This window comes from Ips typographus, linkage group LG2 (assembly GCF_016097725.1).
Source record: "Ips typographus isolate SLU linkage group LG2, UJ_Ityp_2.0, whole genome shotgun sequence".
Lineage (NCBI taxonomy): Eukaryota > Metazoa > Arthropoda > Insecta > Coleoptera > Curculionidae > Ips > Ips typographus.
Genome location: NC_138423.1, coordinates 13,326,679 through 13,780,107, shown reverse-complemented (window position 1 = coordinate 13,780,107; position 453,429 = coordinate 13,326,679). Strand labels below are relative to the sequence as shown.

At 34.1% G+C, this 453,429-nt stretch overlaps 26 protein-coding genes and 6 long non-coding RNA genes across 64 annotated transcripts; 18 read left to right on the top strand and 14 right to left on the bottom strand.

Annotated features, from left to right (window-relative positions):
- The first annotated feature begins 727 nt into the window (after positions 1-727).
- LOC145740613 (xylulose kinase) lies at positions 728-10,788 on the top strand. Its single transcript, XM_081996217.1, has 10 exons — positions 728-1,001; positions 6,318-6,450; positions 6,583-6,686; positions 6,740-6,919; positions 8,234-8,335; positions 8,397-8,682; positions 8,740-9,000; positions 9,050-9,220; positions 9,278-9,375; positions 10,274-10,788. Exons 1-10 carry the CDS (start codon positions 954-956, stop codon positions 10,478-10,480), a joined length of 1,590 nt encoding a protein of 529 aa, XP_081852343.1. The 5' UTR covers positions 728-953; the 3' UTR covers positions 10,481-10,788.
- On the bottom strand, positions 10,587-23,360 carry Sf3a1 (splicing factor 3a subunit 1). Of its 2 annotated transcripts, XM_081996212.1 has the most exons (16): positions 23,342-23,360; positions 22,412-22,529; positions 20,282-20,446; positions 20,047-20,215; positions 19,833-19,992; positions 17,442-17,595; positions 17,126-17,322; positions 16,875-17,073; positions 16,664-16,818; positions 14,950-15,061; positions 14,763-14,899; positions 14,589-14,705; positions 14,390-14,528; positions 12,078-12,253; positions 10,954-11,127; positions 10,587-10,892 (listed from the first exon to the last, which is right to left on the bottom strand). In XM_081996212.1, exons 2-16 carry the CDS (start codon positions 22,503-22,505, stop codon positions 10,791-10,793), a joined length of 2,250 nt encoding a protein of 749 aa, XP_081852338.1. In that variant the 5' UTR covers positions 22,506-22,529; positions 23,342-23,360; the 3' UTR covers positions 10,587-10,790. The 2 variants fall into 2 exon arrangements, with proteins under 2 accessions (XP_081852338.1, XP_081852337.1); XM_081996211.1 differs by lacking the exon at positions 23,342-23,360 and having other exon boundaries at positions 22,412-22,655.
- LOC145725075 (uncharacterized) lies at positions 15,115-16,348 on the bottom strand. Its single transcript, XR_014177163.1, has 3 exons — positions 16,066-16,348; positions 15,489-16,015; positions 15,115-15,269 (listed from the first exon to the last, which is right to left on the bottom strand). It is a non-coding gene; the product is annotated as an uncharacterized LOC145725075 (long non-coding RNA).
- Positions 23,361-23,777: 417 nt separating the features above from the next.
- On the top strand, positions 23,778-24,546 carry LOC145740630 (40S small subunit processome assembly factor 1). Its single transcript, XM_081996246.1, has 2 exons — positions 23,778-24,206; positions 24,263-24,546. Exons 1-2 carry the CDS (start codon positions 23,945-23,947, stop codon positions 24,493-24,495), a joined length of 495 nt encoding a protein of 164 aa, XP_081852372.1. The 5' UTR covers positions 23,778-23,944; the 3' UTR covers positions 24,496-24,546.
- A 771-nt stretch (positions 24,547-25,317) lies between these two features.
- LOC145740625 (uncharacterized) lies at positions 25,318-27,505 on the top strand. The gene is made up of 3 exons (XM_081996241.1): positions 25,318-25,595; positions 25,659-26,783; positions 27,218-27,505. The coding sequence occupies exons 1-2, from the start codon at positions 25,512-25,514 to the stop codon at positions 26,460-26,462; spliced, it is 888 nt and encodes a 295-aa protein (XP_081852367.1). The 5' UTR covers positions 25,318-25,511; the 3' UTR covers positions 26,463-26,783; positions 27,218-27,505.
- Positions 27,506-30,492: 2,987 nt separating this feature from the next.
- Sirt6 (sirtuin 6) lies at positions 30,493-32,171 on the top strand. The gene has a single exon (XM_081996234.1). It carries the CDS (start codon positions 30,898-30,900, stop codon positions 31,942-31,944), a length of 1,047 nt encoding a protein of 348 aa, XP_081852360.1. The 5' UTR covers positions 30,493-30,897; the 3' UTR covers positions 31,945-32,171.
- A 216-nt stretch (positions 32,172-32,387) lies between these two features.
- LOC145724037 (putative helicase mov-10-B.1) lies at positions 32,388-79,038 on the top strand. The gene is made up of 19 exons (XM_081972106.1): positions 32,388-32,845; positions 34,621-34,721; positions 35,750-35,891; positions 35,923-36,106; positions 36,169-36,305; positions 36,403-36,509; positions 36,792-36,902; positions 38,558-38,675; positions 38,732-38,916; positions 40,178-40,369; positions 40,426-40,538; positions 44,656-44,968; positions 45,910-46,079; positions 46,137-46,285; positions 46,343-46,491; positions 50,757-50,886; positions 50,946-51,116; positions 52,997-53,256; positions 78,918-79,038. Exons 1-19 carry the CDS (start codon positions 32,828-32,830, stop codon positions 78,931-78,933), a joined length of 2,766 nt encoding a protein of 921 aa, XP_081828232.1. The 5' UTR covers positions 32,388-32,827; the 3' UTR covers positions 78,934-79,038.
- A 5,882-nt stretch (positions 79,039-84,920) lies between these two features.
- LOC145740608 (anoctamin-6-like) lies at positions 84,921-91,566 on the top strand. Of its 3 annotated transcripts, XM_081996202.1 has the most exons (17): positions 84,921-85,401; positions 85,470-85,660; positions 85,724-85,843; positions 86,464-86,554; positions 86,765-86,970; positions 87,028-87,185; positions 87,264-87,354; positions 87,411-87,537; positions 87,594-87,764; positions 87,818-87,961; positions 88,049-88,215; positions 88,275-88,402; positions 90,330-90,482; positions 90,781-90,833; positions 90,884-90,986; positions 91,043-91,221; positions 91,283-91,566. In XM_081996202.1, the coding sequence occupies exons 1-17, from the start codon at positions 85,243-85,245 to the stop codon at positions 91,460-91,462; spliced, it is 2,421 nt and encodes an 806-aa protein (XP_081852328.1). In that variant the 5' UTR covers positions 84,921-85,242; the 3' UTR covers positions 91,463-91,566. The 3 variants fall into 3 exon arrangements, with proteins under 3 accessions (XP_081852328.1, XP_081852330.1, XP_081852329.1); XM_081996203.1 differs by lacking the exons at positions 84,921-85,401; positions 85,470-85,660; positions 85,724-85,843 and adding an exon at positions 85,856-86,429 and having other exon boundaries at positions 86,490-86,554; XM_081996204.1 differs by lacking the exons at positions 84,921-85,401; positions 85,470-85,660; positions 86,464-86,554 and having other exon boundaries at positions 85,758-85,843.
- Positions 91,567-91,741: 175 nt separating this feature from the next.
- On the top strand, positions 91,742-98,024 carry dare (NADPH:adrenodoxin oxidoreductase, mitochondrial). Its single transcript, XM_081996226.1, has 7 exons — positions 91,742-91,925; positions 93,607-93,807; positions 93,861-94,017; positions 94,077-94,292; positions 94,351-94,804; positions 97,395-97,505; positions 97,610-98,024. Exons 2-7 carry the CDS (start codon positions 93,623-93,625, stop codon positions 97,885-97,887), a joined length of 1,401 nt encoding a protein of 466 aa, XP_081852352.1. The 5' UTR covers positions 91,742-91,925; positions 93,607-93,622; the 3' UTR covers positions 97,888-98,024.
- Positions 97,963-99,414, bottom strand: LOC145740629 (U3 small nucleolar ribonucleoprotein IMP3). Its single transcript, XM_081996245.1, has 5 exons — positions 99,133-99,414; positions 98,970-99,077; positions 98,811-98,914; positions 98,580-98,755; positions 97,963-98,068 (listed from the first exon to the last, which is right to left on the bottom strand). Exons 1-5 carry the CDS (start codon positions 99,267-99,269, stop codon positions 98,048-98,050), a joined length of 546 nt encoding a protein of 181 aa, XP_081852371.1. The 5' UTR covers positions 99,270-99,414; the 3' UTR covers positions 97,963-98,047.
- A 4-nt stretch (positions 99,415-99,418) lies between these two features.
- LOC145740618 (RCC1-like G exchanging factor-like protein) lies at positions 99,419-101,109 on the top strand. The gene is made up of 2 exons (XM_081996228.1): positions 99,419-99,527; positions 99,594-101,109. Exon 2 carries the CDS (start codon positions 99,656-99,658, stop codon positions 101,000-101,002), a length of 1,347 nt encoding a protein of 448 aa, XP_081852354.1. The 5' UTR covers positions 99,419-99,527; positions 99,594-99,655; the 3' UTR covers positions 101,003-101,109.
- Positions 101,110-102,921: 1,812 nt separating this feature from the next.
- RpS23 (ribosomal protein S23) lies at positions 102,922-104,789 on the bottom strand. The gene is made up of 4 exons (XM_081996250.1): positions 104,646-104,789; positions 104,105-104,264; positions 103,226-103,424; positions 102,922-103,042 (listed from the first exon to the last, which is right to left on the bottom strand). Exons 1-4 carry the CDS (start codon positions 104,647-104,649, stop codon positions 102,974-102,976), a joined length of 432 nt encoding a protein of 143 aa, XP_081852376.1. The 5' UTR covers positions 104,650-104,789; the 3' UTR covers positions 102,922-102,973.
- Positions 104,790-104,904: 115 nt separating this feature from the next.
- fzr (fizzy and cell division cycle 20 related) lies at positions 104,905-143,705 on the top strand. The gene is made up of 7 exons (XM_081996218.1): positions 104,905-105,713; positions 123,664-123,804; positions 123,902-124,132; positions 124,256-124,397; positions 124,457-124,543; positions 129,521-129,724; positions 141,718-143,705. Exons 1-7 carry the CDS (start codon positions 105,351-105,353, stop codon positions 142,002-142,004), a joined length of 1,455 nt encoding a protein of 484 aa, XP_081852344.1. The 5' UTR covers positions 104,905-105,350; the 3' UTR covers positions 142,005-143,705.
- A 506-nt stretch (positions 143,706-144,211) lies between these two features.
- Positions 144,212-156,376, bottom strand: LOC145740611 (bifunctional purine biosynthesis protein ATIC). The gene is made up of 13 exons (XM_081996213.1): positions 156,191-156,376; positions 156,020-156,132; positions 155,739-155,955; positions 155,442-155,584; positions 155,253-155,385; positions 155,089-155,196; positions 154,878-155,029; positions 150,606-150,682; positions 148,563-148,811; positions 148,234-148,502; positions 148,040-148,170; positions 147,823-147,983; positions 144,212-144,415 (listed from the first exon to the last, which is right to left on the bottom strand). The coding sequence occupies exons 2-13, from the start codon at positions 156,042-156,044 to the stop codon at positions 144,296-144,298; spliced, it is 1,785 nt and encodes a 594-aa protein (XP_081852339.1). The 5' UTR covers positions 156,045-156,132; positions 156,191-156,376; the 3' UTR covers positions 144,212-144,295.
- LOC145740641 (uncharacterized) lies at positions 144,895-147,816 on the bottom strand. The gene is made up of 2 exons (XR_014181491.1): positions 146,672-147,816; positions 144,895-146,568 (listed from the first exon to the last, which is right to left on the bottom strand). It is a non-coding gene; the product is annotated as an uncharacterized LOC145740641 (long non-coding RNA).
- A 951-nt stretch (positions 156,377-157,327) lies between the features above and the next one.
- Positions 157,328-158,689, top strand: LOC145740626 (uncharacterized). Its single transcript, XM_081996242.1, has 5 exons — positions 157,328-157,570; positions 157,706-157,899; positions 157,953-158,093; positions 158,147-158,290; positions 158,353-158,689. Exons 1-5 carry the CDS (start codon positions 157,547-157,549, stop codon positions 158,528-158,530), a joined length of 681 nt encoding a protein of 226 aa, XP_081852368.1. The 5' UTR covers positions 157,328-157,546; the 3' UTR covers positions 158,531-158,689.
- Positions 158,690-159,321: 632 nt separating this feature from the next.
- On the top strand, positions 159,322-171,393 carry LOC145740633 (uncharacterized). 5 transcript variants are annotated; one of them, XR_014181486.1, is made up of 4 exons: positions 159,322-159,503; positions 159,583-159,814; positions 160,072-160,272; positions 170,080-171,393. XR_014181486.1 is itself a non-coding variant. In XM_081996249.1 (4 exons), the coding sequence occupies exons 1-3, from the start codon at positions 159,935-159,937 to the stop codon at positions 170,240-170,242; spliced, it is 450 nt and encodes a 149-aa protein (XP_081852375.1). In that variant the 5' UTR covers positions 159,912-159,934; the 3' UTR covers positions 170,243-170,259; positions 170,323-171,393. The 5 variants fall into 5 exon arrangements, 2 of the variants coding, with proteins under 2 accessions (XP_081852375.1, XP_081852374.1); XM_081996249.1 differs by lacking the exons at positions 159,322-159,503; positions 159,583-159,814 and adding an exon at positions 159,912-160,020 and having other exon boundaries at positions 170,080-170,259; positions 170,323-171,393; XR_014181485.1 differs by lacking the exon at positions 159,583-159,814 and having other exon boundaries at positions 159,332-159,503.
- Positions 171,394-172,914: 1,521 nt separating this feature from the next.
- On the bottom strand, positions 172,915-262,660 carry ATP8B (ATPase phospholipid transporting 8B). 7 transcript variants are annotated; one of them, XM_081996193.1, is made up of 19 exons: positions 262,395-262,660; positions 206,392-206,968; positions 201,148-201,206; positions 199,130-199,342; positions 196,672-196,877; positions 196,441-196,618; positions 195,996-196,148; positions 195,790-195,934; positions 193,825-194,013; positions 192,364-192,656; positions 191,992-192,303; positions 191,655-191,931; positions 187,435-187,765; positions 182,470-182,744; positions 182,168-182,391; positions 181,887-182,112; positions 181,723-181,826; positions 179,175-179,450; positions 172,915-174,199 (listed from the first exon to the last, which is right to left on the bottom strand). In XM_081996193.1, exons 2-19 carry the CDS (start codon positions 206,438-206,440, stop codon positions 173,903-173,905), a joined length of 3,807 nt encoding a protein of 1,268 aa, XP_081852319.1. In that variant the 5' UTR covers positions 206,441-206,968; positions 262,395-262,660; the 3' UTR covers positions 172,915-173,902. The 7 variants fall into 7 exon arrangements, with proteins under 7 accessions (XP_081852319.1, XP_081852317.1, XP_081852316.1 ...); XM_081996191.1 differs by having other exon boundaries at positions 206,392-206,973; positions 262,399-262,660; XM_081996190.1 differs by lacking the exon at positions 262,395-262,660 and adding an exon at positions 225,034-225,218 and having other exon boundaries at positions 206,392-206,973.
- Positions 261,777-262,853, top strand: LOC145740646 (uncharacterized). Its single transcript, XR_014181497.1, has 2 exons — positions 261,777-261,866; positions 262,620-262,853. It is a non-coding gene; the product is annotated as an uncharacterized LOC145740646 (long non-coding RNA).
- Positions 262,854-263,110: 257 nt separating this feature from the next.
- Positions 263,111-301,624, bottom strand: Hrb27C (Heterogeneous nuclear ribonucleoprotein at 27C). 9 transcript variants are annotated; one of them, XM_081974224.1, is made up of 10 exons: positions 301,451-301,624; positions 294,230-294,433; positions 291,669-291,859; positions 291,238-291,319; positions 290,812-291,001; positions 287,518-287,683; positions 283,358-283,423; positions 279,660-279,893; positions 264,191-264,358; positions 263,111-263,900 (listed from the first exon to the last, which is right to left on the bottom strand). In XM_081974224.1, exons 1-10 carry the CDS (start codon positions 301,468-301,470, stop codon positions 263,797-263,799), a joined length of 1,425 nt encoding a protein of 474 aa, XP_081830350.1. In that variant the 5' UTR covers positions 301,471-301,624; the 3' UTR covers positions 263,111-263,796. The 9 variants fall into 9 exon arrangements, 8 of the variants coding, with proteins under 8 accessions (XP_081830350.1, XP_081830351.1, XP_081830347.1 ...); XM_081974225.1 differs by having other exon boundaries at positions 301,457-301,624; XM_081974221.1 differs by lacking the exon at positions 301,451-301,624 and adding an exon at positions 301,209-301,375.
- Positions 301,625-303,365: 1,741 nt separating this feature from the next.
- Positions 303,366-316,557, bottom strand: LOC145740606 (protein FAM91A1). 2 transcript variants are annotated; one of them, XM_081996198.1, is made up of 16 exons: positions 316,369-316,557; positions 316,185-316,266; positions 315,919-316,128; positions 315,680-315,864; positions 313,174-313,274; positions 312,956-313,115; positions 312,749-312,903; positions 312,337-312,696; positions 310,624-310,774; positions 310,378-310,566; positions 310,151-310,323; positions 306,632-306,798; positions 306,342-306,537; positions 306,033-306,243; positions 305,831-305,947; positions 303,366-305,777 (listed from the first exon to the last, which is right to left on the bottom strand). In XM_081996198.1, exons 1-16 carry the CDS (start codon positions 316,438-316,440, stop codon positions 305,649-305,651), a joined length of 2,658 nt encoding a protein of 885 aa, XP_081852324.1. In that variant the 5' UTR covers positions 316,441-316,557; the 3' UTR covers positions 303,366-305,648. The 2 variants fall into 2 exon arrangements, with proteins under 2 accessions (XP_081852324.1, XP_081852323.1); XM_081996197.1 differs by having other exon boundaries at positions 305,831-305,937.
- Positions 316,558-316,862: 305 nt separating this feature from the next.
- Positions 316,863-336,175, top strand: Remo (Remoulade). Of its 2 annotated transcripts, none has more exons than XM_081996186.1 (18): positions 316,863-317,338; positions 318,797-318,862; positions 319,316-319,531; positions 319,588-319,881; positions 319,943-320,158; positions 320,210-320,729; positions 321,020-321,226; positions 321,282-321,408; positions 321,470-321,702; positions 324,562-324,903; positions 324,958-325,234; positions 325,540-325,900; positions 326,314-326,560; positions 329,213-329,482; positions 329,537-329,687; positions 329,740-330,022; positions 331,405-331,527; positions 331,637-336,175. In XM_081996186.1, the coding sequence occupies exons 1-18, from the start codon at positions 317,121-317,123 to the stop codon at positions 331,905-331,907; spliced, it is 4,422 nt and encodes a 1,473-aa protein (XP_081852312.1). In that variant the 5' UTR covers positions 316,863-317,120; the 3' UTR covers positions 331,908-336,175. The 2 variants fall into 2 exon arrangements, with proteins under 2 accessions (XP_081852312.1, XP_081852313.1); XM_081996187.1 differs by having other exon boundaries at positions 316,864-317,338; positions 325,552-325,900.
- Positions 336,121-344,070, bottom strand: Oat (Ornithine aminotransferase precursor). Of its 2 annotated transcripts, none has more exons than XM_081996229.1 (8): positions 343,906-344,070; positions 342,645-342,803; positions 339,934-340,158; positions 339,655-339,878; positions 339,451-339,604; positions 339,247-339,393; positions 338,985-339,191; positions 336,121-336,427 (listed from the first exon to the last, which is right to left on the bottom strand). In XM_081996229.1, the coding sequence occupies exons 2-8, from the start codon at positions 342,796-342,798 to the stop codon at positions 336,258-336,260; spliced, it is 1,281 nt and encodes a 426-aa protein (XP_081852355.1). In that variant the 5' UTR covers positions 342,799-342,803; positions 343,906-344,070; the 3' UTR covers positions 336,121-336,257. The 2 variants fall into 2 exon arrangements, with proteins under 2 accessions (XP_081852355.1, XP_081852356.1); XM_081996230.1 differs by lacking the exon at positions 343,906-344,070 and adding an exon at positions 342,873-343,052.
- Positions 344,071-346,490: 2,420 nt separating this feature from the next.
- Positions 346,491-347,093, top strand: LOC145740635 (uncharacterized). Its single transcript, XM_081996251.1, has 2 exons — positions 346,491-346,768; positions 346,826-347,093. The coding sequence occupies exons 1-2, from the start codon at positions 346,615-346,617 to the stop codon at positions 347,038-347,040; spliced, it is 369 nt and encodes a 122-aa protein (XP_081852377.1). The 5' UTR covers positions 346,491-346,614; the 3' UTR covers positions 347,041-347,093.
- A 1,968-nt stretch (positions 347,094-349,061) lies between these two features.
- On the bottom strand, positions 349,062-404,757 carry Hex-A (Hexokinase A). 7 transcript variants are annotated; one of them, XM_081996225.1, is made up of 9 exons: positions 404,567-404,757; positions 360,885-361,047; positions 360,184-360,374; positions 359,963-360,127; positions 353,952-354,051; positions 353,597-353,789; positions 353,336-353,541; positions 353,054-353,280; positions 349,062-350,013 (listed from the first exon to the last, which is right to left on the bottom strand). In XM_081996225.1, exons 1-9 carry the CDS (start codon positions 404,588-404,590, stop codon positions 349,918-349,920), a joined length of 1,365 nt encoding a protein of 454 aa, XP_081852351.1. In that variant the 5' UTR covers positions 404,591-404,757; the 3' UTR covers positions 349,062-349,917. The 7 variants fall into 7 exon arrangements, with proteins under 7 accessions (XP_081852351.1, XP_081852347.1, XP_081852346.1 ...); XM_081996221.1 differs by lacking the exons at positions 353,952-354,051; positions 404,567-404,757 and adding exons at positions 359,776-359,875; positions 394,193-394,318; XM_081996220.1 differs by lacking the exons at positions 353,952-354,051; positions 404,567-404,757 and adding exons at positions 356,467-356,566; positions 394,193-394,317.
- On the top strand, positions 377,853-390,299 carry LOC145740645 (uncharacterized). Its single transcript, XR_014181496.1, has 2 exons — positions 377,853-377,976; positions 389,915-390,299. It is a non-coding gene; the product is annotated as an uncharacterized LOC145740645 (long non-coding RNA).
- LOC145740647 (uncharacterized) lies at positions 378,608-378,932 on the top strand. Its single transcript, XR_014181498.1, has 2 exons — positions 378,608-378,741; positions 378,826-378,932. It is a non-coding gene; the product is annotated as an uncharacterized LOC145740647 (long non-coding RNA).
- Positions 404,758-407,893: 3,136 nt separating the features above from the next.
- On the bottom strand, positions 407,894-408,792 carry ksh (transmembrane protein 167A-like protein ksh). Its single transcript, XM_081996252.1, has 3 exons — positions 408,587-408,792; positions 408,418-408,527; positions 407,894-408,109 (listed from the first exon to the last, which is right to left on the bottom strand). Exons 1-3 carry the CDS (start codon positions 408,587-408,589, stop codon positions 408,004-408,006), a joined length of 219 nt encoding a protein of 72 aa, XP_081852378.1. The 5' UTR covers positions 408,590-408,792; the 3' UTR covers positions 407,894-408,003.
- Positions 408,793-409,398: 606 nt separating this feature from the next.
- Positions 409,399-410,649, top strand: mRpL33 (mitochondrial ribosomal protein L33). 2 transcript variants are annotated; one of them, XM_081996254.1, is made up of 3 exons: positions 409,399-409,589; positions 409,647-409,750; positions 410,534-410,649. In XM_081996254.1, the coding sequence occupies exons 1-3, from the start codon at positions 409,549-409,551 to the stop codon at positions 410,569-410,571; spliced, it is 183 nt and encodes a 60-aa protein (XP_081852380.1). In that variant the 5' UTR covers positions 409,399-409,548; the 3' UTR covers positions 410,572-410,649. The 2 variants fall into 2 exon arrangements, with proteins under 2 accessions (XP_081852380.1, XP_081852379.1); XM_081996253.1 differs by having other exon boundaries at positions 409,408-409,589; positions 410,529-410,649.
- Positions 410,650-413,307: 2,658 nt separating this feature from the next.
- On the bottom strand, positions 413,308-419,755 carry MRG15 (mortality factor 4-like). Its single transcript, XM_081996235.1, has 6 exons — positions 419,330-419,755; positions 419,106-419,223; positions 418,774-419,051; positions 413,913-414,161; positions 413,704-413,851; positions 413,308-413,619 (listed from the first exon to the last, which is right to left on the bottom strand). Exons 1-6 carry the CDS (start codon positions 419,358-419,360, stop codon positions 413,454-413,456), a joined length of 990 nt encoding a protein of 329 aa, XP_081852361.1. The 5' UTR covers positions 419,361-419,755; the 3' UTR covers positions 413,308-413,453.
- Positions 419,756-422,944: 3,189 nt separating this feature from the next.
- LOC145740612 (death-associated protein kinase 2-like) lies at positions 422,945-446,480 on the top strand. Of its 2 annotated transcripts, XM_081996215.1 has the most exons (7): positions 422,947-423,291; positions 433,097-433,144; positions 442,336-442,630; positions 443,467-443,608; positions 443,664-443,863; positions 444,161-444,313; positions 445,171-446,480. In XM_081996215.1, the coding sequence occupies exons 2-7, from the start codon at positions 433,111-433,113 to the stop codon at positions 446,114-446,116; spliced, it is 1,770 nt and encodes a 589-aa protein (XP_081852341.1). In that variant the 5' UTR covers positions 422,947-423,291; positions 433,097-433,110; the 3' UTR covers positions 446,117-446,480. The 2 variants fall into 2 exon arrangements, with proteins under 2 accessions (XP_081852342.1, XP_081852341.1); XM_081996216.1 differs by lacking the exon at positions 433,097-433,144 and having other exon boundaries at positions 422,945-423,291.
- A 1,120-nt stretch (positions 446,481-447,600) lies between these two features.
- Positions 447,601-448,175, bottom strand: LOC145740640 (uncharacterized). The gene is made up of 2 exons (XR_014181490.1): positions 447,803-448,175; positions 447,601-447,758 (listed from the first exon to the last, which is right to left on the bottom strand). It is a non-coding gene; the product is annotated as an uncharacterized LOC145740640 (long non-coding RNA).
- Positions 448,176-453,429: the final 5,254 nt, after the last annotated feature.

Genomic DNA, 453,429 nt, shown 5'->3' with positions numbered 1-453,429 from the left:
TTTACGCACATCAATCTGCAATGTTTGTTAATCACCAGGTTTTCATGGCGAAAATAATAACTTAGCGTCCTTCTAAGGATTTCAATTCTCTTTTACGGCCCTTAGGACGGGTGGTAAAAATTTACAAAAAGGCCCGGTAGGCGCGTAAGGGCGGTAAAATAAAAATAAACCATACTACGCAAATATACAGACGTAATCTACGACATGGACGTAACTTCTACTTTCAGCCCGTGATACGTAAATATCAACTTTCAACTCTATTTTGCACCATGTTTTTGTAAAATACCAGGTGTGTTTACAAATTAAGTGTAAAAAGTATAGAACATCGTTCGGAAAGCTTTTCCATACCTTAAAAATGCACTCAACTTTAGAATACCAGATTAGAATACATTTGTAAAGTAGTTTTACATACTTGCAATTTTTCAGAAATATGAAGTTCAAAATTAACAGAGTTGCTGTAAAAAAAATACAAATATAGTAAAAGATTCATTTGTAGTAAGTGTAATCACAATTTTTTTTTTAATTCTAACTTTAAGCGAGTTGTTGCGTTTAAGCGCCAAAAATGTGTGTTATATTGAAGACTATATTAACTGATAACATGTGGGGAGATAAACCAGAATAAAACTCCTTGAACTATCTTAACCTGGTCTATGACGGTTTATTCGATAGCGTTCGAGGATTTCCGTCGAAAAAACAGGAGAAAGCCAACGATAACCTCTCCACACGCCGCATTCATTCACTTTATTTTGTTACGGAATGCTTAAATGCTGCTACGTGCTACGTATAGTCGGCGTGTACAGTTCGGAACCGTTTTATTGAACTTATTTACCTTCCTCAGTTATGCGAAGTTAATTTTATTGTCCCGGTTAAATTAGTTTAAACATTCTTGATATTGAGCCTCCAAATCCTGCTCTCATAAGTGTCACTACTGTCAAAATTGTCAAGGACCTAAAATGAGCGAGGAGAGGACATTTCTGGGCATTGACTTGAGCACCCAACAGGTAGGTTTTTTGTTTATAGTACGTGCGCTCCGTATGATGATGCAGTCGCGATTACTCACTCTGTATCATCTCAATCAGCTGATTTTCAGTTTTGATTTGTCTGAGGTTTCTTAAATGAGAGAGATAGAAGAGGTATTGGCGGTTGGTAGGGGTAAAATAAAACCATGGAGAATCAATAATAGTTTTGTACAGAGTGATCTAAGTCACTTGTATTTCAGCATCAAATTAATACAATAATTTTACAATAAAAGTCACCGCTAGTCTTATATTATTTCTTTACTACTTTTGGATGCCTTTTGATTTTGTGTTTTATTTTTATTGTCTAATTTTCTTAAAAACTGTATTGTTAGTATAATTTCGGACTTTATACAGGGTGTCCCTGAAATTACTGTAGAAAGCTTAACCACAAATTTCTTGGCCAAAAATAAGGCGATCTAGGCAGACTCTTACATAAGTAACCAGCGCAATGTAAATAAAGTGGCACCCAAAAAGGAAGCCGTTTACGCTTCAAGGGCTTCCTAATGTATTTCGGCCCTTCGGGCGCTTCAGTTGTAGGTAAACTCTAAGAGATGGCGCTAGTCATTGCAGACATAGTTTCCAACTTTTGCACTATTTCCTATAATCCGCTTTCTTTTGCTATGCCATCTGAACTGCGTAAGAAAGCTTGATTTTTTCAAATAAATTTGAGTTAAATTACTCGTATTTTGAAAACTAAACAAGATAAGAATTTCTGGTTTGAGGTATCGATAATAAAGATTCTATTTATTTTAAAAGTCACAGGACTCTTTTTAAACGTCAAAACAGAATCCTGAGGGTCACGTGACCGTTTTTTTAGTTTTAAACTGATACACTAAATCACGTATCTATTTGTAAGATTAAAATGTCATTTTTAACGTCACGTGACAGTTTTTATGTATAGACTATTTTTTTTCAAATCGCGTGACTTTTTTAACGTCAAAACAGATTCTGAAGGTCACGTGACTCTTTGAAGACTAAAAATGGAATTTATAATGTCATTTAAAGGATCACGTAATCGTTTTTCAGTTTAAACTGATATTTTTAAAAAGACACGTGACCCTCTTTACAGTGCAAATGGCCACGTGACAATTTTCAATTATTTTAACGTCAAAACGAAATCTTAAAGGTCACGTGACTGTTTTAGATGTCAAAGTATTATTTGAAGAGTCACCTGATTCCTTATAATGTGCAAATGGTAACGTGACGATTTTCAAAAATAAAATATATTTTTAAAGGTCACGTGACTCTTTTTACAGTTCATAAAGTCGCATAACGATTTTCAATAATCAACCATTTTTTAAGAGTCACGTGACTCTTTTTTTAGTGTCAAACCGAAATCCTGAAGGTCACGTGACTGTAAATAGCGAAATAATGTTTAAAGGGTCACGTGACCGTTTTTCAGTTTGAACTGAGATTTTTTAAATTACGTGACTCCTTTTAATGTGCAAATGGTCACGTGACGATTTTCAATATTCAAATTTAATTTTCAGTCCACTTGACTCTTTTTTAACTTCAAAACGGATCCTAAAGGTCACGTGACTCTTTTAAGATTAAAAATGGATTTTATAATGTCACATGACAGTTTTGAATGTCAAAATGTTATTTAAAGGATCACATGCTCGTTTTTCAGTGATATTTTTAAAGACACACGTTACTCATCTCTTTATAATGCATTTTCAATTAAAAACGTGTTCACGTCAAACCGGAATCCTAAAGGTAACGTGACTGTTTTAGATGTTAAAAATATTATTTGAAAAGTCACGTGACTCGTTTTTTACAGTTCATAAAGTCGCATGACGATTTTCAATAGTCAAATTTTATTTTTAAAGGTCACGTGACGCTTATTTAATGCCAAAACGGAACCCTGAAGATCACGTGACTGTAAATGACAAAATATTATTTGACGGGTCATGTGACTATTTTCAATAATTAAATTTAATTTTAAAGATTACGTGACCGTTTTCTAGTTTTAAACTCTTAAATCTCGTGACTCATTTTAAGGTACAAATGGTCACGTGACTGTTTTAAGATTAAACATGGAATTCATAATGTATTAAGTATAAAATACCCCCCTTGATAAATATTAAAAATAAACTAATAACAAATAACTACACTAAAAATACACCGAAGTGAAACACAATAATTAAAGAAAACACACACAAAATCTGTTATTTTTTGTCTAGAAACAAAACAAAAAATGTGATTGGTCAACTAGACAACGCCGCATTACAACAGTCAAAAGATCGAAGTTGCTGCGTCTGGCTTTAAAATTACGCGAAAATCCGTTTAGTGGTGCCATCTCACGCTGCTTACTTAAATACATTTCAGTTCCATTGCCACTGTTTGCCTATACTTATCAATTTAGTCTAAGCTCTTACCTATATCCAAAGTTGCTTAATTTTGCCGCTACAGGGCGCCGAATTTCTCAAATTAATATCAATTTTTCGAAATAATTTATAATCGCGCTTATTTTCACTAGATTTGGGACCAACAATTACTACATAAATTGGCATGTTTTGACCGAAACGAACTATTTTTTCAATAAGAGGAAATAATAAAAATTACTTGTGTATCGTTAATAAAAGTTTGTATTTGCTACCAGCTGACTTTGTTTTGAAATTTTGTTGCTTCTTGCAAAATTATTGTCAAACATACGGTTTTCCTAAAAAAATACAATACTAGCAGCAGCAAAAAAGCGTCACGTGTTAAAAATAGTTACGTAACCATTCCCGTTGTAAAAAGAGTCACATGCTTATAAAAACATCAGTTTAAACTGAAAAACAATTACGTGACACTTTATTAACAATATTTTGACATTTAAAACGGTCACATGATCTCCAGGATCCATTTTGACGTTAAAAAAGTGTCACACGAGATCTTGAATCAAAAAATTTCACATTAAAAAGAAACATAATATGTGACTTTAAAAGTATAGCTCAAACTGGAAGACGGTCACGTGACCCTTCGGATTCCGTTTTGAGGTGAAAAAAGTCTCACGTCACCGTTTCAACTTAAAAGTACTCACGTGACTTTAAAAAATATGTACGATCCTTCAAATATATTTTGAGATTTAAAACGGTCACTCTTTTGTAAACTAACTTTGTTATTTAAAGAGCTACAAAAAAGTTTAAATAAGGGTGCTTTTAATTGTACCAGAGTACCAGCAGCCCTCATCTATCTTAATGGGTTTTGTCTTAAGAACTGAGAATAACTTATTCTTTGTTCTAAATAAATGAAGACACCATTTACATTTTTTCAAAGAGAATTTTCATGTTCTTGGTACATCTGCAAGTTGTTGTAAGTCATCTTTAGTAGCTTTAATGATTTATTTTGTTCCAGGTCCTAAAAAAAATTAATTACAACAAATAGAACAAATATCATTATAGTTCAAATTTGATTAGAATAAGCCACTAGCCTAATGGATTTTGCCATAGGAAATGAAAAATAGTTTGACACCATTATGGACCCAAATAGCAGAGCTTTTGATAAAAAAACGTTTTATTCTTTTACAATGCAGAGTTAAATACAAAAGCTGTATTAATTTTAAATATCAAAAAGATTTTTAAAACAAAGACATATTTTTTCTAAATATAATTATTATTAGTTTTTTCGCAAAACTTTGACTACCCTAATAATAAAGTGAATAAAAAATTTACTTTGTCTTATAATTTTTGAAAAACCGTTTCCTATTGAAGATAAAAAGTGTGAGCAGGTTACACAATAAACTATAGTAATTTTGGACGCATTCCAATGGAGCGAGTAAAGAGAAATTCGCTTCGTGATCGCTCCATGGAGAATCAGAATCAGAAAATCGCTCTGTGATCGCCCCATGGAGAGTTAATACAAATGCGGCCTTTTGTTATTGTCTCAACTTAGTTGTCAAGCACCAAAAATTCAATTTCAAGCCTTGATTTTCGAAATTTATTCTAATTGGTTAGTTTTGGTGGGTACCCAAAATATCAATTTTTTCTATGGTTCTGTAAGATGTTTAAACTAATCACCAAAAGTGAGAGTGGCACTTGTACTTGATTAATCAATGTTACGACTTGATTTTTACGTTTTTAGTAGTCTTGTTCTTTTATATCAACGTAAAAAATTAAATTCCAATGTCTTACTTACAAAGTTTAATTTTTTTGTATAAAATAATTTAAAAATTGTAATAAGACTGAACTGGACATAAATTCATAATCTACCTTAAAGTCAGTATAATGAAGCTAAAATTTTATTTTATAACTTATATTTGAAAAATAACTTTTTGGGACACCACTGCAATTCATAATTATTAACTTCTTATATTAAAATAAATAACATTGTCAAGTTCCAAAACCAAATATTATTTAACTTTTAAGAGATTTTAATTTATTTATGTATAATTCTACATTTGTTATTTTCTATTTATGTTTTCATAAATTTTCCATGTGGGTTTTATTAAATTTTTTTTAATTTTAAATTTTCATTATGCATCGTTATTTTTTTGCGTGACAAAATTTTTGCGATTATCCACTTTCCTATACATGTAGAATAGTTAATTAAAAATATTTAAACAAGACCTGATTTGATACCAAAACACATCATATTTTGAAATTTCAGTAATATGCATACGCAATACGGATAAGCCATATCATTATGCTGTAAAGATATTGCGAAATAAACAAGGCCAGTTTTTTTCACAATTTTTACTTTGTGATAATAAAAGACGTCAATACAAAATATATAACTATAGTCAAAATTTTACCCTTTGAGAATGACGTCAAGCAGGTGAAAAAACACGCATGTCTGGAATTAGATCACAAATTTTAACCTACAAATGCTTTGAAAAATGAGTGATTATGAGAGTTTCAGTTGACATCTGGAAACTGTTTCTTATCCTACTTGAAAAAAAGCAGCAAATTTAGAATTAGCATTTGGGCCTTCTCATTGTAGCGCAGCATTTTTATACCTTTGATATTCGTTTAAATCAAAGTGACAGTAAATGTCAACGTTTTTAATTTGACAGGACGACAAAATTAACAACGTGCCTTTTTTGCTAAAATTGTTTATTTCATATGTTTGATATGCGAGAAACAAAGATGTAAAAAGATGACGTCATTCTCAAAAGGTAAAAATCCAACTATAAATAATCTTTTCACATGTTTTATTGTTAATATTTCAAAAAAAGAGTGCTGAATATACAAAGTAAGACAAATAGGAGCATCAAAATATTAATATGGAAATTATCACATATTATTATCACATAATTTCCATTAGGTGCTTTAAAGTTACAGGTCATTTTGACTATAAAACTAACTATTTTTTCAGCTTAAAGCTGCGATTGTTAAAGATAACTTTGAGATCCTGCACCAAGCCGTTGTTATCTTTGATACTGATCTACCCGAATTTCGAACACAAGGCGGCTCTATTATAGACAAACATGATCCAGATTACATTACAGGTAATATGATTGAATTCCAATCAACTTTATTTTCATGCTGACTTCCTGTTGTCAAACAAACTTTAGAAATATGTCATCGTACTTTAATTTGATTTTCTGTATAGATCTATATACTAACAAGAAAATTTTTAGCACCGGTACTGATGTGGGTTAAAGCTTTCGATATTCTAATGGATAGACTTACAGTGGATGGAGCAGACTTTGGGCAAATAGCCGCTATCAGCGGCTCCGCTCAGGTATACAGACAATTATTAGTAAACAAACAGAAAAAAAAGATTAACAATTTTAGCAACACGGTTCCGTGTACTGGCAAAAGGGGGCGCAGGAAACATTGAAAAAATTGGATTCCAGTCAGTTTCTGCACGAACAATTGTCTCACAGTTTTTCAGTGACTAATAGTCCGATATGGATGGATTCGAGCACCACCAAACAATGTAGAGAACTAGAAGATGCAGTAGGAGGCCCAAAGGTAATGATTTTCTATTTAAGTTAAAATTAAGTTATATGAAGGTAGAGAAAATGTGTTAACAAAAACATATATAAAATTTTTATGCTTCATCTTGTAGGTGAAAGGTTGCAATTCACATGCAAAATTTTATAAAGAAACTAAATGTATAGTATACGGGACACGGGTCATAAAATAGTTCCCAAAATTTGTTAGCATTAATAAATTATAGGAACGCTGTTCCACTGTTGCACCTTTTTTGGGTCATTGTCATTAATCGTCATTCAGCCCAGCTGCGTCCACTGCTAAACATAGGCCTCCCGTAGTCCAATCCAACATCTTCGATCCTGTGCTGCATTCATCCAATTTGGCTCTATTCTTTTAATATCGTCGGTCCATCTTGTTGGTGGACGACCTCTGTTTCGAAAGGCCTCTTGTCGCGGTCTCCACTCCAGAATAGCCTTGTCCATCGTCCGTCCGTCATTCTCGCCACATGTCCGGCCCAGTTTCACTTTAACATTGTTATGCGGTCAAAGTCTGATGTTAGGAACTCTGTCTCTCAATGATATGCCCAGCATTGCTCTCTCCATGGCTCACTTTAGACAGGTTGGAATGTCCTACTTTAGAATGTTGCTTAGCTTTCCAAAAGCTGCCCAACTTAAGCCCATTCTCCCATCTCCCGGGTTTGATTGTCTCTCTGCCTATAAGAATTTCATGTCCCAGATATTTATATGAGACTATACTTGTTCAATATGACTTGAAACCAGAGAAATTCGTTCACTCACTACCAAGTTGGTCATAAACTGGGTCTAACTAAAGTTGATTTATTGTTTGTTGTTGATTTAAACCTTCCATTTCCGAAGCATCATTCAATCGCCTGAGCATCTCCCTCGCCTCGTCAATTCTGTCTGTAACCAAAACAATATCGTCCGCAAATCTCAGGTGGTTTAGTCCCATATCCTCAAAATCGATCTTTTTAAACATGTATTCCAATAGGTTCGTAAAAAGTTTAGGAGATATAACATCGCCCTCTCTCACACCTCTTTCAATGGGAAAATCTTCCGTATAATCATGCAGTTTCATGCAAGCCTTGGCATTTTCATAGACGTTTTTAATGATATTAACGTATCTGTAGTCTATACGGCATTCTGCTAGTGCGTACAGCATTTGTTGTTGATTTACCATATCAAATGCTTTTTTGTTTTTACAAATACTAATAATTGAAAGGAGCAAGGTATCAGTCCATAATTATAAAACCGATTAGATATATTTATTTTTTTATTAGATTGCAAAGAACAGATCAATTATAATTGTATCTCATTATATTTATATTATTAGGAGCTGGCAAGGATAACAGGATCAAGGGCCTATGAAAGATTTACAGGATCGCAAATTGCAAAAATATTCCAAACCCGGCCTGAAGCCTACAGAAACACAGAGGTAACATTGACAAGCACAATTAAAATTTTTGACAACTGGTGTATACTGTTTTGGATTCCAGCGAATTTCTGTCATAAGTAGCTTCGTGGCCAGTATATTTTTGGGTGAAATTGCTCCGATAGACTTAACCGACGGGTCCGGTATGAACCTAATGGATATAAGAACCAAAAATTGGCACCAGCCACTATTGGACGCTTGCGCTCCAAATTTACGCGAAAAACTTGGAGATCCAGTCCCGTCAGTTACCAATCTAGGACCAATTTCATCATATTTTATTGAACGATATCACTTTTCACCCGACTGTCGGATAGTTGCGTGTATTGGTGATAATGCTGGATCTTTAGTTGGTAATAATCCAACTTTTGGGTGATGCATTTTTTACTAAAAATGACGACAATTTCAAGCTATGGCACTGTCAGAAGGTTGGCTGGCGGTTAGTCTCGGAACCAGCGACACAGCTTTCTTGTGGTTGATCGAACCCAAACTGGTACTAGACGGGCATGTTTTTTGCAATCCTGTCGATAAAAACGCTTATATGGCACTTTTATGCTTCAAAAACGGCTCTCTAACCAGACAACGAATTCGTGATGCTTGTGCCGAAGGCTCTTGGGATATTTTCAATCAATTGTTAGAAAGCACACCTAGAGGAAACTTTGGAAACATGGGTACGAAGATCAATACGGTTTATCAATAATTTAAATGTTGTTTGTTTAGGCTTATACTTTGATGTCCACGAAATTTTGCCATTCCTTAAGGGGGATTTTAGATACAATAAAACTCAAAAAGTGTCAAAATTCTCGAGTTTGGAGGTGGAAGTACGAGCGTGCGTTGAGGGACAGTTTATAGCCATGAGATCGTACGCTGAAGAGTTTGGATTTAATATTGGTGAGTTATATTAAAACCTAGACAATTAGTCACTAGAGTTAATTCTTGAACAAACAGGAAAAGGAACCAAAATACTTGCAACTGGTGGAGCTTCCCAAAACAAAGCCGTTTTGCAAGTACTATCTGATGTGTTCAATTCTCCGGTTTATGTTCAGGTAAGACCGACTAATCTGATTGATTTAACACAACAGATTGGTTACCTTTTTAAACCATTGGGATCTCGGAAAATTCGTACTTCCGAAGATATCCGAAAAAAACTGAAAATTAGATTTTTTGTACACACCTCATAGCGTTGAAAAATAAAAAACTAGATTACTGACATAACGTGGGATAACCCAAAAAAAACTTTGAGAAAATTTTTGAATTTTGCCAGGAAAGTTTCATTTGTGCTCAAATTTGGTGTTTTTTAAAAGCCAAGATCAATCTAATTTACACTAAGGCCTAGTTGTCCAACAGTGGTTCAACGGTTCAAAACGTCACATTGACCGCAGTGCATTTCATATAGAAAACTTCAACTACCAGTCGTAGAGTTCAACTGAACCGGTCTCAGAACTGTGATTGAATGATGATTAAAATTATAAAAAACTGTAGCAGGCAATTTTCAAAATGATCTGCCTTTCTCTAGGAAACATAAAACTAAATACGTTGATTTGTGACTTTTCATTAAAAATCATTTTAATTAAAAGTAGCGCAGACCAAATAATCGCGTCTGACTGATACTGTCAAGTAATGTTCATAAAACTTCTCATTAATACAAATTTAATGAATTTTTCATCATTTATGAAGCAAATTATAAGTTGTCATACATCACTAAAATCAGAATCAAAGGCACTATTTTGACGTCTAAATATCTAATATGTCACCTATAAGAAAAAAAGTTTTGAGATGTCTCTTCATATAAGGTTAGAAATAAATAAAAACAAAAAAATGAAATTTTCCGTTTTTTTCGAAATTGCACATCTTTGCCCCAATTTAAACTTTTATTATCCAAAAATCCAATGGTGAAAGGTTAAATTTGAGTTACCCTGTATAGTAATTCGGAATGTCATTTAGGCTGCCGCAAATTCAGCGATGTTAGGATCTGCAATTCACGCTAAACACGGTCTACTCGGAAGCAACTACAACGAAATAATGTCCTCATTTCCGAGTCCGCATAAAATATGCGAGCCGTATCCGGACGCTGAAGACATTTACGCGCCTATGACCCAAAGATATCGGAAAATAGTTGCGGAACTGCTGAACGAAGTTGCCAGTCAGTGACACTTAACATTTTCATGAAAAATTACAGGCTGTGGAAGATGGAGATAAAGCAGAGGAACCGAGGATCTCGGTTGGTTTGCTAGGGTTTAGAAAGACTAACCTATAGTAGGTTCGATTGCATTTATTATCATTCCAATTAAATTTAAAGATTATTATTTTAGAGGGTATAACTTGAACAGAATATTTACCAAAAGTGTCTTGCATTTTATAACTTTGATACTGATTACAACGATAAAGTAGCTTAATTTTCATGTAGATAATAATTAGCAACTAAATATTCTATTAATATACTTACAAAACCCACAAAACTTTACTTCTTTCTACCACCTCTTTCCTTGATTTGAAGAGTGATAACAGCTCCCGGCGTTATGTTATAATAACCAAGTGTGTTTTGATCTTTGAAGAACATTCCCTGAAAAGAAAATCAAAGACACTCATCAAGAAATTACTTTCAATTTATAATAAATGCGTACGTCGAAGAAAAGCTTCTGTTTTGCCGGTGGCATAGTAAGTTCCTCTTGGATTTTGGCTTTCAAACTGCCCACGCTTTCTGTTAACGAAAGTGTGTAGGACAACACTTGACCGTTGAGTTTCCATTCCGGTTTCTCTGGCATTACCGGTAATGCGACCTTGATGCTTACCGGACCCTGTAAGAAAATGTATATTATATTACGTCAAAACGACATCCATGTAAACTTAAATTTGAAGCATCAGGACAGGTACTCATTTTGTTATCAAAGCATTTGTAATGTTTGCAAAATTTTTGTTTTATTGCAAATGCATCGAGAAAAAGACCCAATGCGGCATTGCCAAACTTACGAGACTGGAAAGTAACACTTCGAATGCATATTATAAATAGACAAATAGTAGGAAAATACAGAGACCGATAATACAGTGTTGTCAATTCAATTATGTTTTCCAAAATTAGTGAGTAATTAATACAGAAACGCATGTAGCATTCTTGCCACAAATGACCGGAATATTTTTTTTTATCAGAGTCTTTTCATTAGTAATAAGAGTAGATGAATGTTTGTACTTTTTGTCAGCGGAATATTGACTTGAATACTGTAAATTTATATAATATGCATTTGAAGTGTTATTTTCAAGTCTCGTAGGTTTGGCAATGCCGCATTGGATCTGTTTAATGATGCCTGAAGGCAAAATGTAAATAAAGGACTCTATATTTAGTTAAAACTCTATGGTATATCTATATTTTAAGCCCCTACCTGAAAATCTACGCAAATAAACATATCTCCATTATTACTCAAAGTTAGTTACTCATTAGATCTCAAAATCCTCAACTCAGGGTCTCCTAAACATGCTTAAACCAGCTTCTCTCACTCTCAATACCTCAAAAGTTTAATTAAAACAGTAAAAATCACCTTTCTGCAAATGCAATTCAAAATGTACACAAACACGGTTCTGACATTAAATGACACATTTGAAAGTAAAATCATATTTTTCAATTTTGGTTTGTTTTTTTATAACATTGACAACGCCGCCCATTTTCACCTTGATGACGTGCAACTAAAGTTATAATAATTAGGGTGCACATAAATTAATAAATTAGATAAAACACATAATGTATAGCACTTACCGGATTTCTGGCTACAAATATCTCTTCCGGAATAAGAGAGTCTTCGTTGCGCAATTTCTTACTGGAGGGTTCATCCTCGGCTGGTCCGTCGTTTGGATGTTTGACCGGTATGGGTACAGTGGGCGCCATTGGCGGAGGTATGGGAGTTACAAAACTCGCCATAGGTGGAGCTGGCACTACAAATTATTATTATTTTTCTCTAAAGCTGATTTTTTTTATCACACCAACATGTATAGTTTTAATAATTAAAAGATCACTGTCAAAAAGTTAATAACGGATTATTCAAAATACTAATATTTTCTTCAGGCATGAAGATGTCAGTATTAAAAAAATGGTTTCAGCGTGATTCGTCAATAAATCAACTCCCAAACTAATTTAATATCCAAAATTCAAAATAAAGCCAGCAATTTACCAGCAGTGTTTTAATAATCGATTCTACATCGAAAAATAGCGCCAGTTCGACCATATTTCAAAAACGCTTCGTTAAAGAAATACAGAATGTTAAAGTTTTAATTTTTTTAATTTTTTTTCATATACAGGGTGATTCCAAAGTTGGTGCTTTCCTTTCACCTGCGAATAGGGCTTCAAAGAATAAGTTTTTTTTTCCTTTGACGCTTTTTCGAAATATGAACAATAACGAAGATACAGGGTATATACTATCGACATTTTATAACATTTTTTATCATCTTTTCAACGATATATAGAAAATCTAGATTGGAGAGCAAATTACAGCGTCACAAGGGTTCAAACCTGGCAACATCGCTGCAAACTCACAAAAGTGACACAATTTTCGAATTGAAATTTCTCAAAAACTGAAAAAGTTAGAACATTCACTCAACCAACATTTTGTAAAATTTTTCATCCTCTTTTTAATAATATATAGAAAATGTAGATTGGAGTGAAAATTACAGCGTCACAAGGCTTCAAACCTGGCAACATCGCTGCAAACTCACAAATAGTGATTCAATTTTTGAATTAGAATATTTCAAAAATTAAGAAAAATTGTTCAACCACCATTTTGTAGCATTTTTTATTCTATTACCAATGATATATAGAAAATCTGGATTGGATGGCAAACTATGGCGTCAGAAGGGTTTAAACTTGGCAACAACGCTGCGAACTCACAAAAAGTGACACAATTTCTTAATTGATATATCTAAAAAAACTGAAACAGTTAGAAAATTGGTTCAAACTCCATTTTGTAGCCTTTTACATTTTCTTTCCAGCGGTATATAAAAAATCTAGATTGGAGTGCAAATTACAACTTCACAAGCCTTCAAACCTAGCAACAACGCTGCAAACTCGCAAAAAGTAACCCAAATTTAGGAATTGAAATATCTCAAAAACTCAAAAAGTTAGAAAATTCGTTCAACCGACATTTTGTAGCATTTTTCATCCTCTTTTCAACGATATAAAAAAAGTCTATATTGGAGTGCAAATTACAGCTTCACAAGGCTTCAAACCTGGCAACATCGCTGCAAACTCACAAAAAGTGTCTCAATTTTTGAATTAAAATATCTCAAAAACTAAAAAAGTTAGAAAAAATAAAATAAAGTTGTTAATGTATGTTGATAGGAAATAACCTCTCAGTTAGTTGAAATTAAGTTAAAGTTATTTTTTATTTTCGTTTTTTCAGTAAAACCTTGACACCCTGTATCTTCGTTATTGTTCATATTTCGAAAAAGCTTCAAAGGAAAAAAAACCTCATTTTTTGAAGCCCTATTCGCAGGTGAAAGGAAAGCCCCAACTTTGGAGTCACCCTGTATATTTTAAAATTTTTGAGATATTTAGCTCAAATATGGACACTACGTATCTTATCATGCCCTTACACCATGGGATATGCCAACTTTTTGCAAAACTCTACAAAGTTTGGTATCTGGGCCCCTTTTATCCTTCTACAAACATTTTTTGATGCCCCAATGATTTTTTTTTACAAAAGATTCAAATTTTCAGTTCAATTTAGAAACTTTTTGCCTCCTTAACAGAAAAAATTATCAGAAAAAACACCCCAATTTCTCAATGAAATTCAGATGTTTTTTCTGAAAATAAAAAATGCAATTTGCTTGAAAACGGTTACCGATACGAAAGAAATAAATTATGATACAAAAAAGTTTCTAAATTGAAGGATTTTAAATTTTTAGAATTAGTTTTTTACAATTTTGTTAGAACATCTGTAGAGACCTCTGTTATCACAAAAGTTCCAAAAACTTGATTTTCCTCTAGTTTTCAACTGCTTTAATACCCACTTAACTCTAGCCATCTTCTTTACTTTGAACAATCAGTACAAATACTGAAGGAAAGTAATTACTCACTCATTAAGGGTGGACGCATGGGAGGCATGGGCGGACCCGACATCATCATTATCGGGGGCTGAGGAGTCAATATAGACTGCTGTACTGACAAAGTAATCGGTTGCGGAGGAGCGGTCTGAGCTATTACAGTTTTCTGGGGCTGAAATAACAAAAAATTGTGACACGTGTGTCAGAAAAAAGGTCTGAAACGGTAAATTACTTGAGGAGGGCCAGGAGGTTGTTTGATCACTGGCGCCTGGGAAACCTTCAATTTAGTTCCCTGCACGTTTTTAGGACCAATTTTTTCTTTCTCCTCGTCGGGAAGTAGTCCTTTTACCTGTTAAAACAAGAATTATTTGGTTCTTGCAAATAAAGCGACAGGAAAATAAGGTACTTTATGAATTTGATGAATCTGTTCTTCAAGAGTGATATTAGCCCTGGCAGCTCGAGTGGCTGCTTCAACGCTGGAAGTGTGACCGTCCCAAGTAACCTTCTCGTCTTTTCGGGTTTCTTCCTCTCCAATCTTTTTACCTAATTACAAGTTTTGGGTAAAATTAGTCTCTTCTCTCCTATGAACTTACCAATTGCTGTTTCTTCATCTCCCACACCAAAAATATCGGTACGACGTTCAGCCAACAACTTCAAACTAGCTTCGATAGCGGTACCATGTGCGTACACAGTATCTTGATTCATCTAGAAAAAAATATAAAACTGTGTATAATTTTTTCTAGAAACACGAAAGTCTTATACTGTTCTCGCGGACTGAGTTTACTCGTGCGTCATCCCCCTGTGATTTAGAAGTAGACATGCATTATTGACTTCATCCTTGTCTATTGTTCACTTTCAGAAAGGGTAAATATCTAGGTGAATGTCTTCCAAAAAAAACATTTACTGATTAGCGCTTCTATTTCAGTCATTGTCAGTTTGACAACCATCGAAATTTATTTGATTTGTTTACTATGAATTCTTTTCCGTTTCTTTGTGTTGTTAATCATTTATAAAGTTTTCTATTTACCACACCACCACAGTTTATTTAAGAGCTATTGTTTCTACGCTTTTAACATTCTGTAAGTACTTTCATAATATTATTATTAATATTTTTATTTTTTTTTATGTCGACTGTCACGATCTAACCAAAATTGGCACAATTACTAACCTGTTTTGCAAAAAAGTGGGAGTGTCTATTATGGTTTTTATTTAGCCATTTGGTTTTTCCTAAATTCGGAATTACTTACTGTTACAGTATTTTTTTAGAAAATGCCTAGAAAAATTCTCCACAGACAAGCCCGGCAGTTAATTCTTAACCTTTGTGAATATTTTAAATTGGAAAAAACCAATAGAGGACCTTTAGAAGCTTTATCATCTGTTCAGGAAGAAAATAAGAAATTTTAAGACCTTACTTATTCTTACTGATATATTATTTTGATAATAGAAGGTTGCAGCTGCTTTGAAAATTTCCCGCAAAACTGTTTATTCGATTCGGAAAAAGCTACTACATCTTATGATTTTCTCACCTAGAAAACGTAAATTGAGATGTTATCGACGGGCCAAGATCACTGATTTATCTGAAAGCATTAAAACGGATGTTCGAAATACATTATATGATATGTACAACGATAGTATGTTAATAATAGTAAAATATATCTACTTTTGTAAGAAACATCTATTAACATTTCATTGTTTCCAGAGACTTGAACAAATTTCTTGAAACATATTAATAATAAAGTCATAGAAAAAATAAAATAAGTGTCTAAAATGTTTTCCAGCGGGTTTAAAATAAAATAAGTGGATTGCAACCTGAAAATGAGATATGAGATACTACAGCATCACTCAGAATGTCTCATTGAATTTTTAATTTGTTATATTTATTTTAGAGATACATGTAACCATCCAGAACCTAAATCAAGAGCTAAAAGTTAAAGAAATACTACATATTGGTGATACATCTCTGCGAATTTTGGTAAATAAATTAGGTTTCAAATTTAGACGAAATTCTATCATTCCAAACGGAGACTAAATAAAAAATGTTATTTCGGTCAAGATATTTTTGATTTGCTTTGGTATAAGGTTGTTTTAGTGCAAATTTGCAGCCAAAGATCTCTACTTTTTGACTGACAATACACGCAAAATTTTAAACGTGACGAAGCTTTAGACACGCACTTTTCTATAATATGAACACAACAGGTTTGTTGACGAAAACTTGATTTGATTTATATGATTATAAATGACGTAGCCTTCGTGACGCACGGGTAAACTCACTCCGCGAGAACAGTAAGTGTATTTTTCAACACTTACCTTGTCAGTGACATGCTTGTCTCTTTGCTCCACCCAACGTGGATCCAACAAACCAATTCGCATGTGCTCTTGAACCTTGCTAGCCGGAATTTTCTCGCCAGTTATAGGCGACACCAAATAATCATCTCCCACAGTGGGCCTGGACACTTTTGGTGCTAAAAAGATTCAGAATATTTCAAATAAACTATTTTAATTTGATTAGAGATCTTACTTTGCTTAGGATCGTATTTTTTTACCAAAACTTTGTCAGGGATTGGCGGCATAGGAGGCTGTATAGGCGGTTGTTCTCTTTGCGAATCGTCTGGTTCCTCATCCGAACTTTCCTCGTCCATGTCTTGTACTTGATTGTTGTCTTTAGTTCCTTTGCGCATGGACGCTGTTCTGTCTTCCATATGGCTAAGGCCAGACTCCTTAAAAATGCTTTTTAGTTAATATCGAGTCAACTAAAAAGTACTCGCTTACCTCCGCCCCTCCGTCTTCTTCATCACTTTCCAGTTGCATTTCAATGTCTTCACCATCTTCAATTCTTTCCTGGATTAACAATCTGGCGCCCACTTCTTCAGGTGTGGTAGGCGGAGGAAAGTTTCCAATTTCAAATGATTGGTAGTCGACAGTTTCAACCACCACAAAGTCATGCCAATCAATTTGTGCATAAGCAACTAAAACACGTTCCATTTTAATACTGGTTGGAGTTAGTGTGCAACATGTTAAAAATTGTTGGATTAATCACTCCAACTGAGCTTAAATCCTTCAATATTTTTAACAACCGACAACTTACTTCTTTCTCTTTCCAAGATCTCCTCTTCTTTAGCCTTTTGTGCTTCCATATATTTTTGATACTCAGCCCTGTATTTGACCAATTCTACAACTGTTTGGATGCTCTTTACTTCGTCTCTCAATTTCTGCTGCATTGTTTTCGGTGGAATCAGAACCTTGATAAAGAAAAGCCATTAGCTTATTAATCCAAAAACGAGGGGTTAGTCACTAAGGAGATTTTGCGTTCCAACGGGAGGAGATCTGGGAAAATTCGGGGAAATCTGAGGATATTTGGGAAGATTCGGGGAAATCCGAAGGAATTTGAGGATATTTTGAGGAAATCCGGGAAGATTCTGAGGATATTATGACATGAATAATTGCGCTTTTGCCATGTACTTTTGTTTTACCTTTTTTTGTAAAAATGTCACTAACCGTTGACATAGTAGAACAAAATGTATGGTATCTTTCAGCCCATTGTTTGACAGAACGGAGATAATTAGAAAAAATGTATCTAGGACCAAGACATTTCCAAGATCCCTATGATTGGTCACCTTGAAAGTTCCCACCCGGTAAAATACGAGAAAATTGCAATTGTCACGTGTTCGTCAACTTTCGTGAATCGGACTGTACTTCTTGCAATGCCAATTTTTTTACTCCTAAATCGTGCCTCAAATCGAAAAAACTTACGTTACCGCGCACGTCACTGGTTGAGTAAAAGTCAAATTTTTGAATCTCTCAATACCTACACATTGTAGATATTGCAAAGCAGTTTTCTCGACATTTTCTAACAAATCACAACTTTGTTTGTTACAAGTTATACTTAAATCAAACTATTTTTTGATCTCAGATTTATAATACTCCTGTGACTAGTAATTTAATTTGACATACAACAATAAACCTTAAAAAAGTAGAATAAATTTCTGGGGAGATTTTTTGGCGATTAAGGAGATCTAAGGATATTTGAAAAGATCTGGGAAAAACGGGGAGATTTTTGAGGATATTTGAAGATATCGGGGGAGATCTGAGTAAATCTAAGGAGATTTGGGGAGATTTTTTCGGGAAGGCAATCTTTTGACCCAAATAATGGGCAATGAGTAACCCCTCGTCCAAAAACAACTGGCAACACTTGCCAGTTGAGTTAAAAAAAAATTGGAAAGAAGTTTTATCCATGTCAGTGTTCCAAAAAAAAGTTATAAATTAATCATTTAATTTCTTTTTTATTTGTGGGAACAATAAGTCGTTCTTTGCACTATGATACTAAATTTAAAGAAAAAGTCTTCAAGGATAGTACTCGCGATGGTACTTTTATAAAGAATTTGTTGAAGTAAAGTAAGCTCGCAGAAAAGATCGATACAGCATAATTTTTGGCAATTTTTAACGGCCTGTATTTCCAAAATGTATTTAATAAATAAAAAAGATTTTCAAATACCTCCCTTTTGCCGTTTTGTAGAATTAGAACCAGAGATCTCATATTGTCTCACAGTGATTACTTCACAAAGTAAAGAGAAACGTCCTGCAAATTCCTTGAATTTGATTTGACAGTTGGAATAGTTTTAGAACATTTTTTTTATGTCAATAAATTTCGGGATAAATTTGGAGGTTTGTCAAATTTCGGTCTACAAAAGAAATTACGGGACGTCTTCGAAACAGACGTACTTTTTTATAAATTACTCTGTATCTCCGATCTTGGAAATAGTATGACTAACTTTAATGAGATAAATCAACACTAAATGTGTACTGCTTGTAAAATCAGTAAGTACGTACAATTGAGGTTAATACAACATTTCTTTAGTTTTGCACAAAATGGATAAACCTTAATGGAGTTATACGACAATAATTACCGAAAGTTTACACGTTAGCCTGTATTGCAGGAATACTGAATTGAATATCAACCAAGTTGATTAAATCACATGAGAGAGGATGTTTTGAAATTATCTGAGCTGTCAAATGCACTATAGGTCAAAATTCAAGAAAGTAGCAGCACATTGTTCTTCACTCTGTATATCTGTGAAGAAATCACTTTGAGCCAAAACGAATAACGGTCATAATTCTAGAAGAAACAGCTTTTTAAATTTTCTTTTTGTTGCAAGTATGCTTATTTTTATTCATGATGCTAAATTTGCTTTGTTTCCTGCTTGTTTATTACAATAATAGTTGGATCCTACTGACTAGATTTTATAGAAAATATAGTGATAAAATGTGTCCAATAAATCCCCTGTAGTATGCAATTCAAGTGCATCCTAAGATAAAAAAAAATAAAAACTTTAAAATAATGAAATAATAAAGTTTTGACATTTGAGAATAGATTTTTGCCTCATACAACATTTAAACAACAACAAACCACTTTTGTTATTATACTCTACACCAAAAATATTGCAGTTTAAAAGTCTTCATTTAGATTGTAATATCTTACCTTAGTATATTGCTCTAACAGCTTTGTAAAGTATTGAAACAAGGAATGTTGTGGTCTCAAAAAATCAAACTGAAAATTCCTTTGTTCCCTGTTCATCAACTGAGTCAAAAAAGCTCGACCATTCCTAGCCACAAACTGTGCTGTAAGCTTTACAATATCCCTGAAATTAAATTCTTTACAGTTAGTTCAATAATCTTTTATCAACCAGTCTTACAAATCCAAAGCAGATATTGATGGGGGATCTGCAATAAATTCAAAATCAGCTGGAGGATCTTTAGGCACAAATGGTTGTTCCACTTGCTTAAGAATTTCATGTTGTTTTTGCTGTTGGCTTAGTGAAACTGTCAACTTGGAAATGCCTTGAGATAGTGTAGGTTCTTGAGCTGCAGTTCATAAAAATTCCACCAATTAATAAACTAACGAGTTTTTAAAACAAGTATGTTACTAACCTTTTCCTTCTTTGAACTCACCAACTTTGTGTTGGTAATAAGCATGGTATGGATCACCAGAATTCAAGAAATTAAACTTAGGATTGCCCAATTCATTTTGACGAATTCGTGCTTCGAATTCGGGACCGTTCCTAGCGACAAAACTTGCGGTCTTGTCGACAATGTCTTAGAAACTGTCAGGAAAAGTGTTTATCTAAATTGTTTGACCCACTGCTCTAAATACAAATTGACTATTCTAAGCATAAAAATTAACGGTAAAGGTTTAACAAGATTGTCTTTTAAAATTTAGTGTTAATGCAGGAAATTGTGTTTACATTAATTCAAAAATGGGTATGTTACTGTCACAGGATAACCTTGGTGAAGCCAACCCCATTTTATAAAGAAGAATATTTCTTCATTTTTTTTTGACAAATATATTGTCAGTTTAAGATCAAATCATAAAATAAATTTCACTAAACATGCATTGTTTATTCTCTCTTTAATTGATTGATTAGAACCTATCAAAGATGACAAAGTGTTATTAAAATTGTCCTTATTTTGGGGTTTGAAGTTTGACATGCCAGAACAGAACATCAGGAATGTCAAATACCTACTTTTCATCTCTTTAACTTCATTAAAAAAATTAACTATCTTGCTTAAGAGTCTCTTCAACATTTCAACACCTTATTTGCTTTCAACATTTTTTTTTGTTTATTCCAGAAACAAGGTATTGGTTTACATAAGACAATACATGTACACAATTTGTTTGTACTAGAAATCTTAAAACTACAAGATTGATAATTGGTGATTTTGTAGTGAAAATATAGTGTATGGCAGTTTTACTGCAACTAAATTTGGAGATTGGTTGTTTTGTAAAAAATAAAGAATTGATCCAATAAGTGCTTAAACTTGATTTCTGCTTTATAGCTTTGGCACATGAACAAAAATTAAAATTTAACAAAAAACAACTTCTAAAGAAATGCTCAATGATCTTAAATTACAAATTTTTAAAATTCTTCTAGAACCTGACATATTTCCTCATTATCAATGCCATTCTGAAATTGCTGCTTGATTGTTCTTGACAAATGTTTTAAGTGGGATTATTCTCTATTTTGTCACATTGAAGAGCAAATTGTTGCTCTAGTAGTGTTTTAAAACATTCTTTGAAATGAAAACTTCTTTCAAATGAAGGTTAGATTTCTATTTCTTAAATACAACAAAAATTTACTTGTATTTCAGTTTGAATGTCAAATCAAAAAAAAAATAATATATTAATAAAAAAAAATATAATAACCAAAAATTGAGATTGGCAGTTTTGCTGACACCATCTGCAATACTAGTGCATTTCCATACTATTCTAATAACATTTGATACACTAGTTTTGAACTAAACTTACATATAGAGAATGCTATAAGTACTAATATGCCCACTTCAGATTCTAATACTACAACCTAACTATAATAAACTGGTGTACCTATTACTGAATCATTAAACTTATTTTAGACTTTGGATATTTTTAAATAAATACATATTGCAAAAAAAATTGTTGCATTTTCTATATAAGTTAGCAAAAAACATAGCAAAAAAGTGTAAATAATAAAAGTTGTAGAAAATTTCATTCTCTACAAGATTGTATTAGGGTGTTTTTGTACTTAAAGGTCTCTTTAAGGAGTTACAAGGCAAAAAGTGACTGGGTGCATCAAACCACTTTTGGAAGGAATAATTTGATGAAGAGTGAATAGAGATGAATTTTGATGCCTAAAATGTAGATAAGGACTCTTAGTGATTCTCTCCACAACAGAAGAACAAAACTGAACAGATATTTAATTTGACCCCACATTGGCACAAGTAAATTAAAAAAAAATGGATTTTTGACTCAGGGCCATATTATGCACCAACAGTCATTAAGTTTATAATGTGAAATGTGACTTTTTTGCAGTACATGCTATTGAACATTCAGTTATTCACAGTCTAAAGTAAAATTAAACATACAAATTGAATGGTGGTGCATTAACCAAGCACATTGCATATAAACTGAATTAAAGCAAAAATATTAACAGAAACTCTTTCTTACCCATAAGAGTCCTGCTTTTTGTCCTATTTATAACTTTAAACACTTAAAATGTAATAAATCTCTAGAGCAAAGGATACTTCTAACCTCAGGTGGAGGGTAGATGATCCCTACCACAGGGTTGGTGGTAACAGCCTCCTCAGTACCATTTGTGGTCACTTCTAGCGGTGGCATGTTAGCGTTTTATTAAATCCCTTACTAGAAATTATCAATTATTGATAATAATTATGTAGGGCATTACTTTACAAAATTAAACACAATAAATATTAAATTTAATTGAATATACACAAGCTTGAAATGGAGATGAACAATGGACAGAAATGACAATTGACAAGTGGCAATAGACGATTATGGCAAGATTGACAAGTGCTAGCTGTCAATCATCAAACCAATACTTTTTCTCTTCTTATTTAATTTAACTAGCTAATCGCAGCGTGCATACTTTAAAAAATAATTTTTCTGAGTTATTTTTAAGTTTTTAACCACCAGACGCTTAAATTTTTACTGTTTTCTTTTAGTGTAAGAAAACAAAATTGTTTGCGAGAAAAAAGCGATGCGGTGCGTGACGTCGTAGCGGATGCTGGTACGTACACGCTCTCTGTCTTTAACTATTGATTAGTGGATATAAAACGTATAAAATATTAGGCACTGATAATTAAAGGGCGTATTTTGATCATTATCTGGAGTTTTAAGCTGTAGTCAACATTGTAAAAAACTATAATTACATACATACTTTGTCCACTTAAACCAGATTTAAATTTCATTTTAATTTTTGACGTGCAAGATGCAAGGTGAAGTAATGTAATGTAAGTATAATATTAGTTATTAAAGAATCAAAACTTATAGCTATTCTACTACTTTCATTTATAAATTATAAAATGGTATGGTAATTAGAAATCATCAAAATACATTTTAATTAAATACGTAGAATATGTAAAGAAATTACAATATTATTTCTATTTTGCATTTAAGTCACTCACAGTCCAATAATTATTTTGGTAGTTACTTACATCACTATTAAACATCGTGTTGGAAATCTTTGTAATAAACAAACCCTAGATAACTATTGGAATTTAATTTATTGACACGTCTTCACCGATGACTCCCACATTTTTCAGATTGTGAATGGCACTAGATTATTTCCTGTTGAAAACAAATAGAAAGTAATGCAATAATGCATAGTTTGTTTCTTTGAACAGAAGTTATTTTTAGAGGTTGCTTATTTGCTCAGTCATTGTGAATTATAAGTAAACACTTGTTATCTAGTATTTACAAAACTTATTAACCAATAATCATAATAATATGCCTAAAAAATTTATAGAAGTGCTTATTGCATCCGCTGTGACGTCATATTTCCTCCTTGAACAAGGCTGATTTGATCAGATATCCAGTAGTATATAAATTTAGATTATGAAAGAGAAGAACAAACTAGAAAAGAAGATTTGGTATATGATACACCTAACCAAACATTTAACACAAGCACAACATAAGTGGAATGAATTTCCTCAAACTACAAAAATAACAAAAAGTTAAAAATTAATGTTTTATTTTTAATCACTTAAACACCATTAATTTGGTCTTTAAGATAACTGAATTGAATTTAAATAGCAATCATGGCAACGGATTTTGTGCCTACTAGGGCTTCATTACTTCGAAATAACACACCACAAAAGGACTACCAACAAGTGGCCTACATTTCGCACAAATCAAAAAAGAAAGAAAAACAAGAAACTCCGGATGAATTACCAACTGAAGAGTCAAAGGAGGTATTGTTTAATATACAGAAAGCAAAGCATGAAGTAGTTAAACTTGGCATGACTGGTTTCAATCCAGTGAAGAAGGAAGAAGCGAAAATACAACAGCTCATAAAGTTAGGTAAGTAGGTTTGAGTCATTAGAGAGATAACTTTATAATGTGAGTGTATTTTGCAGGAGCAAAACCCCCAAAAAACAAATATAAAAATTATAAGCAACTAATACTGGAGAATAAGAAGAAAAAGGAGAAAACTGAAAAAGAGTTGACCTTTAAACAGTTAGGTAAAAATCAATTAGGAAAGTCAACAGCCAAAGGAAAAAGTTTTGATAGGAAGAGGCGAAAAGAGGGAATTTTGGACATTTACGGCAAAATTATTAAACAGAATTCAGCAGAAAAGCCTACAAAATAAACCACTGTAAATAGTATTAATAAAACCAAGTCTAGTTGAAAACAAAAACAATCGATTATGTTATTTATAGCCTAAATTAGATAACCTGTGATGTTATGTCTGGTTGAGTTTACAAATTACTTAATAACACCGAAACATGTTTTGCAGTTTTGCAGGCATAAGAATCATGTTTCAACATGTTCAATGTTAGAATAGCATTTACTGCATTAGTGCTTTTGCATAAACAACAGAAAATAACCGCATTCAGTTTGGTTGTGCCTGGGAGAAAGGGACTTTGCACTGTAACGGAAAGTTTTTGTTGACGGAATTAGAATAGGATTATATGCGGAATTACAAAATTGGATGTCCTGATGAGTAATAATGTTTTTGTTTACACCGTACTAGTTCAAGGTCGTCTACTGTCTAAGAATGTGCCAGTGTATCGAGAATCGGTCAAAATGTAAATTAATGGAATGTTCTAGATGTTTTGAGAATTTTTTTTTTTTTTTAAGTTTATTTATTTTTTTTTACTTACTTAGTTGTAAAATATTTTCTTTATTTTTTTTTTAAACTGACTGTTTTGATGTTTGAGTAAATAACTGATGAAAAGTGGTTGTGAATTTTATTTAATTTATTAACTGAAAATCTGTGTTTTTTGTAAGTTAATTACAAAATCAACATGACTATCGACATAAATGTGTGTCGATAACACGTCACCTGCTTATACGAGTTATCGAACTAACACTCGTGATCAAACGAACACGAATCTCGGCTGACTTCGTAGTAGATTCTGGCGTTTGGCACGTTGGTAGGGATGTGTCCTATAAAAGCAAACCTAATAAAAAGTGAGAGCATTCTCCAAAACAATTTAAGGTAGAGTGGTGACGTTATAAGTAATCGCCAGTGAAAGTTGTTTTCATACGGATAATTCCGAAATCCTTGCAAAGTTGAATTCAAAAAAGCGATTAAATATTAATAGTTCGAGTGTTAGTGGGATTTTATTACTCAATAACAGTGATAAAGTGTCTACAGCCGAAATGGTGTCGAACCGCAACCGCTACGTGTCTGAAAGCACATCTGATGATGAGACAGCCGACATGGAATATTTACCAAACAATCAGGTATTTGGAACAAACGTAAATTCTTTAGTGCCCGCGATATCTAATATGAGCGTTTTTGCACAGGCTAAACCACCAAGAAAGCCAACCAGGACCCCAAAATGTTTCTCCAAAAATGCTCTGATGGCCAGAGAAAACCGGCTCAAAAAGAAAATGTACATTACCACCCTGGAAAATCAAGTGTCAGCCTTGAAAAACGACAACAAAAAACTGTCCCAAATGGTTGACAGTCAGGCAGAGACCATTGAAGAAATGAAAAAAGAAGTGAAATACCTGAAAAGCATACTGGCCAACAGTGAGGGTATTGGAAAACTGTTACGGGCTATTAATACAAGCACTGGAATGGCTGTCTCATCCAGTATCACAACTCAAGTGAAACATCAATCCAAAATGGGCAATTCAAGTCCAATTGCTGAGAAAACTGTCCCACACATAAAAACCATAAAAGAAGACAGTCCCAGAAAGGTGAAAGGTGGTTTTGACATCACAAGACATCCTTGGGAAGAAGCAGATCTTATCAAGCCATATGAAACCTATCCAACACCTGACTCGAGTGATTCTTCTATTCTCTATGGCAGTCCAGAGTTTGAGGAACTGAACAGTGAAGGCTTATTACTGGACATGGATTTACCAATTGAGATGAACAATGATGAGCTGCTGGACATGATTGATGAAAAGGCTTTGGAATCTCCCATAATACTACCGATAGAAGCTAGCAACTACCACAACCTCCAAGTTAAATCAGAAACCAACATTAAAGAAGAAGATGATGATGTTGGGGTGTGCTTGCATGTGGCAAAAAATAAAGTTTCTTTAGAATTTTGTCCTTCATGCAGCGACAAGGCCCTACAAAGTTGGAAGTTAAAGTGATTTGGTATTTGTTTTCATTTAAATGGAGGCTGTGGTTGTAACTTCGATTATCTGTATCGTTCTATAGATTTTAGCGGCTGCTAAATGGTTGGAACCATTTAGTTATGACTTCTGACAAAACTACAAAATTGTATTTATTCACTTTTTAGGTTTTATGAAGTTTTTTTCTTTTTAGGACTTGCAGAAACCAAAAAAGTGTTTGTTGGAAGTTATAAAATGATGGATGTTAATTATGTCCAACTGATGAAGAGATATTTAGGAGGGACTTGTTATATCATGCCCTCCCCTATACCCTCTTCACCGTGGTTGTTTTTAAGACAGGTGCAGTATATTTTGTATGCATTTTTCATGTTTTTTAGACATTTGCGAGCATTTTAATCCATTTTGCATGGCTACTTTTTGTGATACTTATATGTAAATATTTAAATACCTCAAATATGTGATAGATAGTTAAAATTAAGGTTAAGAGGTATTTGCAAGGTTAAATTAGCTTGTCTCACAAGCCAACATTTGTTGAATGCTTATTTTGCTATTATTAGAAAAACAATAAATATTTCTGGAGAAATTGCATTTGTTTTGTCTACATTAGACAACAGCAAGTAGTTTAGGCTGTACATTACAGCACTAATTCTCCATTAAGACTGACTTAAAGGCTTTTATTTATATTGGTAATGCTCTCAAATGTTAAAAACCTTTGTTTGTTGTAATAATACATAGTTTAAATGTGTGTCTGTAAAAACAGTTTTATTTTTCAGTATATTTTAGTATAGAACGGAAGGTGAATGGACTAATGGGACCTGACTGTATATAGAAATCAAATGAGTAGGTAATGGTAATACACCTCTACATAATGGACAGTTCCTGAATAGTTTTTAGAGTTTTGTTTGCTCCTATTCATTTGGTTTTTTTTTACGTAAAATTACAGTGTTTATACATGATGTTCTACTTATTCTTGTTTGGGCCCCATTTCTTCTGCATTTTTTGTAATCCATTGCTTTTTTTTAAGAATTATTATTGTGAATATATTTGTTTGGTTAGAAACACCCAGTTTGATTTATTTCAATTCCTAAGTTATCATTTAGTAAATTATAACCTAACTTACAGATAAATGCTACCATAAACAAAGCATATTATCATCATTTTGTAATATCAATACAGCAAAATATTTACTGAATTTGTTCTATCAATTACGCAATAATTTAATCGATTTGACCAGAATATTCTAGTATTCCACGCAATTTGTCTTTGGGTTGCTCGAATCGAACAAACGAGAATATTCGAAATTCGATTCTAGCAACACTAGAGCTGGGCCATATTATCGACCAAACTTGTATCCATTCACTACTGTAAGTTTATTTTTTCCTGCAAAGCCTAGACTAATAAAAAATGTAAACAAACCTTATTTTTAAACAACATTTTGAAAATTATGACCCTTATAAAAAAATACAACAAATCTGTTATCGGACATGGATTTGCTGATTTTCTTATACACATTTCAAGAGTTATCCACAATGTTGCCAAGTGGCTATTGGCGTTTCAAGATAAAAAATACGCCTTTTGGTGATCAGTTTTGAAAACAGTTTCGGGCGTTCCAGCTGTCATTTCTCTGTTTGTTTACGTTGATTTTGGTTAGAAATTTAGCACTTGGTTTCATAAATATGAAGCGACTGTGTCATATTATTTGTAATGTTGGGTTAGGAACTTGTTGCCCGATTTTAGTTCAACTGGCGCTGCGATCTTAATTTGAAACGCCAATACTGTACAGCAAAATATCCATAAAACGTATTCTTTCGGTTTGTGATTTTGGATCCAAACGCGACATGATCCAAAAGTCACGTGCCCTCCGTATGGTTTTGTAATAATGATGCCATGTGACTTTTACATTTAATTCGCGTTTGGATCTTAAATCATGGGTCGAATGAAAGCTCCTCTAGACGTTTAAAATGTTAGTTCTTGATTATGTATATTTTAAAATATCCTAAAAATAATTAATAGTTTTATTAAAAATGCTGTGTTTTGAGTCATTCTGTAACTGTCAATTTTGAGGTCATCCTCGACTGCCAAGGAACTTCGACATTTTCTTCATGTAAGTTTACAGAGTGGACAAATAGAAATTTTAAGTTACTGTTCTGTTTCAAAACTGTTCAAAACAATCAATATTCATAAATAACTCGGTTGTTTGAGTTGACCCTGTATAACTGTCAAAATATCCGAGTTATAGACCGTATTCATTTTCACGCTCCATGGAGCGAGCAGAGTCACAATGACGTAATTTGACAGTTGGTCCAATTATGTTTTTGCCAAATTACGTCATCGTGACGTCAAAAACGCTCTGCTCGCTTTATGGAGCTTAAAAACGAATGCGGCCTTACCGTCGTATGCACCAAAGATATTTAACCAAGTTTAAGTTAAATGTTACTTTGAATGTGACATTTTTTTGCCTTATCTGTCACAGTCAAAGTAACATTTAACCTAAACCTGCTTAAATACGTTCGGTGCATACGACGGTTAGACTGTTTCAAGGTGAAACAGTGTTGCCAAACGTATTTTTTCTTTTTCGGAGTAGACGTGTGAAATACATTGGGGCAGTTCAGACAAGGCTTCAGACCGGATGAACTTGGGATGAACTCCTGCACCTGCTGAATTCACACACCGTTTCGGTTTGTTATTATTGGCAATGTTGCCAAGTCAAAATATTTAATGAACGTAGAATAATCAGCCAAAAAACGGTAAATCAAAACAAGTTCATTCATTTCACATTATTATACAGGGTGTCTTTTAATAGTTCTCAAAAATTATAATCATTGATTCTTGTTATAAAAACTGTACTTCAAAAATACAGATTTTTCATTTTTTTATAATAATAATCGTTAGATCACGTGGTTTTAAAGGATAATTTAGCTTAACAGTCACGTGACCATTGTCAAAATCATCAAATCTCAAAAACACTCTTTATATCAAATAATAAAAGAAAACGTTCCTATACACTAATTTTTGCAACTTTAAAGCATAGTTTGATAGTGTTGACGTTAGTGACAGTTGTCACGTGATTTTAGAACATTATTTAGCTAGACGGTCACGTGACAATTGTCACAATAACTGTCATAAATCTCAAAAACACGTTTTATATCAAAAACTACAAGAAAAGGTTTCTAAACCCTGATTGTCGCAACTTTAAAGCATAGTTTGACAGTTTTGACGTTAGTGGCAGTTGTCACGTAATTGTAGAACACTATTTAGCTAGACGGTCACGTGACAATTGTCAAAATAACTGTCATAAATTTTAAAATCACGTTTTTTATCAAAAACTACAAGAAAAGGTTTCTAAACCCTGATTGTCGCAACTTTAAAGCATAGTTTGACAGTTTTGACGTTAGTGACAGTTGTCACGTGATCGTAGAACACTATTTAGCTAGACGGTCACGTGACAACTGTCAAAATAACTGTCATAATTTTCAAAAATACGTTTTATTATCAAATACTGCAAGAAAGCGTTCCTAAACCCTGATTTTTGCAACTTTAGAGCATGGTTTGACAGTTTTGACGTTATTGTCAGTTGTCACGTGATTTGAGAAAACTATTTAGCTAGACTATGAAGTAACAATTGTCAAAATAACTGTTAAATCTCAGAAAATCGTCTGGTGTCGAAAACTGTGTTAACTAGTAGACTTTTGACAATTCTGACAATAGTGACAGACATCAGGTGGTTTTAGAGAATAATTTGGAGTAAGAAAATGACTGTTTGGAGCACATATTGAGAATTTTTATTAAATTTTCTATTCAATAAATTGAAAAAGTATATGAAAAGTTTCACAACCAATATAATGGCAATAACGTAATTAACAATAACGTTGAAACAAAAAACAGAAGAACGGTAGAAAAACTACAAAAATGGTAGATATACCGTTTTAACGGTAGACCTGGCAACATTGGTTAGTGGTCGAAGTCGGAGTGTGGTTCATTTTATTTCTCGGCACATTTTGAAAGAATGCGAAAAGGCAATATTATTAATTTTTTTTTGTTTCTTGATTGTTCCATTTAATAAAGGGGTAGATTTTGATGGGAGGAGCAAGTGGGGTGAAGTTATTAGATCTACCCCGATCGGGGTAGCTTTGGCAACGCTGGTTGGAAATTTTATATTTTAGTTATTTGTAGTTATTATTAAAAAGTATGTTATTATTATTACTTTTATATTTAACATTTTCTCTATTTCACTATACAAGGTGTTTGGATTTAGTCCGTTTTGACCGGAAAACCCATTAAACAAATACAAATCTTCAAAAAAGTAGTAGACGTCAAATGTCATAAAAAACTTCAATGTGTGTGTTGTTTCTTTGTCTTTCTCTTGCATTAGACTGACGTATCTTTGTCTTTCTCCTCATCTCCAGATCTGTTCACTGTTGATAAATAAATAAAATATAAACAAATTGGAAAAATGTCTTGTAGCTACGCCGAAGGGTTGTCCGAGTATGAAGACAAGGGTGTGCTGGGGCTTCCCGAAAAATTTGACGGAGACTCCGACGTTAGTGAAAAGTGTTTCCTGTTATCAAAATGGATCAAAGAATCTAAACATGTAGTGGTGCACACTGGTGCTGGAATTAGTACGGCCGCGGGAATACCGGATTTTAGGGGCCCTAACGGTGTATGGACGTTGGAAAGAGAAGGCAAAAAACCAGACATAAATATCTCCTTCAATGAAGCTGCCCCCACAAAGACTCACATGGCTTTAAAAGAGTTAGTGGAGAAAAATTATGTTAAGTATATAGTGAGTCAAAATATTGATGGGTTGCATTTGAAAAGTGGCATTCCACGGACGCATTTAGCTGAACTGCATGGAAATATGTTTATCGGACAGTGTGATACATGTGAAAGTCAGTTTGTTCGGACTGCTGCTACAACTAGTGTGGGGCAGAAATATTTGGGAGAGTTTTGCAAAAGAGAAGTGAGAGGGCGTAGCTGCCGAGGCAAATTAAAAGACACAATACTGGATTGGGAAGCTGGTTTACCAGATGCCGATTTGGAAGTGTCTGACTATCATTCCAGTTTGGCTGATCTCAATATATGCCTTGGAACCACTCTCCAAATAGTTCCAAGTGGTAATTTACCACTGAGGTGCAAAAAGTATGGTGGTAAACTAGTGGTTGTTAATCTTCAGGCCACTAAACATGACAAAAAGGCTGATCTGATTATTAACACTTATGTAGACAATGTGTTGGAAAATGTTATGAAGCATTTGGAACTGGAGATACCTGAATATTCTAAAGGTAATGATCCAACCAAAAATCAGGATGGTTGGTCAGTAGTTCCTTGGGATATTAGTAAAAAACAAATTGACACATTGAAAACTGAGTTTGTAACTAAACAGAAGGAGCATCGTGAACGAAGAAAATTGGATATTACTGCTAAAAGGACAGTTTCCAGAAGAAGAAACTCAGTGTCAAAAGTTCAAAAGAATAATGTGAAAAGTACAGCAGTTTCTTAATAAAAGTTTTTTTTTTACATGTGTAATTGTTAAGTATTTTATATTTGCTTATAGGTGCCAATAATGTTATTTTTTTACAAAATGAATCATGGTGTTTGTTTTGATATACCAAAAACTTATTGTAACCTTTATTTTGATACTCAATCTTAGTTTTAACTTTTAAATGCCTTATTGTTCCTAAGAGGTAAGTGCATGTTTAGTTATAATAAAAAGAAATTGCCAATGTGCATTATTGATTTGAACACAAATTTTTAATTAAGTGAATTAATCTTAAAACAACCTGGAAGTATAAAAGAAATTATAGATAATATTAGAAAGAAAACCTGGATTTAGGGCCAGCTTAATACGTCACAAAGTCATAACAAAAATTAGTTGTGTGTGTCAACTGTCAAAACATTAAAAGTCAAAACGATTAAACCTCAGAAGGTTAAAATTAAACTTCAAATTCTGTTTAAATTTTTAAATTAAATAATGTTACATCAAATGCAAGTATTCAGATTATTAGTATATAAACGATAAACGTAGTATATAAATTAGAACCGACAACATTGACACTGGGACCATCATTTGTCTTTCAATTTTAAAATTTGAGGTTAGATTTTTTCGTATTGTTTGGTAATTTGCAAGGGCAACAGAACACAACTGGCTGTTGTTTGCCTTGCTAGTTGCAGGACAAATCCTTGTGTTCAGCCTTTTATTTTTGATTATGACGCGTTTTAGTTAAAGTGCTATCTTATCAAAGTAGATTAATATTTTATTGTTGAGATTTGGTTGAAAAGCGCCATTTGAAAAGGTTATTTTCTGTGAAAACCCTTTCACACTTTTCCTTTATATTGATTCTATAGTTTGGTTCATTATTAGTTGCTGTCTGTAGTTCCCAAAGATGGAAGAACTAGGAAAGGTAAGTGTTAAAATTGTATTATACTAAAAATGTTGGTATTGCATTTTTTGGTAGCAGGCAAGTTTTAATAGGGACTTTGTTTAAAGATTAATGAAAAGAGAGGTTTTTGAAAATTCTGCTCAGCATTATTTATTTCTTTCTTTTCCCAGCACTGTTGATAGTTTATAACTGGTCAAGGTAAAGCAGAGGTTAGGGCTCAAATTTCTGTAACTAATCATGTGCAGGACATATGTCTGCACAACAGCAGAACTGTCCTTGATTTTTTCTTTACCAGATGGTCCCATTGTCATGGCTGCTTCATTCTGATTAAGCTGAATAATAACAGTTGACATGATTGCAAATAGGTTTAAAGGCCTTTACAATTTAAGGGCACCCTACACTAGGTTTTAATTTGACAAGACCTTTTGCACATGATCTGTCACAGTTAAATCACAACTTAGTCTAGGTGAACCTTAGGATGCCCTTAATTATGTTATGTCTCTGCAATCTGCCATAAAATAGAATTAAGCTAAACTAATTTAGTACTAAGAAACATAAACATGTCATTGTGTAATGGCATGTGGACATTTATGCAACCAAATTTTCTATTAAATTTAGTTAAGTTAAATTAAGATGTCGATCAACTTTTAACTTTCTTATTAATTTTAGTAGTTATCTTTTAGCTTATGATTTGGACAAATGACAAATGTCAATTACAGCTTACCTATCTTGATTGACTTTTTCTGCATGTAGGCCTAATTGATTTGGGCAAAACAAAAACTTAAGTTAAGCACAAGGTAAAGAAAGAATGTTTTTTTAAAACTAAACTAAACAAACAATTTATAAAATCACCTCCCAAATAGATGATTACAAGCTAATACAGCATGTTAAACAGTACCCACTTTTAAATTAAAAAAATGATAGGATTTATAAAAACAATTTAGCTAAACAAAATGCCCGGAAAACCATCTTTGATATCTTAGGAAAGGACAGTAAAGACAACTTTGTTAGGAATTTTTCTGGGCGAATACATAAAGCAATTTGTTTTAACAATTTAAGCTGAGGGGCATGGATATTTTTTCTTAGCTGTTTAATTTTCTGTTGCATATATTGAATGTAACTATAAATCTTACTTTAAATTTGTATAATTCTAACTTGTGCATAAATCCACCTTTAAGGCATTTTACAGACATCTTTAGACAATATTTGACTTTGAGATCAACTGGTTTTAGTATCCTACAATGAAACACACCAACTTAAATAAATCTCTTCAATTTTAGGTTTGTTATTGTTTTCAGAACATTTTCTGAATTGACATAGGATTTGGAAATAAACATGATACATCTTATTTTTAATTCCTTTTTAACTGTCATTAAATGATTAAATTATCAGCTAAGCTATTCAATACTATTTGATAAGATACTGCAAGCAGTAACATAAAGTTACATATAATATAGTTCTTAGAAAGATGATAAGAGCACCTTAGAAATATATTGTATGTAATGTCAACAGTGTCTTTGTTCTACTTTTATTATTTTGTTTATTAATTTACAGTGGGCACACTTAATGTTCAATTAGCAAAACATACATAAACTATCAAACATCAGGGAAAGTTAATATAAAGGTCAAAATTCAGTCTATACTAAATTAAGACTTCAAGTAAGGGTTTTATATTTCAATCTCAATACAAAAAATCATTTCTTATAAACTAACAGTTTTCTCACTTTTTTTATAGTCAAATTTATACCTTAAAAATTTGTAATGACTGTTTACTAAATAACCATAATAATTTTCAGAAATTTTGTCACGTGTGTAATGATCAAGAAGATGATGAAGTCCATCAGCAGGATCCTCAACATAAAGTTAACCAACTGCTTCATACCTTTTATCAAAATAGGTGAGTAGACTACATATTTGAAAACAAAAAGCAGTTACTGCAGGGTAACCTTTATAACTATTGAGTATTATGGAAGTTGTTGCCAGATGTTTTTCTGTATCATATTTCACAGTTTCACATTTTTGTTATATAAATACTAGATCAGATTGCTGTAAACGTTTTCAGGGTTGTCCAGGCTAATAAGATTAATGTCTAAATTATGACTGTTAAAATGCAGTGTCCAGACTACTGACTGTTTGGATTACTGGTTATACTGTGTTTTTATATTAGTAGATTTGTACAGGATGTTTAATTATTATAATTTACTAGATTTTGATTTTCCTATAGAGTTTCAACTAATTCCATTGTAGTAGTTGTCAACTTTAAATATTTATGGAAAATTGGAAAAATTCACTTCATTCATTCAGTCACTAATTTTGACTCCTTACAGTCAAAAATCTCATACAGAACCCAAAAGCCTGTAAAATTCCATTTTTCTTCTAATACTAGTAGGATAGGTATAATACTTGAAAATTTGTTGATTTGGAGAAAAAATAATAGGAATTAATTAAGGTATAAGAAGGATTTATGTAATTGCTGTAAACAACAATAATATACAGGGTGTCTCGTTTTCAATATCAAGCTTGACACAATTTTTTGATATAAACGTCAACGTCGCATCTTTAAAAATATTAGGTAACCAAAATTTAAAAAAATTCTCTCATCTACTTTTTCATAAAGCTACCATTGATTCACCAATCACAGTGATAAGTATTTGAAATCAGAAAAAAAGCAACCAAATGGAACAACAATATACAGGGTGTCCCAGCAAGGAAAACTGTCCTGATTTAAAAATTTTACATTTTAAATCAGTTTATTAAGTTTTTGACCTTAGGTTCTGAAGGTTGAAGATTATTACCTACATTTACTGATATAAACAGTATGGTAAGTTAAGTATGAAGTAAAATACACATCAGGTCATTCTGTACATTTTAAGCTTTTCGAATCAGTTTAAATAACTGAGTAATGTTTTCAAATAATCTCGTTAGGACCTCACACCGGAGCCCTAAAAATGGAGTTCAGCTACGCATCGAAGTCAAAACCGTCAACGGATTCAGCTACGATTTCACCCCAGAGGCAGATAAACAAGGAACCCATTATTTAAAAGCAAGTACCAAAAAATGTACTGATGTATCAATTTTATTTGTTTTTATTTAACTAGATAACTCCTGAAGAATTCGCTGCTCAAAATAACCAAGTGGAATTTATATGTAAAATCACTAACGAACGTAGGAGAATAAACGATTCTATTGTCATTGTCTACGCTGGAGTGTTACATTCATTCAAGTCCTACTCTATGATATATCCTGAAGGACAACAAAATCAGTTTATTGAAGTGGAGAGCGGTAAGATGGAAAAGCTAAACCAAAGCAACAAAAAAAAAAACCGTCATTTACTTTGATTCAAGGTTGTTCCTACACAGTAACAGTCAGATTGAAATTGGAGGAAAGTCATATCAGTAATTTCAAAATTCCAGTATGTTATTACATACAAACTGCAGGCGAGGCAGGGAATACAGAGGCTTTCATTGTTCTGCGATCGATTGTAAGTCGTGTAATATTGTTTTTATTGTTTTTTGTCTTAGGTTATTAGTTAACACTGTTCAAACATTTTCTTTGTTTAACATATTCTCTTTTTCTAGGTGGTGGCAATTCAAGACAGAGTGCAAGATGAAGTGGTGATAACTGAAAAAAGTCCGTTCACCAACGTCAGATGGGAGAAAGTGACAATGAAACTTGCCAAACATAAGTAAGTTAATTTGATTTTTCTGGTTTTCTGTTAGCTAGTATATTATTGAGCATAATGTATGCAAAAAAGTACATTAGTTTTTATTGTACGAAAATAACGTTAAATCAATAGTTTTAAAAAAAATAGTTGATAATTGTTAATTATTTTTCTCTGCAACTTTGTTTAAAGTGGCACTAAATGTGAATAAATGATTTAATTTTTCTAACTTCTACGGATAGTAATTATTGCATAACACTGTTTTTCTTAAAAAAAAATAGATTTTACTAGAATTTTGTTTTTTAGGAGTTTTAACATGAGAAAATCACAAGAATTTCCGATCCCTAACCGGTTTTTCAAGACTCTTATATATGGTTTGACGAAAAACTTTGGAGACGGTGTTCTAGAAGAAATCAAGTAAGTACCAAGTTGTCCTGTTATGTAGTAGAATTTAGAATTAATATATTTTTTCGACTACTGACTTTGAAAGTACCTCATGTACGCTTCCATTTCAAAGCAGAAAGTGGTTATTTGCCGCACGTGTACAGAAAGTGAATTATTTTCTGTCCTAAAGCGTTTTCGCTTTCTACTAACAATCTACCCACCAACTTTTTCGGCGTTTCCATAACAACGCTTTACATACCTGTTTAAATTAAATTTGAAATAATACCAACTGGGTATACGCGGTGACAATTAGCAGTTTCAAATTCAACTGTTTTTTTTTTGTTTTTTGAACACCCTGTTTATATCCAATCGTCTTGCAGCGAAAAAGCAGTTTAATACGAACATTTTGCTGTATTTACAGTCGCTGAAATCCAAGAAATGGCAAAGATACGGAATTTTCAAAATTTGTATGCAAGTTCAAAAAAAAGGTCGAATATCAGGGAAACGATTAGAGTTACAGAAATTTTGCAAGAGACCAAAAATGTTCAGAACGATTGTCTGCACCCAGAGGACTAGATTTACACCCATTTAGAACCGAGTAACAGCGGTCACAACTGGCAGAACGTTAGTTTCAAATTTAACTGATCTTTTCTCGTTTTCTGTAGATTTTAATGGTGTTGCGGTCTGAACAATGTTAAAGAACAGTTTAAGACAAACATTTTGAGTTTATCTGGCACTTTCTGCACCTAGTGTCTTAGGTTTACATCCATTTAGAACCGGGTAAACGCAGTCACAACTGGCAGAGCAATGGTGTCAAATTTAACTGGTTTTTTGGACACCCTGTGTATGTTGAATCGTGTTGAGGTTAGCACGAGGTGAAAGAGCAATTCAAGATCAACATTTTCAGCTATTTACAGTCGCTGATACTTCAAATAATGCGGAAACACGGAGTTTTCAAAGTTTCGACGCAAGTTAAATATTTCGGAAACGGTTAGAGTTACGGAAATGTGGCAATGGAACAAAAAATATTAGAATGACTTTCTGCACTCGGTGTACTAAGTTTGCATCTACTTAGAACCGGGTAAACGCGGTCACAGTGGTAGAGCGTTAGTTTAAAACTTAACTGTTTTTTATTTTCTTTTTTAAACACCCTGTCTATATTCAACCGTGTTGCGGTTAGCACGAGGTCAAAAAACAGTTTAAGACGAACATTTTGAGCTATTTACAGTTGCTAAAACTCCAAAAATGGCGAAAATAGGAAATTTTCTAAATTTTTACAAAAAAAAGTCGAATTTCTTTAAAAGGGCTACAGTTACGAAAATTTTTCAAGAAACGATAACGGTTCAGAACGCAGCTGCTAAACGGGGATTTAAAAAAAAAACTTATCTAAACTTTGTAGTCAGGGAGACCCAACTGTTCTGAGCCTGCCATATAAAAGAAATAATACTTTATGGTATTATTCAGTATTTTAAACTTAAACAAAGACATAGAAACGTAATGTAACTCGTAATTATTACAGAATAAAAGAGGAAAGTCACTGCAGGACATTTATCATTCTTTAATTTAGTAATACTTCCATTTTACAAAAAAACAAAAGTCACTTATATTTTTTATTTAAGCTCCACTTTTTTGGGCAATACTCTTGTTCATTTAATCAGAATAAGTCACTAGAAAATACACGATTTCAGAAAAACGCTTAGGGCAGGCCATGTAACAAAGGAGAACTACAAAGACTTCTTCCACACTCTATTATGGCTGGAAGAGACTTGTGCCATTTTGGGACTCGGTTGTTATAATATGGAAGATGTAAAGATAAGTTATTACTGCACATCAGAATATTAATTTTTTTATTTTATTTTTAGGTACGCCTGAAATATAGGACGGGAGATGTGTTGGAACTTAAAGTGCCTGGATTAGCTGAAAAAAGACCGTCCGTATTGAGGGGGGATTATATTGAACTGAGGCTTCATGCCGACCATACTTCTTACCAAGGAATCATTCGAGAGGTCACTGATAAATATGTTGTAATTGAAGGACTTGACGATGAGTAAGTTGAATGTTGAATTAAAAATTTTGTTATAAAAAGGGACCAAAAGAATAGCTAGAAAATATTTTCAGTTTCAGGAAATGTCCTCAAGAGGGCGTACTAATAACTTTAACTTAAAAAAAGTGCATATCTCCAAAATTTCAAATACAATGGCACTTTGAAAATACTTGCAAACGGAAGCTACGTTTACTAGCAACAACCTTGATTAAAACCTTTTTCTCCATCTCTTGACATAAGGTGATGGGGGTAGGTCAAATGTTGCTTAAAAGAAACTGCGATAACTTCGAAACCCTTTGTCGTAGAATATTCAGTTTGCCACCATTGAAAAGAGCAGGTTTTTTTCTATTAGATGCCCCATAAATAATTACTTAAAGTTGTTTTCTTTTGTCCACAGATGGCGCGTTTTACAAAGACCTACTATTTTACCGCCTAACTCAAAAAAATTAAATGAAAAAATAGAAAAAAGTTAGAAAGTTGCGATTTTCGCTGCCTGGTGTAGTATTTTGTTCTCTTCATTTTAACATTAAGCAACGCTATAGGTTGCATTTAATTTTTTTGAGTTAGGCGGTAAAATAATATTTCTTTGTAAAAAGCGCCACCTGTGGACGAAAGAAAACAACTATAAATAATTATTTATGGAGCATCTAATAGAAAAAAACCTGCTCTTTTCAATGGTGCCAAACTTAATGTTCTACGACAAAGGGTTTCAAAGTTATCGCAGTTTTTTTAAAGCAACTTTTGACTTACCCCCACCACTTTAAGTCAAGAAATGGAGAAAAAAGGTTTTAATCAAAGTTGTTGCTAGTAAACGTAGCTTCCGTTTGCAAGTATTTTCAAAGTGCCATTTTCAAAACGCCGCTCTGAACCCGGTTCAGTAAACCGCTACTTCTCAACCGCGCAAAACACAACAATCGTATCTAACCTCAAAAACAAGTAGTTCCATTACTTTAACATTATTTGTAATTCAACTACTCTGAAAGTAGTTCAATTACTCTGAAAGTAATTCAATTACTCTGAAAGTAATTCAAGTACTTTCAAAGTGGTTCAATTACCGAACAAATCGTAAAATCAATTACCAATTACAACTACTTTTGCTGAGTAATTGAAAAATCAATTACAATTATTGTTTTTGAAAAGTAATCTAATTACAGTAGTTCAATTACTTAAAATTAATTGAACTACATTTTCCAATTAAAGTAATTCAACTACCGACAGCTCTGCTTACAATCACACTTAATTAAAAGATTGGTTTCTTTTTTAGCATTGTGTCTGCCGTTTATAACAATCCGGAGTTAAGCATAGACGTCCGGTTTGTCTTGAGCAGAGTTATTTACGAACGAATGCATCAAGGAATCGAGCAAGTCGTAGCAACCGGATATGTGAACAACTTGTTTCCGAGCGAAGAACTTTTGCTCGATCCGGTTGTCGAGCTGTATACTTTGACTCGAGACGAGTAAGTTCACTACCAAACCCTTTATTCTGTGTCGTTAACCACAATATTGTTTGCAGCCTAGAAAATAAAGCTATTTTTGACAATAAGGAACAATTTACTGCCGTCCATAAAATTTTAAATAACACTTCGAGCCGAGCTCCTTATATTGTGTGGGGTCCACCTGGAACAGGTAAGAAAATGTTGGTTATGTTGACTGTAAATCGATACTTTTACTTGCTAATTATCACTTCATTAGTAAAATGTTTGATAATTTAATTTCCTAAAGTTAATCAAAATGATTCGTTCGCTTACATCAGCAAAAGCTAATTGTAATGTTGACACTTACGACATTGTGACAGTTATTTTGGCTGGCTTTTACATCACATTGTATTGTGATTTGTTTTTACTTGCTACACTAGTTTACTAGCACAAATCTTGTGTCTAACAAATCAAAATGGTTTATTTTCGTCGGATGCCAGTTGCTTACCTTGATTGTTTAGGCACAAGGTTGGTGTTCTGTTATGTTTGATTGGACTGATTAATGCCTGTTTCCCCGACAATTGCTTTCAAGTACAACTTAAGCTAAGTTTAGGTTTGAATGTGACAGATCAGTAAACTGTCCTTAAACTCAACTTGGTTAATGTCGGGGAAACGGACATAAGTATTTATTCCGAGACGTTTTATCGGGTAAATTGGGCATGGGTGATTTTTTGTAAAATTTCGCGTGGAAATGATGAAGACTAAATTTAGTGAAAAGTATACAAGGTGATTCACGGTGATGGCATATTAGAAGGATCTAGAGAACAACTCAATATTTTTCACTGCAATTTGGAGTGTAGCCTAGGTTGGGTCCAAACTCTCTTTCCAAAATATTTTGGACTTAACGGATCAGTTGGAAAGAACACCAACTTTTGATTTTCAAATGGAACACCCTGTTTTTAATCTCATTTTTGAATTCCTCGCAAGAAGGCTAGTAATTAATGTTAATACTTCCCTGTACCTATCTTGCACCGTTTCTTAGATATTTTATAAAAATGCTGAATTTGTCAGCAAAACGGTGGTCTAAACTTTAACTAAATTCTCAAGTCCTGAAAGGTTTGGTGATGGGACCTTTTGTCCTCAGTTAGACAATACTACATGGTTGAAAAGCCCAGAGACAGAAAATGAAAAAAACCTACAGAGTGGTCAATATTTACCTTTTAGTCGGACAGATAAAAAAACTGCAAAAAGTCCGTTTTTTTTAAGGGATCCATCAGGGGTTTATGGTTTGTAATAAAAGAACATTAAATTTAGATCAAATCCATGTATACATTTCATATACCTAACTTCAACCGTTTCTGACTTATTAACAGTTTTTCCTTAAAGGGCGCATTCAATCGTAATCCATACTAATCTGAATACGGACACCTGCTTGGTCATAAATGACTAGTTGTCGATTCTATAACTACAACATGTTGTGACAGATATTTGTCAAATTCAATCCTGGTTCAAACTTAGCACAAGCAGGTGTCCGTATTCAGATTAGTATTGGAGTACGATTTATTGATCATGATTGATTATGATGATATACGATTTTGGAGTTAGGTATAGGAAGAGTATACATAGAATTGTTCTAAATTTAATGTTCTTTTATTACAAACCATTATACATTTGCATTTAAAAAAACGAACTTCTGGCAGTTTTTCTATCTATCTGACTTAAAGGTAAATATTGACCACCCTGTAGGTTTTTTCATTTTCAGTCTGAACTTTTCAACCATGTGGTATTGTCTTACTGAGAACAAAAGGTTACATAAGCAAACCTTTCAGAACTTGAGAATTTAATTAATGTTTATACTACCGTTTTGCTGACAAATTCACCATTTTTATAAAATATCTAAAAAACGGTGCAAGATAGGTATAGGGAAGTATCAACATTAATTACTAGCCTTCTTGCGAGGAATTCAAAAATGAGATTAGAATCAGGGTGTTCTATTTGAAAATCAAAAGTTGGTGTTTTTTCCGACTGATCTGGAAACACCGCTAAGTTCAAAATATTTTAGATAGAAAGTTTGGACCCGACCTAGGCTACACTCATCATCACCATCAGCGTAAATCACCCTGTATGTCTAAAAAAATTAGTACAATTTGCAATGGAAAACTTCTTGCAACATATGCAATAAATACGCGCTATCGCCATTTTTTTCTATATCTATTGGCGTTTCAATATAAGAGATACTCCCTCTGGTGATCAGTTTTGAAAACGGTTTCGGGGATTCCAGCTGTCATTTCTCCATTTGTTTACATTGATTTTGATTAGGAATCTGGCAGGTTTTTCATAAATATGAAGTGACAGGGTCATTTATTTATAATGTGTGGTTAGGAACAGGTTGCTCGATTTGCAAACTTGTAAAATGGATAAGAGTGACAGAGATTTATACCCCACATATTCTAGGAAAGGTAACACACAGTTGTCTCCACAATATTTATAGTATTGTTTCGTATTCATACCACTTGAGAGAAAATTTACTTCTACTTCTCTTTAGACTCCATTCTTTCAGGTTTGCCAGATTAGGGTATTTTTTTTCTTTGGTGTATTTCTTTGGGATATTTTTTCCAGCGTATTTCTCCTGAGGAAAAAATGTTTATCAGGAGAAAAACTGGGGTTTTAGGTCTGACACTTACTACTGAAACCACTGAGTTTATGAGAAACTTATAACACCTTCAAAATCTCTGGAAGGAATTATACTAAACTTTATTTATTTAAGTTTGGCCGGTTTTCTCAATTGTGTTGGAACGAACTACTTAACTGTCACAGGAACCAAGTAAAGAGCTGTCAAATTGTAACACCTTCAATATTTCTAGTACAGCTACACTGTTGTACTTCGTGTGAAATATCTCGGTTATTTGAAGGTATTTTTTAAAGAAAATTGTGTTGACGTTTGAACGAAATTTCGAGCTGTCATAATAACCTATAGTTAGCACCTGATCTAAATCACTTAAACTGATAAGTTGACAATAACGAATCAAATGAGAAATAAGAAATAACGATGGTTGACTACTTAGAGTAACTACAGCTTATCGCACGAAAGTTAACCAAATAATGATTCAAGAATGTTTCAATTGTATTGAAATAGACAAAAATGCTACTCTGAGCGGTTTACAATAGTTGTAATAATTCTAGGAAAATAGTTGACACAGCAAGTAGGTTGACCCATAGATTGATGATTTCATTACATATCTCGTGTGAAATAAGTTGTCATTTTTAAAGAAACAGAAGAAAGATGGCAGTTTGAAGGAATCAGAGATAGAGACAATTAAAGAAGATAGGGAAAGACCAATGACAGTTAACGAAAGAAAACGAGATAAATAAAGAAGAACAAATTTGAAGGGACTAGGAAAACACAACATAATTTAAAAATTGTTAGAATCGACTATACTTAGCAATGTGTGTGTTTTTGGGACAGTTTATGAGGAACACACTATATCTTATGAAGAAGAATCTGTGAAAGGGAGATAAGTTTTGGATGTAAGTTTGGAGTGCATAACAGTGTTCTAAGCCGGTTTTCTCAGTTATTCATGTTTTTTTTTCATAAAAACTCTAACCTGACATAAGAAAGCAAAAGTTTTGGGCCACATTTTATCCTGGAATGAACCTTTTAACCGTCACAAGAACCAAATTAGGAGCTTTCAAATTGTGACATATTTAAAAAAGCCTGTTAACTTGCACTGCTCTATTTTCCAGTCAATATCTCGGTTTTTGTGATTTTTAAAAGAAAATTGTTTTTAGTTAAAAGTAGGTCAAAATTACAGGCTATATTTTGACGTTTGAACGAATCTTCTAGCTGTCATAGTGTCCAAGTTGGCACGTGACTAATAAGAGCACTTTGTCACACAGTGTTAAAAGTAGTACCTATAACACTAGTGTCTTAAAACGCCTCTAAAAATTCAACTTTTAACACGCTACTAAACTATTAAAAATAGCGCCTTAAGACACTTGCTCGTTCTGCACTTTTAACACTCATATCATAAATAGCTATTAATTTATAAATTTATTTAATAAAAACTACGTAAGTTTTGTGTGTAAGCTTCTCTGAATTTGATTGGCTGCTATATGCATTTATAAATTATGCTCACTATAGGTTGATAATTATTATTTTCAGCTGAAAAATATTACATTAATTGATTTAATTAGCATTTTTAAGATTGTTGAATGTACACTTTCACACTTCGCAGTTATTTTTTCGATGTTATCAAATCTTTTTATATTTTTTTCAATATCATTTTTTCCTGCTTTAATAACATATATAAACGTTGTTTGCCTTTCAGGAAAAACCGTCACAATCGTCGAGGCCATACATCAATTGAAAAAACGCACAAAGGCCAAAATTCTAGTGTGCGCTCCGGCTAACGCCGCTTGTAATATGTTAACGGAAAAATTAAGCAAGTTTTGCACCCCCACGGAATTGAGGAGAATTATGTCGGAAAACGCTGATTACGAATCCGTGCACGAGGAAATTATACCCTATTGTAATTTATGTGTTGTCGATGGTCATATTCAGCATATTCCGTTTGTCCGCACGCAGTTGTCGAAGTTTAGGATTGTGGTAACTACCCTCGTATTTGTGGGAAAGTATACAAGGTGAGTTTTGTTGATTTTTGTTCCGTAGGATAGAAAAAAAAAATGATGAAAATGATGAAAAATTGATACTTTCCTAATAAGTGTGGAAAAGAGGATTTTTCTCTAGTCCGTATGACTAAAATTTCATATTTTGAGAGCAAAAATAATGCAGGAATATCTTAGAATTTTGGGTATCGTGATAACTGATTAAACTCATTGTAACTAACATTTAACTAATTTAATTAACTTAAAAATGAAATATAAGATACAAAAGCATCAAACCCACAATCATGTGTAATGTTGGAAAAAGAGGGCGTTCATATAGTAATACGTCAGAATACCGATTTTTTTTATTTGTGTACTATCAGAAGGTCAACTCACCACTTTACTTGCTCAATCAAACGCTCCACACGTCAAACTGGTACACGATCTGATTACTATAATAGAAAATGTATGTGAGTGCTCTATTCCCTAATTGAAGTCCTAAATCAATCAATTATTGAATTCCCCGAACATTGTAAATTACTCATTCCTAACATTTAGTAACAAACACACATCTCGTAGTCCATGCTGACCAATTTACATTCTTAATACGTATACGCTTCATCTATAAGCACAATGCACCCACAACAATTCTTTCTCAAAGTTAGTAAATCAATCAACGAAATACGATATTTTTCCTAGTGCCTACGCTTTGCTCCCAATAAATTGTGCAATAAGCCCTAATAGCGGTCGACACTTAAAATTCCAATGCCAACAAGGGTTTATTTTCTACCTAATATTAGGACCTTTTTAAACTTACTTTTACACATGTTTCTGAAAAAAAAAAACGCTCTTCAACTAAGGTTAAACTTAAATTGTTTTTTTCACTTTGCATTGACATCTGTCGACATAGTCGAACTAATAATAATAATTCTAATAGAATAAGATTTTAATCTTATAAGAAAATAAATCTTTTTCAGGGAATACCATCCGGATATAATATTTGTGGATGAAGCAGCTCAAGCTCGCGAACCTGAAGCGTGCTGTGCCATCGGTCTCCTGTTGCAAACTAAAAGACTGATTTTAACCGGAGACCCAATGCAGTTAGGCCCTGTGATAAATTCGGCAGTTTGTAAAAAGTACAAATATGGTAATAATTTTGTTTCTAATTAGTTATGTTGCATTTAATCGGTGTTATTATCTACAGATGTATCGTTACTCGAGCGTTTAATGCAGTCCGAGTTATACAAGAAAGACACTAAAAGTAATTTCATCACGATGCTCAAGCTTAATTTCAGGTCTCATCCGGAAATTTTAAAATTGCCCAATCAAATGTTTTACAAAGACCAATTGAAGGTTAGTTTGAACTTACTAACGATCGTTAAAAGCGTTTAACCCAACCGTTTTTTTTAGCCCGTATCCAAAAGCGCCATAGAGGATCCGTTAGCGAAAACCAATATTTACAAACTTATACTGAATGGCGGTCATAATAACCATGATGGTTCGCCGGTCGAGTTTTGTTCTGTACTGGCCACGGAACAGAGAGAAGGTCGATCACCTAGGTAAGCCGTTATTTTGATTAGAAGTTCTAAAATTGTACAAAAGTTTGATCTGAAATTGCGTCTTCTATTAGATTCACTAGACTTTAGGATAATATTAAGCTGATATATTGCTCGTTCAGACTTTTGAATTTTCATAAAACGAATCGAGGAAGTGAAACATTATCTGGGAGTTGTTTTATTAGTTTTATCAGCGAACTTAATTAATAGAAGTGTGATCAAATGTCACATTTCTGCTGTTCGCGCTGGGATTTACCGCAAATGATTTGTTTATAAACTTGTCTTTTGTCGATTCAAAAATTACAGATTTGCGGTTACTTTCCATTGTTTCCGAACCGTTTTGGAAGTGGGGAAAAGATACTTTAATGGATTTTATTAGTTATCTATGATGGATAAAAATTGTATCAATAAAAATTAAAATAAACCAAAAGATTAGCTCAAAAACTAAATAAATAAATTTAAATATCAGCTGGAAAAAAATTAAGCAAACTGTCATATATATATATATACAATCTTTATTTCGTTTACAACGAAACAAGCTATCGACCAGTTTGGTCTTTCTGCCTAAACTGTCAATAAACGTCAAAAATCAAAATTAATAATTTTCAATGTCGTTGCGTTCAGAAAGATCGCAGGTGCACACTCCGTGAAGTCATTTGACAGCTTGTCATGTGACAGCGGTTCGTTTTTTTAAATATATTAATCAGATGACACATAGCCAAATTATGGACGTTTTCTGAACGAACCAGCATGAACATCCACCAATTTAAAAATTTGTAACATATGTTAATGGCGTCGAATTTTTATCTCTCTCATTTTATGGAACAACAATTATTACGTCACTGCCACTAGCCCTTGAACGGACTTTATGTCCTGCTGAAGTCAGCTTATGTCCGTTTCCCCAACATTGGCTAAGTTTAGTTTATACTGTGATATTTTCATCACCTGATCTGTCACATTCAAACCTCAACTTAGCTTAAGTTGTACTTAAAATCGACTTGGAAGTGTTGGGAAAACAGGCATTAGATATGTTTGATTTTCAATATGACGGTGCATATAATGACGTAACTGTCAATTGTAGTGGTTTAGTCCATAACTTTAATGGAATTTATTTTAAAAAATTGCAAAAGCCTGGTTAATTTACTTACTTGTACTTTCTAAGCTGGACTTTTTTAAAACGGGTTTTACATTGACAGTGTAATGGAGTGGAGTGTCCTGTAGTGGATCAGTGTAAAGCGGAATTTGACTTATTTACGTGTAGATGTTCCATTCAGGTATTCACTCTTTTAAAATAAACAGAAAAAAAATAGGTTACATCTCACAATCTTGTGTGTCCTGAAAAATAATTGAATCAGTGAGTGTTAAAGGAAACTTGACTTTATCATTCGGAACATTTTTATTCGGAATTGTTCTTTATCTCAATAACTGTAGGAGCAAAAGAAGAAATTTAAAAAAAAACTTTTTTTACTTTCTGTGATGTTTGTAAAAACTTTTTTTATGTTTCTACACTGGCACTGAATTTTGAAATACTATCTCTATATTGAATCACTAACTCTATTTAAACTTCTCAGTTCGGTGTAGTGGTATGTTAAATCTTACAATATTTCTTAAATTTAAATTATGAATATCTTGTCTGGCAGTGAGATAATTTGTCAAATACACTGGTTGTTTATTTCTAAGTATAGAATATTGGGTTGTTTCTGCGCTGCCTGACAATGTTTTATCTGTTCTCGCCGATGCAATCAGCGCATCCTTTTCTAAGGCAGTTTTCCCATCACGTTTTAAGAGGGCTCAGGTTATTCCTCTTTACAAGTCCGGCGACCGCTCCTGCCCGGCTAACTATCGACCGATTTCCCTGCTTCCGACACTGTCTAAGGTGCTGGAGAAGCTGGTCCAGAGGCGGATGATGTCGTTTCTGGAGCGTCATGAGCTTCTCAGCCCATCTCTGTTTGGCTTCCGGCCAGCGATGGACACGAATGATGCTATTTTTTCTTTTCTTCAGGATCTGTATGGTCGCATGAACTCCGGTTCGACTGCGTAGACCACCAGATCTTTCTTTGGAAGCTTGAAGCTTATGGCTTCCGAGCCGCTTCTTTGTTGTGGTTTCGCTCTTTCATGTCCGGCCGGAGCCAGGAGGTCTTCATCGGGGGCCATGGTTCTGGAGAGTTAATGTTAACTTCGGGTGTCCCTCAGGGCTCTGTTCTTGGACCTTTGCTGTTCTTGATATACATTAATGATATTGTTTTGCTCCCTATTAATGGACAATTCACTGTTTTCGCTGATGACGCGACCATTCTTTGGAACGGCAAGAGCGCCGATTCATTGACTGCCACTATTGATGGGGACCTCTCCATAATCAAACATTGGTGCAATTCCAACTTACTGTCATTAAATATCAGTAAGACCAAGATCCTAAATTTTGGATGTTCATTGCAGGAGATTTTTGTTGAGGGTGAGCCATTGTGCGCCCCTGGAATGAACAAGTTTCTTGGTCTTATTATTGACGATTCGCTGAGCATGTGGACGGTCTGTGCTCTAGACTGGCGTTGGGTTGCCATGCATTGAGGGTAATCTCTGGCAGTCTGGATTACCATGTAGTAGAGTGCATACTATGCCCTGATTGACTGCCATCTCCGGTACGGCATAGCTTTCTGGGGGGTTTGTTCTCTAAGCCGCTTCAATTCTGTGTTTCTCCTGCATAAGCGAGCATTGAGGTGCTTGTGTCGTGTTGGATACAGGGCCTCATGTAGACCCCTCTTCATTGAACATGGTATCCTCACCTTGTGCTGCATTTTCATCTTAGAGACGATTTGTCTTGTCCGTGGCAAGTTTGGGGGTCAGTTGTCCGAGGGCTCCGGCTCGGTGACTCGCAGTAGATTCGTTTTGAGGCTTCCCATTCCTCACACGGAGAAGATTAAGTCGTCGCTTATTTACGGTGGCAAGAGACTTTTCAATAACCATCCTCTCCACGGCAGAGGCCAGCCATCTGCGCATCGATTTAGGCGTGAGGCTGAGAGGTTTTTGCTTGACGGGGCGTACTATTCTCTGGACGAATTCTACTCCAGTTCTTAAGGCGCCTTGTTCTGCCATAAATTGACCAAGCAGCACTGTTTGTGTTTTTGATCCTCTTTCTCCTCTCTTATACAGGGTAACTGCCTTTTTGTTTTGTTTTTATTTTAATAATTGTAAGGTGTAATTATGTGTGATTCATATTGTATGTGTAGTGTAATAATTATGAATGTTCTTTTTTTGCTGTTTTTGTATGTGTTTTCAGGGCTTTGTCAATGACTTTAAGTTTCCGACAATAAAGCTACTTTTTTGATTGATTGATTTGAATAGACAAACATCGCAATATGGAGACCTACTCGCAGGTTGTATTTCAAGATATTGTTTTGTCAAACTTATTAATTTCATAAATAAAACGGACACAGCAGTTCTGTGCCAGTTGTATTTTACGGCAAAGCTCAGAGGTCAGATGGAAATAATAGACTACTGCACAATAGTCCAAATAGGGGTAAATTAATGAGTTAATCAAAAGCGACTTAATTCTAGGGGTCAGAAGATATTTATATGGATACAAACTCCTCAATCTTAAATACACTAGTCGCAGTCTCCCAATGACATGCGCTAACGAGCTATCAAGAACCAGACCAAGACTTTTAGCCTCCTCAGCTGATGGTACCGTAATGCCATTTATATTTAGAGGTGGAAAATTCTGAGTTTTCGCTTTAGTTAATAGTGCTTTTGTGCCAAACAACATGTGTTTGCTCTTAGCGGCGTTCAATAAAAGGCCATGTCTGGCAGACCAATCATTGATAAAACTCAGATCGTCATTAATGAGCTTAAATGCTCTGCATATGTGTTCAGGAGGTTCTACCAGCTGTGTATCAAAATGCAATCAAATGCCCTACTGGAATCCAACAAAACAAGGCATGACACAAGTGCCTTATAAGTAAAAAAATGAAATTGAAGAATATACAAATCATTAGAAAATGTGTTAGTAACTAACACAAGAAATTTAAAAATAGATGGATTCCTAAATTTCACATGACAACAAAGTTGCTTAAATCACTTTATTAAGACAAAATTTTGCTCTTCGACTTAATATCAACACCACATCGAACGTGGAATTATTAAACTGCAGTCAGTTTTTGGCTAAAAAAACTTCATTTTTGTGTTCAATTGAACTTAGATACCTGACAGAAATAATTTTAATTATTATTATCATTTGTTTACGCCAATAAACGGTAATTTGTTTGTAATTTTAGCTATTACAATTCAAAAGAAGTGCTCATGGTGAAGAAGTACGTCGAGGTATTAACCAGACTAAAATTCCGCAACACCGCTCAAAACGTTTCGCCTGTTGAAATAGGCGTCGTTACTCCGTACATTAGACAGGTACCGTATTTTTGTCTCTTTATTAATCTTTTATAAGAGAACAATTATTAATTTAATAGATGTACAAGATCCGAGAAGCTCTGCACGCTTACCGAGATATTGAGATCGGTACTACCGAAGCGTTTCAAGGACGAGAGAAAAGGGTGATGATCATTTCGACCGTGAGAGCTCAAGAAGATTTACTCTTATACGATCAGAAGTACAAAGTTGGTTTTGTTAAAGAACCAAAGGTAAGTGGCTATTCTTCTCAACAACAGAAATTGTAAAGTTGGATCAATCAAATTCAGAATGTATTTGCAATTCAAAAAAGGGCAATTAGATTAATGTTCAAAATGAAATACAAAGATTCATGTAGATACATCCTTAAAAAAAATAGAATAATGACAGTTTATGCAATTTATATATATGAGTATCTCATCTTTCTTAAAAAGAACCAAAACCTATTTAACATCAAAGTCAATCATACATACAACACAAGACAAAAAGATGTAAACTGTTCAAAACATAGATTAACACTCACTGAGAAGAATGCAAAATATATGTGTATTCGCCTATTTAACAACCTACCAGACAGGCTGAAAACATTGACGGACAAGTTTCAAAAAAGAAGTAAAAAAATTTACGAATTGAATTAGAACCCTACACATTAGGCATTTACGAAAATTATACCTGCTAATTCCACCGTTTACCACAATCGGTGTAACTTTTAAGGATCTGGTTCATTACGGTTGAATGAATTTTAGAACGCGATTGGTATTCCCATTCCTCATATGTCTTTGATATTCATTGTTGAAATGTTTTATAATATCGGCATACTCTCCCTCCATCTCGCAAACAGAACATATTCCAATATCCATTTTAATTTAACAGGTCAATCTCATAAGGTAGCTAAACTGAAGAACAAACCGACAAACCGTCAAACATAAACTAATTTTTGATGCTTTGATTCTAAATTCTAATGGAAAACCTGTCAAAAGTCACTTTTTTCTTAATTTACCGACGGAACTTCTCGATCCATAAATCATAAACCGGGTACATATATTCGGTATATGGGTACAATTTCAGAACGGCAATAGTAGTTACCAAAAACAATTTTCGAACGCTCTAGGTTAAACAGGTATCTACCGGTAGAATATTCGTAAATGCCTTATAGAGGATTATTTTGTTAAATAAAGATTGCTTATTCTCTGAAATCTGTATTTAGGGAAAAATCGCTGAAAATGTATACAGGGTGTCCGGAAAATACGTGTACAACGTTTGACGACAGACTCCTGACGTCAAAATATGTCGATCTAAGCCGACTTAGTTATATCCAAAATTGTCTCGTTTAGCCGGTAGAGGGCGTCAAAAATTTGTAAAAATATTGGGTACAATTTCATTTCTTAAAGAGTATTGATAAGTGTATTCAGCAAGATGGCGGTCATTTTACACATTTGCTTAAGTAATGTTTTTGGTTTACTTAGTTTCTTACAATAAATAATTTCAACTTTATTATACCTACTTTGATGTATGCAGGTAATTGTAAATTTTTTTTTTCTGGCGAAACAGCTCATCCACCGGGAAATATTAAAGAGGTAAAATAGCTTCAAAATACTTCCGGTCACTCGACAAAAATATCTGGGTTGTCATAACGCCGTTCATATAAAAAATGAGGAGAAATGTTGACGTATTATATCACTTTTATAACACTTCCACTTATTTACAGCCGGTGACTATACTACTAGAAAACGTCATTTTATAGTATTAGTCTACATACTAAAATTCATTAAAATCCATTAGCAGGTTTTCACGTAATTTAGTAAAAAACCAATATTTTTACAAATTTTTGACGCCCTCTACCGGCTAAACGAGACAATTTTGGATATAACTAAGTCGGCTTAGATCGACATATTTTGACGTCAGGAGTCTGTCGTCAAACGTTGTACACGTATTTTCCGGACACCCTGTATAAGTATCTTTAAGTACTACATAGTTCATAGTTTACCATGACGCTATTTCCTTTGTATTAGTTGATAATGTACATTGTACTCTATCCTAATCACAATTCGAAATAAAGACTGTTATTATTATTATTATTATTAATCGACATTTTGCATTAATTGATTTCTAGAGGTTCAACGTAGCCATCACGCGAGCCAAATCAAAAGTAATCGTCATAGGCAATCCTCTAGTCCTGTCCAAAGATGACAAATGGTACAAACTAATATTGCAGTCAAAGTCTTTAAACACTCTATGCGGCGCTCCTTTCCCTTTGAGAGAGGATGTGGAAAAAGTGACCGAGCGTTTGAACACCTTCGCGATCGACGATGACAAAAATAAGCAAAAGAAAAACCGTTCACGGAGAATTCGGAATGGTCACGTTTCTCAACCGTAAGTGTTACTGTTTTATTGTAATTAAACTGGTTTGTGTAAAATCGTTGCTCAAGTATTGCTCTCGATGAGACTATAGGATAGGTATAATTTATAGTCGGGACGTTTTATCAGCGAAAACACGCGACCAAATGTTTTCAAATGTCACATTATTTTTGCTAAATCAATATAATAATAAGGATAGATATTTAGAGAGTTTTTAAGCCTCCTATTTGACGGCTTCGTTATGGTTATGGTTATTATAAGCAAGCGCAGAACAGAAATGGTTATCCCTTAACTTTATTAAGGATAACGGATTCCGTTATTTACACCTCAACCGGGACCACTGAACTATACAGGGTGGCAAAGAAGCGCGTGCAGAAAAGTGAAATTTTCAAGTAGTCCCCAATTGATCAATAATTTGTTTTCGGTTTGTTTTAAGGAAGTGTTGTTTAGGTCAATATCTCGGGACATTTTTGGCCGTTTCCCAATTGTGACTCAAGAAATAGCAATGTTTCCAAAAAAATGTGACATAGCAGTGCTCAATCTCGAATTAAGCTTTGAACTGTCATTTTAAGTCACGTGTAGGTCCCATATTATGTGTTGCATAATTTTAAGTCAACTCTTTTAACCGATAGAACCATACAGGGTGTTTCAAGACAGTTAAAGTGTAAGAACAATTTGTGCAAACAATTTCAAGTTTCACTCACTGTCGCTGGACACCCTGTAAGGTCTTACCAAATATGGGGCTTATCTAACAGATAATGTTGAACATATATAACACGGCATTTGAATGATATATACAAAGCTGCTAATATTGAACAGTGTTTTATCCATTTTCCGGAAAAATCGATATTTCTTCGGACACATGACGTTAATTAAGAAACGCCCAAAAACGTCCCGACGTAATACCCTAGACAACAAGTTCCTATGTAAGAAAAAAGTTAAAATTATTTATTAGTAAAGTGACTGTAATTTAATACTTTTCTTTTTTTGCGCACGTTCTTGTCCCACTTTGATTGTCTTTAGCCACCCTGTATGGTCTGATTGGTCATGGGGTTGCTTCAAAAATTACGTAAAAGATTGTTGAGGTGCGAGAGAAGTGGCAACACCGCGGACCGAGAGAGCATCTACAAGTCTTATAAGGTGGACACGAGCCTCCCCTTTGCTCCGTATATTTCAGTTGAAATAAAGTGTAAATCAAAGAAATAAATACAGTCCATTATTATCAACGTTAACATTGGTCCATCGACCGGATTTTGGTGAAGTTTGGAGAAGAATAAACCAAAAACAGTGCCCATATTAGTGAAACTAAAGGCCACATCGACGAAGTTATTAACGCGGTGCAGTCGTGCACTTGACGCCACTTGAAGGAAAACGCAATTTCAAGAAATTTGCGCCACGGGTCAGACGGCAAGTAGAGTTTATTTATTATTTTGTAAAATATACCTTCGACTGTGTCATAAATGGCTAACATTACGGAATTGAAAGCCAAAAGGGGTGCTGTAAAATCCAAGCTAACTCGTTTGAGAACTTATTTACAGGAAAATGTTATAGGAAAAATTAATGTTCCTGATAGTGTATACAATCAGTTACAAGTTAGGTTGGAAAAAACAGAACCTCTTTTCGAAGAGTTTGAAACACTACAGTCAGATATAGAGTTGCTAGATGATTCCGACGCAGGCGAAAATGAAAGAACTTTGTTTGAAAATATATATTTTGAGTTGATTGGCGAGGTTAAGGCTATTTTAAAGGTTCGCTTTGAGAGTTTAATTGCAGTGGATCGGTTGAGTGCGGTTCATGCTGAATCAGTGGTTGGTTCAACGTCTAACGATCAGGTTCGCTCTATGGTAAAATTACCTCCAATATCAATACCAACCTTTGATGGTGATTACAATCATTGGTTAGAGTTTAAGGACATTTTTACAGCACTGGTTCATGATAATGAAACACTCACAAATATACAGAAGTTTTATTACCTTAGAGCTTCTTTAGTGAAGGAGGCTGCTCAAAGTATTAAGTCGTTGCAAGTATCCTCTGATAATTATGCTGTTGCCTGGCAAAGTTTGTCAGATCGTTTTGAAAACAAAAATATGATTATTCACAGTCACATTCGAGATATTTTTGAACATCCTAAGATTGTTAAAGAGTCACACGTTGAGTTAAGAAATTTATTTGACACATACACAAAACATTTGCGGGCTCTTAAAGCATTAGGAGAAGAAACTGAATCTTGGGATCGTTTAATTATATACATTATGTGTAATAAATTTGATGCAGTTACTAGACGCGATTGGGAAAGTTTTAAAATTACAGGCGACTTACCAACGATGAATGATATAAATACATTTTTAAAACAAAAATGCGATATTCTGGAAAAGTTGGAAAGCTGCAAACTTAATAAACCCTCAGGTGAAAGTCAAGTTAGCAAGAAAACTCGAGGCTACGGGTTTTCGGCTATTGAAAAAATGAAATGTTACTTCTGTCATGAAGAACATAGTGTATTTAATTGCAGTAAATTTTTGGGTTTGTCGGTAGCTGGGCGCATTTCCGAAGTAAAGAGATTAAAATTGTGCTCTATTTGCCTTAGAGACACACATCCATTTTGGAAATGCAAAATGAGAAAATGTTTCAAATGTCATAAGGCACACAACACAGTTTTACATTTTGACCGAGAAATTCCTAACAATCAACCAAATGTGCCAACCGCTGGCGCTCAAGAAAACGTTATAGAATCACCCGAGAATTCGACCGCCGCCATTGCACGCGTTGGGACCGGGGCCGATCGAAATATAATCGAATCGCAATGCGACGTTGCGCGATTGGGCGGACCGTCCCAAGTTTTGTTATCGACTGCGATGGTTTTACTAATGGGAGATAATGGTAAAATAATAAAGGCACGCGCTTTACTGGACGGGGGTTCACAATCAAATTTTTTATCTGAAAGGTTATGCGACAGTTTAGGATTAATATCGACTCCAATTGAGCATATAGTAAAAGGCATTGGTCAAACAGTTACAAATGTAAATAAATTAGCAAGTTTAACTATTCAATCGTGTAATGGTGATTTTCAGCAAAAAATAAAATGTCTTGTTTTACCTAATATAATATGCAAATTACCAACTGTCAGTTTTAATAAACAGATAATTAAAATTCCAACTTGGATGAAATTGGCAGATCCTACATTTAACGAGGTAAGTGACATAGATTTACTGTTGGGTTCTGATATTGTTTGGAGAATTTTAATTCCTGGCTACGAGACATTAGGAAAACATTTGCCTGTATTAAAAAATACATTATTTGGTTGGGTGATTGCAGGAGAAGTAGGAATGTCTGGCAGTTCACAAATTTCACAAGTTAATTATTGCAATTTGGTGATAAATTCAGACGCACTAACAGATAATATTATTGTTAAGTTTTGGGAATTGGAAGAATTAAGTAAGACTAAAATATTATCTGAGAGTGAGAAAATTTGTGAAGATTATTTTACAAAGACTGTCAAAAGAGATGAGTCAGGAAGGTTTGTTGTTAAAATACCGTTTAAGCCCAATCTAAAAATGTTAGGGAGTTCCCAAGAAATTGCCAAGCGAAGATTTGAGCTGCTTGAACGAAAATTAATTAAAAACTCAGAACTTAGAGTAGAGTATAACGATTTTATGAGAGAATATTGCGAACTTAAACATATGTCAGAATGTGATGAAGAAAGTAGTGAAGGTTTTTTCCTACCACATCATGCGGTCTTGAAAACGACTAGTCTAATTACTAAGTGCAGGGTAGTCTTCGATTCTTCTTGCAAAACTGACACAGGATTATCCCTCAATGATGTCCAGTATGTAGGGCCGACCTTACAACAAGATATTTTTTCTATATTGACTAGATTTCGAACTCATTTATATGTCATGACAGCCGACATTTCAAAAATGTATCGGCAAATACTGGTGGATACAGATGAGCGAAAATATCAAAGGATATTTTGGCGTTTTTCAGAAACCGATGAACTTAAGATTTATGCTCTGAATACCGTGACTTACGGCAATGCTTCATCGCCTTATCTAGCAGTAAAATGTTTATTTTACTTGGCTGAAGAAGTAGAAAGCGAGCATCCATATACTAGTAAAATAATAAAAAGGGATTTTTATATGGATGATCTGCTTACAGGATCGAACAGTCAAGAAGAAATATTAGAACTCCAAAAAAGCGTAACTTCAGTTCTCAGATCAGCCGGGTTTTCGCTACGGAAATGGTCATGTAATGATGATGACATCTTGAAAAGGTTTGAGCTGGATGAAAGTTTAGATGTCAGCATGATACACATTGGCCAAGGAGAACAAAATAAAACTCTTGGAATATACTGGGATTCCAACAATGATTTAATCTGTTATAAAATCAATGTTCCTAATATGTTAAATGTTGAGTGTCTTAGTAAAAGAGCAATATTATCAATAATTTGTCAGATATTTGATCCTTTAGGGCTTTTAGGTCCTCTGATAATCAGGGCAAAGATAGTCATTCAAGATTTATGGAAACACAAGGTAGGTTGGGATGAGCAAATACCACAGCAAGTACTGGAGTCCTGGAGTGAGTTTCATCGAGATCTGGACAATATTGGTAGCATTAGGATCCCAAGACATGCCATGATAAATGGGTATGTTGCTTTTGAGATACATGGATTTTGCGACGCGTCAAACAAAGCTTATGGAGCTTGCGTGTATCTTCGTTGCCAGTTGCCCTCGATGGAGTGGGTTGCAAATTTATTATGTGGAAAGTCTAGGGTAGCTCCGTTGAAACAAATAAATATACCACGGCTAGAGTTATGCGGAGCTGTTCTGTTGAGTAATTTAGTAAAAAAGGTAGCCGAGTCGTTGGAAATAAAGCCCAGTAAGCAGTACCTTTGGACGGATTCAACAATTGTACTAGCGTGGATCAGAGGTACCCCAACCAGATGGAAAACTTTCGTAGCAAACAGGGTAAGTGAGATACAAACGTTGTCCAACGCCAATGACTGGGGACATGTGAATTCAGGCGACAATCCCGCTGACTTATTGTCAAGAGGTGCTTTAGCAACAGATTTAAGTCAGAGTAAGTTGTGGTGGTTTGGACCCAAATGGCTCAAGCTCAATTTTTCTGAATGGAATTTACCAACGGAAGTTTTGCCAGAAATTATACCAGAACAGTGCAATTCCCTGACTTGCACGTTATTAACAAAAGAAAACGATGTTATAACAGAGTTAACAAATAGATTTTCGTCTCTACCGAAAATTGTAAGAATCCTTGCGTACGTTTTAAGGTTTACTAAAAATATTAAAGAAAATCAGAGACAATTAGGAGCACTTTTACCTTTAGAAATTGACAAAGCTTTAAAATGTTTAATTATTGCCGTTCAAAAACAATGTTTTTCACTCGAATACGACCTTCTTTCTCGAAATAAACCCATTAATAAAAAAAGTAAATTGTTAACCTTATATCCATTCATTGATGATGGCTTAATTCGGGTAGGAGGAAGATTAAGGAACGCGAGTCAATCGTTTGACAAAAAACACCCGATAATTCTCCCTAGTAAACATCGGTTAACTAAATTAATAATAACGCAAGAACATGAACGACTATTACATTGCGGTGTCCAGACGCTTCTTTGCTCAATCAGAGAGCGTTTTTGGCCGATATCGGGACGAGGTGTTTGCAAAAATATTGTTCGCAATTGCGTGGTGTGCTTTAAGGCGAACCCAAAACCGTTAGAGTATTTGATGGGGGATTTACCTGCCTGTCGAGTAAACAGTTCACCACCGTTTGCAAATGTTGGTACTGATTACGGAGGTCCTTTCTATATCAAGGATAGAAAAACTCGGGGAGCAAAGATTACAAAGGCTTGTATGTGCTTATTTGTCTGTATGTCCGTCAAGGCAGTTCATATAGAGCTCGTCACTGAACTAACCACTGAGGCTTTCATGGCTGCATTTAGACGATTTATTAGTCGCCGAGGTAGACCAGTAAATATTTATTCCGATAACGGGACCAACTATGTAGGCGCGAATAATGAAATTAAAGCTGTTTATGAATTTTTAAAACAAAAGTCTGAAATTATTGCCAATCAACTCTCAAACGAACTAATTCAATGGCATTTCATCCCAGCAAAATCGCCTAGCTTCGGAGGCATTTGGGAAGCCGGTATTAAAAGTTCAAAATCGCATATTAAACGTGTAATTGGTAATAAGACTTTAACGTTCGAGGAACTTGCGACCATTTTGACACAAATCGAGGGTATATTAAATTCGCGTCCATTATGTCCGATGACGTCTGACCCTGAAGATTGTTCAGCTTTAACTCCTGCGCATTTCCTGATTGGCAAATCCTTAACAGCTCTTCCAGAAAGAGATTTAACTCAAGTGCCAGAAAACCGTTTAAAACACTGGCAGAATCTCCAAGTAATGGGTCAACACTATTGGTCTAGGTGGCATAAAGAATATTTATGTGAACTACAGACCAGAGTCAAGTGGAAACAGAAGTTTTCAGATTTGCTCCAAATTGGATCGCTAGTGATTTTGAAAGAGGATCATGCACCACCCTGCAACTGGCCGCTAGGACGAGTAACCGAACTAATGCCTGGAGCGGACGGTGTGGTACGTGTTGTGAAAGTGCGCGTAAGAAATAACAACGTAACGAGAGGTGTAAACAAGCTTTGTGTTTTGCCAAATGATGATTGGACTCAGAAGACCGATCATAATTAAGATATTAAGGATATGTAAAAGGCCTGTTGGCTTGTTTTTTCGCTACTGTTAGGTTTATTTAAATGACAATAATGTAAGTTTTAAGGAAACAGTAGTACATAATATTAGATTAAGTTAGTTATAAGCAAGTTGTTCAAGTTTCTTGTAGCATTGGACTTAAAGCGTAAATTTATATATTAGTTGTTAGTTAAATAGTTTCGAAAGTACCGGAGTACTTCCAAGGCGGGCGGAATGTTGAGGTGCGAGAGAAGTGGCAACACCGCGGACCGAGAGAGCATCTACAAGTCTTATAAGGTGGACACGAGCCTCCCCTTTGCTCCGTATATTTCAGTTGAAATAAAGTGTAAATCAAAGAAATAAATACAGTCCATTATTATCAACGTTAACAAGATAATGTTGGATCTACACCCAATGGGACGTTAATTGGGAAACGCCCAAAAACGTCCCGAGATATTGACTTAAATAACACTTCCTTATGTTAAAATTAAAAAAAAACAATTTTTGGTCAATGGGCCTATCCCACATATCATAAATTTTTGTTTTAATGACTGGAATCGAAAAAATTGGGTTAAAAAAGATAGTGTAGTACGTCGATCACCAGCGGCGGGCGTTTTAAACATGAAATTAATGTAGTTTTTATCATCATTTTTTTTCTATTTAGACTTAATATTTGTGAAAACAAAAAAATCTTCTTCTTCTTCTTCTTTTTTGAGATCCGACGATCTGTTATCTTCAAGGTTGCCTCTGTATCAGCTCTTGGGAGGTGGATTGCCAGCTGTCTTTCCATCTTTTTGGTGGTCTTCCGGTATTCTTTTGCCTACCGGTTTTCCTTCGAGGGCTATGCGAGGTAATCTGCTCACCTCCATGCGCTTCACATGCGCGTACCATTGCCTTTTCCTCTGTCTCCCCCATCTAATTACGTCCTGTACTCCGCATTGCTGTCTTACGTCCGTGTTTCTAATTCGGTCCCTTCTGGTCTTTCCGAGTATAGTTTTTAAGCTTCTCATTTCTGCCACCCTGAGCATGCTTTTAGTTTTAGTTGTTTCCTCGCGAACTTCTATGCCATATGTCATTATTGGTCGAACACATGTTTTATAGATTTTTATTTTACTGTCTTTGCGCATGTATTGGTTCGACCAGACTATTTGCCTTAAACATCCTGATATAGCCGTCGCCTTGTTCACTTGACTTCTCAAGTCTTTTACCGGATCGTGGTGGCCTGAGAGTTCTATTCCAAGATATTTAAGTGAGACTTGTTCAATAATATCATTTCCTACAACCAGTTTGCATCTTAGCGGATCTTTTGCAAATGTTAAACTTTTGGTTTTTTCTGTAGAGATGTTCATGTTTAACTCTCGGCTGACTTGATAGAATTTATGCAATTGTCTTTGCAGATCATCTTCTGTTTCTGCGATGATTGCTGCATCATCCGCATAGCACACCATGCTTATTCTGTTGTCTCCCATTCGATATCCCTTGTTCATGGCTGATACTTGTTCTACGATGCTATCCATTAGGAGATTGAATAGGAATGGACTGAGACTATCGCCTTGTCTGATGCCTCCTGGGGTTGGTATATCTTGTGTTAGATCATTCATTGTCTACTTTTACTTTAGTTGTATTGTCGATGTTTAGTTTTCGTATAATTCTCACTATATTATCTGGTACTTTCTTATCTTTCAATGTTTTAATTATGTCAGGAAGGCGGGCTCTATCGAACGCTTTGGTCAAATCGATGAAACACACGTATGCGGGCGTGTTAAGCTCTATAGCTTTTTCTTTGATTTGTTTAATTATGAATATGGCATCGGTTGTTGATCTATTTCGCCTAAAAAATACGGGTATAATATTTTCAATCCGTCTTGGAAGAAAATTGTGGGACAGGCCCATTGGGGACTAGTTGAAAATTTCACTTTTTTGCACGCATTTCTTTCACACCCTGTATAAGGCAGTTACAGTGCATTAAAGCAAAAGTTTTTTACATCAGTAGAGAGCCAACAAACCAATCTCAATGACGGTCCAAACCGCTTTAAAATCTGTTAATTCGTTTTAGAATGGCGTAGTTTTAAAAATGACCCAAAAACATCACTGTCCCGGTTGACGTGGCGAGCAGTTTAGTTATCGTTATTTGCCTCTACGCGGCGCTGCCATCATTTTTTCTTGTCAGTTTGTTTGGGATTTAATTTTGTACTTGACGATTACTTTTCCACGTGAAAATTATACTAATCATTACATTGCACGGACATTTTTTAATGTAAATTATTATTTGTGTGTTGGATTTTGCTACCGGAGAGATAACGTGCTAAAATAGCACGTTATTTCTCCGGTAGCCTAAAATCCTCTAACCTAAAATCTAAATTTTTAAGCCCCCGATGTTGTGTTGTACCCTATAACTGTCACTCGATATTTGGTGTGACCATAACTTCGTGTAAAATTGCCGTTATTGTTGGTGGCTTAAAATCTCTCTATTATTTCAGTGACCTCATGTTGCCGGTACAACTAAAATAATAAGTGACGTTTAGTACATTAACTTGCGTAGCGGCAACGTCGCACAGCTATAAGTGAATAGGTGACGTGTTATCCTAGAACGTCTTTTCAAGCAAACAACTCTGCCAGTTGCATTTATTTTATATTGCCAAACAAGGTATGAAAAAAATAATTTCCGTCGAAATGACAGAATTTTCTAAGGCTAAATTAAAAGCGCAGGGTGTCCCGAGATTAGTGTGCGTATTGTGTTAACTGTGTATTCTAAGGCAAAGTAAAACCAAACAACTCTTATACAGTGTGACCCATTTAGAATGGAAACACCCCTATAAAATTTTAGGTTATTAACCGATTTCAATGATTTTTTTTTTGAAATAATTAGGAATGAAATGTCTATTATGGGAGAAAATTTTAAATATTTATTTCAGTTTTCAGGTCATATTACGAGACTTTTTCTTGATAGAAAATGGAGAATTTTTATTAGCGATTTTTTTATTGAAAAAATTACTACGCCACTGGATCTATAGTGCTTTCAAATAGCTGTGACCAAATTTTTTTTTATTTTTTTTTTTTATTTTTTTTTTTTTGATTTTTTTTAAATTTTTTTTTTTGATTTTTTTTTTTTAGTAATTAATCAATTAATAAGTAATAATAAACAAGTAAATAGTAACACCATTTCTATGGCAACAGTTGATGCAGGGTGTTCTTTTGTGATCGTTAGCTTAGAGGATTTTTGAATTTTAATTTGTCATAACTTTGTTATTAATGAATGGATTTTCATGAAATTTTGGTCACAGCTATTTGAAAGCACTATAGATCCAGTGGCGTAGTAATTTTTTCAATAAAAAAATCGCTAATAAAAATTCTCCATTTTCTATCAAGAAAAAGTATCGTAATATGACCTGAAAACTGAAATAAATATTTAAAATTTTCTCCCGTAATAGATATTTCATTCCTAAATATTTCAAAAAAAAAAATCATTGAAATCGGTTAATAACCTAAAATTTTATAGGGGTGTTTCCATTCTAAATGGGTCACACTGTATGAATTTAAGTGCTCCTAATGAGTTTATAAAAAAACCAACGGTGGTTTAAAAATAGGGCTTTAGTATTGGCATTTCAAATTAAGATCGCAGCGCCAGTTGAACTAAAATCGGGCAACCCGTTCCTAACCTAACATTATAAATAATATGACATTGTCACTTCATCCAGTGCTAAATTCCTAACTAAAATCAACGTAAACAAACAGAGAGAAATGACAGCTGAAACGCCCGAAACTGTTTTCAAAACTGATCACCAGAGGGAGTATCTCTTATCTTGAAACGCCAATAGGTAACTATAGTTTGACATCTAAATGAAGTACTAAGAAGTTTAGAAAATGTTGCTAACAGGAAATAGAAAGCATTTTCTTAAAGAGTTCGCTGAAGTTTCCTCGGGCTGGCATGACGTCAAGGGTTGTCAGATTGTATAATAAAGTAGGGTCGATTTGGAAAGTTAAACTTTGAGACTGAGTTGTGCAAAACAGTTTGAAAACTTTTGATTCGTGGGGTTAGGAATTTTTACTCGTTTTTCCCTCGAAAATTAATAAAAGAAAAATATCACTTTCCGCATTAGATAGGTAAATATCTGTTTAAAAATTACTAACACCTTCTTCAGGGTGCTAAATTACGGCTTCTACAAGCATGTAATTATATAAAAATTTTGATTTTCTCTCCATCTAAAATACATACTAAATCTGGCGACAAGACACCCTGTGCAGCAATCTTAAGAATCAGTCTTCCTTTGCGCATTTCATTACTGGAGAACGATTTTACACAATTTTAAACTCTCTATTGTATTTTTATAAATATCTTATATTTGGGGTTATTGATATAAGATAATGGTGCTCTTTTATTGTACACTGTTACTTAGGTGAATGTATTACACACTTGTGATGTCTGTTCAGGGTGTTAACTGTTTTAAATAATATTACGACTGTTGACAAATCTATGTGCCTTTAAAGCATTCTTCCAGTTCCAAGCTAGTATCAAAATTACTATTTTTACAAAACTTTTTATGCCGTTTATGTTAATCAATTCCTTATTTACTAGTTTTAGGTTAGTTTTTTTCTGAACTCTTGGTACTTTTAGTTGTGATGAGATGTTTGTTACCGGTAATTGGCTCTATGCCAGGGTATTGTTAAAAGGAATTGACCACTTCCTCTATATAATAAGTTTTTATTACCTGTATAAGACAATAGTTACCTATTTTTTAGTACTTTAAATTGTTTAGTAAACAAAGTGTTTAATTTCTCCTCTTCTTGACCAAGTGTGAGGTGAGGTAGTTTGTCATATTACTCTAACTGAAATGAAAACAGAGACAAGAAAATCATATATTTACAATATGCTTAAATTTACTTCTTGTAAAACAATACATAAATCGTTAAAGGAACCATACAGCTAACAAATTGAATGTTCATCTTAAATTATATTTATATAAATAGAAATAAAACATACAATAATATTAAGCTCCATCAGAGAGAACATTGATGTTATCACGTTCACAATGTTGCCTTTGCCTTTGACGGCGACCAAAAATCAAAAATGTTCTAAATCAACTCAAGCGAGACGTAAATGTAAGTGGTGTAAACAAAGTTAATTTGCAGTGAAAGAATTGCAAATATATGGAGTTAAGTCGGTTTACACTAGAAAATGAATCGTGTCAAATTAACCGCTCAAAAAAAAAAAAAAAGAATATCATTGCACTCCAATTATCACCACTTTAAACTCCTGTGTAAACCTAACCAACTAATCCTACTTAGATGTAAACTCTGAAGCAATCAATTGCAGGAAAATATTATTATTGGAGATTGGCGGGTAAACCTACACATTTCTTGCACACTTGTATTTGCAGGAATATGTACGTTTCTCTTACGAAAACTAAACCTACTAAGTAATTGATTAAGTTCCCAATCTCTGGCTGGCCGGCACCCGCTTCTTTCTGCGTCTCCCCCCACCAGAATTATTGTGAGTGGCCAGCCAATGCTCGTAATGGCGCTCATTGGCCAACCAATCCTGATATTTGTACCACCACTCCTCCCATTTCACATAGTCGTCCAATGACAAGTCGCGAAGATAACCTAAAATAATAATAATTTGAATGAATGTTATGAAATTATATTCAACAACGTCACTAGTTGTGTTTGTAAGATTAAAGTGGGGTTAAAATAAAACCCAAAATGCAGCCGGTTAAAAATGTTGACAGCTCTATTATGTATGTCATGTGTAGAGTCCGGATTTCTAGGAGTTTTGCTTTTTGTAAATAATAATAGCAACCAACCTTTGACATCTAATGTGAACGATTTACGCAATCATTTGGCAGATGATTGCGTTAATTCATCCTTTTTTTGTTTTTTTCTTGTTTTTGTGCTTAATTTAATTTTTTGAGCTTATTTGCTGCTATTTTTTGTATGGTTTTATTTTGTATAGGTTAATTTATAATTGCAATGGCTGTATTGAGATATTGAAGGCATCTGAGAGACAAAAACATACCAATTATCTGGTTGCAAAATGGGTATCAATTTGCAATCCAAATAATTTCTAAATGCTCCTGAAATAGTCTAAAAAAATGTAAAAACATTCCAAAACACTATAGAAGCTCCAAAATGCTTTGCAAAAGATTACAAAACAGCCTAGAAGCTACCAAAAGTTTTTAGAACAGTCTAAAAGCTTCAAAAGATTTTAAGAGAGAAAAGTTTCCATATGCTTCTAGATTCTAGAGCAGTTTTAAAGTTTCTAGAACTGTCTACAAGGTTTCAAATGTCTTAAAAGCAGTCCAGAACCTTCAATGCTCTATAAAGTGTTCAAACTCTTTCCAAATGTTCCTAAAGTAGTCTGAAAAGGTTTTAAAACACTACAGAAACTCCAAAATGCTTCTCAAGCAGTCGAAAGCCTTCCAAAAGCTTTTAGAACACTCTAAAGGCTTCCAAATGATCTTCAGCTAGTCTAAAAGTTCTCAAAACATTTCAAGGCAGTCTAAAAACTTCTGTATGCTTCTAAAGCAGTTTCCATAAGTTTCTAGAACCCTCCATAAGTTTTCAAATGCTTTAAAAGCTGTCCAAAACTTTCTATGCTTTCTTCCTTCAAAAAAAAAAACCTTCAAATGCTCCTAGAGTAGTCTAAAAGATTTCAAAATACTACAGAAACTCCAACCTCGTCAAGTCGAAAGCCTTCCAAAAGTTTTTAGAACAGTCTAGAAGCTCTCAGAACATTTCAAGACAGTCTAAAAGTTACCGTATGCTTTTAGAACAATTTAAAAGCTTCCAAAAATATCTAGAACCATCTACAAGGTTTCAAATGTCTTAAAAGCAGTCCAGAACCTTCAATGGTCCTAAAGTAGTCTAAAAAGATTTCAAAACACTACAGAAACTGCAAAATGCTTCTAAAGCAGTCGGCAGAATTTAAAAACAATCTAGAAGCTTCCAAGAGCATTTAGAACAGTCTAAAAGATTCCAAATGCTCTTCAACGAGTCTTGAAGCTAAAGCTGCCAAAAGATATCAAAACAATCTAGAAGCTTCCGAAATATTCTAGAACTGTCTAAGAGTATCCAAATGCCGCTAAAGCATTTCAGAACCTTCAATATGCTCTTAAAACTGTCCAAAAACCTTTCAAATACTCCTCAAGTGGTTTAAAAAGGTTTTAAAACACTACGGGAACTTCAAAATGCTTCTCAAGCAGTCGAAAGCCTTCCAAAAGCTTTTAGAACTCGCTAAAAGCTTCCGTATGCTTCTAAAGCAGTCGAAAGTCTTCCAAAAGTTTTTACAACAGTCTAAAAGCTTCCCAATGCTCTTCAAAACATTTTAAGACAGTCTAAAACATTCTGTATGTTTTTAGAGCAGTTTAAAAGGTTCCAAAAGTTGTAGAACCGTCTACAAGGTTTCAAATGCCTTAAAAGCAGTCCAGAACCTGCAATGCTCTTTAAACGGTCCAAATACCTTCCAAATGCTCCTAAAGTAGTCTAAAAAGGTTTCTTCAACTTCAGATTGTCTCCGAAGCAGACGAAAGCCTTTCAAAACAGTCAAAAAGTTTCCAAGAGCTTTTAGAACATTTAAAAAAATTCCAAATGCTCTTGAACTAGTCTAGAAGCTTCCAAAAAATTCTAGAACCATCTAAGAGTATCTAAATGCCTCTAAAGCATTTCAGAACCTTCAATATGCTCTTTAAATTGTCCAAAAACCTTCCTAATGCTCCTCAAGTAGTAGTCAAACAAAATTTGAAAGTTTTCAAAACAGTTTAAAATCTTCAAAAAATGTCCAGACCTTAAACTCAAAAAAGTAAAAAGTTTTGCATCTCTGAAAGAGTTTTGTGCTTTTTAATGCTTTTTTACAGGTTTTTATTATTTTTTGAACAAATTTTGCTTTTTAAGCGCTTTTTAATCCGGCCTCTACTCATGTGCCAACGTATCAGATTTGGCGATAGCAGGCCTTTTGCAGTATTTCCCAGAGATGTAAAAGCGGTAATTTTCGGGTCAGAAAAACTTCAATTTTTGAAATGCTTAAATGAAAATTTTCCTTGATAGGGAAAATAAATGTCAAACTTGTCATTGTGCGTTCTTCTGAGATAACTTAAGACATCCAAATTTAATGATTAAAAGTACGTTAAACTTTAATTTGGATTGATATGGAATAGTTGGTACAACTAATTTAAAAAACAAATTATTTTTTAGATTTTCCAATTTTTTCGAAAAGTTACCGGAAATTATCAGGAAAAATTTCTATAAATTTTATTTTCCTGAAATTTTACATCCTTTAATTGACAATAATAACTATTTGTATATTTTAAAGGTCACGTGACTCTTTTTTAACGTCAAAACAGAATCCTGGCAAGGTCGCATGATGTGACCGTTTTTTAATTTTAAACTAATACACTGATGCCTGTTTCCCCGACACTTCCAAGTTGTTTAAGTTTGAATGTGACAGATCAGGTGCAAAATAACACAGTCTAAACTAAACTTATCTAAGCTGTCCTTAAACTCAACTTAGCCAATGTTGGGGAACTGGCCATGAATCACGTAACTATTTTTAAGATTAAAATGGCATTCTTGACGTCACGTGACAGTTTTTACGTTTAGACTGAAATTTTTAAAATCAAGTGAGCCCATTTTTTTAACGTTAAAATAGTACCTGAAGGCTGCGTGACTCTTAAGATTAAAAATGGAATTTATAATGTCACGTGACAGTTTGAAATGTCAAAATGTTATTTGAATAATCACGTGATCGTTTTTCAGTTTAAGCTGATATTTTTCAAGACACGTGACTTTAAACGTGACAAAATAGTTATTTATGCAAAAAGTACATCTTTTTTGCAGGCAAGTGAAAGTTGTTATACGAGACTGAAAGTCCATTTTAAGTCATTTTATTTTTTCCGCACCAGTGCGGAAAATACTAACTTTCTGCACTAATATGCGTGCGAAAAAGTATCAAATTCTGCATGCGAGTAAAAAAAATAATTTCTAAAAGTTTAAAACTTTTTCGCACTAAAAATCATTCAAAAAAGTGTACTTTTTTGCACGATTTTATAAAAATATTATTTGAAGAGGCGCGTGACTCTTTTTACAGTGAAAATAGTCGCATGACGATTTTCAATAATCAAATTTATTGTCAAAGGTCACATGACCCTTTTTTAATGCCAAAACAAAATCCTGTATTTTTTTTAAAGGTCTAGTGATTTTGTCTTTTTTAACGTCAAAACGGAATGCTAAAGGTCATGTGACTGTTTTAAATGGCAAAATCGTATTTGAGAGATCACAGGATTGTTTTTTAGTTTTAATTAACATTAAAATTACGTCACTATTTTTAAGGTTAAAATACAATTCTTAACGTCACCTGACACACATTTAGACCGATATTTTTAGGGTCACGACTCTTCTAAGATGAAAAAAATGAAATTCATAAAAAATGTACTTTTTTGCACGATTTTATAAAATAGTATATTCTATATTAAGAGCGGAAAGTAGATATTTGCCGCTTGCACATCATCAATTCATTTCTGCTTTGAAATGGAAGCGTACATGAAGTACTTTCAAAGTCAGTAGTCGAAAATAGTCATTTTCAGTTCCATTGCCACTGTTTGTCTGTACGTATCATTTAATCTATGCTTCTACTGTCCGTTTACAAACTTAAGTTTATGTACAAACTTGGTTTAAGACTATGTCCTTCATTTTCCATAGTTTAATTATTAAACCAAAGTTTCTGACCTCAAAACTGTGCTTTTCAGTTTTTTTTTACTCCTACTACCAAAAACCGAAAACGTTAACAAATTACCAAGGCACCAACTCTATCAACATCCAGGATTTCCTTTAACTTTCAATCAAAAGTTGTCAATTTTTCACGAATATGTTTCAAGATAACGTTTTTAATCTGTAAAGATTTTTTAGACACTTTCAATTTTGATGTTTCTTCCTGAAATATTTGTGATCCAAGCAAACTTACCTTACTTAACTTACTTTACTATCAATTTTTTTATCAGGCTTAAATCTGATTGTGCGGAGTGAGTTTACCCGTGCGTCACGAAGGCTACGTCATTTATAATCATATAAATCAAATCAAGTTTTCGTCACAAACCTGTTGTGTTCATATTATAGAAAAGGGCGTGTCTAAAGCTTCGTCACGTTTAAAATTTTGCGTGTATTGTCAGTCAGAAAGTAGAGATCTTTGGCTGCAAATTTCCACTAAAACAACCTTTTACCAAAGCAAATCAAAAATATCTTGACCGTAATTTATTTACCAAAATTCGCAGAGATGTATCACCAATATGTAGTATTTCTTTAACTTTAAACTCTTGATTTAGGTTCTGGATGGTTACATGTTTCTCTAAAATAAATACAACAAATTAAAAATTCAATAAGAAATTCTGAGTGATGCTGTAGTATCTCATCTCATTTTGTGGTTGCAATCCAAGGACGGTAAACAGTACAGGAGTGCTTAATCCCATAAGCGCAATCTTGCCGGTATCGGCTCGGGCCGGTGACGATTTTTACGTCAACATGGGTCTCTCGCGTTTGCGCGATTATTTTGCGCGATGCGCGATTGCAGTCGATCATTCACGAACATGATCTCGTACATAGCATCTCGGGCGAATATTTAGCGTATTGTGCACCCGAAGGCCCACTGTGACGTCAGAATTCATTCGCCGCCGGGAAACAAAATCGGCCGATCGAGCAATCCTGTACTGTTTAATATCCTTGGTTGCAATCCACTTATTTTATTTTAAACCCGCTGGAAAACATTTTAGACGCTTATTTTATTTTTTATATGACTTTATCATTAATATGTTTCAAGAAATTTTTATGAAAAATCTCAGTCTCTGGAAACAATGAAATGTTAATAGATGTTTCTTACAAAAGTAGATATATTTTACTATTATTAACATACTATCGTTGTACATATCATATAATGTATTTCGAACATCCATTTTAATGCTTTCAGATAAATCAGTGGTCTTGGCCCGTCGATAACATCTCGATTTACGTTTTCTAGGTGAGAAAATCATAAGATTACTTGCTTGTTTTTTCCGAATCGAATAAACAGTTTTGCGGGAAATTTTCAAAGCAGCTACAACCTTCTAGTATCACAAAAAATACATCAGTAAGAATATGTAAGGTCTTAAAATTTCTTATTTTCTTCCTGAACAGATGATAAAGCTTCTAAAGGTTCTCCATTGGTTTTTTCCAATTCAAAATATTCACAAAGGTTAAGAATTAACTGCTGGGCTTGTCTGTGGAGAATTTTTCTAGGCATTTTCTAAAAAAATACTGTAATAGTAAGTAATTACGAAAAACCAAATGGCTAAATAAAAACCATAATAGACACTCCTAATTTTTTTCAAAGCAGGTTAGTAATTGTGCCAATATTGGTTAGATCGTGACAGCCGACATAAAAAAAATAAAAATATTAATAATAATATTATGAAAGTACTTACAGAATGTTAAAAGCGTAGAAACAGTAGCTCTTAAAAGAACTATGGTGGTGTGGTAAATAGAAAACTTTATAAATGATTAACAACACAAAGAAACGGAAAAGAATTAATAGTAAAGAAATCAAATAAATTTTCGATGGTTTTCAAACTGACAATGACTGAAATAGAAGCGCTAATCAGTAAATGTTTTTTTTTGGAAGACATTCACTTAGATATTTACCCTTTCTGAAAGTGAACAATAGACAAGGATGAAGTCAGTAATGCATGTCTACTTCTAAATCACAGGGGGATGACGCACGGGTAATCTCAGTCCGCGAGAACAGTATAGTTGTTTGTTTCTATTGATAGAAAAAACACTACTTACCCAGATCTTTGTAATACTGGTATCGAACTCTAACATCGTCCCATGCAGCCAATCTAGACTGACCAGCTGACAGTAGCTCGTCGGGATAGTGACCTTGGGGCACTGGAGATATGCTGCAGAAAAATGTATATTGTTAGTTTAGTTACAAGAAGAATCACGATAATAATATAAAAGAAAAATAGAGACCTATAGCGTCTCGGTGGTGTTCCATACAAAAAGTCGTCTTCTTCCACCATGACTTTCATATTGCTGCCCGTTTTCGTAATCCTCATGTTTTCAATGTCTCGTCGTTCCCGGTCCGCGGACCACTGTGCGATTTTTCCAAATCTGATAAGAAAATACCATTCAATTCGGTTGATTGATAAAGAAGTCCTACAGGTTAGAATCGACAGCAATTAATTCGAAATACCTTTCTGATAATGTCATTGCCGTGGTAGCAACAATGGGAACCGAAGCCAAACTACTACTGTCTTCAGATCCGGACGAGTCAGCGCCAGGTGACCCGGGCCGCTTTTTTCGCGGAGCGCCCTCTTTTTTCACCCTGGCAAGCATTGGCTGAAAAAGTATGTTCAATTTGAAATATAACAGGTGATATTAATTTGCTAGTCAATGAGTTTTATTTTAAATCGCATTTGTTATTATTTACAATGATCGTTCAGACTTTGGATGAGGACGTCCTGTATAAGCAGTTTGCTTAACAGGATTAAGTGGGGTAATAACAAATAAATAAATAAGAGTAACTATGTTATAATAATAAAGCCGTTTATTTCCAACAGGCCAGACCCACTTACAGGAAATTAAAAGATACTGTAAGTAACCGAGAGTAAATAAAAAAATGAATAACTAAAAACTAAGAATGGAGTTCACAATACAATCACAAAAAGGTAGAGGGAGGTAGGTGCAAAAGGATGTGCTAGTGGACAATAGGATTTAGGGGGGAAAGCCGGAAAACGAGCGAAACCTGTACTGGGACTCCGTGTAATGTAGGTAGAGTAGAATTCTATTTGTCTACCATATTCTTGGTATTGGGCCTTTTGTGCTCAAACCGGTAGGAAGCCTCAACATTGCGTGAATTTGGCATCTCTTAAAGGTGTCTTAGGCCGCATTGACTAGATTAATACACAATATACAGGGTGGTCCAGTTTTAGATGTCAATAATTGACCAATTGATAGCCCATTAAAAAATAAGTTGACATGCATTATGTCATTTTACACAGACCTCTAAAGTTCAGTTTTAAAAATCGTTTTTTTGCTACAACTGTCAGACCGTTAGACCAATTCTGATCAAATTTGGAACAAGTACACTGAAAATAGTCAAAAAACTAGATTTTTTAACTAATGTTTACTGGCGTTCAATTTTTTAGACTATAGATAGTGTAAAACTGGTAACAGTCCAAAGTTTCGGACTCATTTAATTCTAAAAATTAGTTTTTAAAACTAATATCGTAGCATTTAATGCAAAATTGTTTACTTTCATCAATGAAGTGTCTGAAACTTAACTTTTACTATAAAAAATAGTTTTAAAATTCGATTTTTCAGTCTTAAAGCACAGTGAAGCGTCTAGAAGTCAATTTAATACTGACAAAGCGTGAAATGGCATGTTTAAGCCTATAGAAAATGTAAATATAGTTTTTTAAGGCTGCTATGTCAACAACTTGGTCAAGATAACCCTAAAACTCGATTTTGAAAGCTGAAAGCAGTTTTAAAGCCCTAAAAATAATTCAGAGTTCTAAGAAAATGAAAAGCAAAGTAAAAAAACCTGAAAAGTTAGTCTTCAAGTCAATTTTCATGAATCTAATATCAATATCCTGTATTTAAGACTATTTTCAAGACTAAAATATTGAAATGTATTTTTAAATTATGAAAACTTTAAGCTTTTGATGTCACTTTGGTGTCCAAGTCAATTTTCAAGGTTGAAATGTGTGAATTTGTAGTCAAAAATTCTAGATAAATTAGTTTCTCATGGCTACAAGTCAATTTTCACTACTAAAGTTTTTCAACTTATCTGAAAACAAAAACAACTGGAGCGGAAAAATAACAAGATGGAGACCTTGGGGGGAGAAAAGAAGCACCGGCAGACCACAACAAAGATGGTATGATGACATCAAAAGAACAGCCGGTCTTAACTGGAACCAAGTGGCACAGAACAGGGAAGACTGGAAAAGTATGAGAGAGGCCTATATCCAAAGGATAGAAAACGGCTAGAAGAAGAAGAAGAAGACGTGAGGTTACACAAAAACACAATTAAATTTCCACTCGAAAGTGGAGTTAGGCAAGGAGACACGATGTCACCCAAACTTTTTATTACCGTCCTCGAATAAGCGTTCAAACAGCTGGAATGGGAACAAAGAGGCATGAACATTGACGGTAAGAGATTAAACAACTTGCGTTTGGCCGACGACCGTGCTGATCGCTGACGATATACAAGAAGCCCAAGAAATGCTGACAGAACTAGCAAATGCCACCACAAAAGTAGGATTACAAATAAACACACAAAAGACCAAGATAATGACCAACCTAGTTCTCGGAGAAACTCTAACATTGGGAAGCCACAACATCGACGAAGTAAGAGAATATAGATATCTAGGCCATGACATAAAAATACACAGAGACAACCAAACGCAGGAGCTACAAAGACGAGTGGGGCTTGGATGGGCAGCCTATGGTAAACTGAATGGAGTATTCAAGAGAGATATTCCGATCTGTTTAAAGCGTAAAGTGTTTAATCAATGTGTGCTCCCTGTCATGACTGACGGAGCAGAGACACTCACGCTAACAAGAGCGAGTGCAGAAAAACTTAGAATAGCTCAACGTAAAATGGAGCGCTCTATGCTGGGAATAAAACTATCAGATCGTGTTAGGAACATAGATATACGCAAAAGAACGAAAGTGGAAGACATAATAACAAGAATTGCGAAACTGAAGTGACAGTATGCAGGACATGTATGATTAAAATTGTTTTCAATAGGAATGTAAGCAATAACACATTATAGCTTATGAGTATCTTCTCATATTTACTATCATATTTTGCATAGGCATCGTTATAAAAACCTACTTTATGCCTTTTTATGAAATTTGATGTTTGTACCCTATTTTTGAACATTCTTATTTATTTGTGATCATTTGCTGTAATTTGCAACTTATTATTAATAAAACCAAACATAAAAAATAGATCTCCATCATAGATTGATCACACAAGTACATCTTCATATAAAATGGTGGGGATAGTCCAAAGTTTACTTTGGAAGAAATAAAATACTTGTGGTGGATTGTAGAGACTTTCTTTTTGCGGTATTTTAAGGAGCGTTTTCTGTCTTTTAATTTTCTCGAAACACCATGTTTAATTTAGTTTTCGGTCTTTCCAGTAAACGGCGTTTTTTCAAAATTTAAAAGTTTTATCTTAGATATGTCGAAAAAATCCAATACAATCGTATTGCCTTCTATTACATATTCCATAAGGAATTTTATTATTTATCGTGATGCAGTACTCTATATCTGCTGCAACAAGAGATACACAAATCTTCAAAAAAGGCCTTTTTACAGGTGAAAACATTAGATTACTGACTAAATAAGATATTTTAAATGGGCTGGTTATAAAGGCAGTAATTAATAAACGCAACTGCGCTTGTTTCGTGGTAATTATAACACCTAACTACTCTTTTTAAAACATACATTAATCTTATTGAGTTAGTAATTTAACGATTTTTCAAAGATTTATTTCGTGTTACAGAAGAGATAGAATACTGCAGTTTTTACACCACAATATCAGATTTCAGAGAAACGCCCACTACCGGAAAGACCAAAAACTAAATGAAACATTGTTTTAAAACACTCTACAGAACAGAAAATGCTCTTTAATGTGCCGCCAAGACAAAGCCTCTACGATCAACTGTTTTCGAGATAGAAAACAAAGATGAATAGCAAAATTGTTCGTCGAAAACCAGAAATTACGTTTATCGTATTTTTGCTAAACCATTCCATTTAGCTTTTCAGAGTTGTCGAAATTTTTTTTTGTGATATAAAAACGCCCCCTAGCGGTGGATTTAGAAAGCTGAAAATTACTTCCAACATTTTCTCCTGGTGCACATCTATTGGGACTGCCTGTACCACACAAAAATACGGTAATAATCAAAGTGTTCTATTTAAAATAACCCAGTTGGTACCTACTTCCAGTTCTGGAATGACGGCGTGATATTAGAGATTTATAGGTCTGTTCGCCAGAAGTCAGAAAACGTCATAGTCACGTGAGAATTCAACCAATGAAACTTGACATTTACTGTTTCTGAGTTGGAATGTTGGAAACCAGTCAGGGATTGCCTCTGCGAACAGACCTTATAACTGCTGGTTGCATATTTGTGAGAGACAATAGTTAATAAGGATGTCGCCCATAGTATTGGCGTTTCGAGAGAAGAAATACTCCCTCTGGTGATCAGCAATAGTATAACAATCAAAAATAAAATGGTAAATAAATGAACCTCATCGACTTTAAAAAGTTGAATATTTTTCTATTATTTAGTGAATGATGGAATTTCTACAGGACCACCAGTGTATATTGTCAAGTAAGAAAACTAGAAAGGACACTGACACTGACATTTTACAAAAGTCTGCAAGAATGAACCCGATTTTATAACTAATGAACAAATTAATGATGTCATGTTGATATTAGCACCTTGTAGAGAACAAAAAGTGTTATTTCAATTCTACATTCATCTCGTCAATTAGCTAAACATTTTAAAGAACTACTTGACAACTCAAATATTTAAGAAACGCCTACTTGACTTGACTTTTTCATTGCAAAGCTGATTTCCAAATTACTTGATGAAAAAAGCGGTGTAAAACCCAAGAAACGAAGGCGCATTCTTGTGAGTAAAAACGTTTTTCCCTTAATTAACTTTATCTTATTTGGCAAACTAAATAAACATAATAGAGACAGAGGACGGATAAATAAGGAAATTCAAAGAGATAAATAGATATGAAATCACAGATCGCATTGTCATTCAAATTTAAAATTTCAGTTTGACATTCTTCAATGTAAACACCGTTTTCAATCGTGCCATCATATCCACACTAATTTCACAAAATAATATTCTTGTTCCTATTATTCTCTTGAGTAAGTCTAGTCCACCAAAATTCTACAGCTTATTGATCAAGAAGTATAATTTGATTAACTAAGAAATGGTTAATTTTAGAGAATTACTCACCTGCTTTGTGACAACTTTTTCACCAGGTTTTGTACCCGCCTTTGGTGACACAGGCTTCGGTGGCGGCGGTCTTGTTCTAGGATCCGTAGGTCGGTCAGTGCTGGTGGGTCTAGGCATGCGCTTAGCCATCGGCGGCGTCATAGGACGTGGCATTCTGCGTGGGGGCGGAGACGACGGGCTGGGCGGTCGTGGCCGAGACGAAGTTGGTTTCGAGGACGGTGGTTTCCGTTGCGTTGATGCGGACGGCCGTGCCGGTGAAGTGAATGATCGAGACCTAAATTAAACATTTTCTTTGTATTTAATTTGTTTTTGCTAATAAAGAATTCTATACCTTGAGCGTCTGTGTTTTGGGGAGCACACAGAGCAGGAATCGTCGGAGCAGCTGCTCATACTGCTGGCAGAAGCTGATCTTCTGCCACAACGACTTCTGTAAACAATACTGATTAAATGGAAAACAATTTACAACGGTCTTTACGCACCCTTTCCGTGGAGATGGAGGAGTTCGAGGTCGTCCTCCTCTGTAGGCCAATGGTGATATTCGTCGGTTGGGTGGCGACCTGGGGCTCCTACCTCTCGTCGGCGGACTACGCGGCGATCGCGCTCTCGGGGGCGGAGAACGTGGAGAACGAGTGCGCGGTGAACGAACTCGCGGGGTTCGCGCTCTGCGTGGCGACGTTGAGGTGCCAGCGCGACGCGATATCGACCGTGAGCGTGATCGCGAACGAGAGGAGCCGTCCAGGTAAAGAGATTTATATCCTGAATGACGCCATCTATCAGAAAAAAATGTGATTAGTCAATCATCTAGCACCTCATTCTTAACACAGATGCTCAAAGATGGTCAGTGCCAAATAATAACAACCAAGAATGTCAGATGTTAAAATGACTAACTAAAACTGGATACCACAGAAAAAAATGAAATAAAAACTAAGTTTGCAAATGAACTAGTTAAGTGTTATTGAAAACAATACTATTGAAAATAAACCTTTGCTAGTTTAATTAATAATACCTGTTTGAATCTTTAGCTTCAACTTCCAAAAGCTTCTTTTCCCAAATGGCACTTGAAGTGGGCGAGTTTTGAGCTCTTGCCTTCTTCATCACGTTATCTATTTCGCGACGTCTGCCAGCAGGTAAACTCGGATCTAAAATGTAGACCAAAACTGGACATAGTACAGGATGTTTTTTTAATAATGATAATAATTTAAATAAAAAAAGACATATTTTAATTGGCTGTTTTATTGAAGATAATGGTAATGGCTTCAGAGTGATCTAACAATTGATGATCACCTCCACATTGCATCATTTTCTTTCGGTTGATAGGATAGAAAAACTCGACTGAATTGAACCAACTACAAAGCTTTCTAGTTTCCCTTCATTTGTGCAAGTTTGAATGACAACAATGGTGCATAATAAACATATCTCTGTGAAATAGTCTTCAACGGTCAAATAAGTTTATATCAATTTTGACAGACGGGAGCTTTACCTACTTTACCTCTATTCTATGGATTTGCAATGGTTTTATCTTTTTATCATTTTCTATGGATAATTTTGAGAGTTTAATAGCTGTATAACTAGGCTAATTATGGTTTTCTATCCTGCCTCTTTAAATCACCTCCTATTTTTTTTAAATCTAATTTAGATGAAAGATATAATTCCTGGATCAGATTGAATAATCAAATAAGAGACGGTGCAATATGTAAATTTGGTTTATTGATAAAAATTTGAAAATTGAAAACAGGCATACGAAATTGTACTTATTGGGTGGATTGGTTGAAAGTAGGTATGACGTAAAAGTTGACAGTTGAAGTAAAATCGAGAGTAAAATAGTACCAAAAACCTAAAAAGGCTGTTTATTTCCATTAATTATATAGGGTGTCCAATAAGCACATGATCAAAGGGTACTGTGACATTCTTTACATGGAAAGGTGACGATTTATCTGACTGTGATGGATTTCAGGGCCGGTCGAATATGATTCTTGAAAGTTTTCGATGATGTCATCGTCGCGAAGTACGAGAGAGCACTTCGACCGTTACGTCATCGCCTTAGATAATGTCCGCCGCAGTTTTGGACGAAACGCCAGGAAGTAACTCCATACGACCTGGGTGCGTATTCTTGACACGAGGGAATGGAATTATCAAGAGAAAGACCTGTAGAATATGACAGAAACCTGGTAATGTTTTCTGGTATGAACACTATTAACCTAACCTAACTACCTAATCTAATTCCTAATTGTCGTAATTATCCTAATTGATGTCGTTTAATGTGTCTTATTACTTATGTATTTTATTATTGTTATACTATATTACTTAACTTGATCATTATTTTGACTATTATAGTTTATTAAAAAAGAAGTAGTAGTCCATATTCTTTCAGTGGAGTTGTACAAGTACAAAAGGAAGGGAATTCCCTTCCTTTTGTATTAGTTTATTGTAAACCAAGAGCTGCGGACGAAGAAATGAATGAGATTGAACTAACTTTGAACATACACATCCCTACCTTCCAATAAATTCAGTAGCATATCTCCCTGATCCTTAAAGAATATATCTTGAGGATTTATATTCACTTTAATTGCTTCCCATTTCTTATGTTTGCCGCGTATATCGGCTTTGATTTTACCGCCTTTTGCTGCTACTTAACACAACAAAAGTGACAACCTGACAACTGACTCCCTGATACCGATACCGGGCGTTGTAACCATCTCAACGACATGGTCTCAAAATTCGACAGACCAATGTGATACCAGGTTTGAAGTGACGTCATGGTATCATCATGAAATCAATAGGTATGAAAAACCAGTCATACCATTCTCATACCAAGAAAGCATGAAAACTCTTCAAGAGAAAGGCCTGTAGAATGTGACAGGAACCCGCCATTGTCAGCATCTTCTGTCACATTCTATCAAAACTTGAGAATTCCGTTCCCTGCTTTCAAGAATAGGCCCCCTGGGCTCATAAGCCCGGAAAACTTTCAAGAATTAGGTGACAATTTGACGTAATTGTCATTAGGAACAAGGTGTCTGGTTCCAATGCTATTGATGGTCAAAGTTCTTGAAAAAATCTATTTTCAGAAATATTTGGAGAACGATACAATGGATTTTGATGAAACTTGTCTCTGATGAAAGAACCAAGTCCATCTGTCTTTGGCAAGTGGTAAGTAAGTCCTTTAGTGCCTTGGTTCAAAAATTGCCAGAACTTTTATTTTGTCTTTAGAATTAATTTATTTTCTTTAATCTAATGCATTGTTCCTTTTTCAAGACTTCCAAAAAATTTAATGAAGAAACTACTGACATAATTAATATCTTATTCCTTATTTACACATTTTAATGTCATATTTTCATTTGAAAACGCTATTAGAATATTTTATAAGAACTTTGACCATCAATAGCAGTGGAACCACACACTTTTTCATAACGACAATTACGCCAAACTGTCTATTACGCCATAGTGTCAAAAGTATAATTTTGCATTCATACTGATAAATTTATGATTATCCAAAAAATTGCTGTTCTGCTTCTTCTGTTACTTTGATGCATTTATGGGAATATAAAGAGTTATTTAAGAGAAAAGTTATATCCTGGGTATACTGATTCTATATGAACCCATAAATGTGAGAATTTTGTGTTGCAGGGTTGCCTAAAAATGGGTGAAAATTTACTCTCTTAGTCAAACCCTGTGGTGCATGCTATTTAAACAATCACAGTAGTTATGATGAGGCTTCATATCGTTATTTTACTGATATTTGCAAATTTAAGTCTTGAACTGTACTATACAAGGGTGTCAAAGACTTCTATGCAAAAAATGTTAAATTGTCATTTTAATTTATCAAAAAATTTTAAGTTTAACATAGTTTTTGCCGCATAAGAAACTACAATGTTGTTGTTAAAAAGATTAAAAGTTTCAAGCCTAAAAAGTGCCTGCAAATAAGGTCTTACCTGTGATTCTGACTGCTGGAGAATTATTGTCCATCCGCAGTTTAGATGGAACGTTTTTCCTGTCTCTGCTCCGACTCCTTCTACGAGATGACATTTCAAAGCTATAGATTATATAAATAAAGTCTGTTTTTAATCCTATATGGACAAACTGTATACTTAGATATATTTTTTTTTGATTCAAAAAATCATTTTAATAGGTCAAAAAGTGTTTTTAATAAAAGTTTAATTAAATTCGCTTCAAAAATACAATATAAACACTTTTTTAACTTTAAAAGAAAAACAATTTAAAAGTTAAAAATATGATCAATGAGCTGAAATTGTTTTGAAACTTCTCAGGCTTTAATGATGTTTTAAAGAAATACCTCCATCCATAGTATCAAAGAACCCAAAGCTGTTGGTATTGCCATCATCACAGAAATGTATATAGCAAATATTTAGGAGGAAAAAGGTATCATTTGCCATTCCTGTGGGTTGAACCGAAAAAGCATCCCGTGATGCTCTTATAAACGAAACCGAAATTGAATGCCAATTATTTGAATTGAATTACATTGATAACAGGCAATTGTTAAGTTAGAGAATTTGACTGTTGGACACACCAAAACCGAAATCTAACCCTTTTTCCGAAAAGGTGACCCGACGGTAAGTAGGTAAGCCATTAGAGGTGGTCAGCTAGTCGTTTTGCTGAGTTATAGCGACGGTTTTCACCCCCAACCGGAGGGTAGCGCGTTTCTGGCAAAGGAATACCAAATAAACATACAGAACTACTCCCATTCATGCAATCATTCAAATTTCAGATATTCGATCCTTTCATACAACCAGTTAAAGCAATACCGAGTTTCTCGACGTTTCGAACAAAAACCCTGAGGAGGGTTTAAATGTAACCGGCGATAATTCATTTCTTTTCGATGGCTAATCAGGTGACCGGACGGCATCGTTAAACGGGTGTGTCAACAAGCCAAGGCTGGTGAAAGTTCTTTTGGTGGTGTTATTATCGAATAACACCATCGATACCATACGGTAGAAAACGCACTGGGATTTACGAAATCCGGACGAAAAATCATCAAAAACGACGGAAATTCGACGAACATGCGACGTTAATAATCCGACGAAGGTCCGACGGCCTTTGTCGGAGTCCATTTTTTTTGTCCTCTGGGAACTGTAAAATCAATACACCAAGATTACACAATTTAATTCACTTACGTCTCGCTCGAATTGAGAAAAATTCACAGATCACGTTTCTACAGGGCAGCACGACGGTTTTGCTCGATAAACCGGTAATTTCACGTTATTTCCTTAATCCAACCATCGATTTCAGGAGATTTGATAGAATTTCATATCAGTTACATCTCCATTTCCCCAGAAAAGGAGAATGAAAAGCGCAAGGCAAGAAGAATCAACAGCACACTGACAACAGTGACACTTGACAAGACCGTGTAAAATAGACACATGACATTTGATATGAACGTTAATTACAATGTTGCCATTGTTGCCAGTGTCGGAGTGACGCAGATGAATGCTTGCAAAATGTAACGAAGTTTTGGCCAATTCAATTTCTATGCCAAATGACCCCCTATACATCGTAGACTTATTCAAGGCGCTTCACTAAGCCGGCTTAGTTAAGCCTCCTCGTCATCGCAGCTTTTCTTGAGGCTAAGAAAAAGATAAAGTGAATCCTATTCTAAGCCGTTACCACTGAAAAAGGATGGATAGAAAAAAGAAAATTTGACAGTTGAAAATAACCATACTTTACCAATTTACCTTTCTGTTATTCTGTTTTTGGTTTTATTAGTAGTGGTTTATTTTACTTGGTTTAACAAAAATGGAAGGATGTGTAAGAAAAAAGGTTTAAAATCAAACACAAACACGTAATTATTAGGTTAGGTTACATAAAAATTCAAAAACGACAGAGACGACCAAATGTCATTTCAAACACGTAGAGCTCGAATCAGCTAAGAAAAGGCCACAGGCGTCATCAAACGATGATGTCACGATCTCTGTACGTCTCGCTTTAAATATTGCTGCTCTCGTTACTTTCCAAGTTGTTGCAGCCAGTCAGTGGCGTGCTATTATTTTATCAGTAAAATGAAACATTTTCGTCGTTTTTAATAAAGAAAATAAAAGACAACAAGTTTTTTAAAGGAATGGAAACTCCTTCTGCTTCTTTCTTCATAAATTGTAAGACGTTACTGACGATTTCACGGCCTTGGCTGTATATGATAACACCTTTCTTTCCAACCTTTTTGAAAGACATTTTGACAAAATAACGTTTTTTATTCATAACACTATGTGAACTTCAACTGCGACCATCAACAATACAACCAAAACACCAGACTAAAACGGAACCTAACCTAACCCCCTAAGTCTCCCTGTCCGCCACTACATTTTTTTAAACTTGGCAACACCGTTTAGAGTGCCTGCTAGTAAAAGCATATAAAAAGGTCCAAATGTCCCTGGCCGCTGCCGCATCTGTTTTAATTGTGTCCAAGTAAAAACCGTACTACGTTGCCAAGTGGCTTTTTGACCGCTTAACAATATATTTTCGGGAATATTTTAATAGGACGCCTCTGATTATATCTAATGCGACGGCAACTGTAGAAGGAGAAAGAAATAGTTTTAAAAACTGCGTCATTGATGATGCGGTGGCCTTTTCTCATCTGATTCGAGCTCTATATATCCGATATCGGAATTTCTTTCGTTTCTAAGCTTGTTAAAAAAGAGGCTTGCCGCTTGACTTGTCTTGACCAAGCCGCTTGAGATAGCGACTTGTAAAGTATATATCGCAGTTTTTCAAGCCGCTTATGTTCAAGCGCCTCGAATAAGTCTACGATGTATAGGGGGTCTTAATTTTAAACAGGCTTGACTTGACAGCCGCTTGAAATAGCGGCTAGAAAAATGGCCGCATTCATAATAACAAATCGATTAGTAATTGATTTGCTATGAATCACGTCACACACAAACAAGGAATTGTTCTTCTATGAATGCGCTTATTTTGCAACAACAATCGATTGCTCGGTGGTTTTGTCATTAGTAAGTAGGAACTGTCAGTTATTTTATTGAATTTTAAATATTTATTTTATGCTTTTGTTAGCCGCTTGCCGATCGGAAAAGTAAAAAATGTCGTTTTAAAGTTTAAACTAATAAAATAATTAATTTTAGTTACTATACTATAGTCAAATTAAAACAACACAGATTTACCTTTACCTAAGTTTTAATCTGTAGTAACATATAGTCACATTTTTACCCTTTGAGAATGACGTCATGCAGGTGAAAAAACACGCATGTCTGGAATTAGATCACAAGTTTTAACCTACAAATGCTTTGAAAAATTAGTGTGTTCAGAAGTGACTGATGATCAAGTGCCTTGAAAATCACATGATCATGAGAGTTTCAGTTTAATCATCATTCATTCAGTGAATAGGTGTGCTTGCACTCACTTAAATATCTCTTCTACTCCTAATAACATAATACCTATATTATTAATGTTCATTAATAATATATTATGTTATTGTGTTGTGTTATTGTGCTGTGCACAATAAAGCGAAAATAGTAATTTGGCATACCAACATTACCAACTTCTTTGTTTTTCATAAAAGCGGTTATTTTGGTTTTCCTGACCGACATTGTCTTAGAAATGTTGGTAAAATAGGAGTCGTCAGCTGGAATTCCAGCCTTTTTCATTCGGCATAGGGTAGCAGTACTCACTTTTAAAGCCTGTGATGCTCTATCATACACATTGGAATAATCAATTGGAATGACATCTGGAAATTGTTTCTTTTCGTACTCCAAAAAAAGCAGCACATTTAGAATTAGCATTTGGGCTTGCTCATTGTAGCGCAGCATTTTTATACCTTTGATATTTGTTTATATCAAAGTGACAGTAAATGTCAACGTTTTTAATTTGACAGAATGAATGATGACAAAACTAACAACGTGCCTTTTTTGCTAAAATTGTTTATTTCATATGTTTGATATGCGAGAAACAAAGATGTGAAAAAATGACGTCATTCTCCAAAGGTAAAAATCCGACTATAGTCCATCTTGTTTTATCAGGATGAGTTAAAATGAGACAGACATTGTAAACACTCTAGTAGGTACTTCACTGACTCCAAAATACGTCTTTTATGTAAGCTCTTTTAAAATAGAGGGTACATTGATAGTATTCAGAATGTTGACACCAATCGCATGTGACCACTTTAAACAACAATTATGTAAAGAACATGTGACATCCAACAAAATATAACATATGTTGACACAGCGGCCATTGCTTGAAATATGAAAATAGGTTTACCAGTCAAAGTGAACAAAATTGATTGATGTAACAGTTGAGCGATTGAGCAAATTGTTTAAAATATGCCTCACCCGACTTTTCATGACGGTAGACGCTCTATAGATTTTGTTCTAGTGTATAAAGTATCAGCTTTGGCTAAAGCTAAACGTAAAAAAAGATTCAAGACCCTTACAATTGCGTTGAAAGCGTTAGGCCTTCAACTGGAAATGTCACATTTTACGGTAAGACTACCCTTTTTCACTTTAGAGACCCGCTGGATGTGGTCTAGTCGCGCTCATGGATATTTCAGGTTAATCCTGATATAGTATTTGTAAAAATTCACGCACCTGATGATTATGTAAAAATATACGCTGAAATATTCGACATCAATTTGGCTTGCCAGACTTTTCAATACCGTCCGTTCATTCGGCCATTTTTGGCATGCATGGAAACTCCTTTGACTTTTCCAAACTTAAATAGCCCACTCTATGCCAGAGCACCGTGAGTTTGATCATCAGACGCTTTAAGCTATAAAGCAAAAAATAATCTTACCCACTTCACCAGAGAGTCCGTAAGTGGGGATATACCGAAAACTATCACATCAGCAGAACGGATAATGATAGTTCACCAACTACTTTGCAGAGTTATATGGGGAGAGAATAAGTCAAACTACGGGATAGCTAAGTAAAGTATATTTTGTTCTTTTTATGACAATTTGAAAGTTTACAATGTCTACCTGGAACGGATGTAGCGTCATTTGACATGACTAACTAGCGACTTTCAAATTACGTCACATCTTGTTCGACATTCTGACGCATGTCAGTTATAAAGCTTTTCTTCATCTTTGTTGAGACTTAGATACGTCATTTGACATGACACGTCGTAATTTGGCAAAACCATAATTTGGCCTGTCAAAGCCTCTGCTCGCTCCGTTGAGCGTGAAAACGAATGCTGCCACTATGTAATTAGATAAGTGTCAATATCCTTATTTAACACACTACAAGACTACATCCTTTTTTGACTGACAAGTATTTTGTCAAAGTTGTAAAATTTCCATATTGTCACTCGGTATCTGCAGAGTGTCTCTAAAAGGTCTGTACAAAATCATATATGACATATTCCTAACATCAAAATAAGCCGATTTAAAGCAACTTACATTAGTCCGAAATTGCTCCGTTTTCGAGATACAGAGGGTAAAGTTAAAAAATGAAAATATATATTTTTTTAAATTTTTTTTACAGATCTTTTAGAGAGTATATCCACGACATTGGTAAATGTTCATTCAGTTATTCAACCTTTTTCAGACTTATAAGAAGTAACATACTTTTAGATGCTTATCCTTTACATGATGGAAATTATGAATTTACAGTGTCGGGACCTTTAAATGATCGACAGGTAGCCAAATATACTTTGTTTTTGGTTTAATATGATGTATATGATACCAGAGATACAAACGTCGGTTAAATGGATGATTAATAAAGAAGCTATTGTAAAGCAAAACTTTTCCAATCATCTCACTTTTCAGCCTCATAATAATATCATTTTAAACTGAACACACTCTGTATAACATTTGTGTCCCATAATGACTAATTATTTGATTGGTAGCTTTTAGCAAAATTTTGGGGTTCATTTAATTGCTTGTCGAGAGTACAACCCATAAATTTAGTGGAGCAATACTTTGGAACGGAATACGCAATGTATTTTGCTTGGCTAGGCATGTACGTTAAGTATTTAATACCCGTCGCCATTTTGTCAATTTTAGTTGTTACTTACGGTGTTGCCACTGTGTTTACATCTTTGAACCAATATAGGTATACGCTAAGGACTTATAATTATGTAATTTAGCTCATGTTTTGTGTTAATTGCAGTAAATATGTATGTCAAAGCAATATAGTTTTGTGCCCCAGATGTGTTTTCAGTCAATGTCCGATGGAACTGTTAAAAAATTCGTGTTATATGGCTAATGTTTCTTATATCTTTGATAATTGGTTTACAGTAATTTTTGCTGGGATAATAGCTTTGTGGGGTAAGTCAACTTCATATCTAAAAAATTTTCCATGCATTGTTGCCATAGCGTAGGAATGACAACAATTTACCATTTTAGCAACCGTTTTTATGGAAATGTGGCAAAGAGAAGAGTCAGTTCTTGAACTGCAATGGAACTTAACCGACTTAAAAGAAACTATAGTTTTAAGGTATTAAACGATTGACAGTTGAGTGTGATAGAGGGTGGTTTGTAAATCATTTTTAGACCAGAATTTCTGGAAACAACCACTAAAAAAAAGTATTCAGAAGCTACTGACAAGCTAGAACCGTACTTCCCAAAAATTCAAAGTGCTTGCAGGTACACTCTTACATTTGCTTCAGTAATAATTCTGGTGAGTTTTATTTCCAACACCACACAGCGTAGTTATTTCTGTTATACCATTTACAGCTTTTCGTGATGTTGTTGGTCACTTTTGGAGTTATGGTCTACCGCGTAACTATTAACGTTGTTTTGATAAGAACAACCACAATGCCTTTGATAACAAACAAATATAGCGCAGTAATAGCTTCGAGTATGGGAGCTGTGATGTCAGGACTGTTTATATTTATTTTCAAATCGGTTTAATTTTTGCAAAAATTGACGAATTTTTTATTGATACATTTTCTAATTAGGTGTACGAAAAACTGGCCTTAGTTCTTACCAATATGGAAAACCATAGAACCCAACAGTCCTATCACAACGCGTATATCTATAAAAGTTACGCACTGGCTTTTGCCAACAATTACACAGCGGCGTTCTACATTGCTTTCTTCAAAGTAAGTTTTTGTTCGTTTTCATAAAAAATAAATTCAGTACCGCCGAGGAAATGAACCACGACTTCTTGTCAAATTGTTTGATTGCAGGGAAAGTTTTACACCTATCCTGGTGATCTAGAGCAATTTTTTTACTTGGGGGGCATTAATGTGGACGTCTGTGACTCAACAGGCTGCATAACTGACCTGGCAATCCTTCTAATAATCATAATGATCATTAAAGCCAGCTTGAGTAATATTACTCAAGTGGTTTTCCCGTAAGTTAAATCCAGATTATATTGATAAGTTTATGTTTAATTGGGTTTTGGGTTGATAGCAAGTTGCAGAAACTATTTAATAAAGCAATGACAAAAGTTAAAAATCCGACTCTTCCACAGTGGGAACAGGAATATTTGTTAGCAAAAACTCAAGAGTTTTTTATTACCGAAGAATACATGGATATGGGTAAATCTTTTAATCAATTAGTAACAATTCTGTTGTGTAATAACTGAGTGGACAATTGCTGCCCTTGCCACTGCTACCGTCGGTCTATTGTGGTTCACACATAATGATCTCTTCAATCATAGTTCACTCAGAATATCCAGGTCGTCCAGAAACCGGATGATCTTTCTGGGCAAGATGTTATCCAGATGGTTTGACTTGAGTGTCTCCTGTCCAAAAGCGAGAAACCTGGATCTGGCGAGAGTCGGACAGCAGCATAACAGGTGCGCTGCCGATTCGTCGTCTTCCATGCACCAACGACATTCAGCATCACCTGCCATGTCAATTCGGTGCATGTGGGCCCATAAAACTGGATGATTCCTATGATTCCTATGTTCAGAGGTGGATTAATACATCAGGCTGATGATGATGGGCCCTTACATGGCAATGACCGGTTTAGAAATTATCAATCCAAGTCTTGGACGGGCCATTCATAAACTCCTTGGAATGGACCATCCCCGGCGTTCTCAGCCATGAGCCGGAGTGCTCTTTGATGCACCACTTTGAGATGATTCTCTTTGATTCGGTCTCACTATGAGCAATACCGATCAACGGTCAACAGTCCTCTGACACTTGTTTTGTAAATGTAAATGACTCTAAGTTTCTCTAAGAGTGTTCAGTGCTTCATTTCATAACTCCTTCGCTCCAAGGCACCCGACGAAAGGATCGGTACTGCCGCCTCGCTGTCTGTGAAGCGTTTTATCAATTTTCACCAGGATGAAGTCGGAAGATCTCCGATTATCCTTCTAGAGCAGATTCGATAGGGACAGTTCCACCTGGAGGACCGTTGGAGTGCTGCCAAGTCTCCTTTTTAAGCGGATGTTCACCTTGTCGTTATAATAAGCCGCGCTCCTGACTCTGTTGGGGATTTGGAGACGTCAGATATCCGCTTGGATGAGATGGTCAGCACTCTCGCTACTGGAACAATGATCCTCTAGCTTGGCGTTCTAGCTGCCGTGCCTGGAAGGATGTCATCATCATCAGAGGCTCACGATTTAGAATTCATATAGTGCTACTCGATGCTCCATGTATGCCGTCAAGACACGGGTAGAGTGATGTAACTGTAAAGTGGCCAACCTCCCAACCCAAGAGGAAGCAGCTTGAGGAGGCATGTTTGCGCGGACTTTGGCATCGCTTTGATCGCCCCCGTGATACTTAAACAGACCTGTCTTTGTATTGAAGACAGTTTATTAGCTGCGGTGCTCTGGAGACTTTTGTTGTACCAGACTAACGCACCGTAGGTCAGCATATACCCAAGATTTCTTATAAATACTTCTGCATTTCCATAGGAAAACTTTTGCTTTACTCTGACTAGACTTTCCAAGTGCTGATACCAAGTGAAAGTTCTATCAAGAGTGGTAAAAAAATGGTATTGCTTCATCAGATAAGGCAAGTGGTCAAAGAAATACCAGCTTTCTCCTACTGATAAATGGTATTATGACTGTTTTGCAAGGATTTACCTTAAGGTATTCCTTCGCGCATCAGCTTTGGTGATATTGAGCACTTCCTGTATTATTGGCGTGCACTTGCCGTCTAGTCCTCTAATGAGGATAGTCAGATCGTCAGCATATAAGCTTGAACTTTGACGTTCCACAGTGAGAGTCTGGCCAATAGGTCGTCCACCATCCAAAGAGACAAAACGTCTCCCTGCGGACAATCTCTCGCGGGAAGAACCTGACTCTGCGTCTCGAACGTCACGATCCAACCACACATTGCAGTGTTTAGTCTGTTGCAGAACTTGCCGCTGTTTTATTTTATTCTGTGATTCACATGAATGTTGCTCAGCAACACTTTTAAACAATATCCTACTTCAAAGTGAATATGCTACTTGCCCAAATACGACTTTTCAAGTTCAAGACCAAAAGACCAAATTTCTATTTTTTATTTACAGTCATTCAGTATGGATTTGTAAACTTTTTCATAATGGGTTTTCCGCTGGCGCCAGTCTTAGCACTTATAAATAACGTCATGGAGCTGAGAGTGGATGCCTCAAAAGTGACCAAGAGCTACAGAAGACCGATACCGTCAAGAGTTGCCGGTTTAGGTTAGTAGTACCGTTTTATTCTATTTATTAAAATACGCTTTTGTATTACCAAATATATTCTTGTATTACCAAATATTTCTTCTATTTCTTACAAATTGAGGAATAGTCCCTCAATAATCCAGTGTTTGTTAGCCCCATATGACCTGATCTCAAAAAGGATACTGATGGAGCTACCCCAGTATCACAAAATGTTATACAATACATAGCAGCGTATAAATCCTCCAAATTAAATAAACTGTTATATTTTCCACATTTTACACCTTCTTTATAGATTTTACTAACTTGTTATACTTTCTAGGTGCCTGGTTTGGAATATTACAGGCTGCAACATACATTGGAGTTTTTACTAATGTAATTATATGCAACATTTCCAGCCTGAATCATCAATATACAATTTTCAGGCTTTAGTTATTGCATTTACCAGTAATTATATGGAAAGATTGCTGTTTAACTTTTGGTATGGCACTTTTCACAGTGATGTCTATCTTAATCAAACGTTCTCAGGTATACCACTCCCATAATAATTTACACTTGAAATGGAACTGAGTGTAAACAATTAGAATTTAACATGGAAGATTTTGCGGGACCAGACGATTCCTTACAAGACAAATTGAAAATTGCAAAAAGCTGTTTTTACCAAGGACGCAAATATCCACCAAATCATCCTTTAAAATACCAACACAGAGAAGACTATTGGTTCAACCTGGCTACGAAATTTCTGATTGTAGTAATTTTCGAAGTTAGTTTAACGAAACGTCTCAGACTGGAGTCAATTATTCATACCACTTTTTGTGATTCAGCACGTTATGGTCACCTTGAAGGGGTTCGTGGCGTACGCCATCCCTGACGTACCGTTCTCCGTGAGGCAGCAAGTGATAAACCAAGAGAAAAAGGAGAAAAAAGCGAAAATGGTCATGCTTAATGAACGATTCCTACAGAGAGTGAAGGAGAGATCCGTTGTGCCAGATTCTGAATTCTGAGACTACAATCATCAACAAGTGTTCTTATTGAGTTGTCATTATTTTTGGTTTAAATTGTTATTGTTGTTATATGCAAATAATATAAAATGTTTAGTCAATAGCAATAGTGCGACTGCATTTGGGAGAAATTTTTGTTTAAAAGCGTTTTTTTATGCTTTTACATAACTATTTTCGAGCTGCAAGAGATGCCTGGCTAAATGCCCCATAAAAAAATTAAAGAAGAAGAAGAAAAGTAGTAAACAAAATTTGACATTTCACGTTGACAATTTTGTGAGGTTATGTTTTTTGTTTACGTGTGTGTTTTTAAAAATTTACTATACAAAAATATGAGTTTTTAACTTTGCTTTTAACACAAATCATCATTGATCCGCAGATTAGATTACTTAACTTAAGTACTTACTAAGCACAATTAATTTATCAATAACATGAACATATTTGTCGTGTAATTGTTGTTCTATCTTTGGTAAGTGCACATCATTTGGAATTTGAATTTTTACCTTTTATTTAATTTTTTTCTAATTTTTTTATGTTCAGGATTGATGACATCAATTAGTGTCCTTACCAGTTACAATTTCCAAATTGATTACTAATTATGATTTTATTGCCTGACCTTTAAGTAACAGAAAACAAACTGTTTAAAAGCCAGTTTTTGGTATTTGTAAAGTGATTTGATAAAGTTGGATTAGGATTATTTATTTTTATTGTTAATAACAGAAAATTATTGTAAAATAAAAAATATAACAATTTAAGTATGAGTAAAACTATGAAATCATTGTAATAGAGATTAAATATTAGGAATACAACACCTCACTGTTGTCACTATAACTTTTTGTATTTTCTGCTGGATTTTGTGTGAAAAACAGAAAGACTGCAATATTGAATCTATGCAAGGGTGTCCCCAGTGGTGAAAGGTGCAGAAAAAATGCTACCACAAATTCTGAAGGCTTAAATATGATGATATAATCCAACTTATCTCAGTACAAAAGTCAATGATTTTGGAGATACAGGGTGTCAAAAGTTCAGTTTCATATTAGTTTTTTCTAATTGGTGTTTTACTAATTGGTGGATTGTCACAAAATTTAGTTAAGAGTGGTTTTGTGGGGGTGAAAAATTCAAATCTGCTCTCATTTCCCTTGTAAAATGTAGAGCGCTCCACCTACAACACCTTGTACACATTTAAAACCAAATAACTTTTTTGAGTAGCCCTGTATTTCATTTTTCAATAAAGACTTATATTCTCCAAAAAGGTATATGTGGTAAGAGTTGATTTGGGCAGTCATTTTTGCGATATCAGGATTTAATATCCAAATGATGAATTAAGGAAACATATTGGAATTGACGTTTTTGTAGACAGGAAAATGGAAGTCATTTTGAACATTTGTTTAAAGTTTTTTTTTTATTAGATTGTCCACCTTTTTTAGATAAAAGACGTCAATGATTAAAAAACTTTATTGAAAATTGAAATACAGGATTAGTCAAAAAAGTTATTTGGTTTTAAATGTGAACAAGGTCCCTCTGCATTTTACAAGAGAAATGAGAGCAGATTTGAATTTGTGACAATACACCAATTATTAAAAAAAAAATAAGTCAGAAAAACTAAAACCAAATTGAATTTTTGACACATATTTAAGCCTCCAGAATTTGTGCTAGTATTTTTACTGCACCTTCAGGACACCCTGTATAATTAAGGTTTAGCGCTGATATATAATCAAAAATGCCTACACTATTTATTAAAACAGGTCTTCAATTAAGTCAACCAGGTGCAAGAAATCAAACAATTATCTATGTTAATATCCTCTGTCCAAGGTTTTTCTATACTGGTAACACTTTTCCAAAAAAGACCAACTGCTATTTTGCAAAACTAAGCAAATAATTCTTATTGTGTTATTTTTTATTAAAATACATAGTTTTCTTTCTACCACCATAAACTTTTATGGAATGTACTATAAAGATGAAAAGTTCTCAGTTTATGTGAGGTTTGTTTACCAAAATAACACTTCTGAACTACTGTAGTTTACTTCCTATACACTATTTAGAACCCTTTATACTTTCTCCTTTTACCACTTTCAATACAGTAAATTTGTCAAAACACAAAAAAATGGTCAAAATCTTTTATTACTTATGTATATTATTTTTCATTACAGACCTAGATTAATAAACATGCTAACCACATTCACAAGAATATCTTCTAGATATTTATCTCAAACTGCTACCTCAAAACCACAAATATGTATAGTGGGAGCAGGGGCGGCTGGATTTTACGCCGCCCAACATTTAGTCAAAAAACTGACAGACGCTCGCGTCGATATAATTGAAAAGCTTCCTGTCCCATTTGGACTAGTAAGGTCAGCAAAAGTATATCTTTAAAACTTGCATGCTAATTTTAAAGAGTTTTCAGATTTGGCGTGGCACCGGATCATCCGGAAGTAAAAAATGTGATAAACACTTTTACTAAAACTGCCGAACATCCTAACGTGAACTTTTTTGGTAACATTGAGTTGGGCAAAGATGTTTCACTGGATGAGTTGAGGAACTTCTATCATGTTGTTCTGCTTGTAAGTCTTAGAAATCAGACATCAAACATATGCCCATTTAAAGAAAAGTTTTTGTTTAGACTTACGGTGCGGAGCAAAACAGAATGCTGGGTATACCAGGGGAGAATTTAAAAAACGTAATCCCAGCTAGAAAAATTGTGGGATGGTACAACGGCCTGCCTGGTGACCAAGACTTGGACATTAACTTGAATGTTGACAGTATGGCTATAGTAGGTCAAGGCAATGTAGCAATGGACGTGGCAAGAATTTTACTCGCCCCTATTGATGAATTAAAGGTAAATAGTGTAATAGCTTAAGGTTATTTCCCTTTGACTAATTTAAACCATCAATTAGGTTACTGATATCACTCAACACGCTCTCGACCGATTATCGGAATCTAAAGTAAAAAAAGTGCACCTAATCGGAAGGCGGGGACCTTTACAGGCCGCTTTTACTATTAAAGAACTGCGCGAAATGTTGAAACTAAAAAACTGCAACACTGTATGGAGGCCAAACGACTTTAAAGACATAGGAAACGACACGATAGCCAAATTGGCCAGGCCGAGAAAACGCATCACTGAACTGATGTTAAAGTCAGTTCAAGAACAAAACGAATCGAAAAATGGCAACAACGTATTCAGCCCGATGTTTCTAAGATCTCCCATTGAAATTCTAGGCAAAGAAAATAACGTGGGAAAGTTAGTTTTGGGGGTGAATTTGTTGGAGGGAGACGATTTAGCCAATCAGAACGCTCGTTTAACTGATGAAAGAGAAACTATTGATTGTGGACTAGTAGTTTCTAGTATAGGTATGTGTTTGTTTGTTTTGTATTTTTGTCAGTTAGTATTATGATTGGTGAAGTGGGAGCAAAGTACAACATTTTTCTATTTTTAAAAATTTAGACAAGAGAAGCTTGGGAATCTTACAGGCATGGCAATGTTGCCATTATAAATGTGGGAAAAAGTATCTAAAACAAACCAATTTCCCTAGTTATTAACATTCTGTAATAGAAAATGTCAATAAGGAATATTTTGTCTTAACACTAAGCAAAAAAGCTAAACCAAGCAAAAATCTTCTGAAACAACAGCAATATCATCCAGAATATATCTTGAAACTGAAGATGTCTACAAGAGTTATTTTATATGTAAAATTACTAAAACCTTGCATATTCTTTTTGTAACATAGTTATGTCAATAATAGTTGATGTGAGAACAAAATGTCAAATACAAAAAATGTCTAGTGTGTTTCAGGCACATGATAGTGATAGTTAAAAATAGTACAGGGTGGTCCAGTTTTAAATGTCAATAATTCACTATTCAATAGCCAATCAAAAAATAAGTTGACATTGCTGACCATGCAGTCTTTCAAAGTTTAAAAATCGGTTTCTTGTCATAACTGTCAGACCGTTGGAGCAATTTTGATCAAATTTGGAACAAGTACTTATGAAATTAATACTCATATGTGATGTTAATGATGTTTGTCTGTCCAAAACTGTCCAGTGGCGTAGATACAGAAAGATGGTTTTCATTTTCGGCCTATTTCAGTAAAAATTACAGTTTTTTTACTTTTCTTGTTCAGTTTGAAAAAATAAGTAGGTCAGGTTATCTAATTCTTATAAAATTATGATTTGAAACTTTGCTTACGAGATATTTGAGTTATTAAGTTCAAAGACCCAAAACCCCTTAAAAATTGTCTTGCAGACAGTGAAAATTGACTTGAGAGGCTTCTTTGTAACCAGTTTTCATAGTTTTCCCACAAATTCAAAGACTTTGGTCTTGAAAATTGACTTGGAAACTGTGAAAATAGACTTGAGAGGCTTAAAACCGTCTTTGTAGTCAGTCGTCATAGTTTTCAGACAAGTTGAAAATTGACTTGTAGACTTAAAAAATTATTTTCTCTAGAATTTTTTACTACAAATTCACACATTTAAACTTTGAAAATGGACTTATTGGACATAAAAAACTGAACCAACGAAAAGTGACATCAGAAACTTACAATTTGCATTTGAAGTAAGTTTTCATAATTTGAAAACACATTTCAATATTTTAGTCTTGAAAATAGTTTTAAATACAGGATATTGACATTAAATTCATGAAAATTGACTTGAAGACTAACTTTTCAAGTTTTTTTACTTTGCTTTTCATTTTCTTAGAACTCTGGACAATTTTTAGGGATTCAAAACTGTTTTCAGCTTGGAAAATCGAGTTTCAAGACTATTTTCGCCAAGTTTTTGACATAGCAGACTTAAAAAACAATTTTTACATTATCCATAGGCTTAAAAATGCCATTTCAAACTTTGTCACTATTAAATTGACTTTTAGACACTTCAATGTTAATAATTCAACCATTTCTTAAAAATCTAGAGTTTTAGTGCTTTAAAGCCGATTTTAGCCTAAAAATAGAGTTTTAAGGCGCTTCTCAATCCTCACAAGGTTTTGACTTATCAGACCTGAAAGCTTGTTTGTACACTGTCCATAGTCTTGAAAATGTCATTTTAAGCCTTTTCTGCGCGAAATGTTGAAACTTTTCACTATTAATTTGACTTCTACAATAATCAGTGCAACAAATTGGAGCATTTCTAAACAATTTGGACTGTTTTTAGTGTTTTAACACTGAAAAATCCAGTTTAAAACTATTTTTAATAGTGGATATAGTACAAGTTAAGTTTCAGACGCTTTAGTGATAAAAGTAAAACATTTTGGCACAATATTAGTCTTGAACACTATTTTTTAAAATTTAAATAGTCCGAAACTTTAATTTGGACTGTTACCAGTGTTTAATTGAATTCTAGACTTGTTTCCTTTTTATTAAAGTTAAATCAAGTTTTCTTAAAGCAGGTTTTACACCGCACTTTGATGTCAAAGAAATTCATAAATTTATTCATGAAGCTGCTTCAAGGACGAATTGTATCAGTGTAAAACAAAATTTTATGTCAATAGTGAGAGCTGCAGAATTTAATACAGTATTCAGGATGATTATGAAATTTCAAAATAAAAATATCAAAAATACCAGAAAAACAAGTAGAAATAATCTGTAATTATTACCACCTAAGCACTAAATTCACTTGATTTGGTTGGTCAAACTGTTTTCATTGACAGCTTTGACATAAAACTTTGATAAGGGTAAAATCAAATCACTTTATGATCCAAGAAGTTCAAGAATTTATTTGAGGCATAAAATTTGATAAAATAAAAATAAAAGTTTCCAATTTCTTTGAGTTAAAACTTTTGGTGTATAACCTGCTTTAGACAACTTAGGCAGACATTGTAGATTTTCAGATGTTTTCAGTAGAAATTTTGACAGATTGTACAATATGGTAACACATATGAGTGAAAAGAATATTACAGAATTTAAATTTGGTTACAAATATTTTTGGATTTCTATTAAACTAATTTTAGGATACAAAAGTGTGCAAGCTGACAATGCAATTCCATTTGACACTCGTAGAGGAGTAGTACAAAACACTGAGGGTAAAGTTGATACTGGTTTATATGCTTCTGGCTGGTTGGGTAAGAGCAAAACCACTATTCAAGACGTAAAGTAAAAATAACTTTTTAGACTAAATTATCAGACTACATAAGTATAATAAGATGTTTTTGCAATTTAATTTTAGGTACTGGACCAGTCGGCGTAATTTTGTCAACAATGTCCAACGCTTTTGGAGTAGCTGAACGTATAGTACAAGACTTATCAAGTGATACCACTCTAAATGTCACTAAACCTGGTTTCAGTGAAGTTAATAAAATATTAAAGGAAAAAAACGTACAAATAGTGGAATGGAAAGACTGGGAAAAAATTGATCAGTATGAAGTTAGTCAAGGTGCAAAAGTGGGAAAACCACGCGAAAAATTGGTTGATATTGGAAAAATGCTTGATATAGCTGCCAGCTAATATCTAAAGAATTTTTCTTGTGTTAGACTAATTAAATTAATTTGGTGGGGTATTATTTTAAGGTCAAAAACAAAATAAATTATTATAAGTTTATATGGTTTGTTATGGAAATTTTACTGATATATTATTTTTACAAATTAATGTAGTTTGTGTCACATAATTACACTATAAAGTCATCTCTCTGAAACAAAATAGTAGGAATTAGATTCCTTTCAGAGGCATTATGCAGGAAATCAATTTTATAAACAAAAAATAAATATGAATGAATAAATAACACACACTTGTCTCCCCAATACTTTATTTCAGCCTTCTAGGAATAAGGCCCATTCAACTAGTTTCAAACATATAAATGTCCATCTTCAAGAGCTTAAGGCTTTTTACAAGGACCTATGTTATTATAGAATAAGTGAATTTAAAAAATGGGGATTTTATTACCCCTATTTTCTTTTTTTCAGTTATTCTATAATAACATGGGTCTCTGTCTCTCTCCTTGTAAAAAGACAGCTGGCACATTGATTTGCAATTTAAACTTCTGAAGGACATTTATATGTATGAAACTAGTTGAGCAGGCCATATTCCTTGAATGCTGAAATAAAGAATTGTGAAGACAATTGTGTGTTATTCCTACCTTTTGTATTCATTCAACTCCACTGACCAACTTCTACTTATCTTTTAAAAATAAATATAATTACCAGTCCATTGTACTCCAGTACATGTCTTCTAATCTTGGAACTATCCACCCATGTAACAAAATCTTCCAATGTCCTTGTAACTAGAAATGCTGGATCTTTCACCAATTCAGGACCAACTCTGACATGTCCTTGTTCCAATAATTTTGTTGCTCCTTTTATGCTTTCTGCCATTTTGTCTGTAATCCATTTGTAAATAAAAACTTCAAGTGAAACTTTACCAACACAACTTACTTCTAACCATTACAACTGGCAGCCTCCTTCTGCAAAAGCAGGAGGCTGTAACTTTTTCTGCTAAACTTAAATCCCACCTAGTTGGAACCAGTCCCATCACATACCTAAAGAAAATTAAACTTTTAGTGATATTTAGTGGTTTACGCCAGCTCAACTTACAGTTTTTCTAATAATTGTGCACTAGCTTCAGTTCTGTAAGGGTCTTTGACATCAAGTTCCTTGATTTTTCTTGCTAGTTCTCGTATTTCCCTACTTAACTTGTTGTACCTACACAACAAAGTCATATAATGATTGGTCAAATTATTTAAGAAATTGTACTTACTTGGTGTAATCTTCCCGCTTTTGAATGTGGTATTTCTTCAGCACCTTCACTTCATGTAAATTATTGTCAACTTCCCAAGAAATAAAGTCTACTTTTTTCAACAGCTTTTGTTCATGGTATTTTAGTTTTCTGACCATTGTGGATGCTGAATGTGAGTTCTTTTAGATTCTCGAAGATGTGGTATTTATGTTTCTTTGTATTAATACTGATTTGAGTACTTAAACACGTTTTATATCACAACAAACTCAAAATTTTGCTGTTATGCATTGAATTGAATGAAACAAAAGAAAAGTGAGGTTATGATGTGTCATTTTAGTTACAATTCTTCTTTTCTCTTCTTTTTAGTTTTTTTTGTTGAGTTGTGTGCTGAACTTAACCTAAGTTTGTGTTTAGAGGTAATTTTCAAAATCAATTTTTCTTATTAAAAAAGAAACTAATAGGAATCTATTATAAAATTTTAGTTGGATTATTTGCTCAACAAATATGAGACTTCACCCATTACATCACTAAACGAAAAACAAACATGGCCTGTTTAAGCTCATGTCGAACCTTGCCAAAACTAGGAGCCCCTATATCTTTAATGAGTGTGAGGTGTTTGGGTGGACCTAAAAGAAAATACCCCATAAACCCAGCTCACGTAAATGACGTACCGATAAGCGAATTTAAGAAAAGCAAAAAAACCTATAGAAGATTGTTTTCATGGGGAAACATTCACACAGGTGCCCTAGGACTAAAAGGCTTGCTGGATAAGAACGTCTCGCTCGTCGAAGCCCCTAAACGAATGCCTTTTGCAGAGAAATTTGAAGTTACCACGGCCGCCGCAGGATTTGGTTTTTCCGCATTTGCAGTTAATAGTGATACAGATGTGAAACTTTATGGATCAGGTATCAACACTGATTCTCAGATTGGGTACCATGAGGTTCGTACTGGGCACCCTTTGGGTATAGTGTTTTATCCACAACCAATTTCTTTACCTCTTAAAGATAGTAGTTCAAGTGTGAAAAAACTCTCAGCTGGTAGGGCACATATGGCTGCCATAACTGATGAAGGTTTGTTTTTGTTGGGTAATAATGCCTATGGTCAGTGTGGGAGACAAATTGTTAAAGATGAAGACTACTCAAAAAGCAATCTAATAAACCATATAAAAAATATTGAGGATAAGGCAATTGTTGATGTGGAATGTGGACAAGATCATACAATGTTACTAACAGAAGATGGGGGTGTATATTCTTGTGGGTGGGGTGCTGATGGACAAACTGGTCTTGGTCACTTCAATAATTGTGACCATTTCACTAAACTTAAGGGTGATATTGAAAATGAATGTATAGTAAAACTGGCTTGCAGGTCAGATTTTGTTTTAGCTGTAAGTAACAAACATGAGGTGTTTGGTTGGGGTAACACTGAATATGGGCAAATTACATGCCCATCTGGAGACCAGCAATTAGCCAATCCCACTTGGGTTGAAGCTGTAAACCATTTAGGTGAAATAAAAAGTGTGGCCACTGCAGGTTCATTTTGTCTAGCACTCACTTGCAGTGGAGAAGTTTACTCATGGGGATACGGTCTGCTTGGTTTGGGTCCAAATGTAGAATTGTCAGTAAAACCTTTGAAAATTCCTGCTACTTTATTCGGCAGAAATGACTTTCAGCCAAACAGTAGAGTGGTTGAGATAGCTTGTGGTCTTAATTATGCAGCAGCTGTAACAAATTTGGGGGACTTGTACACTTGGGGACGAAATAAGAATGGCTGTTTAGGTTTAGGAAATAACAAGGACCAGTACTTTCCTTTTAAAGTGTCTTTAGGCGGAGTTGTACAAAATGTATTCTGTGGTATTGATCATACAATAGCTCTTTGTAAACCTTTTATTTAAGCTTAATTAAATGTGATTACTTATTAAGGTTCCAAAGATGTTTTCTAATATTTGTTTAATAAATTATGTTAAAAACCTAAGTATTGTAGGTTTGATGCAAAAGTCAATTGAGATTATTATGCATTTCACCGCATCTCTGCAGTCTGCATATATTTTGCATAAATTAAAGAATTTCGATTATCAATCATTTACTGTAAAAAATTAAACTAAACAGTTGTCAGAAAAGTATTGGCATAGACTAAATGATAAGTATAGACAAACAATGGCAATGGAACTGAAAATTAATTTAAGTAAGCAAGCAGCGTGAGATGGCACCACTAAACGCATATACTCGTAATTTTAAAGCCACAGACCTAGCAATTGCGATCTTTTGACTGTTGTCATCAGTTTTAATGCGGCGTTGTCTAGCTGACGAATCACATTTTTTGTTTTGTTTCTAGACAAAAAACAACAGATTTTGTGTGTGTTTTCTTTAATTATTGTGTTTCACTTCCTTGTATTTTTAGTTTAGTTATTTGTTGTTAGTTTATTTTTCATATTCATTAAGGGTTATTTTATACTTAATACATTATGAATTCCATGTTTAATCTTAAAACAGTCACGTAACCATTTGTACCTTAAAATGAGTCACGAAATTTAGATTTTAAAACTGAAAAAGGATTACGTAATCTTTAAAATTAAATTTAATTATTGAAAATAGGCACGTGACCCGTCAAATAATATTTTGTCATTTACAGTCACGTGATCTATGGGTTCCGTTTTGGCATTAAATAAGAGTCACGTGACCTTTAAAAATACAATTTCAGCATTGTAATTGTAAATCGTCATGCGACTTTATGAACTGTAAAAAGAGTCACGTGACTCTTCAAATAATATTTTTAACATCTAAAACAGTCACGTGTCTTTAGTAAAAAATATCAGTTTAAACTGAAAAACGAGCATGTGATCCTTTAAATAACATTTTGACATTCAAAACTGTCATGTGACATTATAAAATCCATTTTCAATCTTAAAAGAGTCACGTGGACTAAAAATTAAATTGTGAGTATTAAAAATCGTCACGTGACTATTTGCACATTAAAAGGAGTCACGTGACTCTTCAAATAATACTTTGACACCTAAAACAGTCACGTGATCTTAAGGATTTCATTTTGACGTTGAAATAATTGAAAATTTTGACGTGGCCATTTGCCCTGTAAAGAGGGTCACTTGCCTTTAAAAATGTCAGTTTAAACTGAAAAACGATTACGTGATCCTTCAAATGACATTTAAAACTGTCAGGTGACATTATAAATTCCATTTTTAATCTTAAAAGAGTCACGTGACCTTCAGGGATCTGTTTTAACGTTAAAAAAGTCACGGAATTTGAAAAAAAATAGTCTAAACATAAAAACTGTCACGTGAACTTAAAAATGATATTTTAATCTTACAAATAGATAAGTGATTTAGTGTATCAGTCTAAAACTAAAAAAACGGTCACGTGACCTTCAGGATTTTGTTTTGGCGTTAAAAAAAGAGTTTTGTGACTTTTAAAATAAATAGAATTTTTATTATCGATATTTCAAACCAGAAATTCTTATCTTTAGTTTTCAAAATACGAGTAATTTAACTAAAATGTGTTTGAAAAAATCAAGCTTTCTTACGCAGTCAGATGGGATAGCAAAAGAAAGCCGATTATAGAAAATACTGCAAAAGTTGGCAACTATGTCGAGCTGTATTAGCGCCATCTCTTAGAGTTTACCTACAACTGAAGCAGGGGATGGATATACATTAGGAAGCCCTTAATGGGTAAACGACATCCTTTTTCGGTGCTACTTTAACCACATTGTGCTGGCTGTCGGTACTTATCATTTAGTCTATGCTTAGGGTAAAGGTTGGGAGAGGATAGGACATAATAGTAGTAAAAACAATTGCAAGTCTAAACTTGATTTTTTAATAAAAAACCATGTCACAATTTTTTATACTTATATTTTAAGACCGTGGTCTTTCCTTCTTCTCTTTATACAGAGCCAAAAGGGATACATTGGCTACCTTAACAACCTGAAATAAACAAACACAATGTAGACAATATTTTTGACAAAATACCTTACTAAATACTAGAACTTTAATTCAGTCAAAAAAATTCAGTATAATCACTTTATGTCATGGGATTGGCTCTGAATAATTTTCATCATTACAAAATAACTCTTTGATAGATAAATTATTTGTTAAACTGTTCCTTACCTTAAACCTAACTCCGGGAATATCACCTACAGCATGACCTTTCCTACCGAAACCAGCAACCAGCACTTCGTCGTTTTCTTCAATGTGATTCAAACAACCGTCCCTGGGTACGAATGCTGTGATTTTTTTGCCGTTCTTGATCAACTGCACCCTCACGCACTTCCTAATGGCAGAGTTAGGCTGTTTGGCTTCAACACCTCTAAAAAAAAATAGCCACTTAGAATAACAACAGACTAAAAGGTAGTTTTGAAGTTTTTATCACAATAAAAACATTACTTGTTGCAAGAACTTCCAGTGTCGCACAGAATTCTCCTGTGATTGGCTCTTAAACAACACCATTCACAAGGAAATTCTGCGCAACACCCAAAAGCATTCTCTGATTCATGTTTAAATGTCCAGCACATATCAGAGTGGTTAATCCATCAAAAGGACTACCCAATGGTTCAGAGCTGGTGGTTTAATGTAGCATTACAGTGGTTGAAGTGCTGTAACTTAGACAAAGCACCCACAATATAACTTAATGCAAATCACACAATCTTGTAAAATAGGAAGGCATCAAGTCTTTGAACTCTTTTATCATTACTTTCACATTAGTTTGGTTTAGTTTCATGATTCATTGTATGGGTTATAAATTGCTGTTTAGTAAATTAAATTATTCCTTCATGTTCACATGAGTTTGTTGAAATTTGAACAAAGCATAATACAGTAAAAGTCGAAAAAAAAAACCTGAGTTATTGCACTTTTGTCCCAATTAATAGTAAATATAGGGAGAATAGTGAATATTGAACTAGAAATAAGGTTATATCCATATTTTAAAGACTATTTGCCAATTTACACATTGCAACACTAGACTTGAGCAAATAAAATGCAAAAACTTACACTTTTTCAAGTACAATACCCTTGGCATGAGAAGCACCACCAAAGGGATTGGCCTTCCATCTAGTCCCCAAATGGGCTTTTTTGTAGTCTTTGTCAGCCCATCGCTGATCTCTTCGGTGATTGACGTGCTTTCTGGCTGTCCTCAAACCACGGGGTTTTCCTAAAATAGAAGCAAACACTTGTAAAATTGGCCATGTATTTTTTCCCCCAAAGTTAAATGAAAACTTAATTTTACGCTGTAATAACGACTCACAAACTTTATTAATGAAAAAATCAGGCTGCAAAACACGAAAAGCACTGGAAAATGCCCGTATATTTTACGATGATTGAAGATTTAGGTAAAGTGGAGTAATTGCTATGAGCAAGTTGAATCTAGGCGGAAGTTTCGGGTAAGGAAAATCACCTTACATTTGGTAAGCAGTAAAGTAAGTAATTTGGAATTCACAAAGAGGATTTTAGAAACACTTCAGACTTTATAAACACAAGCAAAATGCATATTCACTACATAAAAATGATTAAAAATATTCGGCAGGACACTCACCCATGTTGACGATTCCTTGTCGGCAACGAAAAAGAAGTGACGACTGTTGACAAATGCGTGAAGTAAATTGTCGGCAGCCGTCGAAGTCAACAATGTGACTGTCAAATGTGAGTCGTTCAATCCCAGAGTCACGTGTCAACCTTTGTAAGATTCTGTGCTTATGCACGTGACAACTTCACTATTATTTGTTGAGTATCAGATAATCATTTGCTACCAAAACAGTGACATATTTCAGCTGTCACCTGCCAAGTCTAACTCAACGGCCATATTGTTTATTGAAGCATTTAAATTTAAAGCCCAGCTAAATGGTGGGGGCAATTGTTAATTAGTTTCTCAGGATAAAGTTTTGAGTTTGTTGTGGTATATTATCTATATGGTGAAGGGGGTCTTATCAACATCGGTTCCAACGTTATTAAGGGAGTTCCTGGTTGACATAGTTGCGCTTGTAGTAGTGCCTAGGTACCTAAAGGGGCTGTGGTCTTTAAACAGCTAAAATCAGGACTCCACTGACCCACACTGTATATTCGCGAGTTCAGTGTTTCCGCCCCCTAGTCCTGGTTGAATTATGCTTACATCTGACTGTCAGATTGACAGGAAAACAGTACCTGATAGTTGTCAGTGAAAAAGGGTACATTTTCCACTATGAGTGTCTCCTTAAACTGACTGTTTCACATTTACACTCAAGTTTATTCAAAGTAAGCCAACATGTCATCAGAGAGTAGTGATAACAGAATTCTCCAGCCCAGCAAGTTGAAAGTAGTGCGAAACCTATTTGATGTCAAACCCCCAGCAGTTGGAAACTATGATAGGTTCATTCCGTGCAGGGCAAACAACAACTGGGAAGCTAGTTTTGCTGTTATGCCTGACCCAAACAAGACCCCCCAGTCTGGGAAAAAGTCCAATCGGGAAAATGGTGAAAATAGCAGAGACTCATCAGTTTATAACATTTTGTTGAGGAACGAAATTCTGGGTGAGAAAATTGAAGATGTCAAGACTCAGTGTGATGATCGACAGGCTTTAACACCAATCAAAAGTAGAAACTTATTTCGATATGGCACACCAATAAAGGTAAGTGTTGTTTTATTATTATTTGATATTTCAGTCTACTTATGATGTAAGTTTTCTGCTAAACTAGGTAGTGTTAATGTTAATCCTACTACTTTAGTGACATTTTTTTTTTTGTTAAAGCAGAATACAAATTCACTATATTTGCACCAAATTTACCAAAAAAAAAAACACTGTCCTAAGGTGTACTATAGATGAGTGGGGTAACTCTAATGTTTTTGATTGTCTGTTGTTGAGTATTTTTATAAAAAATTTTTCAATTCAAATTTTTTCCCAAAATTAGTAAGACCTTTGGTAAGTAATTTAGCATTAGAGTCTGGTGTCTGAGTAAATCAATAAGCAAAAATATGAGTTTATGTAGGGATTTGGAAGCTTTTCATATAATGTGTTAATTGACCTTACTTACTCTATACATGGTATGACAGTTTTTAAATTATTAAGGATGGCTTATTTAAATTGGAACACACTGTATACAGGTGTGGTAAACTAAAACTGGCCATAAGCAAACCAATGTAATTGACAGAAAAACATTGATTATTGAATGTATGAGACAAAGATAGACAACCTTAAAAAAAGTCCAAGTGGGCTGAAATTTTACTGCAATGTTGTCGAACATATTTCTGAATTTGTCCACTAGATTACTTGCAAAATTAATAAGCTAGTAGGTACATGCCTAATAATTTCCATTTATTTGCGATAAGTGCCCTGTAACTTAGTGCCAATAACAAATAAGCCTCTAATCCAATGGATGAATTTAGATAAGTTTCTACCAACATTGCCTTGAAGTTTTGGCCTACTCCTATTGGATATTTTCTTATTTTTTCTGTCATTGTCTCATGCATGCAATTATCTATGTTTCTCTGTCAGTTACACAGTTTTCCTATGGGCAGTTCTAGTTTAAGTCAAGACAAAATGATTAGATTAGGTATCCAGTCAAACAACAACTTTTAAACTAGGTACTTACAGGAATATTACAGAACACAGCCATGAGAAAGGCAAATATTTCCACAAAATCAACATGAACTTTATTGCTTGCAGGTTACTGGTTACTTATTCCTTATCTTTTTGTTTAAAATTGAATTTAAAATGATGTAAAAGAAGGTAAACTTATGTCAAGTGGTTTTATTTTTATCTCTAGCAACATTAAGGTTTTTGATTTCAGTGATTTGTGCAAGTTTGACACAATATTTTCAGCTTTCATAACCATTTTTCAATTATCTTTTAAGGTGTTTTCAAGTTTCAAGTTTTGTTTTTGAAAGGGAATGTTGTGTAATTAGACCTTCATTAAGGTTTTGATATTGGATCATCAATAAGTCACTTGTTTGTTTAATTTTGACTTGAATTACAGAACAAACAAAATTCATTTCTAATAGTTCTAAAGTACATACCATTAATTATTCATTTTTACTAGGAAACCTATACAGTAGTCGTCCTGCTACTTAATGATTGTTGTGGTATGTAACTCCATTATTGTTTCCTTCATTATCAGCTTCATTCCAGGGCTATCATCTGATTTATGGTATTACTAATACATTAGTAACTGGAGATGTGTTGATGTTTTTATCTGTTGTCAGATAAAATTTGTTTGGTTCATATGGCATTAATGAGTAATGCCCAAAGTTGGATCAGATTACTAACCTAAGTTAAAGCAACCTATGGTCACTGTTTAATTAATTTCATTTAGTTAAACATATTTTTCTTAATTTGAGTTCTAAAAGTCTTGACCAATCACAAACTACCATTAATCTGGATTGTTATGGTTGACAGGTAAACCAAAAATCTTGAACTAAAACGTGACCAGTTTTCCATAGTCGCTGACAGTTTGGTGGTGGCCAAAACGGCATTAATATTCATAAGAACCCGTATTGCAAACTTAATGCGCATAACTTGCTTAATGATATCCACAAAAATTAATTAAACCCTAAAATATTCATTTACCTGAAAACTACAGGAGACTTGTTAATGTGGTTTTGATTAAGTTATTACTAGTTTAATTCATCTTAATTAACTTGGTTGTAGAATTAACTTGGTTGTAGAATTAACTTACTACTGTAAAGGGTTGGTAATTAGTTGCAAAAAAAAACTTAATTACACGCTCTTACCCTGTAGGAGAGAAAAGTTAGTTGCTACCAAGAATGAGAGTTTTATTGAATGAAATGAAGGGTATACATTAGACTTGCTACATGCTTTTAATCCTGGCTCATCAGCTGGAAAATCAGCTGGCTGGTTAGCGAAGTCGTTGTTATTTACGCTCCCCTGGTTTGTTGTGTATAGCATTGATAATTATTATTAAAATAATCAGCTGTAAAGATGATGTTTGTATTTCGTTTCAGTAGTTTTCGTGTTTTTTAATTTTAAATAAATTAAGTTTGGTAGTGTCAAAGTTTAGTTTCAACACACGTGCGTGTTGGTTGTTATCAGTCGAATAGAAAAAACTAAATAAAAACATTAATTCGTTAATTATTTTATAATAGTATTAATGTTATGGATATTTCTGCAATCCGTGCAGGTATTAAACGATAGTGAAGCTTCTTTATCAATGCAATTATTCTGTTACACCTTGTACCTTCTACTACATAATATGTTAGTCCTGGTCAAGAATGTAATTGCATATTATCTTTATTTTATCAAGGACTTGAGCTTTAATTTAATTAAGTTCAGTTCAAGGTTGTTTTTCGAGGGATAGAACGTCCGAAGAGATTTTGGTGTACACACTCCAGGTAATTTGAGGTATTATGAGGCACTGTTCCATTATTACGAAGTCTTTTGGCCATTATTAGGAGGCATTTTGAGATATTTTTATTAGAATTTTGAGCGAAATAAAGCTTCTTTCAACGAAATTTTGCGATATTTTAAGGAATACATTGCAGTAGACAGTATGGTGTATCAATACACATACAGTATGGTTGTTTCTGCGCTGCCTGACAATGTTTTATCTGTTCTCACCGATGCAATCAGCGCATCCTTTTCTAAGGCAGTTTTCCCATCATGTCTTAAGAGGGCTCAGGTTATTCCTCTTTACAAGTCGGGTGACCGCTCCCGCCTGGCTAACTATAGACCGATTGCCCTGCTTCCGGCACTAAGGTGCTGGAGAAGCTGGTCCAGAGGCGGATGATGTCGTTTCTGGAGCGTCATGAGCTTCTCAGCCCATCTCAGTTTGGCTTCCGGCCAGCGATGGGCACGAATGATGCTATCTGTATGGTCGCATGAACTCCAGCGATATTTCGGCCACGGTATTTTGCGACTTGTCGAAGGCGTTCGACTGCGTAGACCACCAGATCTTGCTTTGGAAGCTTGAAGCTTATGGCTTCCGAGCCGCTTCTTTGTTGTGGTTTCGCGGGGGTCATGGTTCTGGAGAGTTATTGTTAACTTCGGGTGTCCCTCAGGGCTCTGTTCTTGGACCTTTGCTGTTCTTGATATACATCAATGATATTGTTTCGCTCCCTATTAACGGACAATTCACTGTTTTCGCTGATGACGCGACCATTCTTTGGAGCGGCAAGAGTGCCGATTCATTGACTGCCACTATTGATGAGGACCTCTCTATAATCAAACATTGGTGCAATTCCAACTTACTGTCATTAAATATCAGTAAGACCAAGATCCTACATTTTGGATGCTCATTGCAGGAGATTTTTGTTGAGGGTGAGCCATTGTGAGCACCTGGAATGAACAAGTTTCTTGGTCTTATTATTGACGATTCGCTGAGCATGTGGACGGTCTGTGCTCTAGACTGGCGTTGGGTTGCCATGCATTGAGGGTAATCTCTGGCAATCTGGCTTACCATGTAGCTAGGAGTGCATACTATGCACTGATTGACTGCCATCTCCGCTACGGCATAGCTTTCTGAGGAGTTTGTTCTCGAAGCTGCTTCAATTCTATGTTTCTCCTGCAGAAGCGAGCATTGAGGTGCTTGTGTCGTGTTGGATACAGGGCCTCATGTAGACCTCTCTTCATTGAACATGGTATCCTCACCTTGTGCTGCATTTTTATCTTAGAGACGATTTGTCTTGTCCGTGGCAAATTTGGGGGTCAGTTGTCCGAGGGCTCCGGCTCGGTGACTCGCAGTAGATTCGTTTTGAGGCTTCCCATTCCTCACACGGAGAAGATTAAGTCGTCGCTTATTTACGGTGGTAAGAGACTTTTCATTAACCTTTCTCTCCACGTGAGAGGCCAGGACTTCTGCGCATGGATTTAGGCGTGAGGCTGAGAGGTTTTTGCTTGACGGGGCGTACTATTCTCTGGACGAATTCTACTCCAGTTCTCAATGCGCCTTGTTCTGCCATAAATTGACCAAGCGGAACTGTTTGTGTTTTTGATCCTCTTTCTCCTCTATTATACAGGGTAACTGCCTTTTTGTTTTGTTTTTATTTTAATAATTGTAAGGTGTATTTATGTGTGATTCATATTGTATGTGTAGTCTAATAGTTATGTATGTTCTTTTTTTGCTATTTTTGTATGTGTTTTCAGGGCTTTGTCATTGACTTTAAGTTTCCAACAATGAAGCAACTTTTTTGATTGATTGATTGATTTGATTGAATATAACAAAATTGACTGAAAACAGAACAGCATAGGCACATGTACCTAATTATTATGATAAAATCTTTGTTACATGATATTGGGTTGAAATAAATTAATGTTTATTACAAATGATAATAATTGACTAATTTTCCAACTTTTAAACTTTGACTGTTTTTGACAGGTGTCAACTGGCTTTTACAGTGAGTGTTGCAAACTCAAATAAAAAAATTTACAATTTCAGCTTTTACAACTGTCTAAAATTTTAATTCTTATGACATTCTGACAATAGTCAAAGGACATTAATTAATGTCATGTACAAATTGTAAAAGCAGACATGCTACTTAACTAATCTAACCTAAAAACTGTCATGTAACCAGAAAAATTAATTTCAACGGTGTATTTCATCAAGGTTTATCATTATCTCAAAACTAGGGGCCTTATATCTAAATTTAAGAATGCCACAAATGTGTAAACATTTTAAGGTATTCTGAGGCAGTTTAAATATTTTAAAGGCATTTCGAGGTATTTCAAGGCAATTTGAGGCATTATGACCATGAGGCATTTTGCACAGTAATAAAAGCATTGTGAGGTATTTTAAAGACAGGAAAACTTTTTTGGAAATAACTCCACGTATACGAAACTGGATCTAAAAGTTGCAATAGGACATGTTTACTTTATTCTTACTTTTTAAAGTATTTAATGATCACTGCACTGCTTAGTGTATACAGGGTGAGCCCAGAAACTTTGGTCTAAATTTGATTTCTGACTGGTCATTGTGAATAATTGTCAAATGATGTCATATTGCTTTGCACCCTAAAACAAATTTTTTCCATCCTAGTTGAGAGTGTTGGTCTGCAAAATAATTTGGATAAAAAATAAAAATAGCTGTGGGGAAAAGCCTTTATATTGATCTGGAAGATTTTCAAGAAAAAAGTGCCAGAACTGAAAAGATTTATCTTGCTCAATATTACATTAGCCACACTTACACAAAACAGACAATTTTAGCAGTTGGCTGTAACAAAGCTAGTGCTTACCAACATTTTGCAAATGTATTTTTACATCTTCAGTTCATTGGCGTCCATCTTTTGTGTGTAGTTTTTTTCGCCACACTCTTTGTTAAACTGGCTGGTATTCATGTATTGTCGAAGGGCTAAAACAACACTTGTTTGCACATGCTGCTTCAAATGGACTAATTGACTTTTCTGAAAATGTTCTTGAATTATGGTTAGAACGAAATGGTTTTACACTTGTTGTAGTACTAGTGTGGTAGAAATAAAACAAAATCTCTGACACACAATATTTACCCAGGTAAATACTGTAAAAAGGCTTAATCCTGACGGAAAAACGTCCTACATTTCTTATCTTGAAAATTGAGTAATAGAAGATGATCGGCACCTGTGTGACGAGAAGTCTGTGTACCAAAATACCTTATCGAGTCTATAATTACTTATTCCATAAATATTGAACCGCCGATACCGATTATCGATTAATCCGTTCGTTTACACAAATATTTAGTTACTGAAATAATCATAATTTACTAAAAATCTTTGAAACGTGGTTTCCAGGATTGCCCATGGTAACCAGAACATTGACACCATTTCCTCCTATTATAGGAAACTGCACGTGTGGCACGTTCTTTATTATTATTAGACCAAATTAAAAACAATATGGACCGTTAACCCCTACGGATAGTGTTAATTTACGTGTCAAGTTTTCGTATCAATTCGTGCAATGGTCTGTACAGGGTGGTCCCAATAAGCCAGTGCACGCGGTTGTTCCTCCAAAACTACGTATTGCATGCATACATTTGAGAAAAAAGTCTTCCTAATAAACTTTGCTATTTAAATTTTTAATCAAATGGTGGGGGATAGTGCAAAGTTTTTTTGTGCTACAGGGTGACCTACGACGTTTAGTCGGTTGACGTTTTGCTAAATATTTTTTTTCAGGAGAAGTAAATTAATACCTAAAAAATTTGATGTGTGGGAATTTGCAAGGGTATCTAACGTAGTTGTTTAAAAAAGAAAATTAACCACCCTGTAAATTGCGTTTATTAAGGTTCTTATTTTGGGTAAAACTTTTTGGCCGACAAATTTTTCATCATTAAGTTGTATACAGGGTGACTTCTGCTGTTTTTCAGGTTTTTTTGTTGTCAAGTTCGTACACAACATTTTTACTATGTTCTCCTTCCTTGTGAGGTCACATTTTTTGCGATTTTGTTTTCTTGAACAGTAATTTTCAAAGAACAGACCTAACCTAACCCATTTTAAGCAATTTAATTTGAAATATTTAATTGCAAATTTACTTGTTTTCTCTCGGTTAATTTAGTACAGTTAACATGAAAATGTGACTAAACATATGTCTAGTCTGTCAAAACGAATGTCAAGGGGATCGATGTAAACTTAACCTATTCTAGGAAATTTCCATTGAAATTTAATGAAAATTCACTTGATTTAACTGGGTATACTTATGATTTAGGTGATTTAAGCTAAAAAAGTGGTTGTCACATGTATAATCTGTCAGAACAAGTGTTTACTAAAACAATGTAAGCATAACCTTTTAGAACTAGCATTTATGTTTGATCATTTTAAGAGTTTTTTTCATGGGATATAATACGATCATATACAATATTTTATTCATGCAGAATATGTAATCTATAGAATGTTTTATACATGAATATTATACATTTTTGAGTAGCTCCCTTTTATTTGAAGAGCTACCTACTTAAAACATGAAATTAAATGAAACTGATTATTTGAGTTTTCCAATATGTGTCCAATATGACAGAACATGTATGAAAATGAAACAGTCTAAAAATGTTTAAAATTGTTTTAATAAAATAACCATCAAAAACTTTTAGAAATGTTGCAAAGGGCCTATAAATGTTGCAGAATGTCTAAAAATACTGCCAAATTATTTAATTATTTCAAAAACCTTAAATGAGTCCTAGAAATGTTGCAGAATGACTAAAAATACTGCAAAACGTTCCATGAGTTCTAGAAATGTTGAAAAAGGCTTAGGAACTTTGCAAAATGTCCAAAAATATTGCAAATAGTCTAAAAACCTTTAATAAGTACCGAGAATGTTGGAGAAGGTCTAAAAAGCTTCAAAAAGATTTAGAAATGTTGCAAAAAGACTAAAAAGTATTATTTAGAAAGTAAAAAAAAAAATATTGCAAAAAATCTAGAAACCTTCAAGAATAATAATTGCAATGTCTAAAAATTTATAAAAGTTGTAGGAAATTTTATCTTTTAAAAATTTATATCAAGGCGTTTTTGCCATTAGGGGCCTACTTAAAGAGTTTCAAGGAAAAAAGTGACAGTATTGACGTTTACTGTCATACTTGTCATGTCATTCTTAGGAAATATTACACACATTTTATACATTTTTCATGTATAATACATGATTTTATACATAAAATATATGTAATATTATTTTATATACAGGGTGCCACAAAAGAGTTGGTTAAATGAAAACAAAGTTGCCCAATTTGTCAAATCAATGGGCAATCTTATGCCGTTTTAACATTTCAAAAAATCCGACATTTGAAATCTGACGTTTCGGCTTTTTGCCAGCCATCATAAAAATTCAATCATTTGAATTTTAGGTTAGAAAACTTTGATAAAAGTGTATTTTTCCGGCTATTAATACAAAATTAGTAGCAGTACAGCATACAGAGATAGGTACATGTTTTAAATGGAAATTCTGTGTACATTTCAAATTTAATGAAATCATTTATGATTTCCATGAAAACTTCGGAAGTTGTATAACATCTGAAGAGTGAAAAAACTGTGATTGTTACTCAAAGTCTCACAAAACTCTTACGTCATTTAAATCAGAAAACAAAACACTTTCAAAAACTGCTTAAAAAAAACAGGGTCGCATTTAGAAAGTAAAGTTGATGATGGCTGGCAAAAACCGAAACGTCGAATTTCAAATATGACGATGTCAGGTTTTAGAGGAAAAAAAGTTACAATGGCAAAGTGTCAATAAAGCTTTCAATAAAATTTAAACGTTTTTTCGAAATTTCGTATTTTTTTTGGATATCTCCAGAAGTGATCGAATTTTGATTGAACACCAAATTCCGCAACTTTGCCTCCATTTAACCAACATACATTTACCCATTCCTGCACTTTTTTGTGTGTTTTTTTGAAAAAATTAGTTGTTATGTGTAATTTAAGTAAGGCCTCAAATTAATTGTTTTCTGAAAATGCATATCTTAATGAAAATTCATTTGTTTTGATTGTATTTACATCTGATTCAGTTTAATTAAGCTGAAAATGGCGCTAAGTACATCAGTCTGTCAAAACAAGTGTTACAGAAGGAACGATGTAACACTTAACCTATAACAAAAAAAAAACACAAAAAAAAACAAAAAAAAAACCTAACAAACACCTAACCTAACCTATTTTAGTCAATTTCCTGATATAGGTTGATTTCTCAATGCTATCAAGTTTTATAGGTATATTTACCACCACTATTTTTTAATAAAACTGTAAATTAACAAAAAACTGATTTTTCCATAAGAGGCAATGTCTTCGAAAGCATTTCTAGTATATTTTGTTTTTTCACACCAAGCTTTCGAACAATAAAGATGAAAATAATAACTAAATAAAAAAAGTAACTTTCTAATATTTTCTATCTTCTATTAATAAACTAAATGTTCTATTTCTCTAATTCTTGTGAGAAAAAAACAATCTTATTAATATTTAATAAATAATAATTTTGATAAGTTTTTAATAATTTTGTCTTTGTTTAGAACGTAGTGCAGCTAGTGTTGTTAATGTGCAATATTTCACTAGAAATGAAATATTTGAAATATTTCAAGGCCCATAAATTTCATATTGTTCAAGTGACATTGTTGACAATGACAAGACAGAGAAGTGACAAAACATAGTAGTAAAAGAGTTTAGAATTACTCATTTTAGTTTTACTTTTTAGTATTGATTAATTTATCATTGATTAAGGCCAAGAACAAAGTTAAAAAAAAAACAAAAGATCAAAGTGAAAATAGGTCATGTCAGATTTCATTAAAGATTTGACACTATTGACAGTGAAATATTTCGGAAATATTTCATGAAATTTCCCAATATTAAGTGCAGCTAAATATGTAAAGCTATGGGAATTAGCTTCAAAAGTGCTATTGAATGGATATGGACATTTCAAAATTCTACATATTAATCCTATGGTAATAAGGAAGAACTATTGCAATTGAATGCTCTTGACAAAGATGGAGATAAACTTTATAAGTGACATGTGTCAGTGTGTCTAAAACGGATGTGACGTCATTTCTGCAAAAATCTGACACATCCCACTTAAGAGGTTTAGTTCCAAAATTTCCATATCTGGTATAGGGGTTCTATTTGAAAAAACTTACTTCAACATCTTTGAAATTTGAAATTTACGTCAAAAATTCTTATTGGACCTATTTTTTATCTATCATCATTTGCTTTGTGTCACATAAAACCAACGAAACTGGGCCACCCTGTACATGAAGTTCACGACAAGCAACTTGTAAAAGCTCATCGATTTGTCGTGTACTTTATGCAATGATAACATTGTTTGCGATAATGCATTAAATTTCGTCGATTACAGCTGTTTTTACGGTTCGTTTGCTTTTAAAGGTCAAAATATCAATTCGTTAAAACACCGTGCGGTTATAAAGCGTTATGCACTTTTCAATACATGTAATTGTATTATTGCACTTGGTTAGTATTAGCCTGAATCATGTATTGTGGTTGAATACGTGTAATTGACTGCACATTCTTTTTTTATGATGATAATCACATTGTGATGTATTTTTAGAACTTTGACCATGATTCCACAACACTGTTTCATATGGAGGTGTTTCTAACATAATCGGATTCTTTTAGTCTAACAATTTACGTATGACCGGTCAAACTTAAGAAATCACCAGACAGGAAATACGAATTTCATTACCTTACGTCTGGGTGCCCATTTTAAGCTATGGTAATGGGCGCTTGAGCTATTTTATATTATCCAGTTAAAGGGTTTGGTAGAGATTAAAGACAGTTCAGTTGGTATTTAAAACGATAATGGAGTCCATTACAAGTATTTTCAACTTTCTAATTATCCAAATGTTTACAAGTTTTGAAACATTACTGGTATTTACCCCATGTAACCATTTACGTTTTCAATTACTAACATCTAATCACTATAAGCTGTCTTTGCCTAAGGATTGTTGATCTTTCATATTAGGACAATTTGAGTGGTTGTTTAAGTGTGCCACCGTACACTTTCTGAAAGTTACAGTAGAACAATGATTTTGAGACGTTAATTGATCGAATAAGAGTTGTTGCACCTCCGTCCTGGTAGTTTCCGAAGGGTGATGGTCAGCAGTGCATTGATAATAAACCGCAATTATGTAGATCGCGATCTAAAGTGTTTTTCTATATTTACACGAAGTCCATCACTGATTAGCTACTCGTTAGACTAGTTAACGGTAAGCCGTTGTTATTGACCGTCTACTTGACCATACTTGTTTTTATGTAGGAAAAGTAATGAGGGAGAACCATAATCTTCATACAATATGGCTTAAGTTCTAGTTTTATAAACTCTAAGAGGCTCAAAGCACCCTTGAGCTGCATTAACCATTTTCTTTCTGAGGTGTGAGGTTATTTCAAATTTGTATTTTTACAAGGACTTTCCCATGTATCAGAAATTCTGGGAATGTTTCTTTCAGAGAAATGATTAGGCATCGATGCTAAAACTTTTCTTCTGTGTAAACCATTAGAAATTGTGATTTTTTTAAATTAAATTGGTTAGTCTATTTGCTGGACTACACTGAAAACAGTATGACACTTAACTCAGAGTTTAAACTGTCATCTTCAGGACTGAACAGTCTGCTGATATCAGAAATCTTTGGAAAGAGATGGTAAATCCAAAACGATTTCAGGTTCAAAACAGTGGGGTTCCTAAATTGATTTTTGATGATTTACAATAACACCAAATACATACAGTGTGTCCATAAAGTATGGATAAAATTCGATTAACGCGCATTTTTTTAGAAAAAAGTTAGATATACAGGGTGTCCCAAAATTGAAATACGACCTTCCAGTTGACATTTCCAAATGAGAACCCCCATTTTTTGTTGCATTTATGGATTCTACGTAAATTTGTGGATATTTTTTATATAGCATATCCTATATCGATATTCAGCTGTTTTCGAAAAAATAATTTAAAAAAAATACCGTAAACATCGAGCTGATGTTTGGTTTATTGTCGCAAAGTTTGTTTTTTCCTAGATAAGTATACAGGGTGTCCCAAATTTGAGCAACAAACCAAACTTGGTTGACCCATTTTTTATTTGATTTTTGGGATCTACGTCAAATTCTAGGCCTACTTGATGTAAAATGCCTGTATCGATACTCAACTGTTTTTGCTCTAGCAGCCTTGATTGGCCGCCCCTCAAATCGAGCAGAAATTCCTAATTTGAGCAACATTTTCGTGCACTTTCCACAAAATCTTGAATAACTCGCTTGTTTGAACCATCCTGTATATACGAGCCATATAACAAAAGAAAGCTAATGAATGGTGCTCTCACGTGACATTGAGCAAACACGGCTAAGTTTTCCGGTTCGGCCGCTAGAGGGCGTCAAAGTTTGGTTTTTTGTAGTTTTTGCGAAATATCTCAGGAACGCTTCAAGTCAGAGTGAAATTTTTACGACAAACGCACCTTAAGGGGATGCAAATTTTACCTTCTATGCCCTTTTTTGGTACCAGACACCGTTTGTCCTTGAAAAATTAAAAACCAAAATTGTCCCTTTACCTTTAACATTTAAATTTATTTAGAGAAAATTTTTGAATTTTTAAAATCAACTTCTACTGCTTAAATTCCTTCAGGTTAATGATACAAAAATGACGTAAAGTGTCATTTATAAAAATGTCATTTTTTATAGGTGCCACGCACTGAAAACCGTCAAAATTGACATAATTTCCAGGTCATCCCCAAAACCGTGACAGTTAGGGCAAAATGGATGTAAAAGTGATATAAGGTGTGTCAGATTAGCGGCTGAGTACAGGGTGTCTCAAAAAAGTGAAAAACAATTTTTAGTTTCCGGGAATTATCTCAAAAACTGTGTTAAAAGCAAAATTGTCAAAAAGCTTGAATTTGAGGCCCTCTAGCGGTCAAACTATCACACCAATGACCTTTTTTGAATACAGCGTTGAAAAGTTTTTGGTCTGAACTATATTTTACCTTCAGTGACATTTTGTCGTAACTATTAAAATAATTGAGTTATTTTAGGTTAAAGCAAAAGTGGTTACATCACTTTGAAGAATTGTGAAGCTTGACTTTGACGCCCTCTAGCGACCAAACGCTGCCACTTAATGGGCATATTTTTGAAAAGCTTATGATTTGAGCTATTTTTTTATTTCAATCACTTTTGGTCGTCAACTGTCAAATAAGCAAGTTAAGAAAAATTTTGCTGAAATTAGGGATATAATTTAATAAATTAAAAATAATTATTTTCATTTAATTTTAAGAATTAATTTATAGCTACAGGGTGATTCATAAGGAATGGAAAATTTGAAAACTGGAAATACTACACGTGAAATGGTGGCGAGCTGTCGCAAACATGCCTGATCTGACTGTTGATTTGATAGTTTCGAATATACAGGGTGTAAGTTGAAGTTGAAATTTAGTTTTTAATTTTTTATCATATCTTCACGGTCATTTGATATAAATTACTGAAAATTTGCATAAGGTGATGCTGTCATCTATTTTATGTCATCTGATAGGGGGCGCCTGATGCAACCTTCTCGGCTGCTTAAAAAAATCTCCAACTTTTTTCTACACAACTAAAATGGCCTTACGGTTCTAAAATATGATTTTAATATGCTTTTTATTTGAAAAAGATATATTTCTTTTGCATCTCAAAAGTTGAACGTTTTCGAGATATTTGATGTTCTAATATTGCGCACTTGCTGATTCAGAAACTTTCAGTTTGGTAATTTATATTTATTAATTAAGTGTATAATAACAAAGTAACAATAATAAAGTTCATAATAACTAGTTTTCTGTCAAAACCGTCGTTATTTTTAGTTTAACAATATACAAATATCTCAGAAATAGATAGAGATATGATTATTCATAATTTTATTATTCATGTCTAGAATTTGACGTAGAATCCAAAAATGATGAATGAAAATTTATAATAAACAAGTGGATATCTACTTCTGGTTAAACCAAAAGATGAAAATATTTACTATATCACGCATCGAATTTTTCTTCATTCCAAAACTTAAAAATTTTTTGTATATCAGAATCTATAAATATTTGATTCTAATACACTTTAATGCACGGTTTGGGTGGCTAACTCTGCATACAGGCAGATTGTGCAGCAGGCAGATTGGTTTAAAACACATTCACAGAGCAGCTGTTCTGGAGTTTATATTCTGCAACATTCACGTTCTTCCAGATACTCTCTTAAAGTTTTTACGGTTATGACCTGTGAGAACTTTCTTGATTTTCTTCTCAGAGCTCTTTTTCTTTCTCTTCAATTTCTGTCCGGTTTTAATTTTTAAGAGAATCTCTGCAGCAATAGATTCATGCGATATGCCGCCCCCATGGCCTCTGCTTTCATAAACAGATCCAAGGGCAAGCGCACCAATAATTTTATTTTCTAAATCCGACAAACTTTATTGGAATTCCAGTGTAAACCACGCTTTTTCTTTTCATAGATCAGAGGTCAAATCTGGCGATCTGGGTGATTACGACGGGTCTTCGTTTTCTTATCCTTTTTTGTTCATTTCTATTGACTTAAAAAAATCGGAAATTGAGAATACAAATTGATCTAATTAAATCGCTAATTAGAATTGATATTTTAGATATTCAAAACAGTTATTTAGTTAAAAAATTCAACGTGGATATTTTGGACACATCTTTGAGACAAATTACCAAAGCCAACGTTTCTTCAATAATCATTGGCAAATATCATAGTTATTATTTCGTATTAAATTATAAATGTACACAGACAAGTAAACAATTTAATAACATATAAACGGCAAAATTTTCGGTTTTTTTACCGTTAGCAATGAAGTTAGTCACATATGGTGCTACAATATCCGGGAGGAAACGGTATGAATTGCAAATTTGTTAAATAAGGAACACTTCCTCTTTTCTTTTCATTACGACTACTTAATCAATTTTGAATAAACTGCATAACGATATGTATAGGTTTTTATCACCATATTAGCAGGAATATTTGAGATTAGAATTAAATACATGGTTTTGTCAACATATTAATTTTTTTACCAAACATTCACATGGCCGACTTTGCCAGATGTACGACAATATCTTCAATGCAGAATATACGAAATCACTGCCTGAATGAGATAATTTGTAACAAAAGCTTCGGACTGATTGTAATATAGTAGGTGCAATGCGTAAATTGCACAGTGTGACCAATCATCCAACTTTCAGAGACCAACTTAGACCTACTGGACTGTTACCAGGCCGTTGCCTGCCAACTTATCAGTAGTTCTGCATTAGAAGGTTTAAATTATTAAAAATCATGGTGTAATTAAGTAGTAGTGAATAACCTAGTGAGGTTAACTGAACACCATTTTGTTCATATTGTATATGAAACACACCACTCCATACATAAAACTAAAGTAATAACATGTACACAGTGGCGATAAATCTAGTCTTATACGTGGCAAAAAATGCATAACAAGCTATAACGTTATGTAAGGAATTTATTTTTAGAATTAGGACTTGTAAATGCAGTTGATTATGCCGATTTAATTGCGCATTGCAAATTTCCTAATGGAAAACACATAGCGTGCTAGATTTTTTTTTCGTTTGCTCCATTATAACTGTGCTCATTTGATGGGGATATTAGAGCCAAACGCATGGTTGCCTGATTTTAGCGGTGTTTTTTGATCTGAAGGGCATCTAGGTTCAAGGGACTTATTTGCATTTTCAATTTTTTCCTTAGTTGCCCCTAACTCGGGCTCTAATTGTCATAAATTAAATAGATAAATGCGGTCAAAGAACCATTTAGTTAACAGCTGCATCGGGATTTGTAACGCACTTGCTCCTAGATGTACTTTATCAGTTAGTAGTCGTAAGTGGCAGTGACCTAAAAATCTCATTAATTTAATAAATTATGTTGTTTTTAACGCATTTTAATAAAAATAGCACGTCGGGCAATTAGGAGTACTTACGTGAGTAGGTACGTTTATTATTTATCATTTTTTTCGGCTCGTACGCTACGAAATTAATGGTACTTTGAACCTGGCGGAAAACTGCTCAACGAATAATTTATCAATAATTTGCAATGTAAATTACTTTTGGGCAATTGTTCTTGGTAATTTTTGTGGTTTGTCGCTTCGACTAAATAATTTGCTTTTTAGAAATTGAAATCCTCCGGGTTGTATGATTTGGCTATGCTTTAGTACATTTTTACCATAATTTTTGGCAAAATGTTTCAGTTTATGTAAACTTTGATGATTTATTGGAAAAGCATTTTTTGTATGATCATTTAGTACCGTGCATCTATTGTCTGAATCTCAGCAGTGTTGCTATCTACTTGAAATCATTGACAAAATCGAATTTTTGTTTGACTTGTTTTTCATTGATTGATTGAACTAACCTATGAAGAAGAATGAAGGAAAACTCCATTTTTCTGCCTAGGTGAACGCAATCTAGACGTTTCACTTGAACACTATTAGGGAATCAAAAAATTAAATTAATACTATTTCTGGTTATTGTTAGAAAATGGTTTTTGACTCTTTTTTTATTGTATGTTTGTTTAACGTTTTTGCAAAATTAGTATAAGTCTCTCTCTTCTCAAACCTATTACTGTCATTAGTATGTCTATTCCACCAACTTGCAGGTAACTACCAGGAAAGTAATTTTCAAAGAATTGCTAACAGAAAAAGTGAACAGAAGAGTAGTTTTAGATTAAAAATACACAATGAAAAAAGGAGAAAGGAATAGTTTAGACCAATAAAAGCAAGTTTGTCGTCTGTTAACCGGAAATATTGCTAAATTTAAGGGATATTACCAAAAATTTCAATTAGTCTTGATTTACGTAGTATTAATTATGATACTAGGATTGTAAACATACATTTTTTTGGAAATACGTTCTATATGTCCTAATTTGTGTGAAAACAACATACTTCCAATATGTAGATGATTATTACCAACAAAATTCTGGAATGGCAATGGGTTCTCCATGGTCAATATTAAGTAATATTTTTATGAAACATTTTGAAGAAAATAACATTAATTATTATAATTATAAACCATGAATTTGTTGATGATGTTTTCTCACTATATCCATTCGGAAATGATCATCTCAACCAATTTCTAACACACATAAACTCAATAGAACCCACAATCAAATTTACAACAGAAACTGAACAAAATAACGAACGAAATCTTAGACACTCAAACAAACCCAAAACCCAAACAAATCTAATCATCCAATAATGGTAAAAAGGTGTATTGCAAAAAAAGTTTATTGATAAACAATTTGATAAAAAAAATTGTTTATTAAGATGTTCTAAAAAAGAATGACTATCCTGAAACTGTTATTAATAAATGTTTTAGAGATTGAGAACAACCATCTGGATATCAAAATCAGATTTTACTATTTACAAACCTTTTTATATTTTACATTCCAGGTATATCTGACAAAATCAAACGAATAGCTACAAAATATAACATCAGAACAATATTTAGAACTCAAAAACACATTAAGATCACACTTAACTAAAACAAAACCTTGAATGGAATTGAATCTACAAGAAACGGGATATCAGACAATCATAGAGTCAAATGGAATGAATGTAGTACCTATCATAGATAAAGAAACTTTTTCAAAAGTAAAATAAAAGAAAGCGCCTATATTAGATTACACCATGACTCCTGTGTTGCGACATCCTCTATTAATATTGACCAAACTTGGTTAAGTATTCTAAACGAGGAGAGAACACTTGGTCATATCAAACAAAACTGAAATTTCTTGTAATTTTGTTTTCATTATAAAACCCACCTTTCACTACAACAATAGATAACTTTTCCTATTGGAATGACAAAAGTCAAAATTTATGTCAATTTTTATTGACAAAAAACATTATCAGGTTTAATATTTATTAAGTTGTTGTTTTCTGTGATCTGCCGTTGGGTTCTTTTTTAGATTCTTTGAAGACGGTGGTAGATTTTCCACCGAAACGTCAGGTTTTTTAGGTATCAAGACCGAGTCTAAGTCAGTGGTCTTGTGTTGGGACAACTAGGTTAATGTAGAATTCAAAATTCCATTGTCCCAACAAACCTTTTTTGTCTGGTGAGATAGTAAACACAACTAACAACAAAAATACATTTTTTTGTGATTACAGCTGGATGGATAAACAATCAACCTATTAAGTGAGCTTTATTAGTGTTAATTTTACTTTTTTTTTCCAGAAAAACAATCACCAAAACGAAAGGATACCTATGAAATGCCAAGCCAGCCCGTATTCCCTCTCACCCCTTAGTGTTAGTAGTCAACGATTATTACGGTCGCCCCACAAAGCCACTAGGAAAATATCAAGAATACCTTTTAAAGTAAGTACACTTTGATGCTTTTTTATAAAATAAATCTGATGGTTTTGATGGCTAAATCATACGAATACGACTTTCTATTAAATATGAACTATTATAGGTTTTGGACGCCCCCGAGTTGCAAGACGACTTTTACTTAAATCTAGTCGATTGGTCAGTTCAAAACGTGCTCAGCGTGGGTCTGGGTAGCTGCGTGTACTTATGGAGCGCGTGTACTAGTCAAGTAACTCGATTATGTGATCTGCAGAGTGACAGCAACGTGGTGACGTCAGTTTCGTGGAGCGAAAGAGGAAACCTGGTGGCCGTTGGAACGCACAACGGATACGTCACGGTAAGTACAGTTGAATTCTACTGTTCCATCAGTTTTAGTTTGGTCCAAAACAGAAAACATACTTTTCGTGTTGTCCTAAAGCAGTTATTCTTCTTGACATTAACTAGTTGACAATGATTTAAGGTGTGGGACGTAACCGTCAACAAACAAGTGAATAAACTAATGGGCCATACAGCTAGAGTGGGTGCGTTAGCGTGGAATGGAGACGTGCTGAGTTCGGGTAGTCGAGATCGAATGATTTTGCAAAGGGACACTAGAACTCCACGTAAGTTGTCTTATCTGCTAATATTTGTCTTATTTTACCAGTTAATTTGGGTGTTGCAGCTAACGTACCAGAACGACGTCTTATTGGACACCGGCAAGAAGTGTGCGGCTTGAAATGGTCTCCAGACAACCAGTATTTAGCGTCAGGTAAGCCGATGTCATAAAAAATAGTATCTCTCTAAGAGTAGAATTCTTCTGATCCTTCCATAAATTAAATCTTCAATCCAAAAAATCAACAAATTATCATTTACTTACTACGCCTAAACCTTTAAAAAGAAATATTTGAAATCATATAAACTATATTAGCTATTTATTTTGTTTTGATGTACTAGCCTCAATGTAGGTTACAAAGATTACACGACATAGTTTCATTGCGTAAGTAATTTCGTATTATTAAGGCGTTAACATAACCCAAACATTAATATTTACGGCATTAGTTTGCTTCATATTGGATTAGTGCGTTATAATAAAACATGATATTTCCGAAAAGTACAAAGTTTATTATAATTTTTTTATTCTATGTTGGACGCTACAAAAAAAAGCTTTAAAAAAGTGTTTTTCTCAAAGGTTTTTAATGTCAGAACCATCCACTTTAATTAACTATTTTCCTTGTAAAAATAATGCCTCAAAAAAACATGACAATTTCGATTTGAAGGAATTATACAGAGTGTCCGGATTAGTCTGTCTTGACAGGAAAACCCCATTTTCCGGCTAGATAGGAAAAACTAACAAACATTTGTAGAGCTCGATTTTTGAAAAAAAAAAAGTTAAAAACCGTATTTTGATATCTTGTCAGTTCGCTGCGCTAGAGGGCAAATTTCGCTCATTTTCAAAACTCTTCACAACTTTTTTGTTTATTAAAATATCGAAGTAAAACAAAATAGTTATTTATGTATTAAACGCGCAAGCCATGACTTTTATGTTCTGAGAATGAAGTTTGCTTATTAAAATAATAAAGGTACATTTTTTGGGAAAACGGAAGACGTTAGCAAAAAAACATACACGCGACTGGAATCACATCGAAAAAGTGCTTTAAAAATGTTTGTCCACGACCAACGAATAATGTACTAATATTCAGCGTGTTGACAGAAGCTAAATGAAGGTCATATAGCGTCAGAGTGATTAATGAAGAGGAATAATGATTATTATTCCCTCTCGACCTAAAGGTGGTTGCACACCAAGCATAAAACATGGGATATGCGGTATTTCTTGCATGTAGACATCCACTTATGTCTTTTCAATTACTGCTAATTCAGAATACCATTTTCTTAACAAATACACTGCAATAACACAGTACAGGAGTTTGCCAAATCATTAGGTAAATTCCATAATTTATATTTGAAATATTTTTGGTGTATGACCGTCCTTAGTTCTGTGGTTTTTTAAGTTGACATTGACAACGTCAGTGCCCTTGTGGTCGTAGGCGGCCTTTGTCACATGCCACCATATAGTTATGTAAATAAATTGTTCACGTGATCCATTTTTTCCCAAATTCTGTCACGACTTGTACATCGACGGCCATTCTAAACGCGATCCTAATCGTATCGAGTTTGACATTTCAGTTGTTATGGCGGATTTCAATTTTAATTTGGTAATTTTATAAGAAATATTTGCTTTTTTCGCAGTAATTCTTGTTAAAAATGAGTTCGGATAGTGATACGGAACCAGGTTGCACTCCACCAGAAATTATACAGGCTGCCAAAACGACAAGTACAAATTTGCTACCAGAAAAATCGAAGTCAAGTTTCATGGATTGGAGAAGTACTAAGCAGATTAATTCATTTTCTGAGAGAGTTTTATTGGTTTATTTCAATGAACTGTCCACGAAATACAAACCATCTACATTGTGGACCACCTATTCTATGCTAAGGAGTACGCTAGACATCAACCACTCCATAAATATTGAAACTTATGCTAAACTACGAGCCTTACTGAAAAGGAAAAATCACGGATTCAAGCGAAAAAAGCTGCTATTTTTACTCCAGAAGAAGTCAATAGATTTTTACATAATGCTGAAGACACAAAGTATCTTGCAATAAAAGGTAAACAAAAATATAAAAACCATCTCATTATTATTTATCCTGAAGTGTCTTGATTTAGGTTGCCCTTATAATGGGCATAATGGGTGCTTGCAGAGGACATGAACTTTATTCTATGAAACTTGCAGATGTAAACGATCTTGGTTCATCTTTGCTGGTTACCATACCACAAACGAAAACAGGCGTATCGAGAAAATTTATAATAACCGGCAAATTTTATGAAATTTGCAAAAAATATATTGATTTACGCGGAAGAGTTACCAAGTTAGATAGTTTATTTCTGTCGTATCAAAACGGAAAGTGTGCTGCACAGAAAATTGGAAAAAACAAATTTACGACCATGGGTAGGAATATCGCATCCTTTTTACAATTACCTAATCCAGAAAAGTATTCTGGACAGTCGTTTCGCCGTTTCTCTGCTACAATGCTTGTTGACGCAGGGGGGGATATAACTGCCCTGAAGAGACATGGCGGATGGAAAAGCTCGACTGTGGCCGAATCCTACATAGACGAATCAAGGACTAATAAGGTTACAATTACAATAATAAGGTTTCTACACATAATTTCGATATTAACCCGATACCTACTATAAACTTCAATAATTGCTCCAATGTTAATGTAACAATCAATAATTCTAAGTAATTTTCTGTTTATAAATTAAAATGTATCCCGACAAACCTTTTCTAGTATGTCCTTAATGTAGGTACTAGTTAAAAATTGTTAATTATACAGGGTGTCCGGAAAATACGTGTACAACGTTTGACGACAGACTCCTGACGTCAAAATATGTCGATCTAAGCCGACTTAGTTATATCCAAAATTGTCTCGTTTAGCCGGTAGAGGGCGTCAAAAATTTGTAAACATATTGGGTACAATTTCATTTCTTAAAGAGTATTGATAAGTGTATTCAGCAAGATGGCGGTCATTTTACACATTTGCTTAAGTAATGTTTTTGGTTTACTTAGTTTCTTACAATAAATAATTTCTACTTTATTATACCTACTTTGATGTATGCAGGTAATTGTAAATTTTTTTTTTCTGGCGAAACAGCTCATCCACCGGGAAATATTAAAGAGGTAAAATAGCTTCAAAATACTTCCGGTCACTCGACAAAAATATCTGGGTTGTCATAACGCCGTTCATATAAAAAATGAGGAGAAATGTTGACGTATTATATCACTTTTATAACACTTCCACTTATTTACAGCCGGTGACTATACTACTAGAAAACGTCATTTTATAGTATTAGTCTACATACTAAAATTCATTAAAATCCATTAGCAGGTTTTCACGTAATTTAGTAAAAAACCTATATGTTTACAAATTTTTGACGCCCTCTACCGGCTAAACGAGACAATTTTGGATATAACTAAGTCGGCTTAGATCGACATATTTTGACGTCAGGAGTCTGTCGTCAAACGTTGTACACGTATTTTCCGGACACCCTGTATATTAGTATAACTTAATTTAGGTTAGTACACTAAATCATATTTATTAGGTCAAAATTACATAATGAATATGATTTAGTGACTTTGCTGTTCCACTGTTGTTAATAAAAAATATTTGTATCAACAAGAAAAATTATTTTATTATGTTAAATCAACTAGCATGAGAAAGAAATAGTATCTACATAAAACAGTATCAACTTCTAATTTGCCTGCACTTGGCATTAGTGATAATGGACAGTGGTCGTGGACAAAGTATAGTATTATCCTCGTTTTTTATTGCCATTAATCCCACGGGAGATTTGCGTCCCTCGCCTGCGGCTCGTGACGTAAACATCCCCCTTAGGGATTAATGGCTATCATAAAAAGCTCGTTGAATAATATACTATTGTTTCACTGCGATATTTAATAAACAAAAAATTTGTGAAAAGTGTGTATGGACTGTCCACATAGTTTTCAAGATGGACAAAATTCGAAAAACGCCGTCTAGCGCCGCTAACTGACAAGACTGAAGACTGATCAAAATACGGTTTTCACCATTAATCTTTTCTCAAAAATCAACCTCTAGTTTATTCCTATCTGGCTGGGAAATGGGGTTTTTCTGTCAAAACACTTAAGTCCGTACTTACCCCCTCTTTTATCTAACTTAAATGTCAATTGAGAATCCATCATGAGTGATACGTCATTGCAACTAGCATAATATTCTCTATTCAACTGTGTTCAAAAATGTAAATTTATAATACTGCATTTGCAAATTACAAAAAGTATACTTTTATCGATTACGATTGTTGTCAAACTTGTCATTATTAGCAGGTGCATTTTCTATTAGTTTTGAGACCTCCATAAAATGGTTACCGGAATTCTTGGACTTGACCTTCTTAAAAATGCGAAAAACACAGGAATACAATCATTTTGAATTTATTTTGCAAATAATTTCAAAACGGTTTTTATCACTGTCTTGTCAATAATTGGGCTCAAATTCATTTGAGCGCATTTATAGCTCCGGGGTAAAAAAGAAATTGAGTATTGCAAATTCTGTTGTGTATAAAGAAATAGGTTGAAGAAAACACGTAGTATACATACAAGCAACATATTGGCCGAATTCGTTTTCAAGCTCTATGGAGCGAGCAGAGCGTTTTTGACGTCACGATCACGTAATTTGGCAAAACTATAGATTGACCAATTGTCAAACTACGTCTTTGTGACGTCTAACAAGCTCTGCTCGCTCCATGGAGCCTGAAAACGAATGCGGCCAAGTAGTGGCGTAATTATATGTATACTTAAATTCAAGTGTCACCCGAAATCACATTTCAAGGTTAGGTTAGATAGAGGAGAGGAGTAATCTACTTGTGCACCATTTGCGTGAATCTCAACAAGGTGGGTAGTTTGTGATTGGTCAAAAAAAGCAGCTTTCAGCTTGTTCTTTTTTCTTGACCAATCACAAACTACTAACAGTGCTGTGATTTGCGCAAATACGTGGACCTTCAAATTTAAAAGGATGGAGAAACAAGAAAAAAAGTTATTTAACAATGTCTAGTTCAAATAGTGCCGTTTAGCAGTACATAAATGATTGCAGCATAGTCACATCAATTTTGACTTGTCAGATTCACTTATTCTACTAATATTTGTTGCATTTTTAGGTGGAAATGACAACCGATTGTACGTCTGGAACATGCAATCGTTATGCCCCGTTCAAACCTACACAGACCATTTGGCGGCCGTAAAAGCAATAGCCTGGTCACCTCATCATCACGGATTGTTGGCATCCGGTGGAGGAACGGCGGATCGGTGTATTCGTTTTTGGAATACGTTAACTGGACAACCTATGCAGTGCGTCGATACAGGTAAAACAAATTACCCACCTAATTTGATTGTCAACATAAAGTAGTTTGTTAAGTATTAAAGGCGAATTTTTAAACTTGGATTCAAATTTAACGTTACCTTTGGAAGATAAAATTCCAATATGTAATCTGTAATTGAAAATGTTTATGGTTCAACTCGCATGAAGATAAAAAACGTCACTTTCTTGATATAACGTTTGTGATTCTTTAGGGTCATGTCACATCTGTCAAATATTATTGGATGTGAGTTTATTTTTCTTTAAGAACTCGCCAAGAATATTTTATTCTGTCTCAAGTGGTTTGACTTGTTATAGTTAATTTGTTATAAAATGTACTTTATAGCAAAATTAGCAACTAATGCCATAAATTTGGTTGAAGTCTTAAAATTCCAATAATCTAAATTTCCTAAAATACGTCACCAACTGTCTTAATTGAGTACAGCTTGCTTTCGAATCTGGTTGAATAGTATCAAAAAATGAGTACACAGTTTGTAAGTAGGAAGTTATTGAACCGTCATAAGCCTAGTTCAGACTGTGACTCTTTTTACTTGTTCTGTCACATTTAAAACCAATCTCAGCTTCAACACGGTTTAAAATACGTCGGTGCAAATCGGGGTAAATCGTCTAGAAAGTCAAAAATTGTCTTAGATTTAGTAAGTAGGTTATTGTAAAACGTCAAATGCATTTTGGAAAGTATCTAAAAATGTTCAAAAACAGTTTTTGAATCGTTTACATTTTACACACGATCAAGTTTAACCCCAGGAGATAGAAGTCTTTCTGGAGAGAATTTCTCATTGTAAAGGTATAACAAAGACTGGAGAGCGTTGCCAAACTGCATTTGCTTTATATCCTCATGCAGATTACGTCTATTATCCGGAATATAAACAAAATATTGGCTGCTGTTCTTTATCTTTAAATTCTTTAATATAAAAAGGGTTTACGGCAAATTGAAACTTGGCTCTAAAATAAAAGTCGGATTACAGACAATCACTTTTTTGAGACATTTGGCAACTAGGCAATTGAGGAAGTAAACACCTGATTGTTGTTTAGTTTCTCTAGAGGTTTTTCAAGTTTTTTAAGGCCCAGTTGTACAACATTGCTTCAACCTTTAAACCTGGTTCAAATCAGAAACGCCACTTTAACAGCAATGCATTTCATATGGAAAAGTTCAACTACCAGTTGCAGTTCAACTGAACCGCTCTTTGAACTGTCATTTTACAAAAGCCTTAAGTGTAAGACTTGCTTTTTTATGCGAGGTTTTCGTGCAATCAGTTGTTTTTACAACAAAGTTATATGTTGAAGTCCCTAAATTTTTTAAAAATAGCAACAGTTTATAAAGAGTAAATGTTAGTAAAGTGTTGCCAACTGTGTAAAATTGGTTGGCTTTGTTATAAAAAAATCAACATATTTGGGAAAGTGTGCAAATTTTCAAAAACGTTTGTGTAAACAGTTTGTAAAGGGGATAAACTTGACAAAAAGTGATTTCATTTGTCTAAATTGTATACAACGTCGTCACAGATCTAAATCATATTGTAAAGCTACATTTACATTCAATTCAAAGTCAACTTTGTTATGTGCACTTTAAAGTGCGTCAAGCTGCTTGACAGGATGACAGGTACAAGCAAAATGACCAATTTATAGGTTAGTTGTATCAATGTCTTGTTTACTTTATTTTGAGTTTTCTAAAGAATTTTGTCTTCCAAATATAACATTTTTATTAAATTAGCTAGAGATTACGAATACGACGACGATCACACTTTAAATGCTGATGTACTCTTTGTTCAGCGACTTCTGACTGTTGCGTCACAATCACCAGCAATAAACGTATGTCGGCGATTAAATGTCACATTGACTGATTGTCAAAATGACTATGGTTGTAGGTTATAATTAAAGCTGGTGCTGCTCTTCCACAGAAATAGTTTAAATTTTGTAATTTTGATTGGTGCAAAAGTTCAATCAGTTTGCACCAAATATAAGAAGTGGTTTAACATAATAAACTAAAATTTGGTGATCAGGTACATTAACAAGTTCTTGAAATACTGATATTTATCAAACTACAGTCAGCTAAAATACATTACATTTTCGTTTTAACGTTTTTATTTATACAGGGTGGTCCAGTTTTAAATGTCAATAATTCACCAATCGATAGCCCAACAAAAAAATAAGTTGACATGCATTATGTCATTTTCCTGAAGAACGCTTCCTAAGGAAGACACAGACCACCAAAGTTCAGTTTAAAAAAATCGTGTTCAAGACTTATATTTGTATGCCAAAATAGTGTAATTTTATCAATAAAGAGTCTGAAACTTAACTTTTACTATAAAAAATAGTTTAAAATTCGATTTTTCAGTCTTAAAGCACAGTGAAGCGTCTAGAAGTCAATTTAATACTGACAAAGCGTGAAATGGCATGTTTAAGCCTATGAAAAATGTAAAAATATTAAGTCTGCTATGTCAAAAACTTGGTAAAGACAACCCTAAAACTCGATTTTCCAAGCTGAAAGCAGTTTTAAAGCCCCAAAAATAGTCCAGAATTCTAAGAAAATGAAAAGCAAAGCAAGAAAAACTTGAAAAGTTAGTCTTCAATTCAATTTTCATGAATCTAATGTCAATATCCTGTATTTAAGACTATTTTCAAGACTAAAATGTTGCAATGTATTTTCAAATTATGAAAACTTACTTCAAATGCAAATTTTGAGCTTTTGATGTCCAAGTCAATTTTCAAGGTTGAAATGTGTGAATTTGTAGTCAAAAATTCTAGATAAAGTAGTTTTTCATGGCTACAATTCAATTTTCAGTACTAAAGTTTTTCAACTTATCTGAAAACTATAACCACTGACTACAAAGACAGTTTTTAAGCCTCTCAAGTCAATTTTCACAGTTTCCAAGTCAATTTTCAAAACTAAAGTCTTTCAATTTTTTCTGAAAACTGTGAAAACTGGTTACAAAGACAATTTTTAAGCCTCTCAAGTCAATTTTCACCGTTTCAAAGTAAATTTACTTGTTAATAAGTCAATTTTCAAAACTAAAGTCTTTCAGTTTTTCTGGAAACTATGAAAACTGGTTACAAAGACAATTTTTAAGCTTTTTAAGTCAATTTTCACCGTTTTCAAGACAAATTTGGGTTGGGTGAGTTTTGGGTCTTTGAACGTAATAACTCAATTATCTCGTAAACAAAGTTTTAAATCAGAATTTTATAAGAGATACTTATTTTGTCAAATTGAACAAGTAAAGTAAAAAAAAAATTGAAATTTTTGAAAAAATCCAGTGATGTAGAGAAAAAAAAATGAAAACCATCTTTCTGTATTTACACCACTGGACAGTTTCGACAAACGTCATTAACATCACATAATGAGTATTAATTTCATATGTATTTATTCTAAATTTGATTAATATTGCTCCAGCGGTCTGACAGTTATGACAAGAAACAAAAGCTGTACGGTCCTCCGTCAAGCGAAAAAGTTCACCTTAAAGCCCCTCTTATATCGGTCCAATCCCGAATATTTCTCAGCCTCGACAGTTGCTTTCTTCCAGCTCCGCGGCGCCCCTCAATCTTGCCCTTTAGTATGAGCTGTAATAGACGATATTTATAACCTCTCAAAATATGTCCAAGATATGATGTCTTTCGGCATTTTACGGTCATCAAGAGTTGTCTTTCGGGGTTTGCTCTTCGTAGTACATTCTCGTTTGTAGCGTGTTGTGTCCACGGAATACGAAGCATTCTTCTGTGAAGCCACATTTCGAAAGCCTCCAGTTGGTTCATCGTCCCGACCTTCAGAGTCCACGTCTACTCCGTACAGCAATACCGACCATACATAGCATTCAACCATGCGTTGTCTCAACTTCAGGTTGTCATTGCAAAAAAATGATCTCATATTATATTAAAAGTTGCCCGAGCAATCTCTATTGTGTGGTTGCCTGCTGAATATCATAAATTTGGTCTTTCCTATTCCTATATTGATTTTTAAACCTTGTGTCTCTCCCACGTCACCGATTTTGTTTATAAGCGACTGTAGTCTCTCGATTGTGTTTACTAAAATCACTGTATCATCAGCATATCTGATTGTTGTTATTGGTTCTCCATTTATTTTGATGCCGAGGTGTGATATTCCTTCCAATGCTTCCTTAAATATTCGATCAGAGTATAGGTTGAACCCTGTCTTACTCCACGTTGTATTTTAATATGGTCTGTTTCAATATTGCCTACTTTTATCTGCGCCGTTTGATTCCTAGTATAGATTTTTAATTATGCGGATATCTCTATCATCCAATCCAACTCCCCGCAGCATATCAACAAGTTTATCGTGCTGTACGCGGTCAAAGGCTTTCTCGTAATCGATAAAGCATGCAAAAACATATTTTCGCTGATCGCGGCATTTTTGGAGGAGAACGTTCATTTCGAAAAGTGCTTCACGCGTTCCTAAAGCGTTTCTGAATCCGAATTGAGAATCAGCAAGATCTTCCTCGCATCTATGTCTGATGCGAGCGTGAATGATATGCAGGAATGCTTTGAGAATGTGGGACATGAGGCTGATTAAGCGATAATCACCACATTTTTTTGGCTGATGTTTTTTAGGTAGAGCAATAAAAGTTGATGATAACCAGTCAGATGGAATTTCACCTGTCTCATAGATATTATTAAACAGTTTAACTACCAAGCCAATATTTTCCTCTGTAAGGTGCTTTCCTATTTTTTGCTATAGAAACAATAGAGAATGCATGTATCACCTCCAATTTAAGAATAGTTGGTCCCATGCCTTCATGCACGTATACCGCATCAGCTCTCAAATGCCATTTTAAATATGTATTTACATTACAATGTAAAAATACTTCAATTAGGTATTTCTTCTTGGTATATTTCTGTTGTCCAACAAATAGAAAGCAATTCGGTACTAGACGCATATTGGGATTAGCTCTTATTATGAACCCTACTGTCTTAAAAAACGCATTGCTATAGTGCTGCCCTATAAACAAAAACATAATAAACCTTACTTAGTAAGTTTAAAGCAATTATTACATACCTAACAATCAAAAATGGAGCAATGGTCTGAATTTGCAGTCTTTACTTACTAAGGCCAAAAATATACTACCTGAAGCATACATATCGTAAATGGTAGTAAGCAAACTTCTTCTGAAACCAACGGTTTCCTCTGTTTTGAACAAGTTTTGTCTCCTTTTGTGCGGTTGAAACACGGTGAATTAAAAAATTTCTTAAAGAATCTGCTGCCCCCCCTAAAAGGTGGCAGTTATAATAATCAGCAAAGTTAATTTATTAATAATCAGTAGTTTATTCATGAAACTGTTAATAACATATTGTTGCGAAGCGAACTTTTAATTATTAGTTAGGATTTCTTTAGTTATTTGTTGTTACCCCTGTATGTTACGTTGCTTTGTTTACGTTCTACATTCTTTTGTCTGTGTTCTAGAAAATCCTGGCTCCGTTGCTTATATAGAGAGAGATTTATGTTATAGCTTAATGAGTGTGAGGGAGAAAGTCAATTTCATGAATATTTGGGAACTTTCTAGAAACCATGGAAGCCTATATAAGCAGCTGAACCAGGCCTGGTTAGTTAGTTGTTGAGTTGATGGTTGTAGTGAAGTCGAAGTTGTCAGATATCGAGGTTAAGTGTCAGTGTCAGTTTATTGTTTGTAAACAATATACAGTGTTGAACAAGAAGTGTGTCATTAAGGAGTACGACGGTACATTTGGTGTCAGAAGTGGGATTGGAGAATCGAAGAAGAGTTCCAGAGGAAGACAGAATAAACCGACAAAAGCAGAAGGTGTGTTGAATGCCTGTGAGTACACGACAACAAAGTGCCAAAATGGATGAAGGAATGAAACAACTTATGGAGATGATTCAAGCAATGAAAGCAAGTCAGGACCAAAAGTTGGAGGAAATGAAAGCGAGCCAAGACCAAAAGTTCGAAGAAATGAAAGCAAGCCAAATAAGTCAAGAGCAGTTCAAAGCAAGCCAAGACCAAATTAAAGACCAGTTTCAACGACAAGATGAAAAACTAGACCGAGTAATAAATGAAATAAAAGGAGAAATGGACAACAGGATGGAAATTTTGGAAGAAAAGGTAAATGAGAGGATAAGCGGTATGGAGGAGACCGTTCAGACCTTGCGAGAGGAATTTGACAAACTACAGGAAAAGTCTTCAAAGCCAACCGTAGTCGCCAGTTCTAGTGTCTGCTCAAATATTAAGCCACCAGTTTTTGACGGTAAGACCTCATGGCAGGTTTACAAAAAACAGTTTGAGGCTGCCGCAGAGGCCAACAATTGGACATCAAGTGACAAAGCCACTGCCTTGGTTTTGTCACTTCGAGAAGAAGCACTGGAGGTTTTGCAGACTTTGGACGAGAGCCAGTACAAAAACTACGACGACTTAATCCAACATTTGGAGATGAGATTTGGAAATAAGCACCTAGAACAAGTATACGAAGCTCAGTTGTCTAGTAGGACCCAAAGAAGCACGGAAACACTTCAACAGTATGAAGCCGACATTGCTCGATTAGTTTGTCTGGTCTATCCAACGGCCTCTCACGACATTAGAGAGCGAATGGCAGTACGGGCTTTTGTACGAGGACTTAAAGATTGTGACACAGAGCAAGCAATACGATTAGCGAGATGCCAAACATTGCATGATGCTCTTGCCTACGCTTTGGAGTTTGAGGCGGTCAAGCAAGTATCACGAGGACATACCCGAGTGCGTCAAGTCAGAAGCCTTACACCGGAACCGAGAAACCGATATTCCAATTCAGATCACACAATCACTCAGTCAGACTTGAATCGTCAGCTGGAGACATTTCGAAAAGAACTAATGGGAGCGTTAAATAGAAGAAGTCAGAACAACCGAAACGCTCAAACCACCACGTTTACTCGGTCATTGGAATGCTGGAACTGTGGAGAAAAGTGACACATTCAATCACAGTGCCGCAAACCTAGAAGAATGCAAAGACTTCAAGAATATGACTTCCAGATTGAACACAGAAAGGGACGTTTGCACGGAAACGCGGACGCAGTGTCACGAAGACCTTGTGTGGAAGGTTGCAATCACTGTAAACGCCTGGAGATAGCCGAATTTGGAAAGCCTTGTCGAAGGATCGCTCTGAAAAATGACATCGCATGGGATCGGGAAAACTTGGCTGCCGATCAACGAGAAGACCCCGATTTAGGACAGATAATTAACTGGAAAGAGCGTGGAGAAAGGCCAAATTGGGAGGAGATTTCCGCTAAGTCTCCAACATTAAAGGGATATTGGGCATTATGGGAGTCCCTTATTATTGATGGAGATTTACTAAAAAGAAAATGGGAAAGTCCGGATGGGAAAGAAGAACGACTACAGGTAGTTTTGCCAAGAAACCGAGTTAGTGACGTACTGAAAGAAGCCCATAATGGAATTGGCGGAGGGCACTTTGGCATCAACAAAACGTTAAATAAAGTTAGGGAAAGGTTCTATTGGCTACAAAGCCGCTCAAATGTAGAAGATTGGTGTCGGCGTTGCGCAGACTGTTTCAGTAGCAAGGGTCCCAAAACTCGAAGCCGAGGATGTATGAAGCAGTATAATGTCGGAGCTCCGTTTGAGAGGATTGCCGTTGATGTAGCTGGACCTTTTCCCAAAACTAATTCCGGAAATCGCTATATCTTGGTCGCAATGGACTACTTCAGTAAATGGCCAGAAGTGTACGCAATACCAAACCAGGAAGCCGCTACTGTAGCAGAAGTTCTGGTTGACAACTTCTTCTGCAGATTTGGAGTACCGAGGGAGCTGCATTCGGATCAAGGGCGTAATTTCGAATCGGCAGTATTCACGGAAGTGTGTGACCGATTGGGAATTAAGAAAACCAGAACTACTCCATTACACCCACAGTCAGACGGAATGGTGGAACGTTTCAACCGGACACTAGACAACTACCTAAGGACAGTCGTCGATAACAATCAGACAGATTGGGATCAGCACATTCCGTTGTTCCTGATGGCTTATCGATCGGCAGTACATGATTCCACTGGCAAAACACCAGCTAGTGTTGTCTTTGGAAGGGAGCTTCGTTTGCCAATGGATCTTCTTTTTGGACGACCGGAAGAACCCCCAGCCTCTTGTGATAGCTATTCAGAAAAATTGGCGCAACGCTTGCACGTGATCCATGAGGAAGTCCGGCAGAAGTTGAAATTTGCAAGCGACCGACTAAAGACAAGATATGACAAAAGGGCCAACAGCAGCGGATTCCAAGCCGGTGATCAGGTCTGGTTATACAATCCTGCTCGAAAGAAAGGAAAGTCACCGAAGCTTCAGAGGTCATGGGAGGGACCCTACGACGTTATAAAGCGTCTGAACGACGTCGTCTACAGAATACAGCGAGGACATCGGGCGAAAATGAAAATAGTTCACCTGGATCGACTTGCACCTTACCGACCACCCAAAGCTGGTGAAGTTGATGATCGGGACGATCAACTCTAGGAGGGGGGCAGTGTTGCGAAGCGAACTTTTAATTATTAGTTAGGATTTCTTTAGTTATTTGTTGTTACCCCTGTATGTTACGTTGCTTTGTTTACGTTCTACATTCTTTTGTCTGTGTTCTAGAAAATCCTGGCTCCGTTGCTTATATAGAGAGAGATTTATGTTATAGCTTAATGAGTGTGAGGGAGAAAGTCAATTTCATGAATATTTGGGAACTTTCTAGAAACCATGGAAGCCTATATAAGCAGCTGAACCAGGCCTGGTTAGTTAGTTGTTGAGTTGATGGTTGTAGTGAAGTCGAAGTTGTCAGATATCGAGGTTAAGTGTCAGTGTCAGTTTATTGTTTGTAAACAATATACAGTGTTGAACAAGAAGTGTGTCATTAAGGAGTACGACGGTACAATATCAAAATACGATGACATTGATTAAACCGTCAAACTGACACCCGTTTTTATTCGATCTTTGTCTAATAAAGCGAGATAAGGGATGTGACGCAACAGTCAGAAGTCACAGAACAGAGAGTATTTACATCTGTCTAACCACCGCCTTCTTTACAAGAAAGCCTAGAATGCAACTTTTAATGGCGGCGTTATCGGATTTTTTTTTGTACACAAACCTATGGAGATGCAGTAGAAAATATGTTTTTTTTTATTTTTTCGTGTAGTTGATTAGAAGTTGTGAGTGAAAAATCAAAGAACGCTTCATTCCTGATCCAGATATGTATAGATATGGCTTTTTATATCCAATAAAGTCCAGCCAAAGCAAGTTTGGTTAGAACCCTTTGTCTTGGAAAGTACAACAAACTAATGTAAAAACTGCTCAATCAAAGAAAATTTGGAAATCCTTGAATCTAGGTAAGCAAAACTGGTAAATGGGTTTTATATTATTACCAAGACCTTTCTTTTAAAATGTAAATGTGCCAATAGAACTTCTAAAAGCTGTCCTGTTTCTTCAGAGTAAACCTTTGTTGCTCTCAAAATGCAGGCGGCCTCAAAATTTAACTCACTTATGTATGTAAGAGGCAATAAGTTTACTGAATGAGAAAGCATATGGTACTTACCACTGAGTATTGTGTTGGAGTAAAATCATTCCAGTTCAAAGCTTTCAACCACTGTTGGGTTCGAGCAGGGTCTTTTGGAAAGGAAAGGACACTTTTGGGCCTTTCTCCAAATTGCTTTTACAATTTGGCAAACAACAAGTGTGACGGCATATTGTAGAGGCAATAGAATTTAAGTTAAAAAACCAACAACAAATTATAGAACAATGAAGGAACAATAACAATAGTGATAACACAATAAAATGAACACAAACTACACTTTCACTAGAACAATAAACATATAAACAACAATTACTTTGGCAAGTAATCCCAAGTGTTGACTTTAAACCTTAAAAATTAATTTAATCATCCAAAAACTCAATTTCCACAATACAAACAAATGCAAACTGTCAATCCCATATTTCGGCCATATTGGAATTTTTGGCATGCACCTTCTTGGCTTTCTTGTACAGAGGGCGGTGGTCTAACCTAAAATTTTACAGATTTTTAACGTCATTTTAAATGGTAAATAGAGAACTGTCAAATTTGAAGTGAACTTGAAAGTGATTGTAAATGTAGCAAGTAATTAACAAATTTTCAAAAATGCTGCTATGTAAGCAGTTTGTGAGGTGATTTGACATGTTGGCTACTGTCTGAAATTAGTTCAACTTGTTATCAAACGTCTAAATTATGTTAAATAATGTTCAAAATCCTCTAAATTTAATTAACCGTGTTGCCTACTGCCTAAAAATGGTTGACGTGGTTATCAAACATGTAAATCACGAAAACTGTCCAGATTTAACTGAACTTTTTGCTAATGGTCTAAAATTGGTTGAGATTACTGTTAAAAGTCAACATCATGAAATTATCGAGATCCTTTAAGTTTATAATATTTGATATTGTCTTTTAAATATTTCAGATAGGGAAAAGACAACATCAAAAGCAAGACTCTAAACTCACCAACTAATACTAACACAGATGAACAACTGCATCATAAACAGCACTCTACCCGACTCGTGGAAAAACGGTTTAATAATACCTATACCAAAAAATGGACTAGACAACACTACAGTAGTAGTACAAAACTACAGACCTATTACTCTACTTCCGGTACTAAGTAAAATTTTCGAACATGTTATTAAAAACAGACTGCAACAATTGATCGGTGAGCATATACCATCATACCAATTTGGTTTTAAACCAAAACATTCGACCATACATCCACTTTTCATATTAACAAATTACAAACTACACACTTAGATAACAAAAAATCAGCATGCTTATTTATGGATATCAACAAAGCGTTTGACAGTGTCTGGCATAAAGGACTATTGTACAAATTACATGAGCTTAAGACACCAAAATATCTACTTCACATTATTAAAAACCTACTTAACAACAGACAATTAGAGGTACGCATAGACAATACCTTTTCATTCACATTTTGTCCTGAACAAGGGCTTCCACAAGGTTCACCACTTTTGCCTTTCTTATATAATATCTACTGCCATGATATATACAACCACCGATTTCAAAATAAAAAACACATAAACGATACAGCTTATATTTTACAGTACGCGGACGACACGGCACTCGTTACACATGATAAAACTACTAAAAAAGCAGTAGAAAGACTCTTCTAGAGTATGGAAACATACTAATGGCAAACTCAACATCGGAACAAATTGCATTAAGACTAATCACAAAAATTAGACACCTTGAAAACCCATTACACAACCCTTCAAGTTGTTCCTAACAACTTCTCTATGAACGCACGGAAATGACACAAATTAGCGAAAGACTACTACAAATTCAAGCAAAATGGAAAGACAACAGATATAACTGGATAATATTAAACCCACTCTGTATAACGCGACATACAAGACAATCCCGATTCCATTTTCCTGCTCAATCCTTGCTAGAACACTTTCAAGCATAAGATTTTATTAAATTTAACCCTTTTTTTTGTACATTTTTTTTCTTAACATGTAAATATTTATGTAAATACATTTATTTCTGTAACATTGGCAGAAAGACCATTGTAGGTCGATAGCCGTTTTCCTCGTAAATAAAGATTACTTATGGTGGTTAGAAGAAATTTATAGCAAACACTTTTATGTCTATTGGCGTTTCAAGTTAAGATCGCAGCGCCATTTGAACTAAAATCGGGCAACCCGTTCCTAACCTAACATTATAAATAATATGACACTGTCACTTCATATTTATGAAACCAGTGCTAAATTCCTAACCAACATCAATGTAAACAAACGGAGAAATGGCAGCTGGAATGCCCGAAACTGTTTTCACAACTGATCACCAGGGGACCATCATCTCTTGAAACGCCAATACCTACTGAACATGTTTTGAGATTGGCTTTTGTAGCAAGTTTGTAAACGGTTTGCACTTTGTGATAGGTCAAAAAACGCAACTCTGTTTCTTCTTGACCAATCACAAACTAAAAACTGAACACTTTCCAAATATTCATTTTTATTGTTGTTGCAGGTTCACAAGTTTGTAATTTAGCGTGGTCGAAACACAGTTCCGAATTAGTATCGACGCACGGCTACTCGCAAAATCAAATTCTAGTCTGGAAATATCCAAGTCTGACGCAGGTTGCCAAACTAACCGGACACTCGTACCGAGTATTATATTTAGCCCTGAGTCCGGACGGCGAAGCCATAGTGACAGGTGCCGGTGACGAAACGTTGCGTTTCTGGAACGTGTTCAGTAAAGCGCGATCACAGAAAGAAACGCGCAGCGTACTCAGTCTCTATACCGGCATACGGTAATTTTTATTTATTTCTCCCTTATATTAAATCATATTAATATACGAATCTTTATACAAGCATGTAAATAAATTATATATTATTTAAATATTACGTTACAACGTGAAACGTAGCTCGGATATAATAGTCGAAGCATTAAATGCACTGTTTGAGTTGTTGTGAGTGTTGTGTGAATATGAATTAATTTCCTACCTTATTGGCGAAAATAAGGTAGTAGTTTTGGGATTTTTTTCTTTATAAAGGAATGTTACTGCCCGTTTTTTTTTTAATTGCGCATGATGGATTTATTTACTTTTTTTTTATACAAGGGTTTTGTATATTAACTGTTTTGTTATTGCGTCATTTTTTTTTAAGTTACTTGTAACTTTTGTTGATATCTAGTAGGTCAAATTGGAGAGAAACCTGGAGAAGTTCAGGTTATTAATTTAGACAATCACAGCTTGTACACGGAAAACCAAACTAAATTAAAATGACAACGGACTCATTATAGGAGTATACAGGGTGGGAACTTTCAAGGTGACCCATCACTGGGATCTTGGGAATGGCAATAGTTACAGGGTTCGTTAAATGAAGAAAAAACGCGGCATGTCTGTTAAGACTGTGTCTTAAAATCCAAGATATCTACAGGGGGGTTATCAAATTATTACCAAATTACTAAAACCTTTTATTTTCTTTTTTTGTAAATATGTCACTAACTGTTGACATTAGAACAAAGTGTCAAATACCAAAAATGTATGGTATTTTTTGGCTCATTCTTTGACATAACGTAGCTAAAGCTAAAGTCCCATGCGTCCGTGATCTGACGACACGAATACATGAAACTCTTGTAATTGGTTGAAAATGCTAAACTCTTATTGGTCTTAATAAAATATAATTTTTGATTCCTATGTGACCAATATACGACGAAACGATTGCCTAAAACGTATTTTATTGTTCAAAATTTATTGTCCATAATTTCGGTTTATTTTCGTTTTAGACCACTAGATCAAATTAACTCGTAAACCTCACAGATGACCAGATTTGAACCATTTTAAAGTAAAAACTACAATAACCCAAGTAGACATTTTTGTCAATTTTGAATAATATCCAGTGAGCGTAGAAAATAAAGACTATCCCCCTATATTGAAGAATGTCATTCACATCATATAAACGAGTACTCATTTCATAATTGCTTGTTCCAAAATTGGTCAAACGGTCTGACAGTTGTAGCAAAAAAACGATTTTTTAAACTGAAGTCATTGGCCGCATTCGTTTTCAAGCTCCATGAAGTGAGCATTTTTGACGTCACGATGACGTAATTTAGCAAAACCACAATTTGACCAACTGCCAAATTACGTCATTGAGACGTCAATGCGGCCAATGACTTCCTTAGGAAGTGTTCTTCAGGAAAATGACATAATGCATGTCAACTTATGGCGCAACTTTTTCTCCATCTTACGAAACCTGTAACTATTGCCGTTTCCAATGTCCCAATGATGGGTCACTTTAAAGTTCCCACCCTGTATAGCAATTCATTGTCACCAACACAAACAAGTGTCAATTCAACTTTCATTTAATATACAGGTTTGGTAAATCCAAAACCGACCATAGGAAAACCGTGTAACTGACAGAGAAACGTAGATAATTGCATGCGCGGGACAAAGACAGAAAACGAAAAAAATATCAATTAATTAATTTTGTCGACGGGGTGGATTTTGGCAACAGCGCGCTGAAAATATGGCCTTGATATTTTTTTCGTTTTCTGTCTTTGTCCCGCGCATGCAATTATCTACGTTTCTCTGTCAGTTACACGGTTTTCCAATGGTCGGTTTTGGATTTACCACACCTGTATTTTTTTTGTGGTTTACGTTTACAAACTTTTAAAATATTTGTGACGTCAGCCTATTTGCTTTGATTTTCCGTTTATGCATAAAGTTTACTTCCGTGAAGTGATGACTACATCTTATTTAAACAATTTCTATTATTTTTTTAACACTTTAATCCATCATATTTCTGCATTTGTAACGAAAAACCGATTTATGGTTGGACCCGTTTAATTGGGGGCAATCCATGTTAATATAAAATTTAGCTTCTAATAGAAAGTGAGGTACAAATGTGTGGTTTTAATTTATTATCGAATCGTTGCAATACAATTTTCTGTTTAGACTGTAATAATTTATGGAATTTGAAATTAATAGAAATACATATTTGTGTTTGAAGTGAAAAAATGGTTGTTTTTTTTGCATTAATTTTTTTATTCAAATATAATAACATAAAAATAAATTGTTCCCCCGCCTGTTTTGCATAAGTAATAATCAATGATGGAAGAGCCTCAAGTTCGTAAGAGCTAAGACGATATTGTGGTCGTTACAAGCTTTGATTACTTCATCGTCGTTGCGTGATCCGGATGGACTGCCCACATACGAAACGCCACTCTAGAAACAAAAAAACAATTAAATTCGTTAATTAATAGCTGTTCGTAGAGGCATAGACTAAATGATAAGTACAGACAACCAGCGCAATGTAATTAAAGTGGCACCCAAAAAAGAAGCCCTTTACGCTTCAAAGGCTTCCTAATGTTTCGGCCGCTTCAGTTGTAGGTAAACTCTAATAGATGGCGCTAATACAGCTCCTCATTGCAGACATAGTTGCCAACTTTTGCAGTATTTTCTATAATCCGCTTTCTTTTGCTATCCCATCTGAACTGCCGAAGAAAGCTTGATTTTTTCAAATAAATTTGAGTTAAATTACTCGTATTTTGAAAACTAAACAAGATAAGAATTTCTGCTTTGGGGTATCGATAATAAAGATTCTATTTATTTTAAAAGTCACAAGACTTTTTTTTTAACGTCAAAACAGAATCCTGAAGGTCACGTGACCGTTTTTTAGTTTTAAACTGATACACTAAATCACGTGACAGTTTTTATGTTTAGACTATTTTTTTTTCAAATCGCGTGATTTTTTTAACGTCAAAACAGATCCTAAAGGTCACGTGACTCTTTTAAGATTAAAAATGGAATTTATAATGCCACATGACAGTTTTAAATGTCATTTGAAGGATCACGTAATCGTTTTTCAGTTTAAACTGATATTTTTAGACACATCACCCTCTTTACAGTGCAAATGGTCACGTGACAATTTTCAGTTACTTTAACGTCAAAACGAAATCCTAAAGGTATGTTTTGGTTGACTGTTTTAGATGTCAAAGTATTATTTGAAGAGTCACCTGACGCCTTATAACGTAAATATATTTTTAAAGGTCACGTGACTTTTTTTACAGTTTATAAAGTCGCATAACGATTTTAAATAATCAAATTTTTTTTTAAAAGTCATGTGACTCTTTTTTAATGTCAAACCGAAATCCTGAAGGTCACGTGGCCGTTTTTCAGTTTGAACTGAGATTTTTTAAATTACAGGACTCCTTTTAATGTGCAAATGGTCACGTGACGATTTTCAAACTCAAATTTAATTTTTTAGTTCACGTGACTCTTTTTTAACTTAACGGATCCTAAAGGTCACGTGACTCTTTTAAGATTAAAAATGGATTTTATAATGTCACATGACAGATTTGAGTGTCAAAATGTTATTTAAAGGATTACATGCTCGTTTTTCGGTTTAAATCAAACCAGAATCCTAAAGGTAACGTGACTGTTTTAGATGTTAAAAATATTATTTGAAGAATCACGTGACTCTTTTTACAGTTCATAAAGTCGCATATGACGATTTTAAATACTCAAATTTAATTTTTAGAGGTCACGTGACTTTTATTTAATGCCAAAACGGAACCCTGAAGATCACGTGACTGTAAATGACAAAATATTATTTGACGGGTCACGTGACTAGTTTCAATAATTAAATTTAATTTTAAAGATTACGTGACCGTTTCTTAGTTTGAAACTCTAAATTTCGTGACTCATTTTAAGGTACAAATGGTCACGTGACTGTTTTAAGATTAAACATGGAATTCATAATGTATTAAGTATAAAATAACCCCCCTTGATGAATATTAAAAATAAACTAATAACAAATAACTAAACTAAAAATACTAGGAAGTGAAACACAATAATTAAAGAAAACACACACAAAATATGTTATTTTTTGCCTAGAAACAAAACAAAAAATGTGATTTGTCAACTAGACAACGCCGCATTAAAACGGCGTTTAGTGGTGCCATCTCACGCTACTTACTTAAATTAATTTTCAGTTCCATTGCCATTGTTTGTCTATATTTATCATTTAGTCTAATTGCTGACTTTTATTGGTTGAAAGCCCACGTGACATTGACATTTGAAGAGTAATGGCCAATAGCTGGACATATTCCTCTGATTATTAGTTGGAGATTTGTTCTACGAACAGACATATTGTAAACAAGTATTGTGATTATTGCCTGTCAAACATTATGACAAAAAATTTGATACACGAACTCGACAAGAATGAAACAAATTTTAGTTAAATGCGAGATAAACCACGTTTTCTCCTATTTTGTTTATAGTGCCTACTTTTAAATTAATAGGACAGTTTTCTAAAAAGTTCCATAGAAAAACTAAAATCTAAACATAATTTGTTGCTTTTACATGACTTTTGGTAGCTGAATACCATTAAAGCTACTACCGTGTGTCGGCTAATGAAGATTTACGGTTTTAAAATTTGAGACATTTCAATTTCTTTTGCAGATATTTGAGAAACCATACATTTTAGTCTCGTTTTAAAATTTTTCTCGGCTTTTTGATGGGTAACCGAGTTAATTAATATCACAATAAGTATAATTATTGCAAATTTTTCTGATAATAAAAACGAACAAACTAATTCAATACCTGTGAACTGAAAATTTGCTTAAAATTCTTGATAATTGACTTAATAATTGCAAATGACGTTAAATTCTTGAAAAACTTGATCTTCTTGAAAACTTGATATATGGATTTTGACCGGGCAATTTTACAAATATTTTAAACAAATTTTTGTGTTTGAAACTAGATAATTGAGCTGAAAACTAGAAATTGACATAAATATCGTGAAAATTGAACAACAAATCTGATATTAGCGGGTAATGACAAGTGTGCACGGTGAAGAACACAGGGTGGTTAAAAAAAAAGCGTATGCCCTTATAGGGCCGAAACCGGTTCACAAAGGGGATCAATAAACTTTTGCACGTAGCAAACGCTTTTTACTGAACCATCCTGAAATCTGATATTGACATAAATTCATGAAAGCTAACTTGAGAAATATTGTAATTTTATATTTATTAATTATATAATTTTTTTTAAATTCTGTACTTGAATTTTAATAATTAATTTAAAAACTTGAAATTGACATCAAAATGACGAAAATTGACTTGTGAACTGGAAATTTACATCAAATTTTTGATAATTAACTTGCAAAAGAAAAATTCATAAAAAACAAAAACAAACTTGGCAAACTTTTTCCAGCCAAGTCCATTTTCATTCCTTGAAACTTGATCTAAAAATAATAAGTTATTTTCTTGTTTCAAGCTGGTGACTTGAAAACTTGATTAATAAGGTATTGTTCGTGTTTTGACATTTGGAACATAAAAATTATCTGAAAAAGTTGATAGATTGACCAAATTTGCCTTACAAATCTGAAAATGTAATTGATAATTTGATCAAATAGACAATTTGCATGTTTTGCCATTTGACTTGAAAAGTAAATAATTTAAAAATCAATCATGATAATATTCACTCAATCAATGGTGGACAAATATGGTTGTTACAAAAATTACATGCATACCTTTGTTTAAAACCATATGACAGTCAATCCTTTTGGCTAAATGTTACTTTTGGAATTATTACAATAATAAACTACTATTATGGAGAGAGTTTCTTACCAATCTTGCCCGGTCAATATTATCTCTGAACGGGAAAAATGCATCAGACGCCAGCGCCACGCCGGACATTTGATTCAACCAAGTGCGCTTGTCTTGTTCCGATAAAGCAGGAGGAACTTCTTCAAACATCGAGTTAAATGTGGCTTGATCCATGTCTTTTCCTATAACAAATGTCAAAATATTCCGAATTAAATGATGCATATCAATTTGCTCTTACCGACAGTTCCATTGACGTAGTTGTCAATAGCATTCGAGATTTCTGCACGTTTCACTCCTTTCTTGAAGTTCATGGCTAATACTTTTGGATGTCGTCTTAACCACCAGTTATCAGCTTTTTCCCCAGCCAACCTATGCAATGTTTAAAACAGTTTGTTAAATACAAACTATTATGAAACTTTAGTATAACTGTACCTAGTGCAATGAATCCTCGACTGCTGTCCAGCTCCAATTCCAATAGTTTGACCGTTTTTCGCGTAACACACCGAATTACTTTGAGTATATTTCAAAGCAATAGTGGCGACAATCAGGTCGCGCACAGCACTTTCCGGTAAATCCTTATTCTGGGTAGCAATATTCGAAAAAAGACTGGAATCTATCACTGCGTTGTTACGTTTCTGCTCTAAAGTCAAACCAAACAAAACACGCCGCTCTATTGAATCAGGTTCGTAGTTGGCATCGATCTATTTAACAACACAACAGTGAAACTAACATTTCAGGTAGGAGTGCATTAGTGTATATACTTGTAATACGCAATATCCACCGTTTTTCTTCTTAGACAAGAGAGTGAGTGCTTCCGGAGTGTATCCGGGAGCTATAATACCGTCGGACACTTCTCTGGAGATAATTTTAGCGGTCACTTCGTCGCAAATATCTGAGAGAGCTATGAAATCCCCGAAGGAAGACATACGATCAGATCCTCGCGCTCTAGCGTAAGCTGAAGCTATTGGAGTTATTGCTTCAAGCAGATCATCTACCATGCATAATCTAGCCTGAAGATTATTAATTACTATGTCAATTATTCCATAATCAAACCAAAGTAGGAAATTGATTAGTCACATATTTTATATATTATATTATATAGACATTTTCTCTTAACCTGAATGAATGAACTATCTACCATAATTAGGTTTACTTCCTCGATGTAACCAAACATACCGCGTAAGGCCTACCATACACATTCCATCCCGGCCTCAAGGCATTAAAATCGCCTGTAAAGCCCACTTGAAGTAAGAAAATGACTGTTTTAAGCACATTTTTGGAATCCCCATAAAATTTCCTATCCAACGACATAAAAAACACTACAAAATCATGTAAAGTCAGGGAGAAAAGTGATCAAAATTTGATCTGCCAGAAACACAATTCGACAGTCAAGAACAAAATCGCCTATAATGCCCACTTGAAGTTAGAAAATTACTGTTTTTTGCACATTTTTGGGATCTTCATTAAATTTCCTATCTAATGACATAAAAAACACTACAACAGTAACAATATCAGACACGCGGTAGCTCAGTTCCAAGGAGTACGTTTTGTGCTCGACATGTCAACTATTGAGGATCTTGAGGCAAGTGAGATGTGTGTTCTAGCGAACAGGAAAAAGCGCAAGAGAAGCATTTGGGCAAAGTCATGGCTTGAAAAGAAAAAATGTACTCATTTTAATTTACTAACCAAACTTCAGTTAAAACTTACACCTTTTATTGCAAGACATAACGCAAGCTATAACGTAACACATAACATGAGGCAAGCTATAACGCCTCACGAAAAGTTAACATTGCGATACTTGGCTACAGACAGGACACTGGAAGATTTGAAGTTTACAACTAGAATTTCCCCTGAATCTTTGGAACAAATTATGCCAGAGATTTGCTTGGCATTAGCAAAAGCACTGAAGGACTCATAAGAACAAAATAACTAAAAGGGTGACAAGAACCATGGATGCCAGATGTGCGAGGGTTGAAAATATGATGGATGGGGAAAAGCAGATGTCTCAGACTGCGGGATTCAACATACATGTACAGTTCTGTCTCAAGGCGACGATCCGCCTCAAGGAATCGCCACACACTGTCAGTTCTTCTCTCAGTCCAGACCTTGTGACCAAACTGAACGTGTATGGTAGGCCTAACAGAAACGCTAACCGTGCTTATTTTCGGTGACGTTACTGGTAACTACAGCGGGAAACCAACTTCCAAGTGTAGTTAGCAATCGCGATTACGTCTGGAATTGCCAAAATGACGCAAATGGTACAAAAATCAGCTTCTAGGTATAATTTTATCCACTGTTTGTGGAATTCGGGCATTCGGATATGCTGGTCGTCAAATAGGGACACAAGAAAGGTGGAGGTGAAAGCACTTTTCAAAAAACCTCCTACAAGACTGGCAATTTTGTTCATTACAGCATTGGTGTATTTTCTCAGTTATTTTTTAATGCACAATCTCGCAAGCATAACTGAACTCGATAGATGTATTTCAAAAACAACACAAGAAAACAATAAACAAAACATGAGGCTTCTAACCATTACGTCATAAACCTTTACTTACTACTTGCTGTAGTTACCTCGAGGAAATGGACCTAATCTGTTTGTTTCTTCAATTATTTATATTCATACGCCAATAACAAATTACGTCACAAACTGATTATTTTAAATAACCCCCAGCAAGGTTCAGAAAAGATAATTATTAACCAAAGATAAATTTCGATTTGATTTGCTTTTTCTTTTTAATGAGTTATGATACTATTTCAACAATATCAAAGTTTTAGTTAAGTTTAATCTGAAAACACACACTTACCTCATCTGAACTTAATGGAATACCCACAGCAGCTCCAGCAGGTGATACATGTTTAAAACTTGTCGCAGCAGGAATACCTTAAAATAAAACAACCAATTCACAAAACTGTGAAACTAGTTTTACCAAACCTTACTACTACTAAAATGTGCTACCGCAAACTCTTGAGCATTAAAACAACACATATTTCCTTCTTAGATCGAAAGTGGATCATTTCGGACATTCAAAGTGTTAAAAGTTCAATTAAATTAATAGTTTTTATAAATAATATGTTTCAAAATTCTAATGGAAAGTCTTACTACAGTATGTAAACAAAGTCAATTAGACTTAGGCACTATTCTAGAAAGTCATCATATAAACAACGCCACTAGGGCTTTTGCACCAAATTTACTTCTGATTGGAACTTTTCTGAACATTAGCGCATTGATCGTATAGAAATGTGCTAATAAAAAAAAAAAATTTAGTATTAAAAAAAGAACTAAAGTCATCGCCTTCTACGTAAAAATGACGTCACGCAAAAACGGCTCTTACGTCACGAGTCACGTCCGGTCGCGTAGAATGCCTACTCAGCGAATTTGCGACCGGTCCGATTTTAATACTTTTAATTCACTATCAAAACTTGCAGGCATTGTAACCTATGTTTTATACTTGAATCATTGTTGTAATGTATCGAATACATTCTCTTGTTTAAAAAAAAAGTTTACAACTTCTTAAAGTGTCTCCAAAATGGTTGATGAAGAATTTGTAAAAAGTTCAATCCAATAATTGTTTAGCGGTAAAACCGTTTAAAATGGCTTTTGTTGATCTTTACTAATTCAAGACGAGACAAAGAATGCCGTATTTTAAAATATTGTAGATTTTCCAAGTAAATCAATCATAAGTTAAGTAGCTTTACTGATCTTCAGATATCTAGAGGTGTTCAAGTATTTTTTAGCATGACAATCTAAAAATTGTCAGGAGACTCTACTAAAAATTGTATAAAATGTGCAAAAAACCTCTAAATACTATCGTAACCCTCCTAAAAATTGCTTAAAATGGTCAGAGGGTTTAGAACTATCCTAAACTTTAGAAAAATCGTTTAAAATAACCACAAAACCTCTAAATACTACCGAAAACCTCCTAAAAATGATCAGAGAACACTACAAGCGTTCTAAAACTCCCAAAAAATCGTTTATAATGGCCAGAAGCTGCCAAACACTATCGAAAACCTCCTAAAAATGGTGAGATGACTCTACAAGCGTCCTAAGGTTCAAAAAATCGTTTAAAAGAGACATAAGCCTCTACAAGTGTCCTAACTCTTAGAAAAATCGTTTATAATTGACAAATACTATCAAAAACGTCCTCAAAATAGTCAGAGACCTTTACAAGTCCTAATAAATCTTTATTTACCAAAGTTTTTTCTTTCTTTATTAGACGGGTTTCTTTGTTTAAAAGAGACAGAAGCTTCTAAATATACTATTAAAATCGTCCTAAAAATTGTCAGAGAATTCAACAAGTAGCTAAACACGGTCGAACTGAAACATGCCCCGTGACGTCACATCATTTTTGCACCCTTGGTTTGCGTTTAAATTTCAATTGCTAGTGGATTGGTTATGCCTTGTCAAAAATACAAAACACTTTGCAGAACCGCTTTTCATATGTAATTAATCAAATTAGAGAAATAAAAAAGGGCGCAACTGACAAACAGATGTAAATCCATCCATTACTTTCATTGAAACTGTTAAAGTTTCTGCACTATTAAGACCTCCAGGCTAGTGGGTATGTTTACTTATTAAGAAATAGAATTTTTCAATGATAAGTTATTTGTCAAATTAGGGTGATTGCATTTACTTCTAATGTTACTTTACTTTTCTAATGTTATTTTTATATTCTTCACTCTCTCTCCCAAACAAAATTTATTTTTTATATCCAAATATCTCAAAAACGGTTACTGAAATCAAATCGTCCCAGTTGGACTCAGGGCTAGTGACAGTGACAAATGTAAATTTTTTTATCTACCATTAAAATTTAAACATAAATAAAGTTTGGAAATTTCAATGAATTCCGTTGGAATATAATAAAAAATTATGAATTTTGTAATTTTACTTTTAAAAATTTTCACGTTTTCTAGCGACAAAACCGTACCCCTAACTTAGAAAGCTCATAGCATTGGCTGTCCATTGACGTATAAAACACTAAAAATGGTGCAAATAAAATAGTTATTAGAGATTGAACAAAAGGATGCACAAAAAATGTCATAAAAAAATAGTCAACTTTGACGCTCCCTAGCGGCCAAACTGTCTAACCTATTAATACATGTTGGAACTTTTTAGAAAGGTCATTCCATTAGATCTCCATTGACGTATAAAACTCTAGCAAAAATAGTGCAATTAAGCGGGTTTTTGAATATTAAACAAAAGGATATACCAAAACAAAATTGGTCAAAGTTGACGCCCTCTAGTGGCTACACGGTACCACTAACCAACCGACTTTCCTACGTCAATGGAAAGCTCATTTCATTGGCTGTCCATCGACATATAAAAGTATATAGAAAGTGTTAGAAGTACGCGTGTTATTTACGGTTTACAAACAGGGTGCTCCAGAAACAATTTTTGACTGGTTAGGGCTAATTTGACACTGGAAAATTAGGAAAACACGGTTACATGAGCTACTAGGTCTACTACGATGTAATGCATAGAAATTTTTTGAAAAACCGATTTTGCAAATGACAATTTTCGTAAGGGTCAAATTTGCCTGAAACTCTACCACTATTCTAATGGGTTTTGCGTTATGTTGGCCACTTAGTGCAAGCGAAAATCGACTTTAATGAATTTATTTCTACAGTTTGCTCCAAATTTGACACTCACTGTGCTAGGTTTGTGCCAAATATCAGGGCCGTACCTGACCAATTAAAAAAAAAACCTCAAAAAAGTTAGAGTGGTTACAGTCAAGAAAAACGTTTAATTAGCTTTAGAGCCCTCTGGCGACCAAACGAAGCACCCTATGAACACAGGCGGCCATATTTTTGGAAAGCTCATTATACAGTGCGTTTTTTTTAACGCGCAACATAGGATTTCACGTGTTAAATTTTTAAGCCCATGTTAGACCATGTTATTTTGGAACTACAAGTATAAAACTTGACGGGTGGCTGTTTCGTACCCTGAAGCTTAAGTAAGTTTACCAATTCGGCCTAAAAAGTGTTAAAAATCTTGCAAAAAATCATCTTTTTTCGAAAAGGTTTTATCGTTTCATACTCCCTGTATGCATTGTTGTTCTTTGTTGTTTTTGATACTGGCACGGCAGGTAGCAGGTAAAATTTGGCGTAGAAAGTAAAACAGGGTGATCATTAACTTTATATCAAGAAAGTTAAGAACAAAAGAAGTATTTTTATAAGTGAATTGTTCAAAGTGACCTCCGTTTGAAGCCAAACAGTATTCCAAACAATCATAAAATGCCCTTTTGACGTTCAAAAGATGTCGGGGCCTGATGCAGTCAAAATATGTCACTTTACCTGCTACCTGCCCTGCCAGTATCAAAAACAACAAGAAACAACAATGCATACAGGGAGTATGAAACGATAAAACCTTTTCGAAAAAAAGGATTTTTTTCCAGTTTTTCATCACTTTTTAGACCAAATTGGTAGACTTGCTTAAGCTTCAGGGTACTAAAGACACACCTGTCAAGTTATAGACTTGCAGTTCCAAAATAAAATGGTCTAACATGGGCTTAAAAATTTAACACGTAAAATCCTATGTTGCGCGTTAAAAAAAACGCACTGTATTTTCTATCCATTGACATATAAAAGTCTATACAAAGTATAGCAAATAAACGAGTTGTTTGAAAATAAAAACAGTTTTGACAGCTACTACTTTAACCTTCAATAACTTGATTATTTTGACAATTACAGGGTGGTTTAACATATCAATTTAATGAATCCATTTTTCAAATAAGTGACCTAATCCAAACTTACCTTAATTTTGAACAGAGAATCAGAATATACAAGGTGTCCCATTGTATATTCTACTAAACTAAACAGCAGTTGATATCTACTTCCGGTTAAATCGTTGCATGCATATTTTCTTATTAAGAAAGGTTTTTTTAGACTCTCCAGTCCTGGTAATTCAGAAAATTAGTGGGTTTAGTTTGGTTAGGTTAGTTATTAGGAATTACTGGGCATTACAAAGAATTAGTGGATATTATTGGCATATTAGGAATTAGTGTACAAAATTGTACTCAGCGGTTTACCCCTCCCCTTTTTCATATATTTTACAGCTTTAACTCTAGTCATTTGTTTACCTAAAGCTGCTTTAAGCTCCTTAACAAGCTGCCATCCATTCAAGGCATCACAAAGATTAATAAAGCCTGGAGAACCATTAATTACAGTTAAAGGCAGTCTTGGAAGTGTGGTGAAAATTTGCGCAGGTTTCTGGTGGGGATTCATGCCATACCTAATCAAATTTTCATACATAAATTACTTGAATTAAACATTAAACCAGTAAAAAATTACCTCAAAGTTATTTGAGAAGTGTTAGCGGTATATTGTTTCCTAAAATAGTCTGTAATAGCCAAGTCATATTCTGAAGTATGGCCAAATGCCTTTAGGGCAAGATTTTGCCTAAAATTTGTAGCATTACACTATTAACACTATGATTTGAATTTGCACAAGCTTACCTGGTTTCAAGGGTTGTATCTTTGTTAGTATTTGTTTTAATTTCATTTACAACTCTCTCATAATCTGCTGGGTCACAAATAACAGTGACTCTATCATGGTTCTTAGCAGCAGCTCTAAGTAAAGTCACACCACCTGAAATATAATACTTTCTCAGGTTTCTCAAACATTTTGGCTTTAAAAACACTTACCAATGTCAATATTTTCGACTGCCTCAGGTACTGTAACATCAGGTTTTGATACAGTATGAACAAATGGATATAAATTACACACCACAATGCGAATCATCTCAATATTCTGCTTTTTCAGATCCTCTTGATCAGAAGGAATTAATCTACACCAAAAAAACATTTCTATACTAAATAAAGTTTTAGTTTTAGCAAAAATAACATGTTACACTATGCTGATAAGTATTGCACCTTAGAGAAAAATTCCTAAATAATAATTGACAATTTTCATACAGAATACTATTAAAATCAGTATGTTACCTTGCTAAAATACCTCCATGAACTGCAGGATGTAAAGTTTTCACTCTGCCTCCCAAAATCTCAGGAGCTTTTGAGATTTCTGAGACATCTCTAACCTGCAGACCAGCTTCACGTAACGACTTGGCAGTGCCTCCACTAGCCACAAGTTTAAAGCCTAAACTATGCAATTGTTTGCCCAATTCCAATAAACCCCGCTTGTCCGAGACAGACAATAATGCTAGAAATTATTTTAAAATTAAAACCTGATGCAGGACAATCAAATTAAGACCATATTTTCTTACCAATATTTCCACCTGCTGATGCCATGTTTAGAGTTTAACTAGCAGTAAATTATAAATGTGGACTGTAGGTACGATTTTACAAACTATGAGGGGGGTCGTTGCAACACTAAATACTGATAAATTTATTTGTTAAAGAAATCTGTTTGTAATAAAGGTTAAATTACTTGATACCCTTTTAACTGTTTTGATGAAAACAAGAACTTATTTTCCTGATCAATTATTGACTTGACAAAACAACAACGTTGGTTTACAGACGGACACAAATTCTTAGTGGTATATTGCAAACAAAAAAAAAACAAGATAAACCAGAAATTAGAAACAAAAACTACTTTAAATCTAATTTTAAAATGTTGAAAATTTAAAAAAAACACTATAAAACATAAACAAAAGAGGTTAGGGTTAGAATACAGATTTGAGGTTTAGTTCCATTCCAGTGTTGCCATGTTGCGTTACCAAGTAACTGTTCATAATTTTTAAAACTTGAAATGGACATAATTCAGTTATTTCTGGTTATTTGTCATTTTCATTAAATATACAGGGTTAAAAAGAGAACAGTTTTAAAAGTACTAATATATTGAATTTTCTTGTAACTGTCCAAATAACTGTAAATTGTCAGTCTGAAATAAGATGGTTAATAGTTATTTGATATTTTATTTTAATTTGATACTATACAAAAAAGTTAAAATGCGATTTTTAGGGCAACCAATTAACACATTGAATCACTCTGTAGATTATTATCTATTTATTTTTAATTTTAACTTAATTGGGAAAAAGGAAAATGTTATTCAATTGAAAGAGAGACGATGACACGAATGTGAAATGTAAAATGTGCCTTTCTTTTATTCTTAGATAATTGGAATATTAGAAATAATACCAATTAGCCATTTTCAAGACTAATTTTTATTGAAAAGGGATGGTAAATTTATTGACCCCAAAACTAAATTCAGTAGATTTGGCATCAACGTGTTGACTTGTTAGTCAGTTGTCACTGGTCAGTCGCGGGGTCCTGGCTAGCATTCTAAAATTTTTAACCAAATTTCGGATCCAAGAGCATTGTAGTCTAAAAATCACATGACATCATAATAACATAATAACAGGGAGGCCACGTGACTTTTTCATCATAACGCGTTAAGATCCGAAATTACAAACGCATAGAAAACGTCTAGCTGTTTGTCTACGGCATTTTCGGCATCAAATTCTTTTGGCGTTATTTGGCTAGTAAATGAACTGCATTAATCAAGTGGTTGATATGTCTCTGATGGTTATAAATGCATTGGTCACGTGATAAGCCAATTATAATAATACATAAGAACGTACTGTCAATTCTGTCAGCAGCTGTCACTGTTCAAAAACTTGCCGTTATTTCCAGGTTATTTCCTATTTCTTGTAATTTCTTTGAAAAGTAAACTTAATTCATTGTAATTTTTAAATTTTTTAGCAGTTTTTTATTATATTCACTAAGCCTTGGCTTTTGCATTCAGCTTATTATACTCATAAATTAAAATTACATTAGAAAACACCTTTGAAATGTCAGAAGTTGTGAATAAAGAGGTAAGGAATCCTTTATGTTTTTACATTCACATTCAAGCAAAATCCACTAGTGGGAAATTACATTATAGACACATTTTTCCGTTCATCTGAGACAAGAGTCTGCCTTGTCTAAAAACCTTAATTATTTTTTTTTAGAATCTAAACCCTCAACAGAACTTAAAAGAAGATTTAGACTCTGATGTAAATGAAATACAACATTTAGAAGATACTATAAGTAAACTTACTTTACAAATAGCTAAATGTAAACATGAGAAAATTGCCAAAGAAAATTGTATTAAAACAGCCTTGCAAGATCTATCAGCCCAAGAAAACTGCAGAAAAGAATACAAGTAGGTTTCTCAGTTTTATTGTACCTAACCAACTTTTGATTATTTTTTTTTAGGAAGATTTTATGTAAGTTGGACATTGCCATTAGAGATAACTGTGAAAAATTCTCCAAACAGAAACAACTTATCACTAAAGATTTTGAAGAAAAACAAGCAAAAGTAACTGCTAAGCAGTGTGAATATTTGGAATTAGTGAAGTAAGTCAAATTTTTTTGCCACTTTTATAAATATGACTTGTTGCATATTTTAGAAAACATGATCTTGCAAAAACTCATATCATGGAATGTCAATCAAGAGAAGACCAGTTGATGACACACTTACAATCATCTGAGGCACAATTAGCATCACTTTCTACTAAATATGCTAGTTTGGAAAAGCAGCTGAAAGATAGCAGGTAAGACATAAATTAACTGATTGAACTTTATGCTTTATAAATGTATTTCCTGTCTACTTAAGACCCTGCAAAGAAACCATTGAAGAAAATGAACAGTTGGTGAAAGAAATTGCAACAATGGAATCGGTGATTAGACGATTAACTATTAAAACTACTGCACAGCAAAGTGAACTAAACCGCAAGAATGATGAATGCAATGCCCTATCTGCCCTATGTGAAGATATTACTGCTCATAATTAACTAGAAGATGTTTGTTTGGTGTATTGCTGCAATGGTATATTGTAGTAAATAACATCATTTTTGTCTATTGAAATGTATTGAATTTTTATTTTTTATAAACTCAAAATGTTGTAATAAATGTGTTTTAAATTTGTAAGATATTAAAGTACATTTTTTTGATTATTTACTTTTGTATTCACCCCCACCACATTCACCCAGCGAGAGGGCCATCCACCCAAATTTATATTAAAAGAATCTAGAAAACTATTAACACTATTTCAAGAATGTTTTAAATTGGTACATTGAATGGCTATGTATGTAAAACTGGCAACACTGCATTGAACCCTTAAGAGTAAAGAGTTGAAAGAAATGTTGCCAACATAATTAACAAATTGTAATATAATTTTCCTTAGAAAAGTGTTAAATTAGCATTAATATTGAAATCCTTGGAGAAAAGTATGCTAACCTGAATATAGAGACAATATTCATCAAATTAAAGTAATTCTTGTTGTTACAAAAAAGTGTTACATGTTTCTAGGCATTGTGCTATTTATTTATTTTACCAGTGCCTTAAAAACACCATATATTTCCCAAACAAAACACACACAAAGTACAAACATAATTTTCTAAAAAAATTGATAACTTTGGCAACTCTAACATAATTCTATGATCTGGCAACGCTGGTTGACACCTACCTCTGACAAATCCTAAGCTTGTTTGAATGGACGGTCACATGGTAACTACAAAGCCATTGTTTAAGTGAGCACGTGATGATGATGATAATGATCACTCTTCTTGAACTGATGAGCGTGATGTCAGGCGTCAAACGTTATAACCATAACAGCTTATTAAAAGTACAAAGTAGTGTTTATTTTTGTTTTTGTTGTATCAAACAATCAACAAAAGGGCAAAGAGAGTCCTAACTATCTCTTCAAATAGTTATTGTTATTTCCAGTTTATGACGGGATCATTAAACTGTATAATTATTTTCCAGGTTAGTACCAAAGTAGTAGTTATGAAGGGGTAAATTACATAATGTTAGGTTAATGTCATTAATTTTTTTTTGGGAACAGTTGCAACAACTTATGGAATTGTTATTTGGTTGGATGTACTGTCTTGTTGACTTTATCAAATTCCCCTAAATTCGTAAAAGTTGATTCTCTCTTCTTAAGTTTGAGTTCTACCATTTTCTACTATGTGCTTCTATTAATCTGACTGATTTGATTAGAAATTTTCAATAGTGAGTTCTAGAGTTTTCAGTTAGTACCTATTACTGCAGTTTTACTTACATAAAAGGACTAAAAGGTTAGTATTTATGGTTATTTATTGAAAGTATGTAATGGTGTCAACTTCAGGAATTATATCATTATAATGCTTTCTAGTAGGTATATAATTAATGTCCAAAGATAGCAAATAGATAAGATAATGGCCTTATTCAACTTATTTACCTATAATTTTTTTTACATAACAGTTTTTCTAGGATGTAAAGAAAGACCCCTTCTTCTTACAAGGTGTGTCTATAACTGTTTTTCCCATTCATTTTATATTTATTTTTATTACAGGATAAAGGGCAATATGATTCAGCTGAAAATCATTTTATTTGGTCTTACTATTGTTGGTGCTGTAGCATTAGCAGTTTACAATCATTACAATGCTCAGGAAGCACCTCAGCAGTATAGAGCAAGTAGACAACAAATGGCGAAACGTCGACGACGATCGCCATCGCCGCCAGTCTCAATCTGTTCTGAGGATAGTTCTTCAGGGTAGGTATTTCAAAAACATGCTGTATTTAGTACTATTAATATAGGATTTTGTAAAGAATAGTAGGTAACCAAAAATTTTCCTGCTACCTGCAGGAAATACAAAATGCACTTTAAAATCACTGTAACTTTTTTCTGGTAAACCAACTGGAATCTAAATATCTGTTTTCCAATATCTTCTAGCCAAAAAAGGTATGCTTATCTAGTTAGTATTCCTAAAATCACTGGATTTTTGCAATTAAAATTTGGCTTGATGCATTTCTGAGAAAAATTTAAGAAACTTTTTGTTAAAATAACTGCCTATAAGATAAGTTGTGCTAAATCGTATTATTTTGACCCCATAAATATGGTATTAATTTTTTTACCACTTATGGGACACCTTGTATAGTACAGATAAAAAGAAAAAAATTCAAAAAATACAGAATTTTTCTCACAATCATTCTGAAAATCGACGATTTTACATATATTTTGTCGAATTGAACAAGAAAAATACTAGGTGAACTTATGTATACTATATTAGCAAGTGACTGACAAACAATGGAATTTTAATTTCAGTCACTCAGATGACGTTCTTGGCAAGAGAAGGTTTAGGACAATTTATAATTTTATTTTCTTTTCCATCTAAAATTAGGGCAAGTTTGTATTATGTTACTTATTTGAAAAATTGTTACTTTTTGAAATGATTACAAATAACTGAAATGTTACATGCGTGCAGGACAGTTTTGCTTGTATAATACGAAAGTAGGCGGTGCAAGCGTTGACATAAGGCTGCAAACTTGACGTCACGATGACGTAGTTGAACAAGACAATATATTGACAAACTGTCAAATTCGCTCGACGTGCGTCAAAGTAATATTTTGTCGATATGCAGGCACAGCCTACTTTACCGTTAATACTAGGAGGTTTATGGGATAAAAAAACTTTGATTAGCGATTATTTCAAAAAGTATGAATATTTCAACTAAGTAACGTAAAACGAATGACCCCAACTTTGAACAAGGAATAAGATAAAATTATAAAAATAGGGTTGTTCAAATCAGAAATCTTGACTTTTTGCACTTTTTAAAATTAATTTTTTGAGGCCAATTTTTGAACACCCCGTATCAATACTTTCGACATTTTCTGCATCCACTCTTAGAACCAACAATGTTTCTTCTTCTTCTTGTGGTTCCTATCCGTTACGGATGTTGGCAATCAGCATGGCGAGCCTAACCTTGTTTACGGCAATGCGGAAGAGTTCGGTTGATGTTTTTCCGGTCCACTTCCTGAGGTTATGCAGCCAAGATATTCTTCTCCTTCCTGGACCTCTTCTTCCATTGATTTTTCCCTGGATGATTGTCTGGAGTAAGGAGTACCTGGAGTCGTTTCTCATGATGTGGCCCAGATATTGCAGTTTTCGGATCTTGATGGTGTTCATAATTTCTTTTTGTTTATTCATCCTTCTTAGTACCTCTTCATTAGTGATATGTTCGGTCCATGATATCCTCATCATTCTTCGATAGAGTCGCATTTCGAAGGCTTCTATTTTCTTGGATGTGCTTTCATTGAGTGTCCAAGATTCCGTCCCGTATAAGAGGATAGAAAAGATGTAACATCTGAGAAGTCTCATTTTTGTTTCCAGTGTAAGATCATGGCTTCTGAAGAGTTTGCTCATTTTGTTGTAGGCGGCTGTGGCTTTGGCGATTCGTGATTTGATTTCTTGAGTTGCGTCCCAGTTCTCGTTTATACGTGTTCCCAGGTACGTGATGTGTGGTACTCTCTCTATTGGTTGGTTGTTGATGGATAACTGGATGTTGTCAATCTTGTTCTTGCTAATGACCATAATTTTGGTCTTTTGTATGTTTATGTCCAAACCATATTCCTTACTAACTCTTGCTATTTTGTTGATAAGTTGTTGTAGTGCTTGTGGGCTATCTGCGAACACGATGGTGTCGTCCGCGTATCTTATATTACTCAATTTAGTAAAACAATTAGTAAACAATGTTTAACACGACAAAATACAAAAACCAAGAAAAAAACGTTTTCTGTTATGCGAAGATTGCAATTGTTTTAGGTAAGTATTGCAAAAATATCAAATTTCACATAAATACCTCAGAAGCGCCACCTTCTTAAATTAATTTTTATCGTAATATGGGTCTCTTTGTCTAACCTTTTATAAAAAGACAGAAAAATGGCTGAATATGGGCAGTTCTATGTCCGAAACTGGTTGAACAGGCCTTATTTCTTGAAGGCTGAAATAAAGTATTGTGGAGAGGACTGTGTGTTATTCTTTACTTTTCGTATTCATACAACTCCACTGAGTGATAATGGACTTTTACTTTTTTTAATATTTTTTTGTTGTATGTACAGGGTGTCCAGATTTAGTGTGTTTTGACAGGAAAACCCCATTTCCCGGCTAGATAGGAAAAAACTAATATACTAGAGCCAAAGAATAGCTATTTAACAAGAATAAGGGACAGCCGGCATAATTCCTTTGATGTTGGGGTGGTGTTTTTGGCTGACCTCCGTTTGCCTTTGGTAGGCAACATGTTGCCGGTTGTCTCTTATCTTATTTCAATGTGAAATAAAAATTGCATCCAATTTTCAGGATAAAATATTGTTACGTTTTTCCCGTGGGTTCACACAAAGTCAGTTTAACTCAACAATTAATAAATTTATTAACACTTCAAAACACTCCGTACAATAATTAACACAGCTACTAAAAACACTACTACAATTCCACAATTATTCCACTATTTAAACTTAACCGCGTTCCCAAATTCACTACTACTGCGGTCGAGACCGCGTCTTTTATATTCGCAAACCACGTTCTAGAATGACCGCGAAACGCTTCGCGGGTTGCCTTGATCATTCAAGAATCTTCCAGGTAGCGTTTCCTAACTGTGGCCTACTTTAATACGCGCCCGGCCAGATATTGCGGCGCATCGGTTTCATCCCGAGGCGAGCGCTCGTTAAGAAGTATCGAGCATAGTAGGCCCAGACCGTAACACTGCCCCCCTCTTAAAGCTGATCGTCCCGATCCGCTTCATCCAATCCCTGGTATTTCTTGAGTCTGTCCAGATGGACAATTTTCATCTTGCCTTTGGGGCTGCGTTGGACTCTGTACACGACGTCGTTTAACCTTTTTACCACATTGTAAGGTCCCTCCCAAACAGGTGTTAATTTCGGTGATTTGCCTTTCTTCCTCTGAGGGTTAAACAACCAAACTTTATCATCCTTCTGGAACCCTCCCGAATTGGCCCTCAGATCATAACGGGCTTTCATCTTGTCGCTAGCTAGATTCAAACTTTCCCTGACCAGATCATGGATGTTCAGTAATCTGTCTTGCAACTCGTCAACGTAGTTCTCAATGTTCGTGCTTTGGCCTGTTGGAGATCCGAACACCACATCGCATGGAAGTCGCAGTTCTCGACCAAACAGAACTTTAGATGGTGACTGTCCCGTTGAGTTGTGGACTGCTGCTCTATAAGCCATCAAGAAGAGCGGAATATGCTGGTCCCAATCTTTCTGATGCTGATCAACAACCTTTGAGAGATGTTGCTCTATGGTCTTATTAAATCTCTCGACCATGCCATCCGACTGAGGATGAAGCGGCGTTGTTCGGGTCTTCCTAATGCCTAGCAGGTCACAGAGCCTCTGAAAGAGCTTGGACTCAAAGTTTCGTCCCTGATCAGAGTGTAACTCCAACGGCACACCAAATCTACTGAAGACATTTTCGACGAGAATATCAGCGACTGTGCTGGCTTCTTGATTTGGAATCGCAAATACCTCAGGCCATTTGCTAAAGTAATCCATGGCAACAAGAATGTACTTGTTGCCTCTGTTGGTCTCCGGAAAAGGCCCAGCGACGTCTATCGCTAAACGTTCGAACGGCAATCCTACGTTGTACTGCTTCATAGGTCCCCGGGATCTCGTCTGTGGTCCGTGGCTAGCTGCACAAATGGAACATTGTCGACACCATGATTTCACGTCTTGGCAGTAGTTCACCCAGTAAAAACGTTGCCGGATTTTGTCCAAAGTCTTATTTACTCCCAAATGAGCACCAGTCTTTCCATTGTGCATTTCCTCCAGTACGTGGTCGACCCTTCCTCTGGGAACTACCAGCTGCTTCCTTATCTCTTTTCCATCGGCACTCTCCCAAGCTCTTTTTAGCAAGCCGCCTTCAACCACAAGCGAGTCCCACTGAGCCCAAAGTGCTTTGAACGTCAGGCCTTTGCTAGAGATTTCTTGCCATGTTGGTCTTGGCTCGCTTTGTTCCTTTCTCAACAACAATGGGCCTATGTCGCTGTCTTCTAGTTGATCCTTCCTAATCTCATCGGTACTCCATTCATCATTGGTCTTCAGCTGAACCATTCTGATGGACACAACGCCTTCACGTTGTTCCGCTTTCTGGCAATGTTTGCATTCTTCGGCGCAAGGTCTTCTTGATAGAGCATCTGCGTTATTATGCAGCTTTCCGGGTCGATGCTTGATGTTGAAATTATACTGCTGGAGTTTTTCAAACCATCTTGCTACTTGTCCTTCCGGTTGTTTCATTCCGAGGAGCCACTTGAGTGCCGCATGGTCAGTCCTTATCAAAAATTCCTGTCCGTACAAGTACTTGTGAAAGTGATCGACTGATTTTACTATTGCCAGTAGCTCTTTTCTCGTTACACAGTAGTTCCGTTCTGCTTTGGTAAGTTTCCTACTGAAGTATTCTATAACATGTTCTTCTCCGTTTTGGATTTGAGACAATACAGCTCCAATACCAGAATTACTGGCATCTGTGTCTAAAATGAACTTTCCTTTTGGTTGTGGATAACTGAGGATGGGACTAGAGCAAAGTGATGCCTTTAACCTTCTGAACGCCTGATCACATTGGGTATTCCAACAGTAGGGTGTTTTGTCCTCAGTAAGTTGATGTAGCGGAGCTGCGATGTTGGCAAATCCTTCCACAAACCGTCTGTAGTAGGTGGCAAGTCCTAGAAAGCTTCTGAGTTCGTGTTTATCCTTTGGTACTGGCCATTCTCTAATTGCTTGGATCTTCTTGTCGTCCGTCTGGATTCCGTCGACCGTCACCACATGCCCAAGGAATTCGACTTGCTTTTGGAAGAACCAACACTTTTTGGCGTTCAATCGAAGATGGGCACCACCTATTCTAGCAAATACTTCTTGCAAGTTGTCCAGATGTTCTTCAAAAGTTTTTTCCATCACCATGATATCGTCCAGATAAACCAAGCAAGTCTTCCAGTTAAGGCCACGAAGCACAATTTCCATTAGTCTTTCAAACGTAGCAGGAGCATTACAAAGTCCGAAGGGCATCACATTGAATTGGTACAGCCCATTTCCAGCAGAAAAAGCAGTCTTCTCCTTATCTTGCTCCTCAATGCCAACTTGCCAGTACCCACTCTTCAAATCTAAAGTGGAAAACCAACAGGATCCTGCCAAAGTCGTCAGTGTATCGTCGATACGGGGAAGTGGATAGCTGTCCTTTTTGGTCACGTCATTCAGTTTTCGGTAATCTACACAAAATCTGCTTGATCCATCTTTCTTAGTGACCAGAACAACAGGCGATGACCAAGGGCTGCAGGATTCTTCTATAACTCCGTCGTCAAGCATCCTGTCCACTAATTCCTGCACTTCCTGTTGTTTGGCTATTGGTAGTCTCCTAGGTGGTTGTCGAATCGGTTGTGCATTGCCGGTGTTAATTCGGTGTTTTACAATGGTAGTTTTTCCCATATTGTTCGGTGTTCCAAATATGCTAGCATGGTCCAAAATCAGTCTCCGAGCCTTCTTTAGTTGTGGTGTTGACAGATGTTTCCAGGTCTTTTCAAGTTCATTTAAGAGCTTGTTTTCCCCCAACTGCTCCTCCTGTTCTGGTAACCCATCGCAATTGGTTATTTTGACTACAGGATCGAATACCGCAATAATTTCGCCTTTGTTGATTTTTACGTCGTCTGAAAAAATATTTGCAACTCTTATTGGGACTTCACTTCCTCCATTTACAAGTGATTTCCCAATGAGGCATCTTCCTGGTCGGTCCGGGTTTCGTACAAGTCCAACACAGCTCCCAGAATTCTGCTCCAATTGTCCAATAATTATTTGCTCGGAATTACCGCTTATTTTTACTGTCTGAGATGCCAAAACATTAATGGGTGACTCACAGCGGTGACTGGTTGACAGGATGAACTCTTCACTTCCAAACCGTAGGATATTTTGTTCGGGATCAAAAGAAAATCCATGTTGACGAATCAGGTCCATTCCCAGAATAAATTCATCTTCAATATCCGCTACTAACACAGTGTGGTAAAACGTAATGCTTCCAAGGCAAATCTTGACTGTTATTTCTCCTAAAACTTTAGCCGATTCTCCAGTCACAGTGCGCAGGAGAATACTTCTTCGTAAAGGTTTAATTTGACTTTTATCCACAAGGTTTGACCGGATCAAAGATACTGCCGCACCGGTATCCAAAGTAAAAGTAACGTTCATCGCATCCACCTTTCCATCTACGTTCAGGCTTCCTATTGATCTACCCAGGCTTCTGATGGAGATAATTCTGGGGGCTTTGTCTTCGCTAGTCAACATTCGCCCCGTAATGTTGACTAGTGGGAGTTTTCCTGGTCCCTTCTGGATGGTTGTACGTCCCTCGTTGGAGAGCGGGACGGTATCCTTACTCGACAATCTCGTTTGATGTGTCCCGTACGTCCGCATCGATAACACTCCACTCTAGTGATCGGGCGTGACCGTTCTAACTGTGTGGACTGGCCATTTGCTAATGCTGCCATTTGTTGCACTATTTGGCCGAACATTGATTTAATTTCATTCATTGGTGTAGCAGCATGATCGGCTGGCGGTTCTCTCTCCTCTTGAATAGTCACGGCCCTGATCCTTGGCTTTAAGTCATTGCACGCAGCTTCAACTTCCAGCGCTCGAACTAGTAATTCGCTGCTGTTGCTTCCTTTGAACATCTTCAGCATTTTCTTTACTTCCAGATCTCGAATCCCATCTACAAAACACTGTGCCACAAGTTCTTCTTGGATTTCATCCGGGACGGCTGGGTAAGCCAGATGCACAAGGCGACGAATTTCGGCCTCAAACTCTTGTAAATTTTCACCAGTTTTCTGCAGTCTTGCCTTTAATTGTGTTTGGTACACTCCTTTCCTATGCTGATCCCCATAACGTCGTTCTAATGCAGCTACTAATGCGTCATAGTTGCTTTGTTGGGCGATAGGCAGAGTCTGTAACAGCTCCAATGCAGGTCCTCGTAATGCCACCACCAGTGCTACAGCCTTTTCCTCGTTACTCCATCTATTTGCATTTGCAGCGGCCTCAAATTGGAGTTGGTACGTTGCCCATGAAGTTTGACCGTCGTATGTGGGAGGCTTGATCTTGTTGAGCCCGTTTCCGGTGATCACTGTAGAGCTGGCTCCTCTGCTGTCAATTTTCTGCTCTAAGTCGCGTAGCTTTATCTCAACATCATTCTGAATTTTATTAATGTCCTCCCGAACATCAATCTGAATTTTACTAATGTCGTCCCGAACATCATTAATGTCTTCCCGAACATCCTTTAATTTTTCCTCAACATCACACTTCATCTTTTTAAGACTATGGGTTACATACTCTTGGATTTCTGTTTTGGTCCCCGCTAGACCGTTCAATATTTCTACGTTACGTTTTTCTTGCATTTCTATATCTTGTTGTCTCATTCTTTCTTTTTCTTCTTTGTCTTGTTGTCGAATTCTTTCTTGTTCTTCCTTCTCTTGTTGTCGAATCCTTTCTTGTTCTTCCTTGTCTTGTTGTCGTTCTTCCTTGTCTTGTTTAAGCATTGCCATAATAGCTGCAAATTGGGCCTCCATGTTTGCACTTTGACGTCTTGTTATTGGCATAAAATAAATTTAACACACCACTGTTCCGAAAATCTCTAGTCCGGTTCTGAACACAAGTCTTTAACCCGAAGTTTAGTTCCAATTCACGTCGCACTAACGTCTGATCGCACTTCTGACACCAATTGTTACGTTTTTCCCGTGGGTTCACACAAAGTCAGTTTAACTCAACAATTAATAAATTTATTAACACTTCAAAACACTCCGTACAATAATTAACACAGCTACTAAAAACACTACTACAATTCTACAATTATTCCACTATTTAAACTTAACCGCGTTCCCAAATTCACTACTACTGCGGTCGAGACCGCGTCTTTTATATTCGCAAACCACGTTCTAGAATGACCGCGAAACGCTTCGCGGGTTGCCTTGATCATTCAAGAATCTTCCAGGTAGCGTTTCCTAACTGTGGCCTACTTTAATACGCGCCCGGCCAGATATTGCGGCGCATCGGTTTCATCCCGAGGCGAGCGCTCGTTAAGAAGTATCGAGCATAGTAGGCCCAGACCGTAACAATATTAACTAATTTCTTATAATCATAGATGGCAAAAACCGTATTTTCATATCTTGTCAGTTTGCAGCGATAGAGGGCGTTTTTCGAATTTCGTTAATTTTGAAAACTCTTCACAACTTTTTTATCTCTCTTTATCTTTTTTAAATATCCAAGTGAAACAAAAACTTGTTTAAGGCACTTTTTTATCGTGATTTTAAGGGCGTGCTTACTTTTTGCTGTTACTCTCTGTTTTCTCAATAATTGACGTAACTTTCTTATTATAACTCATAATCAAATATAACTTAAAGAAAATGCAATTTTTTATAGTTATTTCTACGAATAACTGAAATATGAAGTTAACTTGCAATGAGTAACAGATATAGACCCATTAACAAATTTCTTTTTCAGTAATTTCACACACATCAAAGTAACTAACGACTAGAGAACTATTTTTTAAATCAATGGTAGAAAATAACAAATAAAAAATAACTTGTTTCTTTGACTCCAAAGTTAAAAACGCAGTAATTTTAAGCATTCAAGTGTTGTTCATAGAAACAAGAAATAAATAAACGTCACTTTTGACAGCTTATGTCAAAATCTTAGTCAAAGACAACTTGAAGACAAGTTTTAGCCTAAATTGTGTTATTTTTTTCATAACATTCATTGTATTATAATGCATATTAATTTGTTAAAGTGCCTTATGGCCTGGAGTTCCGACTTTGGTAATTTTATCCATAGATAATGTATTTTTTCTATTTTTGGCATATAAAGTGACACTTTTCAAAACTGATTAGAGTGACAAAACTTTTCGTAACTAGTTACGAAAAGTAACACTTTATGTAACTAGTTATGAAAAGTTCATTTCATCACTCCCTGTTTTTATGCATTTCCGTAGAAACATATGGGCGACATCCATCATAACATGTCGCTGTCACAGTTTATACAAGGTGCTATGAAAGTGAATATTTGTGTTAAATTACTTTAAAAGATGGTTTTTACCGCTTTTTGGTCAAAATTAGAAAAAAGTATGTATGCAACACGTTTCGAAAATGTCTTATTGTGTAACTCATTCAAATTTTGGGACCTCGCTGCGCTCGCCCTACAAACATTCGTGACACAAAATCGAACTTTTCGTAACTGGTTACATAAATAGCTATTATGGAATTGCCTTCAATGTTCTGAATTTCATTTGATGATTTCTGAATTTAAATTGATTTTTTCCTAATTGCACTTGATGGTTTCTGAATGCAGTTCCCAATTCTGAATTACGCTTGACCTTTTCTGAATCTCACTTGGCCTTTTCTGAACTACATTTGGAAATGGTGTAGTTTTTTTCTATCTATCTGGAAAATGGGGTTTTCCTGTCAAAACACTCTAAATCCGAACACCCTGTACAACAATTATTGACGAAAATAATGATGTATTGGGTTGGTAATATTTTTGTTTTTTTTAGGCCCAAAAGTTTACCACAGTGTTCTATTTGTTGTGCTGCTTTGGTATCAGATGATATTTATGTAAAAAAATTGAACTGCGGACATATGTTTCATAAAGTATGCATTGATCCCTGGTTTAATGTAAAAAAGACCTGTCCAAATTGCAGACGACATGTAGATTAAGAGGAGTGATATTTAAGGTACTTTTGTTTTTTCTATAATAAGAAAAGTTTTCTGAAATTTACTCATAACAACAATTTTAGCTATTTTTTTATTAAGTGCCACCAAAAGGACGCAATATTGACTATTTTTGTAATAACCGTATTACCACTGAAATTTTAAATAATGTTATTCAGGACTAGTTTTTATGAACTGTTGCGGTTTATAGTGACAGTTTAGTGTTTGAACTGAAAATTGTAAGTATTTGTAAGTATACAGGATGTTTTTCTTTTGGTCATTAAAATGTAATTAGTTAGAAAGGAAATTACGTTAGACCACCGAGATTTAGCGGTTACTCGTACTAATTAACTCAATGCCTCCATCTCAATTTCTATGTGATATTTAAGAATATTCTGCATTACAGGGTGATCTAATGATTTAAGCTATTCAATTTTTGACCGTTATTAGTTTTAGTAGCGGCTAATAACATTGAAATGAGTTTAGAAAGCTTTCTTGTCCCTTGCTAAGTTTTTAAGTTCAACCATGAATTAAAAGAAATTATTTTTAGCAGTACAAAAAGGTTCAAGAAGACAATGACACAAAAGTCAGTAAAACGCCGGCAACATTGTCATGCTGCGATTTTTGTTCGTTTTAGGAAAATGGTTTATTTAGCAATATCACAACATAAAACATAAATAATTTTACATGTTTTTATAAAGAGTTTTCATAAAGTTCGATTTAGAAAAATGCCCGTTTTGGCGACATGACAACAATTTCATCCTGAACATTTTAATATAACGGAAAAACTAAACTTTTTACAGCTACAACCCTGTAAATAAAGGAATAACATAATAGACTTTGTGTAAGTTGGTTCACCCTGTATATTGCAATGTTTTTGAGTGAAACAGTTTCTAAGTCATTCATGTTGGATGAGAAGTTTTGTAATTATACAAAAGCTGACTTTTAATAGCTGGATAACTAACCTAACCAATCAAAATTGTTTACTTTGCTGAGATGACATTTGTTGTCCATTTTGATGGGTTAGACGCAATGACTGTCTATTATAAATCCAGCTGAAATATACAAAGTAGAATGCCCAACTTAGCTTATTGGGTAACAATGTGAACATCATTTTATATGCTTGACTATATTAATAAATTTTACTATTAAAGATATTTTTTTTTATTATTATTGTGCCCGTCTGGATCCCGACAGGTTAATTATAAAAGATATGACCCAATGTGATTCCACAATATACCGTTTTAACATTTGAAATATTCCGGAGATATGCGAAAAAATACGAAATTTTGCAAAATCGTTTTTATTTTGTTTTGAGCTTATTTGAAGAGATAATTTAAAGTGATTGACACTTTGTCATTGCAACGTTTTCAGCTCTGTAAAATGAAATGTATATCTAATTTGTTCCTCCGACGTTTCGTTTTTTTGTAATCATCATCAATTTACTTTTTAAATACGGACCTGGATTTTTGTTTTTGATCGTTCTTTTTAATCCAAACAATACGTTATGCAAATGTTAGAACGGCATATTATTGTACTCCAAATCCAGATCCCAGTGATGTGTCTTGCATTTGAAACACCCCGTACAAGGAAATTACTGTGTTATATATATATATATATATAAATAATCTTTATTTTCAACAGAAAAAAAGCTATCGACCACTTGGTCTTTCTGCCTATGTTTACAGTGGGATTTTTTTTATAGTTTTATCATACATGTTAACTTATTCTAATTATTTACAAAAAAAAAAGTAGTCTTAGTTAAAGTGCTCTAGTAGGGTGGCAGTGGGAAAGAGGTAACGGGATTGTCTGGTTGGTCTTGTTATGCACAGTGGGTTTATTATTGTCCAGTTGTTTGGATTATTTTTCCATTTGTTTTGTAGTTGTATAAGTCTCTCTGTTATTTTGGTCATGTTTGTACGTTCGTAGAGAAGTTGGTTGGATGGGTTGTGTAGTGATTACTGTGTTATTTGTGTCGATACCTATGCCTGGTTTTCTGTAAAAATCGAATTTACTATTAGGGACATAGAAGTAGCACGAGGTCATTTTAGTTTTCCTGACAATTGGCGAATGCACCGTAAATAAATGATAAGATGATTACTGTGTTATTTTTTGGGAAAATCATCTTATCATTTATTTACGGTGCATTCGCCAATTGTCAGGAAAACTAAAATGACCTCGTGCTACTTCTGTGTCCCTAATAGTAAATTCGATTTTTACAGAAAACCAGGCATAGGTATCGAAAAAAGCAGAACACAAGGAGGTAAATTTCATTTACTCCTGATCCTTGTGTAATTCGCCAAAATTTTACTAAATTCACCTCCTCCTACTTATGTGCTCCTAATAGAAAACCTAATTTTTGCAGAAAATCGACATGAACAAAAAGCAAAAACGTGCCGAGGTAGACTTTTAGCGCATTCGTCAATTGTCAAGAAAACTAAATTTACCCCTATTCTCTACAATACTATACTATTACTGCTATTTCTCTACTCCTGGTAGAAGATCCAATTTTTCCAAATAGTTAGTGAACTTGATTGGATTAGAAATTGTCGGTTCTGATTCAACTGTATTATACTGGAACTATTTTTAACAAAATTTTGTGAAAGTTTTAACTTAATAATGGATTGGGATCCATGGATTGACACTCTACTGTAAGATGTTTAAACAAAAAAACCACGTACAGAAAAAATAAATTTATTCATAAAAAAAACAAAAAGCAATACTTCAAATATAACTATGTAATAATAAGAAATATCTTATAACATTTAAACATACTTTGTTTGACTAGTAAAGCTTATTTTAAGTGTAGTGTACAAGTAAATCGATTTTTACTAAGAGGCGAGTAGAACGCGTGGGTCACTGCGGTGCACACCATCTGACCGACAAATCCGACGCGGCCTACTACCAATTTAGTTCTTAAACTATTTTCAGCGATAATTATTAGAAAAGAAATACTTAAATATAACAACAGGTCAACAATAATTACACTAATAACGGCGATTATTAAATGTTTGCCAAGTAGGACTTTTTCGGTGACATCGAAAGAGATCTGGGGGACAGAACTACCGACTAAGGGTAATAAAAAAAGATATGTGACGTCATCACTTTGTCTGTAACTGTAGTGAGTTTGTGGCCGACAGCTCCTTTGTAGACAGGAACTTGAATAAAATCCCAGCCTGGCAACAATCTGGTTGATCTGTACTTAAAATGGTTTGCGCAGTTAGTCCATTTAATTATGTATAAGTCTCAGTAAATGGTCGTTACTCTCTCTCATAAAGCCTTCGCTAAGCAGCAAAATAAAAAGTTTGCCAAACGACACGATTTGATTAGTTCTAGATAAAATAAATACGTAAATAATAAAAAATACTGTCATGAAGTTTGGTTATACAGTTAACTTTGATACGAATTTAACAGGGAGATCCTTGAGTACACACAACACTGGAAATAATCACTCATTAAGGTTTAGGTTTTATGACAATCTTACACAAAACTAGTTCAAACAGCTGGTTGGTTTACTACAGAGTGTCATAGTCTGTTCCTGAGTTAAAACCAGGTGGTTTTTATAGCGGGTTATTTATGGGACACCCTGTATAAACCAGTTGAAAAGCCTGATACAAACATACCCAAGGACCGGTCGACACCTAAAACCTAAAAATTCAGTTACTATCACAAATTAATTGTGTCCAAGTCTTGAATAGGCGCGCGACCGCTACTACTGCCATCTTGAGACACGGCCGAATTAGGCGGATTCTTGTTCGTCTCCTTTGGCTCTTTGGAATTTGAAAACTTCATAATGTTTGGTATTGAAAAATCGGCGTTGGGTAATTTGCGCATGATCTTGCCCGAAGTGATCAGGCGGCCAAAACCTTCTTGGTGAGCGAACGCGTAACCTGAACGGATTGATCGTCTGGCCCTGCGCGCTGAAGGCGTTCGGAGCACGTCTTGACTTTGTCTTGATCTAACCTGAAAATATCAATTTTTATTTAGCGGTAGATAATTACTGTATAGTGGAAAACAGATTGATGTATGTCTAAATAAGCTTCGACAGGTATTAATAAATATTGGGCGTATTGGGCAGATAGAAAGAAAATGGTGTTGTCAACGGAAAAGACCAAGGCTATGGTGGTATTCAGTAGCGGAAGGAGGTACGTTAATAGAAGGCTTCGATTCAGGAGTGAATACATTGATTTTACTATAAAACACAAGTATCTAGGCTTAACATTTGACGGACAGATGAAATGGACTACGCACATAAATAATGTCTGTCTGAGAGCAGGTAAAGCTATTAATGTCATGAAGGCGCTTACAAGGGTTTGGTGGGGTGCGGACCCTGGGACGTTGTTGAATGTATACAGGGTGTCCCACGACGAAAGACATCGATTGATATTAGAAAAAGTATAAATAGGAGAGTTTTGAAAATTTGGCAGGATACTGATTGGCAGGAATCTAACTAAAATATTTTCAAGATGGTTGAAAATTAGGCACTTCCGTTTATACCGGAAGTCGATCACAACTTTCTTATAAAATAGAACATCCTATATATTATTACATATTTGGATTCCTCACAAAATTCTGACCAACTTAGGTGTACAATGCCCTAAGCCTATCTCTAGCCGTTTTCAAAATATTTGATATTTTTCCAAAAAAGTAACAGTTGCAACGCTCAACATATTTTTGTACTCTGTCAAAACCGTATTTCATTTTGCAATGAAACTTTGGATTATTGTAAATAAAGGATCGTTTTATTAAACTGAGGGTGCGTAATGACTCATTTGTATACAGGGTCGTCAAAAAAAAAATCATAAACTTGCCACTAAAAAAAATGAAAAATCTCAAGTTTTTTAAATAGAAACCCACATTTTTTATGACGGAATCATACAAAACATTAAAACATACTATACATTTCAATTTACTTGCCTATATCTAAATCCAACCCATTTCGTTTTATTTGAGAATAAACATTTTTTATTATTAAAACTACAGATTTCTTGAAAATTGAAAATTTGTGTGAATCATGTCTATTGAACATTCCATTTTTAGTGAATTTAGCCTCGTCAATATTATTCAATAACAATTCTTCTCCATAGTGACTAGTCAGCAAAAACTCAATAAAAACCACTCTCTTTGGAAAGTCAACCTCTTTTAAGTGTTGCACTAATTTAAATAAAAAGGTGAAATTTATGTTTCTTCAGGATCCTCTGAATTGAGCTTTTAGATATGCCTGATTCTACGGAAACTTGTCTTATTGACGAAGTTGGATTTGCAACAAAATAGCCCAAAATTGCAATTTCTACATTTGTATTATTAAGGATTGGTTTTGTTTTAATAGCTTTTCTCTTCACAGATCCCGTATTCTCAAAATTTTCAATTATTTGCTTGACAGCTTTTGGTGATGGCTTTGGTTTTTCTGGATAACGAGCGGCAAATACCTCACATGTTCTACTCAAAACTTTATCACATTCTCCGTAAATAATAAACAGATTTAAGTAATCTTGGTTTGAATAACGTAACCGCTACGGTATATTTGCAGTAGTCAAAACACTCAAAACTAGTGTTATTAACATGCCCTGCAGGTCTCCAATATCACCGTGTGTCAAAAGCATAACCAACTAGAATACCAGATAATCCCAACCGTGCAGCATAATAAAAAAATGTTTATTCTCAAATAAAACGAAATGGGTTGGATTTAGGTATAGGCAAGTAAATTGAAACGTATAGTACTTTTTTTTTAATGCCCAAAATGATTCCGTCATAAAAAAATGTGGGTTTCTATTTAAAAAACTTGAGATTTTTTTAGTGGCAAGTTTATGATTTTTTTTTGACGACCCTGTATACAAATGAGTCATTACGCACCCTCAGTTTAATAAAACGATCCTTTATTTACAATAACCCAAAGTTTCATTGCAAAATAAAATACGGTTTTGACAGAGTCCAAAAATATGTTGAGCGTTGCAACTGTCACTTTTTTGGAAAAACCTTAAATATATCGAAAACGGCTAAAGATAGACATAGGACATTGTACACAAAAGTTGGTCAGAATTTTGTGAAGAATCCAAATATGTAATAATATATAGAGTGTTCTATTTAAAAAAAGAAAGTTGTGATCGACTTCCGTTATAAACGGAAATACAACCATCTTGAAAATATTTTAGTTAGATTGGGCATGCCCACATCAGTATCCTGCCAAATTTTCAAAACTCCTATTTATACTTGATCCAATATCAATCGATGTCTTTCGTCGTGGGACACCCTGTATAAGGGTATGGTTCGCTCACATTTGGAGTATGCTTGCCAGGCTATTTTTTCAACATCTCAACTCAATAGGAATAAGGTTACTAGGACTCAGAATCAGGCCTTGAGGATCGTCCCGGGTTGTATCACCGCCCTCTGTACAAGAAAGCCAAGAAGGTGCATGCCAAAAATTCCAATATGGCCGAAATATGGGATTGACAGTTTGCATTTGTTTGTATTGTGGAAATTGAGTTTTTGGATGATTAAATTAATTTTTAAGGTTTAAAGTCAAGACTTGGGATTACTTGCCAAAGTAATTTTTGTTTGCTATTATATATTGTTGTTTATATGTTTATTGTTCTAGTGAAAGTGTAGTTTGTGTTCATTTTATTGTGTTATCACTATTGAACTAACTTAAATTCTATTGCCTCTACAATATGCCGTCCACTGGTTGTTTGCGAAATTTCTAAAAGCAATTTGGTGAAAGGCCCAAAAGTGTCGGTCTTTTACTTTCCAAAAGACCCTGCTCGAACTCAACAGTGGTTGAAAGCTTTGAAGTGGAATGATTTTACTCCAACACAATACTCAGTGGTAAGTACAATATGCTTTCTCATTCAGTAAACTTATTGCCTCTTACATACATTGGTATGTGACTTATGTGAGTTACATTTTGAGGCCGCCTGCATTTTGAGAGCAACAAAGGTTTACTCTGAAGAAACAGGACAGCTTTTAGAAGTTCTATTGGCACATTTACATTTTAAAAGAAAGGTCTTGGTAATAATATAAAACCCATTTACCAGTTTTGCTTACCTAGATTCAAGGATTTCCAAATTTTCTTTGATTGAGCAGTTTTTACATTAGTTTGTTGTACTTTCCAAGACAAAGGGTTCTAACCAAACTTGCTTTGGCTGGACTTTATACTTACTATACAAAGCCATATCTATACATATCTGGATCAGGAATGAAGCGTTCTTTGATTTTTCACTCACAACTTCTAATCAACTACACGAAAAAATAAAAAAAAACATATTTTCTACTGCATCTCCATAGGTTTGTGTACAAAAAAAAATCCGATAACGCCGCCATTAAAAGTGACATTCTAGGCTTTCTTGTAAAGAAGGCGGTGGTTGTATGCGTTCTACTCCGGCAAATGTCCTGTTGGCAGAGTGTGTCGAGATGCCAATGAATTTGAGATGGGACTGGATTTGTGCGAAATATGCTCTGAAACATCTCGCTCGAGAGAGGAGTTTGGTCAGGGAAAGGATGCTGCAGTTTTATGGAATATACCAACGGAAACCCGTGTATTGGGGCAACAGGTTGGTGCCACCGTATTTGGAGAATGTTGATCTGGCACTACAGTACATGGATAAAATTAAAATATCTCGGAATCTGCCATGTTATGAAAGTCCGTATGAATGTCAGATCATGGATTCTGGGATTACAAAAGAACATTTGGATGCTGAGCAGCTGTGCAATGAAATTATCTCGAAGACATTTCATGATTTTACTTTGTTGTATACAGATGCATCTGTAGATGGAGTCACTAATAAGAGTGGTTTTGGGGTGTACAATGGTTTGGAGTATTCAAAGACGAAGAAGATATAGGCTATGGAGTGATGTGCGGATCGGCGGATTCTGATTTTGTCTGATTCCAAAAGGGGATTGTAGAAAATCGCAAGAGTTGGTATTGGAGGTGCTAATGACTTCTGTACTTTGAAGACAAAAGAAAAAATGTACAGCCTGAGAAACATTAGAGGAAACGAAAGGGCTGACGAACTTGCCAGGAGTGGAAGAGAGGACAATTTGGTAATTGGGGATAAATACAGACTCCATTATACGAATTTCTTGAGGGCTATAAAAGAGCGTGTATGGTCTTCGTGGATTAGCTCTTACAGAGGCATAGGAATACATAAAGGGAGTGTATATTTGCGCATTCAGAATGTGCCTCCAAAGGTACCATGGTTTTCAAAAATTAGCTACAAATAGAGAAAGTTTGTGAGTGTGGTATGTAGAATGAGATCTGGACATTGTCTCATTCCAAAGCATAAGGCTAAAATAGGTATCTTTTTCTCCCAACTTCTTTGCGTATGGCGGAAATTCTCAGTGAACCACAATATTCTTATGCCTGCCATAAGTATTTATGGATAGCTAATATCTAAAAAGAGAGAGAGAAAAGCTCGAGACGAGTTTAATGTACGGTTTGATCCAGGCTTACTGTGACACAAACTATTTTGTATCTATTATTTTCCTTCTCAAGCATGTTGCTGAGATGGCACCATTTTGTTGCTGTTTATTTGCGCTCTCTATTATTGAAAATTTTCAATGTCGTTGCGCACACTATCCGACTTAAAGGTAAATATTGACCACCCTGTAGGTTTTTTCATTTTCAGCCTTTGAACTTTTCAACCATGTGGTATTGTCTAACTGAGAACAAAAGGTCACATAAGCAAACCTTTTAAAACTTGGGAATTTAATTCATGTTTAGACTACCGTTTTGTTGACAAATTCACCATTTTTATAAAATATCTAAGAAACGGTGCAAGATAGGTATAGGGAAGTATCAACATTAATTACTAGCCTTCTTGCGAGGAATTCAAAAATGAAATTAGAAACAGGGTGTTACATTGTCACATAAAGTATCTCTTATACGGCTAATAAATGTCAATTGTTATAATATTACTAAAACTGACAGATAAATATTACTTACTTGTGCCAATCTCTGCTTCAATCTAACTCGATCCGACAACGTGGGAAACACGTCAACGAAGTAAAATCGATACGCCAACACTGGCAATATGCACATAATAACCACCAGGATGGTCGTAAACCAGAAATTTGCACCGCCCATTGCTTTAGTAAGGGCGCCCACGTACGGCCCTTTAAACACGTAATTGTAGAAATTGTCCGCTACGAAATAGAATCCTAACGACCCCCAGATCATTATGTGATTGATGATCGTCCAGTATTGAGTGTCCATGGCAATCTGGAAACGATTATTATCTGTGTTACATTGTAATGCTAATTAATATACTGTTCTCGCGGACTGAGTTTACGGGGGTAAACATGCATTATTGACTTCATCCTTGTCTATTGTTAACTTTCAGAAACGGTAAATTTCTAAGTGAATGTCTTCCAAAAAAAACATTTACTGATTAGCGCTTCTATTTCTGTCAATTGTCAGTTTGAAAACCATCGAAATTTATTTGATTTGTTTACTATTAATTCTTTTCCGTTTCTTTGTGTTGTTAATCATTTATAAAGTTTTAGACTTACCACACCACCACAGTTCTTTTAAGAGCTATTGTTTCTACGCTTTTAACATTCTGTAAGTACTTTCCTAATATTATTATTAATATTTTTATTTTTTTTATGTCGGCTGTCACGATCTAACCAAAATTGGCACAATTATTAACCTGTTTTGAAAAAAAGTGGGAGTGTCTATTATGGTTTTTATTTACCCATTTGGTTTTTTTCTAAATTCGGAATTACTTACTATTACAGTATTTTTTTAGAAAATGCCTGGAAAAATTCTTCACAGACAAGCCCAGCAGTTAATTTTTAACCTTTGTGAATATTTTGAATTGGAAAAAACCAATGGATGACCTTTAGAAGCTTTATCATCTGTTCAGGAAGAAAATAAGAAATTCTAAGACCTTACATATTCTTACTGATGTATTTTTTTTGATACTAGAAGGTTGCAGCTGCTTTGAAAATTTTCCGCAAAACTGTTTATTCGATTCGGAAAAAGCAAGCAAGTAATCTTATGATTTCCTCACCTAGAAAACGTAAATCGACGAGCCAAAACCACTGATTTATCTGAAAGCATTAAAATGGATGTTCGAAATACATTATATGATATGTACAAGGATAGTATTTTAGTAATAGTAAAATATATCTACTTTTGTAAGAAACATCTATTAACATTTCATTGTTTCCAGACACTGAGATTTTTGGGTTGCATTATAGATTTTTCATAAAAATTTCTTGAAACATATTAATAATAAAGCCATAGAAAAAATAAAATAAGCGTCTAAAATGTTTTCCAGCGGGTTTAAAATAAAATAAGTGGATTGCAACCTGAAAATGAGATATGAGATACTACAGCATCACTCAGAATGTCTTACTGAATTTTTAATTTGTTGTACTTATTTTAGAGAAACATGCAACCATCCAGAACCTAAATCAAGAGCTAAAGTTAAAGAAATACTACATATTGGTGATACATCTCTGCGAATTTTGGTAAATAAATTAGGTTTCAAATTTAGACGGAATTTTATGATCCAAACGGAGACTTCTCATAAATAAAAAATGTTATTTCTGTCAAGATATTTTTGATTTGCTTTGGTATAAGGTTGTTTTAGTGCAAATTTGCAGCCAAAGATCTCTACTTTCTGAATGACAAAACACTAAAAATTTTAAACGTGACGAAGCTTTAGACACGCCTTTTTCTATAATATGAACACAACAGGTTTGTTGACGAAAACTTGATTTGATTCATATGATTATAAATGACGTAGCCTTCGTGACGCACGGGTAAACTCACTCCGCGAGAACAGTATCATTAAAACACTAATTTTATATAGGGTGATTCAGAATATGTATTACAAATTACAAACTTATAGGGAATGCAAAAATAACAGAACAATAAAGGTAGACATATGCCGTTGGAGGTTTACTTTTCGAGATCCAGAGCGTTAAAATTAATTTAGATTTTTTGTTCTCTCACAGCTTTTCAGATATTTTTCTCAAATTTGGAACATATAAGTTACGTTCTCAGGTTTATATCGTTTAACGTACCTATTAACTACTCTACAGCAATGTTTGAATGTAAATTGCTTTTTATATGGGAAATTGGCTGTTTAGGTGCAAATAAAACTTACATAACTCTAAATTACTTTTATGTTTGTTGAATGCAACAAAAATGTTAAATCAGTTCAAAAATGGAGATTGACATACTACAACGGTCTCGTTAGGCATTTTAAAAATGATTTAGCGGCCTGTGGCATTTCTAAAATAATTCTTAAATCACTCAAAACTAAAAAAGTTTTTAGAATGTTTAGGCCGTAATTTGACCAATTTTAAACTTTTCGTTTTTCCTCCACTTTGACAACGTTGTAAAAGTTTGCAGCTATGACTGCAAACTAATTGTGTTTGGATTCTAGTTTATGAAAGAGAGAGCAATACTTTTTCCTTTTTTAAATAAAAAAAAATTATGAGGTTTGCACTTGTAGTGCTATTTTCTATAATTTTCTTACCTGTGCTGTATTTACAATCACTAAAATGGCGGCTGTAACGCTACAGAAAAGCATGTAATCCGATAAGCCCTGGCCGTTAGGCGCGACAGCATCATAGTAAGTACCTATTTGTCAGTAAAACAACATTAGAACATTGAGAAATTGTATAAAATACAAAAACTCACCAAAGGCAACAAAAAACAAAACAATAGAAACAAAACATCCGACCAAAGCGCTCCTGAAGAATTCCTTTTTATTAAAAAACAAGTTCATGTGACCCGGTTTGTAGAGCTGTGGGTAGAGAAGGGAATTTTTGTCGTTTACGTCTTGGTCAAATATCCCCACTCCTAATACAGGTAAGGAGGTGTAGAACAAGTTGTATACCGATATGTACATTGGATCAAAAACAGTCTAGAAATTGAGCAATTAAAAACAATTTTTAAGAACGAGTGCAATGTGGCATTACCTGGGCGCTAAACCCGCAAAAGAACGCATACCAGCAGTGGCACAACGTAAATGCAAAATTTTTATTGAAAAAGTAGCGCAAAAAGCTACACATCCGATAGTAGGACCATCGTCCGTGCACTAAAAGTAAACGTTCCAGAAACCTGAATTGGGCTATGGAGTAGTCTGAAGCTAGCACCGCTTGCATTCCTTCTTGACCGGAAATTCCCACTCCAATATGTGCCGCTAAAATAGTTTGCAAGTGGCAGTGACGTAACCGTTTGCTTTTCATAACTAAACAAAGTAAAAAAAAAACAAACTTACCTTTAATCATTGAAACGTCGTTGGCACCATCGCCGATCGCCAGAGTAACCGCGTGTTTACTCTTTTTCACCAATTCAACGACCAAAGCCTTCTGCAACGGAGTAACTCTACAACATATCACAGCCTTGCACTGCATCACGACTTCTAAGAATAATCGCTCCATTTGAGGGTGAAGGCAATGCACCAAAGAATGACCGTTTACAACGATTGCAAAGCCCGCCGTGCTTTCTTCTATGTGGGATTCTTCCACACCACCTAAGTACTCCAATTCGGTGCTATAGGAAATTACCAGAATTATAGAAACTATAAACCAGTGTTTTTTTGCGATTGGGCGTGACAGTTTTAAGCCTCGTCAACACCGACATGTTTTACTGTGGTGTGAACGCGGCTTTATATCTGCATACCCAACAGACAAAAACACTATGACGTAAAGATACAAACGTGTTGATAATTCAAAATTTTGGTAAAGTTTGTTCACGATCTTTTTGGATCTACTCTATCCATGAAGACATTTTTCTTAGCAACGTTGACGTTGCAACAAATCGTGTATAAAATAAAGTCCTACAGAAGAATTACCATGAAAAAAATAAATCTCCAAAGCTGAATGTGATTTTAATTAAGTTTCATTGGTAATAGTATAGTGAAAGCCTCTATGAAGTAATTGAATGTTTTTCCACAACATAATAGTTGTTTGATAGACCACTCGGTTTAGTCAACTTGATTATGGATAATGCTTCATTAAGAGTTAAAGGTCATATTAATACTTGTTCCTTGAAACTTAAGAGAGCCTCAAGGAGTAACCCCATGTTAATAATTACATAAGGAAGCCTTCCGAGTGGTAATTGCCAACAATATGAATTTTTTTTAGTGTACCTTCCTTGAAAAGAAAATAACAACACAAAGTACCAAAAATACTGAAATTCCTCTTGATTAGTTTTGATCTAATCTCACTATTTCTTCTTTTGTCTGTTTTTGCTATGTTGCCAAAGCAAATGAACTCCTTGGCCATTACTTCCTTAAGAAATACACTATTAGATCGAAATGCTAAAATATCATTTCATAACACATGAAAAATTCCATAGATGAGGTAGATTCAAAAAGATCGTAAACCGACTAGAAAAACAATCAGTGTGAGCGTCAATTGTTATCAGCTAACTTTTTGACCATAAACCCTTATAAAATGAACGTGACATCTGCTTTTGTGTGTCATCAGGAGTATATTTTGGTTATAAGCATTGACATATTAAGAGAATGAACCTAGCTTTTGTTTATCGAATTGACGCGAAAGACAACCATAGAAAGATATGGAACTAGTACAGGCAAAACGCCAAAAATATCCAATAAACTGTGTTTGGAGGGCAAGTGTCCTGTCATTAGTTGGCATAACTTTGATTACTACCTGTAGTATAAACTGTTCGCCACGTCAACCGGGACAGTGATGTTTTTGAGTCATTTTTAAAATCTTGTTTTAACATAAAGAAGTAATTTAGGTCAATATCTCGGGACGTTTCCCAATTAACGTCCCATGTCTCAAGAAATATTGATTTATCCGACAAAGACAACATTACAGTGCTCAAGCTGGAACTAAGTTATCTCAGCAGCTTTTTATGTGTCATTTTAGTTGGGTGTAGATCCAATATTATCTGTTACATAATTTTTAAAGCAACCTCATGACCAATAAGACCATACAGGGTGGCTAGAGACAATCAAAGTGGGACAAGATCGTATGCAAAGAAGTATTTAATTACAGTCATTTTATTCATTGAATTAATCCATATTACCAGGTTTCTATCTATCATTCAAATGCTGTTGTATGTTCAACATTATCTGTTACATAATCTGAGTACTTTTCAGGACAAGCCCCATATTTGGCAAGACCTTACAGGGTGTCCAGCGACAGTGAGTGAAACTTGAAATTGTTTGCACAAGTTGTTCTTCCACTTTAACTGTCTCTAAAGACTCAAGGGATCAAGGGAGTTGACTTAAAATTATGGAACACATAATATGGGACCTACACCAGACTTAAAATGACAGTTCAAAGCTACTGCCTTAATTCGAAATTGAGCACTGCTATGCCGCATTTTTTGGATAAATCGCTATTTCTTGAGTCACAGGATGTTAATTGGGAAACGGCCAAAAACGTCCCGAGATATTGACCTAAACAACACTTCCTTATGTTAAAACAAACCCAAAAAAAGTTATTGATCAATTGGGGACTACTTGAAAATTACAGTGGCGGTGCATTTAAGTTTTTTTCATCAACCAAAAGCCAATAATTTAAGCTCAATGATAGTCCAAACTGCATCAAAATCTGTCGTTTCGTTTAGAAATGGCAAGGTTTTAAAAATTACCCAAAAAAATCACTGTCCCGGTTGAGGTGGCGCGCAGTTTATTTCTAAAAAACTAGGAGGAGTGAATGTGAATTAGGTTGGTAATAGTGATCGAATGTGATTGGTCAGTTGGCGATATAATTTACACAGCAGAAATCATAGTCGTTTTCTTGCAATTTGTGATTTCGGATTCAAATACGTTATGATTCAAAAGTCACGTGACCACCAAGTGATTTTAAAACTATGGTGTCATGTGATTTCTAGTTCATAACGCGTTTGGATCCGGAAATTATGGGTCGACAGAAAGCGCCTATTAAATCAACGGGTGATTTCAAAAAAACACCGGCTCGGCCCCCATTTGAATTTTTAGTTTAATCACTGTCAATCTTTCTTTAGCATTCTAAACTTTCTTGTGGATCAGAGTCGTTTTAAGTTGTTATTGAGCGTTTTTAAATCCGTCTGGTAGTGTATTGATATAACAAAACTATAACCTTATTCACAAACTGATATTTCATCAACGAACTGATGCCAATGTCACTCAAACTCATACAACAAATCTAGGGATTTGTTTGGTAACTTTTGTTTGTGTATGTCAGGCTTCTTCATTCGCTCCTTCTAGTTTTTAAATAGACTATACTTCCTGTGTATTTAATTAAAGTGTTTTTTATCAAAAACCTTTGATATTATGCCTTGGTTACTTGAGTTCTGTCATTAGCCCAGAAATTCTTGAATTCTTCGATTTCAAGAACTTGATGCATTGGGTCACCTTTATCCACATAATGACTGTACACAATTAACCATGACTCCCCCCCGTGCCTGATTGTTAGATCCCATCGCTTTCCTAATTGATTTGTCGGTTTTAGCCCTTTCGCTCTCTCAGATCTCTCTTTCTTAGGTTATATAGATGAAGGCTAGTCCATTTTTAAAATGTCAATGGTTATAAGCAAGTAGCAAGTGTCGCAATGTTATCATTATTTCACTTTTTTATTGGGCACAGTGCTGTAAGAATTAATAAATATCAAATACTTTTTAAACTTAATTTTAAAACACTTTTTAATGTTAATTTTTAAACTTATGATTTGTGATGTTGATTAAAGTTAAACTAAAATAGTTAAATCTGATTTGTCGGAGTAATATTTTTTCCAATAGATGCAAAGCCACATTGCGATCACTTCGATATTTGGTTATGTTACTCCTTTTTTGTTATGGACACAGTTTAGCTGATAACATCCACGACAACTCACCTGTACTTTTTCCTATTTTAAATTAAGCTAAAACAAAAAAAGTGCCTAGCCTAAACAAGCACACACTACAGAATTAGAGAGAGCAGAGGTAGATATTAATTCATTAATAAAAAGTTGTGTCAGAAAGGCTGCATTAGCCTAGCATACTAACTAGACGTGAACGTGACGTTGCCCAAATAATGAACCTTTTAAGATGCGAACTTTGAACAACTTCTTTTAAAACAACATTTTAATTCGTAACAATACCAATAAAAAATAGTTTATGGGACAAACAACAAAACTGACTATTAGACTTAACAGTTATCAAATGAATAATGTATAATAAAAGAAGTTCAGTAATGTAGGCACAACTTAAGAAACGTTCATTATTAGGGTTTGGTTAGTAACTGCACGCAAAAATGTTTAGCCACCCACATGAAAATAAACTATAGCAACTCGATACTTTGTCTTGGAATATGATGGCTTAAAAATTTGGCTTTAATGAGAGCGGAAACCAATTATTTTAAGGCCCAAGTTTACCACATTTGTTAAAATGTTCTCAATTATCCATATAAATTACAAACTCCAGCTGAAAAATGAATAATTTTGATTAAAGAGAGATAATTCACGCTTTTGTTTTTTCTTAAAAGCTTAAAACAAGAAAAAAACCTTTTAACAAATTCACTTGGGACTAAAATAATTGGCTTCCTCCTACAAAAATATCGAAAACCCCATGGCGACTCAAATGATAATGTTTATAAACTAAATAGCGCTCGAAACTTATTGCGTATATCCAAAAATTAATGTGTCCCCCACCTGAGCGGCAGACTAAATGTGATCTCTTTTAACATTGAATTTCTATTGATACTTTTAAATTTCCATAATTGTTTATTTCTAGTTGGAGGGAAAGCAACGGAATAAATGTCACATGACATTAAATTATATAATATGTAACGCAGCCAGTATTTTTCTCTGCTTAGAGAAAAGTGGGATAACAAAAATCTATGATAATCTCGAACATGAAATAAAATTGTTTGGTCACTGATAGCAATAAGGTCAATTAATATGACGTTATTAGAGGCCAATTTGGTTTACAACCAATCTCCATCCTTTACGGCAAATACTATTGTGAAAGCGATTTGTTTTAAGCTAATTTGGAATGTAAAAAAAAACTTTCAATTTTTGTCCCTGTTGACAAATAATTTCTACCTTTTATCTGTCAAATCTAAAACTCTCAGGCGTGGTACACTAATTTCTAGATCGCAAAACAGCCCGCCGGCAATACTAAAGCTTAATGACGTTTAAGAAGCCACCATCACAACGAGCAACTGCTCCAAGTGACGCTCGAAATAATCAGACGCATCCAAGACAGCGAAAGATATACGCAAAACGAGCGATCCCTTGTCATCTACCTTGCTCTCTTGCGTCTGTTTGTTTCCGTTCCCGCCCACCTGAACGTCACCACGCTAACTGCAGGCGGTCCAGACTCGCGGCTTTGCGTAGACACGCGATTTCCGCCGCCCACACCATTTTCCGCGTTGTTCGCCTTGTGGATCGCGTCCAGACTGTCATCGAGAGTGGTCGGCGGCGATTGCGGCTTGTACTTGTTCACGATTTTGATCGTGTCCCGAAACTTGAGAAGTTGCTGGTGGACTTCGTCGAAACCGGACGCGTCCACGATGAACACGTCCATTAGTTCGTCGGTCAGCAGCTGGCAGGAGTAACCGATGTTGATTGCAGTTTCTGAAAGCCACATAACCAGACTTATTATTGCCAACAGCGTATTTTATATTGCCTATTAGGACTGATTGTATAAATGTTGATTAAACTGTAGTTTGTTTAACTAGATTTAAAGTGAATCTAGTAGAATTCGGCAGGTGACAATCAGTTGGATAGGGCTTTTACTACAAGACAGAGCCAAAAGTGAAAAGGTTATGAAATTATGTAATAATGATTTAGGGATTCCTCTAATCTAAAAGTGTAGCTACATCCATCAGTAGTGACAGTTACTCTCATCTATAAAAAGAATATCTCAGTCCAAACTTCAGTTTAACTGACACCATTTGTTGTTGTATGTTGTAGTAATATTACCATAATTAGCAAACACGATTTGCGATCAAGAACTTTCCACCGATTTTCTACATTTTTCGGTGTTCTTTTAATTTTTTATATCTCCGATATCTCATTTGCTATTTTCTTCCACATAGCTTTATACTTTTTTAATTCTAGTGTTTCCACTTTGCTTTTATATTTTTTATATAAATCAATTAAATCTACTGTGTTGTTGTTGGACCAAAAATAACCACCAATCTAATAACCAAAAATATTAGTTTTATAGAAAATGTAGTATTTGTAATGAATTACGTAATGCTCAGGCGTTTAATAGTAATTATTAAACGCCGTTATTGACAGTGTCCAAGAAAGTGTAAATAAGATCCCAAAATGTTCCCACACAGATTATGTGTAACAGGTTAGACATCACTCTCTAATGGTGTTTCCATAAAATTGGAAATAATCAACAGTAATTACACTGCCTAAAGTGTATAATAGTTATAGGAAAAGGTAATGTAATACTTTTAAAGAGTAATACTTGTCAACTTAGTTTTTGTATTTTCAAAGGACATCACACGGTTGACAGGAGCAGACTGTTAGACATACTAAAGAATAACGGAATTAAGGATACGATAAGTAATAGATACAATTTAAGTAATAGACAGCAAAAGGTTAAATTTAAAAATCAGAAAAAGGTTCAGTAAAAAAGTTCTGATTTATTGAAAGTTAAACATACCACAGTTCCCTGTAGTACCACAGGAATGAAGAAAGATGGACGTTAATTTTAGTGGGCTTTCACACCAAAGTAGATCTGGAAGCGTGTTGCCTGGAAGCAGGCAGCACGTCGCAAATTGCATCTTCCTGATTTACTTTCACACAAAAGTAGCATAGCGCGAAAGCTCGTCTAACTTTAGAAACGTATGAAAATTATACGCAATTTTGCGAATCTATGTTTACGTATAGATAAATGCTTCCTCAAACATTTTATACCGGATAGAAAAGGCAGTATCCCAGAAACTCTTTGATCTTAAAAAACCACCAAGGCAGTTATAAGGTATAAATTATCGGAGAGTTGCTACTGTAGAAGAAAGGCTATTTTTATTTTTCGATCTCTAAATAAGTCAAACAATGTCGGCGCAGATAGGTAGCATATGTCAAAACAGCAAATTATAGAACTTGCTTTATATTCGAGTAGCACGTCGCATTTTTGCAACACGCCACTCCGGTATGAAACCGACCATTAATTTATACAAGGTGGTCCAGTTTTAAATGCCAATAATTCACCAATCGATAGCCCATCAAAAAATAAGTTGACATGCATTATGTCATTTTCCTGAAGAACGCTTCCTAAGGAAGATACAGACCTCCAAAGTTCAGTTTAAAAAATCGTATTTACTGTCAGACCGTTGAATTTTGATCAAATTTGGAACAAGTAATTATGAAATAAGTACTTGTTATGTGATTCGTCAAAATTGTTTAGACGCGTAGATATAGGAGGATAGTCTTTATTTTCTACGCTACGCGACATTCTAAAGGATTCAAATCTGGTCATCTGTGAGGTTTACGAGCTAATTTTTGACACTGAAAATAGTAAAAAAACAGAATTTTTGGACTAATTTTTTAATTTTTTAGACTATAGGTAGTGTAAAACTGATTATTCAATTCAATCTTTTTTTTTATTCAATTAAACACTGGTAACAGTCCGAATTTTCGAACTAATTTAATTCTAATAATTAGTGTTCTAGACTAATATCGTAGCATTTAATGCCAAAATTGTTTAGTTTCATCAATGAAGAGTCTGAAACTTAACTTTTACTATAAAAAATAGTTCAAAATTCGATTTTTCAGTCTTAAAGCACAGTGAAGCGTCTAGCAGTCAATTTAAAACTGACAATGCGTTAAACGGCATGTTTAAGTCTATGGAAGATGTAAAAATAGTTTTTTAAGTCTGCTATGTCAAAAATTTGGTGAAGCCCTGAAACTAGATTTTCCAAGCTGAAAGTAGTTTTAAAACCCTAAAAATAGTCCAGAGTTCTAAGAAAATGAAAAATAAAGTAAAACAACAACGACTAACGAAAAGTTAGTCTTCAAGTCAATTTTCATGAATATAATGTCAATATCCTGTATTTAAGACAGGATTTTTTCAAATTATGAAAACTTACTTCATGGCCTATGGCCTTGAGACAATGGCAATGACCAAAAAAACCGCAAATCGGCTCAGAATAATGCAAAGAGCGATGGAGCGGGCGATGCTGGGTATTAGTCTCAGGGACAGAAAGAGAAACAAAGAAATCCGAGAAAGAACTAAGGTCGTAGATATAATGGAACGTGTTGCAGAACTGAAATGGCAATGGGTAGGACATTTGGCCCGACAAGACCAAATTAAATGGTCAAATAGATTAACACACTGGCGACCAAGGGAAACAAAGCGCAGCACGGAAAGACCACAGACAAGATGGCTTGATGACATCAAAAAGCAAGCGGGAAATAGGTGGTTCCAGATGGCACAGGACAGGACGGCATGGAAAAACATGAAAGAGGCCTATGTCCAGGAGTGGACAGGAAGTGGCTGAAGAAGAAGAAGAAGAAGAAGAAGAAGAAGACTTCATGCAATGCAAATTTTAAGCTTTTGATGGTGGATCACTTTTCATTGGTTCAGAGTCAGTTTTTGGTGTCAATTTTCAAGGTTGAAATGTGTGAAATTGTAGTCAAAAATTCTAGATAATGTAGTTTTTCATGGCTACAATTCAATTTTCACTACTAAAGTTTTTCAAATTATCTGAAAACTATAACGACTGACTACAAAGACAGTTTTTAAGCCTCTCAAGTCAATTTTCACAGTTTCCAAGTCAATTGTCAAGACTAAAGTCTTTCAATTTGTCCGAAAACTGTGAAAACTGGTGACAAAGACAATTTTTAAGCCTCTCAAGTCAATTTTCACCGTTTCAAAGTAAATTTACTAGTTGATAAGTCAATTTTAATTTTAAGAGATACTTATTTTGTCAAATTGAACAAATAAAGTAAAAAAAAAACTGAAATTTTTGAAAAATATCCAGTAACGTTATTCTCTACGTTACTATTTTATTAGGCAGAAAAATTTAAACCATCTTTCTGTATTTACACCACTGGACAGTTTCGACAACCGTCATTAACATCACATAATGACAATTAATTTCATATGTATTTGGTGTAAATTTGATTAAAATTGCTCTAGCGGTTTGACAATTATGACAAGAAACCGATTTTTTAGACAGAACTTTTATGGACTGTATTTTCCTTGAGAAGCATTTTTCAGGAAAATGACATAATGTATGTTAACTTATTTTTTGATGGACTAATGAATGGTGAATTATTGACATTTAAAACTGGACCACCCTGTATAGGTTTTAAAATAAGTAGCATGCTTCCTGCTTTCAGGCAGCATGTCGCATGCAACTTTAGTGTGAAAGCCTACTTAGTTCTGTTAAGTTTTCTTGTAGATGTAGTTTCACTGTTTTCCTGTATAGCTTTTTAGCTAAATATATTACCTACTTGTTCTAATTTATAAAACAACACTAAAAGTATGAAAATTACAACTTACCTTGCTTATCTCCAGTAAGAACCCATATCTTAATTCCGGCTAAAATAAGATTGGCAATAGTAGCAGGAACGCCATCTTGCAATTTGTCTTCTATGGCAGTGGCCCCGATCAGCATCATGTCCCGTTCAATCTCCTCGTAAATAGAATCCAGCTTTTCATCGCGTCCTTCCAGCGCAATGGCAGCTTCTTGATGTCTCTGCTTCCAGTCGTTAAAGAAATTTTCGTCCAAATCACAGTAAGCTAGACAAAGCGTTCTAAGCCCTTCACCAGCGAATCTCTATGAAAACAATGTTTAAGGTAAAAGTAGGTGACAAAAAAAAACTAGAAGAGAAGTTACATTAAGGTGATCCTGAGTTCTCCCTTTCACCTCGTCCTGGCCGCTTTTTAACCTCTCGTAAATCACATTGTCCGCCCCTTTGCAGTATAACGTCAGTTTGCCGTCCTTGCGCAGGATAACCGACATTCGTTTGCGTATGTTGTTAAAGTCCAAAATGCACAGAAGTTCGTACACTTCTTTCGTTCCCATCACTTCGATAGTAATACTGTTTGGAGTTCTTTCTTTGAACACAAACCCGAAATTACGGGCGGCGGATACTAGAGCAGCTTCGTCCGGAGATTGAGCTTGGTACTCTAATTTTCCACCTCTATCCTATAGACAAAAACGTTCAGCGCTTCTCTTCTAATAAGTATTCAAAAACAAACTAGTTACCTCAGACATCACAGTGTGACAGAGAGCCAACAGTCGAAAAAACAAAAAAGTGTCATGATCCCTCCTCCTAACCGCGTCCAATAAGTGCTTGTCGTAGAAGCGAAACTCCGGCTCGTAGTTCATATTGAACGAAAAGTCCAAAGGCTCGGTGTCGTCAGTCACTTCAATGACGTCGCCCGATCTTGGATCAATTAACTCACCGTAACATGTACCGCCTATAGTGCATTTGTTGAACGTCATAATGTTTTGCGTTAAGGTTCCGGTTTTGTCGGAAAATATGTATTCGATTTGACCTAAAATCAAAACAATTCAATGTGTTTTGATACTTTTTGCAACAAATTATTAGTAAAGCAGAATCCCATAATTGAAATCTAAATAGATACTTTAATGTCCATTATTTCATTCACAATAAATTAAAGTTTTTGTTTTGTAATTCTGGGTATACTCTTTTCAGAGACTTTTTGGACTGTTGCTGTTGTCACATCCCTTATCTTATTTCATTAGACGAAACTACCAGTTATTGTTAGTTTAACAGTTCAACGTGAGTTCAATTAATGTCAGATTATTTTGATCAGTTTCGTAAATAAACACATAAAGCAGTTCTGTGTCTAAAATGCCGTTCACTGTTCAGGTATAGTAAAAAGAAACAAATCTTTATACCAAGACTTTTCATAGATTATTTCCAAAACGCACTTTTTGTTTGCTGCTAATGTCACATTTTAAAAAGGGTTTCAGGTGCTTTAAGCATTTCGAAATCTAACACAAAGTCTAAGCTAAACGGTGTAAATAAAGATAAAAGTTTTCGAAAATTGGTTGGTCAAATACTAAACGTTCCAAGAATTGATTTAAATTACCAGATACTTCTACGGCTATTTTGCTACTAACAACCTTTAAAACAGTGCCAGAAGCTTTTACAAAAGTCCTAAACATTCGCAGAGTTGTTTTAAATATTCAGAGGCCTCTAGGACCATTTTGGATGTGCCAAATATAGTCAAAATTTTACCCTTTGAGAATGACGTCAAGCAGGTGAAAAAACACGCATGTCTGGAATTAGATCACAAATTTTAACCTACAAATGCTTTGAAAAATGAGTGGTCATGAGAGTTTCAGTTGACATCTGGAAACTGTTTCTTTTCATACTCGAAAAATAGCAGCACATTTAGAATTAGCATTTGGGCCTTCTCATTGTAGCGCAGCATTTTTATACCTTTGATATTCGTTTAAATCAAAGTGACAGTAAATGTCAACGTTTTTAATTTGACAGGACGACAAAATTAACAACGTGCCTTTTTTGCTAAAATTGTTTATTTCATATGTTGGATATGCGATAAACAAAGATGTAAAAAGATGACGTCATTCTCAAAAGGTAAAAATTCAACTATACCTCTAAATGCTACTCAGAACTCAGTTAAATTGTCAGAAATCTCTAGGACCATTTCGAAAGTTAAACCAAAAACTTACCTAGTTCCTCATTTAATGTAGTCGTTCGAGCTCTAGCATACGTATTTGTTTTGCCATGGCCGTGGCACATCTGCTCATCAAAGTTGATCAAAAAACTCTGTATCAAACGAATCACTTCGACGGACACATACAGCGAGATCGGTACGAACGTGTTCAGCACTATGGCGTAGGAGAAAAACACAAGTAGAGCTGAAAAAATAAAAAAATCTTTTGTCGGACAAGAAAAACTATCTTTTAGAATTGCGTTAGCTTTACGAATAGAACGAGTACTGTTCTCGCGGACTGAGTTTACCCGTGCGTCATCCCACTGTGATTTAGAAGTAGACATGCATTATTGACTTTATCCTTGTCTATTGTTCACTTTCAGAAAGGGTAAATATCTAAGTGAATGTCTTCCAAAAAAACATTTACTGATTATCGCTTCTATTTCAGTCATTGTCAGTTTGAAAACCATCGAAATTTATTTCATTTGTTTACTATTAATTCTTTTCCGTTTCTTTGTGTTGTTAATCATTTATAAAGTTTTCTATTTACCACACCACCACAGTTCTTTTAAGAGCTATTGTTTCTACGCTTTTAAGATTCTGTAAGTACTTTCATAATATTATTATTAATATTTTTATTTTTTTATGTCGACTGTCAGGATCTAACAAAAATTGGCACAATTACTAACCTGTTTTCAAAAAAAAGTGGGAGTGTCTATTATGATTTTTATTTAGCCATTTGGTTTTTCGTAAATTCGGAATTACTTACTATTACAGTATTTTTTTAGGAAATGTCTGGAAAAATTCTCCACAGACAAGCCCAGCAGTTAATTCTTAACCCTTGTGAATATTTTGAATTGGAAAAAACCAATGAAGGACCTTTAGAAGCTTTATCATCTGTTCAGGAAGAAAATAAGAAATTTTAAGACCTTACATATTCTTACTGAGGTATTTTTTTGATACTAGAAAGTTGTAGCTGCTTTGAAAATTTCCCGCAAAACTGTTTATTCAATTCGGAAAAAACAAGCCAGTAATCTTATGATTTTCTCACCAAGAAAACGTAAATCGAGATGTTATCGACGGGCCAAGACCACTGATTTATCTGAAAGCATTAAAATGGATGTTCGAAATACATTATATGATATGTACAACGAAAATATGTTAATAATAGTAAAATATATCTACTTTTGTAAGAAACATCTATTAACATTTCATTGTTTCCAAAGACTGAGATTTTTGGGTTGCATTATAGATTTTTCATAAAAATTTCTTGAAACATATTAGTAATAAAGTCATAGAAAAATAAAATAAGCGTCTAAAATGTTTTCCAGCGGGTTTAAAATAAAATAAGTGGATTGCAACCTGAAAATGAGATATGAGATACTACAGCATCACTCAGAATGTCTTATTGAATTTTTAATTTGTTGTATTTATTTTAGAGAAACATGTAACCATCCAGAACCTAAATCAATAGCTTAAAGTTAAAGAAATACTACATATTGGTGATACATCTCTGCGAATTTTGGTAAATAAATTAGATTTCAAATTTAGACGGAATTCTATGATCCAAACGGAGACTTCCCATAAATAAAAAATGTTATTTTGGTCAAGATATTTTTGATTTGCTTTGGTATAAGGTTGTTTTAATGCAAATTTGCAGCCAAAGATCTCTACTTTATGACTGACAAAACACGCAAAATTTTAAACGTGACGAAGCCTTAGACACGCCCTTTTCTACAATATGAACACAACAGGTTTGTTGACGAAAACTTGATTTGATTCATATGATTATAAATGACGTAGCCTTTGTGACGCACGGGTAAACTCACTCCGCGAGAACAGTAACTGTTTGATTCCGATTGGCTGAAATTCAATATCAATATAACAGAGAAGAAAGTTAGTAAGTAGAAAAGATACTTATCATGACAAATAATCACGTTTTCTGACTTATTCCAACAGAATTAATACAGCAAAATATTACCTATTATTGTGGCTCCTCCTAACGGTTCTTTAGGAACCAACGTATCCCAAGGCAGGAAGGTCTGGAAGTAGCGGCCTACGAGCGACTCCCAGATGCCGCAGGCCACCATACAGAAAAGGCACATCGATAATAGAAAAAACACTATCTAAATAATAAAACAAAAAATTAAAAATATTTAATTGTATGTATAATTTTCCAGTAGTTACCCCTATTATTAAAAAGTTTAATAAGCGATCTATGCTCGTACGTTTGAATTTGCTTTTGCCACTATTTTGCATCAGTTTTGTGTCTTTGCCAGCAAAGATTACAACACCGTAACACCATGTAGTGTTGCGGACTACACAACCTCTTAAAATTATCTACAAGAAAAAAAAAAACTTACAGTAACTATAACGGATTTTAAAAATAGTTATAAAATTGACCTTCTACTAGCTAAACATTGAGGTACTTTTCCTTGTTTCTAATGAAAAAATAACGATTTTTTTGCCCATAAAGTCTAATAATGTCCTCTCGTTAAAAGTAACCACTATAAAAAGAGTCATTTACAGTCGTAAAACCTCAACTGCAAGTTGAGAATATTTTATGTTTAACGGTTGGAAATCAATCAGCCATTATAACCTTTTGTTTAGCCAACAAAATTGGAAAGCTTACCTTATCGTTGTCCAGTGGAAAAGTCCTTCCTTTCCAAATGAGAATACCCTCAAATTTGTTCAATAAATTGTTTGGATGTTCACAGACAATTTCGCCGTCAAATTCACCTAAACGTGCATCGTCCTGGCCCATCACGGCCGTATCTTCAAGGCATTGTCGACATTTCAGATTCGTTTCCCTTTAAACGATTTTAGTTAGCATCGCGCAAAGTTCAATTACAACAAAACCTACCCATCCAATTCTGATGTTTCAATGTAACACAAACCGTTTGGTTCGCTAGAGGTCAGAAGAAGTAAATCAGCGGCCACAAAAGTGTTATTGTCTATACGGATTATATCTCCTACTTGGACCGCGGACCATTTTTCCTGGACGAGTTTGCCGTTGCGTACAACGCGCGATTTTCTATTGTTGACTTGAGAATCTGACAAGTGGCGTTGCTAAAATTGTATAATATGACTTTGAGAACAATTTAAGTATGTTTTTGTTTATTTTAAAAGAAAACGCGTCAGTCAATTTTATCAGTTTTTGTCATGGAATGTATAATTGCCTATAGTCTATTCAGGAACTTTTTGAATCTGTTCTATCCATGGAATTTTTCCTGTGTAATAAAATGATATGAAATATTGAAGCATCAAATCACACATTTTGTGGTTAAATGTTTAAAGTCACATCTTCGTAAAACATTATTAATCATTATTTACTAATGAAAAAAAACTTCAATTCTACGAACTGAGGTGGAGACAGCCGGGTCCGGACAACATACAAAGTGAAAACTAACAAATTAATGTGCGAAATAGATAACCAGTGTCTTGATATTTTGATCACCCTTTTTAACACCATCTATGATAGAGGAAAGTTTCCTGAGGACTGGCTACAGTCAACCTTTATCGCTATCCCTAAAAAAGCAGATGCGAAATACTGTGAACAATACCGCCTAATAAGTTTGATAAATTATATAACGAAGGTCTTCACAAAAGTTATACAAAACAGAATATACGCGAAATGTGAAACAAACATCTCCGAAACGCAGTTTGGCTTTCGTAGCGCACTAGGTACAAGGCAAGCGATTTTCAGCCTGCAGGTTCTCATCTAGAGGTGCAGAGGTATGAACAGAGATGTACACCTGTGCTTTATCGATTTCTCAAAGGCTTTTGACAATGTCAAGCACGAAAAGCTCATCGAGGTGGCATTGACGGAAAAGATATTCGTATTATCGCTAATATGTATTGGAGTCAAACAGAGAGGGAGTGCGACAAAGGAGCATTCTGTCACCTCTCTTATTCAACCTATAATTTGAAGAAATCTTTGGAAAAACACTGGCGGAATTATCAGACGGCATCAAAATCAATAGACAAGCAATCAACAACATTAGATATGCCGTTGACGCAGTAATTATAGCAAATAACAATGAAGAGCTACAAAACATTATACAAAACGTATACATAGCAAGTATAGGTATAGACTCTCATTGAATATATCAAAAACAAAACATATGATTATTAGCAAAAGTCAGCATTCTCCAGTGCGTCTAACGATAAACGGTCAGGACATAGATCAGGTGGAAACGTACACATATCTCGGAACCACAGTTAACGCGAAATGGGACCAGGCATCAGAAATACGATCACGGATAGAAAGGGCTCGGTATGCGTTTAATAACATGAAGAAACTATTTATCAGCAAAAATATTTTTCTACAACTAAAATTAAGACTAGTCAGGTGCTATACAGAAAATATCTGTTTTGTTCTATGGTGTAGAGGCTTGGACTACAACTGAGGCCACTTTGAAAAGACTGGAATCCTTCGAAATATGGAGATATCGGCGTATTTTGAAAATATCTTGGACGGAACACATCAGCAACATGGAAGTCATGCAGAGATTAGGGACAGAGAAGAAAGTCGTCTTTACGGTAAAAAAGCGGAAGCTGGAGTGTTTTGGCCACGTACTAACCATGAAAAATACCGCCTTCTACAGTTGGTTATTGTCCAGGGCAAGGTGGATAGTAAGAGAGGACCAGGGAGGAGACGATATTCTTGGTTTTACAACCTACGCCAGTGGTTTGGATTGTCATCTGTTGACCTGTTTAGAAGCGCAGTAAACAAGATAAGAATAGCCATGTTAATAGCCAACGTCGGCAACGGATAAGGCAATAAGAAAAGAAGAAAAAAAAAACAAAGCTATAGTGTAATTTCCTAAAAATGTACAGTGGTTGGCAACAGGTACTTGGTATTGTTAAACCCTCAGATAAAAAACTATCAATTTAACACAATATAAAGAGGTAATGGTAATAACTAATTTAGTCAAGAAAACACAAATATCTACAAAGACCTTTACAGATTTCGATTTTATAGTTTGGGGAGATCATCATATTTAATTCATCTTTAGGTGACATTTTTGTTACTAGTCGACAACGGGGCATAAAAAGTTGACATATAATCTTAAAGAAAAATCAGTCAATTCATTAAAAGGTTGCAGCCTCTTGACCCAGAAAAGAAAGTTCAATGGGGTGTAAGTTTGGAGCATTATCTTCAACTGACATCTAATGTTACTGAATATGTGAAACCTTAAAAATTAAACTATAAGTCAAAATGCTGGCCATAGTCAAGACAAACAAAAAACAAACCTACCTAAATTTGGACTAAACTAACCTCAATACAGTACATAATTATTTCAGTAGACTATACTTACAATATCATCATAGGCATCTTTGATGGCAGTGAGCCCTAGGACACCAATTAGGGGAAGTGCGGTGGTGACCGGGGTTAAACTGCTGATGGCCGGGATCAGTTGCAACACCAAAAGGCACAAAAAGTAAAAGTTGGCAAGTCTTTGAAACTGCTCAAACAGGTTCAGCGGTAGAAACGTCAGTATTGAATATTTTGATGTTTTAATAAAATTGCTCTGAAAAAAAAATCAAAAACGGTGAGTTACATAAAACAAAAGTGTTTTGTACATAATTTATCATAATAATTGATTTATATAAGTTGTAAAATGGGTAAACAAAATGGATATTTGATAGTATTAATAATGAATTATAAGTACTAGTTGTTTCCAATAAAATATCTATTACAATAATGATATCTTTTATAGCAAGTTTGATTTTAAGTTGGATTTATGCACAAGGTTAAATTAATGTAAGTTAGAATTATACTAAATTAAAGTAAGGTTTGTAGTTAATTCAATTTATGCACCCAGGAAATTAACAGCTAAGAAAAGTTATTTGGTTTATCGCCGTTGTCAAATTGTGTTTTTCAAAATTAAATTGTTAAAATAAAATGCTTGCACAAAAATTTAAATTAAGAAATATTTAGGTATATTTTAATATCAGTAAAAAAACTGTAATACAGCCCTAATTGTTTTCTAGTTCATATTTAAATATTACAATATTTAGATGATACTGCTGTGATGCAAAGATATTTGTCTTTTTTAAATTATTTCTGGCCATGTGCGATAAGCATCAAAATTAATATTAAGGAAGAAAGTTAAAAGATGACCAACTTCTTAATTTAACTTAACTAAACTTAATAGAAAATTTGGTTCCATAAATGTCCACATGCCATTAGACATGTTGATGTTTTTTAGTACTAAATTAGTTTAGCTTAATTTAAGGTAGTGCATAAATCCACCTTTAGCCATTGTGTAACTGAAGTCTATTTTGTCACCTGTTGTAATTGACAAATCTGTCACTTTGTTAGTCAATGATATTTTCTGTTTGCTGTAACTTACAATATTGGATTAATTTTTTTTTACTGTACTTACCACTAATCTTTATCATATTAACTAGAAAGGCTTAACTGATATGGTATCTTAGTTTTATTCAATTCATAATACGGGAAAAACACTTTTTCCTGAAAAGTCTAAATTTATCTAGTATCAGCTTATAACTCAAATATGTGGTGTTGACTTAAAGAGCATACCTTATCATTAAGACTTAAACAATCATTGATACTTCAATTATAGGCAAACCAGCTGCTAAGTTGTAGTTTTGTGTTACTTTTGCACTAATTTCTCTTACTACACACTGAACTCAAACTTAGAAATCTGCCAAAGTATTTATTTTCTAAATTCTATCAAACTTAAAAGTTGCATAACTGTCTGATAACCACAAATACATGTAAGTTGAACCACAAAGTAATTAATTAGGAGTAATATTTAGCTTTATGGTGGTTATATGGCAGTCCAATTAGTATTGATGCACTCAGTAAAGGACATAGTTAAACAATATGGAGAACAGGATATTCTTCCTGAAATGTACACTATTAAATAAATTGAACTGAAAATCTGTAAGGAACATCATATGTCCCAAAGAAAATGTAGTAATTCCAAAAAACATTATATTTTCTGAAAGTCAAAAAAATATTTGTAGCATTGTAGCATATTGTTTGACAACCCTTTGAAAGTTTTGAATTAACTACTTTATTGGTACAAAATTCAAAAATAATAGAAATTTTATCAAACCACCATGTGACTCAACTCTAATGAACTGACAGTACATTTATGTCACAGAAAAAAGTGTTATATGTTTACCAATTTTAAATGGAATACTGGTTGAAGTTGAAGACATCTAGATGTTTTAAACTATCTTTACAATTATTTTAATTATAACCCTGGATAAAAATGAGAACTTTTCCATTAAAAAACCATTGTAAAACCAAAATAAGCTAGGAAGTTGCACTGGTCTATGTAAAAGAAGTTGTTATACTTACTGCATACTTAAACTGAGAATTAAATAATCTATCATTGGCATGGATTCTTCTTTGATTATCTGAAACAAAAACAAACATTTAGTAAAACTATGAAATTCAAAAAATAAAAGGTCTTTATGCTGCTTATTTACCATGTTTAAGTCTAATATAAAATAGTGCAGACAATGCAATAGATAAGTAATCCTTACAAGATTGTAAATAGGCAAAACAAATACTAGTCTACACCTATTTTTTAAAAATGGCTAGATAGGATTTTCATTGGTGACATCAGTGATAGGACAACATACATCCTGTCAACTCTTAAATTTTAACCAAATTAACTTACCACAAGGTATGTAACCCCTGCGAAAATCTTTTGAGGTATGGGGAGAATCCAGTTTCTCAGCGGATTTAGATTTCTTTCCCCGCCATATCACTAGTTTACTAAACACATTCAGAATAGACTGACCCAAACTCAAATGTCTCCTATCACCACTCTGCACACTGGTCTTGGATCTGGTAATATCATTTTCACTCGCCTCAATATTTGTAAATTTCTTGGGCGACTTGCCTTTCTGTTTGCATTTCTTACGGGTGTGTTTCGAGTGTTTCCTGGACGTGTGAGGCTCGTTTTCGTCGTACACTTCGAATATTTCCAACTCAAAATCCATATCCTGCTTTTTCTTCTTATCATTTGTGTACTTGTTTATTTTTGAGGACTTAATTTTTAAAGGATACCTTCACTGGTAAACCAATACCGTTATTTACTATCCTCCGATTGTAAATAAGCACCTTGAAAACTGTAATTATTGGTTTAATGAAGTTTTTGTCTATAAAATTTACAAATTGTTAACAAATCACAGGAGGTAGGAAACTGAAGGTTAATTCAGCTTATGTAGGTAGGTTGTGGTTGACTAATTGTTGTAGTATGTGACAACTAGCAATTTTTGCGAAATCGGTAGGGGTAAACGTTAATTTCAATTGGATAATAAATAATCAGGAAAAATTTTTAATTACACTTTTCACTTTCACACATTCTGTCACTGGAAAATTGGAAAACAACACTGACCAGTGACAGCTTCATGACAGAAAGTCGGATGTTGATGACAGATGACAGGGTTGTCTCTTCGGTTTCACTGGTAAACAAAGTTAATTTTCGTAGTTTAATAATAATAATAACACACAACAAGTCTAGAAAACCACTGTTTTAATAGACGAGAGATAAGGCGGTGTAGTTGTGATATCAAATCAATAACGTTAGCCAACGATTTAGAACATAACCCAAATTGAACTAGAGCGGGGCAGTTTTTCACATGACCATCTCCGTAGTATTGAATGTGAATGTCACGTGACTAATTGCGCAACGTCCAACTCCCACCAAATCCCAATCACTTTAAATTTTAAATCTCCTAGGCGGTAGGTAATCTGTTATCGACGCTTAGGTCATCGATTCTAGGAAAATATTCGTATTCGAGTGCATAATCAGTACATTTAGGACTACCACAGTAAAACAAATTAGTAATAATTATTAAAATAACGCAGTTAAAGAGGAAATAAGGTAGGTTTTGCTGTGGTATGGTATATAAAACAGTGATTGGTGAATGGTGAAACTTCTTCGCATATAAAACTAATTATACCAAACTAATAATAATAAAATACTAATAAAAATGGAGGAAAGCGAGTAATAACTGAACATACAATTTTTTTGAAGAATTCAGTGTTGTCACATTAAAAAAAAACTCCGGAGCTTCTTTTTGTAAAAATGCTTGCAATAATTCTTTTTTACACTTATGCTTTATGCCTCTTTGTATGCAGATTTTTTTTTAGTTTTACCACTTTGAACTTTCCTGTTTTGTTTTCAAGGTTTTAAATTATTGATTTGAGTTCTCGTTTATAGTAACCTCAATTGAAGTTTTAGTATTTTAATGTTATGTCAAGAAAATTCTTAAAATTGTAGAGCTTTTATTTGAAATTTTGGAAACTTATGAAGAAGTATGAAGTTCTACTAGTTCGCTATATAGATACACTAAACTCAAAGTAGTATAACAATTTATAACGTAAATATTAACAAAGGTTTGCTTAAATTTTTAATCTAAAAAACCAGAAATATTCAAGGTGTGAAAATTACAAACTTGCAGTCAATTCACTTAGATCAGGCAACTGAAAAAGTTATATGTTTACAAATAGTTCCCAAGAACTTTTCTTAGGACACATTACTTGAATCACTTTGGATCTATAATTAATTAAGTAGACTAAAAGTAGGACATTTTTTTAGCAAATTAAATAAACATTACACTACTCTTCAATTTACTAATCAATTGTAATAATAAATAAGAGACCAGAAAGACACGTGTACCAACTTTTTAGGCAACTGCCCTCCCCCCTTGTCCCATGGCCCCAAATTATTAGACAATTTTCTTATAAATAATTTAGAGCGGTTTTGCAAACCTGGCAAGGTTTCCGGCCATTTTTCGATCCAAATGACAGTGTTCTCATGGACGCCATCAATAATTCATCGCGAACTTGGACTTGTGTTCCAATAACTGATACATTTCAGATTATTGATATGCTATTAGCTAAAGCTAAGACGTGGTTGTGTACTTGTCAGCGCTTTGATTGCTGCCAGCCTTTATTACTGTAGTTCGTTAGCTGTATTAGGAAATTAAATAGTCATGCACGTGGTAAAATATCTAAAAATTAATTTTTTTTAATGTATGACAATGTTGAATGACAATAATGTTATAAAACTGGTCATTCCTTCCAAAAATTCTTTTATTTACAGCAGTTTTCAATTCACTTGCCTATTGCATATGCCATAATTTTAGAAATTTAAATTTAGAACCAATAATTTGTTTTTGCTACTTTTAAATGATAATAAAGCATAAATAATCCAAATGGACATTTTGAAGGTTTTATGGATTTCCATATTTGCCATCAAAACCACTAGAAGTTATTTTTAAGAATAATATTGCAAGAAATAACACGAAAGTAAAAACATTGCTTCAAACTTTAGAATTTGCAACCAGGAACTTGTCAGAGTTGGACCAATAAAAAACGTTTAAGTAGAACTAATCTGCAGGGTAAACTTCAGACCAATACAAATGGCGGCTACGTCACAATTTGTGTTGATTTTCTACAATATGCAAACAAAGTGCAATGCCAGTAGGTCACGTTAAAATAAAAACTGAACGAACTGGATCGACTAATCATGCAGCTTTCGGTTTGGCTGCTCTCATCTCGAAAAAATGGCGGATTTTCTTCAATTGTGTTGCTTTTGACACATTACAATCTGTCAGCAAAAGATAGATAGCATAAGCGGTCATTTCCTGCTTTACTCTCGATTAGATCAGATTAATTAAGAACGTCATTAATTTTATTGATTTGATTTTTGCTTGACTTTTCAATTATTACCATTTTCAACAGAAAAAAAATTGTTTGACAGTTTGAAGGTTTTTTTTTTTAAATTAGGTCAAACTCTCTTGACTTCAAATTAGCTGTAACCGACAAAAAATGCAAAGTAAGTCTTTATAGCTCTATGAACAGGGTTTTTGATACTTGCCACGTTCGTGACAGATCAAGCTCCATCCATTACTGACAGCTACACGTCACAACTGTCGAAATTCCATTCATAAAGTGCACCGCCTACTATACTAGAAAGCCTAGAAGGTGCTTGTCAAAAATTCCAATATGGCGGGAATAGTGGTGACAGTTTGTATTGTGGAAATTGAGTTTTTTGACGATTAGATGAATTTTTACGGTTTAAAATCCAGACTTGAGGTTATTTGCGTAAGTTATTTTTGTTTGCTGCCGTTCATAAGTTTTTCAAGCCACATTGTAACAGCAATTCAGGAAAAAGCCCAACCGTGTCAGTTTTTTTACTTTACAAAGAACCGGATCTAACCCAACAGTGGTTGAACACTTTGAAGTGGGATGATTTTACTCCAACACTATACTCAATGGTAGGTACAAGTGCTTTCTAGTATAGTAAACTTATTAGGTACTTGTTACATGCGCAGGTATGTGAGTTTTATTTTAAAGCACCCTTCATTGTGAGAGCAACAAAAATAATTTTGAATAAATGTTCTTGGTAATGACATAAGAACCATTTACCAGTTTTGCTTACCTAGTTTCAAGGATTTACAGATTTTCTTGTATTGAACAGTGTTTAAACTAGTTCGCTGTGTGTTGTACTTTCCAGGACAAATGTTCTATCAGGCTAGACTTGATTGTGTATAAAAAGCTCTATCTATACATATCTGGATCAGGAATGAACCTTTTTTTGATTTTTCAGTCCCAACTTGCAATCAACTACACGAAATAATAAAAAAAAACATATTTCTTACTGCATCTACATACGTTTGTGTATAAAAAGAAAACCGCTAACGCCGCCATTAAAAGTGACATTTTAGGCTTTTTTACAGTGTTTTCGTGTAAGTTTTGTAGTTTTTTAGCACTATGAACAGGTTTTTTGACAGTTGCACTGTGTGTCACAGATCAATCTGCCTCTAAAATTGACAGCTACATGTCACAACTGTCAAAATTCCATTCAGAAACCTATATAAAGTGCCGTTCATCTTAGTTATAATACTCATTCATAGTGTTTTCAAATATGTTTTGTCTTTTAAGTTAGTGTTGTAGCTTTATAGATCTGTAAACAAGATTTTTGACAGTTGCGTCGTTCGAGACAGATCAAGCTGCGTCCATAACTGACATTCAATAACTGTCAAAATTCCATTCATAAAGCTATATATATAAAATAGAATGACGTTATGTATTGTAAGTAATAGACAGGTAAACGTTTTGAATGTGACTGCTGCTTCTTTATTTCTTACATTCAAAACATTTACCTGTCTATTTGTTATGTCAAAATATTTTTATATGATTTTTTCGCATTTATTAAAAATACTTGATAACTAGGTGTCGTGTCGATAGAGTAGTGGTTCATTATTATTTTATTTACTTTGAGAGATACATATGTATAAAAAACATTCAATAGAAAATTAGCATTACTTATTCAGGATGATTAAAAAAAATGTAGCAAAGATGCAAAATATGACATTTGGTTTATTCAACATCAATGACATGACAGCGCAGTCACAGAAAACCTCCTATCTATCGTATGTCCCTGTGACGTAACCGTCATTTGCCATGGTTTACTTTATAGTTGCTTTATTATAGTTTTAATGCGGTTACGTCAAAGGGTAACTTTTACTAATATGTTAAAGTGAATAAGTACAAAAATTATGTAAAAATGTGTAAACTTACCGCCAAGTTGAGATCGTCGTGATAGTCTGAAGGAACGTCGTTCGCCCATTTTAGTACGTAACTTAACAACAGGATAAGGAAGTATGGCAAGGAATTAAGGGTAATAATTGCTTTTCGTCCAAATAATATACAGTATGAACGGCGCTAACCGTTCGCTCACTCTAAATATATAAAGGCACTTTATAAGAGACGCGAATTCTCTGTATCGACTAATAAAACTATCAGGTAATCAGTAAGGGCACTTAGGGAGCTTACGCGCTAAAATTAAGTAAAAATTCGTATAAAACTGGTTCAAAATTGAAGAAAAACCTGCCCAATACGCGAGAGGTAGAAAGTCTTGGTGTACCAAAAATAAATAACTAAGAATCTATACACGTTAATCCTAAACTAGAAAAAAGCCTAAAAATTGTTAGTTCAGTTTTCACGGTTACTATTTGTTTTTAAAGCGTTTAGAGGACGTCGTTGACATACAAAGTGAGGCTGGAGGTTGAAATGGTGGAGGACGCCTCTGTGGAATCAAGGGGGGACTGGGGGGTTGTACATTGGCGCCGACTAGTGATGAAATCCCAGCCATTTACTGTTCTGAAAAAAAAAACATAAATATTAACCCAAAAACAAGGATAACCTTGACATTATATGTTTTAATAAAGCAGTAATTAAAATAAAAACAGAACTAGTCGATATAAGGTCGAATTAATTTATAAGCGATGCTACAGAAAAATGTGACGTCGACCATGCAAAATGCACGACATATTGATCTTGAATAGTTAGGAAAGGTTAGGGTTAGCAACAAAAGTGGGTGAATTCCTGAGATGGTTCAATATCATCCGTTAACCCACTTTGCCTCAATTTGTAACACAAGATTTAATGATTTTCTAAATTTTACCGGACAAAAACTGTGTAAGTGGTTACTAGAAGAAAACTTCTTAGAAATCTACAAAAGATGTTCAAAATTCGACCGAAACCATGTTTCTAAAAATTTTGCTTTTTGTAAATACCAGCAACCAACCTTGACCTCTAAAATGAACGATTTATGCAAAAAAAACGCCATTTGACAGATTTTTTCATGCCTTTTTCTTCTTTTTGTGTTTATTTTTGTATTTTGTGCTTATTGCTGCTATTTTTTGTATGGTTTAACAAGTTTTTGACAAAACAAGCTTACCAAAATCTCTTGCAAAAGCTTATAAAACAGTCTAGAAGCTTCCAAAAGCTTTTAGAACAGTCTAAAAGCTTCCAAATGTTTTTCAACTTATCTAGAAGCTCTCAAAAGTTTCTAGAACCGTCTGCAAGGTTTCAAATGCTTTAAAAGCAGTCTAAAACCTTCAATGCTCTTTAAACTGTTCAAACACGTTCCATATGCTCCTGAGATAGTCTAAAAAGGTTTTAAAACACTACAGAAACTCCAAAATGCTTCTCAAACAGTCGAAAACCTTTTAAAACAGTCTAGAAGCTCTCAAAAAATTTCAAAGCAGTTTAAAAGCTTCCATAAGTTTCTAGAACCGTCCATAAGTTTTCAAATGCTTTGAAAGCAGTCCAGAACTTTCAAAATGCTCCCAAAGTAGTAGAAAAAAAATTCAAAACACTACAGAAACTCCACAATGCTTCCCAAGCAGTCGAAAACCTTTTAAAACAGTCTAGAAGCTCTCAAAAAATTTCAAGGCAGACTAAAAGCTTCCGTATACTTCTAAAGCAGTTTAAAAGCTTCCATAACGGTTTCTAGAACCGTCCATAAGTCTTCAAATGCTTTGAAAGCAGTCCAGAACTTTGCCGAAAATTGCTCCTAAAGTAGTCTAAAAAGATTTCAAAATACTAATACAATTTTCTAAAAAATCTAGAACCGTCTAAGAGTTTCCAAATGCCTCTAAATCATTGACTGCACCTTCAATATGCTCTTTTTAAACTGTTCAAACATCTTTCAATTGCTCCTCAAGTAGTTAAAAAACATTTTGAGAGTTTCCAAAATAATCTTAAACCTTTCGTATACCCGTATGCTTCTAAAGCAGCTTAATGCTTCAAAAAATGTCTAGAACTTGAAGTATGCATCTCTGAAAGAGTTTTGTGCTTTTTTAAAACTTTTTTTCAGATTTTTCTACTTTAAAATCAACAATTCAAGATAAGTTCAAAATCTCGAATAGTTTCACTGATATACCAAAATGAAACAAATTGTTTTTTCTTAAGTTTTTTTAGTTAAAAGCCACTTTTTCTTTTCACAACGTGATCCCATGAGGCTTTTCAAACGTCAAATAGGTTTACTACATTTATAACTGATTATTTGTATACTTTTGGTATTATTTGTCTCAAAACGCTTAATCCAATCAAAAAAGCTAAAAGATATCAAATTTAAATGAGCTAATTTTTAGTCACCTGACTCAGTATAAAACTTGTTTGACTACTTTTTAGGCATTTTCTACTTAACTTTTGCATCAAGAAGCTACATATAACTGTCAACTGTAAATATTTCAACTTTTATACCGTTCAGGGGTTTACTAAAACAGCTTCAAAATTGACAAATAATTGTACAAATATCTTATCAAGAAGGACGAATTTACTTTGAAACAAAACACTGTTTTAACGGGATTTACTATTGTAGTAAACAATTATTGTAAGAAAGTAAAATGAACCTTATCGACATCTATAATTTAGGGAATGAGTATTCTGTCTGTTTAAGTGTCAGTTTACACAATCTAACCTTAACTTGTAGTTAGTTAACTCTTTCAATTGTGTTTTAATTCTCAATGGTGTATAGATTGACTTTAATTTCAATGTAAAAATCTGAAATTGTTCTGGTAAATTCAGTTTAACTAAAACCTGTAAACGTGGCTTTAACGGTTTTGTAGTACCATTTCCGCATTAGAAGTATTAAAAGTCAGTTTTACACAGATCACTTAAACTTGTGGTTGACTTAAAATTGTCAGTTAAAGTTTACAAAAATTATGTCAAAAAGGACGAATTTACTTTGAAACAAAACACTGTCTTAACGGAATTTACTAATGTAGTAGACAATCGTGAAAAAGTAAAATCAACCTTATGGACATCTACTCTACTGAGGGAATTAGTATTCTGTTTGGTTAAGGGTCAGTTTACGCAATTAAAACTTAACTTGCAGTTAACTGTTCGAACTGTGTGAAGGCTCAATTTTGTATAAGTTCAGTTTAATTTCAATCTAAAATTCTAAAACTACCCTAGTCAAACGTTAGTTTAACTAAAACCTGTAAAAAGTGTCTTTAAACAAAATCAAGCAATTTTAAGTTCTCATTTTACCTGTTTTCGAAGCTTACACTTTTGACCCTAAATTTTTGAAATTAAAATCACAAAACTTTAAAGCAAATCGAGTTAATTTACTAAACGTCACCGGTTTTGACTAATACAGAACCTGTCAATTAAAAGGTTAAGCCATTTGTTTGATAACAGGAAAAGGTCAAAACCATAATTCATTCGAGTGTTAATTAAGTGAATCGTGCCATTTCTAGACGCAGAAAAATCAGTTAAACTTTGCCATTTCCCCATTCATAATTCCACCCAGTTTCGTGCAAATCAAACTGCAGTCTATCCGTTATGCGGCCCACACGTTTTCGACGTGGAAAAATCAAAATTGGGCCATTAACGAGTTTTATCGACTAGACGGGGCATTATAGGAATAATTTCACCCTGTGGAGGGCGAGGACCTGCGGCCCCAAAGTGCTCCTTGCACGCAATTCTCGTTATACACACACACGGTATGTTTGAGTTTCGTTCAGATCGTTGTTAATTTCTTTTGACCTTAACCTCGAAATGAATAGAGAAATCAATGTAAAAGGATTATTAAATAATGAGTCCAAATCAAAAAAAAATATTATAATGCGCATCCAAGTACATAATTAGAAAATTCATTGAGTAATACGTTCCATAGATCTGTCAATGTCACAGCGTCAATCAGTCGCAATGAAATGGACGTTAATGTGCATGGATTGATACAATAAACGGTGGATTCTTCAAACCAAAACAATTTTAATATCTAGTTTGCATTTTGAATTTGCATATATGCGACAAAAAGAAACTTGCCTTGGATACGGTAAATCTGAAAGAGAAAAGCGGTGTCAAAGTTGGAACTGACAGAAACAAGAGTTTAAAAGAACAGTCAGCAACAAAATCGCCTGTAAAACCCACTTGGAGTTAGAAAATGGCAGTTTTGAGCACATTTTTGGAATCCTCATTACATTTTCTATTCAATAACCTGAAAAAACACTACAAAATTCGGTACAGCCAAAGAGAAAAGCGGTGTCAAAGTTAGGACTGACAAAAACTGAGTTTGAAAGGACAGTCAAGAACAAAATTGCCTGTAAAACACACTTGGAGTACGAAAATGGCTGTTTTAAGCACATTTTTGGAATCCTCATTAAATTTTCTATTTGAGATCCTGAAAAAACACAACAAAATTTGGTACAGTCAGGGAGAAAAGCGGTGTCAAAGTTTGAACTACCAGAAACACAGTTGGAAAGAGCAGTCAAATCACTGGTAAAACCCACTTGCACTGAGAAAATGGCAGTTTTGAGCACATTTTTGGAATCCTCATTACATTTTCTATCCAATAACCTGAAAAAACACTACTAAATTCGGTACAGCCAAAGAGAAAAGCGGTGTCAAAGTTGGGACTGACCGAAACAGAGTTTGAAAGGACAGTCAAGAACAAAATTGCCTGTAAAACACACGGAGTGAGAAAATAACTGTTTTGAGACCATTTTTGGAACAAAGTGCTCTTTGCACGCAATTCTCGTTATACACACACACGGTATGTTTGAGTTTCGTTCAGACCGTTGTTAATTTCTTTCGACCTTAACCTCGAAATGAATGGAGAAATCAATGTAACAAAAAAAATCAAAAAAAAACTATTATAATGCGCATCCAAGTACATAATTAGAAAATTCATTGACTAATACTTTCCATATTATCTGTCAATGTCACAACGTCAATCAATTGCAATGAAATGAACGTTAATGTGCATGGATTGATACATTAAACGGTGGATTCTTCAAACCAAAACAATTTTAATATCTAGTTTGCCTTTTGAATTTGCCTATATGCGACAAAAAGAAACTTGCCTTGGCAATATACGGCAAATGTGGGTGACAATTTGCGTGGCAAAATAAAATTTGTCTTTACTTAATTAAATTACCATGCAGGTCCGAGAAAAAAAATTGGAAAAGGCTTTTATCCCCGTTTATTCGTTCGTGACTAAATTTCACTGCCCTTTTTCTAGGCTGAACTAACAGTTAATTAATGCAAGTACACACGGAAAGTAGAATAAGTGTGTAATTTAGTTGGCTATAAAATAAGCCTTTTTAGGATTGAAATCTACAATTTAAAATAACGAATTTTTTGATCGGGTAAAATTCAACATACATGAAAAAAAAAAGTTTAAACGTCAGATAAGCATCCGTTATGCTGGTAAATAAATGACCAAAACAACGCATTAAGTAAATTGTAATAAGTACCTTAAACGTTCCCTCGATTATTCCTGATTTGAGGAAGTAACGAGGGGATTAGAGTCCATCATTAATTGATAAGAATCGTCGACAGTTTTGCTATAAACCCACAAAAAAGTTACATGTAAACCAAATAAGCTATTAGCGTTACATATGTCGCTTAAATGGATTTTTCATATTGTTACGTGAATGAAATTCATCAATTACGCTTTAACTTTAACAGGAACTTCCTTCATTAAACTACAGTTTGTCTGTAAAAGTTGCTTTGGCTTACAGTTTACAGGGTGTTACCAAAACCGATAAAAGTTTCACTCATATTCTGTCTAAAATCAAATTATTGGCGAATGCAAAATTAGTTCGATCCTGCTTCATCAAGTGTCATTGAAACAATATGGCCCTACACTAGTTCTAGATACATCCCGAACGCTCCAGACGTCTTTTATTTGTAAACTGTAATAAACCATATTATTAATTTGTATTCTAAATACATTGGTACGTTCTACACACGTACGTTCATAAAAAAAACTGCATTGTATTGACAACATCGCCGAACTCGACAACAGATGACAAACGACAGGCTTCTGACGTTGACAGAAGAAGCTTTCCGACCGCGCTTTCACGATTACGTTTTCCACATGAGTTTTGATATTTTTGGGGATGTTTCTTGTAATTTATAGTCAAGAAACTGTTCGTTGTAAAAGGTTACAAGGGTGACTTTATTTGCTAGTTTACACCATGTGACCCAATGTGACCGACCGATTGACAGAAGTCAAAAATCAATAGTTGACAGTAGGGATGAGATCGTGAAAATTGCACCGGGTTGGGTGTTTATGGTGAGTGCATTCATTTGTCAATTTTCAAATATCATTTGTTAACAGCTAGAGTCATCAGTGTGTAAATGACTACCGAGGTGACTACAATTTTAAGTATTTTTTAATATCAACTGTTTTGCCTATCTTTTCATCATTTTTTAATCTTTTTAACATCATTTTTTTTATCCTGTTGACATTTGAACTTTGACAGTTTGAAATTTAATTTTTTCAGCGTTACCTGAATGTTTTACTGAAATCAACTTTGACACTTTAAATTTGACGTTCCGCAACATTTTCAAGTTTAAAATTGTATTTAAATGTTGATCGTGAGATCACGTGACCGTTTTAATCATCCAAAACAGAAGATTATAATCACTGTTTTAACAGAGTTGGAACTCTTGTATTCAGTGTTGCCAAGTCAATATTCATATCATATTTAATGTTGCCAAGTCAATATCATATTCAATGGCGTTAGAATAATCGGCAAAATAATGCTAAGTTTGCTATATAAACCATACTTAAGCACATTTTTGGAATCCTCATTAAATTTCCTAATTGATATCCTGAAAAACACAACAAAATTTGGCACAGTCAGGGAGAAAAGCGGTGTCAAAGTTTGAAAGCCAGAAACAGTTACAAAGAACAGTCTAAGACAAAATTGCTGGTAAAAGTCACTTGGAGTGAGAAAAGAACTGTTTTAAGCACATTTTTGGAATTCTCCTTAAAATTTCCACCCAATAACCTAAAAAAACACTACATAATTTAGTAGAGTCAGGGAGAAAAGGTGTGTCAAAATTTGAACACATTTGAAAGAACAGTCAAAGCCAAAATCGCTGGTAAAACCCACTTGGAGTGAGAAAAGGACAGTTTTGAGCATATTTTTGAAATTCTTATAAAATTTCCTATCTAATAACCTGCAAAACCGCTTCACAGTTCGGTACAGCCAAAGAGAAAAGCGGTGTCAAAGTTAGAACTGACAGAAACAGAGTTTAAACGGACAGTCAGGAACAAAATCGCCTGTAAAACCTACTTGGAGTTAGAAAATGGCAGTTTTGAGCATGTTTTTGGAATCCTCATTAAATTTTCTATCCAATAACCTGAAAAAACACTACAAAATTCGGTACAGCCAAAGAGAAAAGAGGTGTCAAAGTTAAGACTGACAAAAACTGAGTTTGAAAAGACAGTCAAGAACAAAATCGCCTGTAAAACACACTTGGAGTAAGAAAATGGCTGTTTTAAGCACAATTTTTGGAATCCTAATTAAATACCCTATTTGAGATTCGAAAAAACACAACAAAATTTGGTACAGTCAGGGAGAAAAGCGGTGTCAAAGTTTGAACTGCCAGAAACACAGTTGGAAAGGTCAGTCAAAACACTGGTAAAACCCACTTGGATTAAGAAAATGGCAGTTTTGAGCACATTTTTCGAATTCTCATTAAATTTCCTATCCAATAACCTGAAAAAACGCTACAAAATTCGATACAGCCAAAGAGAAAAGCGGTGTCAAAGTTGGAACTGACAGAAACAGAGTTTAAAGGACAGTCAGGAACAAAATCGCCTGTAAAACCTACTTGGAGTTAGAAAATGGCAGTTTTGAGCACATTTTTGGAATCCTCATTAAATTTCCTATTTGAGATCCTGAAAAAACACAACAAAATTTGGTACAGTCAGGGAGAAAACCGGTGCCAAAGTTTGAACTGCCAGAAACACAGTTGGAAAGGTCAGTCAAATCACTGGTAAAACCCACTTGGACTAAGAAAATGGCAGTTTTGAGCACATTTTTGGAATTCTCATTAAATTTTCTATCCAATAACCTGAAAAAACACTACAAAATTCGGAACAGCCAAAGAGAAAAGCGGTGTCAAAGTTGGGACTGACAGAAACAGAGTTTGAAAGGACAGTCAAGAACAAAATCGCCTGTAAAACACACTTGGAGTAAGAAAATGGCTGTTTTAAGCACATTTTTGGAATCCTCATTAAATTTCCTATTTGAGATCCTGAAAAAACACAACAAAATTTGGTACAGTCAGGGAGAAAAGCGGTGTCAAAGTTTGAACTGTTAGAAATACAGTTGGAAAGAACAGCCAAGGACAAAATCGCTGGTAAAAGTCACTTGGAGTGAGAAAATAACTGTTTTAAGCACATTTTTGGAATTCTCATTAAATTTCCCACCCAATAACCTAAAAAAACACTCCATAAAAATTACTTAAAAAACAAAAAATAAACTTAGTTTTTAACATCCTGTAGCTCGATGAGTAAGGCCTTGCGGACCCATATGGATTTATGGACTATATGGACTTTATGCCTTCAAAATATCGGACACATATTAAAAAACACTCTGTATAAAAAAAACAAGAGAACAGTAGAAGAACCACAAAAACGGTAGATATACCGTTTAACTGGCAACATTACTTGTATTTTCCAAATTTACAAGACGATTTTACAATTTCACAACCGTTCAGTTTTCTTCTATACAATAAAAGAGATTGGATTTTGGCAGACCTTACACGTGATATTTGAATTATCTGTAACTGTAGCAATCACGTGATAACTGTCAAACTCGACTCTTTCTACAAAAAAGCTGATGGTGGGCCATCTTAGCAGAAGTTGCATGTACTTTCTTGTTTGTTTACTTATTATTGTACTTTTGGACGATTTGGCGCAATACAATTTTGTAATAATTTGAATAGTAGAAATTGAAATTGATTATAGACTAACTTGGGATTTACAAGTCCTGAAAATTTACATGTTATTAAGGTTTTTTTAGACCGCACTTTACTGGTAATCTACTTTCAGTTATTGTTAGAAAAATAACACTTTTACTTAAAACAATTCTTACCCCGCGAAATAAAATAAAGTTTTGGCATCCAGTCGCCTTTTCACCAAAAATATCAAACGTAAAACGACACATCCAACCGAATTCACGCTCTTTACAGCTTTGGTGGAAAAATCGCGCTTTGAAAGGAAAAATCCCGACCGCGTTCAAATTCTCCCTTCGTTCGTCTTCGTTGCCCGCGGAATGACCAAAGATAATGGAAAACCGATTAGAAACTCCCTGATTAGGGTGAGTTTTTCATGTGCGCATGGGATTAGCGTTAGAATGCGTTTTCTTTACACTTCATACTGTTAAAATGACGTACAAGAAATTTAAAATGTTATTCACTCAAAAAAAAAATCACTAAAAGGATTTTGACTTCTCTATTTTGTTTGTAGTAGCCGCTTTGTCACCCTTCCACAATTATTATGATTGTTGTAACCTTGGACTTTTAAACCAAACAACAGGACACGTGCATTTCTATTATTACGTCCAGGTGTCATTAATTGTTCATTTTACTAACCTGTAGTGTAACAGAATTTTAAAAAAATTTGTTTTTTAACGACAATTAGCTATTTTAAAAATTACTTAAAAATACGCATTTTTGTCAGCGTCACCTTTTTTGGAATTTTTGTAATTAAAAACTCATGAAAATGATTAAGATTGAAGTAACCAAAAGATAAAATTGTACTAACAATGATGTGCACTTAATAAAGTGATTAGCTCACACGTTAAAAGCTAAATTACGCACGTGGTTTACGCACTGTTTATTGACACATTATTGGACTATTAAAACAGTGTTATCACACCAAAATTGTATTGTAACTTACACCAGTAATAATTAAACCGAATATAGAGAGAGGTTTTATCTAAAAATGCTTGGAAATGTACTTTTTGTAGTATTAAACTTTTTTAATACCTTGCCCAAACGTCATTCGAGTCAACAACAATCGCGTGCAGGAAAGTATCACTTTCCGCATCTGTTAGAAAAATAACCATTTCTTCGTTTCCTTGTTACGATTACTAAGCTCTTATTTATAATGACCGGGGGACTTTCACATGTATTGCATGAAAGTATTCCTCCATTTGGTCGAATGACAGTTGACATATTTTTACCAAGAAGAAGAAAATTGGCAGTGGTGCCAGATGTTGTGCGTTCTCCAAATTTATTAACAAACAAATCGGTACAACTGGCCGCCTACGCAGATGATATCAATATTATGACCCGCAGAGCGGAAGAGGCGGCAGAAATATACACACAACTGAAGAGAGAGGCGAAATAAATACACAAAAGACAAAAACACTAACCCAGGTAAGAACAAGAGGAAACGAAAACTACCCCAGAGTAGAGGATAACGTGGATGCTGTCCAGAGCTTTACATATCTAGGTGTTGAACTCAACACGAGAGGATCAGAGGAATCGGGGGTACAATATCGGCAAACAAAGCCTACTTCGCTCTGTCCCATATATTCCGCTCCAAAATCATACACAGAAAATCAAAAATCAGGATATACAAAACCATCATCAGGCCGATACTATGCTATGGATGCGAGACATGGGTCATGACAAAGAACTCACAGAATAAACTGGAGGTGTTTGAAAGAAGAATACTAAGATGGATCTTCGGGCCACTAAATGAAAATGAGATATAGAGAAGAAGATTAGAATCATGAAATCTACCAACTTTTCAAGGAGGCACCTATCTCAGAATTCGTCAGACTACAGAAGCTACGATGGGCAGGCCACGTAGTAAGAATGCCGGATAACAGGCTACCAAAAAGTGCCCTCAATAGTAGGATGCAGGGCAGAAGACCAAAAGGGAGACCACGGAAAAGATGGGAGGATGGAGTGACAGAACTTGATAGGTGTCAGAACCTGGAGGAGAGTGGCGTTGGACCGACAGTGTTGGAGGCGGAAGATAGAGGAGGCCAAGGCTCAATTTGGGCTGTAGCGCCATTGGAGAGAGAGAGCCAGATGTCTCAAAATTTACTTTTTATTTAAAAAATGTTCTGAATTACCCTCTAACGAATAGTAGGGATATATTCTTGATGCTTTGCAGACGACACAGACGAAATTACGCATTTGAATTGTTTTCATATGGTGGTCAATATTTTTTAGATGGGGTCGCTTCCTGTTGTACCGGAAGTAGACACCAACTCGCTTACTTTAACTGAAACACACCGTTTCTGAGATATTTAGCCTTTTATGTGAAAATTGACATTTCCAATGCTTAAAACAATTTGTCGTATTAGACGTATTGGTTCTAAAGTGGGTGCAGAAAAACGTCTAGAAAAATGATACAGAGTGGTCAAAAAAATGGATTTTCAAAAGGGCAAAAAGTAAAGTTTTTCAAAAGTTTTCCAATTTTAACTTTTATAACGAACGCAGATGAGATACAAACGTGTCCTTCTTAAACTCGATTTTTTAAAGAGTTGTAGGCATTGTTGCCAAATTGCCAGTTAGTAAAGTTTGCTGTGTTTCTTGTGATTGAAAACTGCTTTTAAAATGTGAAGAATCTTGGTTTATCCCATATTATGCAAGTGTATATACATTTTAAATAGTCGTTATTTATTGGAGTAGTTAATAGCTAATTATTGTGTTAGGCCGTTTTTACCCAACTTCTTAGTCATAGTCGTAATCATAAACTTAATTTTGATCCTTAACAACACATAGTAAACCAAATCGGCCCGGTTACTTGTTTACTATGTGTTGTAATGAACAAAAATTAAGTTTATGATTACGACTATGACTATGAAGTTAGGTAATCCCGGCCTTAGTCTCGGTACAAATAAAAAATACAATATTAAGGAAACATTCGTGTTTGGATTGTAAAAAAATCATTTGGCAACTCAGCGCCTTAAACGTAAAAAAAACTTTACTTTTTGCGCTTTTGAAAATTCATTATTTGACCACCCCGTATCATCAAGACGTTTTTCTGCACCCACTCTCCGAACCAACATTTTATAACACGACAAAACACAAAAACCAAAAATGCGCCAATTACAATCGTTTTTGTAAATGTCAAATTTCACATAAAATGTTGAATATCTCAGAAACGAATACAACTAGGTATATGACATTATACAGGAAGTAGGACTTAAATTAAACATAGAACTCCAAAATGTAATAATATACAAGGTGTTTCATTTAAAATAAGCAAATTGGTAGAGAATATTTCAGATGGACGACTTGGTGACTTACCAAATTTTCCGATTTTTTTTATTTGTACTTTTTCAATAATCGATAGTTCCCGGATGTATATTTGATTATATCTATTCTACAGTGAAATTTGGCAACATCGAGTCGAGCAAGCTACTGAAATAAAGCTACAAGTTGAAATTCTACTATTAAAGCTACAATTTGGATAACTACTTTCTGAAAAAAGCAGTTAAGCTACAAAGTAACTGAAGCTGTACTAGTTGGTTTGTCTGGTGAATCTAGTTACTTTTTAAGTGACTTGTTACAAATTATACTATAATACAGAGTGACCCAGGGAAGCTTGTTGTTAGAAAGAACAGTCAAAGATAAAATCGCTGATAAAAGTCACGTAGAATCAGGGAGAAAAGCCGTGTCAAAATTTGAACTGTCATAAAGACTTTAAAAGGATAGTCAGGGACAAAATTGGGTATAAAACCCACTTGGAGTGAGAAAATGACTGTTTTAAGCACATTTTTGATACCCTCATTAAATTTCCTATCCAATAACCTGTTAAAACACTACAAAATTTAGTACAGTCAGGGAGAAAAGTTGTGTCAAAATTTGAACTGTCATAAAAACAGTTCGAAAAGATAGTCAGGGATAAAATTGGGTATAAAACCCACTTGGAGTGAGAAAATGACTGTTTTAAGCACATTTTTGGAATCTTCATTAAATTCCCTATTCAATAACCTGGTAAGACACTACAAAATTTAGTACAGTCAGCAAAATACTGTGTGAAAGTTTGAACTGCCAGAAACACAATTTGAAAGAACAGTCAGGGACAAAATCGCCTGTAAAACCCCCTTGGAGTAAGAAAATTACTGCACACTTTTAAGCACATTTTTGGAATCCTCATTAAATTTGCTATTCAACAACCTAAAACACACTACAAGATTTAGTACAGTTAGGGACAAAACCGCTGTCAAAATTTGAACTGCCAGAAACACAATTTGAAAAAACAAAATCGGCTGTAAACCCCACTTGGAGTAAGAAAATTACTGTTTTAAGTACATTTTTGGAATCCTCATTAAATTTCCTATTCAATAACCTAAAAAACAGTACAAAATTTAGTACAGTCAGGAAGAAAAGCGATGTTAAACTTAGAACTGCCAGAACACAGTTTGAAAAAACAGTCAAGGACAAAATTGCTGGTAAAACCCACTCGGAATGAGAAAATGGCAGTCTTGCCCAAATTTCCTATCCAACAACCTGAAAAACCGCTTCAAAATTCCGTACAGCCAAAGAGAAAAGCGGTGTCAAAGTTGGAACTGACAGAAACAGAGTTTAAAAGGACAGTCAGGAACAAAATCGCCTGTAAAACCCACTTGGAGTAAGAAAATGATTGTTTTACGCAATTTTTTAGAATTCTCATTAAAATTCCTATTTGATATCATGAAAAAACACTACAACATTAGGTATAGTCAGGGAGAAAAGCGGTGTCAAAATTTGAACTACCAGAAACACAGTTGGAAAGACCAAAGATAAAATCGTTGGTAAAAGTCACTTGGAGTGAGAAAATAACTGTTTTAAGCACATTTTTGGAATCCTCATTAAATTTCCTACCCAATAACCTAAAAAAAAACACTACATAATTTAGTAGAGTCAGGGAGGAAAGCTGTGTCAAAATTTGAACTGTCATAAAGACAGTTTGAAAGAACAGTCAAAGACAAAATCGCTGGTAAAACCCGCTTGGAGTGAGAAAATGATAGTTTTGAGCACATTTTTGGAATTCTCATTAAATTTCCTATCCAACCACCTGAAAAAACGCTTTAAAATTCGGTACAGCCAAAGTAAAAAGCGGTGTCAAAGTTGGAACTGACAGAAACAGAGTTTAAAAGGACAGTCAGGAACAAAATCGCTTCTAAAACCCACTTGGAGTAAGAAAATGGCTGTTTTAAGCTAATTTTTAGAATTCTCAATAAAATTCCTATTTGATATCCTGAAAAAACACTACAAAATTTGGTAGGAGTGTGGGAGAAAAGCGGTGTCAAAATTTGAACTACCGGAAACACAGTCGGAAAGAACAGTCAATCACACAATCACTGGTAAAACCCACTAGGAGTGAGAAAATGGCTTTTTTAAGCACATTTTTGGAATTCTCATTAATTTTCCTATCTAATAATCTGAAAAAATACTACAAAATTCGGTACAGTCAAAGAGAAAAGCGGTGTAACAGTTCGAACTGCCAGAAACTTAATAGTTGTGTGAATTGTATCTTTTAAAATAGTTATGTCTTATTAATCTGATTGTGTTAAAGTATACTATTTGAATTATGAAAAAACTTAAATAATCTATGTAGCTTGAGCTACTAAAAGTAGCTTTACTTTTTTTACTTAAATATTTAAGCTACTTTTCTGTATTCAAGCAACTTCAGTAACTTAAGTTACTTCAAATGTAGAAGAATTATGAATACCAATGCCAAAATGCAGAAAGCTACAGCTATAGCAACTTATTTGAAAAAGTTTCTAGAATACAACTACAAACTACTCAAATTGTAACTTAAGGTTTGATAAGAACAAACATAACTACAGGATGTCAAAACTTTGTAGTGCCCCTGTTTCATATAACTAAAAACTAAGATTATGACGTAACCTTCGTATTGGCTTGAACCTGACCAAAATGAGTTGTTATTATTATTGTTCTTCTAATTTTTAACTCGTTTGTCTTAATAAAAAGAAATGTCTATTTTGTCGTTGCGACGTCATAATTTTTTTTTTTTTTTTTTCCCAACACGCTCTCATTTATTCGTTATCGAATTTATTCCATTTGGCTGTTCCACACTGTATATTTTTTGGTATGTAGGACAAAAAAGCATGACTGTATTTCAACAGTAATTAGTTTTAAAGGTGCTTTTAAAGACACTTTTGTTAGGATTTTGAGCAATTACTGTTTTTAACAGAAAAAAATCAGTGACGGACTACTAAAATTGATTTATAATAATTCCTGAAAAATCAAACCTTAAAACTCAAAAACTGACTGAATGTCAGAAAGTTTCAAAATTTAATTATTTATGCTTATTTTCACTGTTGTCTTGTCTCTACTGCACTCATAATATTAAGCAAAACACAAAATTACAAGAATATTTTTTATCATAAGCTGGCAAAGTGTTGATGGTTTAACAAACACACACTGTATGTACTGATATGAAATAATCAATATTTTACAAAAAAAAACCGCTACAAGAAAACTAATTACAGCACTATTTAGCACAACACTGCGGTTTTTATATCACTTTTTCGAAAAAAAAATTGCTATGGTAAAACCGATAATATTTCAGTGTTTCCCTTTACGTTTTGACTTTTATAAGGTCAACTTCAAAGCCTAAACCACTAGAATTAACCATGACCGTTATTCTCCGATAACGATTTGCTTTTAATGTCAAGCTTACTCACTTTATAAACATTTCCAACACTTGTACTTCTTTACTTAAAAAGTGAGTAAAAACAAAACTTCCAATCTGAAAACTAAAGTTTAAAATTGCATTTAGATGAGTCAAGTAACACGTAAGTTGTTTGCTAAGAAGTAAATTGAGCGAATTTTTAAACAAACTGTACATCAAAATGCTGACGCACCTTGACTTTCTGTAAATCCCAGTATAAAGGTCTGTTTTATTTAAATAATTTAAATCCGAGCGTATCTATTTTTAATTCAATTCGGATATTTACTGGTAACTTTGTAGATGTTTAGAAAATGTAACCTACGCTAACGTAAATTTGACATTTTGATTTTGATCAAATATAAAGTTGTAGTAGAAACACATCAGGAACGTTATAATAGAATCGTAACAAAAACGTTTCAAAATGTTTCATGTTTGTCGTTTCAAATGTAATGTATGATCAACTAGTTTGTCATTGGCCAAGAAAAACCCTCAAGCTGAAAGTAGCTTTTTTTGACCAATCAGCACTAAGACTGGGATTGACGCTAATGGTTTTGACATTCCAAAACACACAAAACTTGTTTATCCAATTAAAATGTTATCACTAGTTAAAATATAGCAAAAATCCATTTTTTTAGGCTATGACGCAAAACTATAAGGTTGTAGTAACGTTTCTTAAACGGCCTGAATAATGTTGTAAAATAGTTACAATTCATACTGACAGAAACATTAGTGAGAGGCTATTAAACCCTCAAATTTACATTACGGTTAAAGTTTCATAAGTAACGTTGCATAGTAATAGCTTGTAATGTAACGAAAAAAATAATATAAATGAAACGTTACTTCAACGTAATTAGTCAGCAACATTTTTTGTTGAATGGAAATAATGTTTTATGACGTGAATATGACTGACGTGAATGTCATTTGCATGTCAGGGAAAACCAACATACACAACTCTTCTTCTTGTTAATTACTGAAGAAATGGCACCAAAAACACAACCACACAAAAGCACTAAAATATTTTGGTATAAGTTTTCGTTATTTGGAGCTATTTTTTCTTATACTTTATTACTAAAAAAATTTAACAAAAAACAATAAACAATCCCAAAAAGAAAAAAAAAAGGTAAAAATATACCCAATTGTTTTTCCCCATTTTTTTCTTTTAAATTAATGAAAATAAGGAATCAAAACACAACCTAACTAAAAAAGCACTAATCTAACCTAAAAGGAAAACGTGGCGACAGAAATATAACCCAAGATTTTAGAGTTATTTCTACTTCTTTTCAATTAGTGACAAAATGGCGCCAAATAATCAAATTTAACCAAAAAAAAAACAAATTAATCTAAGAAATGGCGCCAAAAATTTAATCAAGTGATTTTTTCTTCTTTTGAATGACTAAAAAAAATGGCTCCAAAACACACAACCTAACCAAAGAAAAAAAATGGCGTAAAAAATATAACTCAGTGATTGGACGCCATTTTTTCTTCTTATTTTTGGCTACAACCTAAACAAAATCACTAACTTATATTAAACTAAGATGTTCAGAGGTCAGTTATTAAATAGATATTCATAATCAGCTATTAAACTAAGATGTTCATAAATTACCTACAGGAGTGACTATATTAAAATTAAGGGCAATTAGTCAGTGGTCTTAAAGGCTTCTAACCTCATTTTTCCCAGAATTTTTCTCCTTAAGATAACAGAGTTACAGGGCAAAATTAATATGGCTACTTATGCACGTTGATAAGACTTTTAACCAAACTTGAAACATTTTTTAAAAATTGCATACAGAAGTGACTATTTTAAAATTAAGGGCAATTAGTCAGTGGTCTTAAAGGCTTCTAACCTCATTTTTCCCAGAATTTTTCTCCTTAAGCTAACAGAGTTACAGGAAAAAATCAATATGGCGACTTATGCACGTCAATCAAAATTCAAACATTTTTCAAAAAATTTCTTTAGGAGTGAAAAATCTGAAATTAAGGGCAGTTAATCAATGGCCTTAAAGGCTTCTAACCTCATTTTACCCAGAATTTTCCTCCTTAAGGTAACAAAGTTACAGGAATAGTCATTTATGAACTTAATAAAACTAAAATATATCGATTACCAATCGAAAAATACGAATCGAACGCCATTTTTTCCATTGAATTTAAAAAACGATTTCTCGACTGAGATTTGTTGATCTGTCACTGTCGGTCTCGTTTTTCAAGACTTTATTAACTAAAAGTAATTATTAATTAACTATATAATTAGTTTAAAATGACCTTTTCCATTTGTCCAAACGGCAAACCAAAGAATAAAATGAATATTTATTAATATTTATAATTCAATAAAATAACTGACAGCTGCTACTAGCAATCGATGTTTTTGTCTAACGCCATTCATCGGAAATCGATTGGTTTATGAACGCGGCCATTTTTTACATCCTGGGACCTATTTCTGGAAAGCAGGGAACGGTATTCTCAAGAGAATTGTTGGTAGAATGTGACAGAAGAAGCTGACAATGGCGGGTTCCTGTCACATTCTACAGGTCTTTCTTTTGATTATTTATTTCCCACGTTTCTAGAATACGTCCTGTGGGTCCTAATTCTTGAACGCAGGGAGTAGTTCTGTCAAATTATGTGTTTCATTCTCTTGATATATGTATACGTAATTAAACAATATCGATTACTCTAAAAAAAAACTTAGTAGAATACTGAAAAGTATTTACAAATAAAATTGAATTTACAGTTTCTGTCTTGCGTTTCATTGGTTTAAAAATTTTGACGTCAATGGTAAATGTCCTGATTGGTTGTCAATACTCCAACACAATACAAAGTTAGACGGTATTGAGTATTTTAGTATATGTTACACCGCTTTTGATTTTGATTTATATGCTTGGTTATTAGGTCAGCAATGTAGGACACTAGGGGATTAATTAGCGTCCTATATTACTAACCCACAAACCGCCATTGATTAAAATAATCACAGAAATACTTACTGCACTTGTTTAATCATCGAATATCCAGAAAATTCACTTTATCAACCTACCACGAGCATTATTGCAGCAAGATCAGGTAAATTAGTCGCCGATCCCCGTTTTCGATGCCACGCACGATATCTAACCCGAGTATGTAAATAGTACACGAAACATATGTATGAAACGAATATTCCGAACGAACTGGAACAAAACACAAAAACAGGTACAATATTGAAGGTGCGTCACTCATTATCTATAAGTGTCTCCACGATATCGTGATTATCGAAACGGCTTTCGGCGTGCGATAATTCGATAATAATTCAGTTGGTATCATCACATGGTCAGTGAATTCTCTCAATTGAAACTAATCTTTGATAAATCAGTGGATGAATTATGATTTTTTGAAGACTCAACAGTAATACAGGGTGCACGTTTCGCGAGTCTCACCATGGAGATCTTGGGTAAGATAGAAGAAGAGATAAGAAGAAATACAATGTGTAGTCTGCATAAATGACGCGTCTCAAAACTTGCCAAGATCGATTCCGGTGTTGTTCTAGTCTGCAAAATTGTTACTTTGGAACCATTCTACGTCTTGCTATTAGGAGTCAATTAAAATGCCTCTTTAAAAATTTAAAAATTATTAGTACTTCCGGAGATATCCGAAAAAAAAACGAATTTTTGGAAATTAATTAGTTTTTATTTTTTACTAATTTATTTGATAAGATAACTGAAAACAAAAGACACTTTTCCTCCTCTACAACGAGACATTCTCATTTTTGATATTCGACGTTTCGTTTTTTAGTTACCATCAGCAACTTTTATTTTTCTTATGGACGCCATATTGAATTTTGGCATATTTGAATAGAGCCTACTTTTCTGATTACGATGACGTAGCATACGTTATGATTCAGTCTTGGAATTTCATAGAAATCACGAAAATTATGTTATTGCAAAGAGCGCCTTGAGAATAACATCTCAAAAATCCATCGATCGGTCAAACGACACTAACCACGTGATATTACTGTCATGTGCAAAAGAATGATCATGTGACAAACTGTCAGTCTAATCTAATAAATGGTTGACTGATATCATGTACAGGGTGTCTCAATATAAATGGCCCCCCCTTTAACTTTTTTTTTATGATTTTAGAAAAAAATGTTTATAGGAAAGTTGTAGAATTTGTTCTAAAGATTTGAACGCAACTTACTTAGATTATACAGGATGTCCCAAAAAAAGTGTCACTATTATCACAATATAACAAATTAAAAACTAATTTTGGTAAGACCGTAAACGCTGGAAATGACCACCATTCAATTCAATGCAGAGTCTATATCCTTTTTTTACTTATTTTATCCTTTTTTTAATCCAGCCTGCATGATTTCTGTTCATTCTATTCACTTCATTTGTAATGGCATTTTGAATTATATCAGGGTGGTTTGAAAGATTTGCTTTTTCTCATTTTTTTGAGAAAAGTATTACAGATAAATCCAACAAACCATACATACGTTGAAATGGTCTCGACGTGCTCTATTCAACAGTTGAATAATATACAGGGTGTTCCATTAAAAAAACATAAGTTAAAGACATCCTGTATAATTCAAGTAATTTCCGTTCAAATCTTTAGAACAAATTCTACAACTTTTGTTTTAACGTTTTTATTCTAAAATCATAAACAAAAAAAACTAAGGGATGGCCGTTTATAATGAGACACCCTGCGCAGGGTGATTGGTTGAATTTTGACCACCCCCTTAACTTCGTTAATTTTGATTTTAGCAAAAAACGTCTACTTTACTCTTAGATAAACAGTTATTATAAAATTGCTTACAGTATTCAAAAGAAGAGCGGAAGAATGTGTTGAATTGATTGCGCTGGCTAATTCCCTAAAATTTCTCGGTAAAAAGTAGAAGAATGTGTTGAAATGATTGTGCTGGCAAACTGCACCAAATTTTTAAAAGAAGAGTAGAAGAATGTTTAGAAATTACTGTGCTGGCTATGTATGAATAATAGAATGGGCTAATACCCAACGTGTTAAGTTAAAGTAAGATTATAGAGTTGGGTTAGGTTTAGTCTTTGATAATAAGTTTGAGATGACTTGCAATTTGCAATTTGTCCGTAACTTAATATAAAACTAAAAGTCATTATTATTCTGTGTTCTACTGATCTTGGTGTATTAATTAACCTTGACCTTTATCTAAATAATATAGGCTAATTGCCTAAACTTTTCAAAAGAAGAGTAAAGTTCTGACAAATTGCCTATATGCCTACAATTTTAACTGTCACGTTTGACCGAAAGTAAACTGTAACTAACTGTGTGTTTGTTTGAAAGGCAAAAAACAAGTTTTGGTAAAAGTTTCTCTAAATATTTGAGACATTAAGGCTAAAACGTTATATTTACTAGTCTTATAGAGAATTCCCCAGGAAATCCCTTATATTAACATTTTGTTAATTTGACATTTTTTCTCTTAGTTTTGTTTCTAAATTCAAACACAATTTGAAATCAACATTTTGACATTGTAGGTATCTGGTTATAAAGCACTTATTAACAATTGTCATGCATCCAAGTAAATGATATATTTTTAATAAATCTAATGAAAAAGATTCACCACATTGTAAATGGATAAATGGAAAACAAAAAACACCAAAAACATCAAATTCATTTTTTTTACATCTGTATCTGTATGTAGTAATCTTAATTATTGAATCTGTTTGTGTCCATCAATTTAGTGATTAAGTTTGATTAAAATAGTCTGGCACCAAAGTCATATTAATATTACTAGATGCAAATTCGATATAGGTTTATACAGAGTGGTCTTCAGAAAATAGTAGTAAACCTGAAAATTGGTCAACTCACACAGTGTTACCGGAATTGTACTAACATTAGTTACAATTTAATTACTTAATCAATCAAGATAATTTAACTAGGCAGTCACGTGACCACTGTCAAACAAAATAACTGTCAGAAATACTTCTAAACCCCACAGTTTGATAATCAGGGACAAAATTGCCTGTTGAACTCACTTGGAGTCAGAAAATGACAGTTTGAAGCACATTTTTGGAATCCTCATCAAGTTTCCTTTCCAATAATCTGAAAAAGTGAAAAACACTACAAAATTTGGTACAGTCAAGGAGAAAAGCAGTATCAAAGTTTGAACTGTCAGAAACACAGTTTGAAAGAACAGTCAGGGACAAAATTGCTTGTAAAACCCACTTGTAGTCAGAAAATGACTGTTTCAGGCACATTATTGAAATCCTCATTAAATTTCCTTTAAAACAATCTGGAAAAACACTATAAAATTTGGTACAGTCACGGAGAAAAGCGGTATAAAAGTTTAAACTGCCAGAAACACAGTTTGAAAGAACAGTCAGAGACAAAATCGCTTGTAAAACCCACTTGGAGTAAAAAAATGACTGTTTTAACCACATTTTTGGAATCCTCATTAAATTTCCTATTCAGTAACCCGAAAAAACATTACAAAATTTGGTACAGATGGGAAGATAAGCGGTATCAAAGTTTGAACTGTCAGAAACACAGTTTGAAAGAACAGTCAAGGACAAAATCGCTCGTAAAACGTACTTAGAGTAAGAAAATGACTGTTTTAACCACATTTTTGAAATCCTCATTAAATTTCCTATCCAATAACCCGGAAAAACGTTACACAATTTGGTACAGACAGGAAGAAAAGCGGTACCACAGTTTGAACTGTCAGAAACACAGTTTGAAAGAACAGTCAGGGACAAAATCGCTTGTAAAACCCGCTTGGAGTAAAAAAATTACTGTTTTAACCACATTTTTGGAACCCTCATTAAATTTTCTATCCAATAACCTGAAAAAACACAATAAATTTGGTACAGTCAAGGAGAAAAGCGGTATAAAAGTTTAAACTGCCAGAAACCCAGTTTGAAAGAACAGTCAGGGACAAAATCGCTCGTAAAACCCACTTGCAGTAAGAAAATGACAGTTTTAACCGCATTTTTGAAATCCTCATTAAATTTCCTATCCAATAACTCGAAAAAACATTTCAAAATTTGGTACAGATGGGAAGAAAAGCGGTGTCAAAGTTTGAACTGTCAGAAACACAGTTTGAAAGAATTGTCAGGGACAAAATTTGCTTGTAAAACCCACTTGTAGTCAGAAAATGACTGTTTTAACCACATTTTTGGAATCCTCATTAAATTTCCTATCCAATAACCCGGAAAAACATTACAAAATTTGGTACAGACGGCAAGAAAAGCGATATCAAAGTTTGAACTGTCAGAAACACAGTTTAAAAGAACAGTCAGGGACAAAATCGCTCGTAAAACCCACATGGAGTAAAAAAATGACTGTTTTAACCACATTTTTGGAATCCTCATTAAATTTCCTATCCAATAACCCGGAAAAACATTACAAAATTTGGTACAGACGGGAAGAGAAGCGATATCAAAGTTTGAACTGTCAGAAACACAGTTTAAAAGAACAGTCAGGGACAAAATCGCTCGTAAAACTCACTTGGAGTAAAAAAATTACTGTTTTAACCACATTTTTTAAATCCTCATTAAATTTCCTATCCAATAACCCAAAAAAACATTACAAAATTTGGAACAGATGGGAAGAAAAGCGGTATCAAAGTTTGAACTGTCAGATACACAGTTTGAGAGAACAGTTAGGGACAAAATCGCTCGAAAAACCCACTTGGAGTAAGAAAATGACTGTTTTAAGCACATTTTTGGAATCCTCATTAAATTTCCTATCCAATAACCTGGAAAAATACTATAAAATTTCCTACAGTCAGAGAGAAAAGCGGTATCAAAGTTGCAACTGCCAGAAACACAGTTTGAAAGGACAGTCAGGGACAAAATTGCCTGTAAAACCCACTTGGAGTGAAAAAATAACCGTTTTGAACACATTTTTGAAATCCTCATTAAATTTTCTTTCCAACAACCTTGAAAAAGACTACAAAATTTGATACAGTCAGGGAGAAAAGCGGTGTCAAAATTTGAACTGTCAGAAACACAGTATTTGTAAATTTATCAGTCAAATTTTCCTGGTAAAGTAGAATATTTACATTACCGGTAATTCTCATCACTACATTTTGTTTAGAAAAAAAAATCCGTTCCTTTATCGTTTTTAATAGAAAGCTAGAACACTCGCTCAAATTTCTAAAGTCTAAATTACAGTGTAAATTCAGCCACGTCATAGTAGAGCGACTTTTCTATTGATATTTCCCGTTAATAGTAAAACTATGACAACAATTCGGAGCAAAAAAGACGATATTGATGCACGCAAACGCTTCGTGGATGATGAGAAATCGAACCTACCCTATAGATTGGTTTGTATTTTAGCATCGGATTGTTTTATTGGCTGGAAATGACGGCACGCGAAATCATTTGTTTTTATCATTTCGGGGTCAATGTCGGCATGGATGAATTTAATAAATTGGTCTTAACTTTAACAGGACCGGGCAGAGAAAATTTCAAACGAAAAATCTACTGGATGGAAGTATACGAAAAATCACACTAAACTAGGATGACGTCAGAGTTGCATTGCATTGTTGTCATAATGCAGTGTAACAAATTGAAGTGGGATATCCAGCTGGTGTTATATATTTATTTTCTTTATTTTATGTAATTGATACTCTCTAACAAAATCCCAACGCACAGAAAAACAAAAAAAAACGGAATGTTTGGTGAAATATCAAAGATTTTATATAAACTTGACAACGTCGCTGATGTTGTCATTTATGATGGCACTTAGAACGTCCACTGCTTGCATAATTAACTTGGTACACCTCACAATAATTAATATTGAGCAATTCTGATGAACATTTACATTTTTTATGCTTATTATTGGCGAAGATTATCATAAATTAATCGATTACACAAATAAACTAATATAATGTTTACAAAAAAAGTAACAAACCACATATACTGAGACTTATTTAAAATCAGTTGGTTGCAATATGTAATATATTTAAATCCTACACATGCAAAGTACAAAGATCGGTTATTAATATCATTAAAAAAAAATGAAAATAAACAATAAAATAGGATTTAATTATGCATATTACAGCGGTTCATTTTTGACCTTGCTCGATTATTCTGTTTTATTTTATATTACTCCTACACCGGGTGATCAAATAAAAGTGGTAATCTGTTGAATCACCGCCCTCTGTACAAGAAAGCCAAGAAGGTGCATGCCAAAAATTCCAATATGGCCGAAATAGTGGTTGACAGTTTGCATTTGTTTGTATTGTGGAAATTGAGTTTTTCCATGATTAAATTAATTTTTAAGGTTTAAAGTGAAGGTTTAAAAGACTTGGGATTACTTGCCAAAGTAATTTTTGTTTACTATTATATATTGTTGTTCATATGTTTATTGTTTTAGTGAAAGTGTAGTTTGTGTTCATTTTATTGTGTTATCACTATTGTTATTGTTCCTTCATTGTTCTATAATATGTTGTTGGTTTTTTAACTTAAATTCTATTGCCTCTACAATATGCTGTCCACTTGTTGTTTGCCAAATTGTAAAAGCAATTTGGTGAAAGGCCCAAAAGTGTCAGTCTTTTACTTTCCAAAAGACCCTGCTCGAACCCAACAGTGGTTGAAAGCTTTGAACTGGAATGATTTTACTCCAACAAAATACTCAGTGGTAAGTACAATATGCTTTCTCATTCAGTAAACTTATTGCCTCTTACATACATAGGTATGTGAGTTACATTTTGAGGCTGCCTGCATTTTGAGGGCAACAAAGGTTTACTCTGATGAAACAGGACAGCTTTTAGAAGTTCCATTGGCACATTTACATTTTAAAAGAAAGGTCTTGGTAATAATATAAAACACATTTACCAGTTTTGCTTACCTAGCTTCAAGGATTTCCAAATTTTCTTTGATTGAGCAGTTTTTCACATTAGTTTGTTGTACTTTCCAGGACAAAGGGTTCTAACCAAAATTGGTTTGGCTGGACTTTATTGGGTATAAAAAGCCATATCTATACATATCTGGATCAGGAATGAAGCGTTCTTTGATTTTTCACTCACAACTTCTAATCAACTACACGAAAAAATAAAAAAAATACATATTTTCTACTGCATCTGCATAGGTTTGTGTACAAAACGAAAACCGCTAACGCCGCCATTAAAAGTGACATTCTAGGCTTTCTTGTACAGAGGGCGGTGGTTGAATGCATCTGTAATCTACTGCAAAAGTTAGGTTATTTTAAGTTAAAAACATGAAAATAGTTTAAACTTCGTTTACTCTATAATTATGTAAAAGTTATTACTTGATTTTGGCTAATTTATGGCATTGGCAAGTATGGGTATAGTGCAAAAGTAGTGTATTTTCATAACATTTGATAGTTTTGCACTAAAATTCCTAATGGAAAACATTATTTGTTTCATAATAAACTCTATGCGTCCACAATTTTCCAGCATTTGGCTGACCACGGCGTTGCCATTTTTTAAGCACACAACATTGGCTGTCAAGCAATAGTTATGGTGCCTTGGCAGCAGCGCGACTGTGAGTCAACTGTCAACGTCCAAAACCATCTGTCAGACTAATAAATGAACCGATCGAGAGTCCTTCGGATGGTGGTATTTGTTTTGTGCGTTCACCAACCTATTTAACCACCATAAAAGCATCTGTAGTCTAGTGCAAAAGTTAGGTTAGGTTAAAAAGGTTCATTTATGTTTATGCTCAGCTTTTTGTTTTATTCGCAAATACACATAGTTTTTTAAAAATGCACTACCACGGCACTTTCAAAATATGTCTGGATCAACAAAACCACTAAATTTTAATATGACGTCACAGTTAATGTCGTCACTGTCACTTCTGGGACAAAGAATACTTAAAATCTGTAACAAGCAAAACCCAAAAAAAAAACGTGAAGTAGGCTGTGAATTGCCTGTCATTAGAGCGCAAGTGTTCTGTCATTTGTGAGCAAAACCATTTTTGTTTGTTTGTTATGCGTTTCATTAAATCCATTGGTTTATTAGTTTATTCTTGTCATTATTATGCTTTGCTAACTGCCTACTTTTAGCACCGAACGATGGTACAAAGCTGATCAAACAGTCATCGCCATAGATCCTTGTTCGATTCACGGAATTAACTCATTTTACCACGTGATGGTTGTATACGAATGACAGGGACTATCACGTGTCTACTTGATAAAATCGCATCGCTTTGGATTTACGCGTATCGTTTCTAAGTCGAACGAGCCCATTTGATTAGATGAAATTGAAAACTTCTATTTACTCTCTATCGCAGCCGAAGTGGCAGTGACGCAATCAATGGTGACGTCAGATCGAAATTCACTCATTTCTTAAGATTAGTTCCAAAGGTTTTTATTGGTATTTCGCGGTTGCCAGCTTGAACGTTACAGATTCCCGGTGATTTAAAAAATTTCGTTTTTGTTAAGCCAGACATATTGTAAAGTTCGGGTATAGAGCATTTTAAAAAAACTATTTTTGTTTTTTTTCTATCAATAGATGAAGCAACCGCCCCCAGTATTGGTTCGTGTCAGTGCAAGAAAGTTGTTTTGTCTATCAATAACTTTTTTACGAGAGCATTCGGCAACATGACATCAGTTTGTTTTAAAGGTTAGCAAAGGACAGAAACATATTGTTGCGAAGCGAACTTTTGATTATTAGTTAGGATTTCTTTAGTTATTTGTTGTTACCCCTGTATGTTACGTTGCTTTGTTCACGTTCTACATTCTTTTGTCTGTGTTCTAGAAAATCCTGGCTCCGTTGCTTATATAGAGAGAGATTTATGTTATAGCTTAATGAGTGTGAGAGAGAGAGTCAATTTCATGAATATTTGGGAACTTTCTAGAAACCATGGAAGCCTATATAAGCAGCTGAACCAGGCCTGGTTAGTTAGTTGTTGAGTTGATGGTTGTAGTGAAGTCGAAGTTGTCAGATAACGAGGTTAAGTGTCAGTGTCAGTTTATTGTTTGTAAACAATATACAGTGTTGTACAAGAAGTGTGTCATTAAGGAGTACGACGGTACATTTGGTGTCAGAAGTGGGATAGGAGAATCGAAGAAGAGATCCAGAGGAAGACAGAATAAACCGACAAAAGCAGAAGGTGTGTTGAATGCCTGTGAGTACACGACAACAAAGCGCCAAAATGGATGAAGGAATGAAACAACTTATGGAGATGATTCAAGCAATGAAAGCAAGCCAAGACCAAAAGTTCGAAGAAATGAAAGCGAGCCAAGACCAAATTAAAGACCAGTTTCAACAACAAGATGAAAAATTAGACCGAGTAATAAATGAAATTAAAGGAGAAATGGACAACAGGATGGAAATTTTGGAAGAAAAGGTAAATGAGAGGATAAGCGGTATGGAGGAGACCGTTCAGACCTTGCGAGAGGAATTTGACAAACTACAGGAAAAGTCTTCAAAGCCAACCGTAGTCGCCAGTTCTAGTGTCTGCTCAAATATTAAGCCACCAGTTTTCGACGGTAAGACCTCATGGCAGGTTTACAAAAAACAGTTTGAGGCTGCCGCAGAGGCCAACAATTGGACATCAAGTGACAAAGCCACTGCCTTGGTTTTGTCACTTCGAGAAGAAGCACTGGAGGTTTTGCAGACTTTGGACGAGAGCCAGTACAAAAACTACGACGACTTAATCCAACATTTGGAGATGAGATTTGGAAATAAGCACCTAGAACAAGTATACGAAGCTCAGTTGTCTAGTAGGACCCAAAGAAGCACGGAAACACTTCAACAGTATGAAGCCGACATTGCTCGATTAGTTTGTCTGGCCTATCCAACGGCCTCTCAAGACATTAGAGAGCGAATGGCAGTACGGGCTTTTGTACGAGGTCTTAAAGATTGTGACACAGAGCAAGCAATACGATTAGCGAGATGCCAAACATTGCATGATGCTCTTGCCTACGCTTTGGAGTTTGAGGCGGTCAAGCAAGTATCACGAGGACATACTCGAGTGCGTCAAGTCAGAAGCCTTACACCGGAACCGAGAAACCGATCTTCCAATTCAGATCACACAATCACTCAGTCAGACTTGAATCGTCAGCTGGAGACATTTCGAAAAGAACTAATGGGAGCGTTAAATAGAAGAAGCCAGAACAACCGAAACGCTCAAACCACCACGTTTACTCGGTCATTGGAATGCTGGAACTGTGGAGAAAAGGGGCACATTCAATCGCAGTGCCGCAAACCTAGAAGAATGCAGAACCAGGAAAACGAAGTGTAGCCAGTTTTCCGGGGCAAAAGCTGGCTACGCAACACTGTCAAGCCCCACCAACCATAATTAAAGTAGCCCGTCTTCAGCACGAAAACACCAGCTTAATAGTGACCGGTAAGATTTGCGGCCGGGATTGCCAAATGGTTGTTGATACCGGTTCTTGTCATACTATCGTAAGGCCGGACATAGTGAAACACTGCAGGATTAGCGACACTGGTACAAAGTTTATATTGGAAACTGCCGCTGGTGAGTCAATGCCTGTTCTGGGGATCCATGAAGCTGAAGTGAAGCTTGGGCGGCATGTCTTCAACCATACCGTTTTTGTGGCCAACATAACTGATGACGTCTTAATGGGCTTAGATCTTATGGAGCAACACAAGTTCCAGCTGGATTTGGAGAATAGAATGATCAAGACTGGACAAGACGAGATTGTTATGATGACACCCGAACAAGATATGCGTGTGAGGAAAGTCACGTTGCAAGAAGATGTCAACTTACCTGCAAGATCAGAGACCATCGTTAAAGTTAATTTGGATAGGAAAACGGAATTGAGCAAACTTCAGCTGATAGAACCAAGTTATGAAGAGGAAGATGATGCCGTGAAGAAGGGAGTTCTTGTAGCCCGCACCCTAGTCCAGCAGAAAAACGGCCAAGCATACGTAAAAGTCGCCAATTTGAAAGAATGTGGTCAAAGATTAAAAAAAGGCGATTTAATAGCCAAATCCGAACCAGTACTTATGGTGACTAAGGAGTCGCACGAAACAAAACCAAACCCCGACAGTGACCTTCCTGAGTGTTTGGTGCACTTAATGAAAAAGACGAGCTCAATTTTGACTGATCAAGAACAACAGACTTTTGGCCGTTTGCTTCACGACTACAAGGACGTGTTCGCCTTAAATGAAACGGATTTGGGACGAACTCATTTAGTGAGGCATAAAATTGAAACAGGGGATTATTTGCCCATTAAGCAAAGACCCAGACGACTCCCATTGGCTAAGCAGGCAGAAGTGGAAAATCTTATACAGGACATGGCGGATCGCAGCGTCATTGAGCCATCCACCAGCCCTTGGAGTTCTCCTGTGGTACTTGTTACTAAGAAAGATGGGTCGACAAGATTCTGCGTGGACTATAGAAGACTAAATGAAGTTACTAAGAAAGACAGTTATCCCTTGCCCAGAATAGATGACACCATAGACACTCTGGCTAACGCAAAGTGGTTTTCCACCTTGGATCTAAAAAGTGGATACTGGCAAGTGGAGATGGATCAACGGGACAAAGAGAAAACTGCCTTCTCAACTGGAAATGACTTGTGGCATTTTAACGTCATGCCTTTTGGACTTTGCAATGCTCCGGCAACCTTCGAAAGATTAATGGAAACTGTTCTACGAGGATTGACTTGGAAAACCTGTCTTGTTTATTTAGACGACATAATTATTATGGGCAAAACATTTGAAGAACACCTGCAAAACGTTGAAGAAATCTTCAAGAAGTTCAGAGGGGCAAACCTGAAATTAAATCCGAAGAAGTGCAGCTTTTTCCAAGAAGAAGTCGAATACTTGGGACATGTTATATCGTCAAAAGGAGTAAAAACCGACCCGAAGAAAACTGAAGCTGTAAAAAATTGGCCTGTTCCGAAAGACAAGCATGAATTAAGAAGTTTTCTGGGATTGTGTTCCTATTACAGAAGGTTTGTTCGTGGATTTGCTGATATAGCCAGACCCCTACACAAATTGACGGAGAATAACCAGCCCTTCGAATGGACTACAACATGTCAGGAAGCCATGGAAGAACTGAAAGTAACCCTTTGTTCTCCACCAGTTTTGGCTTTTCCACGACCTGGGGAAGAGTTTATTGTGGACGCAGATGCTAGTAATATTGGTTTAGGCGGAGTTTTATCTCAAATCCAAGATGGTGAAGAACGAGTGATCGCCTATTTCAGCAAATCACTATCAAAGCCAGAGAGAAATTATTGCGTAACCAGGAAGGAGCTGTTAGCCGTAGTGAAAACAGTCGAGCAGTTTCACAAATACCTGTACGGACAACGATTCAGACTAAGGACGGACCATGCCTCTCTGAAATGGCTATTTCAATTCAAAAATCCAGAAGGACAAATAGCTCGATGGTTGCAAAGACTTCAAGAATATGACTTCCAGATTGAACACAGAAAGGGACGTTTGCACGGAAACGCGGACGCAGTGTCACGAAGACCTTGTGTGGAAGGTTGCAATCACTGTAAACGCCTGGAGATAGCTGAATTTGGAAAGCCTTGTCGAAGGATCGCTCTGAAAAATGACATCGCATGGGATCGGGAAAACTTGGCTGCCGATCAACGAGAAGACCCCGATTTAGGACAGATAATTAACTGGAAAGAGCGTGGAGAAAGACCAAATTGGGAGGAGATTTCCGCTAAGTCTTCAACATTAAAGGGATATTGGGCATTATGGGAGTCCCTTATTATTGATGGAGATTTACTAAAAAGAAAATGGGAAAGTCCGGATGGGAAAGAAGAACGACTACAGGTAGTTCTGCCAAGAAACCGAGTTAGTGACGTACTGAAAGAAGCCCATAGTGGAATTGGTGGAGGGCACTTTGGCATCAACAAAACGTTAAATAAAGTTAGGGAAAGGTTCTATTGGCTACAAAGCCGCTCAGATGTAGAAGATTGGTGTCGGCGTTGCGCAGACTGTTTCAGTAGCAAGGGTCCCAAAACTCGGAGCCGAGGATGTATGAAGCAGTATAATGTCGGAGCTCCGTTTGAGAGGATTGCCGTTGATGTAGCTGGACCTTTTCCCAAAACTAATTCCGGAAATCGCTATGTCTTGGTTGCAATGGACTACTTCAGTAAATGGCCAGAAGTGTACGCAATACCAAACCAGGAAGCCGCTACTGTAGCAGAAGTTCTGGTTGACAACTTCTTCTGCAGATTTGGAGTACCGAGGGAGCTGCATTCGGATCAAGGGCGTAATTTCGAATCGGCAGTATTCACGGAAGTGTGTGACCGATTGGGAATTAAGAAAACCAGAACTACTCCATTACACCCACAGTCAGACGGAATGGTGGAACGTTTCAACCGGACACTAGACAACTACCTAAGGACAGTCGTCGATAACAATCAGACAGATTGGGATCAGCACATTCCGTTGTTCCTGATGGCTTATCGATCGGCAGTACATGATTCCACTGGCAAAACACCAGCTAGTGTTGTCTTTGGAAGGGAGCTTCGTTTGCCAATGGATCTTCTTTTTGGACGACCGGAAGAACCCCCAGCCTCTTGTGATAGCTATTCAGAAAAATTGGCGCAACGCTTGCACGTGATCCATGAGGAAGTCCGGCAGAAGTTGAAATTTGCAAGCGACCGACTAAAGACAAGATATGACAAAAGGGCCAACAGCAGCGGATTCCAAGCCGGTGATCAGGTCTGGTTATACAATCCTGCTCGAAAGAAAGGAAAGTCACCGAAGCTACAGAGGTCATGGGAGGGACCCTACGACGTTATAAAGCGTCTGAACGACGTCGTCTACAGAATACAGCGAGGACATCGGGCGAAAATGAAAATAGTTCACCTGGATCGACTTGCACCTTACCGACCACTCAAAGCTGGTGAAGTTGATGATCGGGACGATCAACTCTAGGAGGGGGGCAGTGTTGCGAAGCGAACTTTTGATTATTAGTTAGGATTTCTTTAGTTATTTGTTGTTACCCCTGTATGTTACGTTGCTTTGTTCACGTTCTACATTCTTTTGTCTGTGTTCTAGAAAATCCTGGCTCCGTTGCTTATATAGAGAGAGATTTATGTTATAGCTTAATGAGTGTGAGAGAGAGAGTCAATTTCATGAATATTTGGGAACTTTCTAGAAACCATGGAAGCCTATATAAGCAGCTGAACCAGGCCTGGTTAGTTAGTTGTTGAGTTGATGGTTGTAGTGAAGTCGAAGTTGTCAGATAACGAGGTTAAGTGTCAGTGTCAGTTTATTGTTTGTAAACAATATACAGTGTTGTACAAGAAGTGTGTCATTAAGGAGTACGATGGTACAATATTCATTGACAATTGACATTGACAGTGTCTCAGTTGTTTACCGATTTGACAAGACTTACAAGAGTGTGGTTAAGCTGGTAAAAAGCAAAATATAAAGAGCGGAAAAATTAATAAATCAGTGTTGTTTAATATTTTACTTGAATTGTGCAGGCTAGTGTTGGTAGTGATTCTGAACTGTGTGTGTTATTTTCTTGATGGTAAAGACCTGCAAAGTAAGGTAAGCAGCAACTCTCTGTATGTCACATAAAACATATCAGCCGCTGTTTGCCCTCATTGTACTGTTTAGACATTTTCGGTTATCAAAAATATCAAAATATGAAAAACACAAATACAACTGACACAAAATAATAACCTAATCGAAAAATTTAAGTTACAACGGGAAAAGTTTGAAGGAACTGTCAACAAACGCCAAACAACCAAAATTATGAATTATTAAATGGTGTTAGCGTAAAAGTAGTAATTTTCGAGTCGGAAAATATCCATTTCAAGGGCTACAAATTGGTATATTGAACCACCCTATAATTGTCAAAATAACCGAGTTATTGACCATACAATGGAGTAGTTTATAGGGTGATTCAATGAATTTTTAACATCCCTGTACTTGTTTAATTTTCATTTTATGAAAAAAATACCAAATATGAATTTTGTAAATATTTGCATTGCTTTATTCCTAGATGATTCATCAGTATACAGGGCGTCCCAAATTTGAGCAACAAACCAAACTTATAATTTTTTATTAGATTTTTGGAATCTACGTCAAATTCTAGGCCTGCTTGATGTAAAATGTTTGTATCGATATTCAATTGTTTTTGCTCTAACAGCCTTACTTTGAGCACCATCCTCCAAAGCAGATATTCCCAATTTGAGCGAAATTTTGGAGCACTTTTCCAGAAAATCGTCTATAATTCGCCTATTTGAAACACCCTGTATAAACACACCGTATAACAAAAGAAAGCTAATGAACGGGGCTATCACGTGACGTTGAGCGGACACGATTATGTTGTCCCGTTTAGCCGCTAGAAGGCGTCAAGTTGACTCTCGTTTTTTGCAGTTTTTGCTCAATATCTCAGGAACGTTTCAGGTTAGAGGTCTGAAATTTACCACGAATGCACCTCGATGGGATACAACTTTTACCTTCTATACACTTTTTTGGTACCACGCACCGTTTGACTTTAAAATATTAAAAACTAGAATTGTCAAGAAATTTCAAGTAAAAATATTTTATTTTCAAAATTAACCTCACCTGCCTAAATACCTTCAAGTTAATAGTACAAAAATGTAAAAAACTAATTATTTTTGAATTTTCAGATTTTCCAATTTTTCCGGACAATTACCGAAAATTTTCTGGAAAAAATTAATTTTCCGGAAATTTTACATCCCTAAGAACATACGTTAATCACGTCAAAATTCCGTCTCCATCAGTTCACAACTAATAGACAAGGAACGACAATTATTACGTCAAAATCTTCCCTCTGTCCTATCTTCCGAATAACCTAGAGTGGCCTCTCAATTTGTTTCAAAAAACTAAAATGTATTTGTCACGTCATGTGACACGGGCTCCCTTAGTAAATCAATTGGTGAAGTGACATCTGTCATCTGACAAAATTAACGTTTCTAGCCATAAGAATGTTCTTTTGCCTTCCAACCTAAATCCATAACAACCAACAAACCAGTTAAAACAGAAAACTTCCTATAATGCAATAATTAAATTGCAGAAGACATTCACTTCCAGTCAAAGTCGCTCATTTCCAGTACCGCTTTTGGGTTAATCTTCGTTTACTATCTCAAGGCTTGTGTATACGTTACTTGCGAAAGTAACGTAATTCATATTATACTACAACGAATGACGTAACGCTCGTTTAAAACTGAAATAAAACTGATTCACAACAGTTTCAGGGTTTGCCTTGAGTCAGATTTTTGTGGGTGACAAATCTGTAGGAATTTTTCTAATGTTTACTCGAAAAGAATACAATTCTGTATTACCATAATTTAGTAATTTGAATAGACAAAAACACCTGCCAGTGTATATTTTTTTAGTGAATAATAACATTGTGTGGAGCTTGAAAGCTGTTAATTTGTTAATTTCTAGAATTCTGCTAAATAATTGTTAGGTTCACAAATGTTTATTTGAACCTGTATGAGGTGAAGCTAGCTAGCCATGCCCGATTATAGGATAATACTTATCCAGAAGTGTTATGATCAGAAGCGAGATGTGTTTATCTGCTTCATAGATTATCAAAAAGCTTTTGATAACGTTAAACACGATCTTCTTTTAGCAAGGCAGCGTCTCTACTTTCAACACACTGCCGAGGTAAGAAAGATAAGAGTCAACAGCGAAGTCACTACCGATACATTTTGTATATCCAAAGGGGTTCGCCAGGGATGCATTCTGTCGAAAAGATATTTGAGCTGGCTCTAAAAGGAATTAAGGTCAATGAAAACCCGAGTAATAACATTAAGTATGCAGATGATACTGCCCTACTGGCGCATTCACCCGAAGACCTTCAACAGCTTGTAGACAGAGTAAACCAAGTGGGTAAACAGTTCGGACTGAGAATCAACGCATCTAAAACAAAAGTGATGGTCATTACCCGACAACCTGTCAACTATGTGATCAGAGTCGACGGAAAAAGCTTAGATCAAGTGTCGCGTTTTGTTTATCTGGGTGCCACCCTTAACCAAAAATGGGATTGTGATGAGTAAGTCAAAATACGAATTGGACAAGTTAAGACTACATTTATGAAGCTGAAAAATTTAATGCTTGCCCGTACTCTCCCAATGGCACTACGTCTTCGGTTTGTCAAATGCTACGTGTGGCATATCCCCTATCCTCCTGTTTGGTGCAGAGACATGGTCGATAAAAGTCAGGACCCTGAACCGTATAGAGGCATTTGAAATGTAGACCCTTCGCAGACTCCTCCGCATTCCATGGACTGCGCGCAAAACCAACGAAGAGGTGTTGAGGATGGCTGACGTTCAAAGAGAGTTGCTTGGAATCGTCAAGGTACTAAATATATCTTATCTTGGTCATATTCTGAGAGGCGCGAGATATTCCATTCCAAAATTGATCCTGCAAGGCAAGATAGAAGGTAAGAGAGGTCCGGGTAAAAAGCAACACTCGTGATTCCGAAACATAAGGGACTGGTGCGGAGTAAAGAGATTCCGCCAAGCAGAAGATGGCACCCTCCAAATGACACAAGTACACGATTAAGGATCGCCAACGTGCGCGTATGCACAAGGCACAACCAGAAGAAGATGAGGTGAAGATTCCTAAATATGTAATTTCTTTATTTCAATTTAAAAAACATATTTGTCTTCAGTTTTATCACATTAAATTTAAAACATTCAGATGGCTTTATGCAATCTAGTCTAAAATCAATAAAGCAATTTTCAAGTAGCTGTCGCGTAATTATTACAAACCCACCTAAAATATTTACAATGAATGATGTTTTTTAATCGATCCGCAATTCCTATTAAACTATTGAAAATGCATATTATTTAAAATTCATCACCAATCAATCAATAAGCTGTCACACAACATAGGTACTTGGCATATACGATAGGGGAGGATTACAAGTGTTTGTTGTGTAAATAAATCGGTAAAATAGCTTTTGAGGGATCAGTGCCCTCCAAGTATAACGAATTAGTGAAAGCCATTTCAATGTTAAGCGCTTGAATACCACAGTCCGATCGAATTGATATCAGTAAGAGGAAAATCATTAAACAACCTTCGATCTGATCACATTTTAAATGTCCAATCACGTGGTAATTAACGCGCACGTAATCAGCTAACTTTGATACTCATAAAGGTTGTAAACAAGTGATAAATGTTTACATTCTAGTGATTCATTGAAAAAATTCCCTTTTCTCAGAAATAGGTTGCATCTTAGCATCATATATCGATTTGTTTTACTCAATAATTTATTCTAATTGGGTGTTTTCTGGAAATCTTATGCGAAGGCGTCTTAAACATAATTTTTTTAGTATTAACGTAAAATAGTAAAATGTAACAAAATAGGTCGCGTAATCGGGTAGTCGTTTAATTTGTAATGAGATTTATTTGATATAAACCACAATTATTTTACTTTTTTTAGTGAATCAAATTTTGATACTAATAAGCGCTTTGAAGACCTTAAATACCAAAACCGCTGAAAAAAATTAAGGGTAAATAATTTTTGTAAATACGGAAATAAATACCAAGCAACTAAAAAATAAAACAGAAGAAGTAAATAAGAAGTAGAAGTAAAGTCGAGGATAAAGTGGACACAAGAAAATTTGCAAAAAAACTAGAGCAGTATTAAACAATAAAACGACCACTACTATTAGGTGTCGTTACGTCAGCGTCGACAGCCTATTTGACAGATGACGCTGATGACAGACGTGTTAAATAGCCCTGTTCAAACTAAAGTTTTCCTCGCTAGCAGCTTGACCAAGCCGACGTTTCGCAATTGTCACTTGACACTCCATCGTGTATGATTAGCGCAGTCACGTGATAACTGTCAGATTATCGTCCGATTAGTGAAAGGAGGAACAACCGAACTGAGTTAATAAATAAATAAACTTAAATTATTAATTTTTGATGTTTTATATTTTTAATTTAAACAAAATTTTAATACATTTTATAACAACCGACTAAGTTGCAAATGACACCAATCTTTAAAGACATACTGGCTTTGGAATTAAGCTTGTTCATATGAACACATTTGGCACCTGACAGGGCTCGACTTTGTCAGATTGTTAAAATTGAAATTGTGTATAAAAATCCTTAAAACAGTCGATCGTAAATAATGCAGTTTTGATCTTGAAAATTATCTCAGACGTCAAATTTTATCTGTCAAAGTTCAAAATGAAAAAAATGTGTGCGACCCTAAAGAATACAGTTTTGAAATTGAAAATTTTCTGAGACATCAAATTATATCTATCACACAGTTTTGACCAAGTAACGCAGTTTTGAACTTAAAAATGCTGCGGAACCGAAAATTTAAAGTGTCAAAATTCAAATTAATTAACATACGTTTTAGGGTCACATGGCCCTAAAAAAACATTTGCAACTGTCAAAGTTGAAATGCTACCACGTTAAAACAATTGATGTTAAAAAAACAGTTAAAATAGTAGTCACACTGACTCAAGCTGTTAACAAATGATGTTTAAAAACCTCTTCATTTGACAAATGACATATGAATTCACCCGGTGCAATAATATGCACCAGGTATTTTTACGATCCCATTCCTAATTAGGTGTTAATTTTGACAGACGACGTTGATTGATCGTCTGTCAGTTTTGACGGATAACAACTGTTTTAAGTACGGGCTCTCTCCGACGAAAGAAGAACGCAAATGTGGGGTATTTTTACGTCACCATCAAGTCAGAGATCGCGCGTTTGCGCGATTGTTAACTGATTGCAGTCGATCATATTTAGCGTATTGTAGTGATGGGCGTAAATTTACCATGATCGGTTATTTACCGGTAAGGTAAAATTCAATGTGACAGGAAAATTTACCAGTAAATTTATGGGTCTAATTGAAATTTGCTTGAAAAATATCATTTTCCTGTCCTGACTGTCATTAATTTGAAAAGTCATAAATCTGAATCACTATACTTTTCATGCACCCCTTGTTTAGTAGCGGTACTGACGGACTGTGAAACTCTAGTGATGAGTTTAGCAGTTCTTTACGAAAATTTCTGCTTTCTTTCAACATTTTCGAGTTATTTAGGAAAAACTAGTTTGGTGCAACAAATTTTCAAATAAGTTGAAATTCTGGTTTAAAATTTGAACAGCCTGTAACTCGGTTATTTTTTGGGAGTTTAGGAAAGTTGAATCGCTTAAATTAGCCGTCTTGAGCTCTTCTTTCCAGTAGAGTTGAGCAAAAAATTCTATCTCAAAAAATATGTACAGGGTGACCGAAAACATTCAATCACCATTCTTTTCTCGCACACCCTGTATACTGGAAGCTAAAACGATCCTGCAACCTTACGGTGCTAGGTTAAGGAGTTGATCATAGGAACATTTTTGGTCTCCTGCAATTTTTTTTTAACATTCACCGTTTTCGAGTAATTCAGGAAAAACTGGTTTGTTAAGTTAGTAAAATTGTGTGATGTAAATTTTGAACACGGTTTAAAGGACTAAATTGCCTGTAAAACCCACTTGGAGTGACCGAATCATATTTTTAAGCACATTTTTCTAATTCTCATTAAATTCTCTGTCTAATGACATAAAAAATCACTACAAAATCAAGTAAAGTCAGGAAGAAAAGCGGTGTTAAAATATAAAATGCCAGAGACACAATTTAAAAGAAAAGTCAGGAACAAAATCGCCTGTAAAACCCACTTGGAGTAAGAAAATGACTGTTTTAAGCATTTTTGAAATCCTCATTAAATTTCCTATCAGATAACATAGAACAACACTACAAAATTTAATACAGTCTGGGGAATAATGGGTGTCAAAGTTTGAACTGTTAGTAACACCGTTTGAATAAACAGTCACGGGCAAAATCGCTTGTAAAACCCACTTAGAGTGAGAAAATGACTGTTTTAAGTACATTTTTGGAATCCTCATTAAATTTCCTGTTCAATAACATAAAAGAAATACTACAAAATTTGGTACAGTCAGGGAGAAAAGCGGTGTCCGTCGACATTTTTTTTGCGACGTTGTGGCAACGTGAGGTTAGAGGAAAGTCTTTTGTTTATGTTTATTACTTATACTTTTTGTCTATTATTATGTTATAATTTTAGATATTGGTTCATATATAGCCATTTTTGTAAAAATGGACAATAGTTTTTTATCGTTTCTTAAAGTGGTAAAGTGGAATTAGAAGTCATTAGTCAAGATCTTCAGAATTTCAGATAACACGGCTACAGGCTACAGTATCAGAATTCAGAATGACCATAAAAAATGGTAACTAGTAATGGGTAAAGTAAAGGAATCAAGATGTAATCCTAATATTTATCTCTTCTTAATGAATAATAAAATGGAAAAAAAGTACAGATGCCTGGACAAAAATGAAAAGAGTTTTCATTGTTTTAAATTTTCAACAACTTCTATTTACGGGGGGTATCATAAACTCCGGCCTCAGGGTACCATTTAATCACAGACTGCACAAACTGTCATTAGTGTCAGTTCAATACTCACTACTGTCAGTAGTGTCAATGCTAGTGCTGTCAAAATATTTTGCGACATTAGCTGTTTTACGACGTCGCAAATGTAGTAAATTAGCTTTTTTGGTATAGTTTACCCAACCTTGCTGTTTACCGTCCTTGGGGCCTTTGAGCTGTTTAGGGCACATGAAAAGCATAAGTAATTCAATCAGCTTCTGCTTGTACCAAAATCACTTAAATTAGCATATGATGCAACGACTTATTAACTATTTTGAAACCAATGATAAGAAAAGCAAACCGTTACAATCCAATAGATTAGACAAAATCAATTTGTGACATCTGTCAGTTTGTCAAAACAGTGAGGTAATTCGACGGTTGGTAATAATATGAAATTAACTATAATCTATTCTATTTCAGAATTGAATTTTGACAGATAACGTCTATAGATTGTTGCGTTCTCTGTCATTTTGGACGGACGAGACTTTAAATACGCGTTGCAAAACAAAGTTCTGCTGTTTTAGCTTTGAAAAAAATAAAATACACTAACATATTTTCCTGCATTTCCGGTTATGCGCGAAGCGGACCATTACTGTGTTATTTTAAATGTAACCTCATGGATGGACCCTGTATACTGTGTGGTGATCGCTCTTTATCAATCAACACCAACTGGGTTTCATAAATAGCATAACCGGCGAACGTATTGATTAATTAGGGAGTGTTAACAGGCGGTTGTTTACCACATATCGAGGAAGGTGATATATTAGTCCCAATAGGTACTTAATGCACAGTTATTAATAAAATTTACTCTTATATGAAGAAGTCTTTGTTTTGTGTTTAGATTAGAAGCTATTTTACACACAATATGGTAAATCGTATAATACTGCGAAAAATCTAAATAGTCACCAAAATGACATATGGACGGATTTAACAAGTAATTGGTTGGAATAGGTTATTGGATACTTGTTTAGGTAATATCAGTACCATTTTCTAGTACAATGATCATGTGACAAACTGTCAAATGACGTCAAAGAGCGCGCTCAAACATGGTAACGTTGATTGACGTGAAATCCATAATATACCAGGTGTCCAAGAGCACCCTGGACATAGGAGATTAACATGGGAAAATGGTTTTGATTTTTTTGCGCCTGTACGGTTCATTTAATGGAAAAACGCTTTAAATAAAAGTTGTAGAGCACATTTTCGGCTATCAACTCGTAACTTTTTCAATACCGTAGATTTGACCATTAAGACGAAAAACGGATCTAAAATTCGGAAATTTTAAATCTTGCGCCAAGCGGTCGTTAAGGAAAGTTTATATCCGGTCGTGCTACCAACCTTTCAAAATAATAACAAATCGCTGTCAGTCATTCTGTAATCAAAACAAGTTTATTTAGTAATAATTTTGAGTTACTACCCACATACTGCGAAGAAAATACAAATAAATCGTGATAAAAACACTTTATCAGGAGCCACAGTCCAAAAATCTGGTTGTTTTTATAACCGGTTGTTTTATAAGTTGCGTTTATAACCTCATTCAATGTCTCTACTAAACTTATTTACTTTGTAGCAAAATTCTTTAAGAAAACACTGGTTTTGCTTGCAAATCTTGCAAATATTTAATGAGGATGACCGAATCACGTATCTCAAGCCTCTTGATAAGTTGCTTTACTATACAGGGACCACAAAAGAGGGTAAATACTTCCCTCAAAAGTGGTGCAATTTAGTGACCTATGTGACTGATAGTTTTATTGTATCCTTCTGTTTTGTAGTGATATCAACACACCATAGTGTTTAAGTGGTTTTACATTGTATGATGTTAATAAAAAGGAATTTTTTATAACTGATTGTCAATGTTTTTTCCCTAGCTCTACAGGGTAAGGTAAGTACTGGTATTTAATTAGCTCCATTAGTTAACTTGAACATCATTCACCTACAAGGATACTTGTAAAATGTCTACTAATCAAAAATAGTTTATTTGCAAGTAATGTGTAACTCGAGTTCACATTTGATTAGTAAAGGTATGTCCTGTGAAATGGTGTATTGAATTAGAAGCAAATTGTTTCTCTTTAGAGTCTTTCAATCCCTACATTTCTTTGCTAATTTGGAACTCCACTTTTATCCAAACAAACATTAGGTTAGTAAGACAAAATTGTTTTTAGCATAGCTTGTATGGTGAAAGGTTCACCCACTCACACTCAATCTGTGGAACAATCACTGTTTATGTGGTAAGACCAATTTTTTATTGCCACCTATTGTACCTAAGCTTTTCACTTGAAGAAAATGTATACTGTACCTTGAACTGTGAATAAATAATTAATACAAACGTTCAGTGTACAAAGTTTTATTTGGAACAATTGAGTGTGTGGAAAAAAAGAACACAATTATAATGTTAATAAACCTAGAATAGAACAGCTTATGTAGATAGCTCAATTGAAAAGTTGGTTTTTCGACAATACCTACCCATATACAGTGCGTTTTTTTTAACGCGCAACATAGGATTTTACGTGTTAAATTTTTAAGCCCCTGTTAGACCATGTTATTTTGGAACTACAGGTCTAAAACTTGACGGATGTGTCTTTAGTACCCTGAAGCTTAAGTAAGTTAACCAATTTGGTCTAAAAAGTAATTAAAAACTGGCAAAAAATCATTTTTTTCGAAAAGATTTTATCGTTTCATACTCCCTGTACGATTTGTTGTTTTTGATACTGGCAGGGCGGGTAGCAGGTAGAGTGACATATTTTGACTGCATAAAGACCTGACATCTTTTGAACGTCAAAAGGGTATTTTATGATTGTTTGGAATACTGTTTGGCTTCAAACGGAGGTCACTTTGAACAATTCACTTATAAAAATACTTCTTTTGTTCTTAACTTTCTTGATACAAAGTTAATGATCAACTTGTTTTACTTTCTACGCCAAATTTTACCTGCTACCTGCCGTGCCAGTATCAAAAACAACAAGCACCTATCATACATACAGGGAGTATGGAAAGATAAAATCTTTTCGAAAAAAGATGATTTTTTGCAAGTTTTTAATCCCTTTTTAGGCCGAATTGGTAAACTTACTTAAGCTTCAGGGTACGAAACAACCACCCGTCAAGTTTTATACTTGTAGTTCGAAAACAACATGGTCTAACACGGGCTTAAAAATTTAACACGTGAAATCCTATGTTGCGCGTTAAAATAAACGCACTGTACAAAAACTTTTGTCACCTGACTGATAATTTGACTGTGTAAGTCCATATTCTGTTCCTAGAAGGGATTTCTCAGAGGTTTTATAGCCAGTTTAACATTATTCACATTTCACAGGCACATCAAATTTTGAGATTTAAGTCAGATATCAACACTGAATGATTTTAAGTTTAAGTTGCAACACTGATGATGACCCTCGCTGATGATAGTCCATGAAGTTAAGCACATTGAAGCTAAATCACACCACTCTTGAAGGAAGTATTTGGCCTCTTTGTTGTTGTCCCTGTACAGTAGGAAACTTATCTTCAAAGATCTGGCTTCATTGTCCACTGTTTTCATCACTTTAAATCGTTTGGTAGTGTTATGAAGAGGCTTGAGATAGGTGATTCGGTCGTCCTCATTAAATATTTGCAAGCAAAACCAGTGTTTTCTTAAAGAATTTTGCTACAAAGTAAATAAGTTGAGTAGAGACATTGAATGAGGTTATAAACGCAACTTACCAGATTTTTGGGCTGTGGCTACTGATAAAGTGTTTTTATCACGATTTATTTTTATTTTCTTCGCATTATGTGGGTAGTAACTCAAAATTATTACTAAATAAACTTGTTTTAATTACACAATAACTGACAGCGATTTGTTATGATTTTGCAACGTTGGTAGCAGGACCGGATATAAACTTTCCTTAACGACCGCTTGGCGCGACATCTAAAATTTCCGAATTTTAGATCCGTTTCTCGTCTTAATGGTCAAATCTACGGTATTGAAAAAATTACAGGTTGATAGCCGAAAATGTGCTCTACAACTTTTATCTAAAGCATTTTTCCATTAAATGAACCGTACAGGCGCAAAAAAATCAAAACCGTTTTCCCATGTTAATCTCCTATGTCCAGGGTGCTCTGGGACACCTGGTATTATAAAAATAAAACTTACAATAATTACAATTGACCGTAAAATCCAATAACGTGCAAATATACAGGTGATTTTATTAAAAAAATGCATTTTTAACACACCTTGTATAAAAAGTGAATGATATTATTAGAATGATTCCATACAATCTTTGTTTCAATTTTTAATCAACTTTTTCTTCAACATTTTTTTTGCTCAAAACCTGACTTATCAATAACTACTTTTTTAGAAAAAACAATCGCGTTAAAACCATTGTTTTTGTTATACCGTGAATACTAAATTGATTGTCGTAACAATGATTAATGAGAAGTCGCTATCCTTGATAAGATTTCCGGGCTATTTTTTACACACAGTTTCGTTTTCAATCGCCCGAATTTTCTGGGCGTAATCCAGATTTAGGGCGGCAAAGACATTTCGCTATCAATCAATTCGGGCTTAGCAATATGCCTTCATTACGCGATGACAAACAAAAGGCGCGGCCCATTTCAAGACAACGAACTGCCCTTAAACCCATTACCGGCCGGACCAACCCTAAAAAAGTTCGATTTAACGACCCCAAGTTTGAAACGATTAGGTCTTGGTTAGGTTAATCAGACTGGCCTTAATTGACCGACTTGGAAATCGTACAGGAAGCAGAAACAAAACTCAACAAACCGGCTGTCTTACGTAGTTATGTCATTTCGATGCAAGAAATTTTGCTGTAGTACACTTTTGACTGCGGTTTCACTACTCGGACAAAATTGTTTTTTACGTAAGCGCCTTCGTCACGTCTTGCTTGTTATTTAATTAGTTAAAGTAAACAACAATTAAGTGAGAATGATATTGGGTTTCTTCAGATTTGCTAAATGGGCACAAAGGACTAAGAAAACACACTTCTTCGTCATAAACGCTACAAACTTCTTCTTATTCATATTTCTCTGTTATCTCGCGATCTGTTAGTTTTGCAAAACTTCGTTTACGAGATAATTGAGTTATTACGTTCAAAGGCCCAAAACCAACTCAACCCAACTTAAAAATTGAAAAATGGTGAAAATTGACTTAAGAAGCTTAAAAAATTTCTTTGTAGCCAGTTTTCATAGTTTCCAGACAAATTGAAAGACTTTAGTTTTGAAAATTGACTTGGAAACCAGTAAATTTACTTTGAAACGGTGAAAATTGACTTGAGAGGCTTAAAAATTGTATTTGTAACCAGTTTTCAGACAAATTGAAAGACTTTAGCCTTGACAATTGACTTGGAAACTATGAAATTTAACTTGAGAGGCTTAAAAACTCTCTTTCAGTCAGTCGTTATAGTTTTCGGATAAGTTAAAAACTTTAGTAGTGAAAATTGACTTGTAGCCATGAAAAACTACTTTATCGAGAATTTTTTACTACAAATTCACACATTTCAATCTTGAAAATTCTTGGACACCAAAAAGTGACTCTAAACCAATGAAAAGTGACATCAAAGGCTTAAAATTTGCATTTGGAGTAAGTTTTCATAATTTGAAAATATATTTCAATATTTTAGTTTTGAAAATAGTCTTAAATTCAGGATATTGACATGAGATTTATGAAAATTGACTTGAAGACTAACTTTTCAAGTTTTTTACTTTGCTTTTTAATATTTTAGAACTCTGGACTATTTTTAGGGCTTAAAAACTGCTTTCAGCTTAGAAAATCAAGTTGTAGGGTTATCTACACCAAGTTTTTGACACAGCAGACTTAAAAAACTATTTTCCATCGGCTTAAACATGCCATTTCACGCTTTGTCAGTATTAAATTGACTGCTAGACGCTTCACTGTATTTTAAGACTGAAAAATCGAATTTTAAACTATTTTTGATAGTAAAAGTTAAGTTTCAGACTCTTCATTGATGAAAGTAAACAATTTTGGCATTAAATGCTACGATATTAGTCTTGAACACTAATTTTTAGAATTAAAATAGTTCGAAAATTCGGACTGTTACCAGCGTTTAAATGAATAAAAAGAAATTTGATTGAATGATCAGTTTTACACTACTTATAGTATAAACAATTGAACGCCAGTAAACATTAGTCCAAAAATCCTGTTTTTTGACTATTTTCAGTATCAAAAATTAACTCGTTAACCTCACAGATCACCAGATTTTAATCCTTTTGAACCATTTTAAAGTAAAAAATACAATAACCCAAGTAGACATTTTTGTCAATTTTGTCAAGACTATCCCCCTATATCGACGCATATAAACAGTTTTGAAGAATGTCATTCACATCACATAACGAGTACTCATTTCATAATTACTTGTTCCAAATTTCATCAAAATTGATCTGACAGTTGTAGCAAAAGAACGATTTTTTAAACTGAACTTATGTCTGTGCTTTCCTTAGGAAGCGTTTTTCAGGAAAATGACATAATGCATGTCAACTTGTTTTTTGATGGGCTATCGATTGATGAATTATTGACATTTAAAACTGGACCACCCTGTATATTTTTAGGTCATTTAATTCTGTTGATTTTTACTTTTTCAACGGTGTATTAAAACATGTTTGTAAACGTTAATCTTGGTAATTAGAAAAAAAGCGTTTCCTTAACAAAAAAGTGCTAAATAATATGTATAAAAATACCCACAGTCGAAACAAAATTTGGCTATGTTCATATTAACATGTTACATATCGTTTATAAACAGTTTTTTTAACTTCCACCTTAAAAATAGTAGAAAATAGAAATGATCACTTTTCTTATTAAAGTGATGGTAGAACTGTTTGTAACTTTGATTTTTAATAAGATTTATTAAAAATATTTAATTTTCTGATGTGTTAGTTTATATGATTTCCGATTTTGTTTGGTATTTTAGATATTGGCCTTTTTTTAGCTTAGCAAAGGTCTTTTTTTTAAATAACAAGATTAACCTCTACAAACTTATATGTTGTAATACACCGTTGAAAACGTAAAAATCAACAGACTTAAATGACGTAGAAAGGACATATATAGGATGTTCCATGTAAAAAAATGTAACTTACTGTCATATGTTAGAAACTAAACGGAATTGGATTCTACATGAAAACTTCTACCGGGAACCGTTCTTTCTTTTTTGATAACTTTAAGAGCAACTGAAATACAGAAGAGATTCAAAAATTACCAATTTTCGAAAAACCCCCGTATCTTTGAAACAAAAGAAGTTTTCGCCGTCATCTCAGCTCAGAAAAAGTGATCAGAACACGTATGCTATTTTTTTTCTATCTATTACCGTTTTCTCTGTACCCTGTAAAACCATCGAAAATGCAGCACCCTGTACTCTCCTACATTGAAAATTCTGTGGTTACGTTGACAGATGACACTAATGACATGTTTTAGTTAGCAATAAATGAGTAAACAAACGTTAATTAAGTATTCATGACGTTTCCTTATTTTATTTTTGATGTTTTAGACTTTAAAACAGAATTTTATTTTATTTCGGAATAAGATGCAGAATACACCAATCTTTAACGGCATCAGCTATGGAAATATGTAAGGGAATAAGAAGTATTTTAATTTTTCATCTCACTTCAACTTACATTTCTTGCTGTAAGTCTGTCCTGTGTTAATCTCTATTTCTAACTCTATCAAGATACATAGTACTGGTTTTGGAATCGAACTTATCTAAAATAATAACCGATTATTGACATTTGACACCACTTTTAACAAATGACATTTATAAACCTCCACATTTGACCATTCCCATGTGAATACACCATATGCAAAAAAATATGCACCAATCATAAACAATCCCATCTGTATTAATACCTTTTAAATGTCGATACTACCGAACACGCGTATTTAAATGTCATTCCTCATGGGTTACAGATATGAGCAATCTTGAAATGTCATCTGTCAAAATTAAAACTTATCGGATTAACGGTCGATTATTTTCACTTTGGCTTATAGTTATTGTTTGTTTGTCAAGTCAAACATGAAAATATACTTAGAACTAAAAAAAAACACGACAAAATCAGCTACAAATAAAAAACAACCAATTTGCACAATCAGCTAATAAAAAACAATCAAGACTATCGATTGTTTACGTAAGCGGTACAGATTTTAAGTCAAACTTGTTGGACAACTCAGGATCGAAATTAGTACTTTTTTTCATGGTCATGTTACATTTTACACTTGGAATTAAACAACATGACAATTAAACCACACTATACTTTGAGTGCATGTTCTCGATATAACTTTATCGATGACAAAGCAAAATTGCAATTAAATAGTTAGCACGCGTTATTTAAGTAAGCAAAATTGAAACAAACACAACGGACAAATATGACAAAAGCTTAATAGAAAGGCAGTGAATCAATTATGTTAAAATTAATGACGGTGTCTAATACCTTAAGTGGAAATGCCAGGGAGCAATCAATTAACACATTGGAGTTTATTATATTGTTCACTTTTATAGGTTTATGAAGGTATAATTTTGATTTTAAACTAAATTTATAAATTATTGTTTTTCAGGTAAAAAACTAGTACTGGGGAGATTTGCCTACCTCCACAGAGCTCTACACTAAATAATGAATAAAAAAGATTCCATCATCCTTAGCTAAGTGACTCTTTGACAACAGCGTATTTATTTAATTTTTTCACATTTTGGCAACAGTGCAAAGTGCGCAGCTGTTACGTCATTCAATCAAGTTTCAAAAACTCGAACAAAGCTAACGATTTGTCTAAGCTAGAGGGCTCGGATTCCTTCATACACTTTGGCCAAACAGAGTTTTTGCGCTTTTGTTACGTCACTTCAAATTAGTATAGGAGTTACTCTATAAAAGATGTTCATAACCTTACTTCGAGGAACTGTACTTGCAGTTCGTAGAGTTTTTCCACTGTTGATCATTTAAAAACGAACCAATCTATCATTCATCCAATCATAAGACGCAGGTATTTAAAAATAATCAAACTTTCTTCTTCCATGAATAGGAAGATTTTCTGTTTCTTGTCTTACTTTTATACAGGGTAGTCCAGTTTTAAATGTCAATTATTCACCATTCGATAGCCCATTAAAAAATAAGTTGACATTCATTATGTCATTTTCCCGAAGAACGCTTCTTAAAGAAAATACAGTCTTCCACTTGTGAGAGTTCAAATTTGTACTGAATAGTCTAAAAACTTGTTATTTACTACTACAAATAGTTTTAAAATTCGCATTTTTAGACTGCAATCCATTGTCGAGTGTCTGAAATTGGATTAAAAACAGTCCGAAAAGACAAAGATTGTTGCGCATAAAACTCATTTTGTACTACTAAAAATTGTCTAAAAGTTGAATTTTACGACTTGTAATGTACGAAATGTACTGTACAAACTGTACTAAAACTAAGGAGAGTCCAAAAGTCTATTTTCAAGACTTTAATTGGTGTACAAGATTAAAACAAGTCTAGAATTCAATTAAACACTGGTAACAGTCCAAATTCAATTTTCGGACTAATTAAATTCTAAAAATTAGTTTTCAAGACTAATAGTAACATTTAGTGCCAGTGTATATCAGTGAAGAGTCTGAAACTTAACTTTTACTTTCATAAATAGTTTTAAACTCGATTTTTCAGTTTTAAAGCACTAGACACTGTCCGAATTTCCTAGAAATGCTCCAATTTTTTGCATCCATGAGTGTAGAAGTCAGTTTAATAGTGAAGAAGCCTGAAATGACATTTTCAAGACTATGTTCAGTGTAAAAACTGGCTTTTAGGCCAGATAAGTCAAAAACTCGATTTTTCAGGCTGAAAACAGCCAGATTTTTAAGAAATGCTTGAATTTTTAACACTGAGGTGTCTAAAAGTAAATTTAATAGTGACAAAGCTGGAAATGACATTTTTGAGCCTAGCCAAATGTGAAAATTGTTTTTTAAGTCTGCTATGTCAAAAACTTTGTGAAAATAGCATTGAGTTCTAAGAAAATGAAAAAAAACTGGAAAAGTCAATTTTCATGAATATAATGTCAATATCCTGTATTTAAGACTATTTTTTAAACTAAAATATTTAAATGTGTTTTCAAATGATGAAAACCTACTAATGCAAATTTTAATCTTCTGATGTCACTTTTTGATGTTCAAGTCAATGTTCAAGGTTTAAATGTGTGAATTTGTAGTCAAAAAGTCTAAAGAAAGTAGTTTTTCATGTCTACAAGTCAATTTTCAAAACTAAAGTTTTTCAATTTATCTGAAAACTATGACTACTGACTACAAAGACTCTCAAGTCAATTTTCACAGTTTTCAAGTTAATTTCCAAAACCAAAGTCTTTCAATTTGTCAAGACATTTTTTAGGCTTCCTAAGTCAATTTTCAAAAAAGTACTAAATAATATGTATAAAAATACCCACAGTCGAAACAAAATTTGGCTATGTTCATATTAACATGTTACATATCGTTTATAAACAGTTTTTTTAACTTCCACCTTAAAAATAGTAGAAAATAGAAATGACCACTTTTCTTATTAAAGTGATGGTAGAACTGTTTGTAACTTAGATTTTTAATAAGATTTATTAAAAATATTTAATTTTCTGATGTGTTAGTTTATATGATTTCCGATTTTGTTTGGTATTTTAGATATTGGCCTTTTTTTAGCTTAGCAAAGGTCTTTTTTTAAAATAACAGGATTAACCTCTACAAACTTATATGTTGTAATACACCGTTGAAAAGGTAAACCAAAACCAAAGTCTTTCAATTTGTCAAGACATTTTTTAGGCTTCCTAAGTCAATTTTCACCGTTTCCAAGACAATTTTTAAGTTGAGTTGGTTTTGGGTCCTTGAACGTAATAACTCAGTTATCTGGTAAACAAAGTTTTAAACCAGATTTTTATAAAAGTAAAAGAAACTGTAATTTTTGAAAACTATCCAGTGACATAGAAAATAAAGCGGTAAAATGAAAACCTCCTGTATCTACGCCACTGGACAATTTTGACAAACGTCATTAACAGCACACAGTATTAATTTCATAGGTGCTTGTTCCAAATTTGGTCAAAATTGCTTCAACTGTCTGTTAAGACAAGAAACTGTTTGTACAAACTGAACTTTTAAGAAATGTTATTTGCCTTAGGAAGCGTTTTTCAGGAAAATGACAACATGTCAACTTATTTCTTGATGGACTATATCGAATACACCCTGTATAGGTCAGAACTGCTTAGGTTCATTTTTTTTCCATTTAAGTAAGTTTAAAGAAAATTTATACTCAATTTTGCATTGTCCACTCCTCTTTTGACTTGCTTTTGGAAGGGTTGAAATAGCCATTGTTAAGTAAATTGATAGAAAACAAAAAATGTCCTAAAAAGTCCACCATATGAATGACATTTTACTGGAGATTACAATAAGTAATTGGCACAGTGTCCATTCCTCATGGTTTATGATCATCTGATCAAACACCTTGTAGGCATATTTTTGCTACTAAAGCAGAAATTGAAAAAAATATTGGATTTTCCATTTTGCTACTCCAGTTGTGTTTTTTTTTTACTTTTCGATCAGTACGCGCAAATACGACAAAGCAAATACATAAACTCGAGCATATCAACCTAAAATGAAAGGCAAACACAACCCAGACTTGAACTTTGGTAATTGATTGAGCCACACGATGCTTTCTCAACCGTAAACCTCCCTAACCCTTTTATACAAAAGTATATCGAATTTTTTTGGATAACTAAGTAGGTCAGTAAATATTTAGCTTATGATGGCCTATCGGTTTTTTTGTTAAGTAACTGTAAACGTAAAAATATGTATTGATCTATTGATGTCTTCAATGTCATTTCTTTGAAATAAATAGTTTCTTCTTTTTTTCATTACAAGAAAATAATAGTACCGAAACATCCAAAAACATAATAAAAATCTATTAAGAAATAGTAAAGCGGTAAAAGGTTACCACCGGCCTCTCGTGGCCTGTCAAAACTCAATCCATTGATCCATTTTGATTTCCTAATGGCCTTAAAATATATGCACCTCTCTGGACACAATATTTAATTTAGGTCAACCTTTATCGTTCGACGTTTCCGCAATCGGAAAGAAATAAAAGGGGCGGCATCCATCAAGATCGGGGTGGTGAAATCCGTCCATGGACGCCTTTAGGGGGTCTATTACGGTTCGTTTGTCCCTATCGCGAGCCCCGTTTTATAATGTCACGATGGCATTTTCGCACCTTGGGGAAATAATGCAACGCGAAGCGAGAAGGAATTAATTGACTCGATAATGTAGAGGTTACCCTTAATATTTAATGAACAAGTCGGTTTGATCATTAAATGTAGATCAAGTAAAAGATAGTTTATCTTGTCCTTCGTCGTTGTAGCAAAAAATATCTATCTAGTTTAGAAATCAAGCAAGTTGTATTTCTAGGAATAATGGGCTCATCCTACATAACGTCAAACTGCAATGCATATAAATCGGGAAGATTAGTCTGAAATGTCAGAATTTGTAGTTTATTTACAAAAAAGCAGGTATGGGATGAGCCCATACTAAATCAGAAAGTTTTTGGAACAGGTACATTCATGAAACATTAAAAGATTAAAACTGTATGGAAGTAATGGAGATGATTCTTGACCTTTGCATTTAATGGTGCAAGTTCAAAATGGCTGATGGAATGCTGTATGAAAGAGCTTGAACATCTTTAGTGGAAAACATTCTACATCTAACAGGGACTATTCAGGGAACATTCTTCATTAAGCCCAAAAGAGAGTGAACAAGTGAATCTATCACTTATCATCTGAAGGAAAACACTTGGAAATACATCATCATATCCAAGACACACAAGAGAACGGGAGCATGAGCGTTTGGGACTAACACTGAATATGTAGAGGTACTCTAAGTGAATGGGAAAATAGTATTTTTCAGGGGAAAACACAGTATTTTTCACACCAGTACTAAAACCTGCAAGCTGTCAGAAAAGCTCTGAGCTCAATAGTCAGTACGAAAGACAAAGAGGATGTGAGGAAAATGAGAAAGCTGACTAAAAAGAGTATCCGAGCTGCTTTTACAAGACCATAACACTTCTGTAGTTTGGAAAATCACAAGAAACTTCTTTTTAATTCCCAACGGGGAAAAATAAAGAATTGGTAGCATTGACCAAAAGAAACTTAGGTACAACGTACAACTAAGTTTTCTGAGTAATTTTGAGTCCACTGAAAGTCACTCTTTGTGAATATGAATTTGATTTGTAGGAACAGCATACAAAAATAATGAAAAATACAAAAGCTGCTAACCCTAAATAGAAGTAATAAACATGCTAAGACCTCAATATTAAGAAAAACTAATAATTTATTAGCAATTTTATCAGCGACAGGCTTTATTACCGTCTAACTTAAAATTCCAAGACTATGCCATAAACCAGATCCGATAATATAACTGATTATTATCAATCGAGTTATCAATTTAGTTGAAAGATTAGCAAACATGCTTCATATGTACTAAGGAATGTACTAACAACACAAAAGATTGAATCCAAGTTAGAACATATCCAGAAAATGAGATGATTATTGTTCCATGCTTACTTTGTACAGGAAGCTGAACACCTTCTGAAGGTGCTTATTAGACTTCTTTTAGTAAACTTGAGTCTGAACTGTTTTGAATGTAGATTTAGACCATTTGCCTGTAAATCAGTGCACCACAACACTTATCCCATCCATGCAGATGGCCCAAATCAGTATGAGAATATTTCTGAAGGGTTCAGAATCATGAACCCGAACAAAGCTGCTATTCTCAACTAAATGCTGTAAAAATATGTCTAGACAATTGCACTATTTGTTTTGGTGCTTCAAGGCGCATGCAGAGCGACTTAATGTCACAATGACATATTTTGTCACAATTCAAATTATTGTTTTGCTAAATGACTTCATTGTGTGTTCCATGGAGCGCTGAAAGTAACAGAGCTATTATTTGAGAGTTTGTCATATTATTCTCAATGGTCAATGATAGTCAATAGTTATATCATTAGACCATACTATTAGCAAACATAATTGATGTTTTGTGATCCACATAGTGAGATTAGATCCCATTCACATGTTCTTACTTTATGAAAGTCATGAAACTGACAAATAATTTGTTACTTGTAATTGCTTTAACATGACGATTTCCAGGAGGATACCAAAACCAAACCAAAGACTAAATTTACCAATTTCAACTGAGCAATTAACTAAAATCTCAGATTAGGCTCTATTTTACCGAAAGTTTTACCTATTTACCAATTGGATCAGTAATTTGACAAAATCATAATTTGTTGACCAATTATTACAATCTGATTCGCTCTGCTCGCTCCATACAGCGTGAAAACGAATGCGGTCCATGTCTCCATGGAGCGAGCAGAGCTTTTTGACGTCACAAGGACGTAATTTGACAATTGGCCAAATTATGGTTTTGCCAAATTACGTCATCGTGACGTCAAAAACGCTCTGCTCTCTCCATGGAGCCTGAAAAGGCTAGTACCATAAATCTAAAGCGTATTTTGGCGGCAGTGCAGTTTTAACTTGTAGTAACATAGGCCATCTTTTTTCGTCAAAATGAGTTAAAATGAGACAGGTATTGTAAACACTATTCTAGTAAACCCTGACGCCAAAATACCTCTCTAGATTTTCATGTCAATGGAACTGTTTAAAGTCACGTTTTGACAGATTGGACATAGCTATTCCGATAATTTGTCCGCGAGAGGGCGTTTTGCATGGCACACTAGTTTTGCTAAGCCCGGTATATTTGGTGTGCTTTCACATTCAACAACAGAAGCTCTACAATAGTTGTGAAATGTTTTATTGTTTTTATAGTTGTTAATATCAGACTTTGAATAAAAGGGTGGGTACTATAGTAAATAGTTAGTAAATCGGACTATAATGGTAAACCTGCTTATACCAATGCAAAAACACCGCAACATGCTATTTGTGATGCTATTTTATACATATAGGTAATAAGTTATTTATCAACATAAAAGTAATACAATAATACGCAATTGATAAATATTTCCATGAGTTTAAAAACCAGGTTTACTTTTGGGATTAGGAAACTTAACACCTGCTAGAAGTTACTCTTGGCTCACAATCTGGCACTAGGCAGCCCGGCTCCTAGTGCCACTCCATATAACTCACAAAACTCAGGAAAAACACAAAAATGTGCAACTTTAACTTTACTTTTAATACATTTTTGTCATAAATTCGGACAGCGCAAAATGCGAGGCAAAATGACTCCAAGGATATTGAAATTTTAAATTCAAAATAGGTGTCATAGTGACAACAGCAATGACATTGACAACTAGTAATTAGTCGTTTTCTTTCGGATCTAAACGCGATATGATCCAAAGGTCACGTGGCCTCTGTATAATTTTGTGATCATGGGGTCAGGTGATTTTTAGAAAAAATAAAGTGGCTCCCTCCGGCAGCGAATTCTATCAAAATAGGTTTTGATTAAATGTCAAATTTTGTGCCTTCATGGCTTCCTATGCTATGCTTCTATTTAAGATGGAACTTGGAACTTGGAAGATGGAGGATGGAGATCTAATGGTGAGTCCAGAGCCCTAATTCTAGAAAGCATGGAGAAGAACTCTTAATAGAAATGTTGATAGAATGTGACAAAAGAAGGTTTCTGTCACATTCTGAACTCCCTTCCCTCATTTCAAGAATAAGCAACCAGCATACAGAAACTGGTTTCCTCCACACTTCCACTTTAATTCCCTAGATGAAAAAATAACCCCTACATTATGCAATTCCTCCCTACTTATCCATATAGTCCCAGTAGCCTAGAATTCAAACGATTCTACGTTCCCTCCACTGTTTTACAGGTATGTTATTTTCATATAATCTTGCCAGTAAGACTGCATTTACGCTGTTGAGGAAAACTCCTAGTTTAGAAACTTTAACTTTAAACAAAAGCTAAATTTTACATAAAACAAATCCCATTTCAAACTTTCGTCAACAAATACACTACACATGCCCAAAAACTCAACCCAAATAAGCAGGGTGAAAGTAAATAAACCCAACTCTTAACCTAACTTTTTCAATTCGAACCATAAACAAATCTTTCAAAACCACTTACCCAGCTTAATTATTGTTCTTCGGGGTATCCCCGAAGGCGTTAAAGCCCAAACGTCAATGCAAAAGTCTGCACATAATTCAATTTTTACCACTGGCACGCACATAAACAAAACAAGAAATATTTCCGCCAAGTTCCGTTCTCTCGTGTCCACGCCGCCTACTGTCGTTACTCGTATACACGCACCTGTTCCAGTTCGTTAACAGTTCTCGGTTTACCTTTAGGACTTTCCCAACTTTCGCATTTAATCCGGCCGGATTTCACGTGTTCGGGCTAAAAACGGAGAAGTGGCAACGGTGCAGTGTTATCTGTTCGAACTCGTGAAACGCGCTGCACGTGCACGGTTCGAACTGGACTACTAGTGCTGAGCGAACTCGAATAGTTCGATACGTATCGATTTAATTAAAACGGCCTTGATTGTCAATCGCTTGGTTAATATAAATAAAAAACTAAACGTATTCCCGTTTTATTAGTCAATGTTCTTGCCTTTGTATTCCTATTACACATTCAAATATTTCAAATTTAAAATGAGGAGCAACTTTAAGCTTTTCTATTCTGCCGCTAGTGGCACTGCCAAGGTGGAGGACAAACAAGACAAGGATTGTTGGCTTTAAACTTTAATAAACATACTTAGTATAGTTTTTAGAATAATTTTTTTCTGACTGACACATTTTAATTTTGCTAGGAATACGTGGATTAAATAATTCAGTCTAAATAAATAAATCAAAGCAAATGTATTTTTATACCAGAGCGATTTTACATAAAAAAATATAATCGCCGACACTTAATATTAAACAAAAACGTGCGTATTCATCAACTAGAGGCGTTTAAAAATGCATTTTTAAGCAACTAGTATCATAATAAATGTACTCACTAGAAACACGATTATCAAAAAAAAAGAAACAAAAAGAGGTAAGTTGGAAATGAAAAAGGACGAAGAATACCCTATCCATAAAATGAATGATTATTTTGTACATCAAGTTATTATAATATTATTAGTATTATTTAAACCTACCAGAATGAGAGATACTCTCAAAAAGGGAAAACGGCATAGAATTATGTCTACTTCATGATATATTCACCACCAAATTCATATAGTACTCACCCACTACTCATATAGTAATTTTGAGTTCAACCTAAACTCATGAAGGGTACTTAGTACACGTCACATTTAAGGGTAATTACAAGCTAAAATATTAATTATTTTGGCTTCAAATCGTCCAGAAGCATTTAATCCTAATTTAACCGCACTGGGTTACCTGTATAGTCATGATAAGAATACATACTATAATCTATATGTATAACAAAAATATGTCAGCTGTACCTTAACACTACTGGGTGTTCTTCGTCCTTTTACTGCGCACTTACAGAACTAAATTAAAAAAAAAATTGGAAAACGGTTTATCTTCTATACGGATGGTAGGCTTGGGAAGGTGTCCCATATGAAGAGCTCCTTTGCGGTCCCCCAGAATAGCAATCGCCTGCAGCAGCTGACTGGGAATAACCTGAGGAAAAATCAATCTGATATTGAACGAAAAATGAAGACAAATTTAGAGAAACATTTGTGTATTTATAAAATATCCTTTGTAAGAAGTGAAAACTATTATAGGTCTGTTCGCAGAGGCAATCCCTGACTGGTTTCCAACTCAGAAACAGTAAATGTCAAGTTTCATTGGTTGAATGCTCACGTGACTATGACATTTTCTGACTTGTGGCCAATGGACGTATCTATTTCTCTGATTACTAGTTGGAGATTCCCTCTGCGAACAGACCTTATATGTATAGATGAACAAACCGGGAGAACTGGAGAATGACTTGTTCTTGTTGGTATTAGATGTGGGACAATATTGGGCGGCATTGGATTGGGTAGTATTTCTTTGGTTAGGGGAAAAGGAAGCGTCCATAGAACCGCTAGGAACGGATGGCAAAGCGGTTAGGTCAGGAACTAAATAGCAAATCGAACCTATAGATTATCAAAGAAATTATGTTATAATCAATTAAGTACTGAATGTTATTCTATAATGAACACTGAAGTGTTTAGAGTACTTTAGAGAATACACATGATACACAATTCAAGCAAATCCCTAAAGTACCTTTATAGTTACATACCCAGTTGTGTGTAATTATGCAACTACTGTGTGTAACTAACTGGTACTGTATATAACAGCATTCTCTACGTAGAGTCTTTAGAAGGGCTTCCAGACAGCATTTTTTACTATTTAAAGACATAAAGAATGATTCGGGTATTAATTTGACTGCTAGAAGACCATATAAGAAGCGTCTTTAATAAAAGGCTTTCTACCTTTAATTTGACAATTTCTACCAATTAAAATGTGAAAAAATAGTCAGGGGCATCACGTCTGACTATTCATAGACAAAAAGCTGCCGCTATTAATTGAACCACTGGAAGACAGTAAGAAGCTTCATGTCTTTAATAAAAGGCTTTCTAGCATGAATTTGAACATTTCTACCTATTAAAATGCTGACAGTATTGATATAGTCACTTACAGTGTATAAAAAGGCTTCCAGACTGTATTTTTGACTATTCAAATACATAAAGAAGCCTTCCAGTAGCAATTTGACTGCTAGAACACAGTAAAAAACTTCCTCTCTTTAATAAAAGGTTTTCAACCTTTATTTCACAATTTCTACTTCTTAAAATGCTTACAGTATGAATATGAACTTAGATTCTTTATAGAAAAGCTTCCAGACAGCACTTTTAATTATATAAAGACAGAAAGAAGCATTCGGGTATTAGTTTGACTGCTAGAAGACAGTAAAAAGCTTCCTGTCATTAATAAAAAGCTTTCAAGCTTCAATTTGAAAATTTCTACCCGTTAAAAGGCTTACTGTGTTTATATGATCACTCAGAGCCTTCCAGGCAGCAGTTTTGACTATTCAGAGACAGAAAAAAGCCTTCCGGTAGCAATTTGACTACTTAAAGACAGTAAGAAACTTTTTGACTTGGATAAAAAGCTTTCTAGCTTTAACTTGACAATTTCTACCTATTAAAATCCTGACAGTATTGATGTAGTCACTCACAGTGTATAAAAAGGCTTTCAGACAGCATGTTTGACTATTCAAATACATAAAAAAGCCTTCCAGTAGCAATTTGACTGCTAGAACACAGTAAAAAACTTCCTCTCTTTAATAAAAGGTTTTCTACCTTTATTTCACTATTTCTACTTCCTAAAATGCTTACAGTATGAATATGGACTTAGATTCTTTATAGAAAAGCTTCCAGACAGCACTTTTAATTATATAAAGACAGAAAGAAGCATTCGGGTATTAGTTTGACTGCTAGAAGACAGTAAAAAGCTTCCTGTCTTTAATAAAAAGCTTTCAAGCTTCACTTTGAAAATTTCTACCCGTTAAAATGCTTACTGTGTTTATATGATCACTCAGAGTTTTCCAGGCAGCAGTTTTGACTATTCAAAGACAGAAAAAAACCTTCCGGTAGCAATTTGACTACTTAAAGACAGTAAGAAACTTTTTTGACTTGGATAAAAAGCTTTCCAGCTTTAATTGACAATTTCTACCTATTAAAATACATAAAGAAGCCTGCCAGTAGCAATTTGACTGCTAGAACACAGTAAAAAACTTCCTCTCTTTAATAAAAGGTTTTCAACCTTTATTTCACAATTTCTACTTCTTAAAATGCTTACAGTATGAATATGAACTTAGATTCTTTATAGAAAAGCTTCCAGACAGCACTTTTAATTATATAAAGACAGAAAGAAGCATTCGGGTATTAGTTTGACTGCTAGAAGACAGTAAAAAGCTTCCTGTCATTAATAAAAAGCTTTCAAGCTTCAATTTGAAAATTTCTACCCGTTAAAATGCTTACTGTGTTTATATGATCACTCAGAGTCTTCCAGGCAGCAGTTTTGACTATTCAAAGACAGAAAAAAACCTTCCGGTAGCAATTTGACTACTTAAAGACAGTAAGAAACTTTTTTGACTTGGATAAAAAGCTTTCCAGCTTTAATTGACAATTTCTACCTATTAAAATACATAAAGAAGCCTGCCAGTAGCAATTTGACTGCTAGAACACAGTAAAAAACTTCCTCTCTTTAATAAAAGGTTTTCAACCTTTATTTCACAATTTCTACTTCTTAAAATGCTTACAGTATGAATATGAACTTAGATTCTTTATAGAAAGGCTTCCAGACAGCACTTTTAATTATATAAAGACAGAAAGAAGCATTCGGGTATTAGTTTGACTGCTAGAAGACAGTAAAAAGCTTCCTGTGTTTAATAAAAAGATTTCAAGCTTCACTTTGAAAATTTCTACCCGTTAAAATGCTTACTGTGTTTATATGATCACTCAGAGTCTTCCAGGCAGCAGTTTTGACTATTCAAAGACAGAAAGAAGCCTTTCGGTAGCAATTTGTTTGCTAGACGACAGTAAGAAGCATCCTGTGTTTAATAAAAGGCTTCCTAGCTTTAATTTTACAATTTCTGCCTATTAAAATCCTAACTGTATTGATCCAGACAGCATTTTTGACTATTCAAAGCCAGAAAGAAGCCTCTCGATATATATTCAATCACCTGGTAACCCAATTTAGATAGTAGTTTACTTCAATATCTGTCTTAAGAAACAAATAACAGAAATATATAACATTTTTACTGAACACAGAGTTCCTAAATCGTTTTTACATTGAATCATCAATTTTTTTTTAACTAAAAAGAGGTTTTCTTACCACAGTTTGACAGTGGTTGGTACGTAAATATGAAACATCCGGTATACAAAAATACACACAAATATTTGGCTACTTACTACTGCAGGAGAGTCCAACGTCATTCAACCCATATTCTTCTCTTTAGGCCGTATCAGAACCTGGGGGTATTTCAGTTGTGTAGTTCGTAGATGATCACAAAATATAGTTAATTATAATGGTTAGTAGGTAAAAAGCACTTTACCGCACTAGTCAGTACAGTTTATCCAGTAGGATAATCAATTTTTAAAATAACTGTGTTTGAATCATTACAATGCTATGTTAGTTTAACTTTGGGTTTTTAAGGTACAATCACGTGAATATACAGGGGTATCCCTTATGTCCCTTACCTGGATACTTGGCAGATGTTTTAAATGAAATCTACCTGTATATTGTTACAATTTTTGTTTTACACCGTTTTGGAACTATTCGTTACCATTTCCACGACTACATTCAGAGAAATATACAAGGTGTGACTATTGCATGAGTTAATAGATGCTTTTGAAAATTTACCAACTCAGCTGTAAAAAGTGGCAAGAGATGTCAAATTTTGACAGTTATTTTTAAAGGGACGCTCTCTATTTTACCGGCTTATTTGATTGATTTTGTTAAAACAAACTAAATTTGAGCAATAATGCAGATACATACCAGGTGGCTAACTAAGAATGAAAGGTACTGTATCTAGGTGATACAATACGATGACACGATGATGATGTGATTTCAGCGTTGCCGCATCTACATGAAATGAGTGGCAACAACGGATTTTCGTCTGACAACCCTAGTAATTGAAGCTATTTCTTGATTCTGTTGCTTAATCTAGCTAGTTTTGGTTCCAATCAGTCTCTCTAAATGTTGTCGTTTTTGAGATATAGACTGGACATTGGAATTTTTACTCTTTGGATGGCAGGATTTATAGTCCAACTTCCGTTAGAAAATATTCTCCTGATGATGACGCAGAGCAGTTCCAAAACGGTGCACCACAGACATATCAAAAATGTCTATGAAAATCCAAATCTGTAACAATAAACAGAATGATGAATAAAATTAATATAAAATATTAACCAATATGGAATCTAAACTTCTGTATTTAATAGGAAAATCTGCCTGATATTAAAAAGTGTCTTAGGTGGAATACCCTGTATGTGTACCTGCAGATTCAATGATAAATAATTATTATTGCTTAAATTTGTAGAGTAGAAAATTACGGTTTGTACAACATGTCTCAATATTAGATGGCCAAATACAGTAATGACATATTAGTAAATCAATATCGCGTAAGACTTTGTTTTCAAAATACAGGATGTTCAACTTTAAAAAACAACCGTCAGACAAATGCGAACATGAAAACCCTTATTGGATATTTGTTTACTTAGCAGAAACTACCAATTTAGCCACCTAAAACTCAGACACACTGTATATGTAATTTACCAAGTGTTAGCGGTATACTTTACCTTTTGCTGTGTCTATTTGATTATTTTATTAAGGCTTGAAAAACATTGGGATTAAAAAAAGTTTAGAAAGGAATTTGGAAAGGTATAAAAACAACAGAGACCCAGAAGTATTTTATAGTTTATATTACTCATTATCGATGATAATGATAATAGAGGTACACACCTTTAAGTAATATTCTCATTTTTTAGATTAATCTAATAGACATTTCAGGCTATATATTTAATGTTTAGTTATACTTGATACTATCTAAGTCTACTTATTAATCCCAAATACAAATGCACTACAGTTATTATTACTTTATATATTTAATAGTTAATATTTTTAAAATAGAGTAATATTATTTTGCTAAAAACCAGGTCTCCGTGTGTGTGTGTGTGTGTTTTTATAACAATTAATTCTACTATAATAGAATATTTTACGACAACTCAACACTTAAATTATTATACTTCCTATCTTAATAAGACAAGTGAATTTCTGTTTAATGCATCAAGTGTAGGACATTTCTGGTAAGTGGCAAGCTTAAAACGATTTGGCGAAGAATTTAATTAAAAAAGGAAAAATACTTCTTGGTTCGTGTTCTCGTTTAGAGGTTTCTATCCTTATCCTAAAATAAATGACCCCCCATTTTTGGGGTCGATTTTGTCCAACACTTGAGTACTCGTTTTGTCTAGTTAGTATTAAAAATATGATATCCAGTGGAAGTTATAGAAACTGACAGGTCTCGTTGACCGCGCAAAACCCAAGTTAATTTATACACCTAACATACATTTTTTTACGATAATGAACACCTTTTAAACCCGTTTCTATTTGTAGGATGTGCACAATCCAGTTGGAAGAATTTGCGGTTCTAGAAGTAATTTTAAGCTTATTAGATGTGTTAAACCGAAGAGAGAAAAAATGTAAACAATAGAATTTTGGAACACCCTGTATATTGTTGTATGTTTAGTTTAGAGCAAATGTAATCTCTAGACTAAACATACAACAATATACAGGGTGTCCCAAAATTAAATACTATACTGAAAATGGCAAAACCTTCAAAACATACTACAACCTATATTAAATTTGTACTTATTGTAACATACTGTATTTGCTAAAGTTTGAGAAAAACCATTTTTTAGTTTTACATAAACTAGGAAGTATCCTAGTCAATTTTACCAAAAGTCATAATGCACCACTATTATTTTTATGAAACTGAAAACATTTGACATAACGCCGGAAGGACACTAGTTAATTCTGCTACAAGTCATGCCTCTGATTAAAGTGTTCTCAATGTTTTGTTCGGTATTTATTTAACAGAAAAAAAACCAACGGGACACTAGAGTTAATTGACCTAAAATACTATTTAGCTAATGATTTTCCTAAAATTTTCTGTATAACGGCGGTTTTCTTCCAAAAACTGTACTCTTACAGTTGATTTTCGAAAATTTTACTGTTTCTTAAATTTTTTGGTATCTCCGACCGATATCGCATATTTCAGAGAATATTCGTACTTCAGAAGCATGTCTGAAGATTTATTATATCAAAATGTCGGTAATTTTGAAGTAAATATCTGAGAAACGAAAAAACTGAAAAAAAGTTTTTAAACATTGGTAATTGCAGCTTTCTGCATCTAGTTTTGCTGGGACATCCTGTATATGAAAACGTTTTCCAAATTACCCATATTAGATTCATTTGTGGTAATGTTTTCTGTCACATTATTTGCATTTGTACAAGGTTTTTGCTGCACTGAATTCGTAAATCAAAGGGAATTACTGTTATTATGGATTTTTCTTGTTTTGTACTGAGGTTGAGAGACTTTTTGTATTTTGCCACACTTTTTACATTTGAATGGCCGACGAAGAGTCAATTGACAGATTACAAAATGTTGCTACTCCCAGTATACAACACAAATGTCATCTCACTAAGAAACCTGGTAAACTTGCCGAGTTGAGTCAGACACGAAAATATCATTTTCTTGTCCAGGGTAGTCACATTTACAATTCTAAAATAATATGGAGAAAAAATTATACAAGTTACGATAACTCTAAAACTTTGTTCACTTTTTACTAAGAAAATATTATGATAAGGACCTTCCAAGAAATGACGTTAAGTTTCAGGACACTGCGTATTTAGTTTATAAACCATTTTGTCCTTAGAAGTGCTAATGATAACACGGGCAGGTTTTCATAAATTTAGTTACGAATAGACTGAAAACTGAACATTTGTATATTCAGTTGGACAAGTGACCTTTAGTTGCTGGATTAAGTGACGTGTCACGTTGTAAATATGTCATTTATAGAAGGTTCTAGATTTAAAACCTGATAATCTGTACAGTAGAACAATTTGTAACTGAACTTGGACGTGGAATATTCAAATATCTTCAATTCTACAAATGGAACTTCAGAACAGGTTTCCTGTCAATATATGACAGAAAAACCTCCTTAAAAACCATTTTTTCGGTATCTCTGATTCAATTTTGTTCTCTAGTTAAATCTTTAAATTATCTACAAGATTATAGAACTTCGTCACTACGAACCGAAAATTGTGTTGTCCGTTTCAATGAATCAGGACGTTTTTGGATGGATTCCGATAAACAACCTTTGTTTGAAGACATTTTAAGACTTTGTTGTTTACTCTGTATTATCGATGAGTAAAAAATCCTGCTTTTAAAGTTGGAAATGTCCTTTCACTAGCAAATATTACTTCAAAAAACTAACATATGTTTGCTTTAAAACTTATTAAAAAAATCAACAGAACTATTTAAAAAACTTCTCAGCTACACCATTAAACCATTTTGTAGATGTCAAGAGCTAGCTTATTTTGTCCAAACATAAAAAGTTTTCTTTTTTAAGCATCCTGTATATTTTTTCCGAGTAAATATCTCTAGAGAAACAACTTGGAAAACATGACCCAATAAGACATTAGCCTAGGTCCCACATTTTTATGTTAAAAGAGAAAGCAGTTATCGCTTAATTGCTTTTTTTTTTGCTTTTCACATCAGCACTGAGGTACTATAACGATCAAAAAGAATAATTCATCAACAAATAACCATTAAAAAACATTTGTCACTTTTTACTAAAAATTCTCTCTTCGGTTGTACACAATCGCTACTATTTTTGATTGTCCGAACTTAGTCTTTATTGTGTTCTCATTTTGATATGATAAAACAAAATTTACTACTTCCTGAGAGTGTTTCGAACTGCAAACCCTTCCAATTGGAAAGGAACAAAGTCATATTCACGTAAATCACCTAAAATATAAGAGTTTTGCGCGATCACCGTGTCTCGGACATGAAAACAGGACGAGGGGAGTCAATAGGAGGGACATGTAGTAAGCACAACTAATGGAACTCTTTTCCGTTCTCTTAAGACACTTAACTAGAATTAACACGAATGTCAATTAACTATTTATGTATTAGGTTTATCAGACTTAAATATTTAAACAAGTTTCAACACACTTATTATTTAAATTGCGCACACTCATATATGAATATACAATTTCGAGATATTTTGTTTTAAACGTAGATGAACTTCTATATCAACTGAAATTTAATACAAAATAATATCTTTTGAGCAAGACTGTTAGTCGTCTTAGGAAATAAATTGCCCCTAGTTTGTTGTTGCGCGGATTGTCGGTCAAGCAAAGTGGTTTTTAAAGATATTGTGCAGTTTCCTCGTAGATTTTATGTTGCTAGACCCTAGAAATGCGGTCTTAATCGTCATACTTATTTACATTGGTCTAAAATCGAATAGTGATGAATCGTAAAAATATTTGCGTATCACATAAAGGGTCTGTTAAAATTACTTATTTTTATTTAATAAGTTTCTAACAACGCAACACAATTATGTCGTAGTCTAAGTGTTTCTATAGCTAAGAAACCTGGTTGATCACATTTCGTTTGTTTGAAGTCTCTTACTTTTAAAATTATACCGATATCTCTAAATAGCTCTTAAAAATACTTAAGTTTTAACTTATTAGAATCACAATCACTTTTTTTGTAAATCCTATCGTTTTAATTACTATATCGGGAATTGCAGCGTTAACTAGAACCCTTACTGCTAAAACCTTAATTAATAGGTTGTTTTCTTTTCTAACTCTCCAAATAAAATAGTAAATACTGAAGAGTATCGAAACTATTATCTTTAAACACCACCAACTTTAACCGATTCCTCCTACGTGACAATTAACGTAGGGGCAACTAGTTAATAAACTAATATAACATCTATTTCGCTAGATTAATGAGGAATTGCACTATTAATAGTAAGAAGGCCCTAATTTTGTATTGTTCATAAGTTAAATTTAAAACTTATCCAAGTATATCTCTGTACATCAGTCGATTTGGTCTAATTTTAACTTCAACTATGTTTAAATTTATCCGATCATAAAATATTACACTAATAGGTCAATGATAACTATTTTATAACTTGTAGATTAGTTACACAATACAATTAATTAATTCAAAAGAACTTTATACTTAATGCGTATTCCTTTTATCAGTATTCACTCTAAAATCTAACTATTTTAAAATAAATAACGATAAAAATATGTCTCGTTTTTTTTCTCATTACTATAAATTGAAATGCTTCTTTTTTTAAATGTATATTAATATATTCGTGTGTTCTGTTATCAATTTCCTATTTGACACTCACGGTTAAAAATTGTTCAAAGTAAAAATTTACCTATTGATATATCCTAATAATCGTCAACACGCCCCAACTTTCAACTGAACTCGAAGACCACCAAAATGTAGTAGTTAAGTATATGGTATTTATTTGATAGTTCTAATAACATTATTTTTTTTTATTAAAGAGTGGTGAGTCGAAGTGCTTTAATATTTCTAAGTGTACGTCTGGTGTAATAATCTTTCTAAACACATAATATTATATACACATATATCAAATGTATCCCTCCATTAAGAAAGGAAACTTTTAAAAAATTTACGATTTTGTGTATGCACAATCTGGCAACATGACCAAATTCTAAATGTAATTTCAATATTAATGGATGATGTCAAAAAGAAATTTTCTGGCTACAGTAGAAAACAAGACAATAATAGTCTTTCTTCTTTAAATGTTTCCGCATTTTATGGTTTTAAAGTATTTGTTAGGGCAAGTTCGCCAATATTCTTGTATTCTTCAAAATTAAATTTATAAGAATGATTTTAAAGCGGTAGGTAAATACAACCTACTGATATTGAAAAGTTCGAAAAAATGTTTAATTAAGTACCCACAATGAGTTTATCAGATGGTTAGTGACAAAATCTCGAAAACCAGCAATGTTGCATAAAAAGATTGTTTGAAATTTTTTTGTAATACTGTCAAATTTGACAAGCTTAAGTTAGCTGTAGTTCAGACTGTGACCTTTTAACTCGTTCTGTCTGTGAAATATAAACACTTAAATGATCTTCAAAAACCACAGATTTTGCCTACAAGTAAATAATTAAATTATTCAACTATTGGTTCGTGCTAATGTCAAATTTGACAGTTATCAATCTTGTGAATCTATCAATGGCATTAAAGTTATTTACGTATCAAAAGATTTTATCTACGATTACCATGGTAATCATTACATATCTCACCTAAATCCCTAGATAATGTTAATAAGTGGAATAAACACCATGATGAAAGTAAAAAAGTAATAAAAATTTGATACATTTTTATTAAAACACCCTGTATATTTTGTGATGAGTTGATATACCTTTTTCTTCGGATTCCAAAAATATAAAAGAAGTTGACATTTGTTTTGGTCGTTTTCGAATTATTGCCATTTAAAAATTGCAATTTTATTGTTTTTCAATATCACAGGTGTCATAATCAAAAAAGACTAAACGTCATCAGTATTCGAATCGATGCTTCATCCAGTGGGCAGAGCAAATTTGACGTCACGATAACGTAGTTTAACAAAACAATATATTGACCAACTGTCAAATTACGTCATCGTGACGTTCGGTCCTTAAATGATGGAAAATGTCAACTTTAACCTTGAAAAGTCTGTAAATTACATTTAAACAGTTGGTAAAGATAAAATTGTAAAATCACGTCACGTGAACGTGACAATTTAAAATCGTAGCTGGCAACACTGTAAAATTATATTGAAACTTGTCAACAACAGTCATGTGAGCCTGAAAATGTTGTTTATCTAGAAAATTTGAAAAGCACGTCACGTGGTCATAACACTTTAAATTCGCTATAAAGTTAAATATAAACTTGTCAACAACGTGACGAGGAAAAAGTTATCTTTAACTTTAAAAATTCCGTAAATTACATTTACAAACAGTTGAGAAAGGTGAAATTGTAATAGCACGTCTTCTGGTCGTGACAATTTAAATTTGCCGCTGGCAACACGATTAAGTTAAATTGACATCTACTTTCAACAGTCATGTGACCCGGACAATGTTATCTTTACCGTTAAAAAGTCTGTAAATTTCATTTAAACGGTTGAAAAAGCTGAAATTGTAAAAGCACGCCTCGTGTGCTTGTGGGAATTTAAATTCGCAGCTGGCAGCAATTGACACCTGTCAACAACAGTCATGTGACCCCGGAAACCTTGAAAAGACTGTAAATTACATTAAAACAGATGGAAAATCTGGTATTGTAAAAGCACCCAACGTAATTGTCACAATTTAACTTTCCAGCTGGTAACACTGTAAAGTTCAATCAATCAGAAGAAAAAGATCAACTTATCAGAAAATATAGAGGGCGTTCCATTAAAAATTTATCAACTTTGTATTTTTTTTTCACCTTTGCCATGGTCTATTTTAATACGAGACGTAGTCGAAAGAATAGCTACTATGATGTGGGCTTGGGCAGGTCACTTAGCAAGAACAGGAGATGGACAAAAAGAGTGATTGAGTGGCGTCCCCGACATGAGGCGTTAAGGACTCGAGGAAGACCTCCAACTCGTTGGACAGATGATCTAAGAAGAGTAGAGAGCAACTGGTTAAGTGCAGCAGAAGACCGCACTAGATAGAAAATGTTAAGGGAGGCCTACGTCCAGCAGTGGACAAGATTGACTGTGTGATGATGATGATAATTTAGTCAATAAGATTTTTTGGTTATTTAGCAGAAGTCCTATAACTTTTGCATTATCAGTTTTTCCCTATCTGCACAAATAAAGTGTCTAAATATACGGACCAACCCTGTACATTACTCGTGTGGTATAGCAAATTAATGGACCCATGTGATGACTAATATTTCCCAGACTTGACTCATACCACAATAATAATGTAACTGTTATAAGTAAACTTAGTGCTTTTGATAACATTCACCGTGACATAAATCATTCTCCACCCCAAAATGAAATACATTGAAAACCTTCAAAATATCAAGTTTACTAAAACACCTTTCTAATAAAAATCCACTGAATTGGCAACTCTGCTAGCCTCCGAGATTCTTTTACCACTCACCCTGTATAACCAGCACTAAAGAAAAACCGACCAATCATCAACTTGATCCAGATTAATTATCTGCATTGCGTCAAACTAATTTAATCTCATTTCACGACACCGTAACCTGTGATTTGAAAATGAGACTTTTCTACAAATCTCTCCAGTTGATATAGGGTTTAGACAAAGATAAACTATCGCCTAAAGGTTGGCATACTAGTGTATCCAAACTAAGTTAAAAAAAACGATGCAGACTTTAAGAATTATTACTCATCAGTGAGAGGAAAAATACACAACAATTATTGTGTGCAGCAAATGGTTTAGAACAATGTCAGTTAGTTTTGGTTTACTATTATAATATATTATAAAAAAGTTTGTTAAAAGAATGAGTGTTCGAGTATTGATCGACAGACAGACAGAAAGAGCCCTCGTAATCTTAGTTCCTTAAAACTCGCTTACTAATAACATACACATAAGGTAAGATATTTAAGTTACCGTAATAGAGAAGAATCTGTAGCTTGACTCTTTTTTAACATAGATCACAACCACTTAGTCCACTTATATATTTTCAGCTATTACAAATATTATTTATTTATAGGGTAATAATAATTTAATTATGCTAAAAATGGATTGATTAAGTCTTTCGCTTCTAAACTAAAGTTATTATAGTACGTAATAAATAGGAAATTTCTTAAAAAAAAACATTAAAGTGAAAAACAAATAAAATATAAAAATACGTCAACAACTATGGTGAGTTTAAAATATTTTAATTTTAAGTAAATTGTATAGTGTGTGTATTTCAGTCGTAGATCGTTCCGGCTCAAATTGGCCCACCGTTTCAATTTTCTAAAATATAATTGCAAGCACTCGCATTGGGGACGTCAAAACTGATGGGAATTCAAGCCCGCTTAGCACTTAATTAACAATAAAAAACATTTAAAAAACAGCAACATCTTAAAAAAAAAGTCCCACTAAAAACAACCTTATTTCAGAACATCTTAGAAGATATAATTACAGCCCAGATTTAAATGATATTCCTATAAAGCTACTGTTTTACTTTTAAAATAGGGGGCGTGGTTGTGCACTATTTATTTACAGAACTTGTCGCCATTCTAAAAAAAAATTAAAAACGAAGTTGGACCGTCCCGCCGTGATAAAACCCATCACACTATAAGAATGATAAAATGCATGGAAAATTTAGTTTTGTGAATGCAGAATGACCCTAACCATTAGATAATATTTACAAATTACCTGCTAGCATACTTTTCAGAGTTTTAAATCGTATTAAAGAGACTAGATTTGGAAACTAACGCCTACGTTGAAACAAAAAGATGATTCTAAAGTTAACGGTATAAAACAAATGCATTATTGTTACTGGAAATAAATAAGACGTAACAGCTAGAAATTTACCTACACTCTAATTAAATTACAGAGGAATTGCGGTAAACGTTTAAATGGTATTACTAGAGTAGTGAACACTTTATACAAAGTGGAGCAATAGTGGTTAATGTCAATTTTTCGCTAAAAACAACCGTAATGCAAGTGGAAATCAAAGATTTTTAAGAAAATCGGCTACGAATGTCATTTAAATATTTGTAGTAGAAGGTGAAAAAAATTAATTTGAACTACACCAGTATTCTAACTTATGGGAGATATTTCAAACCAAATAGTACCTAGTACAGCCATTTTAATGGACTCTTTTTTATAAACTTATCAGATAAATCAAGATTTACAAGCAAAAAAAGTCAAGTGAGCATTTTTCTTCTAAATTGACTTTCGAGGTATAGCTATTGAAAAAACCTATTGACCTAATTTTTGTTCACCTTGAATGTATTGGAAAATTAAACTTACCTAATACAGGGAAAGTCGGTCACTGGCAGGACATTGAATGTAAAAATTTTGTTTTTGCGTTTAATATTGTCATCACTACTTGTAAAATATTACAATAATAAGGGCTAACAATAGTTCTTCTCAGTATTATTTGTGACAACTTGTACCTCAAAAAACATGTTTATATGACATTTTGTCTTAAAATAAGCTGCTCTGTCAAATGTCAGAGTCCTGCTAATTCTCCATGTATAGGAAAACCGCAACAGGATAAATATTAGAAATGAATGCCCTAGTTAAAAACGGAAAAATCTTTCATCATTAACTTTGGTTAATGACGGAAGTATTGTTCGCTACTGAAGTAATTGAAACGTCGTTTAACAGTTTGATGACTAAATTTTTAGAAAACCTGATGATGAACATAATGCTGACAGAAATCGCCTACTGGTTAACCATTCCAACCAATAGGCTATTACAGTACCTAGACTAGGCTGGCTGGAGTTACAGTTAGTACATAAGTTGCAATTATTATTTTCACTTTTTACGATTTAAAAATCAACAATTTTCATAGCGATAGCATGTTGAGTTATTTCAAGAGAAGAAACAAGGAGACAACTGGCGAAAACTACAATTACTATACTGAAAATGCTTACAATAACTATTACAAGACGGAAATAAAAAGTTTGAGGACAAATAAAACAATACTATTGCTCCACCCTACCTATACTTCCTAGTAAGTGTTAAAGCAAAAACTTCTTAAAGCAACTTTCAATAGAAATAGCATTAAGTTTAGCAACAAGACGAGTCTATTAAAAATTAACCTAAAAGGCCCACTATACTTAACTAGGCGCAGACAGTCCAACTCAATCATATTATTATTCCATATACGATTCTTTAAGAGAAATTCTAGCAATTTCTTACTCTTCTTGGATCACGGAAAATACTACTCCAAGCACGAAAATAAAACATAGTTTCTAGCCACTGATAGAAAATAAAATAAAGGAAATCGCGAGAAATTCTATCAAAGTTTGAAATAAAAATGTTCGTTGTAACTCTTGGATTCGATAACATTCGGAACATGTAGACAGCGACTGAGGAGAGTTTACACCAAATTTATAGACCACTACTTCATATGCCTTACATTATCGTAAACATTAATCAATAGTCAATAAGATATGAGGTATTTTTGATTTCTATCTTCAACGTGTAAATCATTTAATTAATAAAGTATTCGATTAGAATTACTTCAACAAGTTGTATATGAGCTGTTAGGTCTTCAGTTAAATGATGTAGCACTAAGTTGCGACACCTCAAAAAGAAATTAAATGGACTCGTCAAAAAATCATCGTGCTACAAAATTTAAGCAACTAGACACCTAATAATACTTAAAAATAGTCAACGCGGCAGTAAGAGGGCGCCATTTCTGTCTGTCTGTAGTCGTCGCTCAGCATCCGTCGTGCCTGCTAGGTGGACCACGTGACCCGGCGCATAATCGCCGTTGTTAATAGATAGCATTTGTTTTTTTTTTTTTACTTATATACCTTAATATAATGTTACACAACAACTAATACCCCTAAATTCTGATTAAATATGAGACAAACTTACGGATCTTCCTCAAAATGGTGCCGGCGTAGATGCCTAACTGATCAGCAATCTAAAACGTTTCTTTCATAACAATACTGACTATAACTTTTTAAAAACACGAATGTCCAAATTAACCAGTCAGTATTGTCCAAATCCAAGTACAAAGCAGATTTGCGATCAGTGAGACAACTCCACAACGGCGGCCGAGACTGTCCTTACGGCCAGCCCGGTCCCGGGTACCGCCGGCGGGGCGGCGCCCTGACCATCGATAGGTTGTCATGACGCTGGCCACTCCTTGAAATCAGAGAAGTGTTTCCCACCTGCGGCTTGCGGCGCTCCGCTCGAATATCCGCCGGTGGAATCGGCACCGTAGGCGGCAGTAGAACGCCCGGAATAGTCTGAATAAGATCCGTAGGCGGAACCGTACGACGCCGGACCGTAATCCGAGCCCGGCTTGGAGGCGGTGCCCGCGTTGGGTGCGGTTCCGGGCGGTCCCGAGGGCGTGGCTCCGGCCGATTGACCGCCTCGAGAATAGACATCTCCAGCCATATAGCCTGCGAATCAAAGAGGGGGGAATAGAGGCGTGACGCAATAGGCGGGTGCTCAAGTTTTAGGGAGGAGTTATGATGGAAAAAATTCCTCTAAAAAGAGTAATCTGCCAATATTCAACCACTTATCTAACTGGCAGATGGCTGTTAGATAAGTAATTTTCAATTACTTGCCTTAACCAGATAAAAAGCGCACATAATGGGGTTTTTTGCATCATTAAACCAAATTAGTGGTATAAGTTTCTGTCTAACCGGATGAACCAGATTACTAACAAAAATAATTGAAAGACTATATTTTTAAGATTTGAGAGTCAACTTTCAAACTGTGAGCTCATTAAAATTTTAGTAAAATCATAGTTTACTTTAATTTTATTATTTCTAATAGTACATCAGCTACTTTATAGCATTTTGTCTTTTAAAGTGAAACGCGTAAAAGCATGCACAGCATCGATTTGTTCTTATGAATGTGGCCATCCTGTATAACAAACGCGATGACTCAGTTTCAAAATAAAGACGAAACTTGGCTACAGGTTAGGTTTACTATACAGGGTCGTCTTCAATAGAATGAAAAAAGGTACAAAGTGTTGAAAATATAATTAGTTTTATTGATGGGTTTATAGAAAATGTTTATTGTTTTTAATTTTTGGCTACTGTCACAGATGCCAAAAACTCAAAAATAATAAGTCTTAACATGCCCTAAATTACATATTTCATCTATATTGCTTATTATTATTATTATTATTTTAGAATAAATCAGTAGCGTATTATTTGTGTATTATGTCAGCCAACTGATATACCTATTTCCTTTCGTCTACAACATACAGGAGGTCCAACATGAATGAAGGATAATTTAAAAGTGGAAAGTACATAAAAAATAAACTCCAAAGTGTCATATATAAACTCTAGTCAAAAAGTGCCTCTTAAAGGTGATCCACAAAAACCATTCTTTTGTTTTAATTCCTAAACGAAAAAAGTTACTCAAATCAAATTTGACCGGCATGGCATGTTCACCATTTTGAAGTGGTCATTTGGAGGTTTTTTATTTTTTTTTTTAATCAGCTAGACAGATACTTGGGCTGCTCAATAAGTTTGAGTTTCAAATTTCTTTATACTGTAATTTTAGGACATTCTGTCTGATGCGGCGTGGAACATGATAGCTCATTTCCACCCTCTAAGTATTCTATAATCAATTTGGACCACCCTGTATAGTTATTGATTCTAGTACAGGATATAAAACAAACTTCTGTTTTCCACGTGCTAACATGTCGATCTTTTATAAGTTTCCATTCGCTAGTGAAGTTTTGCGCTAAAATACCCACGCTTTTACAATTTTGAAAAAAAATCTCCTTAATAAAAGTCCAGAAGTTTATCTGTCAGTTATTAACCATAAAAATTTGATTCAATTAGAATTTAATAAAAAAATGTTTTAAGCAACATTTAAAATTGTGATGGTGAAAAGTAAGTTTAGTGACAAAAATCAATCAATTTCGCACGAAAAAAATATATTAACAGACTAGAGTTTTTTCAAGAAAGATTTCAAATCCTATACTTGATGCATAAGACACACTTTTGTTAAAATATCTATGTGCAAAACGTTGTTAGTGGTTTTTGGATGGTCATATTTGTCATTTTAATGAACCGAATTAAAATTTAATACCGAAGATGATTTATATGAAAACCTAATTATTGTTAAGTTATAATATAAACTTTTTATAGTTTTCAACACCTTTTCAAATAGCTCTCACTAAAACCTGAAACATCATTAAAGCCAGTTAGTAGATAACTGATAGTAGAAAAAATCATAATTTTTGTGCGGTAACTAGGCCGAATGTATCGATTTTCATTTATGGTAAAAATAGGATGACGTTACAATGCAAGCAAACGTCCCATCATCCCATTTTTTTTAATATTTGCCTCCATTAAGATAGAAAAGAGAAACATTTTCATGCATTTCTCTAAACTAAACTACACTAATTACCATGTGATTGCCTTTATTTTTAACTTTATCAAAACGAACGAGTTTACCAGCACTCTACTCATATGAGATACAGGGATATATTGCAGCAGACCTCCATGGACAAAAATGCCAAAATAAATTAAAAACAAAAACGTAAAAAAAATCTCTTTATTAAATGCTAGTTGCAGCATAGCCATAACCTTTTGAGTAATGATAAAAATCTGGGTAATATTTGCGTTTACAAAATAAATACATCGGTATTTTAAAATTATGACTACACCTAAACGTGTAACAATTCAAAATATTTACAAAACCTTAGAGAGTAATAATTTAGACTGTACTTTCTTTTTACACATGTTTATACTTAGGTAATACTTGATTATATTAATATGGTTTGTTATAATTTAAAGTCATATTGTGTCACAGGTGCAGTAAACATGTGATACAATAATTTCAATATGTAAACCAACACGATATAATAAATCATGTTAGTTTACATATTGAAAAAATTAATATTATCAAAAATTATTGATTTAATCACGGACGTTTAATACGCTACAGCACAATTTCTACTTACTTTTTGCTAGTTGATAAACATAATATTAAATTACCTAGAGCAGCCATAATAGGATATGACAAACTTCAGTCAGTAATTTTCGTTTATAAAGTATCTTATATTACCGTTAAATCTAAATTTAATTCAGGTATAGAATTTGCTATACATATTTTTCAACTCTAAATAACCAAAGCATGTTTTACCCTCTCTAATCCTGTACTAACTACTACTAATTTCATTCTAAATAAAGCTGCGACTCTATAGATATTATTATCGAATAAATTAGGATTGCCATAATCAAAATAAGAAATTGTCAAACATATACATAAGAATTACATGTCATTAAAAACTAGCAATTATCAGATAGTATTACACTCAACTCAATCACAGGTTACTGTATTTAATTTGAAACACAAACAACTACCCAGATACAAGTTGCTCAATAAATTTGGCAAAATTTTTGGATTGACATTTGAAGAATCGGTTTTTGAAGCTGAAGAAATGACAAATTTTGGGAGGCTGTGCAAGACCCCATTGAGTAACCACAACATGTTTGATGAAAAATTGTACTAACTGTAACCCTAAAAACATGTGCTTATAGTTGTTTAAACTTTAAAGTTGCACCAGTGCCTTAAAATGGAGAGAAACAAATCAAGGAGTTTTCTTACTTCACCCTTCTTGCAGCTGATTCTAGTTGTAAGTTGAACAATTGTAATATAGTAAACAGTTTAAATAATTAGAAGCCAAAATAAATTAATTTTATCGTCGGAAACTAGGAAACGCGCCATTACCAAACAAGTTAATTGAACGAGCAACTTAGCAAAGAAATAGTTTTAAACGTATTACGGACTAATATTATATTATGTAAGTTTTAAAACATATTCGCGGACTCCTCCCCAAAAGCGCCCGTCAACTGAGCCACATTGTCGACAGTGTTAATTACGCTAAGACACCTACCCGAAGGACCCGTCGATCCACCGTTCTGCGGCATGTTCCAATTGTTCCAGGAAGCGGTGCTGTTGCCTGCGTTTACGGAGAGGTCCAAATTGGTAAGGTTACACATAGTAAGGATTAGATTAGTTGCTAGTTATTAAGTGACTTACCTTTGATTTTAGTGTAAACTTGACTCGACTGTATAAAAATTTACATTGTAGATACACTTGACATTAGTTTAACTGAAATAGGCATCTTTTATACAATCGAGCTCTAAAGAAGTTAATTGGGTTTTCAAGTGCTAATTGAATCTTTTAAGAAAATGTTTTAATCAATCACTAATGACCACTTTATCGTATTCAATTAACACTCTACATAAAAGGACAATGTAGATGAACAATATAATTATTGCTTGATTCGTAAAACATAAAACATTAAAATTTAAGACTTACAATCCAGTTCAAATTAGATAACTATATGAAGACCACAAGGAAATGTCATATAATGTAATGTTTATAAGAAAGCGAACATTTAAACAACTTAAATTAATAACTATTAATTTTGTATCGGATAAGTCATGCTGCGTATTGGCTCAAAAGAGAGTTAACTGAAAAAAGTAACATAATAACAACCACATAATTTGAAAACAAAAGTAAAATGACTAACAACATATTACTCAAGTGTAAAAACTTTTTTGACACCAAGAAGTGTTGTTGAAAACTAGTATGACTTACTTTACATATTGTTGATATTACACTCACGATAAAAAGTTATCCACATTATTGATTCATCTTTTGCTGAAGTTTTAAATTATGTATATTCGGTCATTTTTATCATCAGAAATGCCAAAATTAATCAATAAACAAGATTTTAGAAGAGAGATTCTTAGAATCAGTACCAGTGATTGATTTTGATCACAAATACACAAGATAAAAAAATGTAGTGTAAACTGTCTGTCAATAGGGTACTTTCATGTATTTTTTTATTGCTTTAATCAATTGTACACTACTACAAAACTTGTTTTTTTTTTGTTTTTGAAATATGACAGCTGTCAGCTGATTAGCCATCTTTTTTGGAAGCTTGTGTTGTTTTGGCTCGTGCTTAGGGTCTCAATTTTCAAAACAATATATTATCCAACAATAATATGAGTAAATCTAAGACTCAAACTACATAATCATGAACAACTGTTCCGTTTACCCTGCGTTTCACCAGGGTTGAGCCTGGTTCTCATAAACGAATATTCGGACAAAACAAAAAATATGAAAATTTGATAAAAGTGACTCAAAGCCCATAAATTTTCTGACAATTCTAAATTCTAGAAAGGTCTGGCAGAATATTATTGTTAATTGTTTTAATTTTATCTTCCCTAGAAGGTTTTTCGTTTTTTTTTTTTTGTTAAAAGAACTAGTTAGTGTCATTAGTGCTCCAGCAGTATTCCCAAAAATGAAGATTGAGGAATGACTGAGAAGTGATTTTTACTAGATGTTTTTTACATTCACATACTTATTGTTTGAGTTTTAAATAGTGCCATAGACACAATAATAATTGCAAATTTTTACGTATATTGCAAATAGTGATTTACCAATCGAATATATGTCACATATTTCGGTAAAAAATACGAATATACGTGAAATTTTACGTTTGCCTTAAATCGTTGGATTGATTATAATTTTTTACGAGTGTCAGGATTTTTGTACACATAATGACACAATTTTTGTAGGTTATATTATGTGACATCAACATAATAGACCAAAATTATAATTATTACTATTTGCAATATACATCAAGGTATTTTTAATTGTTATTGTGTCTGTGGCATCTTTTAGAACTCAAACAATTACTATGTGAGTATGTGAGTGTGATAAAACATCCATTAAAAAAAAAGGAAAACATGGAATATGGGTACAGATTTTTCAGCTTAGACCAGAACAAGAAGCTTACCACAACCCTAATCAAAAAAATGCGTTTGAATGATAGAGAAAAACACTTCAATTATTATTTAAAACTACCTAAACAGTTATTTGACAATTTATTTGTCAGAAATTGGACCTCACATTACAAAACTTTGTAACAACCGGCTTGCACATAAGGTGTCTAAATAAAATAAAATTAAAACAAAGCACAATAATATTCAGTCAGAACCTGAGACGTCAAATAATGCCAATTATTGTTTTTTGTAGTTAGAATTGTTAGAAAATTTGTCGGCTATGAGAACTAGGCCGCATTCGGTTTTCAATCTCCATAGAGCGAGCAGAGCGTTTTTGACGTCACGATGACGTATTTGGCAAAACCATAGATTCACCAATTGTCAAACTACGTCATTGTGACGTCAAAAAAGCTCTGCTCGCTCCATGGAGCCTGAAAACGAATGCGGCCTTAGATTATTTGAATGACTTATGACATCTTAATTTTTACCAAATTTTCATACTTTTCGTCCACATATTCTTTTATGAGAAGCAAGCTTTAATCGGTCCAGTTACAGCTAATCGAGATTCGCTCGTCAATGAGTCGTCTGTCAGAAAAAGACCGATGGATAGAATGTTACCATTTTGTACTAATCAGTCTGGCCACATTCATTTTCACGCTCCATGGAGCGAGCAGAGCTTTTTTGACGTCACAATGACGTAATTTGACAGTTGCTCATATTATAGTTTTGCTAAATTACGTCATCGTGACGTCAAAAACGCTCTGCTCGCTCCGTGGAGCTTGAAAACGAATCCGGCCACTGGTAACCTCTAACGTCACATCAATCAGAAAGCACTTGAATCAGCTGTTTAAAGTGATGATTTTTTCCAATTTTCTTTTACTAATATTTCGCAAAATTTGCGTTAAGTTTAACGTTGTTTTGCATGTGGACATACTGTTTTTGATATCAGTTTTCAATGCAAGTACCCTATTATAATCTAAACCTAATATGTAAAATTTTAATTTTAGAAAGCAATATAATTAAAATGAGTCATCAAACAAGAAGAAGAATAAACAGCATTATATTATAGTTTGTTATGAATTTATATGCTTTTATGCTTTGTACTCAATTCTCCCTTCCTTAATAAACTTTACGATTAACATCAAAAATAACACCTTCACATTTCAGTAGCAATATTATTTATATAAAAATTGCCTTCCATAAAAAAATGATTGGGGTAGATTTGGATTAGGGTATAAAGCGCTAAAATGTATTTTTTTTTCGTTTTTTTTTTAAATGACAAATTTATGGTAAAAAGTCTATAAAAAAATGCAATTAAATGAGAAAAAATTTAAGTTTGTGTTGAATACTTATAAGACAAAAAAAATATGTATATAAGTTGGTTTTTAAAAATCCACTTGCTATAGTAACGCTGTACTTGCTAAAATAGCAACATTAAAAAACCTAATATCAATAATGGCTTTCAAAAAACGGAATGTATTGAAAATACTAATTGGTTTCAACTACTAGTAAGCAGCAAAAATTCCGATACAAAACCTTAAAACAATGCATTTTACAACTAATTTACTGACTAGCGTATAAATTTAATAGATACAAATTAAAATCCACATGACTGCATTTATTGTTCTAACACTTATCACTTATAATTAAAATTGTAATTTATTATTAATTATTGAAACGAGATAGTTTGAATAATATCCAGTGACATTTTGCTTTTGAAGTCATCATATAGGCATTATATTCATAATTTTGGTTTTAATCACTCATCTACATAACCTTGCTGAATATACCCCTGCATCTCACTGTTCAAAAATTACCTCATAAATGACAGTAATTTATGGTAGTAGAACAACCACAAAAATAAAGAGTTTTTCGTTTCTAACACAAATTTTGAATTTAAAAATTTGTTTAGCACAAAGTCAACAAGTTTGAGTAAATATTTCACTATAAGCGGTTTAATCATATTCCAATAAATAATTTGATTAAACTGTTTTATAACAAACAAGTGTAGAACATTCTAAATTGTCCACACGAAACGGATGTTTGTAGCAAACGTGACGTAATTTGAAAAAGCGACTATTTGACACACAATCAAATGACGTCACTCTTGCTTCAGACACTTAGATTATTTTAAATGTTCTCCAACTGTATGAATTATTGTTGACTCTCGCTTTAAAGCATCTTCAATGTTTGATACACCTCCCAACAAAACTCTGACACGCTTGAAACCCTATCAACTTGGAAAATACAAACTTACCATAAGAACCATAACCTTGTTGAGTCGGAGGTCCCCCGTAACTATTTCCCCATTGCGGAGGCGGACCTTGAGGAGCGGGCGGTGCGCCCCAACCTTGATACGAACCCGGTCCGGACGGAGTTCCATATCCTGCGTTGTACTGTTGTTGCGGAGACGTGCCCCAGCCCTATAAGAATCACAAAATAGTCAAGTTTAGAAGAAGTACCTTATTAAGAAGCCTATCACAGTGGTTTGTATTACTATGTTAAATTGGACACTTAGATACAGAGCTTGGGCCAGTACAGATTTAAAAACATAATAGATATTTAAAGCTGTAAATTTTCTCTGTATAGTGTTCATATTTGTTGAATGGCACAACTAAAACGCAGTGAGTATTCCTGACATCTTATTAGTATAGTAGATTTTAACTTGTGTGCATTTTACCTACCACCAACAATTTGAAAACTTTATAGACCAATTTCAAGATTTTTTGTCTTTAAACATACAAAGATTATAAGCTAGTGAATATATAGAATTATGAGATAGGTACATCTTATTATGTAAAATTATGAGCTGTGTTTTAATAAACTAAAGACTATATGTGATTGTACATATAAATTAGGAAACTGCCAGAACCATTAAGAAATGTAAAAATCAAAAGTCGTTGCCGGGGTATTTTTTCAAGGTGAGGTCAATGCTGCAAATCGAATTTTGCTATCGTCTTTTGTAATGTAAAATTTAACAATTAAATTTTGATTGGCTTCTTTATTTCCACTTTCTTGGAAATGAAAGATTGTGGCAGTTTCCATATTATAAAAACAATCAAATTAGGCCACCCTGTACAAAGTATCATTACTTTCACCTCTGAACAACTTTATCCTAAGTGTAACTTCTACAGGGTGGTCCAGTTTTAAGTGTCAATAATTCACCATTTGATAGCTAATCAAAAAATAAGTTGACTTGCATTATGTCATTTTTCTGAAAAACGTTTCCTAAGGAAGATACCGTCCTCCAAATTTCAATTTAAAAAATCGTTTTATAGTTTAAAACTGAACATCCAAGACTTGTGAAAGTTCAAATTTGTACTCAATAGTCTAAAAACTTGCTTTTTACTACTAGGAATGGTCTTATAATTCGCTTTCTCAGACTGCCATCCTGGTTGAGTGTCTGAAACTGGCATTCAAGAACTAAAAAAAGTCCGGAAATCAAGACAAAGATTGTATTGTGCATGAAACTCATTTTTTACTACCAAAAATAGTATAAAAGGACTTTTAAAGCTAGAATGGACCTTACTAGGACTAAAGAGAGTCCAAAAGTGTATTTTCAAGACTTTAATTGGTGTACAACTCAATTTTCTTCAACTTTCAACAAGTCAAGAAGTAAATTAAATTTTTGGACTATTTTATTTCTAAAAATTAGTTCTCAAGACTATTATTGTAGCATTTGAAGGGTGCACGGGAAAAACAAGCTAAGTCAATTTTTGGCCAAATTGAGAAAACAGCTTCACCCGATAGACAATAGCGATGCTATACAGGGTCCAAACTTAGTCAGAAGAAAAACGAGCTACGTCGTCTAATAGAACATATTTTAGGAAAGGCGTACACGGGAATGGCCTACTTACCTTTCATCCTTTTTAGTAACTAATTAGTTTAATAATTTTTTATCAACAAAAAAAAAACAAGGTTTCAACTAATTATTTTTTGATATACATTTTAATTTATGAATTACCTTGTTTGCTACTTAAGCTTAACGAATTTAATATTTATAATATAAATCTGGTGAAAAACAGGCTATGTCAACCCCTATTTTTGTATCTTCTTCAACAACAACCTTGTAATTATTATATTAAATAAAAAAGCATGCTGCATTATACATAAAAAAATATTTATGTTTCTAATGCCTATAGGTGACCAGTTAACAATGATTTTAGAGATAAAACTGCTGTACTCAAAAACTTCAAAATTTGACTTAGCTTGTTTTTCCCGTGCACCCTTCATTTGGTACCAACATTTTTTACTTTTATTACTGAAGAAACTTGACTTTTGGAAATAGTCTTAAACTCGATTTTTCAGTCTTAAAAAGCACTAAAAACAGTCTGAATTCAATTTAATAGTGAAGAAGTTTGAAATAACATTTTCAAGGCTATGGTCAGTGGACACATTGGCTTTTAGGCCTGATAAGTCAAAAACTTTGTAAAGATAGTCTTGAAACTCGATTTGAGGCACTGAAAACAGCCTAAAAACAGGCTAGTTTATTAAGAAATACCCGAATTTTTGGCACTGAGGTGTCTAGAAGTCGTTTTAATAGTGACAAAGCTTGGAATGCTATTTTAAGTCTATGAAGAATGTAAAAATTGTTTTTTAAGTTTGCTATGTCAATAACTTGGTGAAGATAGTCTTGAAACTCGATTTTCCAAGCTGAAAGCAGTTTTGAAGCACTAAAAATAGTCCAGAATTCGAAGAAAATTAAAAGCAAAGTAAAAAGCACGAAAAGTTCGTTTTCAAGACAATTTTCATGAATATAATGTTAATGTCCTGCATCTAAGACTATTTTCAAGACTAAAATATTGAAATTTGTCTTCAAATTATGAAAACTTACTTCAAATGCAAATTTTAAGCATCTGATGTCACTTTTTATTAGTTCAGTCACATTTTGGGGTTCAAGTCAATTTTTAAGGTTTAAATGTATGAATTTGTAGTAACAAATTCTTGAAAAAGTAGTTTTTATGTCTACAAGTCAATTTTCAGTATTAAAGTCTCTTGATTTGCATGAAAACTGGTTACAAACACAATTTTTAAGCTTTTGAAATTTTTATCTTTTCTAATTCAATTTTCAAAACTAAAGTCTTTTAGTTTGTCTGGAAACTATGAAAACTGGCTACAATAATATTTTTTAAACTTCTTAAGTGAATTTTCCGTTTCCAAGACAATTTTTAAGTTCAGTTGGGTTAGTTTTGGGTCTTTGACCGTAATAACGTGTAATAAAGTGCTTGTTCCAAATTTGATCAATATTGCTCCAACGGTCTGACAGTTATGACAAAAAAAAACGATTTTTTAAACAGAAATTTGAAGGACTGTATTTCACTTTTCAGGAAAATGACATAATGAATGTCAACTTATTTTTTAATTGGCTATGGATTGGTGAATTATTGACATTTAAAACTGGACCACCCTGTATAGAACCGACAATACTGTCTACCTAGAATAAAGTTATTCTGAAGTGACAGTACTGACCCTAAATGTAATTATAACTTATAAAAAAAACATCTGTCGACGTTTTGTACATGTTAAAATGAATAAAAAACAAATCACTTACCAGATAACCCTGGTTCATGTTAGGCCCCATCGGAGCACCCATATTCATGGGAGGACCACCCATTTGGCCATTGGGTCCCTGCATCATGCCCATGGGTGCCTGAGGTGGACCCCAGGCTGAAGACACGTTGTCGCCCATCTTATTAACGCCAGAACCATCCCGCGGTTCGGCTTTCTTAATTTCAACCTGCAATATTTTTTACAAAAACATAGTTATGCGTGTCCAACGTATCCTTGTAAAAAGCATCGTTTTATTTGAATATAAATGTTGCCCACTTGATTCACTCCATTGCACTATAGAGCTACAACGGAGGCGACAAGAAGCTTATTTATATAGCACGGTTTGTCAAAATCAGCGAGTCAATGACAAAACTCGCCAACGAGTAAACCGTGCCGAAATATAACGTGACAAGGTTGGAAACTCACCTGTTTGCCATTCAAGTTCACGAAATGTTCTGCTACACATCTATCAACGGAATCCTCGTCTTCAAACGATAAAAATCCAAAACCTAGAAAATTTGTTCTGATACAGACTACATCGTTATCCACGGAGACGTGACTTTAATGTGGAATATTTTCATATTATAGTAGAAAGGCTTTATCCTTAATCCTTGAATGTCGTATCTTGATTCACTCCACTGCATTATAAAAGATCTGCAGCGGAGGCGACAAGACACATTTTCTTTAGCACAGTAACAACATGACAACTTACTAATTAATTTGCCGGCAATGCTACTATGCACTCTGAATTTTATGAAAATTTAAAATATTCCAAACTGAAGGTAAGTGAACTTTCAAATCTAATTTAATTTTGTAAACTAACGTTACACGGTAACTTAAAGTGAAACAACTACTTACCTCGAGACTTTTTCTTCTCCTGATCATACATTATCACTACTTCCATAACTTTTCCGAATCTAGTAAAGAAACTCCTTAAGTCAGTCTCGGTAACATTAGATGGTAGACCACCTAAAAACACTTTAGGATAACCGCCACCCTTCTTAGGTTTCTGCAAGGTCCTAGGATTACACGGCTTGGGATCTATAGTTCTGTAAACAATATCAAAATGATAAAAATACAAAATTATGTGTTGAAATGTTGTGTAAAAAATGCAACAAAGTTACTTTAACAGACGAAAATATAAAATTGTATTAATTTACTTTCTTCGCATAAACAGTGGACACAACTACTACACCGATTCCAATTCTAAATTCCAAAAAATGTAACATGATAATATCATCAGACAAAACAGAATCGATGTTAACTCAAGGGAACCCACCAGATGGAAAACTGGCCGTTAGTGACAAACTTATCTAACAAACTATTCGCTTACATACTTGGCAGTGGAAATAAGCAGTTGCAAAAACGTATACCGAGAAGTACAAAGTCAAGCAAATAAGCCATCAAGAATATCTGGATGTCTAAGAGATATAGTATGGAAAAACAAATATCCAGGGCAAAACATCAAGAACAAAGAGTCTGCTAAAAAATCACAATACGGAAAAAACTCAAGATTCAGGACATCATTCGGGCTGTACGATCAAGACGTCGATATTGGAGGGACACAATGGACAACGACCGATTCGAATTTAAGACACCCACCTGGCCGACCACCGAAAAGGTGGCAGGAACCTGCATCGCAAGAGGCCGGATAAACGGAAAAACACAAGACGTAGTCTTAAAATAAGGAAGAAAAAGAAGCATATACAGTAGTATATTACAAAGGGTTCACAAGTGCGGCTTAAGACTTGGTTTAAATAGTTTTGACACAATACATTCTAATGTTTCTGCATATTTACTTTCTGAGATATCCTAAAACAACTAAACTAAATTACACACCTACATATGCACGTTAATTAAGTAAAACAGAAAAACCTTAAAAAAATCCAATTTGAAGCTTCTCAAACCTGAAATACTTAACAAAATTCAAAACTTTTCCACTTGGAGATTGTTAGTAAATCATTGGGTATCCAATAAAATCCTGTAACTACTAACAAAAACACGAAAGTAAAGATTAAGAGTCCTAGAAAGCTGTGTTACGTAGGGGCTCTTAATATTTGAAAAGCCTGATAACGTTACTTGGGTTGCCGTAATGACAAAAATGTGGTAAAGAACAGAGTTGCTACATAATTCGACCGTTGATCTCTTAGTAATGAATGACGTAAGTATGCCGCTATTACTTTCGAAGCCGTATATTATGAAGAACAGTGTTTTTGCTGAGTTTTAGCATCGTAGTGGAAAAGAAAGTGCAAGAAAAGTGTTAGGAGACCTCAAAAAAGATGGCGTGACGACCTCCAGAAGATTGCCGGAAAAAACCGGATGACTGCTGCGGAAATGGAAAAATATGGAAGAGCTGATAAGCAAAAGAAGAAGAAGTGGAAAAGACCGGAGAATAAACAGAACAAGAGGGAAAAACAATATTTTTGGTCAAAAGAAAATAAATGACGTTAAAAATGTCAAATTAAGAAAACAAGACTAAAATGACTCGCTCACAAGATTAGAGACCAATACAGAAAGTCCTTTAATAAGCAAAAATAAAAGAGAAACAAAATAAGATGATCAAACGAGTTGTTTTTCAAATCTTGGCTCTGTTCTTTCTAATCTAACGTTCAGGATTATTAACTGTCAACAATACACCCAGAGCTTCTGCACTTCTGAAAAATGTGTCATAGGTCACAGCACAGGACAGCCAGTGTATCTCCTCTATATCTCCCAGGAAACCTATATAAAAGCTGGATTCAGAAAATCAGGATTATTACGTAAGCAATTAAGCGCAATTAAATTAGTATGGACAATCCTACGTTAAAAGCTACCCACGACTGAAAATACTAAATAGATGCTGCTATAAAGCCAACATCTATTCGGAACTTTATGAATGTGCAACGTGAGAGGTTTGAAAACATGGCCGTCATAACCTGAATGCCAAGAACAGATTGGAAAGACATACTTTGAAGTAAAACAAGATGAGAAAATACTAAAGTAACAAATCTGACAACGTCGTTTTTGACCATTGTTCTCTCCCTTAGGAGTAAGAAAGGCTGCTGTTGTAAATCCACTTTCACTAGTCGGTAAACAAAGACCAGCAGAATCCTCAGATCAGCTAAAATCACAGTTTTGGCATCTATTCCACAAAAACAACTTGAAACCCCCACAATTGGGGTTGTAAAAAAGCGCCAGTCTCGTCTGACCGCTTTACTAGGTCAGGTACCGTTTACAGGCCTAAGCAAAATATTGAAACCACCTACAAAAGATTTTATGACAAGGTTTGTGACAGACAGTTATGTGGTCAAGTTATATATGGCAGGCATTCAGTGTAGCATTTCTAGGATAAACAAAACATTTCCTTGTTAGACTTTCACTCAAAATTTTTTAAAAAAATAATGGCGTAAAACAAAACCATAGTAAACAGAATACTTTACCTGCCATCTAAAGTATGTGGTCCATTTTGTAAAACAACATTTACGTTGGCCGGGTCAGCAAAAGTAACAAAGCCGAATCCTCTGGACCTACCAGACTCAGCATTCTTCATCACCACGCAATCAATGACGTCACCATATCGCGAAAAATACCTCTGAAGGTTATCTTGAGTCGTCTCCCAAGAGAGACCTCCAACAAAGAGCTTGCTGTAAAACAAAATGGCGTATAAACACATGAAACTTACTGAAAAGCAATATTGATAGTTTGGTAATGGTATTTCAAACGTTTCGTGGCGGTGCTCGAATAAAATTTCATACATCTAAAAATCTACTGTTTTTCTTATTGTTTAGACCGTTTAGAAGTAAAAAGTAAGAATGATCTGTCAAATTACGGAATGACAGATAAACACATATTATGTGACTGTGACTTATTGATTACATATAACACAAATGCAAGCAAGCAATGACAGTAAGCTAGACTAGAAGGACAAAGGCTTTAATGCTGTGACACCCTAGTGGTTGTAAAAGTTGATTACCAAATTAGCAAATTAGTCAACCAATATTTCCCAGAACCATTCCAAGGTATTGAAAGGCCCTTGCATTATAATGAACTTTCAAAAATATGGTGGCCAGACATTCCACCATTATCTGACCAAGCCCTAGAAGATTACTGCACGTGCATCTAATGCACAAGTGAAGTGAATAAGCAGTGCTTTAACTAAAATGTTACTAACAAAATAACCTGAATAACAACTTTTCTATTCAAACCTTCACTATTACTTCCTATTCCTATCATTGTTAGAACCAGTTTCAACAACCGTAATGTTTTTAGAATCTCATATTTTATTGGTTTTTCTTTTGGAACCAATAAATGGTTAACAAAGCAGTGGATACTAAAATGTCTAAGATAAGAAAGTGTAACAGTTACTAATGACCGTACGCGCAACTCATTGTGAAGGATTTAAGAATTAATTAGATAGCAACTTTCATAACTCGGCTGCATTATGCCGTTAAACAATTTTTAGTTTAATGGTTTGTTTGGATAAGTTGAAATACACTTTCACTAAATGGCTAGTAAGCTTTCTGTTTCTAAATTTATTTTGCCTCGTTTTCTACTAAAAAACTTACCCCATTTCGTCCATATGAAGATTCATTTTGAACAAACACAAGGATACACTACAAAGCAAAACGTGCTACTTCTCTTACGAACTACCAAGTTTGTTGGCTGGCCGAAAACTAAAAGTCTTAAGGGTGCAAAACGATCACTAAGGGTACCTGAAAATACACCCTTCCACAGTTTTGCTACTATAATGACAAAGCCAGCAGGTAGTTCATCTGCATAGGCGCAACTAAAACGTGCTTGCAAAATCCACAGGTAGAAATTGCGGATTCTCTGAGAATTGGTTGCTTATCAGTTCTACTTTTATTGACAAACCGATAACCGTCTAAACAAATTCCATTTAAATAGATTTATACAGTTTGGGAAATTATTTCGAATTCCATGCAAGAACAATAACACACATTTTATGAAAAAAATAAAAATTTGTTTAAAGAAAATAGAGTTTGTTTCAAAGTACAACTTTATAATAGTGTTATCTACCCAATCTTGTATGACTTTAGATACTTTAGTTAAAACATTTGAAGTAGGTGTATCTACTGATAAAACGAGTCCTTAGATTTAATGAAAAGTGAATATGGTTCATTTTTCTAGGATAAACTTAAATACAAAAAAATATTTATTCCACTTGAACATTAATAAATTTAATAAGTATTAAAAATACTGAACTTTACTACTTAGTTGAGATATTTGAAAAAATTGCCTTCATTTTTAAAACATTATTAAGGCAAGTAATTGTGTATATTTAAACTAATCACTAATATCAATTCAGTGAATTTATCAGTGATAAGTTTGATTAGCTGCTTTTATGAATCATGGAACTTAGACAGTACGGTTTTTTTACTGCCAGTGCAATACAACATTTCCAGAATTTAGTTGCACAATTAAAATTTTTAAATTAACACAAAACTATTAATCTTAATAGAAAAGAAATAATTGTCATCGTTTTAACCTGAGTTTTTCCTTAATCAGTAAATGTTCATAACTATCAACTACACATAATTGCAGGCTTTAAAAAAAAATACTAAGTAGGTACTGAATAGGAAAAAAGAATTTGTTATTGAAAACCATGATTTTTGCAGGCACCAGTATACAGGGTGTACACTGTAAGTAGAGAAAATACATCCCAAAATATGTTGATCTGTGAAAAAGTTCCTATAAAATAGACATACTATATTGAAAGCAACTTTTGCAGGATTAGTTTCTTAGGAAACACAGTTTTCTTAAGGTAAATTGATTGATTTTACATAAACCAGTAGCAATAATGTTGGGTTAGTGGACTTTCTACCTCACTGGGACTCTGGGTACTTTAGAAACATTTCCTAAAGCCATGGAATACTCTGCAGGGAAAATTACTTTTTGCAATTATTCAAAAAATAGTTTTTAGGGAAAATGATATTTTATGATAAAAAAGACAGATATTTTTTTAACACTTTTTAAAAGTTTAAAAGTAAATTAAATAATACAAAACAATATAACATAGTTAACTGTTAAATTTAATTTTGTTAAAGATTACGAACTAAAACTTAACTTTTCTTGTGGTGCAAATGTTTCCAATTCATTGCAGTTACATGTTTTTTGGTCATAAAATGTCATTTTCTTGAAAAACGGTCGGTTTTTTGAAAAATTACTAAAAGAAATTTTTGAAGTGGAACACTCCATGGCTTTAGAAAACATTTTTAAACCACCCAATTTTTCACTTACGTGGACTATCTCTGCAAAAGTTGCTCACAGGGTGACAAACGGTTCCGGAGATATTTACAAAAAACCAAGCAAAAAACAATATTATTTTTTCAACTTTGACACACTGTATCTGGAAAAAGAGACGAGATAAGAGAGTCTGGTTAAAAGAACATTTTCTAATACTTTTGTTTGTACTATGTCTTCTTACAGTTTGTGACACCAATTCAGGGACACTCTGTGAAGCAGCATATTTGAAAATATGACTAAAAATATCATGCTTATCTTGAGAAGAAACTCTCCATCACAAAGATGAAGTGAAGCTTTGTGACACTTGAAAGTCTGCCGGACCGGATGTGACGTCATTTGCTAGTTGCCATAAAGTAAAATGGTCACATGACCACTTTCAAAAAGACGTTTCAATAGTTTTCTATTCTTACTACTGGTCTCCTATGGATAATTTATAAATTTGCATACCTGTATACCTCAATACTTATGCGTAAATATTCAATACTACTAATTACACACTTGTGTGTGAAATGATTTATGTCAAACACGTTTTGAAGAAAGGCAAACATCTTGTGTCTTCTTCCTATTTTTTGTTCATAGTAATCATCTATTACAATAAAATCTATTATTAATTCCCTTGTTTGCCTTTCCAAATATGTTAAGCAGCTGTTTTTGACATATATGAGTAGTTTGAGGTTAGAGTAGCCAATTAGTACAAAAAGCTTAAGAAAAAATGTTTCTCATTACTTGGGTACTAACACGCACTTTACTTATGTAAAACTAAATTTTTCAAACAACAAGCTATCTAAATTAAGTGAAAATAACTTAATTCATAGATTGAGAAAATAGGGTGTTTAAGAGAAAATGAAGTGGAAAAGCTAGAAATGTCAATTCCAAGGTTAACTCAAATAAGAAAAAATTTAATTTATGGTATGGTACAGGCAATATAAATAGTTATGACAGTTGCCAGGATGTCTAGGTGACTTACTCAATCTGGCAGACTGACACATGTCACAAAGTTTCTTTACCTCTTTGTCAAGACGATTGGTTTCTAATGGTGCTTCCTTCTTAGTTCTTAGCATTGATTTTGTATGGATAATTTTGAATATTCCTTACCTACTTATATTTGAATAACATTTGATATACTCAAAGTGGTAAGTAGTAACTATATGTATGTATGTCCCTACTGTTGTTAATTTAGTGGAGAGGTGTGGCGGGTAAGGGACAGAGAATGCTTCTTAAAAATGTTTCAAAATAGTGCCAACGTAGCCAACTGTCATTTCACTTTAAAATTGAAGGGGTTTCCTATCAAAACCCTCTAAATCCGGACACCCTGTACTCACCCCCTGTTAGTGCTTAAGGTCCGTCCTGCAATAAAGAATCATCCAGGACTACTGTTGTCTCTTTTCTACCCCTACCAACCCCTTTTTCTACACGTGACAATATACTGAGTGTTTCATTTTAAGTAAAAAAGCTAGGGTTGACTTCTGGTATAACCAGAAATGGCAAAACTTTGAAACTATTTTAAGTCTTAGGTATCCAAATTTCCACAAAAAATGTCCCTCTCTCGTTTTTCCTAAATGTCTACCCTATCATCCATCAATCACCCTGTATATCAGGAAGGTACTAAAACTTTCCATTATTTAGGGTTTAATTAATTTTCTTTTCTTTTAAAGAACATGTCCCATTAGGACAATGTTTCTGTACAGATACTTTGCAGAGTTTAGAATGACTTATTACCAAAAGGCAAGTTTAGAACTTTAGATCGCTATTAGAACATATCTTTCTCAAATAAGGAAAAGCTGTTTAGGTGCATTGTCAAAGACTCTTTAAAGAAAGACAAAGTAAAGTTTTATAAATTGTAGAAACTTTCAAGAACACTAGGACAGGCTGGTCACCTCAAAACAAATAGTTTTTGCCCTTTATTTATTGGTGTACAATCACATTGCTACTGAGTTACAGGGTATCAAAAGATTCTTCTTTTTTTTTTCTTCTTTTGATACCCTTCGATACAACCTTATTTGAAAAAGAAATATCAAAACAATGACTGAAAACAGTCATAAAGGAAGAGCAGCAGTAGTTCTCGAAAACAATATAAGATACTGATGACTCGTGATTGAGAAATGTCATCAAAATAGTAGTTTAGTCTAACAGAAGATTAACAGAAGATTCAGAAGATTAATTTGAACATGTGCAGCTTAAATTTGACATTTGATCAGTCAATAATGTTTTGATTCCTCCACAAAATGATTTTTGTATAAAAGTTAAGTTGGAAACTACCTTCAAAAAAATTTTGGTCACCAGCAAACATTATAAGGCAACAATACAGTTATGTTGGTTTGTTTTTTTCTTATTCTACTATTTTATTTACCGGAAATAGGTAAGTCCCACATAATTTTTTTTGTAATAATTTATTAATTATTTTGTATTCTATCTCATTTTTTAACGATTCTTTTTTGGACCTTAATATAAATATAATTTCCAAACATGAGTATTCTTGAAGTAAAATTAGGTTATACTAGCTTTACACCAGTTGATGACAAATTTGCTAGTGTAAAACAAAATTTGATATCAAATTCCTGAGGTTAGATTAGCAAGAAACTGTTTTTAGGATGAAATTGAAATTCTATGGCTATTATTTTCTTGTTTCCTGTGAAATGTGAAAAATTAGATTTTGAATAAACTTTGATAAATCGAGAAATCAATAACATTTACATTCAATGAAATAAATGGAAAAAACATCAACAAACATGTGCCAGAAGTTGGTTGGTATGTCTGTTGATAAGTGACAGAAATGACACACTTTAGGCTGCTTGACATACAAACTTATTTGGTGTAAAAGGCATTCATCATGTCAATAAACTTCATGAATTAATTGATGTACAACACCTTCAAGGAAAAATTATCAATTTAGGTGTAAAGCTAGTATTACATTTAAGTTAACTCACAATTGTAGGCTGGAAATACACTACTGCAGTAATATAAGTATTGGTAAATTAAGTAAAAAATGCTAAACTAAAGCATCAGATAATTAAATTACAATTATTAGTGTACAAGTTTGAAGTGTGAAAAGTTTGTAACTAAAAATAACTGCCTAGAGCCTAGATTAGATTATTTTCAGAGTATGAAGGATAACACAGAGTTTCATGGAGAATGAAGATTAAGGTAAAAATACAAAGAGAATAACAAATTTCTTGGGCAGCAATAAACTTGATATAAGTGATTTTTCAGGCCAAATGCCACTATTTAAGGGAAACATTTATTGAAGTAAATGCAACCAGAAGGGTATATTGCAACAATGTTTGATGCACTTGTTAGGTTATCAAAATGTGAATACTACAAATTAAGCATTTGATTAAAATTTCGACATGCTCTTAAATGATAACTTTAGCAAAAAAATTTTAATAACCGAGAGGTAGACTGCCATAGTGGTGTGGCAATTATATCAGGGCAAATAAGACAGACAAACCAATGGGTTTTTCCATTGTAGATCTATATGACAAATAATTATAATTAATTATGAAGCATTTGCTGTGCATATCAGTAAATAGGAAGTATAAGCATCTGAAAATGTAGTAAAAAATGCTTAACCAAATATAAAGCAAAAAAAAAATGAAGCAAAACAATTTTTGACCAGTTGCACTTATTGAGCCTCTGTTGTAAAGCTTCATACATAAAAACTGCCTATATGAATGATGGTATGTACATAAAACTCAATTAATAGCAGAATAATTGGCTTCCAGATGTGAATGGAAGGCATAAGGTTAGATAATTTTTACAGAATGGAAATAATGCGGGTTTTAATGGAGATTGCGGTAAAAGCGGGATGGTAACAACAAAAACCAGACGTAATAAAAATAGGGAACAAGCCAGGCATTCAGCTCAATCCGTTCTTTGACCGCTTGATATGTCAAGTTTGGGGTCGGTGAACGGTGGTGTGATGAAAAAAGGTGGATCACCATAACCTGAACAGTTCTGGGAAAATGGCGAGGGCCCCAAATGGAAATCCTCGAAAATAGCCACGTTGCATGGAAAAATGTCCGTATTGAAACAGTTTTAGGTCAGATTTGGAATGAAAGTGTGTGTGTGTGTGTGTGCGGTGGAACGACGACGTGCGTACACGCCGTGTGACCTATAAAGCGAGCTACGAAAAATGCGTTAAATAATGATAAATACCCCTTTTCGTCGTCGTCCATCATTTCGTGCTTGAGCCTCAACATTCGCATGCTATTTCAAGCCACCGATTTATTAAAAAAAAGCGAGATTTGCGGCCGGTCCCGCGCACGGCATTCACCACGTATCACACAAAAAGCGACGGAACTCGAACTGCAATGGCAGCTCGCCGACTTCCGTCAATTTTTCGAGTGCGGCGCCACCGCCACTTTTCCGCGCAGAAATTCCATTCACAAACTACTTACCCGTACTCAAAATCCTCCATAATTTCGGTTTTGCGCCGTTTTTCCTTAAATTAACCCTAATTCTAAGGCTAAAATTAATTAAAACTATTTAACTACCCTAATATTAAACTACAGTTAACTTGAAATAAACAGAGAAACGTCACATTTCTCGGGCAGAGAGGGGTTTCGGTCAGCACCATTTGTGGCCGTGGTGGGGGAAGGCACAATGTGGCTGGCCTAATTTGAGGTTGGGATCGTCTTTTTTTGCGCTAGGATATCGATTTATCAAATGTTTTAATTTACCCCAGTTAAATTAGCTAATAAAACTTTATTCCAAACAAAACAATCGTATTTAAAGAAGCAATTGGCAACATATTAAAGAAAGCGTGCATTGTACGGTAGGCAACCAGTCTTACATTGTTAAAGCAGCGTTGCCTAGTTCAGCTAATACATCATAAAAAAGTGGAAATTTTTACTTGCAGTTTACAGTTTGGATTCCTATTCTGTTTCTGCTGCCATCTGTAGGTTAATCAGAAATTCTAGCGGTTCTGTAGAATATTATTTCTCAATTTCTTAGAATTTCCATACAAAATGCTGAAAACTCCTTCGCACTTAATAGTACAACCAAACCCTACTTAAGGATCAGTACAAAGTGATAATAAAATGTATTTCTTAAAATTATTTTACCCAAACTGTCCCAAACTCAAGCCACAAAAATGAGCCCTTCTACAGGGTGGGCCAAATTGATTGTAGGATACAAAAAGTGGACAGCACAGGGTGATTGGTTGAATTTTGACCACCCCCTTAACTTCCTTAATTTTGATTTTAGCAAAAAACGTTGAGTACAAAACTAGTAGATATTTAGGTCTATTCACTCTTAGATAAACAGTTGTTATACAGGGTGTCCCAAATTTGAGTAACAAACATTGACCAACTTTTTATCCGATATTTGAATTCTACGTCAAATTCTAGGCCTAATTGATGTAATTTTGTATCCGTTTATACGTTCACTTATTAAAAGTATTGTTACATTTCTGTCTCCCTTTATTTGCAACCACGCAATCAAGGCACAGCTGCGGAGATGATGTATGGGACTACGTTACGACTTCCTGGAGAGTTCTTCACAGATGTCAATATGCTCCCTGATCCTCAATCTTTTCTTGAAAAATTTAGACAGCACATGCAATTAATTCGTTCAATTCCTGCCGCTCATCATCATAAGCAGAAAGCCGCTTTTGTTCACCACGATTTGTTCTCATGTTTTTCTTAAAGTTGATGCCGTGAAGAAACCTTTGACCAATGAAGGCCCCTACGAAGTTTTTGAACGTATTTCCGACGTGGTTTTTAAGATCAAGATCCAATGCCAAGCCGTGACAGTATCAACGGAGCGGCTTAAGCCAGCCTTCATCGAGCGATGTCCAGTCCAAGAACTTCAAGAACAGTTTCAAGATGGTTCAGGCAGACCTTCAACTTCAGCAGCACCCCTACGCACCTACTCCCGGAAGAAGAAGGTCCGTTTCAGTGACCAGGCAGGTTGAACTGGAGTATGGCCAACTCACTTGGGGGGAGTACCTATGCCTTTCCCTGATCACCTGGAGCCAATCTTGTTTACCTGAAGTTCCACGGCACGACAGACTTTGATTTAGTGACGTGTTCAGCAACCGATGTGCCAGTCTCGTGATCATCCTTTTCAAAGCCTCACTGTTTTTTTTTGTGTCTGTCAAATTACGTTACGTTTAGTAAACTTGACACTCATGCACCTATTCGGTCATGCGCCATTTCTCCTTACCGTGGGGATTTCAGATAGATAATTAACACATTATCTGGCATATTATAGTGGGAAAACCATAAAAAAATGTCAAATTCAGTTTTCCAATAAAGAAATTGCTTTGTAATGTTGGAACTGCCTCAGTTTCAACATAAAATAAAACAGCAATTTCTAAACATAATAATTAAAATAACTTTTCTGCTTTTTATTAACTGTTAAAAATGTACAAATATTTATTAGTAGTACAATTCACAATAGATGAAGCGACTATAAAACAATTAAAATAAAATGTAAAATAAACTTCACTTTAGTATTTTATAATAAATTGTACAAAAAAAGATAAACTTTAAACTGTACAAAACGAACAGCACTTCCTGAGAGTGCATTAATTATTATTAATAAATTGACGCTCATCGATCAGCCGAAACGTTTAACATGTGAAGCTTATAGGAAAAACCAGTATAACTCATCACAAAAAAATGCAGTGTGTTTAAAGTAGTGTAGAATATTAAGCACTAAATACGATAGTTACGTTTTAAATGCTAAAATAATAATGAATATAAACAGTTAGACAACCGATACTACAAAAAAATAATACTTTTTTTGGAATGCTTGAAAAACAATAGAAAAGTTCCATAAAGAATATGAAAGAGGTATTCAAGGGCGCTAAAAGACATGGGCCAAAATTAACACTTTAAGACTTCATCCAGCACTCCCAAACGTTTATCGATACAATTATGAATAGAGTCCGGATTAAAAAGCAGTAAAATCGTGAAAAACAGCGCTTAAAAAGCACAACTATTTTCCTCAAAAAAGTTTAAAAAAAGGACAAAACTCATTCAGAGATGCAAATTTTTTACTTTTTTTGAGTCAAGGAAGATTTTAGACTGTTTTGAAAACTTTCAAAATTTTTTTAAATTACTTAGGGAGCAATTTAAGGTTTTTGGACAATTTAAAGGTTCTGGAATGCTTTAAAAGCATTTAGAAATTCTTAGACAGTTCTAAGGTTTTTGGAAGCTTTTAGACTGTTTTGATACCTTTTGGGAGCTTCTAGACTAGTTGAAGAGCATTTGGAATCTTTTAGATCGTTTTGGAAGGCTTCGACTGCTTGGGAAGCATTTTGGAGTTCCCGTAGTGTTTTAAAACCTTTTTAAACTACTTGAGGAGTGTTTGAAAGGTTTTTGGACAGTTTAAAGAGCATATTGAAGGTTCTGGAATGCTTTAGAGGCATTTGGACATTCTTAGACGGTTATAAAATTTTTGGGATGCTTCTAGACTAGTTAAAGAGTATTTGGAATCTTTTAGACTGTTCTAAAAGCTTTTGGAAGCTTCTAGATTGTTTTGAAAGGTTTTCGACTGTTTTAGAAACATTTTGGAGTTTCTGTAGTGCTTTGAAATCTTTTTAGACTATTTTAGGAGCATTGAAGGTTCTGGACTGCTTTTAAGGCATTTGAAATCTTGTAGACGGTTCTAGAAACTTTTGGAAGCTTTAAAACTGTTCTAAAAGCATACTGAAACTTTTAGTCTGTGTTGAAATGTTTTGAGAGCTTCTAGACTGTTTTGAAAGTTTTTGGAAGGCCTTCGACTACTTTAGAAGCATTTTGGGGTTTCTGTAGTATTTTGAAATCTTTTTTGATTACCTTAGGAGAATTTGGAAGATTTCTGAAGAGTTTAAAAAGTATTGAAGGTTTTGGACTGCTTTTTAAAGCATTTGAAAATTTTTGGAGGATTCAAGAAACTTGTGGAAACTTTTAAACTGCTTTAGAAGCATACGGAAGCTTTTAGGCTGCCTTGACCTTCCAGACTAGTTGAAGATCATTTGGAAGCCTTTAGACTGTTTTAAAAGCTTTTGGAAGGCTTTCAATTGCTTGAGAATCATTTTGAAGTTTCTGTAGTATTTTAAAACCTTTTTAGACTACTTTGGAAAGCATTTGGAAAGTGTTTGAACAGTTTAAAGGGCATTGAAGGTTCTAAACTGCTTTTAACGCTACCAATTATCTTTAAACAGATAATTGGTATGTTTTTGTCTCTCAGAAGCCTTCAATATCTCAATATAGCTATTGCAATTGTAAATTAACCTATACAAAATAAAACCATACAAAAAATGACAGCAAATAAGCTCAAAAAACTAAATTAAGCCCAAAAAGAAGAAAAAAGCACAAACAAAATCTGTCAAATGATGTGTTTTTGCGTAAATCGTTCACATTAGATCTTAAAGTTTGGTTGCTTTTATTATTTACAAAAAGTAAAATTTCTAGAAATCCGGACTCTAATTATGAAACACCCTATATGAAGAATGTTCTAGAACTTTTCGGATTGTACAATTGAAAGAGGAACTGGGAAGTATAAATTGCTTAGTTAAGTACAACTAAAACAGCTCAAATCGAGTTTGATATGACTCATTTACCACTCCATTCGGTTACTCGACCACTGTCAAAAACTAACGATCGTCTAGGCAGCGGTACCAACTTTCCTCGTTTCATTATTTCCATATTTTCGCCAGGATTGAACTGACATTGTGATATGAAGTCGAGAAGAACGGTACCCAGCTTTTTGCTGGACTCCATTAAATGGTTCAAGCTACAATTTGAGGTTTAGTCGTGGCTTTACCGTTAACTAAACAGAGTTGGTACCTTTCTTCTTCGGCAAGACCGCCCGAAATTATCGCGTCGCAAATTTTCGTATTGGCATCTGCGTCGAATAGTGGTATGCCAAAATGACAATCTAGTATTGTCCATTCCTGCAAAAAGCTTTAAAGTTACGAAATATAAAAAGTGGAAAATAGAAACGGGAGAAGTAGCAACACAACATAATGACAAACCTTTTCCAACTTACCTTAATAAAAGCTGCTGTCTCTTCCTCTTTATTATCTAATTTATTGCCGTCTATTGCATCCTCTATTCTACTAAAAATTCCGACGTTTTCATCAGTAGGACTCATTAGTTGTTCTACCGAATCCACTCGATCCAACGGAGAACTTTGAGTATCGTGATGTTTACTATCTAATTGGTTCAATTCTTCTTGGAGTAACGTGGCACAGTCTTGACTAAAAATTCACGGGTATTTACAGAGTAAAAATGTTAGTTATCAAATTCTCTGATTGCATTAAAACTACCTGGAGAATTATTTTAAAAACTAAGCTACCTGGTAAATCCATTAGTGGGAGACGACCTTTGACTGCCACTGTCAACGGGAGTAACGGCAAAATGCGACTCGACCGGCGACTGCAGCCTTAATTCGGTAGAATTTTTCTTTTCAAATCGGAAATTTTCATTTGCTAATGACGTGGAAACGGCGCCGGTCTTTTTCAGGCTATTGCCCGGATGAGACTTGTGAGAATCTATAAAAAATAGACGATGTGTATTTGGTGTTTGAAAGTATACAAATCCATGTTTGTAAACTATCTCATGAAATAACTATCACACTCAAGTTACCTCTCAAATGAACCTGAGTTGCTTCTCCTTGAGGCCGACCGAAATCAAGTACTCCAACGTTGGCAAATGTCAAATATCCGCAATTATGATTGAAATCCAAGAGATTGGATAAAGCCGCCACTGCTGGGTGTTTTTCCAGTGGCAGTTCAGATTCAGGATTCAGTTTTCTTAAACAAAGACTCAAATAAGTATTTAGTATGATGATCAAACACAAAATATGAAGATTGCCCCCAACTAGCAAAATTATGTACATATTAATATTTGATTATGTGATAATACTATTAATTTTTTACTGTTGCCTCTTTTTATTATACTTCATTATTTTTAACTATTATGTGGATCTTTTAACCTCAACATATATGTGACAAAATTATACAGGAATTTCATTTCAAGACAAACCACTTTAAACATCTGTTCTTTCTGTATAAATTATTTTCCAGGTTAAAGGTGCCAAAAAAAGCGTCACAGCATTGGCAAATTACGAATAAAAAACCTCACGTAAAAAAAAATTTTGTGATTGAAAATAAAAAGAGAAAAACTGTGGTATGAAATTCTGAAATTGAGCCCCATTAGAGTGACCAGGCAAGATGAGAAGAGAGACATTTAAAAAACGTGTTTGTTTTTAATAATTAAGATCTTTGCACCTTTTAATTATTAAGAAAAAAAAATAACGACTACCCGACTACTAATAACGACAAACTTGACAATATAGATTAAAAAAAAGCAGTAATTGGTAGGGTGCAAGTAAAGTTACAAATATTTTTATCAATATTTTTACGCACTATATGGAAAAAGTTACTAGTAATTTCATGAGTGCGTAAAATGCCTTAAAGCATGTGTGACGTACTATACTTTTCCTACGACCAAGTGTTAAAGTCCTAGCTTTTGCAACTCATATAATTTAGAATAATTTTTTTTTCATAAAAAAATATATTTTCAACCTATTAACATCATATTTGTACTAATCATAGGAATTATGCTACTAAAAAAAAATAATGTAATAACAAAAATTTTTCAAAAACGTGTTATCTAATTGTTAGTTTTGTTATTAAAATAATGATTTATGGTGATATTACAGTTATTAAGAACAAATGGCGTATCTGTTTTATTGCTTGTTGAGACTTGGCAAGTATTACATTATTGCTATTATACACCTGTTGAGTTATTAGAAGTAATACTTTTGGTAGCATCACTTAATGTGCTTGCTATTGAAGATGATATTTTAGACGAACCGGAATTTATACTTAAAACTTTAAAACTGTATAAACAATGAACTACGCGATGATCTCCATCTAATATACTTTGATCAAGCAAGAAATGGAAACGAAATCAATTAACTGTGCGCTTTTTTTACAGATGTGCGTTTTTTTTACAGCTTTAGAATATATATTATCCAATAGCAAACTACAACTGTGCGTAAAAAGAGTCATTACGTAACGGAAAACTATGCGTAATTAGCTATTTACACTGAGGTCGTAGGTAAAATATATTTAAGGTGGTTCGGCCTGAACTAAAAACTGTCAGTCTGTGTTTTTTGCATATTTTTCTAATTACGATGATGTACCCTATGTTATGTTATGTATGACTTAAAAATGACCTGTCAAAAATCCGGCAATAGGTCAAATGACATTTGCAAAAGAATGATCACATGACAAACTGTCAGATGGTGACACGAAACGCGCTCTAACTTAATAAATTGTTGATTGATATCATGTCTTTAGGCGCTTATTGCGAAAATACAATTTGTGTTATTTTAGTTAAACTGTACCTCTGAACCATATCATTTGATATATCACCGCACTCAGTAGAAAAAACTAATACGGCTTCCCAAAAACAAAAACCTAAAAGCTAATGAGGGTTGAAAACTGAATGCCACGTTGTAAAGAATAAAAAGTAACATCAATCTACTATCGATTAGACGGTCAGAATGGATTCTGTGTCGTCCCATGCTCATTGGTTTAAAAATGGCAATGATGTCACGTAAATAAGTGTCAAGTGACTGAATAGAGAATTGTTGAGCTGCTATTTTCAAGAAACTCATTATTGAAATATAATTGACACATCCTCATATTCAGAAAAAATAGTCGCGAAAAATATGCCGCCCTTAACAGAAATCAAACTTGGTGACGGTAACTGAAAACCGAAACGTCGGATCTACAATATGATATTGCCAAGAAAAGATAAGGTAGTGGCATTTCTTTTCAGTTTTATCATAAAATAAATTAGCAAAAAAGTAAAATCTAATTTTCAAAGTATCGGTTTTTTTCGGATATCTCTGGAAGTACTCGAAATTGTTCAGTAATGAAAGCGCCATTTTATTTAACTCTAAGTTTAACATTTCTTTTCTTTCGTCAAATAATCGCGATTTCTATGGTGATGGAAGAAAAACCCACCACTGTACAATTATGTTAATTTCAAAATTATCTGTACAAAATCAATGGAAAAAAGAAAGAACCCAGCAGTACAAAGGTCAATAAGATGAAAACACTTCGTAACAGGTGTCAGTTTGCCAAAGGGTAATTTGACAGTTGGTCAGACGATATCAACCAGAATCTCAAATAAAGTGACCACTCTGTGAATTTACGTCACCTCCACTTCGGCAAACTGGCACACCTGTCACTTACAAAGTTTTTCTTCACCTCGAGACCATTAGATTGCAATGGTTCTCTTTTCTTACCAATGTATCGTAAAATTTCTATAAAGTAAAGGTATGCGTGTAATATGTATCTTTACGAATTTCTTAAAAACGTTTAGTTCTTAAAAATTGATAAATTTGCACAAAATTTTGCTTCAACCTCAAAATGGTCGTATATCCATTGAGAAAATTGAATAGTAATTATTTCAGTTTTGATCGAAACTCGGCAACAACTCTGGTGTCTGAACTAGACTAGTTCCAATGTCAGGTCAAGAAGTTCAAAATGATCATTGGAGTACCAAAAAATACAGTTTAGTGTAGTACACTTTAAATTATATGCAAAATTTATTTTGGAATCACTTTGGGCAACTGGAAACCAACGATCAAAATTAAGGAAGTAGTAAAAGTATAGTTAAAATCACAAATAAAACTAATTTAAAAAAATGCCACTATTGAACTTACTCATGAGTAACCATTGTTACGTAATCCCGCTATACTTTGAATTTTGCCATACTTGTTCTAATCAATATATGCTCCAAAATTATGCGTTGAACAAAAAAAAAACTTAAAACCGCTTTTTAGTTGCATCATCACCATGACGCTCCATTCTTGCTTTCTTCTACAAAAATATTAAATGCCAGGTCGGTACACACCTTAAGAATGTACTCTATAGCTATAAACATGCACATTTTCACGAAAAAATCTCAAGTAGTTTGGGATAAATACTTATATTAATAACCTTTTCTAAATAAAACTTTAAAATCCTGTATTTTCGTAGCAACGCTTTAAGGAATCGTGGTTTTAAATATTTCTCTTAAGTTTGACAGAGTAATTTTGAATCACCCTGAAGATAGAACATAAGACGTATTTGACAGCTTACTTACCCACTTTTACGGAAGTTGGAGGTAGACTTAAAAGGAAAAGGCAACACTTTAGTTTCGGCAGGCTGATGCACTCCATAACCTTGAACTAGCACTGGTGCAAACTGCAACGTCGCATTTACGTAAAGTATATTGCCGACTGGTATCACAGCCGGTTCATGTAACCATGACGTAACCTAAAATTGTGATTTAGAAAAAAATAAACTTAGAAAATTTGTAGGGTCACTCACCAACAGTCGACTGAACCCTAAGAACATTCTAGGCAATCGTTTAAGTTGAGTGCCTTTGGATAACAGTAAACTGGGTGGGCCATAGCCGGTGATGTAGTACAGAAACATTCGGAACCAGAGACTGTTTATCTCCGGGTGTGATGGGCCTAATAGTGGCGGAGGCATGCTGGACAATGGTGAAATTCTAACCTACAAAAAAATCCTATTAGATTTTTCATTATAATTATACAGGAATAAAAAGCATACTTCTCTCGCTATTGGTGCCATGGCGATTAGTAAGCGATATTTCCGTTTCAATAAACGTTGACAAGCTGCTTCGTCCAGAGAATTTAAACTTTCAAGACGAATTAAATCAAGACCCGGCCCGTCAAGCTTTCTTAAAGCCAGAATTGTAGACCTAAAAATGTTGTTGCATGTTGACAATCTAATAATTGAAGAGCCAGAGAGAATAATGATTAATGTTCAAAAAAGTGCTTTCCAAGACCAAAATGTAAAATCCTATTTTGGAAGCTTTATTTAAATCAAAAATAAGAAAAAATGACAATTTTACAATGTGACAACATTTTTGTGAAAAAATATGTTCTATTCACTATTAAATTATTATTACAAAAAACTAATTTTTTGGTTTAAAAATGCTCACATTGTAAAATTCAGTGCAGAAACTCATTTTAAACGTTTTTCGTATCTTGTAAAATTTCCGTAATTTTAACTGTTAGTTAGTTTTTTAGAAAATTAAAAAAAAAAAAATTAAAATTCCATATCTCTGCCATTTTTGTGGTTTCAGCGTATGTAAAAAGCTCAACATGTTCGTCTCGAACTGCTCTTTCACCTGGTGCTAACTGCAACATGTACAGGGTGTTCAAAAAACAGTGTGGTAGATCAAATATTCGACAATTGCATCAAAATATCGAAAATTCCGTATCTCTGCCATTTTTAGGAATTCAGCGATTGTAAAAAGCTCAAAATTTTCGTCTTAAACACTCTTTCACCACGTCAACAAAAATAAAATGACTGTGTTTACCTGGTCCTAAGTAGGTATAAACCTAACCTGGTGCAGAAAGTCATTGTAAATATTTTGGGTTTCTTGCACAAATTTCGTAGTTCTAACCGTTTCCGAAAAATTCAAATTTATTACTTGTATTTTTGGAAATTGTACCCTAAATTTTCCAAAATTTTGTATCTCGGTTATTTCTTGGATTTCAGAGAGAGTAAAAAACTCGTCAACGTCAAAATGTTTGTTTTAAACTTCTCTTTCACCTCGTGCTAACGGCAATACGATTGAACAAATACAGGCTGTCCAAAAAACAAAAAGAAAAACAAAATTTTTAAACCAACGCTCTGCCAGTTGTGACCGCGTTTACGCGTAAAGTGGGTGTGAACTTAGTCCAATGGGTGCAGCAAGTCATTTTGAACGTTTTTGATCTCTTGCAAAATTTTTGTAACTCTGATCGTTTCCGAAAAATTCGACTTTATTTCTTTTATGAAAATTGTATGCTAAATTTTCAAAATTCTGTATTTCGGTTATTTCTTGGAGTTTAGAAACCGTAAAAAACTCAAAATGTTTATCTTAAACTGCTCTTTCACCTTCCCTGCGCTGCAAAACGATGAAACAAATAAAAAATAGGATTACTTTGTTTTACTTTACTGTAATAGTCTAGCAAGTTTAAGATTTCAACAAAAACTACCAGCAATTTTATTTTCTCTTGCGACAAGACATTAAGAAATATTTTGTCATAAATTATACATTTTGAATCCATCATAAATATTTACTGAAAGCGTTATTTGCTATTAGTATGAATTCCTGATACTACATAAAAAAGTAACTACTATTTCTGTCAAAATCTGTCCAAAAATTGGACTTTTCGATCACCATTATCGTTAACCTATAGCTTTAGTTGTTAGTTGTGCAATTTATTGCTAAATAATTGCATCCAAAATCTGAATAGATCTAATGTTTACCTTAGTATTACAGCATGATCGAAAAATCGTCTAGCTTCACCTTCTCCGTCCGCATCCATCGCCGAAACCTTCTCCAACTCCCCCAAAAAACTATCTAAACTCTCGTGCTGCAATTTACCCACTTCGAACATTGTAACTGCGTGACGTTTGAGGCCAGGAGACAAGTTTCCCATCATCAAGAAAGCCGTAAGAGCGGAATCGAACAAAAAAGCGACCCTAAGTCCCGCCTGATTGTTGCTAGAGTTGGGAGAGTTGCTCAAACTGTCTGGAGGGTGTTCCGTTGTGGGAGTTTGCAGAGCAGGTGCATTATTAGATGTTAAAGTTAGGGAAAGAGTTAGAGGGGTTATATCAACTGGAGGGCTGCAAAAAATCAGTTTGAATATTTAATGAGTACACATACAAAATAGGACACCTTTCGTCTGCTATTGGTTTATTTAACCAAGACGGGTGACGTCTAGCTCGGTCTTGTTCAGTTTCAGGATCTAATTTTTTCGCAAACCTTAAACGACAGTAAAGTGATACTGCTTGCTTAACCAGCTCAGTGTCGACTTCTAACACAGATGCCAACTAAAACAAACATCTTATGCATACAATAAAACATTTAATTAAACAAACATACTTCTCCTATAGTAGTGTGATCATCTATAGATACAAAAATTTTGTAAAGTAGAGTCTCAAAGTAGTCTCCTAAAATTCTATTCATTACAAAGCCTTGTAAAGGCGGCACTTGAACCCTATCGGCAGCAGTTATAGGCACATCTAAGTATATTAATCCTTTTCTAAAAACCAACATTTGTGTCGAACAAAAACATTCCAGTTTTTAAAACTGTTACTTACTTATACAAGCTAAGTACCACATTATAGTTTAAGTCACCAGCGTTTTGTGATCCTAAATCTATTAGTTTATCAATTACAGCTAACTCCTCTTCATTTACGAGCTGTAAGAAGAAACATTTAGTCAGTGCTAGAGATGTTTTACCTGGTGCTATAGTAATGTGTAATTGCTATGAAATACCATGGTGACATAATATCTGTCCTGGACAAGTACCTAACCAGATTACAGAAACAAATATTATTGGTCATCTAGAGGAAAAAGCCTTGCCGAAAGTCAGAAAAACCTTTTAGATCAGAGCTCTGTCAAAATCGGATTATTAAGTTTAGAAAAATTTACCTATTTTTGCTTAAAAAATACAGTAAAATAGTTGTTTTTACTTACAATATTATTTGTATGTTGTCACGCAATACTTAAAGCAGAATTTCAGTGATGTATCCATAGAGACATCATTTAGGAATGTATTATTTTTAATGTGAAATTAATTACTGTTTAATTCGAAGGGTAAACCGCTAAGTACAATTTTTTACACTAATTCCTAATATACCAATAATGCCCAGAAATTCTTAATAATTCCAAATGTGAAATTTGATATTTTAAGTCTCCAAAACAATTTTAACTTACACATATCAAGAAACGTTTTATTTTCTTGGTTTATATGTTAAAAAACGTCAAAATATATGATACAGGGTAGTCAAATAATGGGCTCAACAAATCAGTTCTAAAAAAAAGACAGAAAGTCTAGTTTTTCAAATGGAACACTTAACACTCCTTAACTTTGATTCTCTGTTCAAAATTTTAAATTAAGGTAAGTTTGTATTAGGTCACTTATTTAAAAATTTCATTCTTTAAATTGATACATTGAACCACCCTGTAACTGTCAAAATAACTAAAAGATTGAAGGTTTAAGTAGTAGCTGTCTAAGTACAGTCAAAACTGTCTTTATTGTCAAATAACTCCCTGTAAATACTACTATGCTTCAGAACTCCCTGTAAATAACTCATTTATTTGCAACACTTTCTAAAGACTTTTGTATGTCAATGGATAGAAAATACAGTGTGCTTTTCAGAAATATGGCGGCCTGTTTTGATAGGTTGCTTTGTTTGGCCGCCAGAGGGTTCCAAAACTAACTAAATGTTTTCCTTGACTGTTTACCAATTTAATTTCTTTTAGAGATTTTTTTTAAATCGGGCAGGTACGGCCCTGATATTTGGCATAAACCTAACACAATGATTGTCAAATCTAGGGCCGAAGCAAAACTGCGAAAATAAAATTAAATTAAGGTCGATTTTTCGCTTGCACTAAGTGGCTAACATAACGCAAAACCCATTAGGATAAGTGGCGGTGTTTAACGCAAATTTGACCCTAACAAAAATTGTTATTTGCACAGTTTTTCAAGAAATATCAAAGCATTACATCCTAGTAGACCCAGTAAATCACGTAACCGTGTTTTCCTAATTTTCAAGGGTAAAATTAGCCCGTATCCAGTCAAAAATTGTTTTTGGTGCACCCTGTCACTAAACCGTAAATAACAAGCTTATTTGTAACACTTTGTATATACTTTTATAAGTCAATGGACAGCCAATGAAATAAGCTTTCCATTGACGAATAAAAGTCGATTGGTTAGTGGTACCGTTTGGCCGCTAGAGGGCGTCAACGTTGACTAATTTCTTTGGTGTATCCTTTTGTTTAATCCTCAAAAACTCGCTTAATTGCACTATTTTTGATAGAGTTTTATACATCAATTGATAGCCAATAAAATGAGCTTAAAAGTTAGGTTAGGTTAGTTAATTTAAATTGCCTATATGACTTTAAGCAGTTTTAATAAAGCCCTGGCAAATTGAACTTTCCAATTTCATTTACACTTTGTATTATTATTTTAGGCAGTTTTTAAACTGACCTGGCTTTAGGACAACTGTCCAGAATAATCAAATTATATTATATATAATACTATATTTATGCACTTAAGTAAATTCTGCAACACTTAATAACATAAAAATGATATATGGATAAAATGACACAAAAACAAAATGAGCAAACAATACAATAGACAGGTACATAGTTTTGAATGTAAGAGTAAACACGAGAGTAAACATTTAAAATGCTGTAGGTACCTGTCTATTGCATGTGTGTTTTACCCATACACAATCAATTAAATCAAATATAGGTGGTACCACTAAAGCTATAACCTATACCACTAAGCACATATTCAACCAATAATTTGAATTAAAAAAGTTTGTTAGTAAGCAACATAATAAGTATAAGGCCAAATATTCTGTTTATCAAGAAACATGAATTAAAATTAAACCTACTTTACTACCTCTTAATTGCTGTTGTTGTAGTAAACAAGAAAAGAAGTATTTAAAGCATTCTGACCTTACTAACTATTTCATGGTGGTTCTGCATGATTAAATACAATTTCACACTAATTACTGATACTGATGCCTGAAAATTTCTACTTGAGTGAAGTTTAAAAGGCAAAATAGCAGAAAAAGCTGAAAGATAACTAACCTTTACATCCTCTTCTAATACTAGACCAACTTCAACACGCCACCAGGGTTCCATGTGGATATTAACTGGCAGTTGGGGCAGTAGCACTCTAACATTTTTCTTGCCAAATAATCTGGCTTTGTTGGACCTTGACTGGTTGATTAAATCTATATATTCATTTCTTCCAATTCCTAACAGTCTCAAACCTAAAAATAGTTTAAAACACTGCATGGAAATCCTATCAGTTTGTGGTTACTTACAATCAGCTGCAGTAAAGTTGGGTAGTGTATCATAACTTTTCTCAGCTTGCATTAATCTTTCAACTACAGAAATATAATAATTAAACGGTGTTATTCTGAGACCTTTTACAACCATATCAGCTAAGTGATATGGAAACAACATGAGTCTTTCTCTGCTGAAAGACACGACACGTTCATAGTAACGTTTCTCATCCTTGAAAACATGACGAACTGCAATGTAAAGTATTTTTCAAACCTGTAATGGTAATATAAGTTTTAAAGCATACCCAAGTTGCCTCGAAATCGAAGTTGATTTTGTATACTAAAATTCACTATATACCTTTCGTAATTCTTTGAATTGTTTACAATCTGAAAAGCAACACCTATTAATATTCTTTGCAGTGCTGTTATCAGTATTTATCAAGCTAATTGAATAATTGTAGATTAAAAGAAAATGGGTTTAAACATTACCTGTCGTACGTGCGTAGGAAGGCGCGACCAAGGAACATTTTTTCTTATATGGTCCTCCACTTCGGGATTCATGTTGTAAATGCTGAAACACCAAAATTCGCAACAAGATAATAGATAATTTTTAAAAAACAAGAGTTTTTTGTTTTTGTTCTGCTACAATTTCCTACATGTCTGCAAAAGTCATAACAAACCACTTTTGCACACGCGCGATTTCGATTTGTTCTTTTAGGTGATCTTTAAGGTTTGACGTACCATGACAGTCGATCACATGATCACTTTACCACGTAAACCACATTGGTCATGTGGGCATAAGTATAATTTCGTCACTTGAAAGTAAACAGTAGTATTACATTTGACAATTTAATTCAATTGACGTATTGTTCAAGCTGTTACGTCATTTAATGGTCGGTCACGTGAGTGTTATAGCAGAAACGGTACAAGTAGCACGTGCCTGATAACTTAACCCAGTTGACAAGACCGCAATAATAGAAACAGAAATAGCCTAAAAAATGGCCGAAAAACAATTTTGTTGTCAAACAAAATTAAATCTAAATTAATTTTTAAACAAAAATGTTCTTCTACCCAATCACGCAAATTTGTATTTTTTATTAATGTGATTAGTTCTGTGTTTTTGAACATGATCAGAAATCGTAATACTGGTCGCGACCCGTTTGAACTGTTGTGGCTTCTATAAAGTTTTGCTTTGGCAAAACAGGGATTATTTTATATTATTTCCTTGCTTTGTATACAGCATGGATGAGAGATACTTTAAAGGGATATTGCTTCTTTTCATGCTTTTGTCGAGCAGTAACGTGGCTGAAGAGCCTTTATGTGCCAACAAGTGTACTTGCAAATCAAACTCCCAAAGAGATGGTGGAGATTATTTGAAAATGGTTTGTGGTGAAGTGGAAAAAGTTGATCATATGGATGAACTGGAGTTACTTAATGTTGCCAACAACTTAGTCCAACTGTAAGTTAAAAAATGTTTTGTATTATTTATGGTCTAAAGTGTAAACAAGATTATAGAATCAGTTGTAATTTATTGCCTATTAAGATAGGGGCAAATCACACTTATATAACACACAGTGTTTAGTGTTTGGTTTATTACAGAGATTTATCAAGTTGGACATGATTTTTGTTTACATTTTCTGTGGCAGGACATTAAATAAAGCAAGTTAGAATTATACTAAATTAAAGTAAGGTTTGTAGTTAGTTACATTCAATTTATGCAGCAGGAAATTAACAGCTTAGAAAAAATAGGCATGAGCCTCATGGAGATATTCTGTTCCTTTGGTCAATTGTTAAAATAAATTGCTTCAAGTATTTGTTCACAAAAAATCCAAACAAAGTTGTTCTACTGTCCTGTCCGAAGATCTTGGAAATGGTTTTCTAAGCATTTGGTTTAGTTAAATTGTTTTTTTAATTTTGGTCATTTTTTGAATATAAAAGTGGGTACTGTTTAACAAGCTTTATTAGCTTGTAATCATCTATTTGAGAGTTGATTTTAAACATTGGTATATAGGTACTACTTTTGTTATACAAATTTGTTTTCACAGATAAAACATTAATTCTTTTTCCTTGTGACATAGGACTTTTTTTTATATTTTAAGGTCCTGCATAAATCCACCTGAACTTCTAAAGGAATATTTTGCTGTCTTAATGATTATTGCTGCTCAATGTCAATAAATCAAAATTATTTACAAATTACTTTTCCTCTGAGATTGGCTAGCTAGTAATGTCAGTATAGCTTGTTAGCTTATAGGTTTGCTAGCTAAAACAAAACAGCTCACATTGGCAAGGTAAAATTACCAATTATTGGAAGATTTTAGGGCTTTAGTTCCAAATGTCTTGTGAACCAGTGCTGTTTTTTTAGCTGTATTTATTTTTATTTTTTTGATTTGAGGAATAACTGCTGAGTACAACCACATCTTGCACAGAAGCTTAGCCAAATGAATTTGTACAATATAATATTATCTTGATCAGAATATTCCATTCCACATCAGCCTGATCTTGTTTATCAGATGTCAAAAATGACTTAAACATGCTATACAGTGTGTCCAGAGTCCAAAAGTTGATATTTTCTAAATGTCATTTTATTAAGGCCATGATTACGCAATTTTTCTCCCATTTAACCAAATCTGTATTTTTAACCATTTTCAAGATCCGAATAGTAGTCCTCTTACCTCCTTAGTCAAGCCAAGCCTTGTGATCCCAAAACTTATTTGAGATCACTCCAAATCCCCCATTTTTGTATCCTACCTGTATTGTTAATTTAATTTGTAGGCTTTAATACCTGCAGCACCCTTTGTTATAACAATCTAAGTGAAAAATATTATACCTACTTTTCGAAGTAAATGTGATTTCTCACTAGCTTTTAAAGTTGGATTATAATTTTACAAATAATAATAATATCTTTATTTTATTTCAGAAATATATCCAATAATAATCTCAAGACGTTTACTCCAAAAGTAGAGCTGATAGCACTTCAAAAACTGTAAGTACTCTAATGATATTTCATTTTTTTCTTGTCCTTGTTATAGTGTCTCAGAAGTTCCATTAATCTATACCTACTTATAATCTTATTATCCTAAATCTACTCTACTCTAGAATGTCTATTTATTTACTATTTACTTGTGAGGTGATTCAGTCAAATATATGCACTTTTACCTTTGCATTTTGCAAGTTAAATTTTAAAACAGTGAAGACTGTTTGCTCACTTTGCTTTGGTGTATTTTTTATTCCTTATGAAAATATCTGCACCTTAATAATATTCTAAACATTTTGTGTTTTAAACTGTGTTTGGTATAATTTTTGGTAAAATTCGATTTTTGCAAAACATGGCATTATGTTCCTAGAATATTCTGAACTATGTTTTTAAAATAAGAAACACCATGAGGGGGGTTTTAGTCAAATTATTGTACCTATTATTGTTTTGGTTTCATTGTAGAAATTTAAGTAACAATCAAATTACACACCTAGAAGAGAACCAATTTAAAGCTGTGCCTAAGTTAAAACGACTTGACCTATCTTCAAATGGCCTGAAACATATAGATGTTAAAGCATTTCAGGGTTTAACTGAACTAGAAAGACTCAAATTAAACCACAACGAAATTGCCACTATCACCTTTGGAACATTTGATTATTTACCTGCTCTCAGGCAGCTGTAAGTAATATTACTGGTTCGGCAGTTTAAAAAACCCTTAATTTAACCTATTTTAGAGACATATCATACAATCCACTTCAGTGTGATTGCGGTTTATTGTGGATTTTGGAGTGGTATTATAGACAGTCTATTAAGCTAATATCAAACCCCAAATGTGGTACAATATTTAAAGGAGTTCCTCTCCGAAAACTTAAAGTTGGACAAGACATCCATTGTAAATCTGCGTCAGATCAGAATTTGTTGCCATTACTAGATTTGAAACCTGAAGTGAGTCAGGTGGTTTTTGAAGGTGATTCTTTGAAGCTTCAATGCAAAGCCCCGAGTATTACAGACGCAACAAATGATTCACGGTATAATTTTTGCATGAATGTAATCATTCCTTTTAATGGTAAAAGTGTATAATGGTTTTAGATTGGAATGGTTGTGGCTGGGTTACAAACCAGAAGACCACTTCAATGATGTTACTATAGTAAAAGAGTTTCTTCCGAATCCTGGTATAGTTTTAAGTGTTTTGTATATTAAGAAACTAACCAAAGCACACTCGGGCATTTGGTCTTGTTTATTCATGTCTATTCAAGGAAATCACTCAAAGAGTACAACTATTATGGTCATATCAGATGATACTAAGTATGCTGTAGTACCAATCCTAAAGTGCACTTTTAACATAATGTATTCCAGATACTGCCCAATAACAAAAACAAACGGTAATAAGGGATCATACATTTGGCCTAAAACCATAGTAAACCATACTGTAGTCCTTCCATGCAAATTTATGAGCGACTACTACAATTCAACCTATCAAACAGCATCATACTTCTGTTCTGAAAACGGCACTTGGCAAAACTTGGACACTGCCCGCTGTTACTACATCTCAGACACAACAAGAATTTTGGAAGGCTTTTCCAAAGTGAATTCAAGCATTCTAGAAAGTGCAAGGCATTTGAAGGAGTATACCTCTAACATTAGCATCTACAAAGATACAATGGATTTGGTATACACCGTCGACACAATTGAAAATTACATAAAACTTCAACCTCTCGAACTAGTGAGCAATATTATGATGGATGTAGTCAGCAATTTGATCAATTTGCCTTGGAACTATTTAAAACAAAGTAATGAAGAACATCAAAGTTGCTCTAAACTGGTCGGTGTTTTGGAAAACACTTCACTCAGTTATGTGGCCACGTCATTTCAAAGGGTGAGTATTTGATCTACTTTTAATAAATAAAATGTAATTTTTTGGCTAAAATAGCACACCCCTTGTAAATAAAAAAAGATTATTAAAGCTTAAAACACTTTAAGAACAGCAACTTTGTTTTTTAAAGTATTCAAAGACAGATATTATAAGAGAAACAAGTATCCTCTTTTCAAGTCTTTTGTCATCATTTTATGACTTAAAAGGTAAACTGTACATGTGCTGGTGCGCTGATTTTATTTTTCACTGTATGCATTTATTGGAATGCTCTTGAAAATTAATTCTGTTTGAAGGAAAATTTCGTCATTGAAGCGTTTCCCACTGCAAAAGACAATTTTCCGGGAATCAAATGTTCTTGGTTTAGGAACGATGGAAATCCTCCGGATTCTATTTTCTCGTGTAGCACTAATAACAGCATGCCTGACGCTACAGTGCTTCAAGGAAGAAGTCTGGAATCCTCAGTTATCGTACCTGCCAGTGTGTTACCCCATATAGGCCAAGTGAGTGCTTCTTCTAATTTTACTGGTGGTTTGCTAATCTTTAAACATTTTTTAGAACAATGACAAGTCAAGGACTTACAGTGTTGTAATATCTATGTACAGTTCAAGCAAGTTATTTCCGATTGATGATGAACGTTTGGGCAAAGAGGGAGTCACATCGGCAGTTATTGGGGTGAAAATTGGTATGATTAAGTTTGATTAATTACTTTCTTATTTTATTATTGTTTTTTATTTATTTTTTAGTCGGTCCACATTACATAGAACCTTCTCATTCCGTTATGATAACTATGCGCGCCCCTCAATCCAACTCGTACGAAATTACACCGTTTACGCCGGTGTATTGGGATGAAACAGTGGGCAAATGGTCTTCCCAAGGTTGCCATTTTGGTCATCATTGGCAGGATCACATAGTTTTTTCGTGCAGAAAAGTGGGTTATTATGGGTTAATGCAGGATATTACATACTCAAACCTAACGGTAAGTTATTGCTTTTATGTTGCACGCTTGTATTAATCGGATTTTTCGCGGTTTACGTACGATTTATAGCAACCTTTATACAGGGTGGTCCAGTTTTAAGTGTCAATAATTCACCATTTCATAGCTAATCAAAAAATAAGTTGACTTGCATTATGTCATTTTTTTGAAAAACGTTTCCTAAGGAAGATACAGTCCTCCAAATTTCAATTTAAAGAATCGTTTTATAGTTTAAAACTGAACATCCAAGACTTGTGAAAGTCAAAATTTGTACTGAATAGTCTAAAAACTTTTTTACTACTAGGAATGGTCTTATGATTCGCTTTCTCAGACTGCCATCCTGGTTGAGTGTCTGAAACTCGCATTCAAGAACTAAAAAAGTCCGGAAATCAAGACAAAGATTGTATTGTGCACGAAACTCATTTTTTACTACTAAAAATAATATAAAAGTTGACTTTTAATGCTAGAACTGACTTTACTAGGACTAAAGAGAGTCCAAAAGTATATTTTCAAAACTTTAATTGGTGTACAACTCAATTTTCTTCAACTTTCAACAAGTCAAGAAGTAAATTAAATTTTCGGACTATTTTATTTCTAAAAATTAATTCTCAAGACTATTATTGTAGCATTTGGTACCAAAATTTTTTACTTTTATTACTGAAGAAACTTGACTTTTGGAAATAGTCTTAAACTCGATTTTTCAGTCTTAAAAAGCACTAAAAACAGTCTGAATTTCTTAGAGATGCTACAATTTATTGCACCTATGAGTGTAGAAGTCAATTTAATAGTGAAGAAATTTGAAATAACATTTTCAAGACTATGGTCAGTGGACAAACTGGCTTTTAGGCCTGATAAGTCAAAAACTTTGTAAAGATAGTCTTGAAACTCGATTTGAGGCACTGAAAACAGCCTTAAAACACTAAAAACAGTGTAGTTTATTAAGAAATACCCGAATTTTTAGCACTGAAGTGTCTAGAAGTCGATTTAATAGTGACAAAGCTTGAAATGCTATTTTAAGTCTATGAAGAATGTAAAAATTGTTTTTTAAGTTTGCTATGTCAATAACTTGGTGAAGATAGTCTTGAAACTCGATTTTCCAAGCTGAAAGCAGTTTTGAAGCACTAAAAATAGTCCAGAATTCGAAGAAAATGAAAAGCAAAGTAAAAAGCACGAAAAGTTCGTTTTCAAGGCAATTTTCATGAATCTAATGTTAATGTCCTGCATCTAAGACTATTTTCAAGACTAAAATATTGAAATTTGTCTTAAAATTATGAAAACTTACTCCAAATGAAAATTTTAAGCTTCTGATGTCACTTTTCATTAGTTCAGTCACATTTTGGGGTTCAAGTCAATTTTTAAGGTTTAAATGTATGAATTTGTTGTAACAAATTCTTGAAAAAGTAGTTTTTATGTCTACAAGTCAATTTTCAGTATTAAAGTCTCTCGATTTGCATGAAAAGTGGTTACAAACACAATTTTTAAGCTTCTGAAATTTTTATCTTTTCTAATTCAATTTTCAAAACTAAAGTTTTTTAGTTTGTCTGGAAACTATGAGAACTGGCTTCAATAATATTTTTTAAACTTCTTAAGTGAATTTTCCGTTTCCAAGACAATTTTTATGTTGGGTTGGGTTAGTTTTGGTTCTTTGACCGTAATAACGTGTAATAAAGTGCTTTTTCCAAATTTGATCAATATTGCTCCAACGGTCTGACAGTTATGACAAAAAAAAAACGATTTTTTAAACAGAAATTTGAAGGACTGTATTTTCCTTAGGAAGCACTTTTCAGGAAAATGACATAATGAATGTCAACTTATTTTTTAATTGGTTATGGATTGGTGAATTATTGACATTTAAAACTGGACCACCCTGTATAGGGAAAAGTAGTAGTTCATTTCACTCTGTAAATGTTTGAGTTTTGCAAGATATATCAAAGTTTAAACAAAATTGGATTTTACAAGCTCCCAGAATGTATGCCAACCTAAACTTAAAAAAGTATTATTTACATCAAAAGCAAGTTGATTCGACCACAGTATATTCGACGGTTGCCGGATTGGTAGCAATGAGTGATGTTGTTAAGTTATAGCTGAAATCATTAGACGAGTTTGACGTTAGTGTTTACATAGTCTGTCTTGTTTTAATTTATTTTGACAGAACGAGATAGTCTTTGTTATTCACTTCAGCTTAACACTTTCACCAAAATACGTTTTTTGATTATTTGTTACCAGATGTGATTACTGTACTTCTGTCAACCTTTTTTTAGTTCTTATAAGCTTCCGATAGTTTCAAAATGATTCTAGACGTCTTTAACATCTTAAAAGTATTCTTGGAAAACTTAATACACTTGAAGGTATGGCAATTTTTGGGAGCTTTTCAGTAATGTCTAGAGACTTCTGGCGTTTAGAAAATGATTCTAGAGGTTTCTGGCAATTGCTGTGAGGTTTCCAGTAGTATTTAGAGACGTTTGGCATTTCCAAATAGGTTCTAGATGCTTCTGACAATTTAAATCGTGGCATGTTTGACTTTTAGTGGCCTCTGAAAAGTCTGAGAGATTTTCGGATGGTTTCTGAAGTTTTGTTCTACACACTAATTTACAGTATATCGTCGCCTTACTATCAAAAACTCCTCAAATCATTTTGATAAGAATTTACAGGAAACGAAAAAAATGTCCAGTATGCGCTGATACATTGTATGGTACTTCATAATTTAGTAAATGTACTGAAAGGTATACTCAAGTGTTTTTAGGAAAAAAATCGTGATTTTAGTTGTAGAAAGATTTAGGAGTTATAAAAATGTCAACTTCTAAATTCCAAAAAATCAGACTTAGGAGCTTTTGATAGACGACGATCTGTGTTTGTTTTCAGGGAACTTACAAAGGCATTTTCCGGTTTTCTCACCCCGCCATCTACGCGGGCAACACGATACTCTTCGTCTCATTATTGGTGGCAGTTCTAACCTACATTTTCGGCTTCGCCTCCATTCAAATGCCGAAAAAGGCCAAACATTGTTTGGTAAACACTTGGATCGCGATAGCCTTGCTGTGCTTTATGTACTCGTTCGGTATTTACCAAACTGAAGACTACAAGTTGTGTCAGATTATCGGTTTGACGTTGCATTACTTAAGTTTATGTTCCTTGTTATGGATGTGCGTCGCGGTAAACTCGATGTATAAAAGACTGAGCAAAAATACGGATTCAATAATACAGGTATGCTTAAAGGTTTAGGATCAAGATGCGGTAGTTTAGTTAAAGTAAATTTAGGATGACGACTTGCCCAGTGAAGCTCCGGTTAGGAAACCTTTGATGGGACTTTACTTGGTTGGGTGGGGAGTTGCCCTTATTGTATGCGGTCTATCGGCTGCAATTAACGTTAGAGAATACGCTTCGCACTCACATTGTTTCTTAAGGACCGGGCCGGCGTTAAGCGCCATCTACATACCATTTATTATATTATTTTTATTTATGGTAGTGCTGTTTTTGCTGGTGAGGTGTGCCATTAGCAACTTGGACTTATCTCATGGAGGACATTTGAGTGAAGGTATGTTACTTTCACATTATGTTTTTTAACCAGATATTTCTGCAACATATTCATGTTGAGCTAATTTTTGCCTTATTGGGGTCATTTTGGAACAATGTTATTAGCTGAAAGAAATGTTTAAATAACTGTTTACTATTCATGTTTGCCAGTACTGGGTGAGCCGTTTTTCACATATAATCTAGTTCTTTTTATAGTGGTTCTCCCAGTTACCAGAATACACTTCTGAATATCTTAATTATTTAATCCGTTATTTACACTATTTTGTGCTTTTCTTCGTACGTGGTTTTAACCTGTAGACATCCAAGACTCCTTTTTAGGCACGCAAGCGACCGAACACGTAGACTTAGACCTGCTCGAGCCGAATTTCCCGCAGCAAGACACACAGAGCGTGCGCAGCTACTCGTCGAAAACGGCTTCGAGCGAAACGGAAGACAACGAACGTTCCCCATTGGCTCAACTGAAAGCTCACGTGATTTTTGTGTTTTTGTTTCTGTTCACGTGGCTGAGTTGTGCGTTTGCCACGGTACCCCCTCTTGGTGCGGCTTACGAAGCTGACTTCTATAGCGGTTCTTACGCCCTTTGCGCGAGCACTTTAAGCGCGTTTACGTTGTTCTTTTACTGCGTGGCGCGAAACGATGTCCGAACTTTATGGATGTCAATGTTCAAGTGAGTAGTTTATTTACTGTAGCAGCTGGTAAATGTTAAATCGGTGCCGATTATGAATTGTTTTACAGGGTATTCCATTTTCGACACTTTTATTTTTGAAAACACAGTTTCTGTATTTTAATAAAATTTGGATAGTCTTTTTGCTTTTTGAAATACAGGTTGATATTGAAAGGTATCACTTTTGAAATGAAGTGCAGTTATCGAATCAAAAGCGGCAAGACTGCTGAAACTGAAAATCAAAATAAAAAAGAGTGTTTACCAGAATTTCTCAAACTTCTCGGTAATCTCTAGCAGACGCTTTAAAAATTGTAGAATTTTGAATAAAAAACCCTTCAAAAGTGTTTAAAATGGAATATTATGAAAGGAACCATTGAAACATTGTTGGCCATGACCCGTATAACGTTTTTTATCAGATGGATGCGTCGAAAACGACTATTACGTCCTCGCACAGTGTCAGATACATCGCCTAGAGTTCAAATTCAACCTTTGCCGCTTCCGCCCATCTCGAATAGCGAAGCACAAGCAATGTCACGGTCATCGAGTAGAAGTTCCGGACGCACTAAAACTAACTCGTTAAAGGGCGCAGCCGCTGTGGACTTAAACGGCTCGATGAGCGATAGACCATCAGTAGACGGCACTAAAATAAATAATGTCAATTTGGTAAGTCGTTATCTTATTATTTGTGTTCAGTTGTTACACAAATCTCTGTTCAGTGACTTCTGACACTGTTGCGTCACATCCTTTATCTCATTTCATTTGACAAAGATCAACAAAAAATTTGTGTTTTATAACATCGTACTACCAACATATTGTCAGCTTGACGGGTCAATTAATGTCAGGCTATTTTGACGTTTTTATCAGTTTTATAAATAAACAATGAGAATCGTCTTAAATAGAGCAGTTCTGTGTTCAAAATGCCTTTCAAGTAAAAAATATTATTAACGCTAAAGCTGAATTTATAGTTAGAAATCTGCAAGAAGTAAGAAGTCAGCAGTAAGCCGAATTAAAAATAAACAATATACTTGTAGCACTTTCATTCATAGTTTGACAAATAAGCGCAAGCCGCATGTACCGCAAGTAAGCAGCAAGAAATGAATCATTTTCTTTTCTTACCTTGCTTCTTACTGCTTCGTGCACCGTCGGCTGCCTGTTTCACCCATTCGTGGGTTTTCGCATTGTCATTTGTCAAGTATCCGATTTTTCTTCTGTTTTCACTTGGCTTACTTGCAGCTACTATGATAGAATAGTCATCAACAATAGTATATTCTATATTAAGAGCGGAAAGTATATATTTGCCGCTTGCACATGAAATTTGCAGCTTGAGGCGAAGCCGAACGCTGCAATCATGTAAAAGCGGCAAAAGTACTTTTGGCTCGAAATATAGACGATATTTTTTCGACGACTGCTGTGGGGTGGATTAGAAGGACAACTCACATCATTTTCGTCGCTCGAACTCATTGTCACCGATAAATCACTTTGACGGAATGTGGTTATTTCAAACAGGTATGTCAAGCGTTGTTACGGAAACGCCGAAAAAAGTTGGTGACTAGATTGTTAGTAGAAAGCGAAAACGCTCTAGAGCAGAAAATGATTCACTTTCTGCGCACGTGCGGCGAATGACCACTTTCTGCTTTGAAATGGAAGCGTACATGAGGTACTTTCAAAGTCAGTCGTCGAAAAAATCCATTTTCCGCAAAATTCAGCAAACATTCAATGAATAGAATAAAAATAAAAAACTCTAACCAAATTTATATTGTAAACAAAAAAATAAACTGTCAAATAATCTGTAGTCTATTAGTTTACTAACGTCGAAGCGTCGAACTATGAATTGAAACATTTGCGGAAGGCTACTTCTTACTACTGCTGCTTGCTGCATGCCGCTTACTTCTTGCGGAATTAGAACTATGAATCCAGCTTAAGCGCTGTTTTCAAGTTTTTTTTAATAACGTGCGGTCTGTTAACTATTGATGCCACATTTTAAATAGTGTTTCCGATGCTTTAGGCATTTTGGAATCTACTGTTCAAAGAATCAGCTTGAAAGGTGTAAATCCTGTTCGTTTTGACACTCTATGTCACGATGAGGACTTTGACTGAATCAACATTTGGTTTTGTCCAAACCCGTCATTGTGACGTCACATTTGCTTTTCTCGTTCCTTAAACTTAATGGAGTTATGCTCGTTTGCACAAACCGGTTTTAGGGATCCCTACGCCTTAGGTTAAGAATAAAGTTAGGTAGGGACTTGTTTCTGTTGCACCATCTGAATTTTGATCCCTAACTAACTTTAGGTGTTACCCCCTAAAATTAACTGTCAACAGAGTGACCGAAATTTTTGTTTGTTGTTAAATTATTTCTCAAATTTACAGTAAAATTAGTATTTTACTATTTTTAAATATAATGGATGCGTTTGACGATGATTTAGAAATATTCGATATCTTTTAAAACGGTTTTCCAAAGAAAGTGCATGAAAGGAACTATTTTGACTACCTGGACAATCTGACGATTTTCCGTCGTTTTAGACTCACTAAACCGACAGTTCTTCAAATATTAGATACAATTGATAAGTTGTAGTACATACCTATAATACTGAATTGATCTATGCGTTTTTTCTCTCGTTTTTTTGCCAGCATTTTTCAAATTGCGTTTCGGTACTTTTATTATTTTTTTATAGTAATAACAGCGTAAGTCACATAAATCAACTGCTAACGCGCCTTCGGTTTTATGCCCCTGGAAGACAACTCAGTACAATTGTAGATTTTATGGGAAAACAGCTGGATGGATGTTGCAACAGCTTCTAGGATAGTTAATAAAAATTCCGAAGTTTTAGCAAGTTTGCGCAGAAGTATATTAAAATGCTAAGTAGACAAGAAGAAATGGTTGAGGGGCAAAACAAATTTTTTCAAATAAATTCATTTCCTCGTGTCTTTTATTTTAACGTTATTTATAACACAAAATGCGCTTTGCGACAACGAGTTATTTGAACTAACTCAAAAATTCGGAGTTGTCAATGCCATAGATGTTTCCATAAATCTAGTAATGTCACTAGACATTTTCAATATTCCTAGATATTTATCTAAAGATGCAATGTAGGTAGGGTTGAAATGTTGCAAACAACTTTATGTTAGGGTAACCTAAAAATTAGGGAAACTCTAGTAAAGTATTACCTAAGGAGATTTCTGTGCAAACGGGCATTAATAACTTAAACTGATGAGATAAGATTACATCTCCTTTAGGAAAGAATGCACAACATTAAAATTGTTTAAACTTTTTCTGCAATTTATTAAATTCTATGACAATTTTCTGTACTGATTCAGATAACTTTACATCGAGCACAATATCGATCCAACGTGGTTCCGCACATAATCGAAAATCCGACCAGTGCGGCCGAGGTGTTCTACAATCCGCACCAAAGCACTGTTGCCAGAAAGTTTTTCCGTCGACAGCGACGCGATTTGATGAAACGCAACAATTTACAAACCAAACCGCCCAGGGACGTAAACAGCGATGCAACTTCAGTATTTTCTGAGCCTCGACCGGTAAAAACTAAAAATACCGAGCAAAATATCTTCGGCACTAATTCCAAGGTTCGTGTTTAACTAACTTAGCGTGATAGAGTTGTAAAGTGGTGTTTCGTCTAGGTGAACAACACAAATATCCATGTTGAACACATTAGGAAATCGCACATGAAGAATCCCAACATATTTTCCGATAGTGGTGATGAGTTTGATGGTCTTGGCGAAGTTCCGGTAGAGAAAATTGTAATTAATGCTGAAAGGCTTAGGAAAAAAGGTTGGTTTTCTCTAAACCAAATTGCTTTGTGTTCGAATTCTTCGATTTATAGAAATATCCCGTAACAAAACCCGGAAAAAATCTAATTTACTGCAAGACAATAATATTGTTGCGCAAATGCGCACAGTTTCCCAGCAGTGCACTTTGGAGTATAGCTCGGAAAACCCACTATCCGATTCAATATTGGATAAAGGGGAGTTAATGTCGCCGTTGTCACCTACAAAACCTCCTCCCTCAATGAAACATATTCAAAAGTTGATGAACGAAGAGAGCAGTAGCAACACTCCAATGGAAACATCCGGCACTACCGAAACCACCGCCCATCTTAGTACCAGGTAAGTTTTTTTCTGTTAAATTGTGATGAAGAGTATACAAACCCCATTTATAACATTTTATTAACCTTGGTAAGTGTGCAGGATTTATATTTAATAATCTCTGCAAAAACTACTTAGATCAGCCACCAACAGGTTTCATTTAACAAAGTTGATAATAGGGACTTTGCACCAAATTCATTTTCAGTTGAAACTTTTTTGAACATCAGCGTGTAGATCGTCTAGTATAGATCGACAGCAAAAACAATTATTTAGCATTAAAAAATGGACTTAAAACTCGTTTCGCAATAAGGGTTCCTACGTCACGTGGCACGTCCTACTCTGCGAATTTGCGACCGGTCCGATTTTAATACTATTAACTTACCATCAATTCTTTGTTGTCTTGCAAGCATCATAACCTACTTTTTTCACTTAAATTATTTTCGTTATGTTTTGAATATATTCTCTTATTAAAAAAAAACTGTTTACAACTACATAAAGTGTTCCCAAAATGGGTGAAAGATTTGTAAAAAGCTCAATCTAATAATGCATTAGCGGTAAACTAGTTCAAATGTTGATCTTTAACAATTCAAGACGAGACAAAACCCTCCGTATTTGAAAAAAAAAACAGAAGTAAGACAGAAAGATCGACAGATCGACATCTTTTAAGAAAATACATTTAGATTTTTAATTATTCAATAGAAAAAGTTAGTGATTATTAATTTCTTAGGATTTTTACCGGCATGTAGCACTTCTTCTGAAATCACGAGAAGCCTCCTAAGTCACAGACCTCCAACTCCACCAATTGTCAGACGTTTCAATAAATGTCCTAGATATTAGAATAAACGTTTAAAATGGCGAGGCCTCTAAATAATGCTATCAAAAACCTCCTAAAAATCATCAGAATACTGTACAAGTATCTTAAACCTTAGAAAAATCGTTTATAATTACCAGAAGTCTCTAAATATAAGCCTAATAGAATCTAACTGTAAGAATCTAATAGAAGCCTCTTATATTAATCAAAAACCTCCCAAAAATTGTAGAGCGTGTTTTGCAAGTGTCCTAACCTTAGAAAAATTGTTGTGTCAATGACCAGAGACGTCTACAAATATCCTAACTCTTAGGAAAATTGTGTAAAATGGCCAGAAGCCTCTACAAATATCCTAAACTTTAGAAAAATTATAGAATCATTTTTCATACGTAATTAATTAATTTAACAAAATTAAAAAAAAAATGAGCAACTAACCTATTTTTACCATATCTTTTTGAGACACTCTATTTGTATACAAAGTGTTTCTAGTACCGGATGATTTGTTAAAATTTAAAGGAAAATTAGTCAGTACTTATGAATAGGTTATTATTGATATGCAAACCCCTACAGCTAGGTTATGTTTTTTTGTTATCAGAAGGGAAAATAGCCCAGTTGAGGAACCAAACCATTATGCGGAAATAGAAGAATTAAGGAGTAGTGAATCCACAATTAGGGGTGGAAGATTCGGACTGGGAGAAAAGTTTAGTCCTTTGGCTAGGTAAGTTTGTTATATTTTGACAATGTTTACAGTTAATCTAATTGTCTTTTTAGTCTGTTGAATAAAATCTTCTTTGTCTTAAAAGCACTTGCAATGTTTAATCTTTCAGATTGCGTTCTCCTTCAAACTTTTCTCGAGCCAGTAGCGCTTCAGCTACTGACATTGACGAACTATATCAGCAAATACGCAGAGGTCCGTTACCTGCGTCGAAGATTCAAAAAGGCCGACACTTTACATTGGACTCGTCGCAACCGCAACGCGCATTTTCCAGTCCCTTTTTGTCAGACTCGGAAATTACTGGTTACAACGAGTCGCACGACAGAACTTGCGTCCCTTACGAGGAGGATACAAGTTCGATCGATGTGGAAACTACCGTTTAGATAAGTATATCATGATCCCCACTATATTGGTTATACGACAGGAAAGTTATTGATTTAGTTCGATTAATGCCACGATCTCACAATAGATTTCTTAGTTGCGTGACAGTTAATTTTATCTATACAAGGTGGTAAATTTAATACTGTAAAGTACTTGTAAATTTTTGAAGAATGGAAGAAAACTACTCTTAAAGAATTGTTCAAGAAATTGTTGTAAAACACATTAAAATGTCTTTGTCAACAAAATTATTGTATCGTGTGCTAAACTTCTTTTTTTATGGTTTTCTTTTTTGGGTCACCCTGTATAGATAAACCAGTTCATGAATTCCATTCGAATATAATTTATATTAATTAGCTACAACACATTTTCACGCACTCTCAATTCTAATATTTTTGATACTTTCCCACTTTTCTGGGAGACAAAAAACTCATTTCGACCGAAGTGTTCTCATTTTTGATGGGTTTTACCTGAAATTTAATCACAATTTAAGCCAACTCTGTATTAGTAAAGTTAATTTTAAGATTGACAAGTATAACGATATTGATTATATTTATAAAGATCGCGAGCAGTGTCGTGTGAAGCTTTGATCGCGTTTTGATGCAAAGCTGATTGTGCTCTCTATGTTTTAGGATTTTAACCGAGTGGTGGAAAATGGTTAACAGGTGAAGGTTATTTTAATTTTTTTTGCTTTCAATGTGATTTAAAGTGTATGTTTTTTTTTAAATTTGATTAGATTTTGCAGCAATTTCTCTGCTGTTCCAGAAGTAAAATAATATATTTTTTAAAGATATCAGGTTGATTTACAAAGTTAGAATAATATAGAGAAAAACGTTTTGCAAAGAACTTTATTGTACAGGGTGTTTCACGATAAATGCGCCATATTTTAGGGTTTGATTAAACGTCAAAAGTTAGCCCTAGTTTGCTATATAAACCATGGTCCAAAGATGTTTTGTTATGGAGATACAGGGTGTTAAAGTTTGGATAAAAAAATTTAAGTTTATTTATTTTTTCAAAAGAACTAGACATTTTCATTAAACTTTGTAGGTGTCAACAATACTTACTTATTTTACTTTTTTTAGTAAAGTAGGTTTTGCATTAAAAAATGTATTTTTTAGATTTGCCAGTGATCAGTCTAATCATTATTGAATATTTTTTGCAAAAAAATATTTATGCCACTGTTTTTCCATAAAATGTAAATCCGTTCTGAATTCCTTATTTAATTTAACACAGAAAAGGTATCTTGAAACTTTTTGGTACGTCAACTCGTTTTCGAGTAAAAAATAAAAAATCCTGCAAAAGTAACAATACAATTAATACTAAATCCTCGACTTTCGTCTCTATTCAATTTTCAAATTTTGATTTATTCACTTTTTTATTGAACTGCTTGTTCCTATCGAATGAAAAATATCACTTTTCAAAAAAACTAAATAAATAAAAATTTAGGTATTCAACAATAAATACAGTCGACGATTTAGTATTGATTTTATGGGTACATTTTCATGATTTTTAATTTTTTATTGGAAAACATAAAGGTGTACTAAAAAGTTACTAGATAGCTTTTCTGTTCTAAATTGAATGGGGAATTCAAAACTGAATTTTGTTTGATTGGACGTAACTGACAAAATTGAAAAATATTTTTTTTATTGCAAAACGTGCTTCATCCTGCTCATCGCCAATTTTTTTTTCGGCGTCAGCTTTCCAGGGTGATCCTGGCAAGACTGCATCCTTTGATTCCATCCGATCTCTTTAGGGATTGAGCATGGGTGTAACGATTGGCTAGTCCTGCAATTGTCGAAGTGTATGTGTCACTGGGTCCTAAAATTTTTAGTCCAGCCGCTTCCCTGGCTAAAGAGTCGGCAATGCGATTACCTTTGCTCCTATCGTGCCCTTTAACCCATCTCAGGATAATATTGTTATCAACCGAGGCGTTAGCTAAATCTTGGTGGCACTCTAGTACTAGCCCTGAGGTAACACGTTGTCTGTTCAGGGTTAATAGGGCTTGTCTACTGTCCGTGCAGGGTGAAAGACCCCATGTACGTCCCACTGTCCTCCGACACTGCTCATAAGCCACATATGCTCTTTTTGCTCTGCTGTGTAGGTGAGAGTTCCAGGTTAACTTCTTGTCGAAGGTAATACCAAGGTATTTCACCTCTTCAGAGAAGTTTAGTTTGCCTTTGAAGATTTCGGTAGGTTTTAAGCCCGATAAACTTCTTTTCCTGGTGAAAATGACCATCTCAGTCTTGTCGGGATTGATCGACAGTGAGTGTTCCTTATGGTGTATTTCTATTAATTTGAGCCCATCCTGCGCTCTATCGCACAGTGTGTTCACAAATTTGTCGGTCTGCAAGATAACTATGTCATCTGCGTATGCAATTGTGTAGAATTCATTATTGTTAAGGTGATTAATTAGGGTATCCAGAACTATGTTCGAAAGAAGGGGTGATAAGACCCCTCCTTGTCAACCTCCCTTCATGACCAGTCCTCTCACTATGATGTCTTCTACATTGATACTTATTGCTCTACTGGAGAGCATCTTAAGTGTGCATTCTCCGATTACCAGGGGTACATTCCTGCAGTTAAATTGCTGGGTAATTGTCGGAAAGGTTGAATATACCCGAGGTGGATTCTTTATTCTCCAATGATCTTTCGATTCTGCCAACCACTTGGTATCTGAAACCGTTTTGAAGAATTAAATTAATTTAGATTTTTTATCCAAACTTTAACACCCTGTATCTCCATAACGAAACTTCTTTGGACCATGGTTTATATAGCAAACTAGAGTTATTTTTTGACGTTTAATCAAACCTTAAAGTATGACGCATTTATCGTAAAACACCCTGTATATACAAGATTTTTACTTTTATTAGTGTTGACATAGAAAGTTCTATAATTTGTTTGGAAATCCCCGGTGTAAACTTAGTTCTTAGAACTTCGATCTAATCTATTAACTCTTAAATTACTTTGTCTTAAAAACTGTTTTGGTTTTTAGTAGAGCAAAACTGGGCAAATATAGCAGTAAACTGAGTTTTCACAAATTAATACTTCTTAGTAAGTAAATCAACTGTAACTTGATAATTATTCCTCTAATTCTGAAATAATTATGAATTAATTTGGATGAGTGACAGACATCGCGGGTACTTAAACATTAAATTACATTGCTAAGATTTAATTCACTCTACTTTTTAGCAATTCTAATGCTAAGTCTAGATGTGCAGCATTTGGGTCTCTGGACAGTGCGCAGTTTGTGATTGGCTTTTTCTTGCCCAAACACAAACTACAAATAGTGCTGGAATTACATATACTTAAAAATTGCACATGTGGGATTACCACAAAAGTTTTTATTTTTTGTGGCTGTTTTTCGTGGCATTCTATATTAAAAATTTACAATGACGTTTTTATTGACATACACACGTGTTAAGTTTAACTGAAATGTTTAATTTTTCAACCATTTCATTAGAACCTACTAAGCCTGTCACCTGTTAACATTTAAATGCTGTTCGCAATCAAACAATGCTCAAGCAATTTGTGCAATTATGCGTATTTGAATTATTTATTTGTGTTTGTGATTTAGTTTTAATTTCGATCGATTTCGTTCCCACTGTCTTTGAATTAAGCCTATTAGCACCTTCTGTCTAAGTTTGGCAGGAACTGTTTTTAGTGTACTTAAGTTTCAGATCTTAAACCTACGTATTTATATGTAATAATCTGTGATATGAATGAAACTACTAGGTATAATTTTGACTTACCGTTTTGGAAAGGTATCGATAAAATCGGTGAAGCCTTTCTTGCCAGTGGAGTTTTGTAGACTGAAGCTATGCGGTTTATTTTATACTAAAATCTGGTAAAAAATGTATAGAGGTGCCAAAATAGTGCTGATTTTACCGATACCTTAGTTTGAATGTACTTACCGCAGTGCAGCCTTTTTGTATACAAACAAGGTTTTGATACTGACTTTAATATTTTTTAGTAAAATAATTTCAAGCTTGGCCTTATGTAAATGTGTCTATTAACTATAGGTTGTTCAAAAAAAATAACGCCAAATCCAGTTGCTTTCCAGACTTATTAGCAGCTCAAGAACGTTAATAATGGTCAACAACAGTGATTAACTGAACATAAATAGCGCTGTTTGGGGCGGCTGGATGTTTATGATAACATGTATCCCGAAATGTACAACATATTGATGTAAAGACTGTTGAAATAAGAGTATTATATAAAAACATTTAATAGATATATTTGTGAAAATGCATATAATAAAATATATATACATAAACAGTTTTTACATTCTTAACCAAAAACAGTACAAAAATTACAAACAGTCGTAATAATAACAAAATAAAAAGTAGGTAGGAAAATCACGTAGGAATACTGTTGATCGTTGTGATAATTACGTCTAATGATTGGTTAAGTTCTTGTTCAGTTATTACTAAAGGAGGAGCGAAGCGGATGATGTCGTCATGAGTTTGTTTGGCCAATAGCCCGTTGTCTTTCAGTTTCATACAAACGTCCCAGGCGTCCACATAATCTGAAAAGGTGTTCATCGAAGTGTACAGAGTTACGTGATCAGTGTCAAATTTTTGATATTGTTTAGTGATAGTGATATTTTTAATAGGTCATGATGATAGAAAATTGGAATTGATAACTCTACTACAACAGCAGGATAGTTGGAAGACTCTAAAATGATAAAACCATCTGAAAACAAGAACCAATGGACTGACTGAGCATGATAAACATCATATTTGAGGAAACCTGTAAGATGACGAGAAGAATGACAGTATTATTTCCACTATACAGGGTGTCCCATAAGAAATGGCAAAGTAAGACTTACAAGGGGTCAAAATTATTATTTTTTTTTAAATGGTTTTTTTCAAATCCCTCACGAACAAGTTTATTGTGTAAAATTTGGGGATTTTCGAAGATGACCAATTTGATTATCAACTCAGCTTTAAGCCAGCTTATAGAAGGCACCACCTAAAGCAAATCATTTGTCTTAAAATCGATCTAACTTTTTAGAACCCGATTATCTGTTTTTTAATATTTTCTTAACAAAAAAGGTATACCTAGTTAGTATGTCTAAGATCAATGGTTTTCGAAATATGTGCAATTAAAGTAATCGGTGCGATCATCATATGCAGCTTCAGCTTTTCCATCTTTGGACGCCTCCCCTCTACGTTTCTATTCCTTTCTGTTTTGCGCAGTATAAGCCTCCGAAACCGTCAAGATTCCTTTAAAATTGCCATCGGTCTCCAACAGCCATTTTAAAATGGCCAGAACTTTTTGAAATCTTTTTAAAGTGTTCTTAAATGGTCATAAGCCTCTAGGAGTCTATTCACAGTATCAGAAACCTTTGAAACCTTCCAAGAATTTTGTTGCCAGTGCCAGAACCCTCTAACAACCTAAAAACGAGCAAGCAGCAGCATGACCACAGGTCTCAAAGAGCAATTTATAAATGCCAAAGGCTTCTAAAACCTTCCAATACTCTTATAAAATTTCCAGCCTCAAAACGCTTCTAAGAGCAGTTTTAAAATTTGTCCAAAGCCTCTAAATACTTCCAAGAGTCTTAAAATTGCCGAAACTGTTAAAAGCACCTTGACAGTGTCAGGAATCTTAAAAATTCCAAGAGTTATTTCAAATTGCCAGGGGCCTCTACCAGTCATTTTAAAAGTGCCAAAGGCCTCTGAAACTTTTGAAGAGTTATTTCATATTGTCAGAAGTCTAAAAGTTTCTTGATACTGGCAGAGCAAGCATTTTAAAATGATTGGGAGGTTTCGAAGAGCAATTTATAAATGCCCAGAGGCCTTTAAAACCTTCCTCTACTTCTTTAAAATTATCATATGTCTTTAAGAGACATTTTAAAAGTGCCAAAAGCTTCCGAAACCGTCAAGATTTCTTTAATTTTGCCATCGGTCTCCCACAGCCATTTTAAAATTTGCCAGAAGCTTCCATTTTAAAACCTTTCAAAAACGAGCAAGCAGTCAGATGCTTCTGAGACTTTTCAAGAATACTCTCAAATCGTCAGAAGCCTGTGAAAATTTCTTGACAGTTCCAAAGGTTTTTGGAACCTTTTAAAAGTATTTTAAAGACTAGAGGCCTCTCAGAGTCATCTTAAAAAACCAGAGGTCTTAAAGAGCAATTTATAAATGCCAGAAGCTTCTAATAGCCATTTTAAAATTTCCAAATATCTCAAAGAGTGATTCCAAAACGCCAAAGGCCTCCTGCTCTTTTAAAATTGTAAAATGCGTCTAAGAGCAATTTTAAAATTTGCCAAAAGCCTCTGAAACTTTCCAATAGTCTTTTAAATTGCAGAAATTGTTAAAAGCACCTTGACAGTGTCAAAAATCTTCTTCTAATATCTATTTTAAAATTACCAGAAGTTCTTGAAAGTTCAAAATGATGTAGAGACATTTTGAGACTATAAAAGACAGCTATTTCCATTAAAACTTACTACATTTTTTCTCATAAATGCATCGAGCCAAAACTAATTCCAAATATCTCGAAAACCGTTGATCTTAGCAACACCAAGTATATATTTTTTGGCTGCAAAATATTGGAAAACGATATTCGGGTTCCATTTGTCATCCTCGATCCTCGAAAACCCCCGATTATATCTAATATTAGCAAACAATTCCAAGTTGTTTGAGAGTTATTTGAAGAAAACCAGTAACTTTGATTTCTAAAGTTGTTCTAAATCGTATTATTTTGATCCCAGAAATCCGTCATTAAATTATTTACCATTACTTATCAGACATTCTGTCTAAGTCAAATCTTCAAGAGCAGCACTGTTATTGAAGTTATAACAAGTCAAGTGGTTTACGCGCCTACTAAATTTGGTCATGTGTGACTTTTCATTTGATGAATAAAAAGGCATATCAATACACATCCTGGGAGAATTTGGGAAATATTCAAGAAAGTATGGAAATCAACATACCAAGATAACTGATGAACTGATATTTCGAATTATTGTTTGTTGAAAACTAACGAGTTTAAGCTTTACATCTTAAATATGAACCACATAGTAAATTTTAGACGAAGAAGTGATTAGTAATAACCATTATTTTTATCAAACACAATTTAGTACTTACTACTGTTTATGATTATGGCGTTCATAAGTCCTTTCCCTCTAATTAAGGTTACGATCTTCTTGTTAATTCTGCTCTCAAGCTCCTTTCGGAATAACTCTCCCATTTTATAGGAGTTTTCTGCGATTTTTTCGTTTTCAAGTACATCTAAAGCCGCTATAGCCACTCGACTCCCCAATGGGTTACCACCGAAAGTTGATCCGTGCGTACCTTATTTTGATCACAATATTAAAACCAAGCTCTTCAGGAAAGATGAAGTAAATACCTGGTTCTATAACCAACATAACTGGATCATTAGCCAAGGCGGCGGATACTGGATATACTCCTCCTCCTAGAGCTTTTCCCAGTACCAGTATGTCAGGTAAGACATTTTCGTAGTCGACGCATATCCTTTTGCCAGCCCTGCCCAAACCTATTAACAATTAACAATATTAATCCTAAAAAACCATAAATCTGATGTGGCTCGAACCAGTTTGAATTTCATCAGCAATCCACAAAACATTGTACTTGGTGCACAACTCTCTAACACCTTTTAAGTATCCTGGATCCGGCACTTTAATACCGGCTTCACCTTGGATGGGTTCCACCATAAATCCGCATACTAGAGGATCGGACAGGGCTGTCTGAAGTGATTTAATGTATACAATAACATATTAGCTATCTGCAAGTATACCTCCAGGGCTTTAAGATCGTTGAAAGGTACACAAGAGAATCCAGGCATAAAAGGACCGTAACCTTCAAAACTGCTTGGATCCGTGGAAGCTGACACGGCCGCCAAACTTCTACCCCAAAAATTATCACTGCAAAATATCAATTTTGCCTGGTTATTAGGAATGCCTTTCTTCCTGTAGCCCCATTTTCTAGCCAGTTTGCACGCGGTGTCGTCAGCCTCCACCCCTACACAAAAATGACACAGAAAAAGTGTAAAAGACACGACGAAGTGTATAGGTACCAGTGTTCATGGGCAGCACTTTGTCATATCCAAATAACTTGGTGACTTTTTCAGCATATTCACCGAGGACGTCATTGAAGAAGGCTCGGGAGGTGTGATGGAGAATTTTAGACTGGGTCGCTAGAGCGTCCACGATTTTTGGATGACAGTGTCCGAAGTTGTTGGCAGAGTAACCGCTGAGGAAGTCAAAGTATTGCTTGCCTTCTACGTCCCATACGTGAACACCTAAAAGGTAATTTTGTTTGCTATAGTGTAAACGGCTGTAGATTTGGCAACATTGAAAGGTGACAGCTAATGTATATGCTAAGACATTCCTGGAAGTCCTCTATAAAAGTGCTACATTGAAAGTGACGGCAACACTGAAAGTGTTTGTACTGAATAGTCAGTGTAGCAAAACTAGTTTTTTCTACTAGGAATAGTTTTAAAATTGGTTTTTTTCGACTGCAATTCATTGTCGAGTGTCTGAAATTGGATTTCAAGCAGTAAAAACAGTCCGGAAATCAAGACAAAGATTGCTGCGCATAAAACTAATTTTTTACTACTGAAAATAGTCTAAAAGTTGACTTTTAAGGCTAGAAATTACTTTCCTAAGACTAAAGAGAGTCGAAAAGTGTATTTTCAGGACTTTAATTAGTGTGCAACTCGATTTTCTGGATTAAAACAAGTGTAGAGTTGAATTAAACACTGGTAACAGTCTAAATGAAATTTTAAGAATAATTCAATTCTAAAAATTACTGTTCCAAGACGAATATCGTAGCATTTACTGCTAAAAATTTTTACTTTCATCACTGGAAGAGTCTGAAATTTAACTTTTACTGTTATAAATAGTTTCACACTCGATTTTTCAGTTTTGAAGCACTGAAATGCAATTGTTTGCACCGATGAGTGTAGAAGTCAATTTAATAGTGAAGAAGCTTGAAATTACATTTTCAAGGCTATGGACAGTGTAGGTACAAACCGGCTTTTAGGCCTGATAAGTCAAACACTTTATGAAGATCGTGAGGAGCCTTGAAACTCGATTTTCAGGCTAAAAACAGTCCTAAAGCACTAAAAACAGTTTCGATTTTTCAGAAATGCTTGAATTTTTAAGGCTAAAGTGTATAAGTCAATTTAATAGTGACAAATCTCGAAATGGTATTTTTAAGCCTATGAAAAGTTATTTTTTTTTTAAGTCCCCTATGTTAAAAACTTGGTGAAGATTGCCTTGAAATTCGATTTTCCATGCTAAAAGCAGTTTTAAAGCCTTAGAAATAGTCCAGAATTGTAAGAAAATGGAAAGCAAAGTAAATGAAATGAATCTAATATCAATATCCTGTATTTAAGACTATTTTCAAGAGTAAAATATTGAAATGTGTTTTCAAATTATGAAAACTTATTTTTAATGCAAATTTTTTGCTTCTGATGTCACTTTTCATTGGTTCAGAGTCACTCTTTGGTGTCCAAGTCAATTTTCAAGATTTAAATGTGTGAATTTGTAGTAAAAAATTCTAAAGAAAGTAGTTTTTCATGTCTACAAGTCAATTTTTAATACTAAAGTTTTTCAACTTATCTGAAAACTATGACGACTGACTATTGGATTTAGTCGTATCAAGGCGGCCATTTTAATTAATTTTGGCATGGAGAACACGAATCTGGCGTCCGTTTTGCTGTAACAACCGCTATTTTGACACTGACTTTCAATTTAGGGTATTTTTGGCAGTTTTCAAGACACTTATAAAAAATGACAAATTACACTTTCCGTCACATTTCTACCATTAACCTAGACTAATTAAGGCAGTTGAAGGCGACTTTAAAATAATCAAAAATCTAGTTTTTTTCAACTTGCGTTGTACGGAAAAATGTCTCTGGAAAAATGTTATATTTAATAAAAGTTGCGCTTCTTTGATGAGCATGTAAATTGATGATGTAAATTTCTCACTCCTAACTGAAACCGTTTTCGGGATATTTTGAAAAATGTCTGAAAAAAGGTCGTCAACGTCACATGATAGCTCCATTCATCAGCTACCTACGATCATATGATGTGTCTATACAGTACAGGAGGAGTACTCGAAAAATCGAAATTTTTAAAACAGCTTTAAATTGCGCTACTTTGCCCCAGTGTGTTAGTGTTTTCCGAGAACCCAATGGTGAGGGTCAAATTTGAACTACCTTGTATACAAGTTAATGATGTCAATGGCTTTTATTTTGATATAATAAGTGCAGCAACAAAGCATTTTTTGTTTTTTTTTTGAAAGGAAAAATATACTGTAAAATCCACTTTATGTACAGAGTGATTCGTAAAGAATACAATGCATAAGTATAGATTCTAGAAGCCAGAAATTTTAGCATTCCATCAAACAAAACCTTAACAGAATTTTTTTTCAACATCCAATAATTGAATTACTTTTCCTACTTTTAATTTAGAGAGCTTAGTAAACCATTTATCATCATCGAAACTTGAAAAGCACAGACATTGATGAATTACATAATAACCATCACACATACAAACTAAAGTTGCCTAAGCATATACTTAATTTTTTGGGCCCTTAAGTATCTAAACACTTGAAAAAAGTTAACACTTGTGAGTAGATAAGTCCATTATCCAGCAGGAAGTAACACTACTATTTAATAATACTCACGACTTATCTAATCTCTGTTTTGGTCTTTATTTACGTAATTTAAACGTTATTTTTCTGTATGGGGGGTGAATAAGTAATTAAAATTTGTATTACCTCGGCCTTTACACAGTGCTGCAGGTAAAGGATGGTAGTTGTGTGCCGCATATGCTTCCTCCCTTTTGATCACTTCTTTACTGCTAATCAGTCTTACTGACTCTTTTTGTGCCTGCTTGGTTATTTGGATTGCTGACCGGTATTTTGAAAACATGATTTCTACAAAAAAATGCTGCTATTAACTAAACTGGACACAGACTTAGTCGTAAATAACACCTTTAAACTTACTCAATTTATTCGTTTTTAATTGTTTATACGATAAAGTTTAATTGCTGCACGGTAATTTGAGATTGAATTCACTTTTGCTAAAATAAAAATATTGGCCAAAAGTGCACAGGAACTACTGAAAAGCGTTAATTTTTAAAGTAAACAAAAATGTTTCTGGTTTTATGTGAATTAAACGAATTGTTAATGACCGATTCGCTTTCAATATTTAATGTGTTTTGAATTGTTATGCGCTAATGTCGACTTGGTTGTTGTTTAACTGAAAGGTCATCTAGTCTATTACCAAAGCGTTGCAAACCTGATAAACGTACGTAGCGTAGACGTCTATGTAATATTAATTGACATAGAGCATCAAAAAGGGGCTCGATTAAGTCGTAGAATTATTAAAAATAATTATTCCAGGCCAATTTGATTGATGAAGTAATGTTCGCAAATCAGTACATACTTTTTGAATGAAGAGAGAAAGCGTTAACTTTTAGTTAATCGAATTTGTATGAAATGATATGTGTATCAAAGTCCAAAATGTATTTTTTTGTGTTAACAGTGGCACAATTGTCAATATTGACTAATCAGTTTTGTAAAAAAGTAAAGTTGACTAAAATTCTTATGACCCATTTAACATTTATTATTAGAGATGTACTGATTTGCGGACATTACTTTATTAATTAAATGTCATGTCAATAAAGACATTATTCTGTTGCTAACGACTTTTCATTTTAAACTTACTAAATGTTGTTTAAATGCATAGTTTTCATTTTAATTTAAACTCTTAAAATTAAAGTTAAAAAATGAACTGGTTTCTGAAATGTTATCATATGAGTTAATGAAACTAGAAACAAAAATAACGAAGCACAACATAATGCGATTTGGGAATTTTATTAACAAAAACTAAGTAATCTGGCTTCAAAACAAGATTGTGTTACATGCGTTGCCAAAATTATGACAAAACCACAATAACTATACTACTACAAAAAACATATGGTTATTTATTGATTATTATTCTTATACACACAAAAAAATAAGAAATTATCCTCACCGGTAACACTTGGATAGACACTGTTTTGCACCTCTCACAACACTAAAATGTTAATAAGTGGTTTCAATCTTACTTACATGTATTTTGTTATCTTTTATTTAATACCGGTTACTGTAAAGTGTTTACAATCGCGTATTGAGCACTTATCGTGAGCGATCCTAAGCAAAATCAGTGTTGATCATGTGTTTTGTTTGTAAAGCCTTATCAATTCTGCCGGACTGGGGCCAGGGACGGACCTGATGGTGTCCTAATTTCATTATTTAAATTCAAAGAGTTAAGTTTGCCAGTAATCTAGATTCAATAGTGTTTTTTTTAATACTGATGGGTTGTTAATTATCATTTAGAGATGAACGGATGTTTTGAAACTAAAATGAATTAATGATCTCTTACAAGTTCTGAGTCAGTTGGATTTTTATCTGTTTTCCTTTTCTTCTGCAAATATGTTTGTGTACTTATAACACCTCAACAACATTAAATTCGAGTGGGTATAATTCAAATCTGTTTTATTATATTGAACTTCCCTAAGAAACGAAAAACTTACTTTATTAAATTATTCTTATTGTATTATACTATACTACTATTACTATCATTGTTTATTATTTAAAATGGAATTTATCCACAGCAGGTTAAAGCTCTCATTAAACAAAAAACATGTTATTGCAATATTTATTGTCTATTTTTAACTTCTTAAAACATTGCACTCAGTTATGCACGAGTGATCTTTATTACTGGTATGTATACAAAGTGAGCTCCCCTACAGTCCGTTACCCTACGCAAGAATATAGTCGGGACGTCATGATGCTTGCTTAACTGTGTTTGACTCATTCATCTCTATATTGTGCTTTGTGAGGTGCTTCCGGTAGGGACAGTTCTGTGATTTTTTTAATATTATCAGACTATCGTGAAGAAATCTACCTCTGCCTTCGACGATCAGTCTTTCCATGCCCTCTTTCCTTCTAGTGACTATTATTTCTAGTTTATTATTGTTCTGAGTCTGGTATTATTATTTAGTTCTTGGAGTACAGACTCATTTGTACGATGTGCTGTCGTATAGAGATTCTTGAAATGGTAATACTAAGTAAGGTCCAAACCAAAGCAAATGACGATTTCGTCATCATTAATTGTATTTCCAGTTGGTTACTGATTCGACTGATGACATTTTGACGTCTTTAGACTCCATTGAATATTGTGTATGTAGTACCTGTAAAATCAGGAAAGCTTCGTTTGCACTGTGGATTGCAGGAGGGCTTGTGGTGGCACCTGGGGAGTACAACAGAAGGTGACCCTCTGGCCCTGCTGCGCCATAGTCAGACCTATACTAACATATGGGGCCTTTGTGTGGTGGCCATGTGTGGAAATAAGTGACGTTAGCACACAATAGATTAGTTACAAAGGCTCGCACGCACTGCGATAACGGGAGGCATGAGAACTGTCCCCCCGAGAGCACTTGAAGTGCTGTTCAACTTCGTGTCCTTGAGCCTTCACATAAAAATGGAAGCCATAGGGACAGCATAGGGATTGGGCCACTGAATGGTGCCCAATACTTCTTATGAATAGTGACCATATGCCTAGAAGGCTACAGCCCTCAAACTTCCTCAAGGTTGTAATTACTGAGACTGGTTCACGGATGGATCCAGTAGAGAGGGGCTGACGGGAGCAGGTAATCAGTGCTGAGGTAGTGCACTCCAAATTGGTTCTGGAGTGCAAAACAACCCTGGAAAAGCTGGCCCAAAAGAACGACATACGTCTTGTGTGGGTTCCGGGACATGCTGCTATTCCAGAAAATGACTGGCAAAACTGGGCACTCAGAAAGTGCCTGTAGGTCCAGAGCCGACTGTGATGCTGATCCATTTGCTAAAATCTTTAGCCCAGCAGCTGTTTCAAGAACGTTGGGACTCCGCCATAGGTATGAGGCAGGCCAAAGAACTCATCAGTGGCCAAAAATACGAAATAAGCAGAGAGAACTTAAGGACGGTGACCGGCCTACTGACTGGCCACCGCCATCTGAGACCGCATCAGTACTTGATGGGTATAACCGAGGATCCTACTTGCCGAGGATGCTTGGAAGAGGAAGAGTCGGCAGGACACATCTTGATGTGGTGTTCAGCCTTCACTCGTTCGCGGACCGCATTCCTGGGACAGTCAATAATGACGCACAGGGCAATCAAGGAGCTAAGACCTAGCAGACTGGTTGGCTTTATAAAGTCGACTGAACCGGGACGTGACGGGCCCATACAGGAGGCCTATACGTTTCTGGGGCGCCACACAACAACAACAAACGTTCAAGTAAATGCTTCAAGGAATCCTCTCCTAGTATAATTTGAAGCGTTTACTTTTTTGCAAGTATTAGCAAACGTTTATTTATTTTATTCAAATACTAAAATAGCATCTTCTAAACAGATCCGTTTGGCAACGTGTCTGTTAAAAAGAAAGAACAATCATGCTGTGTAAACTTCAATATGGCTGTGCCCAAATTGACGTAACTGCCAACCGCAGTGGTTTGTTCTATAGTAAACTTCACGTATTATACATAGCGTGTGTAACCAGTTGCAAAACCATGGTAAAATTGTCACACTTCTTTTGCAACAATAATTAGCAGGTTAAATTCAAACTGTCAGTGAACATGACAACTGATTAGTCCATTATTTCGGTTTATTCGTTTCATCCAAATCATTAGCATAATCAACCAAATCATCCGTGGATACATCCATGAATAAGGCAAATTCATATTTCAAAAGTATACCAGTCCTCTTCAGGACCTTTTGCAAACGATATGACACATCCATGCTGGACGAGTTGGGACGGGGCGCTGAAAAAGGAGGTGGTGCTGGTGGACTTATCAGAGAAGCTAGAGGAGTTTTTGGTTGATTTCTGTTTACTAGAGGAAGATTTTAATAAGCTGATAAGTTTTAAACTGTAGGTAAGCTGGGCGCTGCAAGAGAGGAGGATTACTTTTTCAACCTACGACAAAAATTGCTGGTCGCTCTTAGAGGCAAACTGGAAGAGGAAAACTTTTTGAGGAAAAGCGAAATTGAACGTCATACTGCTGCGATTGATGAGAACAAGAAGTTGTATAAAGCAATTGATCAGAAACTAGACGATTGCGTAAATCGCAAGCGTAAAGTAACATATTGATTTGCCCTTATTTATGGTGTTATTAAAAGAGAGCATAAACTAAAAACAGCAAAGGTTGGAATGTTCCACATTGATTATCAGTGGTAGTTTATGAATAGTATATTGTTATATTAGGCGTAGAAGCTTCTCTTTTTTGACTGAATCGCTTTTTTGACCTGGCTCTGGCTACACCTCTCAGATTTCCCCCCGCCTGCCTATATAGGCTATAGGGTACGGAAATCAACCTTCAAACCTCTGATCCAAACTCCCCACAAATATTCTTGGATGATTAATTGATTAGGCCCCTAACTCTTGATCATCCAAAAATATGCCAAGACCTCCACCAGGATGACCAGCTGACGAAGAAAAAAGAATTCAAGACAAGAAGAGCGCAGAAGAGCCCAGTTGTCAGCCGGGGCACTCTCACCCAGGACAGGGGACACCGTTGCAACACTGGTAATTCCTGATAGGGAAACGCCAGTGTGTGTTAACGGAGTCCTTCTTCCGGACCTTTCCTTTTGGTCTACAGCGATGGGAGGGTAAAAAGCAGTAGTCTTGCTTGACTCGCTTTTCTGAGGCCATTCTTTTTGTCATTTATAATGGCGCTAAGGCACCGAACTCTGGGGTCATCCCCAGGGGGAGGTCACTGGTGTCCAGGTCGGTTGGCGAGCAACAGTCTCTAACTTGAAGTGGTGGGACGGCTCGCTACCCTGTTAGGATCCCAGGCTGAAAAGAAAAGGGTTCTTTCGCAACTTATAGTGACTGTTAGAACCCTTAACCCTATCAGTTGACTACTTGGTCCTTTGATCACACCGTACAAGAACATTTTGCGTGCCCCCCTTTACGGTGTAGCTGAAGGGCTGAACTAGACTCACTCTCCCCGTACTTTCATGAAGACGTCCGTAATTACGGCATTAGTGGCCCTTCTAATCTGGGGGTAAGATTAACCCCACTGTACTCTTTATTTTAAACTATTTTATAATAAACGGGGCTCGCCTGTGACCTAAGTTGTTTCTCTTGATTAAAATTATTGATTGTCAGTCTTCAAGTATCTCATATAAGAAGAAGCTATTCCGACGAAAATGATGGCACATTTAGCTGAACTTGAGGAAACAGCCAGTAAAATATGCCTTCAGTTGTTATAGTCTATACGAAGTCAGTTGGGACAGGTCAAAATACGGGGTTCGATCAATACACCACATAAAGCATAGGAAAAAACGAGCAAATTTGTATGTGATTGTCCCCCGTAGAAATTTGCAGCGAGTCAACGTGGACTTGATGTGTGAGTGTCACCAATAATTCTGAGTATAACCACCGTAAAGCTGTTTGATTGGTTGCACCACAGTTTCTATTGGCCAGCATTTTAAAATCTATTTTTAGTTTTTTCAGATGCTTGTTAGACCCCCGATTAGCTTCCGTACTTGTGGAAAAGGCAGTGCAGTCCGGTATTTAGAGTTTTCATTCGTATCATATTAAAATATAAATAATATTGTTCAGTCATCTAAAGGCAAGTGACGTTCATAAACGAAAGTGCTGCTGTGTTGGTTTATTTCAATGAAAGCACCCAGATTTTGAATCCTTCAACGTTATGGTCAGTCTACTCAATGTTGAAGTCGACAATAATTGTTTATAGAGACATCGACATCAGTAAGTTCCCGAAAGTGATCGCATTTCTAAAACGACGTTCGGAAGGATATATTCCGAAGAAGTCCAGTATCTTAACGAGGGAGGAAATCCAAAGATTTTTTGCAACTGCTCCAGATGAAAGCTTTTTGCTCCATAAGGTTGTTATAAGCTTCGGGATTGCAGGAGCTTGCAGAAGAGAGGAGTTGACGAATTTACCATTTTGTGATGTTACCATTATGGACTCATCTATTTTGGTACAACTGCATCAAACAAAAACGAAGATTCCAAGAATATTCGTTGTAATAAATATCCAATTATATTTATTATTTATTTATAATTTTTAATTTTAAGCCCATGGGCGTAATAGTGCTATTTTACTAAAGTACACTTTTACGCCCGGAAGTACAAAAAAACCATTTTAGCATCATTCAATATTTTATTAATTACGACGGTAATAAAGATTTCTTATATAAAAACATTGCCTTACATTATCTCTATAAAACTATTGTTAAGTATATCATAACGCCTGTAAAGATAAGTAAATGGAACTCACTCATCAGAGAGTGTATTTTGAGTAAGTGAAAACCATGTTAAGGATGACCTCACAGTTATTATACCGCTCAGGCATGTCAGAATATAAAAAAATGTCTTAAAACACTACAGCAACATAAGCAGATTCATATAATTTAAGTGTCTAAAATAATAAAGGCAATGGGAAGTGACCAAAACTGCTAAAAAAACATTACGTAAGCAATATAAACAATTCAACAATAAATTAAGTATTCATCTTTATGATATAAAAATATAGTTTATCTTTTTAAGTAAATTTAATTTCAAAAGGGAAATAAAATCTACTCATCTCACGTCGCTGATCATCAAAACAATAAAAATAAGGCAATCACTACGTTAAACAAAACAGGACAAATAACAATCATTAGTGGATGGATCTAAACCAAAATGTACACAGCTGACGAGCTGAATTTGAGCAGAATTTAACGAAAAAGAAATTACGAGTATCGTGCTACACCGAGAGTGAGCTACAGCTCGTGAGAAATACACGGTAGACTGCTCGATATATTAATCTATCTATACTAACAAAACAGTCTCTAGGAACGAAAGGCCCGGTTTAAAAGTATAATTAACAGTCGCGGCTGGCCCTAAAACGAACTCGGCGCTTTCACACAATTTTTTCTACACAACAAAATAATAAAATTATCTTAAGGGCTATCTGTTGCCGTTCCTATTATATGTACAATCGGTGCGGTTTCCTATTCATGTAGCTAGGGTCTTTTTCTTTTGGCGGGCGGCCACCGCGGCTACCAAAGCGGCACCCCTACCGGAACCATCTTCGGACAGCATCAGATCAAACTGAAAAAGAGAATACAATAATAATTCCAGATCAAATCAAAAAATGAAATACTAAAAATTAGAACAATGAATGCAATGAAAACATGAGAAGCCTTGTGTAAGACAAGGATGTATGCTATAGGGTCATCAACCAATTTTTTTTTAATTAAAAAATATTTAACACGTATTTTTTGTTTTCGGCTTTAGAAGCATTTAAACCTAAGAAACATGACAATAAAAATTTTATTTGTTTGTTTCACCCTATATACATTTAATCCCGTTTGTTAACAAATTTTTAAACAGGAAACATTACAATATTAATGTTTTGAACGACGAAAATTGGACTATAGTTGATGACCCCATTGCCGCTATTATTTAATCTTTATTCCTAAGAAATCATTCTAAGAGCACTGGAGAAAGCACCAACGGGAGTAAAGGTTATTGGAACACTTATTAACAATATTCGGTATGCAGACGACACCATAATTATTGTTGATACACAGTGTTGCCAAGTCAAAATATTTATAAAGGCGGTAGAATAATCAGTCAAAAAACGGTAGATCAAAACAAATTCATTCATTTTACATTATTATGCAGGGAGTCTTTTAATAATTGTCAAAAATTTTAATCATTGTGTACGTTCATCCGACGTCAGCAGCTTAGAAGCTAAGTAAGCAGTCATAACAAACTAAATAGGACCGCTTACTTAACCTCTAAGCCGCTGACGTCGGGAACGTACCCACTGATTCTTGCTATAAAAACCATACTTCAAAAATACAGTTTTTTTATTTTTTTTATTAATAAATGTTTTTTGAGTTTTGACATTAGTCACAGATATCACGTGAGTTTAAAGGATAATTTAGCTAGGCAGTGACGTGACCATTGTCAAAAATCATAAATCTCAAAAACACTTTATATTGAATACTACAAGAAAACTTTTCTAAATCCTGATTTTTTGCAACTTTAGAGCATGTTTTGACAGTTTCGACGTTAGTGACAGTTGTCACGTGGTTGTAGAACACTATTTAGCTAGACGGTGACGTGATAATTGGCAAAATAACTGTCATAAATCTCAGAAACACGTTTTATATCAAATACGGCAAGAAAACGTTTTTAAATCCTAATTTTTGCAATTTTTGAGCATGGTTTGATAGTTTTGACGTTAGTGACAGGTCACGTGATTGTAGAACACTATTTAGCTAGACGGTCACGTGACAATTGGCAAAATAACTGTTATAAATCTGAAAAACACTCTTTATATCGAATACTGCAAGAAAACGTTTCTAAATCCTGATTTTTGCAACTTTAGAGCATGGTTTGACAGTTTTGACGTTAGTGAGAGTTGTCACGTGACTGTAAAACACCATTTAACTAGACGGTCACGTGATAATTGTCAAAATAGCTGTCATAATTCTCAGAAACACGTTTTATATCGAATACTGCAAGAAAACGTTTCTAAATCCTGATTTTTTGCAACTTTAGACCATGGTTTGACAGTTTTGACGTTAGTGAGAGTTGTCACGTGACTGTAAAACACCATTTAACTAGACGGTCACGTGATAATTGTCAAAATAGCTGTCATAATTCTCAGAAACACGTTTTATATCAAATACTGCAAGAAAACGTTTTTAAATCCTAATTTTTGCAATTTTTGAGCATGGTTTGATAGTTTTGACGTTAGTGACAGGGCACGTGATTGTAGAACACTATTTAGCCAGTCGGTCACGTGACAATTGGCAAAATAACTGTCATAAATCTCAGAAACACGTTTTATATCAAATACTGCAAGAAAACATTTCTAAATCCCGATTTTTGCAATTTTTGAGCATGGTTTGACATTTTTGACATTAGTGACAGTTGTCACGTGATTGTAGAACACTATTTAGCTAGACGGTCACGTGAAAATTGCCAAATAACTGTCATAATTCTCAGAAACACGTTTTATTCCAAATAGCGCAAGAAAACGTTTCGAAATGCTGATTTTTGCAACTTTAGAGCATGGTTTCACAGTTTTGACGTTAGTGACAGTTGTCACGTGATTGTAGAACACTATTTAGCTAGACGGTCACGTGTTAATTGGCAAAATAACTGTCATAAATCTCAGAAATACGTTTTATATCAAATATTGCAAGGAAACGTTTCTAAATCCTGATTTTTGCAACTTTACAGCAGGGTTTGACAGTTTTGACGTTAGTGACAGTTGTCACGTGATTGTAGAACACTATTTAGCTAGACGGTCACGTGACATTTGGCAATATTATTGTCATAATTCTCAGAAACACCCAAAATCATAAAATGTTTGTATTTTTCAATAAAACTTTGACACCCTGTATGTTCGTTATTGATGATATTTCTGAAAAGCGCCAAACAAAAAAAACATTATTTTTTAAAGTCCTATTCGCAGATGAAAGGAATGCCCCAACTTTGGACACTCTGTATATGTAATATTAGCGACAAAATTCGACTAAAAATTTGCCTACAATGCTAAGTCAAAAAACAGCTTTTAGCGTGCTGCTATTTATTGACCATTCACAAACCAATTTACGCAACTATGGTCCAGGGCACTAATGGGAGAGATGCACGTCATCAGTGAGTTTGACGTTTTGAAAATGCATTCGTATTGCTTAGCGACTAGTTGCGACCTGTAGCGCTCTCTTTCTAACACGCGCTTATTAACTGAACGCAATTTTGACACAAACGTGACCTTCTCGATCTCGACGTTTAACGAGTTGTGTGCGTTGTTGCCAGATTGCTAGTCGACCGTTTCCTGTTTTTGTTTTGGTTGTTGATGACTTGACTAAAAACTGCTTACAGAGAGAGACAAAAAAACTCAATATTGACTAATATTGTTATTCAAAATTCTCTGTTAAAAAACTGCGTCAACTTCTATATAAGAAGTAAATAAAAACAAAATTTATGTAAAGTTCGTGTTTTAATGAAAAAACTAAACATCTGGCAACGAGGCGCATAAACGTCAATGACGTGCATCGGCCGATATATTGCCTTCTACTATACTTACTCTTGTACCTACGTAATTTATAAAAATGAGTGCGTAACTTACTTCGATGCTAGGGTCGCACAACTCCTTAATTTTCTCCATCATCAAGTTACGGAAGTGCGGATGGTAACGGTACACAGATCCGTCCACGCCCACGGTGACTTTCTTTTCGTCCATTTTGTGAAGCATCGTGGTAATGGTGGTCGAAGCCAAATGTGCTGCCCTCCTGCTGATGCATTCGCAAATAAACCGAACGTTGACGTAGTCCTGCTCTGTCGCGTGTTTCAGTCCTGTCAATTCAACAATCAATAATGACAAAGAAACATATTAAAGGTTGGTTCGTACCTAATTCTTCAAGAATTTCCTTTTGGTTGGTGAACATTCCGGGTTCATCGCTCTCGATCTCCGACACGTATTTGGTGTAGAACCGCGATCTTTCGAATAACAGGTCGGAACCTTTGCCGCCGAAAAGTAGTCCCTCTTTGGTAAATCGTTCTAGAGCTAACCTCACTAATTCGCCCATATACATTCCGGAAATCATCTTTTCCAGCCTGGGAAAAACCACACTAAATCTTATATTGTTACAACGAGGAAGTTTCCACTTACAATTGCTTTCCAGGATTGATGGAGTTTCTGTCAACTTCCCTATCATACTCAGATCGCACGAAATCCAAACATCCATCATCACCAAAAGCACCCATTTCCAAGTTAATTATAACCTTTCCAGATCCATTATCGACGTCGTCGAATAGTTCTGCGTTCTTCTGCTTTTCCACGTAACATCCGTTGTTACCCGTTCCTGTTAGGTTGAAACGGCACTTTTAGTTAATCCAAAAAGTTAAAGCTTGATAAAGCTTTAAACGTGCAAGCCAACGCTACTGAGATGTACTAAATCTGAATCTAATCCCACAAAAGCACAGCACCGACTAAATACTAAAGGTTAACAAAACTGGCCACCTACCAACAATTAGTCCGATTCTACAGTCGCGGTTTTTCCATGCACACGACATGAGGGTTCCCGTCGTATCATTCAAGATGGCGCACACCTCGATTTTAACGTCCTAGAAGAAAGAATGAAGCTCATGCAATAAGCTCGAAACGTGCTAGCCGCTCCCAATTAATATCAACAAGTTTAATTCTCATATATTTCTTAGTGAACGGATATTTGCTTCAACATTTGCTACCTAAATGTAGTTTAGTTTATTTTTTATAGCAGAACCACATTTACTAATAAGATTTCCTGTGCCAATATAAACTGCTCGTCAAAAAGAATGGGACAGCAAAATTTTTGCTCTTTTTTGAGCGGCTGCTTCTTCAAATTGATTTACTTGATTCTAATAATTTTTTTGAGGATTAAAAGGTATTTTCTTCCTCTTTCTTTTGACCTAAATGATCTTTTTGAAAGGTGCCACGGATTCGAGTATACAGGGTGTGACTGAGGTGTAGTCAAAAAATGAAAAAGTTATTTTTAATTCCCTTGTTTTAAATTTAACAATTTATTTCTTTAGATCTTTTTCGTATGAAATACGAGATTAGAAAAATTACACTTAAAACTACCCAATTTAAGTAAAAACTTATAAACTGCATTCATACAGAATTCAATTTGTATGAATCTGACGGGCGATTATTGGTATGGAGAGAAATAAATAAACGATATATGGAAGAATGCATAGATGTTAGGGTTCCTTTTGGGGGAGGTGGAATTACAGTTTGAGGCGGGATTATGAGGAATGGAAGAACAGATTTAGTCATTTTGATTGAGGATAGTATGAATGCGCAGAGGTACAGGGATATGTGTATACGTGATATCGTTGTTCCCTTTTCTCGAAACTTTGGGAACGGTTTTATCTTAATTGACGACAATGCTCGTCCACATCGAGCCAGAATCGTACAAGAAATTTTGAGAGAGAACAACATCGAACGAATGGAGTGGCCTGCAAGGATACCGGATATGAACGTAATAGAGCACGTATGGAGTAGAATGAAATTGAGAATAAATGGCTCAGAGCATGAATTTCAAAATTTGACTGAGTTGGCAGAAATGGTGACGGTTGAATGGGAGGCAATTCCCCAAAATTTTATCGCAATAAAAGAGTGGAAGCATGCCAAGAAGGGTTGCGGAGTTGCAACAAACTGCTGGGGGACCGACAAGGTATTAAGAACAAATGGGTTTGTAGCCCGCAAAGTCATCGGATATGAATGTTGTGGACTTCGTTTTTTTAAAATTAAAAACCATTATTTTCGATTAAATTTACCGAATAAAGATACATGTTTTATTTGTATGGTAAAACATTTGATTTATCTTTTGTATGATTTTTTAACCCACTCTGTTTATAAAGGTTCGCGGTTTATAAATGTTCACCTAAAATGGGTGAATTGAAATGTAATTTTGCTAATCTTGTGTTAAGTTCAATACTTTCGAATTTAAAACAAGAGAATTAAAAAGAACCATTTTTTTTTTTTAAATTAGTAAATATCGTAAACGCCCCTTAATCGCCAAACTGGCGAAAACGACTAGAGATATGAATTGGATTACTAAACAAATAGTGTGCTTCTCTATCCAATATCATTATTTTCCATTAAAATGACTGAACATGCTAAGATTTATGGTAAAACATATGATTTTCTTTTCAAATTTTTTTTTGGGTCACCCTGTATCCCGCAGTGTATGTTTTTTACTTAAATTGGGTAGTTTTAAGTGTAAACTTGCTAATCCCGCTCTTCTTCCACAAAAGATCTAAAGAAATTGTTTAATTTTAAACAAGAGAATCAAAAGTAACCACATTTAAAAAATTTTGCAATAAATTTTGTAAACGGCCTTTAATCGCCAAACTGGCGAAAACGTTTAGAGATATTGACCGCAAGACTCGATTAAGGCAATTGTAAAACGTAAACATTTTTTTTGCGAGAAATGGCGTTAGACCGAATTTTTCATTTTTTGACTACACCTCAGTCACACCCTGTATACTCGGATCCGTGGCACCTTTCAAAAAGATCATTTAGGTCAAAAGAAAGATGAAGAAAATACCTTTTAATCCTCAAAAAAATTATTAGAATCAAGTAAACCAATTTGAAGAAGCAGCCGCTCAAAAAAGAGCAAAAATTTTGCTGTCCCATTCTTTTTGACGAGCAGTTTAGTTTGCAAAAAACACTTATTAAGTATTTATCATTCAGACACATAAGTTACATTAAAAAACTCTTATTGATATTGATTGGGATCACTTTTAATAAGAAAACTTTGATAGAAAGTGTAGATATGTGAACAGTGCATCAGTTTTGTAAAGGAAATATTTAGATTTTAACGCATTTATTTGTAATTTAGTTTAGATTAATCATACTCATAGTCCCTTAACCGAACCATACCGTTAATAATACCGCTACATCTAATGTCATGCCAATTTATGCATCCAGATTAAACATTCACAAAGTTTTTTTACAACAATTTGTTATTACGATTTGCAGCATCCGAAACTCACCAACAATGATGCCAATTCTGCAATTTTTGTTAAGCCAAGCGCATGACATTAGCGTACCCGTCGAGTCATTTAATACCGCCATTACGTCTATATGAACGTCCTGAAATATAATTAATGAATTTTAAAAATGACTTCATTTTGTACCTTTGTTGAAAATATGTTTTTTTAACTTCATCTGAAATATTTTGTATTTAATATAACATTAATTTGAATAACTTTTTCTGCTTCACTTTGCATATACGTTTTAGCTTTATGAAACGCATTTTACAGTTGTCACGTTTCGTACAGATTAAACTGACCTCTTTACTAGACACTTAATGTCCGTTTCCCCAACATTGGCTAAGTTGAGTTTAAGGACAGATAAGTTTAGTTTAAGCAGTGTTATTTTGCACCTGATCTGTCACATTCAAACCTCAACTTAGTGTCGTACTTAAAATTGACTTGAAAGAGTCGGGGAAACAGGCATAAATATTACAGCTGTCAAAATTATACCCAGAAAGTTAGAAAATCCTGTCGTAGTGTATCCCACATAGCAAAATTGTATGCCTGGCAGTTACTTTCAGGCAGGAGTATATTCTCAAATATATGCCAGATATGTGCCCAGTATATGAAAGTATATTCCCAATACGTGCCTGGCATATTACTTTGTCCCTTTATTTCATGTGCCAGGCATGTTTCTCAGGAATCTAAAAATAACATTGATGTGGGCGGGTATTTCAAAATTGTATTTTTTTTGTAATTTCACTAATTTTTGTTTGGTTTACGCGTTGTAATCTTCTTGTGCTTGAATTAGCTCAACGGCTGAATGAAAATGTAAGGTTTCAAAATAAGACATTAATATTTTGCTTTTCTTATATCCATTTATAGTTTATACTATATTTTCATTATTCTCATTTAATCATTCAGTTTGAAATAGTGTGGTATATCTTGTAACTATTTTCCATTTATAATAAACTATACTATAGAGACCAGTTTTCACTTCTCAGACCCCTGGCATATACTTATTGGAATATTTAAAAAGTTAAATTTGTACAGCACCCGGGTGGTATATGCCAGGCATATTCTCAAATTCATATGCGGGGCATGTATTTTCACATGAATATACTTTATTTGTTATGTGGGATTTTATACCAATGTTCACATAGGCAGTAATTGTGTAAATCTCTACAAAGTGGATAGTTGACCAATCACAAATTACAAACAGCGCTGTGGTTTACGCTTGTGTGGCCCATGTGGAATTTACCATGATTCTGTTAGTTTTTCAGTTAGAAGAAAATGAATCAGACAGTAATGCCTGTTTTCCCGACCTTGGCTAAGTTGAGTTTAAGGACAGCTTAGATAAGTTTAGTTTAGGCTGTGTTATTTTGTACCTGATCTAGCTTAAGTTGTACTTAAAATCAGGAACTGTCGGGGAAACAGGCATAAGACACTGAAATATCAAAATTATTTGGAAGAGTTTAACGCGGATGTAATAAATTACAGGAAAGTAAAATTTTACACAAAATGGCAAATATCTCAGAAACGAAGATGAACTGCCCTTCGACTTCGGTATACTACCAAATTTTCAGAAATATGGTCATTACGGTTTTTCTATAATGGATCGCGGCGGTTTGTGGTAGACCACTCTGCATATTCTGTTCTTCTTCTTTCTTATTATTGTTTCACTACAACGGAGATAGACTTGGACAGTTGTAATATCTACGAAACCTTAGTCTTTCACAGTTTTCCGAAATTTAGACGCGCTCAAATTATATGTATGTCACAAACAAGATATTCACTTGATGACGTAACAGCCATTTTATCTGGTTTTTGATACTTTTTTGAGTCTCTTCCACCACTTCCTAATTCTATAAGTGGTGGCTCAGAAAGGAAAATGATTTTATATCACAATTAATACATAATTGGGCATGTGGTTTTTATATTTTGTATTATTTATTTGTACAAGAGGATCCGGAACACATCAAAACATTTCAAAAAATGACATATTCCAACAAATGATTCCAAATGAAGGGCGTTAAAACCTATTCAAAGGAAAAACCCTAAAAATGGAATTTGTTTCAAATTGAAGAAATTCCCGAATGAGGTTTTCCACTAAAATTATAGAATTCAGTATAGTTTTACAATGTGCCATAAAATTCTTTTTTTCTAATTATGGCATATAAAGTGACACTTTTCAAAACTGATTAGAGTGACAAAACGTTTTACTTTATGTAACTAGTTACATAAAGTATCACTTATCATTTTTGTTAAATCACTTTAAAAGATGGTTTTTACCACTTTTTGGTCAAAATTAGAAAAAATTATGTATGCAACACGTTTCGAAAATGTCTTATTGTGTAACTCATTCAAATTGTAGGACCTCGCTGCGCTCGCCCTACAAACATTCATTCGTTACACAAAATCGATCTTTTCGTAACTGGTTACATAAATAACTATTATTTTCTCAATAATTAAAGATTATTATTCAGTAATTTGATATAAAAAATAGGAAATATCAAATCTACAACAATTTAGCACAATACTTACGTAGGCGATATCCTGCAGTATATTATGTCTCTGATAAAAACCTGCAATTGGTTAACAAAGTTTCCAACTTCTAAAGTACACTTTGTAATTTTAGTGCAAAACTGTTTCGAAAGTATTGATAAAAACCATTTTCAACGTTTTTTTTTCTTTGAAGGGATTTAAGAACTACTATTAAGACGCATTTTTAGGATTTTTACTTATTCCCAAACTTAACCTCCCAAAATATTTCAGATATCCTGTATTACTTTGTTACTACGAAAATAACCATATAATCATCGAAGTTTGCCTTTCAATAATCAATACATATTTCTAATTTTTGAAATTAATTTTCTTCTGTGATTTAATTTAATTTATTGATTTCTCTTCATTCTTGGTTAAATTGAATTCCTTAAAGTTGTGTGTTAATAAACCGTGATTTATATGGACCGTCCGGTATTGACTGTGAAATTTTTCTATTTTCATTGTACATACATGCAATTATCAAAAATTGTATGGAAAACGTTTAGAATATGACTTTTCCCTTACGGCGATTGATATGTATTATTACCCCAAAACGATCCCCTTTGGCCGATTGCACTGTTTAGTGACAGTTTAGGTTGTGATTGAACACTTGGCACGTTTCTATCTGTCACATTCTAAACTCAACTTAGTTAGCCTTAAATAAGTTGGTACAATCGGCTATTAATGACCTTTAATTAGTAGTAATTCATGCTTATTAACGACCTTAAGGTGACTTTATCATTAACAGTCATGATATGGTGAGTTTGTAGTCTCCTAACTCACCAACAATCATTCCTATTCTAGTATTTTGTTTTTTCCAAGTACATGACACTAGTGTACCGGTACTGTCGTTTATTACCGCTTTTGTTTTAACGCGTATATCCTGAAAGTGGACAAAAACTAGAATTTGCCTTTTATCACTGACATATGACTGACTGGTTGGTACTAAACGAATGGAAAAAAAACTTACGCCTCTCCTTGCAATTGCCTCGTTCAACATTTGGACTACATCATTCCCCACAACGTTAGAACAGTTGAAACCTTTGGTCCAACATTCGAGTATGCCCACTGTGAGCCCCTTTTGTGCCAATGGGAAACTGAATGTGAATCCCAATGGTAGAGTTTCGTCCTGAACCTAATATTCACTGGAATTGAAATTTTTTCTGCTACAAAGCAACTAAATCTAATTACCTGTTCTTCTTTAACGAAAATGGCCAAACATTCAGCAATGTGATCGAACAACTGCTCGCCAGATCCAAGCATAATGTGTTGAGGAATTGCAAAAATTTTGGATTTCATCTCAAAATGTTCTCCACTGAGTTCAATCAAAAGCACCCTGAAGTTGGTACCTCCCAGATCGAGGGCCAAAAATTTCCCAGTTTCTATAAATAACACAAAATATGTGGTTTCAGTTAATCACATCCTGTTGATTATGAAACCTCAACTATTATTTTGATTTTATCCTCGTAATTAGCTCAATTATTGTATTTATAAGTAAATTACAACCACAAATCATTATTTGAACAGATTAGTGGCAACATCCAGTACAGGACATAAACTACTTTTAAGTACATTTAAGTGCAAATTGAATGATCTATTAAATACCATATTAGTGGTTGAATGAAACTATTAAACTGAGTATGCGATATTATCAAGGAAAAAAATTCTTAATTAGTTCACGTGTCTAAGTGACACAATAATGTGGTTTTATTTTCCTATTGAATTTTATAGAGAACTCGTGGCAAAACTGATTTAACATCTGAAAAGTTTGCATAAGGGAATAGCTTAAATTAGTAGTCAAAATATCAATATTTGCAGAATAAATATTGCTAAACTACAGGTCAACAGCACAAAGTTTTGTTGACAAGATTATTAACCCTGATGGTACTTACCGGTGCCATCGGGCAAATCCTGTACATAAGTGGGGAAACATTTCACTTTAGCTTGGCTATGAGTCGCTTTGGATAATCCTCTTTTAATATTGTCCAGGAAGATCTCGCCTATTTTCTTCAAGGTGTCATTGTCATAAATTAGCTCGCGGCATTTCTCCCGAATCTGAAAATAAAATTAAACTAAGTAATTGCTAGAAGAATTTATGCAAATTAGTACTGCGATATGTCAATAACGGATCTTCAGGCAAAGAGGTATTTAAGAGCAGTCATATTTGACCAACTGACTGTTGTATGCAAATGGGTGTGTGCGCTGTCTATCTGATGATAAGTCGATGCTTTGCATAGAATAATAGATGCTGCTGCTGCTACAGGGTTATGCGTGGGTACTTGTCGGTAGTACTCGTCTACTTTATGCATTCACTACATAGTTTATGCCTATACGTTTGTACATACCGATGGAATAAAACCAAATTAACTCGAACCAGTTTATTGAACTGTCTAAGATTTATAATATGTTTTACAAACAGGCAAAAGTCCCTTTGGTTTTTACGTAACTGTAATATGTGATGATGTTTAATGGTTTGGTTTAGGTTCACATGAATTTTTTGGTCGATCATTAATCAATTATAAATCAAGAAAGAAGTAAGCCTTGATACGACCATAACCAGTGTACACACTAGATTGATTACGGAAGATTTACAACAGAGATACAGGGTGGTCGACTTGAATTTTTGAATCAATAAAATATAAATTAATATGTAATAACTCTTTCAGCAGGAATAATTACCATAACTATCTGGCATTAGATTATGATGTTTCAAGCATATTCTATGCAGCTAAAGAGTGATGTTGTTTGGGTTGAAGGTTTGATTGGATGGTGACAATAACACATTTCAATACCAATTTAAACTTGATCGTTTCACCAAAAGTACGCAACAGAAGAAAAAAGATAATGGGAACAAAGAAAAGTAAACTGAAAGGTTTGACCGAGAGTATTTTCGTAGAATGATTGTTAAGGGGATCGGTAAAGACTTTACGTTTTTCGATCGCGATGCTTGGCCTACGTGTAGAAAAATATACAGGGTGTCTAAAAAGTCTGGAATATTGCAAATATCTCGAAAAGTGCTGATTTTATTTTTCTCAAAATTTGCGTCTTGTTAAAGTAAATAACAGCGCATGACGTGAGGGTGAAATGAGGTTCGCAAGTATACAGGGTCAGTCACAAAGTATACCAACTTTCTTAATTCAAACCTAACACACTATATATTACTTCAGATTTTAAGAGTACTCATAAAGACCAATTCAACGATATACGATTTTTTTTTTTTTGATTTTTTTTTTTGTACCTACCTATAACAATGATAGGTGTAACAATGACAGCTAACGTCAATATAATGTTAAATTAATTGGCAAATTTTCCTATTACTGAAAATGGTGTTTTTGAGTGAGAAGGATACTTAAGATGTCAGTCTTTTCCTTCTCACTCTAAAACACCATTTTAAGTAATAGGAAAATTTGCCAATTAATTTAACATTATATTGACGTTAGCTGTCATTGTTACACCTATCATTGTTATAGGTAGGTACAAAAAAAAAAATCAAAAAAAAAAAAAAATCAAAAAAAAAAAAAAAAAAAAATTAAAAAAAAAAAAAATCGTATATCGTTGAATTGGCCTTTATGAGTACTCTTAAAATCTGAAGTAATATACAGTGTGTTAGGTTTGAATTAAGAAAGTTGGTATACTTTGTGACTGACCCTGTATACTTGCGAACCTCATTTCACCCTCACGTCATGCGCTGTTATTTACTTTAACAAGACGCAAATTTTGAGAAAAATAAAATCAGCAGTTTTCGAGATATTTGCAATATTCCAGACTTTTTAGACACCCTGTATAAAAAACAGTGTTCGTTCTTTGTTTCTGTCGATAAAACTACGGCAGTGATAACACAGACATTACTGTTTAAGCGACGAGGCTCCTAGAGTGATATGGAACAAAGATGCAAGATTTCCGCTCCTTAATTCGAGCAATTTTTTAGTCCTATCTTTTAACCCAAATTACGACTTTAATTTTTAACTTATTTACGTGATTTTTTTTTTATTAAATAGCGGTTTGGGGAATGTGCGAAAGTTATTTTTGTCACCAAAAAAGTTTTGCAGGTAGGAAAAATAGTGACTTGAAAATTATGGTAATTTTATCATTTTGATAAAATGCTTCTAAATATTTTAATTTACGTACTATTAAAATTATATTGACTTTCGCACATTCTAGCAAGTGTCTTCTTTCATATGCCGTTTAAAAAACAGCAATACCTAGCCTAGTTTTTTTTTAATTTGGGTTAAAAGATTGTCATAAAATGCATTGAATCTCCCATAAGAGGTTTTGCTTTACCGATGCCCTTAACTCCAGATGTAGCGACTGTCAATTTAGAGACTAAACTTACTAATTCTAAAGAGCAAGCACAAATGTGTGGCATTTTTCTGCTCCTTTGTCTTGGTACCATTGACTAATTCACAATGAACGTAAACTATACTAAACACAATAAATATAAACGTAAATGAATAAGATAACTTTAGTGAAACATACCAATTTGATCACAATTAAATGCTGCTTTTCCTGACAGATTTAAATTAATAACATACATATCGTTGAAAAAAGTTAACTGACACTTGTTTACGCTTGTTGTGAAAGAGGCATGAAACCAAAAGTGAAGAAAGGGAAAAAAACGAAATCAGAAATACGGGTACATTAGATTTTAGAGACAGTACATTTTAGACCTATTTCTTATCTATAACAGTCCAAAAATGAATTGTTACTACTAGAACTAAAATTTAAAAAAAATTATTATTATACGCAAGTTGCGGATAAGCCCCACAGGGTTATTTCTATTTACATCCGCGGTAGGGATGGTTTAACCTTAATATTGTTTTGATCAAACCATTTTTTTGAGTATTTGCTACCTTAGGACACGGAAAAAACACTAAGTTGCAGCTTATGGAATTTCATTTTAAATGAAGTAATCAACTTTACGAGCAGTATGACGTAGCTAGCTTTGAGCGTTGCTATTGGATGTAATAATAGAGAGTTCTTTTTTCTGTATTTCCGTTATCTGTTAAAAGTTCGTTTGTTAACGGTATTAGCGTACACGTATCACGGTATTTAAAGACAAATTACCGGAATGAATACCGTAACGAAAAGTTACGTCAAAATTGTCAATTTATTCAAAGTTAGTTTACTAAGGATAATGTTTAATTCAATGAGTAAAAAGAACAAGTATCAGGAGGTAACAATAATACAAATTATAACCCGTTTGTGCATTAAGCGAGGGGGACGGAAGTCCACCATCTTTGATTGCGCATTCGCCTACTGCGCAGTTGAATTGACGCAGTCATTGAAAGTTTGGAGTTTCAAACCCGCAAAAATTTGTTGTTTGTATTTGTTTTAGTATAGTGTTAGTTTGTTTTGTTTGTTTGTGGTTCTTTAACAGTTGAGTTTTGCAAATTTAAATTAAGTTGTACAGTGGACAAGATTAAATTCATTAAGTAATTAAGTTGACGGCCGCCATATTACTCCCCCCCTCCCCCTTGTTTCTGTCACCCACTTTGTTTGCTATTGCTCCTTCCTGCTATGTTTACATTTTTTTTATTCATTGGTTTAATTTGTGTTTATTTTTCTTTGTGCTCCTTATTGCTCTCTTGGCTTATATACAATATTTGTTAGTCTTCATAATCTTTATCTGTAAAAATGGCCTTTGGAATCAAATTGAAAAAAACTTTATTCAAACTTTATTTAAATTTATTATCAAATACTATACTATTTGAATACAAAATAGGTTTATACGGTATATCTTTTTTTTCTTACAAACACACAGTTTCTTTGCATATAGAAATCGCTAATTTAAAAATCAAAATGCCTGGCTAGTTGCCGTATAAATTTTCAATTATTAGTACAAAAATCCAAAATAGAAAAAACACAAAACACTGTTCTTTTTTCACATTTAATATATGGATTTAAATAAAGTATTAGAAGCTAACAAAGAAAATAAATTAAGCAATCAGTCAAGAAATGTGCGATTAGAAAAATAAAGGCAATAACGTTTCGCTAATAGCGTAAATCTAAAACAAAAAAACTCTCTATTTTCCACCTTTGACTTTTGATATGACGTTGACGTATCAATTGTAAATAGATTGGCTTTTGTATTTGTTGGGTTAGGTTAGGTGCATAGGAGATACATACAATGTTGCCAGCTCTACCGTTAAAACGGTATATCTACCGTTTTTGTAGTTCTTCTACCGTTTTTCTGTTTTTGTATATAATCTACCGTTTTTAATTACGTTATTGCCATTATGTTGGTTGTGAAACTTTTCATATACTTTTTCAGTTTATTGAATAGGAAATTAAATAAGGATCCTAAAAATGCACTTAAAACAGTCATTTTTTTTACTCCAAATTATTCTCTAAAACTACGTGATGTCTATCACTATTGTCAAAATTTTGAAACGAATTAGAGAAGACAAGAATTTGCAAACGAATTACATTTTAACATAGTTTTCGAAACAAGACGATTTCCTGAGACTTAACAGTTTTGACAATTGTCACTTCATAGTCTAGCTAAATAATCTTCTGAAATCACGTGACAACTGTCAATAACGTCAAAACTGTCAAACCGTGCAGTAAAGTTGCAAAAATCAAGGTTTAGGAAGGTTTTCTTGCAGTATTTGATATAAAACATGTTTCTGAGATTTATGAGAGTTATTTGGACAATTGTCACGTGACCGTCTAACTAAATAGTGTTCTACAATCAGGTGACAACTGTTACTAACGTCAAAACTGTCAAACCATGGTCAAAATTTCGAAAAATCAGAATTTAAAAAAGTTTTCTTGCAGTATTTGATATAAAACGTGTTTCTGAGATTTATGACAGTTATTTTGCCGATTGTCACGTGACCGTCTAGCTAAATAGTGTTCTACAATCACGTGACAACTGTCACTAACGTCAAAACTGTCAAACCATGCTCAAAAGTTGCAAAAATCAGGATTTAGAAACGTTTTCTTGCAGTATTTGATATAAAACGTGTTTCTGAGATTTATGATAGTTATTTTTACGATTGTCACGTGATCGTCTAGCAAAATGTTGATTTTCAATCACGTGACAACTGTTACTAACGTCAAAACTGTCAAACCTTTGTTGGAGCAAGTTGCAAAAATCAGGATTAAGAAACGTTTTCTTGCAGTATTCGATATAGTGTTTCTGAGATTTATGATCTCTGACAATGGTCACGTGACTGCCTAGATAAATTATCCTTCAAACCCACGTGATATCTGTCACTAATGTCAAAACAAAAAACAATTATTATTGAAAAAATGAAAAAACTGTATTATGTATAGGTAAAAATCAACAGAATTAAATGACGTAAAAATATATAGGATGTTCCATTTAAAAAAATGTAACTTATTGTCATATGTCAGAAACTAAACAGAATAGAAAAAAACTGACTACGCCATTGGATTGTACATGAAAACTACTACCGGGAACCGTTCTTCCTTTTTTTATAACTTTAAAAGCAACTGAAATACTGAAGAGGTTCAAAAATTACCAAGTTTCGAAAAGAAAGTTTGCGCCGCCCACTTTTCGCCAGTCATCTCAGCTCAGAAAAAGAGATCAGAACACGTATGCTACTTTTTTTCTATCTATTACCGTTTTCTCTGTACCCCGTCAAACCATCGAAAATGCAGCACCCTGTACATTCTGATCGTTCAAGCGTGCTATCCCCAATCCCCAACACCAAAAAAACTATAAACTCAAACAGGTAAAACGTTTCGTTATTGGCACGTCAAAAACGTGACCTCTGCTTGCAAAACTGGTTCCTCGAAAAACGATTTGCTAATTTTTGAACGTTAAACGTTTCAACAAATACGAACCGTAAAAGTTTGCATGTAACCGCAAAGGTAAATACGATAGGTGCGTCACATCACGTGATGGACTTGTCTAGGCTAAGTAATCGGCCGAGATATTTATACAATAAACTTGTGCGCATATAAAATTAAGAATTGATTATGATAATTATGCGCGACAGTAAGGACAACTATATTATAAAACAATGTTGAAACAAAACTTTTCAGTTTAATGTCTACTATAGTTTGTAATTTCTAGTTTCTTGACAATTTTTAAAATGTCGTAAAAAATCCTGGAGGTTGTCCTATAAAAAACAATTAAACACTATATAGGAAACAATAGAATTAATTAATAAAGTAACGGTGAAAAAATTAACAACTGTATCAAAGGTTAAGCGATTACACCGGTAAATAGGACACCTTAATGTAATGCAAATCTGCTAATAATAAATACAATTTCCTGAAACAAAATTTGGTCCTGAAGATAATAAAACGGTTTTTGTGACAAATATCACAACCTCGCAGTGTATTGAAAGAATTGAGTGGCCACTTGGATTTCCAGATTTAACGCCGTTTATTTAGGATTTTTTTCTGAGATAAGCGGGAGTATAGTTGGATTTTTACCTTTTGAGAATGACGTCATCTTTTTACATCTTTGTTTTTCGCATATCAAACATATGAAATATAAAATTTTAGCAAAAAAGGCACGTTGTTAATTTTGTCATCCTGTCAAATTAAAAACGTTGACATTTACTGTCACTTTGATATAAACAAATATCAAAGGTATGAAAACGCTACCCTACAATGAGCAAGCCCAAATGCTAATTCTAAATGTGCTGCTTTTTTTGGAGTACAATAAGAAACAGTTTCCAGATGTCATCCCAACTGATTATTCCAATGTGTATGATAGAGCATCACAGGCTTTAAAAGTGAGTACTGCTACCCTATGCCGAATGAAAAACAAAGAAGTTGATAATGTTGGTATGTCAAATTACTATTTTTGCCTTATTGTGCAAAGCACAATAACACAGCACAAAATCAATGAACATAAATAATATATTATGTTATTATTAGTAGAAGAGATCTTTAAGTGACTGCAAGCACACCTATTCACTGAATGAATGATGATTAATCTGAAACTCTCATGATCATGTGATTTTCAAGGCACTTGATCATCAGTCACTTCTGAACGCACTAATTTTTCAAAGCATTTGTAGGTTAAAATTTGTGATCTAATTCTAGACATACGTTGTGTTTTTTCACCTGCTTGACGTCATTCTCAAAGGGTAAAATTTTGACTTTACCTGTACCACCGTCTAACCTGTACCTGGTAATTCCAAACCGGCTACTTTTAAGCACCTCATTAATAACAGGTGTCATTTCATTAGATGTTCCTGTCCAGAGATATCCGGTATAACACCTTTCACATTAATTAACTATGTAATTGGACACATTTATTGTTATCTATTTGTTATAGGGCAATTTAGTACCAGTAATTCCCAACGTTTATCATAATTGCTTTGTTAAGAACCGCAGTTTTTTTTGTATATGTATACTGAGTAAAACAGCGATAGTTGTATCACATTGCAGTGTAAATAAGAAACTATATACTTGCAGCATCTTAAATATCAGTAGTTCTGGACTAAGAGGCGCAGTAAGTGCCGGATTTAGGGGGGTGCTAGTAGTACTAAATGCACCCTGCGTCAAATTTTTGAAGGTATAAAGTGGAAAAACACGTACTTAAGAGGAAACGAAACTGCAATAAGCCATCTAAATAATATTTCTCATGGGGATGTAAAAAAATTGATATAATACAAGGGGTGAAACAAGGTGCACCCTGTCACTTTTTGCCTTGTAACTCCTTAAGAAGGCCCTTAAATGCAATATCACCTTGATACAATCTTCTAGAGGATAAAATTTCCTGCAATTCTCCTAATCTACATTTTTTTGTAACTCCTCAAATAACGGAGCTCAGTCAAAATGAAGTTAGTTTAAAAACAAGTCAGTTTTTGCCTTCTAACTTCTTAAGGAGGCCCCTAATTTAATTTGAGAGGTCACGTGAGTCTTTTTTCACGACAAAAGAGAGTTTAAGGTGACGTGACTGTTTTTAAATCTCAAAATATCATTTTGAGGAATGATGTTTTTGACGTCACGATGACGTAATTTGCCAAAACCATAATTTGACCAACTGTCACATTTAAGCCTCAGTTTAAGCTGATATTTGTAGTCACGTGACTCTTTTTATGTGACTGTTCTAAATTCTAAATGTCAAAATATTATTTGAATGATCACGTGACCGCTTCTAAGTTTAAACTGATGTTTTTGTAAAGTCACGTGAGAGGCTTTAAGGTGAAAACGGTCACGTGACGATGTTCAAGAATCAAATTTATTTTTAACGGTCCTAACCTAACCTAACCTAACCTAACGGTCACGTGACCGATTTTAAGTTTAAACTGATATTTTTTTAAGTCACGTGACATTTTTTTAAGATTAAAAATGAAATTCATAATGTCACGTAACAGTGTCAAATGTCAAATTTTTATTTGAGGGGTCACGTAACCGTTTTTCACTTTAAACAGATATTTTTAAAGTCACGTGACTTTTTTCACATTGAAATTAACCACGTGACGATTTTCAATCATTAAATTTATTTTTAAAGATTACTTGATTTTTTTTTAACATCAAAACAAAATCCTGAAGGGTTACGTGACCGTTTTTTAGTTTTAAACAAGGCCTGGAAGAGAAACCGGAACGGGTTGAATTCTGCCAAACCGAAACCGGAACCGTTATTTTTTTTTTAAACTGATACACTAAATCACGTGACTCTTTTTAAGGTGCACATTCCATGAAGTAATTTGACAGTTTATCACGTGACATCGATTCGTTTTTTAAATATGTTGATCACATGATTGTTGAATTACGAACGTAATTAGTTAGAGAGTTATTTCTGAACAAAGCTCTGCGTGATTATTTGCAATCCACAAATTTAAGAAGTAAAAAGAGTAAAAAATTGTGCTATTTCTAGTAAATAATCCTCATTAAAGAAATGTAGCCAAAATATTCAATATTATAGTCTTGAAGGGACTGATGAAGAAGATACTTTAATGCCAATGATATTACAGTCTCACAAAAATCATACAGGATAGTCAAAAAGTCACTCTGTGCTAACCTAAGAAAAGTGGAAGTATCTCTTTTGTCTTTTTTTTCTGATCAAAATTTTATAAACCATTGAATTAACTTCAATATCTCGTATTTTAAAATATACTCTAAAATTGGAATTTTGTAATAATTTTCAACAAATTGTCAGTATGTTAGCTCCATCCTGTATAAAACGTAGACAGATACGTTACGTCAGAATAACACAATTCAAAAGGACCAAATGATGATTTACATACACTTTTTTATGGTAGAGTTGAATCAATATTTACATAACTTTCACTCACTTTGTAATTCCTTTAATATCCAAAAATATAAAATTTACTTAAGTCAAAAGAAAATTCAAAATTATTATTGTTGTTAGTATACATTGTTTACTTCTTTAAAGACGAATATCAGCCAAACAACTTGGAAACGTGCGAATTCTACAAAACTACAACAAAAGAGTTTTTTTTATAAGTGAAGTATCATAATTATTATGATTATTGGAGCGTAAATGGAACGAATCATTGAAATGCAATCAGTAACAGTTTCAAAAAAGATCAGTCATTCTGATAGAAGCAAGCAGTAAAATATTATTTATTATATGATGTGCTTTAAATAAACACTCGGATTACAAATTTCACAATTTTCATATATCTTTAGGCTGCAATTATTATGAATAATACACTAAACAAACAATTTAATCCTCGCCTAAAAAATGATAATCCAAAATGTCTGAAGGGGATTGAAAACTGATAAAATACAAATATTGGATTAACAAATTCGTATTTGTTCCTGTCTTTGGGATTGCCAAATCCCATAAAGCTCTCAATCGACTAACCTAATTTTTTCCAGAAAAATAAGATTCATCAGCTTTGGAATTTATAGTGATATACTGGATCAGAGTCTTTTAATATAAAAGTATGATCAATAATGTCATGTCACAGAAATCCTAGAAATAGACGGGTGCAATCCAAAAATGGTTTCATATCCAAAAATCTTCAGGCTCGAAACGTAACGAATATATTAAAATATGATCTGTCATCATTATTTTGTTCTAATTCTAGTAAAATTCGCCTTAATAGATCTCTTCTCAAAATTAACTTTCGTTCAATATGGAAGACATTGAGAATTGTTATCGAATTTCAAAGGTAATATCCTTGAATCGTAGGCCTAAATTAACCTTGATTTTACGACAGTTCCAAATTTAAAGAAAGCTAAATATAACTTCCATAAAACTAATTTTGGAAACTTACAAGCACTAAAATTAACACGAAAGTCATTAAGACTTCTAGCATTACTTTCGTCAATTTAGCCTGATAAATGTTCTCTGAAAAGGTTACGTTGAATTTTTAAAACTTTATAAAATTTTTTGAACTGAAGTTCATTGTCTCGCAGTGGAGATGTAAGAATTCATTCCGCACACTGTACACAGTTCTTGTTTGTTTTTATAGTAATTCGAGACCTTAAAAGGGTTGTTTCCTCTCCAAATCTCTTCACAAGTATCATCTTCTAGTGGAGGATAGTAGAGAAGACTGTGTGTCATTCCGCATCCTGTACTTTATAGGATGATACCACTTGTGAAGGGATTTGGAAACAACCCTTTTAAGGTCTCGAATTACCACAAAATTCAAGAAGAACTGTGATGAATCAGTTAATTTGATCTGAAGGTTTTGACTAGCATAACAAAACTGCCAGATGGCTCAGAAATAAATAGATCTGACTCTCTGTTTCTATAAACTACTAGTTTCTCGTAAAAACAGAAAGAAATTAAAACTCATTCTTGTAAAGTGAATGTTCCTAACTTATTTAGGTCCCGGAAAAAATTTAAGAATCAACAATAAACTTCCTTAAATCATTGCTGACCTTCCAGTTTATATACAAGCCAATCGTACTTTAATAATATTGACCTACTTGATAGTCTTGATCTTGAATCTTATTCAAGTTCTCTACACGTTACCCACACACTTTTACTTTTCTAAACGTCAATGTGCATTTAATTAATATGGTAATTAAAACCACAAAAAAAACTTAATAAAGCATTGACAAGAAGTCCGCGCCTTTTTTCGTTCAAATCACCATTACCTTTAACAAATTTTCTCTCAAGGGCATCAGCTATCACCAATGAGTATTTACGAGCGGAATGCTGATGAATCGAGACGTATTTGCGTAAGTTTGATGCCAGTAAGATTTTCTGATAAACGTGTGTCTATGATCATTTGGCAGCAAAAAAGATCATAAAAATTATCTGAAAACCGCGGCGCGCTGAATCTACGTCACGTTCTGTTACGTCAATTGCGCGAGGTCAAATTCTACACTTATTATGTATATGTAAACGATTTTGCCAATAATTCGCTTTCATATTTTTAGATAGTGCGACTAAAAATTTAACCAGGTTGAATCGAAAATTATATCCCTATTCTGTAGGAAATTTTATATTTCAATGCATAAGTATTGCTCTAGAGGTTTTTACCTCTATTCGTCATGCAGTAGGTTTCATAAAATCATTAAGATTAAACAGAACCTTATGTGGAAAAATTCAAATTATCCATACGAAATTAACGGTAAGATGAGAGGGGAGTAAGATGGGACCAAACTTCACAATCTGTCTTAGTAGAAAGACAGATGGACTTCCCTGGGATAAACTGTCAAATTACAACGTTACAGTTATGAAAGTTTTGCTCCATTTGTCAATAGTATTGGTTCTGCTCTTCTTCAGCATTTAAAAAAAAATAGGTTGATGATGGTTCCACAAAGACAAATTGTCGGAATTGAAAACTGATAAAACCACTTTGAAGAGCTTTAAAAGTTGCTGTGGAGAAGTGTCATTAGTTTTGGTCTAGGTCAAATAAAACCTAAAATCAAAAAAAATCACTTTTTTCATAATATCTCAACCAAAATTTCGACGTATTCTAATTTACCCAAATCTATATCTCTAAACGTTTTTAAGATCCTTATAGTGGCCTTCCCTGTATAAGGCAACAAACAGAAAAACTATAAACACCATAATGACGTTGTCTACTATAGTGGAGTTTAAGGTTCAAAATATAAATTTAATACACGGCATAAATAAAAGGTTAAAATGAGCCTGGCACGATTATCCGTGACGTAATTAGAGACTCTTCAATTCGAAAGATTGCAGACCTAAAAACTAAGAAGCTGCAGAATATGTCTGGGTTAAAGGTATTGTAAAGTAGAGTGAATATGGCAACCTGCCACCTACAACGACATTAGAATATGATTCAGTGAATGACAGTTGACATTTTGAAAGTTTGACATTTGGTAAAAAATCAAAAAATCATATTAGACATACGTCCATATCGAGGATGAAGTGAAAGCAAAAAATAGCATTGTTGTCAGAGTATAGTCAACATAAAACTATTTAAAATGCGTTTCACAAATTGGAATATAACTAACAATGTTTGAAAGGAACGCTATAAAAACTTGGCAATAGCGCTTATTACTACCAACGCAATCGTCAAATCAGCTTGATGCATGCAAGCAATGTTTGCTTGTTGTTTATGTTGGCACGTGCTTTTAAAAATGTACACGTTCTACCTATTTACTTTGTTTTTCTGTATATTACTACAAAAATTGCATGTGTCAGTTTGCTAGGCCCCAAGAAGTCATTCATGCTTTCTCAATGAATAATGGAAATAATTTGAGATAAAAAATTGAGATTATTAATCGTTGATTGATTAATATTTGAGTTGATTACAAAATTTTTCAGTCGACTGTAGTCAATTGCTTTGTTCGGGATAAATGGTTCTGAAACATTCAGGAACTGTTTTGGGCTATCTGCATGGATAGGATAAGTAATTGCTGTGTTTTAATTTCCAGGACGATATAGAAATTGTCGTGCAAATGGTCCAAACCCATATTCAAAACAGTTTAAAATCAATAACCCAAATAAAGCAGAATAAATGTTTATAATCCTGAAAAGTTTGAAGAAAACTAATAGTCACTTGTATTATCGCCTCCTATACTAGAAAGCCTAGAATGTGTTTGTCACAAATTCCAATATGGCCGAAATAATGGTGACACTGGTGACATGCATTTGTTTGTATTGTAGATTGTAGAAATTGTTTTTTTTTTGAGGATTAGATGAATTTTTGCGGTTTAAAGGAATGCACACACTGGCGCGAATAATTCGGTGCGACGGCGAAATTTTCGCCTCGCGAAATATTCGTCGACTCAAAGTCTTTGGCGTATAACGAGGAACAACAAACTGGCGCGAAAATTTCGCCTGGCGACAACGAAACTCCAGCGAATTTTATTTCTTTCGCGACAAGCCGCGTTTTCTGTCGTTTTCGTTGCGAATCAAAGATGGCTTCAACTGAAATGATAATAGAGTTTGTGAAGAAATATCCGATTCAAGTCTTCTCGTAAATTGGTAGTGTTCTCGTAAATTGGTATATCGTTTTTCGATGTCATCTTTAATTAGATTTAATATTTCATCAAAACAAGCAATGTCCATTCTGAAATATTTATAAAAACGCTTTTTATCTAGTCGCAGTTGTGGCATGAGTGTATGAAATTCGCCTTTTTCTTTTCTTTCCAAATTTATATCGTGTGTCCAGAGCTTTTTTCTAAAAAAAAAACACCAACTTTAGCAGAAAATGTTACTTTTTATTACTCAATTGACGTTAAACATTTTCCTGTCCTGTAAATGTTAAGGCGCTACTGAATTTAAAGTTCCCACATAATTATATTTAATAAAAAATTGTTAGAATGCCTTACTTTTCACCTTCCTCATCTTCTAAAGCAGCCAATAATACTATTGCTTCTTCTTCAGAGCTTGAAGAATCCATCTTTCTATATAATCAATAAAAAAATATGTCTTATGAAATTTTTGCGCAAGTGTACCCACAAATTTTGACTTCCTACGTGTCGCGAAATATTCGCGCAAATGTGATAGGAGAGACGAATTTCTCTACCGCCTGTGTCGCGAAATATTCGCTTCGTTATCGCGGCGAATCAATTCGCGTCAATGTGTGCATTCCTTAAAGTCGCAACTTCAGGTTACTTACCTAAGTTAATAAATGTTTATAACCCTGAGAAGTTTGAAGTAAAACTAATAATTGTCACTTGTATCACCTCCTCCTTTACTAGAAAACCTAGGCGGTGCTTGTCAAAAAATCCAATATGGCCGAAATAGTGGTGACAGTATGCATTGGTTTGTATTGTGAAAATTGAATTTTTTTAGATTTAGATGAATTTTGCGATTTAAAGTCAAAACTTTAGGTTACTTGCCAAAGTCATTTTTGTTGACTATTCTGTTCATAAGTTTTTCAAGCCACATTGTAACAGCAATTCAGGAAAAAGCTGAAGAGTGTCAGAGTTTCACTTTACAAAAAACCCGGTTTGAATTCATCAGTGGTTGAAGTGGAATGATGTTATTATTACATACAAAAGTATGAGTTACATTTTAAGGCAGCCTGCATTTTGAGAGCAAAAAAAAACAAAATAATTTTTAAAGAATGGTCTTGGTAATAACATAAGGCCCACTTACCAGTTTTGCTTACCCTTGCTTCAAGGAGTTTTGGCTGAACTTGATTGCATGTGTATAAACACCGCCCTCTATACTAGAAACCAAAAATGTCACTTTTAATGGCGGCGTTAGCGGTTTTCGTTTTATACACAAACGTATGCAGATGCAGTAAAAAATATGTTTTTTTTATTGTTTCGTGTAGTTGATTGCAAGTTGTGAGTGAAAAATCAAAAAAAGGTTCATTCCTGATCCAGATATGAATAGATAGAGCTTTTATACACAATCAAGTCCAGCCTAAACAAATTGGTTAGAACATTTGTCCTGGAAAGTACAACAAACAGCAAACGAGTTTAAACACTGTACAGGGTGCTGCATTTTCGATGGTTTTACGGGGTATAGAGAAAACGGTAATAGATAGAAAAAAAGTAGCATACGTGTTCCGATCTCATTTTCTGAGCTGAGATGACTGGCGAAGAGTGGGCTGCGCAAACTTCTTTTGTTTCAAAGATACGGGGGGTTTTTGAAAATTGGTCATTTTGGAACATCCTCTGTATTTCATTTGCTATTAAAGTTATCAAAAAAGGAAAAACGGTTTCCGGTAGAAGTTTTGACGTAGAATCCAATGGCGTAGCCAGTTTTTTTCTATTACGTTTAGTTTCTGACATATGACACTAAGTTATATTTTTTTAAATGGAACACCCTATATATTTTTAGTTCATTTAATTCTGTTTATTTTTACCTTTTCAACGGTGTATTACAACATATAAGTTTGTAGAGGTTAATCCTGTTATTTTAAAAAAAGGACCTTTGCTAAGCTAAAAAATAACCAATATCTAAAATACCAAACAAAATCGGAAATCGTATAAGCTAACACAACAGGAAATTAAATATTTTTAATAAATCTTATTAAAAATCTAAGTTACAAACAGTTCTACCGTCACTTTAATAAGAAAAGTGGCCATTTCTATTTTCTACTATTTTTAAGGTAGAAGTTAAAAAAACTGTTTATAAACGACATGTAACATGTTAATATGAATATAGCCAAATTTGTTTTCGACTGTGGGTATTTTTATACATATTATTTAGCACTTTTTTATTAAGGAAACGCTTTTTTTCTAATTACGAAGATTAACGTTTACAAACTTATATGTTTTAATACACCGTTGAAATAGTAAAAATCAACAGAATTAAATGACCTAAAAATATATAGGGTGTTCCATTAAAAAAAATATAACTTAGTGTCATATGTCAGAAACTAAACGTAATAGAAAAAAACTGACTACGCCATTGGATTCTACGTCAAAACTTCTACCGGAAACCGTTTTTCCTTTTTTGATAACTTTAATAGCAAATGAAATACAGAGGAGGTTCCAAAATGACCAATTTACAAAAACCCCCCGTATCTTTGAAACGAAAGAAGTTTGCGCAGCCCACTCTTCGCCAATCATCTCAGCTCAGAAAATGAGATCGGAACACGTATGCTACTTTTTTTCTATCTATTACCGTTTTCTCTGTACCCCGTAAAACCATCGAAAATGCAGCACCCTGTACAATGTAAGAAAATCTGTAAATCCTTGAAACTGGGTAAGCAAAACTGGTAAATGGTTCTTATGTTATTACCAAGAACATTCATTCAAAATTATTTTTGTTGCTCTCACATTGAAGGATGGTTTAAAATGTAACTCACATACCTGTGCATGTAACAAGTACCTAATAAGTTTACTGTAGTAGAAAGCTCTTGTACCTACCATTAAGTATAGTGTTGGAGTAAAATCATCCCACTTCAAAGTGTTCCACCACTGTTGAGTTAGATCCTGTTTTTTGTAAAGTAAAAAACTGACACGGTTGGGCTTTTTCCTGAATTGCTGTTACAATGTGGCTTGAAAAACTTATGAACGGCAGCAAACAAAAATAACTTACGCAAATAACCCCAAGTTTTGATTTTAAATCGTAAAAACTCATCTAATCCTCAAAAAACTCAATTTCCACAATACAAACAAACGCAAACTGTCACCACTATTTCCGCCATATTGGAATTTTTGACAGGCACCTTCTAGGCTTTCTAGTATAGTAGGCGGTGGTATAAAAAGAAAAAAAACCGTAACCTATCAATATCTGGATCAGGAAGAAATTTTCTTTGATTTTTCACTTACAACTTGCATTCAACTACACGAAATGATAAAAAAATATATTTCTTACTGCATCTGCATAAATTTGTGTATAAAAGGAAAACCGCTAACTCCAGCATTAAGAGTGACATATTTAGGCTTTCTAGTATAGAAGGGCTGTGCTTGTATACGCGAAACCCGAAATCACAGACACCTTTGATAATGATGACAGTGACAGTTAGTTCTGTCGGTAATGGTGGATGTCAAAGATAATTAATGTGGGTCTATCTCTCTTGGTTTAATATAAATAAAAAAAGATATCCGGTTGGCACTGTCAGAGAGCCGTGATTGTGAGGTCAAAGTCATATTTTTTGTTGTACTTACAGGAAAAGTTTGTTGAGTATGATTTTTGTTTAAAGTTAACAAAGGTGATCAAGTTCTGTTGGTGAGTTGGCCCAAGAAGTATCTCTTTTTTACATTTTCTGTTATTCCATACATATTTTACTGGTTTGATAGTTACAATAGTGGGACCTAGTCTAATAAGCAGCTGTAAAGTCCAATCAAAAAAATTTTTAAATATTTTCTCCTTTTTGAGAATACAGTAGTTATATTATTAAAGACAAACTGGGTTATTGTTACCTCCTGTTCTATTTTCTCAATGTGCCGCGAGTTCTAGATTTCGTTTGTTGTGCCCACGCCAAGTGTTTTTGAGGTTAGACTGCAGAAACGCAATCAAACCTAAAAACTTCCAACTTAAAAACTCTCAAATTAAAACACGCTCGTCCTCATTACCTCAAAACTTTGTTAAAACAGTAATAACTATTCAAAACTCTCAAACAAAAAACACCGGCTTGAGATTCAGCCATATTGATTTGTGTTTTGTCAGGAGGGTGTTCGGTTGTTCTTCTTTTCAATAAGCGGAACAAACCTTACAGTTACCACGTGACTAGTATGTTCACTTTCAAGGTAGAAACACATTTATTAGGTTTTATTACCTTAACCATGTTTTTATACAAATTTTTGGGACTTTCATCATTTATTTGCAACTTTACTCAATTTTTTAACTTTTCACCTATGAGATTACATATTTCCTAGGTGCTTCAATCGTAACCTGTTCAAACAATATTCGTTCATACATGACCAAGCAAATCGAACGAACACACGAACAATAATTAGCAAATACTTGACTTTCAGATAAGAAAGGCTTTAAGGAGACGTTGCAAAAAGGTATTTTTACGGCCTACTAACAAAGAGTCTGGCCGGATTGACTGCGACTGTTGGTGCTTTTTAATTTAACTGTGATTTACCTAGGAATTTGCTAACGCAAAAAAGACGTAGTAGACACATTCCACTATCGGTGGTCGACCAACTACGAAACAAAGCGGAAAATTTCATCATTCACTGTAAAGTTTAAAGCGTAAGTAGGTTTACGTGTTGGCAAAAATAACACACAATTCATAATAGGTACGCACGCATCTATAATATGTAGGTGATAAGAGGATTTATGATTTGCAAAATACTTGACTGAATTTTTTTTTAAATTTTATGTAGTATCAGTCTGAAGTGACGTTACAGTCTGGGCTAAAGTTCGAATTTAGTGAGTATTTAATAATTGTTAGAATAATAAAAAGTGATCTGGACATCTACCGGCTTTTTAAAGCACTAACTACAAGAATAAACAAAAACTTACCAAAGGATGCGCTTGAATACCTCGTCTGTAACCCATAATTCAGCTTCGGCAAAAACGACCAATCACCCAAAAACTAGTGACTTATTTCCAATTTAAACAGGACAAAATCAAACCGACTACTAAAAACCCAAACACAACTGACTGAGTTTGAAGTGAAAACCATTCAATAAACGTTGAAGGCGCGGAGTAGGAGGGGTATGCCGGGCCCCTACGCCGAGCCCCCTGATTGGTCCGAAGCAGAGGTGTGGCGCGCTTGCCCCTAGACCATCTACGGTTTTCCCGGCCGTTGTTCTTTGAGGGGTACACGTAAAGGTCACGCGATTTCGTTGGTTTGTGGTGCTATGTTCCTCAATTTTGTGCAATCGGACACGTGCCGCAAACGGCGTAGACCATCCAGGTCGATGGAATTTGAATGGAAGCTTTTTTTATGGTATCAAGTGGGGAAAGTACATTTATGTTAAGCAAACCAGTAACGGTCAGTCTATTATTTCGTAGTAAAAGGAGGCGCAAAGTAATTTGCGTATAAACCTTGGTGCAAATAGTCTGTTTCTACTAACCTTAATTGATTGAAATTAGGGTTAACAAAGTCAGAGTCGTCAGAGATTACCAAGAGCAAGATTTTAATTACCCATCTCTTACACAATTACTTTAATATTGTTTGTCAGTCACGTGACACCTGTTACTACCCGCAAAGGACCCGGTCACGTGAGAAGCTGTCAAAAACGTCATCTATGCTGTGACAGCTTTAAATCGACCGCTTTAGCTTTCATTTTGTATTAGTGTTGGAAAACGTTTTGTAATCAATACTGGTTTACAATTACAATTATTATAATTATAAAACGAATTATTGTTGAAATTTAAGATTTTTCATTTTTTTCAGTAAAATTACCGGACACTTTCTGAAAAATGTTGTATACCTAACCTCAACACTTCAAAATAATGAATTTTGAAAAAAATATTATTTATAAATTTATCCATTCTGGACAACACATTTTCGGTATAAAAGCTTTAATCTTTCGGTAGCCTGACATTTCTACTATATATGGTATACAGAGTGATCAAAAGACAAGTTCAAGAGCTACAAATTGGTATATTGAACCACCCTGTATCTGTCAAAATAACAGAGTTATGGGCTGTCACAGTAAAAACTGTCAAAATCAAACAACTCAGTTTTAACAGTAAATAACTCACTTATTCGACGTTGTAGGTAAAAACGCTATACAGGGTGGTCAAAAGAGAATATCATGGACAACAAATTGATATATTAAGTCACCCTATAATTGTCAAAATACCCGAGTTATTGACAATACAACGGAGTAGTTTACAGGGTGATTCAATAAATTTTTAACATCTTTGTAACTTGTTTAATTTTCATTTTATAAAAAAATACCAAATATGAATCTTGTAGATATTTGCATATACTTTATTTCTAGTAGTATACAGGGTGTCCCAAATTTGAGCAACAAACCAAACTTTTTTTATTCGATTTTTGGAATCTACGTCAAATTCTAGGCCTACTTGGTGTAAAATGTTTGTATCGATATTCAATTGTTTTTGCTCTAGCAGCCTTACTTTGACCACCCTCCTCGAAGCAGAAATTCCCAATTTGAGCGAAATTTTTGTGCACTTTTATAAACGGACTCGGTACACCCTGTATAAACGCATGGTATAACAAAAGAAAGCTAATGAACGGGGCTATCACGTGACGTTCAGCGGGCACGACTATGTTGTCCCGTTTAGCCGGTAGAGGGCGTCAAAGTTGACTCTCGTTTTTTGCCGTTTTTATTCAATATCTCAGGAACGTTTCAGGTTAGAGGTATGAAATTTTCACCACAAATGCACCTCGATGGGATACAACTTTTACCTTCTATACACTTTTGGTACCACGCACCGTTTGACTTTAAAAAATTAAAAACTAGAATTGTCAAGAAAGTTTAAGTAAAATTTTTAATTTTCAAAATTAACCTCAACTGCCTAAATACTTTCAACTTAATAGTACAAAAATGTAAAAATTAAATTATTTCTGAATTTTCAGATTTTCCAATTTTTCCGGAAAATTTTACATCCCTGAGAACAAGTATCAGGAGATAACATATACTCCGTTTGTGCATTCAGCGACCAAAACGGAAGTCATCCATCTTTCGCCACGACATTCGCCTACTGCGCAATTGAATAAAACTTCCAAGTTAATCGTAAAACAGTTTTGTTTATATTTGGTGGTATGTGAAGTTAAAAACCGCAAAGATTTGTTGTTTTTGTTTGTTTTGCTTTTCGGTCCGTTAAAGATTAATTTTTACAAACTTAAATTAGTTGAATTATTATTGACTACACCTAAACTGACTTTTGGAAATGAATTTTGAGAAAGTGTCAAAAGTTTATGCTACATAAAAACATTATTTGTATAAAAATCAAGTTAATTTGACGGTTGATGCCTGTGTATTTGTAATAATTAACAGCTAGGTTTTTAGCTGAAATCATGAAATCTGTGATTTGACAGTTGGACACATTTTGAAATAACACCACGTGAATCACTGTCAACGGTCATAGTTGTTTAGCTGTCAAATAGATATTGTTCAAACATTTTTCTGGTCGGAAAAGTTTCGGAAAACTTTTTCGTAAAGGAAAAGTAACATGTTTATGTTTTGAGAATTTGTGGAAAATACAAGATATTCTTTTTCTTAAGAGATGACAGACAACTAAAATAAGCCACAAAAAAAAAACACATTACGTGACCGAATTTAGTTTGATTTTTCATTCTGTATGTTGCGCAACATTTTGTAACTTTTCAAAATATAAATATCATCGTTAGACCAAGTCAAGTCTGTTGAATACAAACACTCAAAGTTAATCAAAATACATTGATTTCGTCGCTTTTGTCTACATAAGGGGAAGGTGAATTGCCCCTATGCTTTATAATACGTGTCAATTTCAATTAAAATTGTCTTCAAAAAGAATCAGTTAATTACTGTAATAAAAGTTGTTCTTCTGTAAATTATAAATATTTTTCTTGTACCAGCATCTTATATTATGGAATTATTTATATTTTCTGGCAATATGGTGAATGAGAAAAGCACGCAGTGTCGACTGGTTGATGTCTGATGATGGATTAACAGGCAAAACTCGTCATTATTAAAAACTTACACCCTAACCAGTGATTGCTGTTTTTTTACATTTGCCCTGAACAGGGAAAAATGCATAATCGGTCTGTTCGCAGAGAGAAGCTCCAACTAGTAATCAGAGAAATAGATACATCCATTGGCCAGAAGTCATAAAACGTCATAGTCACGTGAGCATTCAACCAATGAAACTTGATAACCAAAAACTTTTGGTTATTTCATTTGATAACTAAAAGTTTTAGTAAATTCAAGTTGCATATAGTTCAAAATTACTATTCTATTTATTTCTTTGTATTTTGGTGTATACCACGACAAAATATGTATCGATATAAGAAAAACTACAAGTAGGGAGATTTTGTAAATTTTTGCAGAAAATTCACATTTGCCACAAACGTTTATTGATTTTGTTAACGGATCAGACAATAGCAATCCTGTCAAAATATTTTATTAAAGGAGGGTTTACACATGCATATAGATTTACTTGCGACAATAAAAAATGGTTTGCAAATTTAATTTACTTGCACACAAGTTTTTCTGGCGCAATTCATGTGTAAACTCACATGTTATGCGGTTTTGAATCACTACTTCAAAACAAATATTGCCCAAGTGATAGTATTTCTCAACGTAGAGATACTATTCATACTGCTTATCAACAATTTACTTATAAATGAATGTTTTGTTTACTAGGAAAAGTGTAGGAAAACTCGTTATAACATTAAGTGTGCACAGTAAATTTTCCACAGAAAAGTTGATTAATTACTGATATAGAAACCTTTCAAGAAAATCAATTAAGGGGCAAACAATAATACAGTTAAAATATGGCGAAAAACAAAGTAAAATGGGATGACGTGTTTTGAATGTGACAGACTTAAGAAGTTAAAAATTGTTGTAAGAAGTTGTTTCTACGTTGTAAAGGTGATATCCCATTTTCTTTGATTTTCGCCATAGTCGAAAAGTAGGTATATCGAAAAGAGTTGACTTTTAAATAGTTATTTGCGTATGAGAGAGGTAAAAGGAAGAGTTCTATGTATTCTAATTCAATACATAAAAAACTAAGTTTAATTCATTTAAAAAATTTGGCCACCACTCCAAAAAGGTTACCACTCCCAAAGTTATGGTAGTTTAATTTACGTCCCATTGATCTGAGATACGGGCCGTAAAAATAATCCAAAAAGTAATTTTTCTACTCCTACAGGAATATTGGTTCATGAACGAATACAGAATCCTATACTTTCCGTAACTGTGCGGTATGAAATAGACCAATCACAGACAATCTTCAGCGTGCGAATGAACTAGACCAATTACAGCTAATCTTGAACGTAAACAAAATAAGTCTTCTGATTGTCATCCTCACTGACAGTTGGCATCAAAACATTGCATTTTGGCTTATGTTTTGAGGCAATGAAAAAGCCGTTCAAGTTTCAGTTAGTGTTTAATTAAAGAATTAAAACATCTACTTTATTATGTGATAAAGCAAATGATACAAACATACAATTTACAATGAATCAAATCCATTCAACACTTCAACCTAAAAGACGAAGTTAATCAGCTGTCAACCGGTGACAATCCGGGACACCGGTCAAACTTTGGCTGCGTCAAAAGTGATAATGTAAACACGGAAACGTTTCAAACATTGAGTGTTTATATTATTGAAATTTAGTAAGTAATTAAAATTAGTCGTAGAAAAAATAACCTGTAAAACTCGGGCGAATTGTCCATATCTTATTCACCCTTGTTATACAAAATACTATTGTCTGTCAATTGTACGTGGTAGCATTAAATTCTTATTACTCACCTGTTCAGTCACTTTTAGAGACGGAATCTCCGTTGTACGGGTACGGGAACGAATAAGTAGTGAAAAGTTACACATTGTAAGGGTGTACTAAACGCAATACGTTAAAATTGAAACCGATTGTTTTTCCCAAAATTTATATGTTCACAAGTAGGTGTGGTGTGTAGCAATATGGAAGATAAATGTTGATTAATATCTTTATAAGACAAGCAGGATATTTATATCAGTTATTATTTTATTATATAGTATTTAGGGTTTAATTTTAAAGGATTACAACTCTAATAAAACATCAAAAATTGTATATTGTTTACTAAGGATATTCTTGAAACATGCATTGCTGTCAAAGGGTTTCACGAACTAAATGAGATTTTAAATCTCTAGTCAACGACAAAACTAACATCAAGTGATTACATGTCTATTTGCTGCTTGCTTCGATTATAATATTAAGTGACGATAATGTAGTATTTACATAATAATTAATTACAATGTTAAGTTAATTAAGATCAATGAGCCAAACCAAACACAATACTACGGCCTGGAACTAGATCTAATAGGCTTAAAAGGAATAGTGAGGCATGAGCTACGTCACGTCTGCAGTGTAAAGTAATTCTGCCACACAGTTGTGTAATCTTTCATGGTTTGTTTTGTAATACACACTAGATCAAATATCTCGTATAAAATGCATACTCTTGAATATACCGGATGGATCAAACAAGTTTAAAATAAAAAATACACGGGGCAGGCTATTTAAGTATTTAGGCCGCTTGATTTCACGCCATATGCCATTATAAACATTTTCATCTACATTTGGTGCATCATGTGATTCTAAAATCGCCTGCAGTCATTTTTGATGTTGCCATATATCCAATATTTTAAATATTTGTATTTTGTCGAACGCTACAAGGTCCCATTTTAACATTTCGACAATTTCTGCATTCAAAGAAAAGGTCAGTTCAAAAATACACCAAAAAAAATAGGAAAACTGAAATTCTCAGAATCAATAGAAGAAAAAGTACGTTTTCTGATATACTTATTAGTTTCGACATGATTAAATCATCAGGAAGCGGAGCTCTATAATTCTGAATGCAACTAGAGTGAATACATTTCATAGTGCCTTCACAAAGTGGGAGAAAAATATGAATTTTTCAGGAATTAAAAACGAAAGTATTAAGTTTCCAAGTTTCGAACTATAATCGGTTTATCAGAAAATACCCCTTAAAAACAATATGAGCATTACTCACAACCTATTATTTTCACATCTTTATTTTCATACTTACTTACTACTTAGGGATTTTTTTTATTCCGTAATCGTTAAAATCCCATCCTTTTAAACCATTTTTTCCACTAGTAACATAATAAACAAATATATTGACCGATTAGTGACTTGAGAAATTAGTTTTCTCTACCTTAATGGTCATTGTTGACCTAGGTCAATAATAGAGTCTAATCTCTAGTTCTAGTCTGGCACAAACACCAGACCTAGGTAAATAATAATGTCAATGTGCTTTAAGACATCTGACATATGAAATATACTTGACTTTGACAGAGACAGATAAATTAGGTTGTCCACCGCCTACTATACTAGAAAGCCTAGAAGGTGCTTGTCAAAAATTCCAATATGGCGAGAAAAGTGGTGACAGTTTGTATTGTGGAAATTGAGTTTTTTGAGGATTAGATGAATTTTTACGGTTTAAAATCAAAATTTGAGGTTATTTGAAGTTATTTTTGTTTGCTGCCGTTCATTAGTTTTTCAAGCCACATTGTAACAGCAAATCAGAAAAAAGCCCAACCGTGTCAGGTTTTTACTTTACAAAAAACCGGATCTAACTCAACAGTGGTTGAACACTTTGAAGTGGGATGATTTTACTCCAACACTATACTCAATGGTAGGTACAAGTACTTTCTAGTACAGTAAACTTATTAGGTACTTGTTACATGCACAAGTATGTGAGTTACATTTTAAAGCATCCTTCATTGTGAGAGCAACAAAAATAATTTTGAATGAATGTTCTTGGTAATAACATAAGAACCATTTACCAGTTTTGCTTACCTAGTTTCAAGGATTTACAGATTTTCTTATACTGAATAGTGTTTAAACTAGTTTGCTCTGTGTTGTACTTTCCAGGACAAATGTAACCAATTTGTTTGATTGTGTAAAAAAGCTCTATCTATACATATCTGGATCAGAAATGAACATTTTTTTGATTTTTCACTCACAACTTGCACTCAACTACACGAAACAATTAAAAAAACATATTTCTTACTGCATCTGCATACGTTTGTGTATAAAACGAAAACCGCTAACGCCGCCATTAAAAGTGACAGTTTAGGCTTTCTAGTATAGAGGGCGGTGGGTTGTCCCTTCATGTTGTTGTTTTGATGTTAATTTAAATTTTCAATAAAAGGACCATCAAAAATATTGTTAATAGTGGAAAAAATGCTATATTATCCACGGTTTAGACAGCTTTTATTAACATGCTTTTATTGACATGCGGTCAATAAAAGCTTCTGTCTAAACCTTGGTTAATAATATACTATTAATCCTTTCTTATCATCCTTAACTACATTCAAAGTAAACTAATTAGTTCCAGAGAAAAAATATGTTTGTGCAATAACGTAATACATATTAACGTTACATTTCTTATAATTTTCTAGTTTGGATTAAGTGATAAACCTGATAAAAGATAAAAAAATAAGACTATGTTTACTTCTTAGAAATTTGATTTTAAAGCGTTTTGTTTTAAAGGATTTAAGTTTTGTAATAAAAAGATTATTGGTCAATAACAGCTGATTTAATTTTTTTTTAGTACAAACAGTTTCAAAGCTTATTGTGGATACTAAAATAGTTGTTTACCTAACAAAAGTGCGGAAAGTGGTACTTAAAAAAAAACAGTAGGAAAAATGTATGGTATAAAATAAACATTCCTTTCTAAATACCTAGTTTATAAAATATTTAAGTCTTGAACCTTTAGTATTTTTTGATTGACTACTATAATATGAAAGAAGAAAACTTAAAATACTAATAAATCAATAAACTGTATTATAATTAAAAATTAGCATAAAATTATGGATTTCTTTGACAATTTTCATTTATTTAAACAACAACACAACAATCTTGGCACCTGACACCCTGTATAGATTGCTTTAACTACGAATATTGTTTTGCTTTAGGTTTATGGCTATTATTTTATTTTTAACGTTCTTTCCTCCAATAAGTTCTCAAAGACCTTGAAATGCCAACAGACAATAAACAGGTCACCCTGTATGTCTCATCATCAGAAAATTTTAAATTACTGATGTAGAGATACTCCCTTGAAATCTAATGGGTTTGGTATTAGATAAAATACAATTTTAAAGATACAAAAAAGCATACTTTTTAAAATTGAAGTAATTTACTATTTTTTGGCTTATACCGAGTGATTCTTAAATTATGACCATTTTTTTGTAAAAGGTACCTTGTGGTCTAAGTCTTTAGTTACTCTGTTACAGAACAGGTCACGTGTCCAATTTAATTTGCGTTTTTTTAAAATGGAAACACACTTTTGTTGCAAATTGTTTGCAGTACGGCAATATTTTGATACTGAGTGGTCCCAAAGATGTGACTATGTATATTTAAACCAGGAACCAAAAAATGTTTGTTTTTAAATGTAACCTCAGAAGGTTAAACCATAAACCAGGTCCTAAATTCACGTTAAAAAAAACTGTTACTATAAAGTGGAAAATCGAAAATATTTTATGTTATTATATGTAAAATGTAAAAAAATTTGGTAAAATTTTCAAGCGTCAAAGTCAAATTGTTAAATACAGTATTAAAATGACAAACTTTGATAATTATATTGCCTTTTTTTTTGAAATAAAGCAAAATTTTTAAAAGTCTGTATTTCCGCAATTTTTGGAACCGTAAAAAGCTCTAATTCGTCTTGAACTCTTCTTTCACCTCCTGTAAAAGAGCACAAAGATTTGACCTATACAGAGTATTCAAAACAGCAAAAGAAAACCAGTTTTTCTTGGAATTTGTATCCAAATTTTCGAAAATTTTTATCTCCATTATTTTTTGGATTCTAGCGACAAATTTTACAAATTTCAATTTTACAAAATCCTTACTCGTTTCTCGTTCTTGGGAGGTATTTACATAAAATGCAGAAAATAGTCAATAATGATTTAGATAGTTCGTATGGCTTAATAATAATAGTTTAAGGTGTTAATGTATCTAAATTGAAATGGTGTTAATTTGGAAAAAAGGACAAACTGATTAATTTTAATTACAGTAACCTAAGCATAAAAATTGATAATGAAGAAGTCATGAAAGTTGAGCAAATGAAGTACCTGGAAGTCTTGCTAGATTCAGAACTGAATTTTCATGCTAATGCGGACTGTATCTGGAGAGAATTGTCTAAAAAAGTGACATTTATTTCTAGAGTACGAAAAAACTTGTCAAAATACACTAAAAAACTGTTGTATAACAGCATAACTGCACTACACTTGCAATTTTGCTCTACATTGCTGTATAGTGTACCGAGTTACAAAATTAATAGATTGCAGATTATTCAAAATAGAGCATTACGCACTATTTTGCAATGTAATGTTAAATATAGTAGATTTAATGTCTTTAAATATATAGTATCCGTTTTTTTATTTCAATTTAAGAATAATCGGTTGCCTCATTATATCTGTGAAAAAGTTAAAAAATTTAGCAATGTACATTCATATAATACTAGAAATTGTAAAATGACTTTATACTTGTTGACAAGTGCAAAACTGATCAAATCAAAAATTCAGTTTTGAATCGGGGATTGTATGAATTTAATAAGATACCCAGTGATATTATAGACTGTGATAACATTAGTGTATTCAAACAGTTGTTAAGAAAATATGTAAGATGCGAACTTTAACTTTATATACTATAACTTTATTTTAATTTGTATTTCGCCGGTTAATTACTTTTATCTTTTCAATTTTTTTATTGGATTAATTTGTTTGTAGCTTTGCTGATAAATGAACATTATTATTATTTCCTGGTTGTAACTTGCAAGAAGCTTCCTAGAGTGCACTTGAGTTATTTTTAATGTTGTTACTTACATATCTTTTAAAGCATTCGGTATAAAAATTTGCAGAACAGAATGTCCCATTTAAACAAATTACAGGTTTAAATTTTCCTGCAGCAAAACGGACAATTTTTTAAACTTATATATGACGATCACATCTAGTACAACAAGCACTTGGTATAAATCCATAAAATGCTCTATTATTACAATCTAGAGGACTCTGAATATACAAGGTGACCCATTTAAAAAAAAACTACCATCAACACTATTCTCGACCTGACATTTTGATTTCAGTTGAATAACTTTGAAACTTTGTTCAGATATAAGTGGATTAATGATCCAAAAACAGTATCAAATGTTGATACTTACCTCGGGAGTTACAAAAGGACTCAAATCAACGTTTTTACACTTCATATCGCACGCATACACGATTATCTACCAAACTATTATCATAACTTTTTCTAAACAACAACAATTTATAGAAAGAGCTCAGCTGTTTTAATTTGCGTGGCCGGAAATTCTCTTACTCAATGAGAATCCAGGGTCACCTTCACTTGTCTATAACTCGAATTTTCACTTATCCAGACTTTCCAATTGCTTTCTCCTGCGCTTGTCTCAACCGGAAAAGGTTTGGTCGATACGTATTTTCAGGAGCGGCTTTAAAATCTACAATGTTTGAATTTTTTCGTTAAATTTTAATTGCAAAACTAGTTAACTTCTAGCTTAATTTGTGTGTTATCTGTAATTATTGTTACAGTGTGTTACAATTTCCAAATAAAACCAGTTTGAATCGGTTCGAAAGTTAATTAGACGAGCGCCAGTGTCCTGGCCTGAAAACGTCTACAAGGCTCGACCACACCTCCAGAATTCGGGAACATTCGATGGGAAATCCTTGGTTTATGACGTCAAGAGGCGTGTTTATGAGGTCACGGTCACGTGGGTAACACGTGTACCAGAAAAACCGATTACGTAATGCTACGTAATACATTTTAATTAACTGGTAGTAAATATTGTCCAATCTTGGTGTATTATTGTTGGACAACTTTGTATGGTGCTTAGAGGTACAAACTTTTAAACTAGTGTTAATTTGCTTTTTTTCCTCCTTCCTGTATAAGTGTATGAATGAAAAAACAACTGCAAAACGAGATTTTTAATGAAAGTCTCCTCATAACCTGTACCACCCTGTAAAATTTTATTAATCTTTGTGCTCAAAAATTCTGTATTTTTATAGAGTGTGTCCAAAAATGACCATCCAATCCATGATAATCTTGAAATTGGTAAACAATGCTAATTGGGACAACGCTTATTATATTTGTAGTATTTTACAAATCGGTTTACAGCGTTGTCAAATTCTTGTAGTTCCCCACATTTTGGTGGGAAGTTTTTTTAAATACGGACCTGGATTTTGTTGTCATCATAGGCAAACTACGCAATTTAACGATGTGTTCCACAAATTTGCATTTTGCAAAATTACTTTTAGAAATGTAGGGAAAAGAACGGTTCTTTTACTATATTTACCAAAATTCTCATGCACGTCGTTTGGAACACTGTGTATCTTAAAACAAAACAAAAATAAATTAAATTAAAAGTTACTACGTTTCTAAGCAAAATATTATAATGATGATAAAATATAATATTCATATGGTTCAAATTAGCTTAAAACTAATACCTAACCAGTTGGAATTTACTATAATAAGCATTTAGAACTAACGCAAGCTAAATATGACTCTATTGTAATGATATCCTGAAAAATAAAGGTTGATTTGATTTGTTATTTACTATTTAAGAGATTTTGGCTTATCATTTTATGAATAATAAAATAAATGAAGTAAAACTTTTCTGACAAAATGATTCTTGTACCAAATGAGTTCCAATCTTATAACTTTTCTGAAATATAGCATACAGCTTTTTGTTACTTTTCATTTTTACCTCCTTACTTTTACCTTAGTTTTTACCTAAATGACGCGAATGTAAAGATATTGTTATTTAAACAATTTGTAATTTACGACTAATTTATTGGCAGCTCTCAAAATAACTGTCAAAATCTCAGAAACACGTCTTGTTCCGAAAACTGTAAGAAAACTGTGGTACACTGTAATTTTTGCAAATTCTAGGCAAATTTGGACAGTTATGACATATCATGTGGTTTTTGGTGGATAATTTAGCTAGGCAGTCACGTGACTACTGTCAAAATAATTGTCATAAATCTCAAAAACACGTTTTGTAACGAATACTGCAAGAAAACTTTTCTAAACCCTGGTTTTTGCAACTTTTGAGCACCGTTTGACAGTCAGAAAATTGCTTGTGAAACCCACTTGGAGTGAGAAAATGACTGTTTTAAGCACATTTTTGGAATCTGCATTAAATTTCCTATCCAATAACCTGATAAATCACTACAAAATTTAGTACAGTCAGAGAGAAAAGCGGTGTCAAACTTTGAACTGCCAGAAACACAGTTCGAAAGTATAGTCAGGGCCAAAATTGGGTATAAAACCCACTTGCAGTGAGAAAATGACTGTTTTAAGAACGTTTTTGGAATGCTCATTAGATTTCCTATCCAATAACCTAATAAGACACTACAAAATTTAATACAGTCAGGGAGAAAAGCGGTGTCAAACTTTGAACTGCCAGAAACACAGTTTGAAAGGTTAGTCAGCGACAAAATTGGGTATAAAACCCAATTGTAGTGAGAAAATTACTGTTTTAAGCACATTTTTGGAATCCTCATTAAATTTCCTATCCAATAACCTGATAAGACACTTCAAAATTGAGTACAGTCAGAGAGAAAAGCGGTGTCAAACTTTGAACTGCCAGAAACACAGTTTGAAAGGATAGTCAGGGATAAAATTGGGTATAAAACCCACTTGGAGTAAGAAAATGACTGTTTTAAGCACATTTTTGGAATCCTCATTAAATTTCCTATCCAATAACCTGATAAATCACTACAAAATTTAGTACAGTCAGAGAGAAAAGCGGTGTCAAACTTTGACCTGCTAGAAACACAGTTCGAAAGGATAGTCAGGGACAAAATTGGGTATAAAACCCAATTGGAGTGAGAAAATGACTGTTTTAAGCACGTTTCTGGAATGCTCATTAGATTTCCTATCCAATAACCTGATAAAACACTACAAAATTTAGTACAGTCAGAGAGAAAAGCGGTGTCAAACTTTGAACTGCCAGAAACACAGTTCGAAAGGATAGTCAGGGACAAAATTGGGTATAAAACCCAATTGTAGTGAGAAAATGACTGTTTTAAGCACCTTTTTGTAAACCTCATTAAATTTCCTATTCAATAACCTGATAAAACACTACAAAATTTAGTACAGTCAGGGAGAAAAGCGGTGTCAAACTTTGACCTGCTAGAAACACAGTTCGAAAGGATAGTCAGGGACAAAATTGGGTATAAAACCCAATTGGAGTGAGAAAATGACTGTTTTAAGCACATTTTTGGAATCCTCATTAAATTTCCTATCCAATAACCTGATAAAACACTGCAAAATTTAGTACAACCCCTTTTTACTATGCCAAATACTTCATTTTTCTGGCATACAATCACCACAATAATTTAAAGAAAATCGCATTATTATTAACTTAGATATCAAGCGGGACACACTGTATATTTAGATACATATTATGTATGTAACTGTTTTAAGTGAACATTGAACTCATCTGTAAATATTTAATTTGGAAGATATCTACGACAAGATTGTATTTTAGAGGGAAGTAAATTTGCACTAAAAATATTTGTTCGATATTGGAAATACATCAGGTAATAAGTTTACAATGTAATTACGGTTGAAATTAGCTCTTGTAACCATTTATTTCAGACTAATGGGATTTGCCATAAGCATTGAGAATTAGGACAAGCAAAATACGACTTAATTGACAATTAATATAACTCTTTCTGAAAATTTGTAAATATGTTATTTAGAAACTTTTTAAAGTAACATTATTGCATTTATTGAGAGACATTGAAAATAGTTGTTTGCTATTAAAAAAAGCAAATGTAATTAGGTTTCAAATTACGTTAAACAAATTTCTATTCAAATAATATTGGATTTACCATCAATATTTGACTATAACTGTTTTATTAAGCACTTTGTAAATGTTTAGCCAATAAGGCAACATTGCATTTTTCCGGGAATTAAATTCTAAATATTTGTTTGACATTGAAAAGTTTCTTTTACAGTAACCGCAATTATTTCAAACCACTGTATAAAAAAAATTAGTGTGGGTTAGTTAAGTGTGCATAATACCGGGTGTGTCCTGTGATTTCAGCATATTCCTTAAATTCTTAGAACAACGATAAATTACAAAAATCCCCTGCGCCTATAAATTATTATATTAATTAGCTGGTTTGACACCATACATACATTATTATTATTATACCTACGACCTCAGTGTAAATAGCTATTTACGTATAGTTACATAATGAACCTCTTTACGCACAGTTTTAAGATCGGCCACAACTATCGCTCTAATGCTGGGAAAAATTGATTTTGTTTAAATTTCTTCCTTTATCAGAGTATATTAGATGGAGATCATCGCGTAATGCATTGTTCATACAGTTTTAAGTAACTACCACTTTGTCTAGAATATTATTTGCAATAGCAAAGACAGTCATATTACTGAAAGTTTTCCCTTTCTTCTTAATAACTGTAACCATAAATAATTATTTTAAGAACAACACTAATAATTATTTAAGTAACATGATTTGTGAATTTTTTTTATTACGTTATTATTTTTTTCTTTAGTGGCATAATACCAATGATTAGTACATATATGATGTCAATACGTTGAAAATATACTTTTTTTAATGAAAAGTTACTCTGAATTATATGAATTGCGAAAACAGGACTTTCCATTTGGTCGTAGGTAAAGTGTAGTAAGTCACAAGTGCTCTAAGGCATTTTACGCACTATATGGAAAAAGTTACTGTAATGTAATGTGTAATTCCATGAGCTTCTTACAGCACTAGTTACGTAATATACTATTATATTTAAATTTTACGTATGAGTATTATTAGGTCACATACCTCATTGGTTACGTGTTCGTATTCATCACCGTGTTGCGGTCCATGATCGAGTTCAACCCTTCCTAAATCGTTCAAAATGGTAATAACACGTTTAACGCGCATTTTTTTAACACTGAATTGATTTTTTTACGAAAAATCTGGAGCAACCGGAGCACAAGAATTTAAACTTCACACTAAACACAGAATGAGCGGCCCGTTCCCAATTTATCGATGGGTATCTACGCAATTGGTAATTTGTGATCTAATTGGCTGCTATTAAAGTTAACGAGAAGACTATGTACGTTTTTTTAGATATCTTAATCGTGTGTTATAGCATGTGAGTGTCACTAATGTACATACACACACATGCAAATATGTACCTTTTATAAATTGTAAATTCAGTTCAGAGTTTTTTTTAATGTTTAGTGAAAAGGATCTTGAAAACAAGCAAAGTTACAAAGTCGGTTATTTCATTTTGACAACTGTTTTAGTAGTTATTTACCTAACGCTGATTGCATTTGTTTGATTAGATTTCGCTAGCGAGTGCGGAAAAGACACTTTCGGCACGTATTAGGTACAATATTTTTCCTACGATCCCGCAGAAAACTACAATGAGAACATTAGCATTTCACAATTAGTATTTATGTAGGGGGTTACAATAGAAAATTAGTCAATTAAATTTCTTACAGGTAGGTTGTCAGTTGTCAGTTTAGATTTTAGACGTCGTCAAAATATTTTTCCTAAGATCACTACCATACTACTCAGGTAAAACAGTTTATTTAAATTGTAATACATTAACAAGAAGTTATTAAATAGTCACTTGAATTGAACATGTAAAAAAAATAACTAAATATAACGTATAATTAAATTTTAATAATTTAACGAAAGCCATTATCAATGCAATCAAAATCGTGCGGTAAAGTACTTTTTATTATACTTAACAGAAAATACTACATTTTCAACTGTTTATAAAATACAGTAAATATGACATTTTCGGAACAGCGCACGGAAATTTTTTTCCGATCCCTCCTTCCGTGCGCTTAATAATAAACATAGATATCCATGATACTAGATATCCTATGGCAACCCGAAGAAAAAAAAGAAACGAGTAATGTGTCTATAGCAACGATTTATTTATTAATGACAAATTTTATTTTCTGTCAGTGAAAATTAAGTATTTATGTATTTATTACATTTTGCAAAAATGAATTCAGATTGTGAAGAAAATCGGGATATTCCCGAAAATATCTTACAACGAGCGGCAGAAGTGAGTGCAGATTTATTACCAGTGAAATCCAGGTTGAGATATGAACAAGAATATAACAGTTTTACCGAATGGCGGACTCAGAAACGAATCAAAATTGTGAGTGACGATATTCTTTTAGTATATTTTTCTGAAAAAGCCAACACTATGAAATCCTCCACTTTATGGAGTCGATTCTCTATGTTAAAGAGTTGTTTGGCAATAAAAGAAAATACTCACCATCAATATCCAAAAACGATTGCTTTTTTGAAACGACAAGCTGTAGGATATATACCAAAGAAATCCAAGATTCTTACAGCAGAACAAGTAACCAAATTTTTATGTGAAGCTTCAGATGGAGAATATCTACTAGCAAAATTAATTTTAGTGTTTGGCATCTTCGGTGCATGCCGCAGAGATGATTTAATACGTTTGAGTTTAGATGATGTGGAAGATAATGGGCGTTTCCTTGTCGTGTTCTTACGAGATGGAAAAACTCACAGGTCAAGAAGTTTTACCATTACCAATGAAAATTGCAAATTCGATCCCTGTACAATTTACCGTAAATACGCAGATCTCCGCCCTAAACATATGGAGAGTAGAAGATTATTTGTTACATACCGAAACCAATGATGTTACGCTCAACATGTTGGGTGCCATACTATCAGTGGTATTCCAAAACTTGTTGCAAAATACCTAAAACTAAAAAATCCCGAAGAATATACCGGACATGGGCTAAGGCGCTCTTCGGCAACCATGTTGGTGGAAAACGGCGGTGATTTGCTCACTTTGAAAAGACACGGAGGATGGCTTTCTTCCAATGTAGCAGAAGGACATATAGACGAGTCCATACAAAGAAAAATTGAAGTATCACGGAAGTTGTTTAGCCCTTGTAACTTGGAAACTACAACATCTGTAACAGTCAATCAAGAGAACCAAAGCACACACGAACACTCCGCTTCAACATCTTTAGCAGAGTCTTTAGTTCAACAAAAAGAAATGCAAAAGGGATTGAGCTTCAACAATAATACGAATTGTACAATAAATATTACTATTAATAATAACGGTTCTGTCCAAAATTAATTTTCTTAGAATTACCTACTTGTATTTTTTTTGTTAATTTGAGTTGTATGTACTTACATTTTTACTGTTTTAAAAATAAAAATAAATATTCCCGATTTTCTTAATAATTTTTTGCGATATTTTTTGTTTATGTTGATTTCAGGTACCTAAGTATAATAAAAAATATCGTTCATTACTCGTCCAGAAATGGATTTTCCGTTCTTGCATGACTTCCCGTGTTCGGCTGCGCCTCACACGAGAATTTGTCACGCGCGCACGGAAAAATCCTCATTTCTGTACTGGTAATGAAATATACTATTACCGCACTAAAGCGGAAAAGTGCTACTTCCGCCATAAAAAATGGTGCGGTAAAGTACACATTTCCGTACGATGTTTTCATAACCGCGTTTTGCGTCTGACGTCACTTATTTCCTATTGGTAGAAGCAAAATTTGAAAATGACAGCCCGCAAGAAGCTTACAATTTTCAACTTCTTGCGCCTGTTTCTAGTGTTTTGACATGTTGGACGACGCAGAGGGCAAAAGTTATATCTGAATGGCAAAATTGAAAAAAAATGAATAAACACGGAAATCACAGCAGAAATGATGTTTATATTCATATAAAATATAGGTTAATCTCTCAAATTCATTTTTAGTTTTTATGTGGCAATTGTCATGGAACTTTGAGAATAGAAGATATTTTCATTCATCCTTGTTTCCAAGGCGACAAAAATGAAGAATACACTTCTGCAAAACATGCTGAATTAACCTCGGAATACCTATTTAAAAATGTAACAGTTAAGTTAAAAAACTAAACAAATTGTGACAACTGACAATTACATATATCGTGTTTAGAGGCAACTACTGTGAACAGGAAAAAAAGTTTTGCCAGATCTATCAGCTGAAAATATACTGTTGACCAATAGAAAATAAGTGACGTCAGACGCAAAACGCGGTTATGAGAACTAAGCTTTAAGGTGTAAATAGTTATTTGATGCGTTCACGCATTAAACCATTTCGATTATTAATCGCCAATTAATATAAGAGATGGTTACAAAGTTATCCGTCGACTGTAGTCTACAATAAACGATTATTTATTATCCGAAGATTGAAAAAAAACTTATTATCAGTTGTACAGCAGTCAGCAGTATATCGGCCAATGCACGTCATCAGAGAGTTTGACGTTTTAAAAATTCATTCGTATTGCGTAGCGATAGTTGCGGGCTATCGCGCTCTCTTTCTCACACGCGCTTTTTAAACGAACGCAGATATAGTACAAAGGCGATTTACCGACCTTCTTGATCTCGACTTTTAACGAGTTATCCGCTGTTGCCAGATTGCCAGTTGACAGTTTGCTGTTTTTGTTGTGATAGAAAACTGCTAAGATAAAAACCAACTGCTTTTAAGAACTTAAGGATCTTCTATTTTAATAGGCATTATTTATTGAGCAGTTATTTGAGATATTTTTAAGGTATTTCATAGAATTTTGAAAGACATTGACTGTATATTTCAAAATGTTTTGCGATTTTTTTATTTTTTTTTACAGTGTTTCAAGCTCTAAAATTGCATAATCAAAGTCACGTAATGTGTCAACAACATCAAAAATACAAAAACTTTAGGAAAAGCGTCAACTTCTAGATGTTTCATTCTTTGAGTATACCATATACAGTGCGTTTTTTTTAACGCGCAACATAGGATTTTACGTGTTAAATTTTTAAGCCCATGTTAGACCATGTTATTTTGGAACTGCAAGTCTATAACTTGACGGGTGTGTCTTTAGTACCCTGAAGCTTAAGTAAGTCTACCAATTTGGTCTAAAAAGTGATTAAAAACTGGAAAAAAAATATTTTTTTTCGAAAAGATTTTATCGTTTCATACTCCCTGTATGCATTGTTGTTCCTTGTTGTTTTTGATACTGGCAGGGCAGGTAGCAGGTAAAGTGACATATTTTGACTGCATCACGACCCGACATCTTTTGAACGTCAAAAGGGCATTTTATGATTGTTTGGAATACTGTTTGGCTTCAAACGGAGGTCACTTTGAACAATTCACTTATAAAAATACTTCTTTTGTTCTTAACTTTCTTGATATAAAGTTAATGATCACCCTGTTTTACTTTCTACGCCAAATTTTACCTGCTACCTGCCGTGCCAGTATCAGAAACAACAAAGAACAACAATGTATACAGGGAGTATGAAACGATAAAACCTTTTCGAAAAAAGATGATTTTTTGCAAGTTTTTTAACACTTTTTAGGCTGAATTGGTAAACTTACTTAAGCTTCAGGGTACGAAACAGCCACCCGTCAAGTTTTATACTTGTAGTTCCAAAATAACATGGTCTAACATGGGCTTAAAAATTTAACACGTGAAATCCTATGTTGCGCGTTAAAAAAAACGCACTGTATATATAGTATAGTTTAAAAAGTACAATTCTTCTGACGTATGCCAATGTGTTAGAACTATTTAGACTAGTCACAACCATCACTTTTCGGACAGTTTGAGTTTATGAGGAACGCACTATGCCTTCAAAATCTGTGGGTTTTCTCACTTATTAGCGTTTTTTTGATAAAAACTGTATAATGACGAAGAAAGCAGAAGTTTTGGGCTACATTTTAACGTTGGAACGAACTGCCCAACTGTCTAAAAAGCTCTTCTCGGTTATTTGTAAATTTTGAAACAAAATTATGTTTAGTTAAGAGAGCTAGAAGATTCGTTCAAACGTCAAAAGGTCAAAGTTATTTTGACGTTTGAACGAATCTTCTAGCTCTCATAATAACCAAGTTAGGACACCAAGCACGTGTCAAGCTAGGACACTTGTCATCTTTAAAGAAACAGAAGAAAAGTGGCAGCTGAAGGAACCGGAAAGACAGAGACAGAGAGACTGACGAAGTGAATTAAAATCGAGGAATACCAAATTATAATTTATGAAAATAATTTTGTGGGGTACCTATTTCAACTGGGGAAACCGATTCGAAGGATTTGGCAACCTTGCGAAAACGTAGACAGTCACTTTGAAGATCAGACTGATTTTCTTTGTAATGCTGCTTTTACAATGCTATTGTACATTTACAGCGAAAACTTACACTTAAAAGACGCTTACACGCTAAAGAACGGTTTATAACATATGTTGCCTACAAGAACTCAGTCCAGTTTTGTATGCGTAGTTGCATAACTTCTGTAAACAGTTTGTATAGTAAGTGCCTAGGCTAGGTACATTTTTTAACAACAAGTTAACTACGAGTTAAGTTGATGATATTTGATGTAGGACAGTATACACAATGGTAATGGTAATGATAGGTGTGGATGGTGACAGATGTACTGCAACCTGATTAGGTCTATTGTACCCCATCTTCTTCTGCTATCTCAAGGTTTCCTTGTTCATAGCAGCCCCTCAAGATTTAGTTCCTTTAGGAATTTCAGAATTTTGAGTGGGTCTGTTCGAGGTATTTCTTCCACAGCCAGCTGGGGTAATCCCAGTGTGTTTAATCTTCTGTGGCGTACAGCATAACACTCCAGCAAGATGTGGTGGGGTGTTTTTGGTTCTTCTCCGCCAAACCTGCAGGTACTGTCCTCTTCTAGGCCTAGCTTCCTTAGGTGTTCTCTGAGTCGACAATGACCCGTTAATGCATTGAAACTAATTTTGCTGAGGTTAATCAATAATTTACAGCAAAAAAGTTCTATACACAGACATAACACTAGGACAAAGAGTGAGTTTATTCTTCCTAAATGTAGATTGGCAATTTCGCAAACTGATCCGAACTATATGGGCATTAAATGTTTGAATAAATTGCAGAAAATAACCTGTTTATTTGATGGTTTCTCAGTAAATAAAAACTTTAAAAATAAGTTGAAGGATTTCCTTATAAATAGGTGCTACTATACAGTAGCAGAATTTTTTGATAGCGATGAACTGTGAGTGGCCGCTTCCAGATCGAGAAACTGGTTTTATCAATACCTGTGCCCTGTGCCCGATAAAAAAACCTGGATTTTAATATTGTGATATTTTTAAGTGTTTTTTTTTTGTGACGGACTTTTTGTTGGTGTCGTTTATTCTAATTATTATACATGTTAGATAAGTATACCTATAAATTGACGATCCCATAATGTTACATTGTTCTGTTGTAAACATTGAGTGGAATTAATAAATCAAATCAATCAGTATCTTCGATGTTGCTCGGTTAAAATTGCCGAGGAGATCTTTGGCCAGCCTCAGTCCTGGAAGTCTTTGCCAGTGCGTTGCTCTCAGTTCTTCGTCAGCTTTATTAAGTACTTCCTGGACATATGCTTTTCCAAGACCGCAGAATGGTTCAGTGGCGCTGATGCTCCTTTTCGTGCCAGAGTATCTGCTTGTTCGTTACCCTCTACTCCGACGTGTCTCGGAACCCAGAGGAGGGTTACCTTGTTGTTCCTTCCTAGATCATTGAGCTTTCCTAGGCACTCCAGAACCATCATCGAGTTGATGTTAGATGAGCTCAACGCTTTGATGGCTGCTTGGCTATCGGAAAGGATCGCAATTTCCTTATTCCGGTATTTCCTGTCGAGGTTAAATTGAATACACTTTTCTATGGCGTGAATTTCCGCTTGAAAAATGCTAGGGAACTGGCCCATGGGTTTGGAGTATTTGATGCAAGGCCCCGTAGACTCCTGCTCCAGTCACCTCGGGAGTTTTAGATCCGTCCGTATACCATATTATAGTATTTTTTCCCAATGTTTGAATGGATTCTCTGCTCCAATCTCTCTTGGTGCTCAGTTCCGTTCGAAATTGTTTTTCGAAACTAAACTTCCTGATGATTTCGTCGGTTGGGAGGTCGGTGAGGTGTGCACTGCCAGTAGGCAGTGAGTCCCTTGCACTGTGTGCTCTCTTTTTAAATCCGGCCTTATCCAACCTGAGATCTGCTCTCCAAGCAGTTCTTCTCACCATGATGTGGAGCGGTGTGAGGTCGAGAATTACCTCTAGTGCTGCCGTGGGAGTCGATCACATTGCTCCCGTTATGCAAAGACATGCAAGTCTCTGCATCTTTTCTAATGTTTTCCTTGTTGTGGCAAGTTCGGTTTTTCTGTGCCACACTACTGCGTCTCACTATCCTGGTATACATCCATCGAAGTATTGATGGGTTACAACCCCTCGTCTTTCCCGCAATGTTCCTGCACACCATCAGTGCCACATCACCACCTTGCCTTGCTGGCAATCTTTTCTACGTGGCGGTTCCAGATAAGTTTTGAGTCTAGGGAAGTCCTAGATACTAGTAAGTTTTCGTCTTTGAGGCGGATATTTCTCAAGTACTGAAGTCTTGTTGGTACCACTGTGGTTTTTGATGAGTCTTCTCAATCCCACTGATAAACATCATCTTTTGGTGGTCTCTAGCTCCCTTTCTACGAGATCACAGAGGGTTCCGAGATCCCAGAAGTATACACAATAGACTGTATTAAATAGAAAAACGATTTAAAAAAATTCCACGTGTCGTTCTTATCCGTAAAGCCTTTAAAATGTAATGTACAATCGCCACCATCAATCACCCTGTATCACTTTTTTGTTTTTGTTTTAGCGTGAATGATGATAAAAGCAGGAAGGTGATTTATACTGAAAAACATGTAATAATTGTACTGAGTTAGGAGTGGAAAAAACAATATTTTTTTAACGTTTTAATATCACTATAATCGGGCAACGAATATAGTAGTTTTCCTATTCAGTGTGCAAAGTTATGATTTCCCACACGCTAAAGCAGTTAGACGAACGACGCGAAGCGGAGTTCGGATAAGCTTCAAGTGCGGGAAAACTACTTTGCACACGTGTTAGGAACAATATTTTTTCTACGAATGAAATATCTATACATTTTGTTTTTAATTTTTATTGATATTAAAAACAACATCTTATAACTATTTATTGTTATTAACAACATTAATGTTAAATGTACAGTTGGTCGCGTTTTTTAAATTGATCGCAGATTGAGCAACTGAAGGTAAAATACTGGTACTTGGAACTGCTTCACTTTCTTTAGGATTGAAGGTCAGAATTTTGTTACTTAATCCTTTTTTATAACTTGTGGATTCATCAATGTATTCTTCAGCTACCGTAGTCGATTTCCAACCCCCCAAGCGTTTTATGTCAGTGATTCCTTCTCCAGAATCGGCCAGGAACGTTGCCGATGATCGACGATAACTGTGCCCTGTGTAGAGTTCTGGATTTGACAACTTCAAAAAAATAGCTATTTCAGAAGGCATTTTTCCAAAACTGTTTACTCCAACACTTTGCGAAAAACATTTACCCTTTCTGTAAACTAGGAAAAAACGATTGTTTGACTTTCTTGGACGTAGGCCGGTGTATCTTCTGTACAGTTGCAGGTAGGTTCCGTTATGAACTTCTTCTGATATTATAAAGTTTCTTGCTGTATGATTTTTGGAATCCCTAATTTTAACAATTATGAGGTTTCCTTTGTCTTCAATATCTGTAGTGGTTAAATTGGGTAGCTCTTCCCTTCGACATGCACCAGCAAGTCCGAATATAGTGGCAACTTTAATTAACAGGTAAGTTTCATCTGGTGCGGAGTTCATAAAACTGAATATTTCTTCTTTTGTAAAAATTTTCGCCTTTTTAGGTTTAAAACCAACATTCTGCTTTTTCAGAAATGCAGTGAGCTTTATAAAATTCACCGATATCGATGTCTCTTTTTATTTTTATTACATTTTTGAGCATTGAATACTTTGACCACATTGTGTTAGGTTTGAATTCTTTGCTTAAAGTAACAAAATACGCTAAAAGTACCTTTTCCTTTAAGGTTTTTATCCCCTTTTGTTCGCACCATTGGGTAAACAACTCGTACTGTTTCTCGTATTTTTCTCGCGATTTGAGAGGCAGCAATTGCATACTAGCCATGTTGGCGGCTTTTAGAACATCTTCCGGAAGTTCATCTTCAGTGATATCCATTATTAAAATAGTTTTTTTAACTTAAATAAGTAGGAATAAACACTGTTGTAGACTTTAAATTACATATAAATTGCGTTGTTTGACAATGAGCTTTGGTTTCTAAGGAAACAAGCCTCATTTTCAAAGACAGAGACAAGGTGGTTTATTTACCTAAACTGTACGGAAGAATAATGTGAAAAAAGTCGTGTTTTTTATATGAAACCGCTGAATATTATTACATTTTTGAATTCTACGCAAAATTCTAAGCAGATTTTATGTATAATAGTCTATATAAAACCACTGTTGCAAGGTATAATCAGCATTTTAAAAAGTGTGCGGGAAAAAAATTTTCCCGCATAGTGTGCGGGAAAGTGCCACTTTGCACACACTTTTACGTATGCAAAGTAGCTTATTTGCAAACATTCGTAGAAAAAGTACCTAATCAAAAGTTTCTAGATTAAGTTAACGTAAATAAAATAAAAAAAGAAAATTTAAGCCAATCCCCTTCACTTTATAACTGATAAAATAATATAAACCTGATTACTCCAAAATTGAATTACGCCATAATTAATTATTCAGCAATTCTGAATGTGAATTTTAGTAGATTGTTTATTTTCATACAAGTTTTATAGGTGTAAATATAACAACAACAACAACGTGTCTTGATTATCCTAAAAACATGACAGGTATTTAAATCAAATTTGTTATATTTTGACTTCGTAGTTTACAAAAAAATAGTACACTACTGGTTTTTTGATAAGTAAAGTCTAGAATATAAACAAAATCTGTTACAAATAATCAAGACACATACATTTCGATATTTCAACTTTTAACTTTAATTTAATATCCCACAACTTTTTAACGAAGCTATTAGATTGATTGCTTGAACCAAATATGACATTTTCTTGTACCCATTATGACTCATCCTGTATATGATCTTGAAAAGTGACACCTGAAGCTATAAGTTTCGATTAAGGTTTTGTTATCATATATTATACAATAATTAAAGTAGGTACTTTCATACAAATTACGTAAGTGATAACAGTAATAGTAATTTGAATTATGTGTGGCTAAAAATTAAAATCAAACTGAGCTGGACTAGTGAAGTTTTCAGATGACACTCTAGCAACGTCATATAAATTAAATGTATAAACTATTTATATGCAAATCTACGGTGACGTACTTACAGTGGGTTGTAAAGTAGTTGCCATTTTCGTCAGTGGTTTGCACTTGTCGCACAAAATAACTCGCGATCCACGAAAAACGCGAAACGTTTATGTAAGCAAAGCTAAAACAAATCCGACGATCGTCTCGAGACGAAAAAATCAGTATAACTACACTGTGGATTATTTATAGTTTTCGGGTCATGATATGTCTCAACCTTTTGCCCATGTATCCTAACTTATCACTAAAAACACTATCATATAATTACGTGCTGGATTTTCAAAATTTATAACGACATTCTCCTTAGTTGTTTGGCAGTAATAACTTTTTAAAGCTGACATAAAAGCAAATCTACTATAACCGATAAAGCTACATAATTATGTGTCAGGTTATAATTAAGGCCAGGAAACCATAACGTTATCAATAGGTGTGCAATTAAAATTTTATTGTTTAAAATTGCGCACACCTTCTCCGTACCATATTATGGCTGTTTTGCGGTGTAAGCTGTATTCAATCCGGTTATGGTTTGATTACAGAAAATAATCTTTAAGGTCGCATAACTTTTGATTGCACTTATTTAACTACACTCTGGATGTGACAAACAAGCGCGTTTAGTGCTTGTTTGTCACATATCCAGAGTGCTCACTGGCCTTATTTTATCCAACTAGAAGAATAATTATTAGAAATTTTAGTTAGTAAAATTATTGCCCACAGTCAACAGAACATTGAACTAAATTCTTTAAAATATTTAAAAATGGTCTTCATCAAATATACTCACTGTATGAATTTTTTAAACTGAAATTATTTTAGGCTCCTTTTTAATGAAAGTCCTGCTATGATTTCACACATAGTAACCTAAATTGCATTTTGAAACCATTTGCATTTCAGCTGCCATAAAAAACATACTTGAATATAAAATTGTTGCTGTAAAAATCAAGCTCATCATATACCGAGTGTTCCTGAATATTTTATATTCTACTTTAAAATATGCCGTTTTAACATTTGAAAAACTCCGATTACTTCCGGAGATATCCGGAAAAACGTTTTTATTTTGTTTTCAGCTTATTTGAAGAGATAATTCAACAGTCATTGCCACTTTTTCTGTCCTATAAAATGGCATATTTAGGTTTTTTCCTGCGACGTTTTGTTTTTTGGTAACCATCATCAACTTTACTTTTTTAAATGCGCACCTAGACTTTTAATTTTAATCGCTCTCTTTAATCCAAACAAAACGGTATGCAATATGACATATTTTTTGCAACTACAGTCTAGTTAAAAATTGTTTTTCTTCAGGAAAGTATCACTTTCCGCACTTGTTAGAAAAATAACTATAGTAGAATATTTAAAATTTTTAGAAAAAAAGTAAATATAATAGAAGGACTATACGCGAGCCAGAACAATTCAACGGGCAATAACCAGCAACTTAGAAGAACACAAAAATGTACTGAGGTGCAGGGAGGGTTGTTCGAGTATTATTTACTGTATAATGTTATATCTTTTTGTTTAGTGCTTGGTTTGTTAGTTAGACGTCTTACTAACTGGTAATAGAAATAATAGATAAATTTAATAGAAAAATAATTTTTAGCAAGACTAATTGCAAAATATGTCATATTGCATACCGTATTGTTTGGATTAAACAGAGCGATTAAAATAAAAAATAAAAAAGCTAGGTCCATATTTAAACAAGTAAAGTTGATGATGGTTACCAAAAAACGAAAAGACGGAGGAACAAACTAGATACACCATTTTACAGAGCTGACAAAGTTGCAATGACAAAGTGTCAATCACTTTGAATTATCTCTATCAAATAAGCACAAAACAAAAAAAAACTATTTTTTCGGATATCTCCGGAAGTAAACGGAATTTTTCAAATGTTAAAACGGTATATTGTTGAACTCTAAACTGTGCAACTTTGCCCCAATTTATCCGATCTCGTATTTGAAACACCCTGTACATAAAAAGTCATTTTTATACACTAATGCATTGAAAAAAAGTCCAATAATCACTTACTTCAAAATGAGAACAAGCATGCCATAAAGTTTCATCAGTTTTTTTTTGTTTAGGAATTAAAATTAAAAAAACTGTTTTTAGGACACATATTTTGGGTCCACCATTTAAGTATCATACAATCAATTTGGACCACCTTGAATATAGATTACAAATCAATGGAATTAAATCTTGATTTAGTAAAGTACCCTAATTTAGAAGCTAAGATTAACAGAACTACACAATGAACAATGACAAGCAAGATGACAAAGGTGAAAAGTTTTAGGTAAATTGTGTCTTTATGCTAATCATAAAATCCACATGTGCAGCATTTGCTTAAATGACTGCAGGGTTACTAGTTTGTGATTAATCAAAAAAGCTGCTTTTTCCTAATCTTAAATTTAGTTAAATGTAAACTAAAGTGTAATCAGTAACATGCTGAAATTTGATATTATCCCAAAAAGTGAACAAACCATACAACTGTAACCCATGAATTAATTAAAAACCATTAAAATTATCAATCAAAAACAACCACTTTCAGTTTTTCAACAAAATGGGCTCATCGCACCTTTTTTTATTTCATATTTGAATAGAAAGAAAAAAAATTAAAAGCACTTTTATTTAAAAAAATACTAACCCTTATTTGCACCATACTACTTTAAGCCTAGCTTAATTTACGTTTGGTTCAAACCGTGACACAGTCTGGACTACACTTAATTAAAGCTTAGTTTAAAGTAGGAGGTGCAAATGGTGGTAAGTCTAACATAACAAAAATTAAATAAAATATTTCAATATTTATAGTAAGTTAGTTAAAACATCTGGCTAGATATGACCTAGACGGTTTTTACTAATTCTCTCTAGGCCCGCTTTTGTGTTGCCCTTTTGTAAAGTTTTCAATGTAATCTTGACAAAGTAGAAATGATAATTAAGTTCTAACAATAACACTAGTTTAAAAACATTATGTCATATTGACATTGAATTATTATTTCTCAAGTGAAATAAGAAAGGTTTTGTGTTGTGTTAAAAGTAAATGTGTTATTTCGCAACATTGCACTCTGCAGACTCCACTCCTGACTTGTCTTTGAGGTTATAAATCAGCTGATCTTAATAAAATTCTGTCAACCCTCAGACAGTTATAGCCAATAAAACTGCTGAAAATGCTTCAAACTGAAACTAAAGTCCTGTAAATTACAAAAAGACAATTTTTTAAATAAACTAGGAAATCCCACTTTTCCTATTTTTATGTGGAATAAGCCTATTTCTTTCTACATAAATTAATTATTTCAATTTGACCATTATTTTATCACTTTTACCCTTAATAGATTTATCCTTAGTAGTTCAAGCCTAATAAATCACAGCAGATATTAATTTCTATAAAAATTAACAAAACATTTATTGAAATTTAAATCTATTATAAAAATGCAAAGACAGTACTTAATCAGTCCTAATACTTAATTTGTTAATTATGCTACAATTATTTTATAAACACAAGAGTGAATGCCATAAAGAAGCAAGACACTGCTACCCAGGGTGACAATCTTTCACCAACCCTAGCAAACTTCCAACAGGTTTTTAATACACTGAAACAAAAAAAAAAGGTTGAGTGGAATGTTTTAATCTTAACATAAACTGCTACATTATAACAAATATCAACAAAAAATGCTGCAATCAAAAAATGTTAATACCTACTGAAATAACTTGAAAACATCAGCTTTTTTACATAAATGCAGATGCTTCAGTGTTGCTAGTGTACTGTTAGTGAACATAGCAGCTTCTGACAAAACTGAATCTACTAGCCCATTTCTATCTTTTAAAGCGATTAACAATATTTTGCTTTTTTCAGCAAGCATTTTGGAATTATTTACAGGAAAATATACACTTAACTTACCCACTCCTACTTTTGTCAACAATTTTTGGGAAGAATGATTTTAAATATGCACAAGTACATATTATCAGCAAGACAACACTTAAGAGACTTTGTAAGTTGAAAATTGCAGACTGAAAATAAAATAATTATAAACAAACTACCAAAAATAATCAAAGTGAAGATAACTTACCATTTTTTAACTAATATCATCAAAAGAACAAATCAGGTTATGAAAACTCAGGAACCAGAAGTTTAGGTTTTATGCAAACTAGTGAAATATCTTTAAAATTTGGGCATCTGTTTTAAATGTTTAATTATTTTTATATTTTTTTAGTATGACTGTAATATTATTGGAACAGATGTGAGATGACGTTGGAACTTTGAGGTTAAGTTGTAAAAGATCAAAAAATGCTTCTTACCGTTCTAGCATCAGATCTGTTACTTTTCAAATTCAATTTCATTCTTCAAAACAAATTGATGTGAGCTTGAGCTTAGTTTTATATCGTCCGTCCCAAGGGTAAAACACTTTTCACTTACAAACGTAAACATTTTAATTTCAATATAGAAATTAAATTAGGGGAAAAAAATCTTTATGTTTACGTAGGACAAGTTTTATATTCTGCAATTCACGACAATCAACTTTGAAACCGAAAAATGGTTGTGTTAATAAAGGTCACACCTATGTAAATTCACGTAGTTTCTTAATCAATAAGTCCTGAAAATTAGCAATCAAAAACTACTTACCTAATTTTGTTCTATCCTATATGTCTAATTCTTTTTTTTATAGGAGCGTAGGACAAAATAAGAAAATTACTATTAATTACTTGCCAGTTATGGTTAGGTCCTGATGGACCCGATATCGATGGGCTTAACAACAATCGTCGAAAACAAAACCTAAAATATCGATATTTTTAGAATTTTTATGTAATTTCTTTTAATTCAGTACTAGGATGTTTGTAGATTATCCAGCACTAAAATAGAGAAAAAAGAAAAGAAGATAGGAAAATGGTTTTAACCTTAACCTCAACCTACAGATTTTTTGGGTGATCCATTTCGACAATTTTTAAAAGTATAATTGATTTTTAAAGTTTGATAACTTTCTTTGCAGAGCAGATTGTAAACCCTTCTTTGCAAAGTCATATAGATCAAATAATGCATCTAACTCGAGTTCTTTTGAAGAAAGTGAAATCAAAGTAAGAAACTATTAGTTAAAGTAAAACCAAAATCTCTTCATTTAATGCTATTTTTAGGAATATTATGGTCCAAATGGAGAGTTTGGTAACCGGACATAAATTCAATACTATCAGACCTAGGTTGGCAGATAAACTAGAGTTGGTTCGTTTTGACCCATTCAGTAAGTTCAGTTTTTAAACATTTTCCTATTTCTGTCAGTAAAACTTGCATTTGCTCTCATTTACTTGACTAAAGGTACAAGTCCACTGGATAATTTTGTTAAAACAACTCAATTGTGCTTTGAACCAAGCAAAAAACAAAAAGGATAATATAGATGGGCAAGTGGATAATGAGAAGAACTGAACTGGGGGCCTATTAACATTAACTAGAGGCCTAAACAATTGCAACATAAAGATCTTAAATTGGGACTGATTTCACTTTTTAGGGATTTCTACAGATGCAGTTTTTATTTCAAAATTTTAGCCCTTTACCATTCCTCTATCTTGGAATTTGTAGAGCAAGAAAAACTGAGAATTAAATCAAATTTGTTTCCTATGAAACATATGCGCAACAAGAAAAAAACTTGTGTCCACTTAAATGGTCTAGTGTAACAAAATGTGCATCCTTGCAACATGATTTTTCTTGCAAAATATGTTTTATTTGTTGTTTGGACAGGAAACATCCTGATTTACAACATTGTTGCCATACAAAAGTATCCAGTGGACTTGGTACCTTAATAAGTATAAATACTGATAAAGCCTCATAACTGCAAAAATATATGAGTACTTTTTGTGTCTAGTTTATTAGACAGTAAATAATTTGTATTGTTACTAAGAAATGGGGACTAATAGTTTTATGCCAAAATTGACGGATTTTAATAATCATTTTGGTACTCTGCATCTTCTATTAAAAGGCAAGTATTTTTTAAGTTTCTAAATATTTTGTTTTGTATTTTTCAGTACAGAAAGAGAGTGTGTACAGGGAAAAGAAGAGAATTCGTAGTATGTAAATTAATTAAGCCTAAAATCATTGTAGTACATGGTATTTGTTTTTAAATTGTAAATAAAAAATACTGTATTTTTTGGTTTTAATCGTTAATTAAATACAATATAATGTCAGGAGAATATACAGAAAATCAAAAAATTGAAACAAAGAGCTTTGTGAAGAAAAAATCAAAATCAAAATCAATCTTAGGAGAAAACAAAGTATGCATGAATTATATTAATTTTGAGTATTGCACGATTTTGAAAACATTTTATTTAGTTTTTACTTTCATTATGTTGCCAATTTATAAAAATATGTGGTATTTAATCAAATAATGATTACTTTGGGTTGGCATACACTTTGTGATAGAGCACAGGATAGGCTCAAATTAATAGAAACATGGTGTAAGGACACTCATTGTCATCATCCTGACAAGACTGAGATGGTCCTTTTCACCAGGAAAAGAAGTTTATCGGGCTTAAAACCTACCGAAATCTTCAAAGGCAAACTAAACTTCTCTGAAGAGGTGAAATACCTTGGTATTACCCTCGACAGGAAGTTAACATGGAACTCTCACCTACAAAGCAGAGCAAAAAGAACATATGTGGCTTATGAGCAGTGTCAGTGGGGCATAGATGGGGTCTTTTACCCCACGTGGTCACCTGGATCTACACTGCAATAATAAGACGTATGTTAACGTACGGAGCCATTGCATGGGGACCGAAGGTTCTACAAGCAACGGAAAATTATATCGAATACAGCGAATGGCTTATTTAAGCATCACATGAGCCATGTCAATGGCTATGTCACGATTGCGCACGGCTGGTGTAAACCCCGCAGTAGGAGCAGGTCAATTGAGGCTAAGCCTTTGGCGAGAAGCACTCACTGCGCTGCCTCTGCTGCAGGCAGCCAGTGATGCAATTGAACCCAGATTTGTGTTTAACAAACCCTACAAAATGCAAATAAAACAGAACACAGAGTCAGATGCTGCAAATGCAATACGTATTTACACAGACGGCTCAAAAAGCAAAGAAGGCTCATCAGGATGTGGAGTTTACTCTAGGTCACTAAGCCTAAAGATTAAGTGGGGAATGGGAAAAAATACCAGCGTGGTTCAAACGGAATTGGCTGGTATCTCAATCGCCACGAAAGAACTAACCAGAAAAAGTATTTCTGGCAAAAACATAATAATCTGCACGGACTTTAGACAAGGCCTATTAACCCTGAACAGACAACATGTTACCTCAGGGCTAGTACTACAGTGCCACCAAGATTTAGTTAACGCCTCGGTAGATAACAATAATATCCTAAGATGGGTTAAAGGGCACGATAGGAGCAAAAGGTAATCGCATTGCCGACTCTTTAGCCAGGGAAGCGGCTGGACTAAAAATTTTAGGACCCAGTGACACCTACGCCTGATGACTTCGACAATTGCGGAACTAGCCAAACGCTACACCCATGCTCAATCCCTAAAGCGATGGGATGGAATCAAAGGATGCAGTCTTGCCAGAATCACCCTGGGAAGCTGGCGCCGAAGAAATATTTGGCGATGACCAGGAAAAACCTACGTTTAACAGTAGGATTTCTGACTGGCCACTGTCAACTAAGGAAACACCTTCATACAGGAAGATGAAACTATCGGGCATGTCTTATGCGAGTGTCCGGAGTTATCGTCAATAAGAGAGTGTGTGTTCGGTGAGACTTGGCCTACACCTGCCGACATAAAAGAGATGTCCCCTAGTGACCTGTCCACCTTCCTGGGAAAGGCAGGATGGACGGTGACCTAGGAGGATGTACAATGGGTCACATGTGGCCTAAGTGCTGTGGGTCTACACTCACCCTCCCCACTCTACAGATACAGATACTATCAACTTCTGTTATCACGCCAAATAAGGAGCCAATAATGGAGCTCATTTCTAAAACCTCACAATTTGACTGTCCTTTTGGCAAAACAAAACAACTTATTGCATAGTTGGCACACACTTTTTCCCAACCCTGCATAGTACAGTTCCCAGACATTCCTATCAACGTTTACATCAGCAAAATGCCAACAAATTAAGTTCTAAAACAGTGCAAACAGCATTATGATCTATTTTTAAGTTTTAAAATGATTATTTCCTTCCTATCAATTTTGACCAATCGCTATCAAGAATTAGTATAACAAATGTAAATTTTAAGTGGAAAAATCACTTGTCAACTTAGCTGTCAGCAGTTTTTCCGGAAAAAAAATCGAAAAAATTGCACACTCCTCACAACAACATAAAGAATAGTGTTACCCTTTCTAGCTTGAAAGTTATTGTTCTTATTGTTTTAATTAAAATAAAATGTTTATTTAACTCAGGAAATAATCTTACCAAATATCCCTCCTGCACTAGGGATATTACCCCCGAGAAATTATTAAAAATGTGGTAAAAAATCATTTAACATGAGCAGTATGTTAATTTTTTCTACGTCTGATAATACATAGTCGTTATTTTAACAAAATCGATTAAGTAAGATAGCTTAGAAAGCATATAATACTATTAACTGTTCTGGTTGCCTTATCACTTAGTAACCATAAAGTTTCAAAGCATTTCGTAGGGTAGATTAAATATAAAATGATTTTAATTACAACAGACAAGACCCCCATATATTATCACATTTTTATTACTGGCATTTACCAACACTAATGCAACTGACATAGACTATACACTGTGTCAACAGAATAAACAATATTCCTTAACCTATAAAGGTGTAAGATAGGAAAGTCACGTCTTAAGTACACCTAATTATATTACTATATTTTTGGAAATACATTCTCATGTTATTTAAAAAAAGTAAAAAATAAAAAAAAAGGATAAATTAAACTGAAATTAATCGCTATCGCTACTTAATTCTGATTGATTACGCTCATCCGTGTATCATAGGGCTTTTCTATGGTACTCGGGCGTTGCGTTACCGTAATTTTGCAAACTGAAAAATTGAGCTGAATTTTTTACCAGGTATTTCAAAAAATCTTGTATGTTTTGTAATAAAATTTGAACGCTCTTTTCGTCTAGTGGAGTGTAGGCAAGCATAGATCCTAACCTGTAAACCAATTTAAGTGAAGATCATCAGAAAATGCGAGTATGTTTAATCAGTTGTTTTTAACAATATTAATTTTATACATACCTTACAAATAGCCGCAAAAAATGTATAGCACCGTATATTTCCGACATAGGTTTATCTTTGTGTTCCCGTAAAATATCAGCGTACTGTGGACGTTCAAACTTGTACAACAATTGGGTGCCTAAAGTTACGTTAAAGTATTCCTTTATACCTGTAAACATTTTTAACATTATTATGGACTTTAGTTGAATAAAAATCAAAAGTTTGTTCACCTCGAACAGTTTCCATGGAAGCCCTCTCTTTACTGCTATTGTTGGATTTAATCGATTTTTTGTAACTCAAATAGTTTTCTAGAATTTGATCTACGGTGACCTTGGCGGGTAAATTTACTAGTTTCTTTTGACGCGTGACAAGGTCCCAATCGTCAACTAGCCAGGGTTTCAACTCATCTGGTAATTTGATCCGAATTTCCACTTTGCTTTGGAATTGTTCCTCAGATTCAACAGTGGAATCAAGTTTGGCTAAAACAGCGCAGAATGCTTTATATTTGATTATTCCACTCATTGTACTAGCAGCCAATAAAATTCAATGATTCTGTCTAGTTTGACCAATGAGAGCCGTTTGATACTGAATGTTTCCCTCATGTGTTAAATGTCCCATAGGAGCAGTGCATTTTCACCAGAATGACAGCGACAATTCCACATGTACAAATAATGCCATATACAGGGTGTCCCACGACGAAAGACCTCGATTGATATTGGAAAAAGTATAAATAGGAGAGTTTTGAAAATTTGGTAGGATCCAAACTAAAATATTTTCAAGATGGTTGCACTTCCGCTTATACCGGAAGTCGATCACAACTTTCTTATTTTAAATAGAACACCCTATATATTATTACATATTTGGATTCCTCACAAAATTCTGACCAACTTTTGTATAGAATGCCCTATGCCTATCTCTAGCCGTTTTCGAAATATTTGATGTTTTTCCAAAAAAGTGACAGTTGCAACGCTCAACATATTTTCGTACTATGGTGAAAGCGTATTTCATTTTGCAATGAAACTTTGGGTTATTGTAAATAAAGGATCGTTTTATTAAACTGAGGGTGCGTAATGACTCATTTGTCATAAAGTTGCCACTAAAAAAAATGAAAAATCTCAAGTTTTTTAAATAGAAACCCACATTTTTTATGACGGAATCATTTTGAGCATTAAAAATTACTATAAGTTTCAATTTACTTGCCTATACCTAAATCCAACCCATTTCGTTTTATTTGAGAATAAACATTTTTTTATTAGGCTGCATGGTTGGGATTAGTTGGTACTCTAGTTAGCCATGCTTTTGACACACGGTGATATTGGAGAACTGCAAAGCATGTTATGTTGAGCGTTGCAACTGTCACTTTTTTGGAAAAACATCAAATATTTCGAAAACGGCTAGAGATAGGAATAGGGCATTGTACACAAAAGTTGGTTAGAAATTGCAATTTCTACATTTGTATTATTAAGGATTGGTTTTGTTTTAATAGCTTTTATCTTCACAGATCCCGTATTCTTAAAATTTTCAATTATTTGCTTGACAGCTTTTCGTGATGGCTTTGGTTTTTCTGGATAACGAGCGGCAAATACCTCACATGTTCTACTCACAACTTTATCACATTCTCCGTAAATAATAAACAGATTTAAGTAATCTTGGTTTGAATAACGTAACCGCGACGGCATATTTGCAGTTGTCAAAACACTCAAAACTAGTGTTATTAACATGCCCTGCAGGTCTTCAATATCACCGTGTGTCAAAAGCATGACCAACTAGAACACCACATAATCCCAACTGTGCAGCATAATAAAAAAATGTTTATTCTCAAATAAAACGAAATGGGTTGGATTTAGGTATAGGCAAGTAAATTGAAACTTATAGTAATTTTTAATGCTCAAAATGATTCCGTCATAAAAAATGGGGGTTTCCATTTAAAAAACTTGAGATTTTTCATATTTTTTAGTGGCAAGTTTATGATTTTTTTTTGACGACCCTGTATACAAATGAGTCGTTACGCACCCTCAGTTTAATAAAACGATCCTTTATTTACAATAAACCAAAGTTTCATTGCAAAATGAAATACGGTTTTAACATAGTACAAAAATATGTTGAGCGTTGCAACTGTCACTTTTTTGGAAAAACATCAAATATTTCGAAAACGGCTAGAGATAGGCATAGGGCATTCTATACAAAAGTTGGTCAGAATTTTGTGAGGAATCCAAATATGTAATAATATATAGGGTGTTCTATTTAAAATAAGAAAGTTGTGATCGACTTCCGGTATAAGCGGAAGTGCAACCATCTTGAAAATATTTTAGTTGGATTGGGCATGCCCACATCAGTATCCTACCAAATTTTCAAAACTCTCCTATTTATACTTTTTCCAATATCAATCGAGGTCTTTCGTCGTGGGACACCCTGTATACGTCATCAAAACACGGTTTGCTATCGGCTAATAAGGAAGGAAGAGAGATTGCTAGCGGATAAAAAAATCGGATAAATTTTGCTGTTGATTTCATGGTTTCCACGGATTTTTACTACACTTCTATTGTTGCATGTCTTACCCTGAGATTTTTGCTGGCACTGTCAATTTTGATTTTTGTTCGTATTGTTTTGGTTATGGCTCGCTTCGGATAGAGTTCTACTGCAGAAAATCAAAAGAACCAGAAAAATTTATTTCTGCCAGTACAAGGCAGTCGCAGTCTTATTATATTATTGATTATATTCATGGAATTCTCTTATCAAATACCATGCGAGCTCAGATTTTAAACAGGATAATTTTTCCGCTTGTCTTCTCATATGGTACAAAACTCGACCTGTTTGGCAAAATCAAAGATTTAGTTACAACATGTCTTGTGCAGTTACACCAAAAAGAAAGTGTTCTAAGACAAGCACAAAAATTATCCTGCTAAATCTGAGCTCTTATGGTATTGCCCCCGAATAAATCCCTAGCTGCTAAAATTTATGCAAACTTTTTTCTTTTAGGCAAATGGTTTCGACTAAATAATTCTTTGGATATCGTCGAATTATTTAGTCTCAATCATTTTCCAAGCAAAATTTTGCAAAAAACCACCTCTGCACAGTTTACCCGATAAAACCTGAACGTCTCCGGATATAACCTGGGAATAGATGTTTATGAGGAAAAGTTATCAAATATCTTCGATTAAAAAACTACTTTGTATAGGACAAGATACCTAACCAAAAACCAAATCAAGTCTTAATTTTTAGAAAAATAACCTTTTCTGCAGTACTTGCTTCCAATCAATTTGCCCTTTACAGAAAGTATTTAAAAAGGCACGAAACCAGGTGATCCAAACAAAATATTGTAACTTTAACCTTTTTAGTTACATGCTCAATTTAAAAGCAACACTCAATGATTGCAGCATTGAGCAGAACATGAAGGGTGTGGTAAATAGCTGTTGAAATAAATCTGAAAAATACAAGGAACAAAATTTTTAATGCCTTCTATACAAACAAAAACTTTCACAGTTGGGTTCATTTAAGCAAGTTTCTGGGCTTTGGAAATCTTATTCGATAGCAACTAGCAATGATTTTTGTAAATGCTTATCAACAAAACAATATTTTCTGGAAAGAATAGATGAATTAAAGTGTATTTAGTACAAGGTACCAGTAGCAATACCTAACTGCCATTTTTACTACACTGACACTTGACACTATACACTGTGTGTAAAAAGTCCGGCAACCCTGAATTAATTCGAAATATATGCTATTTATATACTTAGAGTAAAATATTCTATACCCTGATGATTATTATAACTTTAGCTGCATGTCATAATACTCTATACTTTTACTCTATATTTTTATTACTAATATTACTAAATAGGTAAATAAGTCAATTATTTGACATTTTTACCACACTGTGTAGGGTTGTCAAAAGAATATTTCAGGTCCTACAAATTGATATATTGAACTACCCTATATCTGTCAAAATAACAGTGTTTCAGGGTGATAAAGTAAAGAGTGTCAAATTAAATTCACTCTGTATTTCTGCTTAAATAACTCAGTGATTTAATATTTTCCCTTAAGACCCTATATAGGGTAGTCAAAAATAGATTTTGCCTACAAACTGGTATGTTGAATCACCTTGTACACGTCATAACACACCTTGTGGCTCACTATGTATATTCCTGAATGTCACATAACGGTAAAACGTTTAAAATGCGTTAATTTTTATAGAGGATGTTTTTCCAAAAGTTGTATATCTTTCAGAATAATTCAGGGTTTGTTTTTTACACACAGTGTATAGGGTGATCAAAAAAGGTTTTCAAGGCCTGGTAATTGAACCTCCCTGTAACTCTCAAAACAACCAAGCTACACCCTGTTAAACCGGACAATTTCAAATTCAGTCCACTATATTTTTATTACTAAATAGGTAAATAAGTCAATTATTTGACATTTTTACCAAACACTGTGTAGGGTTGTCAAAAGAGTGTTTCAAGGCCTACAAATTGATATATTGAACTACCCTGTATCTGTCAAAATAACAATGTTACATCATCAAATCCGCTCTGTATTTCTGCTTAAATAACTCAGTGATTTAATATTTTCACTTAAGACCCTATGTAGGGTAGTCAAAAAAGGATTTTGCCTACAAACTGGTAAAGTGAACCACCTTGTAACTGTCAAAATAACCAAGCTACATGGTGTTAAAGTAGAAAGTGTTAAATTCAGGCCACTCTGTATATTTGTGCTTGAATAACTCATTGATTTGATAGATTCACTAAAGGCACTAGGGTGGTCAAAAGAGGATTTTAAGGAGTGCAAATTGGTATATTGAACTACACTGTAACTGCCAACATAACCAACTTACAAAGAAAAGTGTCAAAATAAGCCCACTCTTACTTTTGCTTAAATAACTCAATTATTTGACAAGCAACAAGCAACCATGTAAAAACAGCTACTTAACCTTTTTAAACTAAAAAAATAAGCTACAAGAATGTGCTATAAGCTATAAACCAGTCAATAAATAAAATGAGACAGTAATTTAATACTGCAGCTGATTATTCTCATTATCATAAAATACTGACAGTGCCTGCTGATTAGAGACAAAGTTGATATTAACTTAACAATACTTACCTTTTTTTTTCCTGGGTACATCTGAACTTGATTCTTGCCCACTAGATGGGGTGGCAGTGTCTCTTTTGACACCTTTACCACCCTTTGCAATATCAGAAATTGGGGTGCTGGCTCTGGAATCAGAATCCTTTATAGACTCAGCTTTAGCAGCGTTGTTTTTCTTTGTGGACTTTTTCTGTCTGCCTTGAGCTGTGTGAGCCTTCTGTACTTCTTTCTGTCGAGCCACATTGGCATCATTATATTTTAAAACTCGACTTTCAGGCACCCATTCATCCCAACTAAAATCACATAATAATTACTGTTACTACCATACTAAATTATAGACTACTTACTTTTTGTTCCAGCCGGCGTAGTGAATGAAATATTTGACTTGCTTCTCTTTGGTAATTGTACACTTCAAACATTTGGCCTCATAGATTAAAGGACCATGAAAACAAAGCACTTTCTCACCTGTATTAATAACAAAAATTGGAAAATGTAATGTAGTCAGCAAGTTTATGTTGTTGCTCAACAATTATTGGCAATTTTCAGATGGTTTGGTGAGCTCAATACATACCTTCCTGAAATTTGAATTTAGGAGGCATCATGAAAATAAGCCACCAAGTGGTAACAAAAAATTGTCAAGGAAAACAATGATTTATTTCTTAGAACATTCAATTTGGGAAAGAAACTGCTTACAGTTTAACACTGACAACTTTTAAAAAGTTGTTTTCTGATTATAATTTATAAACAAATAGACTGGAAATGGCTAACCCCCTTTACATTACAAACCTTACAGTGTTGCCAGACACAGTTTTTACTGAAAGTCACAATTATTGGCATGCTGAGACAATGCTGACAATACGGGTTTTCAATTACTGCCTTGTCACCGACTCGATTTTTAATCACAAATTTATCATAGAATTAGATAAATTCAGTCTATTATTGTCCTATTAAACTTATCCTTTACTGGTAAATTTAGTGCCAGTGTCCTGTTTCACTGGCAAAACGGCAGCACTGCATTCCCAAAAAACCAATACTTGACATTGTTGACAGTTGGATTGACTCAACTGACTGACCGTTTGACGGTTGACGGTGTCAAAACTGTCAAGGTACAATCAAGATGTAGAGATGGGCAATTCGAGTCAAAGTTTTGCGTTTGCTCCGGAAAAAATTTTCAACACCAAACCAGAGGCAAACCAAACCCAAATAGCATCCCAATAGTATAAAATATGGGTCCATTGACTCAAAATCAAGACACGGAACAATCGTCTAATCCCTTTAAGCAGTGTTTACTACAGTGTTTACAATGCCTGTCTCATTTTAACAGATCAAACTTTGACACCGCTTTTCTTCTCCCTGACTTTACCTGATTTTGTAGGGTTTTTTGTGTCATAAGATCGGAAATTTAATGAGGATTTCAAAAATGTGCTTAAAAACATTATTCGGTCACTCCAAGCAAGTTTTACAGGCAATTGTGTCTGGTGTCCCTGACTGTCTTTTAAACCCTATTCAAATTTCAGATCACAATTTCACTGAATTGTAAATTTGTTGCACCAACCCAGTTTTTGTAAATAGCTCGAAAACGGTGAAAGTTACAAAAAAAATGCAAGAGATTGCAATCCCTTTCTTAATTTCCAGGGCTGTTTTTGCTTCCAGTATACCTACAGAGGGTGTGCGTAAAAATTTTGATAATTGACTGTTTTTGGTCACCCTGTACGTAATTTTTTAGATAGAATTTTTTGCTCAGCACCACTAGAAAGAGGAGCTCAAGACTGTTCTTTTAAGTCGTTGAACTACGCTGAACTCCCAAAAATAACCGAGTTACAGGATGTTCAAATTTCAAACCACAACTTCAACTGATTTGAAAATTTGTTGCATCAAACAAGCTTTCCCTAAATAACTCGAAAACGGTGAAAGCTATCAAAAATTTGCAAGAAGCAAAACGGTTAATTTGAGTGGTTCAACCTACCTGAACTCATAAAAATAAGCGAGTTACAGGGTGTTCAAATTTCAAACCATAATTTCACTGATTTGAAAATTGAAAACTTGTTGCATCAAACAAGTTTTTCCTAAATAAGTCGAAAACGGTGAAAGTTACGAAAAATTTGTAAGAGGCCAAACATTTTTCTTATCAACTCCTTAACTTAGCACTGTAAGTTTGTTTACTGTTTTTGCTTCCAGTACACAGGGTGAGCATGAAAAGTATGGTGATTGACTATTTTTGATCACCCTGCACGCATTTTTTCAAATAGAATTTTTTGCTCAACACCACTAGAAAGAGAAGCTCAAGACGGTTCTTTTAAGTCGTTGTACCACCCTGAACTAAAAATAACCGAGTTACAGGGTGTTCAAATTTCAAACCATAATTTCACTGATTTGAAAATTGAAAATTTGTTGCACCAAACAAGTTTTTCCTAAATAACTCGAAAACGGTAAAAGTTACGAAAACTTTTCAAGAGGTCAAACATTTTCCTTATCAACCCCTTAACTCGGCACCGTATGTTTGCAGTACCGTTTTTGCTTTCAGTATACAGGGTGAGCATGAAAGTTATGGTGATTGACTATTTTTGGTCACCCTGCATTTTACAAATAGAATTTTTTGCTCAACACCACTGGTAAAAAGAGTTCAAAACGGTTCATTTATGTGGTTGAACCACCCTAAACTTCAAAAAATAAAGTTACAGAATGTTCAAATTTCAAAACTACTTCAACTGATTTGAAAATTTGTTACACCAAACCTCGAAAAGGTAAAAGTTACGAAAAATTAGCAAGATGCCAAAAATTTTCCTTATAAACCCCTTAACTCAGCACCGTATGTTTGCAGTACCGTTTTTGCTTCCAGTACACAGGGTGAGCATGAGAAGTATGGTGATTGACTATTTTTTATCACCCTGCACGCAATTTTTCAAATAGAATTTTTTGTTCAGCGCTACTGGAAAGAGGAGCTCAAGACGGTTCTTTTAAGTTGTACCACCCTGAACTCCTAAAAATAAGCGAGTTACAGGGTGTTCAAATTTTAAACCATAATTTCATTGATTTGAAAATTGAAAATTTGTTGCATCAAACAAGTTTTTCCTAAATAACTCGAAAACGGTACAAGTTACGAAAAATTTGCAAGAGGCCAAAAATTTTCCTTATCAACCCCTTAACTCAGCACAGTATGTTTGCAGTACCGTTTTTGCTTCCAGTACAAAGGGTGAGCATGAAAAGTAAGGTAATGGACTATTTTTGGTCACCCTGCACGCAATTTTTCAAATAGAATTTTTTGCTCAACAACACTAGAAAAAGGAGCTCAAGACGGTTAATTTGAGTGGTTCAACCAACCTCAACTCATAAAAATAAGCGAGTTACAGGGTGTTCAAATTTCAAACCACAACACCATCGATTTGAAAATTTGTTGCATCAAACCAGGTTCTGCAAAATAATTCAGGAAGGGCAAAAGTTACGAACAATTTGAAAAAGAGCAAAAATATTCGTAAAGAACTGACGTCTAAACTAATCTCTGGAAGTTTCACAGTGCCGCTATTATACAGGGGGTGCATAAAAACTGTAGTGATTCCAGGTTTATGACTTTTCAAATTAATGATAGCTATAACAGGAAAATGATATCTTTTAAGCAAATTTCAATTGGACCCATAAATTTACTGGTCAAATTGGAATTTTCTGCTAAAATTGGTAAATTTTTCTGTCACACTAAATTTTACTTTTCCAATTTTTCAATGGTGTCGTCGCTGTCATAGAAAACCTACATAATCATTGCATAACATAGCAACGATTTTTGTTTCTGAGCATGGCGCCCCCTGTTCACTAAAGTACGAACTAGTTTCAGCCACACGTAAAGAGATCTAATTGGTTATGTTATAACTTTTTTTATCGGTAAGAGTTGACAAGTTTTATTCTGCGGATTTGTCTGATTCTTTCTTTGACACTGTTCTAAGTTTTCTCTGATTTTGACAATGTCGACGTAGTTAAAATCACAAAGAAAATTTATATATTTTTTCATTAGTTGTAAGATTCAACCAAACTTTCTTTTCTTTTGAACTCTCTAGGTTTTGTCAACTCATTTAAGGGACCCCCGGTATGTAACAATACGCGTCGATTTATTATTTTTTGATTTAGCCAGATTCAGTTTATTTTAGTCTAGATTTCTGATACGACATACGTGCGATCAAATAGTTGGTCAAATCGAAAAGATTGCTGAAAAAGCGCAGATGAAATAAAACGAACGTCCACCCGAGCATATTACAACAATATATGCTGGCTGGCGTCTAATTTTGGACGGCAGACGCCAAAATAACATTAACGGGAGGCATCGCGGGCGAAATATACATACACACCTTATACACTTGGATAAAATTCTTCTCAGTTGGACGACTCGGTTATTCGCGATCGTAAGTGTGGAAATAATCTGACCGCGGAAAAAAGTGATTGGAAAATGATTGCTATTTCAAGGATTTCCTGAAAACGTCGCCAATTTGTGCAGTTTAGCAAGAATTACCCAGTTTATAGTCCGGATTTGACTATCTCCAGAATCAGGTACTCAAAATTTAATAATAATTTTATTATACAGAGTGTCACAATTTCTATGACATTAACAATGTATGTTTTGAAAAAGGCATTTTCTGATATATTTTAATACTACGTTTTCTATTCTTTTTAAAAATACAGGGTGAGGCAGTTAAAAATTTAGAAAAATGTTTTAAAACTCAAAAAGCCTGTTAAAAGTTTTTACTTTTTTCTATAAAACTGTATAATAAAGTAATGTAGAGAAAACTACAGAAATTAGGTATTACACACCTTTTAACTTTCTCTATTATCATCTTTATACCCTGCTTGTTTATGTATTCAAAAACAAATATAAAAACATAAAACAATTTTTTTTATTGTATATTTTTACATTAGCAGTGCCCATAAAGGAACCAAGTTCCGGATTTAAATGTTTTGCATTAACGCAACAACCTGTTTGAGTCATATAGGAAACGTGCAACGAAAACTAAATAGGTTTTGGGAATTTCGCCTAATAAAAATATTGAAATTGCTCGTTTATTATTCATTGCATATAAAAAAATTTTACTGAAGCTTTTGTGACTGACCTTCCGACAGATTTTAGTATGTCCTCCACTCATAAAATGGATTTAATTCTAAGAATGTAAAAAAAAGTACAATTTTGAATTCAACAGTAAAAACCAACCACCTTTAGCCACCCAGTATAAAAAGTTCAGTACAGGACTTGCTAATTCTTTTGCCGTAGATTAATTTGGATCTCATTATTTTTGGGACCCCTGAATTCGAGAACCGCAAGACTTGCAATAACTTGCAGGATGTCTCATTTTGGAATTTCTTAGAAAGTTTTAATAGGAAAATCAACGTTTTAAAATTCAAAAGATACATTTTGTTTTGAATGTGACATTTTGCTTCTGTACTGGCACAGTCAAATGTGCTTTAGCTAGTCATAATAGTCTGTTAGCTAGTAGTCTTTTAAGCTAGTCATAATAGTCGGTTCATCATTTTTACTATAATTTTTAAGAAATAATATTGCTACGGTCCAAATTTGCACAAACCAATCGTTATTTTAATGGGATTTCCCACAGTAATGCATTTTAATATGATGCAAAAATAGACCTTATTTACATTCACAACTGAAAGCTACGTTTTCAAGACTTTTTGAATTTGTACGGTTTAACAAGTAGAAACAGTGGCGCATTTATTTGGTTGGATTTTACTTGGAAATTGCATGAAAAGGTCAGGTTCAGGAATTCAGGATTGCGTTCAGAAATATCGCCAGTGCACACTCCGGCATGTCAATTTGACAATTTGTCACGTGACATCGGTTCGTTTTTTAAATATGTAGATCAGATGACACACACATTTAACATTATTATTAATAAATAAGCAACAATAGAACTTGTTTCCATTCCAAATTAAATATTAAGTCCGTCGCAGGGCTACTGGCAGTGACGTAATAGTTGTCGTTCCTTTTCTATTACTGTGAACTGAGCGAGATTTGACGTCATTGTGATTTAGTTTTTATTTTCTGGTTGTATTTGTATTTTTGATATTACAAATACAATTATTTTGTTTTATGTCATTTTGACGGCAGAATTATGTTTTTACGGTCAAAATTAACCGTACTGTACTAAATGTTAATTGAATAATACCAAAATGACGGCGATTATCGAATAATCCACGCATACACTCTCAGAATAACTCATTTTCAGGTAAATGTTTGTGCTATTATCCAAAAAATTCTCCATAACTTGCTTATTTGAAACATTCAGTATAGACACACCATATAACAAAAAAAAATATGAAGCTATCACGTGACGTTTACCGGACCACTCTAAGTTGTACCATCTGGCCGCCAGAGGGCGTCAAACTCGAATGAATATCTCGAAAACAGTCTGAGTTAGGGGTGTGAAATTTTTACGACGATGGAAGGCAACTTTTACTAAATATGACATATTTCTGTCCAGCCTTCAGTTTGACCATGAAAAATAAGTTTCAAATTTCTTTATAGGGTACCCCATAGATTTTTCGGAAATTTTTGAATTTTGAAAATTGTCTTTGTCTGCCTCAATAGTTTTAGGTTAATGGAGAAATGTGATGTGGAGTGTCACCTCACATCGTCAAAATGCCATTTTTTAAGGGTGTCACGCCCTTAAAACTGTCAAAATTGCCATAATTTTAAGGTCATCTCCAAAACCGTGCCAGTTAGAGCAAAACGGACGTCAGATTCGTGTTTCCCATTTTGAAATGAGTAAAAAAAGAACACTTTGGTTGAGCAAGATACAATATGACTGCTGTTGTCATAATGTGGGTTGTGAAACATTTTATATAATGCGAATTGCCAAATGCACATGTGTAATTTTGTAGTGTTTTTTCTATTTACTGGATAGGAAATTTAATGAGAATTCTAAAAATGTGCTTAAAACAGTAATTTTCTTACTCCAAGTGGGGTTTACAGCCGATTTTGTTCCTGACTGTCCTTTCAAACTGTGTTTCTGGCAGTTCGAACTTTGACACTACTTTTCTCCATGAATGTACCAAATTCTGTAGTGTTTTTTCAAGTTATTTAATAGGAAATTTAATGAGAATTCTAAAAATGTGCTTAAAACACTAATTTTCTTACTCCAACTGGGGTTCACAGCCGATTTTGTACCTGACTGTCCTTTCAAATTGTGTTTCTGGCAGTTCAATTTTTGACAGCGGTTTTCTCCCTAACTGTACTAAATCTGGTAGTGTTATTTTAGATTATTGAATAGGAAATTTAATGAGGATTCTAAAAATGTGCTTAAAAGAGTCATTTTCTCACTCCAAGTGGGGTTTACAGCCGATTTTGTTCCTGACTGTCCTTTCAAACTGTGTTTCTGGCAGTTCAAATTTTGACAGCAGTTTTCTCCCTAACTGTACTAAATCTTGTAGTGTTTTTTTAGATTATTGAATAGGAAATTTAATGAGGATTTCAAAAATATGCTTAAAACACTAATTTTCTTACTCCAAGTGGGGTTCACAGCCGATTTTGTACCTGACTGTCCTTTCAAATTGTGTTTCTGGCAGTTCAAATTTTGACAGCGGTTTTCTCCCTAACTGTACTAAATCTTGTAGTGTGTTTTAGGTTGTTGAATAGAAAATTTAATGAGGATTTCAAAAATGTGCTTAAAACAGTTATTCCTTTACTCCAAGTGGAGTTTACAGCCGATTTTCTCCCTGACTGTCCTTTCAAACTGTGTTTCTGGCAGTTCAAATTTTGACAGCGCTTTTCTCCCTATCTGTTCTAAATCTTGTAGTGTTTTTTTAGATTATTGAATAGGAAATTTAATGAGGATTTCAAAAATATGCTTAAAACACTAATTTTCTTACTCCAACTGGGGTTCACAGCCGATTTTGTACCTGACTGTCCTTTCAAATTGTGTTTCTGGCAGTTCAAATTTTGACAGCGCTTTTCTCCCTAACTGTTCTAAATCTTGTAGTGTTTTTTTAGATTATTGAATAGGAAATTTAATGAGGATTTCAAAAATATGCTTAAAACACTAATTTTCTTACTCCAACTGGGGTTCACAGCCGATTTTGTACCTGACTGTCCTTTCAAATTGTGTTTCTGGCAGTTCAAATTTTGACAGCGGTTTTCTCCCTAACTGTACTAAATCTTGTAGTGTGTTTTAGGTTGTTGAATAGAAAATTTAATGAGGATTTCAAAAATGTGCTTAAAACAGTTATTCCTTTACTCCAAGTGGAGTTTACAGCCGATTTTCTCCCTGACTGTCCTTTCAAACTGTGTTTCTGGCAGTTCAAATTTTGACAGCGCTTTTCTCCCGACTGTTCTAAATCTTGTAGTGTTTTTTTAGATTATTGAATAGGAAATTTAATGAGGATTCTAAAAATGTGCTTAAAACAGTAATTTTCTTACTCCAAGTGGGGTTTACAGCCGATTTTGTTCCTGACTGTCCTTTCAAACTGTGTTTCTGGCAGTTCAAATTTTGACAGCGCTTTTCTCCCTAACTGTTCTAAATCTTATAGTGTTTTTTTAGGTTGTTGCATAGGAAATTTAATGAGGATTCCAATATGCTTAAAACAGTAATTTTCTAACTCCAAGTTTACAGCCGATTTGTCCTTCAAATTTTGACAGCGGTTTTCTCCTTAACCGTACCAAATTCTGTAGTGTGTTTTTAGGTTATTTAATAGGAAATTTAATGAGAATACGAAAAATGTGCTTAAAACAATAATTTTCTTACTGCAAGTGGGTTTTACAGCTAATTACTCTGATTGACCTTTCAAACTGTGTTTCTGGCAGTTCAAGGTTTGACACCACAAAATCCAATATGGCTGCTGTTAGTATAGTAGGCCAAAAAATCTAAAATTTGAATCAAAGTTTTCCAAATTACTTTTCCAAAAAATCGGCCAAAACTCGCTTATTTGAAACATTCTGTACAGACACGCCGTTATGACAAAAGAAAGCTAATGAATGGGGTCATCACGTGACTTTGAGCGGGCAGGGTTAAGTGGTACCATTTGGCCGCTAGAGGACGTCAAATTTGACTCTAGTTTTTCGAGAATATCTCAGGAACGCCTTACTTCAGAGATCGGAAATTTTTACCACAAACCACAAAATATCAAAGAAAATCTTAAGAATTAATCAAAGACAGAAATGATTTTCAATATGACGTTACAGTTAGTGACGTCACTGCCACTTCACCTGGGACAGAGTACGTTTTGTAGATATCATATTAGAACGGTTTTAAAACTGGTACCAGTGGCGTACTTTTACTTAATTGAAGTAAACTTATGTCTTATATTGACTTTTTAAATCATTTAAATGTCAGAAAAGTAGGGATAGTGATGGCTTAGTTCATTTGAATAAATAGCACTTAAAAAGTTCTCTTGAAGCAAATATTGTGATCAAAAATAGACTTTAATAACATTTACACTGTCTACAAAATAATTTTTTTAAAGTTTAAAACACCTTATATTTTGAAAATTATAATAAAGTTTTATTGGATATTGGTTTTAATTGCATTATTATTTTTGACATACTAATACGTCAATTACCTTAAATCTGAGACACCTTCTGTATAATTTATAAAAATCTATTAAAAGTCAAAAAGTGACCTACTATACTGAATCATACACTGAACCATATTGCAATTATTGGAAATGGAAAGGAATAATAAAATATGGCGCCAATAGGAATTCCACTCTCAATTATTATCAAAACAATAAAATTCGAAGTAAAATTTGCCACAAAATGGAGACACGAAACGTTATTTCGGGTTGTTTATTTTCAGTTTGATGGAATCCATATGTGAATTGAACCAGAAGCGTTCATCGATCGAGTGCAATTATATGAAAGCAGTAAACCTGATTTATTTTTTGATTTTAATTAACAAATAGGCCTTTAAATAAATTAAATTGTTCCTAAATGAATTATGCCTAAAATATAAATTAAAGTTATACAATGCATATTGTCACAAATGGGCAACAAAGCAAACAGGCACAATACGAACAAACCATGTTAAATTTTGGAACATTTGCGACAATAGGCATTGTGTAATTTTAATTCAGTTGCTAACACTGATGATGTATTGTTAGGCAAATGATAGAAATAAAATTATTCAGTAACTTTTTTTGTGTCAAAATGACATTAATTTTGGTCTGTTTATGCAAACTAACCTTGTTTAAACCAATCGACCAAATTCTAATATATTTATTTATATTAGTAAGAGCAATAAAAAAAGCAATAAAAAATTAACTATAAATTGTCACTTTGCAAGTGTTTTCTGGGTTATGCATTCTGATAAAACATTTTGCAAATTGGCATTCTGCGAATAATAAAAGTATTCTATAAATTGTTTCTATTTAGCATATTATTGCTTCACTCACAATATTATAGAGTTTATTATTTAATTTCGTGGAAGTAAAAACGACAATTTCCGTTTGCAACAATGGTTACTTCTCAGAAAATGGGGTCAAGAAATCATAGTTCTCTCTTTAATAATAATCGTATACTAGTCAATAATTATTACTGTATGATGTTTATACAGACTAATTTTCTTACTCCAAGAGGATTTTGCCAGCGAGTTTGTTCTTGACTCTCTTTTCAAACTGTGTTTCTGACAGTTCAAGTTTTGAGACCGCTTCTTTCCATGTCTGTACTAAATTTTGTTCTATTTTTTAGGTTATCGAATAGGAAATTTAATGAGGATTCCAAAAATGTGCTTAAAACAGTAATTTTCTTACTCCAAGTGGGGTTTACAGCCGATTATGTACCTGACTGTCCTTTCAAATTGTGTTTCTGGCAGTTCAAATTTTGACAGCGGTTTTCTCCCTAACTGTACTAAATCTTGTAGTGTGTTTTAGGTTGTTGAATAGAAAATTTAATGAGGATTTCAAAAATGTGCTTAAAACAGTTATTCCTTTACTCCAAGTGGAGTTTACAGCCGATTTTCTCCCTGACTGTCCTTTCAAACTGTGGTTCTGGCAGTTCAAACTTTGACACCACTTTTTTCCTTGACTGTACCAAATTCTGTAGTGTTTTTTCAGGTCATTTAATAGGAAATTTAATAAGGATTACAAAAATGTGCTTAAAACAGTCATTTTCTTACTCCAAAAGGATTTTGCCAGCGAGTTTGGTCTTGACTGTCTTTTCAAACTGTGTTTCTGACAGTTCAAGCTTTCACACACTATTTTTGGCTGACTGTACTAAATTTTGTAGTGTTTATCAGATTATTGAATAGGAAATTTAATGAAGATTCCAAAAATGTGCTTAAAACAGTCATTTTCTTACTCCAAGTGGAGTTTACAGTCGATTTTCTCCCTAACTGTCCTTTCAAACTGTGTTTCTGACATTTTAAACGTTGACACCACTTTTCTCCTTGACTGTACTAAATTCTGTAGTGTTTTTTCAGATCATTTAATAGAAAATTTAATGAAGATTACAAAAATGTGCTTAAAACAGTCATTTTCTTACTCCAAGAGGATTTTGCCAGCGAGTTTGTTCTTGACTGTCTTTCTGACAGTTCAAGCTTTGAGACCGCTTTTTTCCATGTCTGTACTAAGTTTTGTTCTATTTTTTAGGTTATCGAATAGGAAATTTAATGAGGATTCCAAAAATGTGCTTAAAACAGTCATTTTCCTACTCCAAGTGGGTTTTCCAGCCCATTTTGCCCTTAACTGTAATTTCAAACTGTGTTTCTGGCAGTTCAAACATTGACACCGCATTTCTCTCTGACGGTACGGTTTTTTCAGGATATTCAATAGGAAATTTAATGAGGATTTCAAAAATGTGCTCTTTAAATTAGGTCACGTGATTACCTAGCTAAATTATCTTCTAAAACCACGTCAACAACGACATCTGTCACTCAAAATTGTCAAAATTTGCCTGGAATCTGCAAGAATTAAAGTTTAACACAGTGTTCTTACAGTTTTTGAAATGCGACGTATTTTTGAGATTCATGACAGTTATTTCGACAATTATCACGTGACTTTCACGTGTCAACTTGTCATATAAAACGTGTTTCTGAGATTTATGACAGTTATTTTGATAGCAGTCAAGTGGGGCGAAAAATAACATTGATATAGGCAAAAATTAGATTTTTCAAACTGATTATTTTGGTTTGTACCAACAAAATGTTTAGTAATTATTCAGACGCAAATTTTCTGACACAAATTTTTTTCAAACTGATTTAGGCAAACATGTTGGTGCGTATTATCAATCTTTTGTTTTGACTGTGATATTTTGTACTTGACGTGTCACATTCAACTTTCAATATAAGTTTAAATTAGACTTAAATACTATGTGACTGATTAGAAAATAAAAACGAAAAACCTTAGGGAAAACACACTGTATACAGGGTAATTCAAATTCGACCCTCACCATTGGGATCTCAGAAACCATAAGAGATACGAGAAAGTTTAAATTGGGGCGAAGTTGCGCAATTTAAAGCTCAACCAAATGGTGTTTTAAAAATTTTTATTTTCCGAGTACTTCCGAAGATATCCGAAAAAAACTGAAAATTTGATTTTTTGTTTTTATTTATTTCTAACCTTATTTGAAGAGATATCCCAAAACTAAAAGCATCTTTTCATTGCCACTTTTTCCTAGCTATTCGATGACGGATTCAAATTTGCCACACGACGTTTCGTTTTTTGTCAGTCATCATCAACTTTCTTTTTTCTTATGGACGCCATATTGGATTTTTAGCCCACCAAATAGTACGTTTTATTCTGATTTTAATGATGTATAATAACTTATGATTTGCTTGATAAATGACAAAATAATTCAATAAAAACTAATTTTACTTTAGTTATTGGCTTTGAGTTAATGGGTCGTTTTGTGAAATGTCATTATTTGACAGTACTTGTCAAACACGATAATTCGGACGATTATGAGCAAATCAATATTAGTTAAAAATGTATCTAGAAATGAAACCCCCACAGAAAATGTTATAAAATTATTATTATACAAGCATTGCTGAACTATTTAGGTTATTCAGAAAAAGAGATTTGTCAGCATTATCTCTCACTTAAACAGCTCATTTTTGCTTCCAAAAGAAATATCATCATTTTAGGAACTTTATTTTTTGCCAAATTTAAATTTTTTATAATGTTAAGTGCAAATTTATAGTTATTTATACAGCAAGTGACTTAAACCATTTTTTATTCATTCATATTTATTCGAGTGAATTAACCGGTTTAAGTCACGTGTTTTATACAGTATTTTATTAAAATTCGACTTCTTATATTAAAAAAAAAACTAAAATGACAGTTCTATTAAATTTGCACCGCGCCCCGTAGATGTAACATTGATGTTTGTTTGTTTACATCTGTAAATAGGCGAATGTCATTCAGAGTGATTTAATAGTTATTTATACAGCAAGTGACTTAAACCATTTTTTATTCACGAAAAGAACAACTAGGTCCACCAGCGTAGCGAGTGGCCTAAGCTTTTCGAGTGAATAAACCGGTTTAAGTCACGTGTATACCTTTGTGACTAAGCATGTTCAGGCCAATTGCATGTGACAAGTACTACCAAGTAATCTTCATAAAACGTCTCATTAACTCAAAGCTATCTAAGGTAAAATTAGTTTTTATTGAATTATTTTGTTATTTATGAAGCAAATTATAAGTTATTATACATCACTAAAATCAGAATAAAACGTACTATTTGGTAGGCTAAAAATCCAATATGGCGTCCAGAAGAAAAAAGAAAGTTGATGATGACTGACAGAAAACGAAACGTCGTGTGGCAAATTTGAATCCATCATCGAATGGCTAGGAAAAAGTGGCAATGAAAAGATGCTTTTAGTTTTGGGATATCTCTTCAAATAAGGTTAGAAATAAATAAAAACAAAAAATCAAATTTTCAGTTTTTTTCGGATATTTTCGGAAGTACTCGGAAAATCAAAATTTTTAAAACAGCATTTAGTTGAGCTTTAAATTGCGCAACTTTGCCCCAATTTAAACTTTCTCGTATCTCTTATGGTTTCTGAGATCCCAATGGTGAGGGTCGAATTTGAATTACCCTGTAGTATTCTCCACCGCTTTTTTACTATAACATCTTACGTCATTTACTGTAGTAGTATGTATACTCACTTTCAAACTTCTATTTGCTTTGCCCTACCTTCTTAATATAATATCCACAAAATGAGCAAATATTTTTATCTATACCATGCGGCGAGTTTAGATAATTATTTGTACTAAAGTAATCTCAAGTAAAACCTCAGCAAATCATAATTATTTATAGCGGTTGATTGACTTAAGACAGCTGTACGATTAGTTTCGGTATAAATTGCTGTAAAGTGAACATTGTGTTTTCTTTATTACATGATGGATATTTCATTTGCAGGAGACACCGAAATCATGATCAAAGTTGATGAAAACGATCCCATAGGCGGTAAGTTTATTTATGTTTTATCTATCAATGCATACTGTCATAGAAAATGATATAGATTGTCCATAATATATAAGACATACATCAATTATTACACCACAAACAAATGTAATGAATTTATTTTAAGCTTTTGGTCGCCAGGGCATTATTGTTCTCCTGGACTATAAATTAAAAAGGTTTTGTTTTTTAAATTCTGATTTAAAAAACTGGTCAACAAAAGCCACTTTTGACCTGAATCACAATGTTTGATCCGTAGTAAAGTTTGTTCATTCATTGTTTGACCCTTGGGCGCCACTGAAGCCAAAATGCTTTGGCAAACCCTTTAACATTCGTCAATCAAACAAATTGGCGCATATAAACTGACATACCTCATAATTTAGGTCAATTATTATAAAGAAAGAAAATTCCAATTTTAAATTTGACTTTTCTCTGGAAAATGATTCACGTTTAATTATAACCATTACTTTGATAACGGGTTTTAATATATTATAACATGCGAGTACTGTAGCTCTGTGTAGTTCGACTTTGGTCTACAGCCAAGAAATTCTAATTTTCAAAATTAAAAGGCTGTTTACAAACAACTCTCAGTCATTCCAAGTGCCAAAGTTGAAATTATTGTTAGCTGGTTATTTGCAGAGCGACGACAACACGCTGTATGCTGATCGACGTATCTCGTTGGGAATCAACTAAACGGTTCATAGGTTAATATGTAACTAAATTTTTTTGTTTAGCATCTGTCTGGCAGTGATTGTGATTATTTTTTGATTCAGTTTTGCAATTAATTGAGTGATTATCAAAATAAGCATCTAATGATGATGAATTCAAATTGAATGCTATAAACAAAGTTTTGCATAAATGAGTATGATCATTGGTAAATGTCAATAAAGAAGCGAGATTAAAAAAATATAACAAGCGTGGAAAAAATTATTTATTTTTATTCATAAGTCAGTGTAAAACAGTATTGTCTTGAAACATGTTTGTCCTCCAGCTGTAACAATCATCTGATTTTAACAGCTGGACAACTTTTAACTTTTGGGCAACTTTTTTTTTGTAAATTACCGGTAAAGTAAATATTTTGCTTTATCAGGTAAAAAGGTTTCAAGGCACATTGTAACAGCAATTCAGGAAAAAGCCCAACCGTGTCAGTTTTTACTTTACAAAAAACCGGATCTAACTCAACAGTGGTTGAACACTTTGAAGTGGGATGATTTTACTCCAACACTATACTCAATGGTAGGTACAAGTGCTTTCTAGTACAGTAAACTTATTAGGTACTTGTTCCATGCACAGGTATGTGAGTTACATTTTAAAGCACCCTTCATTGTAAGAGTACCAAAAATAACTTTGAATGAATGTTCTTGGTAATAACATAAGAACCATTTACCAGTTTTGCTTACCTGGTTTCAAGGATTTACAGATTTTCTTACATTGAACAGTGTTTAAACCGAGGTTTAAACTAGTTTGCTGTGTGTTGTACTTTCCAGGACAAATGTTCTAACCAATTTGTTTAGGCTGGACTTGATTGTGTATAAAAAAGCTCTATCTATACATATCTGGATCAGAAATGAACATTTTTTTGATTTTTCACTCACAAATTGCAGTCAATTACACGAAACAATTAAAAAAATACATATTTCTTACTGCATCTGCATACGTTTGTGCATAAAACAAAAACCGCTAACGCCGCCATTAAAAGTGGCATTTTAGGCTTTCTTGTATAGAGGGCTATAGTCGTCCGCATTAATTTGGCAGTTGTACGTCATCAGTGAGTTTGACGTACTGAATTCGTTTTGGTAAGCGATTAGTTCCGGCCTCTGTTGCGTGCCAGTGCGCTCTCTTTCTCACACGTAGTTATGTAAAGGACGCAGATTGTGTACAAACGTAATCTACTTAATCTCGATTTTTAAGGAGTTGTATGCAATTTTGCTAAATTGCCAGTTAATATCGTTTGGTGGTTTGGTTGTGATTGAACATTATTGCTTTCAAAATCTTGAGAATCTTGCCATTTAATGGAGTACTTAATAGCTAATCATTGTGTTACACTCACTGCGTACAAATATAAAAGTACTAAATTTATGAAAAAATCGTGTTTGGATGACAAAGAAAACCATCTGGCAACTCAGCGCGTTAAACGTCAATGACGTGCAACGACCGAATTAATGCTGATGACTGTAACTCCGCTAGGGGGCACTTCTCAACCATAGTTTATATCACTTGTTTTGGTGTTGATTTTCTGTGTACTTTCCACTCTCCAAACGCGTTATGACTTAAAAATAACATGACACCATAATTCAAAATCACACGGAGGTCACGTGACTTCTGATGAATCATGACGCGTTTAGATCCGAAATTACAAACCGGAAAGAAAACGGTTTCTGTATAGTTATAACTTCTCTAGAAGGGATTCCCAAAGTTTATGTGAGCGCTGAAAGTTTGAAGTGATACAAAAACCAAGCACACCGGAAACGTTTTATTTTTTGTTATTTTCGACTGAACTATCACTCACTCACTCACATACTCGTATTTATGTTAAGTATGTACCAATAAACTTTGAATTAGCATTAAGTAAAGTTTATAAAAATCTAAAAACGAGTTAAACAGGCTTTGCAACGTAGTAATCGGACACTTAGGTTAGGTTACTTCAGTCATGTTTTTTACCCTTATTTTGAAAAAAATCTACTGACCTAACTCAACTTAACCTCAAATCGATTATTTCAGCATGACGTCTTTGACAGTTCAGATGGTCTCCGCCATATTTGTTAGGGGTAAACAATTACATAGCTTTTCTGGAAATTTGATTATTTCAATGTTTTGATGGAGGCTTTTAGTGTTAAGCAGTAGTTCACCGTCAAAAAAACTTCACAAAGTAAAAAATTACGTTTTGTCAACAAAAGCTTCAACTTAACTTTACGGTGTTGCCTGTGGCGAATTTAAATTGTTACGATCACATGACGTGCGTTTACAATTTCAGCTTTTCCAACGTAATTTACAAACTTTGCAAGGTTAAAAATGAAATTTTTCTGGTCACGTGACTGATATTGACAAGCTTCAACTTAACTTTACAGTGTTGCCTGCCGCAAATTTAAATTGTCACGATCACGTGACGTGCTTTTACAATTTCAGCTTTTCCAACTCTTTAAATGTAATTTACAAACTTTTAGAGGTTAAAAATGACATTTTTCTGGTCACGTGACTAATGTCACTGATGTTGACAAGCTTCAACTTAACCTTACGGTGTTGCCTGTGGCGAATTTAAATTGTCACGATCACGTGACGTGCTTTTACAATTTTTAGGTTTTCCAACTGTTTAAATGTAATTTGCAAACTTTTAGAGGTTAAAAATAATGTTACGATTTTTCCCGTGGGTTCACACAAAGTCAGTTTAACTCAACAATTAATAAATTTATTTACACTTCAAAACACTCCGTACAATAATTAACACAGCTACTAAAAACACTACTACAATTCCACAATTACTCCGCTATTTAAACTTTACCGCGTTCCGAAATTCACTACTACTCTACACTCCACTACTCTCGTTGACGCCGCTTCTTTTATATTCGCAAACCACGTTCTAGAATGACGCTTCGCGATTTGCATCGAACGTCCAAGATTCTTCCAGGTGGCGCCTCCTAACTGTGGCCTACTTTAACACGCGCCCGGCCAGATATTGCGGCGCATCGGTTTCATCCTGACTCGAGTATAGTAGGCCCAAACCGTAACAATAATAACATTTTTTTGGTCACGTGACTGATGTCACTGATGTTGACAAGCTTCAACTTAACTTTACGGTGTTTCCTGTGGCGAATTTAAATTGTCACGATCACGTGACGTGCTTTTACAATTTCAGCTTTTCCAACTCTTTAAATGTAATTTGCAAACTTTTAGAGGTTAAAAATGACATTTTTCTGGTCACGTGACTGATGTCAGTGATGTTGACAAGCTTCAACTTAACTTTACAGTGTTGCCTGCCGCAAATTTAAATTGTCACGATCACGTGACGTGTTTTTACAATTTCAGCTTTTCCAACTCTTTAAATGTAATTTGCAAACTTTTAGAGGTTAAAAATGACATTTTTCTGGTCACGTGGCTGATGTCACTGATGTTGACAACCTTCAACTTAACCTTAGGGTGTTGCCTGCAGCGAATTTAAATTGTCACGATCACGTGACGTGCTTTTACAATTTTAGCTTTTCCAACTGTTCCAATATAATTTACAGACTTTTCATGGTTAAAGTTCACATTTTCCGTCATTAAGGGACCGAACGTCACAGTGACGTAATTTGACACTTGGTCACTATATTTTGCTTTGTTGATTTATCACAAATTGCAAATAAATTATCATAAATGGAAATAATTAGGAAAGTTCTAGTCACAAAATTAATTTTGTAAGTAATCTAGTCGACGAATTCAGAGAGACGTTTGACAACATCGCAGACAAATTTTCGCCTATTTGAACTTTTTTTAAGTTTTTTGTCTTTGTCTCGCGCATGCAATTATCAATGTTGCTCTGTCAGTAACATAGTTTTTCTATGATCAGTTTTAGTTTTACCACACCTGTACAGAAAACACGTGACATTGACGTAATTATTGACCAAGTTTGTTTATGGTAAGTCCTCATGACCGTATTTTTCGACGGAACACGGAAACTCCGAATTTTGCAATTTTCGACTGATTTTTTATTGATGCAGTTGCAATTACAAAGGATTTATTTTCAATTTCAAGTAATAAGTGTAGTGTACAATATTTAAATTTTAGTGAACACCAAACCATATTACCTTTACCTACTCTTCTTTCTAACTTTAACAATATACTTTACTGACATTTTGCATGATTTTCCTGATCGTTCCGCTAAAAAGTTGGGATAAATTTAACTTTTCACGGAAAAGTAACGGAACTGTCAAATATGCCAACATAGCGAATTTGGACCAATCCAGTTGACCAGCACAATTCCGCATGACTTACCATAAACCATAACGAAAGCTAAACATCACAGGAATCATTAGATGATTTTGACGGCTGGAGGACAAACAAACCAGATTGTTTCTATTGTGAATTATCCCGTCTGCTATTCTGTTTAGTAATTAAATGTGATACTTACGGAACATGAAAACTAAACTTAAGCAAAAATCAGTTAGTGAAGTACACAAAGCAAATTTAAAAGAGCGGACTCAATTAGATTGCATAATACCAAAAGAGCTTTTGCATATAAACAGTATAATTGATTTCACGAGGAAACTTAACGCCCTCGTTAAAATCTAAGCACTTTACACACTTTATTATCTTAATTAGGTGCTTGTTGATTGATTGGAATATTGTTTTTTCACTTGGTATTTGTGTGCTTAGTAAAATTATATTAATAATGTAATAGTTGTAGTGCAAAACAAAAAAATTGCTGAATGTAAAAAAGTTGTATGTTTCGTGTCTCAAAGAGTATATTAAGTTTTGCTACATTTTGTCTTTATGGTCCAGTGCATATCAATTGGATCCCACAGTACTCTTCCTCGCACACTTTTATGTGAAAATAACCCATTTTCCAAATACTATCTCTCTTACATACATTCCTAACAATTTTTTTGACCTGACAACTCAGCCAATTTTGCAAAACGAATTGAATCAGCGTTACGTTGCATATTCTCCTACTGCATAAACAAATTGCGGTAGAACTTCCTGTCCGCAATACATATTTTCAGCTACAAAAGAAAATAAACCGTCTATTTTCGTAAAATAATTTCGCAGGTCGCTATTGATTCGAACAAACAAAAGATTTATTTACGACGAATAAACTAGTGACGCACAAGCAAAATGTTTTCGCCGTCATTGATGACCGCACTGGCTTTGAAAAATAAAGCTCGTCCAACGATTATAAGTTTATTAATGAACTTGAATTTGGCGTGGGCGGCTTGTGAAAACGATCCCGTTTTTCGCTACTTTACACGAATTAGCAGATACTGACCTAAGCTGGTCAATAAAACTTGCACTGGAAAGCGATGTAATCAAAAAACACATTTCCTGGACAATTTGGAACGAGCAGTTTATACGGCTATCCCGTCGTATCACACTTAACCCAGAAACCTGGAGGTAGCTGTTTACTATACAGACGAAATTAAATGCAGAAGCCAAAATATTGTGCAATTCCAAATTCCATCGCATTTTTGGCTCCACGCCTGAATATCCACGAGCATTAATTATAATTACCAAGAGTCTCTCAATTAAGATTTTTTTCCTGGCGATAGAGGATCGTTCACACAACGTGTTTCCTTGGACGCGTCTGGAATGCAAGGGTGAACATCGATATTTTCGTGTTGCGGTGTAGGAATTCCCGAAATAAATTATCCTGAGGGTCATGTCCGCTTGATAATGGAGTCTAATTCTATCAAGAAGTTTCCAGTAAGCGTTTATAGTAGAGTTCAAACTAAAATAATTGTATGTCAGTGTGACGTATATGGTCAGAGCATTTCTCCTTGACTTATGGAGTCTGTTCGCAGAGAGAATCTCCAACTAGTAATCAGAGAAATAGGTACATCCATTGGTCACAAGTCAGAATACGTCATAGTCACGTGAGCATTCAACCAATAAAACTTTGACATTTACTGTGTCTGATTTGGAAACCAGTTAGGGATTGCTTCTGCGAACAGACTTATGGTGATTACTGATTGACAAGTTGCAACACTACTGTATTTTTATTCTATCTATCTAAGCGAGGGTCCTACAGCTTCTGCCGAATTCCGCATTTCGATCGTCAAACCATAACTCTCTTATCTCTCCATAAATCCTCGTGGATTGCTCTATCTCTCATTGTTTGCCTAACTCCGCTTATCCATGTAATTAATTGCTGGTCTTCCACGTTTACTTTTGCTTTCTGGAATGTATTCTAGAGCTCGTTTGGGCCACCTTCTCGTTCAGGCGTGTTCTTGTCGAGTTTCTTATTATTCGACATGTGCTCTCTCCTTGACATGCGACAGGCTCTTCTTAGGTAATCCATCTTCACACAGTCTATCCTTCTTCTTGTCTTTTCTGTCATTTGCCAGCATTCTGTCCCATACGTCAGGATATGCTCTACAACTGCTTTGTAGATTGTCTTCTTACTGCTTAAACTTAAATTAATGTGTAAATGTGTCGTTCTCTGACCCTGTTGTGCTTTGTGTTTTATGTCACGTTCTGTAGATCCTTTGCTCGAGACTATGCTTCCCACATATTTATATTCTTCGCACTTTTTTAATTTCCTCCAGTTCTCCTACTCGCATATATTCCGTTTTTGTCATGTTCATGCTTTTACGGCCGGTCAAAACTGAAATATGAAAGTTATCCCATAACTTACAAGAAGTTGCCACGTGACCCAACAGCTCGAATACTTAGGATCACAAACTAACTTATTAAAGATTCCACGACTGTCGCTGCTGAAGATATCTCGAAACTCAAGAAGTCAGAGGCCCTTCCACCCAGACTTTATGGTTTACCTAAAACAAGCCGGATGTATCTCTGAGATCCATCGTTAGTGCCATAGGAGGCCCTACGTATGAGACAGCAAAGTACCTTACAACACTCTCTCAACCAAAAATAGGAAAGACGGACAGCTTCATAAAAGACTCAGCACATTTTGTGGACAAATTGCATGCCTTGACTGTATCTCCAGGTGACGTCCTTGTGAGTTTTGATGTTGTTTCTTTATTCACTATGATACCCATCAAAACGACTATGGAGGAGATAGAACGAGATTTTCCACTGGACATCGCCAAATGGTTCAGACACTGCCTAACCATCACTTACTTCCAATGGCAGGGTGAATTCTTCGAACAGAATGATGGTGTAGCAATGGGCAGTCCTCTCAGTCCGGTAATAGCAAACTATTTTATGGAAACATTCAAAGTAAATGCTCTGGCCACCGCTCCAAAGAAACCAAAGTGTTGGTTTCGACACGTTGACGATACCTTTGTAGTTTGGAGCCACGGTGAAGACGAACTGCAGCAATTCTTGGTACATCTAAACTCTATAAATCCAAGAATTCAATTTACTATGGAGACCGAAAAAGAAGGACGTTTATCTTTCCTGGATGTAATGGTGACAAGGAAACCTAATGGAAATCTAGCTCACACGGTGTATCGAAAACCAACACAAACGGATCGTTATCTCAATAGTGGATCTAATCATCACCCTAGCCAAAAAAAGAGTGATCAAAACCCTATCGGAGCGGGCAAGAAGGATTTGCAAACCATCAGAGTTAGAAAATGAGCTTCTGGAAAGGGTTTTCGGATGAAACGGATACAGTAGACAACCATGCAACAGAGCCACTCGCCCAAGAAACATCGGACTACGTAGACAACAAACGGGGGATGTTGAAGAGAATGTTGGTTGGACTTGCTTAGCATACATACACAAGGTAACGGATAAGATTCTGGAGTTTACAGGATTCTGTGTAGCTGTGGATCCGTATATATTGGAACGACGTGACAACACGAGAATAGCAGAGCACAAGAGAAGTTGCAGAGTAGGACAGACCGAGAAATCAGCGGTGGCAGAACATGCACTTTCCAGAGGACACGATATTCGTTTTAAAGAGGTTGAGGTTTTGGATCGATCACAACGTTACTATCCTTGATTAACTAGAGAAGCCATTGGGAAGAGATCACCTTGTTAGATCCGGAGTGGAAACGAACTTGCGAACTTGCGCCAGACTTACCTCTCACCCAGTTTGGTACAGAATTCTTGACAGTCCAACTTTATTTTAATAAACATGTTAAGTCGAATTTTTTTACTTGTAAAAAGTAAAATTACTGTCCTTAAAACTACATCCACAAACAAATACAGAATGACTATAATAACCACAAGTACGTATACTTCATTCATATTTTTTCCAGCATATCATCAACACTTTCGAAATGAGCTTTTTCAACGATTATATGAATTGGCAACTGAATTTAGGAAAATAAAAGTTAAACCATTAGGATTTAAGTACCTGGTCAAACACGTGTTGCTGAAAACTACAAACAGTTTGATTTACGTGACATAATGTAGAAGAAAATACAACAAAAATCAACATATAAATTTGCTGGCAAAACGGGTGAAGGTTGTTTACAAAATTTTTGGAATGGGTCCAATAATTAAAATTAAAGTTACTTCACACTACATGACACACAGGATATGAAATTTGTATTCCAACTGCATTTTTGACTAATACTGTATCTTTTTTTCAGAAATCGAGCTTAGTTTTCCAAACCGAGATGTGATAATCAAACGTGACATAGATCCTAAAGATGAATACACTTTAGAAGAGGAAATTGGCAGAGGTAAATTTGGAATTGTGTATAGATGCAAGGAAAAGACTTCAGGACTGGCGCTGGCAGCCAAATACGTATCCTGTCCAAAAAAGGAAGACAGAAGAAATGTGGAAAGGGAAATTGATATAATGCGATTACTCCAACATCCTAGACTGATTCAAATATACGATGCGTTTGAAAACGGCAAAGTAATGTGCGTAATACTGGAATTGTAAGTATCATTTTAGTTTTTACTAGAAAAGTTTCAAATAATTTATCTGCCAAGTAGAATTGTGGCAAACAGTTGATGCACATTGTTTTCCTTATTACATCACTTTCTAAATTTCAAACAGCCAAACACTGACACTAAAAGTTTATAGTAACACACTGACATTGAAATCCATACGATTTCGAAAAAAAAATCACAAAAGCTGATCGTTGGAATTTGTCCAATTTCGCAACAAAGTATTTTTGTTGTGGATTGTTTAAGAATATCGACAAACATTTATTTTAAGTTATTTTTCGATGTGAATGTTAGGTGGTCTTCAATAATAACGAAAAAGGTTTCAAAAATTGGTCCAGATTCTACCTGGCAGACTTTCTGCAAAACACAACGCTTGAGAAAGGAGAGGTCTCCATTTATAGAGTTAAATCAAGGTTCTTCTAGAAGCATTTGTAACCTTGTAGAAGCCTCTATATTCTATTTTACAGTTGTTCTATTAACAACACAACTAACCTAGTGCATAAGCTAGAAAGTTAAAATGGAAGACACAAAGTAAGATAAAAAATATCATTTTTTGGAAGTTTTATGGATCAGTTCCTTTCGATAGAATTTATAAAATAAAGTGATCTTTTTCTGTTTTCTTCAAAAGAGATTTTTTTATCTATAGTTAACTAACATGGAACGGTATTTGTCCCTCAATAACTTATGGCATTCGATTTGTGGTTTCGTGGTTAAGTGGAAGAAAGGCCATTGGTTAAACTTCACCACAAAATGAACAACAAAGATGATTATGATTATTATTTCCAAACACTTTACCAAATATAACAATTAATCATATTTTGTAGAATTGAGGGTGGTGAATTATTCGAACGAGTGATAGACGACGATTTTATTTTAACAGAAAAAGCGTGTACAGTTTTCATGAGACAAATATGCGAGGGCATCGATTTCATCCACAAACAACGGATATTGCATCTAGACATGAAGGTGTGTAACGTCGGATTTGTGCTAGAACAATCGCATTCACACCCGATATTTTCAGCCCGAAAACATCCTGTGTCTGACCAAAACCGGAAACCGAATAAAAATCATAGATTTCGGATTGGCCCGGAAGTTTGACCCCGAAAAGAAACTTCAAGTTTTGTTCGGCACTCCGGAATTTGTTGCGCCGGAAGTTGTCAACTTTGACGCTATAGGATATGGGACTGATATGTGGTCAATTGGAGTGATATGTTATGTTCTGTAAGTATTTGTAAATAGCAGTTTTCAAGTTATTTCGATATTTTGACTTGTCTTTGATTGTCACTCTAAAGTGTTATAGGCTTGTTCGCAGGGACAATGCCTAACCGGTTATGACATTTCATTGGCTAAATTTTCACGTGACTTGATATTTTCTCACTTTTGAACAATGGCTTTATATATTTCTCTGACTACTATTATTTTTGCCAGACCAGTCATTTGAGAACAGAAAAGAGTTCTAGTTAAAACAAACCCTCCTGAAAAATTTGAGTAACTATCATTCAAAAAAACTATTTCTAGACTTTCTGGTTTGTCACCGTTTATGGGCCACACGGACGTGGAAACAATGGCAAATGTCACCATATCAAAGTACGACTTCGACGATGAGGCTTTCCAAACCATCTCAGAAAACGCCAAAGATTTCATCAGGAAACTGTTGGTTAAAGATATGAAGTAAGTTTCAAAACCGTTTTTTTTTATTTTGTTAGTTAATTAAGTAGCAAAATTTCTTAGTTGAATAAGAAGTACGTATATTAAATTTGTCTTGATTAGTTAATTTGAATGAAATCGGTTTTTTATGACCAACAATCAGAAGAGTCAGCTAAATTCAGATTGGAAAGAAGGAGAGCTACTGAAATCTGCTTTAGGTAGAAGTTTGAAGTGTCTGTGAGAATCACATGAGAATGACAGAAAATGATCACGGATGTCACTAAACATGGTGGACTAACAGTCCGTTACGTTACTGATATTTATTAGTCAATCATAGAGTATATTGTCTCATATCCTCAGAATCCTATTACCAATATATCATATACATCTAAACGCAAAAAAACTAAAAAAATTTTAATTTTTTTACATTTTTACATGTGAAATGTTTTCATGTAGGTATGTTTCGTCTTTTTTTTAAACCTACTTACTTGTTAAATGTCCTCGCAATAATTATGTCTAAACTAGTCATCGTCAACGTTTACGAACATTTCATAACTAAGAAATTTTGCTAACCATCATACTTTATCCATATCATAAGTCATCATACCGAAGCAAGACAAAGACCCAAATTAGTGCATTCTAAAAATACATAAACTAACATAATACTGTCTTAGAAGCACTATTCCCTATTTGGCCTACTCTATCCAGGTTTACTTTAGGTTAGCATTTCAATGACATTTGAATAGTGCTTCCAACACTTAATGTGGTTCCCACATTATACTAATTTGGGTTGTTGAGCTTGCTTTAGCGCATGTATCATATCGCCGCCCTTTAACCATCAATCAGAACTAACAAAGGGTCTTTGTCTTTTTTTTCACCAGCCAAAGATTGACCGCTGAACAGTGCTTGCAACACGAGTGGCTCAAAAAGAAAAAACAACCCATTCAACGCATTAATTCCATGGACGTGGCCAAAGACAATTTGCGTCAGTTTGTGGAACGATGGAATGAACATCCAAATTCTCCTTATGTTTTTGAGATTACGAACGGTGTGGAAATTAATAGAAGAAGAGGTAGTTTGTTAAGTGATTCTTCGTCACAATCCTTGGTTGGAGATTCACCATCGCCTTGCGCCAGCCTAGCATCCAGTCCAGAAGACGACAGTATTTTCCTGAACAACAACGTGGATACCACTAACAATGATCTGTTTATGCCACCAAAGACGTTAACGGTAGCATCAGATCATCTACGTAGAGCATCTGATTCTTCTTGCTTCATGAAGAATCAAGATATCACTGAAAGGATAAATCTCGCTCAGGAAATTAGACAATTATCTGATAAGCTGTTTAGACTGTCCAACATTGAAACGGGGTTTACTAATGGTAAAGATTATATCGATGGTGAAGAGGATAAAGCTGAGGAACCCAAGGAAAAATCAACTGTGCTACCCAAAGACCATCCTCAAAATCCTTCATGCAGTATTCCATGGCGTAGGACTAAGTACAAAGTTAACGCAAATTCCAGCAGGGACGTCCCTTTAAGTTGCCGGAGCATTTATAAAAGAAGTGAAGAGGACGTCCAGTACACAGCGTACCAACGCAAACCATCAGACGCAAACGGAACCAAAGATTTACTACTACAACTGTTGCAAAACTGGGACGGACCAAAAACTAAAAATTACAGTGGATCCAATACAAGACATGGTTCAGTGTCCGAATGGACAGACGATGACACTTTAGGACAGAGAACGATCAGTTCTTTAAACAACTTTTTCCAGAGTAGAGCGGCTAATAAAAAAATTACACCGTTCCACTTTAATAAATCATAATAATCTGGATTACGTGTAAAACCATACGAAATGTGTTCATTTTTACTCTGAAATGAGGGTTTTCAAGAATTGTTAAAGAAGTACGATTTTGTGGAATTGACTGATCTGATTATTTCCTTAACGACTTTTAATGTCAGGAGCGTATCAAGTATGTACTTAATGATTTGACATTTATAAAAAAACCATAAGTAAATACACAGGAATATAGGAACAAATAAGTTGAAGTAAACAATTTGCATTAAAGTGTGCATTTCGCAAATGTTTTAACTCTCTATTTACGATTACGTTTGAATCGTATAAGAAGATTCGAAAGTATATACAGCGTCCTAAAAAAGGGTTAGTTCTGATATCGGTCTTAACTGTACAGGGTGTCTCAAATTTGACTGAAAGCAGTCTGGTACAAACATTTGTTTACAAACATTTTGAAAATTTACTTGGCTTTCAAAATTTCAATTATCAAGTTATAGCTTTCATGAATTTGATGCCACCTTTCAATTTTTATGAATTTGGCGTCTGTACTAGATTATAAAGTCAGTTTTCAGGATTATGATGTTAATTGTCAGTTTTCAAATCAAATGTAATCATTTTGTATAAATCGAGGAAAAACAATACTATACTATACAATCAACTATATTTTTTACATTAATGTAGCCTTAATGGCTACATGTTTCGCTTAAAAAGGCATTATCAGGCCGTGAAAGCGTACATCGGGGGACGAACAGTTAAAACACATTTATGTTTACTTCATTCTCTTTAAAAACATGGACTCATTCTACAATTTGAGGTATTCATTTTGAGTGCAGTTTCTAGTTTCCATGTCAATTATCAAGTTTCAAGCACTAAACCTTAATAAAAAATGATACAAATTTACTTAACTGGCAAAACTTCGAATATCAAGTTAGCTGTCATAAATTTGATGTAAATTTCCAATCCTCAAGTCAATTTTCATAATTTTGATGTGATTTCCCAGTTTTAAAGTCAATAATCAAATTTCAGACACTAAAATTTGGTTACAAAAAGTTGGAAAATTGACTTGAATGACAAAATTTTAATTATCAAGTTACCACCAATACCCAGATTTTAAAGCCAATTTTCATGATCTTGATGGATAAACTGTCAACCAAAACTGCGTAGATTTAAAATTTCAAACTTGAAAACAATTTCGGGTTGATTGGGCAAAGTTATATCTGTAAAAATATGTTTGAAATACAGAAATAGCATGTTATAGCCCTAAACAAAATTAAGTTAAATTAGTTTAGTTCACCGAAGCTTCTAATAGAACACTTTATTTGAGTCACCATGTATATATTTAAAATAATATGGTGGTTCATAACAGACTGACAGTTATAATACCGTATTTAACCTGATAAAGGTGGTTACTTGCTTTCAAACAGAAATTTCAAAATTTCAATTTTTAGAGAACTGAAGTGGCAATAGAAATGTGAATTTGCTACGTTTCCCTGCATTTATTTTTATAGATTCCAAGATCCACATACTTATAGTTGAATTTCCAACACTCTGTACGGAAGGGAAATGTTTGAAAATGTTTCTGCAACTGCAACATCATAACTCGAGTTGCAAGTCGTCCTTCGTCCATTACAACAACGCAATTTAGACTATAATACAATAATCAATAAACATCCTGATTCTTAACAAAGCCTGGACATCTTAACAGTAGATTGAAACAACCTTCAATGGCACATAAAATAGTACACATAGAGCATTTCAGAGCTGACAATTGTCAGAAACTAACACAAGTGTCAAAGTAAAAAAATATCCTGTTCAAACAACACTTTGCGACGATGGACAAAGGTCTCTCTTACTAAAATCTACCACTAATGTATTTAATGTTTAATTTATTGATTTTGCTAGTAAATCACAAATCAAGTAAGTGATGTGTAAACGTACTGATCAACCCGAAATCACCTTAGAATGTCAAAGTGTATTTATTATTATGTATTATTGTACAAGTTCCGATCACTTTTCCCTCCGTGTTGATTTAAAATTAGATTTATTTATGCAAGTATATTTATTAAGTCGCAAGTATTTTATTTTTGTTAAGTGTTTACGTCCTTGTCTAACAGCTAGAAGGGACCACTCGCATTTTATTGTACTACTTTTTGTTGTCTTCGAATTTTCAATAAAAGATATGCATATTCCGCTATGTGTCTTACTAAGTTCAAAATGCTGATGCTTTAAAAATTCGCTGGTTCTCCGAAATAGTGTCGAAATAACTTTTCAGGAGAGCAAAATAAATATCTTCTTACAACAATTTTGGAATATAGCATGGAAATTTTTCCAGAAAATATTCCGGAAAAATTGGAAAATCTGAAAATTCAAAAATATTTCGTTTTTTACATTTTTGTACTATTAACTTGAAAATATTTAGGCAGTTAAGGTTAATTTTGAAAATAAAAAATTTTGACTTGAAATATCAGAACAATTATAGTTTTTAATTTTTTAAAGTCAAACGGTGCGTGGTTCCATAAAAGTGTATAGAAGGTAAAAGTTGTATCCCTTCGAGGTGCATTGTGGTAAAAATTTCTGACCTCTAACCTGAAACGTTCCCAAGATATTAAGCAAAAACTGCAAAAAACGAGAGTCAAATTTGACGCCCTCTACCGGCTAAACGGGACAACATAGTCGCGCCCGCTCAACGTCACGTGATAGCCCCGTTCATTAGCTTTCTTTTGTTATACAGTGTGTTTATACAGGGTGTTTCAAATAAGCGAATTATGGACGATTTTCTGGAAAAGTGACCAAAATTTCGCTCAAGTTGGGAATATCTGCTTTCGAGGAGCGTGGTCAAAGTAAGGCTGCTAAAACAATTGAATATCGATACAAACATTTGGTTTGTTGCTCAAATTTGGGATACCCTGTATACTGATGGATTATCTAGGAATAAAGTATATGCAAATATCTACAAGATTCATATTTGGTATTTTTTTTATAAAATGAAAATTAAACAAGTTACAAGGATGTTAAAAATTCATAGAATCACCCTGTAAACTACTCCATTGTATTGTCAATAACTCGGTTATTTTGACAATTATAAGGTGGTTTAATATACCAATTTGTAGCCCTTGAATTTCTCTTTTGACCATCCTGTATAGCGTTTTTACCTAAAACGTCGAATAAGTGAGTTATTTACTGTTAAAACTGAGTTGTTTGATTTTGACTGTTTTTACTGTGACAGCCCATAACTCTGTTATTTTGACAGTTACAGGGTGGTTCAATATACCAATTTGTAGCCCTTGAAATTGTCTTATGGTCACCCTGTATACCATATATAGTAGAAATGTCACCCTACCGAAATATTAAAGCTTTTATACCGGGAATGTGTTGTCCAGAAGGGATAAATTTATAAATATTTTTTTCAAAATTCATATTATTTTGAAAAGTGTTGAAGTTAGGTATACAATATTTTTCAGAAAGTTTCCGGTAATTTTCCAGAAAAAATGAAAATTCGTTTTTAAATTATAATAATTGTACAATTCAATATCAATTCAAATAAAGTTTAATGTATTCATCATTTACCCCCTTTTGCACCGTCGTTTTGTAAGCCGAGCTTAATTTAAGTGTGGGTCAGACTGTGACAGTACAGGTGAAAAAAGTCACACTCTAAACCACATTTAACTTAAGCTATGCTTAAAGTACGACGGTGCAAATGGCGGTTAGATTTCTTAAATTATCTCATTAGCATGCATGATAAGTTTGATAATAACAATGACAAGTTTGATAATTGTTTTCCGTATCAAGGAAAATTTTCATTTAAGCATCAAGTAATTTTCCGGTAAATTTCCAAACATGGAAACTTTCCGACTCGAAAATAACCGCTTTTACATCTCTGATAGTTTATACGACACTTTGGCGTTTATTTTTTATGTACTTTGTTTCCTCTTTAAGTATCCTACAATCTATTTGAACCACCCTATATAGCCCTGTGTGTAATGTGTCAGGATGTTACATTTGCGGTGTGAGGTTGTTATTGGTAACTCATGGTTTTATTACCAACTAATTTACGTCACTATTGCTGTGACATTCGGCCGTTAAGTTAACGTTTAAGGCCCAATTGTACAATAGTGGTTCAACATTTGAACCTGGTTTAAGTCAGAAACCTGAATTTGACAGCAATGCGTTTCATATGGCAAAGTTAAACTACCAGTCACAGTTCAATTGCATCAGCCTATAAACTCTGATTGTACAACCGGACCTAATAACGTCAAAGGTTACTTAATACGTCATTTGGACAGAATTTTGCTAACTGGGCTTTTTGAATATGTTACTATTCCGGAGAACCAGCAAATTATTAAAAAAAACAAAACAGAAGAAGAATGCTATAAAAAACATTTTGGCAAAATAAATGTTATTTGACTTGGCAAATTAGGACCAGACCACGAAATAGATGTTCACCCGGACAAATCCAGGTGCAACATTTTAATGTTCACACCCAATGAAATGTTTTTTATTTTTTTTTTAGTAATCGAATGACATCCAAGGAGGCGCTAAGCCATCCCTGGCTGAAACCGTCCGCCGTTTTTTCGGACCAAGTTTTAAGCACGTCAAAACTGAAGCGATACGTCATCAAACGAAGATGGATCAAAGCGGTAAACACAATTATAGCGTTGAAAAGGATGGGAGCTAAAATTGACGCTCGTATGTTTCACACTGAAATAATTTAGTCCATAAGTTAATTTGTTAATATTTACTGTATATCCAAAGTTAAGATAGTTAAATTAAGGGAAAGAACGTTTGGGTTACACCAACCACCATGTAACCACTTTCGATTTTTGACCAAACCCTTTCCTTTGAATAATCTTAGTTATAGACATTCTGTTAAAGTATTATGTTAAACTTAAAACATATTTTATGGTTTACTTTAATTAGTAAGACAAAATACAGGGTGTCCAGTAAGCACATGATCAAAAGGGTACTGTGACATTCTTTAGATCGAAAGGTGACGATTTGACGTGATTGTCATTAGAAAAAAGTGTATGGTTCCAATGCTATTGATGGTCAAAGTTCTTGAAAAAAAATCTATTTTCGGAAATATTTGGAGAACGTTTTGATGGATTTTAATGAAACTTGTTGTGAACGTCTCTAAGTAAGGCTCATGTTCAAGTTCTTCAGTGACTGGGTTCAAAAATTACCAGAACTTTTTATTTCGTGGTTACAATTAATTTTTTATTATTTAATCTGATGTATTGGTCCTTTTTCAAGGCTTTACTACTCCTGGTAAAATCTTCTAGCATTCATAGTTCTTCCGCAAAAAATGTTTTTTGTGCCCCCTGCTATTTACCATTTTACACATTTTTATTGCAAATAACGTAGCCACCAGTTAATTTGATAACTACAAAGTAACTATCAAAGGTTTGGCGTTGGTGACAGTTTAAAAAAAATTGTTTCAAACAAAGCTAATGGCGTTTTCAAATGAAGAAATGACTGACATGATCAAAGTCATAGGATTTTGCGAAGACAACTGGCGTGAGAGTGTTCGCGTCTACGCTGCGCGATATCCAAATCGACGAGTTCCAGATTACCGGACCCAAATTTTACCAGCAAACTTGTATTCACTAATGAAGCTGGATTTACTAGAAATGGTGTTTTTAATTCACATAATTTCCATCATTACGCAGAAGAAAATCCTGATGGGAGGCGTATCAACCACTTTCAGCTGGAATTCCGCATGAATGTGTGGGCCGGTATCATCGGAGACATTCTTCTGGGGCCTTATATCCTGCCCCATCGCTTGAATGGTGAAAATTATCTTGAATTCTTAGTGATTACTTTGCCTGTTCTAATGGAGGATGTCCCTCTCAATGTGGTTCATGCACGATGGTGCTTCTCCGCACATTAATAGAAATGTAACTGCACATTTAAACAACACTTTCCCACACAATTAGATCGGAAGGAGAGAGAGAGATGTTCCTGTCGAATGGCCCCTAGGTCCCCCGACTTAAAACCATTAGATTTTTTTTATGAGGTGCCTTGATAAAATAATGTCTACGCTACTCCTGTGGAATCCGAGGAAGAGTTAATACGTAGGGTGCAGAACGAGGCGAACGTAATTCGGGATGATGCAGGAATGTTGAGGAAGGTTAAATTCAATTTCATTCGAAGGATCCAGCTATCCATCCGAGAAAATGGTGGGCATATCGGTCATTTGTTGTAATTTCTATTTTTTTGAGAATCTTCTGCTTTTGAGATCTGGCTGGTAGTTTCAATAGAAAATTATGTTTTATTTATTTTTTCTACCAACGTCAAAACTTTGATAGTTAGTTTGTAGTTATCAAATTAACTGGTGGTTACGTTATTTGCAATAAAAATGGGTATAGTCAAATTTTTACCCTTTGAGAATGACGTCAAGCAGGTGAAAAAACACGCATGTCTGGAATTAGATCACAAATTTTAACCTACAAATGCTTTGAAAAATGAGTGATCATGAGAGTTTCAGTTGACATCTGAAAACTGTTTCTTTTCGTACTCGAAAAAAAACAGCACATTTAGAATTAGCATTTGGGACTTCTCATTGTAGCGCAGCATTTTTATACCTTGATATTCGTTTAAATCAAAGTGACAGTAAATGTCAACGTTTTTAATGTGACAGGACGACAAAATTAACAACGTGCCTTTTTTGCTAAAATTGTTTATTTCATATGTTTGATATGCGAGAAACAAAGATGGAAAAAGATGACGTCATTCTCAAAAGGTAAAAATCCAACTATATAATGGTAAATAGCAGGGGGACACAAAGAACATTTTTTGCGGAAGAACTATGAATGCCAGAAGTTTTTTCCAAGAGTAGTAAAGCCTTGAAAAAGGACCAATACATCAGATTAATTAATAAAAAATTAATTGTAACGACGAAATAAAAAGTTCTGGTAATTTTTGAACCCAGTTACTGAAAAACTTAGCACTTGCCAAAGGCAAATGGACATGGTTGTTTCATCAAACCATTAGCCTTACTTAAAGACTAGTCCACAGCAAGTTTCATTAAAATCCATGGAAACGTTCTCCAAATATTTCCGAAAATAGATTTTTTTTCAAAAACTTTGATCATCAATAGCATTGGAACCATACACTTTTTTCTAATGACAATTACGTCAAATCGTCACCTTTCGATCTAAAGAATGTCACAGTACCCTTTTGTGCTTACTGGACACCCTGTATACCATTAACCCTCTATCAGTACATAAATAGGCTTCTTGTTTATGTATGAGAGCATGTTAATAAACTTGTTGTACAATATTTGTACTTAATTAAGCTTAGATGTAGTAAACAGTTTCAACTAACTTATTCTAGTCAAGTGTATT

Bases quoted from the DNA above. Each gene is read 5' to 3' on its own strand.
- dare (XM_081996226.1), top strand. From the start codon at position 93,623: ATGCTAACCACATTCACAAGAATATCTTCTAGATATTTATCTCAAACT. The intron at 94,018-94,076 runs GTAAGTCTTAGA...GTTTTTGTTTAG, and splicing joins TCTATCATGTTGTTCTGCTT to ACTTACGGTGCGGAGCAAAA. The intron at 94,293-94,350 runs GTAAATAGTGTA...ACCATCAATTAG, and splicing joins CCCCTATTGATGAATTAAAG to GTTACTGATATCACTCAACA.
- LOC145740606 (XM_081996197.1), bottom strand. From the start codon at position 316,440: ATGAATCCCGAAGTGGAGGACCATATAAGAAAAAATGTTCCTTGGTCG. The intron at 313,116-313,173 runs GTAAGTAACAGT...GTTGGTTTTTAG, and splicing joins GTGGTACTTAGCTTGTATAA to AAAAGGATTAATATACTTAG. The intron at 306,538-306,631 runs GTAACTTGAGTG...TATTTTTTATAG, and splicing joins AACTCAGGTTCATTTGAGAG to ATTCTCACAAGTCTCATCCG.
- MRG15 (XM_081996235.1), bottom strand. From the start codon at position 419,360: ATGATGCCTCCTAAATTCAAATTTCAGGAAG. The intron at 419,224-419,329 runs GTATGTATTGAG...TTATTAATACAG, and splicing joins TAAATTCAAATTTCAGGAAG to GTGAGAAAGTGCTTTGTTTT. The intron at 413,620-413,703 runs GTATGTATAAAA...ATTGGTTTACAG, and splicing joins TTTTTGCGGCTATTTGTAAG to GTTAGGATCTATGCTTGCCT.
- ksh (XM_081996252.1), bottom strand. The intron at 408,110-408,417 runs GTAAGTTAAGTG...TTTTTGTTTCAG, and splicing joins GTTGACAAAAGTAGGAGTGG to TGTATTAAAAACCTGTTGGA.
- LOC145740630 (XM_081996246.1), top strand. From the start codon at position 23,945: ATGGCAACGGATTTTGTGCCTACTAGGGCTTCATTACTTCGAAATAAC. The intron at 24,207-24,262 runs GTAAGTAGGTTT...TGTATTTTGCAG, and splicing joins ACAACAGCTCATAAAGTTAG to GAGCAAAACCCCCAAAAAAC.
- Hrb27C (XM_081974221.1), bottom strand. From the start codon at position 301,258: ATGCGAATGTTGAGGCTCAAGCACGAAATGATGGACGACGACGAAAAG. The intron at 291,002-291,237 runs GGTGAGTTTCCA...GTAAAAAATATT, and splicing joins GTGAACTTGAATGGCAAACA to GCAGGTTGAAATTAAGAAAG. The intron at 287,684-290,811 runs GTAAGTGATTTG...TGATTCTTATAG, and splicing joins ACATGAACCAGGGTTATCTG to GGCTGGGGCACGTCTCCGCA.
- LOC145740629 (XM_081996245.1), bottom strand. From the start codon at position 99,269: ATGGTCAGAAAACTAAAATACCATGAACAAAAGCTGTTGAAAAAAGTA. The intron at 99,078-99,132 runs GTAAGTACAATT...TTTGTTGTGTAG, and splicing joins AAGCGGGAAGATTACACCAA to GTACAACAAGTTAAGTAGGG. The intron at 98,756-98,810 runs GTAAGTTGTGTT...AATGGATTACAG, and splicing joins GCCAGTTGTAATGGTTAGAA to ACAAAATGGCAGAAAGCATA.
- LOC145740608 (XM_081996202.1), top strand. From the start codon at position 85,243: ATGCCTCACCCGACTTTTCATGACGGTAGACGCTCTATAGATTTTGTT. The intron at 87,765-87,817 runs GTTTAATTTTTG...TTTTCTAATTAG, and splicing joins TTATATTTATTTTCAAATCG to GTGTACGAAAAACTGGCCTT. The intron at 90,987-91,042 runs GTATACCACTCC...GTAAACAATTAG, and splicing joins TCTTAATCAAACGTTCTCAG to AATTTAACATGGAAGATTTT.
- Hex-A (XM_081996221.1), bottom strand. From the start codon at position 394,294: ATGCGCGTTAAACGTGTTATTACCATTTTGAACGATTTAGGAAGGGTT. The intron at 360,375-360,884 runs GTAAGTACCATC...TGTTATTTATAG, and splicing joins GGATTTGCCCGATGGCACCG to AAACTGGGAAATTTTTGGCC. The intron at 350,014-353,053 runs GTAAGTTACGCA...TCTCTTTTTCAG, and splicing joins TGTGCGACCCTAGCATCGAA to TTTGATCTGATGCTGTCCGA.
- LOC145740611 (XM_081996213.1), bottom strand. From the start codon at position 156,044: ATGGCATCAGCAGGTGGAAATATTG. The intron at 155,585-155,738 runs GTAACATACTGA...TTTTTGGTGTAG, and splicing joins CATGGAGGTATTTTAGCAAG to ATTAATTCCTTCTGATCAAG. The intron at 147,984-148,039 runs GTAAGAGCAAAT...CATTTGTTATAG, and splicing joins CTACGTCAATGGAACTGTCG to GAAAAGACATGGATCAAGCC.
- Sf3a1 (XM_081996212.1), bottom strand. From the start codon at position 22,505: ATGCCACCGCTAGAAGTGACCACAAATGGTACTGAGGAGGCTGTTACC. The intron at 14,706-14,762 runs GTACCTTATTTT...TTGTTTTAACAG, and splicing joins AGATTCATCAAATTCATAAA to GTAAAAGGACTACTTCCCGA. The intron at 10,893-10,953 runs GTACGCATTTAT...TTTTCTTTTCAG, and splicing joins AACAGAAGCTTTTCTTCGAC to GGAATGTTCTTCAAAGATCA.
- fzr (XM_081996218.1), top strand. From the start codon at position 105,351: ATGTCATCAGAGAGTAGTGATAACAGAATTCTCCAGCCCAGCAAGTTG. The intron at 123,805-123,901 runs GTAAGTACACTT...GAACTATTATAG, and splicing joins TATCAAGAATACCTTTTAAA to GTTTTGGACGCCCCCGAGTT. The intron at 129,725-141,717 runs GTAAAACAAATT...TTGTTGTTGCAG, and splicing joins TATGCAGTGCGTCGATACAG to GTTCACAAGTTTGTAATTTA.
- LOC145740626 (XM_081996242.1), top strand. From the start codon at position 157,547: ATGTCAGAAGTTGTGAATAAAGAG. The intron at 157,571-157,705 runs GTAAGGAATCCT...ATTTTTTTTTAG, and splicing joins CAGAAGTTGTGAATAAAGAG to AATCTAAACCCTCAACAGAA. The intron at 157,900-157,952 runs GTAGGTTTCTCA...ATTTTTTTTTAG, and splicing joins AACTGCAGAAAAGAATACAA to GAAGATTTTATGTAAGTTGG.
- LOC145724037 (XM_081972106.1), top strand. The intron at 44,969-45,909 runs GTGAGTTTTGTT...AATCTTTTTCAG, and splicing joins TTTGTGGGAAAGTATACAAG to GGAATACCATCCGGATATAA. The intron at 46,492-50,756 runs GTAAGCCGTTAT...TTGTAATTTTAG, and splicing joins AGAGAAGGTCGATCACCTAG to CTATTACAATTCAAAAGAAG.
- Sirt6 (XM_081996234.1), top strand. From the start codon at position 30,898: ATGTCTTGTAGCTACGCCGAAGGGTTGTCCGAGTATGAAGACAAGGGT.
- LOC145740612 (XM_081996215.1), top strand. From the start codon at position 433,111: ATGATCAAAGTTGATGAAAACGATCCCATAGGCG. The intron at 442,631-443,466 runs GTAAGTATCATT...CATATTTTGTAG, and splicing joins ATGTGCGTAATACTGGAATT to AATTGAGGGTGGTGAATTAT. The intron at 443,609-443,663 runs GTGTGTAACGTC...CGATATTTTCAG, and splicing joins TATTGCATCTAGACATGAAG to CCCGAAAACATCCTGTGTCT.
- Remo (XM_081996186.1), top strand. From the start codon at position 317,121: ATGGATGAGAGATACTTTAAAGGGATATTGCTTCTTTTCATGCTTTTG. The intron at 321,227-321,281 runs GTGAGTGCTTCT...AACATTTTTTAG, and splicing joins TGTTACCCCATATAGGCCAA to AACAATGACAAGTCAAGGAC. The intron at 321,703-324,561 runs GTAAGTTATTGC...GTTTGTTTTCAG, and splicing joins TTACATACTCAAACCTAACG to GGAACTTACAAAGGCATTTT.
- LOC145740625 (XM_081996241.1), top strand. From the start codon at position 25,512: ATGGTGTCGAACCGCAACCGCTACGTGTCTGAAAGCACATCTGATGAT. The intron at 25,596-25,658 runs GTATTTGGAACA...GTTTTTGCACAG, and splicing joins AATATTTACCAAACAATCAG to GCTAAACCACCAAGAAAGCC.
- ATP8B (XM_081996188.1), bottom strand. From the start codon at position 201,797: ATGGATTTTGAGTTGGAAATATTCGAAGTGTACGACGAAAACGAGCCT. The intron at 195,935-195,995 runs GTAACTACTGGA...TTTATTATTTAG, and splicing joins TAAACTTTTTAATAATAGGG to ATAGTGTTTTTTCTATTATC. The intron at 182,392-182,469 runs GTAAGTTTGTTT...AAACTATTTTAG, and splicing joins CGACGTTTCAATGATTAAAG to CGGCACATATTGGAGTGGGA.
- RpS23 (XM_081996250.1), bottom strand. The intron at 103,425-104,104 runs GTAAGTTTTTGC...ATTTTTTTTTAG, and splicing joins GGTATTGTACTTGAAAAAGT to AGGTGTTGAAGCCAAACAGC. The intron at 103,043-103,225 runs GTAAGGAACAGT...TGTTTATTTCAG, and splicing joins TTCCCGGAGTTAGGTTTAAG to GTTGTTAAGGTAGCCAATGT.
- mRpL33 (XM_081996253.1), top strand. From the start codon at position 409,549: ATGCATCTAACTCGAGTTCTTTTGAAGAAAGTGAAATCAAA. The intron at 409,590-409,646 runs GTAAGAAACTAT...TGCTATTTTTAG, and splicing joins TTGAAGAAAGTGAAATCAAA to GAATATTATGGTCCAAATGG. The intron at 409,751-410,528 runs GTAAGTTCAGTT...TGTATTTTTCAG, and splicing joins GGTTCGTTTTGACCCATTCA to TACAGAAAGAGAGTGTGTAC.
- LOC145740613 (XM_081996217.1), top strand. From the start codon at position 954: ATGAGCGAGGAGAGGACATTTCTGGGCATTGACTTGAGCACCCAACAG. The intron at 8,336-8,396 runs GTAACATTGACA...TTTGGATTCCAG, and splicing joins AAGCCTACAGAAACACAGAG to CGAATTTCTGTCATAAGTAG. The intron at 9,376-10,273 runs GTAAGACCGACT...AATGTCATTTAG, and splicing joins ATTCTCCGGTTTATGTTCAG to GCTGCCGCAAATTCAGCGAT.
- LOC145740618 (XM_081996228.1), top strand. From the start codon at position 99,656: ATGGCCTGTTTAAGCTCATGTCGAACCTTGCCAAAACTAGGAGCCCCT.
- LOC145740635 (XM_081996251.1), top strand. From the start codon at position 346,615: ATGAATAAGGCAAATTCATATTTCAAAAGTATACCAGTCCTCTTCAGG. The intron at 346,769-346,825 runs GTTGATTTCTGT...TTTAAACTGTAG, and splicing joins AGAAGCTAGAGGAGTTTTTG to GTAAGCTGGGCGCTGCAAGA.
- Oat (XM_081996229.1), bottom strand. From the start codon at position 342,798: ATGTTTTCAAAATACCGGTCAGCAATCCAAATAACCAAGCAGGCACAA. The intron at 340,159-342,644 runs GTAATACAAATT...ATTACCTTTTAG, and splicing joins AGCACTGTGTAAAGGCCGAG to GTGTTCACGTATGGGACGTA. The intron at 339,879-339,933 runs GTACCTATACAC...ATTTTTGTGTAG, and splicing joins AGTGCTGCCCATGAACACTG to GGGTGGAGGCTGACGACACC.
- LOC145740633 (XM_081996249.1), top strand. From the start codon at position 159,935: ATGGCCTTATTCAACTTATTTACCTATAATTTTTTTTACATAACAGTT. The intron at 160,021-160,071 runs GTGTGTCTATAA...TTTTTATTACAG, and splicing joins AGACCCCTTCTTCTTACAAG to GATAAAGGGCAATATGATTC. The intron at 160,273-170,079 runs GTAGGTATTTCA...TGTTTTTTTTAG, and splicing joins TCTGAGGATAGTTCTTCAGG to GCCCAAAAGTTTACCACAGT.